We start from the raw sequence: 435,147 nt of genomic DNA on the forward strand, positions 1-435,147 counted from the left end.
GTCCTTATCCCCCCTCTCCCTCCCTCCCCTAGTGGTCCTTATCCTCCCTCCCCTCCCCTAGTGGTCCTTACCCCCCCTCATGATCCTTACCCCCCTAGTGGTCCTTACCCCCCCTGGTCCTTACCCACCCCCAGTGGTCCTTATCCCCCCCCTCTCCCTCCCTCCCCTAGTGGTCCTTATCCTCCCTCCCCTCCCCTAGTGGTCCTTACCCCCCCCCTGGTCCTTACCCCCCCCCCCCCTTGGTCCTTATCCCCCCTCTCCCTCCCTCCCCTAGTGGTCCTTATCCTCCCTCCCCTCACCTAGTGGTCCTTTCCCACCCTCATGGTCCTTACCCCCCTGGTCCTTAGCCCCCCCCCCTGGTCCTTACCCACCCCCAGTGGTCCTTACCTCCCTCCCCTCCCCTAGTGGTCCTTTCCCCCCCTCATGGTCCTTATCCACCCCCACCCCCCCTCCCCTAGTGGTCCGTTATTCCCTCCCCTCCCCTAGTGGTCCGTTATTCCCCACCCCCATCCCATAGTGGTCCGTTATTCCCCCCCCCACCCCCCCTCCCATAGTGGTCCGTTATTCCCCCCACCCCCACCCATAGTGGTCCGTTATTCCCCCCCCCCCACTCCCATAGTGGTCCTTACCCTCCCCTCCTGCCCATGTAGTGTGGCCGGGCGGCGCGGAACCCGGGACAGGAACCTCTGTTTCCTGTACCCGGCCGCCGGCGTACTGACAGGAAGTGCTCACTCAGTGAAGTGCTCACTCGCTCTGCGCTTCCCTCCTGCCGGTCACTGAAACCCGGCCGCCCTCCATGCAGCAGTGCTGCGCCGCCTGGGGCTTGTTAAAGCGCTCAGGCGGCGCAGCATGAGGAGGTGCACCGGGGACAGGGATCCGGCGCCCCCTTGTAAGTTGCGCCCTAGGCGGCTGCCTAGGTCGCCTTACAGGTGGCGCCGGCCCTGGGTCTGGGTGAGCCCCAGGACTCCATGGCAACACCCATGGATAACCCACAGGAGGGCATGGAGATTTTCCTCGATAATTCGGGACTCCAAATGTTTGACCCACGAAACATCCGGCACCCCCGTTCGGAAGAATGGTCACCACCTGAGCATCTGGCAAGGTTTATGCACTTCTGGCTCAGAAAATCGTTGGACAAGGAAGTTAGAAACCGGATGAGATCCAAATGCCCTCGGCCTAGTCTCCCAGACAAAATAACGCACACCCCCGAATTTGACCCGCTCATGACTACGTTCATGTCCTGAGGGGGTCGGGATCCGCGCAAGGGCATAGAGCGCGGTTTCAAAGGAGCGCAAGACAAACTGCTAGATGCCATTGGGCCACCAGCCAGAATAATGGTAGGGGCTCGGGGTAGTGGGGATATCTTGGCCGGGTCCTTCGCCATTCGCAGCCTGGCAAAGAATCGATCCAACTGCTGCATCCTACTCCGCATGGACAACGTCTCAGCGGTCAGATACATCAACCGCCTTGGAGGCACTCGTTCTCGAGCACTGGCGGATCTCACGAAAGAGATCTTCGATTACTGCCTTCCACGCAACATCACCTTGCTGGCAGAGCACTTACCAGGAGACTCCAATACGATGGCGGATTGGTACTCACGCCACTGGCGGGACGCCAGCGATTGGCAGCTAGACCCTCATATTTTCACGCTACTGGATGCACAGAGGGGCCCTCTCTCCATAGACCTATTTGTGTCCCACAACAATCGACAAACAGAGGTTTTCTTCAGCTGGCTCCCAGACCCAGAGAGCCTTGCAACGGACGCGTTTCTCCAACAGTGGCCAAGGGACGGTGCCTACGCATTCCCTCCTTTCACAATGATAACGAGGGTCCTTCACCGGATCCGTCTACAGGGAGTGAGAATAATTCTCATCACGCCGCTCTGGCAGAGCCAGCCATGGTACCCGGACCTTCTGGAACTTTCAATCGAAGATCCCCTCCTCCTTCCAGATGCCCCAACCATCCTCAGGAGCCCATTGGGCCTACCTCACCCACTAGTCCTGCAGGAACGCTTGCCCCTTGTGGCCTGGACTCTTTCCGGGGCTCCTGGAGAACCGAGGAATTATCGCAGGAAACTAAGGACCTGCTATGGGATTCATGGGCACCAGGAACAAGGAGGTGCTACTTATCAGCATGGCATTCCTGGACAAGTTGGTGTGTGGGATGGGACCTCAATCCCTTTACTGCACCTACTCACTCCATCATGAATTTCCTGACCTCACTCTTCACTGCTGGAAAATCATACCGTTCCATCAATGTGGTACGGTCGGCCATCTCAGCGGCTCATACTCCGACTCAGGGGACCCCTGTTGGTAAGGACCCGCTCATCTGCAGACTGCTCCGTGGCATGCGCCTACGGCGCCCCTGGAACCCAAATACTCTAGACTTTGGGACGTTGGTGTGGTCCTCCAATTCTTACGAAATTGGCCTCCCAACGAAGAACTGTCACTCCGCCAGCTTACCGCAAAATTCACCCTCCTGCTCTGTCTGGTTTCTTTCCGACGGGTATCGGACGTACGCGCATTTGACGCCAACGCGTTTACCTTCTGTCCGGCGGGTGTCACCTTTCGGATCTCACGTCGCACTAAGTCCAACTCTCACTCGGTTTTCTACCCTTTCTTCCCTTCTGACCCTCAACTCTGCGTGGTCTCAACCCTCCGTCAATACATGGAAGCCACCGCGACGTTGCGGCAGCCTTCCACTCATCAGCTTCTCATCTCTTATGTCCGCCCTTATGGTCCGGTTTCGGTCACTACACTGGCCAGATGGGTTAGATGGCTATTATCCCTTGCCGGTATTGACCAAGCTTTCGGAGCACACTCCGTGCGTGGGGTAGCGGCCTCTTCCGCTTATGCGGCAGGCGCGTCCCTTTCAGACATCTTGCGAGCAGCGGACTGGACCAGAGAATATACCTTTAGGACATTCTACTTTCGTCCTCTGGATAACCCAGCTTTTTCTTTTCTTTCACAGCGTTGAAATTGCAAAATACGAAGCCTCCTGTCATGTGATAAAATTGAAGATTATGCTAGCTTTAGTGTACAGATAATCTTAATTTTAATAATGACAGGAGGCGAGTATTTTCCCTCCCTGTTCTCTTTCGTTCTTCCCTCCCTTTCATCTTCACCTCTACTTATTGTCAGGGTACCTGTAGTCTCTACCTCAGAGGAGGTGAGAGACTTAGACGTTTATCCTCCCAGAGGGGTTGTTTCTTCCGTTCCTCGCGGTCCTCTCGGCCATTTACAAGCCGACCGCGAGGGATCCACTTCCTTATATGACGCGACGCTCAGTAGTCGACGTCATGACGCCAACCCGGGTCGACCTGTCAGTCAAGTCCCGAGCACTAATCAGGACTCGTCGGGGGCGTGATTACCCTCTAGAATCAAGGTATAAAGTAAGGCTTTCGGCATCTGCTCATTGCCCTGTCGTGGTTCTAGCCTGTCTAGTCACTCAGTGCTCTTGTATTCTAGTTGTCTCTTTGGTTCTGACCCGGCTTGTTTGTACTACCCTGTTTACCTCTGTTACCCTTTGACTCGGCTTGTCTCTTGCTTACCTGTCCTCTCGTTCCCTCGACCTCGGCTTGTTCTTAGACCATTCTCTACTTACTCCTTACGTTAAGTCCGGCCATTCTAAGGTCCGGTATACGTACCTACCACCTGTTTGTACTCTGCGTGTTGGATCCCTGTCCCGATCCTGACACTTATGACACTTGACTCTCTCATATGGGGGTATAATGCCTGACTCGGTAACACTTGTTTCAATGTCTTATTTTCATTCACTTATGGTTCTATATATATACTGTTTGGGGTGGGATACTTATTTAACACCATTAGGGGAGGACGTTTAGTTTAGTTTATTCACATTTTATTAGTCAATATTGAGTTGAATTAAGGGACAGACACTCATTGTTTTTAGACAATCATTTCTGGACTCTAACGCACCTTATACTCTCGTTTCAGCTTAAACAGAGGTTACACGGAATCATCAAAGTCTCCATACAAGATGTCTTCATCATCGCATCAGGAGATTTATCATCAGGTCTAGGGAGACCATCGTTTGAAAATGGGATGCCTTCATCTGCATTCTACCTGTTCCGGTTCAATTTATTCTGATTGAGTTTCCAGTTTCTTATTTTATGGACTTTTCTAATGTTCTGTTATTTCTACATTATTACCTTGTGATGTCGCAAGTTTAAAGAGGAAATGATGTCATAGGTCACACCTCTTATACCCTATTCTATATTATGATTGGTTAAAAGTTATGTCACTCTTTTCTTTGCTGCTATGGAGTTAGTAAAGAAAGATTATGCAAAATACTCGCCTCCTGTCATTATTAAAATTAAGATTATCTGTACACTAAAGCTAGCATAATCTTCAATTCACTTTGAATACACCCCTGTAGTTCTGCATGTATAAATGTGTGTATTATTATTATTATTTTATTATTTATATAGCGCCATCAGATTTCGTAGAGCTGTACAATGGGTGGACTAACAGACATGTAATTGTAACCAGACAACTGGACATACAGAAACAGAGAAGTGGAGGGCCCTGCTCAATGAGCTTACATTCTAGAGGGTATGTACCCAAGTGGACAATGTGGGGACATTATGGGAATAATATATGTATTAAGGCCGTTTGGCCTGTAATTGTGGGAGGGGCTTATTATACACTTGCCTATTTAAGGAACATCCCTTACCTGGCTCCATACTGTTCGAGGTCAGCGTTTGCATGAGATCCACTTCCAGGTTCATACAGACGCCATTTTGGAAATACCTTTGCTCCACGAGGTCTCCTACTCTAGCTGTGTCCAGGAATCCGCAGGGTTTCCCATTTCAACCAGCTTCTTTTCTTCAGTCAGTGTCGCAGATAGTGTTCAGTGAATCACAAAACTGTAAGTTTAAGGCGGCTATCCCTCGACAATCCTGCTGGTTCAGTCCTTGCCTGTACTGCGTATTGGTACTTCATCCTGCACAGCCACCGTGCACAGACCCACAGGCCGGGTGAATTCTTACCTGACCACCTTGGCCTGTGGCTATCTGCAAGACTCCCAACTCAGGTAAGACCCTGACACTTGCTCTTTTATACTATCCTACGCTTATACTGGAACTTTACTCCTTATACGGCTATGTGCCCCTAACACATATATATATATATACATATATATATATATATATATATATACATATATATATATAGTCTGTGTGTATCTATAACTGAAATTAGTAACGTGAAAAAATAAAATGTATATTTTGGAATAAAAATAAAACAAAAGAAACATAAGATCATCCGCGTTAAAGTGTAATTTAACAATGTAAAAAAGTACAGTAACTTAACAATATTCACAATTCTGTTTGTAAATAATCTAGCGGAGTGCACAGTACCTGATTCATGTGAAATGTAAGATAGAATGATCCGGGTTATAGAAAGAAGACATGATTTATTAATAGTGATTTTATTAAAGGACACGGAGGCTCATATTATGCTTATCTCCTTCTTTATTATACCTCAGCAGCAAAGAGAAGGTATAAGACATTCATGGAAAAAATCAGAACAAGTTCTCAAAGGGTTAACACAACATTATACCCTTAACCAATGGGAACCGTCCACATATCCATAACCACCCATGTGACCTTTCCTCTCCCTCTTTCTTTGCTGCTGCCTCAGCTAAGTATCACCCAATTTTAGCTCTCTCTATTTCAGAGGAGCTTATGCTTAGATTTGTTGGATTTTGTATAGTCCTGTTATGTATATTTATTCATGTATTTTTCCCCCAGGTATATTCCTTTAATATAGCTTGTCTGTATACCTGTTTGTATACCTGTTTGAGGTTTCTGCCACCCCCCCCCCCCCCCCGGCAGTAAACCCCCTCCCTCCCTCGCCTCCCCGGGTAGTCTATTACCTGCTCGCGTCCCCATCCTTTCCCCAGAGCTCCCGCTGTGACCGTTTGCCCAGCGCGGGCATTTCACGGCCGAGAGCCGCTCACGCATGCGCAATGGCGGCCGCACAGCGCGGCGGCCATTATCACTGACAAGACTGACAGGATTTGCCGCGCTTTTCCCGGTGCCCCCTCTGCCCTGAGGGGCGGGCGCGCGCGGATTGACTACTGGCTGTGGCTTGCAGCTTACCAGTGCTCCCTTGCAGCCATTCCGGAGGGAACACTCGGTAAGCTGACAGCCTTTGCTTGTGCCTTGCCCTGTCACTCTTAGCAGCCACATAGCTCATTTTCAATCTGTGTCAGTTGAAGTTTATGTGTATTACTTCCCTCGAATCTACCAAGTCGCGCCTCACTCCCCTGGTTTTCTGAGCAACCTGTTCCTGGTTCCCAAAAAGGGCGGCGGAGTAAGGCCGGTGATCAACCTACGCCCACTCAATGCATTTGTACGATATCAGCACTTCAAAATGGAAGGGATTCATTGACTGCGAGACCTTCTCAGGCTGGGGGATTGGATGGTCAAACTAGACCTTCAAGATGCCTATCCCACCATCCCCATCGCAAAGGAGTGTCATCACCTCCTCCAATTTCAATGGAACGCACAGAGGTGGAAGTTCCAGTGCCTGCCATTTGGCCTATCATCAGCACCATGGTGCTTTACTAAACTGTTGAAGCCAGTGGTAGCACTGCTGCGCAGCAGAGGGGTGCGCATGATCATATATTTGGACGATATGCTGATCATGGCACAGGATGCCCTCTTACTTCAACAACACCTATCCTGGGCGATATCGCTCCTACACAACCTGGGATTCCTAATCAACTGGGAGATGTCGGTCCTAATCCCCTCCCAGTCCATGGAATTTCTAGGATTCACTATAGGGGCAGTCCAAGTGACCCTAAGCTTACCGCCCACGAAGATCAAAACCATCAAGAAGGAGATTTGCAGAACATTGGCTCGCCTAACACTCACTGTGAGACAACAAGCCAGAATAATTGGACTCCTCTCAGCCTCCATTCAAGCGATCTTCCCGGGACCTCTGCATTACAGGGCCCTACAGAGACTGAAAGCCACGCAACTACACTCAGGTCACTCCTACTCAGACTCCGTGCCACTCGATCACACAGCCAAGGAGGAACTCAGGTGGTGGCTGCAACACATGGAAGCGTGGAATGGCAGAGCAATCTTCGGGACTGCCCCAGATTGCATAATAGAATCCGATGCCAGCACACGGGGTTGGGGAGCGCGTTGTGGTCATATCTCCACAGGCGGAAGATGGTCCCAATCAGAAAGGGCACTGCACATCAACAGTCTGGAACTTATGGCATGATCATTCGCGCTGAAGAGCCTCTTAGGTCCCACGACGCATTGCTCCATCATCTTGAGAATGGACAACATCAGCAGTGCAATACATCAACCTCTTTTCCCAGCCCCAACTGGACTGTCCCCTACCACCAAGCACTTAAACCCACCAGCTCTGACATACCTACGTATGCACAAGATGGGGGACTCTTTTACTCCATTCAGGGAAGACCCAATGCTGCCACAGACGCCACAACCAGGCTCCTTAGAGTACTCAATTTTGGATGTCATTTTCAAGCAATTTTGGGCTACCCTGGAGGGGCGTTTGGCGACAGCAACCTTGACTAACATAGGAGATCGGAGAAATGCACGGCGAAGAATACATAGGCCCCCTCTGGGTACAGAATCTAACCAAAAGCCTATGTGGTAATCCGTTTGCCCACCCGGGCTTAAGGCCTCCAGGGATTCGGCCCCCAAGCATCACCCACATCAGTAAAGATCCATCTGCAGTAAGAGACGAGTAAGTACCAGAATCTGTTTTATTTTGGATCAGGTGGATGGCTAGGTACTTGTGGTGTTTACCTGGGGAATAGAAGGCAGCATGATGCACTATGGGAAGAAGGTAGGTCAGAAGAGGCAGTGTTAGCTCTCAGCAATGTTCTGATGGAAAAACCTGGGTCATGGCATTCATGTGGATGTAAACCACTGCACCCCTTCATGGAAATTCAGCAGGATAATTCACCCTGCCACACTGCAGAAAGTAATTGTTTTAGGAACATGACAATGGGCTCATGGCGTTGCCTTGGCCTCCAAATTCCTCAGATCTCTATCCGATTTATTATCTGTGGGAGGTGCTGGAACAACAAATTAAATTCATGGAGGCCCCACCTTGCAATTCGCAGAACGTAAAAGATCTGCTGCTAATAAAATATCTGCTGAATAATAAAAGTAAAGGGGCAACAAAAAAAATATAAAATACCTTTTAAAAAAAAAAAATCGTATTTACTATCAGAAGTCTTCTTTTATCCAATCCTCTTTTATCGGACCCAAAAAAGGTCAAAAGAAAATTAATGTTATGGAACACATCAAGTCTATGCACACCATGTAGAGCTCCACAGACTGACAAATTCCTTTGTAAAACCCATTCAACACTTTGAATTGTCACTTAGAATGCTCTGATTGGTTCGCCTCCCAGCCAACTAATCAGAGAACCCTGATAGGCAGGTCTTGCTGGTCCTGAGAGACTTGCCTGGTAATGCCGGACAGCTGGAAAAAAAAAACCTGAATGCTTATAATGTGCAACCAGATTTCTGCTGCCTAGCAACATTCAGACAAGCACCATTCTGGCTCATAATCCTGCAAACTTTGCTTTCATGCTGTAGTAGTTATGGTGTTTGGAGTACTCCTTTAACGTACAAGCCAAGAATCCCCTTTAAATTGTAACTATAAAGTTTATATGAGCTCTAAGCCACCTCTAGAACCTCAAAACCAAATTGTCACTTTTCCTTGTGAGTTTCATTTACCCATTTTGGAACACTGAAATGACTCTATATTTTATAATTAATAAATATGTGTATTTATATTGGTTAAAACCACATGTAATGAACAGATTTTATATGAATTAATCATAACAGAAATGATCACAACAAGATCATTATTTCAAGAACTCTAATTGTGTTTTAATGCCTCCATTATCCATTAAGTGCATTATCGCTGCTAATAATGTTAAATGATTATATCAAACAGTTAGGAAGCGTTAACTATCTCGAAAATGATTTAGCAGCTATAGTGACATACAATATTGATTTTCAATTACTCCATCAATCTAATGCTTTGTTAAAAAATATATATATATATATAGACTGTAGAATAATCCAATTATTTTTCTTAGTAATTAGCATGCCGTTTTATGCAAGTTCGGCATTTGTATGAAAATGATCCGGGTACAATTTAGCACAAGACCATTTTTTAAACGCAATGAGCATAACATATTTTGAGCATAGACTTTTGCATAATTAAAGGGAAATTGTCACTTCCCAAAAATGTTAATATTATGTTTACTTAAATCTATATTTAATAAATATGTTTTTGTAAAGAGTGAAAAATAAAATTACATGTAGAAATCTACAACTCGTTATTCTGCAACTTGGTGCAACTGTCATTATTATAAGCGCTGTCATATTCATTTTTGAGTCAGCATTAAAGGAAAACTCCAGTGCCAGGAAAACAATACGTTTTCCTGGCACTGGAGGTTCCCTCTCCCTCCCAGCCCCCAATCCCCAGTTGCTGTTTAAGATGAATGTCAATATGCACTAGCTTTGGGTTTAGACAGCTTGTCTGATCCAACTCAGATAAAATCTTACCAAGAAAATTGATCCCTTGCCCAAACATATAGCCAGTCACTGGTCAAATAAGCTTCTTGCAAGCCTCTTCACATTGCAGATATAAGTTGTTTTTGTACCTAAATAAATCTGTATTTCACAGCATACACTTTGCAAAATACATTTTATTTGTTTTGTTTTGTGAAGCACAGAACTGAGCCAAAATCAATCTGCATTTCATCAGAATAAATTATATTTTCACAGTGTGTGGAGGTCCGCAATATCTATATTTTCTATACAGTATTACCTTTTATATAATAGATGAAATCACTGAAACCCCTATTGTTCTCTGCACTCACTAGGGGTTAATTACTAAACAGCAAATTTTAGAGATGAATTGCATTTGAAAATCTAGGTCACAGTCAGGGGCGGACTGACACCTCACAGGGCCCTCGGGCAGTGGGTGATCAAGGGCCCGCCCTCCTGGTTTTCTGGCCCCCTGCTACTCTTCTCCCCCTTCTTTCTGCCGCTTTTACACATATATTATGTGTAGGCTGCCCAGCACACAGAATGGCTGCGTGAGAGCCACACATACCTGAGGTGGGAGCAAAGGTGGGTACTGGGGGCAGAGATGGGCACAGGGGGGCTGATGTGGGTACTGGGGGGCTGAGGTAGGAGCAGAGGTGGGTACTGGGGGCTGAGCTGGGTACTGGGGGCTGAGCTGGGTACAGGGGGGCTGAGGTGGGAGCAGAGGTGGGTACAGGGGGGCTGAGGTGGTAACAGGGGGGCTGAGGTGGGAGCACAGGTGGGTACTGGGCACTGAGGTGGGTACAGTGGTGGGTACTGGGGGCTGAGGTGGGAGCAGGGGGGCTGATGTGGGTACTGGGGGCTGATGTGGGTACTGGGGGCTGAGGTGGGAGCACAGGGGGGCTGAGGTGGGAGAAGAGGTGGGTACTGGGGGCTGAGGTGGGCACAGGGGGGCTGAGGTGGGAGCAGAGGTGGGTACAGGGGGCTGAGGTGGTAACAGGGGGGCTGAGGTGGGAGCACAGGTGGGTACAGTGGTGGGTACTGGGGGCTGAGGTGGGTACATGGGGGCTGAGGTGGGAGCAGGGGGGCTGATGTGGGTACTGGGGGCTGATGTGGGTACTGGGGGCTGAGGTGGGAGCACAGGGGGGCTGAGGTGGGAGAAGAGGTGGGTACTGGGGGCTGAGGTGGGCACAGGGGGGCTGATGTAGGTACTGGGGGCTGAGGTGGTTACAGGGGGCTGAGGTGGGAGCACAGGTGGGTACAGGGGGGCTGAGGTGGGAGCAGATGTGGGTACTGGGGGCTGAGGTGGGTTCAGGGGGGCTGAGGTGGGAGCAGAGGTGGGTACTGGGGGCTGAGGTGGGTAAAGGGGGGCTGAGGTGGGAGCTGAGGCGGGTACTGGGGGCTGAGGTGGGTACAGGGGGGCTGATGTGGGTACTGGGGGGTTGAGGTGGGAGCACAGGTGGGTACTGGGGGCTGAGGTGGGTACAGGGGGGCTGAGGTGGGAGCAGAGGTGGGTACTGGGGGCTGAGGTGGGTACAAGTGGCTGAGGTGGGTACAGGGGGGCTTAGGTGGGAGCAGAGGTGGGTACTGGGGGCTAAGGTGGTTACTGGGGGCTGAGGTGGGTACAGGGGGGCTGAGGTGGGAGCACAGATTGGTACTGGGCACTGAGGTGGGTACAGTGAGGCTGAGGTATGTACAGGGGGGCTCAAGTGGGAGCAGAGGTGGGTACTGGGGCTGAGGTGGGTACAGTGGGATCAGAGGTGGGTACTGAGGCTGAGGTGGCTACAGTGGGATCAGAGGTGGCTACAGTGGGATCAGAGGTGGCTACAGTGGGATCAGAGGTGGGTACTGGGGCTGAGGTGGGTACAGTGGGATCAGAGGTGGGTACTGGATCAGAGGTGGGTACAGTGGGATCAGAGGTGGGTACAGTGGGATCAGAGGTGGGTACTGGGGCTGAGGTGGGTACAGTGGGATCAGAGGTGGGTACTGGGGCTGAGGTGGGTACAGTGGGTACAGTGGGATCAGAGGTGGGTACAGTGGGATCAGAGGTGGGTACAGTGGGATCAGAGGTGGGTACTGGGGCTTAGGTGGCTACAGTGGGATCAGAGGTGGCTACAGTGGGATCAGAGGTGGCTACAGTGGGATCAGAGGTGGGTACTGGGGCTGAGGTGGGTACAGTGGGATCAGAGGTGGGTACTGGATCAGAGGTGGGTACAGTGGGATCAGAGGTGGGTATAGTGGGATCAGAGGTGGGTACTGGGGCTGAGGTGGGTACAGTGGGATCAGAGGTGGGTACACTGGGATCAGAGGTGGGTACTGGGGCTGAGGTGGGTACAGTGGGATCAGAGATGGGTACAGTGGGATCAGAGGTGGGTACAGTGGGATCAGAGGTGGGTACTGGGGCTGAGATGGGTACAGTGGGATCAGAGGTGGGTGCTGAGCTGAATTAAAATTATTTGAAGCTTACCTGTGCTGTCTGCCAGGCTGCTGCAGCTCCATATCTTCCGGCTGCTCTTCAGGCAGGGCAGGACGTGATGTCACTTCCTGGCCCCGCCTCTTCCTCCTCACACAGCACCGCGGCTGGAGACCTGGCAGCAGGAACTGAATACTCACTGCCAGGTCTCCCTGAGAGAGGGTAAACGGGTGAGGGGGGGAGGGGGTTAACTACAGAGTGATATGCTGCAGGGGCCCTGCAGCATATCACTGGAATAACGGAGGAATCATGTTTTCTGGCTGAGGAGATCTCTGATCTCCTCAGCCAGAGCATGACTGTGCTGCCGGGCCCCTGACTGCCTCGGGCCCTCGGTCCATGACCGATCTGCCCGACCTGTCAGTCCGCCCCTGGTCACAGTACTGGAACACACTCATCATTTCCTGCAAAAAGAAAGTGATTGCGAAGATGAGTTATGAATCCCGCCGGAGATAGAATTCTCTGTGTATTGAAACAATATATTCACATTCCAAATTCAAGTAGAACAGGTTAGTCAAGACCATCAGTAAAACAATTGGGAGACTACACGGTGTCACTGTAAGCAGGGAACTTTGTATACTTAAATGGACACTATAGTCACCAGAACAACTACAGCTTATTGTATTTGCTATGGTGAGTAGAATCATTCCCTTCAGGATTTTTGCTGTAAACACTGTCTTTTCATAGAAAATGCTGTGTTTACATTACAGCCTAGGGATACCTTAACTGGCCACTCCTCCGATGGCTGCTAAAGGTGCTTCCTGGGGCAGTGCTGCACATAGTGACTGACATTCAGTATCTCCAACCTCTGCATGGAGACATTGAACTTTAAGTAAAAGGTGTCATGAATTTTTGTTACTATTTTAAAACTCTAACATACAGTATTATATTATAATCCATTGTACAATACTTCAGCATGTCTCCTGACTTAAACGTGTTTCATGTGTGCGGCCATTTTTAAATCCTCTTTCATCAGAAGCAATTCATATCCACCCAAAACAGTGCAGGTAATCAAGACTTAGTGCCTGTTTACAAATCCAAAGTGGGTATTGCCTAGGGCAGTAAAAATCCTCACACCATTCCGTAGCTGTACCTTTTTTCATATATATAGGTATGTTCAATGAAAACTTTCAAAACCACTGTGGTTTTATAAGGTAGCAGAGAGGGGTTTTCACTGTATTCGCAGCTACAGGGAAGGTTAACGGAACAAAATTCCTACTTATTGTCAGGGTATTTATATCGGCAGACATTTTGTGCTATGATAGAAATTAAAAGTGTATATTGCCTAAATCATTCTGAACAGAGCAGACTCCATTTTGTTATTTTCAGCTAACAAAAGACACAAGATTTCTATCCCTTCTGTAAAACTAACCACTTTGCCAGAGCTAAAGGAATGCATAGTATATACAAACCTGTTGATAAGAAGTGATAACGGGGATGGACAGACTGTCTAAATGCTAATGGAATAATATTAATTCTAAACCCAGACAATTGTGACAGAGAAGATTAAATAATTTAATTTTTACTTTCAATATTGTATAACGTCCCATTGTAAGTTTAGGGGTCATACTTAGTTATAACTGTCATATTAGAAATTATAGCTGAATTTGCCAGACACATAGTCTGAAGAAAGCCCAAAGAATCTCTTTGAACTGACAGAAAACTGACAGAAAACAGGTAAATTACGTCAAAATAGCCACCAGGAAAAGTTAACTCTTTCCTGGATAGGAATGTTTAGTGGGACGAGACTGCCCTCTATAGACCAAATACTTAAATTGCTATCTGGAAGGTAACCACACCTCCAGTTTTCTATTGGTCTATCACCTAGTGACGAACAGAGAATTTTTCCCTTTAAAAGTTAAGACAAAGGGAAGAGAGAGGATGCAAAGAGGTATGGAGAGGAAGCAGTTGGAAGCAGGCTAAGTCAGGAGACAGAGAAAGAGACCCATGATATTCAAATTCCTGAGAATACCTGAAAACATCTGATGAAAATATCTACTGGTTTCATTTAATTAATCTAAATTAATTCAAATTTTCTAATAGCATGATATATGACTGGATAAATCACGATCAGATTTCGATATTTAGAAATCTTAGTTAAATAAGAAGTACATAATTAAGCATTCTATTCTGCAGATAGAAAAGAATAAATATGTATTAATGTGACATATCACATGTTAGCATATCGTGGTATTTATCCAGGTGTATTGATTTGCTCTAAAATAAGATAAAATATCTGTTTAGGCAAGTTAAAATTCTGCTTATAGAACATGGTAGATTACTCTTATTGGATGGTTCCAGGAAATGACTAATGAGCTGGTATAAATGTTATTTTATTTAAAATCACATGAGAATAGGTCTTAATTACCTAGGAGGTCAAGCTGTGTGTAAGTTCCACTTTCGTTTCTCTCTGAAGTACTATCATAAATCATTGTCTTGACAATTAAGACTGTGTTAGCCATTGGGAGATGTTTTTACATACCATATTGTATTGCATACTATGTTATACTGAATATCCATTGATTATTATCACGCATGTTACATATTATTATTATTTAAATTGTCACAATAAATTGTATCTATTTTTATAACAAATTGTGATTTTTATTTATATAGAATACATTTCACTTACACGATAACGATCTTTGGGATCTGAGAATTGAAATAGTGGGCAATTCTCAACTGTTTACTATTATTATCCCATAAATATCTCCACATTATTCTCCCTTTGTGATCAGTTTTATCTCCTTTCACCTGTGGTTTGCGTATGTTTTATTGTTGCATCTGCATTTTTTTCTTGGGTAGACCATTTATGAGACCTGTGGTTACAGCTGAAGGTGTACTAGAACACAGGGTTCTTAGACACTGTTTGGTGGAGCCACCCCCCTCCGACACATTGTTACAACAACTGGAAGGGGAAATATTACGTTAAACTGGCATAATCATTATGAAATTACAAAATAAAGCTGTGTCCAATCCCTCACCCAAAGTGCTTATGTCAGTACAGTAGTGGTTGGGCTTGGCTTGAATGTAAAACACACATAAGCAGTCAATGGCTAATTATTCTATAGCAGCTAGTGTGGCCCCCATTTTGTGACAAAGTTTAGCCACGTAAATGGACATATGGGATTTTACATTCATGTACAGGTCTTTTCATGACTGAACGACTGTTTGCTTGTAACTGTTTGCAGACAAATTTCTCTGTTCCTCAATGCCCATAGTGTGCAATGTTTCTCATAAATCTGAAGTTATTGAGTCATCCATCTGAACTTATCATATCTGCTTCTTCAGAGGTATTCGCCAAATTAGAAAATTAGGAATTGCTAATCTTAGACCAAAGCAGCTGAACCTGAAGCTTTGCTGTTTTGGCCTAAGTTCGCATGTTAGTTTGTAGTTAAATAAATGACCGTGTCTGATTTTTGCAATTGTCACTACACACCAGAAAATAAAAATATTCCTTTTTGCTTTATTGTGGCTTTTTGTCAGATAAACACAATATAAGCACATCCTTCAAAATAATGGATGGAAAGAGTACATATTTATTAAAGTCAATTAACACCCACTCATTTTGAGGGGTACAATTTTCCTTTAAGAAGAAATTATATCATGTAAAAATCCAAAGAATAAATGACAGTTTTGAAATTAATGATGGATGTTCACGCTTGTCAGCACGCACCACTGAGTAACTCATATAAAAAGGCAATTGAGAACAGTTTGTCAGAAAAATCTGTTAAGACGTCCACAGTGTTATAGCTAATGGCATTCACAATAGTAGCAGATTTCACATATCTAAAAAAGCGTAACCGGAGGTAATGTGGCATTTAAACGCAAAGACAATAAAACATAGTGGTATTTTTTTTATTTTTTTTTTAAAAAGGACTTTAAAATATGGCTATCGTATCATTCAGTTGAGTTTCCTTTTATACCAAGCTCAAAAGAAATAAATGCATAAGCAATTAAGTGCTACCAAAAATACTTAATTGACAGTTATCAAATTGTAACTTTTTGAGTAAAAATTCTCCTCTCAAGCTAGGATCCTTGGGGCAGATCTTCGCACCAATACTGAAAATGTCAGAAGTTGCCAAACCTACATGAATAAAGGGTATCGCGAAAGGCAGACCAATTCATCTCGATGAAGTGGTCTGGGTGCAGTGCAATTTTAATTTTAAGCTTGCAATATAAAATATGGCGGTTTGGCAGAAACTGTAATAATTCAATTGCAGGGAAAAAAAACACCTCTACTGACTTCTACTTTATTCGTTGTTTCACGTGCATGCGCACTAGCCTCCCAGTGATTCCTTATGGAGAAGCATTGGATTGGCTGAGATCATTACGATTGATCTCAGCCATGGATAGAGAAAAGGTAAGTAAATTATGTCTTTACTTCACACAAATCTAAACCGTTAGAAGGTCACTATAGTGGTAGGAGTCCATTATTGTATTCCTAATGCTATAATGTTCCTTTAAGATCCTCATCTTTACTTAGGCTTGTGGATTTCAGACAAATGACTGGGAAATGTCTACTAGCAGCAAGTGTTCTGGGGTCTGGAAGATGTTTAATTTGGGACTTGCCCTTACCCTAACTTCCAAAGAGAAAAAGGCCATAGATGGTGGCACATCTATAGATTATCTACAAATCTTCTTCTGTAACCTTATTTCAGTACTTAATGTTTAGATACTCCTTCTGTTATGGTTGGTCTTTATAGACCATTTAGTCCCCAAACAACCGGCATACTAACTAATATCAATATATATCCTATTAATCTAAAAAAATATACTAAGTCTCAAAAAGAAACACAATAACAGTCTCTGGACAAAAGAAGCCAAACGGGCAAAAAGCATTTCTGGATATAATATATTGATTTTAGATTAGATTTGTATTTGTTTTATTTTTATTTGCTGAATAAAGTGTATTTGATTTATTTATCTGGCTGAGTGAACCTTATCTTCACAGCTCTTTTACTGAGCCATTGAAATGCTCACCCCTTGTGAGTATAATATTATTATGAAAATTACTGTTTCATATACAATATTGCACTATACACCTTTTCTCTTTCGGCACTACGGTACAATCTAAAGTGGCAAGAAAAATCAATTTTATAACATCTGAGGTCGCCCTAAGAGACCCAGAAGCCTATATAACCAGAGCTAGCTTATTTAGCCCTTGAACATGTAAGTGTTCTATTTTATTATTTATTTCCCTAAAAGGTTTTACACTATATTTTACACTTGCAAAATTTTAAAGGTGTATATATTGGAACTTTTTGGCAAGAAAAAATAGATAAGTGATGCACTATACACATCGGCTATTAAGAATTATAGCGCTCTACTGAATATCATCTGTGGAATAAAATGACAACTTCTGTTTATTTGGAACCATGAAACTTGTACCAAACCTGAATATAATTCTGTACCACTCGCTGTTATTATTAAGCTCACAGATACAGCAGGTAAAAGGTTTGGGCTTTTAGTGACCTTCAATAAATACATTTATAGGCTATAATAAGCTATTGTATGTGTGGGGAAAAAAAAACCTCTTTTTTTATAAAAGTAAATAAAGCCTTTGCATTGCTGAGACATTATAACAGAGCACGGAATGTCCCTTTGAATGCAAATTAAGCTAATAGGAAGAATGAGACTGGAAGTAGGAAAGAATAGGACACACAACCTTACTTTTTGCTTTGTTGTAATGGAAACGAGAAAGCAATGTAGTAATTTATGCTTCATCCGTTCCGACATTTAATATTCAAAGCTTTAAAGAATATAAATTCAAAATATGAATGCAGTTCTCTATAATTATTCTTTTTGAACATAATTTGTTGAAAGACCACAGGCACCTCGGGTTTACTCTGTGTTGTCAGATACCAGAAAACCTGGCAGTCAAAACCATGCAGCAAACAAAAACCTTGTCATACTATTCCAAAAAGAATCACCGTTGTAGCACCTTCGGCAATATAAAAAATAGTCTTTCTGTCATTATGCCGGTAAAATATGAAGACACTTCACCAACTCTTTATGAAAACAGTTTTTAAAAGCTGCAATTACCTCTAATGTGCAAAAAATGGATAATAGAACCTAAATTTCATTTAACACAAGTGCTGCACTCTGTAGTTTATATTTATTTATCTTTAGATTTGAAGATTTATTAAACGTCTTTTTGAAACACTTTTTAAATCACTTTTTTAATCAATGTATTATTTTTTTAAATCCTGGCTCTGAGGGTAGGAGGCTTGGTTTCACTTTATAAGCTGACACATCACCTTTGAATAACTTTGGAAAAAATGCATGACCAGGCTGGACACCATGTGAATCCAATAAAATAAATGTATTATTAACTATTAAAACAAATGTATGATGAAAACAAAGTAAATATTTGTATCATACATTTGTCTTTATAATACATTTGTTTTAATATGTAAAGGTTACAACATATATAAAAACAATTTCAAATGTTTTGGATATTTCTAAGCGCTAACGGACACATCACCTCATACAGAGGATCACTTTGTTTTGTATAATCCCTTTCAGGATAAGGACTGGACATTGATCTTATTAAAACAGTCCTACAATGTTGCTGGCAATGAATGAGTTAAATGAAATCTACTGTAAAGAGAAGAATGTTTAGTGGTTTTCCTTGACCAGGGGTAATCTAAGGATTCACAAAATCTCTTTTCTCAAGCATTTTAATAACTCCAACATTTTCATTTAAATTCCTTTTAGATATAAAGCTGTAAAGTGCTTCGAGACATGTAAGGATAAATAAAGGTTTAAATTGTTCTTCATTTCATTATTATTAGTTTTATTGCGATTGCATGCTACAGGTCCAGGAATGATCTGACATCGGGATAGGGAGAAGTTAAAAGAAATGATACATTTACAGGTGGACCTAATCATGGAGGCCATTTTGTGTTAACATTACAACTTACCTGGGGTCCACCATGTCCCATCACATGGAGTGGTTAGCTCCTGCATGGAGTTTCCATAAGGCTCCAGTGAGCTTATCCCTGCTGAGGGTCAGATTAATTTTCTCAGCCAACTAGCATAGCCATCTACCTCTGGGCTTTGTTCAGTGAAGGAGCTTCTGCCAGCAGTGGAGGTGGTGGGCGCACAGGTGATCCTAGGTAAGTTGCCAACATTATATGGTTTTATATACTCACACTGAGAGACCACAAGGCATTCCTGTCACCATAACTACTACATCAGACTGTATTTGTTATCGCATGCTGATTTATCCTACTAAGGGATTATTGACATTGCTGCCTATTCTTCATGTCTTGTTTTAAATTTTCTTTTACTTTTGATCCCTAAGGAAGTCCTAAATGTAGGACGTATAGTAGACCTATAGTTTTATTCTTATTTTATTTTTAAACTTGTTGTAAGATATAAAGCAGAGCCCTATCTTCAATAACGGCAGTCACTGAAGAGAATAGACTCTGGATCCCCCTCTCATCCTCCGTCCCACCTGTTGCTTTGGGGGAAGGTGCCCAAACGTGATATATAACATAGAATGTGACGGCAGATAAGAACCATTTGGCAAATCTCGTCTGCCCAAGTTTCTAAATACTTTCATCAGTCCCCGGCTAACAGTCTTCAACTTGCGAGTGTAACTCTGCGAGTGCATATGTTACACTTAAAAATTGTATTAAACTATTGTGTGTTTTTTACTTTTGCAGATTTACAGGTGTATCCTCTAAATATATTTGTTGGAGAAGTGAGGAAGACTGTGATTCATGCAGAGCAGGCTCAGGTGTCTCTCTCTCTCTCTCCTACTGCTGCACAGTGATGTCCTGTGTCTGTCATTAGTGGACTGGTCTGAGACTAAGAAGATACTCCATTAGCTGAGAGGTGTGCCGAACCAGGCAATCCAACCAAGTTTATAGTAGCTTGTAAAAGTTTATTACATCATTTTTTTAAAAAGTTTTTCTTGCTTTATTTTGGTTTGTATGTTTGTTTACAGGTGTTTGTTTACTGGTTTAAAACAATAATTATCAAGTGATGCATATCCCTTTAAAGACTATAGCATTAGGACACATGTTTGTATACCGAGTTTAGAATACAAACATGTATCCTAATGCCATAGTGTCCTGCTAACTATTTGGATTACCACCTGTGTGCACTAAAAAAATTAATTTTACTTAGCTTTTAGTCCTCCCCATGCCGGTATCTTTTCTGCTGTCCTAATTAACTCAACCAATACAATGCTTCCCCATAGGAAAACAACGGGAGACTAGTGTGCATGCAAGGCAAATTGCTGCACTGCGCCTGGAGTCCTCTCCTCACAGAGATACATTGAATCAATGCAAAGACTGCAGGACCTCATACAGTTAGTCATTCTAGTGGCTCGCCAAGTGTCTGACTCACGAAAGGCAGAGTTTACATTACTGACCCTGCACCAACAAGGCTAAATGCCCTAGAACTGCTAAATGTACCTGCAGTGGATTTGGTGACTATAGTGTCCCTTTAAAGCTCATGTTCTATAAATATAAAATACACAATAATGTGCACAGTAATGTTATTCACTGATACTATAATGAATTCTAACTCTGTGTATTTACCTTTCCCGTGTGCACCCTTAAAGCTGGCATTGGAAATATATTCTGTGCATAATGTGCATAGCAGAACACACACTGCACTTACTCTGAAGACATTGTGTTTCGTGAGAAGAGATAATGCATATCAGAGCATTTAACAGGACAGAATGTGAAAGAAAAGGCATTAAGCAAGCACTTATATCTGTCAGAGAATCAGCAATCAGACATTGTAGCAGGTTAAACGTTTCTCCATTATAAGACTTCCACAGTTAAGAAGAACAGGAGCTCGGTTCTTACAGTCCATACAATGTTATTTTGTATACGTCCTGGTAACACTTGACTTGTACCCCCTACCTTCTACTTAAATTGTCAGTTTATTCCTTCTGTACTCCATTATTTTCCAACCTTAATGTTACTGTTAGCACTGGGTTAAAGGAACCCTAAAGTGTTAGGTAAACAAGCCTGCATTTCTAACGCTTTAGTCTCCCTGTCCATAGTTATTCTAAGGTCCTTCCCCTCCTGTATTATCCATAACAATGAGAGAAAAGTAAAGTTTTCTATTTACTTTTTCAAGCGCTGAGGGAGATTTCCTCTCCATGACTCGAAACGTCAAGGCCTTCTCCACTATAGTCTAGTCCAGGGGTGGGCAATCTTTGGACCTCCAGATGTTTTGGACTACATCTCCCATAATGCTCTAAGGGTCAGCATCAAGGGAGATGTAGTCCATGACATCTGGAGGATGCCCACCCCTGGTCTAGTCCAATGCTCCTCATAATGGGACGTTGAGGACCTGATGCACAAGCTAGGTAAGAAGCTCAGGCTCTTCCAAGTTTCCCCATAGGAAAACTTGGAATCAATACTTTCTTATGGGGGCTTGTGCTGACTGATTTTTTACTTGGTCACTGCCGCAGACGTACAGCTATTGGCTGTCAGGAAGACAACCACTAGCGGTGTGTTTAATCCTGCAGTGGAAACATTGCAGTGTCTCTAAAACTGCCATGGTTTACATTGCACGGTTAAAAGAACAGGGATACAGCACCCAAACCATTCCATTGAGCTGAAGTGGTCTGGGTGCCTTTAAGTCATTATCTGTCTGACAGCACTCCTTGCGATTCTACAAGGCTGACCTCCTGTGCTTATTGAACTCGAAGGAGCAGGGCTTACATTCTGTGAAATAGTACTAACATCCATTGGAAGTCAAAAAGGCAAAGCAACATAACTCAGGAACAGTTCTTGGCTCACAAGCAGCCTCACTCATTGGAGATGCCATGCAATATGTATATTAACATTGTATAAGATTATTAAAACAGAAATGTACTTGTAGTTTCAAAAGGCACAAGTGGCTTGTCCCACCCCATCAGAAACCACTTTTCTTTTGAAGTATCACAATGTGAGGTGATACTCTAATTCAGCTAGAGCACCTTGTGATATACAGTACTATCTGCAAATCACCAAAAGCAAGCCAAACTAAATTTGAGCAAGTGACTACAACCATATGGTTCAACAATAGATAGATCCCTTTGAAGACCAGTAGATGGATTTAAATTGTCTCCGAACCTCATTTTGCATTAGGATTGAGACTGTTGTCTACCTTTACAATGCTGCAAACTCACAAATGCATTAAAAATGATAAAGCATATAGCACTCAGATTTGTTGGTTTCTAACCCAGTCACCAATGCACATCAACAAGCCAGGATTTAGGCATTTCCATGTTCATTCTGATAACCTTAAGGACTGAGTTGGGAATATTATTATTATAGTTCATACTTAATACATAGAGTGAGGGAAAAAAGTATTTGATCCCCTGCTGATTTTGAACGTGTGTCCACTGACAAAGAAATGATCAGTCTATAATTGTAATGGTAGGTGTATTTTAACAGTGAGAGACAGAATAACAAAAAGAAAAATCCAGAAAAACACATATCAAAAAAGTTATAAATTGATTTACTAAATTGAATACTTTTTTCCCTCCCTGTACAACTTGGTAAGATTTCAACTGGGGCATTTCCTACTGGCTAAAGTGAAGACCACCCTGAACCAGTTTGTTGATTGCATCTCACCAACCTATCATGCTCACTTTGGCATAATGGCAATGGATGGTGATACTCTGCTATTACAAAGGAGAAATTCTATAAAGTATATTGAACTGAACATGCGCGGGGCTGGGCTTGTAGCCATATTAGTCACATACATATACAAGAACTGTGGGACTAGTGGGACATTTGAGTTAAAATATGTTAATGGTTATATTGTGGTGTAGGGAACAGGATGGAAGGGTAGATCCATCTGAAATATAGCCCTAAAAATTACAGTGACATCAAAGCTGTTAATAATATATATATATATATATATATATATATATATATATATATATAAATATATATATATATATATATATATATATATATATATATATATATATATATATGTGTGTTATTATTATTATTTTTAAGTGGCTTATAGTGCATTCATTATTTTTTTTTAAATAAATACAAGTTTACAGAGCAAATAACAAGGAAAGAAACACATTTTTGTAACACAGCATTTTTCTTTTTTCATTTCTCAATCATTTTCTTTTAATGAGACACATAGTGATCTCCCAATACTGTAAGAAAAGTCAAGTGTTACACCAGATCAAGACATTTAGCTTTTCACAGAACAGGCATTGAATCAGCTCACAGGGGGGCTGTCAAGTGACTGCACAGATAAAATTATCTTGTAAACGCCGTTCTTTTGAGTCTCTCGCTTTCACTCTCCCTGTGAAACTAGATGAGTCAAATATATAGCATAGATCTGGACCTGAGCTGCCTTCAACCTGTCGTCTTAAAATAATACCCGTTTGCATGACCTCATCAGACACCAGGAATCCTGCCAAAGTCTCTACTGAAGACACTACAAGGCAGCACAACCAGAACAGATCTGATATTCATACACTGTCTGATTCTACACTATATGAACAAAAGTACTGGGACACCAGACCATTATATCAGCAGGAACATTTATGACATTGCATTCTAAATACATATATATTAATATGTAGTTGGTACCTTTTTTGCAGCTATAACAGCTTACACTCTTTTGTGTAGACTTTCCACAATATTTTGGAGTCTTTCTGTGGGAATTTTTGCCCATTCATCCAGTAGAGCATTTGTGAGGTCAGGCACTGATGTTGGATGACAAGGTTTGTCTCCCGTTCCAGTTCATTCCAAAGCTGTTCGATGGTGTTGAGGTCTGGTCTCTGTGCATGCCAGTCACGTTTTTCCACACCAAACTCCAACTATCTTTATTGATCTTGCTTTGTGCACTTGGGCACAGTCATGCTGGAATAGAATAGGGCCTTCCCCAAACTGTCCCACAAAGTTGGAAGCATACCCTTGTCCAAAATATTTAGGTTTGCTGAAGCATTAAAACTTTTCTTCACTGGAAGGACACCCACCCCCTGAAATACAGCCCCAAAACATCAGGTATGAAATTTCACAAACTGACTTATATTTAAGGTGGCATCCTATCACAGTACCACGCTTGACCTCAATGAGCTCGTCAGATTGACCCATTCTTTTCACCAATGTTTGTCAATGCCAACTACATGCCAAGTTGCAACAAACACTTGAATTTAATAATTAAGAGGTGTGTCCCAATAATTATGTCGATATAGTGTATGTAAGTATTAGGTTCCCAATTACGTTACATTTCAGCTATTCTTAATACATTCAAAACGTTTAAAATAGGGTGAACAAAGATTATTAACACTATTGCAAGTATATAGGACCCAAAATAGAAGGGAAATGCACAAGAACTTGAAGGTCTTACTTATTAAACTCTAAAAACGTAAAATCTCTGGGGGAGATTTATGAAAGTGTTCTGTTCTATAAAGTGGTGCAAAAATGTGAAAGGGAAGAAGTCATAAATGGAGAATGCCTGCTGGTTCTATTGGTTTGCATAGGGACTGCCTCACTTGTAGTACTTTCGAGCACTTTTAAGAAGAGATCACTTTTAAAAAACCTCCTACTGCTTAGCAAGTACAGAACAGCTGATTTGCTAAACCAAAAAGAATAAAAAAAATATTCTAAGCTTGACCTTTTAAATATTATTATTAGTAGTAGTAGTAGTATTTATATAGCTTCAACTAATTCCGCAGCACTTTACAATATTATGAAAGTGGGGGAAATGTACAATAAATAAGAAAATTACACAGTCACACAGGAACAATAGGTAGAAGAGGGCCCTGCTCTATTGAGCTTACAGTCTAGAGGAGATGGGGTACAAAAACACAACAGGGCAGCAAGGGTGACAGCCACCAAACAAGGTGGAAATAGTTTATGACTGAAATCATGTCTAGCGCAAACCCAACACATCACATCACCCAAATAACACCATCCCCACAGTGAAACATGGTGGTGGCAGCCGAGAATGGGAAACTGGTCAGAGTTGAGGGAAAGATGGATGGTGCTAAATACAGGGATATTATTGAGCAAAACCTGTACCACTCTGTGCATGATTTGAGGCTAGAACGGAGGTTCACCTTCCAGCAGGACAATGACCCCAAACAAACTGCTAAAGCAACACTTGAGTGGTTTAAGGGGAAACATGTAAGTGTGTTAGAATGGCCTAGTCAAAGCCCAGACCTCAATCAAATAGAAAATCTGAGGTCAGACTTAAAGATTGCTGTTCACAAGCGCAAACCATCCATCTCTTGAAGGAGCTGGAGCAGTTTTGCAAGGGGGAATGGGCAAACGTGGAATGGTAAGATGTGGCAAGCTCATAGAGACTTATCCAAAGCGACTTGGAGCTGTGATTGCCACAAAAGGTGGCTCTACAAAGTATTGACTTTAGGGGAGTGAATAGTTATGCACATTGACTTTTTCTGTTATTTTGTCCTATTTGTTGTTTGCTTCACAATAAAAAAAAAATCTTCAAAGTTGTGGGCATGTTCTGTAAATTAAATGATGCAAATCCTCAAACAATCCATGTTAATTCCAGGTTGTGAGGCAACAAAACACGAAAAATGTCAAGGGGGGTGAATACTTTTGCAAAGCACTGTATATATATATATATATATATATATATATATATAATGTCATACTAAGTGTATTGTTATATTAATAAAAATACACGTATAATTAAATTACACACATATATATATAATATACACTGCTCAAAAATATAAAGGGAACACAAAAATAACACATCCTAGATCTGAATGAATTAAATATTCTTATGAAATACTTTGTTCTTTACATAGTTGAATGTGCTGACAACAAAATCACACAAAAATTAAAAAATGGAAATCACATTTTTCAACCCATGGAGGTCTGGATTTGGAGTCACACTCAAAATTAAAGTGGAAAAACACACTACAGGCTGATCCAACTTTGATGTAATGTCCTTAAAACAAGTCAAAATGAGGCTCTGTAGTGTGTGTGGCCTCCACGTGCCTGTATGACCTCCCTACAATGCCTGTGCATGCTCCTGATGAGGTGGTGGATGGTCTCCTGAGGGATCTCCTCCCAGACCTGAATTAAAGCATCTGCCAACTCCTTGACAGTCTGTGGTGCAACGTGACGTTGGTGGATGGAGCGAGACATGATGTCCCAGATGTGCTCAATAGGATTCAGGTCTGGGGAATGGGCGGGCCAGTCCATAGCTAACATTGTCTTGCATTAGGAAGAACCCAGGGCCAACCGCACCAGCATATGGTCTCACAAGGGGTCTGAGGATCTCATCTCGATACCTAATGGCAGTCAGACTACCTCTGGCGAGCACATGGAGGGCTGTGCGGCCCCCCAAGAAATGCCACCCCACACCATTACTGGCCCATTGCCAAACCGGCCATGCTGGAGGATGTTGCAGGCAGCAGAACATTCTCCATGGCGTCTCCAGACTCTGTCACGTCTGTCACATGTGCTCAGTGTGAACCTGTTTTCATCTGTGAAGAGCACAGGACGCCAGTGGCGAATTTGCCAATCTTGGTGTTCTCTGGCAAATGCCAAACGTCCTGCACGGTGTTGGGCTGTAAGCACAACCCCCACCTGTGGACATCGGGCCCTCATACCACCCTCATGGAGTCTGTTTCTGACCGTTTGAGCAGACACATGCACATTTGTGGCCTGCTGGAGGTCATTTTGCAGGGCTCTGGCAGTGCTCCTCCTGTTCCACCTTGCACAAAGGCAGAGGTAGCGTCTTGCTGCTGGGTTGTTGCCCTCCTCCGGCCCCCTCCACATATCCTGATTTACTGGCCTGTCTCCTGGTAGTGTCTCCATGCTCTGGACACTATGCTGACAGACACAGCAAAACTTCTTGCCACAGCTCGCATTTGGTGTGCCACCCTGGATGAGCTGCACTACCTGAGCCACTTGTGTGGCTTGTAGACTACATCTCATGCTACCACTAGAGTGAAAGCACCGCCAGCATTCAAAAGTGACCAAAACATCAGCCAGGAAGCATAGGAACTGAGAAGTGGTATGTTGTCACCACCTCCAGAACCACTCCTTTATTGGTGGTGTCTTGCTAATTGCCTATAATTTCCACCTGTTGTCTATCCCTTTTGCACAACAGCATGTGAAATTGATTGTCACTCAGTGTTGCTTCCTAAGTGGACAGTTTGATTTCACAGAAGTGTGATTGACTTGGAGTTACATTGTGTTGTTTAAGTGTTCCCTTTATTTTTTTGAGCAGTGTATATAATAACTATATTTATATATTATGATAAAATATAAATAATATGTAAAAAAAAAAATAATAATACAAAAAATATATATATATATATATATACACACAAAAAAAAAGAAAATTCCAGCACTCCAACCATATATATATAAATATTGCCTGGTGCCCAGTCAAAATTCAGTATATAAAAACGAAAAATAATACAGGCACTCTAGGTCTTCCAAAGGTCGTTGATTTATTGTAAATCAATCCAGAGGGTCAACGTTTCAGCTCCCGTTTGGAGCTTTCATTAGGACACATAAAAATCATATTAAGAAATTACAAGCTTAAATAGGACTAGAAATCACAGACACTCACCAAAAAACAGCTGCTACTTGTTTCCTCCGATGCACGGCGTCTATTCAGCGCTTCTGCGCATGCGCGCCTTTACAGGAAATGTCTTCCCGTCATAGATCAGCTGGGGTCCTTCACATGACCCGGCTACGTCACGTTGCCATAGTAGCCGCAGAAAACACTGGGGCTTTAGGTAACATTGTGTCTCCGTATGCCGTGGGGAGAACTACTCCTCCTATCAGTGACAGGTCCGCCCAGAGGATAGACCGGGGATATGTTCCTATTGTTAGCTGCCCAGATCGCCATGCATGGGGGGATAAAAATTATGAATACATAAAAAAAGAGAAAACAAATAACTAAATATTGAGTTCTATAAATGCTATTCTCTTGCACGTTTATCTATATATAGATCTTACACAGTCTAAGGATTATATATGTATGTATGCTCAGTTTGTCATATATGTGAAAAATACATGGTATATAGTGATATGGATTGTAAAATATAAATATAAACTATGTAGTAATATACAGATAGCCATCAATTCGTCTATATTGTGATTATATACATATTGTGATATAAAATAAAAAACAAAAAAAGTAGTGATGGTGTCAACCTATTCCTATTGAAAAGGTTCATGGTTAATAAAGTGCCAATTAAACTATGTTGATTGTAAGTGGTAATGTGTATATGGTCAATGCCAATATAGTGAAATATTTAAACTATAGTTTAGTGGAATCTTTAGACTATGAAGTTACAGAAGCATAACAATTATACTAAGTAATAAATGAATATTCAGATAATGTCAAAACTATTAAAAGAGTCAACTGGGTGAGTGTCTAATGACAACTTTGTACATACTGTTAGCACAATACTATACAAAAGTATATAATTAAAAGAAACAATATAAAGGAGAGAGAAGCAAAGAAAAGATATTTAGGTTGATTATATCAATATATACATAACCAATAATATTGAATAATAATGGTTATGAAAAGTGGTGATTACAGAAAAAGATGTTTATAAAAACGAACTGAAGGAGCATTTTTCATTGAGACCTTTAGGGGATAATGTATTCAGTTCTATTGTCCAGAATGTTTCTCGCTGTAACAATAGTTTCCCTCTATCACCACCTCTGGCCATTTCTGGAATATGGTCAATGGTCAAGCATCTCAAAGAAGAAAGTTGATGTTGTTTTTCTAAGAAAAGTCTGGCCACAGGCTTATCCGTCTTTCCATCACGGTAGTCAAGACGGATGCTAGACCTGTGGCCCCTTATTCTCTCGCAGAGAGCTGTCTCTGTTTTTCCTATATAGCTCAGTCCAAACGGGAGCTGAAACGTTGACCCTCTGAATTGATTTACAATAAACCAACGACCTTTGGAAGACCTAGGGAGTGCCGGTATTATTTTTCGTTTTTATATATACACACATTTTTTCATCTATTTGTTTATATATATATGTATATATATATATTTATATATATATATATATATATATGTAATTTTTAGACATGTGCATTTCGTTTTGTTCCGAATGTCAATTCGGACGAGTTTCGGGCAATTCTGACATTCGGATACTTCTGAATGTCCGAATAGCTGAATTGCTGAATTGCTGAATTTTCTAAGTGCCGATTGTCCGAATAGCCGAAGTGCCGAATTTCCGATTTCCCAAACCGAAGCGCCAAATGTCCAAGTATTCGCATTTTTCACACACAAACGGCACTTTCACTGATGATATAATTGTGTACATTTTACTGTTTTAAAACACTAATATGTGTGTTCAGTGAAGTCTCCCGAGTATAACAGTGCCCTCCACGTACAGGTTTTATAGTGTTTTTGGAAGTTACAGGGTTAAATATAAGGCTTGATTTTCTGTTTTTTCACAATGAAATGTGCCATATTGGTTATGTTGCCTTTCAGAGCGTATGGTAGCACAGGAATGAGAATTACCCTCATTACCCAAGGTATTGCAAATGGGCTATGTTCAATATTTTTTAGTAGCCGCTTAGTCACAAACACTGGCCAAAGTTAGTGTTCATAATTGTTTTTTGCCTTTTTAAAACACGAACAAATATAAATGCTAACTTTGGCCAGTGTTTGTGACTATGTGGCTACTAAAAACGACTGGACATCCCCCATATTGAATACCCTGGGTTGTCTACTTTAAAAAAATATGTACACGTGAGGTGTGATTCAGACATTTATGACAGATAACAGTGTTACAATGTCACTATTGATACATGTTAAAAATAAATATTTTGTCCTACTTGTATTTATAGCCCTATAACTTGCAAAAAAAGCTAAGAACATGTTAACATTGGGGATTTCTAAACTCAGGACAAAATTTAGAAACTATGTAGCATGGGTGTTTTTTGGCGGTTGTAGATGCGTAACAGATTTTGGGGTCAAAGTTAGAAAATGTGTGTTTTCTTTGATTTTGTCGTCATATTTTATAATTTTTTTATTGTAAATAATAAGATATGATGAAAATAATGGTATCTTTAGAAAGACCATTTAATGGCGAGAAAACGGTATGTAATATGTGTGGGTACAGTAAATGAGTAAGAGGAAAATTACAGCTAAACACAAACACCGCAGAAATGTAAAAACAGCCCTGGTCCTTAATGGAAAGAAAATTGAAAAATGGTCTGGTCACTAAGGGGTTCAGACTATTAAAGGGACACTATAGTCACCAAAAATCTTTAGCTTAATGAAGCAGTATTGGTGTATAGATCGTGCCTCTGCAGTCTCACTGCTCAATTCTCTGCCATTTAGGATTCACTCTGTTGATGCAGCCTTAGGCACACCTCCCTGCATGTGACTAACACAGCTTTCCTAAACATCTAATATTTACACTTCCTTTATTGTAAATTCTGTTTCATTTGGAATTTCTTATCTCCTGCTGTATTAATAGCTTGCTAGTCCATGCAGTAACCTCCTGTATGTAGTTACAGTTCAATTTACAGAGCAGGAAAAAAACTTTTTACATCTGATTGAAAGTGAAAGCATTTTTGTAATGCAGGCTACGTGAGTCACAGTCATGGGAGGTGTGGCTATGGCGGCATAAACAGAAATAATAGTGATTTAACTCCTAAATGACAGAGTATTGAGCAGCGAGGCTGCAGGGGCATGATATATACACAAAAACTGCTTCACTAATCTAAAGTTGTTTTGGTGACTATAGTGTCACTTTAACCCCTTAAGGACACATGACGTGTGTGACACGTCATGACTCCCTTTTATTCCAGAAGTTTGGTCCTTAAGGGGTTAAAGTCCAGATAAACCCCAAGACTAGTGACCCAAAAGTCTGTATGATGTCTGAGCTATTTGGCTTCTGAATTAAGAACATTTTGCAAACACATGTGTCCGTGCATGCACTTGTCTCTATGGATACATATTCAGCACAATAGAGGTTAGTCTGTGTTATCTGTATCATAGAAAAGGAAGGATATTCTGTGGTTTTTAGAATTCTAGCTGAAGTCTACATTAGCTTTCCCGGTATTTCTTTTTCTTAATAACTGTGCTCTTCCTGTCTCCATCAGTGGAGCTAGTTGCTGTTTCTCCTGTAAATCACCATTAGTAAAGCGTTGTCAAATTCTTTCATGCATAACAATAAAATATTTCTTAAAATAACTGATCGCAGCATATAAGTGCTCTTTTCTAGCACATTTTATCTACGAGTAGTTTGCCATAATTACGCTGCATCTTATAAACAAAACCTGCTTTCGTTTTATTTTCGCGCTCTTGTGGTCACCTGGGAAAACATTGTGAGTTATACACAAGCCAAAACAAAAATCCCAATTAATTCTTATAGATTCACACATATACCAAGCATTGCCATAAGTAACACAAAAAAATAAAAGAGCTGTTGAATGTTATGCTAAGGATCCATAGTCTTAAATGTTCAGTGTACAAATTATTAATGACAAAATCCTAACAGCTTGGTTTTTAATTAAAGAAATGCTCCATACGTTTTATGGCCATTTTGTGACTCTGTATGCCAACATTCTCAACTATCAACGAAAATTACATGAACAAACTGTTCACTAGAATTCTGCCAACAGAAATCAACAAAATGCATTAGTTACTCAGTGGCTTGCCACTTATTTATCTTTAACTTAGACCAAATTTAAAGTCATGATGTCTAGCCTTTGAATAACAGCTGTGTGCAGATTATATTTCTCAAGACGTTTAAAAAAATAATATTCCATAATCATTCATAATTCTTAAAAGGGTTATTCAATAAAATGAGAATTCAAAAGGAATTTCACATTTTAGGTTCAAATAGCCAAATTGGAAAGATTATCTAAGTCATCTATACATTTTCAGGTCAGATACTCCGGTGCCTTCAATTTTAAATTCTCTTTGAATTCAAACTTTAGTAAATAACCCTTTATATAAAAATGAATAAACCAACCTTTGCAATAGCACAAACGAGAACTGTATATCTGCTTTTTTATATTTTAAAAAATGTATTGAAAGTTAAAGAATGCAGTGCAAACGTTTATTGGGCAAAATGTATCACGATTGGTGTTGTGAAAGAGTGATGACCTCTTTAACATTGCTCTAGAAGGGCGCTACTCATAACCTTTTGTCTCCATGTTAAAGGGCACAGAGTTCTAGATAGATAGATAGATAGATAGATAGATAGATAGATAGATAGATAGATAGATAGATAGATAGATAGATAGATGGATAGACAATTCCGAGTCCCCTGTGTATGCATTGCCATGTTGTAGACTGACAGACAGACAGACCGACAGATTGTTGGCAATATACATTTGCTCTTTGCATCCTGATTTTTCATGCAAAATGTGTGCACTGTTCAAGGGACACTGAGCTGGAAATAGTTGTATTCTTAGATATACTAAATATAACCACTGGTTGTACGGTGGCCAGGTGTTAGGGAAAGGTGAGATTTACTTACCTGAACCTGTCCCTCGCAGGTGCCTCCATCTACCAGCCAGTCCTCTTCTGCTCCTGGCGTTTCAGCCCCAATAGCTGAGCTCACTACTGTAGTCTTGAGCATGTGCGAGAATACAGCATTGAGGTCTATGGAGGATCGCACGAGACCGCGGTATCCTCCATAGAAACAGCTAATATTAATAATCCCTACTTTGTCTCATATAGCTTTAGACGAGGTTGGAATTTCAGTGAAATTGCAACAGAGTCCGTAGGATTATTTCATAAAGATGTTGTCTGTAAGAGAACTAATTTTTCAGTGTAAGGGGTTGGGAGGAGGGAGGGAGGGAGGGAGGAGGGAGAGGTCACAGTCCTGCTTTAAAGAGATAATCTGTCCAAATAAAATAAAATAAATAATGACTATTTAGTCGATATGCATCCATTGAAAACACACATGCATTTGCTCATTCTGGGTATTTCTAAAAATATCTTGAAAAAGCTGCAGATCTCTTGTCTGAAGTCTTTGCCATCTTTCACCTTCTAACCCCGTCCAGACTTACTGCAGCAGTCCAATCACAGACTTCCCAGTGCAGCTTGGTGCTAAGTCTAGCCGGGCAGGTGCTCTGGGCAATTGCTGCCTCTTGTGTTTAGTTTCACGGAGCTAAACAAACAGGAAGTAACAGGAATGGCTGTCTGATTGACAGCTAAGGGGGGTGTAACAAGGTTACTTACAATTTAAAAGGGTCAATATCTATTGAAATAAAGAGTTGTAAAATGAAGAGAAGATACATTTGTTACACATGACACTTGAACAAGCTAAAATGATTTAGGTGTTTGGAGTGTTTGGAGTCACACCTTCATCTTTGCAGTAGTAACTATTATATTTAATTGCTATTGGTAATTGGAATTGGTAATTATAGTTAATTGGTCAGTACTTCCATTATAATGCTCTCATGAGCACCCTCCACATGTTGGTGAGCTTTAGCAAGACTCCAAGTGAAATTATTACGCTATCTGCCTGTCCAATTAACATTTTCGAATTTATTTCAGCTCTGGCGTTTGCAAGATCAAGTCCAAATCTATATTCATGGTGCTGAGAAAGTAATTACAATACACAACTTTCAAATGCAATGTCTTTCTCGTTAACAACTTTAATTAATCTACAGCTATCGATATTGCTGGGCGTTCTCAGCGCAGTTCCTCGGGTCATCTGAACCGGTTGCACTTAACTTTTTGCAGACGAAGTTGAGATATTTTTGGATGGCACGATATGAATTGTTCCGGTCAACGTGTGAAATGTCAATATGAAAATCTTGTTCCCATTTTTTTAAATTGCAATTGGAGGTTGATCTGTCATCAAATTTTTCAATATGAGAGTAGCTTTATTCAGAATTTTTTATAATCCTTCTGTTGAATCATATTGTTTAAAAGCTTACTAGCTGCTTCCAAAATACTCCTATCTACATATTTATTGAAAATGCCCGTCACTCTCAAATATTTAGAGTTTTGTGAAAACCTATTCCATTTATATATTTAGATATGGACCTCATAGATCTAGATCTAGAACAAATTCTAATTACGGTATGTGAATTAGTAAAAAAAATCTTTCTGTACCTTTATTGTGTTTGCTTTCCCATTATCTCCTTCTTATATTTATCTTATTTATTATTTATTTCCTGTGAACTGACAAATCTAAGCATACAACATTTTAATCTATTATTATTAAAAAGCATTTCCCGTTATATTTACTTTGTGCACCCAACAAGAGGGAAAAGAAAACACATATAATTAATTATCTTATAACTCTTATATCAACGCGTCTGCTCTCATAACATTCATTTCTCTTATCCAAGCTTTTCATTTTTCTGGAGATTGGAATTGTGTCCATTTTGAATCATGCCAAACCATAGGCGTGCGCAGCCTATTGCATTAGGGTGTGCACCCTAAAGCACAAACACACGGCGCATGTGTATATATGTAATATATATATATATATATATATATATACATACATACATACACACATATACACACACACACATACACTGCTGTGTATGTGTGTGCTGCTCGTGTGCTGTGTGAGGGTGGTTTGAGGGTGCTGGTAGTGTGCTATGTGGGTGAGGGTGTTTCTGTGTGTGTTTGTTAGGGTCCTGTTACTGTGCTGTGTGAGGGTGCTGTGTGTGTGAGGGTGCTGTTTGTGTGATGTGTGCGTGTGATGGTGCCGTTTGTGTGATGTGTGTGGGTGTCGTGTATTTGTGAGGGTGCTGTTTGTGTGTGTTTGTGAGGGTGCTGTTAGTGTGCTGTGTGTGAGGGTGTTGTGTGTTTGTGAGGGTGCGGTTAGTGTACTGTGTGTGTGAGCGTGCAGGCTGTATGTTTGGAGGGATTGTGGAGGTGGGGGCAGATTAGTAAATATCCCCCCTCCCTACCTTATATAGGGAGGGGGGATCCTTGCTGCCATGTGCCATCCCTGGTGGTCCAGTGGAGAGTGAACTCTAGCCTGCGGGGCTAGAGTTAACTCTCACGAGATCTGAGTGTTGCCGTGGCAATGCTCAGATCTCGTGAGAGGAACCTAGCGGAGCTGCTGTCTAGAGCTCCCCGGGTCCTCTACTGCCTCCCTCCATGTTGCTGTGGGCTGGTGAGGTAGATCTTTGATCTCCCCGCCAGCCCATGGAGGCATAGAGCAGAGCCGGCACTCAGATAGCGCCGACTCTGCGTGAGCCGACAGGGGAGATCCGGAGATCTCCGGTGAAGTCCTGGGGAATAAAGTGTGGGAACTCTTTTCCCACCTCCCAAAAAAAATAATATACACGTGTGTGTGTGTGTGTATATATATATATATATATATATATGCGTGCACACACAGACTGACACATACACAGACACACATATATACGCGTGCACACACACACATTCACAGACACCCACACACCCATACACACACACACACTCACAGACACACACACACATTCAGACACACACACTCTGACACACACCTACATTCACAGACACACATACATACATTCACAGACACACTCACTCACAGACACACAGACACATACACACATTCACTCACAGACACATACACACAGACACACAGACACACACACATTCACAGACACACTCACTAACAGACATATACACACAGACACACATACATACATTCACAGACACAATCACTCACAGACACATACACACAGACACACACATACATACATTCACAGACACAATCACTCACAGACACATACACACAGACACACACACACATACATACATTCACAGACACAATCACTCACAGACACAGACACACACATACATTCACAGACACACTCACTCACAGACACATACACACAGACACACACACATACATACATTCACAGACACAATCACTCACAGACACATACACACAGACACACACACATACATACATTCACAGACACAATCACTCACAGACACATACATACAAATTATTATTTCTTAATTAAAAAAGTCCACCCAGCCTCCCTACCTGGAGTGCTGGCGTGGACTTGTCCCTGGGGTCCAGTGGGTCGGTCAAGCGCCGGTCTCCACTCAGCCGCGGCGAGGGAGCTATGTGCTCTCTGCTTCCTCTCGCCACGCGGGCTGTCTGTTGTAGCTGGGAGCCGGAATATGACGTCATATTCCGGCTCCCAGCATCAGAAAACAGCGCGCGGCGAGAGGAAGCAGAGAGCACACAGCTCCCTCGCCGCGGCTGAGTGGAGACCGGCGCTTGACCGACCCCAATGACAGGGGGAACATAGGGTGAGGAAGGGGGAGCTGAGTGCCTGCAGGAACAGCGTTCCTGCTCAAATAAAAGTGCAGGAACGCTGTTCCTGCAGGACTCAATACATAGGCGTGCCACGGGGATTAGGGTGTGCCCAGGCACACCCGGCACACCCCGTGCGCACGCCAATGTGCCAAACTAAAATTTGAGCAGAGAGACCCCATTTGTATCTTATATCTTTTTCTCTAAGTCTTGCTGTATAGGTAGCAAAGGCACGTCTTTTCATTCTAGTGTAGAATGATAAATCTGAGAATCACTTAATCTTTTCAGATGGTGGTGATGGCACTTTTTATTTTATTGCTTGTAAAATTCTTTCCTTAATCTAATACGAGTTGCAGCAAACAAGCACATCACTTGGAATGTTATCTGATAGTTGTGGGGCCTTAAATGTTCTATGCCATCGTTGAAAATACTGTGAATGTCCTTCTTTCTAAATTTCCAAGTTTAACATAAAATCTTCAAGGAATTTTCGCAAGTTCTCATTAGAGACAGATTCCAGTATACCGTATATTCATACGTCTAGATTTGTCCTCCAGATCCGCCATCTTCTTTTCCAGCTCTATTTTACTCTCCATTTGTAAATCCCTCTCTTGTTGAGATACAATCATAAATTCTAAATGTTCTATTTTTTTCCTTGTTGTCTTTCACATTTTTTTTGTGAGAGTAATTAACTCAGTCTTTATTTCATTGTTGTTCAATTTCATTTCTTTCTTGAATTTTAGGAATTGTTGATCCAGTGCTTCTGTTAATAACTCTATAGTGATTAGGTTTTGTCGTGGACTCTCAGAAGTTTCTTTGTGAGTCGCGTAATTTTCTGTTTGTTTATTAGGAGGTTGGTATTCCAGAATTGGTCTGTCCCCTTCCCCCTAAGGAGAAAAGAAGGAGAGGCGTTTCTCCACTTTTGTGTCATTTTATTTTCTATCTTTTTTGGACATATGCTTATTCTCCTGACCATTTTTCTCTTTATTTCTTCTGCTTTCCTCTTTAGAAGATAGACTTACAAATTATATTTTCTTTTCTTTCCTTTCCTTTTCCTCTTGTTTTCCTTCTGTTTAAGATATCCTTAAGCAGTGGTTTTTACACTTCCCAATTACACTTCCCAATTACACTTCCCAATTACCTAATTATCCATTAAGGAGGAAAGACCCCAATCACCAAAACAAAAAAAATAAAACAAAAAAAGAGAGACCAAAAACAAACCAAATTGAACTATATACAATTTCCCATTATCAATTTTTCTTTTTTTCTATTTTTTTTCTTTTTTTCTATTAGATATTTATTAGATGAAATAATTTAGATTAGCACTGTCCAGTACATTGCCTTTGGCCTTAGGGTAGAAAGTGGTAAAGCATGGGAAAGGCTTTCAGAATTAATTTATCTTTAAAGTCCCAATCACTTATAGTATGTATATTATGGGTCATCTGTGTTGCAAACTTCATTTGGAGTTCACTTTAGGTGTCTCCTCTTTCCTTCCCTCCTTGACCACCTTGTGTTTCAATCCACGGCAATCTGCGGCTATGGCACTTTCTTGTATTTCTGACCGTTTTTAGACAGGCAGTCAGTCATTCAGCAGCCCTTAGTCTTCTCTTTCCTTCTCAGGATGCACCATAACTGCACCCCTTGTTTCCTTTTTTATTTGCTATCCACAGCCGTAGGTCTTTCCCGCCTTACTGGCTGCTCCTCGCCTCACCTCCGCCCGTATTCCGTCCGGATTCCACAAAGTCTTTCCTTTAATGCAAGTATCCGACGAGCTCCCAACAAGCCTCGACCAACCAGGTCTCACCGCCAGTCTCACAGTCTCACCACCGGATCAGTAGTCAGATGAAGCCATGAGTATGAACACTTTCCACAGCTTACTCAGCTTCCACAGTTTCCTCACTGTCCGGCTCCTAAACGCCATGAGCGTAACTGAGTATGCATGTTAGGTCATCGCTACACGCCCCCAGCAGAATGACAAAGTTTATTAATACTTTTTCTTCACCATTGCATTTATGTCAACAGGTCCCATTCATATCAACTCCAACCTTAGCATTGTAGATGTTTGTGATCCGAGGATCATATTGAGGGAGATAAACCAAAAATCAGTTATCACAGTGCCACCTAGTTTTCTGAGAAGTTTTGGCACAATTTATGAAATCCATCTTTAGTTTTTTATCTGCTGCTTGTTTTGTGTCCTAACCAACATTTTTGAATGCATGCTTTTTTTGGACAATGCAACAGTGTTATCAATCCTTTTGCCACATTCCCTGAAAAAAAAAAAAAACAGAAAAGGCAGGTTTTTGTTTTACTTTTTAAACTTTTTTTTTAAACTTTTTTCCGCTTCTCTAATTCTTGCAGCATTCTAAAACTGAAATTTCGTAACAGTCACTTTTATATATCACTTTTAGAACATTTTAAAGGAACACTACAGGGTCAAGAACACAAACATGTATTCCTGACCCTATAGTGTTTAACCCACCATTTAGGTGGCTTGGCCACTTTATAAAAGTTTAAAACTCACCTTATTTACAGCGCCGCGCAGGTCTGCCGGTGCTGAATCTGCCCCCTTTGTGACATCATTAAAATGGCTGATTTTTCGCCAATCCAATAGGGAGAGCATCGGATTGGCTAAAATCGGCACAGGGGCGGGGCTAAATCCTGTTTTGGCCAATCAGGACCTCCTCATAGAGATGCATTGACTCAATGCATCTCCATGCAGAGCGTGGGGACGCTGAACGGCAGGACTGCTTACTGTGCAGCCCTGAGCCCGGAAGCCCCTCCAGTTGCCATTTAAGGAGTGGCCACTTGGAGGTGTACCTAGAGGTAATGTAAACACTGCCTTTTCTCTGAAAAGGCATTGTTTACATGAAAAAAACCTGGAGGGAACTATTATACTCACCAGAACAACTACATTAAGCTGTAGTTGTTCTGGTGACTATAGTGTCCCTTTAATAAATAGGATTAAAATAATGACGCTATTTAATCACCAGAACTTTGAGAAATATCCCCATAATGTCCACGGTTACTGTCTTATTGCAACATTTCCCTAGCAAACATAAATAGCAAGTCAAACAGGAAACTATTCAGGTGCCATCAAAAATATTTAATGTTATATGCAGCATTGCACCACCGTCTCCAAAACAGTGCTCCGTCTTATAAAGAGGAAAGATCGATCGGTTCTGAATTTGCCACTTCAGAGGGAATATTACTCATAAATGTAATCGGACTGCATCCATTATTTACTTTTTATCCTACCTCTGACACTAATTCCTTTCCTGCATTCCCTGCTGACTGATGCTTGGTTGTCTACTACAGTTATAGTATACTCAGTCTAATACCATGAATTCTGATATATTGACTCCAGCCTCTACTATATAACTCTATCATCCAGAGAAAAAATATAAAGAAAATAATTCAGACAACTGAGAATGCTCCACTTACAAACAATCACTGCTTGTCCTCTCTAGTCTTTTAAATCATTCAGTTGCACTAATACATTTTATCATTGCTATACTTGTGCAACTCTAATCTGTCATCTTGACGTATAGACTGTCACCTACCAGAACACTCGCTCAAGTGTTTATGAGGTCAAAGTGATATACTGCTTTGAGATACAGTGAGAAATAGACCATAATCCATGCGTTTTGGCATGGGTAGAATCCTGTGAAATAACTGATGAGGCTTAGTATACTGCTTTTTGTATTAGCGCAGGGCATGATTTAGGGAATACTTATTTTTGGGGAGAAATACAAAAGTTGGGTGAATGCCCATGTTGGTGTATGTGCATTGTATATGGTCAAAGAGATGTGTTACGTTGCGAGGACATTCACGTTTTGGCTTATTATAATAAAATTAATATTGTATTAATTTAAATTTTGCATAATTTAAGATGTTTTATGATGTCATAAAGGGGTACACTAAACACCATAAGTACTACAGTTTAAACACAAGGAGCCGTCCAACTGATTTTTAGTGGTTTAACAAAACACGGGCGTTCTAAGTACCCAAAGTCCAGCTACATTACTTGCCACTCAGAAAATAGGTTTGCAATGCCCTGTTCAACAGAATACCATTGATAAAATTATTATTATTATTATTATGGGTATTTATAAAACACCAACATATTCTGCAGCGCTGTAAAATCAGGGAAAATGGGCAGTATAGTCAAAGTTATACAAAATGCCTTTTAAGTAACTGTTTTTTCTCTCTTCCTTAGCCCCAAGTCATCATACATCCCTGCATGAAGGCTTTTTAATTTTACTCGGCTCTACCAGGGTGGGTTTCCTTCTAACTATACAGCATGCTCTTCCAGCTGTTTGGAACCATAGCCGATCACCTCCTCATTCCCTTCACATGCTATCAGCTGCTGCAGTTATACTATTAACTCTTTCTGCTATAACATACAAATCCTTCTGCTACCTTTTGTCTCATCTCCCCATTTTAACTTTTAGATTGTAAGCTCATGGGCAGGATCCTGTTGTGTCGGTCTGTTCTTATTGTGTTTGTCTTTTCCCAATTGTACAGCGCTGCGGAACGTGTTGGCGCTTTATAAATGCCAGTAATAATAATAATAAATGTATAGAAGATTTAGCATTTACAGCCCTTTTACACAATGTCCTAAGCTGTGATGGATGTATTTTAGAATATGAACTTATGCCAAAGGCAATTTATTTGCTGTAGATAACCGATGGCTAAAATTTGCATTCTGAACATGTCGAATCTAATGTGTGGCTGAGATATGTTGATTAATGTAGTTTTCGATTGACTAGGATTTTAAGTCTAGCTATCACTGCTTTAGAGTTATCCAAAAAAAGATATTTCTAAATGCTGTTCATTTATTTTTCTATTGAGGTTGTCGGCAAATTCCGATGTGTTCCACACCTAAATAAAATTTAAAAAAATCTTCTTAACCTTACTAAAGATGTTTTTTTTTTTCACAGCAGGATTACAAAGAGTAAGTTTGTGCCAAGTTTCCAAAGAAGTTAAAATATCTTCAGAAACATGCCGTTAAAGTCGAAGGAACATTCTAACTTTACAGCAGCTTTAGTTCTTTAATTTTGAAGACACAAATATGTACTAACTAAGTGATAAAGTTGCATTCATCTACTGTTTTGTTTTCCTGTCGGCTGAATTGTTACTAAAACACTAGCATTCAGGGATGTATAATCATTGCGTAAGTCGTGGTGCACAGAGGTCCCCTGTCACTGTGTCCCTGCACATACTGACTTCTAACTTCAATGATTTGCAATGTGTGTGTGCGATGTGTGTATATCGGTAGTGTTCTTCTGGATTTTTCCACCTTATCATGAAGAGGTTAAATTGGCATAATTACTCATCGTAAACATCATCTAAGAACTGGGTGCTTTACCAGGGTGTTTTATACTGGGTGTTTTACCAGGAATAATGTGCAGCAAAAATCGAGAAAGTAGAAATATACAAAATGAAGCCCTGCGCTCAAACTCCCACTACTTACGGGCCGCAGCAATGACTATAGTACACATCAGCCCCAAATTTAAATAAGTGGAGTTTTTTTTGTATCATTGCAATCACTCCAGTTATTTAAATGTGTGTAGAGATTTAGGATAATGCGCAAGTAACTCTTTTTTTTTTTTTTAAAGATGGAGTAAGAGGAACATTGATCTGAGTCAGCCTGGTTATCTGTTGTGTTTCAATAAATCATTTCAGAACCTAAAAACTATTTGGATACTGCGTATAGTTAGCCAAATATTAATAAACCGAGTGCTAACATTGATGTATCAAGGTTCCTAAAAGAAGAAACACAATAACATCTGAAAATACATTTTACAAAAATATGGGAAAGCACATAAAACCGGATTCAGAAAAAGCCGTGACTTGTGCTGGAAAACCTCTAAAAGGATTGGATTTTTTTTTATCTTTCAAGAATGCAGCAGTCAGAGTCTGCGGGTTTGAGAGCTGGAGATAAACTCTGTTTTATATTTAAAACCACAAGCAGCTGAAGCTACAGAATGGAACAGATGATACGATGAATAAAAAAAAAAATAGCAAAAATCAACATAAACGCACATGGCTATGACATAAAACTAAATCCCTAGCCAAGCAATTCATGTTTGCTTAGGAAATACTAAAATGAAACCTGTTGACACTTCATGAAGCAATGGAAAATAAATCACTAGCACGTAGGATGTGGGCACAGGATCGCGGACTTAACCCTCTATGTGCCAGGGGACCTTAGATTGTGGAAAGCAATGGAACTCAGGCAAAGTCTGGGGATTGTATATCCTAAATCATATTCTAAAAATATATGCTTCAAGGAATGAGAGTTAAACATATTTTTGAGAACTTCAAATCAGAGAGCGAGACAGGCAGACAGAGAGACGTGTAGACTGGTAGAGAGATTGGATGGTTAGACAAATAGATAGACAGGGTTTTGTAGGTAGAAGCCAGCAAGCAGTAAGTAGCTAAGGGTTCATTAGAGTCAAACAGTCCAAGGTAGTAAATTCAGACAGCAAAGGGTCAACACTAGACACCAGGCTATTAAACTGGGTGCCTTTTTGTGAGCCATGCCACCTCAGTCCACGCATTGCCTTTCCGACCTGTTCTGTGGATCAGTTTCACCGTCTAAGCACACCCTGTGTACACATCATCCTGGTGCAGTGATGGCTAACCTTGACACCATAAATAGTTTCTGGAATACTTTTTACATGATGCTCAGCTAGCTTTTAGACTTTAAAAGCTAGCTGAGCATCATGGGAAATATAGTCCAAAAATAATTTATGATGTCAAGGTTAGCCATCACTGTCCTGGTGTGTCTGGCTGCCCAGGAGACCTTGTGCTACATAGATAGATTGATAGAGAGAGAGAGAGAGAGAGAGAGAGAGAGAGAGAGAGAGAGAGAGAGAGAGAGAGAGAGAGAGAGAGACATAAATACATGTTTACAGTTTAGAAGACAAATCAGAGTAATTCTCTGCTCATAAAAATGGTGTTTAGTTCTGAAAAAAGTTCCTTTATGGTTGGTGAATTTCAAAATATGGAAACCTCCGATAGGTGGAAGTTCATGGTTGTGAATGTGCTCTAAAGATGTACCTGGATCCGTGGGCCAGAGATTGTCTGCTTGTTCTGTTAATCTCATCAAATTGTCTAAGCTTTTCTAGAGAGAGAAACATATGTCAGCTGTGACATTAGTGGAAGAATAATTGTTGTTACTGCATGAAGACATGAATAAGATCTATAAGTGAGTAGGAATGTTATGGGTAGGGGTTAAATGTATAGGCTTTGAGCCATTGGTAGTCCACAAAGGACACTGTACATGACAGTGAGATTTATTGCTGTTGAAATCCCATTGCCCTCTTTGGCAACATACATTTATATAAAGGATATTTGGTGCCTTTTAGCAGGTTCTGTGATACACTCCTACATGCAACATATACTTTTTCTAAACAAGGAAGTAAAAAAACAGACAGAAGTGTTTGGACAGACATAAAGGTAGTATTTATTGCAAGACTCACATTATATTGATCCTTGATTCTATCAATAATAGCTGCTATATGACAAGAAAGCAGAAGCTATGTATTCAAAGTTATTTCAATGTTAATGTAATTATCTGTCTTTTTTTATTGTCATTATGTAATTTCATCTGTAGCATTAGAAGCAACAGGTATCACATAAAAATTTAAATAAAACAAGATATATAAAAAAAAAAGAAGAAGCTACAGTTACCATGTTTGAGCATTTGAATTGACTTGTGCAGATGTCCTGTTTTTCTGGGGACAATTCGTGTCCAGCCTCTAGACGAGTCGTTAGAAGTCTCTGCAGGAGATTTAGCAAACTGCAGTTAGATGTTTGCTTATTTTTAAGACAGGGGTTTGCAACCGTCCAATGCTCCAGTTGTTTTTGGACTGCGGCTGTCTGAAAAACTTGGGATATTCAAGTCAATAACAAGAGGCATTCCTAAGGTGATCTGTCCAGACCTAGGTTAGAATATGAGTAATTCACTTGTATCGGAAATTGATGGGTGGGACCTTCACACTCACTTGTATTAATCAACAGAGCAAGTAGCACAGGCCCTCATACTTTTAATTCATTCTTAAGATTACATTGTAGGACTGTAGTTTAGTTTTTGGAAAATATACAGTATATATTAAATGTTTTACTTTCATCCGTAAAGGGACACTCTACGTCCTAAAGGGAAAAAAACACTGTTTAGTAGATATACCCTAATGAAAACATGCATGGGTCTAATGGACTTTTCCTTTGGTGTATATCTAAATCTATACCTCGGAGATGCTGGATGTCTGTGCTGCACACCGTGCTACACTGACCCAGGAAGCACCTCTAGTGGCTCTCTGACCGACTGTCGCTAGAGGTGTCCCTAGGAAGCAATGTAATACTGCCTACAGAGAGAGGATATATACACCAGAACAGCCACACTAAGCTGTAGGTTTTCTGGTGACTATAGTGTCCATTTAAACACTGAAAGTTTATTAACTTTCATTTATACCCATGGATATCAAGAAGAGAAGCCCATAAAAAGTAGTCCAGCAAATCACAGTTCTTGAAAACAGGAGGCTTATTTTATTACAAAAAATGGAGAGATCTCTACCTTTAAGAACTAAAGGTAATTTTGGCAAGTGTATTGTTTACACACCTGCCATGTGACATTTTTCTGGCTGCCTGATTTTAATTCAGAATGACTGTCACTATTTCTCAGAGCATCACCCTGCCTGGAATGGGAAACAGAAGTTCCCCTAGTCAAATCTGAAATGTGCCATTCCTTTTAAGTGAAAAAAACAGCTTTGGTCCAGGTCTAATTTCACGTTTGATCTGCCATCGAAGGTTTGTGATATGAACTTTAATTTAAGGGCTGGCCGCATCCTGAACATAATTTTCTATCTTCATCAGCTACACCCATTTTTGATTAAACAGATCACTGGGGCACAGATAGATACAATATATTTTCTACACAGTGCAGCAAACATGTAATATCCTTTAAAAACACATTTCTGTACTTGACTGAACTAGCTTTTATTTCTGAGGAATTGGGTAACAACCAGTTTTGGTTAATAACAATGGTTTGTGTTAAAGATCAGAGCTAGATATACAATTTTCAAATGTGGGGGGGGGGGAGGGGGTTGTGATATGAGACCCCTTAAAAGTATGGGTTTAATAGCTAAATAATATTATAGTAGATTATTTTAATTCTAATTGACATGTCTAACATGAAGGTAAATAACAATCCAGCATTGGTATTCAATATTGGGTTGTTTTTTTGGTTTGTGGACAATATTGCATGAGTGTTAGTGTTTTCAACATGCTCACAACCAAATAATATCACAACCTTTTTCTGTTGGTTTTCTGTTAGAAATTCTGAGCTTTCATACTGCTATTTCCGTGCACCAGAATGTTTGAGAAGTACCAGGTCATGGCATGATCTTTACATTGTTTACCGCTACTCTTGCCCACAAATGGCTGATCTCAAGAGCATTTACATTTATAGAAACTAACTCAAAACGCGTTGGCTATGAATTATAATACAATATATTTGATGTACTTGGTTTAGAAAAAACAACAAATATTTCATAACTCCAGCAACACTATGGCTGATCCAGGCCTATTGTGTGGGTTCCACCTGTCCTCGTGGTTCCCACCATCCTATATTGGCTGAAGATTTAATTTGTTTATGTGTGATTGGCTAGGTTGTTGCAACTAATCAGCTTCCTCTTCTGCTATGATCAGAATGATGCAAATAGTCAAGTAGTCTGTTATTGCCAGCATTGTGACACGGGGAGTTTAAACCATGATGTCACTAGACATTTTTATTGCATCACTGAATTCTCTACAAAGGGTCATACCAGAGTATTTTGAAAGAAAGAGAAGAAGAAAATGCACAAAAATAACTAATCCATATTCAGCTCGCTGTCACGTATTCATCCGCACATAAAAATGTGGTTAATGGCATTTACTGTCCTGACAATTTAACCATTGGAGTACCCATGACTTGTTCTCCCCTCTCTCATTAAAAAACAATGGCCGTAGTCTTGGGAAACATGTTCTTTATTATTATAACCAAACTTGTGAAGCCCAAATATTAAAAAGTTTACTGAACGCAAATTCCATCTTAAAAACCAATAAGTCAGAAATGAAATGGGAAAAAAATCAATGTGCTTGAATTGCAGCCAGGTAATGATAAGAGAATTTGTGAATTACAAAAACGATATACTTTTATTTTTCTATTAATTTTCAGGCCTGTCCTTTTATTCAGTCAATATGTAACAAGTAATAATCTAATTTTAAAGGGCATCAAAGTATGGAGAATTTGGGGTTTATATGAAATAAGTAAAACCCACATACCATGAAAAATACAGCAAATTATTTGACTTTTTATGAATATTTCAGGTAATAGCAGAATTCTAGAGGTTTTATAGAGGAGATTTGTCACTAGGCAGATATGGATCAATTTACGTGTGGCCAAAATCAAAATGGCATAATGTCAAAGTTATACCAAAATTCTACTTACTAGATTATGTAACTATGCGCTGTCCCATATAAACTGCTCCGTATGATGGTCCCTTGGAATTTTTTTTAATTGATTTTTTTTAATTGACAATTTTTATTTATTTTTCAAATATGGAAATCATACATAAAGAAAACAGTATATAGGTGAAAGGGTGAAAAATAGGTAGACATTGCAATGTTGACAAAACAATGGATTTAAAATAAACAAGAAATAGGAACTGCGCTAAACAAAAGAGCAAATAGGAGGCAGCATGCTTGAGGTATGGGATTCCTTCTAAATGAGAACTAGACAAGTAGACAGAAGGAACAGGTAGCGCCAAAAATGAGCAATTAATATATAAAACAAGATATGGAGTCCAAAAATTATCTGTAGGTACAATAACAAAGAATCTATGAAAAAGTCCAAAAATACCAGTAGAAAAAATACAGTCTTTGGATGGAAGGTAATCTGTCTTCAAATATTCTTAAAATGCTTGGAGGACAATTCCTCTCAGTGGCAGCATAGGAGAAAATATAAAACAAAGAGACCAATAGTGCAATATTGATAAAAGATAAAGTGAGTGCTTTTAAAAAACTATAAAAATGCCAACTCACGTTTGATAGAGCTATAACTAGCTCTAGGGGAAACAGCATGCAGTGATATTGTATCCGCACTTGCAGGATATTTTGAAGTAGTATTTGGTAACAGGAAGATGATATGGTGGAATATAAAAAAGAAAGAAAATGCCAATAGTGCACTCAATTGAGGTAGGTATACATGCAATAATAATAAAGTGTACTTAACCCTGGTGGAGCAGACTAACCGCTCTTTGAATTAGGCGTGGCTGGTATAATCCCCACCAAGGATTCTTTGTATGGTTCAGAGAAGTAAGGTGCCAGGTAACAAAATAAAAAATGTATTTTTAAAAGTTAAATAAGTATATGGCTTTCTGCAACTTGTGAGGTAGCCAAAAATACTTTATTAAACAAAAGATAATATAAAACCACAACACATTTCACCTTTTTGGGAGCTTTTTCACGTGGCTTACTTGAAAAAGCCCCCAAAAAGGCTAAACGCATTGTGGCTTATTTTTTTTTTTTTATTTCTTCCTGTGTTGTGCTATTTAAACACCAACCAGTGCTTGGGGTGGTGGAGCCAGGGCTGGATACCACATACTCCTCCACCTCTCCCCTGCGGCATGTGTGGATTTGTCAGATCTAAATTGAACATTTGCCATAACTTCATAGTCCCAATAAATTGTTATTTGATTTAGAAGTTCCTTCCTTGATGTCGAGATTGTTTCCACTTCCTAGCTATCAGCGTATTTGCTGCTATCAGAATGTGGAACAGCAGTTTACGTTCTATTTTGGGTAAAGTATCAAGTCTGATGACCAGCAGACCCATTTCTGGTGTTCCAGTAAGGACGGATGCTTGGACATGTCCACCATACATGGTACATTGTGCCAGTACCAACATCTATTTGAGGTGCCCAGGTATATATAAGATAGCCTCGCTGGGACTAGGTACCAGTGGTACTGAATCTTGCGTATGAGCTCAAAATGGGATGTACAAGCTGTATTGCCTTTGTGCACCAAGAATGCCTCCCTCCATTGGTCAGATGAGCACTCCATATGTAAATCATGAAGGCTTCCGTATCTGAGCTCGCATCGGAAACCAGCATGTTATAGCTGGTGGAAATAACCTTCTGACCGGAAGTAGAGGCCAAGCATAGCTCATCAAATTTAGTCAAGGCAGGTATCTTTAGATTATTTGTTGTTAAATGGCATATGAGATTTAAGTTGAAGATAGGACAAGATAGCCCTATGTGATATACCAAATTGAGTTTGTAAGTCTGGGAGTGATTTCCATTGGGTATCATTATATAATTGGTGGACATGTGTGCAGCCGTGGTTAATCCACATTTTGTAATCGAGAGTCAGATTGCTCAGATAGATGCTGTATAGTGGTAAACTAGGGAATATGGGTTTCCTGCACTTGACTTTCATCCCTTGGGATATTTAGAATTCACACAGAAACTATAGAAAAACAACTATGCTGGTTTACATTTATTAAGCAGACTATTTACCATGAACAAATTAAAAGGAGTGATGGGACTTCCAGTGCTGCTAGAAGGTTGTATGGCAGACTTGCTCGGCAGCTGTTCAGACCTAAAGCAACTTTCAAAGCAAGCCCACCTGAGCCTAATTCATAAAAAACAAAACCCGAAGTGCCCGCTGTGTCAGCAAATGAGATTGCACCGCCAAAAACACATAAGGCGCAAGTTTTTTCCTGTCCGGACTGAGAGAGAATTATATAGAGATTGCAGAGGACCTTCATAAGAGGCTAGGTACAAGAACAGAGACACTGGAAAACAAAGCAGATGACCTCGGAACAGCCAACAATGAAATGGCAGACAAAATAGCCAGGATGGAAGCAGAACAAAACATAATGAGAAATAAGATGGCGGACATGGAGGACCAATCCCGCAGGAATAACCTTCGGGTGCGGGGGGTTCCTGAGAAGATTGCCACAGAGACCACAATTCTTGCTGGAATATTTCAAACTTCTTCTTCCAATGATGGTGGAGGCAGTGTTGGCTTGTTACCTTAACGAAAAGATACACACACTGTGGTCCCCTTAAGGTTTAAGGATGCCTGTCTAGACAGAGGTAAAAACACTGATAATTTAAGGGAATATATTCCTTTATAAAAACAATGTGGTCAGGGCAGACAAATACAATTGCACAGGGCTAATCCTAATATATAGCTAAGTAGTTAGGCCTAACCGGAAGTAGATTGGGTCAGGTCCAGTCTAATCCCCCTCCCCCCCTTGCAAAGTTAGGATTAACCACAGGGTAACTACGCTGCACAGTTCAGACAGAACTGTTGTTTGACCTGACGAAAATGTTATTAGTTCAATGTTACTGCATATACTATTTTTGTTGTTGTATGATATATTATTTTTCAATTTCTTGTACTGCCAAGTTCAATATGGAACCACATACTGATGCAAAGTTAATTTAAGAATTTTACTGCTACATAGAGGACATGAGGAGTCATGGCGGCTTCTGGGGTGAAATATGTATCTCAAAATCACAATACTATGGCTAACATTTCAATAACAACACTTAATGACAACGGGCCAAACTCCCCACACAAAAGGAGGGTGTCGCTAGCACAACTGAGATCTCAGGGCACAGCATTAGCATGCCTACAAGAAACTCACTTGCCTTTCAATCTAGGTTCTACCCTCAAACATACCACGCATACGCACTTAACAAAACAAGGTGGGCGAGCATACTATTCCACACAGACTGGAAGTTCCAGTGCGACATGGAATATAAGGACAAAGAGTTCTTATTCTGGTGGGATTCCTTAATGAGATTCCAATAACAATAGCTAACATATGTGTACGCAACACTAATCAAATAGACCATCAAATGTACACTCACTAGACTCAAGAAAATTAGGAAGGGCCAGATGTACCTATGTGGGGACTTTAACTGTGCCCTGGACCCAGCCCTGGACATCAACAGCGCTGCCCCCTCTCATAACACCGCTAGGAAAACACAAATGAGTAAGCAACTAAGCTCATTACTAACCAAACACGAACTGTTCGATACGTGGTGTACATTATACCCCAATGCTAAAAATTACACAGACTTCTCGAACGTACACACCACATATACAAGAATAGATATGTGCATAACAGACAGGGTGAACCTACACAACTTGAGGGAAGTGTCGATAGATCACTTGGTCTGACCATGCGCCAGTAACAATCAAGTTCCACACTCTATACCCAGCCAGGGGACGGGGTTTGTGGAGGTTAAATGAATCATTATTAAAGGAAGAGGAGGGGATGAAAACAATGAAAAAGGCCCTTGTTAATTACTTCCAGGAGAACTCCCACCATTCACTGTCAGAGTCTAGCAAGGCGATAGCACATAAGGCAGTGATGAGGGGATTACTGATACAGATGGGGGGCTAACAAGAAAAAGAAATATGAGAAAGAAAGCTCACAACTACATCAGACAATAGCAGACCTAGAAGGAAAAAAAAAAAAAAACCTCTAAGAGGGAGACAATTAGAAGTAGCTTGTAACGCGCTAAATCACATTCAGCTATGTGCAACAGAGAAATGTATGACAAAACTTAACCAAATACATTACACACAAGGAAACAGGGTGGGCAAGCTGTTAGCTTCTAAATTAGAACAGAACTATGCCCAGACCAAAATAGTCTCCATTAAATCTACAGAAGGGGTGAAACTTATTAACCCGACTAGTATATTGGACACCTTCGACGACTTCTATGAAAACCTGTATAACTTACAGAACAATAACACAGTAACACAACCAACACAAGAAAATATTGACAGTTTTCTAAATAACATATGGCTCCCTAACATACTATCACAAGATAAGACCGACTTGGACTCCCCCTTCATGCAAGAGGCCCTAGACCCACACGGCTACTTCAACTTTTACTATACCACCTTTTTGGACATTCTAGTTCCACACCTTACTAATTTATATAATGACATCATGAGGTCGGGGCAACATCCTGTCGGAAATGTTGGAGGCTAATATTATTACCCTTCCAAAACCGGGTAAGCCAACCGACAAATGTGAAAACTATTGACCAATCTCACTGCTTAATGCAGATACCAAGCTCCTGGCCAAGATAATAGCCAACTGGATAAAGCCTCTATTGCCAACACTAACATGACAGGAACAGGCAGGATTCGTCCCGGGGCGACAACCAGGGGACAACACCAGGCATTACCTGGACCTCTTGGATCCGATGAAATGCAAAGGTGAGTTGAGGCTTTTGGTGGTGCTAGACCTCATAAAATTCGACTTCCCTACAAAATTCTTAAAAGCCATCATGGTGTTATACACATCCCCATCAGCCAAAATACTCAATACCGGTTTCCTGTCTAGATCCATTACACTCTCAAACGGTACCCGGCAGGGATGCCCCCTGTCTGGCACCTAAGTCATTAGTACAGCACATAAAATCACACGAACACATAAAGGGTCTGTCTACTACCATGGGTGACCAGAAATTGGCGCTCTTCTCGGACGACATCCTGCTTCTATTAACTAAACTACTAGAGTCCCTGCCACATCTAATGAACCTCCTCAAAACATCAGGGGCAGTATCATACTACAAGAACAACACATCCAAAACCCCAAGTACTTCCAATACACATGTCGAAACAATCCAAGCGCGTTCTTGCCGAGCAATACTAGTTTGAATGGAAAGAGAAGACCATTACATATTTAGGAATACAACTCACCCACTCAAAACACAACCTTATACGACTCAATCATACAGCACTGGTTACCAAACTAAAGCAAACAATGGACAGATAGGTAGAAAAAAAATTTAAGTGAGCTCAATCAAGATGATGATTATCCCCCAAACATTATTCATGTTCCATACAATCCTAATAAAACTACAGAAAAACATCATAAATAATTATCAAAGACTGATAAACGCACATGTCTGGAAGAGAAGACCCCCCCTCCCCCCGAATATCAGCTGCAACTTTGCAACACAAATTTCATGAGGGAGGATTAGGAGTACCCGACATTCACAAATATAATGTAGCCCAAATATAATGTCTAAATACTCCCTATTGATGCAGTTTGAAAAACTTAGTCATAGCGCCATACTCCATAACACAATTAATGTGGACCCCTATTCAAGCCTACCCAACTATGATAACTCTCTTAGCCACCACTAAACTCTCGATAAACCTATGAAATGGGCAAATGCCCTGTTGGCACCAAATAGCCTACTGCTCTACACGCCCATTAAATGCTTACAATACCACACGGCCAATATTACCCTGCAAGTATGGCTGGAAGCAGGCATACATAGTATAGCAAGACTGTATTTGACCTTCCCTGACCTACAAAAAACATATAATCTACCCAACAGGGAATTATTTACATTCATACGGTTGTAACACATGTTGTCCAGGCTCAACCCACAGGGAATAAAACCAGGTAATGGGAATGAGTTTGAATGTTTATGCAAGGGGGGGTTAACATAAAGCCATTAGCAGGTTGCTACAGAGTACTACAAAACAATGGCAAACCCGAAAAATGTACATACATGCTTAAATGGGAAGCAGAACTCCAAAACTTTTTTTAAGTGGGACAGTGGAATAATACATACAAAACACGTGGCAAGGGGAATGGATTATCCAAATTTGGATGCAATGGTATATGACCCACCAAAGACTAGCTCACATATATACCTCGGTATCCAGCAAATGCTGGAGATGCGGGGACTACTTGGGGACCATCAGTCATGTGTTTTGGCATTGCAATATTCTTAAACCTTTCTGGGAACAGATTAACGCAGTAGTTGGTTCAAAATCAAACAAATGCAGACAATGTCAGTGCATGTTTTTCTTTACTTTATATTAATTTTTTTCATTACATGTTCTTTTAGGTTTGATGTTAGGATTGTCTCAGGGCCTATTCATTATGATAAGATTACTTTTTATTTCTGTTACCATCGGCAACATTCTCCATTTGAGAATGGAAACGTCATGCACTAAATATGTAGACTCCACAGGGTGAATGGCAATTAACAGAGGTACTAAATATGCAAATTTAACTCGCACCACAACAAATGAAAGCCATACTTGAGAATGTAACTGTATTGCATGTTAAACACATATGATGAAATGTACCTACAGTGAATGATTTGTAACTAAATGTAATCCTTTTGATTTACTGTATATAAATGACCCATGGTCGTAATATCTATCTCTTTCTGTATGTTGTACGTCACAGAGACCTGAGATTTTGCTAATAATGGGACTTTAGAACTTGTTCCTTTTAGATTCTTCAGCAGACTATGCCACTACTAAGCAACATGTTTTTCTTGCGGGATACACCGCACTGAGATATTAAGCTGCTTTTTAAAAGTAACCAACCACATATTCAGATATGCAATGCAACTCAATTAAATTAGGTAAGAATGTGATAAAGATTTCCCTGTTTGAAAATGTCAAGTGTTTTGCATTCAGTAACTCTATGCGTGTTTAGAGTTGAGTCAAATTTTATTTGTGCCTCTAGCTTATTGTAATTAGGACTTATATTAGAGATCTGAAATAAACAATATTAACTTGTCCTGAGTAATTCTCTGTATACCCTTTGTATATGTAGCACTTTAGAATGCATTTGTTGAGGTTTTTTGTTATTGTCTGTAGTGCTCCTTGAACGATGTTGGTTGCAAAGCCTGGTATTTTCCTTTTAAGATGCATTCCTTGTTTAACCACAAGGCCGTGTCTACAGAATACTCCAGAATAAGTCTGGTGACTCAATATATCCATACAAATACAGTGCAACCCTGCTGGTATGAAGTATTAGTGAGCCCCACTACATTTTCTATCTGTCGCCTTTTGCCATCTCGCAACCTGGAGACCAAATTGCAAAACTCAGATTGAGACCGTCAAACAGTCTGAACTCGGTTAAAGATTTTTTAATACAGATAATGTCTTTTGTCATTTGTTCGCATTTTTTGTTGTTGTTGTGTACAATGCACTCAAACACAGCACATCACATTACTGTTAATTTTGTTGCCATTAAGCTGTGAAGCATCTACAACAGTACTGTGAATATTAATATATTGAGCCCCCTGATCATCTCAAACCTCCCACTGCGCAAATACAAAACTACTGCAAGGTATCACACTGAACTAAACTTTGGAAAAATCCAGGCAAAGTATTGTTATTTTTATGCAGACAAGAATCTGTCGGCACCAATTCTTCCATAAAAATATGTGTTACGAAATACCGAATGCCTAATAAGGAATATGCATAAGTAATCTATAGCAATTACTTCAGTATCTGAGGTTTCAGTACTGAGAATAAGATAGAATGTTCTCATCTCACTAATGACGTTGAGTTGTCCTAATGGCTTGGCTTTCAGAAAAAACACCACTTTGTTTCACATTATGCTTCTTACCGAGTGAGCTTTTAAATGAGTGCCACTATAGATAAAAATAAGATTTCTCTTTTGTCTTATTTGTATAATGGAACACACAAGAACACAATGCAGTCTTATTTTCAGAGGTCATTCTCCGTCAAAGTCAGATTTAATTGTCTTGTATGCCTTGGCTTAAAATGTAAATCTCACTTTTAATTCACTTTGTATTTTTGACATTTCATACCTTAGTGAAAAAGATGTTTGAGGTTTATTTTGTTTTGTTTTGTTTTGTTTTTTTGCATCTCATCTATTTTCATCTATATTTTAACCATTCAAATTCCTATAGGATATAAAACATCTTGACTTTGGCATTTTACTATGTTTAATTTAATTAGGGAATATTTTGCGCTAGAACCCAGAGGCATTCCGTTTATTGTTGCTGCCTAAATTGAAATGACATTTAATACAATTAGCCACAATTTGTGCTAGAATTGGAGCTAGCACTGCCAATTATTCTATGCTAATATTGTTCCTTTAACTGCCCTGACAAGAACTTTCTTTGACTATTAACGGATTGTGTGTTTGAATGGACGAGGCTTAGTGAGGTTTATTTACTAAATTGGGATTTTTGAAGAATTGAAAGGAAATTGCAGACTTTAGGTTAATATATACAAGCTGACAAAATAGCTGATTTGTTGAAGATTTCCATTCTAACAATTCTGGCCAAACATGTTATTCTCTTGTTGTTATTTCCTGTTTGGTACAGTAATCATATTATGTTACATATATATTATATTACTGGCTGTATATTAGACTTGCTGATCTGTTGACTCTTGCATTGTCAAATCCATGCCTCGCAATTCGTAAAAAGCACGAATGAAAAAAGACCAGCAGGTTAGTCTGTCTGTGTGTCTGATTGTATGTCTGTCTGTTTGTCTGTCTGTCTGTCTATCTATCAATTAGAGCTGATTAGATAAATTAATTGTTTGTATCTTAAAGCAATATTCCGCTATTTTTTGTTTTGTGGGGTGGGGAGGTTCATGAAGACATTTGGCTCTCCTCATATACAAGGGTGAGTGCGTATACTTTTGATTTTATGCTAGCGCTCAACTTTAAATTGTAATATTTTCACTACAAATGTATTTATACTATCTATCATTTATCTGTCTCTCTGTATTCAGTATCTTACTGAACTCTCCTAATCTATCTTAAATTGATACATTTAGGGAAATTTAGAAGCCATTTGGTGCGTAATAAATGTCTACATTCTAACACATTGCAATTAATTCTGTCTTATTTTTTTGTAACAGACACCGAATTGCCTCGGGATGAGAGCCAAATTTGCCTTCTGTGTTCCTTTCTTCAATACCCAAGCTGTTTTTTTCCCCCCAATTTTTCCAATTTTAATCTCAGTAAATGACTCCGATAACACAGCTTTTTAAATGTGTGTCCTAGATGAATGGCTTAGTGATTTGCCTCTATTACCTGTGCAATTTATCTTGTTACGTTGAGAAGCTGAGCCATTGCCTTTTATATATACAATGTTCAATGTTAGAAATGCTTTGCTCCTTTCTTCTGTCTTGGGAATGGCAATTTAAAGAGCCATTGCTATAGTGTACATCAATGTCTTTTTATTTTTACTTCCAGGTGTTAAAAGCTGCTAAAGTTCTAAATCTTGCATTACGCTCAATTACTGTCATAGTCTTGACAACACCTAAAGTACACAAAATACCATATTGCGTATTTTCTATTGTTATTTAGTACTTTAAAACTCCCACAAAAATAAGAGTTAACGAAACATTAAGCATTCATTTGTATTTATCACCAGTAGTCATTATACATCAAAAAGCGTTTTGTTTTGTTTTTTTAAAATTGCAATAATTGACCAATTATATTCAGAACATCGAAAATAATTTCGATTTGACTGAGAACCAAGACAAGTAAAAACACTGGTGGGGTTATTCATTAAACATTGAGTTGCAGTTATTCCAGAGTTTGAGGAAAGTTGGATTGGTTCCCCTATGTGCCCATTCTTTCTCAAAAATGTAAAACATAGCATTTGCTGTTCTGTAACCTATTATATGTGTTCTCTCCCACATTTTTTGCAAATCAATAAAAAATATATATTGAAAAAAAAAAAACATTGAGTTGCAGTGACTTAAATACCTAATTGCAAAATTCAGTCTAAAATAGCCAAACTGTGATTCTAAACCTATTTTGGGGAAAAAAAGTCAAGATCTGCTATTTTGGCTTTCTTTTCAAAATTCGATTTAAGGTTATATACTAAAGTGAGAATTCAAAGACGATTTATGCAGAGTGAGAAAAAATCGTTTCGCCAAGCCGTTTGTTTCTAAAACAAATAATTTTATAGGACGCCTGAATTTCGTCTAAATGTCAGTTAAGCTCAGCAGAATTTCAGTACCAAAAAAACTGATTGAGAACCAAACCAGACTAACCAAAAGGGAGAAAAAAATCGGCCAATCGGTGTATTACAAAATAGGTATTATTATCCTAATTGGCATTTTTGTAGCTCCAAGATATTCTTCAGGGCTTTACAGTATTATAAAGAGGGAAATGTAACAATAAATTAGATAATTACATAATTCGGGTACAATTCAGCTCAGAGTTCAGCAATTAGATAGATCAAATGATCAACAAAAACAAAGAATATGAGAACGAACTCTGATAACGGGCAAAAGCTTAGAGAAACTCAGAAGATTCCCTTTCGGTTCCCCACTCACATCTCAAAAATGTTTTTGCTCACTTGTACCATTACAAAGATAACCTGTACTGTTTGCATATTAGACTGATACCACCCATAAGGGCAATGCAGAACCAACATGCAGGCAATTTCTCGAGAGATACAGGCAGTGTTTACATTACAGCCTAGGAACACCTCTAGTGGCCACTCCACACATGGCCACTAGAGGTGCTTCCTAGGGCAGTGCTGTACAGTGTGCAGTAGTGAGGTTCAATGTCTCTATGTTCTGCATGGAGACACTGAACTTTCTGCATACAGATGCAATGACTTAATACATCTCTATGAGGAGATGCTGATTGGTCAGGGTGTTGATTGGCTCCACCCCTGCCTCCTTGGCTGAAATAATCAGATTTGAGGATCTCAGCCAATCCAATCCAATGCTTTCCTACACATGTATGTTCCATGATACTATAGTGCCCCTTTTAAATCAAAATAACTGAACTGGAAAAAAACTCTAAGTCAACTACTCTCGCCATGATTTTAAAATTGACTTTAAATTCTCACTTTAGTAACTAACCATATAAACAAATCAATCCCAGTCTAGTTAGTTTAGTAAGGATATATGTTCTTTATTTAAAAAAAAATAAAAATAATAAATAAAAAAGAGTGCTTTTTGCCTCTGGAATATTTATGAAGATGTAAGCACTACATTAAGTCCCCGATAATAGCATTAAAAGCATAGAAATGTACTTGGGCTGTAAAACACTGCCTATATCCCTAGCTCTGTTATCTGTAGTCATTTTTTATAAGAATTATTGATGTAAAACTATAATCACTACTTTAATTAGTGCAGCTGTGCTTTATTTAATCACATTTTAGAAATGTCCACTAACACGCCATTTAATATTGACATTTCTTGATATATTCTATGTCAATTTCATTTTAGTTTATTTTATTATTCTGACAGTGGTCTTTTAATTGCTATAAACTCAAAGTAGCGCACATTATTCAATGGTTTAAAAAAATATATCTTGATTTCTTTCAAAAGGGAAAAATTAAAATCACATACCACAAGATAATGATGCGAAATATGTATGCTGCCAGTGTAGTTGAACTGTCTGCGTCACGAAGGTCTACCAGGGGGCATGAAGTCATGGCTCGGGCACCATTTGAGATTAATAATTCAGGGATGCATGTTCTTGTGAGTGCAGTGATCCATTGCATGGGAAGCTGAGGCCTTGGTCTTTAATTTTCTAAATGGGAATAAGAAAAATAGCATTCGAGAATCTCATCTCCAATAAGATATTTTATTCAGGTTTTTTTTTAATTGTTACGTGTAATACATGCCTCCCATAGAATATTAAATTGCTGGGGTACTAGGTATAATTAATTAAATGCGAATATGATGCCCCAGTACCATTTAATGTTCCTGCTATTTTCAGCCAGTTTTACACTGATATTTTCATCCAGATCTGACTGAGAACATAAGACATTAATAAAAAATTAATCAATCCACTAAATAGACTCTCAACACTCCAAACTGGTTTATTTTCAATGATTTGTTGCACCAACAAATTTGCATCACATTGTGAATATTTAGAATTCAAATATAGGAGAAGGACTGGCTGTGATAATTCACTCCAGTAGTTTTGGAAGGGAAATTTACAATATAGTAACCGAGAGGTAATAGATTTAAGGCACTCTGCGCTGAGGTTCCGTATTGCAATTTTCAGAGGCTGTACAAAGTACGAAAATGAATTATCTTGTAAAGGAAGTGTTGCAGAAGTTTCAAGCAACAACATAAAAGGGAAATTAGAAATTCTATTATGAAAGTTTTTTTTATACCATTTTTTAACCCCTTAGTGACCAGACAGTTTTTCAATTTTCTTACCATTAAGGACCAGGGCTGATTTACATGTCTGCGGTGTTTGTGTTTAGCTGTAATTTTCCTCTTACTCATTTACTGTACCCACACATATTATACAGTTTTCCTCGCCATTATATGGTCTTTCCAATGCTACCATTATTTTCATCATATCATATAATTTACTATAAAAAAAATTATAAAATATGATGAAAACATTTAAAATTTTCTAACTTTGATCCCCAAAATCTGTTAAGCATCTACAACCATCAAAAAACACCCATGCTAAATAGTTTCAAAATTTTGTCCTGAGTTTAGAAATACTCAATGTTAACATGTACTTAGCTTTTTTTTGCAATTATAGGGCTATAAGTACAAGTAGGATATTGCTGTTTCATAATATATATTTTTAAAACGTATCAATAGTGACATTGTAACACTGTTATCTGCTATAAATCTCCGAATCACACATCACATGTACATATTTTTTTTTTAAAAGGATGAAAAGAGGAAGGGTGCACCTTAAAAGAGTAATATAATAAGTGACAATACTTTGTGAATAATAAAGTCCAAGTAACTCAACACTAGTCCAACATAAAGTAATCCACGGCAGTAGGGAGAGATCTTTGTGGAACAACCGGTAGGATGTATGGTCACGAGAATAGGCTGGTTATCCGATGGAACATGTAGGGAGGAAACAGAAAAGACTTCAATGGAACAATATGTATATGTAATCAGTTCTGAGGTTATATTTGTAAGGAACTACTCACAATATGCAGAGCTAAAATCCAGCTCTGGTTTGGAATGCGTGAAGTGGAATGATCCCCACTCAAGGATACATAGAGTTCCTCTGGTTTTCAGGTATATGTAACAGCAGAGTAGTCCAACTCGGAAAGAAGGGAAGTAAAATATAGTGCTCACTCTATCTCTATTTTCCAAAGATAAAAGGTAAGAAATATACTCACAGTATATTGAGCAGGCTCACTGCTCGATGTATAGCATATGGGTAGTACAATCCCCACCTTAGTATTCTTTGTCCTTCCTATAGATGATAAAACAATGATGTCAGGTCAGCACATTAAAATAAAAATAAATTAGAAAGTGAGATAAAGCAATATGGCAACAATAATGTATATAGCCAAAAATCCCTTTATTATCACAAAATATAAAAGGTTTCTAGAAGCGTTTCGCCTCAACAGGCTTCTTCAAGTAGAAACTGGTAAAAAAAAAAAGTGTTTTAATAAGTTTAACAGGGAGCGAGGCTTTCTCTACTTTACTTTATCTGTCCTTCTTTTGATTATTAGTGCTGCTGATCGTCTAGACAGTAACCTTTCTCCCTTTAGCATTTTTACCGGTGCTCAGGAATTAAAGGGACACTATAGGCACCCAGACCACTTCAGCTCAATGAAGTGGTCTGGGTGCCAGGTCCCTCTAGGGTTAACCCTTCAGATGCAAACATATCAGTTTCAGAGAAACATTTGGGGTTAAGCCAGCCTCTAGTGGCTGTCTTCTGGACAGCCACTAGAGGCGCATCTGCGACGCTGGAGGCATATTATGCCTCCATCATGCAGAGCGTCCAAAGGAAAGCATTGAGAAATGCTTTCCTATGGACACTTTGAATGCGCTCACGGCACTGCCGCGCATGCGCATTCCGCTCCGCTGACGTCAGTCGGAGGAGCTGACATCGGTGGGGGAGGAGAGGTAAGGGAGCCCGGCGGTGAAATAAGGTGAGTAACTGAAGGGGTTTTAACCCCTTCAGCACCACAGGAGGTGGACCATGAGGGTGGGGGCACCCTCAGGGTACTATAGTGTCAGGAAAACCGATTTGTTTTCCTGACACTATAGTGATCCTAATCCTAATTAAGCCTATATGTATATTGCAGATTTGGGTGTTTAGCATTTTATCTCCTCACTTACTTAGACATGGGAGTTTGTTATGATTTATGATTCACATGTTTTCTTCTATGTCTATCTAGTAAGTCTCACAAGGAGAGAGGCTTTCTTTATTTTATTTAACTTTATCCGTCTGATTATTAGGGCTGCCAATCTTTTAGACAGTGACCTTTCTCCCTTTGGCACTCTTTATGGTGCTTAGGTACCAAGGGGAGATTTACTAACACCCTATGCATTAAAGGGCCGGGACTAATAAAGCCTATATGTATATTGCAGAAGTAGGTGTTTAGTTACCTTATCTCCTCGCTTACTTAGCCGTGGGAGTAGCCTTTTAAGGCTAGTTCGGTATTTATTATTATTTGGAGTTAGTTTATTTCTGTGTTGATACTTTCTGTTACTTCAGATATTTAGTGGTCTCCCTCTGGTTACATTGTTCCATACCACTGGATGCTTTGGTGCCTACGTCTTTATCTCCAGTCAGCATTATATTCAGTTTGTGAATTTCTGCTTTTTTTTCTGTTTTCCATTTATCTGCTCTTTCAGATTATCAAATCACGTGTTTCTATTACGCATGTATAATTCTTTTTTTATTATTTTAGTTACTTAATATGTTGCTAATAACCAAATAATCAATTATTTACAACCCAACGGCACAACCGAAGCTGTTAGTTAATGATGCAAGTGTTGTGGGGATTCCAAAAATAACAGTCCTTGCGCCAGCAGAACAAGTAAAACGTATGGCAATTGGGACTTTTTAGTTACAATGTTGATGAATAATTATGTAATAGTTTGAGAGCAGGCTGATATGCAATACCGTGGTGACATTGGTGGTAAAAAGTGTGCCAAAGATATTACGGAAAGTCAAACAGGTGGAAAAGAAATGTACTCCTTAAATCACATTTATGCAATAAAGGCTCATTTTGGGATCCATCGGTTGGACTGTCGGAGAGTGTGAAAATGATTGCCCATTGCACCATGTTTAAAACTAAATTATGGCCTTCAGCTAACACAGATGTTTTTGGCTCCCATTTAGATTTGTTCGCCACGGGTTTTAAATTATAAAGATAGAGCAGCATACACACTCGGTGGTGTATTACAAGAAATACAGTGCTAAACACGTGCCTGTATTTCATATGAATTAGTTTACATAGTTACAGCAGCCCTGTTAGCAAAGTATTTCATTTAGATAAAATATTTGTAAAATACTTATATATTGATTGACTGTGTCGGAACTTTAATTAAATTGTAACTCAATCAAAAATGCATTAGAAGACCAAGTAATGTGACAAAACTTGCTGTCAAGTAGTGTCATCTTCCTCTTTAAACGAGCGCTCTAAGCAGTCTATTGTAGTGATCAGGCCCGGACTGGCCATCGGGCAAACCGGGCAAATGCCCGGTGGGCCCCGATGGCCATGGGCCGAGGCCGGCAGGAAAGACCAAGAGATCTCCTCTGCCGGCCCATGCGCAGCAGCACCGGCCCCAAGATGGAAGTCTAACCCATCACGGGCCGGAGGGGAGATCGGGCAGTGAACCGGTCACCGTGTGCGCACGGCGAGCAGCTTCCTTTATCTTCTTCTCGCGAGCTCCGAGATTATCAGAGCGTTGCCATGGTAACCGGCGGCAACGCTCTGAAAAAACGGCGCTCGCGAGAGGGAGAGGGACCTTGTCTGTATCCTGCGGGGTACAGACTGAATTACCTGCCGCTGGACCGCCAGGGATGTGTGTGAGGCATAGCCCCCCCTCACTGGACCACCAGGTATGTGAATGCTCCCTCCCCCCCTGCAAAGTTAAAAGGGGGAATAAATTTAATTTTTTTTTTTTTTTTACTTTTTAATAATAATAATGTAAGGCCATATACACACACAAACACATTACACACATACAAACACACTACACACACTGCACCCCTGCACTAACACTCACTGCACCACTAACACACAAACATTCTGCTCCCCTGCACTAACACACACACTGCAGTAACACAAACACACACTGCACTAACACACACTGCACGAACACACACTGCACTAACACACACTGCAGTAACACAAACACACACTTACACACTGCAGTAACACAAACACACACTGCACTAACACACTGCAGTAACACAAACACACACTGCACTAACACACACTGCAGTAACACAAACACACACTGCACTAACACACACTGCAGTAACACACAAACACACACTGCAGTAACCCACAAACACACAGTGCACTAACACACAGTGCACTAACACACAGTGCACTAACACACACTGCACTAACACACACTGCAGTAACACAAAAACACACTGCACTAACACACTGCACTAACACACACTGCACTAACACAAACTGCACTAACACAAACACACACTGCACTAACACACTGCAGTAACACAAACACACACTGCACTAACACACACTGCACTAACACACACTGCAGTGACACACACTGCAGTGACACACAAACACACACTGCACTAACCCACAAACACACACTGCACTAACACACAGTGCACTAACACACACTGCACTAACACACACTGCACTAACACACAAACACACACTGCACTAACACACAAACATACTGCTCCCCTGCACTAACACACAAACATACTGCTCCCCTGCACTAACACACACTGCACTAACACACTGCACTAACACACACTGCACTAACACACAGACATACTGCTCCACTGCACTAACACACAGACATACTGCTCCCCTGCACTAACACACTACACACACAGCACCCCCTGCACTAACACACAAACACACTACACCCCCTGCACTAACACACAAACACACTGCATACACTCTATACCCCTACATACACACTACAGCCCCTGCATTAACACACAATACACACTCTATACCCCTATATCCACACTGCACCTCCTGCACTTACACACAAACACACTACACACACTCTATACCCCTTATATACACACTATTCCCCTGGCACTCACATACACACACTAAACACACTCTATACCCCATAAACCTACACTACACTCCCTGCACTCTCATACGTTATACCCCTATGAACACACACATTACACCCCCTGCATGCACCCACACTAATTTATATCCCCTATAAATACATATTCTGCACCCCCTGGACACATACTACACCACCTATGCATACATTATCCCCCCTATACACATGTGCTCTACAGTTCCTATATGCATACACACACTAGAGCCCCTAGATACACTCACAAACACACAGTACAGCTCCTTACATGCACACACTCCACAGGCCCTATATAAATACACACACACAAACACACATACTTTACAACCCACACACACACTACAGCCCCTAGCCACATGCAGTACGCCACAAACAGACCCCTTCACATACACAATTGCTCTACACACATGCAACGTCCAAACATATACAACAACACAAGGAACATCCCCACACATGCACAACACTCTTTAACAGTCCCGTTTCTGTTTTGATCTCTGGTATCCCACTATTGAGGACACCAGAGACAAATCACCAGCAAACGCAGCACAAACTCAACACCCCCTCTCCCCCCCCAAAAAAACAACCCATGGCATTTATTTTAGCTCTGGAGGATCGTCACATTAACCTACTCATTTGGTGGGGGGGAAGGGGGTGTGCGTGTCAATGGTGGTGTCACGTCTAAACATTTGTTATGAAGGAACACAACTGCAGATTTCTTATAGTTTGAATATTTATTATAAAAAGTAAAAGGTATTGACTTTAATTCCAATTTACAGGTACTGTAGCTTTAAGTAGTAAACGATAACTGAAGTCCACAATTATATGCACTGTAGCTTTAAGTAGTAAACGATTACTGAAAACCACAATTATATGCACTGTAGCTTTAAGTAGTAAACGATAACTGAAGTCCACAATTATATGCACTGTAGCTTTAAGTAGTAAACGGTGACTGAATCACAAAGAGTCCTTTAGTAGTATTAATTAATTAGGTGATAAGAAGTTACAATAGCTGTTCCATAGACTTTAACTGAAGTAAGACAGATGCAGCTAACTGAGACAAAGTATGAGTTGAAGTTAGCTGTAACGGGTTTGTTTTAACGAAGGACTTTGGAGACAGGAAATAACAGCTTTGAGATGCAACGCTTATCACAGAGGTTTTACTTAGCTTCCGGCACATAGAACACTGGTTCCCGAGATCTCCTCAGAGGCGGTTTATCCTGAATGGAGAGAGTTCAGCTTTAGTCGTGGATGAGGAAAGGTGAAGGGAACTTGAAGTCTTCCAGTCCGGTCCGGTAATAGAGGGCTTCCACAACGATGTTGCAGCCGGTTCGTGAGTACGGAACGTAGTTCAATAATCCAGCGTCGATCAGCTGGTGCGGTCAGATTAAATAGGGAGACCGTGTCATAAAGAGGTGTGGCTAAGCTCCGTGGAACCAGGAAGTAACAGGATATCATAATTAAGGCATGACAGTATCCCCTCCTTAATGAGCAACCTCTGGGTGCTATTGACTTGGCTTGGAAGGGTAACGTTTGTGAAATTTGGAAATTAATTTGTCAGCATGAACGACAGAGGAGTTTTCCCATGTATCTTCATCAATTCCATATCCTTTCCATTTGATGAGGTATTGTAGAGAGCCACGATGGATCCTTGAATCCAGTATACTTTGAATTTCGTATTCTTCTTCACCCTGGACCAATATGGGATCAGGAGAAGTAGTGACATTTCTTTGGAAAGGGTCAGGATGATAAGGCTTTAGCAAGGACACATGTTTGGATCTTTGGCATACAGAACAGGAATTGACATAAGATTCAATAGTTTGGTCTTGACGAGGCCACCAATAGTATCTTTTAGACAATTCAAGGGTCTTTTTCATACCTGGATGACCTGCCAGAGGAGAATCATGAATAATTTCAAGTACTTTAATTCTGAAAGAGGGAGGTACATAAATCCGGTCTTTAAAATAGTAGAGACCGTTTTTCTTGGATAATTTACTTGATTTAGGAAGTTCAAGAGCGTCTTCACTGAGACCTTTAATGTCGTCAATAAGAGAAGATAGGATTCCAATGACTGTAGGAGGAGGAGACTCCAGTTCGGTGTCAGAACAACATGAGGTTTTAGCTGGTTCTCTCGTAGACTGAAGAATTGGAATACGTTGCAAGCATGTTTTCTTGCAATAATCAGAATTAAAGGCAAGAGAGAAGGGAAACCATGAGATTTGAGGGTTGTGGTTCCTTAACCAGTTGATCCCTAATATAATAGGAAAAAATGGTGATGAGATAACATCAAATATAAGACTTTCCGTATGAGTATGATTGATGGTTACTTTTAGAGGGATGGATTCATGAAGTATTGGTCCCGATGAGATGAGGGACCCGTCAATCACTTTAACAGGTACAGAAGTTCTTTTACGAACACAAGGAATTTTATTCTTTGTTATAAAGGCTGAGTCGATGAATACTCCATTTGCACCGGAATCGATAACAGCCTTGGTTATAATTCTTTTATTGTCCCACTGTAATACAAGAACGATAGGGGACATTTGAGTATTTGCTGTAGAGGGAAGTACACTTAGGATGGAAGAGGCATGAGACTGCCTTCTGCCTTTTATCCGTTTCAATAAAGGACAATCTGAGACTAAATGAACTTGAGAGGCACAATACATGCAGAGGTTTAATATACGTCTTCGATTTTTCTCTTCAGGAGTGAGGGGACTTCTTATTATCCCTATTTCCATAGGTTCGATTGGTTCAGATGGGTTGTCAGGAGGCTTTGGAGCCCCTATTTCCATAGGTTCACTTGGTAAGGAAGTCTTTTCTGGAGCTTTTGAGGGAGTGAAAGGTTTGCGGTCTTTAGAATGTAAAAGGGCTTTTTCGGCCTTTCTTTCTCTTAATCTTCTGTCAATGCTGATTGATAGGCGAATTAGAGCGTTCAAATTAGTAGGGAGTTCTGTTCTAGATAGTTCATCTTTTACAGCTTCAGATAAACCAATTCGAAACTGGTTGCGCAATGTGATGTCATTCCATTGCGTTTCTATAGCCCATCTTTTGAATTCAGCAATGTAATCTTCAACGGGTCTATTTCTTTGCTATAGTGTTCTGATTGTTAAATCAGCTGTAGCTTGTTTGTTAGGATCTTCATAGAGAAGAGACATGGCTTCAAAAAATTCATCCAGTGAATCTAAAATGGGGTCATCGTTTTCCAGAAAGGAATGGGCCCATGACATAGGTTCACCTCTTAGAAAGGAAATAACCAAACAAACTTTAGTTCTTTCTGTAGGATAAGATCTAGGTTTCAAAGCAATTAATAGTTTGCAAGAGTTGAGGAACTCCCTATATTTGGAACGATCTCCAGAGAACTTTTCAGGGTTACATACAGCAGGATCACTAGCCGAGTGCAGAATGGAATGAGGAGTATGAGTTTGTAGATCTCTGACATAAGTGAGAATTCTTTCGTTAGTAACTTGCAGTTCTTGCACTTTTTGGGCTAGTGTATTAACTCTTTGATTCAGCGTAGTTATCGTAGAATCGAAATCTGCTGGATCCATTACAATGGCTGGATTATTCTGTCACGTCTAAACATTTGTTATGAAGGAACACAACTGCAGATTTCTTATAGTTTGAATATTTATTATAAAAAGTAAAAGGTATTGACTTTAATTCCAGTTTACAGGTACTGTAGCTTTAAGTAGTAAACGATAACTGAAGTCCACAATTATATGCACTGTAGCTTTAAGTAGTAAACGATAACTGAAGTCCACAATTATATGCACTGTAGCTTTAAGTAGTAAACGATAACTGAAGTCCACAATTATATGCACTGTAGCTTTAAGTAGTAAACGGTGACTGAATCACAAAGAGTCCTTTAGTAGTATTAATTAATTAGGTGATAAGAAGTTACAATAGCTGTTCCATAGACTTTAACTGAAGTAAGACAGATGCAGCTAACTTAGACAAAGTATGAGTTGAAGTTAGCTGTAACGGGTTTGTTTTAACGAAGGACTTTGGAGACAGGAAATAACAGCTTTGAGATGCAACGCTTATCACAGAGGTTTTACTTAGCTTCCGGCACATAGAACACTGGTTCCTCAGAGGCGGTTTATCCTGAATGGAGAGAGTTCAGCTTTAGTCGTGGATGAGGAAAGGTGAAGGGAACTTGAAGTCTTCCAGTCCGGTCCGGTAACAGAAGGCTTCCACAACGATGTTGCAGCCGGTTCATGAGTACGGAACGTAGTTCAATAATCCAGCGTCGATCAGCTGGTGCGGTCAGATTAAATAGGGAGACCGTGTCATAAAGAGGTGTGGCTAAGCTCCGTGGAACCAGGAAGTAACAGGATATCATAATTAAGGCATGACAGGTGGTGACATGACATGCCCCCTTTCTGGCCCCGCCCCTAATAGTGGGCTGCTCTGCCTTTAATTGCCCGGGCTGAATTTTTGTCCCAGTCCGGCCCTGGTAGTGATTATGGTGCTGTCATGCTCCTGCACCATCCCTAAGTTCGATGTCAAACCATTTTGCATGTACACTGCTTGGAGTGTATCTTTAATGAAACACCAACAATGCAGTTATCGGGGGTTCTTCTCCGGTGTTCCCAAAAGCTGATTACTAGAAAACAAACCCCAGTGAGGGAAAATTGTGACTTTCCTGCTAAGTCTGGGGCATCATGGAGTATGCCAGAGACCTATTTGTGTAGAAAAAATATTGATCAACAAGCATGTGTTGAGACATCAAAGCAGGGTCCCTAATTTTTTAATACTTGTGAAACCCAGTGACACTTGATAGCAACTAGGAGTTCAACCGGAAATACAATCTGAGCTGCTCAAGTGGTAAAGTTGTAGGAAACATGTCTATTGAAGGCAAGATGATATTATTAATAAAAAAAAAATAAAAAAAAAATTAAGTACTCAAACCTTGAAAAACTATATGTTTTATATTTTGTGTTTTATTTTACAGTAGGAAGGTAACGAGATAGCGCATTTGGGTAATGCACCAACTACAGTAACTTGTTCTTACATCAGGATCACAAATAGAAATCCCAGCTGGTTCAGCTTATAATACACTGAGCACCGATTAGCTTGGTAACAAATGCAATCTTTTTCTCAAACTCAATTCAATTTACCATAACAGATCTTGTACTGACGAATACAGTCTCCTGGTTTAAGAGATGGGCTATGTAAAAAAAAGGCTTTCCCATTTGCACAGAGCCCCATGAGTGTTTTATGAGTATGAAGCTGTAATAGAATAAAACAGGACATCACAGAAGTAACAGTTACAAAAAAATTGTAAACACATTCGCACGTACTCAATTTCCCCAAAAAAGAAAATATTGTTGTTTCTTAAAGGGACACTCCAGGCAGCCCTTTTTACTCACCTGGTTCCAGCGCCGGGAGCCTCGTGAAGCCACGCCCCCTATTTCGTCAAAATGACGAAATAGGCGGGCGCGAGCAGGGAGCAATCAGACGCTTCCATTCTGAAGCGTTATTGCTCCCTTGTGCGCATGCGCAGCTTCGCCACACATGCACACATACTTCATAGGGCGGCATTCATTCCGCCCTATGAAGTCCTGAGCGCACTACTTTGCCCGCCCCCTCTCCTCTGCTGACAGGCTGGAGAGAGAAGGCGCGCACACAGTGCCTTTTCTCTCCTGCACATGTCAGACGTATTTTAATACGTCTGATGTGTACATGGCCTTTTTAGGGCCCTGCATGATAGGAAGTCCCTCTGGTAGCCGTCTGAGTGACGGCCACTGGAGGTATTCCTATCAATCAATGTAAACACTGTATTTTCTCTGAAAATACAGTGTTTACATTAGATTGCCTGCAGGGAGCTATAGATCTCACCTGAACAAATACATTGAGCTGTAGTTGTTCAGGTGACTATAGTGTCCCTTTAAGTTTTTGTTAAAGTCATATATACAGACATTTAACATCTGTAGTTTAAGCATTTGCAGGATTCTGACATCTTAAAATCTAGGAGAGGTAACACAGCTGGGGGCTGTGAATACATACAAAGATGTAGCTTACAAGCCTTTGCAAGCACTGAGCCAGTTTGCTTATTCTGCGATGCATGCCATCTCAGCAGGAGCAACATAGACCTCGATCTCGATGTAATCTTAGACCTCGATACAGTGGAATATGAGCCCCAGAACATGTTTGACTTGTAACTTTCTTTATTCACGCTGATAATATAATTCTGTGAAACAGTTCTTCATTAGTGATTAATTATGTGTATTACATTTTTGGATATTGACACTTATTTTGCATGGAAACATTACAATTTCTAAAATGTTTTTTTTATTTTTTTTATTTTATTCCTTTGTGAAACCTCTTGGCTCCATAAGGTAATAGCTTTCCTAGTCACTGAAGTGTGACGTTAATCCTCTTTGGAGTAATAAAAAGCTCAACACAAAGCAACCATTTACCAGCTCTTATTTTTAATCATTTAAGTTTTGCTTAAGAATAAACACAGCAAACAAGAGGAAGGTCTTTTTATTAAGGAACTGCCAGCATTAGAAATAAAAGCCTTTTAAATATATTTTCTTTATTTAAAAAAACCATAAACGGTTTTATACGCATAGAAAGGGCACCCCATGAACATATCAAAAAAAGAAAAGTGCTAGATTTTCACAGTACAGTTAGAGGTGAAATAAATTACGTCTATCAATTTATACACTGTACAACCAAAAGCATTATTTATCTGGTACAGTGCAAGTGTGCAACTCAGTATGAGGGTTCTTTGAAAACGCTTCCGAACCTATGACAAAAATGTAAAACATAGTGTGTTATAATCAATGTAAAGATTTAATATTAGTAATATTTGTATGTTGCTCATAAACTCACCGAGAGACAAACGGAATGTATTTTTAAATTCAAAAAAATTATTCTTGCCCCTGCAGGCCCTCAACAATTTGTAGATTGAAGAGGTGGCCTGGCACACGCAATCTTCATCTTCCAGAATCTCAATCCAACTCTCGCAAGTCCTCAGCCATCTGAGTGTTGCAGCATCGCAATGATGCGCGCAACACTCAGACTGGAGAGTTGGAGAGAGGAGCTGCCTGATGATGAAGATTATGTTGGCTGGGCCCCCTCTTCACTACACAGCACCTAGCAGCCTGCACTATGCCACCGGACCATGAGGGAGTGTAATTTCCACCCTCCCAGGCAACATAAAATGCCAGTAATAAATATGAGGTATGGAGGAGGAAAGACATTTCTAAATTAATGATAAAAAAAACTACAGTTTCCATAATGCTTTGTCATTCTAAATGCATGCAAAGCATCTTGGGAGTTGAAGTTCTACAACATCTAGGGATCTACCTTTTGGGCACGACTGCTCTACACAAAAACATAGACTGTATCCACTACACAAACACACTGCATTCTAGTGTGGGCACCACTGGTCTACACACACTCTCTGCATCCCCTTTACAAACACACTGCATCTTTGTGGGGAGACTCGGGGGCAGGCCGTGTGGGCATGCCGGGTGGGCGGGTTCGGAGGTGAGCTTGAGCTGTGTTAGGGGCCCCAAAATTTCTGATGGCAGCCCAGCCCCCAATACCCTCCCTCACAAACAAATAAACAATAAACTTGACCGTTTAAATATGGTCAAAAAATGTGTATATATACACACAAATATAGAGTAAGTATCTCTCTCTATATATATAGAGAGAGAGAGTGTGTGAGCAGGTGAACAGGTGTGCGTAAATGTCTATGTAACTTTCTGGATATGTGTGTATATGCGTGTTTGTGTGAAATGTGTAGAATTGTTACGTAGTTATATAGCTGAAAGGAGACTTGCATCCATCAAGTTCAGCCTTTCTCACATATGTTTTTTGTTGTTCATCCAAAAGAAGGCAAAAAAAAAAAACTATTTGATTCACATTCAATTTTGCAACAAAAGGAAAAAAATTCCTTCTTGACCCCAGAATGGCACTTACATATCTCCTTGGATAATAAAGCAATTACTCCACTAATTAAAAATCATATGCCTGTATGTTATGTTTTTGCAAGTATTCATCCAATTGCTGTTTAAACATCATAGACTCTGATAAAACTACCTCTTCAGGCAGAGAATTCCATATCAAAACTTTCCTTTACCTTAGACGAAATCTTCTTTCTTACAGTCAAATAGTGTGACCTTGTGTCCTATGCACAGTCCTGTTTGTAAATAGATTTCAAGATAATGATTTGTATCAGCCCCGAATATATTTGTATATTATTGGCATATCCCCTCTGAGGCGCCGTTTTTCCAAACCAAAGAGATTTCATTTTTTTTCACCTTTCTTCGGAACTAAAATGCTCCATTCCTTCTATCAATTTTGTAGCCCACCTCTGCACTTTTTCTAGAGCCATAATATCCTTCTTTAGCACAGGTGCCCAAAATTGCACAGCATAGTCAAGGTGTGTAACAGTAGCATTAGTAAATAGTAGAGGGCAGGGCCATGCACAGATCCCCGTGTTCAGTCAGAGAGAGGAGGGTCAAGTACATATCACTGTGCTTGGTCTGAGGGGGCAGGGCCATGCACAGATTTATGTATTCAGTTGGGGGGGGCAATGTCGTGCACAGATCCATGTGTTCAGTCTGAGGGGGGGGGGGCATGCACAGATCACTGTGTTCCGTCTGAGGGGAGGAGCCATGCACAGATCACTGAGTTCAGTCTGAGGCAGCATGCCCATGCACTGATCAATGTGTTTAGTATAAGGGGGAGGGGCCATGCACAGGTCACTGTGTTCAGTCCGAGGGGGTGGTGCCATGCTAAATACCGCAGCCTCTGTTCTGCTCTGCAAACTGCAGACACAAGGCAGGAGGTAGTAAGGGGACTTTCAACAGGCAGATTAGGCACCCCCTTCATGCATGCGCCTGTAAGCAGGTGTCTACACTGCCTTATGGAAAATCCAGCCCTAAATGTCACCTTGAAGTGTAAATCACATTAATCTAACACAGTGCTGGGATATTATATCAGGTTTGACCACCTTCTCTGGGAGAGTGCCAGGAACTCATGTAAGCACAACCATCATAGCATTATGTAGTGGTTATGGTGCTTGGTGTCATGAATGCACTCTACTTCAAGAGTGTGCGTCACGTAGTTGTGGTGGTGAAAGAGTTAAAGTTCACTATTTGTCTGCACTAGACTGGAACTAATGATAAAAATCCCCCTTAACACCACTTACACTTAAGCATAGTAATGTAAATATTACTATTTTAATGTTGCCACCACCAAGACAATTCATAAATGGGGTGTCTTGGTCCCCTAGGTAAACTTAACAATAACAACACAATACCTATGCAACTGCAAAACACTCATTAATTAGTCTCTTCAGGTAATGTGATTCTTTACCAGACAAAGGCAGAACTTAATAAAGGAATATGTATTATGAGCAAAAAATAGTCACAGTGCATACAAAAATATAGATGACAATCGAATTAGTTACACCAACAACAGATAAAAACAAAAGGGATAAAATAACAGAAGTCCTAATCACTTGCTCAAAGTTTTCAAAGTAAAATTTCTGCCTAGGGGGTCTCCAGTAAGAAAGGTGGTGACTTACTTAGACTTAGATTCTGGCCCCCAAGCAAGTACAAATACACATCTCAGTATCATTGGATATATATCCTGTGGATTACCACTTCTGCCCAGAGCTGGAGTTAAGGCGTATCTATAGAGACAACAAGTGACCACCCCCCTGTGTCCCAGACCCACATCAATCCAAATATAAACTTTTCCTTCTATCTCCTCTTTTGTACTTGCCACAGAAATAATAATTGCCTCTATGAATTTGTTACCATTTCTCCATTCCATAGATATGTCACACTTCTTACTTGTGACCCAATATAGCAGACATCACAATCCCTTCCCCTATGGTTAAGTTATGCTAATCATGTTTAGGCTTATTTAGAAGATGGCGCTTGTCCCATTCTAAATATAATAAAAATGAGGCTTAATTATTATTTTGTGGGTACATATTAATATATTAATGTTTCTTATGGATTTGATACTTGAACGCAAGGCTAATGATCATTAACATATCAAAGAAATTAACTAATCAATTAAGAGGCAGACACCATATGGCTGAAGGCAGTTAGTTTACATTGGAACTAGACTTCCAGGCCACTTATGTGTGACTTCTCACACCTTACAGAGTCATTGATTAATCAAAGGGTAAATCCATGTTGTAAACCATCTTTTCACATTCCTATGCAATTTACATTATCCATTCTGTCATCTGACCTTGCAACTAAGTGGCCAATTCATATGTGCACTACCCAAATTACATTACATGGCAATATTCTGTTGTGTAACAATGAATTCTGCACCCTTGGCGTGACACTTGGTATCATTCAACATTTGAAATGTACAAAAAAGGACAATTTAATTTTAGGGGTGTGGCAAGGTCTATTTGGAGAAACATTTAGATGACTTTCTAATAATTTAACCAAATAAAATGTATTTAAAAACAATGCATATTATTTACCTAGACTAATTTCTAAACACATTTACTGTAGTTTACAGACACATTACTGAGTATTATTGCTGTGGAGCTCTGTTATACACTCAAACATATTACTGGGAGTATTATTGCTGTGGAGCTCTGTTATACACTCAGACACATTACTGGGAGTATTATTGCTGGGGAGCTCTGTTATACACTCAGACACATTACTGGGAGTATTATTGCTGGGGAGCTCTGTTATACACTCATACACGTTACTGGGAGTATTATTGCTGTGGAGCTCCGTTATACACACAAACACGTCACTGGGGGTATTATTGCTGTGGAGCTCTGTTATACACTCAGACACGTTACTGGGTGTATTATTGCTGTGGAGCTCTGTTATACACTCAGTCACATTACTGGGAGTATTATTGCTGTGGAGCTCTGTTATACACTCAGTCACATTACTGGGAGTATTATTGCTGTGGAGCTCTGTTATACACTCAGACACACTGACAATATGGAACTCCTAGAAAAGTGGGACATTGGGATAGAAAAGAGGGACAGAGGGATTTTAGCACAAAATAGGGACTGCCCCTCCTATTTAAAGGATAATGATCCTTTAAATAGGGCCAGCAGCAGCCTCATAATATGATGTATGCAATGTAATTCTGTGAAGTCCTTCTGCTCACTCTTTATAAGATGGGTATGATGTATTATGGAATACAAAGGGTGTTGTGTGATTGAGTTTGAGCTATATGGCATTCAGTTCTGTCTTTTATTTGTTCTTTTTTCCTAAATGTTATTTGTTCATAATTCCACTCAAATTGTTCTTGCTCACAAATCTCAAGTGAAAAAATCAGTCATTTACAAAAACGCTGCCCCAGGTTTTCCTGCTGAGAAATCAGCAGCAGTCCTACTTAGAGGTGCCGGAACATCAACAATTTCTCAAATTTCTCCCTATCAGCCAACTCACATCTTGCTATTGTCTTCACTTTGAATCATTCTTCCCAGTATGAATAGAAGACAAGGCAAGACAGAAAACTAAAAAAACTAAAAAAAAATAACAATACGCAGACAGTTCCCCTATGATGTAAATTGCTATTTTTACAGAACACGAACGTTTCTTTAATTATACGAACAAGCACAATCTACAGCTTGATTACAAACATTCTTTGTATATTGAGATTCTACCAATAAAACCTGAAGGTTTTGTGTTTTCCTAGAACAGGTAAGAGGTACGAATACAATATAATTGTCAAAAAAGAGTGAAGGCTGAATAGATCTGTCTTTTATTAACTTTACAATAAGATTGTAATCATGTGCATCACATGCCTCGCTGACAACTCCCAAACTCACATGACAGCAATATTGTCAAGTATATAAAAAAAATAAGTAACTCTAACATTACCGTTATTAAATGTCTTTTGGATGTCTTGCTTGCATTTTCTCAGTCTTAATAAATAAGATGCTGAGACTTTGGGAAATAAACAAAATGAGATGCGGAGCTTTGACATCCTCATCTACATACCTTTTGTTGCAGAATTAGTCGGGGGTCATTCCCTAATGATCTATCAGTAAGACTGCCAGGCCCTGATCTAAACATCAAAGTAAAGTTGTTTTGGTGCTTAGGGTATAGAATTATTCTGGTGCAAATACTAAAGGTGGAGCAATCAACACGGAAATTTTGGTTTCCATGGTGACTGCTCCACTTTTAGAACCTTGCCCCAGAATATCTCTTTGTACATAACCTTAAATGTATGTTTAGTGTGTGAGCTCCATTTATCATTTACAGTGCAACAGTTACATATACACATTGTGCATGATCTTATCCATACGGAATCAATTCTATTTTTTTTATATATATGACTATTGAGTAGGAGTAGATACTGTTTTACTTGAATATATTTACCGTATATACTCGAGTATAAGCCGACCCGAATATAAGCCGAGGCCCCTAATTTTACCCCAAAAAACTGGGAAAACTTAATGACTCGAGTATAAGACTAGGGTGGGAAATGCAGCAGCTACTGGTAAATTTCTAAATAAAATTAGATCCTAAAAAAATAATATTAATTGAATATTTATTTACAGTGTGTGTATATAATGAATGCAGTGTGTGTATGAATGCAGTGTGTGTGTGTGAGTGCAGTGTGTGTGTGTGAGTGCAGTGTGTGTATGAGTGCAGTGTGTGTGTATGAGTGCAGTGTGTGTATGAGTTCAGTGTGTGTATATAATGAATGCAGTGCAGTGTGTGTGTATGAGTGCAGTGTGTGTGTGAGTGCAGTGTGTGTATATAATGAATGAAGTGCAGTGTGTGTGTATGAGTGCAGTGTGTATATGAGTGCAGTGTGAGTGTGATGCAGAGCATTGCCGGGGGGTGGGCATTTTTTTATTATTATTTAATTATTATTATCTTAATATTATTATTTTTCTTATATTATTAATTTTTTTATTTTTTTATTATTTTTTTATTATTAATATTTTTTATTTTATTTTTTTCGTCCTCTCCCTGCTTGTTAGCTGGCCAGGGAGGGGGTCTCTCACTCCCCGGTGGTCCAGTGATGTGCACTGTGTAGGAGGGGGGCTGGCAGAGAGCTGTAACTTACCTTTCCTGCAGCTCCTGTCAGCTCCCTTCTCTCTCCTCCGGTCTGTGCAGCTCCCAGGTCAGCTCCCTCTGCAAGTCTCGCGACCGCGCGGAGCGTTGCCACGGTAACCCGTGGCAACGCTCTGACCCTGCGGCTCTCGCGTGACTTGCAGAGGGAGCTGACCTGGGAGCTGCACGGACCGGAGGAGAGAGAAGGGAGCTGACAGGAGCTGCAGGAAAGGTAAGTTACAGCTCTCTGCCAGCCCCCAGTCCTTGTCTGTATTATGGCAATGCAAGTTGCCATAATACAGACAATTGACTCGAGTATAAGACGAGTGGGGGTTTTTCAGCACAAAAAATGTGCTGAAAAACTCATCTTATACTCGAGTATATACGGTATGTCATCTTGTCCCAGTATATAATAGCCTCCACTTTTAATTGTACAGGATGGCTAGAAGCTGATCTTTTTCAAAATCCTGTTAGAAAATCTTTAACGTAGCATAAGATTAGTGAGGTTCTTCTACTTTGCCCCATTACCCTCCATAACATTAGGTGGTATACTTAAGCAGAGTTATCCTTCTGTGAAAAATCAATAGAACTTGCAACCAGTCCCAAGGGCATTCATTAGGCTCTTCTAAACGATCCTGATTGCATTCTTGATAAGACATGGTCTAAGAAAGGGCAGTGTCTTCTGTACTGAGAGTGTTCAGCATCTGTCATGTCTGGGTTATAATTGACGAAACATCCTTGCTTTTTATATAAAGTTCTTTGTAAGGGTCACACTTATTATTTCAGTTCTATATAATGAAGCAATATAATGTTTATGTTTTCAAGCTGTCAGCAAAGCAGAATGTAACCCCTCATGGACCCGCAAGATTCATGGCATTTCATGGCATAATGGGATTGACCTAAACCCCGGTCCCTAAGTGCCTATTGATGTATGAGTAGAGTTGAAGAACACACAAACAAAATGCAGAGTTGCAACAAATTTAGGTCAAGAGTAAAGTTTTAAAAATGTGCTTGGTATCTTTAAACATCTTAAAAACATTTAAAAAGAAATAAAATGTATGAAGTTATCATATTCACTGCACTGGAATTGAAATTCTAACACAGGCAAAACATATCATATGTCACAATAGGCACTACTTTGTTTTAAATTGAAGCTATAGTGCCAGGAAAACAAACTAATTTTATGGCAAGACAGGAGGCTTCATATTTGCTTATCTTTCTTTACTGAAACTCCCAGCAGCAAAGAAATAGTTAACAAGATGTAAGTAAAATTCAACCAATCATAACATATCATACAACAATATAGAGCTATCAGACTCCTCCCACTTCCTCTTTCTTTGCTGCTTGCCTCCCAGGTGAGTCTATTCTAATTACGTTGCCTATTCTCAGTCAGTATTCTATTATATTGTAATTATTTGTATTTATAATTTTAAGTGAATTGTATTTTTTATAAATATTTTTTAATTAATCCTTGTATCTATGGGGCTTTTCATGCTCCACTAGAGTAATTATATTATTATTGTTATTCTGTGTTGTGTTTTGTTTTATTTGAATGGATTTAGCCAATATGTTCTTGTACCTTTAATTAGCTACCAGGTTCTCATTGCCGCCGGGCCGTTCTCTGTCACTTACAAGAACGGCCCGCCGGTTTATTCCTTTCCCTTTTCGTCAAGGGGAATATTTTCAGTAACGGACTCCATTTCCCAGGAGTCCGTTACCAGACGCAACAGTTTCGCGCCCTTTTTTTCTCCCGCCCTTGCGGCCGGCAACACCTTCCCCTCACACGCGGCGGCCATCTTTGATCGCGGTATCGCGTTTTTCGGGCGGACTCCGCGGCTTCTGAGAGAAATTTTGCCTATTTCAGAAGGTAAGTCACAACCTAATATAAATAACCCCTTTCTTAAGGGTTTTTTCTCTGATTACATTCGTACACATTTCGATCAGAAGTCTGATTTGCGCTTTTATTTCATACATTGCAGGTACCTTGCATCAGGATAACCTGCTCAAACTGGGGTGACCCCCTCCCTGTTCCTCAATAAATATTGATTCTTAATATATATTCTATATTATTATTTTAACCTTACTGTGTGGCTAACACCACCTTATTACTGTGGGTGACCCCCACTTTACATTGTATATATATTTATATACTTTATCTGCTGTTCCTTTGTGGGTGACCCCCACCTTGTCTCTGTGGGTGACCCCCACTATTCCTCACCATATTAACTATTGTCTGAGTGATATATCTTACCAGCTGCTCAATTATAGTGGGTGACCCCCATTTTGATTTGCTATTATATGCATATATTTAAGTCTGCTTCTTAAAATCAGTGGAAGCATACCACTTTATCTATTAAGGGTAACACCTATATATTTTATCACTATCCACATTAGTGATTAAGTCCACGTAGTGGGTGACCCCCACTTTTTCCTCATATGCCCTAGCTGAGTTGCCTCATCTTCTTGCCTTACAAGAATACTATAAATTCACATTTATCATTTTTTTCATTTTGTCTGCCAGTTCCCTTCTCATAATAATAAGTATGTCAGACCGCCAAGACCCTGCAATCTCTGCGGAACTTCGGGAATGGCTTTTCTCCACTATTGCGGAGTCCATTCCCAAAGCCTTGGCAGCCTATCAAGAACAGACTGCCCCAGAGGTTCATCCCTCTGCGCACCTGCCCTCTGACTCAGAGGACTCCCACTATTCTGACCAGGAAAGTGCCCCGCGCAAAAGACCCTGGAAAGGGGATAGCGCTACAGCGGGCAAAGGCAAGGCCCCCGCCAAAGTTTTAAAAACTTCTCGGCCTCACACCGTGCGAGATCTTACCGACCCCCTTGAGGGTTCTACGTCCCGACTCGCTGGCCGTATCTTAAATGATTATGACCTAACGTACTCTGATGAGGACTCCATGGCGAATGTGCCCCAGGAGTGCTCAACATCGGAGTTCGTTAAGGAAACCTTCCTTAATCCAGATATGAAAGGTGCTCCTTCACCTAAAGAGCCTGTCTCAGACGTCCTTCTGGATGCTTCAGGCCTCCCCTTGTTTGACCCAAGGACAATTCGACATCCACGATCTGCAGAGTGGGCCCCTCCAGAACATATTGCAAATTTCTGCAAGATGTGGCTCCGCAAGCCACTTGAAAAAGAGATCAGGAACAAATTAAGGGCAGAATGCCCAAGACCCACTATACCAGGCAAAGTCGCCTCTACCCCTGAATTTGACCCTATGCTGGTCACTTATCTAAACAAGTCTGGCAAGGACCCTCGTAAGGGTATCGAGCAAGGGTTAAAAACAACCCAAGACAAACTGTTGGACGTTTCAGGTCCTGTAGTTCAAATTTTTATTCTGGCAGATGAGGCACTCACTAGCGGGAAATTTGACCCACACACGGTCAGGGAATGGGCTCAACGAGCTCTATGCCTGTTGGGTAACGCAAATGTGGCATTGTCGGTAGAGAGACGGAAAGCAGCACTCTATAAGATTGATGCCAAGTTGATGGATTTAAGCTCAAAAGAATTGGGGCCAGAAGCCGATGGTCTTTTATTCGGCGACAAATTTATGCGAGACCTCTCTAAGCATGTCTCGGTTTTTACAACCCTCAATAAAGCCCAATCCTCATTACGAAGGGTTTTTAGGTCCCAATCTAGTCGTTTTTATGGGAGAGCTGGTCGCTGGCGGGGTCGAGCAACCAGTAGGGCAGCCTTTCAAGGCTACAGACCCCGCCCCACAGACTATTGGTCTTCAGGACCCACCCGACCATACCACAGACAGCTCTTCAATGCAAGAGGCTCCTTCCGAGGACGTGGTTCTGCATCCCTGCGCGGACGCACTGCTTCAGGTAATGGACCTTACTTGTTTCAAAAATGTACCAATTGCTGGTCGACTAACCCTTTTTTTCCAACAGTGGAAACTGCTCTCTCAGGATCACTGGATCCTTCATACAGTCAGGGGTTTCAAGTTAGATTTCATTACACACCCCATTCAATACGGTCATCCGACACCTCTCGAGATGTCGAGAGTAGACAAACAAACTTTGAATTTGGAGTTACACAAACTTCAAGAAAAACGGGCGATCGAGCCTTCGCCCTTCCCACAAACTTTCATCAGCAATATTTTCCTAGTACAAAAAAAGACGGGAGAACACCGTCCTGTTATCAACCTAAAACAATTGAACCAATTTATCATATATCGTCATTTCAAGATGGAGGGTATCCATCTTCTCAGAGACCTGCTCTGCGTGGGAGATTGGTTCTCCCGATTCGACCTGAAGGACGCTTACCTCACGGTCCCTGTCGCTCAGAGTCATCGTGCCTTTCTGCAATTTCTCTGGCAAGACGAAATTTGGCAGTTCACCTGCCTTCCCTTCGGACTTTGCTCAGCTCCTTGGTGTTTCACCAAGTTAATGAAACCGGTCATAGCTCTACTCCGTTCCCGAGGAGTACGCTCCATCATATATCTAGACGATATCCTGATTATGGCCCAAGACCGACATTTGCTCCGCAAACACACAGATATGACCTCTGCTCTCCTTCAAAACCTCGGTTTTGTCATAAATTTCCAGAAATCAGATCTGGAACCCTCTCAAATGGTCCAATTTCTGGGGTTCCAAATAGACTCGGTTCAGGCAACTTTGCAGCTGCCTTACCAAAAAATCAAAAACATAAAGAGAGAAATACGGAAGTTAATCTCTTCGCAACGGCCTCGGCTCCGAGACCTTGCTCACATCCTTGGACTCCTGTCCGCATCAATTCAAGCTATATTTCCCGGGCCTTTACACTACAGAGCAATGCAACGGTTGAAAACCTTCTACTTGCATCGCTCGACCTCTTACGACCAAGTCATATCCCTAACGGACGAAGTTCTCATCGAACTCCAATGGTGGCTCCGCAACATGGAAGCCTGGAATGGGAAAGCAATCTTCGGATCTCAACCGGATTTTATCCTGGAATCCGATGCAAGCCTTCTGGGTTGGGGTGCCACATGCGCCCGAACCTCTACAGGGGGTCTCTGGGCCCCTTCGGAACAAGCACTCCATATAAATTGTCTCGAGCTCATTGCTGGATCCTTCGCGATCCGCAGCTTTGCCAAGAACGCGTCCAACTGTTCCCTAGTGCTTCGGATGGACAACGTCTCTGCAGTGCGGTATGTAAACCGCCTCGGAGGCTCCAAATCCAAACTATTGTCCGATCTCACCAAAGATCTATATCAATTTTGCCTGGACAGGAACCTGTCCATCCGAGCGGAATATCTCCCAGGACCCGACAACCTAGTCGCAGACTGGTTTTCGCGTCACTGGAGAGATGCCAGCGATTGGCAATTAGACACTTCCCTGTTCCACCATATCCATCTATTACGGGGACCCCTCACACTCGATCTGTTTGCATCCCGTCTGAACCGTCAGACAGTCGAGTTCTTCAGCTGGCTACCAGACCCTCTGTCTCTGGCTGTCGACGCGTTTCTACAACCTTGGCCACAGAGAGGAGCCTACGCTTTCCCTCCCTTCTCGATGATCCAGCGGACCCTTCACCGGGTCAAGACGCAAATGGCCAAAGTAGTAGTTATCACTCCACTATGGAGGGCTCAGACTTGGTTCCCGACCCTCCTGGAACTATCGGTAGATTATCCAATCCTACTACCTCGCTCTCCCCGGGTTCTCAGGAACCCAAGGGGCGACTATCACCCGCTCGCCCTACAGGGCCACCTCCAATTGGTAGCTTGGACAGTTTCAGGGGAGCCTGGCATGTCGTGGGACTTTCACGCACTGCTCAGATGCTCCTGTGGGATTCCTGGGCTCCAGGAACCAGACGGACTTACTTCGCCGCATGGCGAGTTTGGGTCAGCTGGTGTCTGGAGAGGGACCTCGATCCCGTTTCAGCACCTCTTTCACCAATTTTAAATTTTTTATCATCCCTTTTCGACCAGGGTAAGTCGTACCGGACGATTAATATTTTTCGTTCTGCCATTTCGGCGGCCCACGACACTGTTGATCATTCCCTAGTTGGGAAACACCCATCCGTATGCAGACTGCTACGGGGGATACGACTGACGAGGCCACCTGCGGCTAAATACTCCAACTTCTGGGATATTTCTAAAGTTTTCCAGCTGTTGGATTCCTGGCCGTCTAACGAGGCTCTATCCCTACGCCAACTCTCTGCGAAATTGGCCCTGCTCCTGTGCCTGGTGTCCTTCCGCAGAGTTTCGGACGTTCGGGCCTTTGACTTTCATGCTGTGACCTTCGCACCGGACGGTGTCAAATTTACGATTACTAGACGTACTAAGACTAATTCCTCCTCAGCATTTTACCCATACTTTCCGGACAGACCGTCCCTCTGTATAGCACGTTGTACCCGCTGTTACATGGAGAGCACGACCTCACTGCGTGCCCCGACCGGACCTCTGTTTGTCTCCTACGTTAGACCCCACAAACCGGTCTCTTCACCCACGATCGCACGCTGGATAAGATGGCTACTTACCCAAGCAGGGATCGAACAAACGTTTGGTGCTCACTCCGTTAGAGGAGCAGCCGCATCCTCTGCCTTTCAGTCGGGCAGTTCGTTAGCGGATATTCTATCCGCCGCAGATTGGTCAAGAGAATCAACTTTTCGAACTTTTTATTTTAAACCTACATCACATGCGGCCTCTGCTTTCATTCAAGAGCGTTAAAACAGCAAATATGAAGCCTCCTGTCTTGCCATAAAATTAGGGATTATTCTAGCTTACAATGAACGAATAATCTAAATTTTATTAAAGACAGGAGGCGAATATTTTCCCTCCCTTCGTTCATTAGGGAACCCATCCCAAGGTAAGTCTCTTTGGGTAAGTCTCTTTCCTCCTACTTTGCACGAATATACTCTTACAATGTCTCTTGTAAGTATATAGTTAATGTTACTCTGGTTTGTCATACTATAACAAACTTAGTTTAAGGTTACTCTGGTTTTGTAACACTGTATCACCCTTGTCGTTAAACTTTAACCTGTCAAGTAACCGGATCTGTCACCTAGGTGGGTGTTTATGTTTTTCTCTTATACAAGAGACCATACTTTCACGAACTTTCTCTTCTTCTCTCCTAGTGTGAAGTTCACATTTGTACCTGTTCGGCTAATCGTTTACATGGTTGATTGCTCGTACATCGGAATTCAAGTTCTACAATCTCAAGTTTACATGGTTGACTACTATTACTGCTCGGCACCAACAAGAAAGAGGAAGTGGGAGGAGTCTGATAGCTCTATATTGTTGTATGATATGTTATGATTGGTTGAATTTTACTTACATCTTGTTAACTATTTCTTTGCTGCTGGGAGTTTCAGTAAAGAAAGATAAGCAAATATTCGCCTCCTGTCTTTAATAAAAATTTAGATTATTCGTTCACTGTAAGCTAGAATAATCCCTAATTTTCCTGGCACTATAAATTCCCTCTCTGTCAAGCCCTCCCTCCCCCCCCTCCCCCCACCTCCCCCCATAAGTTCTATCACTTATCTGGGTCCAGTGTCAATATCCATCAGCGCTGGGTTGGCTCCGCCCATTTTCCTACCCCACCAATGTCACCCGGGTGGCAGGGGGGGAGACCTAATGCCCATGCCACTAGAGGAGGAGTTAACCCTAGCAGGTCCTTATTGTTTATAAAAATGTAAATAATTGCATGCTCAGGGTGATGGGACATTGCACCAAGGCCACTTTAATGAGCTGAAGTGGGTTGGGTGCCTACAATGTCCCTTTAAGCAAAGCCTCAAACTGACCTGTGGAGGCTCCTTATCTTGACCTGTGGAGGCTCTTGCAGACTCCTGGGTTGCTCCATAGACATCAGTGTTGTACTCTGCCTCATTCTTGGGTTTCTGGTGGATGAAACACCAGGAGATGAAAAGCAAAAATGGCTGCCCTCTCAAGCCACAGCTTCAGTAAAGTATAACTTGCCACTTCTTCATCTTCAGGATCCAAAGTGGCAATGTCACCGTTGGTGGTCTTTGCAAAATGTACAAGGGCCCCCAAAAGTGACCGAGCTGTCCAGTGTGAAAATCCAGGAATCTGCATTGCAGCTGTCTATACGTATATGAATATAGGTGATTGTCACACAGATGAGGACCAACATACTAATAACATTTTGTTTCCCTTTGTCTACATGTAGTGAGGCTTACATCAGGTAATCAACTAGCTTAGGGTCCATAACTGTCTATGATTTTTGGTTAATTTGTATCTCTTGCTGTAGCTGACTAATCATAATATCTGGAAATGTAGATGGTCATATATTCTGGTTCAATTGGCAGCATTTCGCTCCTGGAGCTTAACTGACCTTCTTTACTAAGCGTGATACCAACATAACAAAAGCCAATATGAGTGTTACATGCACTGATTAGTGCTTTAGAATAATCAGAATCAAGACTATGCAGCTCTGGTCTTCAGTTAGAATGAATTAGGAGGACCTCCAGGTCATCCTCTGGTAGAGAAGAAAAGGCACAGATCCAATATGTGGAGCAGTACCTATTCAGTGGCAGAGAGCAAGGGCATTGAGAAGTGATCATGCTTTTTGCCTTTCATCTTTTTTCATCTCTAAACATATTTAGACAAAACCTGAACCTTAAATACAGATCTCTGCTGGGGGAAGCTAGTATGTTGGGTTTTTTCCCGAAATCTGAGCAGGTATACGTGCAAATTGTAATAGAAAAAGAAATTGTTGGTTTTGTACACACTTATGTTTCATCGATACCTTCATGCAGAGTTACCACAATTAATAATCAGAGAATACTGAAAATATATGACATTTAAAGGGACACTCCGACCCCTAAAGCACTTTAGTTTGCTAAAATGCTTTATGTGACGAGTTTGCCCTCTTTGTTCATTTTACAAAAATGCAGATTTCAACAAAAATTTGCACTTTTATAAAGTAAACTTGTTACATCCTCCTGGCTGTCAATCAAATAACAGGTCCTGTTACTTCCTGGTTTGGTTAGCTCAGTGGAGTTAGAGGTGCTCAGAGCACCTGCCTTGCAAAGACTGATGCACATTTTCATTTCTCTTCTACCAAGTCAGCTAATTCATGATTCGAGACTTAACAGGAGGGCAGTGAAGCCCTCTTCCCTAGATGTGTTGGGACTTATCATCCACAGCAACTTTAAGTGTTGAGATTTGTACCCTATGGAGCTTGAATGACAAGTTTCCAATCAGTTTCGGCTATCGTCCCTCTATTGATCCTTTGGTAATCTGTATTCAGAAAAGAAAGTCTATTCGTGAAATTCCGTCTATGTACAACAGCAAAATGCTATTATGTTTTAACCAAATCGGAGGCTTTAATAGCAACACGTTGTAAATATTGGCATACTTGTGCTCTAAGCCCCGAGTACAATCCCCCTGGTAGAAAAACACAATGAACAGCTAGATGAAAAAAATGGCAAAATGCTAAAGCAACAGAGGAAATGAAAACTGGACATCTACTGAATTCCCTATTGTTAAAACATGATTAAGCGAGCTTGCATCCTGAATTAAAGTCTATGCTTTCTAAAAGCTTGAAAATAAATCTGTGATTCTTACTTTCTATTTAACTAGTGCGCTTGGTTGACTTTGTTTGACTTTGTTTGACTTTGTTTTATGTTGTATATAAATTCACGTTCTTGTAATTTCTCCGTGCAGATGACTTCCAAAGCAAATATAGTCATCGATGGTCCTGAAACATATTAACCCATTGGCAACCAGTTTTACATTTCTAAATGTCAATATGTATGGTTTTGAAACCATTATGCACTTGGACCCAGGGCCACCTTGTTCAGTTTTATGGACCTCTTTCAACATAACGCACTAATACCAGAAAAAAAGGTGCAGTTCTTATATACTCATGGCAGAGGCAACAAACACAAGAGCTGTATTTCTGAATGAATCTATTAAATTGAAAGAGTTTAAAAAAGTGGCAGAAGATCTGAATAAGGTGGCACCTGCTCACGATGGTCAATAGTCTTAACTATCAACATTGCAACACAGATATTAAAAACACAGGCAATATTATTAAAATAATAGATGCCAATGAAGTGTTTGGTAGTGTGTGTTATCACATCCTACATGGAACTAAGGGATATAGCTATTAAAATAAAAGATATTTTGTAAAAATTAAAGCAGACCTGTCATCAGTTTGAACATTGTGCAAAAAGCCTGGCAGACATTCGTTAATTGGATACATTTGCACTCAGATTCGTGTTTGTTCATTCATTTTGGCTTTATCAAGCGCAGTGGGTAGACATCGTCATTGATGCAACTCACGTCACTGTGCACGCCCGTGATGGTCAGGCCGGCGCACTGTTAGGAGTGTTAGCCTGGATTTAAGCATGCCAGGCTGACTGATAGCCTATATGACCTGCACTAATATACAGGACCATACAGAGAGCACTGCTTAATTGCTCTTTGCATGGCCCAAGTTCCTGTGCTTCTAATGATGCACTCGCACTGTGCTTTCCAATTGAAGTTCCCTGGTGCCCCTGGATGAATGTCACCAGGGATCAAAACCGGGATGGTGGTACAAGATTGCGAAATCTGTCCCCACCAAATCGGGGCTGCTGGCAGGCATACTTTTCACCATCCGAGATCTATAAAATGTATGTCATTAAGGTGCAGTTATTATACAGAAAATAAATGTATACTTTGAGAGATGTGTCCTTGTTGCCTTACTGACTTCTAAAAACTGTGGTAAATTTTGGATTGTCAATGAATGCTGTTGTCTTTGGCATCTATTTCCACCATCCACATACGCACAAGTGTTTGTCAGATGGATTGGATTTTGGAGGTTTCTCATGGGAACTGACAACGCAAAAACCCTCAGAGTTGGAATTTCTGGAAATATCCCTTAACGTAAACACTGCTACCCTTACCCTCTTTTCTCAGTTACATATTACAGCTAAACATTAGCCCCAGCTCTCGAAGATCGCCAATGGTCAGGTGGCCTCTGATCAGAATAATCCTAAATATCTGGGTAACTGATAGGTAGGTATATTACATACTAAGCATGTATACATGCATGCAGTATCTCACAAAAATGAGTACACCCCTTACATTTTTGTAAATATTTTATTATATCTTTTCATGTGACAACACTGAATAAATGACACTCTGCTACAATGTAAAGTAGTAAGTGTACAGCCTGTATAACAGTGTAAATTTGCTGTCCCCTCAAAATAACTCAACACACACAATATCTAAACCGTTGGCAACAAAAGTGAGTACAACCCTTAGTGAAAATGTCCAAATTGGGCCCAAAGTGTCAATATTTTGTGTGGCCACCATTATCTTCCAGCACTGCCTTAACCCTGGATGTTAGAGACTTTGTGCTCCCCGACCTTCCATTTGAAGATGCCCCACAGATGCTCAATAGGGTTTAGGTCTGGAGACATGCTTGGCCAGTCTGTCACCTTTACCTTCAGCTTCTTTAGCAATGCAGTGGTCGTCTTGGAGGTGTGTTTGAGGTCGTTATCATTTTCCAAAGGGAGGGGATCATGCTCTGCTTTAGTATGTCACCGTACATGTTGGCATTCATGGCTCCCTCAATGAACTGTAGCTCCCCAGTGCCGGTTCCCTCAATGAACTGTAGCTCATGCAGGCCCAGACCATGACACTCCCACCACCATGCTTGACTGTAGGCAAGACCAGGGCCGGACTGGCCCACCGGGATACCGGGAAATTTCCCGGTGGGCCGTCGGCACCTGGGGCCGGGCAGACACCTGGGTCTGCTGGCGGCCGCTGGGGGAGGTCTGCTGGCGGCCGCATGTGAAGCTGTGCTGTGCTGGCTCTGCTCCCCAGCGTGCAGCTGAATGAGACCGGGGCCGGAATATGACGTCATATTCCGGCCGCGGTCTCATTCAGCAGCGCGCGAAGGTGGGAGAGCAGAGCCAGCACAGCACAGCTTCACATGCGGCCGCCAGCAGACCTCCCCCAGCGGCCGCCAGATTCCAGCACAAGTCCCCCAGCGGCCGCCAGCACAGTCAGCAGTCTGCACTGCACGCCCCCCTGGCAGCCAGGTAGGAGTAATGTGTGTTATGTAAGTAATGTGTGTTAATGTGTCTGTCTGTCTGTTTGTCTGTGTCATGGTATCTGTCTGTATGGTGTGTGTCTGTCTGTCATGGTGTGTGTATGTGTGTGTCTGTGTCATGGTGTCTGTCTGTCATGGTGTGTGTGTGTCTGTATGGTGTGTGTGTGTCTGTCTGTCCGTCATGGTGTGTGTGTGTGTGTGTCTGTCTGTCCATCATGGTGTGTGTGTGTGTCTGTCTGTCCGTCATGGTGTGTGTGTGTGTCTGTCTGTCCGTCATGGTGTGTGTGTGTGTCTGTCTGTCCGTCATGGTGTGTGTGTGTGTGTCTGTCCGTCATAGTGTGTGTATGGTGTGTGTGTGTGTGTGTGTCTGCCTGTGTCATGGTGTGTGTGTCTGTCTGTCATGGGATGTGTGTCTGCCCGTTATGGGGTGTGTGTCATGGTATATGTGTGTGTGTCATGGTGTGTGTGTCTGTCTGTATGTTGTGTGCGTGTCTGCCTGTGTCATGGTGTGTGTGTTTGCCTGTGTCATGGTGTGTGTGTCTGTCTGTCTGTTATGGGATGTGTGTCAGCCCGTCATGGGGTGTGTGTCATGGGATGTGTGTGTGTGTGTCATGGTGTGTGTGTGTCTGTCTGTGTCATGGTGTGTGTGTGTCTGTCTGTGTCATGGTGTGTGTGTGGTTCTGTCTGTGTCATGGTGTGTGTGTGGTTCTGTCTGTGTCATGGTGTGTGTGTGTGTGTGTCTGTCTGTCCGTCATAGTGTGTGTATGGTGTGTCTGTCTGTGTCATGGTGTGTGTGTGTCTGCCTGAGTCATGGTGTGTGTGTCTGTCTGTCTGTCATGGGATGTGTGTCTGCCCGTCATGGGGCGTGTGTCATGGTATATGTGTGTGTGTCTGTCTGTGTCATGGTGTGTGTGTGGTTCTGTCTGTGTCATGGTGTGTGTGTGTCATGGTATATGTGTGTTTTAAAAATAGTGTTTTTGCTCACCTTTTTTTCTCCCACGTAGCGTGCGGGTCTCCCCTCGACTGGCCCTGCCTCTATGACTAAGATCATCAAGCTTGATGATCTCAGCCAATCCAATGCTTTGCCATAGGATTGGCTGCAAAACACTACACCAATCAGCATATCCTCATAGAGATGCATTGAATCAATGTATCTCTATGGGGAACGTTCAGAGCCTCCAGAGTGTGGAGGCCCTGAATGTAGGTGCACTGACACAGGAAGCACCTCTAGTGACCGTCTGAGGGACTGTCACTAGCGGTGTCACTTTGAAGCAATGTAAACACTGCCTTTTCTCTGAAAAGTCAGTGTTTACGTTGAAAACCTGTAGAGACATGTTATAGATACCAGTACCACTAGATTAAACTGTGTGTGTGCGTCTATATCAATCATCTGTCATCTGGGGTGGTAAGATATAGCCTTACATATTACATACGGCAATATATGGCGCAATGACTTATGGGGCTGGCATAACATTTTTTTCCAGGGCTGCTTTGTATCCCCAGTCCGGCCCTGGGCAAGACACACTTGTCTTTGTACTCCTCACCTGGTTGCCGCCACACACGCTTGACACCGTCTGAACCAAATAAGTTTATCTTGGTCTCATCGGATCACAGGACACGGTTCCAGTAATCCATGTACTTAGTCGGCTTGTCTTAACAAACTGTTTGCGGGCTTTCTTGTGCATCATCTTTAGAAAAGGCTTCTTTCTGGGATGACAGCCATGCAGACCAATTTGATGCAGTGTGCGGCGTATGGTCGGAGCATTGACAGGCTGACCCCCGACCCCTTCAACCTATGCAGCAATGCTGGTAGCACTCACATGTCTATTTCCTAAAGACAACCTCTGGATACGACGCTGAGCACGTGCACTCAACTTCTTCGGTCGACTATGGCTAGGCCTGTTCTGAGTGGAACCTGTCCTGTGAAACCGCTGTATAATCTTGCCCACTGTGCTGCAGCTCAGTTTCAGGGTCTTGGCAATCTTCTTATAGCCTAGGCCATCTTTATGTAGACCAAAAGTTCTTTGCCACGAGGTGCCATGTTGAACTTCCAGTGACCCGTATGAGACCTGAGACCTTGTAACACTAATGAGTCACATGACACTGGGGAGGGAAAAAGGCTAATTTCGCCCAATTTGGACATTTCCACTTAGGGGTGTACTCACTATTGTTGCCTTAATTTATCACATATGTAAACATGGCAATTGAAGATTTAATAATGTAGCTTCCTGATTTCATGCAGAAGGTGGCTGGCAATTTATTTTCAAAGTGCAACGGGTACCATTTAACAGCCAATTTAATTTTCCACTTAACTGTGATAGCTGGTTTTGACAGCTTTGCAATGACAGCATCTCTTTAACTAAGGCACATCTTTTTAAAGCCCTTATTCATGAAAAGCAGAGAGAGAAAGAGATAGTTGAGAAAGGATGGGCTGTCAGGAATATTAATGGTTGCAAGTACAGAGTTCTTCCACCAGTTCAGAGGAGACAAAGTGTTTGGTCAGTCACTTAATTATGAGTTCTGCACAAAGCATATCCATGTCTACATTAATTAATTATATCCTTAATTACAAGTTTCCCACAGACATGCATTAAAGCAAATCAATCAATGGATCTTTTTGGATAAATGGGCATATGATCAAGGACACTGCCGCATCTAAAAGTGTATTTTAACTCAATCTGTATTCTTCATTGTAGAGCATCCTCTACTTCAAAGGTATGTTACAGGCTAAGTGGGTTCGACTTTTATTTTTAATAAATCATTGCACATTTACTGGACCAAGTTGATCATCTACATTTGAAATGGATGCTAGATTGTCTGCGGGATTTGATCAAATCATGTTTAGATATTAGAGTAAATCATTTAAATAGAGCATTTTAAAATAGGTAAAAACACATTTTTTTTTTTAATTTCTTTATTTTTCACTTGACAGAGCTTAGGTGAATACAGTTGCCTTACGGCTTTCACTGACATAAGTAAATCACAGTTGCAACATGGCTTACGCCAACATGAATATACACAGTTGCATCATGGCTTACGCAGAAGCCCAAGTAATCTCGGTTCTGGCCAACTTGTACTTTTCCAGAATATAAACAGTAAGCTGTGTAGCTGTAGGTCCTCTTGTCTCTGTGTCAAGGGTTTTTTTTTTCCCCCCAAAATAAACAATAACTGAATAGTATCATATAAAGCTTGTAAGCGCTTTACCATCAATATGTTTAATCAACAACGAAAAAGGTAAAAACACATTTTACGTAAAATTCATAAGACTGGTGCTGCTGTAAAGACTTTGATTTATAAAAAAAACTAATGGTTAGCACACTCTCAAAGAAATATACAATTTTATAACATGACAGGAGGCTTTGTATTTGCTTAAGTCTCTCTTTACTAGAACTCCAGAGCAGCACAGAAAACAACCAATCAGAAAAAAGTTAAGTACTATAAAACTCCCCTCCTCATGCATCATTTCCTCTTTCTTTGCTGCTCCGCAGACAGTACAGGTCAGAGTACCACTGCTTCCTGCTTATAGTGGGTGGCTTTGGGATTTAATATGACTTATTTAGGGTTTATATTTGATATCATATTATATTTATTATTTATATTTTCTGTATTCTGTATTTAGTTATATATTTATTCTATTTTGCTATCATATTTTATTTATTATTTATTTTTTATGCATACTGTAGATATATTTTTGTTATATTTTATATATTATATTTTCTATCTATATGTTTTATGTATATTGTGTTCAGCTTTTCTTTTATTAGGCTTACAGTTTGGGGATTACTATCCTTCTGAATCTCTTCTTCCCCTGTACCCTCGGGGATTTTTTCCTTTCACGTGGTGGTTCTAGGGGAGTTCTTGGGGATCCCTTTCAGTTGCTTCCCCTCCCCCCACCCTCTAACACCATGCGTTCCGCCATTGATTGCGCTGGCTACAGTGTTCGCTCGGGGTTTCAGGAGACTTGCCGTCTGGCTGCCTCCTCTGACTCCCCAAGCTCCTTCATGTGTATACTGGTGGCCGGCCCGCTCGAGCACGTGGCCGTCTTCCACGATCGGCTCCTTCTAGAGCCGCGGGCGTCCGACCGGGTAGAGGAGGGTGCTCCTGCTCGTGGCCCCTCCTCCACCCACGGTGGTCGGATCTCAGCTGGTGTTACCATGCAGTCTGCGCTGGCTGATTTCCTCAGGTGCTTCCTCCACTGAGAGGACAATTCTTATCAGATCTCTGTTTTCCTATGTCAGTGTATATATATCAAGTACAGGGTATGTATCACAGCTTGCTGTGAACGTTATGTAGATTTACACCTCAGATTGCTGGTTTTCTATACAGGGTAGATGTCACAGCTTGCTGTGGGTGCTTATGGCAGTTTTCTTCACAGATCACTGTTTTTCCTAGGACAGTGTATAGATATCACAGCTTGCTGTGAGTCTTGGTAACAGTTTACCCTCAGATTACCGAGTTTCTATGCAGTGTATATATCACAGATTGCTGGGTGTTTTACTGATAGTGTATATCTCGATTTAGTCTTGCTGACAGTGTATATCACAGATTACTGTGAGTTTGCTGTCAGTGTATATCACAGATTACTGTGAGTTTGCTGTCAGTGTATATCACAGATTGCTGTGTGTTTTACTGACAGTGTATATATCACAGATTGCTGTGTGTTTTACTGACAGTGTATATATCACAGATTGCTGTGTGTTTTACTGACAGTGTATATATCACAGATTGATGTGAATTTTGCTGACAGTGTATATCACAGATTACTGGGTGTTTTACTGACAGTGTATATCTCAATTTAGTCTTGCTGACAGTGAATATCACAGATTGCTGTGAGTGTTGCTGACAGTGTATATCACAGATCGCTGTGAGTTTTGCTGACAATGTATATCGCAGATTGCTGAGAGTTTTGCTGACAGTGTATATTACAGATTTCTGTGAGTTCTACTGACAGGGTATATCACAGATTCCTGTGCGTTACAGATATTTATGAACTCTGTTATACAAACTCTGTACAGGGTGTATACAGTGCCAGTTAGCTATAGGATTCGTGTGCTTCTCAGTATATATTTTTTCTGGTCCTGCTATGAGGTCTCAGATGAGACAACTCTGGTATGTAGATACAGACAAAAGAAATTAGCTTACTATATGATACACTAGAAAGACACACCCCCAAAAAGTGTACCTCACACACATTATATAAAATATGCACAAAAGCGTGTATAAAACCCCAAGGGTGAACTCTGGTATGTATTCTCTGTCCATGGCGTATATATAAGCTAACAGACCTGGCTCTGACTCAAACTGGTAGGGGAGACCAGTCTACGCTGATACTATACAATTGTATCAGATTCTCGGGGGAATTCATTGAGTTGGCTATCATTAGCCCTACTCCTGGAAGTGTCCATGGTTACAATACCCTTCAGGTGGTATGATGATGGTAATCTATAATAATAATAAGAAATTTCAAACAGATCTGTGTGAGCATGGACATACCAATTCACAGTTTAAGGAGAGTATTGCTCAGTGTATCTTACATGCATGGACATGATGGTAACTGGAACAACTTCCACTTATACCCAATACAGCTGAAATACCACTATTTGTCTGCTGGGCATTTAGGGACTGCCAGTCCCAGTTGAGGCTATTCACACGGCATTACGCTGTCTAAAAGGGTTGGTGTCTAGGGGTCCTATGTCACAGGATGCTCTGAGGATCTACACTTTCTTTAGGGACCTCTACCCAAACTCAGAGGTCCCCATTACTCATTCCTTGAGATTGAAGATCTGCCTGCAAGGCCACATTGCCGGGTGACCCTGGCACGATCGGTGGAACAACCTTACACATCAAGAGTTGAGACATGGTGGCAGTGTCTTACCGTGGCCCTAAGTCCGCAAATGACCTTCAACATTTTATAACTGCAGGGAAATGGCTAATAGGTCAGCTTGCCAGCTCATGGACCTGCTGGTAGGTAACAGGTCGCAACCCCACGTACAATGGATCTATCAGCGGATGATGTTTTTTTTCCGTTTTTGGGATACTTCATCAACTTGCATTGTCATTTATCACAGTTGGAAAGTCCATTTAGGTTTGCTCGGGTAGCTCAGAGAATAGGTACCAGCGAAATAAACAGCGTTGGATTTGTTGACTGAGCGTTAAAACAGCAAATACGAAGCCTCCTGTCATGTTATAAAATTGTAGATTATGCTAGCTTTAGTGTACCTATAATCTTAATTTTATTAATGACAGGAGGCGAGTATTTCCCACCCATTCTTATCCCTCCCTTGTTTTATGTTAATAGTTTGGATTATTCAGGTACATATGCAACTCTGCTTGTTGTCTCTGCTACCTGTCGCCATTTTTTTGCCTTTTTTTCATAAGTAGGTGTGGCAAACCTAGCCACTTCTGAGCTATATTCAGTATAGGTTGTCCGTAGGCTGAGTGTATAATGTGTTCCGTTGATTGTATATGTATTGTACTATGGCCGTTCGCATGCTGACAGCCGTACGCTGTCAGCATACAAGCATTCGTACGACGAAACACGGTTATCCTGGCCGTTCGCCGTACGAATACGGGCTCCTCAGGTCGACCACACATTCACAAGTTGTGTGGTACCAATTAACCGATTGCAACATTGTTGCAATCGGTATTTAAGGGCTCTCCTAGGTGGCCGTCGTTCGACTACCGACCATGCGGCGGTCGGACATCTTGGATCCTTTGTCTCTGCAGCGGTGTTCGGTCGTCGAGAGCCTGGAACTGAAAACGGCTACTCAATGATCCGAACACCGCTGGACTTCCAGAGCGTTCAGGAGTCCCGCGTTCGGTGCATTATGTGTCCCGTACTTATTCGGTACTTTTAGACCACCTTCCATGTTTAACTGTATTATGTGCGGCGTTCGGTCAATTCAGCTGGGATCAGAGCGGTATTCTCACAAAGTGTGCGCTCCGACCCCAGCTATCTACCGAACGTTCGGTTATTCCAAAGTACCGAATATTGTGTGAATTATACATTTTAAAGTCAATTGTCGGTTTTGCTGCACGAGGGGATAATCCACTTAATCGTCCATTTTAGTGGGAGTATCCATCTCGTGCAGCAATGCCTGTTGGGAAAGTCACAATGCATGTTGGGAGAAATCCCCTGGATTATCTGTGTGGAAACCCCTTGCATGGGGAACTGTATAAATATGCTGCTTGTGAATAAACCGAGTTAGTTGACTCCCAAACTGTGTTTCGTCCGGTTATTGGGAGGATTGGGGATATTGCCTTGCTTTCTACTCTGACTGTGGATTTCCTGAAGATACCAACGGATATCGTGTACTGCATTCCGTTACAGTAGGGTTGGGATATCTCATATTAAGGTAATTTTGGTTGCTACACTGGGTGCACACATGTTTATTCAGAGTGCCTTTCATTGGATAATCAACCTGTTCGGTTCTGTTTTTTCTCTCGTTTCAGTTTACAGTCCATCAACACTGTCTGGTTTGGCAGTTCTTCTCGGATGGTGGACATCATTGTATTCATCGTATCTAGGAGTTTGTTTCTTCCCCATTATGTTTCCTGCCTTTTATTCTGTTTTTGTCGCAGCTTGAAAGAGGAAATGATGCATGGGGAGGGGAGTTTTATAGTACTTAACTTTTTTCTGATTGGTTGTTTTCTGTGCTGCTGTGGAGTTCTAGTAAAGAGAGACTTAAGCAAATACTCACCTCCTGTCATTAATAAAATTAAGATTATAGTTACACTAAAGCTAGCATAATCTACAATTTTAGATCTTAGAAGGCTTCTTAAAATCACCAGTTTTAAGCAATAATGTAGGTATTTAGAGAGATCGCTTGGCCACCAAGTGTTTGACAGCCCACTATGGCCACACTAATTTCAACATGGAAGGTACACTTGCCCGCTGCAGTACTTACTGCTTAAAATACTTTTACGAAGCCTTCTTTCAATTATGATTTCCTGTGGTCACCTCTCTAATTTGGGTGCAGAAACACTTCTCTGACTTTTCATCAGATAGCCGGAGAGATTTTTTTTCCACTTTCTAATCTAGCGTGCGCCTGCCTGTCTCGCTTCTCAATGAGCTGTGATTGCAAATGCTAAATCAAATGTATGCCTGTTTTCGTTAAGGTTAAATCTATTAAATGGTGATTTTTATTTTATTTTTTTAATGGAAAGTTCATTTTACTATTTATCCCTGCATCGCCACATGTTTTCACTTTAACCCTTACGCACAATGACAGGTGTAAAAAGGAGAAATTGTTTCATCCAGCTTAGTGCATTCAAAGGAACAGAGGCATCAAAACAACTTTATCTCATTAAAGTTGTTTTTGTGTAAAGATCATGCCCCTGCAAACGCACTGCTCAATTCTGGACCATTTAGGAGTCAAATTATTTGTTTCCGTTTAAGCCGCCATAGCCACACCTTCAATGGCTGTGACTCACACAGCCTGAATTAAAAAATGGTTTCAAAATGTTACCTAAGCTGATAGTCATTAGGGTGGTCATTAACCACTATGTACAGGGGGCTGACTGCACCCTAATGGTCTCCCTAATGCCCATTAGTGGGAAGACAATTTTGTTTTGTCTATTTTGTCTAAAACTTTCTTAGAATACTGTTCATCCATATTCTGATCAGTAATATGCACGTGTAATCTGTATTTCAGAAAACTGCCTACAGTCCCTTTGCCTGTATTCTTGATAATATTTTAAATTCTATAACACTGCCCGTAGATGGGAGTTCACATCGATATCAGACATAATGTGTTGTTTCGGTAATGTATTCTGATGTCATCTCCTTTTGTTTGAGTGGCACTATCCTCCTGTCCATCACTGCTGAATAGGGCATGAACTTTAACTGCGCTAGTGTTTGCAATTCATACTAATGATAGAAGCCCTAGTGTGTGAACAAACTTGAATGCATCTGGGTTAATAGGAAAATGCAAACTAACAAAAATGCTAATGATTGTGCATTGACCACAAAAATAAAGGCAGCGCATAAAAGATAGCAATGTGGGGGGTCTGATGGTGGCTTTCTACGGAAATTTAGAATTTAGCAAAAAAGGAAAATTGTTCTACGTGAGGTAGAACCAAAAAAAAAAGAAAATTGTGTTCCGTGGTCTGTTTTACACACAAAAAAATGCCTTTATATTTATCTAAATATTGTGTGTTTCACACGTTTGTAACTGTAACTAGTGTTGTCGCGAACCCGAAATTTTCGGTTCGCGATGGCGAACGCGAACTTCCGCAAATGTTCGCGAACGGGCGAACCGTGCGAACCGCCATAGACTGCAATGGACAGGCGAATTTTAAAACACACAGGGACTCTTTCTGGCCACAATAGTGATGGAAAAGTTGTTTCAAGGGGACTAACACCTGGACTGTGGCATGCCGGAGGGGGATCCATGGCAAAACTCCCATGGAAAATGACACAGTTGATGCAGAGTCTGGTTTTAATCCATAAAGGGCATAAATCACCTAACATTCCTAAATTGTTTGGAATAACGTGCTTTAAAACATCAGGTATGATGTTGTATCGATCAGGTAGTGTAAGGGTTACGCCCGCTTCACAGTGACAGACCAAACTCCCCGTTTAACGCACCGCAAACAGTCCTCTATATACAGAGTAAACATGGCTCCCTCTATATACAGAGTAACATGGCTCCCTCTGTATACTGTGTAAACATGGCTCCCCTCTATATACAGTGTAAACATGGCTCCCTCTATATACAGAGTAACATGGCTCCCTCTATATACAGTGTAACATGGCTCCCCTCTACATACAGAGTAACATGGCTCCCCTCTATATACAGTGTAAACATGGCTCCTCTCTATACAGGGGCGTACCTGGAGCATTTGGCACCCGGGGCGGATCCTTTATTTGGCACCCCCCTCCCCAACTTTGAAATGTAAAAAACAGCTGCAATTTTTTTTTAAATGTATGTTTATGCAGTGTGTGTATAGTGTGTAAAGTGTGTGTATATTGTGTGTATAGTGAGTGTATATAGTGTGTACAGTGTGTGTATATTGTGTGTATAGTGAGTGTGTATAGTGTGTATAGTGTGTGCAGTGTGTGTATAGAGTGTGTATAGTGTGTGTATGCAGTGTGTGTAGTGTGTGTGTACAGTGTGTGCATAGTGTATGCAGTGTGTGCAGTGTGTGCATAGTGTGTACAGTGTGTGTGTATAGTGTGTGTAGTGTGTGTATAATGTGTGCAGTGTGTGCAGTGTGTATGTAGTGTGTGTGTATAGTGTGTGCATAGTGTATGCAGTGTGTGCATAGTGTGTACAGTGTGTGTGTGTAGTGTGTGTAGTGTGTGTATAGTGTGTATAGTGTGTGCAGTGTGTGTATAGTGTGTATGCAGTGTGTGTATAGTGTGTATGCAGTGTGTGTATAGTGTATGCAGTGTGTGTATAGTGTGTGTATAGTTAGTGCAGTGTGTGTATAGTGTATGCAGTGTGTGCAGTGTGTATGCAGTGTGTGTAGAGTGTGTATAGTGTATGCAGTGTGTGTATAGTGTGTGTATAGAGTGTGCAGTGTGTGTATAGTGTGTGCAGTGTGTGTATAGTGTGTGCAGTGTGTATGCAGTGCGTGTAGTGTGTGTATGCAGTGTGTGTAGTGTGTGTGTGCATAGTGTGTACAGTGTGTGTATAGTGTGTACAGTGTGTGTGCATATTGTGTGTATAGTGTGTGTATATTGTGTGTAGTGTGTGTATAGTGTGTGCAGTGTGTGTATAGTGTGTATGCAGTGTGTGTCCCCAAGCCCCTAGTCACACAACCAAATAAAAAAGCCCCTACCTATCCCCCTCACCCTAAAAAATAGTGAAGGGGGAATAAAATTACTACCCTGTAAAGTAAAATTCAACTTACTATTCAACGTCTTCTTCTTCTAAAATCTTCATTTTTTTAGCCCCAAAAAAGGCCAAATAAAAAGCCATCATACCCGTCGAACTTAAAAATAAAATAAAAAACCCGAGCACAAAAAAAATTAATCCATCTTCACCCATGGAGGGCTCCGTGTCAGTGTTTATCAGGGATCCTTAGGATATGTGTCAATCCATATCTGCCAAGTGACCCTATGTAGGGGGAACAGTCCCTATTCTGCTCTGTGTCAGTGTCTGGAGGGAGTATCTGTAGTAACACAGAGTGTCTGGGGGGAGTATCTGCAGTAACACAGGGTGTCTGGAGGGAGTATCTGCAGTAACACAGAGTGTCTGGGGGTAGTATCTACTTGTAACATTTATATGCACTAAAAAAAAAATAATAATAAATTGAAAAAAAAATAAAAAATGGTTGGAGCTTCCGAATTAATCTAAAATGGATGCTGTCCAGTAGGTGGGAGGGTCTGCTAGGGAGGGTGTGCTGCTGATTGGCTGTAATGTGTCTGCTGACTGTGAGGTACAGGGTCAAAGTTTACTCAATGATGACGAATAGGGGGCGGACCGAACACCGCATGTGTTCGCCCGCGGTGGCGGACGCGAACATGCTATGTTCGCCAGGAACTATTCGCCGGCGAACAGTTCGGTACATCACTAACTGTAACCTATTATCTGCGTAAATATTACAACCCAGAGCAGAATAACATAGAATGAGCACCAGCCCTTGCAATGGAATGTTAGCAATAAAAACGTAGATAACAAAATGGTATGTGCTGGGTAAACACGAACTGCATTCTGGTAAAATGGAAATAAATTGCCTATAGAGTTTCAATGCAAGTTGGCCATCTTGTTTTGTGAGTCGCTTGGGGCTATTTAGATACATGTAATAGTAAAGGCACTCATAGACTAGAAAATGTAGGTGATATATAATCGAAGAGGAGCCGACAAAATAGATTGCTAAATTAAAGTGTCCCACCTGGACAAATAGGGAAGGGGGAGCATGACAGCTGCCCAGGATGGTGGGCTGGAGTCAGAGGGCAACAATGTTGCAAATGTTGGAGCATTTAAAATAGGAGAGTAGGGGAGGAGACTCACCAGTCAGCAGGAGTTTTTCAAAGACCCTGACTGAGTTTTGCATCTCTTCCTAATTTGTGTTTCGAGCTGTTGTATACTGCAAACACAGACTCATGTTTAAAATGGAATGAGGCAAAACGGTGATTCTTTGCTAAACTAATTTGCATATGCCCACCCAGAATCCTTTGCGGTAGTAACATCACTGCAAATTTGGGATTTCTGTGGGAAAAGTCTTATGGCTTGGCTGGTGTGCAGATTTTTGTTTAACATTGTATTGACTATCCACAGACTTCAGGTGGAAGGGGTTTTCAATGACAATTTTTCCCCACGATAGCCTCTTTGGTTTTTGCATCTCAACTGAGAGTTTAGCCTTGAAGGGGCAAGTGAGCTTACACTTCAATGGCCTTCGCAGTGTTACTAAAAACATCTGTTATATAAATGTGCGAAAGGGGGGGGGAGTTAGGATTGTGTGCAGGTAACATTTTTGGTTTTGATTGTATATTTGATCTGGTAATTAATATAAACATTGCTGGCGCACAAGAGTAGTGGGAGTTTGAGAGCACTGCTTTTTTGCTTATAATAAAAAATTTTTTACAAATCTTTAAGCACAAAACAGACGAAAATGCCGAATGCATTAAGCAAGTGCTCATCAACGGACAGAACACTCTTAGACAGTGTCTGCTTAGCACTCAGATAACCTCTCTGAAAATTCCTGTGAACACCCACCCTTGTCTGTCAGCTTCATTGATGACTTTGTCTGTTTTCACTGAGCAGATATAATGTGTGACATTTGCATCTGCCTAAAAGTTAAACTCATTAACCCGCTACATACTGTGACTCATTGTGGTGCATAGCTGGACTCCTATACATATTTAACATCCTAAATAAATAAAAAAATTATTACGTAAATAACACTTACTGAGCTCCCTATTAGAGTTGCTATTTTATTTATAAAGATCCAACATATACTAAGCAATGATATATTGTACCGGATAAGCAGTCAATTACATTGGACATTATCCAGATGGTGTTATTTGTAAAAGGGACACTCTAAGCACCATAACAACTTTACATCATTATTAAGGTTACAGGAGCTCTGCACAGCTAGAACTATCAGTTCCATAATGCCTGTGTGAAGAGTCTCTTACAATATTGTTAGGATCTTGAAAATGTTTTGTTTGTTGTTTTGAATACTATTTTAACCCCTTAAGGACCAAACTTCTGGAATAAAAGGGAATCATGACATGTCACACATGTCATGTGTCCTTAAGGGGTTAATGCGTTACCCAGTGGAGGCCTGTCAACTGGGGCACTTAGGGCAGCACGCCACCTGTTTGTATGTGAGGGGGGGGGGGGGGGGCGAGGAGAATTTGCAGTAGTTTAGAAACACTAACATTTTTGGGAGGATGGGTGATAAGCCAAAAGAATATGGGATAAAATTAGTGTCTCTTTAATTCTGTAATATGTTTCAGTACTGCAGTCCCCTCTCCCTCATTGGTAGCTGTTTGGAGAAGCTTACTTGAGAGCATCCAGGCATGTAAAAAAAATGGGGCTGGTTTGAAATCTGACCTTTTTCAGCAGGTTTTGCACATGCCTAGTGTCCTTTAAGAAGAAATTTCAGGAATTTCCATTGAGTTGCCATTTGGGCAGCAGAGCTAGCTGTCCATGAGTCAAGGCATGCTATCAACCTCTCTATTCATGGGCCATAATTGGTTCATAGCACCAGGCGGTGGGGCTCTTCCACAGGAGAGAGAAGCAAGAAGCCATCTTAGAAGTAGAACATAGAGAGAGCACAGCAGCAGCAGCTCCTGGCCCCTGAACATCTGTATGGACTCTGATAAAACCACTTCTTCAGGTAGAGAATTCCACATCCTTATTGTTCTTACAGTAAAAAAACTTTTCTTTGCCTTTGACAAAATCTTCTTTCTTCCAGTCTAAATGCATGACCTCGTGTCCTATGTAAAGTCCGGTTTGTGAATAGATTTCCACACAATGGTTTGTATTGGCCCCTGAATATATTTGTATAATGTTATCATATCCCCTCTCTGGCAACATTTTTTTTTTCTAAACTAAATAGGTTTAAATTTGTTAACCTTTCTTCATAGCTGATATGTTCCATTCCTTTTATTAATTTTGTAGCCCGCCTCTGCACTTTTTCTAGTGCCATAATATCCTTCTTTAGAACAGGTGCCCAAGTGATTTATAAAGAGGCACTCGTCTCGAGAATGAATGCCCTTTTTCATGCATTACAATACCTTACTGGCCTTGTCCACTGCTAATTGACATTGCCCATTGTAGCATAGTTTGTTGTCTATGACAATTCCCAAGTCCTTTTCGTGTAGTGTTATCTCTAATTCGCTTCCATTAAGGGTATACGTTGCTTGTGTATTCTTTACACCGAAGTGCATAACTTTGCATTTTTCAACATTAAATTTCATCTGCCATTTGAGTGCCCAGTCTATCTAAATCCCTCTGCAGCAAAGTAATATCTTGCTTACATTGTATTATTTTACAGAGTTTTGTGTCATCTGCAAACACTGAAACATGACTTTCAATGCTTTCTTCAAGATCATTTATAAACATCTTAAATAGAAGGGGTCCCGGAACAGACCACTGAGGAACACCACTTGCCACCTCTGTCCAGCTTGACAATTTACCATTAACGACAACTCTTTGTACTCTGTTTTTAAGCCAATGTTCTACACAAGAACAAGCATTTTCATCTAGACCGATTTCCTTGAGTTTGAACACTAATCTATTGTGTGGAACTGTATATTTGTATAATACTCAGCTCTCTGTATTGTATGAGTATCTCTGTATTGTGTGAATATCTCTGTATTGTAGAGGGAGGAGTAGAATTCTAGGGGAGGAGCCTAAAACCCAACATCTTAAACCTTCACCAAATGCCACTGGCACTACCTATATAATGATGTATTAAAAATGGGCAAATTATTATTTTTTTCCCTTTAAAACTTGTTGTTGGAATTTGGTTTTAAACATATTTTGAATTAGTTGATAATTAAGTAGAAATTAATAGATTTTCTTGAGTTTTGTCACTTCTATAGGATTTTATCTGACATGCAAAACCGTGACAACGCTTTATCAGTTTCTTATACATTCAGGGCTGGTTCAATAAACACAGGTAAGAAGGCATGTTATCCCTTATTGGTTGGATCCAGGATGCAAATTCCCTGTTACACATGACGATACACATCTTCATCTGCCCAGCATCATGGTGGCTGCAAGTCTGCCCTGGCACAGAAAGACCATCACAGTGTGCCATCGGAACTGCCACGTTGACAATATGAAACCTTTATATCATTCCAAATTAGCTACATCTGCTCAAAGCTCAGCTTCATCCTTCATCTGAGGAGGTATATGGACTAAGGCATAAGTCCTGGGTTGAATTTGTTTTCTAGTTTATTGTTGTTTGTTTTGTTTCATTTTGATTTATGTGTTTACTGATTTCTTCATTCCTGCCTGATTGTACAGCCACGTACCTTTGTTTAGCCCCTTGGTACCACAGTCATTGACGATAGCACTATTATTCCTAATCGTGCTGTAATACCATTCTTCAGATCCCTAGCAGACAGTTTTATTCTGTAATTTCTATGATGTAAAATGCAGCCAGATAAGCTAAACATATTTATAGATGTATTGTTGATCATGTGCTGAAATGAAATGAAAATTGTAAAAAAATAAAAAAAAAATCCCTTTTTTTGCCCTTCAGTGTCATTTGGTAAATACTACAAAAAATCATATTTTTTCCCCTGCCCTAGACAGATTTAAATCAGGCTGAAAGTCAACATTAGTAATACAAAAAATAATGTGTTCAAGAAACCTTGCTCTGGCAGCTATGCCGTTCTTGTGACTGATAATGTGTGAATGCGTAAAAAGGCATAAAGTTCTGCAAATAACAACAAAATATTTGATGACAGTGAATGCTGGAACAGAGAAGCTGCTCACTGTGTAAACACGCGGCCAGCTGTTAATGCATCTAGTTAGCAGAGCTTGAGTGCTCATCGGGACTGCACAAGCCACCATATCTGTCCACCTACAGGGTAGTAAATGGCTTTACGGAGGTCAAGCATGACATCATGCCGATAAATCTGTTTATTACATCCAAATCATCTTCTAGTTTTGTTTTCTGATCTGCCGCAGTAGTTTTCAAATGCAATAGATTCTTCATTTTCTGAAGGAACAGAATAAACCTCAGACCCGAAGCGTACTTAGGTCAATTGCCACCTAGGGTCGATATGTATGTTGGCATCTACCCCTCGATTTTTTAAGTTTCTGTGTGTCGCTCCGCATCCACTCATCCCTTTGTATGTATCTCCTGCACTTCTTGTCATGAGATAAAATCACATCACAGTCGCATTGTTAAAAACACACAGTCAAACAGTCAGATGCACACAGTCACTAACAGGTCACATAGACTCACACACACATTCACACATACATAGTCATACACACACAGCCAGTCAGACATACACAGTTACATATAGGCCAGCAGTGGAACTACCAGGGGCCCGCATGCTCCGGGGGCCTATGCACTAATGGCCACGCGATAGGTACTGCTGGATGCTTGGTGATGCCGGGAGGAAATGAGTACAGATCATTTCCTCCCAGCTACTAGTGGAGAGCCTGTACGGGATTGTGAGGAGGCATAGGAGTGGGGAAAAGGAAGGAGTGAGCCAGCAGCAGGATCCCAAGCAGCCACCCTCCCGCATGCAAATGTTATGCTAACAGAGGGGTGACTGCAAATATAAACATTATGACATGTAAATTTCAATGTGTGTCAGTTTGTGTATATGTGTATGTGTGTCAAGGTGTGTAGTGTGTGTACCTGTGTCAAGATGGGTATATATGTCAGGGTATGTATCTGTTTCAGGTTGTATATCTGTCTGTCAGAATTTGTGTATGTGTATCTGTGTGAGGGTGTGTGTTTGTGTCAGTGTGTGTATCTGTGTCAGGGCGTGTATCTGTGTGTCACTGTGTCTGTCTCTGTCAGGATGTGTGTATGTGTATCTGTGTGAGGGTGTGTGTTTGTGTCAGTGTGTGTATCTGTGTCAGGGCGTGTATCTGTGTGTCATTGTGTCTGTCTCTGTCAGGATGTGTGTATGTGTATCTGTGTCAGGGTGTGTGTATGTGTCAGCGTACGTATCTGTGTGTCAGGGCGAGTATATGTATTGCTTTGTCAAGAGACAGGGTTTGCAAGCTGTTTTTAAATATACCCCTAATGAAAAAATGCATAATAAATGCAAGTTTTCCCTTATGGGTGTATCTACTAAACAGTGACTTTTTATTTATTTTGTATTTGGGCAGTGGAGTGTCCCTTTAAATGACTATGTCCAATGACAACCGCAGTCAAGCCTAAAGACAAGGGAGTGGACAAGAAGTTTCTCAGCAAATAAAATGTCTGTTTGGTTGTTTTATATTCATTTATAATTGTTACAAAATTATTGCACCTTAAAGTGAACCTGTAGTAAAAAAAATTAACTTAAATGCTCTCATATACATCAAATACATCAAATACATCATACATCACAAACATGCATGATGTAGTCAATGCAACATATAGAGATTTATTCACCTTTTCTGCATTCCATATATAAAATATCTAGGCTCATATGTTGAGATTCATAGAACCCCGTTAATATTTTAGCAAAAAAAAAAGTGCAGTAGAAAATGTTTGAAAATATGCATTTTGGAAAAAAAAATGTATTCATGGAACTGTTTTTTTTTGCTTTTTATAAACATTATTTTATGCCACGTTGAAATAAAAATAAAAACGTAACAAAAAAGAGCCAAATGTTCTCAATGCAGCAAATATTTGTTTTTACTATTAGTTGAACGTGTAATAATTAATATATATTAACATTTCTGCAAAATGTTTATTTGAAATGCCCCAACACTCAAAATAAATAACAAACGCGTTCCTCCCTCCTGGATTTAATATTTTCTGCCTATTATTTATCTCTTAAGTAAACTGCAGTGAATCTAAATTTATTCAGCCTCTGTGCTTACTGCCACAAAGACTCATTCCTCTTTATTTTATATGTTTTCCTTGAGCTTTATAGAGCCTGTAAGAAAAAGGCATAATAAAAATGCACCTGTCTTTTCATATAAATACAAATAAAGAGAAAAATAAACTTTTTTTGTGACGGTATATTCATCGCTAGGTTTGAAAGTAATTATTCTGAAGCCTTATTAATTGTTCTTAGCCATTCAAGACATCATTAACCAAGTGACACAACCATGATTGGCATCTGAAACAAGTCTATGGAACCTTTTGCACAGCAATTATAAGGCTGTTTTTGACCCTAACTGTTCAAAGGTTGAATGTATCCCTTTGAGAAAAGGCAAATATTTCTGTTTTGGTTAAAGGACCACTATAATGCCAGGAAAACAAACTTGTTTTCCTGGCACTATAGGGTCTTTAGGAAACCCCCCAACCTCAGGGTCCCACTCCCGCTGGGCTGAAGGGGTTAAAACACTTACCTTTCTCCAGCGCCGGGCTCCCTCGGTGCTGGGGAACTCTCCTCCCTCTGCCAACGTCAGATCAGAGGTAAGAGCAGCACGCGCATTAAAACCACCCTTAGGAAAGCATTACTCAATGCTTTCCTATGACGTCAGCGTCTTCTCACTGGGATTTTCACAGTGAGAATTGAGGAAGTGCCTCTAGCGGCTGTCAGTGAGACAGCCACTAGAGGCTGGCTTAACCCTCAGTGAAACACAGCAGTTTCTCTGAAACTGCAATGATTTCAGCTGCAGGGTTAAAACTAGAGGGACCTGGCACCCAGACCACTTCTTTGAGCTGAAGTGGTCTGGGTGCATATAGTGGTCCTTTAACCCCTTAAGGACACATGACATGTGTGACATGTCATGATTCCCTTTTATTCCAGAAGTTTGGTCCTTAAGGGGTTAAGTGCTGTAATAGGATGCAAAGTGATTGATGTGGGTACTGCCAATCCCAAATGAAATGTGTATATTACTTTTTTTAAGTGGAATTCTGACAAGAACGATCATTTCGTCTCTTTGCACCATTTGTTTTCAAAGTGTAGTTCTATTTTATTTAGGCATTACGTGCCTTTAACTCACCATGTCCCCTGCATAGGGTATGGTGGAAATTAGCTATTTGACCACCTCACCCTTCATTCTGAACATTAAAGTTGCAGTCCTATATAATCTCAACTATTTACTGGTCTTTGTAGATTGGTAGATATGTAGTTGCTGATTGTAGTAATAGAAGGACATTTCGGTAATAATGACTAAAAAGCTGAAGTTTTTGCTTTCAAATATTGCCTTTTTACCTACTTTATGCATTAGTTTCAGAATTCATTATAATCTGGTCAGTTTTATTATGGAGATATTTTGGAATTCGAAGCAAAATTCATAACGAGCACTGGTGACTTGATGTGCATGGATAACGAGCACCGCGGACACATCCATCCTTCCCCTTAGTAAACCATTGAATGAATGCTTTCCTACGGGGCTTGCGCGTCATATCACTTGAGACATGACCAAGTTTTACTCGGTCAGTGCAGTGGGAACAACTCCAGTGGCTGTCAGTGTCAGTGGCTCTCAGTCTAACAGCCACTGGATGTGTATTTCACCTTCCGAGTTAAACATTGGCATTTCACCTTCAATGGTTACTTTGAAAAGACCTTAGCACCCAGGCTACTTCTCTGAGAGAAGTGGCACGGGGGACTTTGGTGGTCCTTTCAATCATGTCTCTACTTCATATTTTTATATGAAAGACAAAGGGTGCAAACCCTATAGTTTGGAGTATAGAAACCAGTGATCAAACAAAAATAAATCAAATAAAGAAATGATTGTGTATTGTAACAGGAGAACACATAATTTATCTTATAAGTCTATCATACTGCAAACGGTGATTTCACAGAGGTACGTGTGAACCTTTAAACAGGATGCGTCTACATGGGAGTACATTGTTTATACTTACAATAATTTCTTTTTTTTACTAGTAATAGACGCAGATTTTCTGGATCAACAGATTCACAAAATCATAGTGCCATATAGTGCTTTTATATATTTACTGTCTTATTGTTAAAACTATATATATTTAATTTCATATTTTACTCTCACCACAACTTTATTTATTACTGGCTATATATTGCCAGAAAGACTTCCACTCCGGAACTAAAACCAGTGCCAGTTCGACCTTTGGATCACAGTCCATGCTTTGGTTTAAAGGAATGTCCACAAACGTATGGAGATGGAAGTTGGAAGCATGATACCTGCCTGTGTTTATTGGCAAATTCAGGACGGCATTCCGGGAGAATTATGGGAATACATATATCTCACATATTTTTTACATTTCTGACATATCTGGAAACATTATCCAGAAACAAAAGATTTGACACTGAACTCTCTAAACCAGTCTAGCATAGCGCATATAAACCCCTCTCTCAATAATCTCTTTATCCACTATCTATTGTGAATTTGAAGATATGACTGCTACGTCATGGTATAAGCATAATTTAAAAAGAGCTAGCCTGCTTTTTTTTTTTTTTTTTTTTATAAATAAATCCAATTTGATTCAACAAAAGCCTCTGTATAATGTTGATTTCCCAAGGCTCATTTTTCACCCCAAAGAATATTCTAGGCAGCTAAAGGCGAGGAAGAAAGTCTGGAAGGGACATGGCAAACTCTCTATTAATTTTGTGAACAATGTTTAAGGAGTCTGGAAAGAAAATGACAGACTTGTAAGATATGTCTTTTCCATTATAATCTAACTTTGGCTTCAATGAAATTGATTGCTCACATTCTAATTTGCTACAGTACGAAAATAGGGAACTTCAGTCACTGTTTAAAGGGACACTATAGTCACCCATACCAATTCAGCTCAATGAAGTGGTCTGGGTGCCAGGTCCCTCTAGGGTTAACAGTTCCTGATGTAAACATAGCAGTTTCATAGAAACTGCTATGTTTACATTTGGGGTTAAGCCAGCCTCTAGTGACTGTCTTCCAGACAGCCACTAGAGGCGCATCTGCAATGATTAAGGGAAATTATGCCTCAATCATGCAGAGCGTCCGTAGGAAATGTGACGTCGGACAAGGATGCTGACGTCGGCGGGGGAGGAGAGGTAAGGGAGCCCGGCGCTGGAATTAGGTGAGCTACTGAAGGGGTTTTAACCCATTCAGCGCCACGGGAGGGGGACCCTGAGGGTGGGGGCGCCCTCAGGGTACTATAGTGTCAGGAAAACCAATTTGTTTTCCTGACACTATAGTGTCCCATTAATAATTCTACTATTTACTTTTGACAAATAGGACTTAAAGGACTTAAAACCATATGTCACACAGAACATCCAATACTTTGCTCAATTTTAACAAATCAAGTCGAATCGATGATAGGTCTAAGTCTAACATATCTTCTATAACAAAATAAAATTACACAAAACCTCTTTTCAGTATTCTATGGATTCTCTACCCAATTTATCATCCTTTTTTTTTTCATTTTTCTTAAAATATGTTATTTTCTCTGCTTTTTTCTCATTCTTTTACACAAGATGGCCTTGGCAATCATCACATGTGTTTCCAGTGGTGGGATAAGAGACCAAAGCCTCGAACGCACAGCTCTTTATCCTCAGATTCCTTTTAGAATCTGCTCAATGCATCTGTACAGCAAAGTAAAAAATCTGCTTTGTTCTTGCAGCCAGAAGTCAATGCTTCATGCCATTTGGTCTGCTACTAATGCAGTTTTGTATGCAGGGACTCGGAAACGGTGGAAGGATAATGCACATGCTCTTGCACTGAGGATCTCAACGTGCTGTAAATGCATTAGCTGAGGTCTGAGTGGAATGTGCTTCAGGCTTCCAGACTTCTGCAGCTCCATTTACTGATGGATATGGCCGCCTGGGGAGGGAGCAACGGTGGGGCAATATAATGCATGTAGACACCAAGGTAGAATCAGGCCTGCAATTACACGGACTTTGCAAAAACTATAAAAAAAATCTCAGCATGCAAAAACTGCAGCTACTTGTACCAAAAGCCATGCAATGAACAAAATAAAATACTTATTTCAACTTTATCAATAAAGACTTTCATTTACTTTGTTTGCTTTCTTTGTTTTTTCTATACTGAACACCAATTTTAAACATTCCATTTATTTGTACATTTCCAAATGCTGACTAATTATTCACACACCTCTCATGAGCTCCTCTCACTGCTTTTCATTCCTCGCTGAAACTGCCAGGACACACTGGTTTCCTTTATATGAGGAGACGATCTATCATGCAAATCGCTGTCAGGTCAAGATGGGCGTTATACTCAGCAGAACATTCAGAAACGTAACGGTTCAACTTAATCTATTAAATCTATTAATCTATTAAAACTTTTGAATATCAAGACGCAGCATGATGAATATGTGCCCTCTTGGTTTTGGGCTTCAATGTTCAGCAGAATGCCAAATTGCTTTACCAGACTCATCTAAAAATGTATCATAATGTTGAGGGCAGTCAACGACCATTGAAGGTAAGAATCAGTCACCCATTTTGTCTGTTAGTTATTTACTGCAGACAGCATGGATAAATCTAGCTTTTTAAAATTATAGAGGACAATAAACAAACAAATGTTGCATCACAAAAAAAACCTCACAAATATTCATAGCGCAGGGGCAGGTGCTGTAATTAATTTAGAATCTTTCGTCTAATGGCACACTCTGTATTTTAGTTGTAGAAGAATATCAAACAATCATTTAACATTTTATTCGTTGGAAGTAAGATTAATTAAAAATAATGAAGTGTTTGCATAATTAGCTACAGTGCTTCATTTGTTACTATTTAGTTTATTGTAATATCCCAGTGCTTAAAACGAAAGCTCTGTGGACTCGTTAGAAATGACTGTTATCGGTTTATTGCCAACATCAATCATGTTAATTCCATTCATTTCAAAGTTTTATAAATTCAATATCAATTAGTTGTATTTTTTTTTTTTATTGAACCGAGCAGATTAAAATTTTAAGAGTTTAATTTGCCAAAGAGTTTGTCTTCAAAGTAAAGTCAGTTCGGTATTTATTTTTTTCAGTGGAAAAACCTTCTCATTTTGTGAAGATGTGGGATGTGAAGCACAAATTTGAAATTAGGGGAGATAACTAAAAATATCAAATAATACATTTTTTTCATGTGGAATCAATTAAACAAATCTCAGATAGGTAAACGTCTAATGGTTTATGCTTTCCAGATAGAGCTACTATGAGAATTTATGGGACCTGTTACAAACCCACTGGCTGGGTCCCAGACACACACTCCCAGACACACACAGGCTAACACAGTTAGTGCCACACAACATACATTGCTGACAATGTAGACATTTGTACACACACATACGCTACTACACTTACTACTACGTATACACTGCTACAAACAAACACCCTGCTACACATACACCATTACACACACTGTTATACAAACACCCTGCTACACATACACCATTACACACACTGCTATACAAACACCCTGCTACACATACACCATTACACACACTGTTATACAAACACCCTGCTACACATACACCATTACACACACTGCTATGCAAACACCCTGCTACACATACACCATTACACACACTGTTATACAAACACACAGCTACACATACACCATTACAAACACTGCTATACAAACACACAGCTACACATACACCATTACACACACTGCTATACAAACACACATCTACACATACACCATTACACACACTGCTATACAAACACACATCTACACATACACCATTACACACACTGCTATACAAACACCCTGCGACACATACACCATTACACACACTGCTATACAAACACCCTGCTACACATACACCATTACACACACTGCTATACAAACACCCTGCTACACATACACCATTACACACACTGCTATACAAACACCCTGCTACACATACACCATTACACACACTGTTATACAAACACACAGCTACACATACACCATTACAAACACTGTTATACAAACACCCTGCTACACATACACCATTACACACACTGCTATACAAACACACATCTACACATACACCATTACACACACTGCTATACAAACACCCTGCGACACATACACCATTACACACACTGCTATACAAACACCCTGCTACACATACACCATTACACACACTGCTATACAAACACCCTGCTACACATACACCATTACACACACTGCTATACAAACACCCTGCTACACATACACCATTACACATGCACTGCTATACAAACACACAGCTACACGTACTGCTACGAAACACAAACATGAAGATAGATATCACAATGAAAATTGTTGTCATATTTAGGCACCCTCCTTTTTACCTACCATGTTCCAGCTGGAGGGTAGGATTTGGCTAGCACAGGGCTACAGATTGCTAGCTGCTTGGTTACTCTCATCACCTCCCACACAGTTTCCTTTGCACAGCTGCTGGTTGGAAGTGATCTGACAATAAATAATAAAATACTGGCTCACACCCGGATGGCATCCCTGATTTTTAGGGAAGACTTGGCTAAGACCTTAAGTGGGTTCTTTATTTACAGTTTTTTAGTTATTTAGGGGTAGGGTTAGGGTTTAGGGTTAGGGTTTATGGTTAGGATTAGGGGTTAGGGGTAGGGTTAGGGTTTGGGTTAGGGTTTAGGGTTAAGGTTTAGGGTTGGGTTCCGAATTAGCTAAGTTCCAAATTGCCGAAGTCCTGACTTTCGGAAGTGCCGAACCGAACTGAATGCCATTGGTCCGAATTGCCGAAGCAATATTTTTTTAAGAAAGTAAAGGTCAATGGATTTATTGATACACCAAGCTGTCATTACGACCCTTGGCTAAATAGTGTACCTAAAAGTTAATTCCTCAGATTAAGAAGGAGTTGCACAAACCTTACTGATTATGATGAAAAAGCCCACATTTTAACATGGAAATTAATAGAGAGGAATTATAAAGAACAAATCAAATAACCTCTCCAGTGTAAAAAGAGAGGTAAGTCAGATTTGGGTATACCTATAATACCAGACAACAATAACAAAAATAAACACTTAAAAAAGACAGTTAATGCTTTTTGGTATATCTTGAAAGAAGACAAAATTCTTAAATCTATACTGCTATATAAACCCAAAATTGTATTCAGGGGTGCAACAAATTTTAAATGAAACTAACTCAGGACTAAAATATCATAAGGAAAAATAATGGGTTTTTTTTGTTTTGTTTTTTAATGCAGTAATTATTATGCCTGTCAGAATACAACAAAATTATAGAACTGAGTTTGCCAGATTTAAGTCACACGTTACCCAAAATGATTTTTTAAGAAAAAAGAAGATTTCATGTATTTCCAAAGTGACTGTTTATTTACTAAAAAAGTCCCTGTGGGTTCCAGTATGGAGGTAGGACTACCAGGAAAGTAAAAAGAAGGATAATTGAACAGTGTCGGAACATTAAAAAGAGAATTTAGCAATCACTCTGTTTCAAAACATTTTTCAAGTCACAACCAACAAAATTATAAAAGATATAAAGAAATGGAATGGGTCTACAAACTTAAAACATTAGCCCCAGCAGGATTATTAACTTTTTTTCATCTAAGTTTATTTTTAGCCTTTTACATTTTTTTATTACTAAAACATTCTGTTTATGAAAGAGGAGTATTTCTTGACACTTAGAATTACCTTAATTTAATCCATTTTAATGGTGTGGAATATTAAATTACCCACTACTCAATATTCAGACCTTTATAGTTATATATTTTTTGTTTATTATTTTTTTATTATGTTTTTAATTGTTTATTACCTTAATTATCTCTCTTTAAATTAGGAAAAATGACTGGCATTCTTGAATTATTTCCATTAATTTATTTTAAAGTAGCCATATGGTTATATTTATACATCAATTAATTTTGTTAAACTATTTTAATCAAATTAATATTCCATGGTTGACTATTTAACTTGTGGAAATATATAATCTCAATACCTATTCAATATACTATAATAATGTTTTGTTTTTTTTCCTCTGATTTTATTAAAATTTATAAGGAGCTATTTTTTTTAATTGTGTTCCTTAAATCATATTAAAACATGATAGGACTATATTTTCCCCTATTTAAGTTTTGGAAATTAATGTTTTCCTTTGTGTGATATTTTGACATCATATTAACTAAATTGATTACACTATATCACCAATGAAGGTTTGATACATTCAGATGAATTTTTATTTAAAGAAATGTACCTTCACTATAAAATCCCAGTGTAAATGGTGATAACAAAGTTATACTCATCTAAAACGTAAGTGGACAGCCTCCCTTAGATTACTTTCAATGTCAGTAATCTTATAACAACCTAAATATGTACACAACAAATTGGATACAGCTGATAATTCTAAAGATAAAAAATACACAAAACATAGTGTAAAACAATTAAATTGGAATGAAGTGGAAAATGCATTCCAAGGGTGCCTTCCTGATGGCGATGGGGGGCTGTTATTCCCTTTCTCGATCTGTATTCACCACTGCAACACAGGACTCCGGATGGAAGGTTTGAAAAATTGGCTTTTATTCTAAATGAAATCAAGATAAAATTATATTTAAGATAAAATTAAAAACAATACTAGGTCCTACACGTTTTGTCCCTTAAATCGGGACTTCCTCAGGTACCATAAGTTTAAAAGAAGTTACAAAGTGATGATGCCAAAAAAAGCAGCCTAACAACCCCCACCCACAAGTCACTTTAAATAGGGTTAGCCCCTAAGTTCATTGGTGATCCAGTGGGCATCTTCTTTCTTCCCGAATCCTATTGGTCCAGTCTGTTACCTGGTTCACCTGTCCTGCTGTAATCATCTCTCCTCTCTCACAACTGTTGCTTGCTTCCCTGCCAATGATGAGAAAACGGAAATGCATTCCAGTGCGCACTTCCGTGCATTCCACGGATGATTTCCATATTCAATAAGACCCAAGATGGCCGTGCGTTCCTCCATGGGGTAGAAAATGCATTGGTAAGATTCTTACAAAAAGAACAGCAGTAGTTATTAAAGATATTTAAGCTCCATCTGCTAAGAGAGACTTCCATTAACACAATATATCAACTTTTCTTAACAGCAGTACAAGACATATTTAAACTTATAGTCCTATAGGTTCCAGGGTTTGGCACTTGTAAATCCAGTAGGTTTCACGTTGGGCTAATTTCTTTACCCTATCACCCCCTCTCCAATGAGACGTAACTCTTTCAATACCAATACATTTAAAATTTCTGAATGAAAACTGCGGACAGGTGTTACAATGGACCAGGGCTGAATGATGCACAAGACCTTTTTTTGATCTTATTTATGTGCTCTAAAATTCTCACTTTAAGAATTCTCTTTGTACGGCCAACATATTGTTTGATGGGTGCCGCACGGACTTTGTGCTATACTTGTTGCAGTGTCCGTGCGGCACCTATCGTCAGACTTAATCTTAAAGGATTCACCTGTGGAGGAACGAACAAAATGGTCCGTCCTATCCAAATGGATAGCAAAACAAGCTTTACATGAGTTACGTCCGCTGAAAATCCAAGTATTTTGAGTGGTATCGCCTGTATTGTTCTTATCAGCATAACTGGGTGGCAATAGATTCTTAAGGTTTCTATTTTTTGTATAGATAAGTGTGGGAGGTCCCAGTAATGAGGCTGCCAAAACAGGGTCCTACAATGAAATAGGCCAGTGTTTCAGTAGACTTTTTTTAATTCTCCAATGATTCAGATTATATTGTGTTGTAAATGCAAATCTGAACATATCATTAGATGGGCTAGTGTTGGGCTTATCCACTAATATATCATTTCTGTCCACTTGTGTTGTTAATCTAATGTCTTTCTCTAAGACATTTTTTTATATCCCTTTTCCATAGGTTTATTTTTTATATGTGTTGATTGTAATTTAAAGTCTTGAAGTTGTGAACAATTGCGTCTAATGCGTGTGAGCTGCCCCTTTGCCATTTCCCTAAGCCAAGGTCGATGATGGCAACTCTTATGATGAACGTATCCATCGCCATCAGTTGGCTTGATAAAACATGTTGTCGTTGTCTGATTATTCTCACAGAACAAGGTTAGATCAAGAAAATTAATTTCTTAATTCCACACTGGTGTAAATTTTAAAATATATCGATTCTGATTAAGGTAATTTTAAAAATTCTGAATTGTAGAAATAGGACAAAATTCTGAAATGTAGAGATTAAATTACATTTTATCTTGATTTCATTTATAATAAAAGCCGCTGTTTTCAAATCTACCATCCAGAGTCCTGTGTTGCAGTGGTGAATATAGATCGAGAAAGGGAATAACAGCACCCCATCGCCCTCGGGGGACGCACAGTTTGAGTGTATTTTCCACTTAATTCCATTGAGTGCATCCAATTCCAGTGCACATCATGTTATTTAATTGTTATACACTATGTTTTGTGTATTTTTTTATCTTTAGATTTACCAGCTTTCTCCCATTTGTTCTGTATATATTTTGAAACTTTTTATATTGTTGCATTGATTCTTTTTAAATCAACTTTCTTTTTTATATGGTGAGTTTATACTGTATAATGTGCTTTTTATCAATTCATAGATTTATATTAGATACGGGTACTTTTTACCACCATACTACACATATTTTCAATTGATTTTCCTATTCTCTATATTTATCTAAAATATAAAAGTCTCAATAAAATTTTAATAAGATATGCCAATTAATTTTATAAACGATTGATTAAGATTCCATTTATCTATATCAGCCTATACTAGTACCCAGATAAACGCTAAGATTTTATCAAGAGATCCATTAGGTGGTTGCTATGGCAACCTGCATTTAGATATTAGAACTAAAGTTTAAAGTAAAGATTAAGAGAGATCGAAATATACATTTTTAACAATTTAGTGGTAGTTTGTTTTTTCTATTGGGCCTCTGATACCATGGCAACAAATGTCACAAAAACATATCCATATTAAATGTAAATGAAATGTCAGGGTTGCAAGATAGTTAACTAACTCATTAGATTGTGTGTTTAGCTATAAGAAACACTTTGTATTGCACATTATGCATTTTTTTCTTTCTAACTGACAAGACCAAGAATAACCAATCAGGAAGATTATAAGGACTATTTATTTTTTTATTATTATTATTATTTATATAGCGCCAACAGTTTTGCTTTTATGTGCACTTGTCCCATTTGTTTAGCACTTTGGGATATGCTTGATGGCAAAGCGTATTGTAGTATTTTTGACATGCCGAATGTTACTACTTTGATACAAATTTACAAATTTTACTGTTTAGTGAAATCGTTGGGTTTTTTTTTTTGGGGGGGGGGTTTAACCCCTTAAGGACCAAACTTCTGGAATAAAAGGGAATCATGACATGTCACACATGTCATGTGTCCTTAAGGGGTTAAGAGAAGATTTACAATCGTCTGATTGGTGGAGACAAAAATACCATCTAACGCTTTTGTTATTTCTGAGCTCAATCTCCATTTTTTTTTAGTTATGTAAGGAGTTTTAAAGTATGGGCTTAGTTGCTGTCTGTTGCTATATTTTCTATGTTGTATTTATTATTCACAGGAACGTCCTTAAAAATTATGCAGGTTCAGTTCAGTGCAGCCTTTCTCTTTTGAATAGTATGCGGCATTGTTGATCAAAACCCTCCGGTGTTCATCCCTCTCTACCACAAGTGCTTCATTACAGGGTCCTATTTAAAGAGGCATTCTAGGCATCTCATTAAAGTGGTAATACTGTCAGGAGTCCCCTGATACTATCCTTCCACTGAGTGCCAAATTGTTTTTAAATAATTTAACACTGAAAGGGGACCACGGGTGTCTGCAGCCCAGATTGTACTGGACACGTGGCTACGGTAACACTTAACAGGCGGATGGCAATAGGGTACCACAGGCACTATAACCACTTCAAAATGATGACGTGGTTTAAACCTTGCTTTACAGAGAGACCGGCATCATTTAAATACAAATGTGTACATGTAATTTATAAATATACGTCTGAAAACTTTGTTTAATATTATTAAATCATTTTCAAAAGCAGTGTTCTCCTGCTGCACTTTAAATTCATAGACATTTGGCTTTATTGATGTACCTTTTGCCTTAAGGAAGCATTTAGAGGCAATTTGCAATTCTTGCGAGAATATATTCAGTATTTCAGAAAGACTTGTTCATATTTGTTTTTCTGTTTACTTCTGGCTCAAACCAATCAGAAGAAAGATTATGTGTCGGGAACTTCATGATTGGGCACTGGATCTTATCACTAGGCAGCTGGAAGAAAGAACTTTATTTTTTTTTATTTATTTTTTTTGTCTATTCGCATTTAGTGAAGTTTGTATCCAATATATCAAGAACAACTTCACAAGTTCTACCATCTGCTTTTAATAGAGTCTGCAGTGTATTGGGAATATATATATTTAGGAATCGTGGCGTGCTTAAAAGAAAAATGCAATGGAATCTTAAAATGTTCTGACATATTGTGTTTTGCTGAGCAGCACAAAGTCTTAGAGGAAAACATTAAAAAGACTGACATTTGTGGCTAACAAGCACTGGTTTATAAAAAAAAAAAAAAACGTTTGTTAAGATAAGGCTCCTGACAGCATGAAATATTTAAAAAAACTTAAACAAGGATTTATCCATGGCCTAAATCATTCAAAAGAAATTAAAATGTGCTTTTGTTTCCAATGGTACCACTTTAACTCTGTCCTCAAGAGAATAAAAATCAAATTTATTTGCGCATGCACATAGATTTTTCCTTCGTTTTGTATTGTACCATAAATGTACAGTACAATCACAGTCGATGATATTTCATAAAAGAAAATATTGACATCAAGATTAGTTGCTTATATTATCGTTTCATATTTTTGCTTTTCTTTTTGAGAAGCAGATTATAATATGAGCCAAAACGAAACAAACAAAAAAAGATAAACGAAGAAACTAATGGGTTAGCCTCAAGGGTCTAATTGATATACTGAGCAAGGGATCTGTACATCTCAGGCCAAAGTAGTCAAACTGGAGTATTTATCTTCTCAATTCATTACAGATTCTGGTTTTGGGACTAAACCCTATAATAGGTTCAGTTAACAATCAGGCCTTTCCAACAGTTTGCCTATCCTCTCCATTATATTCTTCTTTCTTTCCTGCTGCTAAAGGGACACTATAGGCACCCAGATCACTTATATAATTGAAGTGGTTTGGGTACAGTGCTCCTGTCCCCTTAACCCTGCAATGTAAAACACTGCCGTTTTAGAGAAACTGCAATGTTTACATTGCAGGATTAACACTGCCTCTAGTGGCAGTCTTAACCAGAAATCCACTAGAGGTGTTTACCTGCAGTTTCATGGCATTTATCTCCATGAAACGACACTGGACATTCTAACGAGTTGCATGAGGATGTCCAGCATCTTGTAAATCCCAACTGGGAAGTATTGATTTACTGCTATTTCATGGGAAAGGCTTAATGCAAGCACAGCGCTCGCCACCCAGAGGAGGGCGAGACAGGACCAGCACCACGTTACCTCGGTGCTGGAATCAGGTTTGTATTTGAAGGGGTTTTAACCATTTGACTGACTTGCGAGGGGGGAGGGGGACACTGCAGTGTTAGGAATACAGCCTTGTATAGCTCCCTTTAAAATGTTTGTCACACAGGTCACCCTGTAATTCAAATTAAATATTAATTCAGTTACTTATAGGTGATAGTGAGTGGAGCAATTTCACCATATATGAGACAAAAAATAGAAGTATATATATACAAACTGTATGTCGGTGTGTGGTATATCTTCCAGTAATAATGATGTATATAAAAGGAAAAAAAGAGAAAACAGTAGTAGTGCAGATTGTCTACATAAAAGATATAAACATATGCATGTTGAAAAGTATCGTTTTAGGGAATACTAAGATGGAGTTCCAATAGGAAAAAAGGACATCAATTTATTATCTGCCACATGCAGAAAAAATAGTACACATAAATACATAAAATAGAATAAAAGGAAATAAAAGATAGGGTGACAAGCCCCTTACTGGATTCGTTGGTGAGTATGACACATATGTGACAATTCACTATGAGAGCTTAATATGTTAGGGTAGCAGGCTGCTGTGTCCGGCGTTCTCCTTATTCGGCTGCAAAAGATTCTCCACGTGTATTGCCGTGTACCGGAAAAACGCTTCAGGACTCCGTGGTCTGCAAGCTGCAAGCTCCTCCCCCTTCTCTGACGTCAACGCGTTTCGCCAATCGGCTTCCTCAGGACGTGCTCACATCCTCCATGTTGGTTGTGGGCTTAAAAAAGGCATCAGTCCTTCGTGATTGGTTATTGAATTAAAAAGCGTCCGATTTTCAATTAAATCGACTGAAACCCTTTAACTTGATACTCAATATAACTTTGGTTCTGAGATACATTAATCTTTATGAAAACATTGAAAAGTCATTCATAATAGAGAACAATTCTTAACTTACACAATAAAAAACTAATAATACATTTATTTTTTAATAGAGTATGCACACCTTTTTATTAGATAATATATTTTTTATCTACTATTATCTTTATTTATTTTTTACCCTATACCTCCATGTTCTCAATTCAATTCCTACCCTGTTTACATTATGTTTTTTCTATACAATCTATATGTGTATTGATGAAAGTTTTATATAATTCACATCTGTATTGATGAAAAGTTTTTTGTGATTGCACTTTATTATGCACCTTTCCCACTGGGACACTTTTCTTTCTCAGATAAAATTATTTTACTTATTCACTTGCTAAATCGAACAAAGATATGCCTTATGACATGCTAACTAATAGTTCTTTTTCTTTTTATCACTTTTTCCTTTTTTAGTCAATATAGCTTTAAATGATGATTAGCTTTAAATTATGATTAACATAAATATGAACGGATATGTTTTGAATCTCTGTGTTTCTATAAATGTTTTTTATATGTGTACTATTTTTTCTGCATGTGGCAGATAATAAATTGATGTCCTTTTTTCCTATTGGAACTCCATCTTAGTATTCCCTAAAACGATACTTTTCAACATGCATATGTTTATATCTTTTATGTAGACAATCTGCACTACTACTGTTTTCTCTTTTTTTCCTTTTATATACATCATTATTACTGGAAGATATACCACACACCGACATACAGTTTGTATATATATACTTCTATTTTTTGTCTCATATATGGTGAAATTGCTCCACTCACTGTCACACATAATTTTCTCTTTTTGGTGAAGTTTGGGGTTACACCAGAGTGTGAAGCAATTTTTTGTAAATTTAGCACCCAGATTATATTTATCTATATTAATTCAGTTACTATTTAACGCAGCTTTACGTTTTTAAGTGGGGGAAAACATTTTTTGCAGTAGTTTAGAAACACTACACAACCGAGCAAGCAACATCTCCAAAAACTCCAAAAAAATCTCACAAGGAGCCTACTCTCACAAATACACCACATCAAGCAGCCACCTCCTCACACACAACCCCACATCCCCGCAAACATACACCACCAGCAACATCCTCACAAACATACAACACCACCAGCGACATTCCCACAAACATATACCACCAGCAACATTCCCACAAACATACAACACCACCAGCGACATTCCCACAAACATACACCACCAGCAACATTCCCACAAACATACAACACCACCAGCGACATCCCCACAAACATACAACACCACCAGCGACATCCCCACAAACATACAACACCAGCTACATCCCCACAAACATACAACACCACCAGCGACATCCCCACAAACATACACCACCAGCAACATCTGCACAAACATACAACACCACCAGCGACATCCCCACAAACATACAACACCACCAGCAACATCCCATACAACACCAGCTACATCTCCACAAACATACAACACCCCAGCAACATCCCCACAAACATACAACACCACCAGCGACATCCCCACAAACATACAACACCACCAGAAACATCCCCACAAACATGCAAAATCACAAGCAAAATCCCCACAAACATACACCACCAGCGACATCCCCACAAACATACAACACCACCAGCAACATCCCCACAGATATACACGACCAGCAACATCCCCACAAACATACAACACCACCAGCGACATCCCCACAAACATACACCACCAGCAACATCCCCACAAACATACAACACCAGCTACATCCCCACAAACATACAACACCACCAGCAACATCCCCACAAACATACAACACCACCAACGACATCCCCACAAACATACAACACCACCAGCGACATCCCCACAAACATACAACACCACCAGCAACACCCACACAAACATACAACACCAGCTACATCCCCACAAACATACAACACCACCAGCAACATCCCCACAAACATGCAACACCACCAACGACATCCCCACACACATACAACACCACCAGCTACATCCCCACAAACATACAACACCACCAGCGACATCCCCACAAACATACAACACCACCAGCAACACCCACACAAACATACAACACTACCAGCAACATGCCCACAAACATACAATGCCACCAGCAACATCCCCACAAACATACAACACCACCAGAGACATCCCCACAAACCGACACCACTAGCTACATCCCCACAAACATATACCACCAGCTACATCCCCACAAACATACAAAACCACCAGCAACATCCCCACAAACATACACCACCAGCGATATCCCCACAAACATACACCACAGCAACATCCCTAAAACATACACCCTCAGCTACATCCCCACAAACATACAACACCACCAGCAACATCCCCACAAACTTACAACACCACCAGCAACATCCCCACAAACATGCAACACCACCAACGACATCCCCAAAAACATACAATGCCACCAGCGACATCCCCACATACATACAACACCACCAGCGACATGCCCAAAAACATACAATGCCACCAGCAACATCCCCACATACATACAACACCACCAGCAACATCCCCACAAACATACAATGCCACCAGCAACATCCCCACAAACATACAACACCACCAGTGACATTCCTGCAAACATACAACACCACCAGCGACATCCCCACAAACATACACCACCAGCAACATCCCCACAGACATACACGACCAGCAACATCCCCACAAACATACAACACCACCAGCGACATCACCACAAACATACACCACCAGCAACATCCCCACAAACATACAACACCAGCTACATCCCCACAAACATACAACACCACCAGCAACATCCCCACAAACATACAACACCACCAGCAACATCCCCACAAACATGCAACACCACCAACGACATCCCCACAAACATACAACACCACCAGCTACATCCCCACAAACATACAACACCACCAGCAACATCCCCACATACATACAACACCACCAGCAACATTCCCACAAACATACAATGCCACCAGCAACATCCCCACAAACATACAACACCACCAGTGACATCCCCGCAAACATACAACACCACCAGCGACATCCCCACAAACATACACCACCAGCAACACCCCCACAAACATACAACACCACCAGCTACATCCCCACAAACATATACCACCAGCTACATCCCCACAAACATACAAAACCACCAGCAACATCCCCAAAAAAATACACCACCAGCGATATCCCCACAAACATACACCACCAGCAACATCCCTAAAACATACACCATCAGCTACATCCCCACAAACATACAACACCACCAGCAACATCCCCACAAACATACAACACCACCAGCAACATCCCCACAAACATGCAAAACCACCAACGACATCCCCCAAAACATACAATGCCACCAGCGACATCCCCACATACATACAACACCACCAGCGACATGCCCAAAAACATACAATGACACCAGCAACATCCCCACATACATACAACACCACCAGCAACATCCCCACAAACATACAATGCCACCAGCAACATCCCCACAAACATACAACACCACCAGTGACATCCGTGCAAACATATAACACCACCAGCGACATCCCCACAAACATACACCACCAGCAACACCCCCACAAACATACAACACCACCAGCAACATCCCCACAAACATACTCCACCAGCTACATCCCCACAAACATACAACACTACAAGCGACATGCCCAAACACATACAATGCCACCAGCAACATCCCCACATACATACAACACCACCAGTAACATTGCCACAAACATACAATGCCACCAGCAACATCCCCACAAACATACAACACTACCAGCGACATCCCCGCAAACATACAACACCACCAGCGACATCCCCACAAACATACACCACCAGCAACACCCCCATAAACATACACCACCAGCTACATCCCCACAAACATACAACACCACCAGCAACATCCCCACAAACATACACCACCAGCTACATCCCCATAAACATACAACACCACCAGCAACATCCCCACAAACATACAACACCACCAGCAACATCCCCACAAACATACAACACCACCAGTGACATTCCTGCAAACATACAACACCACCAGCGACATCCCCACAAACATACACCACCAGCAACATCCCCACAGACATACACGACCAGCAACATCCCCACAAACATACAACACCACCAGCGACATCACCACAAACATACACCACCAGCAACATCCCCACAAACATACAACACCAGCTACATCCCCACAAACATACAACACCACCAGCAACATCCCCACAAACATACAACACCACCAGCAACATCCCCACAAACATGCAACACCACCAACGACATCCCCACAAACATACAACACCACCAGCTACATCCCCACAAACATACAACACCACCAGCAACATCCCCACATACATACAACACCACCAGCAACATTCCCACAAACATACAATGCCACCAGCAACATCCCCACAAACATACAACACCACCAGTGACATCCCCGCAAACATACAACACCACCAGCGACATCCCCACAAACATACACCACCAGCAACACCCCCACAAACATACAACACCACCAGCTACATCCCCACAAACATATACCACCAGCTACATCCCCACAAACATACAAAACCACCAGCAACATCCCCAAAAAAATACACCACCAGCGATATCCCCACAAACATACACCACCAGCAACATCCCTAAAACATACACCATCAGCTACATCCCCACAAACATACAACACCACCAGCAACATCCCCACAAACATACAACACCACCAGCAACATCCCCACAAACATGCAAAACCACCAACGACATCCCCCAAAACATACAATGCCACCAGCGACATCCCCACATACATACAACACCACCAGCGACATGCCCAAAAACATACAATGACACCAGCAACATCCCCACATACATACAACACCACCAGCAACATCCCCACAAACATACAATGCCACCAGCAACATCCCCACAAACATACAACACCACCAGTGACATCCGTGCAAACATATAACACCACCAGCGACATCCCCACAAACATACACCACCAGCAACACCCCCACAAACATACAACACCACCAGCAACATCCCCACAAACATACTCCACCAGCTACATCCCCACAAACATACAACACTACAAGCGACATGCCCAAACACATACAATGCCACCAGCAACATCCCCACATACATACAACACCACCAGTAACATTGCCACAAACATACAATGCCACCAGCAACATCCCCACAAACATACAACACTACCAGCGACATCCCCGCAAACATACAACACCACCAGCGACATCCCCACAAACATACAGCACCAGCAACACCCCCATAAACATACACCACCAGCTACATCCCCACAAACATACAACACCACCAGCAACATCCCCACAAACATACACCACCAGCTACATCCCCATAAACATACAACACCACCAGCAACATCCCCACAAACATACAACACCACCAGCAACATCCCCACAAACATACAACACCACCAGCGACATTCCCACAAACATACAACACCACCAGCAACATCCCCACAGACATACACCACCAGCAACATCCCCACAAACATACAACACCACCAGCAACATCCCCACAAACATACAACACCACCAGCGACATCCCCACAAACATACAACTCCACCAGCAACACCCACACAAACATACAACACTACCAGCAACATGCCCACAAACATACAATGCCACCAGCAACATCCCCACAAACATACAACACCACCAGAGACATCCCCACAAACATACAACACTAGCTACATCCCCACAAACATACACCACCAGCTATATCCCCACAAACATACAAAACCACCAGCAACATCCCCATAAACATACACCACCAGCGATATCCCCACAAACATACACCACCAGCAACATCCCTAAAACATACACCATCAGCTACATCCCCACAAACATACAACACCACCAGCAACATCCCCACAAACATGCAACACCACCTACGACATCCCCAAAAACATACAATGCCACCAGCAACATCCCCACATACATACAACACCACCAACGACATGCCCAAAAACATACAATGCCACCAGCAACATCCCCACATACATACAACACCACCAGCAACATTCCCACAAACATACAATGCCACCAGCAACATCCCCACAAACATACAACACCACCAGTGACATCCCCGCAAACATACAACACCACCAGCGACATCCCCACAAACATACACCACCAGCAACACCCCCACAAACATACAACACCACCAGCAACATCCCCACAAACATACACCACCAGCTACATCCCAACAAACATACAACACTACCAGCGATATGCCCAAACACATACAATGCCACCAGCAACATCCCCACATACATACAACACCACCAGCAACATTGCCACAAACATACAATGCCACCAGCAACATCCCCACAAGCATACAACACTACCAGTGACATCCCTGCAAACATACAACACCACCAGCGACATCCCCACAAACATACACCACCAGCTACATCCCCACAAACATACAACACCACTAGCAACATCCCCACAAACATACACCACCAGCTACATCCCCATAAACATACAACACCACCAGCTACATCCCCACAAACATACAACACCACCAGCAACATCCCCACAAACATACAACACCACCAGCGACATTCCCACAAACATACACCACCAGCAACATCCCCACAAACATACAACACCACCAGCAACATCCCCACAAACATACACCACCAGCGACATGCCCAAAAACATACAACATCACAAGCAACATCCCCACAAACGCAGCAAGCAGCCTCCACACACGTATACACACACCCTCTCCAAGCACCCAACCACACACCTAGTTAGTCACCATTCAGTCATACCCCAAACTAGTTGCATTAATTCATTCTTTTGTGTGATTGGACCAGACAGGCTCGCCTTCCCTCACTACATGCATCAATGAACCTTGGACACCTTTGTCCCTGACGCCGGTTCACCTTATGTCTTTCCTGGCACTACTTTTGGTAGGTAACCACTGCATACTGGGAACACCCCACAAGGCTTGCCATTTAGAAGAAGCTCTGACCCAGACGTCTAGCCATCACTCTTTGGCCCTTGTCAAAGTCACTCAGATCTATTCACTTGCCCATTTTTCCTGCTTCCAACACATGAAATTCAAGAACTGACTGTTTACTTGCAGCTAAATATATCCCACCTCTATACAGGTGTCATTGTAACAATAGAATCAATGGTATTAACTTCACCTGTCAATGGTTTTAATGTTGTGTCTTATCAGTGTAGATAAATGAGATAGATAGACAGACAGACAGACAGACAGACAGACAGACAGACAGATAGATAGATAGATAGATAGATAGATAGATAGATAGATAGATAGATAGATCTTAAAGCACTGGTATGCTACATTTCCTAATCATTCACGACACAGTGTTTTAATATATCAATGAATTATATTATAACAATTCGATGTTTATGTGCAAACCGTTGATTAATTTGTTACAGTACATTGAAAAATCAATCATTACTTACTTGATACAAATGCTTCTATCTCTATAATATTGTTGAAGTCTGAAGGAATTAGGGAGTTTTTACAGGATCACTTTCTTGAATAATGTATGTATCCTATTGCACCCAGAGTATCCCGACTCACATTCAGGGTTTATTATTTGTCTTGCATGGGGTGAATAATGAGACTACAGGCTTTGTCAATTCCCGTTACTTTAGTCTTCATGTCAAAGGTCATGGTCCCAAGAAAAAGGAAAGTCTAAGGAGAATGGCTACAAATTCAACCCAAAGAAAAACAGAAAAATGTGCTAAAGAAACTTTAGCCTCCCATGTTAACCATTCATTACTAAAAAAAAGACCTTCCCTATTTCTCATGGTAATTACAAATTAGGGCCAAAAGACAAACTAATTGGAATGCCGGAGAAAGGTTCAATAAACCTATTCTATTGCAGGCAGCAGTATGGGGTGGGAGGAAGAATGGGCCAATATGAATGACTATGGCCGTTGCTCTGGATACAATGAAAATGTCTAACCAACGTCGTTCAGATACTAAACCACGTTCATTAGTAATTCCTATGTAAATTTGCAATAATTTTACAAATTTGTCAAACAGAACTTACTTTTATTATATTAACCCAACTTAACTTATGAGTGTAAGAAAACGTTATATGGTATAGTCGAAATGTAAAATTATTTATACATTTTATTTTATTTATTTGTTTTAGAAAGTGTATTACGAAGAAGAATAGATTGAGGTATCTCTCAAATCCTCAGGTCCTGGATAGCACGTACTATACAGTGTAGTTACAAGGTTACATTGATAATATGTGTTCAAAAGTGTATTCCAAAGATGTTCGACTTGCTTTCTTTTGATATGGTTGAAGAATATTTGAGTAAAAGCTGTAGGTTGTGGAGGAAGATGGAGTGTGTTTACTGATTTATGTAGTCTGGAGCTTTGTAGAAGTGTGGTTTTGAACCTGGCAATAGAATTTTAAAATGCATATTAATTTGAATGTTAGGTAGCTTAGTCTTTTAACGTATGACAACAATATTCCTCAACAAATATACAAAGTTATAAAGACGATACTTAACTCTTTAATGACTCAGCACTTTAAAAAAAGTACGTATATTTTAGAGCAGGCCATGATACATATATATATATATGTATATATATATATATGCCCTCCCTCCCTTGTCTACCCCACATTTGATTGGACCACAGAGGGGAAAGGAGGGATGCTTTGTGACGTTAGACTGGACTTGAAAGTAGCTCGCATGGCGCATGATTATCGATTAGTTTTATCTTCTTTTACTGCTTTTCTTATTTAAGAAAAGAGTAGGGGGCAAGATACCAGTGCCCGATAAGATATTGCAAAAATAAATAATGTTATTTTTAAAAGGGTTGGAGTAACCCTTTCAGAACAGACAGGAGGCTGTGTTAAAGCTGCATATGATTATTATTTCTTATATTAATAATTTATACATGTATTGCACTATTATATTTAATAGCTTTTTTTCGCAATTATATTGATTGCGATTTTTGTTGAATTATTACTTCTCTAATTTTAGTTGAGCTCTTTTGAAGCACATTAGGAACATCATTTTCATATATTTTTACTAAAAACACAAATCATTAAAGCACTCTGTAAACATTTATTTTAGGAGAGCGGTCGTTTTAATGTTAACCTCTAAAATCCCATCACAAATTAAAAATAAGAAAAAAATAAATACATTTTACGTTCCATTATATGCTGTAAATCTAATATGTTTCCGCTTCTGCATAAAACTCGGCCAATCACGATGCCCGATTTCAATACTACTGCTCAGCCTATCTCAGGAACAGTGTTTTGGGTTATAACAGGGCTTTATAAATCCAGTTCTAAGCTTTGTAGCAGCTGAATTAGAACTTCCATAAACCCAAGTAACGTCACCTTGTATAACATGTACAGCAGCATTTTTTGGAGAAAGGCAATACTATATATTGGGAGGAAAGGACAGAAAGGTTGGGCTTATGGAGCAAAGTAATTGAAATTTTAAAGAAAACGAAAATGTTATACAAATAAAGAAGAAACAATTAAAATAACTAACTGTAACCTAAGCTACACATTGCACCTAACATACATGGGTGCCAATTTGTCCTTCTGGCTGATTTTGGCACTGTACATGCCTGTGACTTGAAGTTAAACTGTCTGGGAATTATGACAAATCTAGCTCGTAGAATTCTGCAGTGCTAAGGGTCGTCATCACTGGTGCTAAAATAGAAATGAAAATCATTAAAATCATTCAAAGCCACCTGAAATCACCTGGGACCAGTAAGACATTTGGAAATTTGGTGACATCAGACAACCCTTCTTTAACAGATCCACCACTAGAGCAAAGTACCCCAATATTGATGGGTAATAATCATAGTTTTTAATGTACATGGGAGATTCAGAACACTCACTATAGGCACATGGGGGTGTAGGATGGGTGCTTGAAGGGACACTAGAGTCACCAAAACAACTTTAGTTTAATGAAGCAGTTTTGGTGTATAGAGCATGCCTCTGCAATTGCACTGCTCTATTCTCTGCTATTTAGGAGTTAAATCACTTTTGTTTCTGATTATGCAGCCCTAGCCACACCTCCCCTGGCTGTGACTGACACACTGGTGACTGGTTTCATTTTCAAGCAGATGTAACTTAGTTGATTTTTTTTCATCTCCTGCTCTGTAAATTGAACTTAAATCACACACCGGAGGCTCCTGCACGGTCTAGCAAGCTATTAACATAGCAGGAGATAATACATTCTCATGTAAACATAATTTGCAATAAAGAAAGTGTAAACATTAGATGACACTTTACAGGAAGTGTTTAGGAAGGTTTGACTAGGGTTGCATAAACAAAGTGTTTGAACTCCTAAATAGCAGTGAGCAGTGAGGGTACAGGGGCATGTACTATACACCAAAACTGCGTCATTCAGCTAAAGATTTTCAGGTGACTATAATTTCCCTTTAATGGAAAAAGTTCCTACCCTGAGCGCTGTAATTTAAATAGTTATTACAGTATGTTGACTCCATGATGAGTTTAATGCCTTACAGCCATATGGTTTAACTAAATTCCCATACTTGTTATTTGATATAGATGATTGTATATAGTTTTGAAAGATTTTACAATTCATATTTGTGTATTTTGTATAAACTGGGGTGATTTTGGTAGCACCATTTAAAAAAAAAATGCGTTTTTGTGCTTCCCAAATCCTATTTTACATTTTAATGTATTGGCATTGGTTATTTGTCAACCCTGTAATGTTAAATGAGGGTGTTTTGTGTCTCTAATGTGTGCAAATGCCAGAGAAGGTGTAGCAGAAATTGGAACAAGCCTTTTTTTTCTTAAAACACAATTAGCAATGTTTAAAATATGATTATTATTTCTAAAGTGCCAACAAATTCCGTAGTGCTGTACAATGGGTGGACTAACAGGCATGTATTTGCAAGATGAGCTGGACATACAGGAACAGAGGGGTTTAGGGCCCTACTCAAACAAGGCTTCAGGGAGTTGGGTAAAGTGACACAAGAGTTAAGGGTAGGATGTGTTTTATGTACGGAGAAAAATGGGTTAGTAGAATAGTTTCCGGTGAAGGGTTAGTTTATTGGATGGCACAGTTGCAGGAGGGGAATCACAGTATATCAAGGGCCAAATGGTGATGGTTAGACGATTGGGTCAGAGCATCTGCAAAATGGCTTGTGGGGTGTTCCCGGGATGCAGTGGTTAGTACCTACCAAAAGTGATGTAAGTGCTCTCAAGCAATGAATTAATTTTTGTGCAAAGATGCACAGAATTCACATTAGCCAGCCCAGATATCTTATTGGAGATTACAGTGGGGGGACCCAAGGCACTCCTGGCACCATAATCACTACAGCTCACTGCACAGTATATCTATACATCAATTGTAATTAAAATGGTAAAAATAATACTTTAACTGTGTGATACTCGTTTATTTATGTGTGTTATCATACTCCTGTACAGATTGCCGAGGGCAACACAGTCGAGGGTAACACAGTCGAGGGTTGACACAAGCTGTTGACATACAATGTCCTGTATTGTGTAAATAAAGGAATTAAAACTAAATGTGCTTTTTTACATGAGCAGGACTGATGAATTAGAACACTAGACAAGTCCTTTGGCTTTTATTGCATACAAAAAAATTGATTTTACTATACATGACAGAATTTTGTTTTTGTTGTGAGCATGAGATTTTTCCAATGATTAAATAACGGTTATTAACTTTAGTCACCCATTAACCAGTGCTGTACAATTTAAGCTTATTGGTGCACTATCATGGCAAAAACACAGCATGCCCAGTTTATAGTCATCCACACTTGCAGTAAAAAAGAAGGCTGGCTACATGGAAAAACAACTGAAGAACTCTTGTATTGGCAAAAATGCCCTGTAATAGACTTGTGCAGCCGTAACCACGTTCAGTGATGCCAGAGTCATGAGATCAAAGACTAATGTTCTATTACAATACAGAAAATAATCTAGGAAGGTAGGACTAGGGTCTAAAATATAGGACAGTTTGACATTATGAGATAATGTAAACAACAGCATAGTATGGATTATTCTTCAACTCCATTGTGACAGATCCATCTGGACAGACTAGTATTGCTGGTTCGTCTGTTTGCCGTTATTTCGTTTGATTTCCTGTCCATATGCCCCTGTTCGTGTGTTTCTCTAAATACCGATTGAAACTACCGAACGGACGGCCACCCAGGAGAGGAGTGTGCTGCTGGTTAACCTCTTGGCCCCAATTGGAATGTTGTGGTTAACCGCAGACACCTCTCCATTCCATCCATCTGGGTGGTCGTCGTTCGTATGCCGACCACGAGGCGGCGGCCATTTTGGGACACGATGAAGATCATCGGTGATCGGTGTCGATTCTATGGAACTAAAAGCGGACACTTTATCTACCGAACACCGCTGGAAACTGCCGCCCGTCTTCTATTTCGTCGAGGCATACGAACACCGGTCCGTTCGGGAGTTTTGTAACGTACGTATAGACTTCGCCCAGATAGCCATCCCATGGAGTCAATCGTGTACCGAAAGACTTGTGAGAGACTTTGACTCCATGGCGATTGAACTGTGTACATCGGATCTGAGCGCTATTCGGTAGAAATATGCACTCAGATCCAGGCTATCTGGGGATACGTTACACAAACCATATTTATTCGGTATTTCCTCATTTATGTATTTTAATGTATTTTTCATATTGCATTTAAAATGGCGATTTGCCTCTATCCTTGGAGATAATTAGGTTTCTTCCCAATTATCTCCAGGATAGAGAGGAAGGATTTATGGGTAAAATGGGGAGGGCTTACACTTAAGCCACTGCGATTGGCTACTGTTCTATATGTGTTACAGTCTTCCACAAGGTCCCCTAGGGGAGTGTCCACCTTGTGGGAGACCTGCATAAATACCGGGCAGGTAGCCCCCATTAAAGCAGATTCCTGTTTGACCTTCAAGACGGAGCTTGGTCTCGTTTGTGGGGGGAATTATTACTGGGAAAGCGCTTTTCGTATTTCTAGCTATGAAAGGAGTTCGGCTGATTTTATGGTCAGAAGTTGCCGCGTTCACGTATCCTCCGTTCGGGAGTTTGACGGGAGTTTGACGGTCGGCTGTACCTGTGTTACTGGAGAAGGGGATTATTTACTACATCTATCTGGCGGTGAGTGTCGTAACATCCGTTATTATATCTCTTCTGCTTTTATTGTCTATAATACGCAGTCCCCTTATCAGTTCTCCACAGTTCCCAGAAAAAGTCTTAAATTCAGCTGTTTTTTTTCGATGAGCTATTTTGGCTGAAATTGTGCAATTCTCACATTTTCCAGTTTAATAAATAAACCTCTTACAGGTCTTTATCTATATATTTTTTCTTTGAAAAAGGAATATTTGGCCATCTCTAAAGTTTATCTTATTATTCCATTTCAGTCTGACATTTTTTATAACCGGGTATAATATTTCCCTAATAGTTTTTCTGATTTCTTTGCAGTACTAGGGAAAGATTCAAAATTCTTATAATGCCACTTATCGCTATTTATTCCCCATACATCATGATATATGCAGAGAGTGGATGGGTAGCTTTGATTTATAAGACTATAATAATTTCATCAAGAGTTTGGGAGAATGGTTTATCAGTATCCCAATATGAATGATTGCTCAGTGCTGCGATCGCTCCCTCATATTTCTTTTGTATAATATCTTTTTATTGTTATTGTATTTTACCTGAGTATGTAAATTGACTAATCCATCACTTGCATTTTGGCTACAGTTTCCATTAATAAAATATGAGATAGATTAGTTTTCACACGAGTGCAATTTCTATTTTTCGAGTCCTGGTTACAAATATGTTGCGAAGTAGTGTGTGTGATATGTGAACATAGAATGATCAGCCACAACATTAAATCCAATGACAGGTGAAGTGAATAACATTGATTATATTGCTACGATGGCACCTATCAACGGGTGTGATATATCAGGCAGCAAGTGAACAGTCAGTTCTTGGATTTCATGTGTTGGAAGCAGAAAAAATGGGCAAGAGAAAAGATCTGAGTGACTTTGACAAGGGCCAAATGGTGATGGTTAGACGATTGGGTCAGAGCATGTTCCCGGTATGCAGTGGTTAGTACCTACCAAAAGTGATGTAAGTGCTCTCAAGCAATGAATTATTTTTTGTGCAAAGATGAACAGAATTCACATTAGCCAGCCCAGATCTCTTATTGGAGATTACAGTGGGGGGGGGGGGGGGGGGGGCCAAGGCACTCCTGGCACCATAATCACTACAGCTCACTGGCATGCTCATCTCTAGCCTGCCACTTTGAAGCTTTGGTTTTGTGACCTTATGGTAAATTTGGGTCTGGCCATGATAGAAAGATGTAAAACTACACAGTGCATCACAGTCGCACACTGGTCAGAGTGCCCATGATAACCCCTGTTCACCACCGAAAGCACCTTCAATAGGGACATTAGCATCAGAACTGGGCCATGGAATAATGTAAGAAGGTTGCCTGGTCTGATGAATCATGTTTTCTTGTAGATCATGTGGATGTCCAGGTGCGTGTGAGTCGTTTACCTGGGGATGAGATGGCAACACCATACACTAAAAGACGTAGGCAGTGTTATGTTCTGGGCAATGTTCTGCTGGGAAATCTTAAAATTAACGTGGATGTTACTTTGACACATTCCACTACCTAGCAATTGTTGCAGACTACGTACAACCCTTCATTGCAATGGTATTCCCTGATGGCAGTGGTCTCATTCAGCCACAGGACTGGCCCACCGGGATACCGGGAAATTTCCCGGTGGGCCGCGGCACCTGGGGGCTGCTCTGGCAATATATGTGCCACCGGGTGGCCGGTCCGGTGGCACACACTTTGAGGGGGCCGGCCGGCAGGCGGCCGCATTGCACGCTGCAGCCTCGCCGGTCCGGCGGCACACCTGACGCTGAGGGCTGAGGGAGGAGCATGTATCTCTACCGTGCTCCCTCGCGGTTCCCACAATCCCCAGCAGCATCCGTGCTGGGGATTGTGGGAACCGCGAGGGAGCATGGTAGAGATACATGCTCCTCCCTCCCCCTTCAGCCCTCAGCAATAACAGCGCTGCCGGACCGGCGAGGCTGCAGCGTGCAATCCGACCGGCCCCCTGACTCCTCTCAGGGGGGTGGGGGGGATGGAAGTGGGGGGGAGAATAGAGAGAGAGCGAGAGAGAGACAGGGGGGGTGGTAGAGAGAGAGAGAGAGACAGGGGGGTGTGGTAGAGAGAGAGAGAGAGAGAGAGAGAGAGAGAGAGAGAGACAGGGGGGGTGGTGGTGAAGAGAGAGAGAGATACAGAGGGGGGTGAAGAGATAGAGAGAGACAGAGGGGGGGTGAAGAGAGAGAGAGATACAGAGGGGGGTGAAGAGAGAGAGATACAGAGGGGGTAGAGAGAGAGAGAGAGAGACAGAGGGGGGCTGGAGAGAGAGAGACAGAGGGGGGTGAAGAGAGAGACAGAGGGGGGGTGAAGAGAGAGACAGAGGGGGGGTGAAGAGAGAGACAGAGGGGGTGAAGAGAGAGAGAGGGGGGTGAAGAGAGAGAGGGGGGTGAAGAGAGAGAGAGACAGAGGGGGGTGAAGAGAGAGAGAGACAGAGGGGGGTGAAGAGAGAGAGACAGAGAGGGGTGAAGAGAGAGACAGAGGGGGGGTGAAGAGAGAGAGACAGAGGGGGGTGAAGAGAGAGAGAGACAGAGGGGGGTGTGAAGAGAGAGAGACAGAGGGGGGTGTGAAGAGAGAGAGACAGAGGGGGGTGAAGAGAGAGAGAGAGAGACAGAGGGGGGTGAAGAGAGAGAGAGAGACAGGGGGTGAAGAGAGAGAGAGACAGAGGGGGTGAAGAGAGAGAGAGACAGCGGGGGGTGAAGAGAGAGAGAGACAGAGGGGGGGTGCGAAGAGAGAGAGACGGGGGGGGTGAAGAGAGAGAGAGAGACAGGGGGGTGAAGAGAGAGAGAGAGAGACAGAGGGGGGTGAAGAGAGAGAGAGAGAGAGGGGGGTGAAGAGAGAGAGAGACAGAGGGGGGTGAATAGAGAGAGAGACAGAGGGGGGGTGAATAGAGAGAGAGACAGAGGGGGGTGAATAGAGAGAGAGACAGAGGGGGGGTGAATAGAGAGAGAGAGACAGAGGGGGGATGAATAGAGAGAGAGCCAGGGGGGGGAGAGTGCCACAGGGAGAGGGGGAGAGTGAGACACAAGGGGGGAGAGAGGGGCGAATAGAGAGAGACAGAGGGGGAGGGAGAGTGCCACAGGGAAAGGAGGGATAAAGAGACAGAAGGGGGAGAGTGAGACACAAGGGGAGAAAGAGGGTGAATAGAGAGAGACAGAGGGGGAGGGAGAGTGCCACAGGGAAACTCTAGCCCTGGAGCAACGGGCTAGAGTTCACTCTCACCACTGCGACCACCAGGGATTCCTGGTGGTCCAAGTGGTGAGAGTGAACTCTAGCCCCATACAAACACTGCCCACACACACCATACACATTCACACACTGCCACCCCATACACACACACAGACCCCCATACACACATTCCCCTACACACACAGCCACCCATACACACATTGCCCCACGCACCCTACACACTGAACCTTTCACACACATTGCACCCCTCACACATTGCACCACTGCTCCTATACCCTACTACAGCCCCATATCCCAGCAGACCCCAGGTAAGTTGTCAAACTGTATTTAAACGGTTTGACTACTTACTCTGGGAGCGGGTCCCGGCACTCCTGGGACCATACCCACTACACAGAGCAGTAGTGGTTATTGTGCATGGATTATTTCTTTAAATAATCTATAGGTGCCCCTCCTGAGATCAGGCTCTGGATCCGCCACTGATTTATATTATATATATATATATATATATATATATATATATGTATATATATATATATATATATATATATATATAATTATGCCTATTATATTTACACATATATTAATGTACATTTATATATGCATAATACACTAAGAAATGTCATTGATATGTACAATATGTAATAAGCAGATATTGGCCCAGTCTTGTTGCTAGGTGCATAATCCAGCACAATAACATATTTAAAGTGAAGAGTGCACCCACAGGACCTCAAGATAACGTCATTTTTTACAGTTGTGCCCTACATACATTCACCGTTTCAGTCCCATTACCAAGCTTTCCTTAATATGTCGTGGTAGTTGGACTGAAATATTGGTTATATGCAAAGGCACGTCTGCTTAAAATAAATCTGCACTCTTTTTTTTTTTTTAAGCCTATATGTGCTTTTTTTCACGTTGGAGTAATCATTTTTAATTTTAAGTTCTCTTTTCTAACTCTGTATCTGCACACTATGCTGGCGCGACACATTATGGGGCTGGTAAATCATTTTTTTTCCAGGGCTGCTTTTAATTCCCAGTCCGGCCCTGTTCAGCAATGCTTTGAGGAACATGACAAAGAGATCAAGGTGTGGCCTTGGGTGTAAGCTGAATTTGAGAATTCTTTTTCCATTTCATTAATTCTGGCCTTAAATATGAAATTCCCTCTGAATTCACATTAAATTTTCACTTTGGTCAGTGACCTTAAAAAAAAGTAACATAATAGCTGTGCAGCGGTAAAGCATTTATTTAAGGAAAATAATGCAATCTCTGGGTTCTCATTCAATGTCTTACAATACAAGTCTCACTGAAGTGTTGCAAAATCCTTATAAGATAAGGCCAGGGACTAATGAAAGTATTTTGAAATATTGGGCAGACTAGATGGGCCGAATGGTTCTTATCTGCCGTCACATTCTAGGTTTCTATGTTTCTAAGCCAAATGTTGATCATTCATTGGCTGAGAACATCAGCTGGGTTCCTTCAGCCAATAAATGAACTTCTGTGCAAAGAATATGCACAGAATTTACATTAGCCAGCCCGGAACTCTCACTGGAGGTTACACTGGGAGTGACCAAAGGGTCCTCCTGGCACAACAAACTCTACAGCCAGCTGTAGTGGTTATAGTTATTGGATTGTCCCTTTAAATAACATCACACATTTTAAGGGTGAAAAGAAGTATGTTTATTTTTTTTTTCCAGGTTTGGAAACTTTGGTGGCAGACCTATTTCAATTTCTGTTACATTTTTCGAAAGCCGAGTATCGTTATTATAGAATATTCTGTCTGGGGAAAAAGGCTTGAAGACTGTTGTGCTTTATTTTGATTAAACTTCATCGACTAGTTTTATAATTACTAAGCCTGCCAGTCTATTGGAAGAAATGTTGAATGATACTGATTTCGCCTCTTGTCTGCATCCTTGTGTTGCTATTGATCCACTTCAGAATTAACCGGCGTTAAGGTGACTCTTCTAAATACTGATTCCATGTTTAAGTTCATTGTTTCAAATGTCCAATGATCCAAGTAGAAAATGAAATCTGGCGATATATATATTTCTGCCAACCACGTTTTGTAGTTGGTGTTTTCCAGTATTGCAAGCACTAGGGACATCTGCTGGCTGAGATGAGAATGACAAGTTTTTTTTTGGAGCAATGTGTTTTGTTCAAATGCTAATTTTCATAATTTATTACTATATATGTGGCTGTGTGTACTATACAATATTATATATTTAATAAAGGACATATAAACTGCAGTTAAACATTAACAGTAATGGCATTTGACCTTTCCTTGGAAAATCAAGGAGATAATTTTGAATTGATAGAGATGCATATCTTTTGTAGAAGGCACCGGATCCATTTATTTGGTCCAATGCCATTTGATACAGTGGAATAAAATTTAAAGTAATACTGAGGTGGACATACTGCTCAGGTATGGTATTTTTTACACATTTTTTTTTTTTATAAAATAGGATATAAATGTTAATAACCTACAATTATCTCACTTAGTAGTTTTAACATTTCGTAATGATGGGCAATGTTCTAACATTTTAGAATAAAACAAAACATAACATAATTTATAGTGGTTGATTTATAACGAGTTTACTGAAATTGACTTCCAGCTCATACTGCTATCCATAGTAAATGACCTGATTTACCTTTAATTGCAGACTATTTTTATACAGGATTTGTGTCTGAACAGAGTTGACAGTTTTGAATACAGTTAATATGCTAGTTAATGTCTGTACTGACGTATCAATATGCAGGTTAAATGTGAAGTTGGAATCTAGACAGATCTTAACATAGAATTCTATTTAGATGAAATCACTGAGGTCATATGCACTACTGTGCAACAGCGTTACGCAAATGTCTAAGAAATACCACACTACTAGCCCTATGTTTGTATATCTAAGTTTAGCTCTACGTTTAGTGCCATGGCCACACTGATCACGTGGCACGTCCGACTGCACCATCTTAAAAAATCTTCAATTACATAGTTAGCCCCATTGTGTGCCCACACAGAAGAAAACACTTGTTTTGTGTATTTACATATATATTCCGGTCATGTGGTCTATGATGTCACATTTTACCAAGCCTATTTAAGCAGCACAGGTCCCTTCCCCTCTGTAAACACTTTTGATAAAGCTTTTTTTATTTATCATATGTACAGATTCTGTCTACAATTATATTGTGTGATTTCTTTGCTGTTTTTGCTAGATATAGCACATAGAAAACAAATTTTACAATATGTCGTTGGGGAAGTTGGGAATTCTCTTCCCGCAGCCGGCAATAGCATAGTCCTGTTGGATAACTTTTTAGGTTTTATCCTTTAATACCTTCTGTTTTGTCCACAGAATTAGCCGAGTGGCCTTTCAAGTCAGATCAGATCTCTCACAGGATACGTTGTAGCCGCAAGCATCAGACCCGCATCTTTTTGTTAACACAGAACATATGGAGATGTTCTAAACCTGATGCTGTTTTCAAATCTGTGTGTACTTACTATAGAGATCAAAATTAGCTGAATGAACACTCAGGCCCAAAACCATCTGCTATTTATGCAAACCAAATGCCTAATCTGTCTCCTTAAACTCAAGATATGGATATGTGTGTGCATGAGTGTGCGTGCGTGCATCAGCATAGGAACCAAAAAATCTGTGCCCTTGGTGAGTATAAGTTAATCCATGCTGGGCTTTTTTTATATGCAAGATGTTACACTGTCGCTGGCTTTTAGTACAATGGGACAAAGTCAGTTATACATTATGTTTTTTTCCAGAGACATTGTAGCATCTTCTAATGTTCTAATTTCATAAATTGTTTTAAAAGCTATTTGGGGAAGTTAAACAACTTATATCATTATGGCTGGGGAGCATCTTAACTCTTGTATCCCCCCACTGGATTTTCTGGGAGGCAATTTGTCCTCCCCAAATATCCATGTTCCTACATGCAAGTCAGAGAGAGAGAGAGAGAGAGAGAGAGGGAGGTTATGTGTGTTAAGAGCACAAACTCTATTTGTAGTGTGGGCACAGTTTCCCTGAAGGTACATCTCTCTTTTGTCTGTCGGATCCTAGATATAAGGGCTCAAGAACAGTGGTCCCCAACCCAATCCTCGTGGACCACCAACAGTTCAAGATTTATATAGTTTCCTTTTTTATTCAGATGGAGATACTGACAAAACCTGGAATGTTGGTGGTCCATGAGGACTGGATTAGGGACCACTGCTCTAGAGATTTTATATATATATATCAAAGACAGGAACACAAAGGTAGGATAGGGCTGCACCACAATACAACAATACAACATAGATATATCTTTATATAGTTCACAAAGTATTGTGTAAGATGCTTGAAACAAATAAGGTTTAAGAGTCAGACGGGGTGTTCTTCACCTGGCTTCACCAGTGTCCGTATATGCAGAGAAGGTCAATAAGAGAATGAAGAAGCCAATAGTGCATTACATCTCACTGGGTATAGGTAAAATAGGGAATACATGCGGTTGCACTCACATTTGGTAGAGCTTAAGCCAGCTCTGGTGTGTACAGCGTACAGCGGTATGAACCGCACTAAAAGGATATGACGTGAGTGTTGTTGGTGGTAGAAGTGTAAGGAACCCAGAATGGCAGAAATAAAAGGCAACAATAGTGCTCTCAATAAAATTTAAAATAGTAAGTAAAAATTAATAAGAATAGTACTCACAAAGATAGAGCAGGTTAACTGCTCTATGACGACGGCATAGGAGTATGATCCCCACCTGGGATTTTTTGGAGTAGAACAGGATAAAAGTAGTAGATGCCAGGTTGATTGAAGAGTAAAATAATAAAATAATAAAAGATAGCGGCACAAATGGTAAAGTGACCAAAATCTATTTATTAATTAAAAAACAAATGTAACATACATTTAAACGCGTTTCACCATAAAAGGCTTTATCAATGGAGTATAGGACAGTCAACCTGGCAAGTTAAGGTTTATATAAGCATAAAACAAATTAAAATTGGCAACATAATGCTTTGTCCCATAGAAAAGCAGATAGTGTTTGTGAATAAAAACAACACGGAACATGTGGACATTAGAAGATTTAGTAATAAAAGATCAGATTGTATATAAAACTAGCATTATTAAGTGTGTAAACGGCTTTAATTGCCAATGCACGTGATGCGCGTTATCAGCACGTCATAATGATCCGGCCGCTAAGCATTATGGGGGCTGTAGTCATAAATGAATAAATTTCACGTCGGCAGATGTATCTGCCCTATGTTGTACAATTAGGCATGGAAGGGGAGTGTTCCCAATCATTAGTATGATAACGGGAGGGGAGGATGAAGTTTAAAACTATGTAAATAATACATAAAAAAAGACGGTCGCAGCAGCCATCTTGGTGGGGGAAGTGATGAACAGGGTAGGTTGGGCAAGCCTGGCGGGTATATATATATGTATATATATATATATGTAGATGGACAGAGATCTGCCAGAATATCACATATCATGATTTCCTTAAAAACCCAGGACCAAGAGTCCAGTACATAAATGAGTCATCTGAGTCCCCAATTCATCTAAGTTTAGAAACTTTTGTTTATTCGGTTTATCCTTTAAAAAGTTATATATTATATTTGTTGGAAGTCCTGCTTGAGCACACATGTAGCAAAAAAGCCAAAATGTATTTGGTCCTTAAAGGGACACTCCTGATCCCTACTTTAGCTTTTGCTAAATTCCTTTATCCGTAAAGAGCGCGTTCTCTTTTTTTTTCTATTTTACAAAAAAAATGCAGATTTCAACAGAAAAGTTCCACTTTTATAAAATGACCTTGTTACACACCCTGGATGCCAATCAGACACCGGTTCAGTTACTTCCTGGTTGTTTAACTCCGTGGAGTTGCCCAGAGCACCTGCCTTGTGAAGACTTCTCATTGAGCTGCATTGGGAAGTCGGTGATTGGACAGACACAGAAAGTCAGGGCAGGTTTTTGATATACCACTATGAAGGTAATGTATAACTAAATGTTATGTTCAGATAAATGGAACTTAAAGCGGCTTCTTCACCCCAAACTTACCTTTCTTCAATAGACTCCCCTTCTCTTCCTATCTCCAAATCTGTCCTTCTTCTGTTAGCTTGCTATATTTTTCACGGACAATTCATACAGCAAAATAGGGATTCTCCACTTCCATTGTCAAGATTTGTCAAGTAGCACATTGCTCACCTGCCCGTCACATCCCTCTTCTCGGTTTTTGCGTTGCTCCCTAGTTCTTCGCCGAGTCTTGCGCATGCACAGTACAAGTCGCCTTTGCTTGTGGGTACTGGGCATGTGCGGACATTGTTTGAGTCATATAGGTAAACTATGGCAATGACTAAATATCACTGTCAGTCTCCGGAACATCGCTACAGGCTAGAATGATCAAGGAATGAAGAGCCAATTAAAAATATATACAATCAATTTAAAAAACAAAAACATTGGGGAACATTTGGGAAACAGAGAGTCGAGCGGAACAAAAATATATACTGTGACGCCATAATAGAGATGCTTTAAATATTGTAATTTTCCAAAATCTTTTGATTTTAAAAGTTTTTTTCCAATTGCAGATGCTTAGTACACACAGAGTATTAACGTGTGGGAACAACATGGCTGAATGTACTTTGCACACTCTGCATACTACAAAAAGTTAGAAGGGCATTGATATTTCCATCAAGGTTAAAGAACAAATCACTTTTTTTTATTTTAGCAATCGAAATTTACTCTGACTTTTCTATCTCAAAGTAATTTTGTTAAAGGCGTATTTTCATTCAGCCATTGTATTACCAGTAATAATTATATTGATTTTTTTTTCTAATTGAAGTGCTTTAAAATTCAATTGTGCAGAACTCTTTTTATTCAATTTGAAGTTGGATTGAATAGTGGCTAATGGTGTGAAGCAATTTAGAATGCTGGAACGCACTAATTAAGGAATCGGTGCTCAGAACTTTTTTTTTTATTATTATTAAGAAACACTTGTAAATATGTTGAACAACACAAATTATGTTTTTTTCAGGTACTTTAGGCATGAGTTACTTTCAAGATATTCAGTTCTTGTTTAGAAACTTAAATGTAGCTTAATCACAAGCACGGGTGCTTTTAACAAATTAGATTCTTAAAAAAAATGAGTTTGTATTCAGCCTCAGCTGAATGAAGCTGTAAAAAAACATTTATAAAGAGCAATACTGGGGAAAGATCTAAAACTGGTGCAATCAGAAGGAACATCTTCCTGGTTTAAATCCTCCTCCCCCTCTCCCCTGCTGCTAATGTCTTGGTGCCAGATACCACAGGGCACGTTCAGAGATCTTGTGTAGTCCATACCTCAACAAGTCAGAGCTTTTTTGGCAGCACGAGGGCGAACTACATAATTTTAGACCAGTGGTTGTAATGTTGTGGCTGATCAGTGTCTAGCAAGTCTAGCAAAACATGATGGATCTGGCAACACCCAGTTAAGTGCCATTATACCTGGTTTCCAGTTATATACTAATTGAAGCAAAATCACATGTACCCTTGTGCTACCAGCTGTATTTTATGGGCTGGCTTTCCCATTACATTTATTCAAACCTTATCAAAACATGTTCCTATGTGTTCCAAGGCTAGCTGAGGATTATGGGAATTAAGGTCTACAGCTGAACAATACTTCCTTAGGACACAGTTGATACAGTCCAAATACAATAAAATTCTCTTTTAATCTATGATAGTACAATACTGCAACTTGTTGCTGTTTGTGTAAGAGAAATGGCTCCAAACCCCGATACGCCAAATAACTGAGATGTTACTCATTAGACGAATAGGATCATTCACTATACAAGAAACTGAGAACAAACAGAACTCGTGGTCGAAATCAGAAGGGACAGAAATACAGCCAAACATTGGTAGACCTCATTGAAATGCTTTGCACTATATAGGTATGGGGCATGAAATCACCATTCTCAAAATAGTACCACTGCAACTTTAAATATTATACCTAACTCAAGTATGAGTGGCAGTGACTTTCCATGTACGTACGCGTGGGAGCAGTTTGAAACGCGTTGTGCGTATGATTATGTGGATGGTTTTAAACATACATGTCAGATTTTACTTTATTCATAATAAAATTGTTAAACCTGCTTTTAACCTCATGTTGTCTATTGATGGGGTGATTGATTACCACGTCTACACATTGATGATTGAACCTAGTATTGCTAATGCACTACTATCAAAGAAAGCTGATATTGCTGGCTCCCTAAAGAGTGAGTTTAACCAATATTTAATACACTATGAGAAGCTTTCTCCTTTGTCGATCTTAGATCTCTAAGTGTATACTAAATTACCCACCAAAAAGGTTCATTTTTTATTTTTTATTTTTATTTTGCTGTGTGCTCTTTCACTTTTTTATAATTGTTCATTTATGTTTTATGTGACTTTTCAGTGATTGACTCACAGGTGATAAAGCTGCACCATCACTTCACTCAGCAACAAAACACTGTCTCGTTTATTTTGTTGAATTGTTTTCAGGAAGACAGACTAACACTCACTCACAGGGCAAGAACAAGGAGGAACGCTGACTGTACGAAGCCAGCATCAGAGCTGCGGAGGATTCAGCTAGTAGGTCATTGTTAGCAGTTGCTTCAGACTTTCAAATGTTACATATTACGCAGCTTTGGTAATAGTTTAAACTTAACTGCCCTAAGCAAATGCCATCTGGCAGCATTTTCAGAGAGGTTCTAAATAACATTTAGTAATTATATATAAGTAACAAAGTTCACTTGGTATTTCGTATTGGAACATAAATCGTGAAACTCTGATCGTAGTGTTAAACTTATTTGCCTTAAGCAAATGCAAAAAAAGAATTCTGGAGTACATGATGTCTACTTTTGATACAATATCGCCATCTTGTGGTTGATTATATTATTGTAGAAGCATCTCTCTGCCTTTTTTGATTTATGCTCTTTGCCAGTGCAAACTTTGCCTACTCCACCAGCCTTAGGGACCTGAAAAAAAACAACAGAATTTATTATAAACAAATATGTTACACAACTGTTGAGAGAACCTCGACTAGGTGATAACAGTCCGGTATTTTGAAAGTACTGTCCCAGCAAATGTAGGTTCTGAGCACCTACCCCACATTTTAAAATCTGCTGGCATTTTTTATGTTAAGTGGGTTTGTAAAATTTAAAAATGTCTTGAGACTACTTAACTTGAAGGTCAAGACGCTTCCTTGCAGATTAATGATGTGGCAACTCCTATTGAGCAACTGCAGCCTCCGGTCAAGTTTGACCAACAAGTTGGATGGAATGAGAAGGAAGCAATCTTTTCTTCTATACGTTTGCTGATGATTTCATAAGCACATAGTACAGATTGCTTCAATACTTAAATTTGACATTTTGTGGATGATCATTTTTTTAATCAAATGCCATTTAGAGGGCAACTATAAGGATATTTACCCTCCTCATTTGCTGTGTTACTTTTGTTAAACTTGGAATATGCATTGCTGTATCCACATGTAGAAGGGTCTGTCTCCTCACCTGATCAATCAAAACCACATAGACCAAAATAAGAGGCTCCTCATTTATGTCAATTCTCCAGACAGAGCCCAGTCACAGTCCCACAGTCTATGGGTCCCTGATATTGGCCCACTATACGGGTGCAAATTAGTTTCAAAATGCGTGTTGGGCACATCGCATTTAGTGATTGAGGTGTTTAATGTGAGCATGTAGGTCCAGAATCTTCTTCTACATTTAACAAAGGACATCATTTCAGCAATTCTATCACTGCCTTATGAGAGCAAATGTGAACTGTTTGGGTAGAGGTCCAATGAAAGGCTCCCCTAACAGCTTAGACCAGGCATAGGCAACCTCCGGCACTCCAGATGTGTTGGACTACACCTCACATGATGCTTTGCAAGCATTATGGGTGTAAGAGCATTATGGGGGATGTAGTCCACAACATCTGGGGTGCCGACTGTGTCGGCTTTGAATACAAGCAATAAGGAAACCAACTGGGTTGAAAGTAAAAGTAAAAAAACAAAGCAAGGAGATTTTGCAGTAAAGTCTCTCCCTCGTTCTTTGTGCCTTAAAGCTTAATCTGTGCAGCAATTCTTTGAGGTGACACTTTAATGGGGATCATATTAAGATTGATAGCATGTTAAATTGCACTCTATAATCCAGGTATACGGTTTAAAAGTTACCATTCAATGAGTTGTGAGATACTCTGCATCTATTATTTCTGTTATTATGTATTTCTAACTACTTAGTAACTATTACAGGCATTCTGACTGATCAAATTAGTGCAGAAAGTGATTCTGTAGCAAGTTATGCCTTTGAGTTACTCTTTTGATGGCTTAGAGCTCCCCCTGCTGGAATAAGTCTTATTAGAGCTAGCAGGAAAGAGGATTGTCCCCTTAAGGACACATGACACGTGTGACATGTCATGATTTCCTTTTATTCCAGAAGTTTGGTCCTTAAGGGGTTAAAGTACTATTATAACCTCTATGTGTAAATTGATTCTAATAGCTGTGTTGCACAGTATGAATTTAAACATCTCTAAACCAAGTATTAAAGGAACACTACAGTCACCTGAACAACTTTAGCTTAATGAAGCAGTTTGGGTGTATAGAACATGCCCCTGCAGCCTCACTGCTCAATCCTCTGCCATTTAGGAGTTAAATCCCTTTGTTTATGAACCCTAGTCACACCTCCCTGCATGTGACTTGCACAGCCTTCCATAAACACTTCCTGTAAAGAGAGCCCTATTTAGGCTTTCTTTATTGCAAGTTCTGTTTAATTAAGATTTTCTTATCCCCTGCTATGTTAATAGCTTGCTAGACCCTACAAGAGCCTCCTGTATGTGATTAAAGTTCAATTTAGAGATTGAGATACAATTATTTAAGGTAAATTACATCTGTTTGAAAGTGAAACCAGTTTTTTTCATGCAGGCTCTGTCAATCATAGCCAGGGGAGGTGTGGCTAGGGCTGCATAAACAGAAACAAAGTGATTTAACTCCTAAATGACAGAGAATTGAGCAGAGAAATTGCAGGGGAATGATCTATACACTAAAACTGCTTTATTTAGCTAAAGTAATTTAGGTGACTATAGTGTTCCTTTAAAGGGTTACTCCATGCATCATAGTGGTTATGATGCTAGGAGTGTCCTCGTCCAGTTCCTCAGGTCTGGACAGTCTGCCCTCTTACCTGGGTCTCCGCCGGGCTCTGGGGCTCCTCTACTTCACGGTGACGCACTTCTAGACTCTACAGAGCTGCAGAACTGGATGCCAATACAGTCTCCATTCACTTGCTGAAAGCATCACCTCCAGCAGCCAAGGGGTAAAATGCGGTATGTGCAGCTTTTCAGCACATGCAGACTATAGACACCATTACCACTTCAGATCACTAAAATGCTTTAATTAAAGTTATTGTTTTTAACAAATTATTTTCTCTCTCCTATTTTTCCACTTAGGGATTTTGTTTCTAAACAGTCAAACAGTCACATTCTGCTGATCCTTGTACATTGCTCAGTTTACAAACTGTGAAATGCGCTGACAGTTTACAAACTGTGAAATGCGCTGTCAGTTTACAAACTGTGAAATGCGCTGTCAGTTTACAAACTGTGAAATGCGCTGTGTATAAACTGACAGCAGCTTCGTTATGACTGCTATCAGTTTTACTCACCCTGTGTGACAAGTGGAAATATATGTGAGGAATAAACAACGTATCCCATGCACATCAGTTACATAATGGTGTATGGCAGGGGCGGGCTGGGATGGGGGGCAGGAAAGCAATTGTCCCCCAGGCCACCCTAAACCCAGGGCCACCAGCATCCAGCAAAAAAAGGAAAAATCCAAATCCATTGGCTCTGGCTGGGGACTCGGATATTTTACCTTACCTCACTCTTCCTGCAGCCACTGGAGTCGACTGGCCTCTTCCTGATGATGTCAGGAGGAGGGGGCGTGACTTCCACTGCTCTTCTCACAGGACTACTAGGGAGTCTGGGAGAAGAGCAGAGCCCGGCGGAGAGGCCGACTTTACTGACTGCTGGCTGCTGCTGTATGCTGTATGCTGGTTGCTGACTGCTGCCACCCCTCCCTGGCCTAAGGTAAGACTCAGGGAGGGGGGGAATACACTTTAGGTTTTTTTTTACCCCCCTCCTCAACCCCTGTCCCCCTCCTCAGCCCCTATCCCCCTTCCTCAGCCCCTGTCCCCCTCCTCAGCCCATATCCCCCTTTCTCAGCCCTGTCCCCTTACTAAGCCCCTGTCCCCCCTCCTCAGCCCTGTCCCCTTACTCAGCCCCTACACCCCTTCCTCAGCCCTGTCCCCTTACTCAGCCCTGTCCCCTTACTCAGCCCCTATCCCCCTTCCTCAGCCCCTATCCCCCTTCCTCAGCCCTGTCCCCTTACTCAGCCCCTATCCCCCTTCCTCAGCCCTGTCCCCTCCTCAGCCCTATCCCCTTACTCAGCCCTGTCCCCTCCTCAGCCCCTGTCCCCCTCCTCAGCCCCGTCCCCTCCTCAGCCCCTGTCCCCTCCTGAGCCCCTGTCCCCTTAATCATCCCCTGCCCCTCTTCCTCAGCCTCTGCCCCCCCTCTCAGCTCCTGTCCCCCACCCTTTTTCAGTTCCTGTTCCCCTTCCTTAGCCCCATGCCCCCCCACCACAGCCCCATAACATCCCTTACTATAGCTCCTTCCCCCAATTGCAACCCATATGACCCACACCACAGCCCCTTTCCCAAATTGTAGCCATAAACCTACTACAGCCCCTGCCCCCACTACAGCCCCTAGCCCACTACTACAACCCTGTTCCATTACTCAGCCACTGCCTACTGGCTTTAAAAGTGTAACGTTTGCATGTATGTGTGTGTATGAGTATGTCTGTGTGTGTCAGCATGTTTTTGTGTGTGTGTCAATATGTCTGTCTGTGTGTGACAGTATGTCTGTGTGTGTCAGTATGTCTGTGTGTGTGTGTCAGTATGTCTGTCTGTATGTGTGCCAGTATGTCTGTGTGTGCCAGTATGTCTGTGTGTATCAGTATGTCTGTGTGTGTGTCAGTGTGTCTGTGTGTGTGCCAGTATGTCTGTCTATGTGTGTGCACGTATGTCTGTCTATGTGTGTGCAAGTATGTCTGTGTGTGTGTGTGTGTCAGCATGTTTGTCTGTGTGAATCAGTATGTCTGTAATAGTGTGTCTGTCTGTGTGTGTGCCTGTGTGTGTCTGTGTGTCTGTGTGCCTGTCAGTGTGTGTGTGTGTGTGTGTGTGTTTGTTAGTGTGTGTCAAATCAGCAAGTGTGTGTGTGCCTGTCAGTGAGTGTGTCTGTGTAGGTGACTTCCCCCCCTTTCTATCACATGGGAAATGTGTTTTTACTCTCCTCTTGGTGCAATGGGCCACTTGACTGGATTTGCCCCCAGGCCTAAGGCTGCCAGCCTTCCCTGGTGTATGTATGGGATACTGTGATATATGGACTGTTGGGCTGTGTGTGAGTGTGTGAGTGTATGTATTGTGATGTATGGGCAGTTGGGCTGTGTATGAGTGTATGCGTGTATGTATTGTGATGTATGGGCAGTTGGGCTGTGTATGAGTGTATGAGTGTATGTATTGTGATGTATGGGCAGTTGGGCTGTGTATGAGTGTATGAGTGTATGTATTGTGATGTATGGGCAGTTGGGCTGTTGTTGGCTGTGAATGATGCACTTCCTTTCTTTTGTTCTTTACTTCCTGTTCCTGTTGGCAGTTGGTGGAATGTTCGAGGGATTTGAAACCCTGTGTAACAAGGCTGCAATACGAAGATCCTGTTATATATGTATTAATATAGTGAGTATTTCGTTATACAGGAATTATTGGCTTATTTGTACAAAACATCACAGATACAATCAAAACCACATAGACCAAAATTAGAGGCTCCTCATTGGTGTCTATTACCGGTATAATAATTATAAAGCATTTATTTCCTGGGATGATATTTGCCTATTTTATCCCATTTACACAGCTGTGCTGAACTAGGATAGAGTGTAAAATACAAAGGAACACAATCTATAGTCAATTAAGGATCCAAACCTGACTAATAGCCAAACATGCAATATACACATAACATTATTATAAATAAACAAGAGTACATTGTGTGGCATTATTACCAATTTAACCTACATGAGCAACACCAGTCGCCAACTGAAACAGGAGCAAATAAATAGTGTGTGGGGCGCGGGGGTGAGATACGAGAGAAGAAAAATGTAAACAAAATAGCGAATCGAGTGAAACTTTAATAACCTAAACCTCTCCTTCTCCTCACTCTAATCATTCCTGACCAAATGAGAATGGCCACGAGAAAGCACAACCTCTCCAACAAATTCAGGCAACTTCTAGAACAGGGGATATGCAACCTTCAGCACTCCAGATGTCATGGACTACTTCTCCCATAATGCTCTTAAAGCATCAGGGAAGATGTAGTCCACAAGATCTGGAGTGCCAAAGCTTGTCTATCTCCTGTTCTAGAAGAACATTTATCCTTAAGTTGCTCCATCCCCCCCGTGAGCCTACACTTTCTGCAAGAACCTACACTTTCCTAAGATTCATGCTAACATCCTTGTACATGGCAGGTCTACTTTATTGCGAAAATTGGAGAGTAAACTCGTTTGAGTCCCAGAAATTTAAGACTAACTTGTCAACTTATAATTGGCAACTTGCTTGCCCCTCTTTGATTAGGTAAATTAGGATCAGCTGCTAGACTCTTAGCATCCTTTTGCTTTATGACAATATCGACTAACCTTTGCTTGTGGTCAGAATTCCACCAGTTGCTCTGCCACCTGCTAGTAATCCCCATATCCTGGATTAACTATGACTGGAGTAGCTCACAATAGAATTGTCACAAAGTGATGGAAGTATCACTGATGCATTAAGGTGACAACATAGACTGTACTTGGTTAGCACTATTTTAGTAAATCTTTATCATTCATTTACACGGCACCAACAATAACTGCATTCATACAAACATATTTTGATAGATGATACAAACGGATTTTGCAATGCATTTAGTTATGTAATTTACTTTCTCTCTTTTTTTAACCTATTAAAGGACAACTATAGGCACCCAGACCACTTCAGCTCAATGAAGTGGTCTGGGTGCAAGGTCACCCGGGTTTTAAATCTGCAGCTGTAAACATAGCAGTTTCAGAGAAACTGCTATGTTTACATTGCAGGGTTAATCCAGCCACTAGAGGCTGCTTCCGAGAGTTACACAGAGTAAATCGCACTTATTTGACATCCTCACAGAGTCCAGCGTCAAAAAGATCCCCATAGGAAAGCATTGCGCATTCAGCTCCACTCAGAAGCTGACGTTGATGGAGGAGGAGAGGTTACCAGTGCAAAGGGAGCACTGCGCTGCATTAAGGTATGCAAATAAATGGTTAATTAACCATTTATTCCCAACGTATAAGAGGCCTAGTCACCTAAATGGTGACTAGGGCTCTATTGCGTTAGGAATACGTATTTGTATTCCTAACGCAATAGTGTTCCTTCAATGACTTGAGTCAGAAAAATACATTATGCATAATTCATGATATCATTAAATCATAATGATCCTGGCATATCATCTTTAATGAATGTGTTGAAGGGGCAGTTAACACGTGTTTACGTAAAAGGGAAGGTTTATTTTCTAGTTTTATAAACTGCAATAAACTGCAATAATTACCTTGCGGGTTAAGTCCTCCTCTAGTGGCTGTCTACTAGACAGCCACTAGAGGGACTTCTGGCTTCTTGAAGACTTTTGGTCGCCTTAACGAGGATGGACATCCTCACGCTATGCACGGGTTTGTTTTCCTGGCACTGGAGAATCCCTTTGAGGATTAAAGTTAACGTAACTTAAAATGAAGGGTTGCACCTTGTGAATTAATTGCCTCTTGTTTATACATTATTACTAGGAATCATTAGGATTCAACAACTTATTAAAGGACCACTCTAGTGCCAGGAAAACATACTCGTTTTCCTGGCACTAGAGTGCCCTGAGGGTGCCCCCACCCTCAGGGTCCCACTCCCGCCCGGCTCTGGAAAGGGGAAAGGGGTAAAAACTTACCTTTTTCCAGCGGTGGGCGGAGAGCTCTCCTCCTCCGATCCTCCTCTTCTCCTCCCCGTCGGCTGAATGCACACGCGCGGCAAGAGCTGCGCACGCATTCAGCCGGTCACATAGGAAAGCATTCATAATGCTTTCCTATGGACGCTTGCGTGCTGTCACTGTGATTTTCACAGTGAGAATCACGCAAGCGCCTCTAGCGGCTGTCAGTGAGACAGCCACTAGAGGAAATAGGGGAAGGCTTAACCCATTCACAAACATAGCAGTTTCTCTGAAACTGCTATGTTTATGAAAAAATTGGTTAACCCTAGAAGGACCTGGCACCCAGACCACTTCATTAAGCTGAAGTGGTCTGGGTGCCTAGAGTGGTCCTTTAAAGAACTGTTTCCTTCTAGTGGGATAGCCAGGCAGGGAGAATAATGAAAAAAAAATGTCATAAAATTAAAATAAAATATTCTACCTCTTGTGCCACTTTACCCCTCTCCCTCTAGAATGTAAGCTTGTTTCAGCAGCGCCCTCAATCCCTCTGTTCCTGTGGGTCCGACTTGTCTTGTTGCACATATTTGTCTGTTAGTCCACCTATTGTACATCGCTACGGAATTTGTTATCGCTTTATAAATAATAATAATAATTAAAGACATATCAATTATAGCCCACTTGTATCTGTCTTCCAGATCAAATGCTGACTGTGCATGCAAATTAGAAAATAGACAACTTTCTAAATACTAAACAGTGTATCTGGCACGCTATCGGCAATCTGGATTTGTATGCCTCCTCCATCATGTTAAGTTCTGCATGCTGTACGAAGATGCAGTAAAAGCTTTGCCCGACAATATGTATCATTTGCATGCTACCAGAAGACTTCACTTAACTATGATGGTATCTACTGCATCTCGGCTATACTGCGCAGGCATTGAAGATGAACCTTTACTTTGATGTAATGCTAATTGGAATCAGTAGGTGGCACTATTCGATAACTTTGTAGGATTCTCCCGTAGCATTGACAGTCATTTATTTAAAGCGCACCTACATTTGGAAATACACCATCTTCTTATAAATTCTACAAGTTTGATTCTGCATGACCATCAAGAAGTGTTAAAGGAACACTATAGTCACCTAAATTACTTTAGCTAAATAAAGCAGTTTTAGTGTATAGATCATTCCCCTGCAATTCCATTGCTCAATTCACTGTCATTTAGGAGTTAAATCACTTTGTTTCTGTTTATGCAGCCCTAGCCACACCTCCCCTGGCTATGATTGAGAGAGCCCGCATGAAAAAAAAAAAACTGGCTTCACTTTCAAACAGATGTAATTTACCTTAAATAATTGTATCTCAATCTCTAAATTGAACTTTAATCACATACAGGAGGCTCTTGCAGGGTCTAGCAAGCTATTAACATAGCAGGGGATAAGAAAATCTTAATTAAACAGAACTTGCAATAAAGAAAGCCTAAATAGGGCTCTCTTTACAGGAAGTGTTTATGGAAGGCTGTGCAAGTCACATGCAGGGAGGTGTGACTAGGGTTCATAAACAAAGGGATTTAACTCCTAAATGGCAGAGGATTGAGCAGTGAGGCTGCAGGAGCATGTTCTATACACCAAAACTGCTTCATTAAGCTAAAGTTGTTCAGGTGTCTATAGTGTCCCTTTAATTAGGATTTGAAAGGCAGTCAGTTCAGGCAATGGAGCACAGCTAATTCGGAAGCATGAGAATCATGGAAAACATACCCCACGGCGGGATTACCAAAGTTGAAACATGCGTCAGGTCCAGCTCTCTAGTTCACAAAATAGACCAGTATTAGATTGCACCCCATGCAGAGCTGGCCCTGTGTGAAACGTAAAGTGAACCTGTCATTATGGGTTTTCTTTGAAAGGTTACTCCATAGTTACTATAGTGGTTATGATCCAAAGAGTACCCTGTCCCCATTCACCGGTACCTGAATCCGCACCAGGTGCCGAGGGTCCTCTGTGGATGGTGACGTGCATCCAACTGCTGAAGACCTGCAGAAGCCAGACACTGATTGAATTCACAGGCTGAGAGCTGCAGCTGGCTAATCTCAGCCAACGAATGACATTCTGTGGATATAAATATGCACAAAATTGGCATTAGCCATCCCAGAACTCTTGTTTTTGGCTGGCTAATGACGCCTCTATGATGTTGTCAAAAGTGGAGTTACACCTCTGGTAGCGAAGGGGTTAAACTGACTATGTGCAGTGAAATGCTGCCCATATAGACTCCAGTCACCATAACCACTTCAGAACACTTTAACTTACTCCCCACTATATATAGATTAACATATGTTAAAAAAAAAGCAAAGCTAAGATAGTTAGTCCAGTTGCCCTAGTTTCCTAGTAAATATCTCTAGTTGTTGTCAGTATCACATTATGTTTCATTTTCTTGCATATTCGAAGTGCAACCATGTTTCCAGTGTGATACTGTATTTTAAAACAGAAAGCTCACTCCTATTTTTAGTAAATCTAGCAAAAGTTGGGTACTTGGACAATAAGTCATCTTATCTGCACACGTTAGTCAACACACAGCCGATTGACACCGTTAATACACTAAGCTGATAACTAGCAACTAGAATGAGTTTCTAATCTAAGACAGCTCTTACCATTAGTTACATATCCAATTACATAATTGACCGTGTGTGTTAAACTCATTACGATATAAATGTTTTTTATTTAGATCTCAAGGGTGTTTTTTTTTTTATTATTATTATTATTATTATTGTTGTCTGAAAAAGCTTAGAATATTGAGACAGATAACAAAACCACACCTGAAAATCGTGCATCTATGGGACCTTAAATATAATTCCAGGTTTGGCTGCGAAGGTATCTCCATCTACGGTGCACCCGTGTGCGCTAAAACTAAATTACTGGATGCTCATTCAACGCCTAAAATAGTATCAGGCATTACGTACACTTTCGGTATAATGTTAGAATGCGAGTGTTAGCATTGCCATGGTAGCACAGAATGTCCCATCCTTTAGGGTTAGGTAGCACTTTACACAGATCTCATTCTAAGCTGTTGAGTGATGTGATTGCATAGCATTGTGTCCTAAGACTACGAGCAAAAATACAAATACTCTCTGTTTGCAGAAAAAAATGATCTTTGGAGCTGTCAGAAAGGATTCCCAAAGTTTTGGCACCGAATGTATCGCAGTGTACGAAGGACTGTGTAACTAATAGAGCTGGGTATAATATTACCACGTTATATAACACAATCTTTGTTTAGAGACAGTGCAATTTTCAATTAATCTTTTTTTTTTTTTTGGATAAAATGTTTGAAGGAAGAAAGAGACCAGGGACTGCAGAACGTAACATTTGGAAGCAATCAAAAGAATCCTTCTTGTGCATCGTTAAAGTATTCCAAACAGAGGATATACTGTCTTTGTAATTTATTTATTTAAACTTTTAAAAATGATTAAAGTAATGAAGGAATTTTAAAGTTTTAACTCATATAACACAAGAAAACTCCCTTCCACTTGCAGACAGCCAGTGATAGTATTCCTGCATTGTACCCGGTTTGCTCTGAAGTGACAGCCGGCTTCTCATGCGAGAGAAAACTGGATACAACAGACACGGCCTGAGTATCTGGCGGGACACCGGTAAGTTGTCAAGCGGTGCTAAAACAATTTGACATCTTACCAGGGGATTTGCGCCAGAACACTCCCTTAATGTCCCTTTAGTGCAAAGTGGAGAAATAATATTTGGTATTTTTTATCTTTACATTTCCTTTACCTCCACCCGGGATAGGTAATGAGGTAATGTAGATGAGTCACTATCTGACGTGATGGGCCTATATCGTCCAGATAAACGAAAATTTCGATTCCGCTTTCCCTTATGAAGGCTATTAAAGAAACAAGAACCTTTGAGAACGTTCTCGGCGCCAGGCTGAGAACAAACGGAAGGCCCGGGAATTAAAAATGTTTCCCTAGAGTCCAGAATCTGAGAAACTTCACCTGATCTTTGTTTGTAGGGATTTGGTAGTAGGCGTCCCTCAAATCTATGGAAGACATCCAATCCCCCTTTTTGATGCTTTTCATAATGGTTTGTAAGGATTTCATTTTGAATGTCCTAACATTGAGCATAGAATTTACTTTTTTCAAATTCAGAATTAGACGCCCTTTCCCTTGCTGTTTTGGAGCCAAAAACTCTTTGGAGTAAACGCCCTTGAATCTCTCTGCCTTCGGAACTTCTTCTATTACCCCTTGTTCCCGCAGTGTAGAGATGCAATCCATCATAGCCTTTCGTTTTGTGCCCGTTGATACCCTTGATTTCTTGAAGAAAGCTATTCTTGGGTAAGGGGAGAACCCTACTCCAAACCCAAACTGCTCAGGTAATTAAAAGAGAGACCTCCTCTGGAATACCCAAATAGAAATCACAACAGTGTCCCTAAAGGGTTCCCTCCAAAGGAGGACAAGTATTAACTGCCACAAGAGGGGGGATTTTTGGCCCCAATTTATAGGGGTAATGCATAAGGGGAATTTTTAAGGAGGTCCAACCCCACACTTTACCTTGCAGAACACCAGTCAAATCCCACGTAGCAGTTCACTACTTACACCGAACCTAACCCAGTTAGTCCTGCTCATGCAGGCTGTGTACTGGGTTCATCAAATGAAGAGAGACTGAACTTTATTTGGAAGGAACCCACAACAAACGCAGGAAGTTGGCCAAAAAAGAAAAAGCTTTCTAAGTCCTGTAGAACCAGCTAAGGACAGGAAAAATACTTTGGTTTAAGGTGAGGAGGGACTCTTTATCCCTATCAGTCTAATTAATTAATCTAATTAATTACTGTCTTGTGCCATGATTAGCCAGGAACAAATTTTTTTTTACATAAAAGTTTAGAATCACATTTCCTCAATTTTCCTGTTTTCATTTATTTTCTAAAATTTTCTACCTACTAGGTAACAGTCAAAAGTGACGACAAGGTATGTCCATAAGAAATGGTGGTAACTGTTATCCACAGTCGTTACCTTTTGGCAAGCTTAGCGTAGGGACCTTTGGCATACATAAAGTACTATACATGATATGCTGGTGGTTGAGATCATTTTTATGCTGGTTGGGTTCATGGTATCAGCATATCATGTCCTCATGGCAGTCTGCATCATGGTTCTGCTGTCGCTATGGAGCTTGAAATTCAAATCTAAACAAGTCTGGCACTCTGCATCTGCACCAGCATAACTGTGGAAGAGAGTGTGAGCGTATAAAGCAAAATGGGCGAAGCAGCTCCGGTTTATTTCCCATCGCTGTATGACAGCGGCTCCCCATCCTCGGAGAATAATTTTAACATATGGAAGAAACTTGATGTGTCCACCGATACCCAACCTCAGATTCCAACAAAGGAGACATCCCCTTGGCCTCCTGGGTTAGCAAATAACCTCTATAAACCACTTGGCTTTTTCTCCACACTCTTAAAAAGTTACTATCAGCCCAAGCCTAGCTACTACGATGATCTGTGTGAGTTGGAGATAAAAATGAAGGAATGCGAGCTAATGAACATTACCGAAGATACTTTTGATGCCAAAAAATGTGAGTAGCGTAACGTTTATTGGAAACACATCAATATCCACTTGTAGTATAAGAAAAATGCGATCAGTTGATGCCTTAAATAGCCTGCATCTTTTAAAAGTGGCATGCGGCATGTCCTTAACGGTAAAGTTCTTATCGAAGTTTGAAGCCTTATTTCAAACTTTTGACCTTAGAATGTAATCTAAGGGCCTAACATGATCCCTTGGTAATATACAGATGAAAGGTACCGGTATGTAGTATAATCCACAAGGCAACAGAGGTGGCATTTTATTAAATTCTAATTCATTAACCAACATGGTTGCATAAGACAGTGTCTTCAGACTAGGAACAGTGATATACACGTTCACTGATTTGGCAGAAAAAAAATATATCTTTTCACATCAGAAAGGCTTTCCAAACTTTAAGCATACCATGTATTATAATGTACAAGAAATTGGGCAGCTGGAAATAAAATTACTACATTGTATACGATTATATCGTTCAGAACACACTGATTTTCATTTTTTTTTTCGTTTTTATCCTTTTAGATGAATTTTTGAAGGAAGAAAGAGACCAATTAATGCAGAAAATGACATGTGGGTTCAATGAACCGAACACTCCCAGTGGATCCTAAAAGAGATTTAAAGAGAAGACAATGGGTTATATCAATAGTTATTTGGGGGACTTGCTGTTATTAAAACCTTTTATATTTATTCTTATATTCATTTGTTTCCCGTTATTTTAAATATGTTGTGTTTATCTGTGTTATTCTCTTATTTTTGTTGAAAATTAATGCCACATAAAAAAATGTAGGTCATAAAAATTGTGAAATTTGGAATAACTCCGGTATAGTCACAGCTTGGATATTGTACTTTAAATGTTGCAATTGGACTTTTATTTTCTACGGTTCGGAATTTATTGAATAGCCGTAATAGAATGTAGGAGCCTTGCAAAATATCCTGAAAATGGTGACAGCAAGCTTTAAATATGGTGCTCAGATGTTCCACATTGAGGGGGCTGGCATATAAAAATATATCACATGTCTACACTAAAATGTATTTTATAATACAAAGCATTTTTAATGTTCCTCCCTAAATCCTTCACTAACAACAATAAGGTTTATTAACAAATTGTAGGAACTTAAAAGTTTAGTATTTAGTATTTATAGCTAGGGTAGATAACTTTCAGCATCACTTATTTTGGACCAGATTTTGAAGTCGAAAAAGGAAGGGCTTTTTTTTTTTCTTTTGGTCTTTCAGCTTCTTAGTAGATAGCTCCCTAATCCTTGTGGGATTGCCATAAGGATACCAAAAGGAGCTATCTACTAAACAGCTTCCTAATATGGTACCTTAAAATATGGCAAACGAATGAACAAACAGACTAATTTTGGTTAGAAACAAACAGATTTTAGTCTGAATGTATTCGGACAAAATAAAAATTTTGATGGCGATCAAGTCTAACACCTGAATCCATGCAAGAATTATGTACTATATAGACAAACTTGAGGCCACACTGAGAAAAGAGAAAATATATAGTTTACAAAAAAAAATTAAAGGGACACTATAGTCACCCAGACCACTTCAGCTCAATTAGGTTTTACATTGTAGGGTTAATCCAGCCTCTATTGGCTGTCTTCCTGACAGCCGCTAGAGGCGCTTCTTCGACTCTAAATGCTAAAATCGCATCCAGCATGCAGAACGTCCATAGGAAAGCATTGAGAAGTGCTTCCCTATGGAATGTTTGAATGCGCGCGCGGCAAGAGCCGCGCATGCGCATTCTGTTCCACTCGGGAGCTGATGTCGGCGAGGGAGGAGAGGTCTGGATTAAGGTTAGTCGCTGAGGGGGTTTTAACCCTCTCAGCCCAGCGGGTTGAGGATGCAATAGTGTCAGGAAAACGAGTTTGTTTTCCTGACACTATAGTGATACTTTAACATAATTGTACCTCTTTTTACATGCCTTCATTGCCAGTTACCATAGAAACCAGATTCATGAATCACTGGTCAGCCAATCTACGGCAAGTGACCTCCCTCCCAGCAGCAGGAAGTGGATAAGCAGCATGGAGGAAGTACCTGGTTCTAGACTGGACAAGAAGCAAGGCCCCATTAAGACACTGTCAGGGTTAGTCACTGAAGTGTGACCTGCCAGGAATAAAAAGGGAATTTAAAATTCTGGGCTAAAATAGCAAAATTTTAATTTATGTGAGTTGTAGAATGTTTTTTTAAAATGTACTGTTTTGTCCTTAAATTTGAAGTGTACATTGTGTTCACACTTTGGCAAAAAATACAGCTGTCTCCCGCGTGAGCCGAGTTTATAATCTGTACAGTAATTACTCTATTTTTCACTAAATCAACACATGTGGAGAACGAACAGAAAAAAAGATTTTTTTTAGGTCAAAATATCTAAACTTGGAATAGTTTTAAGGTCTATTATTCCAGCTCAGCGAATTAGATTTTGATGTGCTTCTCAATTTAATACATAAACCCTGAATGTATAGTGAGCCTCGATGTTAAAGCTGCTTCTTAACCAGATGAGGGATTAAACTCAATAACTCCGAGGTTATCAATAAATTCAAAGTATCCTGACAGGGATTTATTTCAGCTGGTAAGTATTATATAATAATAATAATAATAATAATAATAATAAATATTAGGGGCACTTACAGGATTATTAAACGTGCGAGGCACTGCGAGAAATTGATAAGGGAGTTGCAAATATCAGGCCAAAACAATCAACTTGGAACATTTCTCAAACTATCTCAGCTACCTTTCCAGCTCTGTTATTTGAGCCTGACATTTGCAATTCCCAGGTAATTCCCTTTTATTTATGCATTTGGTTATTGTCTCCTCAGTATTCCACCCCAGAGGATGCAACACTTAAGGAATAGGTTTTCATGGTGGTCCAACCCTACTTACCTCCAACTCTCCTGATATCAGACCTGTCAAAGTTGGCATGTCTGCTAAAGTCCTTAAGAGAGTGTGAGCTCATAAATGTTCTTTGCTAATGAAAGCATAAAAACCTGTTCTCCTGAATCTTCCATACCAACATCAGTGCTCTTCAGATCTTAGTAAATTTATTTTTATTATACTTGTATCTACAAAGGGTTGCCTTATGAAATTGTCTCCTCTGATTCCATATCTACCTTAGATACTCCTTGGGGCCGTTCTTCCCTTATTAATTAATGACTCTGATTCATAGTTCTTTATGCCCACATTATGCCTCCAAAAGCCGTATAGGGTTACTCCAAGCATTGTAAGCCCTACAGCTCACTGTAGTGGTTATGGTGCTAGAAGTACCCTGATGCCATTCCCTGGTAATGAGGTAAATATTTTTTGCAACAATTTTCCCATCTTACCTGGGTCACAGTCAGCGTCTGGTCTCTTTTGATGGTAGTTTAATGTTGTCCTGCTTCTGCAGAAACCAGATGATCATCCTGCCACTTATTCATTGGATGAGAATGTCTGCTGAACTCTCTCAGCCAATGAATGAGCACCTGGTGCGTCCAGACTTGCTCAGGTGTTAGATAGTACAACACAGCTCCCACCCATTGGTAACATGTTTCCTCAGTGCTCAGATAGTGATGCGCATGTTGGCTGCGTTATGCACGCAAGATGTTTTGTGTGATTTTAGTGACACTTCAGAGGCATAGAACAGAAGAGATGCATGGAACGAATAGGAGGAAGAAATAGGCAAATAGGAGGCAGACGTAAGGGGTATACATGAACTTTTAGGGCGGGAGCTGTGTTGTACTATTTAACACCGGAGGAAGTCTGCATGCACCAGACGAAATGCGTAAGGTTTCTTGTTTATTTTGGCTCATTTTTATATTTGATTCGTTATTTTAATACAATGTGAACATATCCATTTTGGTGGAATTCCAGTGGTTGGCCACCCGATCCATTGACTGTTTGAAGACTACAGGAGCCTGGATTCCAGTGTGCCATCTACATAATGGAGATGGCACGGTTTTATTAGTATTTATAAATATATTTAATAAGTGCAATTCTTAATAAAATGTTGGTATTTTAAAGATCTGCACACTGTTGTTTTATTCTTTTTTTTTACATCAACTAGCAGGAAGGAATCAGAAGACTGGACACAGTTATTGGGCTATACGCCTCCTACTCTTTAATATCTTGTGAGTGCAATATACACAAGTTCGTTGTTTTGTATTTTTCCTGTAGTATTGTATTTGTCTTTACATTAATTTGCATGGTATTATCAGGCTATGGTAGGGCAGCAAGACATAACATGTAAATTAATAAAAACAAAATAGTAGAAAAAAAATCTGATTTAAATAATTAGCTTACTCACCGCCGACGAGTGCAGACCACAGTAATTCCTACCTCGCATTCTGGTGCTCAATATTGAAAAAGTAAGTGCAGTCTGGGAATCTCTGTGGCTGTGCTCTGACTCACTGAGTGCCAGGATTGTGAGGGAGTGATTACTTTGGTCTGCCAGAGATGCAGAACACACATTGTCACAGTGTCAGGAGGTTTAAACCCCAATGGACCATCAGGGATCCTAGGCCCACCTTGCCCAGGTTGGCCTATTGACCTATATATACACATACTTCATGGATGTTATAAAGACTAAGTGTACTTCATATTTTAAACTTTTGGGAGTTTTTTCTTTTTCATTTTCCCCTTTACAGTAGGTTAATCTAATTTTCTCTGTAACAGTAATATAAAGGGTAAATATGACATCCATTTAAAACTAGGGGCAGTTACTTGGAACCAGGGTAATAAATGCGTAATCCCCCTATATTTGTCTTGGCTTAGAGACATGATCTCCATTCAAGCACAACTGCTGGTTCCATTCTGTTTATAGTTCCCCTGTTTCCATGGAGACAGAACTTCAAATTATGACAAGCCTAAATTGTGTACTATCAACAGCAGAGTTGTGTAACTCTAGTTAGGGTGAGCTTTAATATATATTTAAAAGACTTGTTGTGATGAAAATGATGTCAACCACCATCATGCATGTACATGACAATCTGTATCATGGGTTCATTATACCTATGGAGCAGGACATTCAAATTGAAACACGCCTGACACTATCTTCACGCATGGGAATTCATGTACAAGAGAATTTGAGTGTTTTTACAACAATGGGAGAAGCAGTCTATTTTCCATCCATGTTTGATTGAAATGACTATGCTTCCCCAGAGAATTATTGTATTTTATGGAAGGATGTGGCCACCAATGACCAGCCTCAATATCCATCAGAGAAAATTTAGTTATATTCTGGGTAAGAAGATAAATCCAACAAACAATTATAGATTTTCTCTACACCCTTATGGAGTTATTATGAACTAACGCCTTTCTATTTTGATGAATAATATGACATGAAGATACAGATAAGGGAATTTGAGCTAATGACACTCACCAGGAATATAGTTGAGGGTGAAAATGATGTGTTACATGTTCTAATAATATGCCTCAAAGTTCACTTGCCGCTCACAAGAAATACCATCAGTTCATGACTTGTACAACCTTGCATCATTCTATAAGGGCATGTAGACTTTCTTTAACAACATTGCACATTTTGAATGTGAGCCTTATTTCTGACTATTAGTCTTAAAAACATATACTTTAATCTAGGCACCTGGATAAATATTATCTAAAAGTGGCACTGTCACCATCTGGGGATGTTGCATAAGGTGCAAAGACGTCTGACGATAACATACCCACTGTGGGTCCGGTGGACAGGGGGAGACAGGCAAAGGTTAGTTAAACTTACCTGAACCTGTCTCTCTCAAGTGCTGCCATCTTCTTCCTGCCGGTTCTCTTTTGCATGCATGAGATCTATGGAGGGTCCCCACGGAATCCTCCATAGACAGAGCCAATTCACTGCAGTCGTCACTGGTGGCATCTGGGGGGATTGACACTTCTAGTCAACGTTAGCTCCGCCCGGTGTCTAGAAGTGCCAGGTGTCGGAAAAATACTGAGACAACATAGTCCTTACTTTGTCTTCAGATATCTCTTGACTCGGTTGGGATTTTATCTTTATGAAATACTCATTTTAGATAGGGGTTGACACTGCTGCTTTCAATAAGGTATTCTGAAATAACTGTTTATTACAGTTAATGAGAGTCATAGCCAGGCCCGGACTGGCCATCGGGCACACCGGGCAAATGCCCGGTGGGCCGCGGTGGCCATGGGCCGAGGCCGGCAGGGGAAGGTCCCAGGATCTCCCCTGCCGGTCTATGCAGGGCCGGCACTATCCGAGCGCCGGCCCCGCTTTTTTCAATGAAGGGCCGGTGAGGAGATCATAGATCTCCCTCACCGGCCCCCTTGGAGAGACCTGCGGCTGGGGAGGGAGGTAGAGGACCCGGCGGAGCTCTATCTTGCAGCTCCGCCGGGTTCCTCTCGCGAGATCCGGCGCGTTGCCATGGCAACGACCGGATCTCGCGAGAGTGAACTCTAGCCCGCAGGCTAGAGTTCACTCACCACTGGACCACCAGGGATGGTGTCGGAGTGCCGGTCCCCCCCACCCACTCACCAGCATGCAGGTCCCCCCCATCCCAGGCTAAAGGTAAGAAGGGAGGGGGGGACATAATGCATACTTTTTTATTTATTTTACCCCCCCAACACTCAATCCCTTCTAACATTCACACACAGCACACACATCACTATCACACACAGCACTCTCACTCCCATCACACACAGCACACACATCACTATCACACACAGCACTCTCACTCCCATCACACACAGCACACACATCACTATCACACACAGCACTCTCACTCCCATCACACACAGCACTCTCACTCCCATCACAGCACTTTCACACACAGCACTCACTCCCATCACACACAGCACTCTCACTCCCATCACACACAGCACTCTCACTCCCATCACACACAGCACTCTCACTCCCATCACACACAGCACTCTCACTCCCATCACACACAGCACTCTCACACCCATCACAGCACTTTCACACACAGCACTCTCACACCCATCACTCTCACACCCATCACACACAGCAGTCTCACACCCATCACAGCACTTTCACACACAACACTCTCACACCCATCACAGCACTTTCACACACAGCACTCTCACACCCATCACACACAGAACTCTCACACACATCACACTCAGCACTCACACACATCATCCACAGCACTATCACACTCATCACATTTAGGACTCACACACACATCACACTCAGCACTATCACAAAACACATCATACACAGCACTCTCACACACATCACACTCAGCACTCACGCACATCATCCACAGCACTATCACACTCGGCACTCTCACACACATCACCCTCAGCACTCACACACATCATCCACAGCACTATCACACTCAGCACTCTCACACACATCACACTCAGGACTCACACACATCACACTCAGCACTATCACAAAACACATCACACACAGCACCCTCACACACATCACACACAGCATCCATCATACACACATACTGCACCCCTCACATACACACCGAACCTCCCCAACACACACATACACAATACTTCCAAATATATATATATATATATATATATATATATATATATTTATATTATATATATATACACACACGCACACACACACTACATTCCTGACATACACACTCTGGATACCCTATACACACACTAGATTCCTTGTAAGCAAACACATACTACACCCCTAAACACACACTCTCTACAAACACTACATCACATATACACACACACACACACTATAGCCTGTATGCACACACTTGCTACATCCCCTATACACACATTCTTTACAGACCCTAGCCACATATGCATTACATTACACCACAAACACAACACGACTAAAACCGACCTTATTACACAATACCACACCACAATCAGCTCACTCTATACACACACACACAAACACACACACAATCCCACAAGCAGGCTCCAAACACAGCACGATACTCTTTCCTGGCATTTTTGTCTCCTGGTATCCATTTATAGAGACACCAGAGACAAGTTGCAAGGAAACACAGTGCAAGCATGTTATTAAATTTGCTTGCACTGTGCAGAACAAATGCAGGGCTTTTTTCTCATGCTAGAGCTCTTTAGCAGAGCTCTGCGCATGGTCTGCCCTGGCCTGCACTTTGAGAAGGGGGCGTGTTTGTCGTTAGTGACGACAAAACACGCCCTCTCTGCACCGCCCCTTCTTAGTGGGCCGCTGTGATAAAAAAATGCCCGGGCCGAATTTTTATCCCAGTCCGGCCCTGGTCATAGCTATCTAAATTCAGTTACTGTATAGAGGCATGTACAATATTCTTGCAGGGAAATAATAAATACAACAAAAGAGATTAGTGAAAGTTGTGATTACAAGTGTTAATTTTTTTTTATAATTTGATAGTCCAATCAATACCAGAAGAATACAATGCTTTAGCACACTTAAGGGAGACCTGTAATGCCCCAAATAACTTATGCTAAGAAATATCACTAGGGGGCACTATTGGATAACTTTATGGGATCTTTCTTAGGGACCAAATTTGATTGTGGACAGAGGACTAAAATTAACAGAAACAAACTAAGCAATATGTATCCACTGTACAAAATTTACAGTGAAAGTTGTGATTAGTGAAAGTTGTGATTACAAGTGTTAATTTTTTTTTAGAATTTGATAGTCCAATCAATACCAGAAGAATACAATGCTTTAGCACACTTAAGGGAGACCTGTAATGCCCCAAATAACTTATGCTCTTTATATTGAGCATAAAATTCTATTTATACATTGTGCTTCCAGTTTTGCTACCAAATATATAGATAAGGAGAAACGCCTAATTGGAAATAGAAACTCTATGCTTCTAGCGCTGGCTAGGGGGTATAGTAATGGATGGTAATGGATGTGAGCCAGCAACGAAGCCAACGCGTCAACGTCACTGAGGAGATTTAGTTTCAGCCCGCTCAGGGACATGATCGTACATCTTCCAAAATAGATTTGGAGCGGTGACCAAAGAATCCCCAGCAGCCCGTACTGCTGAAATATGTGGGACCCTAGGCCTCGGTCTAAGACACCTTGCTAGCATAGGGTCCACTTTGTCAGCCTTTTTGTAAATAGTCTTCTAGACCAAGTAATGTGACGTGCCATGTCATCTAATAATAAAGTTTTAATTGAGTTCCTCACTCCTTGCTCCTGAACCAAAATCTGAGGGTTTGAATTAGTCTTGTGCATATTCTCTTATTTCACTGATGTGATTCAAAACCTTTGTTGTATCCTCCACCACCTGATGGTCTCACAATAGGAAGTGTTTAATTTCCAGGCCCAGGGTGATGGTAAATTACAGAATTAATCTCCGTATGTACCACATGTTTGGATAATTTTGTGTTAACTAGGAATAAATCTATCCTGGAGTAGGTGTTGGGATCAGAGTAGAAAGTAAAATCTATTGTGTTGGGGTGTTGGGCCCACCACACATCCATTAAGTGGGATTTCCATATGAAAGAATCTAAAATGGTATCCTAACCACCTAAATGGTGTGACCTGACCATTCCCTGTTTAGCCCCCCAATACATGGTGCAGCATTGAAATAACCTCCTATCAACAGGTACTTGTGTGTTGGAGCCTCTACCAATCGTAATAATGTCTTCCAAAATTGTGGGTTCCCAATTTATTTGGGGCATATATATTTAGGATATTGTAGATCTGGCGATGGATAGTGCCCGAGACCAGGACAAACCTGTACTCCTAGTTTCTAGGCACGTTAGTGACCAACAATAGACAATATTTGCGGAAGAAGCTAGAGGTATATGTCCTGTCATAAATGTGGTCAGTCAGCTTTATCTGAGATAGTGTTCATAGTCTCTTTAATTCAGGCGGTAATCGCCTATGATTTTGGGGTGTATTTAGTCCCTTTGCATTCAGTGATACAACCTTTAAAATGTTCTAAAGTATTTATTTTGCTCATGTTTTACATATTGCTGTAAAGGGAGTCAGGGATAAATTAATCATAAGATAACTAGTCACTCAACGTGAGAAAGGAAATAACAAAAGAATACACAATTTTAGCTCATACCAGAGATGACCTCAGTTCAGGTTGCCTCTTCTGTATAGCATAGGATGCAACTCAGTCACCAAGTCAAATGGGAATCCCACTCAGAGAGTCTCTCTGCATACTTCATGAGGGTTCCGCAGCAGCCATCCATTCCCGGGGTAGGTGCGAAAGTAGAATCTGGTATCTACAAAGTATTGGCCACTGGTATATCTTACAATTGCAGAAACCAGCATGGATCTGAGGTTTGTTGCATGATCATAGTCATAAACTTATATGTCCACAACAAAAAAAGCCCTCCTCATGGTGAATACAATTAGCAAAATGTGAAAATGGAGTAGAATGTGAATATGGTAGATGTGGTCTGAACTAATCAATAAAATCAACATTATCAATTAGTTGGTCTGCACATGGCAGGGGTCGTGTTTACACACTGCATTATTTCTGTTCCGAAAAAAATATTTAGAAAACTTCAGAAGAAAAGAGCGAAATGTGTTATGCTGTTTTAATTTTTATTAATAGCAAAGCCATTGGCAGCACCGTTGTGGTAAGTTTCGCTCAGCTCTGCTGTAATATTGCAAAGATTGAAAGCAGGACAGGAAAAGTATTATGAGAGTTGTGCCAATGCAGCAAGCATAACCATAAACAGATGTGGCAGCCTGGTTCACACTTCCCACTTGGCAGAAATATTGTACAATGTAGCCAACCAATTAGGAATGCACATGAGAAGATTGCTGCACAGGAGTCCTTCGCTGGGCTGAAATACCTAAACATGGTCTTCAGCTCACCCAGCCCTTTCTGGAGACTTTTTTGAAGTGTTCCCAGAATTGAGACAGAAACAAATCCCTGGATCAGAGGGACACATGTCCAAAATCAAGATAGACCTGCTCAGGACCTGTAGGAGTTACCTTTTTAAATTCTGAAAACGGTGCATGTTGGGTGAACAAAGCCTGGCAGATTCAGGTTGATTGGCTGATGTAGTTGACGGACACATCAGCAAAATTGAAAGTCTTTTTTTTTAAAATCAGATTCATCTATAAACCAAAAAATAATCATACGATTAATCGACTATAAAAATAAAAGCTATTAATTTTGTTTAACCACCCAAACCCACATAACTGGCATACGGAAGGTGAAAGTTACACATAACTGTTACAGTAGATATACTTATACAGCAGATACATGTGAAGGAATACTTATATCTTCAAACAGACCCTGAATCGGCAGGACATTTACAATGTTGGGCTCCTTTTTCACCATCAATGGCTGGTGTCCTACTTCTACAGACTCCAGGAGCCAAATTCCCAGAAAGTGCAAGAGAAGTGTATAATTAGATGTGCTGTAGCAATGCAAACTATACGAAGCATTCTGCCCAAGAGTACTTTAAGAGCGCTAAGTTCATGGATTGCCCAAGCGGGTCTGAACAGCACGGTAGAACTTCCCAGTTTGGGTTGGGTCAACTGTGTCAATCATGCACCTTTGTGGAGCATCCTGAATGCACACCTTCCAATTCTAGGAAATATGCTATAGCAGACATTAATGCAATAATGGTCAAATGTACATATTGTATTTGTGATCACAGAACTTTAATCACAGAGACACAGGGTGTACATCAAGTCCAATAATTCTCGGTGTTCGCACACGTTGAGTAACACAATAAAATCCTTTCAAAAGAGCCTTAAGGGCATTTTATTTCAATTAGTTTGCAAACTGATAGCAAAACCCATTGCTCAAACTGCAAGAAGACACAGATACAATATCCTGGTTATAGACAGCTTCACCTTGAGCATTCCGCAAAGTCTTTGTAACGTATTGAGAAAGAAAGATGGTATTTAAGTATTCTGAAGACTGGCCTTGCAGAAAAAGAATCAATATCTCATTAAAAGTTCAGGTGTTTTCTTTTTGAAAATCTAGGACTGTATGCTGGATTTCAGACCATCAGAAGTGGATCTGTCCTCATTCACAGTGAAATATTTCAAAGCTGAAATCTTATAACACAATCCAGTTTTTAATAAAATTCCCTGTTTATACAAATCTGGTTTATTCGTTTCTAATGTTTCCTGCCCTTGTGTTTTATAATCGTTGCCTACAAGGTTTAACAGTACTCAATCCTTTAATTAATTAGAGTCTTGTAAAAATATTTAACTACGTGAGAGGAATGTGTTTTTTATTAAACAGGGATAATCAAACCATGCATGTTAGTTTTGCCTTTTTGCGTCACAGCCACTAATTAGAACAATATACTGTATGTCTTTAAAGGGACACTCCAGGCACCCAGAACACTTCTGCCCTTTGGAGTGGTCTGGGTGCCAACTCCCACTACCCTTAACCCTGCAAGTGTAATTATTGCAGTTTTCATAAACTGCAATAATTACCTTGCAGGGTTAACTCCACCTCTAGTGGCTGTCTACTAGACAGCCACTAGAGGGCATACTGTTTGCTACAGCGTCGCTGGACGTCCTCACGCTCCCTATACCCCCTCCCAGCCCTCCATGCATCCTATTAGCCCCCTCCCAGCCCTGTATGTCTTATTAGCCTATTTTTCTTTTTTTTTATGTTTTGTTTCTGTGATGCATGGGGTCACCTTTACAGGAACCCTTAATTATAATAGTCCACATAGGGGGTCACACCATAGAAAGAGGCACAACCATTTACTATATATATAACTCCATCGCCTTCAGACAGTACAAAATGCAGCAGTCAGACTACTGACCAATCAAACTCGCTCCGGCCACATAACACCTGTTCTCCTCTCCCTGCATTGGCTTCCAATTAAATGGCGAACATATTTTAAAATTGCCTTGCTGACCTTCAAAGCCTTAAACAATCAAGGACAACAGTACCTGAAAGAGCTCCTGACACCCTATATTCCAATCCATTTGACATCTCATTAATCCATATAACCAACCCATTTGACATCCAGATGGCCAGGCCTGACCGTTCCACAGGTGCCAAAAAGGGATTTGAACTCTGGACTCTTGCTGCATTAGTCCTACTGTCTTGCCTCTGAGCCACAGTTCAGTTCATGTTTCTGTGTGTTGTCCTATCCTGCCTTGTCTGCAGCACTAGGGGGCTGGACTTTACCTGTGGCTGCTCCTGTCTCTCTATGTCCACCTGAGGTATATAGCTCATTAGAAAGGTATTTAAGTCTGCCTCTTTTTATGAGAACATTGTCACTTCTTTGATTCTGGTGATCGTGTGTTGTTCCTGTTTTGTCTCCTGAAAACCTGTTCTCCAGATTGACCCCGGCTCCTGACCTTGTATTTGTAAAGTGCTTTGAGTCTCACAGAGAGAAAAGCACTATAAACATCTCAAATTATTATTATTATTATATAGTTGTGGCTTTTTTGGTGGGGGTTAAAAGACACATAACTGTGACACACTGAATAACCTGCAGTTGCCATAGCAACTAAGCCAGCATTCTCGGAACCTTCTGTTGGGAGCAGTAAGTGACCTGCTCCAAACTGCCTTCTGCACTCTAATGGACAGGCTGCTCCACCAATCCGGGCAGACTAGAATATTCACGGCTCAGAGAGCAGGAAGTAGATGGGGAGAAGAATATGGTTGACATCTAAACATATAATTCATAACTGTGTTTAATAATTTCGGTATAACCACTATAATTCAGTGTAATGGGTTATGGTGAGGAAAATCTCAAGGCACCGACCCCTAGTTTAATATCAAACTATTTCGGAGTAGTTTGACACCTCAATCACATTGACAATGTTTAGTTTATATTTCCGAATTATCGGTGTCAATGTTGTCCAACGTAGACAGCATATAAATTCAAAATTTATATCTCCAGCAATAGGTCAACAAAGAAATCAAATTGCAACCAGTAGTGGAAGTTGCCTCATCTTGACTATAATAACATTCACGTTTTGTATTCCACCAACCTTGTATTCTTTATTAATCTATGGAAAAAACGGTGTCCCGTGCTGTTTCAAGCCAACAGATCACTCATATTCGTGCTGCTGTTGGATCAAATCCACAAACTTCGAGATAATAACCAGATTACCAGCTTTCAAGTACGTCCTGGGGTTTTGATGTTGTTCGGGGGAAATGCGCTCATTTGATCAATTTTGGAAGAATGAAAGGCTTAGTAAACCCTGCTAACATTTAAAAAAAGAGTTTCAAAAGGGGGCTGAGAAGCTGAAGTACACAATCACTGAGCGATCTCGCCTGCCTAACAAAGAATACATCAATCTACAAGATAGGAGAGAGAGCCTGGCTGTCTATCACCATCAGACATGTATGTGTATGTCTCTCTTCCAAGCCAGCTGTACCGAAGAGACACTAGTATATAATACATTCAATGAAGGTCTATATTCCTACTAGAGGTTGTCTCTGCTTTATGTTAAGTCGTTTATCAAATAAAAATGAGTGCTTTTTAACACAACAAACAGGCAGATTTAATTAAGAATTGATTAAAAAACTGATGATGATTGACAGACAGACACAAATGTATCTACAAATTAATCTTTTCTGTAGCATCCAAGAACCTACGTATTAATTATTTTTAGTCTTCTCAAAGCATTAAAGTTTCAGCAAATTAGCGAAAAAAAAAAAAAAAACATGAATCGCCACAGCTTCCAAACAAAATCTACATTTTTATCCCGGGGACCAACAGTAATAATTTGTTCTTTCTTTTCTCTGAACACAATATAATAAAAAAATCCGGCATCATCTACATGAAAGCAACATAGTCTACAACGATGCCCATATTGACAATGTTCCATTAAATAGTCTGCGAGAATGTTACGGCTCCAGTAAACGTGACACACAATGACACACTTCATATAAAAGCTTTATTATATTAAAAAGTATATGTACACCGTATGTCCATTTTTCCTTTGCATTGTGCTCACAAGGTGATATTTACAGAATGAATGTACCTTTTTTTTTTTTTAATGGTGGAGTCATTTAAACATTGCATTTTAGTCATTGTTGGCTGCAGAGCGTGATGGGTCCATTAACTGTACCCTGGCCAAGGTAAGTCGATCCAGTACAATGTCAGGAAATCGTTTATATGAAGTATATAAAGTGCATCACAGTGGTTATCAAAATTCGTTTGAAGTCCTTCGAGCAAGCAGTACAATACATTACAATAATAATATATCAGCAAGTCAGCATGAAAGCTACAGTAATCGTAAATAAAATTGCAATTTAACCGCAGAATTTTTGTATTTAAATACTATATGGCGGGGTAAGTAACTGAATATTCTTCTGCCATATTCCTATGAACATCAGCTTATGACACAAAGATATATACAAAAGACAAATAAGAGGCTGGTCTGTTTTATGTTCGTGTTGAGTTGTGTTGTGACAAAACAAGGTGAAATGTTTAGCTTTAACAAGTTTCCGCTGTCCGTACCTTGCCCTTCTCCCATGAGCCATCATATTTGATGGCTGATGGATAAAAAAGGCAACTTCCCACACAATGTGCAATAGAGCTTGTTTTAATTCGTATTGCTAATGCACACAAAGATCTATGATGGATCCAGCTGTCTTGTAGGATCTTCCTTAGACCTCCATTTTGTAATCTTGCACATGAACACAGGTACAAAGATGATGCTCCCAGGAGTGGAGAAGGGAAGGACGGCAGTGCCAAGGTAGGAATGCTTCATGTAAGTGTGTCTTCTTTCTCCCACCTAGCTCCACCATGCATCGGACATGTCAATATTTATTCAAAAATACAGCAGAGACCCCAGAGCAATGCTGCTTTAAATATGTGTAAAAACGCACACACGAAAAATATAATTAAAGTTTTCTGATTTATATATTTAGAGATCTATTTTGTAGTTACTTCAGATGCAGCTAAATGTCCCATTCCTGTTCACCAGTGGTAGAACCTGTCTCTGTGCACCCAGATCCTGCTCACAACACGTAACATTATGGATTGGCATGATGGCATCAACCGGTGGAAAAATCCCAAAGCAATTATGGTTCGAAAGTATTAGGTTATATTGAAAAGCATCCATTTCAATACGCCCGCTTCCTTTAAAATGCATGCAACTAGGGGGCCGAGCGGCCAAGCATATTGACTGTCTCTCAAACAGACATCCAAAAAGCATTGCACAGCACCAAGGATATCTGTGCAATGCTGTGTGTGCAGATTCATGTTCAAGAGTTGATAATTAAATAGTTGATAATAGTTGCTAATTAAAGTTAGACACACATGTATGAATTGTTTGATCTCTACCCTTGATCTGTAGCAATATGAACGTCCCACCATTGCTGGTTTTACTTTGGTACATAAACTTTTGCAGTCAATGGAATGACGTTTTTTTTCTTAGAATAATAAATTCCTATTATGTACTGAATGGTGAAATAAGCTGTTATAAAGACGTGACTTTATTTGTAAATTGAATGTATTCCTGTTTTGTGTGCTGTGAATGGGAAACCATAAAATTCATCATTGATAGTAATCTATTAGAAAACTTTGAAACTATTTAAACATTTTAAGATTCCCCATCCATATATAAATAAACAAACATTGGAGTCTCTTAAATATGGGATCTGATAAATGAACTGCCAAATACATGGGAGAACTTGCAAATTGACCTACTTTAAAAACTTTTCAACGCTCCCGTGAAATGTGTCATTTTTAAACATGTCATTAATTAAAACCGTCTATTGCAGCAGTTTGCATATATCTGTATGTATGTACAATATATATATATATATATTTACAGAGATATTACAAAAATACATTTCATATATATGTACACATATATGATCTGTTTGCATAACAAAAATGGCCTTTAGTCTGGAAATGCAACAATCAAAAGCAAAATAAAAAAAATTGATTTTTCTTCGAAGTTAACGAGATGTAATTGAGATTTTGTATTTGTTTTTTGATAATATCTAGACCGTAGTTTGTCTGTTCCATAGATCTATGTTTTCACACACATAAATAGTTATTCTGTACTATTCCCAGGGTTCAATGTTTTATACCCAGTTTAGCAAAGATAATGAAACAAAGAGCAGACAAGCAAATGGTAAAATAAACAAACTATCCAACTGTTGGGTCATCAGCTCAATAAACAAAGACCCCTACTATCTAGAGAAAGAATTTAGCCACTGAAATTGGGGTTTACAATTGCGATACTGTACAGTTGTATTCTATAGATTTTTTTATTTTTCTCTAAAAAACACTATTAGTCTAAATTTGTCAACTTAAAGCACATTTTCTCCAAACTTATTAACAAGCCCAAACATCAGTGAAAAACATGGAATACTGGAATGTAATTAATAATTGGCCAAATTGGTATTCTAGGCCCAGGTGTTAAAAACAATGCAAAAAAGGTTTAGAAAATGAGTGCCGGCTTTTAATCATAATAATATCATATTGTATGTTCGGTATTAAAAGGTTTGTGTACTCTTGTGGGAACAATGAGAAGGGCTTAATTAAGATATTCATTTCTTAAGATGCCTTCTCTAACTTATCAAGTTTGCTACTACCATCCTAAAACATAAAATAAATGCGAAGGAAAACAAAATAATCAGGGTTATAAACTAAAGTGTGAATTCCAAGTTAATTCAGAGGGAATTTGTAATTTAAGTTCAAAATGGCTGAACTGTAAACATTCTCTAACTCGGTTATGCTTTCAGTTTGGCAACTTTGTGCTTACGTGTAAAATGCACTTAGAATTTTCACTTTATTGAATTACGTATCTGAAATTTGAATATTTGGAACTGTTAACAATGATAATTGGTTTCCATGGTGATAACTCTACGTCTTGACACTTGCCCCAAAATTTCTCTTTCCACATAACCCCCCGTTGGTTAATTAAACATGCCAATATACAGTTTATTTACAAGACCCCTATCAGCTATTTTTTTTTTATTCTACAAATAAAGAGCATAAAGAAAACTCCAGTTACGGAATATAAAAGTCTTCTGTGTGGTTCTAGAGATCACGTTGCACGGCACAAAATGTATCCAGACAGAATAATAGTTTAATGACCAGAGTTTTCTTTTTTTGCATAAAGAGTATCTACTGTATTTACAACTTAAATTAACACACAAAAGGTTTACATAATAGCTTCTTTTTTTTTTTCAAGCATTCCTATGTAGTGAAAGTAGACATTCATAAGCCTTCTCTCCCAGTTAAGCCAAGAATTATCCACATCACCTTTCTATTTGGCTAAGAATTCTTCTTCATTAATGCACGGGGCACTCAGTCAGACAGAGGCCTGCTTGTATTGATGTTCATCCCGAAAGGCTCGAAGCCAAAGTCATTCAAACTTCTCAACTTACTAACCCACAGCTGAGCTCGTACCTGAAACTCTTTTCACTAGGGATTGAAATCCCTTTTTAGTTATACCTTTCATCTCATGGACCTTGAAATATAATAGCCCCTGCTTTCTACAATTTTTTTTTTCAATTTTAGTTCCTGATGAAATATCTCATTTTATCTTTTTCATTTTCTAAGTTTTATTTGTTTGTTTTTATTTTTTGGTAAAATTCAAAATGGCATATGGCATAATAGGTAACGAGCCAATATTTGTTCATCTACACATATACACCATTGGTTCACCTCTTTATTTCAGTGCCTTCTCATTTTGTCTTGAGTTTGAGGAGACTCCGAAAAATACTCTACTGGCTCAGATTGTATTTAACAAAAAATATATCATTTTAAAAAATCACAGCACTAAATGTTCCTGTAAGTCAATGTGATCATATTAATAACTGTTATGTGTTTTGTTCTCTGAAAATGCATAATACTGTAAATTTTACGATTTTGTTATATATTTCTTAATTTCTGTTGATGAGCATTCGGCATACACAAGAATGTTTTATATATTATTTAAGTTGATGCTGATTTCAATAGAAAATTGGTGTTAATTTTACATATATAAAGACACATTGGTATGAATTTTCTTGAACCAGTCTGTCGCTGATCTCTGCTTGTCCCCCACTTACTTTTAAATTTTATTTACAAAAAAAAAGAATTTGAAACCAGAGATTTGATACAACGTCACTTATTAGCCTTAAGTCGCAGAGAGTGTTTTTTTGTGTGAAGGTACACCAACACTTTGTCACTTGTCTCAAACCTGAAACTCAAACATATCTGTCTGTTTTTTGGCCAATTTGGCAACTTCTTCTCTTATGGCTTTTACCAACGCAGCAGTGGATAGATTAGTGATGGAAGCATCCGGAGTGTCAGTATCTGCAAGACTTTGTTGAGAAGCCCCAATGGATGGTCCAGCCGCGTGATCCAGGTTTGAATGTATATTGACCGGTTGGCTAAACTGCCGTTGCAGTCGTGACGGAGAATTCTGTGGGTATCTCGGCCTTGGATAGGCTTCAATATAGCCAGGAAGTGGAACCTGTGTAATACACATTCAGCAGAAGTTAAATGTAATAGTACAATGGTTGCAGTGATTTGTTAATGTAAGAAACCAAAATTGAAAGACACAAACTTTGAAGAACAAAATTTCATATTCAAAGTTAGTTAAACTTTTAAACTCAAGTGTGTAGCAAGGTTATAAGAAAAAAATAATCTAGCTCATTTTGGCTGCATAATGAGTAGTGATGTCCCGAACCGTTTGCGATGTTCGATCCGCCCCCTATTCGTCATCATTGAGTAAACTTTGACCTTGTACCTCACAGTCAGCAGACACATTCCAGCCAATCAGCAGCAGACTCTCCCTCCCAGACCCTCCCACCTCCATGACGAATAGGGGGCGAACCGAACATCGCGCGTGAAAACAGATTTTTTTTTTTTTTTTTGCATGGCTAAGTGGTTTTTTGAGCTTATTAAAGAGCTTTTAAAATGTATTGTAATTCACCTAGCAGACTTAGTTGAACAATCACATCAAAGCTGATCGCTGAAATGCATTGCAATGTATGAATCTAACATAGCCATCAGCATGGGAATGATTCAAAACAAAACAAAAAGAGGTAAGAAAAAATAAGAGTTAAAGAAAGAAAAGAACAAAGAAGAATCAAGAAAAGAGCAGTAATAACCTAACCTCCCCCATCCCCTCCCCTGTTTAAAAGGTAAGAAAACTTACCTTATTTTGAATCAATGCATCTCTATGAAAAAAGTTCAGTGTCTTCATGCAGAGGGAGGAGACACTGACTGTCGGTCACACTGTGCAGCACTGCCCCAGGAAGCACCTCTAGCAGCCATCTGAGGAGTGGCCAGTGGAGGTACCCCTAGGCTGTTATGTAAACACAGCATTTTCTCTAAAACAAACAGTGTTTACAGCAAAAAGCTGAAGGGAATGATTCTACTCACCAAAACACATGCAATAAGCTGTAGTTGTTCTGGTGACTATAGTGCCCCTTATTCTTGTACAAAACCTCCAATGTAAGGAATGTTACACATTAAGATAAATGGTAAAGTTTTAATTATTTGATCTAAAGACTAAGTGCGGATTTTTTTTCATATTACCAATTTGTTTTCCCAGAGGAAACGTGTGTCCCTTGGTGAAGGCAACAGGACGTTGGCAAAATATTGGAGAATGGGCTAGTACATGAGTCTTCTTTCTCTGTGTAATTTTGTGTACATGTTTTTGTTATATTTATGTAAACCCTGTGAATGTTTTACTTTGTGATAAAACTAAAGTATTTCAATGTAATGACATTTCTGGTGTGCGTGTTTATACATACAGTATTATATGACTTCATTCTTCACAAACTGTAATCCACCCCAGCCTGTCAGCTCAAACAGAGGAAACTTACTGAATCGGCCCATTGTCCTGGTAATTCGTTTTCTCCTGGGTAAGACATCCAACCTTGGTTCCTGTACGTTGTTGGAGGCTGCTGGACATAGTACCCAGAATATCCTGATCGGTTTCCCGGAATAGCGAATACGGCTGGCACAGAGTTACCTGTGAGGAAATGGCAGTGGTTACATTCTAGCAATCCTTCTTATCTTTCCTTTCGCCTGTTTATATTTGAAGACTATATTTCAGTACTAGGAAGTCTTCAAAAGATATGATAACCCGTTATCTAGACAGGGGCCCAGTTACGTTCTTCAGGCACATTCAACACAAAATTTAATAAAGCAAACAAATAAGTAAAATGAGATTGTATTGAAGTAACGTAAGCAAATAGCAACAAAACAAGCTTGTGTAAAACAGGTGAGCTAAGCACCATAACTACTTATGCAGAGGCTATTTTGGGCCTATAGCCTGCAGATTGACACGCTTCAAATACTGAGATAAAGCACTTTACAGCCGGAGGTGTAACTCCGCCTCTGGCAGCGTCATTAGCCAGCCCGGAGCATGCTGACAACAGACGTCTATTGGCGGCAAAGCCCCAACCCTTTCCATTTCTTCCTCAGCCTGCAGTAGTGGTGCTGTCATCACTGGAGTAAGATCAGGCTGCAGGGAGCACGTGGCCCACTGTGGGGGATCTCAGGTAAGTTTATTATTTCTTTCTTTTTTTTATTAAATTAACTTTGTATTGATTTGTTTGTTTGTTTTTTGGAGTAACTCTTTAATAAATAAACTCCTTTAATTAGTTTTAAGACGTAAACGTAGCTCACTGCATCTGAACCTAATCATTTCATGTAAATTGTCAAATAATAATGAAACTTACAGTTGCCATATATAGAAACCTAATTTAGAATAATTAGTTGCAGTGCTAGAGGTCACCCTAATTATTAAAAACCTGTCCAGACATGAGATAACAGCTTACTCCCCTACATGTATAGGGTTTACCTAAATTGGGTCCTAGTCGCCCCACACCAAACATGCTACTATAGAAGGGTAAACTTTGACAAACAGGAAACAATCACGCACATAAAATAGATCCTGCATTCTATCCTAATAAGCTGATTATTTGACCACTTTTGAGCCCAGACCTGCCCATCTACTGTATGGTTTTATACAAAAAAAATCTGTGCCTCTCATTGCTCTGAAAGACACTTTCCCAGGAGAGGAGACTTGTTATCACTTCAATTGTTACTTACGAAAAACTATTCTGCCAATAAACAGAAATTTACACACACAAAAAAAAACACCAACGCTATTACTCCAATTATTACATTGCCTTCAGAACAGGTGGGCTGTAGTTGCCGTATAACTATATTTTAACTTCATGTTTATAACAAATGCCCGTTAATATGCTATTAAAAATAATCTCTATAATAACTGTAAGACAGGTGGGAATTAACTGGGGTAAATAAAAGACCCAGTCTCCCCCGAGGCTCTATTCTTACTAATTGATTCTCACTGCATGTCTTGTTTATGTATAAACACTGTCGCAAGGCATATGGGTCACTTAGGAATCTTGGGCTGTAGCTTAGCAAAATCATCTGTTGCAGACAGGGACAAACCTAATGAATGAATGTCTCTTGTGGAAACACTAATGGAGAGAGCTGTAAATTTAAATCTCTCCGAGGGGACCTAGGCACTGCGGTTCAAACATAACATTGCAATAGACATCAACAAGTCTTGCAGCATCATTTTACACAGAGGTTTGTGATGATTAAACAAGAATCATTTTGTTTACGTGTGTTGTGAGACAGATATATAATTCACAAATATGATTATCCTCAAATAAATCGTTTGTTGGTTTTTGTAATATTTACAAAACAAAAATAACAAAGTTGTGTTTCCTTTAAAGAACCACACCATTCACCATAACCACTCACTGTAGTGGTTATGGTGCAAGGAAACCCTGGTGCCCTCCAAGAGTAAGTGGTCAAACCGTTTAAAACAGTTTGGCAACTTAACTGGGCACCAGCACTGGATCTCATGTGTCCTGATGGAGGGGTCAAACCTAAGGTCATCACTACCCAATACACTGCCACACTCACTGGCTGGGAGTGCTCAGCTGAAACTCTCTGCCATCAAGAGCCACCCAGCACAGTCTTGCTTAGTTCACTAGAGCTAAGCAAATGTTCTATGCAGGAGGATCCGAAAAAAGCTGTAGTGGTTATTGTGCTTGGCATTTTCCTTGTGTTCGCAGACTTGTTGTGTACCCAGTTTTAAAAATAAATACGTCTGTAAAGTCTGTTATGTTTCTATAATGGAAAAAATAACTCTTAGCCATTCTAAGTGGCACGGTAATCGGTAAACCACCAACCACATCGGAGAGCCCCACTTGGAGTAACCCATGTGTAGCATTGCCACTGAAAGGTTCTAGTATGGGCAGGACACTCCGCACATGATAAGCGCGATCTAATGAAGCAATCACGCTGTGAAATTGTCTCTGATGTTCTTAGAAGTGCGAACCTGAGAAGACAAGACAAGATTCCAAAATTGGACCTGTGCTGCCAAACCCAGGACTGTTGGGAGATATATGTATGTCCAATTCAATGACAAGTAGCTTCCATTCACTTGTGTGATCAGATGCCATCTATTAATATCAAGTGGAATGGAAACTGCATAAATAGGTCTATGTAATTAGTAATAAACTAACGAAGATGCACTTGTATGACATCAGTATTTCTACACTAGAGAGCACGGCAAAGTAGAAGATTGAAGCCCAGAGGTTTGGTAACACAGTAATGAATAATTAATAAAATAACAAATCCCATTCTGGTTTACCTCTTTAAATACTGACTTATGAGGATTTCCTACGGGACATTAAAACCATTTGGTTGCCAGCCACAAATGGCTACAGACATAAAGCTGGAAAGGTGTCAAGGGGGTTGTAGTTCCATAACAGATAGCAATCTAATTTTTAACTACTCATGCTCAAAGCTATTTCCTGCCCAGCACAATTCATTATGTGTGGTCAGTTGTGTGATCTGAACGATATATAACTCTGCTGATTACAACTTGGCAGACTGCTTAGATACACTATTTTAATTTGAAGAACGGGAACTGGCCAAACTCACTTACAATATTGCTTTATGTGCATAATTAGAGAAGATATGCACAATGTGAACTGGTAGTTTTCACATTCTAAAATTTAAAGTAGCCGTTCTTTTTTCAGTCATTTTAAATCCTGCCAACGAAAGGTTTCTTATCCGGCACAATTACATTTGTTTCTGAAATTAGACTTTCCAATAATGTCCTTCTTAATCTGCACAACCGTTTATACCATTTCATTTTAAGATGTTCCTAATTTTTCCTGCGGCACAGGTGCAGTTTGTCAATTCAGTTACCGAAGTCACAGTGATTTGGTCTCACCTGCATAATTTGATACTGACTGATCCATTTGGGTCACTGGCACCGGTGCCCTTTGAACTGGGGGAAAAGCCCCATGCTCACCTGGACCCTGATCATTTCCACTGGGCTCCGGTATTCGGCTCTTATTTGCCACATCAGACGTAGACCTGTGTGGAATAAAGCATTGCTATTATATGCATATAATAAGCAGCATTCTGTATGTAACACTAGCTGTTCCTGGTGTAAAGTCTGCCAGATATTTATTATTTAAATAACCATTGGTTCTAGTACTCCCGTGGCTTCTTCTCACACGCTCTCCGCCAGTCTCCTCTTCCACATAGCAGCTTGGTATTTTTATGTCCCTTCATCTCTACTGCATGATGGTTCCATCTTCTAAATTCACTTTGTGTCTACTATCCAACAACTCTCTTCTGGCCAATGATTCTGTTGGTCTTCTTGCCAATTCACTTGCCTGACTTTTTGGGAGGAGGGCTGGGGGGGGGGGGGGGATTATTCATCCTTAACCATTTATTCTGATTGTCCATGGTACATTATCCACCCTCCAGCTCATGCCCACATGTTTAGCCACATTCAAAACATTTTAAATGCATTCCCAACTTTGAAATTTCAGTCACAGCGCTCTGATTTGCCAAATGTGGAATTATTCCCAGGCTAGTTTTGTGAGCAAGGGGACTTGCCTGCCAACCCCCCTTTGACCTTTCTGCCCCCTATTTATTAATTATTGCCCCCACCAGATGCCCATGAGTGGGGGCACAGAGGGGACTAGTGAAAGGTTCCCTCACTGTATTTTGCTACTGACTGGGCAGCAATAGCTATATAGACATGCTCCCAGTGACGGCATGGCATGTGGAGGCATATGGGTGGTATTATACCTTACTTTATACTAATAAGGTGGGTCACAATGAGCCCATAGGCTTTTGGTTAACTCTGAATCACAAAACAAACAAAACAGCTCATCCATTGCTCATTTTGATTGTTTCATGATATGTTCATATGGTATTTCAGAATTGGGGAATTCGGTAGAGTCACCAATCCCTTATAATTTGGATGAATCGCGATTCGTTTAAAACCAAACGCACAATTTTAATAACAGCCATATGCCAATATCATCTATGGGCAAGTTGGTGACCAAAACACTTATGTCTTAAAATTTGTATGTTGGTATAAGGCTCCTATCATGACAACAACAACAACAAAACCAATAAGCAAGGGTCAGACTAATATCTGCTGATACATAAATACTAGAACCCCACATGAGAATTAGATTTAGATTATATATTGTAATAGCTAGATTCTACGCTAATTGGCCGGATCCTCTGTCCCTTTTGTATTAATGTGTGTAAAATATCTGTCTATATTCTGTATAATTACCATTGTTCTGTTTTCATCAATTATAAAGATCTCTGAATAAGAGCAGTCTGTAATGTTAAATAAATAGATCTGCAGATCTCACGTAAACTGATGCTTGATACAATTCAACCTTAAAGGGACACTATAGTCACCACAACAACTACAGCTTAATGTAGTTGTTCTGGTGAGTATAATCATTCCCTTCAGGCATTTTCATGCTAACACTGCCTCAGGGCTCAGTGCTGCATAGTCGGCAGCACTGCCGTTCAGCGTCTCTACTCCATAGATCCAATGCATCTCTATGAAGAAGTGCTGATTGGCCAAAACAGCATTTGTCACCGCCTCCTTGCCAATTTTAGCCAATAGGGAAAGCATTATTTTGGCTAAATTCTGATGATGTCATCAAGGAGGTGGATCGGGGGTGGGACAAATGCAGGTGGACCTGCGCAGCACTGGCAATAAGGTGAGTTTTATTTTCTTTTTAAGGGGGCTGGGAGGGGGGGCAAGCAACCTTAAATACATGTTTGTGTTCCTGACCCTATAGTGTTCCTTTAACACTAATACATGTATGATATTCTCAGCTAGCCGTGTAAATTGAAGAACACATAGCACTATCAACTCTAGTGTCCAAATTGCCTATGTTAACACACAGCCTTTCTGGAAATTACATATTTATAATGGATTGGGGACACGTTTCTACCAAGATATCTATGTGACAAGAAAGTCCTCCTCAAAGGATCAAAATAATGATTTTGTAATACTGTACATTTGCCACTAGGTGGCAGAATATACCAAAGAACCATAAATGTGGGACTTGTGGCTTATCCAGTCTATCATTTGAGACATTCTTCACTGCAGTCCCCTGATGGCAAGATTCGGCCAGAAATTCTCTCATCTCTTTCCTTAGTCAATATAAAGTAACGATACCAATGGGTTGGACACATGGGTCAGGAACATGGTGGATTAATGTACTGATTCTAGTGTTGACTTAAATTATGAAATGGCCATTCATCTGTTGAAAAGTATCTGTTATTGTGAGATTTGAATACTAAAACCAGCCCATACATTTGCCAATTTTCATTGCAGTTTAATCCATATGATGTTAAAAAAAAAAAAAATGGAAAGTGATTGTTAATGCTACTCTTAAAGGGTTACTTTAGCCACCATGACCATTTTAGTGATTTGAAGTGGTCATGGTGGTGGTCTCTGTTTGAAACACTGCACACAATGAGTTAATTTGAATTGTGTGCCGGGGGCTATTGTCATCCCCAGCACACATGACATTGGCAGCCCAGAACTCTGTTCTGGATTGTCTAATGTCAATTTCTGTGCATATTAGCACGTACAGGATGTAGTCAAAATATGTAAAAATCCTCCCTCCATCCCACTCTGTGCTGACTCCCTCCTTGTTTGCAGGTTTTTACAGCGTGGGGACCTAGTAGTTATGCCCCATGGGGTATTTATAATGTAAATGGTAGGGTAATGTAATGTAGGGTTGAAGTAATCGTTTAACTGTCAGATCCAGATCTTTTGCTAAAATACCCTTAACTGGAAAATCCAATGTATATGTCAGAATGTTCTCGTTTCATTAGTGGTTGTACTTAATCATTTCTAACAGATATCTCATAAATAGTGGAAGGATTGCATCACTATGGTCATTGATCATGGGCCTAGGAAGACCTTTTGCCTGTAGTCTATCCATCTTGCATCCAATCATGTCTTTGACAACCTAGTATCCTCACCCCTGGCCCCCATCCATGCTGGCAGGTGGGGACCCTAATAACTATAATAAGGTAGGGTTGGATAGCGTCACCTCCCATGCCGGTGGGTGGTGGCCTAAATTAATTATAAAGTGGGGGTTGGTCTTGACATGGTCAGCCCCCCTATTCTCTAGCCAACATGTAAAATAAATCACCTACCTAGCCCCCTCACGTTGATAATAGTGAGGAAGGGGCCAAGGAAATCTGTAAATAAATTATACTTGGCATCAGAAGTCTAATTATTCTTCTCTTCAGACCTTAAAAAAAAGGCAAATAAAAATCCATAATTTCGGACGTCACTAATTAAAATAAAAATTGCAAAAAAAATCTGCCGCAAAAATAAAACCTGAACCGCAACAAAAAATAATCCATCTTCACCCATGGAGGGGTCAACACAGAATAAGCTCTCCGAGCAGGAAAAGCCCTTTAATAAGGCTTTCAACGCTATTACAGCTATCACAAAGTGTGGGGAAATTTCCCACGATTTAGAATATGACCAAGAGCGCTCTGATTGGTTGGCTAGTATCTCATTGTCAGCACTGTGAGTGGACAAATAGTTTGCAAATAGAAACTGAATGATATTTTGCAATTCCGGTGAAGTAGATTGGTTCGATATAGGTCAGTATATCAGAGATTTCCACATCCGACACAATATTCAGAATTGGTCGGGCCGTCTGAATTCTGACCACATTTAGCTTTAGTAAATATGAGAATTTTCAATGCGGTGGGGATTCGGTCAGAACTCAGGCAGACCACACACAGTGATGGCTGATGACGTCACCACTCTGTGCAGGGAGTGAAGCAGGTGCCTAACGGTCGGATTCTACCTCAGTCCAACCAAAGGTGAATGAATATGGCAGAGGGATCGAGTGTTCTCTGAAAGTAGGGGCTAGATTTTCAGGATTTTTTACATATAATTGACACCTTGACTTTTCATGAATTGCTAAAATGATTCTTGGAATAAAAAAAAAAAAACATTCTGGTGACTTTTGTTTTTTTAATATTTATGTATTTTTATCACCTACTTTATTATTAGAACTGTATTCTTATATAATACATCTCACAATTTCACATTATGCTGCAAAGCTTTCACGTATTCAATAAAATAACAATCAATTTGCTTTAATTGAGGTACAGAAATAAATACTAGCAAAATATATGAAAATAAAGAGCAATTAACTTACCTCCTTAACGATGCAACTGCTACAGGACCAGTTCTAGGAGGGACAGGAGGAGGTGGGGAGCCTACAACCATCTCAGGAAGATGTGAAAACCGATAGGTCTGTTAGAGTAAAAACAATAAATGTTTCTTGTATATTGAAACGAGGTCTTGCAATAATAAATGCATATCTGTTGAATGTATATGTATCAGTTTCCATAGATACATAGAATCTTATTGCAGATACTAACCACTTGACCATTTCAACCTCCCAATCTAAAGACGGCTGTGATCTTTTATTGCATTTTATGTTTATTTTGCATTACGGATAACTCAGAGCCTCATTTAATTGCCATTTACTTAAGCCCTACGATTATCCCATAAGTCCTCTTTAATTTCCTTTTACTATCAACTTCCAAAAAAAAAAAGCTGGAATGATTTCCGAGATTCATATTTCCTTTATATAAACTGATTTCATCTCAATTTTTTTTTTTTTAAATGTTTATTCAAAACAACATAGTTTTAAGTTTGGCTCAATGCATATTTATTTTGTGTCATAATGACAGAGATAAGACCATTTTCAAAATTAGATTTTGAACTGGTTTCCTACTCAGATTTATTAATGCATATATAGTTACGTTAAGTGATTAAGTTAAAGAAAAACATGCAAAGTCCATCAAGTCTCGGACTTTTAAGTATATCAGATATTTGTTGATCCAGCAGAAACAAACTGAAAACTGGACTTACCAGCTTCCAAATTTTTTGTCAAATACATTGACAATGTTGAACCAGTCCTGCGAACACTACAAACAGTTTAAAAATCTTGTGTCTCAAATATCGTCTATAATTAATTCACTGAGCATGCTCGTAAGTATTCCATAGCAGTTTCATAATGCTAGACTGTCCGAGTATGAAAACCACAGATAGGATGGTGAACCTATAGCTTGTCTATATGTACATTTTATTCTTTGTATATACAATTGTTTATTTCTAACCACACTTAAATTACATTGTATTTTAGGATAAGTCACAGTATAAATAAGATAATATTAATACTAATGTGTGTAAAGACCGAAACTTACTTTATGAACGAGGTCATACAAATCTCAAATACGACTTATGGTTTTTTAAATTACTGATACTCAAAGTACTCACTGATACGCATTGAATGAAAGACTAGAAGGAAGTAGGGGCACACGTAGATAAATGAGGTTATCTTTCCTACCTGCATCAGCTAATTAAAGCACGGCTCTGGATTTGCTCATTAGCAATCATCTTGAATTAAATTTTTGACAAATGGAACATGAATTATTCTGAATAATCATTCCTTCATTGAAACAGGCTACATGAAAAAATGTAGGATATATAGACGATGTCACTAAAGTAGATATAAAATAGCTGCTAGGCATGAAGTTAGCTATTCCCAAAAACATGCAATTTGGGAACCTCAGAACATTACTAAATGATCCAATTGTGTCATAATGTATTTATTCACTGGAATTAAATTTTACATTTTAGAACAACCAAAATCACTTGAGATTTATTTTTCCTCTAACTACCTCTCAACACGATATTTTTGCCTATATGCCTATAGTGTTATTTATACAGAATGTTTGTAGGTCATGAAATTTAAATAAATAGTGCAATATAAAAATAAGTGATACAAACTAAAATAAAATAATTTGGTTTATATGACCATTTTTTTGAGAGAATTTGCCTTCTTTTTTTCAGCTTGGTTGATGTATTGTGATAGCCTATATCTCGTTTGTCCATCTGGTCTATTTTTTACTGCCCAAACCTACCCTTAAGTCGAATAGCTTCTGTTTTATTCCCTAATGAGTTAGCTGTGCTTAGACACCCTGTTGAATTTTAATACTGATATAATCTTTATGAGATATTCATATTGACCATGTTGGAATTTTACTGAAATTCCAACCCAGTCAAAAGATATACTGAGACAAAGTAGAGATTACTTTGTCAGTGTATTTCATCTGCCTTACACTTCTTGACACTATGCAGAGTTACCGCCGTCAAGAAGTGTCATTTTCACAGCTGTCACCAGTGATGGCCTCATGAATTGGCTCTATCTATCGAGGATCCTGCGTTCTCACGGGACTCTCCACAGACCTGAAAGATGAAACACCAGGAGGAGAAGAGAACCCAACAGAAGGGTTTGGTGGCACCCACGAGGAACAGGTTCTGGTAAGTAAAATTCACCATTGCCTGCCTCCCCTGGCCACCGACCACCAGTGCTGATGTCACCATCAGGAGTCTTTTGAAATCATGCAAAGTCCCCCAGTGGTGACAGTAGTGCTTTAAAGCTGATTTGGAAACTTCTTAAAGATTACAATTTAAGATATTAACTTCAAAGTATATACCAATTAAAGTAACACTTAACATTCATAGTATACTATTTAGAATACTCAGTATTATCAGAAAGGTTAAATTAAATAAAAAGGGCTTGCTTGCACTGTATTTTTGATTTATGTAAATTTTAAATCGGACATACTGGTCTAGGAAGGCTATACTGGTACATTTCTGGCCCATAGGTTGGCACCCATTGCATCCGAGGTCTTGACATTGTTCCAGGGGCGCTGGTGACAACATCGGAATATGGCATGTGCTGAGCTGATGCATAAGGATCTTGTTGTCTTTTGGGTCTTCCGTGGCCAGCAGATGCCAGGCTAAATGCTTCTTCCAAAAGCATATGCATCTGCTGTCTGACTTCATCTATGGAAGGCTGAGAGCTCAACGTGGATGTTTCCGAGTGGCCTTTAGCTTGTCGTGACTTGATGAACGTCCGGGCTTGTTTCACTCTATCAATGTTAGTTTCTTCAATTATTTCGGGTTCCGTCTAAAAAGAACGAGAACAACTATTAAACTATAGTAAAAGGAAGTATTTATACAGCTTTTTCCATAGTTTTAGTTTTTTTTAGAAAATGGTATATATCCCTCTAGTATCAAAACGAGTTCTCTAGATCTCCTTCGTCTCTGTAGATCACTCTCCTCTCCGTCATTACCCATAAATCATTTGAACACTGCTGAATAAACCCCATTTTTGTGCTTTTATAGTTGACTACAAATGGCAAACAAATCAGGTTATGTTCTAGTTAATGTATACAGAGCACAAACATGCACACTGATTTACACGTCCGCATTCAGCTCTGTTCCACAGACATGCATTGATACATTTATTAACAATCTGTATTTATTTAAACAAGACTGTTGACAATGAACACGGGATCTAATACAATATAAAAATTCAATTTATAACAGGATCATTAACTGTTTGGATAGGATTATATTAAAGCAATAGCAGATAAAGTGTTAAACAATCGTTTATTTCATTTTCTGAGGCTTGCATTGATTTCCGTCCTAAGGGAAATGAATGTGTTCATTTTGACAGTGGCTGTATTTCAGTGTGGAGATTTGCTAAGGCTTGCACCTCGTATCTGAGTATATCTTAATAAATATCTTTATATTTTCTTTGTCAAATGCTGATATTTGTTTCTTATAATTCTAATGAACAGTTCTACTGATTGGGGTCACAAATTGTATTGATAATACACGCAGTCCGTATAGGGGTACATTCCTGATAAGCATTGAGTGTTCTGTTTTAAAATTAGACAACATTGTATATATAAAAAGAGAGCTGTACCCACAGGAATTACTGCACTAACATCGGCCATGTTTTATTGAGGCATTGTCAACGTTACCAGTACTATGATATTTTAGCCGTAGCCCTAGTTATCTGTCGAGAGAAAGATGTGCGTAGACTGGAAATAAAATTCTGAATAAAGGAGAAACGTTTAAGGGTAATTCCTAATTTTCGTTTGACTAAACAGAGAGTAAAACGATTAGCTGCACTGGACATAGAATGAGATGGGAATTCTTAGCTTTAGAACGATTAAGCCTTCATTTTGCCCTCCCTAATTTATCGTTTCATACTGTGCTTTACTTTGAACCTACTCTTTCTTGTATTGTCTAATGAGCATACTGGAAGGAGTTGTTGAAGGACTCTTCTTCAATTATTAAAATGTTCGCTCTTTCCTGATCTAATACAGTAATAGGGACAACAGTGACAATTAGGTTACATGAATGGAGCCTAATACTGGCTTAAGAGCTAGATTTTAAATCAGTAAATTATATCATATATAGACTTGTGCATTTGATTTGAAATGAATCACGATTTGTTGAAATGTTAGGCGATTATTAATTCACCCAAATTCTGCAACTCCAAACCGCCATAAGCCATTTCATTTGTTTTGTAATTTGGAGTTCCACTTATAGACACATTTTTAGAGCCATTTCATTACATCCGAATCATTTTTCCCAAAATTATTGCATGGGAAATACGAATTGAAAAGTGCACCCTTGCCGCGCATGCGCATTCAGAGCTGACGTCGGCAGCGGGAGGAGAGGTCACAGCGCCGAGGGAGCCCAGCGCTGGATTAAGTTAAGTGGCTGAAGGGATTTTAACCCCTTCAGCCCCGCGGGAGGGGGCCCTGAGGGTGGGGGGGACCTAAGGGTTATATAGTGTCAGGAAAACAAGTTTTTTTTCCTGGCACTAGAGTCTTTCTTTAATCAGTATAAGAACAATAAACTACCACACCAAGAGGACATGGTCTTAACTTAGAGGGGCAAAGGTTTAAAAATAATATCAGGAAATATTACTTTACTAATAGGGTAATGGATGCATGGAATAGCTTCCCAGCTAAGGTGGTAGAGGTTAACACAGTAAAGGAGATTAGGCATGCGTGGGATAGGCATAAGAATATCCTAGCTATAAGACAAGGCCAGGGACTAATGAAAGTATTTAGAAAATTGGGCAGACTAGATGGGCCGAATGGTTCTTATCTGCCGTCACATTCTATGTTTCTATGTTTCTATGTTTCTAACATTTTAGTTATTTATTCATTTGACACTACCAGACATTCTTGTTAGTAACATGCATATTTCCCAGACTCTTATCCAAGGAAGTGAGATGAGTTGTCATACCCAACAGGAATATGGGGAATGTTTGGAGGTGTGATGTATCCAGACCAGAGACTCAGGGTAGCATTCACTGGACTGGTTGTAAATAGGGCATCTGACAGAAACATGACATTAGAGTACATGGGCCTAAGAGGCTCACAAAGTAAATGTCTGCAATTTAACTGCCAGGGAGGGGGAGAAGGAAGAATGGCTTTGTGTAGGGCATACATGCACGTTATAGTAGTCCTACATATTGTCTAATTTTAGCCAGATAATTGCACTTACTGTTTGTGGGGTTTAGGCTATTCGGGGTACGTTTTTGAAGCAAGTATACTGTTACATAGACATGAAAATGTACAATTTTTTTACTTTTTTTGTTGGGCACATCTACTCTAAATCACAAAAACTGCATTTCATATTGTTATGCTAATATTTTAAAAGCACTCTAAAGTACTAAAAAATAACGGATATTATATATACGCTCTCAAACGCCCCCTCATGTTTCTGTAAATAATACATGAATAAACAGAAAGTTTAAAATGTATACATTTACATGTATATGCCAACTGTTCATCATGACAGCTACTGGTACATTTTTTTAAAACATTTTAAAGTCAATTTGGTATTGAAGGGATTTCTTAAAACCTACTTTCACATGCGTAACAACCACACAATTTATTAAAGTAATCCTCCAATTATCTTATCTATATTCTAGCAACATCAGACATTAATCAAATGAATTACGGTAATACTGTGCATTTTTAAATATTTGTATTAGAACACAGATGTAACGGAGCAATATTCTCATTACACTATAATCAATCTGATTGCCTCTCAATGATGCCTCTACATTGTCATAACAATTTGGTCCTTAAAGAGACAATAATATGTCACTGTAAGTTCAGTTTATACAAGGAGAACATTTTTGGAACGTTCATGTATACATGTGAAACTAAATGAATATGTATTTTTTTGCTTCTAAAGCTTCCGGATTTGGTTTATAAAAATGACAGGGGGCCGCCATTAGTTTATTTTCCTACGTAAATTTGTTTGCATCCTTTTATTCCCGTATCCCTGAATTGTTTGTCAATATTCACTTGTTTGTTTTCTTTACTTATTGTATAGAGATGTAGAACATGTTGGCACCCTACAAACAAAACAAATCTAACACTATGGACAATGAATGGTCATTAACCACAGTTTAAATTCTGGCTATATTCTATTTAATATCATTCTTAATGTAGCCTCCAGAAAGCCATAATTACATTCTAAGTGGGTCTAAGGGTTTTATCTTCGGTTTCTCTTTAAAGGACTCACTTGATGTTGAAAAGCCTTTTAAAGCCACCAACCCAAAACACACCAGGTTTTCTTTTAATGAATTCTGTCATTTCCCAGTTAAACAATTACTGTGGTCTGATTTTATACTAGAATTGTTCAGCACATTCCAGACTGGTGAATATGCCATGCTCTGTGCTAATTCGGGATTTCTGGAGGCTATATTATAATAGCTTACATTAACATTGACACTAGAATTAGAATTATCCACTCTAAATTTAATAGACAGCCCTTAGATTATTTTTTTTTCTAGAAACTTTTCTTTACGGCTCACAATCAATACTAATTAAAATTAATGGTGGCAAAATGTTTCCTAATTTTTTTTTTAAGATACTAAGGAATACATTTCCATAGTATTTTTTTCCCGTGGTCAGTGCACACTTGGCGACATTTTAATGATGCATGATGTATAGTGTTTGCCGCCTGGATTTTAAGGTATGACTTGTCTTGTTCCCAAGGCTCTCTCGGTACCCAAGATTAATAGACTGCAGTCTGACCTAGTTCTTCGGAAGGAGGTGGATACCAGTTAGATACTGACGTATAAATTAACCCTTAAATAAATTGATTATTAATACAATGTTATATGAATAATGGTACCATTTTGATTCATGGTTTTATTATGTATTTTCCATTAATAGGTGGCTTCTGTCTCAGAAATGCCAAAGCTTCCTTTACCCGGAAATTCTATCAGCAGATTTCTGCGTATTGCAAATTAAATGGACCAATTGACATTGAAAACATTACATTGTGGCAGCATGTCAAAGCTCCAGTCCCCGAGGAACATAATAACATAATGACACACATATCACACACACAAAAACACACGCACACAAATTAGCATCTGCACTGTTGGAAAAGGAAAACTTGGTCACAAAATCAGAGTAATAAAACACATCAGGAATATTTACTAAACTCTATTTGCTGTGTCTAAAGCTAGTTAAAGAATTGTCAGTCAGTTTAGCTTAAATTTTGCCATTCATGATATAATTTACAACAATTATCATTTAAAACTAAAAGTCATCTGCCAAGTTATCCCTGTTTAGAGACGAATGGGAAAGGTATTTTTAGTCATAGTTTGATGACTTAAATGTAATACTCTAAGCAGCAAAAAAGTTAATAAAGCCGTTTCAGTGCATAGATCATGTCCCTGCAGTCTCACTGTTCGATTCGCTGCCATTTAGGAGTTAAATAACTTTGAATTCACATCTCCCTTGGCTGTAACTCACACAGCCTACATGATAAACATGGGTTCATTGTCAATCAGATCTTACAGCACAGTGTGTTTACCTTAGGAGTTTTTGTATCTACAGCTCTGTTAATTGAACTTCAATCACATACAGGAGTCCCCAGCACTTTCCAGCGGGCAACTAATATAGCAGGAGATAAGCAACTCTAAATTAAATACACTGCGCATCAGACTCTGTTTCTGTAAGTGTGTGGGGAGGCTGTGTGAGTTACAGCCAGGGTAAGTGTGACTAGGCCTGCATAAACAAAGTTTTTAACTCATAAATTGCAAATTGCAGTAAGTGAGAGTGCCGGGGTGAACCTGCCTTGGGACATAACTCACATCATAGCCACTGTTGCGTATTCCACGATGAGGTCTTTCTCGAGTCACGAGGAGATCCATCTCCGTCTCCCCTGGACTTGGGCTGTTCAGAGACTGTCTACTTCTGTATGGATGGTTCTTTATTGATGGTTGTCTGCAAAATTAATAAAAAGGGATGTTATATTCATACACATCGCGTCACTGCAACACCAATAATACAGATACATAGTTTATTATAACAGCAGACAGGCTGTGCAGATAAATAGCAGTCGCTTTGTCCCACTACTAATTATTATCTGAGCGCAATGTATGTATTCTCATCAATTTACTGTTCATTGATTGTTAGAAATTAGTGTACACATTGATTGATACTGATAGAAAATATATAAATAAAATTATTGTGAAATAAACAAAGGTGTAAGATTGCTAAGTAATAAACCGAAGGCGCAGGTATTTATAACTGTGTAATCTTTTCAAACTTTTTTTCAAATGTTATGGTCAGACTCCGTAGATGAGTAGAGGTCTGAAAATATATACAAAGGAATATGCAAGTTGGGTGCTAAAAGTTCTCCTTGTGTCTATGGACCAATACTGAAATGTTTAGGGTTTTTTCTCATGGGGAAAAATTAGATGGAACAGGGTATAGAAGAAGAACAAGACTTCTAAAATCCAAAGTCCTTAAATGAAAACAGATGGGGTGTATTTGCTAAATAATTTTTTAAGGGACCCAAACTATGTGCATGTCATTAGATTAGAGAGGCATTGTTAATTCTAATATTAGCTAGACACCTTTCCATTGTTAAAAGTACCACCGAAGCTTTGGGCAAAGCAGCGATACTACAACAAACAAATTCTTGTTAGCAGTTGCCTTGCGCATGGATAAATATGATCCAAAAATTGGTGACCTACTAAACTAGCATGGTATTCCGGTTTTAGGTCCACACACAGCAGTTAAGATTCCATGCATTTTATGGTTTTTGAACATAGCACCACAATTAAACATGTCAAATCTTTGCAAAGTGTTACTTTCCCGTATCTTTCTTAGAACACCGTAACTCCCAAAATACCAATTGTAATTGTGTTCATCGTCTTTTTTACGAGTCAAAGTTATATGTGATATATAGTGATATGTGATATATAGTTATATGTGATATATAGTGATATGTGATATATAGTGATATGTGATATATAGTGATATGTGATATATAGTTATATGTGATATATAGTGATATGTGATATATAGTTATATGTGATATATAGTGATATGTGATATATAGTGATATGTGATATATAGTGATATGTGATATATAGTGATATGTGATATATAGTGATATGTGATATATAGTGATATGTGATATATAGTTATATGTGATATATAGTGATATGTGATATATAGTTATATGTGATATATAGTTATATGTGATATATAGAGATATGTGATATATAGTGATATGTGATATATAGTGATATGTGATATATAGTGATATGTGATATATAGTTATATGTGATATATAGTGATATGTGATATATAGTGATATGTGATATATAGTTATATGTGATATATAGTGATATGTGATATATAGTTATATGTGATATATAGTTATATGTGATATATAGTGATATGTGATATATAGTGATATGTGATATATAGTGATATGTGATATATAGTTATATGTGATATATAGTGATATGTGATATATAGTGATATGTGATATATAGTTATATGTGATATATAGTGATATGTGATATATAGTGATATGTGATATATAGTGATATGTGATATATAGTTATATGTGATATATAGTGATATGTGATATATAGTTATATGTGATATATAGTTATATGTGATATATAGTGATATGTGATATATAGTTATATGTGATATATAGTTATATGTGATATATAGTTATATGTGATATACAGGCAGTGCAGAATTATTAGGCAAGTTGTATTTTTGAGGATTCATTTTATTATTGAACAACAACCATGTTCTCAATTAACCCAAAAAACTCATTATTATCAAAGCTGAATATTATTTTTGGAAGTAGTTTTTTGTTTGTTTTTAGTTATAGCTATTTTAGGAGGATATCTGTGTGTGCAGGTGACTATTACTGTGCATAATTATTAGGCAACTTAACAAAAAACAAATATATACCCATTTCAATTATTTATTTTTACCAGTGAAACCAATATAACATCTCAACATTCACAAATATACATTTCTGACATTCAAAAACATAACAAAAACAAATCAGTGACCAATATAGCCACCTTTCTTTGCAAGGACACTCAAAAGCCTGCCATCCATGGATTCTGTCAGTGTTTTGATCTGTTCACCATCAACATTGCGTGCAGCAGCAACCACAGCCTCCCAGACACTGTTCAGAGAGGTGTACTGTTTTCCCTCCTTGTAAATCTCACATTTGATGATGGACCACAGGTTCTCAATGGGGTTCAGATCAGGTGAACAAGGAGGCCATGTCATTAGATTTTCTTCTTTTATACCCTTTCTTGCCAGCCACGCTGTGGAGTACTTAGACGCGTGTGATGAAGCATTGTCCTGCATGAAAATCATGTTTTTCTTGAAGGATGCAGACTTCTTCCTGTACCACTGCTTGAAGAAGGTGTCTTCCAGAAACTGGGAGTTGAGCTTGACTCCATCCTCAACCCGAAAAGGCCCCACAAGCTCATCTTTAATGATACCAGCCCAAAACCAGTACTCCACCTCCACCTTGCTGGCGTCTGAGTTGGACTGGAGCTCTCTGCCCTTTACCAATCCATCCATCTGGCCCATCAAGACTCACTCTCATTTCATCAGTCCATAAAACCTTAGAAAAATCAGTCTTGAGATATTTCTTGGCCCAGTCTTGACATTTCAGCTTGTATGTCTTGTTCAGTGGTGGTCGTCTTTCAGCCTTTCTTACCTTGGCCATGTCTCTGAGTATTGCACACCTTGTGCTTTTGGGCACTCCAGTGATGTTGCAGCTCTGAAATATGGCCAAACTGGTGGCAAGTGGCATCTTGGCAGCTGCACGCTTGACTTTTCTCAGTTCATGGGCAGTTATTTTGCACCTTGGTTTCTCCACACGCTTCTTGCGACCCTGTTGACTATTTTGAATGAAACGCTTGATTGTTCGATGATCACGCTTCAGAAGCTTTGCAATTTTAAGAGTGCTGCATCCCTCTGCAAGATATCTCACTATTTTTGACTTTTCTGAGCCTGTCAAGTCCTTCTTTTGACCCATTTTGCCAAAGGAAAGGAAGTTGCCTAATAATTATGCACACCTGATATAGGGTGTTGATGTCATTAGACCACACCCCTTCTCATTACAGAGATGCACATCACCTAATATGCTTAATTGGTAGTAGGCTTTCGAGCCTATACAGCTTGGAGTAAGACAACATGCATAAAGGGGATGATGTGGTCAAAATACTAATTTGCCTAATAATTCTGCACACAGTGTATAGTGATATGTGATATATAGTGATATGTGATATATAGTTATATGTGATATATAGTGATATGTGATATATAGTTATATGTGATATATAGTTATATGTGATATATAGTGATATGTGATATATAGTGATATGTGATATATAGTTATATGTGATATATAGTTATATGTGATATATAGTGATATGTGATATATAGTTATATGTGATATATAGTGATATGTGATATATAGTTATATGTGATATATAGTTATATGTGATATATAGTGATATGTGATATATAGTGATATGTAATAGAGAAAAAATGAAAAGTCTCTAGGGGCCAGAAGACTGGGAAGAAAATTCCGAACCCAACTTCCGTGCCCCAAGAGAGACGGTCACCTAGACTGGGTAATAGGGCATAACCCTGAAATTACAAACATGAAAGGGAGAAATTACCCAACCCGGGTGTCTTACAATAAGGCAACCAGATGGGTAGAAGCCCAGTCCAATCTTAAGCTAAACGTAGCAAAAAAACAAAAAACTTTATTAAAGTCTATTAAAAGACTGGGTCAGGATAGTAATAGACAGAGTCCTATAAGGAGAACGATAGCTGCATAGGTAATCAGCTTTCAATAGGCTGATACAATTAAACAGGCCCCTTGCTTATAGGTCGAGGCAGTATGCTAAGCCATGCAGCAATCCGGGAAACAAAACAGCAGTAGGGACAGGAGGGGGGAGAGAAAAAATAAAGTAAATAATCTCACACACAAATCCCCTAAAGTCCTGTGCTAGCCCTTATTCTCCTAAGTAACACCTTCGTGGGTGTTCTATTCTAAGACTAGACTAAGTCCATACAAATATAGCCCCAGTTAAATCACTAAACGAACATAAGTGCAAAAAGGTGCTGAAGTGCTCAAGTGAGTGAAGGCAGACTGAACCCGACGCGCGTTTCGGCGTAACCGTACGCCGTCATCAGGGGTATCTGAAGGGAGGCTGTCCCCGCGGTTTATTTAAACCGGTATCTCAATTAAGTCCACCTGGGTATCTACCAATCCCGTGTGCTCGGACCATTAGCCTGCTGACGAATGGAACAAAGAGGGGGCGTGGCATGAATATGCCGTTAGTCCAGCCCCTCACGTGTTCGCCGACCAAAAACAGAGACCTTAGACCGGGAGGATTTAACCCTTAGAGTGCCCAGTTGTTTCCACTGAAAATGTAAACTAAGTATCTTATTAAATCACTTAGATATAAATGTGTATAAACAGGAGCCAAGAGCTAGTTTGTAGTATAATTTACACGTATCCGTTATAGCCGGTTTTATAATAACCTGGCAACATAGAAACAGATACTGCATTATCACTAACAAATAACTATAGATTTCCTCCAAGTTTATATATTTAGTCTTAAATTGACAGGGGGTATAGTAGAGCACTCAGAAAAAGGGAGCAAGGTAAACCACAGGTATGCAGGGCATAGTGAGAGTATAATTTGGGGGTAGCCTGGAGGTGCCAAAAATAGAAATAATAAAGAAATATATACATATATACAAGCTTGTTATTAAGATAACATTGTTTATCAGAATACGGCAGTACTTTAAATGAATGGAGAGTAAGAGAAGCCCTCATTCAGCCCCATAGGTGAACGTGTTTTAAGATGATAGATCCAGAAAGCTTCTCTCTGTCTAAGTCTCAGATCCCAGTTCCCTTTCCTAGGGGGTTGTGGTATATGCTCAAGACCCATAAATCGAATACCCGCTGAGGAGTGGTTATGGTGTTGGTGTAGGTGTCTTGAGACAGGCGTCTCCAGATGTCGCCTAACTGAGTTGACGTGTTCGCGTATCCTAAGTCTGAAATGGCGAAAGGTCTTTCCCACATACTTAAGACCACAGGAGCAAATCAGCAAGTTTTTTTGCTACGTTTAGCTTAAGATTGGACTGGGCTTCTACCCATCTGGTTGCCTTATTGTAAGACACTCGGGTTGGGTAATTTCTCCCTTTCATATAGTGATATGTGATATATAGTGATATGTGATATATAGTGATATGTGATATATAGTGATATGTGATATATAGTAATATGTGATATATAGTTATATGTGATATATAGTGATATGTGATATATAGTTATATGTGATATATAGTGATATGTGATATATAGTTATATGTGATATATAGTGATATGTGATATATAGTGATATGTGATATATAGTGATATGTGATATATAGTTATATGTGATATATAGTGATATGTGATATATAGTTATATGTGATATATAGTGATATGTGATATATAGTTATATGTGATATATAGTGATATGTGATATATAGTTATATGTGATATATAGTGATATGTGATATATAGTTATATGTGATATATAGTGATATGTGATATATAGTGATATGTGATATATAGTGATATGTGATATATAGTTATATGTGATATATAGTGATATGTGATATATAGTTATATGTGATATATAGTTATATGTGATATATAGTTATATGTGATATATAGTGATATGTGATATATAGTTATATGTGATATATAGTGATATGTGATATATAGAGATATGTGATATATAGCTATATGTGATATATAGAGATATGTGATATATAGTTATATGTGATATATAGTGATATGTGATATATAGTTATATGTGATATATAGAGATATGTGATATATAGTTATATGTGATATATAGTGATATGTGATATATAGTGATATGTGATATATAGTTATATGTGATATATAGTTATATGTGATATATAGTGATATGTGATATATAGTGATATGTGATATATAGTTATATGTGATATATAGTGATATGTGATATATAGTTATATGTGATATATAGTGATATGTGATATATAGTTATATGTGATATATAGTGATATGTGATATATAGAAATATGTGATATATAGCTATATGTGATATATAGTGATATGTGATATATAGAGATATGTGATATATAGTTATATGTGATATATAGTGATATGTGATATATAGTTATATGTGATATATAGTGATATGTGATATATAGTTATATGTGATATATAGTGATATGTGATATATAGTTATATGTGATATATAGTGATATGTGATATATAGTGATATGTGATATATAGCTATATGTGATATATAGTGATATGTGATATATAGAGATATGTGATATATAGTGATATGTGATATATAGAGATATGTGATATATAGTGATATGTGATATATAGTTATATGTGATATATAGTGATATGTGATATATAGTTATATGTGATATATAGTTATATGTGATATATAGTTATATGTGATATATAGAGATATGTGATATATAGTTATATGTGATATATAGTTATATGTGATATATAGTGATATGTGATATATAGTTATATGTGATATATAGTGATATGTGATATATAGTTATATGTGATATATAGTGATATGTGATATATAGTTATATGTGATATATAGTTATATGTGATATATAGTGATATGTGATATATAGTTATATGTGATATATAGTGATATGTGATATATAGTTATATGTGATATATAGTGATATGTGATATATAGTGATATGTGATATATAGTTATATGTGATATATAGTTATATGTGATATATAGTGATATGTGATATATAGTGATATGTGATATATAGTGATATGTGATATATAGTTATATGTGATATATAGTGATATGTGATATATAGTGATATGTGATATATAGTTATATGTGATATATAGTTATATGTGATATATAGTGATATGTGATATATAGTTATATGTGATATATAGTGATATGTGATATATAGTTATATGTGATATATAGTGATATTTGTGTAAAGAAACATTTGCTGATTCAACACAGACATCTCATTCTTATTTTCAACTTTGGTTGCGCCAGAAACGCAAAAAATAATCAAGGTTTTGTTGAAATTAAACACGCACCTAATCGACTTTAGTATGTATAATGAACTAATTAGTCAGTAGGAAAATAAATCTATACAAGTTTTGTTCTCGAGCAGGAAACAAAAACAACGCAGGCATAAGGTTATTAACAAAACAACCCACTCATAGTATGTTCTTTAATATCCTGAAAAATCGAAGCGATGACTGTGAAGTGGGAAAACGTGTACCACTGGGCTAAAACTGGAGTACGACTATAACAACAATGCACGCTATGAACATGGCAAGCTGGCGCACCGCTACATTTGCTCGATAAGTTAATATCAACATTTCACGAGCACCTTTTATATGTATTTCTTATACTACATGATTTACTTAGAGTTTGAGGTCAGGGTTACGATAGGGTTAGCGTTTCTTTAATCTTGGGGAATTTATGTCCCAGTCTGCCTCATATGGGTGAGACTTCCATTCACAGGCAGTAGCTGTTCTTTGTAGATTACATAATTAATTTTTAGATGACATCATTAATTCAGTTCCATCGTATGCTAGCAGTACAGCTAGGGAGATGGGATGGAGTTTTTTTGTCTCAAATTGGCAGCAGAATGGAAGTGTAAATATGGCTGAGAATAATTGTGTTTGTCTTGTATGAATAGTTAAATGGGATCCACATTAACAATCCTACAAGTTAGCACTTGAGGTGGTGGCTGGAATCAAATGCCGACTGTTTACTTGTCCCTTCTTTTATTCCCTAATTTGGTATGCTTAAATATGGCACTCTCACGCATGGGTACCAATTTAGGAAGGCATTAGCTAAACTGCTAAAGTGGAAAATTAAGAAAAGCCCTTTAAGCAATTTAACAGATTGCTGATGCAGTCATATCAATGTTGCATCTTTTTTGGAGAAACTTATTTTTGGAAGACAATTTATGACACTATGGTTACTGTAGTTCAAGGTGATGCTCGATGTCCCATATCCTTGCTCTCTGGAAACACCTTGCAGCATTTACATTTCAAAACGATTTAGCCAAGAGCTGGTTAGAGAAACAGAAGGACAAATAGCGCCGCTGATGAATAGGTCTGAACAACATCTTTAAACTTGTTAAACAAGAAGACTCGTGGAGTTCTCAGACATTACGTTAATCATCGAAAACGCCAATAAACCACAGATTATGTTCTAAGCCAGGGGTAGGCAACCTTCGGCACTCCAGATGTTGTGGACTACATCCCCCATAATGCTCTTACACTTATAATGATGGCAAAGCATCATGGGAGGTGTAGCCCAAAACATCTGGAGTGTCGAAGGTTGCCTATGCCTGTTCTAAGCTCTAAATTCTCAATAGACAGGTTAGTAAATAGTAGATTCCGTTAACCTGCATCTGTTTTCCACCTTGGCAGCACAGTTAATTTGTGTTTATAATACCTCATGCATAACAGGCAGTTTATTATTTCTGCTTACTTAGTTAATATGTAACCCTTGCGACAAGTAAATCAATGTGCATTATGGTAACTGCGAATTAAAGTATGCAATAAATAGAATACAAATATTATTCACCGACGTCTTGTAATTACATTTATTACTCAAGGATCAGAAGAGGAAATATCACAACATATCTTTCTGGCAATCTTCTGAAACTCATGCAAATAGACTTTGCAAAAGCAAATATGTACATTTTAACCATCTGTTTGTTACTGTTCTCCAACATGTTCCAACCAGCAAGGAAAGTGCTACGAAAATACCCAACGTGCAATAAGGAAGTAAACAGGCTTCGTTTGTTTGTAACGGTAAATGACCATGAAGATGACAAACAGAGATTTTTATAGGGGTATTGACCTAAGCTGTGTTTAAGAGTGTTGAGAACGATATAGATCAGTAGCAGGGTTATCCCCTGAACTAGGAAACATTTGAAAATTATAGCGGGTTTTCAAATATGAGGTCAATATAGTTGAATTACACACATTTTCTAACTATTTGGCTTAAAGCGACACTATAGGCACCCAGACCACTTCAGTCTCACACGTCTGGGTGCTCCGTCCCTATTGCCCTTAGTGCTGCAATGTTACAGAGAAACTGCAACGTTTACATTGCAACACTAAGTCTGCCTTCAGCGGCTGTCTACCAGATACTTCCTGCATCTAAACGGACCTTCGGTCCGGTATCTGACGCTGGACATCGTCACACTCTGCATGAGTATATCCAGCGTCAGATTTTTCCCCATAGGAAAGCATTGATTCAATACGACCATCTATAATTAATTTACCATCATTAAATCCTCAGTAAGGATTGTCTTCAAACAATTTCCACCTGAGCAATAGTTAGCTCGAGAAAATGTGAGCTCATATTTGTTTGTCATTCCAGAATTTCCAGTATCAGAAGTTTGTGATACTAACTGATGGCCGACCATAATTAAACATGTTTCATTCCCTAGTACAATCAGTGGTTTTGGTTTCAGTGTATTAAGTTCTGGTTACCTGTGCTTAGGCTCTGTGAATGGAGAAGACGTGTCGGTATCTGCATCCAGAACGTTGTCTATGTCCATTTGAGTTTTCTCGTACATCTTCCGCTTTCTGTCCGTGAGAGACTTGCTCTCTACTGGTGGGAAGTCATAATATCCTTTCCGTTTGGCTTTGAGGCGCAGTTTATTGCGATAATGTTCTATGTCAGATTTCTGCTTCAGTGCTTTGTTCACCTGTTACAGGAGTACATATTTTTAACAATACTGTTTTACAAAAGCATCATTGTTAGCCTTTATTATTTATCTACTTATTGATTGATTTAAAGATACAGCAAACCTCCCCAGTTTGAATCCTGTCTTCAATAATCCTCGGTGCTCACAATGGATGGAGCAAAATGAAAAAGTAATTTGTCAGCCACTCTATAGAGGATTTACACTATAACAGAGTTATAGAAAACTCAATCCAATATTTAAACAGAAAAATTTCTTACAGAACTAAAACTCCCTCGATGACTTGAATACATTTAAAATGCTTTTACAATGACAAAATATCATGGACGCTGTAGTTCTAAAACATGTGGGGATCTACCGTTTGGGCACACCTGTCCTAAACAAACTTAGAAAGTTTAAAACTGGCCCAGTTATCTAACTTACATTTAGATTTTACCAAAGTCACTCTTTTTAGTCCACCTGTCACTAACACAGAAGTTCACCTTAAATCAACAATACAATCAATATAAACCATTAACGTTTTAATGGTTTATATATTTTTTCAAATGCTTACCAATACAGTTCTGCTTACCTGTGTTAAAGTATTTTATGTTAATGGGCCTAGCTGTCTCCCCATCACATGGTGCTTTCTCTCACACACCTCCACTCTGCTTTCTGATTGACCACTGTGTATAATTAAATCTCTCTCACTTCTACGTAATTAGGTCGGTGCTCACGAGACAGCAAGGGAAGGAAGGGAATTTAATTATAGTATCTATGCAATCTCCGTCACTACGGTAGACGGGTCCAATATGTGGAAAATGAAATGTATTAAACAGCAATAAATATCTATAAAGTACCAGGGCGTAAATAGAAAAACAATATCCAAAAATATCAAACCTCTACAGGAAAATTTGTAAAACTCTGTGTAAACACAGGATAAAAGCATTTAAATCGTAAATCATGACTGTCGGCACCTTTCTTGCATAGAACTAACATACATTACATCGTCGAAAGTCTGTATACATCATCACAATAGTAGATCGGTTGAAATTGACAAACTAAGGTTATGCCGGAATTAATTGCAAAAGAAACCCCAAAATTATGATATGGTAGAAATATTACAATTTCACTAAAAGTGTTTTTCTAAAGTCCATTTCTAGTGCCCATAAATTTTTGAAGTTATCCACAGATCGCACCCTTGTTAAGTAGATATTTCAAAATGATAATCATCATCGCATTCTACTCTTTTCCTCACCTCTCCATTGATGGCTGCCAAATCTTGATTTCTGTCTGTTGCTGGGTGAGAAGTTGGTTTTATTGCAATCAGCTGCACAGAACCAGAAGACGAATCGAATGGATCAGGTGCCATTTTTGTGTTCTTGTCATATTGCATAATCCCCTCCTCTTCATCGCTTATTGGCACTAAAAGACAGTCATTATAATGAGATTCATTTAACTATTTTACAAGAGCAGGAGACTAACGATATATAAATTAATTGGACACCATATCCGAAGTGATTGAACCCCGTTAGTTAGAATATAAAGGAACATACATAAAAGAAACATTTGTAGTTATTAGTACAAAGAATATAACCTTTAGAAATGTATTATGGTGAGACTTAGAAATATATCGTATAAAGAGAGAAACACGGTGTGAGAGATTTTAATAGGGACAGAAGAAAGTTCACACCATAATCTAACATCTTAAGTAAAGATCTTAGTCTAGTCACCTCCATCTACAAACTGGATTTTATCGGAAAGGTGTAGTTGTAGAGATTAAATTTAAATTTAGCCACCCGAATTATCAGTTAAAATAGCAAGAAAAGGGTGGCGGGGCCTGACTGCAGACCGGAGCAGACGCATGTTGCTGCTGCTCTTGCATCTAACCCTACCTATTGCCGATTCTCGACGAACAGAGGCTGTGACCCGACTTCTTGAGACTTCTAAGCAATAGAGGACACCGAGACCGGCAAGATGACACCACACAAGTGGATCTCTGCACCGGTTCCGACCCTCCCGGGATTACGGCCTACAAGCATGGCGGCGGTGGGGGAGATGGCTGCTCTCCCGCTGCTAAAACGCACAGCTAGGCAAAGTCTGAGCCTCCGTTCCCCCCCCTATGGACCGGTGGGGGTTATCCCGGTCCCCACCAAAGCGACACACATAACTGCATGGACTGCAGCTGCCCACCTATGCCTGGGCTCCAGACACTCCGGGCCCAGCAACATGGCGGAAACACCGCACCTCAAGGGACCTGTACTCACACAACCACAACCCACAAGCCTGGACTCTATACTCCAGCAATTTTTTGAAAAGCTGGAACAACTCTTCGCAAGACCCCCTTTGACACACGGAGGTACACCACGGAGGCCGGGGAAGCGGAGGCGGGGCGGGCCTGCCCTGGGCATTGCATACCCCCCTGCACCAGCGTTGAACACTGACCGCCAACCCGGGCCGGGGTTCACCAGGAGGCTTACTCCGCAGCATCGGCCACATCGCCAGAGGCCCAAGCCCAACCGCCGCTGCCGGCGGAGAAACACTGCGGCTCTCCGAGGCGCCCGTGCAGGGAAAACTCGGCCTTTATGAGCACCCGAGTTTGTGGCACCAGGATGCAGACCCCAGACAGGGCCTGGGGCCAGGGGGAGGCTCTGCCGCCTCATCCGCACTCTACAGACTCTCCAAGTATCAATTCTCAAGAGGACACGGGAGGGGATCGGCTGATGAAACGAGTCGCGACCTGAGACAGGGCTTGGGAATTTGCTCTCCAACCAGACCGACATGTAAGGGGAACTACACCGCCACTGCTGAGCACTACTAGACTCCCATAAGTGGACACTATTAGGCATCACTGGATGTCTGCTTATTGATGTATCACAATTAATGTAGATCCCCAGAACTGCAGACAACCCCAACGTAACATATCATGTGTGTTCCATGGTGGCAATTAGCCTGATACTCAACTACTGTAGCGACATACTGCCTGTTTAGTTTTGCACCTCACAGCTATGACACCTACCTTTAACCTACCTGCCAGCCAGCTCGGAGAGGGACTTATGCCTGGGGGACCCCAGAGGACTTTAGTATAGTATTTGTTTCTTACATAAAGAATTGTTAATTTACATCTGCCTAGCATGTCCTATACGCATAAAACATTATTTTATATTTTAATCTTATGTTCTTTAAACTTTATACAGCACTCAGTAGGCATGCATTCAAATAGTCAGCGATAGCTCTATTGCACGCTCCAGTCATATTCTTGTTTAAATATATGTATGCAAGGTTAGCTATGCTATAGGACTTCCAAGTACTTAATCTTCTCTCACCTAGCGTAACTCGTTGCAAACTAACAGCGTGAACTAGACCTGTATTCTATGCATAAACCTGTGTAGTCAGATACTAGGAGAGGAATGTTTAGCTCAGTTAAGAAATGCAAAGTCCTAACCTGCTGAAACTCTCGCTGTGACTACCAGGGAGAACATGTATGTAGACTGAGATACTGTCTCTCTTTGTCTAGCATAGTTTATATGAAGCTACAGACATAATCCTGTGTACTTACCTAACTTAACCAAAAAAAAAAAAAAAAAAAAAAAGTGCAATGTTTTCTCTTTAATACCATATGTCTCAAGTTAAGGAGCCTGTTCTCGCCTAGCCTGGTATTCATGTGCCAGCCTTCACCAGGATTGTTTAGCCTGAATGTAATTGTTAATGTTTCTGTTAATTAATCGTTTTCACCTAGCTAACTAGAGAAGGCGAATTACTGTTAAAGGGACACTGTAGGCACCCAGACCACTTCTGCCCATTGGAGTGGTCTGAGTGCCAACTCCCACTACCCTTAACCCTGCAAGTGTAATTATTGCAGTTTTTTTTTTAAACTGCAATAATTACCTTGCAGGGTTAAGTCCTCCCCTAGTGGCTGTCTATTAGACAGCTACTAGAGGGAACTTCCTGCTCTATAGCACAGGTTTTCTGTGCTAGAGCGTCGCTGGACGTCCTCACACTGTGTGAGGACCTCCAGCGTCGCTCAATTCCCCATAGGAAAGCATTGAAAATCGCTTTCAATGCTTTCCTATGGGGTGTGCTAATGCGCATGCGCGGCATTGCATTAGGTCTCCTCGGCCGGTGGCCGGGATCAGTTTCGCCCACCGCCCGACGTAGGCAGAAGGTGGAGCGGCGGGGGAGGAGCAGGCAGCGACGTGGGACATGTCGCTGCCTCAGGTAAGTCACTGAAGGGGTTTTCACCCCTTCAGCAACGTGGGATTGGGGGGTGGGATGGAGACGAATCCTGCAGTGCCAGGGAAACTGATTGTTTTCCTGGCACTGGAGATTCCCTTTAAATAAGAAGGGAATCTCCTGGTAACCTCTGATCAGACCGCTGCCACATAGTCACCATTACCAATGCCCCACTACTCAGCAGCTTAGTAATCAGGAACACTTACTGTCCCAGCGCACTGTAAGCTTAACTTTTAAGCCTTATCAAACGTTGATATCTCGACTCGTTATTCCTTATTATTTTAAAAATGATATGCAAATCCAACATGCCACAACACTGTTATATTACGTGCATGAAAATTGAGCCTGCTGATGCCGTTATGGCGATACAGGCACTGTTGTAACTACCTGCATATCAAAAATAAAGAATTATAAAATAGCAAGAAAAGTGAGCTATTATATTAACTTAAAAAAATAAATAAAAAGCTAATTCTTTCAGATGAAGAGTGAAACCTGAACTGGCTCAGGGGGATGTAGTGAAACAATATTCTTTTGGGAATACTTGGAATGTTGATACAATGTTTATGTGGTATACAGCATATGTCTATCTTCATGCAAGTGTTCAAACCAGAACTCTCCTTATTGCTTCTATTTTTCTGTAAACATGCAATCTTCTCCATGTATTTTAAAATATTGCCATCCATTGGCAACCACAGTGGCTGTTTCTATGAGACCATGTAACCATCCATGATACAGTAACAAGATGGGGTTGATATCATGAATGACATAGTTCACGGTTTTTAGTAGACTTTAGCATGGCAGAAAGATTAAGTTCGGCTGAACCATCTTTTTCAGAAAATGAAATTTAGTTTGGGACTTCCTACACTAATTTAGTTGAGGGTCTGGCTCGTCCAAATATTGTCCATGAAAAAGAATTGGGAAAACGATTAGGACAAACAGAAAGGGGCCGATATTGGGGAAAAAACTAAGATAATATACATTATTAGAACCCATTTTTACACCATTTGGTTCACAGATCAAGTGAGAAAAAGCAGCCAATAGAGGTAAAAAGATATGGAGCAGTAAAAATAAAAACTATATTTAAAATATATATATATATTTATCTTTTATTTATTTTTTCATGTTTTACTGCTCCTCATTTTCTCCTGCTATTGGTCACTTGTCACTTGAATAAAACCAACATTTGGTGGATGTAGGGGACCCATCAATCATCTTTATTTTGGTGCTATTGGCAGAATACTGAATCAAACAAACATGCTTAGCCATATCGCCAGTCTATTTCTCGGTTATAGAAACTTATGGAAATGTGGTGATATTTTATTTGGATGGACGGCCAATTTAAAATTTACTGCAATTCAGCTGAGATCGAATGCGCAAGTATAGGGTTTAGAAACTCCTAAACTGTGCTTCTACATCCTCACCTCCAGGTAAAAAATCCACAAGCATGGTAGGACAATTAGTCTAGTGCAGGGGTCCTCAAACGCCGGCCCCCCAGATGTTGCTGAACTACAACTCCCATGATTCTCTGGCTATCTATGTAATTCAAAGAATCATGGGTGTTGTAGTTCAGCAACATCTGGGGGGCCAGAGTTTGAGGACCCCTGGTCTAGTGATCCAGACCACAGTGGTACAGAGTAGAAAGCAGATCTCTGACCTTAACAAACAAATCTCTTTCTTTTTCATCCTTTTATGCATTGCTTTATGAACAACCCCAAGATCTGATATCCCATCCCTCACTTTTTCTCCCAGGACATTGTTCCTCTGGTTTTATGGGCAGAGTAAACAGGTAAACAGAGTATGGACAGGTAAAATGGGTAGTTGAATAGGATGCAGTGCTAGCTAGAACATCAACCTAGTCTTATGGGAGTTGTAATCCACAGTTCCTGGTATATTTGTAAAATTAACTATCCTTGATTTTTTAGACAAATAAAAACTGTACAGTTATTCCTACAAATATGTCCATTTAGAATGTCATAACTAAGTATGCTGGACGTGCAAGATGATAATATACTACAAATGCTGGAGGTCAAGTCATTTCTCTGTGCCAAGATCATATTTTCGAATCACCCTGACGGGGTAATGGAGGATGTTCTATGCCAGAGAGCAGATTATCTATATTAAACTGTCGTTGACAGCCTCGTAAAGTGGTGTTTAGCACAGTCAAGGGGATATTCTGTATTTCTGGGAATTAGACACAGAGAACCAGCTAGACCAACCTTACAATTTGTAAAAAAATATATATATTTAATACATTATTACACACTAATCATTTAAATCTGCTTCTATATATATAAATCAGTATTTAAGCTACATTTAAGACAGCCACGTTGGCTGTGCATCATGGGAGCTGTAGTCCACAGGCATTGGTTAAGATTAAGGGCTTAGATATCATAAGGCTTGAGCAAAAGTAATTTATCTAGAGATTTTGATGTCTGCTAATTGTATTTTTTCATTTATATCTCAACCCCTAAAGTGGCTCAGTTCATAAAAGTTACGGCTAAAAATCTAAAATATAAAATAAGCTTGTAAACAGTAAATATGTGCTAGTGTTTATGTAAACAAGGATCCAGCTGAAATTGGAGATTAAACAATGTACTTGTTGCAAAGAAATTAAAAGGAAGATTTCTTTTATAATAAAACTACATATTGTAATCTCCAGTCTAGCCATTCTTCTGGCGGATGATGCTATCAGTGTCAAGCTTCTAGAGTCTAGACCAGAGTTTCCCAAACCAGTCCTCAAAACCCAACAACAGTCCAGGTTTTGCCAGTATCTCTGTTGGAATAAAACAGGAAATACATAAATCTTGGACTGTCGGTGGGCCATGAGTACTGGTTTGGGGACCACTGGTCTAGTCCATAAGCAGTAGCCATCATGATGTTCTAGAGGGCCTCTGCGGAGCTAACATAAACTCAAAACTTTAACGCAAAGTTTATACTCAAAAGGTTTACAGCACCTTAATATAGCAAGATCACATAATTATATAATATATGTATTGAGTTCTCAAGAAAGGAAGGGATTTGGGGGGGAAATAGACACACAGAGGGGTGGGGAGAAAGAGACACATACAAAGGACCTGGGGAAGAAAGAGACACACAAAGGGGCTAAGATAGAAAGAGACACACAAAGGGGCTTGGTGGAAGGGAAAGAGACCACACTGAGGAGTTGGGGAAGGATGAAAAAAGAAAAGCAGAGGGATGGGGTCAAAGACACACAGAAGGGCTGGAGAAGGGGAGAAAGAGACAAACAAAGGGGCTGTGGCTAATAGACACACGAAGGGACTGGAAAGAAAGGAGAGGTAGAAAGACACACAAAAGGGTCTGGGGGAAGAGACATTCAGAGGGGCTGGAGAAGGGAAAAAAGAGGCACACAAAGGGATTGGGGGGAAGAGACACACAAAGGGACTGGTAAGAAGTAAGAGATACACAAAAATGGTGAGTCAGGGCCGGTGCCACCTGTAAGGCGACCTAGGCAGCCGCCTAGGGCGCAACTTAGCAGGGGGCGCCGGATCCCTGCACCCGGAATCACCGGTGCGTCTCCTCATGCTGCGCCGCCTGATCGCTTTAGCAAGCCCCAGCACTGCTGTGTGGGGGCGGCCGGATTTGAGTGACCGGCAGGAGGGAAGCGCAGAGCGCTCCCTCCTGCCGGTCTTTCAATGTAGCGTGGCCGGGCGGCGCGGAACGCAGAACAGGTACCTCTGTTTCCTGTACCCGGCCGCCGGCGGACTGACAGGAAGTGCTCACTTCCTTTCAGTCCGCCGGCGGCCGGGTACAGGAAACAGAGGTTCCTGTCCCGCGTTCCGCGCCGCCCGGCCACGCTACATTGGCAGGAGGGAAGAGGAAGAGGAGGGTAAGGACCACTGGGGGAGGAGGGAGGGGGACTAAGGACCACTGGGGGAGGAGGAGAAGGGGGGGGGGACAAAGGACCACTGGGGGAGGAGGGGGGGGGGCTAAGGACCACTGCACTGGGGCAGGAGGGGGGACTAAGGACCACAAGGGGGGTGGAGGGGACTAAGGACCACTGGGGGAGGAGGGGGAGGGGACACTAAGGATCACTGGAGGAGGAGGGGGGAATAATGACCACTGGGGAAGGAGGGAGGGGGGACACTAAGGACCACTGGGGAGGAGGGAGGGGGGACACTAAGGACCACTGGGGGAGGAGGGGGGGACTAAGGACCACAAGGGGGGGGTGGAGGGAACTAAGGACCTCTGGGGGAGGAGGAAGAGGGGACACTAAGGATCACTGGGGGAGGAGGGGGGGACTCTAATGACCACTGGGGGAGGAGGGAGGGGGACACTAAGGACCACTGGGGAGGAGGAGGGGGGAGTAAGGACCACTGGGGGAGGAGGAGGGGGGACTAAGGACCACTGGGGGAGGAGGGAGGGGGGACACTAAGGACCACTGGGGGAGGAGGGAGGGGGGACACTAAGGACCACTGGGGGAGGAGGAGGGGGGGACAAAGGACCACTGGGGGAGGAGGGGGGAACTAAGGACCACTGGGGGAGGAGGGGGGACTAAGGACCACTGGGGGAAAAGGGGGGGGACTAAGGACCACTCAGGGAGGAGGGAGGGGACTAAGGACAACTGGGGGAGGAGGGGGAGGGGACACTAAGGATCACTGGGGGATGAGGGGGGGACTAAGGACCACTGGGGGAGGAGGAGAAGGGGGGGACAAAGGACCACTGGGGGAGGAGGGGGGCTAAGGACCACTGCACTGGGGCAGGAGGGGGGACTAAGGACCACAAGGGGGGTGGAGGGGACTAAGGACCACTGGGGGAGGAGGGGGAGGGGACACTAAGGATCACTGGAGGAGGAGGGGTGACTAATGACCACTGGGGGAGGAGGGAGGGGGGACACTAAGGACCACTGGGGGAGGAGGGAGGGGGGACACTAAGGACCACTGGGGGAGGAGGGGGGACTAAGGACCACAAGGGGGGTGGAGGGAACTAAGGACCACTGGGGGAGGAGGGGGAGGGGACACTAAGGATCACTGGGGGAGGAGGGGGACTCTAAGGACCACTGGGGGAGGAGGGAGGGGGACACTAAGGACCACTGGGGAGGAGGAGGGGGGAGTAAGGACCACTGGGGGAGGAGGAGGGGGGACTAAGGACCACTGGGGGAGGAGGGAGGGGGGACACTAAGGACCACTGGGGGAGGAGGGAGGGGGGACACTAAGGACCACTGGGGGAGGAGGAGGGGGGGAACTAAGGACCACTGGGGGAGGAGGGGGGGGAACTAAGGACCACTGGGGGAGGAGGGGGGACTAAGGACCACTGGGGGAAAAGGGGGGGGACTAAGGACCACTCGGGGAGGAGGGAGGGGACTAAGGACAACTGGGGGAGGAGGGGGAGGGGACACTAAGGATCACTGGGGGATGAGGGGGGGACTAAGAACCACTGGGGGAGAAGGAGGGGGGACTAAGGACCACTGGGGGAAGAGGGGAGGGACTAAGGATCACTAAGGGGGAAGGGGACTAAGGACCACTGGGGGAGGAGGGGGGAAGGTCCACTAGGGGTTTGCCAGAGGGAGGACCACTAAGGGGGGAAGAGGGGAGGGACCACCAAAGGGGGGGAGGGAGGACCACCGAGGGAGGGAGGGAGGGAGGACCATTAAGAGGGGGAGGGGGGAGTGAGAATACCACCAAGGGGGACTGCAGAGGGACAGGGGGCCAAGGGAGAACACTGAGGGACAGGAGGGAAGGGGAAATCACTAATTGACAGGAGGGGAGAGCACTATGATTTAAAAAAATAAAGAGCTGCTCCCTTCTCAGTCCCTATCCTACCCCACAAACCCTCTCTTTTACACTACACACATACACAATTCATCCCTACACACACACACACAGAAACATACAATGCATCCTTACACACAGACACACCCGAAACACACAATGCTTCCCTTACGCTCACACAAACACTCATTCTCTTACACACAGAAACAAAATGCATCTCTTACACACTCAATGCACCCCTTACAGACACACACTGCATTCAATTACATACACAGAAACACACCTTGCAGCCCTTACACACACACACACACCCAGAAACATACAATGCATTACTTACACGCAAACACACACTTCATCCACTATACACACACACTACATCCCTTACACAAATTGGTATCCCTATACACTACATTCTATAAGAACACACACATTACATCCTCTACAATAACACATCAAAAATCCCCTACACACATACACTCCACTACCTGTGGGAGAACTCATGGGTGGGCCATGTAGGTGGATTTATGTGTGGGCATTGTAGGCATACTCACGGTAAAGCCCTGGGGGCCCAGACCTTGAGCTGTGTAAGGGGCCCCAAAAAATGGCGCTGCTTCCTGTTCTACACCAGACCTGTGGAGCCAGACTGAGCCCATCATCAGCCTCTTGTCCTCATCTGGTGGTAAGTAGGCAATCCAATATATTATTAGTGGCACTAATCTCTAATTTACCTCACATTAAATGGATACTATAGTCACCAGTAGTGGTTCTGGTGTCTATAGCCTGTGCCTGTAGGCTTTTTAATGTAAACACACAGTCTTTTCAGATAAAAGACACTTTGTGCTGACTGACGGTGGCCCATATGGCAGAGCATATGGGCGGGGCATTGTGATGTCACATGGTGGGCAGGACATATGGGGGGGCGGCAATTTTTTTTTTGCCTAGGGCGGCAAAAATCCTTGCACCGGCCCTGAGGGGAGTAAGAGACACACAAAGGGGGGTTAAGAGAAACACAGGTGAAGTTGCATTTTTTTTGCACGGCAGGGGGAGCAGCAAAATGCATCTTTACCTGTGTAGCCAAAAGTCTTTGCACCAGCCCTGCAGAGACTAGAATAATAACCCTCCCTGCCTGATACAAAATGCAAACTGCTTGGAACAAAAGACATAAAAATAATAAAACAATTCTAGTTTTACACACATAAGGAAATCAAGATAGCTACCCTCCTACAATAGCTTTTTTATATATTTGCTAGCATATTTTAAGATTGTCACCACAGCCATTTCAAAGAGAGGTGTCGGGGCTTACTATCAGGGCTATTCACGGTTCTGTTAATAGAGCAGGGAGTTTCACATTTGTGACAAAAAACTGTCAAGCGGAAAATATAGCTTGAGTTTGCATTTTTTCTAAGCTGGCTTTTTTGGTCCTTACATTTGCAATTTCCAAGCAAATTCCTGTTAACACTGTTTAGTACATACCCTCGTTTAAGTGTAATGTCAGTGTTTAGGACAAAATTGTCTAGTTGGCGTTTTCTTTTTTCTAACCTCTTAAATGTATGACCTCTCCCCGTTTTATTGAGTTAAGAGAAAGTTTAATGTGTTAGTGATGGAGAGGAAAGCCAAACAGGGAATTCTTACCAATTTTCCTTGTTTTTGTGAAACCTGAGTATTGAAGAAAACAAAGTATAATGTTTAAATTACATAAAGATTAAAAAAAATCACAGCAACACGTTATGTGTGTTTATGTAGCTGGGTGTGTGTTTAGCAATATATGTGTGTGTAGCAGTGTGTGTGTGTGTGTGTATCAATACTGTATAGTGTGTGAAGTTATGTGTGTGTCACAGTGTGTGTAGCAGTGTATTTGTGTGTGTATCAATACTGTATGGTGTGTGTGAAGTTATGTGTGTTTATGTAGCTGGGAGTGTGTTTAGCAATGTGTGTGTGTGTATCAATACTGTATAGGGTGTGAAGTTATGTGTGTTTAGCAATGTATGTGTGTAGCATTGTGTGTGTGTGTGTGTGTGTATCAATACTGTATAGGGTGTGAAGTTATGTGTGTTTAGCAATGTATGTGTGTAGCATTGTGTGTGTAGCATTGTGTGTGTAGCATTGTGTGTGTGTGTGTATCAATACTGTATAGTGTGTGAAGTTATGTGTGTGTCGCAGTGTGTGTAGCAGTGTATTTGTGTGTGTATCAATACTGTATGGTGTGTGAAGTTATGTGTGTTTATGTAGCTTGGTGTGTGTTTAGCAATGTATGTGTGTGTAGCAGTGTGTGTGTGTGTGTGTATCAATACTGTATAGTTGTGAAGTTATGTGTGTGTCGCAGTGTGTGTAGCAGTGTATTTGTGTGTGTATCAGTACTGTATGGTGTGTGAAGTTATGTGTGTTTATGTAGCTGGGAGTGTGTTTAGCAATGTGTGTGTGTGTGTAGCAGTGTGTGTGTGTGTATCAATACTGTATAGTGTGTGAAGTTATGTGTGTGTCGCAGTGTGTGTAGCAGTGTATTTGTGTGTGTATCAGTACTGTATGGTGTGTGAAGTTATGTGTGTTTATGTAGCTGGGAGTGTGTTTAGCAATGTGTGTGTGTGTGTGTGTATCAATACTGTATAGTGTGTGAAGTTATGTGTGTGTCGCAGTGTGTGAAGCAGTGTATTTGTGTGTGTATCAGTACTGTATGGTGTGTGAAGTTATGTGTGTTTATGTAGCTGGGAGTGTGTTTAGCAATGTATGTGTGTGTAGCATTGTGTGTATAAGAGTGTGCGTATCAGAGAAGATGTATGTGTAGTTGGATATGTGTGTGTAACAGTGTGTAAGTGTTTATCATTGTGATTGTGCATTTATATGTTTAGCAGTGTGTTTATAGCATTGGGGGTGTCCAGCAGTGTGTATTGGGGTGTTTGTGTGTCTGACAGTGTGTATTTGTATCATTGTGTATTTGTCATTGTGTCTGTGAGTGTATATCTGTCTGTGTGTGTATCTCTCATGAGAGGGTCTGGAATTCATATCTGTATTGGGGCTGATGTGTACTATGGTCATTGCTGCCGCCCAGGAGTAGTGGGAGTTTGAGCGCAGGAATCATTTTTTGTGTATGTGTATTCAATTCTATTTCTATTAATCATTTCCTAGTTCCATGTTTCACTGTATGAAAATAAGGAGAGTTATTAGGTGGTTTTTTTTCTTTTTTACTCTTTTTACAGAAGAGATCTGCTTTTTGGCAAACTGCCCTCTCTTCTGGTTCTTAAAGGGTTAACTAAAGTAATGGTGACACTGCATTAAGCTCCTATTGAAGCAAAGTGTTTGTATAAAACTAACTGTCTGTCACCAAGTGCAAAGCAAAGCCTGGTACTGCGGGACACGTAGAGTTAACGCGCAGGCTCTGCAGCAGCTATCTGGCTGGGAATGATGTACAGAGCTGGAGGCTGATAGCAGGGATTGCTCCTCACCGTTCCGCTTGCACGCCTCGTCCTTTGTGACTCTGTGCTGAGCCATTACTTTCTGTGGCGTGCTCCTGTCTGAGCTGGCGTCCTCCGATTCGTTACTGATGACGGAACCATTCTCACAAGGCGAGCGGCTGCAGGTTACCATGGAAACACAGACAAGTGTTTAGCATCCTCCGAACAATTCACATAATGACAAACGCAAACAGCTTTGGGGGTTAGAGGGAATGGCTTGTGTGGACACAGTTTCCTATTGTTGCTCCCCCGCATACCCTTGAAAAATTACCATCAGAAACAGATTCATGAAAACTATATCAAAAGTGTTTTTCTTGTTAATCAAATGTATGTGTACATTGAATCTATGTGTTTAGTCTTACTTTGTCTCATTGCTGTTCAAGTGGCTGTCCACAAATCTTAAAGCATTAGATGGATAGTTAGATGGATAGTTAGATAGTTAGATGGATAGTTAGATAGTTAGATGGATAGTTAGATAGATAGTGCATTTAGTCAGCAATTAGTCAAAAATATTCAAAATAAATCTGTCTCTGTCTGTCTGTCCATCTATATCTATCTATCTATGTGATTTACGTTTTTGTTATATAATATTATTTTGTGTGGGTCAGTACCTTTTCCTTGTGTCTGAGGACTTGAGCATTTTTTCCGTACTTCCATCTTGGGTGCTGTCTCGTTCCTGAGACAGGTTCAGTGATGGGACCACGGTTTCTTGAGTGACAGGAAGTACATCGTCTTCTCCTCCTTGCTGGCCCAGGTGCTGCTTGGCATAATCAAAGCCTTGGACAGGCTAACAGGAGAATGAAAAGAAAGACGATTGCTTTTATTTTATTACAGAAATACAAAATGCAATATAAGAAATTGGATTAACAAATTCCCATAATAAAATACATTTTATTTCTATTTAAATAAAAAATGCTTAAAGAAAATATGATATCCTGAGTCAGGTCTACTCCACAAATGACGCCCATATGTTATGCTACTAGCAAAGTGAAAATTCATTTAGAATTAACAATCGCTCCTTGACGAACTTGGCATTTCATAGATAACCTCTAATAAAATTAGATTTTTAACTCCTTAATGACCAATAATATTTACAGCTATCGATACAATTTAATCTAGTCCCTAAAGACCTTACACAAGTGGAATGACCTGCTTGTTAAGCATTGATAGCTGTGTACATACTTGTCACCGTTAACCCAGATGACAGACAATTCGCAGTACGTGTCCTTAAGGGGTAAACAAGTTGGCTGTTTCATTTTATGTATAGGACCTCTAAATGCTGATTTGCTATGATGCAAATGACTTGTAAGGCGTTAATACAGTAAGTGAAGCACAGCATTCAATAGTACATGAATGTTTTATAACTGTGTAATACATGTTCCAACATATTCAAACTTGCAGTACAAATGGCAGGCACTAATTAAAGTTAATGATTAATCCACTATAACAATATTTTTGTAGGTGGTTATGGTATCTTCTTGGCACGCCATCTGTTGCGGGGAACAGTACATGACCATTCTCTAGAAGAGCTTACAATCTAGAGACGGGCAGCTATTATTTTAGCATTTTTAAGAATGTTTATGCTTGTTAATTGGGTAAAGGTTACATCACCTTGGTTCTTGGGGGCATATTGCTGATATTTTCTGATTTGAAGTCACTTTTGTTCTTTCTACAGAGAACGGCAGTGATGATGATGATGATCACCGTGACAACAGCGATGGGTGCCAGCACTGCAGCAATAATCCATAAATTATTTGGAGGATTTTTTATAACGGCTAAAAAAAAAAAAAAAAAGATCAAATAGATTATTATCAGAAAATTGCTTCCTGTATAAGTAAAAAGACGAGCAGGGCCTAATTTGCTTTGCTATTGTTAAATGTGTTTAAAATGTGTGTACATTTTGGGATATGAAAAGCAGTAAATTATATTTTGTAACAAGGGACAGTGAAACAAATCTAAGTTTGCATGAGAGTCACTTCGGAAACTGATTCCTTCCACCACCACCTCCCGCACCTTGTTTTGGATTCAGAGAATCAAACCTGGTAATCAGGAGAGATGAGCACGATGCACAACCTTCCACGCACGTGTAAACATGTTTCCGATGTGTGCTTTCGGTATCCGTGTTCTAACACACATAGAACTCTGAGAGTTCTGCAGGCCAAAGATCCAGAAAATATAACCTCTAATGATGTAAAATCACAGAAAGCAGAGGCGGTATATTTTCTGGTTTGTGGTTTGGAAACGATTCTGGTCATAGGGTTAGTTATTGACCTTGCCATTCCGCCTGTGGTTTGAGCTTTGATTTAGCACAGATCTCAGCCAAAGCATGGTCCGATTCAGAGGACAATTACTAGGAACCACAGTAGCAGTAAATTGTTTTACGTTTCACCCTTGCTGTCATCTGATTGGTCTTTCACCAGTCACAACTATTGTCAACAGGTTGAGTCTACTTGTTGACAACGCCCAATTGAGCAACATTCAACAGGAGCAGATCTGACAAAACGTGATTGCTTCATATTTAGAAAAATAGGTATTCCAAGGAAACTAATGTAACTTCTCCCATTGATTGAATTAATTCTTAGAGGCTTGAAACATAATTTTGAAGGTTTTACATTGATCATTTCTCATTACTCACGGTCAATAACTGCAGCAAATCACCAGTTTGTAGATCAAGTATAAGTGTTTATTATTGCGCTACATATAAAAAAAGGCCATCCATTGTTTAAATGCATTAAAGGTGCAGTAAAACCCTCTTTTAAAGGAGGGAGGGAATCAGTAATAATAACTGGCTTCACAGATGAAGCAGCATTTTAACAAGAACACTGCGAGAAACCTAATCTCAGTAACTCAACTTGACTAGAGAGGAAACAGGTCACTGCGCATGCATCAAAGCACATTAGCAAAAGAAGTGCTAATTAATGCTCCTCCATTGCATTCTCAATGACAGTGGTTTTTAACCCTTTTTTGTCAGGGACCCAATTTACGTACAGGGCAGGAAATATGGTCCTGGCCCAGTGACTCATTTGTTAAGCATATTAAAATTATTATTAAAATAAATACCCAACTTGGAAGCTCATCCCAGCATCAAAGGTATGTTCAGTGCAACGGGGGGGAAAAATTCTGCCACAGTAATCAACTTATTGTGAGCATGGAGCCTGATTAATATCATGTGTCCTCTCCCTCCAATCAAGACCCTAATGACATAGGAACCACTGCCCTACGGAGGTCTGAATTAATCAATAAACATGTGGCAAAAAGAAAGAAAGTCAAGGTGTCCAATTTAAAGACCCGTGTCAATGACTACACAAAATGTCTACCAAATATATCATAAAGTATCATGGAGATAATGCATTTTTAATGCAATTAGTATGATCACAATTCCTAACAAAATAAAATTGGCTTGTCTGTGCAATTTACTGTAAAATTAAACACAGATATCCACCAATTACTAGATGGGGCTATATATCAGGTGTAAAGGATGCGGCAAGCTAAAACCAACTTGCAAATCTGTAAAGGGACGCACTTTAGCTTACTGAAGAGCTTTATGTGTGAAGAGTGTGTCCTCAAGTGGAAGCAATTGCCCAGAGCACCTGCCTTGCAGACTTCTCATTGAGCTGCATTGGGAAGTCTGGGAGGGGTTGGAAGGGGAGGACTTGCAAAGGCTGCAGACGAGAGCGCTGTAGCTTTTGCAGCTGTTTTTAGATAAACCTCAATGTAAAAATGCATAATTAAATTCAGGCATGTTTTCATTTGGGGTATATCTACTAAACCGTGATGTATTTTTAATTTTTTTTATTTGGACAGTGGAGTGTTCTTTAACTAAAAAAATATCCTCTTAAATTTACTGTACTTTTTACAAATCAGCTATCTTTGCCTAAATGTTGGTCATTCGTTAGAGACTTCCCTAGGATTTTCATTCCGAATTAAATATTTGGATGGATGGTGGGTTTTAGGTTTATTAATCTCAGAAACAGTTTCTAATTGTTTCACTGTGTAGAAAATGCCAAAATAGAGCCAAATAAAATGATATGAGCATTAAGATACTAAAAAAATACTTACGTTCAGCTTGAACTCTTACGATGTAGCCCAAGGTGAGAGCCATAGTTTGAGGGTCGATGGTGCTCAGTTGCTTCGCAGCTACATTTCCCAGTATGGGAACTCCGTTGTTCAAAGCATAGTAAGTCAGTTCAGCTGGATTGCTAGATCCCGCTACACGTTGCATCTTCACCATCTGCAATGCAAGTTTAAAGATTCGACCAATCAGAGTGAATTGGGATGTTTAGGCCCTATTAACTAAATAGTCAGTGGTGGTGATTTCAAAACGTTAATTTAGAACAAAACACATGAGATACAAAAGATTCTCAAAGTGTTGTAGAGATTTGTAGCATCTCATATACTGTGACCTATATTTTGCAAGTCAGTTCATTGTTAATTTGCTTTTTGTTAAATGGACCCCTGTAACTTCCTTCTGACTCTCATACCCAGTTGGAGGATACCAAATAGATCACATTTCGAGGTGTTGAGAGTCTTAATTTCTAATACACGAGCAGTCTGAATATTTGTTTACAAATTTATATTTTATTTGTTTCATTTTAATAAGTTTAAAAGCTTTGAAACCAAACAGTCTATACCATGGCTAGGCAACCTTCGGCACTCCAGCTGCTGTAGTCCACAACATCTGGAGAGCAGAAGATTGCCTACCCCTGTTCTATAACAATGACAGAAAACCAATAGCATTAGTGCTATCCTGGACAGTCATAGGACTCACAGGTGGTATTTTGTGTCTATCTGGATGGTAGTCATCAAATCTGGTGACTTGAATACTCATTACGCTAGATGCAACATGCCATTGCTAGGTTTGGCTGACATCAGCAAAAACTGTAGCGGAAGGTAAGAAAAAAGCAGTAAAGTAGGATAAATCCTACTTGGAGGACAGACATACATCAGGAAAAGTCTGGGAGAGCAGAAGTGGACATTCTTTAATTGATGGTTTATTTTCTGCAGAAGACAAGGCAGTTCGACTCAAAAACATTCTATTCTTCCTATCAGTTATATGTTAAGTGGTCCAAATAGTGTTTACTCATATGTCTTCATTTGTTGACCTGGAAGACCTGGTAGGATCTCTGATTAGATCATAAATAAGGATCATCCTATTTCTCTGAGGAGTAGCACTCTAGTTTAATCCTAATACAAATATGTATATGTTTTGGATCAACTTGTAATGTAATTGTCTCAATAAATGTTGCATTGCTCACCTGAACCGTATAACTTCCTACGGTGGTTGCCCGTTTAAATCTTCTAGATTGTTGTCCAGATAATTGAAACAGTTTGGCCAGTCGCTCTTCCATTAACCTTGCAAAACTCTGGTTGTTAATTCCCAACAATGTGTCATCGACGCCAAGTATGACTGCAGATAAAATATTCATTTAATGTTGAGTGTTAAGTATCCCATAAAAAAGTAGCTAAATAATTAATTTTAGTACATATTCGTATATATATTCCTGCACATTATTTAACTCTTGAGAGAAACAACTCTTACAGTGACACACATTTATTAAACATTTATAACTATGGAGTAATGATCACTGTGTGATATCTTTGTTATTTATATGATGTGGGAGCAGGAACCTTAGCTAATTTCATTCAAATATTATTTTATATTTTATTGGAAGCTGAGAAAACCTCAACATTCGGTTCCAGCCCTAGGGTAACAGATTGACTGTCATATCATCTTTGCATACCTGCTCCTCACTAAGCTTCCTTCCTGATCTTCTCATCAGCAAGGCATTCCGAGACACATCAGACAACACACGGAGTGAGGTGCAGGCACACACAGTAGTTGTGATAACTCGTACATAAACTCAGTATGTATGGCGTGTGCAAGGGGCCAAGTTGCACTGCCAACTTGACCTCTTTATTCCACATTTGTCTACCTGCACATGTTTATTTAAAATGGGCTAACTCATTCTCTAGTTGAAGACAACGATTCTTAAAACTATAAATCTCTGTTTATCCCTGGTAGCCTCCAGAGGAATAATGCAGTATTTTGTACTTCATGCTTTATTTTTGCTGTTTTTGAGCATGAGATCGCCCAGAATAAGGTTAAAAACAGTGATTTGTATCGTATCATCTCTGTGAGATTTACAATTTTCTATAACATATCAAATGGAAATTACATAGAAGCACTCGGATTCCAGGGGGATACTGGAATGGAGCATCAGAGGAGTCACACTTGGAAGCCAAAAAGAATGTAAATTCTTGACTATGTGTCATGTAGGTGGGAATAAAAACTAAAGAACACCTCACTAGGTTATTTTAACTTCTAAGTGTCTCATTTACAAAGTTTAACTTATAAACTTATGAGTAGCTAGTAATATGAAAAGAAAAAAAAATACATTTTGGTTTGATGAGTAAGAATACATTTTCATCGTGGTTGCGTATTCAATAATTTAAATGCTTGAATTCTAGAGAATAAAAATTGGATGCACTCCCTAATGATTGGAGCTGCACAAGTTTATGGCCGGACCAGGAGATCGCAGTAATTTTATTTTTATTATATCTGCAGCCCTAGGCATTTGTTACCCATTCAGTTAAAACAGAATCTAGATTAAATGACTTGCAGATTTCAATGCACCATTATATGTTTGCTAGAGTTTAATATAAACATAGTTTAATATATCGATTGTTTCATATGCATTTACCAATATGTTTTATTATTTTGTTACGAAATTCGATACGTCATGCGTGTGAAATGTTTCTGGCATTTTACTAATAATAATTTAGATTTTTTTTTTTTTAGCAAAAGCTTCACAAAACCATTATGTGAAAAGACTCATGAATAATGAGAATTTTATTTTAGTAGAATGTAACTGCCAGATTTAATTTCTGTGCCACCCCCAGGTCAACCGTTATATATAGTGCTATAGAAATTGTAAAGAACATCTTAGTGGGATATTAGGAGCAAAAGTATATATTAAATGTAGTTAAAGGACCACTATAGGCACCCAGACTACTTCAGCTTAATGAAGTGGTCTGGGTGCCAGGCCCCTCTAGGATTAACCCTTTCTGCTGTAAACATAGCAGTTTCAAAGAAACTGATATGTTTACAAATGGGTTAATCCAGCCTCTAGTGGCTGTCTCATTGACAACCGCTAGAGGCGCTTACGCGATTCTCACTGTGATTTTCACAGTAAGAAGACGCCAGCGTCCATAGGAAAGCATTGAGAATGTTTTCCTATGAGACTGGCTGAATGCGCGCTCGGCTCATGCCGCGCATGCGCATTCAGCCGTTGACGGGAAAGGAGGAGGAGTGTCCCCAGCGCCGAGGGAGCCCGGCGCTGGAAAAAAGGCAAGGGATTAACCCCTTCCTCACTCTAGAGCCCAGCAGGAGGGGGACCATGAGGGTGAGGGGGACCCAAGGACCATATAGAGCCAGGAAAACGAGTATGTTTTCCTGGCACTATAGTGGTCCTTTAAGAAGAGGGGTGATAAAATAAAGTGCATGGGAGAGAATTAAAGAGGTAAAGAGTGTGAAAAGGTGGATAAATGAGTAAGGGAGATAAGATGCTCAAAAAGATGGTGTTTGTAAATAAAACAACAAAAAGATGCATTAGATGTAAGGCACCCATGCATATATCTACTTGTAAAAGTTGTTTTAATTACATTGTTACAGCACTTGAAAATGCTACCTGCAATATAAATATTTTTACTCAGAAAATGCCCTATACATGGTCCTATACATTTCACACATTTTGTTTACCACGAAACCCAGGCAACAGTGATTTTGTGTTATTTTTCTAAACGTTCCTGCTTGCAACGTGCATCGCACGTTGCAAGCAGGAAGCAGATTACTAAACGTAAGCAGATTATTTATCGATTCTTTACACATAATCCCAGATGATCGTTACTGGTTTGATTTTGAATAAATGAATATGTTTTTAGTTACTTTATCTTTATTCTGGCACTATAACCACTCCAATCATCTAAAGTAACCACTCTGCGTTCGTAGTGTCCATTTAGCGAACTTTAACTTCTTAATTTGACCTGAGACAAGAATTCTCCATCCGAGTCCTGTAGTCTAACAAAATGTCCCATTAAATAGTGCAGGGACACCCATGAATACACATTGCTCAAAAATGGACTAGTTTAGGCACCTAGTAACAGGGCAGATGAGATATGTGTCTCTTTTATCAAGTGTGCCTCCTGTGGTCATCCGTTGAAATGCAATGTAAAATATTCATGGTTTAATAATTAGTGAATAACAAATTGGGTGGGTGTGCAAATATTTACATTGTATATATTTACATTGATTAAAAATATTGCACTTTGTTTGGGTTGTTCCATTAAAAAAAAAATATATATATATATATGTAATGTTCTAAAACATTCTTCAAAAATGTATACAATTGCTATAAAATACTTTGTGGATTACTGTGAAGTTCTGTCAGGTGACATGGGCACTTTAAAAAGACTGTAGAGAAGCCAGTTTTAGTTAAATAAACAAATACGATTTAGAAAATGAAAAAAAAAAGCTAAACAAAAAGAGCAAACTAATAGAAAAAAGTAAAAATATTTTACCTGTGATCACCCAGCTATTTATTGTCGTTTCAGAAACATCAATACTTGGATAATATAATGCTGATGAAAAAAGAAAGAAAATATAATATATATTAATTAATACAAGTATTTTTAAAAAATACAAACACAATTTAAAAAAAAAAAAAATACAAGTATGTATCTGTCCTTTTTGAAAATAAAAAATATAACAAAATAACTGAATTTTTAATTTTACAAATCTGCATCTTCTGGGTGGACCAGGGAGTGATAGAGTCAATAGTTGCCCTCCCTTTTTTACCACAAGTAACATACATATTCCATAAATCAGAGGGTGTACGAAATATGTAATTCGGAAACTGTGAACGGTATCACACCTAAAGACGTAATTTATGTAGCTCTTGTACAGCAATGCAAAGAGATCTTATACGTGTATGTCCTGAAATATTGTGTATTGGCAGACTGACGAATATCTAGTGAATGTAGATAAAAGTTTGACCTGTACAGTTTCCCACCTGTAACGCCCTGCCCATAAATTTATAACGTTAACATATTTGATAGGTGGTCTAAAAGTTTTGTGCATTGGAAGTAAGCGTAAGATTTTGTAAATCGTGAATTAAGTGAGCTCAAATTAAATGATCACATGAAATTAAAATAAAATAAATTAACTACATGACTGGAGGGTATATCACTAGTTTTTCCAAGCTGAAGATAATTCAGACAGTTGAGTTATGCTCATTTTATTACAGGACTGCAAACCACATACAAGTGAAATTACAGTGGAAGACTTGATCGTAGAAATTACAGAATTAGGGAAACAGTAGGTAGTCAGTTCAGGATGCCTGTTCTGGCAAAGAATTAGGAGAATTATCGTCTCCAGTTGGTGTTCCAAGTTTGGACTCTCTGTGCTGTAGTGAATAAAGACTCTTGGGACTAAACATGAGTGGCTTGGAATGAGTATAAATATAAAAAAATTTCCCTGGAATTACAACAATCATTTGAACTCATCGTGGATCATAGCTAGCTGACAAAAGGAAGTATCGAACAAATTATCGACTTGATCGTTAACGTTACTTGGAGTACAAAATATTATTATAAATGACAGGATGTTTACATTGAATTTTGTTTCTTTGTTTCATTGACACCCTCGTGACTGTTTTTTTTTTTTTTTGTTGTTTTTTGTCTGTGGTGTGAATCATGGTTTTCAGAGTAGAAGTAATTATAGTATTGATTGAGAGATAAATGGTTTTGTTCCGTTGGTTAGAAAGTAATGAAGTTTAATGATGATACCTCTGCCAGGTCTATACCATCTGTAACAATCCTACAAGAATGTGATAGAATTAACCTCACCAACATGTTTAGAAATAAAGTGCAAGACCAAACGGGCAACATTTTATGCTACCTTTTTCATGGGAAGCCTGGATATAAGAAATGTTATCTTGTGTGTATGTATGTGCATAAGTATATACCTATCTATTTACTAAGTGTGTATGTTCACAATGTATGTATGTATGTATGACTATATCTATCTATTTATATACCAATCTATTTTTAAGAAAATATTCTTACATTTTATATATTCGTATATTTTTACATATGATTTTTTTTATATTTTATTATTTTTAACAAATTAAAATTAAACAGTTCAAATATAAGTTTATCCAAAAATATTTAAACCATTTGAAAAGTTTATCCAAAAATATTTAACTGCTGCTGTAGTAATGCAAGCAAATGTAAACTGAATACAGTCAACGCTGGACTATTATCAAGACCTTGACAAAACATTGGTCTGGAGTAAATTCCAGCTTACCAAGTCCCATCAGTGCTCTCCTTCACGTTTTATAACAAATATTTTATACAGTATAACTTGGCTGCCAGGATGTGAATTCTTTATAGCAAATACCAAATGACTGCTATCAAAACAATGAGAAAATTAACATCAGTACTTATTAGAGCTTACGTTCTGCGATGATTAAAGGGGGGTCTCCCAGATAGTAGCCGACTACCTCTCCGGTCAATACGTTTAGGAGGTTACTGGATGTTGTGCCTTCCAGTAGTTGGCTACCATTGCTCACGACATAGATCAGGGTTAAGATCTGGTTAGTTTGTGACGTACTCAGAATCTGGCAGGAAAAATAAAAGTAAAAATTAGAAATGGACTATAAATCAAATTCTTTATAGTTTAAGAGATTACATCTTTTTTTCTCTATGAGAAATATTTTTCAAATAGTCACACAAAACATTATTAGGGAAAGGTTTCCCTAACTGATGGTCACAGAAGACGAAAATTACATTCTTTGATATAATAGAAATTACATTCTTTATAATAATAATAATAATAATAATAATAATAATAATATAATAGAATTTTGCAAAATAAAAAAAATAACAGTTGCAAAACTTAAAGAATTCTGAAAATAAAAAAAGCCTCAAAAAATTAAAATCATGCAGGTTTTAAGTGTTTTTCTCATTTTTAAGAAGAATTTTTACTCATCACTACATTAGACGATGCTGTTAGGTATGAAAAGAAGGAATAAGGGTGCGCCTAAAACAAGTGGAAAAAAAGTTGATAAAATGTTAAAACGAAACAAAATATACTCACGGTATATAGAGCAGACGTACGGGATGGCGTATGGGTGGTATAATGCATATAGAAACTTTTTTTATATAATCTAAGTGTTATTAAAGGAATATTTGGCCATTATACATTTGTTTGCCACATTCCTCTTTTCACCACAGTATTATAATATTTGTTATTTTATTATATGTAAGTTTATTTTATGCAGACCTAACTACTACTGCTTTTTCACCATATTGGAGTACCAAGAATCCTAAGGTGGGGATTATACCACCCATACGCCATCCACCGAGCAGTACGTCTGCTCTATATACCGTGAGTATATTTTGTTTCGTTTTAACATTTTATCAATTATACAGTGAGCACTATATTTTTTATCCTTTTATCCCGAGTTGGACCACTCCGCCAAATTATTTTATTAAAGGACTAAAGAGGAGCACCATATATCCTTGAGTGGGGATTATTCCACTTCGTGCTATCCATACCAGAGCTGGATTTAAGCTCTGAATATTGTGAGTAGTTCTACTATTATCTACACAATATTTAACTTTTGTTCATACTACACCATTGGAGTTTTTCTTTCTCTTCTGTTTTTTCCACATATCCATTTTCAAGATACGGATATACATCTGGGACTCTACATACCTTTTAATGTACTACTAGGACCACCACCTGCATATTTGGACATTTTATATTTGGACTATTAGGTACCGCTGCTATAATATATATTTTATATACTATTTTTATTTCCACTTGTTTTAGGCGCACCCTTATTCCTTCTTTTCTTTCCATTGTATTCCAAGGGGTTTAGAGGGGATTCCCCTTTTTTATTGGTGTGCTGCCTTGTTATCATATTCACTGGTCTCCTATCAGCGCTGAACCTCTTTCCTGATCTCGATGCTGTTAGGTATCAACTGTTTTCCTAAATTGCACATGAATATTGGACTACCAAATATTTTTTGAGACCCAGTAGAATCAGCATTTCTTTTGTTTCTGCATGCATATAATTTAAGCTAATAATAATAATATAAGTTAAGTATATTGCTGTGGAAAATGCAAAATTCTAAATTGACCTTTTTGGGGATGTGCAATATAAAGGCACTTTTCTTTATACAAAAATAACCAAGCGTAATGTGTCTGCAAACACGAATTAAAATGTTAAATAATTACCTTCTCACATAAACTGAAAAAGGAATACAAACATCTCTATCTTTTATAACAAAGTTAAGGTTAATTGATTGATACCTTAACTTCCAAATATTTAAGAATAATGGCAGACATATATACCGGTATATATAAAAAGAAAACTTGCTAAATAAATGTAACATTTTTTGTGACAATTTCAAGGTAATTCACTAAAGTGAGAATAATCATGAACTTAATGTGAATTTGACATTTTAGACCAAAGCCGTGCCTAACACTGATACTAGGAGCCGGGATATGACATCACTTGGCATCACCTCAAAGAAGAAGGAAGTTTCCTGGGAAGACTGCACTGTGAGTACCCTCCACACACATGCGTGCACACACACACAGACACAGACACGCGTGCACACACACACAGACACACACACACACAAATAAAAAAATTAGTGATTTGCACCGCTGTTTTTTGGAGGTAGGGGGGGACTGTTTAAGGGGCAATACATGGTTACTATAACAGATCGTTCAATTGCTCTGTCACATACTCTGAATAAAGAATAATCCTGGTATATCAATCTATAAAAACACAAAGAATTTGATAAACACTGGTGTGTTTAAATCTATTTAAGGATAATTATTCTGATGACATGTCATCACAGTAATTGCATTCCTGCCTTGCACCTGTTCAGGGCTGGCAATTAGTTTTTTTGGTTTTTTTCTATAACATTTTGATTGCTTTAGGAAACAGTAGTCCTTTGTGAATGGGCCGCACCACTGATCATCTAAGTGCAGGCGGTTTACTGAATGTGTTGGTGACATCTCACTCCTTAGCATGCTGTTTGACAAAATATCAAAATATAGACAGTAAATAAGGACCAGTAATCAAAACTTAATGGCTGATTGTAGTGTGAAACCACTTTGATTAAAAAAAAAAAAAACACATACAGAATTATTTCAAGCTCCAGTCGTTTTTTTTGTAAGTTAACTTGGGAATGAAAGCACCATAGGAACTGATGCAAATAGAGTTTGCTCTCATGTTCTTTCGTAGCAGACTGAATACATATAGCATCCCTATTTACGGTTCCATTAGGGCTTTCAGAGTTAGTGGATGTGCAATCTCTCAGAACACTGGCATAATACAAAATAACAAAAAGATAAAATATGTTAAAAAAAAATTAAAAGTCAATATACCTTTTCATTTTTATGACTATAATGATTCAGTGATTTTATTTTTAATATCATTTTATATTTCCATTTACCATACCTGCCTTGTGCTTACAGTATATTTCTCAGCACGCACCTGGCTGTCTGTGTCGCTATCTCACTTTTGTCCCTCTTTCCCCTTTTCACTTGCGTCTCCCACTCTTACTCTATAGCCTGCTTCTGTGCCTCCTGTGATACCCTATGTTCTCACTATGTCCCTCAAGCATCCTCGCTTGTCCCTTTAATTTCTTCTTCAATCTTGTGTCCTCCTAAAACCTGTAAGGATTGAGTCGATATAGTTGTGATGACATTGTCTGATAAGTACTTTTGTCCTGTCAGCCCAGGTCCTCAAAGTGTCTGTTATGGCATGCTTTCATGACGTTGCAACAGTGAAAGACATACCACATATGAGCACTATACATAAACCTCCTATACTTACCCAAATATTAAATATTATAAGGAAGGGTCATAGAGGTTCCATATTTCCTTTGTTGACTTCTGCTTACAATTTAGTATAATTTGATATATCATTCTAGTGATTGCTTGTGCACGTCTAGTGGTCACCTCTGTCAATCTAGTGACGTTCTCTGTTTGTCTATTGTCTGTCTGTCCGTAGTTCTTTTCTGTGGAGCTCATTGAGTTGTGTAGTGTGGATTAACAATGTATCTACATCGAACGTACAGTGGTACAGTGTAGCATGACACCGTGAGCCAGGTTTGGCATTGTTATCTGTATAGGCTGGGCAGTAATTCTAACATACTGCTTTGATTAATGTATATTTATATTTTATGACAAGTTCATTGGTTCTAAAGTCATTTGCTGCACAAAAGCACAAAATTCTCGCTGATCTCTTCCACCTGCAGAGAGTTTAATCAGGAATTCTACCGCGGAACATAACAGGTGCAACAACAGCAAGAACGGTCCACTGCCAGCGATCCTTGAATGACTGCCCAGTGTTACAGTAAGACACAGTAGTAGCTATTAAATGCAACATTGTGATTGAGGCCTAAATCTCAACCTGGGAAGAGGAGAATGGGGAAACAGAAGTAATCTAAACAGTAGACCCCCAGCTGTTTTACAACTACAATTTCCAGGGAGCTTTGCTAGTTTTGAAGAGCTTACCTGCACAGTGAGGTTGCTATTCTTTCCAGTTTCAGTGATCTCTGCCTTCTCAAACGCAACCATCAATTTTCCTTCCATACTTTGTACATAGCTGCAAGTTTGGATATTTCCGATAGGACCCATTAACTTTAGAACTAAAACAAAAACACAATAAGTCGTTAATATAAATAAATAACTATTTCCCTTAATACACTTTTCACCATTTTTTTTTACATGATTTTATTTTTAGGGCTAGGGTTGGGGGTTGGGGTTAGGATTAGCATTCAGACTATGTCCCCTTTAATTTTAGGACATCACTGGGGCACAAAAGTCCGCTGAGATTGGTGGGAGGTACAGAGAAATGGCAACCATTGTCACCATTAATTCAGTCAATCTTCCCATAAAAATATATCAATTGAACAGCTGGGGAGAAAGAACTGGGCTGTTTCTGACTCCCCCGTTCCTCTACCAACATACATTTCACCAACAGGAAAAGGTAGAATTTAAATGGAGGCAGTTGTAAATAGCAAAATATTGATAATACTAAACAGTAAATTCTGTTGATGGATGGAAACAGCTATGTAGATCAGATCGGTATAATGTGTGCACCTGCCTGTTTTTAACTGGTAATTATATCCTGGTACCGGCTCCCATTGAACAGCTAATACCGGAACTGACTGAAGACTTGGAATGTGATGGTTCAGATTGTCCCTAAACGTGGTGGTGTTAGCCACAAGAATATCCACGATGACGGACGGAACATAAACCGAAGAATTCACTAAGATGGAATACCCCACAGTAACATTGTTTGATTGTTGACTGTCCATCTGAAAAAAATAAAGAGCAAATCACACATTAACATTTTGCTCCAGTGCAATGTCCACCTTGAAAAATATCTCATAGAGTAGACTTTACCAGATTATCAACCACTCATCAAAAAACATTTACTGTTCGATCCATTAGTGATATCCCATGAGTGCGGTCCACAAGGCTTACTGTTAGATTCCATGTATTTTAACTGGTGTTGTGGTTACCCACAGATATAAATATTGAACCTTCTAAAATAGTTCTAAAATTTCATGATCTCTATCCAGGTCAGAAAGTCACTGAAACAGCTAAAAACATCTGTAAATAACTGGATCCTCATATCAATGAGAATAAGTAACTAGAGTCGTTTATAAGGAAGCACTTTTACTATGAAGAATACATTGAGAGTTCTCACGTTTAACTTTGAACAATAGACAATAAAAAGGTTAATGGTAGTTAGAGTAAAAGTTCGATGTATGATAATGGCCCTAACTGACTTTTTTCGATAACTTTTAAAATGATCCAATATCTTTGGATACATTTAAAAAATATATATTTTTCAAACTATCAAAAAATTATCATATATATATATATAAAAAATATTCAGATATTTTTCAAAATGATAAACTATTTTAAAAATGGTTTATTCAAAAAGTATTAAATCATTTGAAGAGCTTATCCAAAAATATTAGAACAAGGATAATGTGGGATATTGTCAGAAATCGTAGCCTGTTGGGAGATTTCAGATAATTTGGGGACTTTAGAAAAGCGGTTATGAACTTGGTAAGAAAAGTAATTTGCGTGTCTGAATTTAGGCATTTAGAGTTTTAATTCATAATGATGAGGGATGCAGTTAAATTAGAGAACAAAGCAGCTTTGTGATTAACGCAGAGTGCTGAGGTTTCTGAGACAGATATATGGCTCAGATGCATCAAATATTAACCCATAATCGTTTGTTTCACAATCCATATTGCCATCAGGAAATTAGACTTGATTTATGTCTGAAAATGACACACAGAACAAAGATTGGATGATAGTTTGTCAATACTGATGCTAGATGACTGGACTCTCACTACATACCAATATAATTCTAAAAAATGACTGGGGTTTATTAGATTAATAAAATAATTTATCATATTATTTTGTAATTTTTCGTTTATGCAATTTTAATTTTGTCCCTTAAACCACTGAGAGGGTTTTGCAAGGTATAATAAAAAGTTTACTTTAGGAGACAAAATAAATGTAAAATGCTGAATTGCAAAAGCAAATATTAAAGGACCTCTAAAGTAACCCAGAAAACTTCATCTCAGTGGTCCTGTTCATTTTACCTCTTTCATGTGAAACATTGCCATTTTTGTTAATTCAGCAATGTTGACATGGAAGGGTTAACTGCACCACTAGAGGCTGTCTTCTAGACGACCACTAGAGGCATTTCCGCCTACAAAGACAATCTGGTTAAACTCTGCTATTCAATCAGATGGTCTCAAAGACAACATTTGATTGTCTCAGCCATGCATGCGCACAAGCCTCCCAATGTTTCTCTGTAGAGAAATATTGGATTGGCTGAGATCATCAATCTTGCTCCCAGTGTTTATGCACAATATGGCACAGAGTACATCTATCTAATTTGGCTTTCTCTTTTTCTTAATAGAACCAGAGGTAACTTATTACACCTCATAATTCTGGTAAACAGTCGTATAGGTTATTGAACATGTATGATTAATACAGTGAAGATCTGAGCATGAGCCTTGGACAAATCTCATTCAGTGAAGCTGATCAAGTGTTGAAGAAACCGGTTGAGAATTTGCCTGAGTTTGGTGAGTCCTGCACGTCACCTACCACAAAGTAAGCTCTAGTACAGTGATGGCTAACCTTGACACCATAAATTGTTTCTGGACTACATTTCCCATGATGCTCAGCTAGCTTTTAGAGTCTAAAAGACTACATTTCTCATGATGCTCAGCTAGCTTTTAGAGTCTAAAAGCTAGCTGAGCATCATGGGAAATGTAGTCCAGAAACAATTTATGGTGTCAAGGTTAGCCATCACTGCTCTAGTATACGCAAATATATTTATTACAGTATGGATGTTCATGAATGGGAAGTTACTTTAAAAAGAATTTAAAATTTTAGGTCATTGAAAAAAATATTGGCTATAATTGTCAAAAATTGTAATTTCACCTGGAATTCTCTTTGCATTTACAACAATGCCTACATTATTGAATTAGCCTGTTTCAAAAACGGTAGAAGCAACAGACTGAGCACTATATCAGATTCTTTGTGAACATAAGACTTCAAAAAGTTTGATTTTAGTGTAACTGAAATACAAGCTATTTTTGAACCCATCTGGAGTTGAAGGGATAAGGACGCAGACTTTTCACAAGTTTGTACAGGTTTCCAAACATTTTTTCACATATCCATTGGTGTCTATGTATTGCTCAGTATTGTATTAAATGTATATATGATTATATTAGCTGGAGAAATGCCCCAGGCTCGTTACTTACATTTAGCGTCGTGCTGTTTACCAATACTTGTATTGGTAGATTCAAAACTAGATACAAAGTCTGATTTATGGCATCTGTCAGATTCTTCACAACAATCTCTTTTTCTGCAACGTTCAACTGCTGCGACAGAGTAAGAACTGAGCGACAAGATGGACAAGAGAGGAATTTTAGAATTAAACCAAAATTAAAAATGCAAATGATACAGTTTTCTTATAGATAAACAAAACATCAGGTTTTTTTCACTGTTGAAGACTACAACTCTTGGCGAAGCATAACAACCTCGGATACGCATTGCCAAAGGAAATGAGAGCCTGGAGCAGTTTAGGAACATCACAGGAGCATTATGTTCCCTTTTCTGCAGTGAATTGCAAGAAGTAACAAGAAAAGGCCCAACATAGCCTGGAAATAACAGTAAAGGTACAGATAATTTGCTCCCTCCACTGTGTCATCAGACATAAGCTTTCCGTTACAAGGAATGATAGGAAGCAGGGTTCACAGCACTTTCAATGTAAACAGATACTGGTGTATAGGTCATGTCCCTGCAGCCTCACTACGCTGTCATTTAGGAGTCAAATCACTTTTGTTTCTGTTTATGCAGCCCTAGCCAAACCTCCAATGACTGTGACTCATTCAGCCTACATGAATAAATGACTTAATTTTCAGTCAGATCTTACAGCACAGTGTGTTTACTTTAGACGGTTTTCTATCCTGCTCTATTAATTTAACTTTAAACATACCCGCAGGAGGATCCTGAGGGCTCTAGCAAACAATTAACAGAGCAAGAGATACAACATTCTAAATTAAACAGAATGTGCAATAAATAAAGTTTAAAATTAGATCTCATTTTACAGGAATACTGTGTAGGTTACGCGCAGGGATGTGTGACTAGGGCTGTATACACATAATGTTTAACTCCTAAATATCATAGAATTGAGCAGTGAGACTGCAGGGGCATGAGCTATACATCAAAGCCACTTCATTAAGCTAAAGTAGTTTTGGTGCTTAGTATCCCGTTAAGATAGATTCATGAGAGTGATAGGATTAGTGAAGGAGTCACTAAAGGACCCCACTGTCTGGTTCTGCAACTATCTCTTGGCTAAGCATCGTAGGATTTATAATCCACAGCAGCTCAATATGCCCATGTAAACATTGCTGTTCATCTACATACCTGTGTGACTACAATTCCCATTATCGTCAGCTAGCTACTGATACAAAATGACAGTTAGAGAGACTAAAATTCTGAAGGATGACCAGGCACAACAGGACTGGTAGTCCAACAATCTCTGAAAAGGCAGCAGGTTGTCTGACGATGACGTGCAGTGCCAGAAACATAAATAACAATATTCTGTAGTACATGTGTTTAAATAATTGCTGTTCAGTTCACTGATTATGCCACACGATTTATGAACAATATTATTTAGTTTCTAATTGCCTTGACACGTGTAATTCTATCTAGGTCAGAATCTCTGCATTAGGAAGATCGCTGAAATCTGTGACATGTTTCTCATGTACTGGGAGCAATGTATATAGAATTATAATGTTTGAATCAATCTGCTGCATATTCACTAGAACAGATACAGTACATAAAAATACATTAACACACAAGGCCATCGTTTGCTGTAAACATTTCAACATAGAGAATGAAAACTGATACATTTAATATACTATTACTGTATTGCTAACGCGGAGGTGAAGTATCAGTTTTCTTCATATATGGACCTTATTGGTAGCAGACACTCAGCAAATCAATTTTATCTAAATTTTAAAGAAACTGACATTTGTAATGTTGAAATAGAATGAGCGGGAGCCAGGCCACTGGTAACTTGGGGACCCATGGTTTTAGTCAAAACACTCAAAAACCATTTGGCACAGAACCAACATATGTAGTCTACTTACACCATAATAATGGCAATAGCATGTAGTGGTTATGGTGCTTTGACAGCTTCTTCAGCTCATTACAAGTCATGTTTAATGTTTTCCTTAAGGAAAAAAATCAAAAATCCTTATCTGAGATCTATGGAGGAAACTGTGGTCTTGAGAATCCATTGTGATTTTGTACTCATTCATAACAGTACACTAGTGACATGGCTCTCGCTAATGAAACCACCGAAGACATCACTCAGAATCAGAAAGTGAGACAATAAACTCACTAAGCAATATTGACTTAATACCAAATTTATACTAGTGTGTAACGGCTTTCAACTATTACCCTTGTATCCTAACAAAACTCAGTATGTGATTTTCAGATCATCAATGAACTTACCCGTTTTTACCATAGTGTATGATGAGATTTTGCACTCCAAGGGAGAAGGCGTCATTGTCACTATAGTAGGTGCTGTTGTGGGAACTGTGCTATAAATGGCTGTTGCATTTGTTACAGTTGTTACAGATGCCATTGTCTTTGTAGTTGTTCTTGTAGAAGTTGACGGTGGAGTGGTGGTTACCACAAGCATTGGTGATGTTTTGATAGTGTCGGGATTTGTGGGTTTTACAGTTGCAGATAATGGTGTACTAGGTGCATGTGTTGACAAAGACAAAGTTGGTATCATTGTGGTTTGTGATCCTAACGTTGAAAGGAATGAGGTGTGGGTACTTGTTGGTGTGATCAATGTGGTTTCATTAACTGATATTAAAGTATGAGCCTTAGTAGTTGTCTTAGCAAGAGTGGTGGTTAGCAATGTACTTAACATTAAAGAGGGCACATAAGTTGATGTGGGGATAGTGTGAGTTTCAAGAGAGGCAGAAGTTTGCATCATTGATATGGTACTCAAGTTTTGAGTTGTATTTTCAGTAGGAGAAACTGCTGGTAATTCACCTGTAGGTAACGAAGCTGAAACTGTAAAAAGAGAATCAGACATACTTGTTGGAATGATTTCTGCAGTTCGAGGTATGGATGATGAACGAGTGGGAGAGTATGAGGTTGATGACAAATGACTCGTGGTGTGAAATGTGGGATTTACAGAGACCTCTGTGGTACTTCCATTAACTTGCCCCATTTCTAAAGTAGTTATAGTGTGTTCTGTGTGGGTTGAAGGCCCTGAGTTTGCAGTGGCATCTATATTCACTGTTGTACCAGACAATGGGTGTGAATCTGTATTTAAACTGACATTGGATGTCAATGTGGTTGTTGTGGGTATATCAGAGGATATTTCATTGCTGGTGTTAAATGTGTAATGTGAAGTAGCCACAGAAAAGGATGTCATATTAGATTCTACAGAGGATGTTGTTTGAGAGTTTTGAGTTTGAGCAGACATTGTTTGAGATAACAATGAAGTAAATTCTGAATCTAATCTCTCAGTACTTCCTAGACTAGTCTGGTTTGCAGAGTGTGTGTATGTTGGGCCTGGTGGTGCTGTGGATGAATCTCCAGAAGTGTGCAGAGACTCCTGAGGATGGTCAGATGTTATTTGAGATGAATCAAGGCCTGTTCTGTCAGAACTAACCATACTAGTATGAGACACAACTGTTGATAGACTAAGTGCTGTTGTTGGTGCTAGTGAGGATATTTCATTGCTGGTGTTAAATGTGTAATGTGAAGTAGTCACAGAAATGGATGTCATATTGGATTCTACAGAGGATGTTGTTTGAGAGTTTTGAGTTTGAGTAGACATTGTTTGAGATAACAATGAAGTAAATTCTGTATCTAATCTCTCAGTACTTCCTAGACTAGTCTGGTTTTGAAAGTGTGTGTATGTTGGGCCTGGTGGTGCTGTGGATGAATCTCCAGATGATATTCCACTTGTGGGAGAAACCGACAGATCTGAAGTAGATGATAAATTGGAGTCCGTTGGAGAAGTGTGCAGAGACTCCTGAGGATGGTCAGATGTTGTTTGAGATGAATCAAGGCCTGTGTTTTCAGTACTAACCATACTGGTATGAGACACAGCAGTTGATAAACTAACTGCTGTTGTTGGTGCTAGTGAGGATATTTCATCATTGGTTGAAAACTGAATATTTGAAGTAGTCACAAACACAGATGGCAAATGAGATGCTAAAGAAGATAAAGAGGTTTGAGAATGTTGAGGCTGGTCAGATGTTGATTCAAATGACAAGTCAGTAAACATGGCAGTAGATCTTTCAGTGCCTCCCACACTAATCAGACTCACAGTCTGATCCTTCTCAGTATTTGTGAGATGTGGCACTGTTGATGATTCCGCAGAAGATGCAACACTATTTGAAGACAAAGATGGAATGGAAGGAGTTGCTGAAAACGACAAGAAGGGATCTTTTGCAGAAGAGGACATTGACCCATATGTTTGAGGATGGTAAGATGATGGTTCAGATAGTGAAGAAGAAAAATAAGAGGCAGTGGTTTCCGTATGACTAGATGTTTGTTCAAATAATGATGACATAAACTCAGTATTATATATTTTGGTACTTCCGAGACTGCTCTGCTCTGCTGTTTGGGGTCCTACTGTGGTTGTTACTATTGGGGACACAAGATTATGCGTACTTGGGCTGCTTGATGACAAAAATGGGGGATTCATTCCTGTAATCTCAGAGCCTGTGATTGACTGAGAGAACTGGAAAGATGTAGCCACAGGAGAAATATCACTTGGCATGTCACTGGAAGTAACTGAAGTTGTGGTGGTAACTGTAAACTGATCATTAGTTTGCAAGACCTGTGAGTTTGTTGTAGAATTATGCATCACAATGAGAGTACCGGTAGACATGGAATTATTTGTATATACTTCAGTACTTGATTCTGAGGGAAGTAACATAGATGTGTCCCCCAGAATTGGTGTTGTAACATCAGGCATCAAGGTGCTTTTATCGACAAAAAAACTCGATGTGCTATCGGAAATGTTTGATGTGTTTCTATTTGCTGTCTCAGTTAGTAATGTTTTTTCTGATGTTATTGTGGATTTAGTTGTGGTCGAATATGTATTAAATTCACCAAGCATAGTTGATTGCTCAAGATATAAAGTACTATTTTGTGATGTTAAATGGGCTGAAGTTCTAGGGTGCTCTTCTTCGGTTGTTGTCACAGTAACTAGTGATAATTGAGATTCTGATGAAGGTGAAGTAGTTGCAAAATTTGTGGGTGAGTCACTTGAATATGAAATATGTGTGGTGGTACTAGATGAACTAAATATTGTAGATCCAGGATGTAAGGCTTCTGTATCTAACTCAGTATTATTCATCACTGTGGGTTTTCCTTCAGAAATAAAAGTTCCAGTTGAAATCTCACCCATAGTGGCAGTACCTGAATGGGAAGACATTTCATATGTAGACAAGTCCTGTACTGGTGCTGACACAACATCAGGCACCTGACTGGTTTTATCACTAAAATATAGGGTTGTTATTAGGCTACTCGAAAGTCTTGATTCACTAGTTTCTGGTTCTGTTGATAATGTTGTTTCAAAATCTGTTTTATATAAATTTGGGATTGTTGTTTGACTAGGTGAACCATTTGATAATGTGATGGTACTTGACTCAGAGGAAGAGGATTCTTGAAAATGTGAAGTACCATTTCCAGAAGTTAAAGGGATTACATTTGTTGACTGGTCTGTCTTGTCTGTTACAGAATCTGAACTTTCTTGACTTATTTTGAGTGTGCTTAATGTGTTATACTGATTGACTTCAGATGTTGTATTTATATGTGGAGTACTTGAAGGTTGTTGAGGATATGATTCATCAATAGTGTTGGAAATTTCAGTAGAAATTATTAAAGAAGCATGGGTTATTTCTGTGACCTTTGCAGATTCATCTTGAGTGGTGGCCTCATGGAAAGTACTAAAGCTTAAACTAGAAATATAGTCTCTTGTGGATAGTTCTAATCTCTCCATTGTTGTTATACCTCCAGCCTCTGTTTGCAGGGTTTTTGAGCTATCTGTCCCATAGGCCAGTGGTTCGGTATTATCAACATTACTTTGGGTACCGGTTGATAATGATTCTTTGGTGGTGGTTGTAGAGGTAATAATATTGAATAGTGTTGAGGTATGTTCTGCTGGTGACAATGTACTAGTTAAACTGGAAGGATGTGTAGTGTGTGCCGTAAAATGTGGTGTGGTGTCTGAAGTTGAATCAGTATAATCAGGAATGTCTGTTATGCTAGAATCGAGTTTATTTGATGACACTGTAGGTGTTTGCTCTGTTAGAGAAGATGTTTCTGGACTGCTACTGCTTAAAGTAGAGTTAGAGGTTGTGCCAGAAACAGTCTCCAGTCCACTAGTCACAATGATAATTGGTTTATCAGAGGGAGAAAATGTTTCACTTGTTGACTGATAACTACTTGCCTCCACCCTATTTGTTATATCATTGTCAGATGTAGAGGACGATGATGTTTGTGAGGTGGTATTTTCTAGAGATATGGATGTCAGTGATACAGTGTTGGATTGTTCTGTGAATATTTTACTTCTCATATTGAAATCAGGGCTTGTATTACTGTCTTTTATGTCTATTGTCTGTTGGGTTTCTGCAAGTGAATTTTCCAAAGTTATTTCTGGACTAGTATTTATCTCTCTCAAGGGTGTTGTATGTGTTCCTGACCACTCAATGGAATTGGTAGTTAGAATACTCAAGAGGTTACTTGTTGAATTTACATTGGGATCTATAGCAATATCAGTGTTTTGTTCGCTATATGTTAACCTATCAGAATAAGGCACATTAGTAGAGTCTGTATCATAATGCACTGTGGCTACTGACATGGAAGAGTGGGCAGATGCAGGCGAAGTTGTTGATGAAAATGTTGTTGTTGAAGGTAATGTTGATGGTGATGATGATGTTAATGATGGCATTGATGGTGTTGTTGAGAATGGCAATTCATTTTGGGTGAACGTCAATGAAGACGATGGCACAAAAGTAAATATGCTGGTATCACCCAGACCTGATATTGAGGTTGTTTTGTCTTTTGGCTGGGATGAAACTTCAAGTGAAGAATTGAATTCTTCCAAAAACATGGTTATATTTTCCTGTCCATTGGTGGTTTGGCTATTATCACTAGACTTGGTGTTTGTGTTGGGTAATGTTGATGAATTGTAATACAAAGTGGCATTGTCTGTTAATTGTCCCATGATTTCCAAAGGATCATTGGCTGTAGAGGAAGACGTTACTCCTTGGGAAGGCCATATAGGTGAGTCACTTGCTGATGTGTTTACATCTGCTGGTTGAGTTGAAGAATCTGTAATGATAAAGCCACAGATATCTTAATTTTGGGATACTCTAAAGTTAATATAGGTATATTACTAAAAATTATATTATCTGACCAGAAGTACTATGCTCTAAAACCCTATACCACTGAAGGAATAAGGACAAACTTTACATCATATAATAGCCTAGTCTCTATCACATACAATTCATTTCTCTTAATGTAGACCTATATTGTTCCAAATTTGTTCCATTTTTGTCTGGAGCAGTGGGTTCTACCTGTTCTAGTTTATCCATGGACAGCAAAGATTTTATTTGATATACCTGCTGTGCTAGATCAAATGAGCCCAAAAAGCTTCAAAATAAAGTAGGTGCTTGATCACGGAGATACAGTTACAAAATGTTACCTTTTCTAAAGGCTCGGCCCTCGCTCCTTTTAAGAGATATTGTAACACATTCTGAGCAGAGCATATTGTCTCTGCTAACTGTCAATGACCATTTGACAGAGATAGCATACTGCCAGAAGCCAAAGCCACAGGATGACAAGGATAGCGTGCCATCTCCAGATGGTGAATGGACGGGACTGCCGCAATGTAGCATTTTACTAAATCTAAAGAACAAAATAGCCTGAAGACTTGAATCTCCATGTGAATCTATATTGATCATGCTTGTGAGTCACACAGAGACAAATAGATTGTTTATGACAAATGCCTTTTAGAAACCTGTCTGTTAGTAGATAGAAAATAAAGAAAAAATATTCATGCTGGTTTGATAACAAAAAATATATCAGAATCTGTTATATACCATCGTCAGGAGAGCATGAAAAGCGGTCCAGTGCAAGAAAAAATATATATATTAGAGCCTAGTTGTTGTTAGAGGGTTGTTTGGGGGCTAAAGGCCCATATTTTGGGGTCATTATCCCTGGATTGTAAAAAACTTTGTGAGAAGGGGAAGGAAATGCGGGGGTTGGGAGAGATGCAAAAGGATTGGGAGAGTTTAGGGATAGACAGAGAGATACACAGACAAGGTGGGGTGCGAAAGAAAGGAGAATAGAGAGGCAGGGTTACGTGTGAAGGATACAGGAAGGGAACGGTTAAAATGTGGCATTTAGAGGGTTACTCCACCACTATGACCTGGTGGTAGGAGCCATTATGTGCAGTGTTTCCGCTAGAAATACTGCGCTTAATGAGATATTGGCAATTGTTTGTCGGGGTATAGTTGCCACCCCAGCACATGTAACTTTGACAGCAAAACTCCGTTCCAGGTTGCCAATGTCAATTCTGTGCATAACATTTGTATGTCGTCAGTGCACACTTCGCGCTGGCAATGGACGTATTGAGCTTCCCCTTGCCATCTCAATCGCAAATCTGGATGTAACCTCCCTCCCTTCTTTCGTGCAGCCCTCTCCACCTCCCAATCAGCACAAATTGCTTTTTTTTCCCCAATTTCCCATTTTCCTCACACCCTCTCTCTATGAGAAGCCTTTGATTGTACCTCCCGTGGCTCCCATGACTTCACAAGTGGGCGCGGAAAGCCACGCTGGGATTGCTGCCTGGCTCCAGATTGCAGACAAGTAAATTATAATTTTTTAAATAGTTATGGGGGGGGGGGGGGGACTAAAGAATAATACCCAACAGAACATTATTCATTAAAGAGCAAATGTGTATAGAAAAAAGGGTTAGAGTAACATTTTAAGATGCAGCTTTGGAGGAGGGTTATCACATACTCATTTAAGCTAAAGCCGAGTAGATTTCAGAACCTATAAATTCCCATTTATTAGAGTATTGAAAATCTCTCTGTCACAGATCTGTTTTTTCCTAGGTTTTTCATATGGTGATTTTGTCCTGTAAATCTAATTACTACTTTATGTAATGTAAAAAAAAAAGTATTCTGGATTCACATGAAGCCTTCCTACTTTATCTCACACTACACGTTCAACCTTAACTTCAGTCATCAATCAAGTTATAGAGCACGGGAAGCATATTAATTTTCAGTCAATACTACAAGGAAGAGAAGCCCATAATTTTAAATTGTTTCTAAATATTCACAACAATAACATCAACAGGAGAGAAAAAACAAGTAGCAACAGCTCAATTAGCCTGCCCTCCAGTGGGTCCCTGCTCAGATCTCAAGCTGGTTTTAGCTCAACTTGTGCCATTACAGAGAGAACATATCTGAAGCATATCAGACTGGTCCCACCCATACGGGCAGTCCAGATCCAAAATGCCAGCAAGTTCCCTCTGCACGAGAGATACGGCAACCCCAGACGATCGTTTCAACCTTGTAAGGTATCATCAGTGAGGTATAGCCAATATTCCTGTAGGCACCGTGAGCAAGGGGTCCACATCAACATCAACATCATAACATCAACAGGATCCATTCAAAAAGAAAACCAAATGCGTGAATGGAAATGCATGACTTTGCAAAAAGACAGATCTACTTTAAATACTCCTCTTTACTAAAATGTGCTTTAGTAATCAATATTCCCAAAATGCATAAACTGGATACAGACGACTGCTGTAGGGGTTGTGGAACCCGCGGAACGTACATCCACATGTGGTGGGATTGCTGGAAGATACGCAGCTTTTGGAAAGCGGTGGAAGATCTGCTGAAACAAACTTTTGATAGACCCCTGAAGATGGACCCCTGGATATACTTGCTTAACAGAACAGTAGATGGGTGGACTAGGAGAGAACAGAAACTAATACATAAAATAACTCTAAGTGCGCGCAGAGAGATAGTGACGGTGTGGCTAAAACCAGAGGGTCCAGAGTTCTCGGGGGTGATCTCTAGGATACGTGAATGTAGAATTTTGGATGATTTGACAGCTAGGGTAAAGGGAACGACAGTGTCTTTCCAACGACTTTGGGAGCCATGGGACAACAGCCCAGTAGGCTCGAGTGGAGACTGACAGGGTTCAGACCAGAGAGTGGACTCGGATAACTAAAAAAGGCCCCCCCCAGGAAAATATGGCTGTAATGCTGAAAGAGGGGAAGTACTCCCCCCCCCCCCCCTCCTCGTCTCTTCTCTTCTCTTTTCTCGACTCTATATCTCTTCTCACTTTTTTCCTAAACTTTATTTTCACTTCTTATTTCGTTTCATGCTATACATATTTCTCTTCTCCCTTGGTTTCGAGGGAAAAGTATTTTCTATACCAGGCATGATCAAGCTACCGGAGGAACTGGGAAGCCCATGAGCAGGGTTAGTCATGAGACAAAGCGTAAAGAAGGGGCCCCATATGCCGCCCACATGCCTGAATAAAAATAAAAATCCCTTGGTAGGGTAACAGTTGTACGGGGATGCAGGAAGGACTTGCATGGCCTACTGAAATTGCATTATGTTACCACTTGCGATATTCATGTTGGCTTCTGCACACTCGAGTGAAAAATAAAGAATTAAAAAAAAAAAAGTAATCAATATACATACATACATACATACATACATTCAAAATGTATAAATATTTTAAGGGTGACCCCAATGATCACTGACATGGTGGCTTGAGCTGGCATGTGTAGTAAAGAACTCTAAAAACGCTGTTTTTGGATGGGGTATCATTCTAAATGTTTAAATGTTATGGGGTAACAGTGCTAGAACGATAAAGTGTTGACTGCATGTCTATTCTTCCAAAACTGTGTGAGTTTTTTCATCTCTAAAGACATTTAACCACCTATAATTACACAGTCTGTTGGTTGCCATGGATATTTAAATGTAAACCACAGTGGAAAGCCACATTTTATACATCTGTAGCAGAGATTTTTTTTTCAGATTTTTGTGAGAAACGCATTTGTTATTAATTTGTTGTTTGGTTGTAACATCTAGCTCTAGAATAATAAATTTAATTACACATTTTACCACTTTGGAGCACTGTCTTTGTAATTCCTTTAAATAGGTTTTTGAGAGCTAAAATGTTAACATTCACACAAATAATTCCAAACGAGCATGGCAAAAAGGTACAGGAAAAACATAATAAAATGTAAAATGGGTTCAGAGCCAAGTAAATACTCTTCTAAATGACTTGTGATTGTACTAGAAAACATCAATTTGAGAACATCTAAGTCGCCACATGGGTATACAGATCTTGTTACGCTACTAGGGGTGATTTGGGTTGGAACTCAACTGCAGCTTGTAAACTCCCTAATTACAATAGTGAAGAATTGGAGAATCCTTAAGTATCAATACTGTAGCTTTAAGAAAAGAGAGAATCACTGGTAACTTGATTCAACCGAAGTTTTAATAAGGGTTAAACTTAAATGAATTGCATTTAGGCAATAATCCAATAAGAAGAAGTGCAAGTAATTAACAACACAAAGTTCAGTATTAAGTATTTCTTCAGAGATGCATTAAGTAACATTAGTTCATGAGAATAATCTTCAATAGGAACAATAATCAAGTAGCTAAGGATATTTGCAAAGCAAGAACCGTTCATAGTGAATAAGCATGATGGGACTTGTCTTTCATGAGATTAGTAACTGGTAGCAATGTAGATTTGAGTAAGCAAGCATTAGTTCATTAATAAATGATATTGCAGACAAATAGCTGAAAGATATACTTAAGGTTAATATGGGTAGTCCTCCAATAGTCCAGACATATGGTCCACTTGTAAGGTAGCAAAGTATCCGTTCTCCAGTAATCCTTTATGGCATGCAGCAATCCTTGCATTTGCTCAAAGGCTGGAAGGGCTTGTCTGAGCTTGTGGAAAGGTAATTCTGGTGGAAGCAGTTCCCAGTAGCTGAGCCTGTGGACTCTGTGGAGCCCAATACTGTCAGAGCTGAGTCAGAGGGGGGCGGGGTCCGGCTCCTCACAGTTGAGTGCCGAACCCAGAAGTGTTACTCCATGACAGAGCTGTCCCTAAGATTCAAGGCAATCAGAAGAAAATACACACTTTGTTATGCATGAGTTTCCTCACAATGTCCTGCTCTATCATAAATTTCCTTGTATTATTATAAATGAGCCCAGGGGAAGTGTTGACTATTTAATTAATATTCCTGTTTTGATGTTCCATTGATGTTATGAAGTCACGTGATGTGTCTAGTGAGCGAAGAACTGTGAAATACAATTTCCTTGACATCAGCTCATGTAACAAATTGTTGCTTGATTTTCCTTAATTTAAACTTAAAGTGAAACCACAAGCACCATAACCACTACAGCCCGCAGTAGAGGTTAAAGAACCAGGAAAGCTCCGAGGCATTCCCAAGATAAGTAGTAAAACAATTTGTGAATGGTTTGAGATATTTCTTGGGGTGTGCCAGACACCCATCACTGCCTCCCCTTCTGACAGAAATGTCTGTCCTGGTGACCAGCAGACACCAGGTAAGTTGTCAAGCTATTGGCAAAGGAACTACATGCTCCAAGTCCACTTTTTTTAAGCCTTTTATGATGGCGTCTGTCATTAATGCAGTTGGGGGCAACTAAAATACCGAGGATGGCGGACACTCAAGCCACCCCAAAATGTGTGTCTGGTAATGGTATTCAGCAATAGCCCCCTGAGGCAGCTCAGGCCATCCCATCACTGTGGCATCATGCCCTTTTGTATTGGATTGTAGTGGAACACCGAACAGCCAGAGCATGCCAGGCTGTTACAATGGTCGAATGCCTGTGTGTCCATGCTAAAGAGCTAAATACCGCATACCCTCAACATTGGCATAGCGTGGCCAGGGTAAAAGAAGGCAGACCTGCTCAGAAAGGGGCCAGGTCCGCATGCCAGGCTGCCTGCCAATCAACCAAGGATAACTCTTCCAGGGACAGGTTATGCAGAGAGCGCTGTTTCAGCACATACTCCACATGGTATTGGCGCCCTGAGCAAACATCTAATGATGAGTTTGTGTTGCACTTTCTGGGGACAGTTTCCTGGTGTCACCAAAAACAGGACACCAGGAAACAAAACGGGGATGGCGGGATGGGACCATAAAACATGGATTGTCCACCTAAATCAGGTCTGTTTGGAGGCCTGAGAAAGGATCTGTGTTTGATATTTGACATTATTGTAATGAAGTCTAGCAGTAGGGATTGATTGGATCCTGGGCTATCTGGCCACGTTTGAAACCAATCAATGTGATCACATGCCTTATTATTATTATTGGTATTTTTTATACAGCGCCAACTAATTCCACAACACTTTACAATAACAGTTACATGTTCCCTTACATAGAAAGATAATACAAATTCTCAATACACTCCACTGATATGGAGAGCAAAAGAAAGAGGCACAGGGAGGAAAAGTTAGCGTAAAAGGAACCCAAGCTTTTATTGCGATCTAATGTTAAAAAAGGAAATAGACCAAAAATAACTCAGTATTAATGGTGCAAGCCTAATTGGGTCTAGGGAATAAAGGGAAAAGGTGGAGTCCCACAGTTGCTCGTACTGTTGTATAGAAAACCACCTCATGATATCCAGTGTTGGGCAGGTACGTATTACTGTGGGGTAAACCAGAAGAAACCCCCGTGTATAATATCCCACCTACTAGTGAAAGGTTTTCCTCACTGTTCCCATTCCTTTTGCTCTCCCTATTAGTGGAGTGTATTGGGAATCTTGTATTATCTTTCTATTACGGGTTACCACCTTTATGTGACTGTCCTCCTTAAAGGAGGAGAGTTTTTGCGATACCTTTACTCCTCCCACGGTTTGGTGGGATAGGTAATCACTGCATCTCTGGTTGAGTCCCTTTAGATACTCCTATTCTTGGAGCATATTTCATTTCACTCTTCGGGTTATAACATATCCCCATATATTGATATTCCTACTAACTAGATTAGTAATATAGAAAAGATCAGAATGGAGGATCAGCGCTACTTCTATCACAGGGAATGTAAAAATGTAAGGTATAGGGGGAGGGGTAAAATAGTAAAAAAAATATGAAATATACTTACAGTATATTGAGCAGGCTCACTGCTCGATGTACAGCATATGGGTGGTACAATCCCCACCTTAGGATTCTTTGTCCTTCTTATAGATGATAAAACAATGATGTCAGGTCAGGATATAAAAGATAACGTAAATAAAATGGAATAAAAAAAAAATAGAATAAAAAATAAAAATTAAAAATGAAAACAAATTTAATTTTGTTTTTGTTTTTTTAATTTTTTTATTCTATTTTTTATTCCATAGTATAGTGAGGCTGCTCAATATACTATAAATATATTTCATATTTTTTTTTACTATTTTATAAGAGATACAGGGAGCACTATATTCTATTTTTCTCATTCCGAGTTGGACTACTCCGCTGTTGTATACACCTGAAAATCAGAGGAACTCTACATATCCTTGAGTGGGGATTATTCCACTTCACGCATTCCAAACCAGAGCTGAATTTTAGCTCTGGATATTGTGAGTAGTTCCTTTATAATATACAAAATATTAAGTATATCAATGTACTGTACCATTGGATTCCTTTTCCTCTTGCTTCTCCCTTATATGTACCACTGGACAATCAGTCTTTGCCCGTGACTACACATCCTACATGCTGCTCCACAAAGATTTCTAACTACTGTCGTGGATTACCTCACTTGGGACTATTGTAGAATTATTTGGACTTTTACATATCAATATAAATTCTTTAGGCGCACCCTTTTCTTCTCTTTCTCTGACTATACTAACTAGATAAGTCTGAAAGATATCTCCCACTAGTGTTAATTTTTTCGACTAACATGTTTGAGAGTCGACTAAAGCTAAAAGTATAACAATTCAGATGACTAAAATACGACTAAAACAAAAAATTGCTTTTTAGACAAAACACTATGACTAAAAGTAAATTAAAATTTGTCGCCAAAATTAACACTGTCTCCCACTTAGGTTTGATGTATCTCCCAGTGTCCTCAGGTAGTGCAGTATCTCACAAAAGTGAGTACACCATCCACATTTTTGTAAATATTTTATTTTAGCTTTTTATGTGAAAACACTGAAGAAATTACACTCTTCTACAATGTAAAGTAGTAAGTGTACAGCCTGTCTAACAGTGTACATTTGCTGTCCCCTCAAAATAACTCACCACACAGCCATTGATGTCTAAACCGTTGGCTCAAGAGCCTGGGGGTTATATCCTGTGTATGGGCTGATCTCTCATGTCCTATACTGTTTGCACTATGTATTTTACTTTTGTTTTTTAGAGTTGTCTGGTCATAGAACTTCTATATTGTTCTGCATTTGGTGTAGTATTTCTATTTATTATACTATTTTCTTTAAAATAACATCATGATGCCCCTGCGCGATAACGTCATCACGGAGAATCACATGGTTCCCAGCTCCCACTATAATTAGACACCATTTCCTTACTCCATACTGGGTCATAGAAGAGATAGCTGAATCCCACATATGCAGCCCAGGAGGATTCCCTTACAGCATGGGCATTGAATTCATCCTCTTAGAAGAATGGTGAGATCCACACCAGTCATATCCATTATTGAAAAAAAGTTAGGGCAAAGTGATCACTGTAATTGGCTCCCATAGTCATCACTTGGCTAGTGCTAATAATGGTTAGCTAGGATTAGGGTTAGCAGGGGGTACAAATAGGTTTAAAGTTTGATGCCGGCCAGTAAAGCCTGTGTTACCTCAACAAAAAGTATGTCTAGGAAACAAGCAATGACGCATGCCACAATTAGGACAAGTCTGTAATTTGACCCCAAAAAACGGCAAAGATATATATGTGGAATATTACTGTACTCGGCAGCTGAATGCAAACCTAGGGTGATTGAAATACTAAGACACACAAAGCCTAAAAAATACATCTTTAGAATTGAATATGTAAAAAAAAAAAAAAAGATCACTTTATCAATTCAGCAAAAACTGGTGCTGAAACAGCCAAGTGAAAAGAGTCTAAATAAAGCTGGTGTGTCTGTAATCTTGGTCTATAAGCTCTCAAAAATTCTCCAATGGTCCACAAGATGGAAAAACACAAATCTGGAGTCTTTACAGTAGTATATGTGGTATACACAGAAATTAAACATGTGAAAAGCTCCAACATTTTAACCTCTTAGGGACACATGACGGAAATATTCCGTCATGATTCCCTTTTATTCCACAAGTTGTGTCCTTAAGGGGTTAAAGTAACCTGACGTTTTGGCAGAGGATGGTAATATAATGGTTAAATGTAAAGGATGTAAGGATGGTAATATAATGGTTAAATGTAAATTGTTAGAATGCTCTTAGTAACTACCCTGTGGAGGTCTACTTTGTACAAATATACACTTTTGTTTTGGATTCTGTGACTGATTTTAAAGTTATGGTCTCGGGAAACCAAATTTAGCAAAGGTCTAGCTTTAAAACCATAATTCTCTCTTTGCATTAATTGTTCTATAAATCCTAGACATTTGACGTATTTTACCCGTCAGGATTAAATGTGAATCAATATTTAATTATTCTTCTTTAGAAGTATTAGCTGTATAGAAATTATAACAAACAGAGCTGTGAACAAAAATGTTTTTTATTTATTTTTTTGATTTGACCCATTCTTTAATATTTTATTCATACTTAATGTTTTTTTGTTTTCATATAGGATATCGGAAAAATATTGTCTCTGTCCTTTATATATGAGTGCACTTAAAGATAAACTGATAATGGGATGTATTATTTCCATAATTAATGTCTGCTGCCCACTCCTAAAGTTCCCTATTAAGGGTTTCAGAATTTGTAGAGGTTCATAAAATACCCCTAAATAGATTTAGCAGTTTAGCTCAAAGGAGAATGTGAATTTATAATGTATGACTCACCTATGAGATTAGCCTTGTTGTTGGCATGTGAGCTTACTCTTCAATGACCATTGCAATGGTACTTGGCATTTAAATGTGCATAGGGATTTGGGATAGTGCACAGGTAATTTTTATTTTTTATTCTTTTCGTTACAGTAGCACACACTCAAACTTTCTAACTGTGCCCACACACACACAGCATCATGGGGGGGGTCAAAGTAATTTGCATAATAAGCCCTGACTGTGCCCTGAAGGCCTAGCATTTGATGTAAAATGGTTCTGCACAAAAAAAAATTACATAAAACATGTGACAGTTCCTCTTTAAGTGATGAAAATAGTTTCTGGGATGGAAAGTGTTATTAGAAATTTGCACTATGTTTGAGTTTATGCAGTGTGCTTACTGAATCGTACATCACTAACAGCTCACCCACTCATCGCCTCCAGTCCGCACATAGAGCACAAACATCCTCAGATTCTCTTAAATCAACACGTTACTCTTCCCAATATTTATATGCAGCCATCGCTCTTGTGTAACGGAGCCATCCTGCAAATCGCAGAGAGCGGCTAAACTGCACCCATTTCACAGATATATGAAAATGTCACTGTGCTCATAGATCCAGCATTTTATTACACCAAAAAGTGACATTTTTATGGGAAAAATTGCAGCAGGGTTCATTATTTTCTCACTTGATGTATGCTTTGGGTTTTGTTCTTTGGGTTGATATACTATCTAAAAAAAAAATGTGAAAATTATCTTTATGGGAAAAAAGGGCAAATAGAATACATTATTTTTAGAATATATATATTTAATATATATTATATCATATAGATTTTGCATTTTATATCATATATATTATATTATTATTTTTAATTTTTTTAATAGAACATCATCTGATGTTTCGGCCATATCAGGGATTAGGAGTAGTCTCTCAGCCAATTCCTGGCCCATCAAACCTAAAAGGCTTGATTCAATGAATGTCTGGAGATGCTGGATGTCTGTAACAGGATTCACATGTATGATGTCATACGCATATTACTATTTCTTGCAGGAATAAATGAAATGCCAGTCGCCCCTATCCAAAAGGCTATGCCCACTGAAGCCAGACAGAAACCGACAGGAGTTGCGAAACCACACAATCCGAGCACCACACACACACCCACAGTCCAAACACCGACCTATATGATCCACCCCAAACCCCACAGGACAGCACCACAGCCATGTACATAAGTGAATCCACCTAAACACGACAACACCACGACCACATGAAAGGCATGCACAGAAAGCGATTCAGGAACACCGAACCATGAACCACAAAGACGCAACATTAGAGGCAGACACACAGAGCACCGGAGTAATGCAACACAACACAGGTACAACCATAGACACATGCAATAGAGGAGACACAGACCTACTGCAAATGGCTCCACAATTTCTAGCGGAGGGGACGGCCATGAAACATACAAAGCTTATACAACCTCAATACACACGAGCAAATAGCCGCACGACACACTAGAACTCAGGGCAGCAAGCAAAGGGCCGGAGCAAGCAGCTGCTCACCCACAGCCCTAACCAAAACAAATAGGCACCACAGATTATTAGAGTGTAAAACGCACAGTACTCTGATGTGTACCAAAAAGCTGAGCTAAACAGGCCGTGACAAATTCGCCTCAGCGAAAGCAACCAAAGATGCAAAAAGCTGACCATTTGTTTATTCGAGAAGTACCATATAATGCTGTACATTAGGCAGCACCCTCATTGCACTCTCAATATAAGGTAGTTGTTAGTTAAGTGTAAAATGTACTATGCATTGCTTTGTTCAGACATGTATTGCAAACGTCATGATTAACTTGCCTCTGCGCAGGCAAAAAGATGGCATTCCGATTTATGTAACTGATAACAGCGCCTCTGCGTAGGCGATTACCCGCTCAAAAACAAAACCAAAGTTTGCAATGGAAGTTATGATGTGATACCAATAAACATATTCAAAACAAAAGGCTATGCTTTCTCATTTCTCATGGGAATAAATGTGATAACCGGAGCCACAAGGAGTTTAGCCATAAGTGCCATTTCGATCAATTAAAAAATATCAATGGATAGGGTATATCACTGCATTTTATTAACTTTATCATGTATTTTTTATTCTTTTTTTTGTTTTGTGCTTTCTTTGAGTGAAGGAGAGGATTAAATCTAATTGTATATGCCTTTTATTCCTAAAATAAAAAAATACCAAAAATCCAGGTCATTGGTTTGACGATTCAGCTACTGCATGTATCAATATGTTGTCCAGGTGACTGTAATATTCCTTTAAGAATCTAAGGCTGCCGTTTGGAAATGGAATCTACAACGTTCCGTTCCGCAGCCCAATGGCGCAACATTCCAGTGGGGTTCAGTCAAGGTTCAAGTTGCACTTGGCTGCCCGTCTTAGAAACAGTTACCTGAGCCGTACTAATTGTTAACTTTGCTAGAGCTCCATGAGCTGTTACTTAAAAACCCCATCCTCTAATTTATTAGAGATACTGTGCCTAAAATTAAAGAGCGTAATTTAATTTCACACACGGAAATCTCCTAATTGCTATGTTGTCTCCCCAAGGCTGAGTTATGTATGTGATAAAAACAGAAAACCTGCCTGACAACGCAGCGACTATTATTGTACTTAATTTTAATGGCACAGCCTGTTTAAGGCAGAATTCCCTCGATATGTTAGAATAAGTCTAATAACATTCATTTGTATCAGCTGGGATCAGCAATGTATGGTTAGATAGGTATACCCCATACAATTGCATTTTTTCTAAATTGGTCAGCCATTATAACCCATTTCCCTCCCTCCCTCTTCAAATCATTGATAAATCTTCATGTCCCCTCTCCTCACTATCTGCCGCACTGGAAAAAAAACATACCCCTCCCTTTCGGTTTCACTAATACGCCACCATCCTTCCTAATAAACTGTCAATCCACCACACCACCTCACTAATAGACACTTCAATAATAAACATCATTAAATTTACCCACTCCTTGGCCTACAATAAACCATCATCCCCCCACTACTCTATGAAACCATCATTCCACCAACCTGCTACACTATCAAACCTTCATTCCCACACACCCCCACTCTTTATTAGACCATAATCCCCCACCTTACTTCACTATTAAACCATCATTCTTCTACCCCGCTTCACTATCAAACTTTCATTCCTTCACCCCACCTCAGTAATAAATGTCATTAAATTTTTCCCCTCCTTGACCTACAATAAGCCATTATTCCCCTCCTTACTTATCTATGAAACCATCATTCCACCACCATGCTTCACTCTTAAATCATCATTCCCCCACCTTACTTCACTATTAAACAATCATTCACCCACCTTACTTCACTATTAAACCATCATTCACCCACCTTACTTCACTATTAAATCATCTTTCACCCACCTTACTTCACTATTAAACCATCATTCCCCCACCTTACTTCACTATTAAACCATCATTCACCCACCTTACTTCACTATTAAACCATCATTCACCCACCTTACTTCACTATTAAATCATCATTTACCCACCTTACTTCACTATTAAACCATCATTCCCCCACCTTACTTCACTATTAAACCATCATTCACCCACCTTACTTCACTATTAAACCATCATTCACCCACCTTACTTCACTATTAAACCATCATTCACCCACCTTACTTCACTATTAAATCATCATTTACCCACCTTACTTCACTATTAAACCATCATTCCCCCACCTTACTTCACTATTAAACCATCATTCACCCACCTTACTTCACTATTAAACCATCATTCACCCACCTTACTTCACTATTAAATCATCATTCACCCACCTTACTTCACTATTAAACCATCATTCACCCACCTTACTTCACTATTAAATCATCATTTACCCACCTTACTTCACTTTTAAACCATCATTCACCCACCTTACTTCTCTATGAAACCATCCTTCCACCACCCTGTTTAACTATCAAACCACCATTCCCACATTCCATCTCTCTAATAAATCATTGTTAGCCCATTCTATCTCAGTTTTAAACCATCATTCCCAGACCTCACCTCTTTATTAAAACATTATTCCTTCTCCCTCTCTGGCTTACTTAAAAAACATCATTCATCCACCCAAAACTCATTGATAAACCATAGTTTCCTTTCTCTCCTTTTCTGGCTTACTTAAACTCAACGATAAACAACCATTCCCTCTCTTTCTCTCTCTTTGGATTACTTATAAACCATAACCATCATTCCCTCCCTTTCTCTCTCTTTCTGGTTTACCAACTACGGCATTTCCTTCCCCAGACCAGCTAACGTATCAATAAACAATTCAGCCTTCCAGCTTTTCTCATTAAAAAATCATCATGCCCGGGTGAAAAACGGGCAGCCAACTAGCTGAAAATTGGCTAAACAGCCTGGGAACAAGTAATGGGGCGAAAAAACAAAAAAACGAGAGCGGACAAGAATCTGGTGAGCCACGACATCGGAGAAATGCTAAGGGGCAGCCAGAAATTGCCATGGGACAAAATGGCGGCGAGAGAGGCTGAATCCTCCTGCTTCTCAGACGGAATGTCTTCCGACCTGGGTGAGGGAGCAACGGTCCAAATACCGAAGAGGCTTAACACCAAGACACCCCATATGGGTGAACCAGTCACGGCAGAACAACTAAAAGGCCTGCTGGCAGAGCTGCGGACGAATATTGCGGCTGACATGGCCTTCATCAAAGATGCCATTGAAGGCGCCACCTCACGAATAACACAGCTGGAGACCATCTTGACCACCCAGGACTCCAGAATTACCTTACTGGAGAAGCAAATGGCTACAATTCAGGCACAACAAAAGGCCACCACAGACAGAATTGACACCACTGAAGATCAGCGACGGCGGAACAACTTGAAGATCCGTGGGGTACCAGACACGGTTAACCTACCCGACTTGTCGCACTTCATTCGGCGCCTGCTCAACGCGCTGTTACCACCAAAGCAAGCAAAGGCGATAAGGTTGGACGGCATGTTCCGGTTACCGAAACCGAGCACAGCACCGCCGGCGGCCCACACCGACCTGATCATCTGCTTCCAATCCCTCCAAGACAGGGCCATCCTCCTCACAGCATTAAGGGGACAGACCCCACTCCTCCACACTCTCGTTCTTCCCGGACCTAACCCGAAGCACCATCGCATGGCGCAGAGCCCTTCAGCCACTCCTGCAAATCTTGTGGCAAAAGAATGTCCAATACAAATGGGGGCTCCCAAGAATACTCACCTTCTCGCTCCAAGGCACTTCGCTCCGGGTGAAGACGCTGCAGGAGCTGGACTCCAAACTACAACAACTAGGCCTGACCACGCCACCGAGGACGGATGGCAGGGACTTGTCGCAGATGGATCCCTCCTCTGTGACGGAATTCATCCCCCGCATGTTCCAGCACCACAAGCTGCAAGAGGGGCGACCTGAAGGGATGAGAACTGCAGTCATACCTCCCTTGGACATCCGCCAGGTTTACCACCCCCGATACTGAGATCCACAAATCTATTATATACCTATCCCAGCCCTTAAATTAGCACATCGCACATGGCTATTATCTACCAGCCGAATTTAACCCTTCAACACATAGTAACTTGAACCCAACACTTATCCGACCAGTTGGCCCGGACCGCCTTACCCAAAAGCTAGCCCTGCAACACCTACAGGCCCCACTTACATGTAGCCACTGGCTGACCAGAATTACCTCCAACACAGTAACATTCCCCCCCTCCCCCCCCCCTCCTTGCATAAGTGCCACACTCTGGAAGAGTTAATCGCTGATAACACTGATCCGAACAGGGGGTCTCCCCATATGGCCATGGTACCCTCAATTAGCACATTCGAATACCCCTCTCATGACCATACTGGGAACTAATCTCTTTAGGCACCACATCTAATTATTGAAATATATGGTTACACTTTTCAAGCATTCACCAAGCCACTGTCCTGTGGACAATATCCTGTTAGATGACATGACTGGAATGTATAATGTTATACTGCAAACTTGTGGAAATTACCTATGGTGAATGACAAAAAAAAAGCAATGGAAGAGACAAACATATGCTAGTTTAACAAATAGCTTGTTCATGCTATAGTTTATGCCTGATTATTCAAACACGATGGTCATCATAACACAGCATCACAGGCTGTTGCTAATGTTTATACCATGTCGGTTTCTTTTTTTTTTTTCTCTTTTTGTTTCATTTGTAATTTTTATTCTTATGTTCAAACTCTACATGTCAACAATATCAGGATGTCTCAAGCCAGATCGTTTACAAACAAATAGATGTCGTTTAGACATGTCTGCATAGCATATTACGTTTAAAAAACAAAAATTGTGCAAAATCTTCCAGGCCACTGTTTAATCTATTTTCAAATATGTATGTACGCTGTTGTGGCGTGTAACTGCGCATTGTACTCTCTTGCACAACAAAAATAAAGAATTTAAAAAAAAATCGTGCCCCTACAAACCCTTCCCAGCTAAATGCCCCCTTTCTTCTCTCCCCGGCTCATCAAACCATAAACTATATCTCCTCTCCGATTCTCGTAGACCATCAACACTTGTTTGGTACCAGAACACTAATGCAGAAGGCCCAAGCTTTTACAGTTTTTATATAAAATGCTATGTATGTTAGATAGGGATACCTATTCCTTTCATTGATGGTCTTTCCATTTACATATTGTATTATCTGAAAGCCCTTACCTGTGTATAATCACTACTCGGTATATTTAGTACCTGTATTATTACTCTCTATATAAAATGGATTTATACAGTGGTCGTGTGACAGCCGTACCAGAGAGGCATAAAGAGATGGCCACAGACAAAGTATTTCATTAAGTTTATTCATTTATTTGCATAATAAAACAAATATATTTTTGCTTAATCTTTCTACCATCTCCCCCCCCCCCCCCCCCCACTCCCAACCCCCTTACCTAGAACACACCTCTCTAGACCCCAAAAGCTAAAGTTTGGGGGATTACATGAAACTAACTTAGTAGCCAGACAACTTTAGAAACTTTAGAGTTTTATCCTAAACAGAATATTTTCTATCCCCCTTCCCATTTAAAATGAATTGCATGTTTTAATATATATTAATTACCTAGATGAATATTCAGCATTCTGATAATGTAAGTAATTAAAAGCCTCGCTCGGCAGGGTATACGTGTTGAATAAATCTTGGTTGTTTCTTGCAATATAACGAGCCTGATCTGGGGCTTTCTGCTCACAATATAGTTTATCCGTCTGTTAAGAATAATTTACAGGAGATCGCTTGTTTGTTATATTCCAGACAGGAGGGAGCTTGTTTATCAAAGCCTGTCTGCAGCAAAATGTGTGAAATTAATTCAAAACCTGGAATTCTTTCCACGGACCGAGATTAATGTATTAAAAGGAACACAGTGCTATAAGAAGACTGATTCAAGTAGCTCGTTGCACAAATGCTCATATACAGTAGTCAAGTATCAAAATAAAGAAACACTCTAAGCACCGGAAACACTACGGTGAGCTTTAGTGGTAATGGTGCAAGGTGTGCTCTGGCGCCCACATTGTAAGTAGTCAAACCCACCTGCACTTTTAATGGTGGAGAGCTGGAAGCTCCTAGGTGCTGTACTACAGGGTTTAGCTTATTGACTGAGAGCATCAACTGATCTCCAGTAATACTCAGTAACAGGATAAAGAACGACAATCAGATGGTTAAAAGGTTTAACCTTTAGTATAGTATAGGTGTTAGAAGGTGCTAATCACCCCAATATAACCAGTTATTCTGTACCCCTTCTTCTTGAAGCTCTAGTCCAGCGGTTCTCAACCCAGTCTTCAAGGACCCCCTACCAGTCCAAGATTTAGGGATTACCTGGGTGTGTCTAAGGTGTTTAGAAAAAGAAGGAAAAACACACCTTAGACTCTTAGGTGTTTGTTTTTTTCTTCTCTTTCTAAACACCTTGAGGACTAGGTTGAGAACCCCTGCTCTAGTCCAATACATTTCCACTAGTATATGTATCTTAATTTCTGTATTAACTACTTATAAATATTTGACCTAACGTTCAGCTAAATTCCAAATAATAGACAAATATAATCTGCTTAGGGTAATAACACCGACTTTATACTCATAGTCAAGGCTGGAGAAAGTGTATGACAAAAAGAACCTGTGCTTACAGCTGTGGGCTGGGGGTACGCTGCCAATTAAAAGGACAATGCAAATATTGATTGCTGGTGAATTAAATTTAAACGTATTAAATCTCTATTTACACGTCTATCATAAGGAAGACACCGAAAAAATATGGTAATAATTAAAATAAACTGCTCTCTAAAAACATTTGCGGTTGCCTACTAAAGTAAAAATTGTGGAGAAATGAGAAGTGCATAAATTGTAAGTCTAGGAAAAAGTCTTCAGTTTGGCTAAATTACCAGCTCTGCTCCCTTGGCTTAAAAATGCTAATTTCCCTGTTATTTGCAATTTAGTTAATGGACCACGATCAGCAAGTCTCAAGCTTCTAAAAAGACATGTGAATCATCCACAACATTTCTGAGGTACTGTCCTTTGGACAGATTTTAAAAATCTCAAATCTATGGCAGAAACGTGCATAAATATGTTGTACAGGAACAGCACACAAGCCAACAACCACCAATGGTGAGGACAAAACTGGAACTGAGGGGGCAGGACATGAGCAGGGAGCAGCTTATTGTCAGACCATGTAAAGAATTAAAAAGGTCCTTCTACCTCGGTCCACAAAGAGTGGGGTAAGAGACAAAGGAGGGAGTTAGCGACACAGGGTGTTAAGTGACAAAGGGAGGTAGAAAGACACACAGGGAGACACATGGGAAGACAAGTGGGTAAGAGACAAAGGGGGATTAAGAGGCACGGGGGTTCGACACAAAGGAGGCATTAGGAGGTATAAGACACACTAAAAGGAGATCATTCAAAAGGGTGGATAAAATATACCAAAGGGGGTTAGAAACTTAAAAAGGGGGATAAGAGAGATGTAAGGGAGTAAGAGATCACCACAGGGGAATAGAAGTGCTAAAGAGAAAAAAAAGACACAAAAAGGGGTAATATATGAAAAGGGAGCAAAATGAAGCTAAGAAATGTAATGGGGGGATTAAAGGATCACTATAGTGTCAGGAAAACAAAGCGGTTTTCCTGACACTATAGTGCCCTGAAGGTTCCCCCACCCTCAGGGTCCCCTTCCCGTGGCGCTGAAGGGGTTAAAACCGTCAGAGGAGCCGAATGCGCATACGCGGCAGTGCCGCGCTCGCTTTCAAAGTGTCCATATGAAAGCCTTTCTCAATGCTTTCCTATAGACGCTCTGCGTGATGGAGGCATAATATGCCTCCAGCGTCGCAGATGCGCCTCTAGTGGCTGTCCGGTAGACAGCCACTAGAGGCTGGCTTAACCCCAAATGTAAACATAGCAGTTTCTCTGAAACTGCTCTGTTTGCATCTGAAGGGTTAAAACCTGATGGACCTGGCACCCAGACCACTTCATTGAGCTGAAGTGGTCTGGGTGACTATAGCTTCCCTTTAAGAGACACACGGTGGGAGGTAAAATGCCAATTCATCATTGTAGCCAAAAATAATTGCACTGGCCCCGTGTGCCAGTTAAAACTGAATGAGTATTGGATGGTGTAACTAGACAACAAATCAAAATACACAAGTAAATCAACAACAGAATCCATTTAAAAGGAGAAAATACGCATTCTGGAACAGACTTGTCAGAGTTCAGACTTTGATTCAATTAAAATTCTCTGGCATGATCTGAAAAAAGCACAGCATCCAAGAAATGTCAATGAATTGAAACCGGTTAGTAAAGAAGACTGCCCTAAAATTCTTCACTAACATTGTTAAAATCTGACCAGCAGCTGCAGGGAATGATTTGTGAGGGTCGTTGCTGTTGAAGAACATTCTGTGCATTTCTAAATGCAAGGGTTAAATCTTTCTTCCAATCTACACTTTGAGCAATGTGTTCACTATTGACCAGAAAAATAACGGTTTGTGTTTAATTAATTTAAATAGATTGCATTGGTCTATTACTGACTTAGCTGAAAACTACTAGACCACATTTATAATGAATAATTAATTCAGTATTCCAAAGAAATCCAGAGGGCTCACAAACTGCCTCCTGAAACTGTAGATCCCACACTGTCTTGTCTCATAATCCTTTGTCCAATGAGGGATCGTTTTTCTGGATATTAAAGAATTGTAATAAATTCAAGGAGGGAAAAAATCTTATCACTACCTTACCATATAATTTGAAATAATTTTATTTATTTTTTGTTTATCTTCCATTTGTCCTAAGTGAATCATTTTATGCCAGAGGAGAAGAGACTTGTTTCAAAGCAGAATGAATATTAGGTGAAATTACTGGGAAATATAATTGACTGAAATATTTTTTTATTTTTTTTTCACAGATCAATACGCAATTACTGTTTTCTCACATTCACAGAAAATCTATTTATAAAGTAGAGAACGTGTTACATTTGAGCGGAAATCCAGGAGAGTCTCTATTGCACAGGCAAGGCCAAATTCATTCCTCAAATACCAATCCCAAAGTGCTCTTATTGGACCTCGTTAATCAGGTCACTCAACTTTGTCCTATGTCTATGTCCTATGTCAAAACGGACACCGCACTCAAAGATCCAGAGAAGCAAGATCTCATACTGGGGCTCCATCAGAGGGGGAACCATGGACACCACTCTATCGAACAATTAAAATAAGGAAGAGGCTACAACAATTTTTTTATATCAATAAGATAAATCCTACCGGCATTACATATTGCTGCAGCCAGTTCCTTATTTAGATTGCGATGATATTATTTCTGTTGGTCTTTTTTACTGTAAACCTTTGTTCAGTGCGCATCAAAACTCAAATAAATCCAGAACTGCCTAATTTCAAAGAGTTTCCTATTTCATTTCATCTTCTTTAAAGCTTTCTCCGAGCAGTTCTAGTCTTGAATCAACCATGTACAATTACAATTAATATTTTATAGCTGGTTAGACCATCATTCAGACTTTATTCCAGACATAATGCTGTTTAAGGCGAACAATATTAAAACAATCCATTTAAACACTATAAGTGAAAACAGAACTGGACACCCAATCCCATCTAGTTCATTTTGTAGTATAACTAAAATGTGCTAGGAAGATAATTTTGCTAGTCATCACGTTCTCTGCCATCGTGGTTAGGCTTGCTTGAGGACATTCTTCCAACATATAAGCTTTTCCACCACTGTTCAATACATGTTTAGATTATTTTAGCTAAATACTAGTCCGTGTTAGTCAGCTCCTCTGGGGCAGTGCGTCATTATCAAGGTGCGTGGATCAATGTTTAGCCAATCCCATTCCTACAAAGCTGTCTCAAAACATAGCATCATTTTGTCCAGGGCTGCCTAGAAGATGAAGGAAGAAGAGATATCTGGCAGAGCTGCCCTTCAAATCCACCAGTTCGGCCACCAGTTATTGATCACTTGACGGCGCAAATTATTGGTACATACGTTCCCATGGTATTGTGCCAAGGATAGTCTGAAAGGTAAATTCATTACTGAATTTAATCTTTTGTATTGTCTCTGTCCAGGCCCGGACTGGCCATCGGGCACACCGGGCAAATGCCCGGTGGGCCGCGGTGGCCAGGGGCCGAGACCGGCAGGGGAAGTCCCAGGATCTCCCCTGCCGGTTTATGCAGGGCCGGCACTATCTGAGCGCCGGCCCCGCTGTATTCCATGGAGGGCCGGTGGGGAGATCAAAGATCTCCCTCACCGGCCCACATGCTGTCCAATGCGGCTGCCGGCGGGGAGAGAGAGAGGGAGGGAGCCAGCCTGCCTGGAGAGAGGACCCGGCGGAGCTCTAACTTGCAGCTCCGCCGGGTTCCTCTCGCGAGATCCGGAGCGTTGCCATGGCAACGACCGGATCTCGCGAGAGTGAACTCTAGCCCGCAGGCTAGAGTTCACTCACCACGAGGACCACCAGGGAACACTGCCACTCTGCCTACCAGTCCCCCCCTCCCAGGCTAAAGGTAAGAAGGGAGGGGGGGGGAAATAATGCCCTTTATTTTATTTGTTCACCCCCCCCCTTTACACACAATCCATTCTAACATTTATACACAGCAGCACTCTCACACTCAGCACTCTCACACACATCATACACAGCACTCTCACACACATCATACACAGCACTCTCACACACAGCAGTCACACACATCCCACTCAGCACTCTCACACCCATCATACACAGCACTCTCACACACAGCACTCTCACTCACACCCATCACACTCAGCACTCTCACACACATCATACACAGCACTCTCACTCACACCCATCACACTCAGCACTCTCACACACAGCATCCATCGCACACACAGCATCCATCGCACACACATACTGCACCCCTTACATACACACAGAACCCCCCCAACACACTGCACCACACACATACACAATACTTCCAAATATATATATACACACACACACACACACACTACACTCTTAACACACACACTAGATTCCTTGTAAGCAAACACATACTACACCCCTAAACACACACTTTCTACAAACACTACACCACCTATACACACACACTATAGCCTGTATGCACACACTTGCTATATCCCCTATACACACATTCTCTACAGCCCCATGCCACATATGCATCACATAACACCACAAACACAACATGACTAAAACCAACCTTATTACACAATACCACACCACAATCAGCTCACTCTACACACACGCAATACCACAAGCAGGCTCCAAACACATGCACAGTACTCTTTCCTAGCATTTTTGTCTCCGGGTATCCATTTATAGAGACACCAGAGACAAATTGCAAGGAGAGACAGTGCAAGCATGTTATTAAATTTGCTTGCACTGTGCAGAACAAATACAGGGCTTTTTTTCTCATGCTAGAGCTCTTCAGCAGAGCTCTGTGCATGGTCTGCCCTGGAAGAGCATTGAACCAACATGCTCACTTTGAGAGGGGGCGTGCTTGTCATTGGTGATGACAAAACACACCTTCTCTGCCCCGCCCCCTCCCCTTAGTGGGCCGCTGTGATAGAAAAATGCCCGGGCCGAATTTTTCTCCCAGTCCGGCCCTGTCTCTGTCCCTCTCGGTCCTCTCTCTTTTTGGCTAATATTCACCATCCACTATCCAATGATAACCTCAGCACAGCTTTTATTAGTCTGCAAATAAATTCATTCATGTTTTTTCATGAATATATCAAAACTAAACTGCTATGTAGACTCGTAATCTAAGATGTGAGTGAGTATAGTCATTTAAAAGTTGCACATTATGTACGTCCATGAGGTCAAGAGCTTGTTAGATAGTTTCCCTTATGATGCAAAAGAGCTTGGGGTATATAGCATGTAGATGTTCCTTGCACCATAACTTATGCAAAACCATAGGTGGTTAAGGTGCTTGGATCTCTTTAAAACTGCCGTGACGCATGGATTTTTTTATAGGCATCCCTAAATCAACTTCTGATTTGGCAGGCCTAGTTTAGAGGTCAATGCTTATTAACCCTTCACAGCCATTACGTTTAGAAGATTCCTCAGCAGACTTGACAGATACGTTATTATTAAAATATGCAAATTATCTCCTTGATGTTTCAACTTCACCTGAGGCAGGCCTGGTTTCACATTTCGATTGCATGCCAGATAATTAAAAGAACAGTTTTGCAAGCTAACAGCAAGCGACCCGTGTCTCCTATGTACTGGTACACTACGGATCATTGGGAGAAAGATCAAGGCAGACACGTTTTGTGTCTTTTAATAAAACGTATTGGAAGTACAGCAAGCTCACGATACCTCCATAGATTTATTAGCATTTTTTTTTTTTTGCAGACGTCAAAGGGAATTTATAATCAAAATGTTGCATAATTATACCAGACTTGGTAAGTGCAGTATAACAGGATGCCTTAAATGCACATCAATTAGTATGCAGGTATGGTACATTCACCAAACAGTGCGTTGGCAAAAACAATATTTCATAATATCCAGTGAGTGTGCGCTGATCCTATAATAGCTGAGATAATAGCTGAGATAAGGGGGAAAAAACTCTGTCATCTTCTGAGGTCTCTGTATATTTAGCAAAGACCACAGAAGGTGACTGCTCAGCTTGCAGTGAGGTGGCCACAGGGTGCAGGGTAAAGTAGCTTATACTTACCTGAAATTGCCCCTTGTGGGTGCAGCCATCTACTTCCATGACGTCCTCTTCGGCTCCTGGTGCTTCATCTGCCAGAAGTCAACATCAGTACTGTACTCTTGTGCACACGAGAGAGTACAACACTGATATCTATGTTGGATCCCGCGAGAGAGTACAACACTGATATCTATGGAGGATCCCGCGAGACTGCAACACTGATATCTATTGAGGATCCTGCGAGAGTACAACACTGATATCTATGGAGGATCCTGCGAGAGTACAACACTGATATCTATGGAGGATCCCGCGAGAGCACAACACTGATATCTATGGAGGATCCTGCAAGAGTACGACACTGATATCTATGGAGGATCCCGCGAGACTGCAACACTGATATCTATGGAGGATCCTGCGAGAGCACAACACTGATATCTATGGAGGATCCTGCGAGAGTACAACACTGATATCTATGGAGGATCCCGCGAGACTGCAACACTGATATCTATGGAGGATCCTGCGAGAGCACAACACTGATATCTATGGAGGATACTGCAAGAGTACGACACTGATATCTATGGAGGATCCCGCGAGAGTACAACACTGATATCTATTGAGGATCCTGCGAGACTGCAACACTGATATCTATGGAGGATCCTGCGAGAGTACAACACTGATATCTATTGAGGATCCTGCGAAACTGCAACACTGATATCTATTGAGGATCCTGCGAGAGTACAACACTGATATCTATTGAGGATCCTGCGAGAGTACAACACTGATATCTATGGAGGATCCTGCGAGAGTACAACACTGATATCTATGGAGGATCCTGCGAGAGTACAACACTGATATCTATGGAGGATCCTGCGAGAGTACAACACTGATATCTATGGAGGATCCTGCAAGAGTACGACACTGATATCAATGGAGGATCCCGCGAGAGTACGACACTAATATCTATGGAGGATCCCGCGAGAGTACAACATTGATATCTATGGAGGATCCTGCGAGACTGCAACACTGATATCTATGGAGGATCCTGCGAGAGTACAACACTGATATCTATGGAGGATCCTGCGAGAGTACAACACTGATATCTATGGAGGATCCTGCGAGAGTACAACACTGATATCCATGGAGGATCCCGCGAGAGTACAACACTGATATCTATTGAGGATCCTGCGAGACTGCAACACTGATATCTATGGAGGATCCTGCGAGAGTACAACACTGATATCTATGGAGGATCCTGCGAGAGTACAACACTGATATCTATGGAGGATCCCGCGAGAGTACAACACTGATATCTATGGAGGATCCCGCGAGAGTACAACACTGATATCTATGGAGGATCCCGCGAGACTGCAACACTGATATCTATTGAGGATCCCGCAAGAGCACAACACTGATATCTATGGAGGATCCCGCGAGACTGCAACACTGATATCTATTGAGGATCCTGCGAGAGTACAACACTGATATCTATGGAGGATCCTGCGAGAGCACAACACTGATATCTATGGAGGATCCCGCGAGAGTACAACACTGATATCTATGGAGGATCCCGCGAGACTGCAACACTGATATCTATTGAGGATCCCGCAAGAGCACAACACTGATATCTATGGAGGATCCCGCGAGACTGCAACACTGATATCTATTGAGGATCCTGCGAGAGTACAACACTGATATCTATGGAGGATCCTGCGAGAGCACAACACTGATATCTATGGAGGATCCTGTGAGAGTACAACACTGATATCTATTGAGGATCCCGCAAGAGCACAACACTGATATCTATGGAGGATCCCGCGAGACTGCAACACTGATATCTATTGAGGATCCTGCGAGAGTACAACACTGATATCTATGGAGGATCCTGCGAGAGTACAACACTGATATCTATTGAGGATCCCGCGAGAGTACAACACTGATATCTATGGAGGATCCCGCGAGAGTACGACACTGATATCTATGGAGGATCCCGCAAGAGCACAACACTGATATCTATGGAGGATCCTGCGAGAGTACAACACTGATATCTATTGAGGATCCTGCGAGAGTACAACACTGATATCTATTGAGGATCCTGCGAGAGTACAACACTGATATCTATTGAGGATCCCGCGAGAGTACAACACTGATATCTATGGAGGATCCTGCGAGACTGCAACACTGATATCTATGGAGGATCCTGCGAGAGTACGACACTGATATCTATGGAGGATCCCGCGAGAGTACGACACTAATATCTATGGAGGATCCCGCGGAAGCACAACACTGATATCTATGGAGGATCCCACGAGAACACAACACTGATATCTATGGAGGATCCCGCAAGACCACAGGATCCTTCTGTCAGGAATGGAGATACCAAACATGCAAATGTATGGAAACTGTAAATTATCACGTATCAGTCCTTAGAGTGGCAGACCTAGTACCTGAGACAGGTAAATGAAATGTCTGCAGGCAGTGAACAAGAGACATGTCGAGGTCTAGGATAACAGAAATACACAGACTTGGTAGTCAGGCCAAGGTCAGCATAACAGCGAGCAAGAATAGTCAAGCAAGCCGAGGTCAGTAAATCCAATACACAGCATAAACGCTCTCTCAGGTAACATTAACCATGACAAGGCAGGGTAACAAGGACAACCAGGAAGTATATATACCCTATACTGAGTTATGATTGGTTACACAGGTCCATGATGTCACAAGTGTGTACACATCATCATAAAGCAACACATGGGCTGACACTACAAAAAAGAGACCAATGGAAGGGTTCCATGTCATATATGATGTCATAATGAGGCACCAAGAAGCTAGGGTGCATCAGAACACAGAAGAGACATAATTTCGGTGATCGCATGGCATCCCAAGGGACAGATGTTTTACCACCTCCATAGAAGGAGTCTTTTTCACATCTGCCGTAACTAGTTTGACAAGAAGTAGCTCTGCCTTTTGTCACACATAGGAAAAATACATTAGACAAAGAAGTCTGGACAGGCTTTTCTGTCAAACCATTTTGGAGGAGTTTGAAAAAACTCTCTTATATCTCCATTTGTCAAGCTCTGTACTAGACAATGTCAACATCATTTAACAAGTCATGTAATCCTTTTTAGACAAAGTTTTTTTTTACCTCAAAATGCCCTATTGGGCATTTCTAGATAGGTCATTCCCCCCTCCCCCATGCTTAATTTATAAAAAAAATAAAAATAAAAAAAAAGTTGTTTTATTTACCGTGTACCCAGCACCAGTTGAAGTTCCCAGCTCTGACCCATCTCCTCTATCCGACCTCAAGGAGCACTCTAGCGGTCCATTCTCAGGATTCTCATAGGGAATCTTGTGATTGGACCATTTTGCTGACTCAAAGCCCATGTGCATATTCTCGCCCCTCAAGGGAAGTGGGGAGAGGAAGTAGGGAGCCGGTGAAGGGCAAGGCAGGGAGGAAAACAAAAACTGTCTGTAACTGAGGGATCGCACAGTGGGAGGGAGGTGTGAGCATAGCGTCACTGTGCGAGCTGACAACCACTGGCTTATATACCGCGGTCGCGGGGGTCGCAGCTGCTGCCGGAGCCGGAATATGATGTCAGCTGGGCAGAGAGCGCTCAGGGAAGAATGCTCCTTTGCGTGCCCGCAGTGACCGTTTGCCGGGCAGCCCCACTGGACCCCAGGGAATCCCCTCAGTACTCCCAAAGGTCTGGAGGCTGGGGGATTAAATAAATAAAATAAAACAAATATGAGTGTGTGTATATGTGTGTGTGTTTGTTAATTTTTGTGTGTCAATGTGTGTGTGTTACTGTGTGTGTGTGTTACTGAGTGTGTTAGTTGTGTGTTTGTGTGTGTCTGTTATTGAGTGTGTGTCTGCTAGTGAGGGTCAGTGTGTGTGTGTTAGTGCGTGTGTCAATGAGTGTGTTATTGTGTGTGTCTGTTACTGAGCGTATTAGTTTGTGTGTGTCTGTTAGTGTGTGTGTGTCTGTTAGTGAGTCTGTTTGGTGTCTGTTAGTGAGTGTGTGTTTGTCAATGACAGTGTATGTCTGTCACTGAGTGTGTGTCTGTCAGTAAATGTGTGTGTCTGTTAGTTAGTGTGTATGCGTCTGTTCGTGAGAGTGTGTGTGTGTGGTTAAAACCCCTTCAGAACTTACCTTTCTCCCGCGCCATGGCGCTGGGAATCTCTCCGCCTCGATACGCCTTTCAGCTCCGAATGCGCATCCGCAGCAAGAGCCGCGCGCATTCAAACCGCCCATAGGAAAGCATTACTCAAAGCTTTCCTATGGACGTCCAGCGTCTTCTCACTGAGACAGCTACTAGAGGCTGGATTAACCCTGCAGCTGAAAACATAGCAGTTTCTCTGAAAACTGAAACTGCTATGTTTTCAGCTGCAGGGTTAAAACTAGAGGGACCTGGCACCCAGACCACTTAATTGAGCTGAAGTGATCTGAGTGCCTATAGTGGTCCTTTAACCTCTTAAGGACACATGACGTGTCTGACACGTCATGATTCCCTTTTATTCCAGAAGTTTGGTCCTTAAGGGGTTAAGTGTATGTGTATCTGCATGCAGTGGCGTACATACCGCGGTCGCAGGGGTTGCAGACCTGCGACCCCTGCATCCAGGTGCCGGCCGCCATGTGTTGCGCCCCCGGCCCGCACAGAGTAAGCGCAGGGGGGCCCATGGATCAATTTTCGCACCGGAGCCCCATGGATCGTGTGTACGCCACTGCTGACAACAGACGTCAAATACGCACAGAATTGACAATAGGTGGCTCAGAAAGTAAGTGTTAATTACTCTGTATGTGTAGAGCAGTGTTCAAAGCAGAAACACCGCGCGTCCACACTCCTATCACCATGACCACTTCAAACCACCAAGGTTCTAAAAGTGGGGCAATCACTATGGAAGCCTGTGGAACCAGCAGGCACATTCCTAGACTGCTCTCCTTTTACATACGTGTGGCTTTCACTGAAGATGTAAGAGCCCCGTTCACATGCACAGCATAGCTAACATTGGCAGGGTTAAAGGGACACCATAGTCACTAGAACCACTACAGCTTAATTTAGGGGTTCCGGTATCTATAGCCTGTCCCTGCAGTCTTAGCAGTGTAAACACTGCCTTTTCAGAGAAAAGACAGTGTTTACATTGGTGCCTAGTAACACCTCTAGTGGAAGTCACTTAGACGGCCACTAAAGGTGCTTCTATGGAAAAGCATTGGATTGGCTGAGATCATCAAGATTGATAATCTCAGCCAGGAGGCAGGGCAGACCATGGTGAGATCAACGGCAGTGGAAGAAAGGTAAGCAATCTACCTTTTACCTTTTTACTGAGGGGGGCTGGACACCTAAATAAGTAGTAAAACACTTTACTGTTCAGAATACATGTCTGTAGTCCTAACACTATAGAAGGAATGTTGCAAGAACTGTGAATCCACAGATTTAAAAAAAATAGGAAAATGTATCACAGGACAACAGGTGCAAAGCCCTTCTCCTGGTTGCATAGCACTAAGCTCAAAAATAGCACCAGTTCTTGCTTTGATAAACCTCTCCCAAATCTCTTTTTCCAGTTAACAAAAAGAAGCACCTGCGATTTTTCTCAAGAGATAAAATCATCATATAGCAATTTTCCAGTAGAGTGGACCCTGTGATATAATTCATCTGGAACATCTGAATCAATAACGATGTCAGCACCAAATCCTGGGAGTCTATAGCTTTGCAAACTGCAACTCTCAAATAATACTGCCTGGGTATTCGGTACAGTGTGATGAGATTCGTAGTCACGGCAGTCAGAGCTGCAGAAATTGCCCATGTCTTCTATAAATTTCTTAAATTATACCAGTATTAAAAACGTTAGCGCACATTTTGAAAAGGACAGTTTTACAATTGTAACAAAAGTATTTTACTAGTCCGGCTGCATTGTGGGAATTTACTTCTCCAAGTTTAACAGTGGGATGCCTGGAAATGTATAATCTCTGACGGGTGATCCCACAACAGACTAGGAGACAGTATGGTAAAGAAAATCGTTTACATTTGAAGGATAACAGATTTAAAAGTGAGCATTGAAATGAAGGTCAGTTCATGTAACATTGGTGCAAATTTGGGTATTAGTAATAGCTTTATTTCACATACAATATAGGTGTTTCAGATCGTCAGTGACAAAAAAGAAGTGTGCTCAGTCAACAACCAAATCGGATGATCTCACTTTTAATTAGGAATATGTAATGGTAATTACTACTGTGAGCTGACTCGGTAAACGCCCTTCTACTGTCCGAAAATAATCCCTCTTTACCATTTTCTGGGTCCTGGTGGTGAATTTGTTAACCCCCAATCAATCATCAGTCTAGAACAGGCATAGGCAACCTTTGGCACTCCAGATGTTGTGGACTACATCCCCCATAATGCTCTTACACCTCTAAGGCTGGCAAAGCATCATAGGAGGTGTAGTCCAAAACATCTGGAGTGCCAAAGGTTGCCTATGCCTGGTCTAGAACAAACACACACATCATTTTTACAGTGCATCAAATGCTTACACACATGCAGATACTCACACATGCATAGACACAAGCACTCACAAGCTCAAACAGCGTGCCAGGGTTTATTAGGTAAACGGCAATGTAGATTTTAAGGTAAATTATCTGGAGGCATAAAAAAAGTTGGATCATTTTTTCCAATTGAGTGATTTTGTCCTTAAACGTATAATTTCTTTGGCATTTCTTAGTAACTCCCAATGTAGTGAGTAAATTCTTTGCATATTACCGTTCAATAAAACCATTTTATGTACAGAAACAGTGCTTATATTTTATTAAACGTGTTACGTGCGTTCGTACATCATGACAAAATAAATACAAATTCTACTGTTAAAAGGTCAAATACTTCAATGTGTTCATGAATGTTGGCGATTTTATAAGTACAAGGTGTTCAAGAAACGAACAGCTAGAAACGAGTTATTTTTATAGATAAATATCCCGCCACATAATAACATATCTAAGTAAAGCTGCCCAGTCTTTTTCCGAACTTTTTGCTTGTAATCATATGTTTCTAAGGAAGGAACAGAAAACACGTTTTATGTTTAAATAAAGTTCAAATGAGTTCACAAAAAAACACAATTATTTACTAAGGCAGAAGTTAGCGGCTCAGTTTGATTTAATTTAATTTTATTTTTCATTCTTTAGAAGAAAATGAAGTTCCCCAAGTATCTAAAAATTGTATATCATAGTCGTGTATATCGAAACCTCTGTAAGTGCATATTCATTTATTATTAGTAAGCCATCTCTTTAATATGCCATTGGGTAGAGCCATCTTAGTTAATAGTTACTTTTCGCAGGATTTGCAGAATAACTCATCCCCTTTAAGTGGTTTCAGTGTGCGGGAGGCTAGGAATATGCATTAGAAGAAGCAAGTTAACTTTGTGTTCTCCGTATTGCACAAACTGGACAATAATTGCAAAGGCACAGAAAGGCACTATATGCAAATGAAGTCAGTGTTATACACTTGCACTATTCACAGGAAATCGATTGCAATGGGCAGAGTGGGGATCCCTCAGGATGCAGACACCCAACAACTGATTTTTGTTGCAGAGGCAAGTAGGTTTTCATTTTCCTTAATTCATTATTTTATCTCAGCAAACAATGCAATAATGTGAGTTACAGTAAAGGGGCCCTCCACTGTTCATATACAAAAAATGTTTTACAAAAAAAAACACTGTTTCATAGATATAACCCAATGAAAACATGCATGCATTTAATTGTATATGTTTATATCTAAAAACAACTTGCAAAAGCTGCAGATCTCGTCTGCAGCCTTTGCAAGCCCTCCCCTTCTAACCCCGCCCAGACTTTCTGTCGGTATCCAATCACAGACTTCACAATGCAGCTCAATGAGAAGTCTTTGCAAGGCAAGTGCCTTGCTACAATGTGGCCGGACACCCATTGGGGGTTCTTAAAAATACATCTTTTTCTGTCTGATTAAAGATTTAGCATTTTAGCAGAAAGTAACATCGATTTAAATTAGTATAGAACTCATCTAGAGGTTTACCTTGATGGGGCAGGTGAACTTACACTTTAATGCCCATTGGAGTGATGCTAAAAAATAACTCTTTTTACTATGTATATGGATTTGGGATAGAGCACAGGTTACTTTTTTCGTTCTTTTCATTTTCTGGCCCCAAGGGAAGAATCACAAATCAATAGAAATATGCTTGGAAATCGCACGTTTCATTTGGTTCTTAATTTGGCTTCATTTTGGCTCGGAGTTCGGGAATTCAAACGATCACCCAATTGGCCCAAATTCCGTTGAATTCCAGTTTGTAGTTTATCCATTCTGTGATTTAATGCAAGCTTTTCCAACTAGAATATTGTGCTATAGTGTAAGCTTGTTAGTGAATAGACACAGGTCGATAATTGTCAGGAAACCAACTGTTTTAAAAAATACACTGTCTAGGGTAAACAAAATGGCAGCTGTGAACCATCAACAGTCACAGGTTGTGCTCTCTGTCATTTCAATCAATTTAAGGACAAAGGTGACATTTGTTGGCTGTAAATGTTGACAATTGTCAGTGTGAGTATTATAAACACACCTGCAGTATTACTGAACCTGCCAATTATGGTCTGCTGGAACTCTGCACAATGTGAATCCATTAGAGTTCAGAGTAAGTGAAGGCTGAGCTGCAAAGATTGGCTGAACGCACAAAACTGAGTCCAGGGACAAACTCCATCTCAGCTTGGTGCAATGCGGAATTTGCCAAAAGTAGCGAATGCCCATAGACAAGGCTATTCAATATTCTGAGAATCGCCAGAAATTGAAAATGAATGTCAAATTTAAAGCCAAAACAGACAATCTGGAAGCATAACAGACTGGAGAATTTTTTTCAGCTTGGCTACTTTGACCTTAAATTTGAAATTCACACAGTTTATACCAAAATAACCAGGTAAAAAGCAGATTATCCATCTAGAATACAGTTTTTGCGGCATATTTCAGTTGAATTTTATTTATAGTCTTTTGACTAAAAAGCCATTTTAGTCATCTGAATTGTTTTAGTCTTAGTCAACTAAATCTCCAGTATATTTTAGTCAACAATACTAAAATCGAATGGCTTTTAGTGTATTTTGCCCCGTCCGCAGCCCCTCTGTGTCTCTGTGTTCCACCAGTCCCAGTCTTGTTGTCTCCCTCATAATCACTGATCTATCTCTGTGGCAGAAGCAGCCACAAGAGACTTTTGCATTGATTATTGCCTGTATTTGAACTGTATGTTATTTGAGCATAGTGGATTTTATTAGACTGGTTCTGGTCCTTTAAATGCTCTGACAAAGGATCTGCAGTTTTGCTATGCGCTTCGGATGCAGAGTGTGAAGAGAAAACCTGTTTTATGGACTTAGTTTGACTGTTTTATTCCCCTCCCTCCTAGAACACCAGTTTAAAACCCTTAATAACTGTCATATTTTCACACACTGTGTCTTTAACTGTCGTTTTGTTTTCCTCTGGGGAGGAGTTGTTTTGCTGCATGTGTGCTGATTGATAAAGGAGTTGCTGTTTAACCTTCATCCTGTGTCGTCTGAAGTTTCAGGGTCCCTGATAGTTACAAGGAAGCAGACTTGGCGGAGGTACTCGGTCGGAGTACTGGAGCTCCGTTACAATTGGTGGCAAGCGGCGGGATCCAACCGTACAGCAGGAAAAACGCTGTTTATACAATTGGAATTGACATACTGGAAAGCAGAAGGCAATTGATACAGATGCAGAAGTGAATGGGGACGGACTACACCATATTGAAACGGCAAACGTTAAAGGAGCTGTTGGAAGCCAGGGGTAAGATAGCCAGCAATAAGCCTAAAGCAAGACTTATTGCCGAGCTAATGGAAGGAGACCGAGCTCGTAGTGCTACACCCCCAGCAAACTTGGAGGAGACCCCATTTGAACGAGAAATGAGGACAAGATTGGCATTTTGGCCCGCTCCAGTATCTCCAGAAATTATGACCATAATTTCGGCGGATGCACAGGAGTACGTGATGGCGCAAAGGAATCAAGCCTTCTCACCTCAAACAGAAACCGCTGCTGTTTCAACTGTGGGCCAGGGAAGGCCAAAAATACCACATCATGCATTTAAAACTTTTTGCGAGGATAAAGACGAAATAGATGGATTCTTGCAAGATTTTGAAAGATTGTGTGACTTGCATGATGTAGAGCAAGCTATGTGGGTACCCTTGTTGGCAGGCAAACTGTCTGGGCGTGCAGCAGACGCCTACCAGGCTGTACCCAGAGAGGACAGCAAGAATTATGACAAGGTAAAGCAGGCGCTATTAGAAAGGTATGCCATTACCCCAGAGGCATACCGGCGCAAGTTCCGAGAATTGAAAAAAGGGGACAAAGACTCACATGCGGAGTGGGCACACAAGCTTGACCAAGCCTCACAAGGCTGGATACAATCCAGCAGAGCTACCACCATGGAGGAGTTACGCCAGATGTTGCTACTGGAGCAGTTTTGTAATGGCCTGGCACCAGAGGCTCAAGAATGGGTGAATGACCGAAATCCTCACACCCTAACCGAAGCGGCACGATTGGCCGACCAACATTATGATGCTAGGAGGCATCATAAAAATAATAACCGAGGGTATGCAAAACCCAACCCGCAGCCGTTTCCAGTTATTGCTCCTGCCCCAGCGACAGCACCATCCAGACCAGCACTTGTGGGACAACCTCCCCACTCCCGTTATAATGGCAGGGCCAACATCCAGTGCCATGCCTGTAAGCAATGGGGGCACATGGCCCGGGAGTGCACCCAAAACCGGAGCCGCCAGAGCTGGAATCAGCTCCGGCAGAATATGGCCCCGCGGGCAGCTGCCCATTATTATCATACAGAGCCAACTTTGCCAGGAGTGCCGCTTGAGTCGGCTGATGAACCCCTGGGCGTTTTGCACGATGTAATGTTCATCCATGCTACTGACAACCGACAGGGACACCGCCAAGGGGTACACGTAGAGGGAAAACGCCTTCAGGGTCTGCGCGATTCTGGGGCCACCATAACCCTGGTTCGCAATCACCTAGTCCCCAAGCACCAGCTCACTGGAGAATATGTGGCAGTCCGGGTGGCAGGGGGAGTGATTTACAAAATTCCCACTGCTAAAGTACATTTGGATTGTGGAGCGGGGTCGGGGCAAGTGGAAGTGGGGATGATGCAGTACTTGCCTGCGGATGTTATTCTGGGGAATGACTTGGGGGAGCTAACCTCCGCTTTTGTTACACGACCAACCCTACAGGAGGCTTACCCAGTCGTCACCCGTCAACAGGCTCGCACCACGGCACCACCCACCGACTCTGAGGCTCAGGCTCGTCCAAAAGGTGAAGGACTAACCCCATACCAAGGAAAGAAGCGATGCTTCGGGGAATACAAGTGCCCAATGTGCAAAAGAAAATGGATGAGTGGAAATTCTTGGGCTAATATGGGTCAAGAATGCATAAAGTGTCACATCAACGTATACCCTCACAAACAGAGACCTTTAGAAAAACCAGATGGCCTTGATGTGTCTGATCAGAGTAAAGAGCATCCACAGCATCTTTGTGAGAAGTGTAAGGTCTTGGGATACTACTGCCGTCGCGTCCAGTAAACCAGCCAAGCATCACCAGCAATCTAACAGGCGCAAAAGAGACATAAAAAGAAACATGTTGACTTGCGTATAAAATAATATGCCTTTTTGAATATTAGAATGTAATATTCTTCCTGTGTAAGTGTATAAAATGTATTTATGGAAAGTATTAGAGATTGTCTTTAAACAGAGTTAGCATGGTTGCTATCTAACTCCAGATTTTTCATGTTTGGGATTGTAAAAGTAGGGCCCTTGCAGGAGAATCACTTCTGATGCAGAAAAAGCATAGAAACAGCTTTTTGTGAGCACTCCTCCGGACATCCCCAAGCAGATCCGTTGGGATCAGACTGTGTATGCCGGCTTGGTTCTGGGGGAGCATTGTGGCAGAAGCAGCCACAAGAGAGACTTTTGCATTGATTATTGCCTGTATTTGAACTGTATGTTATTTGAGCATAGTGGATTTTATTAGACTGGTTCTGGTCCTTTAAATGCTCTGACCAAGGATCTGCAGTTTTGCTATGCGCTTCGGATGCAGAGTGTGAAGAAAAGCCCTGTTTTATGGACTTAGTTTGACTGTTTTATTCCCCTCCCTCCTAGAACACCAGTTTAAAACCCTTAATAACTGTCATATTTTCAAACACTGTCTGTCTTTAACTGTCGTTTTGTTTTCCTCTGAGGAGGAGTTGCTTTGCTGCATGTGTGCTGATTGATAAAGGAGTTGCTGTTTAACCTTCATCCTGTGTCGTCTGAAGTTTCAGGGTCCCTGATAGTTACAAGGAAGCAGACTTGGCGGAGGTACTCGGTCGGAGTACTGGAGCTCCGTTACAATCTCTTTTGTCCCTTCCCCAGCCATTCTGTGGCTCTTTGTCCCTATCCTCCCAGCCCCTCTGAGTGTCTCTTTCTCTTCATAGCCCCATAGTGTGTCTTTCCCCCCCCCCAGCACCTTGTCTCTTTCTCCCCCAGCCACTCTATGTCGCATTGTGTCACCCCCAGCCCACCCATGCATCTCATCTCCCACACATGTCTCATTCCCCCAAGTCCATCCATGTGTTCATTTCCCCACCCAGTCCCATCATGTGCTCACCCCCCCCAGTCCCTCCATGTGTCTCATTCTCCCAGCCCCCTCATGTTTCTCATTCTCCCAACCCCCTCATGTGTCTCATTCTCCCAACCCCCTCATGTGTCTCATTCTCCCAGCCCCCACATGTGTCTCATTCTCCCAGCCCCCTCATGTGTCTCATTCTCCCAACCCCCTCATGTGTCTCATTCTCCCAGCCCCCTCATGTGTCTCATTCTCCCAACCCCCTCATGTGTCTCATTCTCCCAGCCCCCGCATGTGTCTCATTCTCCCAGCCCCCGCATGTGTCTCATTCTCCCAGCCCCCTCATGTGTCTCATTCTCCCAGCCCCCTCATGTGTCTCATTCTCCCAGCCCCCTCATGTGTCTCATTCTCCCAGCCCACTCATGTGTCTCATTCTCCCAGCCCCTGCATGTGTCTCATTCTCCCAGCCCCCGCATGTGTCTCATTCTCCCAGCCCCCTCATGTGTCTCATTCTCCCAGCCCCCGCATGTGTCTCATTCTCCCAACCCCCTCATGTGTCTCATTCTCCCAGCCCCCTCATGTGTCTCATTCTCCCAGACCCTGCATGTGTCTCATTCTCCCAGCCCCCTCATGTGTCTCATTCTCCCAACCCCCTCATGTGTCTCATTCTCCCAGCCCCCCCATGTGTCTCATTCTCCCAGCCCCCTCATGTGTCTCATTCTCCCAGCCCCCTCATGTGTCTCATTCTCCCAGCCCCCTCATGTGTCTCATTCTCCCAGCCCCCTCATGTGTCTCATTCTCCCAGCCCCCTCATGTGTCTCATTCTCCCAGCCCCCTCATGTGTCTCATTCTCCCAGCCCCCTCATGTGTCTCATTCTCCCAGCCCCCTCATGTGTCTCATTCTCCCAGCCCCCGCATGTATCTCATTCTCTCAGCCAACTCATGTGTCTCATCTCCCCAGCCCCCCCATGTGTCTCAGTCCCTCAGCCCCTTGATGTGTCTCCTCCCCCCACCCCCCCTATCCCCCCCACCCCCCGAGTCCTTCCATGTGTCTCATTCACTTAGCCTCCCATGTTTTTCATTTCCTCTCCTCCCTCCCTCATGTGTCTTACCAGCCAGTGTTAATATTGGTGGCAAATTTTTATTTAGTTTTAGTCATAGTCTTTTGACTAAAATCCATTTTAGTTTAAGCCGTATTTTGGTCATCTGAATTGTTTTAGCTCTAATCGACTAAAATCTGACTAAGATTGTGAGCCGGCAAAATCTACACTGCTAGAATGGATGCAGATTTTTTTCCCCAGCATATTTAACCCAAACTTTAAAAGTCCAAATCACCTTTTAGTAAATATTCCCCTTAATGAGCATCAGCTGGAAGAGCTACGTTATAAGGGGAACATTCACTGGTTTATTCACTAAACATCAGATTGCTGTGAAATGAAACCCACACCACAACATTGCATCTATAAACAAAATCTAAAATGTGCAAATTTGCTTTCACAATGCACCATGGGACATAAATTAAAAAAAACTAAACTAAAACAAAAATGTGCTCTACCTTTCAATTCTCCAGAAGGAATTCTATCTATTCATTTTAAAAAAAATAAAATAAAAAGCCTTTCGCAAAGTTTGCCATTTTACCTCAATACAAATTAGCAGTTGAAGCTGATATTGCCTGAGGTTCTAATATTTTCAGAAATTTTATTTTCCCCCGTTTATAACCAACTAGCTGTGTTTGTTGTGGCAGTGATTTTCTTTTTTTTTTGTATTTTTTTTTAATCTTAAATGTCAGTGTAACAGTCAGTGCGCATTTAAGCTTTATGAAGGCATCTCCATGGTTACCACAGATCCAAACGTATTGCCATTTCCTTGTGTTATGTGACGAGGGGGGGGTCTAATGATGTTTACACTTTAGATGATTCAGTCATACAGTATGTGAACCCAAGAAAAATACATAACTACAAAACATAGAAACAGAACATTCCGCGGACACTTTGCTACTGTTCAAACAAAGCATAGATAATTACAATGTGCCAACAAAAGTGGACGTTTAAAAAAATATAAAAACACTTTGTGATACTCAGTGTTGGTTTGAAATAAAAGGACTGTTGATGCATAGAATGGCTTTCCAGCAGAGGTGGTGCCGGGGGCTATTTATACCCCTGGAACTGTGTTTCGGGCTGCCTAATGTAAATTCTGTGCATACTTTACGTCTGTCATCAGCGCGCACAGTGACAGTCGTGGTCAATTCCAAGGGGAAGTTTGCTCTGCCCACCCCTCTTCCTCTTCGAGATTTTTGTATTGAAAAAAAAACCCTCACCATCCACTCCCCCCTTCCCCCTCCCCTACCTGGCTCTGGGCGTTTTGGGTCGGTGAGAATGGTACCTGTACCTGAGACGAGATCAATGAATGTGAAAAGTACACAATGTTAAGGGGTTACTCTGACGCTTTTTAATAACATTTTAATAAACCTACCTCCACGCCCCATTCTGACATCACAGGCTCCGTCACACAGATCAATCATAGAGAGCAATCAAAGAGAAGCCTTTGATTAGACCATTCTCACCGGCTCAAAGCGCATGTGTACACTCGGAGCCAGGTAGGGAAGGGAGGGGAGTTTGGGATTTTTTTTCACAATCTGTAAAACAGAAGGGGCGAGGAAGAGAGGGCGTGCAGAGCAAACATTCCCTTGGAATCTGACCACATCTGTCAAGGTATGCGCTGAAGACAGACATAAAATATGCCCTAATTTACATTAGGCAGCCACGAACAGAGTTCCAGGGGTGTAACCATTCCCCAGTCTAAAATCAAAAGTGGTTATGGTGTTTGGAGTGACCATTTAATCAGGGCATTAAGTAAAATAGATTACCTAGCAGCAGGGCCGGACTGGGACAAAATTTCAGCCCGGGCAATTAAAGGCAGATCAGCCCACTATTAGGGGCGGGGTCAGAAAGGGGGCGTGTCATGTCACCACCACCACCAAATGAGTATGTTAATGTCACGCTTCTCCAGAGCATCCAGTGCTCTTAGATGAAGTAAATGCCATGTTGTTTTTTGGGGGGCGCAAGCATGCACTGTGTTTGCTGGCGATTTGTCCTCAATAGTGGGATACCAGAGATCAAAACAGGAACAGGGCTGTTAAAGTGTTGTGCATGTTTGGGGATTTTCCCTGTGGTGTTGTATGTGTTTGGAGGTTGCATGTGTGTAGAACAGACTTTTTGTGTTGTATTGTGTGTAAAGGGGTCTGTTTGTGGTGTACTGCATGTGGCTAGGGGCTGCAGTCTGTGTTTCTGGGTTGTAAGTATGTGTGTGTGTGTGTATTTATATAGGGCCTGTGGAGTGTGTGGGCCTAGTGGATGTAGTGTGTGCATGTAAAGAGCTGTACTGTGTGTTTGTGAGTGTATCTAGGGGCTCTAGTGTGTGTATGCATATAGGAGCTGTACAGCACATGTGTATAGGTGCAGTGATGTATACATAGGTGGTGTAGTGTGTACAGGGGGTGCGGAATATGTATTTATAGGGGATATAAATTAGTGTGTTTGCATGCAGGAGGTGTAATGTGTGTGTTTAAAGGGGCATAACGCATGAAAGTGCAGGGAGTGTAATGTATGTTTAGGGGGTATATAGTGTGTATGTGAGTGCTGGGGGTATAGTGTGTATATAAGGGGTATAGAGAGTGTGTGAAGTGTGTTTGTGTGTAAGTGCAGGAGGTGTAGTGTGGATATAGGGCTATAGAGTGTGTGCTGTGTGTTAATGCAGGGGCTGTAGTGTGTATATAGGGGTATAGAGTTTGTTTAGTGTGTTTGTGTGTTAGTGCAGGGGGTGCAGTGTGTTTGTGTGTTAGTGCAGGGGGTGCTGTGTGTTTGTGTGTTAGTTCAGGGGATGCTGTGTGTGTAGTGTGGAGCAGTATGTTTGTGTGTTAGTGCAGGGGGCAGTATGTTTGTGTGTTAGTGCAGGGGGTGCAGTGTGTGTAGTGTGTTCATGTAGGGGAGCAGTATGTTTGTGTGTTAGTGCAGTGTGTGTAGTGTGTGTGTGTTTTAGTGCAGGGGGTGCAGTGTGTTTGCGTGTTAGTGCAGTGTGTTTATGTGTTAGTGCAGGGGCTGCAGTGTGTTTGTTAGTGCAGGGGGTGCAGTGTGTTTGTGTAGTGTGTAGTGTGTTTGTGTGTTAGTGCAGGTGGCTGCAGTGTGTTTGTTAGTGCAGGGGGTGCAGTGTGTTTGTTAGTGCAGGGGGTGCAGTGTGTTTGTGCAGTGTGTGTAGTGTGTTAGTGCAGTGTGTGTAGTGTGTTAGTGCAGTTTGTGTAGTGTGTTTGTATGTTAGTGCAGGGGGTGCAGTGTATTTCTGTGTTAGTGTAGTGTGTTTGTGTGTTAGTGCAGGGAATGTAGTGTGTTTGTAGTGTGTGTATGTGAGGGGGGTGTATATAGTGGATGATATGGCCATACGTTATTAATTTAAGAATTAAACAAAAAGTTAAAAAAATTATATAATAATACCATTTACTCCCCCCCCTTTTAACTTGGCAGGGGAGAGAGGAAGCATTGACATACCTGGTGGTCCAGTGAGAGGGGGGCATGCCACACACCGATCCAAGGTGGTCCAGCGGCAGGTAATTCAGTCTGTACCCTGCAGGGTACAGACCATGTTTCTCTCCCTTTCGCGAGTGCTGGTTTTTCAGAGCGTTGCCACGGGTTACCATGGCAACGCTCTGATAATCTCGGAGCTCGCGAGAGGAAGAGAAGGAAGCTGCTCGGCGTTCTCCCCCCCCAGCCCATGATGGGAGACAGGACTCCACCTTGGGGCCGGTGCTGCCCTGCATAGGCCGGCAGGAGAGATCTCTTGATCTTTCCATCCAGCCTCGGCCCATGGCCATCGTGGCCCACCGGGCATTTGCCCGGTTTGCCCGATGGCCAGTCCGGGCCTGCCTAGCAGCCTTTATAGTCAGGGTGACCAGATCCACTATGTTTACAAGGACATATAATTTTGTCATATTTATGAAAAAGCATGATAAGGGTTGCCTTACAGTATGTATAATGAATATTCTGCAGGATTCTCCATTGCTTAATCTAATACACCTTCTTCTGAATTCTACATATTACAGGACAACCCTTTTCATGTGCTGCCTATCAAAGAAGAAAGAATAAAAAGCATTTTACTTAATCTTTCTCCCTCGCAGTGTGGGTCTCTGTGCTGCTGTCCTCCGTCTTGGCTGAAATCATCAGGATCCATAATCTCAACCAACCTAATGCCTTCCCATAGGAAAAGCACTGTCAGACTAGTGCACATGCGCCAAAAAACTGTGCCAATCAGATGGTCTATGAGATCTTCTGATAGAAATAGCAGAGTCTTATTTGGCTATGGCTGTCAGTGTGACCCTACACTGTGGGGTTAAAATGAGGTGGACATAGCACCAAGACCATTGTGATAAAGTTGTCTGGGTGCCTATACTGTCCCTTTAAAGACTCGTTATCTATTTGACCTTTATTATTATTATTTGCATTTATATAGCACCAACAGATTCCATAGCGCTTTACAATATTATAACTAAAAATAGGACAATTACAAGAAAACTTACAGGAACGATAGGTTGAAGAGGACCCTGCTCAAACGAGCTTACAGTCTATAGGAGGTGGGGTGTAAAACACACTAGGGCAGGAAATAGCAATCAAATACGGTGGGAATGAGGCAGAGCTGGAGGAGAGAGGAGAGTGCTGCCCTTTAGGAGAGAGCAAGAGACAGGTATGTGAGGTAGAGGTTACTCTGGGAGGCCTTAGCATTCCTAAAGAGATTGTTGTAAGGGTTGTAAGGCACTTCTTAAATGATTGAAGACTAGGGGAGAGTCTGATGGGGGAAGGAGCCGCCCGCGAGAAGTCCTGCAAGCGTGAGTTGGCCGTACGGGTGCGAGCAGCGGACAGGAGAAGGTCACAGGCAGAGCAGAGAGACAGAGGGGAAGGGGAATACCTATGGATCTGTGAAGAGATAAAAGAGAGCCTAGAATTGGTCAATGCTTTATAGGTATGGGTTAGCACTTTGAATTGATTCCTATAGGATACAGGAAGCCAATGTAAGGCCTGACATAGGGGTGAGGTGTGAGAGGACTGACTGGAGAGGAAAATCAGTCTTGGCGGCAGCATTCATTACAGACTGTAGTGGGGCAATACGGCTTTTGGGTAGACCAATTAAGAGAGGGTTACAATAATCCATGTGGGAAATTACTAGAGCATGGACAAGCTCCTTAGTAGCATCTTGCGTAAAAAGGAAGTGGATGCGGGCTATGTTTTTAAGGTGGAATCTACAGGATTTGGCAACATACTGGATGTGAGACTCAAAGCTGAGGCCAGAATCAAGTATGACGCCAAGACAGCGCGCTTGCAATGATGGACTGATGTGGATACCACAAACTTGAAGGGAGAGCTAAAGAGGAGGATCAGTATTAGGAGAAGGAAAGACAAGGAGCTCAGTTTTAGAAAGATTGAGTTTCAGAAAGCGGGAGGACATCCAGTCAGAGATGGAAGAAAGGCAAGCAGTGACACGTTGCAGGATGGCAGGGGAGAGGTCCAGGGAGGAGAGATATATCTAGCGTGTCATCAGCGTATAGTTAGTAGTGGAATCCAAATGAGGTAATAAGTTTGCCAAGAGAGGCAGTTTAAAGAGAAAATAGAAGGGGACCAAGGACAGAGCCTTGGGGGACACCAACAGAGAAAGGACGAGGGGAGGAGGTATCATTTAGAAAAGGAGACACTGAATGAGCATTGGTAGAGATAAGAGGAAAACCACAAGAGGACAGAGTCACAGAGACCGAGTGATTGAAGAGTTTGAAGAAGGAGAGCATGATCAACAGTGTCAAAGGCAGCAGAGAGGTCAAGAAGAATTAGTATGGAGTAGTGGCATTTGGATTTAGCTGTGATTAGGTCGTTAGTAACTTTGATAAGAGCAGTCTCAGTAGAGTGAAGGGGGCGTAAGCCAGATTGAAGAGGGTCAAGGAGAGAGTTGGAATTAAGGAAGTGAGACATACGGGTAAAGAGCCTTTCCAGAAGGTTTGAGGAAAAAGGGAGCAGAGATATGGGACGATAGTTAGAGGGGGAGGACGGGTCGAGGGATGTTTTTTTCAGGATAGGTACTACAGTGGCATGTTTAAGGTCAGCAGGGACAATGCCAGCAGAGAGAGAGCAGTTGAAGATGTGTGTTAAGGAAGGCACAAGACAAGGAGAGAGAGCTGATAAGGTGAGATGGGACAGGATCGAGCGGGCAAGTGGTGGGGCGAGAGGAAAGGAGAAGTGCAGCCACCTCTTGTTCAGTAGCCGGGAAGAAAGTCTGAAGGGTAGGAAACCATCTACGTGTGGTTGAGAAAGAGAATGGCAAGGTGGAGAGAATTCTTTCCTTAGCTGTTCAATCTTGTTGGTAAAGTAGCATGCAAAGCTATCAGCTGTAAGGTTAGTTTGGGGGGTGGCCACAGCAGGGAGAAGAAGAGAATTAAAGGTGTCAAAGAGATGCCTGGGATTGCGGGAGCACGAACTAATGAGAGAGGAAAAGTATGACTGTTTGGCGAGGGCATGGGCTGTGCTGTATAAGAACAAACTTAGCTGTAATGTGGTGAAAATACAAAAAATCCAACCTTAAAACCATGATCCACGTATGCACTGAATATATTACCAACAATTAAATTGCTTGATTAACATTAAATCATGTAACGTGGCCTGTGTCACGTGGCAATCATCATGCCAAAAATAATTTAACTTCTTCTGAAAATGTAAAAAGAAAGAGATATCAAATTAGGATCTCGGGATCTATTTATAGAGTAAAAAAAAAAAAAATAATAACTTATCTGATCCCAAATCCTTCATGTTAACAAGAATTGTTTAATGTTTTTATTTAAATGAATGGATATGATCTATGAATATATCTATATATCTGTTTTTGTTGTATGTTTTTTGTTTTCTCTCGTTTATGTATCTAAAGAAACCTGCTTGAATTCCAATCTCTGATCCGGGTTGCACAGCCTTCTATCTTGCACACAGCAGCCTTGCACCTCTCTCCCCTAAGGCGACTAGATTACCAATCACTTGCCAAGGTGTTATGTGACCTCACTGCACTGCAGTAAACAGGCAAGGTGTAATGGAACACACGCTCTCGCAGAGAGTACAGTAATCCCTCTAAAGGAACAAAAATATTTATCAGAAATGTTTCATGTAGCAAGAAGCCGACTTTACTTCTGAAATGTATTTTCCTTCCATAAACCTTCTGATCATACGGTCGTAGTATGATTTACTATAGTGAGGATTCAAAGTGGATTTCAAATTTAAGGTCATAATAGCCGAAACCTATAACATTCTCTAAGTCAACAATGCTTTTAGTCTGGCGAATCTGGACGAAAATTGAAATCCACTGATAATTCACACTTTAGTTAAAAACCCTGCCTGTAAGCCTTTGATCACATTTTCTTATTTACTCGATAGCTGATTCACTGCAGGGGGGATGGGTAGAACGCAATGTGGGTGGTCTCAGGGTAAACTCTTAAGGTTTGGAGCTCTGACATACCCTTGTAAAAGTCTTATAAGGTTATTTACTAAAGAGAGAATTTAAAATGAATTTTAAATTTAAGACCAAAGTAGCTGATGGGAAAGCATAACTGATTTAGATAATTTTTCGAGTACGATTATTTTTACCTTAAATTCACAATGTATTTGATTTTAAATTGAATTCTCATTCTAATAACCCTGTTATTTGGGAATAATGGGGGAATGCACTTATTGAAATACTTTTTAATGTGGAGGAATTTTTTATGTGTGTAAATAAATTGTCTACAGTATTATACCTATTTTTCTATGGGCTTTCTCAAGTATAAAAGGTAAAAAAAAAAAAAAAAAAATGACCAGGTAATCTGTGATGTTTATAGCCTAAACTTGTGAGTGTAAATGTAATCATGCATGAAGGTGTTCTAGTTGCAAACAGCGCTATGCTATTTAGCTATGATTTTCATGTGCCCCCTACAATTACAATGATTTACATAGCGCCAACACGTTTCGCAGATCTGGACGATAGCTAAACCAAGACAATTAATTAATTCTAACAAAACATGTTTGACATACGAGAACAGGAGGTGAAGAGGGCCCAGCCCAACCAAGCTACAATCTTTTGAATGGTAAATAACAATTGATGTATTTTGATGGATTTACTAACGCGAGATTTTACAAGAATCCAAAGTAAATTTTAAGCCCTAGACACTAGAGGGAGCTATAGTGCCAGGATAACAACGTTATATTCCTGGCACTATAGTTTCCCTTTAATACTGATTGAATTTTGCTCGTTGTGTAACGCTTGCACAGCTGAAACGTTATTGTGCTTTAGAATCACTATTTCAGCACCTCGTACTTTATATTGGCTACTATCGCAATGTTCCAGCTATTTGCTCAACACTTTGCAAAGATTTGTAGTTTATCGATATGCATTCAGTGTCTTGACATATAAGGTGGATTTAAACTTTACTTTATTGGTTCTCTAACATTAACTTTGGGCATGTTCCTATAAGCCAGTAGGGTCGTGGGCCTTTCTAACAAAAATCAAAAAATAAATAGATACATGTATTTCAAATGGTGTCTGAGTTCTTAAAGGGACACTCTGGACACCATAATAACTTCATCACAATTAAGTTGCTATGATTTCTCTCAGTTTTGAGAATGGGGAGCTTGTGATAGGCTGAAAGTGTCAGTTACCCGTCTCAGCCTATCAGCACCGCCTGGGCCAAAGATTCCTGACTGAAGCCTCAGACCAAGAAAGGAAGTAGCTGGGTATTACAATCAGACACGGTCTCCAAAAGTTTGGTGTTAAACAGTTCATTAATTGTTTCACCCCTTAAGGTAAGACGGAACACTTTAAATTATTAAGATTAAGTTGTTATGGTGGCCAAAGTGGTTCTTTTTTTTATTAAAAATTGCTTCATTAGTGAATGGAAGTCAAGTTCTGTGCAGATTTTAAGTAAACCTACCTACAGTGGCATACACGCAATCCATGGGGCCCCGGTGCGAAACTGATGGGAGGATGGGTGTCAGAGTTCCCACTCTAACTCCCTGTTCTTCCTCCCGCACGGCTCTCAGTGTTAGCTGGGATGAGTGACGTGTGGTCATATGAATAATTCTCAGCACGCTTTAAACTCCTCAACATTAAATACAATTGTGTTCCTGCTATAGCTCGCAACACAATTTACACACAACAGGATTATCTATTGTGATACCAAATCACAATAATAAATAAATGTCAACAGGTTTAAATTATATATTTTAACCCATTAAGGTCTGACATTTAGGAAGCTGTTTTAACAAGGTTAAAGATTCACCTACCATTGGTCCTTTACAGTGATACTGTCCCTTCTCTGGAATTTAATCTAAATCTGACATTTAACCTAATTCACACAAGGCACAGCCAGGGCACTTAATGCAAATGAAGATGAGAAAGAAACTGTTTTGTTTCTCAGGTTTTCTGTCTGCTCTCTCTATGCTGACTGCCAGGTGCAAAGGACAGAGTTTATATCAATGATTAACGGGAAGCTAAGATAGAGAGGCCCCCAGCGGCCGCATATTTGGGGGTGCAGAGTGGTAATCTTAAATTAAAACCATAACTATGATCATTATTTGCTGCATCTTCCACAACTTGCATATTTGCCTGACCTCTGCTATACTCGATATCTCGAGGTCCAGTAAACAGTTATTTCTACTTAGTTCTGCTGCTAATGAAAGCATGCGTTTGCAACAGCCAAAAACCTGTCGCACTTGGCTGCACTTAAATCTCACAGTAGGTGAGTTCAAGAATGCCTGCCATATGCATATGTCTGTCCTCAGCAGGAAGTATTAAGGAATTAAAGCTGAGGTCTTTAGATAAGGAGGGGCAGACGGAATGTGCCAATTGGTTGTTTGCGACTGGCAAATTCTGTTAAGTCTGTTAAAGTTGCAGTTAAACTCTGACAGTTCCCAAGGGAACAAAACAGCAGATCAGGATTGTGTCAGCACCCAGAGCCATTAACCCTTTCCCTGACCAATATTGTGACTACACAAGAGGAAACATTCTGGTATATTTTATTTCTGAATGCAGATATAGTGTCGTTATTATTGTTATTTTGTTTTTGTTTTTTAATTTATTTTAGAGCATATAGCTTAAGCATTCCTACATATACCAGAAGATTCCTTAGAAAACAAAAACAGATTTAAGCATTTTTTCCTGTTTATCTATGGAATTACGTGTTTTCCTTTGCTAATCATGCAGGGTTTCAAATTTAAATTAAACATTTTACCCAGCGGAAATCAAAACGTTAGAAAACAGTTTGACGCTTACATTGGGATGGGCATTACCTGGCACCCTGAAGTGGTTATGGTGCTTAGACATTTCCTTTGATTTTTTTTTTTTATGAAGCAGTTAAAGGGACACTCCACTGCCCAAATACAAAATAAATAATCACTGTTTAGAATATATACCCCAAATGACAGAATTAATGATTTTAATTATGCATTTTGTTAATTGGTGGCATGTCTAAAAACCCGCAGTTCTCTTGTCTGCTACCATTGCCAGCAATTCCTTTCTAACCCTGCCCAGACTTTCTGTGGCTGTCCAATCACAGACTTCCCAATGCAGCTCAATGAGAAGTCTTTGCAAGGCAGGTGCTCTGGGCAGTTGCTGCCTCCTGAGTTTAGCTCCACTGACCTAACCAAACCAGGAAGTAACATGAGCTGTTGTCTGATTGACAACCAGGGGGGTGTAACCAGGTTAATGTATAAAAAGTGTAACTTTCTATTGCAATCTGTATTTTTCGGCAAGTTATGTGCTTTAGTGGTCTGGAATCTCCCTTTAAGTTAATAAAAAAACACACAACCTTCACCACTAAAACTCTTATCATGTATCTGGTTTTGTAAATTCTGTATGTGTATAAGAGAAAAAACTATGAGTAAATATTTGTGATTGTTGTTGTATTCTAAAGAAAAAAAAGTCCCTTAACCTGGTACTGTTGTTTACATGATGTCATTAATTTATTGCTGATAAAATGGCATACTAATACTTGGAGTACCAAATAGAAAAAACAAGTTACAAATATCAACAAAGAGAAGAAGATACATTTGCAGGTTTGGCACTAAAACAGCCAGAGCACTATTTTCGTAGAAAGACAATGCAGTGAGTAATTGACCAGACAGGATAGCGCAGTAATCGTTCTTTTAGTTTTCCCACATAATTATAATGTATCAACCACAATCACGTTTTGTTCATTGGAGCTATAGTATCCATTGGAAAATACAGCTCCCATGATAACTCCTATTTAGACATTCAATAAGCAATGAATGTATTTACAAAGATATTTACTTGTTACAATAAAGATGGTAAGCTAATTGTTGCCTGTGTAATGTTATATGGCCCAATGGAGATTCACAATGGCAGGCTGTTAAATGTACATTCAAGGCTGGCATTGACCGATATCCTTTGTGTATTATCGACATAACTCATTTAAAAAAATGTATTTAAAAATAATAAAAAATTTAATCGTACTTACACTTTAAGCGATGTGTTGCAAATGCCTATTCTTTTCAGCTATTGCTCGGACCCAGCCAAAAAGTAATTCAACCAATCATGTTGCTCACTTAACATTCTATTATCTATAGGAATGCTGAGCCTAGAACATAATCAGCCCATTACGGGCACGGCAAGGGAGCCGTAGTTCGGTTGTAAGCTTCCTACAAAGCTAACTGCTAAACTACAAGTCTCAGACGTCTTAACATCACGTACAGGAGTATTTGTATAGCAAAAATTTGGAAAAATGCTCACTGTGAAAGAGTAGGCTAAAAAAAAATGTTTTTAAAAAATCCACTAAACACACTCTACGCTACACACTGTACGTGATGCGTATGGGTAAAAGAGACACTATTTAAAGAGACACTCTAAACACCGTAGCTACTTCATCTCATTGGAGTGGTTATAAAGTGTCGGGTCCCCTGACGCCATACTACTATTCCTTGTGTCCAAAAAAAGCAATGGGCTACTTATTTTTAATGAGCGACATATAGGTTAACACACTTTCCAGGTAAACTACCCCTTATCAATGTACAATTCCCTGGAAAAACACTGCCCCAATAAACTGATAAACACCCTTAATTCTTGTTAATATCTACTTATATGTAATATCAATCACCTGGTTCACTTAGTAACATGATTGGTAATTGTAATTTGTAAATACTTGATGCTTTATGTTTTAGTCAAATCAGATAAAAGTCTTTAGGGGAAATTCTAAGTCATGAAGAATCTTAGCAACGACTTATCTCAACTAAAACTCATAGGAAACCGGTAAACAAAACAAAGACTCCTCGATTCTTGTCCGAGTGCCATTAACTCATCCTGTTTTACTGCATAAATAATCTGTGATCACTGTTTACAAACACACAGACACAGTGTTCCACCATGAAAATCTGTACTGGTATCTTCAATTCTAACCTCCGTCTTGTTTCCGAATGAGATGCCCCACCGGTCGCTAAGCTTGTACAGACTTGCTTCAGACTTCTTAGTACATATATCAAGAAGAACAATCGCAACATAATTACAATCTTCATATTGTACATGTTGACATATGTTCTAATCAGTGACGTGCTGCATTACTGAAATGTAATTTGTAAGATCCTGAAATGTGGGTTTTTACAAGTGCCCTTCAATTTCAAGAGGATGACATTAAATATTACTGTGTGCTACAGAAGGGGTTTAATCTAAAAATCAGGGCAAATATTTCATAGGCAGAAAAGTGGTGATTTTTCAGATTTTGTTTTTGTATGACATATACCTAACCATATAAATATAAATGCTATCGCAGTATATTTTCAGGACGTCTTCCCATAAGGTCAGAGTATTTGTAGTTAGGCCATATAGTAACCCTAAATATATCACCCCCATAAATCCCCTTGTTGTCATCTCTGCAGTCCAATCAGGAGGGTACTTTTTACCTCAGTTGAGCAAGTGGGAGGCGGCTTCTCTGAGATAGGTCTCCTTTTTGGGGCACCTTTTATTTGCTGAGTCCTGGCTTGGTATATTGGATGCAGACGGTTTAAAAGTGCCAACATTTCCGGAATCAAAAAATCCCATTGGCTTTGCCCACCAACTAGTTCTCTGCCATAGTGATTATAACCTATTTTCCCTGCTGGTTGGCAGCCCATGTTGGACACACACAATTCAATAGATCCAATACTCCATAACACTGAATACTGGGGGCCTAGGTATTGTGGATGGCAGTGCGAAACACCAAGTACTTAAAGGGACACTATAGTCACCAAAACAACTTTAGCTCAATGAAGCAGTTTTGGTGTAAAGATCATGTCCCTGCAGTCTCACTGCTCAATTATCTGCCATTTGGGAGTTAAATCACTTTGTTTATTAACCCTAGTCACACCTCCCTGCATGTGACTTGCACAGCCTTCCTAAAAACTTCCTGTAAAGAGTCATCTAAAGTTTATCCTTCCTTTATTGCAAGTTCTGTTTAATTTAGATTTTCCTATCTCCTGCTATTTTAATATCTTGATAGACCCTGCAAGAGCCTCCTGTATGTGATTAAAGTTCAATTTACAGAGAAAGAGATACAATTGTTTAAGGTAAATTCCATCTGATTGAAAGTGAAACCAGTTTTTTTTGTGTGTGCAGGCTCTGTCAATCATAGCCAGGGGAGGTGTGACAAGGACTGCATAAACAGAAACAAAGTGATTGAACTCCTAAATGGCAGTGAATTGAGCATTGACATGTCATGATTCCCTTTAATTCCAGAAGTGTGGTCCTTAAGGGGTTAAAACACAGAATATTTATACTAGATGTGCCTGGCATGGGAAGCGACTAAAACATCCCTGTCATTATTATTATTATTATTATTATTATTATTATAGGAGGGGGGGATTTAACTATAAATAGGACCAGAGGAGGGGAGTATAAGACACAATAGGACAGGAGATAGCAATCAAACATAAAACATTGTTTTAGAAAAAATGTTAGGGTAAGGTTAGAGTAGGGGGTTGGGGGTACTTTAATATTTGGGGTGCTGATGAGTGGGTACCTGCCATTGAGGTGATCTGGACTGTTATTCCTACCCGACTGAGAGTGATAAGATGAACACTCTGAAAGGGTCTATAAAGAAGGTAAATGCATAAAATGTCATTTTCTTGCCATCTGTTTGTATAGAGCTAGAGAATATGATGCCAATCTATAAATAATAATAAAAAACATAAAAAGCAACATTTTCAGATCGACACATGTTCTTTTTTTTTTTATTCAGCAGAATGTGATAACCTTCCTTCCAGATCATTATTTTATAATAATATCTATATTTTCAGACCTCCTTCTCCCATTTCTAGAGCAATGTTCTGGGTAGCGGAGTTATTTAGGTTTAATTGAATTACTGTATCAATATTTTTCATCTGCAATCAGGAACGTGCTATCTAGAACAATGGCGATGAACGCAGGGTTTCAATTGGACAGAGTGGCTTGTGTCTCCATGGCGACTAGCTTTAAACAAACTGATTTATGACCTTTGGCAACCCATGCCGGAGATTCCATAGCAAATCAATTCAGCTTAAAATATTCTCCCATAAAGCATGCTCACCTGCATACCCGCAGCAAGTGACCTGTGGAAGATTCAATACACAAGTCTGACAGCAAAATGACACATCTAGCTTCTGGAAATGATCACTTGTGCAAAAAGCAGAATGGATGTACAGCTGTAACGCTATTGTTATCAATGTGGTGGCCCTCGGGGTGCTTAAAGGGACATTTCACATACCCGCACATAAGGTGTAATGTGTAGCAGGTTAGGTGACACTTATGCAGGTCTTTTATTAATCTTCTTTTGTTTAATAAATAAATCCACCCTTGTTGTTTCTCCTAGAAAACAAAGCATTTGCCATTTGCTTAAAAAATAATGCTGTATGTAATGTAATTGCTTGGGTTTCTGGGAGTTGTAGTCCAGATCTTAACCATCTACAATAATTAATTAGCTGATAATTAAAGTGACACTCCAGGCACCCAGACCACTTCTGCTCATTGGAGTGGTCTGGGTGCCAACTCCCACTACTCTTAATCCTGCAAGTGTAATTATTGCAGTTTTTCATAAACTGCAATAATTACCTTGCAGGGTTAACTCCACCTCTAGTGGCTGTCTACTAGACAGCCACTAGAGGGAACTTCCTGACTCATAGCACAGATTATCTGTGCTAGAGCGTCGCTGGACGTCCTCACGCTGTGTGAGGACCTCCAGCGTCGCTCAATTCCCCTTAGGAAAGCATTGAATATCTTTATCAATGCTTTCCTATGGGGAGACCTAATGCGCATGCGGTGGGCGGGATCAGTCTCGCCCACCGGCCGACGGAGTCAATAGGAGGAGTGGCGCGAAGGAGGAAGCAGCGACGAGGGACATCGTCGCTGCCTCAGGTAAGTGACTGAAGGGGTTTTCACCCCTTCAGCAACCGGGGATTGGGGGGTGGGAGGTAGAGGGGACCTGCCGTGCCAGGAAAACGGATTGTTTTCCTGGCACTGGAGTTTTCCTTTAAACTTCAACTCACAAAAAGCACTATTTATGGGAAGAAGCTCAACATAAACATTTAAGAGAGTCACATCCTTTTTTGGTGGTAGCTCAATGTAGAAGCTTCAAAGAAGCAGTTTTTGGGCAAATGCAATAATCCAAAATATATGTTATTTCTTGGGGGAGGTAGTTGTTTGTTTGTTTTTTTTGTATATATTTTAATGTATTGTCAAAACCAGCTGTGACTGGTGCTTTAAAATGACCTGCAAAGTCCCAACTTTTAACCATAAATTTAAAGTGAAGTAACACCTCCGTTGTGACATCCTGGGAGCAGAGCAAGCAGCAGGAGCACCAAGGGATTCTGGGTGCTGGAAAAAAGGTTAAGTAAAATCTTTTTTAACTTCATTTTATTGTGCATGGGGGGGGGGGGGCGGGGTAAAATGAAATGATGGACTAGGGCGCTATAGTGTTAGAAATACAGGTTAGTATTGCTAAGGCTACAGTGGTCCTTTAAACAGCATCCATTAAGACTCGCATGAATAAATAAATAATTATAATAATAAAATTTACCTTTTTTTAGTTTATTATATAAAATAATGCATGAGAAATAAAATGTAAGAAAGTCAATTTAAAAAATACTTGTACAAACTGGACAAAACTAACAAAATCATTCAGAACTCGTCTCATTCATGGCTGTGTGATTGACAGCTCAGGAAGACAGGCTTTTTATTTATTTTTAGTTCCTTTATTTTTGTTTCAAAAACCCTTCTCAATTACATCAATAAAGAAAGATAGTCTAGTTTCTCAACCAAGTTCCTTTTATGACTTTTCTTTGGCCATTTGGAATTTTGGGGAATGTCCCAATTTACAGATAGAGCTTTTCTCTGAAGTGAAGTTTAAAGGGACACTATAGTCACCAAAACAACTTTAGCTTATCGAAGCAGTTTTGGTGTATAAATCATTTCCCTGCAGTGTCACTGCTCAATTCTCTGCCATTTAGGTGTTAAATCACTTTATTTATGCACCTTAGTCACACCCCCCTGCATGTGACTTGCACAGCCTTCCTAAACACTTCCTGTAAAGAATCAGCTAATGTTTATACTTCCTTCTTTGCAAATTCTATTTAATTTAAAATGTATTATCCCTTGCACTGTTGATAGCTTGCTAGACCCCACAGAAGCATTCTGTGTATGATTAAAGTTCACTTTAGAGAGCAGGCAATAAAGACTTTTAAAGTAAGTTACATCTAATTGAAAGTGGAACCATTTTTCTTTCATGCATGGTGTGCGAGTCACAGCCAGGGGAGGTGTGGTGGGGGGCTGCATGGACAAACAAAATGGATTTAACTCCTAAATTGAAGAGAATTGAGCAGGGAGACTGCAGGATCGTGATATATACATTAAAACTGCTTCATTAAGCTAAAGTTGTTTTGGTCACTATAGTGTCCCTTTAAAGGATAAATCTGCCACAGAATGTGCTGCGATTATCTTCTTCATTCTTCGACGATATGATACTTTTTTTTTGCCTAAAATGGAGCTTAATCATAAGCAATGTATAGCTGTGTTTGGTACAATATTACCATTTTTTTTTTTTTTTTTTAAACTCCCAAAAAAGACAGACACAACGTTGCGGTTATATCTTCTACGATATAGTGGGGGGTCATGTATAAAAGTAGTCTATACTACTAAAAGTGCGGCAGTCAACATGGAAACCCGTAGAACCTGCGGGCACATTCCATTGGTGTCTCCTTTCGTTTTACATGTTTTCAGAACAGATCCTTTTTCTATATAACCCCCTTATGTATCTACTCATAATATTTTTATTAATGGCCAGAGCTGTTTTGCCTAAAACATACCAAGTTGTCCTGAATTTTAACCACCTCACTCACTCGCTTTAAACTCCTGAAACATGTTGTCTCGCTCTGATGCCTTCAATCCCTAGATAGGATGCAGTGTACTCTCCGCATTGTCCAAAATACATCGGTGAAGTAAGCTTTCCAGCTGTGCCCCGAAACAGTCTGCTATTATGTAGAGAGTACCGGATTCCAACAGAAAGCTTTTTAAGAAGTGACTCATTCATTCGGAGCTCAGATACTCACGGTTTAGGGACTGTAGAGGATGTTGGCAATGCACCTAAATATTCTCTGTGCAACTACATCAAAACAGCGTTAAAGTCAAGTGACAATATGTCCCTAGGTAGTCCCATCTTTTATGTTATTGAGGGTTGATTCACTAAATTTGCAGTGAGCCATCAGACTAGCAAAATGGAGCCCTAGGGAAACATTTGTATTTCTTATACTATGTCATGTGGGAGACTGTGTCAGACTCCACTATTTGGGGAAAATTTAGTAAATTGGCTTTATAATAAATACACAACTCTCCAACTTATTAAAGGGACACTATAGGCACCACGATCACTTCAGCTCATTAATTATTGCAGTTTTTAATAAACTGCAATAATTACCTTTGAGAGTTAATTCCAGCTCTGGTAGCTCTCTACCAGACAACCACTAGACGGACTTTCATTTTGGTCACCAAACTGATTCAGGACTTCCTCATACTATGCATGAGGGCTTTGCAAAAATAAATAAAAATAAGAGTATAATGCACACACTATAAAAGGGAGAATACTTCCTGCAGGGTGCTCCAGAAACTGAACTGAGGGCCAATCCCTAAAGACATCAAATGGAAGAAAGGAAATATCCAGTCACACCTGAGGCATGGGGACATCCAGCGTCACCCAAAACCCTATAGGAAAGCATAATATTAATGTAAGCACGGCCATTGACGCGCATGTTCATTAGGTCTCCCCGAGTGGAGGCAAAGGAGGTGCCTAAACAGAGCACCAAGGGACATCGACGCTGGACTGGGGTAAGTGACAGAAGGGGTTTTTAACCCCTTCCTGCACCACAGGGGAGAAGGCGGGAAGGGTAGCGAGGGAGGCACTATAGTTTCCCTAAATATTCAGATATATATTTTAAGTCTGTGCTCCCTTTGAGATATTTGCCATTGAAGCTACAAAAAAATAAATACAATTAAAAAAAATACACATTAGACACACATTTTGAAGGAGACTCCACACAATTCAGTCGACTTACAGTGCATTACAATATATAGTTCTGACTTTTGTGTAATGTAACCATGGCGAAATGGATATTCAAGGAATACATTTTCCATGATGCGTAAAGGAACAATCCAAGCACTATAACCACTAAAGCGCGCTATAATGGTTATAGCGCCAGGAGTGCTTTGGTTAACCCAAATGTATGTGCTCAAATTCTTTGTCAATGGTTTGACAACTTACCTGGGGTCTACTGGGAGCCAGTCACCTCCTCTTTTGATACCTGGAAGCTCTCTTCTCTGCGCCAGCACAGCGTTACAAGGCTTACCTCATTGGCTAAAAGTGATCAATTGATGCTGTTAGCCAATAAGCTAGCCCTGAACTCTATGGCTTAGGACTGCCAACAAAAACTCTATTCAGGAGCTTTAGGCACTCAATACAAGAAATGACCAACGGATCACAGGTAAGTTGTCAAACCATTACCGAATGGTCTGACTACTTACGTTGGAGGAGGAGGGGTGCCAAGGCACTCCGGGTACCATATCCAAAAAGGTGCACTGCGCTCTCCAACTTGCCCTCTGACTAATTTTACATTTCTGGAAATGTAGTCTGCAAACTAACATAATTCCAAGGTAGGAATTACGTTAGTGCAGGCATTTCTGGGGGGGCGATCTTGATAATAAGGGGCAGGAAGTGAAAGAGTTAAAATGAGAAATTAGATTAGATGTTGGTGTTATATATTTGTTTGACAATTTACTTGGAATTCGCAGTCCATCTGCGCTTCCTTCATAAGATAAGGTAACCTGGGAATTGGGCATAACAGGAAGATTACTTGGATTGAAAAATCGCATGGCGCGATTGGACAGTTTAAAAAAAACTAACTAAATAAGTACTTTAAAAAGAATGAAAACACCCCCAAACGTACTATGTCCTGCAAAAAATCATTTACATGTAAATACAGGTTGAATGAGACAGTTTTTACACCCAGAATGGAAATGAGAACTGAGCGTTGGGTGTTAACAGATCCTATGGGATAAATAAGGTAACTTCATTATAACGGATTATTTAAGGTAGGCTAGGAGTCATTCAAATAAAGCTGTGAGTGCCTCACCCTAACAGCTCAGATCTACAAGATAAGGCTTTTACTCAGCAGAATGTTTACAGAACTCATTCAGTTAATGGCTATTTAGTTGCTGTGGTGTCAAAATTTGATGTTTTGAGTCCCTGGAGACTTTCCAAAACTGATTCCTTAAACTAAAGTTGTTTTGGAGATTATAGTGTCCCTTTAATATGGAAATTCCTGTCTAAACTATCAAATATTAAAGGGACACTATAGTCACCTTCACAACTTTAGCTTAATGAAGCAGTTTTGGTGTATAGAACATGCCCCTTCAGCCTCACTGCTCAATCCTCTGCCATTTAGGAGTTAAATCCCTTTGTTTATGAACCCTAGTCACACCTCCCTGCATGTGACTTGCACAGCCTTCTATAAACACTTCCTGTAAAGAGAGCCCTATTTAGGGTTTTATTATTGCAAGTTCTGTTTAATTAAGATTTTCTTATCCCCTGCTATGTTAATAGCTTGCTAGATCCTGCAAGAGCCCCCTGTATGTGATTAAAGTTCAATTTAGAGATTGAGATACAATTATTTAAGGTAAATTACATCTGTTTAAAAGTGAAACCAGTTTTTTTTATCATGCAGACTCTGTCAATCATAGCCAGGGGAGGTGTGGCTAGGGCTGCATAAACAGAAACAAAGTGATTTAACTCCTAAATGACAGTGAATTGAGCGGTGAAATTGCAGGGGAATGATCTATACACTAAACCTGCTTTATTTAGCTAAAGTAATTTAGGTGACTATAGTGTTCCTTTAATTAATAAATGATTGTGGACAATCAAGTAGACGATTCAATCACTGTCAGTTTACATTTCTTAAAAATACAAATATTTAAATAAAATGATATTAATAAGATATTAAAAAAGATAGATATTAGATATACGGATACATAAATAGTTCTTTATATATGATTATTACATTGTTAATGCTGTTATATTAATGCTATCGATGAGTCAGATTGCTGTAGATAGTGTGAGGTACAGTTGGGAATGCTTTAGAACCTTATACTGACCCTGAACACGGATTCTTTAAGACAATTTATTGATGATCATGAAGTATGTAATTCAATACTATGTAAACCTAAGAATCTGGATATTCTCAATAAAATCCTGAGATCAGCACAGGATCACGTAGCCTCAATTTTTGAGATATTACAAATAGTTTGTATTCTGACAAGTCTATGCATTTCTGTATCCGTGGTAGATGAGCCATCCACTAAACTTTGATCCACTTAAATAATATGATTCAAAGTTGAAATACTAAATGTAGCCATCAAAAGATATCCTTGGTCTGTCAAACTCTGTGTACATTTCTACTTTTCAAATAAAGAATTTAGACACGGTGAAATAAAGAAAAAATAAATAAAACAAACAAAAAACTAACATACCTACATTATTGAACCCCTCCTCCCCTCTCCCCAAAAACAAACAAACAAAAAACAAATGTAACCAGACACCTGGAAAATAACCACGATGTATTAGAACTGAAACATCTTAGAAGAACATTTATATAAAATGAGTTAAGTGGGAGAGGGAATTGTGAAACGAAAGAGTAAAGAATAAAACAAGCGGGACGTGTTTTGGGGGTAAAAAAGAGATTAAGGGATGGGAAGTGGGAGAGTGGTGGCCATTCTAATTCGGTGGTTCAGTTTCAGCGATGGTAAGAGCCAGTCTGGGTGAAGAGCTGTTTTAAAAAGGGAATTAATCTCCATGTGTGCAAGCATGTTCCAGAGCTTAGTTTTAGATTTCTAATATGTAACACGTTTGTATAACTGGTGCAGAAATCAGGAATCCAAAGAAGAATAAGATATGTGTTAACAATCTTTGCATTTTATGTTTGTTTTGTTTTTAATAAGGCTACATGTTTAATTGAGTGGAAAATAAGGTAAACTTTGCCAAGCTAAACTATTTTAGGTTACTTTATTGATCCAGAAGAATTCATCAAAATAACATTGACATTCTTTAACCCCTTAAGGACCAAACTTCTGGAATAAAAGGGAATCATTACATGTCACACATGTCATGTGTCCTTAAGGGGTTAAAACACGTCTTAATGGGGCAGTGAAGCCTCCATTTTTTTTTCTGTATGACAAATTCATTTTAAAGATCATTGGGGAATCAGGGGTTCCTGAGTTTGTAGAATTCGATAGAGAAACAACTCAATTCCTCTGGGTTTAGTCTCACATAATGGTAGAGTTAGGAGTTTGATGTCACCAGAACTTGTGATAAAATTAAGCCTTTAGATCCATAGGGCTTTGATTATATTAAACAAAATAATAATGGTAAATACTACAACATATATATATATATTGAAAATTATATATTAAAAAATTGTAGCTTGCCATTCCATCTACCAGCAGAAACAAAGTAAATATATAAATCAGGGGTAGGCAACCTTCGGCACCCCAGATGTTGTGGATTACATCTCCCATGATGCTCTGCCCGCATTATGGCTGCAAGAATCTTATGGGAGATGTAGTTCACAACATCGGGGGTGGGTGCCAGAGGTTGCCTGCTCCCAATATAAATCAATTGTACAAAATAAAATTGGTGCTTTAACAATACCATATACCAAACAGGCCGCACGTTTGGAGAGACCAGAGATTACTTAGTTTGGACCACAACTGGTGGTGGAATTGTCTTGGACTCTGACCAGCCATTTAGTTCAATACCAGCCCTTTACCTTCAATGAGTACCTGATCCTGCCCTACAATGATGCTAGCGGCCAAGTTAAACTGAGCTCTGAGCTCCAAAGGTGAATGCAAGATAAATGTACAAATGCTTGAATGAACATCTGGTTTATTGCATATGGTTTCTGGGCTCCAAATTAAACCCATAATTCTCTGACAGTCTGGGAGCTTGGCTGTGGTGGGTGACTAGATAACTCACTGCATTTATAGCAGTCTGCAATTATAGTAACTTGGGTCTTTATCTCGCTGAGGGTTATAGTAGAACAACGGTTGGAGTAACCAAGGATGTTCAGTCTTGTCCTCCTTATAATACACATTTTATTACGCAAATCCTGACTTGGCGTCTCAAACTGAGACGTTGGATAATTTTATCAGAAAATGACAATCAACACTATTATCATTATTATCATATTGAACAATTTAAAGAACTGCTAAAACATTGTATATGTTTTCTGGGAGGAATATGTAAAGGTGAATTACAATCATTGTCTTTATTATTTATAAGAATGACATCTCTCAATATCTACTTTAAAAACCCACTTTTATGACCTAATTTCCCTTCAATAAAAAAAAATATATATATATATATATATATATATATATTTTTCCCCTAAGTCTTCCACCAACCCTCTCAAAACTAATGCCAGTCACTCACACCACCACCTAAGAAGCCCAAATTAATTACAAACCTTTGGGTGAAGTTGTATAACAACCCAAGCCATTATATTACCTTTCTGTTATGTATGTTGTGTATTGAAGAGCTAATATTTATCCATTTAAATAATTATTTTGTACTGAAGACACAATGTGACAACTTCCAAATAAATGCCCACGGGCACACAAACCAATTACATAAAAAAAAAAATACAAAATCAAAGCCACATTTGCAGGAGCGTATTAGCGAAGTTCTCATAGTACCAGTAATATTATAACGTACTCACTGTCATGGAGGTAAGTGACATTTCCACAATTTGCGCAACCAAAATTTCTAGTCAAGGGCTGGTGAGATAAGGATTGTTCACTGATTGCAATTCTTATTATATACAAACATGCAATTAGATGCGATTTTGCACATAAAGTTAATTTACATTATTAAAATGTAAGTTAAATATGGCACATTTCAATGGTACAATTCTATTCATATACACAATGGAATGCCTACAGCATCTGAACCCATTCCTATTGGCCATTTTGAGTCCCCAGTGGAATTTATTACAGCTCTATCCACCCCACACTCAGATCATTAACTCTTTCTGTATCATTCTGGATTGATTAGATAACAGATACCCTGCCCCCAGGAAGCTGTAGAATTGGTGTAAGAGGTGTCAGATGCATACTCAGGCCAGCTGCATAGGAATGCCACACTGTACACATCCCTGCAGGCTGAGGTTACCAGAGCTGATATACCTGGCACAAGTCAGAGGCAATACAATGTATCACATGAATGGGTCTCTCTGCACCCAGATGGGCCTGACAAGAGAAATCCTATAATATAAGAACACACAGCCCTGTGAGCTTGCCATACCACAAACCCACAGAGACAAAGCCAATGTATCAATCAGTTCTGCAGTAACACATAGGCAGGCATGCAGTGGGACATGGCCACTTACCGTCCAGGGCTTGCACTGGGGGCTGTAGGTTTGGGATGAGGACTGCCACCAGCAGCAGGGCTGTGTATGTGGTCCATGGTCCTGCTGGTGATGGGGTCCTCCTGCTGGGCTCCAGCCATCCTCTGGACCTGGTTGCAGTCACCCCTACATTGGGCATGGAGGGGAACTCTGCACCTTCATCATCAGCCTGCTTCTCTACTGGAGCCATTAGGGGGGGCTAGGCAGGGAATGATCCCCCTGTGGGTCACAGCTCAGGATGGGTAGATGCCATGGGGTCAGGTCCCCTGGGTGCTGCCAGGCTGAGTGCTAGGTGCTCATCCCGCTGGCTCAGGTTGACCCAGGTTAGCTTTGCACTGGCCAGCTGGAGGTGTGGTCATTCAGCGTTTTCTGTTGCTCTGGGGATGCAACTGTTATTGCAGGCTAGAAACGTCTTTTCATTGAGAAAGAGATCACGTAGCAACCAGCTCAAAGAAAAAAAAAATGCATTCAAAGGCAGCATCTACAGACTGGGGTAGGGCGACCTCTAGTGGATGGACTAGGATTTGTCTGGACATGTGTGAGCATTAGGGAGCCTGGATACACTTACTATGTGTTGGTAATTAATGGAGTGAGGGAACCTCACCTTCACCTTACTGGTGATAGACAGACAGACACACACACTGACACACACAGACAGACACAGACAGACACACACACACACACACACACACACTCACAATACTCAGCAAAACTCATGGATCAAGCAAAAAGGGTTGCAAAACCTGACTGTGTAAAATTGTATATATTTACAGTGAGTGGTTTTCTGTTAAATATATAAGTGCAACAGCGTTTTTTTCTTGCACTTTTTTTTAGGCAGCAAGTGAACAGTCCGTTCATGAATTTCATGTGTTGGAAGCAGGGAAAATGGGCAAACGAAAAGATCTGGGTGACTTTGCCAAATAGTGATGTCTAGACGACTGGGTCAGAGCATCTCCTAAATGGCAAGCATGGTGGGGTGTTTCTGGTATACTGTGGTTGGTATCTACTAAAAGTGGTGCAAGGAATGACAATCATTGATGCACGTGGGGAGCGAAGGCTAGCCCGTCTGGTCTAATCACATTGTTGGTAAACATAATACTAGCCAGGGCCGGACTGGGGAAAAAAATTCGGCCCTGGGCATCTTTGAATCACATCGGCCCACTGAGAAGGGGGTGTTTTGTCATCACCAATGACAAGCACACCCTCTCTGAAAGTGAGCATGTTGGTTGAATGCGTAGAGCCCCGCTGAAGAGCTCTTGCATGAAAAAAGGCCCTGTATTTGCTGCATGCAGCGCAAGCAAATTTATTAACATGTCTGCGCTGTGTTTGCTTGTGACATGTCTCCTGTGTCTCCATAAGTGGGATACCAGAGGACAAAAGTGTAAGGAAAGCGTATTGTACGTGTGTTTAGAGCCTGCTTGTGGCATTGAGTGTGTGTATAGTGAGTTGATTGTGATGTGGTGTTTTGTGTTATGTCGGTTTCAGTTGTGTTTGTGGTGTGGCTAGGGGCTAGAGAGTGTGAGTATAGGTGATGTAGCGAGTGTGTGCATAGGGGCTGTAGTGTATGTGTGTATAGATGATGTAGTGTGTTCATAAGGGATCCAGAGTGTGTATGTCATTAATGTAGTGTGTGTGTAGGTGGTGCATTGTGTGCGTAGGGGATCCAGTGTGTGTGTGGAGAACCCAGAGTGTGCGTAGGAGATTTAGTGTGTGTGTGTGTGTGTGTATAGAGGATTCAGAGTGTGTATAGAGATTCTAGTGTGTATGTGTGTAGAGGATCCATAGTTAAGTACGGGATCTAGGGTGTGTGTGTATAAGGGATCTAGTGTGTCTATTAGGGATGTAGTGTGTGTGTGTGTGTGTGTATGAAGGGTGCAGTGTGGGGGGGGGTGCAGGGTGTTTGTGAGGCATGCAGGGTGTGCGTGAGGGGTTCACTGTGTGTGTGTGTGTGTGTGTGTATAGAAGATTCAGAGTGTGAAACAATATCTTGAAGTCCCTTGGTGTGCTGGCCTAAATTTTTTAAATGCAGGTGTGTATGTTGCCGTATTCTGCTTGTGTTATTTATGGAAGCTGAAGCTGCTTTGTAACATTGTATTTGTGCACATGTATGTTCATGAGTCATTTGTGGTATTTTGTGTGATACCTATGAATGTAGGCTGTGTATGGGGGCTGCATGCGTGTGAGCGTGTGTGGCTGCTTGTGAGTGGTCAGTATTATTTGTATGACGTGGAAGCTTATTCTGCAGTTCTGTGTACATTTAGTGAGTGGCTTCTTTATGGCCAGGTACAGGTTAAAGGCAGGAGCAGCTATAGTTGGTGGGGGTTACTCGACTCCAGTATGAATTCCTGTTCACAAGTGCTGGAATGGTAAATTGTGGATTATCCCTCACCACCTTTTTGCACTAGCAGATATCAAAAGTCCCACCAGGACTGATAGGCCAGAGCCTGTTTGGCTCTAACAGCCTTGGGTGCCGTTCAGAGGCACCTTGAGTGCCATGCTTGGCACACGTGCTGTAGATTGCTGACCCCTGGTGTAGAGGATCCATAGTTATGTATGGGATGTAGTGTGTGTGTGTGTGTGTGTCTAGAATGTAATGTGTGCAGGGGTGCACTGTGTGTGTGTGTGTGTGTGTGTGTGTGTGTGTGAGGCATGCAGGGTGTGCGTGAGGGGTGCACTGTGTGTTTGGGGGTGTAGTGTGTGTGTGTGTGTGAGGGGTGCACTGTGTGTTCGGGGTGCTCTGTGGTGTTTGGGATGCAGTATGAGTGTTTAACGGGTTGTAGTGTGATGTTTGGGGTGTAGTGTATGCATGTGAGAGGTGCAGTGTGGTGTTTAGGGTGCTGTGGGGTAAAAATAAAAAATACTTGCTTTTATTTGTTTTTATTATTATGTTTATGTGTGTCCCCCCCCTCCATTCCCGCCCCCCCCCCTCCATTCTTACCTTTTTAGGGGGGACCTGGTGGTCCGGTAGGATATCCCTGGTGGTCCGATGAGGAGTGAACTCTACCCTGCAGTTCCTGGGGTAAAGATCACTCTCACGAGATTGGAGTATAGTAACCGTGGCAACACTCCGATCTCGCGAGAGGAACCCAACGGAACTGCAGGATAGAGCTCCCCCGAGTCCTCTCTCTCTCTCCCCCGCCGGTGGCCGCATCGCAGTGCCTGTGGGGGGATAGTTTGTTATTCCACCGGCCAATGAAGGCACACAGCAGGGCCGGCGCTCTAATAGCGCTGGCTCTGCATGGGCTGGCAGGGGAGATGCACTGATCTCCCCTGTCGACCTCGGACCATGGCCATCGTGGCCCACCGGCCATGATAGAAAGGTGTCAAGACACACTGGCAGTTGGCTGCATAGCTGCAGATCAGTCAGAGTGCCCATGATGACCCCTGACCACCACCAGAAGCACCTTCAATGGGGACGTGAGTGTCAGAATTGGCCCATGGAGCATGGAACAAGGTTGCCTGGTCTGGTGAATCACATTTTCTATAGATCAGTTGGATGGCTGTGTGTGCGCATCGATTACCTGGGGAAGAGATGGCAGCAGGATGCACTATGGGAAGAAGGCAGGCCAGGGGGGGATGTAAAGATATTTGGTTCTGGTACACCTAATGTGTTACACAGGAGTGAGGGAGTAGGACTGGCACTAGAAACCCATAAAAGAGATACTATGGGGAGACACTAATACTGTGTACAAATACCAGGAGCTGGCCTAGAATGTGTGCAAATGTGGATACATAAAATGTAGATACAAAGTATATAATTTCATACACGTGCCAGTCATTATGTTTTATAGCAGTAATAGAGGCACTTGCACTGCACATTTTGTTTCAAACATTTATTTATTTATTTACAAGATACACATTCTCCATTTACATATAACTTATCCATACTATTCGATTTTATTCATCCATCTTGCTTTTACGCTTGCCTGTATATTTTAGTTCTCTTTTAAAGATACAGTATCATTGTATACATATCCTTTTATGTATCCACATTTGCACACATTCTAGCCATATTCTAGGCCAGCTCCTGGTATTTGTACACAGTGGGGATGTGTTATACTCTGGGCGATGTTCTCCTGGGAAAACTTTCATGTGGATGTTACTTTGACATATACCATCTACCTAGTGATTGTTGCACCCCTTCATGACAATGGGGTTCCCTGATGGCAGTGGGCTTTCTCAGCAGGATAATGCACCCTGCCACACTACAAAAAAACATTTTCAGGAATTGTTTGAGGATCATGACAAAGAAGGTCTTAAGGAGTAGTCCTCATTGGAAAAGTAAAATCGGATGCCAGGTAGAAGGTAAACATATAAAATAGTAACAAAACAAAACAGTCTGCCTGCTTAATAAAATGTGAGTAACCATTCATCATTTTATACTCCTGGTACCTTTAATACTGTGAGCACTATTGTTGTCTCTTTTATACTTTTTATGGTCCTCAAACTGACAACATCTGTATAATCAACATCTCCCCACGTATCCTATAAGTGGGGATTGTAACACTGTATGCTATTTATTCTAGAGATGGGTTAAGCCTCTAACAAATGTGAGTAGGTCCATAAAGGCCTATTTTATTTTTATTACTTTTCTCTGGGACATATTGCATTATTAGTATTTTCTCTCTGTTTTTATATACAGCTCCAAAGGATACCCTGATTTGGCTCTTTTATAGAAGAATTTCCCTGACAGAACTGAGGCTATATCTTCTGGCACGTTTTATATTGGGACTTTATATTGGACATTTTATGGTTATTACTCAACTTTGGTCTGTTTTATTATATTGTTTTCTTATTAATACCAGTGTTTTTTTTTTTTGTTGTTTTTTTTTTTTTTTTTTACTATTTTGGCCTAACCTCCATTCTAATTGTTTGTAGGGCTTAGAGGGAGCCCTACTATCTGAGGTGTGCTGCCTGTTTCTTTCTTTAAAAAAAATAAAAAAAATTGTTAAGTAAATTAGCGCTGTTCCGTTTTTCTATTTTTTTCAAAGGACATGTGTAGTTGCCACAGTGAAAAATTAACTGCTTAAGAACAGCACCCAATATCTGGCTTACTCTCTTACTTACCAAGGCTGATCTGGGTGTGCTGTATCTCTCATGTAGAGGGAGCTTGCTGGCATTTTGAATCTGGACAGTCAGGTGGGATCGATTTGACGTGTAAATTAAATAGCTTCCTTGTAATGACCCAAAGGGAACTAAAACTAGCTTGAGACCTAAGAAGGGCCAAACCAATGGGCAAGCTGTTTGTCCATTCTCAATGTTCTTTTGCTCTATTTCAGCTTATTGTGAGCACTTTCCCAAGTATTGATGAATGTGATGTAAAACATTAAAATGTATCAAGACTATGATATCAGTGAAAGAGCAGTTCTTGTGTAAAAAATGTAAAAAAAATTAAAGGTTAAATATGGCCAGTGTTCGGGACTACTAAAAAAATAAATAAAAAAGACTGGACCCTATATTGAATACTTTGGGCTGTCCACATTTGCTGATGGTGTGACACAATGGAGTTAATTCTCAATATCTTGGGTTGTCTTCTTTTGCAAATATGCCATCATAGGGGTTATTCTCATTCCTGGGCTACCATACGGTCTCAAAGGCAACATAACGAATCTGGCAAATTTCAATGTACGAACTGAAAAAAAGGGAACGTGTTATATTTGACCCTGTAACTTTGCAAAAATCTTTAAAATCCTTAAAATCTGTTCAGTGGGGGTACTATTGCACTCGTGAGGCATCGCTGAATACAAATGCAGTAAAAGTTAACAGTTTTATGACATTCACTGTTTAACTGCCACACAGAACATTAAAAAATAAACAAAAAATCTTAATTTCTCACACTTTGGATTTTATTAATCTTAAATTGTTTCATATAAATACTTGACTTTAAATGAAAGCCCTGTTTCTCCTGAACAAAATGATATGGGGTGCACTTAATATGAAAGAGGTAAATTATGATAGAACAGACATATAGTCAAATCCCAGGTTTTGTTTTGAACAGAATGTGTACGATTCTCTCCGTCCTTAAAGGGAAACTCCAGTGCCAGTAAAACGATCCGTTTTCCTGGCACTGGAGGGTCCCTCTCCCTCCCACCCCGGTTACTGAAGGGGTAAAAACCCTTTCAGTCACTTACCTCGCCGCTGTCTCCTCCTCCGCGACGCTCCTCCTCTGTATTGCGTCGCCCAGTGGGTGAGACTGATCCTGCCCACCGGCCGAGGAGACCTAATGCGCATGCGTGGCAATGCCGCGCATGCGCATTAGCACTCCCCATAGGAAAGCATTGAAATTGCTTTTCAATGCTTTCCTATGGGGAAATGAGCGACGCTGGAGGTCCTCACTTAGCGTGAGGACGTCCAGCGACGCTCTAGCACAGAGCTATAGAGCAGGAAGTGACCTCTAGTGGCTGTCTATTAAGACAGCCACTAGAGGTGGAGTTAACCCTGCAAGGTAATTATTGCAGTTTATAAAAAAACTGCAATAATTACACTTGCAGGGTTAGGAGTAGTGGGAGTTGGCACCCAGACCACTCCAATGGTTTACACTTCCTTTGTTGCATAATATGTTTAATGTAGAATTTATCTTCTGCTCTGCCAATAGCTTGCTAGATCCTGCAGGTTCCTCCTGTATGTAATTGAAGTTCAATTTATAGAGCAGGAGTTAAAAACTAATAAAATAAGTTACATCTGATTGAAAATGAAACCATTTTGTTTTCATGCAGGCTGTGCCAGTCACTGACAGGGGAGGTGTAACTAGGGCTGCATGTGAAGAAACAAAAGTGATTTAACTTCTAAATGGCAGAGAATTGAGCAGTGAAACTGCATTGAGAATAATTTATACAACAAAACTGCTTCATTAAGCTAAAGTTGTTTTGGTGACTACAGTGTCCCTTTAAGTAATGGTATTCATTACTGTAACAAAATAATAGTGAATTCCAATAAATAAGTGAACACGAGACAGGATATGCTGCAATATATATTTTAATTCAAAGTGAATTTAGACAATAATACACCATAAATTCATATTTTTGACACTCACCAAAATAGTTACCTGGAAAACCCGCTTTTTGTGACAAAGTACAGAAGCCTTGGTCACATTTAAAATCACTGAGAACTAGAGAGAAATACTATCGCAAAATGTAACAAGACATACAACCATAAAAATGTTTCCCAGTCCTCGTATTAGAATATTGCACAGTGCAATTGCTACATGGCAAAACTAGTGTAGCATAAAAATCAAAAGCCAAAAAAAATATTTTTAAAACAAATTAATAAAACATATAAATGAAAGCCACAAATCTACAATTTGTTAAAAACAGTAACAATTCAAATTAAACAAAAGCTGGATTTCTAAACAAACAGTCCTACAAAACTTGCAGTATGAGTTCACTTTTACTTTGGTGCAAGCCCAAATCACAATTAGCAAAAAAGTAGTTTATTACAAACCCCCGGTTCAAATCAGTTTTTACAGTAGCATACTTAACAGCCTGAAAGAGTTAAAATACAATGATTGCAGAAAATGAAGAAAAACGTATAGGAATTTAGCAGGTGTGGATATTTGTGCAGGCATGCAGTGTTTTATTTAAAAATAAAATATAAGTAAGGGCAGTGAATAGAGCCCAGGGATGAAATCGCATACTGGAGGGGTGGCTAGTCTTAAAAACAGAGGTTTTAGAACACCATTTCCATAACGATCAGTCACCATCGAGTTGGTTGAGCATCATGGGAGATGTAGTTTTGAAAACTCTTGTGCGACAAGCATAACAACTAACTTCTCCTTCCTGCATACCAATCGAAACAGAGCGGAGATAACCTGGTTTTATTCAAAAACTACATTACACACTTCTATCGCAAAAATGTATTTCATACTATTAAGATGTTCACTGGTATACGAATGTAAGTATATTTCTTGCTTACTACTAGAGATATGCAACGCAGCATATAGATACATGCCAAACAAATGCTATATTCAGTATGTGATTATAAAGTTTGGAGATGGGATACACAGTTTAATTAACAGCAAGACAAAAGAAAAATCAAACGTATACAAACAGGCCCAGTTATCATGGCATCTATCAACCTATATTATAATAGCGATTTAGACCAGGTTTCTACCAGCATTTCATAATTTATCGTTTACTCATATATGCTAAAATATTGGAATATTACAAAAATATGAATGGAGAGTCAATAAGGACTGGTAGCAACACTGTGTACATGGGTCATTGCTGTCAAAGGGACATATTGAGGGTCTGGACTTTAAAAAACAACCAAAATGTATTTGGGATGGGGTGAGGCTACATGTTTATTTTGCGTATAACAGGAATAATATGGCTGCTATCTCTTTTCATTTATAATGACACTGACCTCACACTTAACACACTCTAAGACGAGATCGCTAAAGTGGGTATAAAAATGACAAAGTACAGCGGAAACTCAAATAGAGTTTTTTGCGACCCTCTATGTTTTACTGTGCAGATTCACCATTACAGATGCTAGAAAGCGCTACGGAATCTGTTGGCGCTATATAAATGACGATAATCACAAGGGGAAAAGAAAGGATCAACCGAGTCTGTCTCATCCTTATTCCAAATCAGTGCAAATCAGACCATTGAAAAAGTTGGTCTACCCCTTTTAAAAATAATAAAATGGTGCCAACTTCTACCAATATTTAACAGACAATAAGAGGCTTATTTAGATTAAAGATACTATGGATGCAGTGAGAGTCTACTATAATACTGCAAATCATTTCTCTTATACATAGTACAAGATGGAGGACTAGCAAATGAATAGATTTAAAGCTGGAAGTGTTACCATCCAGAAGGAAATCCTGTGTATTTGCTAGCTTCTCCCGATATGTCCAGAAATGGATACTTTATGGATAGACCAAAGAGAATACTGGGTGAGGCACAAGAATGACAGGAAGGCCGGTTACCTCAGTACTGAAACTGGATTTGAGGTATGTCCATGACAAAATTCCTCAAGGGAACACTAAGTCAGTGTGAGCCCTCATGCCACGCCACAGCAATATGCCAAACCATTTTGGCAATTAACATACATGGGTCCCGCTGGGAACCTACATCTTACCAGCTATATCTGGTCTACTCAAGCAGGAGAGGCAGATAGTTTTGTAGAGTAAAGCACAACCCATACAAGACAGTGCTCATTGGCTGAGTGCACAAAGTTAATGTTTTCATACAGTGAGCGCAATCTTGAATGGTCTTGTTTTGCTCTATTGAGCAATCCGAATTCTACTGATTGATTGGTGGTGCAGTGTGAGCGCGCCCAGCAAGAACCAAGTACGTTTTCAAACTGTGCTATAACAGTTTGATATCTTAGTATAGGAAAGCTTCAAAACATTCCTGGCGGCACAACCAAGATAGTATGGTGCTTGCAGTGTTCTCTGAAGTCATTTGTTTAGAACAGGGATAGGCAACCTTCAGCACTCCAGATGTTGTGGACTACATCCCCCATAATGCTCTTACACACATAATGCTGGCTCATGGGAGGTGTAGTCCAAAACATCTGCAGTGCCGAAGGTTGCCTATGCCTGGTTTAGAAAATACCAACATAGTCCTCACTGTGCCTCAAATACCTCAATTGAAAATGTAATGACAGTAAAAACAGAATGAATTAGGCCACTGGTGGTTAAACAAATTTATAAAACAAGTGCTCTCAAAAGGCGCATCTTTGTGTGTTCTTAAAGGGACACGCCACGCTTAATACATTATGTAAAAAAAATAAATTAATAATAAATATGTTCTCATTTGAACTCCCCTGGGTTGCAGCAAGGACCTGCAACACCATGTTGTCTGCAGAAATCCTGCAATAGCAAGTAAGTGGGTAAGCTTGGAGCCAAGCCAGGTCCTCTTATTATCCACTACGGGAGTGCTGTGGCTTCCCGAAAAGTCCATTATTTAATATAAAGAGCCAACATATTCAGCAGCGCAGTACATTGACTAAGTGAAACAAACGGGTAACTGCAATAGGAAACTTTTGACAAATAGAACAGGTGCTTATTCCCCCGGTCAAGTGATCTTACAAACTAAAAAGAGCTGGGTGCCATCAAGCTCTGTATGTGCATACCCGTACAGCAGTGCAAATTGTGCCAGATTCTGGTGATGGGTTAAAGATCATGATCTATTTTTGGTTTATGAAGTACAATTGTCATCATGTAGCAAAGAAAAAGATGGAGATTTTATTATGCTTCCTGTTATCCAACAGGGTTATATTACACAGAACATGTCTCTCTTACATGCAATCAAAAACCAAACGTGTGCCCTCTTATCTTGTCTTCTTATAAGTTAGTTTGTGGTTCCCCAAAAGATTCTTGTGAAGAAAAAAATAATAATAAAAATCACTTTCTGCAGTAGACATTTTTGTGACCATCTCAAATTTCCAATGAAAACCAACACCTGCTATTTGTTAGCAATTGAAGAGTCCGAATAAACCTTCACAATCAATACTAGACAGCTAGGTATGCCCTCAAACTGGAATTATAGAACGCAGCCTAAACACTGGCGCTAACAAGGCCGCACCAGTAATACTAAGCTTTGTGTTTCACTTAAAGTCACAATAAAGACTTTCCTCATTACTGAAAAAAAAAGATAAATGCCAGGGTTCTGGTTTGCTAAAAACAGTTAAAGATGTAAAATTATTAATATTTTTTTGTGTTTTTTTTAAATGTTCGACCCCTTAAACTGCAGAACTGTGAATGCTACAATGCAATGCAAAATTGCTAAACAAAGATGATACCCTCTCAATCTCACTGGGCCAAATCTTTGTTTTGTTTTTGTATTATTAGAACAGGAAACATACAGTAAAAGCACATACTCTGATTTCAACACATTAACTCTAATCAGCAAATATTGCTAAAGCATTTAGCAATATTTTTTGTTTTTTGCAAATGTTTGCTTTTGTGCAGAGATCGGTCAATCTGAAGTATTTCAATGGTTGTAGAAGTTTAGTATTTCCATTGATCCTCTGTTGCTAAATAAAAGAATAAAAAACAGCAGCTGGTGAACAAAGGACTCTGTTTAGTTCCAAAAACGTAGAAATGGGTTCAACTAAAAAAAAGCAGCACTAATAATACAAACATAAATCTGCCTATAGGTGTCTTATCGCATTCAAAGTAATGCAGCAGCTCGGATGTTCTTAAATAGTCTAATGCATGCAATCCAGGTGTGTGTTGACCTGGGGAGGGGACGACGACTTTGATACACAAAACTAGAACACACCCAAAATTTGGAATCGGCACCTAAATCTAAATCAAGTGAAATAAACCATCCACTCTTTGTAAAGAGCCATAGAAGGAACTGGCAGGTCTCAATCACACAGCCCAGAGGATCAATATACCAAAATGGAGATTTCACTGTGTATATCTCGAGGATCAATATACATGGATACGAAGTGTAGCCAGTGGAAAATGTACGACATGTGGAACTTTTGAGCAACACAAACACGGTCTTTACTCTGATGGCATTTACGATATTAAATGGGAAGTGGGGGGAGAAGGGGAGGATTTGTTTCTGCAACTGGTGCTTAGCAAATGTTTGGCTTAATCATACACACTTTTTGGTCTTTCATTTTGCGTCCTACTGTGCTACTAATATGCACAAGTTTTTTTTTTGTTCTTGTTTGCATATACCAATGCTGAGATTTGAAGTAATTTAGATGAATCTGCCCCTACAGATTTTTTTCAAATGTTTGTACAAGCATAGTGATCGGTACCAAGTACTTTTGTTTTTTTTTATACTATGTGGCATATTCTAATAAATTGTGCTTTTGGATTTTGTGCATTAGCATATTACATTTTTGTGCTTCCAGAGCCAGTGTTATATAAAGTGTTGGGAGTTTGTAACAAGGAGTGAAGGACGTGATTATATTCTACAGATCATGAAATGGGAATTATACATACAAGACTTCTATAAATGCTGTGTTATTTAGGTAATCTGCTGCAAGAGACTGCATACAAAATCGTCTGAAGCATATAGTGGGCAAAACATATTTTGGGATGTTTGAGACTGACTTGAGGTAAGCATATTTCTTGTAAACCCAGTTATGCTGAAAGTCTGCAAATACTTTGAGATAAAAGCTTTAAAAGGGGGGATTTTATTTTAGAATTTTCCTTTTAATTTTCCTCCATTGTTCTACTATTTTATAGAGTTGAATTATTCTTCATATTACCATACAGGAGGGCTTTAGGCTGCTTCATGGTATATATATATATTTTTTGGTTTGACGCATTTTGCAATCTGCTCAAAAGAGTTAATGTGAGTGTATATAGGCTTGATTGTGTTTAAGCAATCGAAATATTCATAGTTACAAAAATAGAAAAGTGAGAAAATAAAATTGAACCAAACTTAATGAGTTTGTAATTAATTTATTCATATATTTTAATATATTGGAGATTGCGGTTAAATAACAATCCATACTCCACATGCAGTACCACACATGTCTGTCTTTCTTTAAAAGAATGCTCTAGCATTAGTAATACAAACATGTATTCCCAATGCTAGAGTGTTCTCCTGCCTATATAGGTATCCCCAATGTAGGCATGTCCCCCCAAGGTAAGATTTACTTATCTTATCTCCCTCTGCACTCTGGTCTTCGTGCTGCTGCTCCGCCTCCCTGGTAGAGATCATCTGTCTTGATGACCTCAGCCAGTTTAAATGTTTCCCCATAGGGATGCAATCTTAAAGGGACACTATAGTCACCAGACCCACTACAGCTTAAGGTAGTAGTTCTGGTGTCCTTAGCCTGTCCCTGCAGGCTTTTCAATGTAAACAAAGCCTTTTCAGCACACTCCATGGAGGTGCTGAACATTCCCAATAGAGTTGCATTGATTCAATGCATCTCTATGACAAGATGCAGATTGGCACAGTGTGTAATTTTGCCAAAAAATGTGCAGTAGCCTCCCAATGCTTTCCCATAGGATGGCATAGTATTGGCCTAGATCATCAAGTTTGATGATCTCAGCCTTAAAGGCAGAGGGAAAAAGGTGAGTTTAAACACCATGAAAGGGGAGAGGGGCAGATGACAACACCTAAATAGTTATTTTAACACTGCAGTGTCAGGAATACATGTTTGTGTTCCTTTAAAGCAGGCTGTAAATAGGGCATCCTGCCTTGGGTGGATCTGGTCTTGGAAAGAAAGCCATAAAATCCATGGGTAGAACCTAACCAATATTTCTATGGCTCCTCTTTGGAAAGGGACTGGAGCGTAACAAGCACACAGCCCCGGGGATCAATACACCGCGTTGCAAACAGAAGTTAATGGATATTTTACCACTCATACCTCAACAATCAATATACCGACTACTACATGTAGCCACTGGAGAATTTACCACCTGTACTGTTAGACAACTCCAGTTAGCCTACTGGGTGAGATAGCATTTATTCTAAGAATACTTACAGCACTGATAATACAAATGAAAATCTGCCTATAAGGAGTCTTCTAGCATTCAAAGTAACGCAGTAGAGCTTTGATGTTCTAAAAGAGTCTGATGCAATCTTAAAGCACACTGTACTTGGGGCAAGTTACAAAATAGCATGTTGACACAGTATCAAATCGCCAACACTGCTTGCAATATCTGGGCAGCAAAATATTACAACACAAAGTTCAACAACTTTCCTTTTTTTTTTTTTGTTATCCCCATACTCACGGGACCAGACAATGCTGTACGTAATGCATAGCGAGGATTAGTAAAACATTTACTTTTGCAGAAAAACTGATTCCCAGTGATCAATCAAAAAATGTTTCACTGGTTTGTTTTTTTATATTTCAACATATAATACTGTATTTTTCTTACATTTTTATCTATTTGTATAAAATTTGATATAGGCACATATTAGTTTAAACATTCATTAAATAAAACACTGCTTGTGTTAACATCAGATGGTGCTTGAGCATTCAGCTTCCAGCCCGCCCCAGAGTAGTGAAACAATGAGAGTATTGACAGCTAGGCAAGTGCTGTGTATAGTGGTGTTAAAGGAAAATGATACCCCAAAAATAAGTGGCTTGTAGTCACTGCTCTTGTCAGATAAAGACTAGTAAATATAAAGTATTTTACAAATTATGTTTCACAAAAAATATTTGGTTTCGTCTAGGCTTGGGATGCCATCACAAAAACTAGTTTAGCTGTATGAGATGACGCAAAATGGCCAACCCCGTCTAACTTCATTTAACAATTCAGTCACTTATAATTAAAAGGTTGCAACTGTGCAAATCAAAGCAGACGACATATTAAACCTTTTAATTACGCAGTGCAAGTAGAATTAACTTATTTTTGTGAGGGCAAAGTTTTCCTTTAGTGGGTCACAGGAAGTAAAAGCTGGAACTCAAACTGAAATTTAATTTCCAACATTGCTTATTCCAGATTATAAGAATACAATTTAACATAAAAATCAAGCCTGCAGTTCCTTTAAAGGTTTACACAACAAGAATATGAAAAACATTAAAAAAAAAATTAACTTACATTAATACACTTATATGCAGTAAGGAGCTCAAAATTTATGGAGATAAAATACTGATGCAAGGAACACACACCCAGAAAATAACATATGCAATTAGAATCCATAATTTACAATACAGTAGTTACAATGACACGGCAAACAGTAAAAGTAAAATAAAATCAGAAAAAAAACCACTAAACGTTCATATAATTAGACTTAAAACAGAAGTAAGACGGCTATGAAAAATCTAGATATGAAGCTAACTTCACAGCTATCCAAAGTGGCGTCCGTTATATATAGCAGCTTATCTATGATACATTCAAGATAAATGATAGGTTTATTACTTGCCCAAAGCTACAACCACATTAGTTTTAAACACTCTGCGTGACAGAGGGAGGTACGAAGCATTGCGTAACCCTCAAGCCAGCACCCAAAGAATTAATACCTTTTTTTTTTTCTCCTTAAAGCCTACCACTATACTACAGTATAAATTAGGTCTATGCAATAAGTAGCTACCTTTGAATTTCATTACTAGAAATGGATGATTTCAAAGTCTTTGGTGCTGCTAAAAGCAACTTGGTATAGATGATACACAATCTACAAATTTAAGAAAAAATAATTAATTGAAATATGCACATAATTTTCATGTCCCTGACGGAATGTATTAAATAAGCAGTCACCAACCCACAAAGTAAAAACACAAAATATAATGTAAGGAGGATTTAAAAACTGACACATGCATAAAATGAAAAAGAAAATTGCACACAGAGAAAATAAAACCTCACATCTTGTCAAGCTTTTAGAGTAAATATCTGATACAATTCATCAAATACTGCATGGTTTGCCCGAGCTGCGGTTATGTTAACCTCGACAGTGCTGGAACGGTCTGCAAAACATTGCACAGCAACACGTGGACGTATCTGCCAAAACATGAGTTCAAAGGTCGTCTCGCATAACCTAACCAAAGTCATGCCACCTACTCTAGTAGATATAATGATCCATCCAATGAGACAAACACACACCAAAAAGAAAGAGGGAAAAAAAAAATCCACATTTGGACTATATTGCATTTCTGGTCACCGTAAGATTACTGAACGTGCAGCCAGCATTGTTCCTGTGCTACAACAAAAAAATGAAAATAAAACCAAAGCGCATCAAGGCTATTCAACGCTTGCTAGAACTAGTTCATTCTTTAAAAAACAGACAGTAAGTTTACTGTACAGCAAAAACATGCTGTTCTATTGGTAACACCCGGAACCAAATCAAAAATATTAAATCATACCACACGAAAAAACATAAAAATCTAACTGAGCATTACTCAAGTTATCCAAAATAGATATTTATATAATCAGCAGATCTGAAGATTAAGTGCTGAACTCGACATTAATATATTAAGTAGTAACATTAACAACCTCAAATAGTTAAGGCACTATGTGTGGGAACAGTTTACAATGCAGCTGAGATTATTAGGACGACAACATTGAAGAGCGCGGTCTAGGCAACGTGTTTTTTTTTTTTCTTCTGCCCATGCAAAAGACACATGCAATGTGAAGAACATCTTCATAGCTAAGTGATCCAACACTGACACATCGAGACATACAGAATACAAACGCATTACTGATACACTGTACTGCTGACATTGTGTGCATTTGTTGCTCTAAACCTGTACACTGAATGGCTTCCCAAATGTAGACGTGTCTTGCACTAAAGTTAGAAGGCAATTGTATAAAAAAATAGCAGGAGATTGATTGGAATTCTGCTCCTGTAAGTCACCTGTCTAGAGTTACTATAGAAGAAGAAAACAGGACGAAAGACAATTTATACCAAATGTGCAAAACACATTAAAAGTGATTTTTTTTTTCTTTTAAAGCTCAAGATTGATTAAATTGCACCCAAGTCTACATGATTCAAAAAAATATTAGATTTTTTTTCCTGTGCCATGGCAAATACTTATTAAAAGCCATGTTCTCTTAAAATAGTTTTTTTTTTTCCTTCTTCTTCTTCTCCAAACTATGTGTTTGAATCTTTGAGCTTCCTCTACTCGACCTCCGGTTCTCACATGAATGTATACTGGTTGAGTTTTGTCGGACTCATTGGAAATCCGGCGTAAGCAGGAGATGCTGCAATGTATGAGTGGGAGGTGAAAATTGGCTTGTACTGAGTCTGATGCATGTTGGGGGAAGGTAAGAGACGAGGATTTATGCCAACTGCAACCTGGTGAACGATGCCACTGTGATGAGACAGATTGTAGGTCGGATGCTGTAAAATAGGCCTTGAGGTACAAGGAGAGGCAAGAAGGTGGGCTACGGGACCAGCAGTGGTCAGCTGTGCTGATGGTGGGTATGATAGAATAGCAGGCTGTCCTCCAAGGTGTGCGCTTCCAGCCAGATGTGCATGGACTGCATGATTTGGACTTCCATGAGGAAGGGTGAAAGGATGACTGGCAACTGTGGGTGTCAAGTATGGCTGCTGCCTCATGTGCCCATAATTTCCATTCCATTCCTGGTGGCCAGATCCAAAGTGCTGTATCTGTCAAAAAACACAGTTTAGTTCACTCACAATACAGATCTATATTAAGGGACAAATATTCAGCCACTTAAATGTACAAATAAATCACAGAGATAATTTTTTAAATAATAGATACATACATCAGATATTGTTATAGGATCAACACTGACTTCCATTGCTCAGTTCTTTATAATTCAGTATTTGCTTGATTAGCTCATTCATTCTGATCTCTGAGGTCTATGGAATAAGTACTTTAACACCTGTCTATAGTTTAATTCACAATATAGAGTATGGTTAATGGTGAATAGGCAGATATTGGTTCATTCACAGTTTGGTTACAGTTTTGTGAGCCAGGCTACAAATAGAGATCTCTTGAGCAATGGATAGTGGATTCAAACTGCCATGGCTTGGATACTTTGCAGAGTGTCTCGTTTGCGTGTGCACTCACAATTTGAATGGTAGTTGCAATGTAAGAGAGGAAGTCATTTTTCTCCTCTGAAGTCATTGCTCCAGGGAACAGTCATATAATATCACTAGTTTTTACATATCATCTCAATCATTAGGCATGGAGACAAGGGAGTAAGGCACTCTATGACCCACTGCAATGATGTAAAGTTGTTACTGAGGTCAGAGCAAACATTTAAGTTACTAAATATTTATGAGTTGGAATCATATGCAACAAAATGGCTACTACCTGGCTGAAATGAAGAGGCTGCTGCTGCTGCTGGAATGCTGATGTGCGTTTCTGCTGACGGTTCCCCTGGCCAGTAGAATGGTTGATTCTCCCTGGGGCAGAGCGACCTTTTATTAAAGGATGACAAACAGGATCTGGAAAACAGAAGCTTCATGTCAATCAGCTTCCAGGATTTTACAACAAACATTTAATCAAAAAAACACACTTCAAATGCAAATCTTCCCAGTGTGACATCCATGAATGTAACACAGCGAATGCCAATATTTACAATATAAGCTAATGGTTAACAATCGATCAGCATGGTGTATCTACAAACTTACGTTTAAACAGTCTAATACACAAAAGGGCAATTATGAAGTGAAACTACAGTAAGTTTATTTTGTGAAAACCGACACATGAAAACCCCTGCCTCTTTTTCAATAGATTAACCAGCATGTTATATTCTCAGCCATATTTCCTCCCTCCTCATGCAACCCTAGCCAGGCTGTCTCTTAATACCATATATAACATTAACCCATAACTCCCTTACAAATTCCCTCCATTTCCCTTGTTTTCAAAGTATACAGGGAACACAACTTTTATTTTTAGAGTCTCAATTGGTCCAGTGTTGCCGAATAAATAAGAACATATGGTGGTTAATGACTGGCAGACTGTCTGCTCTAGGAAAACCCAAATCACACGAGAGGAAAAAATGCACAGCATAGTCTTCCTCAATGTGCAGTCATCTAAACTACCTAACAGGTCCACAGCATCAAAGAGTTTATACAGGCTGCTATCTTAGGGCATAATGAGGTAAGCAGTCACTTGTCACCAGCCTATCTGTTGGGAGTGGTAAGAGCCTGCCAGATGTGACTTCTACAACATTGTGCACGTTTGTTTTAAAAAAAACAAAACAAAGTACACAAATTACTACTACTAAAAAAAAAAAAAAAAAAACATCTTTAAACATGCTCAAAGATTACAGGTATATGGACTAAATGTTAAATGGGTGAGTTATGAACAGTGTGAGGAAATGACAGTGTTATTTCTGTTGACTTTTTTTGCATTCGGTAGCTGTAACTACCGAACACCGACCACCCCCCCTGGCTCTTTATCTTCAAAGAGAGTAGTCAATTAAGTGCTCTCCCTGTGTGGCTGCTGTTCGTATCGTCGAACGCCACATGCAGGAGAAAACTGCAGCCATCTTGTTCGCACGAAAGGAGGCAGCGGGACTTGGTCGTCGAGTGTCTGGAACTAATATCGGACACTCAACTTCCCGAATACCGGTCAAACTGTACAAACAACTGCTTCCTTTTCCCGAACAGCCAGGGAAGCACTGTTCGGCAGTCACTACTATGAGCCAGGGAAAGCAGTTTGTGCATTTATTAGTTTTTAAGACTTGTCGAAATAGACCGACCGCACAGCCTAAACTCATGGAACTGTTTCTGGGCAGGAGCCTTGTGTGTAGTCAGTCAAAATTGGACTTTCATAAAATTCCAAAAGCCCTGAACTGATCAGGGTGATTTTTGGATATGTTGGTCACCCAGCTCAGGGCTATCAGGAGATATAAAATTTGTGGGGATTTTATGGGTCTTGGGGTGCTTTTCAAGTTTTGTGAAAAAAAAAAAATTCTGCCTTGAGATAATTGAGGTATTACATTATCTGGCTCAATTATCTCTAGGCAGAGAGGAGGGAATTCTCTGTTGGTATTTGGAGTGTCATACTTTGTCACTGTATTATTATTAGCTTTAACCTTTGTGTCCCTGTCCCCCACAAAGTCCATGTGGGAGTGCCCCTTGCATTGGGACTTGCATAAAAGCCAGTGTGGCACCCATTAAAATCATTCCTGTTACACCCTTCAACTAGTTTCGGCTAGTATCTGTCTACTTTACTGGGAAAATATACTTGGGAGACTCATTCGTGTAGAGAATCATTCGACTCAGCACCCGAACTGCGAGCTATAATCACTCAGGCTCAGGCAGTTTGGGAGGAAATAGACAAACGGGTAGCTGTTACACCAGCGTTCGTTACAAACGGTAGTCCAAAATCTTTCCTAAAACTGCAATTGGAAATAGTTAAAATGGAGATATTTTCCAAATACATTTCTATTATGCAATCACTATCTGCTGTTTAGTGAATAAATCCCAATATCAGCCACATTTAAGTAACAAGTCCATGGGGCTTATGTGTTAATCACCAAACAAATGAAAGCAGTTTCACGGATTCCTACATAGCAAGATAAAACGTCATATCTGACCTTTGTTTGACACCCGATGTGAATTGACACGGCGGTTTTCTATCCTGATGGGTGGAACCACAACCGTGCACACTGCAGGTTTGCTCTCAGCTTTCTCTGAAGTCCGAGTCTCAGTGTTTTGATTAGGATCCCTGACAAAACTGCTCTCTACAAACGGGCTGTCATGCCCCGAAGAATCGGAACTTGGAGATCCATCCACAGTGTCGCAGCCGCTCTCTGGCTCATCATCTGACATGCTGCAAAAGCGATGGAAAAAAAGCAATGTCAGCCAGCATCTGAAAAAGCTGCACAACTTACAAAAAAAAGTGACTGTAAAACCTATGAGACTATTGAGATATACTGCTTTACAGACTATGGCTACTTCCAATCAAAATAAACACTGGTAAATACAAACTTGTTTTCCTGGCACTATAGGGTCATTAGGTCCCCCCAACCCTCAGGGTCCCACTCTCGCCGGGCTGAAGGGGTTAAACGCTTACCTTTCTCCAGTGTCGGGCACATTCAATGCTTTCATATGGACGTCAGGGGCTTCCCACTGTGATTTTTACAGTGAGAAGCGCGGAAGCGCCTCTAGCGGCTGTCAGTGAGACAGCCACTAGAGACTGGATTAACCCTAATGTAAACATAGCAGTATCTCTGAAACTGCTATGTTTACAGCTGCAGGGTTAACCCTAAAGGCACCTGGCACCCAGACCACTTCACTGAGCTGAAGTGGTCTGGGTGGCTATAGTTGTCCTTTAACGAACTTTGACCCCAAAATCTGCTACGCATCTACAACCACCAAAAAACACCCGTGCTAAATAGTTTCTAAATTTTGTCCCAAGTTTAGAAATACCCAATGTTAACATGTTCTTAGCTTTTTGTTTGCAAATTATAGGGCAATATGTACAAGTAGCACTTTGCTATTTCCAAACCATTTTATTTTTTTCAAAATTACCAAAAAAGTTACATTCTAACACTGATATCTGCCAGGAATCCCTGAATAACCCTTCACATGTATATATTTTTTAAAAGAAGATAACCTAAGGTATTAAACTTGGGGTATTTTGACTCTTCTCTTTTCATGCAACCATTTTACCAAAAAAATAATAATTATTGGTGATTTTTTTGACAGACACAACAATTTATGAATACACGTACTGAGAACTTTAAGAGTTACTGCCAAAGAACACCCCTATATCTGTGAGCAACATCTCCCGAGTACAGTGACAGCACCCATGTATAGGTGTGTCGGGTTCTCTGGGGGCTAAAAGACCTTATTTGGGGGGGAGGGGGTGCGCATTCCAGTTTTCCAACTTGGAATTTTCACAGCTGGTCATCATGCAGCCATGTCCTATTTGGGACATTTTTGAAGCCAGCCAATGTAACTTACCCCCAATCAAACCATATATTTTTGAAAAGTAGACAACCCAGACAATTTGGTATGTTCATGACAACTTAAACTAGTTACCTGTTTGGTCTTTTGCATGGAGATGGGCTGGATTGCCCTGAAGAACTGGTGCTTAATGTGCTGTCAGGGCTACTGAGGGAACACACACGATCAATATTCAGGGTGCTCTGACAAGCTTCACAGTCCAGGCTGCCCTTGCACCTGTTAACAAAGGAGACATGTTAATTCACTCTCACCCACTATTTGCCTTAAAAAAGAAATGTAAAGTCTATGCACAATAACCAATACAAGTCTGTTGTAGTGGTCACGGTGCTAATAGACCATGGGTGGAATTACCTAAAAATGTTTTGGCACAGAATGTCCATAGTCTACTAAAAGCATAACCACTGCAACAAGCTGTTGAGATTGTGTTGTTTACACTATCCCTTTGAGTTGCACCAAAGGAGATTAATTCAAAAGACAAATGTGTCTTGGTAATGGACATACTGTATATTGTATTATGTATAAGCACAACCTAAAGCACAGACTGGAAAAAGAAGGAGAGGCCATGGTTCTGCTGAAAGCTGCACATTGCTCAGTTCACTAAACTGCTGTATGGCAGCTTTCATTTCTTACAGAAGTTCCAATCATACTATGTGATAAGTGGAACTGCTCTTTTGTGGATCAACTACTTACCGATAAATCCCTGCGAGACAAGAGTTCACCTGGTAAGAAAACTGTCCATAAACCAGAACAAGTGATTGGAGCATCTCTACCTGGTGTTTCTTCTGGAAACTTTGAAGGCATTTAAATTTTTCACTTTACTATTTTTTTTTTTATTGTTTAATTGGTTTATCATGACGGAAGCACCCTTCAGATAAGGAATGATATAAAGTATAGCTAATTACAGTAATTATGGTGCATTTAATTCACTAATTTTCTTGATAATTTCCGACACCTAAACTCCATGTTCTTTCTACTGACTTCATACATAGAAATCTAGTAGTTCTTTTGTATGGCATAAGTACACCAGTAAAAACGGAGCAGCAGATATTAACAAGGAGATATTAAAAGTTAAGGTTTCAGGGACAGCTTCCTAGACCAATAACCGATATAACAGGCTGTAGAAGAAATAGTTTTTGTTTGGAATAAATCTGACTCAAGTTTCCCACTGACTCACAGTGGATATTAATGTAGACAGTGCCACATAAGAACACCAGAAAATTGCAAGTAACTTACTCTCGCAATGAAAGTGTCTGTCCTGGATCCTCTTCGTCTGTGTCACTGCTGATGGTGATGACACTCACTGCCGGACTTGGTGAATCTGCTATAACTATTGTTTGCCTCTGTTGGTTGGAAATGTCGGGGGCCGGCCCCTCAGAAGCCTTACACAAGTTCTCCTCCTCTTCTGAGGAGTTCTGATTGTCCTGCTGTAAGGCGCAATCTTCCTGCTTTCTGGTCTTTGAGCTGTTTAATATCTTTGGAGAGGCAGTTGGTGGATTGGGGACAACTGTTTCTATCATTGGGTTACTTCTGCAAAGATGAAAATAGAATTATGATTGTTGATGATGTTGTGGTTATGATGTTTTTAAAACAGATGAAGAATGCCAAGATTTTAAAAGTGAAAAATCCATTACAACTTATGGAAAATTCTCAGCACAGCTAGTGCAAAAATAATTTAACTTTAACCACGAGACTCCTGTTGATCTGCGGGAATTAGAACTCCACAAGGAAAGAAAAATGTCAGTGACTATAGAAGTTCTGAATTATGATTGTGTATATATATATATATATATATATAAATATCCACAAAAATACCGGCACTCCAGGAATTCTCAGTGATACAAGTTTTCTTTTATTCAGTTCAGTACGTCAGTATTTTTGTGGATATTTATGATTTTTGCTACCAGAGCACCAGGTACCATTATATTGTTTTGTTGGAGTGCAAGAATACCTTCTCGTCTCTCTCTATATATATATATATATATATATATATATATATATATATATATATATATATATATATATATATATATATATTTATTTATTATGTATTAATTGCAGCTCAATCACATACACATTCTCTCAATAATAAATGGATTAAACAAACCTTATCAAAGTTCATCAATCCAACTCCCCAGTAACAGCCAGCTTAACAGCTCAGTATCACTGAGTAAGTGATAAGATATACATTTAGCTCTCCTGGCTGGAGAAGGAAGGGATCAGCACCAGGCCATTCACTCCTTTCTTACCTGTTCTGACAGACTTTATTTCTTTTGTTAGCAGTGGGCTGTGGCCACACGACATGAGCAAAGCCTAAACTAATAGGCTGAGGGGCAGATAATGTCATTTGGTTGGTTAAAAGAGGCTGCAGAATCATCGAGCTGTAATGGTTTCCATGTGGAATTACTTTCCTAAAGAAAAAGATAAAAATGATGTTGAGAATTTGATATTCTAATTTATAGAACACAATATTAGGAGCCATACAGAATCACCAAGCAGTAAATAGCAATTGTAAAAGTACACAATGATCTATATAAGAAACTGTTCACCACCTATAAAGATTTAAAAAAAAAAAATGTTTTTTATAATGAGGATATGTAAAATGTACAACCCTTTAATATAATGGCATCTACAGATACATTTTCTGCAACAAGGAAATGTACATGGCAACATTTCTTCAATTAGATCTCATCCAAGTATAGCTTGCAGTGGCTTTTAGTTATCTGAGAGACTAGAGCTCCTTATTTTGATTTATTAAATTAGAAAGTTATGAGCTGGTATTATCTAGTTCTTATTCTCTTGAACTAGAAAACCATGAATTCAGCAGGACAAGCCCAATTTAGGGTCCCTGTCATGTAAACCAGGGTATGTGCTCGTGCCCTGACCCAAAAGTAGGAAACTACAGAAAGCTTCCCACGAAGCACAGTGCAAGTGTATTGTTAGATCAGTTTTCCCAACACAAACTCAGCACTTTTCTGCCTTTAAAAAAGAAAAAGCATTTTCAGTACCGCTTTAAGCAAGTGATGGGTCAGGCCAGTACAGCTGTCAGCTAAATGTTTCCATAAACATCTGAGTGGTATCCATTGCAAAAATATTTGTGTCTCATCTGTCTCCTAATCCTTCCTAGTGAAACCATCATCTTTAACAATCTTGGCTAATAGACGACTAATAGACACCTAATCTAACCCCAGTTAATCACTTATTAACACAACAGAGTGCAACAATAAGAGGCTAAACCGGCTCACTAATACACTAGCTGGGACAGCCCCACAGTCATGAGTCAATGATCTACTGCAATAAAAACATTTTTTAAGCTGTAAAACCAACGCAGTTTTTGCATTAGTGCTGCACTAGTGTTAATCTTGACCATTGCGCAGTCACACAGTAAGCCTTAAGAATAGCTTACCCCCAGTCTCCAATTCTTTGTGCTCCAGCCATTGTGTCAGAGGCAAGTGTTGTTGTTGGAGCCATAGTGGTCACCTGTTGCCAGGCAGGAACCAATATTTGCTGTGTTCCATTAGACCACGCATGCTAGGATAGAAAGAATAATATAGTCAGCATAGTAGTGTCAAGCACGGCTTATAATGCATTCAGCATTACAAAGAAAACATGAGAGCCTTAAGAGTCAAATACAGATATTTCTAAATGAACCAACCATTTTAAGAAAGCCTACCTGAGAAAGGACACCAGGTCTAATCTGCAGAGGCATGGCTGCTGCCTGCGTTACCAGAGGGACTGCATTATCCACACGCACTGAGTAACTTGTCGGCTTTCCATTTGGTGGGATTCCTGTGTAAACAAGAAGCAAAATAATTTTTAGTGGTTTGTTTACAATAGTGTTGTAAATTCAGGTGGAGTGGGCTAATTTTTCCCATATTATAAAATAATGTAAATTCAACAAAACACAACAATTGTTTAAAGGAAAACTATACTGGTAGGAAAACAAAAAGGTTGTTTTCCTAACACTATAGCCCCCTATCGGGAGTGTCTCTAGTGGCTGTCTGGTGGAGTTAACCCAGCAATGTAATTATTGCAGTTGATCAAAAACTGCAATAAATTACAATTGCAGGGTTAAGGGGCCTGGGACAGTGCACCCAGATCACTTCAATGAGCTGAAGTGGTCTGGGTGCCTATAGTGTCCCTTTAATACATTTGTACTAAATAACATCAGAGAAACTGGGAGAGTTTGTTTCTGGTGCCCATTGCAGTATATCAATACAGATCGAGAATCAAACACCTGCAGCTTCAAGTATAGATGTAGTCATGTGACCCCAAATAAAAGACACACTCTTTATTACTTCTTAAGTGGGACATGCCAAAAAACTGTACGTATTTAATGTGAGTAGTGTTAAATGTGGAACAATAATAGCCAGGACCACTGAATCTGCTGATTGTTCATGAATCCCTTATGGCATTGTATTATAGCTTATAACTAACTTTTACATATCACAGATTCTCTGCATTAACGCTGAACACATGAATACCTTGCAATGTTGGAGGGCAAAGAATCAGTGTCTGCTGAAAAGCATCATTGCAACCAAACGGAGCAGTTCCTGCCTGCACGGGTATCGCATGGTGTATAACTGAATGCCCAGATGTTGGTAAGGCCTGGGGATAAAAAAATAAATAAATAAATAAAATCAAGTCAAATATAAAAAAATAAATCCCATTCTTTACACAGTATGAAACAATAATTAATGACCGTGGAAAGAAAATGTTTCCTAGCTGTAGCATTTGTGAATTGCAGTGGAAACCTTCGCCACACAAGTGTGCGTTCCACCATAAAAAATGCCTTGGGAACTGGACATGCTTTCACTGTGCTTATATTCCACACCTGTCCAGAGTTGGCAGTGTATTAAAATTGCATGTTGGCACTCGTTTTATAAGCAGACATAGCTGAAACTTTAAGCCATATCCACCAGTCTAAAAAAATGCAGGGCACTGGGGAACAGAACCTGCAACTTCACTAACTCCATAGAGAACATCAAACAAAACCATGAATCAGTTACCTAGTCCTCAGAGCTGGTGCAGTTTGGGGTTTTCGGTGTTTTATAGCCCGAGTAGGAGGAGAAAGGAGTGTATCATTATGTTAATATGATTTTTATTAACATTAAGTTGTCCTGCAGGATGGGCTCAAAGTAAAACCCCATCATTGGTACTGCAGCTAATCTGCATGAAAAGGAAAGAGTATCTGTCTCTCTGACACAGATCTGTAATTTCACCACCAGAGGGCTCAAATGCAACAACTTTTGTATACAAGAACACGCAGAAAAGAGGAAGAGTGTCTTGCCGGTTTTAATGCAGACTTCCTGCCTTACAAATTTGCCTTTTTAAAAAAGAAATAAAAAACTCCATACTGCTGTACAAGCCTCGTGAAGAATATTTTAATTATCAGTAATTAAATTCGTATTATAATGCAGGGAAATGTCAATGAAAAACAAAATCTCTATAAAGGAATCATGTCATGTTTGTGATTAGGGTGTATTAAATTAAGCTTTTTGTTTTCATTCAAGTTTGACGCTGCTTGGATGCACTTTTTTCTTTTAAACTATTTCTGTGGCTGGTTTAATTGTTTGGCACATGACATTTTGAACATTAATGATTTGCGTAAGTAATGCTTACGATTTCAGTCTGCGGTATTTTCAGCTGGAACCCAGCATGATAGCGTGACTGGCTGTAATTCACAATATGCAGGATCATGTGAGTTAGAAATCATTGGCCGTGTGATCATCATGATAACAGAGCTCACTAAACTGCTTATTCTGCACAAGTAAGTGGACGGGTGTTAGCCTCTGTTGGACATTTCATCCTAGTAAAGGCTTTAGTAATGTGAACTAGTGTCATAAACCAAAATATAAAACAAAAATGACCGAACCCCTTTAGAAATATAAATACAATTAAAAAAGAAATCATTTACTTGTGTCAACTTAATCTTGGGTAATGACATAATTCACAACACTTACCTGACCCCTGACTGTACCAATTTTGGTGAAGCCAGCTGAAATATTAGCTGCATTGGCTGCCACAATCGGTCTCATTATGGATGGTTTATTGCGGTTGGCTGCATCACACAAATAGGGTCGTGACTTGCAAACATCCACTATATGGAAACAAGATTTTACACTGCAAGGGAAGAAGACAAAATAAATAAGCCTCAAACATCTTGACAGCTGCTATAGTAAAATCAATCTACCATTTTAAGGGCCTGGAGTATAAGCCCTAACTGTCCAAAGGCAATCAATGTAGTCAGAAACTGTTTGGTTTGGAAGTGATTGGCTTAAATGTGTGAAGACCGGGAGACCATGGATCCATATTTGAGGTGTTTATGGTGCAGAGAACGTAGGGTAAAAGTCAGTCTTTCCTGCCATAGGAGGAAACGAACTAGTTTTGGAAAGAGAAGAATGTGCAAAGACCTATAGTGACTGCATGTATTTCTACATGTGGTTTAATACTCTATCTGGTGTACTTTTGGATAGTAAGATAGGCGGGGGGGGGGGGGGGGGGGGGGAGGAGAGAATAAAATAGGAGTATTACAAGATTAATATAGAATGTGCAAAGACAAGCACAGGAGGTGATATGTCATTGCAGTAAGTACAGATGTCAGTTTTGGCTCAAGTGTTTAATTATAGAAAATGTCTCCAAGTCCTCTACTGTTTTACTTTATTCTGTCATAACTGAGGGGAACTAATTACACTCATCAATATGAATGAAGATGTTAATTTGAGACACACAGGCACAACTAAACCTTTCCAGCTGCAGTGGTTTGAGGCAACATGCTACAGGGCCAAACCTGGACTCTAACAGAGAATTATGGGAAACAAAGCTCAGCAACAGTTGTATGATCAAGGTCAACTCTTAAAATAGCTTCCTGTTATCAAAAACCTAAAGCATTGGCAAAATATTGCATTTGATAAATGGAGATAATGGGCTGAAAAGTAAATATTTGAGATAAGCAGATGTTTAATGTAACATGCCAAATACCATAAACACTACAACCCTCGGTAGAAATTATGATTTCAGGAGTGCTGGTACCTTACCAAGGTTAGAAGTCAAACTGTTTGACCCTCTCAGCCAATGAGGTCGCCCTGCACAGCAGGGCTATGGGTAGCTAGCAAAAGCTTGTTAGATTGTATAGATATATTTTAATTAAAAATACACACACAAAAAAACAAAACTCTGCACTGGCATCAAAAATGCAAGTCTAGAAGCACATAGATTTTTCATGTACTTATGTCTTCCAATGATCCTTAAGAACAATGCAACCGAGTCAAAAATCAAGTTTTCATTTAAATATAAATAGTAGCAAACTTGCTAACATGTGTAGCAGAAGATAGAGAGCTTCTAGCCAACATGCCACAATGCAAAATTTGATGGCAAATAATGCTAGGTGATAAGGGAAAGGTGTATTTACATTTCTATAAAACACACTGTGCATTCACTACTACAAATGGAGCCACATTTTCCAATATTAGCACATCAATAACTTGTCAGAATAAGAAGGCTGATTACACATTTTGGTGTAATAGAGAAATATCAATAACAGACTTAAATATATTCCAAAAGAAAACGTACATGCATTTAATCATACATTTTTCCATTTATGGTGTATCTGACATACAATCTGCAAAACCTGCAGATCTCCTGTTTAAAGCCTTTACAACAAGCCATCCCCTTCTAACTCCGCCCAGACTTTCTGTTGCTGTCCAATTACAGACTTCCAGATGCAGCTCAATGAGAAGACTTTGCAAGGCACAGGACACACTCTTCATACATAGTGCTTTATGGGTCCAGAGTATGCCTTGACAAACAATGCTGGGAAACTTACTGATTACTGTGTGGGAAATCTAAAAGGTGCTTCATGGTAACAAACGAGTGGTTCAAGGTATCAGTCGGAGTGATTCTCGCATCAGCATCAATCATCAACATTTTCTTTAACAGGCCCACAAATTCCCTTCTATCTGCTTTCTCTGCCACCAAGTCACTACCATCCAGATCCATCACCATGTTCACCTGTGATACAAGGAGTTTAAATATATTGTATTAATCAGTGTTTAAGGCAGTTTGACATTACACAAAAGAAACAATAGGTTAAAATGTATGAATTGTTCATCAGGACAAATGACTTCTTGATGCGTCATTTTAATGCTGCGGTGAACAGTTTCTACAACGCATACGTTGACATCTATACAAGTTGTACATAGCTGCCACATGTATATGGTATATGATGGGGAAGTATTCAAGAGTCGGTGGAAATATGTTTAGGCCTTATGATTTCAAGTCATATCACCCCACAATTTCACATTTCCCTAAGTAATGTCAAACATTAACCCATGATTTCATATAATATACCATTTCATATTGCTTTGCATTATCCCATCTATGATACAGTGCTAGTAAGGCAACAATTGCAACATGAAAGGACATGACTTATGGCTGGTTCTACGTTGCCTTGTAATGTGACACCGCTGGATGCTGAGCATTAAACAAAGCTTGCCTTGCCCAATCATCACCCAAATAAATGGTGGCTCAGTAACCATAAAAATATTAACTCAAGGACAAAATTGAGGGGGAGCCCTCTTGCCTTACGATTGTCAATGAATCTGGGTATATTAATTCTTTTTACGGGCCCTCTACAAAAACACACTAATATAATCCAATAAAAAGACATGTATTAACACAGCTATCATGCAAGCTGAGGTTCAAGTTTAATCCACAGCCACATTAGCATACAAATCCTGGTAGCACTGGCCTAGCGAAGGGGTGTCCCACCTTTAGCCCTTGTCTGGCGTGTAGAATTTAGAGTAATAAAATTTAGTCCAAAAATAGCTGAAGGGTGGATCTTGGACATCCATGGTCTTAAGCCATGCTTTCTCAATTTTCAAAACATTTTTATTGCAGTCAGTATTACAGTCAGTTAAAATAGAACTAGAAGGCGGTGTTTACACCAAGCAATAAATATTCACACAGTACTTACATGCACTATATCATCCAAACTGTTAAAAATATACTTCCTGGCTTCCTTAGATTTCATTCCTGTCTCTGCCTCGTGTTCTTCCAAAGTCTGTAGGTGACAGAAATATGAAGGGTTTTAATGCAAAGCAGTACACATGTCTAATGCAGCAATGTTGACCTGAACCAATATGTAGGCACGTTAGTTATTCTATGGTAACTATCAAATATCCAAATCCAGAAGATTTAATTTGTGGACATTTAGAGGCAAACATGAGGAGGTCATTTTCAAAACGTGGTACCCTCAAATTGCAAATGGTCACCTTTGAATAGCCTCAGATAGTTGGACTTAACATGACTCGAAAGTGCACCAAATAGTTTATGGATGAAGTTCAGAACAATTCAGTTGAACTAAAAATCTTAGAACATGTCTAAATTCAGGGATATTGTGAGCTGGATCAAAGTCAGAAAACAAAAGTTATATAAAAAAAAAACTGAAATATGAATAAAACTTCTCGAAAGCAGTTTAAAGTTGTAATGTGGTGTTTATTAACGTAACAGCTTCATGCAGGATTCCATAAATGAAGCAAACAGTGCCCCGTTTTGCATTTACAGCATTTCATATAAAACTTGTTGAAACTACACAACACATGCACTCCAATAACTGTTCCAAGTCTTTGGATGAGCAGACTGGGGTTTTTCATCCCTTAAAAGTAAGGAAACCCTCAAATGTGGTGGTAAAAGAAATGAAGCATGAAAAAAATGCATAGTAAAGGAATAAAGGCTCTGATTTAGGTGTCACAAAGTTGACCAGTGCCCAAGAAACCCTAGAATTACTCTTCCTAAAAGGGGAAAAACCCACGAAAATAACCGTATATAAAAAGCAAGAAATGGGACTAAAAAGTCCTGGGCAGGAGAGTAATAGAATGGGGAAGGGATCCCTACCTTTAATAATCCTAAGGGAAGACGGAATAAAATAGGACAGGAAAGAATAGAGGAGACTAAGGTAATAAAAGGAATGTGTAGTTACACATCCAAAAACAAAAGTCAATATCCAGCTGAGAAAAACTGCCTGACAGGTCCTCTAACTGGGATACAGGTCTAGGCTGCGTGTGATCAGAGCCTCATGGATAGAACACACAGGTAGATAGAGGTAAAATAACGAAAAAAAATGGGCTAAAATGAAGAGGTAAGAATATCTCTATAGGTGGGGAATAAACACCCAAAACTGCGCCCAGACAGGAACCACTGGAAATAGTTTACTGTCCCTATTTACCTCGGCACTGTGGAGAACCACTAGTGCCTACCCGAACCTTTCTCCCTACCTGTCCTAGTAGCTAAAATAATTAAATCAATCCATAATTGCTACCAAAAGTAAATCAAAATAAGTGATAAAGAAAAATAAAGTAAAAAATGCATTGTATATATATATATATATATATATATATATATATATATATATATATATATATATACATACATACATACATACATACACACACACACACACATATATACACACATATACACAAAATATAATACAATAAAATTCTGTACACTTTTCTTGTTGAGAAGTTTTGAAAGCTTACTTTTAGCTTCCAGCTGGGGTATGGAGCATCAGGGTCACGACAGAAAAATCTGGAGGTTTTTGTACCCACATTTAACAATTGTTCTCCAGGTAACCCTTGGGTCTGGGAAATGTATCGGATCTGGAACCAAAGAAAAATATTAAGTGTTTGTCTTCAAACATTGTTGATAACCAGAGGACGACTTGCACACAGGGCAACCAATTCACAGGTTTTATTACGGCAACTAGAAGACAGTTTTAAAATTATTATTGGCCTACAAAATAAAGTTGTGGTCATTCTACCCAATACCATATCAACAACCACAGCTGAAAAACACAAGACTCATTTGGTAATCTCTATAAACCAATTAATACCGTTTTTGTTATTGTAAGTTTTATATTTATGTGGGTGTTGTGTATGTACAATACACATAAAAAGTTCTGAGAGCCAAGTGGAATTTGCTGTGACTTGAAGTTTGGCTTCCAAATTAAAAAACAAACTTGCCACACCTAGCCTTACAAAATGTGATACAACTCTCACTGCCAAGGAAAAGAAGCCTCCAAATATAATGATAAAACTTCACATCAAGCACTTATTATATTGCAATGGTTCTATCTACACTATCAAAACCTCCACATTGAGTGATAGTATATGTCCGTAGCCTAGCTATACACCGAACATAGGCCTCAAAATAATGAAATAAAGGCCATGGTGTTTTAAGATGGCAGAGCTGCAGCAAGTCTTAGAATGTGTGTTATAATGAGAAAATAGCTATTGGCCAGAGATTGCCTAGCTGTGAGATACAGTTTGGGAACACAATTAATTTGAGCTGCTGTTAAAACTAAATAAAGGAAGCTGGTTTCTCCAATATAGATAATGAACATATATAACTTCTGCTTTTTTGACAAAGAATGTTATGCCACTGATACATACATATTGACATATGCAAAGGTGCAGCTTGAAACATTACACTATTTATTTGCACGCAAGGAAGTAGTATAAAAAATGCATGACTTGAATTAGTGAAATTACTTAATTGGATGGCCTACATGACAAACAGTTCAGCCCTTTTCTAAACTTCTTAAAACAACATTAAAAGATGGACATCAATATTCTCGTATATGTATATTTCGAGAGTGGAGTTGGGATCTACAAAATTGTACTTCTAGGAGAAGCAGTATTGGATGTTCTGGAACAGTAAATTTCACAAAGTTTATGCAACACTAATCTGTTTATATTTTTATTTAACAAATCAAGATCTAAAGGACATGAGCATTACTCCAATTTTAGAATATATTGCCACAAAGATTTCTGCTCTTTAGAGATACATGCCAGAGAGGATAAGAAAACAGTCTGATGACATGTAACTTAAACGTTCTTTATGGGTTAATTAAACCGCTTACAACAACAGTTTTTAAGACAAGCATGTTTATACGTGTATTATAAATATAAAATAAAAAGTATTTTTTCTGCTGTGAAATGGTTAACAGGCTCTTCCTAATTCTTGTTTATTACACCGTTTCATATCTTGTACTTTTTTTTTATATAAAGCTCTGTGGGTGGGTTGGCACAATCTTCTCTACCATTTACATTCTGTTTTTCTGTTCTAAGCCCTATATAAATCTCAATGCACTTAAAACCGTTTATAAAGTGCAATTCTGGGTCATCATTATAAAATGTGGAGAAGTCGCCAAGGAAACCAATGAACTGTCCGTGCAGATCGATTCAATTTTCTGAATTATGAACCAGAAATCCTTTTGAATACGTAGCAGATTCTATTTAGGAATACGTATGCAAAATAGTGTGCATACCTTTAGAAAAGGATTCAGTGTCAGGTGACATCACACGTAAAGGAAGGGATAGCAGCAAAGAAAGAGCTAATAAGCAGTAAGGCTGCATAAATCCTGGGAGCCGTGGCTTATAGTATGTTATGCCTGTTCAACCTCAGCCACATAAGGCCACATTTCATCTGGGGATTTTGAGGAGGAGCAAAAACGTCTGGGAGCTCTGCCCTGCCTTCAGTAGGAGATACTTATTCCATCAACTAGGAATTATGCTGCCTGTGACCACATTTGGAAGAGAACCATCTTTCTGGCTCCTTATTTCTACATGAATGCGTGAACCATGTTCTGCTGTGCAGAAGACAAGTGATGAACACAAGAACAATTAAAAAACAGGAAGGGTACTAAAATCCATGCTCGTTCCTTTTAAGATCCAGATTTGGACTAACAGGAAATACACTAATGGCAATCTCCACAATTTTACAAGGATCCTTACGGCTAAGGGAGCAGCTTATTCCCACCCATACCTGATCGTACTCCAGTGCTCCAGGGTAAAGCGGCCACCCAAGGAAAAGCTCAGCAATCACACAGCCCAGGGACCACATGTCTATGGCTTCACAAAACGGCAACCCCAAAATTATCTCAGGAGCTCTGAAAGAAAAAAAAACAGTAACATTTATAAGTTGGATGACAGAATTCAAAATATGATGATACAATAAACTAACTCTGCAATTTAATCAATTTAGCTAAAGGTTGCAGAGTGACAGAAACCACTGGAACTTGAAATGCCAATCTTTGGAGAACCAGAAGGTGTGAATCTGCAAAAGGTTGCTAGTTCTCATCAATAAAAATAATATGTAAAATGTTGAGTAAAGTGTCTGAAATTAAAAAATATCAGATAGAAAGGTTAGTTACAAGTATGGATAAGATTTTGGTCAGAGCAAAGATGTAGTAAAAGCCATAGGATCTTGCGAGTTCTCTATAGACAAAGTAAGAACTCCAAGAATGGAAGAAGATTCGACATTTACAGATCAGCTATCTTCATTATATAAATGGGACCGTTGCGATTTAAACTCTGAAAATATATTGTCAACATTAACATTACAGTACATTAAGCTTAGTGTGTAAAATCAGGCCAAAACAAAATGTAGCAATACATCCTTTCATAGGCGGAAGGAAGGTTGTTTGCCCTTTGTAAACCAGTGTTGACAAGATGTAATTTAAAGAGAATTGTTTAACATGTGGGTGGAGGAAATTTGTGGTTTTGGTCCTGCAGGTCCTATCATAGATATCTGATGGCAATATTTGCAGAATAAAAGGTCAAATGCTATGACAAAGCATTCTGTTTTAACTAAAAACACTCTACAATGGGAATAGCTAGAATGTCATCACCATGCTGGCGTAAAACTAGAGCTACTGGCAATGCATCATGGGAGTTGTGGTACAAGAGCTAGCTTTAGAAGAAAGGGTACACAGACATTACAGGGTTTTATTTTCTATACAAAGTACCACATTCACTTCAATGTCACTTTTGTGCAAATACCTTGCAGTCTTACGAATAAACCTCAACTTTCTGTAATATGCCAAAACAAAAACCATTTCCAACACATTATACTGCTATTGATTTACCATTGGTTACATTCACCAATTAATAAGATAAAGTAGTAATAATAGGAAGAGAAGGCACCTTAACAATTTTAAGTTGTTTTCATGCATTAAATAGATAAAGCATGTCAATTTGCCAATGGCAAAAAAGATTTGATGGATAGAAAAAGTGTGCAACACCTGGTTTCATACATTGGAAACAACAAATATATGAACTCCCCTTTCCCCTCCACAAAACAAATTGAATGGGAAAACAAACAACAGAAGTGGTGCAGTAGGAAACATTTTGATGCAAATAAGGGAATAAATGGGCTCACATAAAACTTCATAAAAAGTGAACTTGAAAATGTTGATACATAAGCCCTGATGTTGCAGTTGTGCCACTATTATCACAGTCATTTTTGTTATTAACATTTACTTTTTTTTTTTCCTCTACATTTAAAAAGAAAAAGAAAAAAGAAACTTATGCCTCGTTTCCACTGAGCGGATCGGTTCGGGTTGGTACAGTTTGGAAGGTTTAGAATGGACCAGCCCATTCTGGTGAGCGTTTCCACTGCAAGTCAGACCTTCAGGGCCATGCAGGGTTTAGAAAAAATGCTCTTCCTGTCCACCAATCAATGGATTGTATAGTAGATCCGCCCTAACCGAACCGTTCCATTTTCTATGGCCCTACATCTGAAGCAGGGCCCTGAATGGATCGGTACGGTTCGCTTGTATGGACCACTTTCATAATGGAAACACCCAAAATAGCGAACCGTACCGAACTGAACCGAACCGATCCGCTCAGTGGAAACGAGGCATAAGTGCACGGCTTGCTGGTTAGCCATGCAGAAAATGTTATGCCAATCCAGCCATAGGAGAACATACATGCAGCCATGGCAACATGTTAATGTTTAAGAGGCCATAGAGCCAACTGACTGGGTTCAGGATACGCAGTGAGTATCTCTGTAACCATAGCACGGTGCACTGTTTGTGTAATGCAACCATGTCATTAATAAAATACAGCGTTGTTTGTTCCTTCATCAAGATACCGGACAATGAACATTTATATCACCTGCTCAGGCTATCGGCTTACATACACAGGACACAAAGTTGACTAGATCACTAAACCCCTCCTTGTTTAACCTGAAAGTTAACAGGCTTCTTTGATTAAACAGCATTTTGTTGACGAGGGGCAAGTGCCACAGGATGGCACACCAAAAGGGGACACTGAGCAAACATGATACTTAAAGGCATTTATTTACCATGTACGTAACCTAAAAATATAAGTACTCATTAACCTCTAAAGTATGGAGTGCACATCAATGTGTTGTTGCAATCCAGGGAGGGTTTAAATGTAGATCCCCAGCTTTTGTAGGACTATAACTCCCACAATGCCTTTGTCATCAGTAAAGCATCCAGAGAGTTGTAGTTCTATAGCAGCTGGGTATATACCAGTTGACTGCCCATGGGTAATCCCATGAAGCTTGTATTGCTCACTTGAGAGCTATCATAGATCAGAAACAGACAGACCAACAGCTGAAATGCTGCACAGGTGATGGTGACAGGCAGCTGTCAGTGACAGCTGAGACTATCGACACAGCTGTTCTGCAGGAACAAAGACCAACAACCAATGTGCCTGTCTAGTTTGGAGGGTGGGCAGCTTAGGTTTGTGCATGCAGAGATGTTAATCATTATGAACTAAAGTAGTTAATACAATTAAGTTGACTAACTCAACAGAGCAAAGTCCTAGCAATTTAAATAGCAGCAGTGTGTAAAACAAAAACAAAAAGATATAATGTTCCGGGGAACTCCTACGCAGCAAGGGGGGGGGGGGGGGGGGGGGGGGGATCCAGTTTGGCTTAACAGAATATTCTACGGTATATTAATGCTCAGCAACGGGTAGTGCTCTAGTTGCTGTAAAAGTCTTCATCCATCAGTAAATAATGCATTTGCAGTTTGGATTTTTGCTGATTAGAAGACTTGTACTCCCACTGCAGACGAAGAGGTATCCATTACTGATTAATCAAAGTCAGACGATTATTGGGGTATTCCGTTAGTCTAAACTTGGAGCCCTACTGTATAATGTAAAATGTATAGTAAATGCGGTCAGCGTTAACAAGGGGGAAATGGGGACGAGAATGGAGGGAATGCCGCAACACAAACATTTTCTCCACATCTGCATGTTTTATATAAATGGTTACAGCTACATGAATTCGCATTTGGTATGGTGTATGCTAATCTCTGATGAGCTCTGCCCTATGCTTTTAGATGACATTTCAACGGTCGTGATATTGTTTTTCCTTCACAATATTCTGATATTAAACGTCACTTGACATGCACAAAGTCCAATTCCAAGGAAACAGGCCAATGCAATCAACTGCCGTCTCACACTCTTTTGCTAATTGCCAAGGATTCATTGCTTACAAATGTTTGCATACACGACACAGGCTTTTCGCAACCCCACTGTGCATCAGAGTTCACCCGATTTCACACCATCAGAGAAACAGCACAAGGTCTATTTTCACAATAGGCCACAAGCAGCTGTTTTGTAGAAGCACAACAAATTAAAACATGAATGATGGTGAGGAGATTTAACCTACACTCCTTAAAATATATGCCATCTTTAAGAGACTAAGCCTAGCCAATCATACATTCATGTAATTTAAACTGTGTTTACATCAAGGTCATCTGGATCCGGGTATCAAGTGCTTAATACTCTGTATCATTAATCACTAAAATAGAGTGTGTGAAACACAGTTAATGTGACAGATTCCTAAAACGAGAAAATCTGAATATATTGGTTTCGTGCCCAGTCCACAAAAAGAAATGCAAAATGGTTTTACTTCTGGCAAGTCTTTATTATGTGTATTGTTTTGTGTTTTTTCAGGCAAGAAAAAAAAAAATCACATTTACTTCACCCATTTTTCTTTTTCTTTTTTATTTTTAGACAAAAAGGGGCGGGGGGAGAACCCAGCAAACAAAACAAAACAAAAAGAAAAGATTCACACATTCATAACTTCATTCACACTATTCTTTCACTCAGTCGTATTTGCTGCTTATTGTGAGGCGTATTGACTATTTCGAACTTATCTCTATAGGGCTTATAAATCGCTTAACAATAATTCCCTTTCTAATTGCTCCAATTTTTTTTGCCAATTTACCCATTTATCGTAGTCCTTATAATGATTTTTGGCTTTATTCAACCCTGTTTCCATTTGAATCTGATATCTCAATTGTTGAATAAGTTGTAGTACATTAAATGACTGTATATTTTTCCAGTTCCTGGCAATGATAATCTTTGCCGCTACCAGGCAATGAATTGTCAGAACTTGATTCATTTTACTAAAAGAGGGCCATCTTAAGTGCAACAACATAACTTCTGGTGTAGCTTTTATTTTTATATTATTTAAAGTATACAGTAATGATTTGACTATAAGCCAAAAAGGTAATACCTTATTGCAGCTCCACCATATATGAAGATAGTCCCCCTTAGTAAGTCCGCATCTCCAGCATAGGTCGTCATTATTTTGTGACATTCTTGACAATCTTGTGGGTACCAAGTACCATTTGTTAATCACCTTGTAAAAAGTTTCCATCAAGGAGAGACTGTGCACATATTTGTTAACTTTGGTTATTGCTTCATACCACTCTACAAGTTCTATGGGGCGATTCAGAATTTTTTCCCAACTTTTTATTGCTGTTGGAAAATTCTCTAATTTTGTGATATCCATTAATTTTGTGCATTTTGAAAAGAGAAAAAAAAATCACACATTTACTTCACCCATTTTTCTTTATGTTAGAAAAAATAAAATTTCTGCATATGCGATATGTACATCTATTTTAGCTGAACAGCGTGCATGGAGAAGCAAACAGAATCAGGTTTATTTATAATAAAATTACAAAAAACTTGAATTAAGCGAAGTATATATGTGAAGTGAATAGGAGTCAAATTATTTTGTATCTTTTCTTTCCGTTAATATCAAGCGAAAAGGAAATGAGAAGAAATGCAAGTCATCAGCAGAACTACATATCCCATAAAGCTATGCAGGGCTGCCACATAGCACTAGGCTTCACAAGGACACCATGTGGCCAAAATAGTAGAGACGATAATTAAGCAACAAATGCAATGGAAAATGGCAAAGTAGACAATCAAATTAGGTTGTTTTTTCTGTCCCTTAACTTTTTTTTTTTTTTTTTTGTGCCTGACAAGGCATTATTTCTCATAAAATCAAATTAACAGATAAATGAGTTACACTCATAAGGAAAATAATTATGTAGCAGATGTTTTAAAAGAATAATCTGTGGTGGTAAACTGCTGAACAAGCACCAACAGCAGAAAACAGCAACATTCACTTCACTGTTTACGTGCAGTTAACACAGAAGCACGCAATGAACAACAAGAGTTGCACAAACAACTATTTATGGAGAGCTAACCCATCCTTCTATAAATATCTTTAGTTCAACTGTAGATTTAATTTTAGGCTATTAACTTACTTCACATGCAAACTGGCACAGAGGAGAAGTGGATTTGTATTTACTTTTTATTAACATAATGTAATGTGGTATCATCCGACTGTGCAGGGGGTTAACTCTTTTAGCAGAATTTCTCTTCAAACCTGTACCACCTGTGCCCATGTGCTTTATGGCAATGCACATTTATAACTATCTAAGGCCCCATTGTTTATTTTCCTTCTCTCGTTCTAGACTCCTTTAGATTTCTTGCCTTGCTTTTTGGCATCAAGTTGCAAGGCCAAAGATACACCATCTTTTACAGATTGTGTAGACAGAAGTCTTATGTTACAACAGAAGTAAAGCACCTCTCTGTTCTTTGTAATGTTATCACAGTGGGAAAGGTCACTGACATATGGTTACATAGGTACAAATGAAATACAAATTGCATCCCAAATATGCCATATACAGTTCTATGTTGGTGAAATAACAGAGCAAGCATTCTGCCTTGAAGCATTTTAAGTATGAACCCAAACCCAAAATTTGCTGGTGCATTGCTAAAGAGATTGAAACAATACGCCGTGAATTACCCAAACTAGTTTGAGAGGGGAGAGGGAGAGAGAGTAGGGGGAGGAGATCAGTAAATACCATATTGCAGAATGCTGAAAAAAGTTCTCAACCAATAATCTAAATGTATATCTTTAGCTGTAAACACACTTTTTCACGATACAGCCATAACATCACCTTTTTCGGCAAATACTACACTCACAGCAAAATGAAATGTCTGCTTGCACAATGGTAGTAATGGTGAAGGAGAATATGGCGATCTACACACCTTAGACTCACCCTTCCTCAATATCACCATCTTCTGGTGCAGATCCATCTTCCATTCCTGGCCAAAGACATCCACAGAAGCCATGTCACTGGCTTACTATTTGACCTTTCCAGAAATAGAAAATAGGGCTCCAAATAATATAAATAGATAATGGACAGTTAGTGCACATCGCACTGGCTCCTGCATCTGCAGCATTTTATTTTTATCATTAATAGTCTGTGGGTTTGGAAATATTTTGGTCCAAGAATGCACGTAATAGTCCACATTTCCTTTAGTAAATGAAGCACCATGTGCTATAATTGGTTTCTAATAGCGCTATGATGAATACTTCAAGAAAGCAGACCTTTATTATCGATTAAGACTGCAGAGTTGAAATACAAACACAGAAATAGTCTTGGGGAAAAAATTAAGTTAGCATGAGATCACATTTCATTTATGTCCTTTAAGAAGAGTTTATTAATTTAGTGTATTTTGAACAAAATAATGATGGCTTCCTCGCAGCAGACACACTGCATGGGGAGACCTGCTTTCATGAGTCTGTTCTAGAAATGGTGCGATTAACAATAGCCAGTATTAATGGGTTTTAGGAATCAATGGAAGGCTAATCTAGCATGTATTGACATCAGGAAACAGCAATGCAAACCATGCAGGCAGAATTACAAATAATCACAGTCACTTGACGATGTGGTGCGAAATGTGACTATTGAAACACAAAAACAAAAAAATAAATACCGCTCTAAAAATCTGATTCTTCGTTTAAAGGAACACATCTTTGTATAGTATTAAATCCACCATTTAGCCCCCTGGCCCTGCCTTGCCCCCTTAAATAAAGCATGCCTTATTTCCAGTGTCAAGCAGGTCCACAGGGTTGACCCTGCCTCCAATCCACCTCCTTAGCGGAAATAATCAGAATTAATTATCTCAGCCAATCAAATGCTTTCCCATAGCACCTCTATGGGGAATGTTCAGCATCTCCATGCAGAGCGTGGAGACGCTGAGGGGCCCTGGAAGAATCTCTGAGGCCGTCTGAGCAGTGGCCACTCTGAAAAGCCAGTGTTTATAGCAAAAAAGGCTACAGAGACGGGCTATGTTCTGGTGACTATAGTGTCCCTTTAAGCATTAATAGCTCAGTTACTGCACCTGCTGTAAAATATGTAGCACCGGTCCAAAACTTACTCCAAAGTTGCACGACTGTCTAAGTCTTTCATTCTCCTAAAGTCAATAAAATGTTCACCATTGATCTGGGTAGTAACATCAGTATTCCAGGGCATATTTAAAACTTGTCAAATTGAATGAAAGGATTATTATACAAGAATATGTTCCCGCTATGAGAAACATTAATACTTTGTTTAGAAAAGATAGCCCCGCTACAGCTACCTAGTTAGAATGAAGAGTGCAGCATAATTGGAAGCCCACTAGGAAGCAGAGGGGCTAACAAAACTCCAGTAACTTGCACTCGCTATCAATTACAAGCAACGTCCTGCACTATAACTCATTCGCCTTAACCACGCTTCCCTTTTCATAGAGCAAAGATATACTCAGCCGAGCCAGTTAGAAATCAGTGTGAGCTGAATTGCTGATAACAGCTGCTGTCCTCATCTTATTTGCCAAGTTTTCCCATAAATTAGCTCTGAAATATTATACTAATAAGGAGAACAGTAATTGGTTGTAGGGCAGAGTGATGTCAACGGCTCAGCTCTCACACTCTCTCATTGGCTGAGCTACACTTTTCACCTTCCAGGAAGACATTTTGTGATAAATGAAGGCTAACTGGGTGAGTTAAGCTGCAAAAATGAAGACTAAAGAGATTGTGTTGGAGTTTAGAGTGCTACTTAAAAGAGGCATTCCTGCATGAAGTTGACCACATTTTATAATATCAAGGTATGAAAACATTCCTTCATAAAACAAGGTCCGTGTTTGGAATCAAGAAATGCTAACAACATAGACAGTAGGATTGAAATTAGAACAATTTTGCATCTCATACTCTGAAAAACAGTGAACTGGCACTACGTTTCCTTGTGTGCACAGCTTAAAGGTGGAACTTTGCCCACATTTGTCGGCTATATCACAGGTATACAGGTTAGGTTTATTTATTGCAACATATGAGCCAGTAAATATATTTGTACAAATACAGCCTTTGTGATGTCTGCAGCCCTTGCTTGTCATACAGCATTACCATCACTTTGACGTAATTTGGAAAAAAAAGTGTGCTAAACATTTTCAGTAAGCTCCGTGGTTTTTCTTTTTATTGTAGAAACACTACAGATGCACTTCCTGAACAGCTGAAAATGGCAGTATCTATCATCCCACCTCTATGAAATGGACTCCTTGAATATGTTAACAATAATACCAACATTGAACTGCTGCAAAAAGGCTGAAATTCGAAAAAGGCTGAAATTAATGGACGCATGTTTCTTTTCTGACTATGTAACTATGGTAATAAAAATTGGAAAGGTTTGTTCAAAATGTGTCTGATTGCTACAAAACACACATGGCACAGTCTGAATCGGAATCTGTGTTACAGGCTAAAAAATTAACCAGATGTCAGGGTCCTGGATCTTGTCAAAGGATATTGAAACAAATTTTTTTGTGGGATCAGTCTGACATGGGGCAGACCTAGATATAGTAAATGGAAGCAAAAACTTGACTAACTGATCGGCAAGCTTTTAAAGTGATACTCTAAGAACCAAAATGACTAGCTTAGGAAAGCAGTTAGGGTGTATAGATCATGTTTAAAAATCACTGCCTTCACACAAAAAAAAAGGTTTCGTTTTCAAACCAATATTACAGCACAGTGTGTTTACTTTAGAAGTTTAGATTTTGCACTATTAGTGGACCTTTAAGCACACACAGTAGGCTGCTGCTGCAGTCTCCAATAGACTATCAGAACAGGAGATAAAAAATTTTTTTTTTTTAAAAAGAAGTGTGTCCAAGCCCCAGAAGGTGCTAGGGCTGCATAAACAAAGTGATTAAACTCCTAATTGGTAGAGAATTGAGCAGTGACACTGAAGGTGCATGATCTACAGACCAAAGCCACATATTAAGCTACAGTTGCTATGGCATCTTTTTAAAAGTTTTGCATTCTCAGTGTTAGTATACCTTCTATTTGTCTTTGGTTTGCTTTGCCACAAGAAATCCCTATATTTCAAGGATTATTTCTATTTAAATTGTCGCTTGAGGGGCGGAGCCTAGCAGCCGGGCTGAACGGACGCATGCTGGTGGAGCTCCTCACAAAAAAGCCAGAAATAAGCTTAAATAACGACATTACACCCTACAACTGCCTACTTTTCAGCCCCTGTACAGAGGACTTACCACAGGATAAGTGCGTCCGCAAAGCCGCGGCAACCCACAGCGACGACGTACCGGGGATCGACCTGAGGCCTACAGGCGGCCTACTCAGACGGCACGGGGGAGGCGGCCGATCCCTCTGCTGGCTGCTGCCAAATTACTTGGAGGTCTCCCCGACACACTCTCACCCCCCCCCCTGCCGGAGAGGGACATCCCGGCTCAAGCCTACCCCACACTAATATCCGTACAAGCGGCGAAATTAACAGCCACGTGGAACTCAGGAGACTCAGCCAAGATGGCGACGCAACAGCGGCCTACGACCAAACAACCACGCCTCACTCCACCCAAGCATACAGGGGACTTCGTGGACCAGCTGCGCACCCATCTCTGGGCAAAACTTAAGGCCCGGAGACGATCTTACCAGATGGCGATGAAAAAAGTGGCAGCGTGGATCCGTCCGACCACTAGGCGCATCCTACTATTATGCCCCCCTCATAACTCCAGAGCAACCCTCAAACTAAGCGGGAACCGAAGCCCCATCACGCGGGAAACCGCTACAACCTATGCTGCAACGCCTGCCAAATCTAGCGACCCCGCGCTGCTGAGGGTGCCAACCCCTCGCTCAGCGTTCCCAGAAACCGTCAACCGGCACAGCTCGAAACCCCACGCTGACGACCACAAAGCCCAAGGTGAAACAGAACCGGCTGCAGCGAAGCTGATTCCAGGGAAACCAAGCAGTCGGGAAGCCCATACACGGCCCACTGGGGAGGAAACCCAGAAGGGAAATCGGAGTATACTACAGCCCTCAACGGTCTACACATGGATCTCATCCACACACCGAGAGATTGATCCTCCCTGTGGCGGGCAGGCAGGCCTACACAACGACACGAGGGGTGACAACCATATACCAGCAGCTGGCGTTGGTTAAGTGACATTACTGATCGCTACATTAACTGCCCTAATTATGCCGACCCACTCACTGTTAGCTTAGCACAGATGTTTTTACCTTACAATTTCTCTATGGCTTAGCCTAAATGTGTTCCCTGGCACTCCTCTAGGATATTTCTTGTAATGTGACACAAACCTTAGAATTAACATGATCTATCTTGCCCTAACTATCCATATGCATACAATTGTTTATAGTAATGTTGTTGTCCTAGCTTGACGTTTAAACGATAATCCACAAAATATATTTCTAAACCTAGAAGAACCTAGAAATATCATATGCATGTCTAGACGGTAACAAACTCGTTGTTCCTTGCTAAACTTACCTGACCAGTACCACTAACGCTGAACTAGCCAGACCTGCTTGCATATTGAAGTTAGCATGTACCTAGCATAAGTAACTAATGTTTTTTTGGTTTTTTTTTCTTTTTTAATTAAGTGTAATCTGTCGCCTGACTAGCATGACCTAGCGAGATACTAATCCGGATCCTACGATCCTTAGCTTGTATTTTCAAATTGGAGCTTAACTACGTTACATAAAAAAAAAAAAAAAAAATTAGGCATTGTAAATCTGGAAATGTACTTTAACTTTGTGTATTGTTGTACCAACCCTATAATGTAACTCGCTTAAACGTTTCCTCCGTCTTCTCTTTTGTACCCCATACTACATGCCTTAATAAAAATCAGATTGACAAAAAAAAAAAATTGTCGCTTGAGCTAATCAGGGACATCTTTCTTATCCCTCCAACACATGGTTGGAAAACTAACTTGCAATGTTCCTTTAGCCTGCTTCTGGAAATAGGATTTCTCTCATTAATAATGTAGCGCCACTTGCTCAACCTTGTTCAAATGCTGCTTAAGTGGACGGCCATTTTCTAAGCTACCCTCTAACCTCTTAATTGAGTGACTTCAACCCTATGGCTGCCTCTACAAATTATTTTAATGTGTACAAAAGAGGATAAGCCAAGTCTTGGGCTTGCAAGTGATTGATAGAAATCTTGATATGGAATGATTATAACGGTCCGAAGTAAAACAGAGGAAGCCGCTTAAGAATGCAGCTCTTTAGAAATCTTTAGAGTTTACAAAATTGGTAAAAAATCTTGTGGGCAATAATTTCTCATCTTTTACTCGCATCATGTTCTAGGGCAAAGACCACATTACCCTCAAGCCTGTAATTTTGTTCTGATTTAGTTGAACTGACATAGTGAGGAGTTGATACAATCTCTCTACCATCAGCAACTACTTTTTGTTTTTCCCCAGTAGGCAGAAAAAGATGGAAAAATAACAGTGGTAAATATAATATCCTCTAGCAAGGCTGATTTACAGCATTTAGCTATTAGCCAAATGATTTGTTTGGGTAGGGAGGTGTGGTAATACTGACACAGATACTGCAGGCTCACACATGTGACTTGGTGCAGAATTACAGATTACCAACCCCCACACTCACCAGTGCTACTGAGGACTTTAAAAATAAAGACTACTACGACTTTCTTATTTTATCTGGTGAGCCTATATAAACATACAATTATACCACTAGCTTATTTTAAGGAAGATGTCCTGGAATACACGTGTACCCACCAAAAGGCCATGATGTGTCACTATATAAAGGTACAATTGAAAGAGGAATGAAGTAAATATTTTTTTTTTTGCATATTTAAATGCTTTATGTATGTACACAGAATTGTTGTTTGGAATTATGCAACAAAAATACCATTAGACAACATTACAATATGACATAATAGGCATAACTGAAACATGGTGGGATGAGACACATGATTGGGCAGTTAACTTAAATGGGTACACACTATTTAGGAAGGACAGAAAAAACAGGAAAGGTGGGATATGTTATAAACCACCTAATGTTAATATTGATGAGGAACAACAGCTGTTTGAGTAAATTGTGAAAGCTGCAAATCTGGGTAACACGTTAATTATTGGAGATTTTAATTACCCAGACATAAATTGGGACAGAGCAACTAGTAGTTCAGCAAAGGGAATTAGGTTTTTGAACTTGTTAAATGACACACCTTCATGTGACAACTTGTACAAGCACCAATTAGAAAGGGCAATTGCCTGGACCTGGTTCTAACAAACAACGTTGATCTTTTGACCAACATTCACGTAGGTGAGCACTTGGGAAATAGTGATCACAATATAGTGTCCTTTGAAATAAACTAAAAAAAAAAAAAACCAAAAGCACATGTTGTATACTAAAACATAATTTTAAAAAGGCCAATTTCTATAAGTTAAGGGCAACTTTATAATATATTGACTGGCATAAACTCTTTAGTGAAAAGAACACGGAGAATGGGGAACATCTTCCAACAAATATTAGAAAGGTACTTTTCTCAGTATATACCATTGGGTAATAAATATAAAAGAAACAAACTAAAACCAATGTGTCTTAGTAGAGAAGTAAAACAAGGGATTAAAAACAAGAAAAGGGCATTTAAAGCATTTAAATCGGACAAATCAGACACATTCTATAAAAGATAAAAGGAAGCCAATAATGTGTGCAAAACGGCAATTAGATTTGCTAAACTTCAAAATGAAAAAATGATGGCCAAAGAGACCAAAACCAACCCCAAAGCATTTTTAATTACATCAATTCTAAAATAAAAATTAAAGTGTAGGTACATTAAAAACGGTGATGGGGGTGTTCGTTAAAGACCAGGAAAATAACTTTCTCCTCCATATATATTAAGGAAGAACCCATGGCAATAGATGTGCAAATGATTGTTGCTAAAAACTTGCATTAAAATTATAATTGGTTAACTCAAGACAAAGTGCTGCAGAAACTACAGAAAGTCAATATAAACAAAGCTCCAGGGCCTGACAGTATTCATCCACAAGTACTTAAGGAACTAAGTGTAGAAATAAGTGAGCCTCTGTTTTTAATCTTTTAAGATTCTTTTCTTTCAGGAAGTGTTCCGGAGGATTGGAGGAAGGCAGATGTGGTTCCTATATTCAAAAAGGGTTCAAAATCTTTGCCTGGAAATTATAGACCTGTGTGCTTAACTTCTGTGGCTGGAAAAGTATTTGAAAGGTTATTAAGGGATAATATTCAAGAATTCCTTGAGAAAAACATGGTTATCAGCAAAAATCAGCATGGTTTTATGAAGCACAGGTCATGTCAAACTAACTTGATTGCGTTCTACGAAGAAGTAAGTAGAAGTATAGATCAGGGTGTTGCAGTGGGTGTGATCCATTTGGATTTTGCCAAGGCATTTGATACAGTTCCATACAAAAGATTAGTGTTCAAACTCAAAGAAATTGGTCTAGATGAAAATTCTTGTTCTTGGGTAGCACATTGGCTTAAAAACAGAGTACGAAGAGTTGTCATTAATGGTACATTTTCAAGATGGACAGAGGTGGCAAGTGGTGTCCCTCAGGGTTCTGTTCTGGGACCCTTTCTATTTCACATGTTTATAAATGATCTTGAAAAAAGCATTGAAAGTCATGTTTCAGTGTTTGCAGATGACACAAAACTGTTTTAAATTTTATAAATCACTGGTTAGACTACATCTTGAATATACTATGCAATTTTGGGCACCTGTTCTAAAGAAGGATATTATGGCACTAGAAAAAGTGCAGAGGTGGGCTACAAATTTAATAAAAGAAATGGAACATATCAGCTATGAAGAAAGGTTAAAGGGACACTCCAGGCATCCAGACCACTTCTGCTCATTGGAGTGGTTTGGGTGCCAACTCCCACTACCCATAACCCTGCAAGTGTAATTATTGCAGTTTTTCATAAACTGCAATAATTACATTGCAGGGTTAACTCCACCTCTAGTGGCTGTCTACTAGACAGCCACTAGAGGTCACTTCCTAGTTTCTAGCACAGGAAACCTGTGCTAGAGCGTCGCTGGACGTCCTCACGCTGTGTGAGGACCTCCAGCGTCGCTCAAAACACCATTGGAAAGCATTGAAATGATTTTTCAATGCTTTCCTATGGGGAGACGTAATGCGCATGCACGGCATTTCCGCGCATGCGCATTAGGTCTCCTCGGCCGGTGGGCGAGATCAGTCTCGCCCACCGGCCGACGCAATCACAAGGAGGAGCGTCGCGGAGGAGGAGACAGCGGCGATGGACATCGCCCCTGCCTCGGGTAAGTCACTGAATGGGGTTTTCACCCCTTCAGTAACCGGGGATTGGTGGGTGGGAGGGAGAGGGACCGTCCAGTGCCAGAAAAACGGGATCGTTTTTCTGGCACTGGAGGTTTCCCTTTAACAAATTTATACCTCTTTAGTTTAGAAAAACGTTGCCTCAGACGGGATATGATAACATTATACAAATATATCCAGGGCCAATACAAACCATTGTGTGGAAATCTATTCACAAACCGCACTTTACATAGGACACAAGGCCATGCGTTTAGACTGGAAGAAAGAAGATTTCGTTTAAGGCAAAGAAAAGTTTTTTTTACTGTAAGAACAATAAGGATGTGGAATTCTCTGAATGAAGAAGTGGTTTTATCAGAGTCCATACAGATGTTCAAACAGCAACTAGATGCAAACAGAAGATTCAAATATATAATTTTTCAATGTAGGGTAATAGCTGCTTGATCCAAGGATTAATCTGACTGTCATACTGGGGTCAAAAAGGATATTTTATTTCCTAGTTTGATGCAAAATTGGAAGTGCTTCAAACTGGTTTTTTTTGCCTTCTTTTGGATCAACAGCAAAAAAAATGTGAGGATGGCTGGACTTGATGGACGGAAGTCTCTTTTCAGCTATGTAAATATGTAATTACAGGATGTTTATAAAATGTCTTACATGGGATGCTGATCGAAAGAAAACCAACATAGCAATTATAATCGTAATTAATTCCGGGGAAATAATCTCAGACTAGTCTTTAACAAGTGGTGAGTGCAATTGACCATTTCAGTTTGTATACATCAAGAGCGTACAAATTCTCAGGTAAGAAAATCATTCTAGCATACCAACATAATTATACAGTGCTAAAAGGCTGGCTGTATTGCAACATTTAGGAAACATTGCGAAGGTGCAGATTAAAACATCATTATAGTATTGCATGTACACCTCCAAACCTTTTTAATCAATTTTTAACATTTATTTAGAATTGCAATAAGTTCACCCCTAACACTTATTTTTAAGAAAACCCTGAAAAAGAAGAATAAACGTACCTGTAATCCAGTGTTGGTTTAAACACCCTGTCTGACGTCACTGCCTCCCCCTTGAGGTCAAATCAAATGTTTCACATTGCAAAGAATTTGATTGGAATATTTCCCTGTCTCAGAGCGCATGCGTGTACTCTGAACAGGAAAGGAGAGGGAGGGAGTGGTGGACATGAGGGAATTTAACAAGAAATTAAAATATACACATACACACTTTAAAAAAATATGTGTATCTGTAAATGCAGGGAGGTAGCACACAGACGAGATATAGGTTTAAAGGATCACAAACATGTATTCCTGACCCTATAGTGCTAAACCCCCTTCTGACATAAAAAATGGCTGATCTTTAGCCAATCCAATGCTTTCCCATAGGGAAAGCAATGGGAAAGCATTGGAGTGGATAAAATCAGCGCAGGGGCGGGGCCAAATGCAATTTGGCCTATCAGGACCTCCTCATAGAGATGCACTGAATCAATGCATCTCTATGAGGAATATTCAGCGTCTCCATGCAAAACGTGAGGACGCTGAACGGCAGGGCTGCTTACTGTGCAGCCCTGAGCCAGGAAGCCCCTCCAGTGGCCATCTAAGGAGTGGCCACTTGGAGGTGTCCTTAGGGGCAATGTAAACACTGCCTTTTCTCTGAAAAGACTGTGTTTACATTAAAATGCCTGAAGGGAACTATTCTACTCACCAGAACAAATACATTAAGCTGTAGATGTTCTGGTGACTATAGTGGGCCTTTAACTTCGCAGGAGTTTTCTGGGCAGTGCCTACAAAGATAGAAGATTACACGCGCCGCCAAAGCACAGTGCGCGCTGACAAAAGATATACAATTTCTGCACAGAACTGATATTAGGCAGGTGCAACTAGACCCCAGCACAAAAGTGCAAATATCTCAGAATGTGCAGCGATTCAAGCAACAACAAAAAAACACTGCACATATCCTACCACCATGGCCACTTCTAAAAGGAGACGTGGTCACAGTGGTTGAAACTTGGTGCATTTAAGTTGGACCTTGGAAAAGTCCGCCTTGGGCACAGTAATTCTGAGAAATCACGTGTCCACACTTTCCCAGAATTTTCAGCTGACATACAAATGTGCACAGACAGGCACTGTGCTTCAGACTTCATCCTTTACAACTGTACAGTCCATTTCCAGTTTATGGACATTAGTATATTTGGATCAACATATGCTTTGATTTAAAAGGAATATATGTATATATGTATGTGTGAGTTTCTTAAAATAAATCCCAAACTGCCGTTATTTCTTCTTTGTTGTTTGGCTTGCTTGTTTGTAGGACATGCATGTTTTCACAGGGTTTTCCCTCACTCCCCTTTATATGGCACTCTGCTTTGTACGTGTAAATATGTGACTAACTGAAAACTGGAAAAGCAAATTTCATCAGCATGAGGTCACATTTCATGAATGTACTCCACGTGTTTCTGTATTTCTGAAGCTGTAAGTCAAGCGGTGGTTATGAGGGTTCCTGGCAATTGGCCCAGAACAAACTTACAGAGTAACAATGAGCAACATGCTTCGGATCAGCCACTCCAACAAGGCAGAGCCAGCAGTCACACTGCTGGCAGAGGAACTCTAACTGTACCTTGAACCCTAGTGTTCGTGTGCTCAGAGACCTTTGGGTTGGTTCGCTAAACATTTTGCAATATGCATATGCAATAAACAACCTGACAAACCCCTCGGTCTCTGCCAACGTGGTGTAAATTTTGGATTGTTGTCAAATGTTTAGTGAATAAACTACAAAACTAACAGGGCAGAATCGTATGGAGGTTAAACTCATGTTCTATCTCACTATATATCCCAAATAAACCATTTCCATTATTACAATCCAAAACCTGAATATAGATTTTAGCTTTTTTTCCACCCCTTCACAATGTTCCTAACGCATTCAATGTTCTGAAAAGCTTTGAGAAATCAGATTAAGGTCAGACAGCTGTGAAGCAGCCTTTCCCTGGTGCACACAGTAACATAATATTACTAACAAGGTAAAGAATAACAGAACTTTGGCTTTTCTTTCACTCTAACCCACAGAGAAGCTGCTGAAATACTAAAACACTCGTGCCTGGTTTCAACATGTTATGCTGTAGTTTTTGTTCCAACATAATCACATAACCGGAATAAATAACCGAAAGATGGACAGACTACGAATGAGCTGAACACATAAGGGTTGAAAACGATTGCTGCTTGTACTTCGTAGTTGATTGGTTAGGTGATCTGGCTGCCCAAGGAAAAAATAACATCCCCTTGTTTATACACCAGGGCCTTAACCATGCACAAACAACATCCAAATCAGTGGTCAACAATGGAGATTTGGTGCAGGGCAGGCAAGGGTTAACATGGATTTGACCTTGCAACAAGATTAAGCTACTTCACATTCTGTTCTAATTCCCAGCAACATAACATAACCGGTTTGTGCTCCCTGAATTGGACAGAGTCTTTAATGGTGATTTAGCCTCAAAGTTTCCATAACAAGAAGAACATTTAAAACAGACTAAACTTTAAGAATGTAATCTTCCAAAACAATAAAAATTAGTCCAAAATGATAAAGTTTACTTTAACAGCACCGTACATTATATCAAATGTAGACACTAATGGTAACAAAACAACAGCAACAAAACACATCCTAACAAGTGTTGCAAAGAGATTTTCCAGGCCGTAAAGCTGACATTTCATGGGAGTTGTTTAAATGCAAAGTTAAAGACTAATTTTAAACAATAGTCTTAAGATGTTCCTTTGACTGGAATATTCTTTTCACAAACCACAGCAAACCGAACCATCACAAAGTCTGTGATGTCATACCATCTGATGTATCTACCGATATAATGAGTGATACTTCCTCCTTAACATATATGAGCCAACTTTCCCACAGGCTGTGGAAACCAGCCTTAGCAATGTACTCTTTCCTTCCTGTTATTCATACACAAATGCTGCAGACAGAGCTCAGGATGAGTAAAGCAAAACTGCTTCCCCTGGTCTGAGGAATTCAGCAAATACAATAAAATCTGAACGATTATATTTGCAATTAGAGAATCGCTCTAGTTTATCATAGTGCGTGAATAAAGCCAATGCCAAATGAAACACAATAGGCACCACTCCACCTCGTATTAGGCAAGAGTGAGTAGAACTACTATCAGTCAGGAGGAAATTCATTAAAGGACCACTAGGCACCCAGACCACTTCAGTTCAATGAAGTGGTCTGGGTGCCAGGTCCATCTAGGGTTAACCCTGCAGCTGTAAACATAGCAGTTTCAGAGAAACTGCTATGTTAACATTAGGGTTAATCCAGCATCTAGTGGCTGTGTCCCTGACAGCCGCTAGAGGCGGTTCCGCGCTTCTCACTGTGATTTTCACAGTGAGAAGATGCTGACGTCCATAGGAAAGCATTTAGAAATGCTTTCCTATGTACTGACTGAATGCCTGCGCGGCTCATGCCGCGCATGCGCATTCGGCAGATGACGTCGGAAGAGGGAGGAGAGTCCCCAGCGCCGAGGGAGCCCGGCGCTGGAGAAATGTAAGGATTTAACCCCTTTCTCCCTATCCAGCCCGGTGGAGTGGGACCCTGAGGGTGGGGGGAACCCAAAGACCCTATATAGAGCCAGGAAAACAAGTTTATATAGCACTATAGTGGTCCTTTAATACCTGACTTTTCTGCCAAATTGCATTCTAGTGTAGGTTTGTTATGGTGCATAGAGTTCTATGGTCTTTTTACCTTATTACTGCAGTTGTGAGACTGCTCCCCTTTGACATTATGGCACACATGCTATTACTGTGTTACATATTTGTACATGTACCACAGTGTTGGATTTCTCTGCATATCCATAAATGTAAATCTAAACAACGCACACAATAGAGAAAGGAAGTGGAGTTAACGCTATAACAGCCAGCATTATGTACTGGAAGGCTCGCAATGTAGAATGCAGGATTATTAATAAATGTAACTTACGAGTTGAAAATTAGTTAAACACATCACATGCATGGTCTGTTCAACACAAGGTTAACCAAGGAATGCAAATTATTACACTAAATCAAATAATTAAATTATTTTAGTTCTTTAATTGTTTCAGGTGATTTACTGTGAATCCTATGTAATCCTAGGATTTAGCTCCAGGCTGTCATTCAAGAAGGGAACCGCAATATCTATCATGTTATATGCAGGGTAATGAAATTGAGAAAAAAAAACATTTTGAGGCTAGCTTATTAAAAATACCATCAACTTGCAGGGAAAAAAAGAATCCAAAACAGAAATAAAAAATAAAAATTAAAAACTCGACTAGGAGAACTTTATTTCATTTTAAAGTGGCACTGTCACCACCTGGAGACCCTCGACAATGACATTTCCGCTGGTGGTTCAATGGCATGGCGAGCATTTGAGATTTAATTACCTGAACCTGTCCCTTTATGCTAAACATGAGTCCCCAGCAGCTGTGACTTTGGTGAAAGAGGAAGTATTAGCCTAAGCAGCAATGGGCAACTGTGACTGGCTGAGAGTCAGCTGACTGCTTTCAGCCTTTCAGAGCTCCCATTGCTGGTATGAACGGTATAACTACAAGGAAGTGTGTGTCCTCTGCTTTAGCCAGACCTCCTGTAAGGGCTGGGCTGTGGGTGGCCAGCGTCCCTTATTTACTGTTACACTGCTTGAAAATGGTTTAACTCCAAACACTAACCTATTCAAAGAGATGAAATGGTTACAGTGACTACAGTCTCCCTCTAAACTGATTAGCCAGTGCTCGGCTTCTCTGAAGTGCAGCATCTGAACTTTACCATATCACTTGGGTCTAAACCTAAAAAGCAAAGCTATTTTAAGCAAAATAGAGAGGGGGCAAAATAAGTACTGGTATTTTCTGAACTTAAAATGAATTCTGGACACAAATATAAAGGTTGGTCTTTACCTAATGGACAGCAAATTGGAAATTAAACTGTGTAATAAAGTTAAAAAGCCACATGCTATTCTGAGTTGTAGCTAACTGTTGGTTTGTTAGAATGATGTGCTACCTATGCACCTCCGGAAGAGTAAACCATTTTTGTGGTGAAATATATTGCAAAACAGCTCAAGAAGTTTCCATCACAAATCATAGCAGGGTTTTGCTTTCACAAATAGACCCAAACAATGGTAAATGTATTTACAGCGGAGTGAAATATACGGTCTTCTAGTTCAATTAACATCTAGAATTGTCAAAAGCAACTCGGAATCTGATTGCAAATAAAGTGACTGATCATTGCTAATGATGATCCCAAAGAGGCGGAGCTTCTAAGGAGAAGACACTGCAAAGAAGAAGAAAAAAAACCCGAAGTAAACTACCTTTTGTACCCTCGAGGGTCTGGGTCTAAGAGGTGACAAGGGCATTATAGCAAAAGGAATACATTTTTGTATACTCCAGACATCAACCCAACCTATAAGCATTTAGTAGGTTCTGACTCCATATTTATGCAATCTTTTCCTCCTGTTTAATTTTTTTTTTGGGAGAAAAGTTTTGCCGCATAATCCCAGCTCCTTAGCCAAACAAATTCCTTTTGAGAAGTACTCTGCTTGGGCCATGCGATAATGTGAGTTGAGTCGCTGGCATGACTCCACCCAATACTCAGTTTCTGTCCTGTTATCTGGCCTCTTGCCCCATAGGAAGGCTTTAAAATACCATCTAAATAAAAGGTTAGTGTTTGGCTTTGAGGTGGATTCAAGTCAATACCTTACTATTAGAAGAGGGATTGTGAAAAGGAGGTGTAGCTAAGAGGGTGAAGTTATACTGGTAAAAGCAGCAAAACATTTCACAAAACCTCTCAAAAAGTTACACAGCCCATAAGGCTTTGATACGAATTTTAAAACAAATTGTGACACATTCCAGTCAGGCACTTTACGGGTTAATTATGTCTGCAGGGATGGGCTTTGTAAGCATCTGCACATTCTAGGCTTCTCAAACTGGAGGCCAGCTCAGTCGCTGCCTGCAAAAATTCCAAGGGGTGCCACAATTCTGCAGACACTGGGAATGATTCGGTTATTCTTAGGAGACAACAGGAAAGAACAAGACCACATAAATAAATTGAATTTTTCAGACAGGCTAACTCTATATATAAAGGTGAACACATGTCTTCTATTTGGGTAAAACGGTTTATTTACAAGGCAGACACATTTGGTGCACTGTGCACATGTTTACTTACGGCTCAACAATTTTATTTCATTTATTTTAATTCTATTTTAGTAGAGTATCGAATACACCCATTAGGGTGTGGGAATGTGTATATATATGTATGTATGTATGTATGTATGTGTAGTGTGTGTATATATATATTTATTTATAGTCTGGAATCTTGTTGTTGCTCCTGGTTTTATGCTGAGAGTTTCCAATTTCTAACCCATACTTTGTGACAGAAAGAATAATTTTAAAGCAATATTATTTTATTTGTGCCAAAGATAAGAAAAGGGGGGGGGGGGGAGCTGGGGGGTTCAGTCAAAAGATTATCTTTACCTCTTGAGGCAAAGTTTTGGCAGACTTCTGTGACTCTAGAATGGTAAACTAAATGCATGGATTCATTTTTTTTTTTTTTCCTTATCTTTGGCACAAATAAAATAAATATGGATGCCTTCTAACTCCACCTACTAAAATAAATAAATAAATAATAGGCACCAATTTTGACATCTACAGTGTGAATGAGAAGTCATGTAAACTATTACTCTGATTACTGATGTCATCCCTACATGTGTCAGTGTAAGGACAAATTGCTTTTTTCCAGTTTCAAAACATTTGATTGATGGAAAGTGACTAGAATGCCAAGTTCAAAATAAATGCTGAACTACTAGCAAAGGCTTAAAATGACCACCACTTCAGTGATTCGAAATGGTCTTGGTTGTAGAAGTATGTTACTGACTTTGTTACTGACATACTGACTTGTTATTCTGTGCTGCGGGCTTGTTGCACCCACAGAATTCTGTTTCAGACTGCCCCATGTCAATTCTGTGTATATTTGGCATCTGTTAGAAAGTACTGTACAGCACACTGGCGACAAACATGATAATTTTCTCCCTTGTAGGCACTGCACACAGTTTTGTTTTAAAAACCCTCACCTTACACATGCAACGCATGTGATTGGAACACACGAGGCCCATGTGACGTCAGACAGAGGTGTGGAAGTCAGTGCTGGGAGCATCACCTGGTTTCCAGGTAAGTAAAATATCTATTTTGCAGCATTTTCTGCCAGAATGCGGAAAGTCATCCCCCACCTCTCCAAACCAGAAACTGAATACTGCCTGTTCTGGTCGCAACTTCCTCATCATCACACAGAAATGAGCAGCAAGGGGAGGAGAGAGATAAAATGGCTTCAAGCACTGTATGCATAGGTGATTAGCTACAATTGTTGTGAATGAGAATGGCTTTGGTACATGTAAAAGTAAGGTAAATCAAATTGACACTGCATTATTTTTTTTCCCTCACAAAGACCCTGAACGGTGACTTCCCTAGCATGGTGGCGTACAAGACGAAGCTCTCTCTTCCGAGCTCTTTTCCAGTGCAGATACATAATCAGGTCCTGGCAGATGAAGACAACCTGAGTGATGGCAGTGGTGTACTATTGCACAAATGTGACCGTGCAAAACAGAGGTCTAAGAAAGATCCAACACAATAGTGGGAACCTCACACATGCACAATGAGATGTCTTGCTCCTGTAGTAAGAACAAAGTGTAATTTATTTTTCTAATTTACCTTTGAATGTTTTTTTTTTATGATTGCTCTTCACATGAAAACAAGAATAGGAAGCCAATCCAGTCTGGGGAGTTCCTTTAAAATCAATACAGCTATGCATTCACTATAGCGGTAAAAGCTAAAGAGCTACAGTTGACAGGTTACACTGGATGAATGGGTATGTATGGGACTGGGAATTTTTCAGAACAGTTATGTTATCCTAAAATGTTCATTTGGTACAATTGAGAATTCAACAGCATCTTGGTAAAAAAAAAAAAATAGTAACCAGTACATTTTCTGACAATTTCCCCAACAGAATGCACAAGCTAAATGTTTAGAGTTGGTCTAAAATGGACAAGATCACATACACATTAGATGATTAAAGAAATCTCCATTGTTTTTTATGTAAAGATTTGTCATTTCCTTTAGTTTGTTGCCGTTTTAACATTCAAATGTTGTTGGATAGCTAGGCGTTACAATGTAGAAGGGAAAAACATGAAATTTGTGTCATGGAAAAATTTTCAGCATCATAATCAGGAAGTGTTCCTGGCAGAGAATTGCCTGCACTATAAAAAATTCTTTGTTTGGGAAAGCTGACAAACTGGGGCTAAGAGTAGTTCAGTAAGGCATTCCTTACAGAAAGGAAACTATGTCTAATGGCAGGCTTTATTTTTGCAAATTAGGCTTTCTGTGAATCCTCAAGAATGAACATGGCCTGTCTAAGTACAAAGGCCACTGTGTATTTTCTGATGTATTCTTTCAATATACAATAAAATAAAAGGCATGCAGATCAACGTATTTGTATTTGAACAGTAAAATTGCTGTGCTAGCAGTATTATAACAATCAGTTTTGACGTAGATCAACATCAAAAGTAGTTTCATGTATACTTGGATTTGTACATAAAGGTAAATTCCGTTCGTTGCTCCACTTTTTAAACTATGCCAGACAATAATACAGCTGTGCGTTTGTATGCATACAGGTATAAAGCTCACACTTTCATGTTTCAAATATTTGCTAAGAATATACTGATGCTTTAAGGCACATTTATTGGAACCAGAGCAGCACCGCAATGCTTCAACCTAGAAATCAGCCAAACTCCCAGGGTTTCATCTGCCAGAAGCCAACGTCAGTGCTGTACTCTCAAGCATGTTGTGAGTGCAGCACTAATGTCTATAGAGATTGTCGAGATATTGTATTGCGATAAGCGAGACTATGCCTTTTTACCCAAGCCCTCACTAGCAGGGGAAAAATAAGACAAAGAAGAGCACTATGCCTTATGTATTTTAGCAGAAAGAGGGGGGGGGGGTGGGGAGGAGAAGAAAGGAAGAAGGGGTTAGTAGTTAGAAGAGAAGAAGAGGAACAGATTGAAGCAATGTTCATTTAAAAGCAAAGTAAATTTTCATTATTATTTTATTATTATTTATATAGCGCCATCAGATTCCGTAGCGCTGTAAAATTGGGTGGACTAACAGACATATAATTGTAACCAGGAACAGAGAGGTGGAGTTGTGGAGGGCCCTGCTCAATGAGCTTACATTCTAGGTCTATTTTTAAAAAGGAGAAACCAAACAGGTTGTATTTTCAAACCATTTAAGCAGCTTTGTCATTTTCCAGGTTTCAAATTCCCCCTCCTTCATTTTTCCTTGTTTTATTTATTTTCCCAATTCACCTTATCTTTTTAGTGATAAATGATAATAAAGTGTTTAGCCAGGAAAAGTAGAGATATTCTCTGGGGATGTTACTATTATCCGATATGGTACTCATTTTATTTACCTTGAAAGGATGAAGGGCTGAGTATACACTGCCAGGAATTAAACCCACAACCCCAATGGGATCACTTTTTCTCATGGGGGCTGAGCAAATTTTGTCCCTCTAATTTAAGACTATGTCCTCTTGTTGTGGTAGTTTTTCTTCTTTTAAATATAGTCTCCTCCTTTACTGTGTTGATTCCCTTTATGTATTCAAATGTTTCTATCATATCCCCCCTGTCTCGTCTTACCTCCAAGCTATACATGTTAAGATCCTTTAACCTTTCCTGGTAAGTTTTTTATCCTGCAATCCATGAACCAGTTTAGTATCCCTTCTCTGAACTCTCTCAAAAGGTATCAATATCCTTCTGAAGATACGGTCTCCGGCACTGCGTACAATACTCCAAGTGAGGTCTCACCAGTGTTCTGTACAATGGCATGCGCACTTCCCTCTTTCTACTGATAATACCTCTCCCTATACAACCAAGCATTCTGCTAGCATTTCCTGCTGCTCTATTACATTGTCTGCCTACCTTTAAGTCATCAGAAATAATCACCCCTAAGAATAAAAAAATACTTTCTATTGAGATAGCGAAACATTTTACTCTGAAGTTCAACCAGATGTAAATGTATTTCTAAATATAAAAGGTCCCCCTGCATGCGACATCAGGCTTTTTCTAAAATGTATCACCAGTGTGACATCCTAACAAGTTCTAATCTAACATGGTGAAATGAATCCACATACACTGGAAACCAGTACTATACAGAGTTGCTTCTAACCACAGTTTACAAAACCCCTTGCAACTACAGGCCCAATACTCCGTTAAATACTTTATGGGAGAATGTATGCTTCCTCTGTCAGTATAAATAATTGTGTGGCACGGACACTGTGCGAAAAACCTATATGTTCCTGTTATAATTAGGAAAGTTCCTCTATTGATTACTATGAATTGAACTATTCAGCAAGCGGATAGAAGCCCAGTTTCATTTATGGGAAGGGGTTAAAGAAACACCCCAAGGTTCTAAATCAATACATTTATTTATAACACTGGATTGTTCAGTTTACTGGTCCTCCTCTTTTTGTAAAACAAAGGGTTCTCTTACCTTTAACCCAGAGACAAGTGGTTCTCCTCACTGCAGACCCACTCTATCTCTGTGAGATCATCACTACCGATAACCTGCTAACCAATCCACTGCTTCCTATAGAGCAGCATTAGTAAGCAGAATGCACGAGCTGCACTCTAGGAGAAGCATTACCTTCTGCATTGTCCTGGGGAACAAAGCAAACAAGAAGAGCACTATCCCAACTCAGGGAGCAACCGAGGAGCTTTATGAATGTGCCAATTTCTCTTGAAATCAGCACTTTTATAAAAATAAAAAAGAAGGGACACTGTTTGCAGTGTTGCTTTAAATAAGACATGCTTTGCACTCCAGAACAAAGATTGACTGAGTGGTTTGCAGAAAAAGTATAAACTTCAAAAGGAAAGTTTAACAAATCAAGCAGAAGATTTTAAATTTCGATAATACTTCTTCAAGCTTTAATGGAATCGGGCTGTGTTCGCAACACATTCCAGACAAATCCTAAAACACAAGACCCTTCCAGCAAAAGTAAAGTTTATTAGATATGGAGTTTGGCATAAATGGTGGATCCGAGGAGAAATTACGTATGCCCTTATCCTTTTAATGACTTCTTTCTAAAACATCAAACTGACGGTAAATTTAGCAGACCGATTCAGAGCAAGGAGTATATATAGTGCAGTAAAACTTAACCATCACTCTTCTTACAAAGTAGTGTTCAGGAGCATATCAATGTTACTTCAACCACAGGGTTTCTGTGAGAGCCTTGCCCAAATAATACATGTTATCCGTCCTAGCCTCTGTAACATAAGCTAGACACCCCAGCTGCCATTTCAATTATTTACTGACCAATGCTTTGGCTCAAATCCAGGCATGCCTGAAAGGCTCGCTGAGCTAATGGAATCATGGGAGACAGAATCAGAGCCAATATCTAAATGAAAATGCTGAAGTATAGGGAATAACATAGCCAACAACACTGGTCTGCAAAAGGGCATGAACCTGAGGCAATCCCCATTGCAAAACCAGTTAATCTGGCCTATAAAATGCTAGAGGGTACGGTACATCAAGTTACACAGTCCCTTTCTAGAGGAATCAAACTGGATTGTAACTGGGTGTTACATCAAAACAAAATTACGCCAGATTCAAAGGAGGCCTGTCTTTCCTTGTATATACACATCAAAATAAAACCTTAGAACGTCAAAGACACTTATATAGAGAGAAAAAAATTACCATTTCTGAAGCATAGCACTTGTATTATGTACAAAAGTATGAATGATTTTATACAAAATGGCAAATACCAAAAGGGGGGGGGGGAATAGCAGTGGCTGTTACAACAAACATGTCCTGAAATAGTGAAAAATAGATTGGCTGGTTCGATGCTGGAACATATTCTTAAAGAGGAAGTGTAAGCCTAATATTCATTGTAGTGTTTAAGGTATTTGTAGGCTGCAGACACTGTCTCCTGATTCAGAGTCAGTTTAACTGTTCTGACCAAGACCAGGGGTCATCAAGGCACCTTTGGCCCTGTCTCTGCTCAACTTTCGCTCTTGCTCATAATTGGAAGGTGGTAATACACTGTGCATGTCACTCACGGTCTGGGGGTAGGTTATCACAGCTTTCTCAACCAATCAAGGATACTCAGGCTGGGTGAAAAATGAACTGATGAAGTGTAAATAGAAGAATACCTAAAGATCAGTAGTCAAGAGGGAGTCGGTAACTGGGTGAAAAGAAGAGCTTCTTCTGTTCATATCAAACCGGTTAAGAGAACACTATAATGTACCATATTCCAGCACCATCCATCAGTGATGGCTCAGTCTCCAACATCATAGCGAGAAGGAACCTAATGCGCAGCACGCATATTGCGCTTTCCTTCTGGGATTTAGAAGACGCTGGATGTCCTCATGCAAAGCGTGGACGTCCAGCACGGTTTCACAGAGAAACTCAGTGAAACAGCAAGAAACACATGTAGCAAAAAGCCACTAGAGACAGTCTTAATCCTGCAAATAAAACACTGCACTTTCTCTAAAACTGCAATATTTTCAGCTGAAGGGTTAAGGGATCAGGGACAGTGCACTAAAACCACTTCAATGAAATTAAGTAGTCTGGATGCCCATTGTGTCCCTTTAAACTGCAAGATGCGCCAGAGCACTCTAGCCACTATAACCACTATAGAGAGCTCTAGTGGTTATGTTGCTTAGCATGCCACCTTGATCTTATATTTTTGCTTGTTTTTAATGCATTTTTCCCTCATAAGGTATTAAAGAAAAAGGAGGAGGGGTTAACGCAGCCTCGAGTGTCCCTTTAAATTCCATTCAAGTTAATTCATTCACCACAGGATCGTCAAAAATATTTCATGTATGCAAAATATCAGTTTAAGGCAGCCACTAGCTTGTTTTTGTACAGTTATATAGAGAGAATGACAAATTTAGTATCAGATACAGAACATTTCTTTCCTAAGGATAGGCGCCTGAAGATTAGGAAGAAGAGTGAAGAAAAGCACAAATTCCAAAGAACTTAACTGTAAATTACATTTGGAAAAAGCTGAAATCCATTATATGCTACATCTCTAATTCTGTAAGGATTTTAGAGAAAACAGCTGTTTGTCAAAAAAGAAATAAAATAAAAAAACAAGTTACACTACATAGCATAAGACAGAAAAGTAATCATTGAAAGAAACAAGACACAAACGAAAGCACGCATTACAATGTAGGATTAAGCTTATCAGACTTTCTGTAACTCAAGAAAAATGCAAAGAAATTATGAAGCTACAGATGGGCTGGGGTTAAGCCCATATTGAAAAAAAAATGGAGACTCATATTGTGACAACTCACCCAAATAAGGCAGATACTTATGAAGTCTGCTTTTTTCCCTTTGCAAAGACAACCCAAAAGACTAATCTGTTGAACTGTGGAGCCTGGGGTGGGGATGTATTCACCACAAAATCTCAATTCTTGGTGCCAATATCGTCCTTCCTTCTTCAGGTCTTGGCAGAAGAGGCTGCCAGATGCTATACAGATCTTGCGCTACTACTGAGCCTCACTTGACCGGATTTCTACCCCCATCACAAAGCTAGGCTGATGGAAATTAATCAATTATTCTAGTTTTGCCATTGTTGGTAGCATTTACACAACAAAGTCTTATTTTCATAGTACTGAAATTTCAGAAACATTTTAATGTAACATATGTATTTTTTAATAAAGATTATGATTAACCAATCCAAATTAAGCATGGAGTAGCACTCCGAGTAATAAAGATCCATTAAGCGGGTATATGATATGAGTTAACGGGACACTCCTGGCACCAAAACAACTTCATCTCAATTAAGTTGTTATAGTGCCATAATGCTCCTGGAGGCACTCTTACCTCAAGAACAGGTTAACCCCCAAGTTGCCTGCAGTGCCGGTCTCCACTCCCCCTCTGGCGGCTTTTGAATTTTTACTTCTTACATTCAGGAAGCGCATAGGGGCACCGCTGATTGGCTGAGAGCAGTCAGCTGTTGCGCCGAGCCAATCAGTGACTCCCCATTCACTAAACTGGCTTGGAAACAAACATACCTTTTGCAAGCCAGAACACATGTCCTGATGAAAGTCCTCCATGAGGACTGAAAACGTCAACCTTGTCATGTAAATACTTTGTTGGATTACTAATAAAAATAGATTTTTGGAGAAAAGGCTTGGAGTGCTGGCTGATATTGGAACTATATGGAAAGTGTGGCTTAGCACCAGGTAAAATATTGGTATGATTGGAGTGCAGGACTAAATTCTACATGTATATTTATGTAATCTTTTTACATAATTAAGTGATTTTATTAATTACAATTAGAGGGATCTGCCTGACACACAATGCCCAGACAATTTAATTTGCAATTCCTATATTTAACCCTGTAACTTTCCAAAACACCCATATGTGTTTTTATTGCAGTAAAATTCTAGGGTTTATTTTGGTCAGAACTTGTACAATTGCCTCCACCCTTAAGGGGTTAAATAAGATTTTTTTCTCAACTGTAGCCATAGCAGTGGTTACTATAACTATTTATATATGTACTAAATCTACACATAAATGGTTATGGGGAACGCGGTAGAATATAATGTTTGACAAAAGCATGTACTATTTTAGGAGCTAGGAAATGCAATGGACATTGAAAATGAAAGCAGAATGTAAGCATTAAAACCACTATGTATTGCCAAGATTGTCCTGGAGATGCAATAAAGGTACGTTTACTGGATTTTTTTTATTTATTTTTTTATTTTATTTTTTTAAAGGGCGGCTTAGTAATCTAAACAATAGGAACACTTTTACATTATAAATAAATTATAAATAATATTTAACGGTGCCAATGATGTCACCACTGTTGCCACACTATTGCTTTATTTATGGTCATTGTACACGGCACTGTTTACCACTCAGGTTTAAATAAAGAATGTAAAAATATATATATTTGGGAGAGGGAGAGGGAGATTATTCTTTAAATAAAGAATGTAAAAAATATATATATTATTTTTTTTTAGAGAGGGAGAGGCACACACACACACACACACTATTAAAGTGGCACTGTCACACTAAACTTACCTTTCTGCTATTGTTTCCCCTTCTCTTCCTGCTTCAGAATTTGTTCTTCTTTTCTTCCTTTCTGATCTAGTTTTCTTTAAAACATAAGACAAAGTAGGGCGTATTTTTCCTACGCTTGACTTTCTTTGACCAAAGGAGGAGCCCATTTCCTGTGTCAAGGAGGGGGGTGGATATTGTGAGAAAACTTACACAGGAAATAGAACTCTCTTAGGCTCCTCCTTGTGTCAGATAATGTCAGACGTAGGAAAAATGCACAAGACAATGTAGTCCCTACTTTATCTTGTGTTGTGAAGAAAACTAGATCAGAAAGGAAGAATAAAATAATAGATTCTGAGAGAGCAAGAGAAGAAGAAACAATAGGAGAAAGGTAAATTCAGCTTGACAGTGCCGCTTTAAGAAGTGCATATAGCAGCAAATTGCCAAACAATAGGGCAGATTGGGCTGCAGAGAGGAGAATCATCTAAAGTGAAAGAAGGAAACGTTAAAATATTTTTTTAAATTAGAGGGTTCTTTTTATATACAATTTCACAAAAATAGTAGAAAAATATGTATAAGCCACAGCTTCTGAGATTTGCCAAGTCCTGACATATGAAGTGTGATTCCAAGTGATCATTCAATTTTTAAAAAGTATTAGAACTAAAAACTGAAAACATTCATTGTCTTGTAATTGTCCTATTTACAGTTAAATCCCCCTCTCATATTATTGTAAAGCGCTGTGGAATCTGTTGGCGCTATATAAATGGCGATAATAATCGTACCTTTGTTTTTTGTTTTTGTTTTTTGTCTTAAGTCCCTGTAGTAACAAGCAGCTATAGTTGCTTGCATTTTCCCATAAAGAATATGAGCAAACACAGATCTTTAAAAAGACTCCAATTCTTCATAGTGTTATACAATCACGTGTGAAGACGATTTATATTCATTATAAGTCTCCAATTACGCATCACACCTGCACAAACTGTGATGTAAAATGCAAGCTTTAACTCTGAGATAACATCTAACAAGTAGGACCCTGTCTAACCAACCTCTAGGTTAGTCTATCTGCTGACGGGTGTTTTGTAGAGGTGCTCAAGTTGTTGCTTCTGTACAAATAAATTAATGATAGGTTAATCGACAGTATCAGATTACCAGTACAAAGGTCATTTAGAAGTAAGGAATTTTATAAAATGTCAGATGGGAGGACCAATATGTCAACACGGATATGTTTTAACCCCTTCACGACGGGTGACGGACGAGGTCCGTCATCCTGGGGGTGCCCTTAACGACGGGTGACGGACCTCGTCCGTCACGCGGTAAAATTAACCCCAGATCGCCGCAATCGCGGCGATCGTGGGGTTAATGGTGCTCCGGTCTGCCTCTGCATTAGAGGCAGACCGGGAGCACCGGATCGGGCTGTCCCAGCTCATGTGCCCGCTCTGACAGCATGTCAGAGCGGGCACATGTGCTCTGTATACTCACCTCCGCCTCCCTGCACTTCCGGGTTCACTGTGAAGTGCAGGGAGCCGGATCAGTGATGATCCTGCCCCCTGGTGTTAAAAAAAAAAGTTAAATTAAAATCCCACCCCCCTTTACCCATATTAATAAAAAATTAACCCCTTCCCTGCCAAATGATCACTGACTACAGTGATCAATTGGCAGGGATTACATTTTAATATGATCTGATTTTTTTTTTAACCCCTGAGGGTTAATTCTTTTTTTTTTTTAACCCTCAGAGGTTAAATTTATTTTATTAATTAATTTAAATATTTTAAAATGATAAATTTAGCTAGCTGGGGAGGGTGGAAGTTAGTGGGGAATTGGGGGATTTAGTGTTAGGCTAACTAGGGGTTAACGTTAAAAAAAGTTTTAAAATAAGCTTTAAAAAGTTAAAAAATTAAGTAAAAAAAAAGTTTTATTAACGTTTAAGTAAAAAATAAAAAAAAAATAAACCCTTTACCCAGTCCAAATAAAAATTAACCCCTTACCTGCCAGTCTATCACTGCCTACAGTGATCAAAATACAGATCACAGTATTATACTGTGATCTAATTTTTTTTTAACCCCTGACGATTAACTTTTATTTTTTAACCCTCAGGGGTTAAATTAATTTAATTAACTAATTTAAATATTGTATAATTAAATATTTTGCTAGCTGGGGTGGGTGGGAGTTATGGGAAAATGGGGAATTTACTGTTAGTGCTGCTTACTGCTAGTTAGGGGTTAACGGTAAAAGAAAAAGCTTAGAAAAATGTTAAATCTGTAAAAAAAAAGTTTTACGAAAGTTTAGGAAACTTTAAAAAAATTAATAAGCAAAACAAAAGTTTAAAAAATAGTTTTAAAAAGTAAAAAAAGTTTTAAAAAGTTACAAAATTAATTTAATAACGCTCATTACCACTACACCTGGTACAAGCTAGCGGAAAAATGATCCCACGCTAAGGTTCAAAATATGCCTTTTGAAATACCCTGGGATGTCTTCTTTAAGAAATGGTATGGCTTTATGGGGTATTTGGATTATATAGCCTGGTAAAATACTCTAAAATGGGACATGGGCACAGCGTAAAAATTTAAAGTTTGAAAAAAAATGGAATGGCTGTGTCCCAAATGTGCCCCTCCGATGTCCACATATACCTGGCAAAGGTACATACGGGGGTATTTTTGTACTCAGCCGACATAGCTGAGCAACATATAAAGTATTATAGAGTGGTGGTACACATAAGGTTTGCAAAATATACTGTGCAAACTCACTTTGTGTGTCAAAAAGGCAGAAAAAACGCTTATTACCACTACACCTGGTACAAGCTAGCGGAAAAATGATCCCACACTAATTTTCAAAATATGCCTTTTGAAATACCCTGGGATGTCTTCTTTAAGAAATGGTATGGCTTTATGGGGTATTTGGATTATATAGCCTGGTAAAATACTCTAAAATGGGACATGGGCACAGCGTAAAAATTTAAAGTTTGAAAAAAAATGGAATGGCTGTGTCCCAAATGTGCCCCTCCGATGTCCACATATACCTGGCAAAGGTACATACGGGGGTATTTTTGTACTCAGCCGACATAGCTGAGCAACATATAAAGTATTATAGAGTGGTGGTACACATAAGGTTTGCAAAATATACTGTGCAAACTCACTTTGTGTGTCAAAAAGGCAGAAAAAACGCTTATTACCACTACACCTGGTACAAGCTAGCGGAAAAATTATCCCACGCTAAGGTTCAAAATATGCCTTTTGAAATACCCTGGGGTGTCTACTTTAAGAAATGGTAGGCCTTTGTGGGGTAGTTTGAATTTAAAACTTACGAAGATGCTTGGAAATTGCATATAGGCCCAGCGTCAAAATTCAAAGTTCTGTAAAAACTGATATGGCTTGGTCTCCAATATGCCACTGTAGCTTCACAAAATAGTGCCAAAGACATTCATTGGGGATGTCTTTTTACTCAGAAGACTTAGCTGAGCATAATTTGGGGGGTTTGAACTTAGTGGCACATATGAAATATACAAAATGCCCAGCAAAAATGCAATCCGTATGTAAAAAATGCACAAAATTATTTTTTACCACATACTTTGGCATGTAATGGTAAAAAAATGGGGGCATGTTAAGGCACAATATGCACCTTATGAGATACCCTGGAGTGTCTACTTTTACAAATGGTAGGCCTTTGTGGGGGTTTTTGAACAGTCAAACTGTTATAATACCCCAAATGGAAGCATAGGCTCATTAAATCCGTCTCTCAAAATTCTACTGTGAATACTGAAAAAGACAGGTCTCCTGTATGGCACTGTAGCTTCACGAAATAGTGCCATAGACATACAATGGGGGTGTCCTTTTACTCAGAAGACTTAGCTGAGCATAATTTTGGGGGTTTGAACTTAGTGGCACATATGAAATATACAAAATGCCCAGCAAAAATGCAATCCGTATGTAAAAAATGCACAAAATTATTTTTTACCACATACTTTGGCATGTAATGGTAAAAAAATGGGGGCATGTTAAGGCACAATATGCACCTTATGAGATACCCTGGAGTGTCTACTTTTACAAATGGTAGGCCTTTGTTGGGGTTTTTGAACAGTCAAACTGTTATAATACCCCAAATGGAAGCATAGGCTCATTAAATCCGTCTCTCAAAATTCTACTGTGAATACTGAAAAGGACAGGTCTCCTATATGGCACTGTAGCTTCACAAAATAGTGCCAAAGACATACAATGGGGGTACCGTTGTACTCAGCAGAAGTAACTGAACACATAATAAAACTTTGTACAGGAATAGCACACACCAACTTTACAAAATACACATGAGAAGTTCTTTGTTATACGTTTGTGTGCGAAAACCCCCCAAAAACACAATTTTACTCCAATATTTAGCAGAGGTTGGCGGTAAAATGGCTACGTAGAAAGTGTCAAAACAACCTTAGGTAAATAGCCTGTGATGTCTACTTTATATAAATATATACTTTTGTGTGGCAATTTTGTTTTATTTTATGGCTATTAGGCTTACAAGACAAACATACCAAATTCTAAAATCGCTCCACATTAAAATTTTATTTTACTCCTTGTGCTTTGTGACCTGTAACTACCAAAAAAAACTTAAAATCCCAGACACATTATATATTCTGTAAATCAGAACAAATAAATGAATTTATTTTTAATTACTTTCCTTAACCTGCACTAATTATGCACACATTATGATTGCAAAAACTGTAAAAAAAAACAATATTTTTCATTTTTTTTGCATTTTTCTGTATTTTTTTTATAATAAGTAAGCATTTATATATATATATGTTATATCAAATTAAAGCCCTTTCTGTCCTTTAAAAAACAGTATATAATATGTGTCGGTGCAATAAATGAGAGAGATGCAAATTGCAGTTGAACGCAAACAGCAAGAAAATGCAAAAATTGCTTGTGTCATTAAGCGTAAGTCAAGCTTCTGAAGCTCTGTCCTTAAGGGGTTAATAGCCCGTTTACAGCACACTCATTTTTAGTTATTGTTTACACAGTATAAACATGAATACAAAACACGTACAACACTTTATTTATATAACATTTAAATAGTATACCCTTCTTTAAGAATTCATATGCTAGGTAGATTACTCTCCTTGTCTCAGGAACAGCTGCGATAAAACAGGACAGTGTAATTAGTATTTAGTAAGCGTTCCAAAAAATGTTACGGGCATCACATGAAGACCTGCCCTACTGTATGAGAATAGAAATGCTTGTACAAAGGGAACTCACTTAAAGGAACGCTCTAAGCAACGCAACTGCTATGGCACTCTGTAGTGCCCTCTCCCTTAAATAGACAAAGCCAACAGCTTTACAACTTTCCTGGGGTTTGCCAGGCATCAGAGATCTCCAGCATGAGAGCCAGAAGCCCTCTCCATTGAGCTAAACCTGGCAGTGGACATACAATGGAATTTGGACAGTTTTTGAGCTTGTCCAGCATGGTAGGGTTGATCTTGGAATAGCTGACGGAAACATTAAAGGGACATTATAGTCACCAGAAAAATAACAGCTTAATGTAGTTGTTCTGGTGAGTCAAGTCAGTCCCTGCAGGTTTTTTTAAAGTAAACACTGACTTTTCAGTGAATAAGCAGTGTTTACATTACTGCCTTGAGTGGCCACTCCTAAGACAGCAACTAGAAGTCAGTGTGTGTAGCAATGACGTTCAGTGTCTCCACGCTCTGCATGGAGATGCTGAACTTCCCCCATAGAAATGCATTAAATCAATGTATCTCTATTAGGAGACGCGGATTGGCCAGTGTGGTGGTTGGCACTGCCCCTGCCCTGCCTCCTTGGCAGGGAGATCATCAGAACTATTCCAGCCATTCCAGTGCTTTCTTACGGGAAAGCATTATGATTGTCTGCGATCATCAATTCTGATATCAGCCAAGGAGGCGGATCAGGGGCAGGGCCAGACACATGGAGTCCTGCGAGGCGCTGGAAAAAAGGAGAGTAAATAACCTTTCTAACCTGAGGTAAGGGGGGACCGACCACCTAAATGTTGGTTTCAGAACTTTTGTTCCTGACACTATAGCGCCTCTTTAACAAGAGCTTCTGGCTCTTCATACAAGAAATGAGAGTCACCTGGTGGATCTAAGAAGAAGTGATACCGTTATCAGATAGTTTGATTGCCAACATCGGGAAGCACTGAAGCAGTTATAATGCTTGGAGTGTCCCTTAAAGGACCACTATAGACACCCAGACCACTTCAGCTCAATGAAGTGGTCTAGGTGTCAGGTCCCTCTAGTTTTAACCCTGCAGCTGAAAACATAGCAGTTTCAGAGAAACTGCTATGTTTCACTGAGGGTTAATCCAGCCTCTAGTGGCTGTCTCACTGGCAGCCACTAGAGGCCGCTTCCGCGATTCTCACTGTGAAAAATAACAGTGAGAAGACGCGGACATCCATAGGACAGCATTGAGTAATGCTTTCCTATGGGGGATTTGAATACGCATGCGGCTCTTGCCGCGCATGCGCATTCTGTGCTGATGTCGGCAGGAGGAGGAGAGTTCCCAAGCACCGAGGGAGCCCGGTGCTGGAGAAAGGTCCGCCTACAAATACATTTTACAGAATGGACATTTATTTTGAATCCTCGGATATGCAAATAGCAGTTTGCTAGTATAATTTGTAATTATTCTTCAATATTAATTAGTGCCACACTGACTGCTGTATGTTTCCAAGGTATTTACAGCATAACAGATTCCTTACATTCCTCTAGACACTGTTAATAAACAGAAATGCTTCAAGTTAGTCTATTACAACACAAGCTACACAGGCTACAGGAGTCAGAATACACTGGGCAATAAACTTATGTCTTCCCTCATGGCCTTTCTTTTCGATTAAAACACTGAAAAAACTATTGATAAATGTGCACCCCACTGATAATAAACACAACCCAACAATCCTCGACAAGCAGTGTATGATTAGCAAATAATGATGGATAGACAGTAGCTACTCTTTCAAACCCTGTTATATTACCCCAGATGGGAGAAAATGTAGGTCAAATTAAATGTGCCTATATTTATTTGTAGACAACTAGCTTAGTTCAGTGATCTGTATGTTACATATATGTTACAAAACATATTTTGAATCATCCCACTAGATTTTAGAATAATAAATTGTGTACAAAACAAAGTGTCAAATCTAAAAGCATTAAAAACAGAGCAAGAGCATTTTGTTTACCAGAGCAGGAAAATGCTTAATTGCTATAGGAAATGTGATTACATAATGGTGTAGGGTCAGCCACAGCGTAAGGAAAATTGGGACATGTTTTTATGAGTCTGGCATGAACCACTCAGCCAACCAGATATGGAGGAGCCCTGTACGGACCTCTTGGTCACTTAGTTAGATACTAGACGTGTGCACAAACCCGTTTCAATTGTGTCAGTATTGATCCATCTGGGATTTACCTTGGACTCCAGGTAGATCCTAGATGGGTAGATTAGTTTAGGAAATGATTTACAGGACTTTGACTTTTTTTGACACAATGGAAATTGGTCTAATGGGTATTATTTATGTATAAAATATTTTACCAGGAAAGATACATTGAGATTTCTCTCGTTTTCAAGTATGTCCTGGGTCAGAGCACATTTTACTTCGTTAATAAACTGTTAGCTTCTAATTACTATTATTATAAAAGTGTTCTAATAGTGTTAGCAGTAGTTGTCTTGTACAATGGTACCAACGTTAATCTACCTGTGAAGGATAAAAGGCTTAGGATAATTCATGTAAACGTAATAATGTGCAGTAAAATCTCTTAAGACACTGCTACTTGACCAACCATGGTAAAATAGCAGTGGGGGTGAAAGTTAAACACAAGATAAAATAACAAGTCTACAGAGTTACAAAGCAGAACAAATGTGGATTACATAAATGAGTTACAAATTTACTTTACTGAGTGTTTCACCGTGAAAGCATTGTTTATAACGACGGAGATTCCAGATTTTGAGCTAGTTTAGCACTCTGCAATAAGTAATAACAAATCTGATAAACTTCAATGCACTGACTTGGTGCAGCCACCTTTATTCCATTCGCTCTGATCTATAGAGCCTCATATTTGTCCCATAGCTAGTCAATTCACAGACACACTCCTACAGACTAAAGCTGCTCACTTTAGAACTTGCTGACCTTGAGCAAGCAAACCTTCTTAGTTAAGTACTTCTGTCTTTTTTCAACCCTAGAGGCAGACAGCCTCACCATCTATAGTAGTCAACATGCTTTGGCCAGGCCCTAGAGCCTATTTTAAGCAGTGCTGCTACATTGCAATTCAAAGTGATAGAATAACATTCGTGCGCGTGAGAGACTGAGCAAAACACTAAACCTTTGGATTGCGTCAATGAGCCAAAGGGTATTTTCCTAAACAACAGAAGTGAATAAAAACAATGAATACAAAATGTTTCCCTTATTTCATATACAAGACACCAGCACATAGTGTGCTATTTGGAATTGCAGGACCTCTATACATTGGTAATGGGCGTTTAGAGCTTAGTTTAAAATGTGTGATGAAGCCAGTCTATCTTCCAGATTGAGTGAGTGCTAAACAGGGTTTTTGTGATGTGGGTCTTATATATGTGACATAGGCACAGTGTCGGTAAATCTATCACGCGCTACTATATATAGAGGCTGAAAATGTATTGAAAATAAGTAAAATACATTTTTAAGTCTCAAAGTTTGTGCGGCTCTCTAGATCCTAATAACGTCATGTTTTTTTTTTTTTATCTATGACTTAAATGCCATGCACATCCACATGAGTAGATGATATGGGAACATGTTGTTAAAGTGCATATGCAAAGATACTATCCACTTTAGCACACATCTTTTATTCTATGAGTAAACATTGTCACCAAAGGCATCTTGTCTAGAAATGTTCATATTTTCCTTGAGGTCTTGTGCTCACAAACTGACATCAAGAGAGAAAAATTGCCACAAGCATAAAAATAAATTGAACTGCACACATTTCTGTTCCTTATCAAAGATTAGATTTAACACCTTCACTACTAGAAGTCAATCTGGCAATAAAAAAACTTAACTCACTAAATGCCAGGAACGAGAGCAACCACTTGCTCTCATCTAAAAGGTTAACAATGTAAGAGGCCTGCAGGATAGATGTTGAAAGGTAGTTAGTATAACCGTACAACATCTCACAGCATTATTTATAAACCCTATACTCTACAGCAATAACTCTGCCATCAACAGCCACCACCAGTTTCCTACAACTATTTTCGTCACAAATGGCATTCTGTGATTAAGGCCTGAATAGGAAATATAGACAATGACGGAAGAGAGCTGGATTTGTGGCTTTCATTCAGTATTGATGTAGCATCTGACAATCTCCCATTTCTAAGTAGCTCGTAATAACTTAAAATTATCTTTAAACTGAGCAATTTTCCTCAACTGAGCTAGTATCCTACATGTTTTAAAAATAATTGGGGGACACCCAAGAATTAAAACAATCAAATCTAGCATTGAACACAAGCTCACATCAACACAATACAGCATGTGTTCAATACACTGACGTTATACCCACATGTTCTTACTCTGAGAAAAAAAAAAAGCAAGCTATTGTATCACTGTCCTTCAAATCACACGTATTGACGGCTAAACCTTTGGCCCAGTAGCTTATGCAGACTGACCTTCAAATAACTATACAGAAATACACAGAATTTTGAATGTCTGGGCACCATGGGAAATATTGTTCCCAACCTCTTCCGTGACAAAGATTAGCCATCATACAGAAGATCTTATAGTTATTTAACAGTCTATAATTATTTAATGACAAATCCAGCTTCAAATGACTTTTTCTACAAGATGCCTCTCTTGTGCATTTGCTTGAAATATGGGTTTAATCTATGAATTCTATTTTATTAAGCCAGCACATAGCAGATTTTAATCAGTCAGTCTTAAATCCTTAGCATTCATCCACATTCTGGTGGTTCAAAAAAAATAAATAAAAAAATTCTAAAACAAATCATCCCTAGTGAACAAACAAACATAGCTCGATCTGATACCTTGATTTAGCAACAGTAAATAATCTAAACAGTTAATTCTAAACCAATGACTGATAATATAGAGCACTGTAACAAAGATCAAGAAAGTGTTGAAGCATTTCCATGGGAGAATACACATCTGCTGGAGGGGAAGGTGGGGAAATTCCAAACACAATTTTTACAGATATCTACACGTCTTACAAGAATATGTGACTTCTGAAGTGTTATTTCCAACCAGCTCATTTATTTACCAAAACTGCAGACCTTTAAACTATGGTAGTATGCACAGTCATACAGTCAACAGGGGTAGGGGAAACAACAAGAGAAACCGCGCAATAGTCCCTTAAAGAAACACAGAATAGCAGAAAGGGGAAACAAAACAAACCAAAAAAAAAAGAAATCAGATTGCGGGGGTTTGGGCAGGCATATGCAGCATGCAACTAATAGGAGTGTGGAAATCACATAATTCGACCACATACACAAAGCCAGCATTAAACACACACACAGTGAGTCAGGACAGTGAGAGAGACTATGTAAGACCCACAGGGTAATTCGCTACATTTGGATCAGATATGTTTTCCTCTGGATTTTACATCTGGATTTTTGTGAAAATTCTGAGTTTAACAAATAGCCCTATTTTGATTTAAATGTCCACACCCCTGAATTAAGGAGAATCAGAAAGGAAGAAATGGAAAGCATCTGAGGCAAGAGAAGCAAGTGAAAATGGTGAGTATGTTGCAAGAGGAGGGGGTGGACAAGTCCAAGAGGGTCATGGGCAAGAAAAGTAGATGCAAGATGCATCAGTGGTGAGAGAGTGGAGGAGAGGGTTGAAAGGCAAAGATCTGGGCTAGAGTTACAATTCAGAGAGTAATGTATTATTACAAGACTTGCAAAACTGATTATTTGGGGTAGGGGTAAGCACAATTTGGCAAAATGCTAGCAAAACATCAGGGGAGATCTAGACCACAACATCTAAAGTGACGAAGGTTGCCTACCCTGATCTAGAGTGAGGCTGTAAACAGAACACAAAAAAAGACCGGCAAAATTGACAGGTGCCCAAGTCAGAAAGGTTAAAAGTGAAGGGAAAAAGACAAGCAGGAGGCACGAAAGAAGTAAAAGAAAGTTAGGACTAGAGATGCAAGTGCAAATGACAAAGAAAAAAGAAGACATTTTGTTCATGAGAACTATTTATAAACAAAGTGGTTAAAAACTACTTTTAGAATTAGTACATTTACCTGTAGTAGCGAGACTGCAAATAGGTCGAGCAAACAGTCTTTGATATATGGCTGGCAGAGCCAAAGTCTATTACTTTCACCCTGTACGGTTGCCTTACAGGATCCACCAACATGATATTCTCTGGTTTGAGGTCAGCATGAATTAAACCAAGACTTTTAAGCTTTTTCAGTGCAGTAGCCACTTGCTGAAGGATAGCCCTAATTACTTTCAGGGGCAAAGGGCTAAATTTATTTTGCTTCAAGAAGTCATACAAGTTCTGTTCTAACATCTCAAAAACCAAGCAAGTATGGTTCCGATGCTGAAAGCATTCGTATGCACGCACAAAGTTGAACTCGTCCGCATTCTCGCTGCTCAGTCTTGCAAGTATGCCCACCTCAATCTGTCCTTGACGTGCATATGAAGGATGGTTCTTCAAAATTTTAACAGCCACTACTTCATTTGTCCCTCTTTTCCAGCACTTGACTACCTGTCCAAAGGTACCTCGACCCAAAAAGTCAAGTACTTCATAGGTATTTTTGACCGAGCACAAAACTTCATGCTGTACCAGCTGATAGTCCCCATCCACACTAGCTCCATTTTGCTTAGAAGTTCCTGTGTTTGCCACCACAGTCACTGGGTTTCCTGCAGTACTTGAAAGCATGGCAGGCAGTAAAGACAACTCATCAACAATCTGCATGGTGCCACCCGGGTTCTCCAAATCTTCGCTTTTACGCTTCAATCCACATCTCTGATGGTTGTCCAACAATTCTGATCCACTATCTTGAGTTCTGACAAGTGGTGTCTCTGCCGGAACTGGCTGCGCCTGCGCTGCTGGGTCCGCTGATGCACCTGTGTTGGTTTTTAATGTGACTGCGCTAACTTGTTGCGCAGTGCTCTGTCGATGAGGTCTGTCAGAGGTAATCTTTGTCTGGAAAGGAGGCCTGCTCTTGTTAGATTGATGTGCAACTCCGTTTCTAGCATACAGATCTGTTCTGGGATAGTTCCTCCTGTTATACGCACAGCTGCTTGGTTCTACTTTAAGTTTCTTCACGCTACAAAAGGCACTTGACTGGGTTTGATAAACATACGGTGGGTACACCAAGACTTGTGAGGCCATACCTAAAAAGATCAACAATAAAAAAACACACATTAAAAGGGTTTACATACAACCTGGTTATGCACAAAATGTATTTTCCATGCTACTCCTTTAACTCCCTTTTATCTCTTTCAACATTCTTTTCTATTTCTGAGTCAACTACCTTGCTTCCAGAGGCACTTTTATCTTTATTTTTTCTTGCATTACTATGATAAGACTTTTACAGCAACTGTTAACTGCCTCATGCCTATATGCTTGGATGTTACATCGGTGCATTATTCAACAGTGTCGAATTATCAAAAGAAAATATAATCCTGAAAATAAAGTTACACAGTCAAATTAACTATTATTTTAACTTTATTAAACGCACACTCATGCATTATAAACAAAAACCTTTCTTCAGAATGCTGGTGTATTTTTATAACATTAGAGTGTGTAAAATTCCAATTCAATTCCACCCCCACCACAGAGTGAACTAAATAAAGATTTAACCAACTTCTAATCAAGCAGCAAGACTGTTCCCTTTTTGCAGTTCTGCTCCACCCCCACTTGCCACACACTGCTGGCAATGGTTCTCCATAAGAAGCAATGCCTTCCACTTTGTGCTGGGACACATAGCTCGCAAAGAGCAATCTCCTGTCTGCCTGAATACACTGCAATTTTATGAAGAGAGCAAGGACACTCTGGTCAACCCCCATAAAGTTAAAGTGAAACCCCAAACATTATAAACACCCCTTTCTTTGGATGATACTAGAGTATGACCTCCCTGTATGCTTATTATTATAGCTGCAATTGCTTCCAATAACGGATGCAGCTATATACCCTTAACTCTTGGAAATCACCTATATGTACAACAATTTGCATGTGGTGTACACATTTTACACAACTTCAAATTACCTGTATGGGCTCTCTTATAGCTTTGTATAAGACAGCCGCAGCTCCCAAACATAGGCACAAGTAATGCTCTGCAACTTCGAGCTAATCAAAAATACACCACAGATACTTTTAGCTTGCCAAGTACCCTCATCCATATTTTTTTCCATGAACGGGACCCTACTCAAAAGTGTGGAACTACATATACCACATAGCCATTAGAAACATTAAAAAGCACCAGGATCTGCCTAGAAACCTCAGCCACCTCATGGTCTTTCCAGACAAAAGGGACGTCAAGCAAATTGTGAACATGAAAGGGGGAGGAGGATCTTTCAATGTATTTCCTACAGACGCCTAAAGATGAGCAATCCACAAGTAAGCAAATTGTAAACCTTTTCTTTGCCCTCAGAAAATATAACCATTTAAGCCTTTAAATGGACCACAAACAAAATGAGAACTAACCATCCCTTTCTCAGTGCAGAAGCCACTATGTACAAGAAATGTTTAGCATTTATGGATGTGCCACTTACTACTCTGGGCAGTAGATATTTATGAATTTAAAACAAGAGTATCAGGATCAAACTAATAAATCAAACTATTCAAAAAACAATGCAAGAACAGATTGTTTAATAACCATCTACAAAACATAAGAGAGAGAACATAAATTGAAACTATCAAAATACATTGTATCAAATTGAAAGAAAAAAAAAAAACTCCACTACATTTTCCTTTACCAATACTAAATAGTACAAAAGTCTTAAAGCCACAGTACCTTGGCAAATATTTTTAAAGGGAAACTATACCGTCAGGAAAACACTATGGCTTCCCCCTGCAACAAGCCCTGCTCTCCACCCCGTGGTGCATAAGTGGTTAAAAACCCATTCTGACACTTACCTAGGTCCACCGCTGATGTCTCCGCTCCTTCCCCACAATGGCCAAACTCACATTAGGATTTTCCATAGGAATGCATTATTCAATGCTTTCCTATGGGGATTTAAGTGACGATGGACATTCTCATGCATAGCGCGAGGACGTCCAGGGTCAGTTAGGCAACAAAAAGTCGCCTAACAAACTGGAAGTCCTTCTAGTGACTGTCTGGTAGACAGCCACTAGAGAAAGTGTTAACCCATAAAATTTAATTATTGCAGTTTATCAAAACCTGCAATAAATACCTTTCCAGGGTTAAGGGACCTGGGACACTGCACCTAGATTGCTTCAATGAGCTAAAGTGGCCTGGGTGCCTATAGTGTCCCTTTAACTATGATATAAGAGGAAAGTGCACTTTTATATAAAAGAAATGTGCTCTAGATCAGAATTAGCAGCTCTAATTATAGTAGCTTGTTTAACCCCATGGGTTCTGTAATTGCAATTTGTGTGGGTGGAATTATGGGAGACATAACTTTCGCATAAATAATAGGAAACCCTCAATTTGATATGCAACATAGCCAGGGGATGGAACCATAACCACTACAGCACACTTACAGGTTTACTTACTAAAGTAAGAATTTTAAGGCTAAAATAGCCAACCTGGAAACATTTTCCAAGTCAGCTATGCTTCCAGTTTGGCTACTTTGGCCTTATATTCTTTAGTAAAGAAACCTGTTATAATGCACCTTTAAAGGAACTGTTCGACACAATAAGACAAAGAACCACTTGTTAATCTGCAAATAATGTTACTTATACCTAGCACTATCCTATCCAAATACAAAGTTCTACCAGGGATAGGCAACCTTCGGCTCCGCAGATGTTTTGGACTACACCTCCCATGATGCTTTGCCAGCATTATGTGTGTAAGAGCATTATGGGGGATGTAGTCCACAACATCTGTAGAGCCGAAGGTTGCCTATCCCTGTATCTAGACCATATAGTATGTTGGTTAAGGAGTAAGATGCACACTGAACTAAACATCTGTTAATCCACCTGAGCTTCTATTTCTAGATAAAGGGGTCAGGTAAAATCCAGATCTCCAAATAACTTTGTATAAACAAATATATTTTCAGATTAAAATGGTGCACAGTCAAGATATGCATGACATACTCCCTTTACTATACCATTGTCAAATACACTTCTCCACTTAACCATTTCTTTTAATGCATTAAACATACAGGCAAAAAGGAATTAAAAATAAAGATACATTAGACATGCCTGCATTTGCCAAATATCTTTACTGCTTCTGCAGTTAGTTCTCAACAAACCAACATGTGAAAATTAATTCATGATGCTCACTTACCGTAATTTAATTTAAAGAGGAATACAGGATGCATGTTTATGTGTCTATTTTTAAAACACTAAGTCTATCCTAAAATAAATAAATTAAAAGCAGTTCCGTTTCAGCAATCTATTTGTTTTAAAGGGGTTTTGCCAGTAAAAGGAATTCAAGTTTGAATGTTTTCACCCATTTAAGGCATTGCATGCTTGTCATTTTTTAAGCAGCTAAGCTCACAAAGAAACAAGGAAGCAAAAATGAAAATCTAATTGGTGAACTTCCCAGGGTGTGGACAAAGAGGAAGCCAACTCTAGAGGACTCTTTGCCAAAACTGATTGGAAACACCTTGAAAATAACTTAAAAACATACCTTTACTAAATATCTTACCGCTTTTCTGACACGCAACCCAGCTGAACAATAGAAGATAAGATAAGATGTGCACTCTATAATTTTATATTATTCAGTACAATGTTAGTGATTCTACTGAACCTACTCAATATACTCCCCCTGCTTTTACATACATCCTGTAAACACTTGAGAAAGCCTATGTTTAGGTGAAACGCGTGTACTAGTCATACTGTTTTATCTACTTTTTACCTTGCTATTTTTATTGTTTTTTTTTACATTAAAGTACTTTTCTATTGTACCTGTTTCTGCTGGAACCTTGGGCTACATATCCTGGGCGGGGATGATACCACCTAAGCGTTTTGGAATGAGCAAACCGTACTTTGCACTTAAGCATGTGAGTAGGCTTTTTATTGTGTTTTACACATCATATTTACAGTGTACACTATTGCGGTTTTATGTGTGTGTGTGTGTGTATATATATATACACACACATACACACACATACACACACACACACACAGGTGTATGTATGTATGTATGTATGTATGTATGTATGTATGTATGTATATATATATACATACACCCACGGAAAAAGACTGTCTACACCTCTATCCTTGGGGATCACACCCCTTCACATGCTACTTTTGGAGCCATTACATGTGGGTGCACATTTTATATGTATACCTACCTCTGCTCCATAGCTCAATATACTACAGTATACTAAGATTTCTATCCATTTTATTTTTATGAGGAGACCTCCTACAACTATGACCACACGAAGAATCAGCACTGCACTATATCCTTAGGCGGGAATCATACCACTCAGGCGCATAAGCTGGAGCTGCATTGAAGCTCCACAAACATGTGAGTGCACATTTTTGAAATCTCATTTATACCAACTATAGTTTTAATATAGTACACTATTGGTTTTCTTGTCGTTACATATACCTAAGTAAGGGCTATTTAGGCGCTGCACCTACATCCTGTTTTTCCCAGCTTTTAATCGGAAAAGAGAGACTCCGTACTTGGTGATTGAGCGGTCATTGGACTGTAATCATTTTACATAAGCGTTGAATTATAGTTTTGTGGGTTTTTTTTTAGCTTGCTTGTATTAATTAGAACCAAGTACCTGAACCTAACTAGCAAAAATTAAAAACATATTTAAGATTGGAAAATGTGCACCACTAAACCTGTGGATCATTGATGCTGCAGGTGAATTTTCCACTGAAACATTTAAAAAGGGCAATCAAGGCACCAAAGCCAGTTAATTTTAAAGTGACAATATAGAAAACCAAAATATAACTAAAAAAAATATATGATAACACTCAAAAACACGTGAAAATATAAGTGGTCAAATTACCCTTATATAGTAAATTAAGAAAAATAGAAATGCATTTTTAATCAATAAGAATAATTCCAAGGCCAAAAATAACTAATTTGGTTTCTCTATTATAACGCAATATAATGCCCAAGCTTTTAAAATTCAGAAAATTATAAAGAAAATATTGCATTTTCTCTGAAAAGACAGTGTGTACAGAAAAAAAACCTGAAGGTAATGATTCTACTCACCAGAACAAATTCAATAAGCTGTAGTTGTTCTGGTGACTAGAGAGTCCCTTTAAATAATGAGAATTACCAACAATTGCATAATTTTCAGTTGGTCAGAAGTCCTAAAGCACTATACAAAGTTTGTTTTTGTTTTTTTGTTGTTTTTTTTTTTTAAAACTGGCGTAAAAGAGCAGGAAGCTTAGAGACCAATATCAAGATTTCCTTATCAAGTTGATTGATAAAATTTACCACAAATAGCTACCAAGAACTCCCTCTTTTTAAAGAACACTTTATCTCCCAGCTGTTTTCTTTGAATATTGCATAAAATAAACCCAGCATTCATTTTGATCTTCGTAAAAAAAAAAATTATATATATATATATTTATAGATCACGCAAATAAGTCTATGAAATCATTGTACTAAGAGGCTGAAAAATTGCATCACTATTAATTTTAAAAGCAGTTTTCAAACTGAATAATTAAAATCTTAGCAAATTTATGACCACATATAAGCTGCACAGCCATACCATCTGCTAGTGAACTAGCTATCTTCAGGAAATGTCGGAGACAAGCACAGGATTATGGGAGTTATAATCTGGATGGCTTGGCTGTTTAACTTCTTAGAAAGAGTACATTTATAATCAGATTTACTGCAACAAAGACAATTCGTACGGAAGCTGGCTGGTAGCACAGATGTAAATGTATTTTTTTCCTAGGGCCATTTTGGTGTACCAACATGTACACTACATCAACAAAACTCACAATGCTGCTTTAAAATGCCTCAGGAAAAGAAAAAGAAAAAAAAAGGGGTGGGGGGGTCTGTTTTGACAAAGAACAATCACACAAGAAAGCAACTTCATATACAGCTAAAACAAGATAAATTAATAAAGCAAGCACAATTCAAAAGGAACACTGTAAGGTTAAAATACATTATTATTGCATGCCTCTTAGGAGTTTACACCAATGTCTGGTCATGTTTACACTGTTTATATTTCCCAATACTGGGAGGCTCATGAGAAGTTAACCGTCAACAGTAATTCTAGAGTGGGGAGCTAAAAGAACGTAAAAAGAATCAGATGCACATCTGCTACGAAATGAACCACATCTCCAGCACACTCTGTACTGCTTTAACAGGACAAAGAGCCCACCAAAGCTAATTTCACTTCTAAGCAAAAAATAAATAAATAATTAAAATATTGTTTTTAAAAAAGGACATTGTCTTAACTATTTTCTTGTAATCTAAAAAAAAACATTAAAAAACTGCACAATTTAGACTAAAATAGCTAAATTGGACACAATATTTTTGTGTATATATGGGAATGTTGTAAATATACAAGAATCTTTTTGCACCTTTGATTGATTGAAGATCTCTAGATATGCACGAAGGCTGAAATGTATATAAATAGTCTCTGAAAGTAATCATTGTGTCTGAGAGGGAGTGCACCTGAAAGGAAGTGAAGTGAATAGGACTATCAAAGTATGTAAGGGTAGAAGGTGGGGAGGAATGGTATACACATATCTCTGCGCATGTAGGAAAGCATTTAAAGCATTCATGTGTGAATGCATGTTTCTATGTATAAAAGTGTATGTGCATATTTATACAGTTCTACAGCTGTGTGCAAATGTATATATAAAGGTCAGTGTGTGTATCTCTGCATGTATAAAGGGACGTGTGTGTGTGTGTGCGCAAGCTTATAGGTACATAGATAGCAATGAAAAAGTGAGTGCGTCAGTTATGTAAAATTAATGTGGAAAAGAAAGGAAATAAAATTTAAAACATAAATGGACAATTTAAAAAAAAAATGCACTTTCCAACCAAACCAGAGATACACTGCAAGGCTTCAAAATTTTAGCATTGACACCCAACTATTGTTATATATATCTTGGTTTGGTATCTAAATATGTCTCACTTGATCCTAAATTCTACAAACCTGCATTGGATTCTGATATAGTACAATGAAAGGCTACTATAAATGCCTTGTGGTGTTGCTAAATCTTCCTCCCTAAACATATACAATGTGTGGTTTTAACAACACTGATGTTTGTTTCTTAACAAATCAACCAATAATTATCAGGTCAAATAAAGCACAAATGTTGAAGTCACTAGTAAGTCAAATTACAAAAAAAAAAAATATATAGTTACAATGTGGACAAAGTACAGATACTATGTCCCAATTAAAGGGCAATCGATAATAGGTATTTTTCATTCACAATGAATAAGATTCTATGCAGTAGTGTGGCACTCCAAGGGTTACTTGCATGGTACTGTCGGTTTGCTATTGTGCATTACTAGCACAGGACTTTCTATAAGTTTCATTGATGTGAAACCCTTGCATGTAGAGACTCATTTATCCCTACTAAGCAACCAAACCTATGCCTCACCCATATGACAGCAAGGTGAGTTCTTCCTGATTATGTTTTATATTTCTTTTATTTTTTATTTTTTAAATAGAGCTTTTTTTTAATATGTTAAAAGTACCTTTGGGATCTTACACTTATAATACATAGATGAATAAAATAATGTCTATGTTTAATAGGTGATTATATTTGTATATTTTGCAACACAGTAAAAAGCTGGTAAAAATACCATATTGAATTGAAGACAGAGTTTCAAAGTCCAGGGAGCAAGTTAGTTCCAAGAATAGGAGAACTCAAAGTCTAAAGAAGAGTAAACATGTTTTTTTTCTCATGGAACAATGACGCCAATAATGGTTTTCTTTACACACAGAGTTTACTAAAGCATTTCCATGAGAAATGCCATTAAAGGGTCAATTGAACCCAAACCAAAAGCTTGTGCGTCTGTATTAGGTAGTAGGACAGGCTAAGTTTGACACCGAGGTTCTCGCAGAAACCCTTTATACAGCTTTGAAAAGGACTGAAACCAAAACAGCCTTTATTCACTCAGAGGTTTTTAATGACTTTTTTTTTAAAGCCAAAAGTAAATGTAAAAAAAAAAAAAAAAAAAAACACTAAATGAAAAAAAGAAAAAAAAAACACTAAATGAAAAAAAAAAAAAATTGTTCCCTACTACGCAACATCTTTACATAAGGTATGCAAAACTACCTTATGCAGTAGTTTATCTGGGTTTATCAAAATGAAGTTGCAATATTCTACAATTCACCACGCAATTAAAGAACCCCTCCACACCCACAAAACACTGCAACTTGCTGAAATGTTTTATGGTTAACAACCTTCCCATTTTAATTGCACTTTATTCTGGATTTGAGAGATAGGCTTTTTAATAAAGAAAAGCATCCCCAGCTATCAAATAACCATGGAGTTTCTCTTTCGTTCGCTCTACAGATGGAAGTGAGCATGTGGGGTGTGCGTCCACATGGCTCACTGTACCTCCACCCTTCTTTGGCGTCCACCTCTGTTCTCCTTGCTTCCTCCCCTTGCCGTGTGCGCTTGTAGCTAAGAACCAAAGGCATCTTATTAAACCCTGCTCATAACTCGAAGAATGAGTCACGGAGCTAATCAATTGAACTTCAATTGAAGAATGAGTCTCCAATCAAATGTCATATATAAACTGGGTCCCTGAAAAAAAGAATAAAAGATTAGAACCTAAAGTATAGACTGAGAGAATTGCAGCTGTGATGTCAGGCTGGTGGGATATAGCAGTGATCCCACAGGCTGAAATCCACCCGTAAATGGATACCTTAGCTGAAGTTATAGGCCAACAGCATAACAATGTGGCACAGGACAGACTACTGCCTCCACTACTGTTCTAGCTCATTAACTGTGAAGAGGAGGAGTTCACTGTGTACGATATTAGAAAATATGATAACAGAAAAATGGATTTCTTAAACTGTAATAAGACAAAATTAAAGTTGAGGAAGAAAATAAATGTGTGCCTAAGATTCAAAGATTCCCATCTTACAGATTCCCAAATACAGATTTTGTATTTTGGCCTAAATGAGACGGTAAACCCACCACAACTTGTTCAAAGAACAATCCCATATATCATTAGCGGTCAATCAGCTTTTTGGTTTGTTTTTAAATCGGCTCTGTTTACTGTGTGATGAAAGCTTCCATATGACTATGAGGATTTCCCAGAAATGAAAGAATGCCTCTGTCCTTAATTGCAGACCACACCTCAAGAATAATGTGCAATGACATTCCTTGGCAAACAAGTAGGTCAGTATATCTGGTCACCTTAAGAGTTTTGATAAAAGGCATTATCAACCATCTACATGAAGCTTCATGTATTGTAAGCATTGCAAAGTGAAAGGATCATTATGGTGTCAGGAAAACAAACTCGTTTTCCTGGCACTATATAATCCTTAGGTTCCCCCCCACCCTCAGAGCTGAAGGGGATAAACCCCTACAGCCACTTACCATTATCTAGCGATGGGCTCCCTCGACGCTGTTGACCTCTCCTCCACTGCCCGACGTCAGCTCCCGAGTGGAGCAGAATGCGCATGCGCAGCCAATTTCTCAATGCGATTTTCACATTAAGCGTCGGGGAAGCGCCTCTAGAGGCTGCCAGGAAGACAACCACTAGAGGCTGGATTAACCCTGCAATGTAAACATAGTTTCTCTGACACTGCTATGTTTACATCTGAGGGGTTAATACCTGGGGGACCTGGCACCCAGGACAACTTCATTGCGCTGAAGTGGTCTGGGTGACTATAGTGGTCCTTTAAATGGAGATGCATGCAAAAAATAAATACATTTTTAAAAGCTTACAAATAAAATGTGTAATGCAATTTGTCCTATGCTGTAATCAACTGCCAAAATAATAAACATTGAGTGACAGTCACTGAGCAACTGATCTGTAAGTGGAAATCACTACTACAGCACAATAACAAACGTTACATCCGTATTCTTTTTTTTATCTTTATATCTTAGAAGGTCATGATGTGTAGATTACTGTCCTCCCAGACAGATTTATTATTTATTTTTTTACATATACCCTTCCCTTCCGTGAAGGCATCATAAATGATGGCTTTTATTCACTCCAATACAGAAAAGCATTGGGACATTGGGCTACTCATAGGAACACAATGTGCCACCAGTCAAAGCACTGGATATAATGCTTCCCTCTCAAAAGCAGTGGATACATTCAGCGTCATCATGATGGGCCTGATTCTGCCAAACATGAAAACCTTCCTTTTTTGAAAGTCATTAAGATGCTGTCCATCTGGCAACCACTAAAGTTGTGTTTTCAGACATCTGTAAACATTGCCTCCAGACAGCCACTTTACACTGTTCCAAAATATTTTTAAAAATACAACATTTATACACTAAAATCACTAATGAGATGAAGAGTTCCTTTAAGAAAATTCTAGAATATATGGCTCTGCAGCATTCACATATAGTGAGCAATAAAAAAAATAAATAAAATGTAAAAAAAAAAAAAAAACCTGCCCCCACACACACACATCAATTGTGAACAGAAAGTCTGTTACGACAACTCTGCCAGAGTGCCAAGTATGAAATGGAAATGAACACAAACTGCATGGTCACTTTTTAGATTTACAGCCCACACGTGTTTCTCAGCAAGAACTCATTCATTGTGTATATACGAGCATGTGTCTCTGAAAAGTACAACTGCCCAAACAAACTGACAGTTTCTCTCTGCTAGCGTTTAATAATTTGAATATCCATTATTGTCCACTACAGTACACGTGATAGAAAGTCATTTAAAGTAATGAGAAAAACCTCATGACAAGAAAACCCCAGTGGTTATTGAAGCAAAGTTAGTACCAAAAGGCATGCTACTAAAGGCTTCGAGTGTGGGCCCTCTATAAGTCCACTAATAAAGAGCTTAATGTAGTTTTTCTGGTGTCTATAGTCTGTCCCAGCAGGTTTTTTAATGTAAACACTGTCCTTTGAGAGAAAAGGTAGTATTTACATTGGTGTCTAGGAACACTTCCAGTGGCAGATACTCAGACGGGCACTAGAAGTACTTCCTGTGTCAGTACTGCACGATGTGCAGCACCTACCTTCAGTGTCTATATCAGGGGTAGGCAATCTTTTAGTAGAACTATGCCAACCCTATATATTTTTATCTTTTTAAATTGAGGTGTGCATGTTTAAATATTCTGCTTGTGTTATTTATGAGTGCTGTAATTAATTTGTAGTGTTACGTATATGGGTTGTTGTATTGTATATATCCATGAGTAGTTTGTAGTATTGTATATTATACCTGTGAATGTGGGCTGTGTATGGTGGCTTTTTGTGAAATTGTGTGGGTGTGGATATGTCACATAGTGTGTTTGGTGTATGCATGGGAGGGGCTGTTTGTGGGTTGTGTATGTGGATTGTCAGTAGTGTTGTGTTTGTGGGTTGTATTTTTTGTATAAGGTAAAGGTTGATTCTTAAGCTCTGCATATGTCTAGAGGTGTGGGTGAATTTCTTGTTTACAAGTTCTCTGAGTTTTCTGAGATTATTTTCTCTAAGTGCTGTAATGCATAAATTAAGGATTGTCCCTAAACACCTTTTTGTACCAGCAGATATCTGAAGCCACACAGATTTCTGAGGTCTAAAACCAGTTTGGCTCTACCAGCCTTGAGTGCCATGCAAAGGTACCTCAAGTGCCATGCATGGCACACGTGCCGTAGGTTGCCTATATCTGGTCTATATGTATATCCATGAGGAAATGCTGATTGGCATAGCGAGACATTTTGCTGCGCATGTGCAACAGCCTGTCAATGCTTTCCATAAAGTTGAATGATCTCAGCCATAGAGGTGGGGCCAGCCACAGCGAGACTGGTGCAGTGTGATAGAAAAAAAGGGAGAAAAATCACCTTTTCACTGCTCTGACCTGGGGGGGGGGGGGGAGAGCAGAATCCTAAACTGCCACACTAGCACTATAAATGTCAGGAGGAATACACGTTTGTATTCCTGACACTAGAGGGTTTCTTTAAAATTAATTGAATAACTAAAGTGTGGAAACCACAACAATGAACCAGGCTTGCTCAGTTAGGTTCATAAAGTACTTTATAATAAACATTAGTGTCCTATTACAAATCCAGCTTGTCATTTTTGAGTTACTGGAGACGTAAAAGCCAAAGTTAAGCATAGCTTCCCTTGCAACAAATTTAAAAGGGACACTAAGCAGCACAGACCGGAAGGAAAGTGGATGTCTGACAAAGTCAGATAAGTGTCAAACCATTTGTAAACATATGACAGTTTAGCAGACAGAGCAAGGGGAATTATGACACTATTGAATTGTGTTGTAGTGGTTATGGTCCAGAAAAAAAATCCCTTTAGGTGAACCTAAAGGTACAGTGTTTTGCCTTTTTTTCAGCCTACTGCAGTAATAATCTACAAAGAGCTAGGGAGGAAGAGACAGGAGAGATCCCTGCAAGGAGGATAGCTTTGCACAAAGCTTAGAAAACAAATATTACTATTTTATAGTGGCTTACTTTTTGAACTATTTCCATATGAAAAAAATAAGAATTATGCTTTGTATACTGGACAGTACTCTAGCAAAGAAAAACGGTGAAATAATATATTTAATAACAATGAGAAATCAATATTGGTTACTTTGTACAATCCTTAGAAACAAGAAAAGTAAGAAAGCCAGTAGGATCTTAAGATCAGACGAACACACAGGCCGGGCCATAAACAAATGCCACATAAAAATATTGACATGAAAACAACTAAACTTGGGTTTTGTCAGACGTCACCAAAGAAACCTTTATGGTAAATCAAGCTCGAATGATCTCCATGGGCCCAGTCATCCCAACAATTTACTGTACTTGAATTGAAAACAAGTGCAGTGCAACCGTAATTAAGTCACTAAATAAAAGCTTCAGCCACTCCCATGGGGCTTTCACAGTGTCTGTCTGTAGTTTAACATTCCAATTCTCATACCAGGAAAAAGAAAGGAGTCAGGCCATGTTGTGATAAGGGCATTGAACCTCTTTCTGATTCCAGGCTGCACTACTCAACTGTTTAACCTAAGGCAGCACTGTCCAACTGTTTAATAGTATGGGCTATAGTATTTTAAAGAGAAGGCTGTGGAAACAGACACTACTAAAACAAAAATCTGATACAATAAAACTGCTTTAAAAAAAAAAAATAAAATAAATTTAGACATGCCAGAAAGCTTTACAAAATCCATTCAAGATGATCTGTGCCACTCACATTTTTATTTTTGCTTTCTGTTATGGCTTAAAGATTACAACATTTAAGTAGGGGGATATTTTTCCATTTTTTGTTAATGCATTAGTTCTTGTGTGCTGATGGGAAAAAAAATAAGAACATGAAAAAGCCCACTTAAGTGACAATCAACAGGTTAAAAAAGGTATATCGGTGTGTTAAATGAATTGTACAATAAATGGTTAAGTGTAAAACCAAAACAAATCTCAGACCAGTGACCTGAACATTTGTTAACAAAAGTGCAAGGCATCACCCACTCTAATGGGAAAAAACAAAATCACAAGACTTAAAATTTTAGGCCAAAACAGAAACAGATCTTCAAATTCAGCAACTCCTCAAAAATAAACCCAAAGATGTTTCTATGGCTTTAAAGCAGAGTAATGCTGCTCTGGAGAAACAAGTTTACACTTAACTTATAGACTTAATCAGATTAGATGAATCAAGCAATATAAAATGTAAAAGCAAGACACACTCATCTAAATGATTCATTTACATAACATTTCAAATGTTATGGGAAAAGCAAACATTTTTTGCAATCCCAAAACCAGAAGCTCTAAGAAAAACAGCTGTACGAATTAAAGTCAAAATGTCTGACATTAAGTAACACAAATAAAACTTACATACTGATACCTATTGTCTTTTGACCTTCAAATTAACTTAGGCCCGTATACCCTTACTCCTCACTTCCAAGAATGTTTCTACTTTATCATTTTACAGCCCTTCCCCCAAAAACTGCACATGGGGTTAAAACAGAAGAGATTTATAATAAAAAAAAAAAAGTGTCCTAGTAATTAACTTGTACCACACTAACTCTCCCATAACTGCCCAAGACAGAAAAACAAATAGAATCCTGCCAACACACACGTTCAAAAACCTTTGACGTCTGTTGGATCCGCTCTTCTCATCTTGTGAAGTATTATACACAAGCTCAAATGCTAAAGAGGAGTGTGTTTGTACAATACCCCTTTGTGCAAACTGTCGGGGGAGTAAAAGGTAGCCTACATATGAATGTTAAGGCATAGCTGGGAAAATAAATGGAGGAATAAAGTTACATTGTAAGCAAGGAAAACAAATCTATGAAAATAATGAGCTGGAAAAAGGATAATAATGAAGCAGACTCAAGGAATTTTCAATAACAATTTTGAAGAATTTGATGACAGTGGCCAAAAATAGTGTAAAGTGGATATTAATCAGGTAGAAGCATATAAAGAGCAAAATATAAAAGTCTTGAAAATTGTTAGGTTTTCAGAGTTCAATGCCAAGGGATGAACGCCTGATGGACATGAATAAGGTGTGATATAGTTTGAAGCTTTTATAAAGAGGAAAGCAATAAAAAAAAATAGGGATCTATGAGCGATGATAGAAAAGTGGGAAGTGATTAAGAGGGGGCTTTAGGATATGTAGAAATGATGAGTATGTGTCTAAGCTTGGTAGTCTCTCCATGTGATATCCTTTCCAGGCTTTGCACTACCAGCCTCCCTGTGTGAATGATTAGAGCCCCAGAACATTGTGGAATGTGATGGTCTCAGCAGTCCTGAGCTGACACCTCCATCACGCCCTCTCAATCTCCACCCCGTATGAACACATCAGGCCTCAACATGTTGACACAAACCTAGCCATGAGTGAGAGGAATATGGATCTAATCAGAAAGGTTAAAATAGATTTCTATTGTGGTTTCTGTGGTAGGGTGATTTTCTCCATACCTCTCGCTTATACTGACATTTCATTGACTATGCATACTAGCACAAGTAAAGACTACGAATGATACGTGTTATACATGTTATAGTAATAAGTACTCTAATAGAGTTTCAAAAACAGGGAAAGCAGGAGAGGAAGCAAAAAGTGTTACTTTCAGTAGTTATGATGTATTTCATGGCTAAACTGCATATTTCTTAACAAATGAACGCATTATTGTCCAGAGAAATATGTATTTCCAACAAATGCATGAGCTTTTACACACCGCAACAAAGGAGATAAGATACAAAACCAAGATCCACTCCACTTGACAACAGCAGTGCGTTACATATAATAAACAATATGAAGCAAACTATAAATCTATAAAACACTACAAATGTCACATTACGGCTTTTACTCGCTGTGTGTCTGTACATTCTCAACCACTAACATGCTGCGCCTTCCGAGTTTCATGGCATGTGATGCATGTACTCAAATTTTTTTAATATATTTTCAGCAGTTTAATTTGCTAAAAGTGTTGATACACGGGGTACGTATTAGTGAGATGTGGATACTTAACAGGAAAAAGCTTTTTCTGGAATACCTCTACTGAAACATTTCTATTCTTTATCCTGATCCAAGGGACCTCACCCTTCGTGATTCACAAGCATTAAACTGCTGCTATTACAGTCTCCTCAGAAAGACAGCCAACACTGTAATAATCCCACTTATTTGGAAACTGTGCCATACCTCTTCCAACAGCGTCCTGGTCCCCTGGCACTCATGGCAGGCTTTCGTACGGTTTATCTTCAACAACAATACTGCAGCCTCTCTTACAATATCGAATAAAGGTTCTCTGCTCTCCACACATCGCACACAATAACCCACACTACTTCTCCCTATGGATCTCAAACTTGTTTACGATTTGTGAACGTATTATGAACCCATTGTATTACACTAAGGGAAACAAGTGTCACTCTATACATAATGATAAGAAGAAAAGTCCAAACAGTATTCATTTAAATCTGTCCCGAGTCCCCTTATCCTCTCCTTGAGGCAGGCTATGCCTCTCAACACCATCTTCCTCTCAAATTACTTCTACATCAGAATACAAACCTGTCTTAACTCAAACTGGCTTTCCTGCTTTCCACTGCCTCTCACCCCACAATATACCCCCATACTATAACCCAGCAATAAATAGCTATTCGTACCCTCCTTGGTTCTCACCACTGTCAATATACCCCCATACTAAAACCCAGCAATAAATAACTATTCGTACCCTCCTTGGTTCTCACCACTGTCAATATACCCCCATACTATAACCGAGCAATAAATAAGTATCCCTACCGTCCTTGGTTCTCACCCCACAGTATAACCATATACTATAACCCAGCAATAAATAACTATTCGTACCCTCCTTGGTTCTCACCCCACAGTATACCCCTATACTATAACCCAGCAATAAATAACTATTCGTACCCTCCTTGGTTCTCACCCCACAATATACCTCCATACTATAAGCGAGCAATAAATAACTATTTGTACCCTCCTTGGTTCTCACCCCACAATATACCCCCATACTATAAGCGAGCAATAAATAACTATTCGTACCCTCCTTGTTTCTCACCACTGTCAATATACCCCCATACTATAACCGAGCAATAAATAACTATTCGTACCCTCCTTGTTTCTCACCACTGTCAATATACCTCCATACTATAACCGAGCAATAAATAACTATTCGTACCCTCCTTGTTTCTCACCACTGTCAATATACCTCCATACTATAACCGAGCAATAAATAACTATTCGTACCCTCCTTGGTTCTCACCACTGTCAATATACCCCCATACTATAACCGAGCAATAAATAAGTATCCCTACCGTCCTTGGTTCTCACCCCACAGTATACCCCTATACTATAACCCAGCAATAAATAACTATTCGTACCCTCCTTGGTTCTCACCCCACAGTATACCCCTATACTATAACCCAGCAATAAATAACTATTCGTACCCTCCTTGGTTCTCACCACTGTCAATATACCCCCATACTAAAACCCAGCAATAAATAACTATTCGTACCCTCCTTGGTTCTCACCACTGTCAATATACCCCCATACTATAACCGAGCAATAAATAAGTATCCCTACCCTCCTTGGTTCTCACCCCACAGTATAACCATATACTATAACCCAGCAATAAATAACTATTCGTACCCTCCTTGGTTCTCACCCCACAGTATACCCCTATACTATAACCGAGCAATAAATAACTATTCGTACCCTCCCTCCTTGGTTCTCACCCCACAATATACCCCCATACTATAACCGAGCAATAAATAACTATTCGTACCCTCCTTGTTTCTCACCACTGTCAATATACCCCCATACTATAACCGAGCAATAAATAACTATTCGTACCCTCCTTGGTTGGTTAGTTATACAGCCAGTAGAACACCCCCCCCCCTCCCCCCTCCTCCTCCTATAATGTCACAAGGAATAGGCAGCTGCACTCGTATTTCCAGATACAGCTATACCGAGTGGTATCACGCTCAGCCAACCCCCTCCCTCCCCCGGGTCTGAGCGTGCTGGGAGTGGCAGTCTAGCCAGCCCCTCGTACCCCCCGGTCTGAGCGTGCTGGGAGTGGCAGTCCAGCCAGCCCCCGGGTCTGAGCGTGCTGGGAGTGGCAGTCCAGCCAGCCCTCCGTATCCCCCGGGTCTGAGCGTGCTGGGAGTGGCAGTCCAGCCAGCCCGCCGTTGTTGTTGTTGTTTACCTTCATAGAGCAGGAGGAGGTGCAGCGTGCAGGGCTGTGCCGGACATGTCAGGCAGTGAGCGGGGCCCCTCTGCATGCTCAGCTCGCTCCGGCCGCCGCCGCCATCTTGTCCCGGCCCAGAGCACCGTCACCGTCCTGTGATTCCCCCCTGGCTCTCTGTCTGTCCCGGGTCGGTTCGGGGGGGGGCTGGGCCGGCTGTGCTCGCTCGGTCCGTTACTCGCTGCCCAGGCCGGCCGTCCTGGCTCTCTGTGGCGGGCTGGTCGTCTCTTCGCTGGGTCCCGCCACCTCCGCCGCCACCCGCTCCCCTCCTAACATGTCGCTCGGGCCGCCTGAGGGAAAGCAGACAGCAGCAGCCGATCCCAGAGCGCGCCGTCAGACGTGAGAGCGCCACCTGGCGCACGCAGCCGCGCTCCCCGCCGCCATGGCAACCGCTCAGAGCGGCTGGTGTTTACAACGGTGACGTCACCCGGTGCTGGCCTCACCAAAAAAAAAAAAATAATCTCCAGAGAGATTCATTGACTAAAACCAGGAAATGTGGAGAGAGGCTCAAATAAATAAAATAAAAATATCTAAGGTTATTTTCCCACTCCAGCCATCCTTGGTCAATTCTCTACAATTATTATGATAAATCATTCATAAGAACAATATATTGAAAATAAACCATATTAATATCAAGCATAATGTTTGTGAAATAATATATTTAGCCTTTGATAACCAAAACATTTCTGCTTTAATTATGGGGGCATCATTTTATTTCTTTATTACTGGCAACTCAGCCCTTCATCCTTCAGAGTTAGATAAAATGAGGACCATTAAATTGGGTAATAGTAACATCCCCTGGACGTGGGGCAAAAGTAACGACCCCTAGACGTGGGGCAAAAGTAACGACCCCTAGACGTGGGGCAAAAGTAACGACCCCTGGACGTGGGGCAAAAGTAACGACCCCTGGACGTGGGGCAAAAGTAACAACCCCAGGACATGGGGCAAAAGTAACGACCCCTGGACATGGGGAAAAAGTAACGACCCCAGGACATGGGGCAAAAGTAACGACCCCTGGACGTGGGGAAAAAGTAACGACCCCTGGACGTGGGGCAAAAGTAACGACCCCTGGACGTGGGGAAAAAGTAACGACCCCTGGACGTGGGGCAAAAGTAACGACCCCAGGACGTACTTAAAAACCAGAGCAATCTGAATGTACCTTTCCTGGTTAAATACTTTGTTATTATTATTATTTATAAAGCGTTGACCTATTCTGCAGCGCAGTACAATTGGGAAAAAAGACAATACAATATAAACAGGCCAAGGTGAAATTTAAAGGGCCCTGCCCATGAGCTTACAGTCTAAGGCAGGCTTCCCCAAACTCTGGCCCTCCAGATGTTGCTGAACTACAACTCCCATGATTCTCAGTCTATCTTTTTAATTCATAGAATCATGGGAGTTGTAGTTCAGCAACATGTGGAGCGCCAGAGTTTACCAGGAAGCCTGGTCTACAGGATCATGTAAACCTCTCTTTCGAGGAGTTAGCTATGTAAATGCTGCCAATGTAATGACAGATCTTTGTAAAGTACTGGTTTGTACTGGAATTGTTCACTATCAGCCAGCAAATGTAGTACAACTAAATTGTGTACATTTGGTTGAATGGACTTTGCAGACAGATAGTGGCAGGGTCTGTTGAATATGAGCATTTGGTTGTGTATTTCCATATTTCAGACTACGTACAAGGCAATGCTGACTTTTTTGTTGTTGCAAAATGCAGACATTGATCAATCTTGTGAACAATGCCCAGATTTTGCAGTCCGGATATCCCTGGAGAGTTTTGGGTTATTTTATGTGAGCCAGACAGGGAGCATTCAGAGTTTAGAGAATTATTTTGAGGATTATTCACTAAACTTAAATGTTGAATGGCAAACTATGGCTAAAATGCCCAGTCTGTCACAGCTGCTAAATTGGAGGGGGGGGGTCCAGGATTGACTGTTTTTTTCTAAATTTTATTGAGCTTAGTGACTAACTATTGCAGCAAATTTTAGTGTGTTGAAAACCATATTGCAAAATATAGGTCAATGTAGCCAAGATGTTGCTACAGCTTAGTAAGACATGTTTTACCAAATCACTGCCTTTTTCCTACTTTTTAGAGTTTGAGTTTCAAGCCACTACAATTAATTGTTCCGTGAATTAACCCAAAATGAGTTGATTTTTTTTTTTACCATTTCCAGTGTACTGTAATGAACACACGCTAACAAGTTTACATGTTTCCTTACATAACTCGGTTTTTATGTTGTGGGTATTTTTTGTTGTTGTTGTTGTTGTTGTTGTTGTTTGTTTTTTAATGATTGGAAACTACCTTATAGTTAGGAAAGACAAAAATGGGAAATCCAAAAGATAAGCCCTGTAAGCAAGAGATGGGGGTGTAGGAGAAAATAAATCCTCTGTTATTCAGATTCAGCTGATAATTCTATTTTATTTATTGCAGATCTGGCGTCTGATGATACTGGAGGTCCTCCCATGATTACGTCATGTATTAACTGGCAGGGTGGCTACTGCACGCTATCCAGTCCATTGGTTCTCTCAGACAATTACTGGGGACTATTGGCTTGTGCGCTGACCAGCCGTTAGTAACAAATCCTAGTCATAGAGAATAGGGCAAATGTCACAGTGACAGTTTAAAAGATGTTGACTCATAAACGTCCGCCCATCATATCGAATGACAATACCAATGACGCAACATCAAACTTCACTAGTGCCTGACTTACAAACACTCATTCTCAACACAATGCTCTCAAATCAACAAGGCTTATTTGCTCTACGCGAGCATGCCATTCATGATCATGCTGTACAAATATTTGGAAAGCCAAGTTAGAAAGTGTAGAAAAGTCCCTGCAGTATATCTACTCAATAAAGTTGTAGTAGTTATGGTGGCCAAGCATGAGAATAGGGATATAGCACACTCCTAGACATATGCTTAGAGGCCTCACAATAAATCCAATTTCAGTTGGGGGTCCGGTCCCACTGTTACAAATTTGTTCTCTTGGTGTCCACATCTGTTGGACACCAGGGAACTGTCATTGGGCGGTATAGCGCGACCTTTCACTCCCCTTGAACAAATCGAAACCTAGATCAATATATATATCAACACATCAAGTTGTAGATTTGTTGAGTTTTTAATATCATGCAAAATTCATTGCAAAAAAAAACAAAATGTCTTCCAGAGCACGTGATTTAGGTTGCCAAACACAATAGTATGGGCAAAAAACATGTGGAGATATTGCAGGTATCTTATGTTTAACAAGTAGTAGTATAGGTAAAGGACCACTATAGTGCCAGGAAAACAAATTCGTTTTCCTGGCACTATATGGTCTTTAGGTCCCCCCCCCCCCCCCATCCTCAGGGTCCGCCTCCCGCCGGGCTGTAGGGGGAGGAAGGGGTTAAATTCTTATCTTTCTCCAGCGCCGTGCTCCCTCGGCGCTAAGGCCTCTCCTCCCTCTTCCAACGTCATCTGCCGAATGCGCATGCACGGCAAGAGCCGCGCGCATTCAATCAGTCCATAGGAAAGAATTTCTCAATGCTTTCCTATGGACGCTGGCGTCTTCTCACTGTGAAAATCACAGTGAGAAGCGCGGAAGCGCCTCTAGCGGCTGTCAATGAGACAGCCACTAGAGACTGGGTTAACCTTAATGTAAACAAAGCAGTTTCTCTGAAACTGCTATGTTTACAGCTGCAGGGTTAACCCTAGATGGACCTGGCACCCAGACCATTTCATTGAGCTAATGTGGTCTGGGTGCCTATAGTGGTCCTTTAAGTCTTGATATAAATAAATACAGTTGTATGACCTTTAGAAACTGATTGAAAAAATCAAAATGGCTGTCAGAACATGGTGACTAACATTAAAAGCGTGGACACAAATATTGCATACATAATATGTTTAAAAGGTTGTAACAAAGTTCAGAAGTGAAGTAAATGTAAACTTATGCAGCTCTTGGACACAAAGGAATAAATTTGCTGTTGCCAGTTGCCATTAATTTGCCAGATATACGATTGATAAGAGCATGGATGAAGCATATGCATAACTATTGCATGTAGAGAAGTAAATTAGAAAGATTTAAAATTCAAAATGGCTGCTTGAATTTGTGATTTTGTGCCCCCATACTACATTTTGCACTTTTGCTCTTGATGACAATTTCAAAATGGCTTCTAAACTACATACCTTTTTAACCATAATGGGCAAAGCATAAGAGTGTGAAAAAGCATATCCATGGGCATTGTATGTAGACAAATACATTACAAAGATGCCAGATTCCATATTACCGTTCACTATTGCTATTGAGAAACCATATATTTAACAGTGAAATAAAAACCGTGACGGCTATCTTGATAATGATATCGACTTACTGTGAATAACCATGGTAAAGAACTTTGGACATGTATGGCAGATAAAATGTTGGTTTAAGAGAAGAAAATGTTTGAAAAAAATATGGACAATACAATATGGCTACCAAATCATGTGGCTAATCACCGGTAAGTTGTTGAGCATTAGTATATGTGGTTCTCTAGAAGAAGATATTTTAATACAGTATTCTGCCAAATTGTTTGCTCAAACCAAGATGGAGGCTTGATTACATGACTTGTGACCTACATGTTGGAAAGGATATAGTGCACCATATGTCTCTAGTCAACCATTGCACCAAGCATCATGAGTCAACAAGAGATTTGTTTTTTAACCAGCATTTTTTAAAATGTGGAGGAACAATAAAAATAATAATAAAAATAATCTTAACACAGATTATTAGGATAATCTTTTATTTTATTTTTTTGTCAATCTTTATTTTTGTAGTACAGAGATTAACAGGCATTCTGACAATAACATACCAATAATATTATGCAAGATAGGAGAAATCGCTATAAGAAAACTTGACATGTTACAAATATACACAGTTTTTGGAGGGGAGGTGAGCTAGATAAGTTGACCACACCGGGTCATTGAAATGAGACGAAGAGAAAGCCTAATAGGGATCAAAGGTAAAACCGCTAGGGTCCCACCGCAGATCATTCGGATGATAGCTGCATTGCAATGGACAGGAAGTGCTCACAGTCTACATGTTGGCCAGCTCATGAGGATAAACAGGAGGCAGTCAGCCAATATTCATATTGGCATACATCTTACTTGTTTGCACAGTCCAAGTAGCCAAATGAAGCTTCCCACCAGCCCCAGACCAAAGCTGCTGTCAGCTCCAGGGAGCCATGGAGGCTAATTTCTGCTTATCCAGGAGAATATCTGTGGCCTGTTGAGCAATGATTGACATTGATTTTTGTCATTGGTAACATGCAGCCTTTCTTGGTGATATGGTAAGGTTGCTCCTCGGGTGGGCCTCGGTGTAGGCAGGCATATGGTGGAAGGGACATTAGCTTTCTGAGTCGAGATGCGTACGAGGGCCCCTCTGTCAGGGCAGTGCAAGGAATCACAAGCTTCCTTCACCCCTGCAGGGCAACCCAGAAGCTTGCAAAGATTGCCTCCATTTTGGGCATGGTGTGGCAATGTCGGCTAGACGGGTCAGAAGTGGTGACTAGTCAGAAGTGGATGACTAGCACAGCCGCCATCTTGCGGGATAAACCTCTGCAGCGTCAAGGGCTGGGGCCGGGATAACACCAACCAGTCCATAGGGGAGAGGAAAACGAGACCACAAGAGTAAGTTAAGTGTAAACCGCGGGCGCAACTCGTTGCGGCGAAGTTTCCACGTGGAAATGGGAACGCTGCTGCAACAAGATGCGCCCGCCAAGTCCATGACTGCTCTCTGACAGGAGCGGATCTAGTTGGTGCCCTGACAGCTACCTAATAAAAATACAAATCATAAGCATAATAATCTGAAAGAAAACAGGTTGTTCTTTGGCCTCAAAATTACAGCATCCAGATTACAGGACTGAATGTACAAAGAATATCATTGCAACACGCATGCAGTTAACAAGGTCATTTAATTATTGCTACCTAATCTATTGGCAGATCCTTGAAAATTGGGATAAAGAAAGTCACACATTGCTATCCTTGAGAAAATGCTTACGTTGATAAGAAAGGCAATATCCAAATGGCAACTTGCAAAATACAAACATATTAACAATAGCAACGATTGTGCACATGCTTAATCTCTGTCCTGCATGGGAAATGAAAGGATTTCGATGGGGGCTTTAGTTATTAGCCCCCATCACAAACACTGCAGTTACTGCAGATACTAGCAAATGGCTCTTATTGCTTGGTCAATCAAGGCTTTATGTTTATATGATACACAGCGAGCAGGTACAAATTTCTTTCCTCATAAAATATATAAATATATTACAGTATGGCGATTGGCGACAAGACATTCAAGCTATAAATTACCAATGGGAATTACTAATAATCAATTTGAATTTATATTTATGGAACTTTGTATTTAAAGTGGAAATTCATAAAACCCTTACACTATCATGAACATTCCAATACTCCTAATGCACGTTTTAGTAAATTCTGCACAAACCTGCATCAAAAAACATAAAGATAAACAATTGTACTTAAATTAGGGGCTTCAAATTTAATTTTATGCTAATGACATCCCAATGACGCCGCTGGAGGTGGAGGTATACTTTTGGCAGCAGAAGGGTTAAACGCTACACATACAAAATGCAGGTACCATGACTACTTCAAATGACTGAAGTGGTTATGGTGCTTTGAGTTCCCCTTTAATGTTGGCAATAGGTAAATATAAATCTATATCAGGGTTCTCCAAAACCTGGCCCTCCAGATGTTGCCGAACTACAATTCCCATGATTCTCTGGCTATCTATTTCATTCAAAGAATCATGGGAGTTGAACTTCAGCAACATCTAAAGGGCCCGAGTTTAGAGAACCCTAATCTATACGAATAAACTACTGTAAACCAAGAATCACAGAGAATTGACAAGAGGATTGCAAATTTTAGAGCAAGACTGCCATGCCAGATAAATAGCTCTAAAGGAGAATTGTTCTTAGTCTATATTTCTCTCTATAACAGATCAAAAAAAAATATGTCAAATAGCACTAACTGTGATTAATGTAGTTCAAAATGTATAGACTCATCATAACTACATTTTAATGTATATTATTTTTTCCAAGTTTTAAGAAATGCACTTTTCAAAAATTTGAAATAAACATTTTTCACCATTGAATTTGGTTACGATGATTTTTAATAAAATGGTTGTTTTTTTTTTTTGGTTGGTTTGTGAAGAGATGTGTGTTTTGTTCTCCTGTATTTAGCAGGTTAAAATGTACTGCCAATAGTACAGAACATGCTTTAGGTAATCATTACTAACATTAAGAACAAGAGTGTGTTGAAATGGGATTAGAATGTTTATAGGATGCTAGGTGATACATTTTCATATTCAAAGTAACGTTCTGTTTGTACAAAAACAAAACACTGTGACAATTTGCATAGTCAGTTTACTTCGAAAACAATGTATCAGACAGCAACTGGTTATATACCTCGTCTTCAATCATTTAGAAGTCTCACAAAACCTTCTGGTCTCCCAGAGTAACTTGTATTGTTCCCGTAACATTTTGTAATTATCTCATTTATTGTTAAATTCCCCCCTTTATAATATAATTATATAAAGTGCTGCTGAATAAGTTGTCTCTCTGTAAATGCTAATAATAATAATACTATGGCCTAGTGCTGACAATCGTGATGGGCCTACTTACAGAGTCTAATAGACAGAAATCCGATTCACAGGATGTATACCTACGAATACACATACCCTGTGCTAATCTCTTGCATTCATGTCTCAACTAACCTCGTAACTCCACTCTCTCACTAATCACAAGCTCTGAAACCTGTCGTCTGAAGACTCACGTATGTGTGTGTGCAGAGTAGTAAAAGACTAAGGGTGTACTATGCAGTCAGCACCCTGAGTTTGGCGCAAATGTGTCTAATGATGCGCTTGCTCTATGATTTTTGGGGACTGTCACCTAGCGCTCACTGGTCCACAATTTTTTTTTTTAATCAATGGGCCTATTCCATATGCGTGGGCCAGGAGTTTCAGCTCCATCAGGCCCTATGGCTAATGTATCTTCCAAAAGTCTCAGATTCCCAGAGTGCCAGTCTCTTCTTGGGGCTACTGATCTACTGTCAAGGGTTTGAATGCTTGGTACAAGGTAGACAAGTAAATTAATTATTATTCCAATCCAGAACGGCATTGATGTGCATGGTACTGTAGACGCTGGCTGAAGGAAGACATTTATTATTCATTATTCATTGTTGTATCATGGCTTCAAAAGTAGGTCAGGAACCTGTGCCCTTCAGCGCATGATATATGCCAATACCCAGAATAAAACATGGAGAACTGGCCTTTCTGCATAATCAATTATGCAACAATTTGCGAAACATGGTATAGCATGAGAACAAATATTTCCTGGAAGCGAAGGAAAAGATGAGAAATTCATTAAACTTGGAATTTGTAGCAGCAAATTGGGGAAAATTTATTTCAATGCAGTTGTAAGAAAAATCACTGAATGCACTTTCATCTAGAAAAAAAAAAGCGAAGTAATTTAATTCTAAAATTAATCTACTCGAAAAAGAAGAGTCTGAATGGTGGACATTGTTTAATTTGAAGCCAGTGTAATTATTTAAATTATTTTAAAAAAGGAAATACCTCTTTGGTGGGAACAAGAGAACTGGATTTGTGAAGAAATGGTAAATCTATTTTTTTATGTATATCCCATGTCCATTTTGCATAGTGTATACTGAATTTTTAAATCTGAAAAATACACACGCAGGACACAGGAACCAAACAGTTGTAATCTGCATGATTTAGTTTCCCCAGCTTTCCATGGGTAAACAAGGCAAAATGGTTTTGCCAGTAATTTAAGCGTTAAAGAGGTAAACAATAAAGTGGAGACAACGTTTTGCGAAACGTTTTCTCTATTGTTTTGTTACTGATAAACGACTGCCTTTTAGAAGAAAGCTCAGGCATGCCTGGATATTTATCTTATCTTCCAATTATTATAATAATTAGTACCTTGCAGTCAGCATAGAGAGAGCATACAAAGAAGAAAAAAAGGGTGTATGCATCCACTTTATTTGGATATCATTCATAAAAATGTAAAAGAACATTGAGCATATCATGAAAAGAAGGTTAGTACAAGCTATCAGGGATTTTCAGAATTTTAGCCAATTACGTACTTTCCATAGAAGTATCTAGAAGTGTCCCCTTAAATATCCATCAAGGTTCATTATCCCCTTGATGTCATATATGTGTTTAATGAATGTCTAAACACACCAGGGTGAGATCGAGGCTATGACGATGATATTTGCGGCAAAGTAAACAGGACATCATACTTGGTACCTGCAAAACATCAAAAAATTGGAAATGCAATAAGTTGATTGTTAATGGGCGAAGCGCTAGGTGGTTATAGTTCTTTATATTTCCTATAAAGAAATGACAGCCTGTGGTTGATGACAGTTGATGACAGTGGGCTGACAATTACAATGGGCCTGATTACAGAATCTTTTCGACAGAAAAGTATAAAACAGTCATACCTTCCTGCTTGCTGGTGGAAAACTCACACAATAGCTATCAGAAAATACATACCTTATGCTAATCTCTCAAGCAAATCCATACCCAATAAAACATGATGCCAGTAGGCGGGGTAAAAGAGTGGGTCACTGACACCAATCACTTAAACGACAATACCCAAAGGGGCGATCATGCCCAGAAAGGGGGCATGTCTCACTTGAGAATTTGAAAGTCAGCCTGGTGTGAATGCATGTCAGGTTGCCCGCCAATCAAACAGGCTGGCCAATTACGGGCCTACTATGCAGACAGTGCCCTGAGCTTGACGCAAATGCATCTTATGATGACACTTTCTGGGCACTGTCCCCTAGCACTTACTTGTCCACACATCTCCTTACCTTCTTACTAGCAGGCAGTCTGTGACAGAGAAAAAGTGTATGTAGTGAGTGTAGAAGAAAAGGGACATGCCACAGTGTTAGAGAGACTGAAGCAGCAAGAGCATTTGTATAGAGCGCAAAGTTAGCTTTACCTTAAGTAATTTCATTGTCCGCCAGTCCATGGGCATCAGCCTGGAGCTTCAGCTTCATCTGCCCCCTTGCCAGTGATATATACTGTTTATTTCCTAGAGGACTCAATTCAGTGATACTTGTCTAGGAATTAAATGATCTATTCCAGAATGGAACAAGTAGTCTTCTGGTTAACATTTTACAAATGGCCTGCTGTACTCAGAGGATGTCAAAAATATTAAAATTATAAAAGAAAGATATCTAAATACCTTACCAAATTAAACATTTTGAAACAGATAACAATATTTGCATAATTGTATCAGAGGAACTGGATTGTTGCATTGTTTACTCACACAGGAGCAATCTTCTGGCATTTGTCCATTGTCAGACATGTCAGTAAGACATGACTCATGATGGATGAAGGTTCCAGAGTCTTCACTTGAGCCAAGATTATTTGTATTCAACCTCCTTGTGCACTGTTGGACAATACAAGTTGTGTGATCGTTTATGAAGAATTCATGTTTTTCTGTTTAAAATTGTTTTTTTCCCCCCTACAACACTGTGTCCTCAATAGAACAATCAGTGACATCCAAGACATTTGTCACCTAGTAGGAGGCAACCACAACCCTTCTCCATTGCTCAACCCATCACTACCATTTCCAAATTGGAAAGAATGTCTGCCAAAATAATAGTTTGTTAGTACATTCACCACAACAAGAACTATAAGATTGGACCATTTCGAGGCTCCATATCCTGTGTTATCTGATGGTATATATCCAAGGACGAATTAGCAGTAATGTCATGGGAATCCTGATTCTACATGGATTAGTCATTATGCCTCCATGGCCTTGCTCTCTCCTAGCCTCCATCCCATATCTTTCTATCTCTATATCTATCTATCTATTCTATCTATCTAATCTATTCTATCTACCTATCTATCTAATCTATCTATCTATCTAATCTATATAATTTATTTTTGAAGTTTTTCAAGGTAATTGCTAGTTTTGTTACTTTCATGTTTTTTGTTTTATTTTGGAATTTACCTCCTATACTAAGACAATGAGTTTTAAAACTTTGCTCAGCTAAAAGGCAGAGAGGAGTGTTACAATGTCTGCCTTGGGTTTGTAGCAGGTCATTCTATTCCTTTCCTAGTTTAGTATGAGCATGTATCATATTAATATTACTGATGTCCTGTTGCTCCACACCTCACAACGTCCACAGGGGCTGGGTCTAAGAGGCAAGTTGGAAAAGGCAGTGGTATATCAATCAATTAAAACAATAAGAATTATACATTTGTAAAGCTGTATCTACGTTTTTCTTACCTCCTGCTCTCTCCCACTCATGAATGGGCACACAGCTTCAATGGGGCACAGATCCTGGTGATCTAATACAGCACAGTCATGGTACACTCACGGAGTAACTTCGCCACTCGTCCAAGACTATAGGACATCCAAGAAGCCACCTTAATAATGACCAAATCCATACCCGAAACAATTCAATCTATCTATACAGTATCTATCTATCTATCTGTATTTCTATCAAGTATCTATCTATCTTTCTATCTATCTATCTGTCTGTCTGTCTGTCTGTCTGTCTCTCTCTCACTACCCGTGCCATTATTATAGTTGTAGAGCTATATAGTGTCTGACATAATGGAAGGATTTGGAAATTGAAATGATTAAGAAATGACCACCGTTGGGTACTCGATAGAAGAATAGGTAGCAAAACAGAAACCTGAATTAAACAGAAAATAAATCACTCAGAATGTAGGGCACTGGAAACTTCACAACACAACTGACAGGCTGACAGACGGCTCGGCTGTTTACTGACAGCAAAACAATGACATTTGCAGCCCTTTAATGCATCAAACCTTATTAAACATGAAATAATATGATAGCGCCTGTCAGATCAGATCCCAGAGAGGGTGATGCTTTGGGGTGGGGGGCAAGGGATTAACTTGAGCTCCAAATGTAGTGTGTAGCAGGAAGTATCCGGCTCCACGTGTCGGTTAATTAGACGTTTTCAATCTTTCTTCAAGTCTGAGAGGAACAGAATAGAAATGAGAATGAATTATATTGGGTAGAGGGAGAGGGTAGCTGAGCTAAAACACACTGACAGCTGCGAGGTCGAGTTTGGAAAAAGTTCCCAACTAGGACTAAAAGGTAACGTCTTACCGGGTCTTAGAATGGCCGGACTTAACGTACCAGAGAATAGTCAGAATACTTGCCGTGGTCGGGGACACAGAATCAGACACAACGATAAGGGAAAGCCAAAAGTGAAGGATACCAGAATACAGGGAAGTCAAAACGAAGCCAAAGTCAATAACCAGAAATAAAAGCTCAGGAACACACTCTTGGACAACCACTAAGGGAAAACACAACAGGGCAATGAGGGAAGGCAAGAAAGGAGTTGAAATAAATCTCCTTTAAATCCGATTGGCCGTATCCGGCTTATGACCGCAGAACGTGCGTGCGCGTCCTTTGCGTGACGTCACACGCACGTTGTCATCATCAATACCATGGGCAGACATGGGGCTATAAATTGGTATGGATCCGCAGCAGCCGGCGTCTTTCAGCATGCCGCCGGAGGCAGATACACCGGCACAGGGCCGCCGACCGGCATCACCACCAATGCCAGGAAGGTAGTTATCCTCACTGACACCACAAGGTGAGGATGAACATGTGACACTGGGAGACAAAGGCTTAAACAAACATTGAAGTCAGAAACATTTAAAAAATGATCATTGGTTAATAAACTATGGTTTAACTATATAGCTATATAGTATCCATTTGAATCCACTTCTGGATTGACTCCAAATTGAAACTCATTTCTGTTCATTTCAGTTCACTTTGTATTCAGGAAGACAGTAAATGAAGTGAATTTTCTTTATTTTACCAAATTTTTCCACGTTACCCCCAGAATTTCCAGTTGAATGAATAATCCTTAAAGAACTTAAGCAAAAACTACAGAGATGTAAAAATACACCTAACAAGCTATTAATCTAAATCTGTCAATTTTCCACCTTTGACTGTGAATAACGTGCTGAATATAAGCATCGCCCTATGCAGCAATCAGTGCTAATCCTAAAATCGTACTCTGTATAGCAAATTATATGCTAGATTTTTCCCCAGTACTTCCTCCTATTTTCTCTCCCTCTCCACCTTTTCCAACTTCTTCTTTTCGTCCTCGGTCTAATTTGCACTTTCTTCTAGTCTAGTGTATCAGAGTGAGCATTGGCATCAGTTTTAAAATGCTTCCTGGGATTTGTTAGCTGGCTATATACAGATAGTAAAGCATTTATCATGGTTCTTAAACCCCGCGTTAGAACCCCAGGTAGGAACACTTGGAACAGCCTGATAATGGGGCGTTGCTAAATTAATTTTGTTATACGTTGGATAACAGTTGAAGAATGGATCACTAGAAATAGTTTTTTAATCAAAAAGGGATCTCCCTGTTGATAAACATGTAATTTTGGTTGCAGTAAAAAAAGGGAAGTCTAGGCTCCATAACCACTATGGTTTGCTACAGTGGTTATGGTGTTAGGAGTCCACTAGCTCCATCCTATGGTAATGGCAAAATGTTTTTGAATGGTTTGACACTTACCTGCATCCTCTCGTTGCCCCTATAATGTTTCTTGTTTTTTATAGGTTGCTAAAGCAGAAGTTCCCATTGCGCCTTAGCAACATCAATTTTGAGTTCCCTGAAGCACCTTAGTTTGCTGAATCAACAAACATGTTCACTTTTATAAATGAATCTCCTAACATTCCCCTGGCTGTCAATCACACTACTGTCCCTGTTACTTCCTGGTTTGGTTAGCTCAATTGAGCTAAACTCAAGAGGCAGTAATTGCCCAGAGCACCTGCCTTTCATAGACTTCTCATTGAGCTGCATTGGAAGTCTGTGATTGGACAGTCACATAAAGTCTGGGCTGGGAAAGAAGGGGAGGGCTGGAAAGGCTGCAGACGAAATCTGCAGCTTTTGCAAGCTGTTCTTAGATATAACCACAATTAAATAATGCATAATTAAATGTTCATATTCCTCATGTTTAGTTCCTGTGAGAGTAAATGGTATTATTATGTGTTGTTATGTTTTTTTGCATCATTGCTGGTAGGGTTGGATACCAAATTGCTTGGATATTTAATTATTGCCTTTTTAATCCATGACTCGGCTAAATCTGTAGAACTGTTCTGATACCAAATATGTACATATCCTTGTGCCTTGTACATGAGAATGTAATTAATTGATGTTTTTGTGTCTTTTGCAGAGGCAAAGTCTATAGCAACGTCTCTGTTTGTTAATTTCCATTGTAGTCAATGCTTGTCTTTATTTCTTTTTATTGTCATTCATCGAACCAGGAACATACTGTGTTCTGGTCTTTGTTTGCTGGAATTCTGCAGACATTAATAATAACAGAGGAAGCAAATACCACAACACGTTCTATTACTCGTGAATAATAGTAAATCCAGCATAAAGAACGGCTTATCCACGCCAGGGCAAATGTACGTACCCCAATTCATTTACGTAACGTAACACCTCTCCAAATATCCAAATGCTATCTCACAACATCCGCAGAGGATTCTTTACCTGATGTAGAATGTTGTGATCGACATAAAAGTACATTTGTGATGTAACTGGAAACCTACACAATGATTAAAATCTAGGAATATTCAGTACATACGCTGTTATAAAATGTACAAATTTAAAGGGCATGTTTAGCATATAAAGTCAGGACTCTTTATTAAAGGGAAATCACATGAAGACATTTCTATAGCTTCTACACCTTTATAAAAATCCCTAAAACCTCACTTTATTAGGAACATGTGACTAATAACCCATTATGTCTTCTCCTCCCAACAGTACATCTTTCTCACATCTCCCAGTTTGCCCTCCCAGTGCTCCTACTGTTTTAACCCCATCATGCCTTCATTCTTATGCTACAGTTACTATACATCTAATTTTATGTAAGTATTGTATGTAGTTAGATGTAGATTGTACACTCATCTCGTTTCCTTTCTAGATAAATAGACTCTGTCTATAGACCTCAATGTTTTAGTCTTGCGCTTAAAGCACAAACAGCTTAAGAGGATCCATTGGAGGAAGATGGCGGGACACGCGAGAGACAGGTTCACGTAAGTAAAACTCATCTTTCACTGCACCTCCAGCCACTAGACTGCCAAAGTCGATGTCAACGTCAGGGTCTTTACAAATTCTGCAAAGTCCCCAGACAGTGACAGTGCTGCATTAAAGGGACACTATAGTCACCAAAACAACTTTAGCTTCATGAAGCAGCTTTGGTTCATAGACCATGCTCAAATTCTCTGCCTTTTAGGAGTTAAATCACTTAGGTTTCTGTTTATGCAGCCCAGGCCACACCTCCCTTGCTGTGGCTGATACAGCCTTTTTATGTTCTGCTCTGTACATTAAACTTTAATGTTACACAGGAGGCTCCTGCAGGGTCTAGCAAACTATTAACAGAACAGGAGATAAGAAATTCTACATTAAACAGAATTTGTGAGAAAGGAAGTGTAAACATTAGATGTTTTTTTTACAGGAAGTGTTTATGAACGCTGTTTAAGTCAGTGCAGGGAGGTGTGACTAGGACTGCATAAACAAAGTGATTTAACTCCTAAATAACAGAGAATTGAGCAGTGAGACTGCGGGGGCATGATCTATACCCCAAAACTGCTTCATTAAGCTAAGGTTGTTTTGGTAACAATAGTGTCCCCTTAACAAAACACTAGCCGTAAACTCAATAATCCTAGACAGTCCTTGTACTACAACTTCAACCCCTCTCAAGTTAATCTTTTTAGATGTTTTTAGGAGTGCAATGTCCAGTTAAGAAATTAATTATACTTTTTCTGCCTTATTTTGGGGTTGGGGAGCAGGGGGCTTATTAGACTTTTGTGCCTGCAGGCGCCTGACATTTAAATCCACCCCTGGAAAAAGCAGGACTAGAAAGAGTAATGCCACCATGGAAACCCACAGAAGTCCAGGCACTCCTCGTTGATGACCAGAGAGCAGAAACAGCTCTTCCATCGTCCAGCAATATCCTCCACGTCTGAGAAGATACCCTGTGTCAGGTGTGACAAGCACGTGCAGGATCCAGAGAGAAGTTTCTGGCTATTCGGTTACAGCCACCAAGAGAGGTTTTTTAAAGGCTATTGATGGCATTGGGAAATTTAAAGGTTCAAGCGTATTGGGGAGTTAAATGCTGATTACATTTTTCCCAGTCATTTTTAATACTGACGCTTTCAGCGACAGCTTGAAGAGTTTTGGGTCAAACCAAACATTAACGGTTTAACCCCTTTAGATAAGCCAGCACCCAGGACCTCCTCGCACCATAACAACTTAATTGCAAAAAAGTTGTTATGGTGCTCTGAGTCGTCCTTCAAGTGCTGTCCATACAAAATGCATTCTTTTTGTAAATTGAGAATCGCTTTTGTCATGTTGAGGAGGTATGTTCCATGCTGTTTATTGCTAAAGTGTTTATTTTATTTTTTTTTTGTTAATAAAAGTTATGTTTTAAACAAATTTATTTGGACCCGCGTTCATCTATATTGTCGATCTACTTACAGTGATCTTTGTTAGCGAGCTTTCCTTTTTCACGTCTTCTCTGTTTGGATTTAGCCATTCCTGGATGCTGGCCTCCAACGTGCACTAACCAGCGAGTGTTTAAAACTTTATGTCACTTACCTACAATCTCATCTATAGATACAATGAGTTGTAGTGGTTATGGTGCATACACTTCCCCTTTAACACTAGCATTAGAATATTGGTATATTGATGCAAATGCTTTCAGAAAATAAATAAAGAGATCACAGTTTTGGATACGATATGCATCTGACTACATGCTCATTTCATTTTACAGATACAAGAAGGGCTCGATAGGTATTACAGGCATAACGCAAACATTGCAAGAATTAGGAAAAAAATAGATTAAGTGTTTCTTAAGACACAGTCTGCCTAGGGTGGCTATCTGAAGATTTAAAGTAACATAATCCTTGCAGCAACTGCCGTAGCCAGCTGGAACAGATAAACAAGGCTTGAATCCAGCTTTACACAAAACAGGTGCAGACTGGTTCAGCTGCCTTACTGCGGTTACAGATCACTGCTATGTTTATGCTCCTGACTCTATGACGGCCTCACGCCATGCTACCAAAATATAAAGAAGCTGCTTCAAATTGAAAGCACTCGTTCCTGAAACACCTCGATTTTGTATAACGAGGAGCATTTGATGCATAATGAAGTGGAACGTATAAATTTGGCCACAAGTTGTTTTTTTGTTTTTTTTTTGTTTTTTTTTTACAGGAACTGATTGTGGCTTTGTGCACACATGTGAAACTCCCAATTGTATTTGTAATTTTTTTGAATTATTTAATTGAAATATTTTCCGTATAAATACTGTGCTACGATATTGTATATTAACAATTATATATTAACAATTATTCTTCAAACTGTTTTTTTTTTGCCTTCTTTTGGATCAACAGCAAAAAGCATATGTGAGGAAGGCTGAACTTGATGGACGCAAGTCTCTTTTCAGCTCTGTAACTACCATATGTAACTATGTAACAAGCGACGAACAGGTGGCCGATGTGCCGCTAGCTAACAGAAGATGAAATATGGCTTAGTGCGTGATTAAGTGCCGTTCTAGGGATAGCTTATGTCTGCCTTCTTCCAGTAATATGAGTTCTGCTCATGTTATCAGTTTGGGGAAATCATCGGCCACTGACCGAGTGTATGAGCACATGTTTAGATTACAGTAGTGGGCCGACTTAAGTCAAATGTGATGGATTTAGAGTGTGCAAGGGGGTCTTAACCATACCACACAACATCGGGAGTGATGACATTAAGATAGGAGATGGGTGGGATTATGGGGGTGTGCCAGTGATATCACTCATTTCGCTAGTGATGCCCACAATGAGCGGGCCCACCTGGCCAGACCCACTCAGCGTGAAGTGTGCACAGAGCGTGGCTGAATCTCTCTGTACAGGCCTCCAAACAGCCCTGATTAGGGGACAGTCCCTATTTTAGGGGCCTGCACCTCTGTCCTGACTTTGTTTTCTAGAGTACTGTTTTTGGAAAACTGTCTCCAGCAAGCACAGCTCAGGCATATCATTAGATGCACTCACTCTGTGTAAGGGCAGAGATTGCTGAAGCAGTGCTCCCATACATGGACAGGGCCGGCGCGTCCTATAGGCTGATTAGGCGGCCGCCTAGGGTGCTTCTCAAACGGGGGCGCTAGCAGGAGCTTTACTGCTGATTTGGGCCGCCTCCCTCTGTGTGGGACAAAGTCTGCAGTTCCTGCCGCAGGTGATGGCACCGGCACAAGGAAGCACTTACATAGCTGCAGACTAGCGACCGGTACCATCAACCCCTACACACCTCTCATGACGGCAGCGCATGGGCGCATCGTTCGATCACTCCTACTCCTTCCCCTGCACTCGGGGTCAAGTGGGCAGGAGGATAGCGGGGGGGTGAGGGGGGGTGGAGCTGAGAGAGAGTGGAGGCAGCCAGGTGCTGTCCAGAAGCCTGGAACACACGGAGAGACTGAGTCATTGTGAAGTAAAGGCAAGAGGGGGATTTAATAGTGTGTGTGTGTTTTAAAGAATGCGTGTCAGTCTGTTTGAGTCAGTGTGTGTGTGTGTGTCTGCTTGGGTTAGTGTGTGTCTGCTTGGGTCAGTGTGTGTGTGTCTAGATAGGTTTGTGTATGTGTCTGCTTAGGTCAGTGCATGTGTGTGTCTGTTTGGGTCTATGTCTTTGTATCTCCTTGGGTTAGCATATGTGTGCTTGGGTCAGTGTGTGTATGTCTGCTTGGGTCAGTGTGTCTGTTTGAGTCAGTGTGTGTGTCTGCTTGCGTTAGTGTGTGTGCGTCTAGTTGGGTTAGTGTGTGTGTGTCTGCTTGGGCCAGTGTTTGTGTGTGTGTCTGCTTGGGTCAGTGAGTGTGCGTCTGCTTGGGCCAGTGTGTGTCGGTCACTCTGCATGAGTCAGTGAATTTGTGTGTGCATTGGTCACTGATTGTGATTGTGTGAACCATTGTAAGTGAGTGAATGAGTGTTTGCGTGAGTGTGTGTATGTGTGCATTTGGACACAAAGGACCATTTTAATGAAAAATAGAATCAATACTTTTAGAGGAACACTATAGTGTTAAGAATATAAACCTGTATTCCGAATATTATAGTGTCTCTGTCCCTACATAGATTCAAGCCTGGAGCGAATGGAGCAGCAAATTTTATTTTGCCTAGTACGGAGGGGAAGCTCTTCCTCCTTGGCTGAGATCATCAAGACTGATGATCTCAGCCAATCCAATGCTTTCCTACAGAAAAGCATTGGGAGGCCAGAGTGCATTCAGGGCAAAATGTTGTGGTGGGCCAATCAGATGGTCTGTCATAGAAATAGTTTTACTTTGACAGCACCTCTGGTGGCATTCTGTCATTCCTTTAAGAAGACTTAAGCAGTACTAATACCCCATTCTGCTTGATTTAATTATTGTGTTTTATGTTAAATGATTTCTTTGAAACACATTTCTTTGCACTGGAATAAAAATAAGCAAACTGTGATTATCTGCGTCATGGCATTATAACGTTCCATGTTTAGTCACTGCCTTTCTTTCACATGGTTTAAAAATATTCCTGTATGTTTGTACAGGAGTACAATATATACCATGCTCTTCCAGCTGTTTGCAATCACTGTCAGTCGCCTCCTCATTCCCTTCACATGTTATCAGTTACTGTAATGATACTATTAATTCTCTCTGCCATCACCTCTGCAACCTCTTGTCTCACCTCCCTATTTTAAGCTTTAGATCGTAAGCTAACAGGCAGGACCCTCTGCCTTTTGTATTGGTCTGTTTATACTGCATGGACTTTTCCCCAATTATACAGCGCTGCGGAATATGTTGGTGTTTTATTAAAGGGACACTATAGTCACCTGAACAACTACAGCTTAATATAGTTGTTCAGGTGAGATCTATACCTAACCCTGCAGGCAATCTAATGTAAACACTGTATTTTCAGAGAAAATACAGTGTTTACATTGATTGATAGGAACACCTCCAGTGGCCGTCACTCAGACGGCCACCAGAGGGACTTCCTATCATGCAGGGCCCTAAAAAGGCCCTGTATAAGTCAGACGTATTAAAATACGTCTGACGTGTGCAGAAGAGAGAAGGCACTGTGTGCGCGCCTTCTCTCTCCAGCCTGTCAGCAGAGGAGGGGGCGTGCAAAGACCGCGAGCTGAGCTGTCAGTCAGCTCAGCTCGCGGCCGCGCACACCGCACGCATGCGCGGTAGTGCGCTCAGGACTTCAGAGGGCGGCATGAATGCCGCCCTCTGAAGTATGTGCGCATGTGTGGCGAAACTGTCCCTTTAAGTAGGGAGATATTTTGGCCTAGCCCTGCACCTTCAAGGCCCATGGTGTTACTGAGAGGTGGACATCAGCGATTGCTTCTACTCACATTGCTGATACAGACAGCAGGTGTGGAGAGGAATTTGCTGGCACCCATGACTGTTAACACCCGGCCTCCTCTCTCCCCACACCCCTTTGATGGTATGCAGATAAACTGCAGGGGAAGAAGAGTTAGGCATGTGCGTATGTGTATGTTTGTATGTATGTACCTGTGTCTATGTGAGTGTCTATGTATGTATGTGCCTGTGTGTATGTTTGTGCTTGTCTGTGTGAGTGTCTATGTATGTATATGACTTTGTGTATGTTTGGGCTTGTCTGTGTGTGAGTGTCTATGTATGTATATGACTGCATGCATGTTTGTGTGTCTATGTATGTATGTATGTACCTGTGTGTATGAGTGTCAATGTATGTATATGACTGTGTGTATTTTTGTGTTTGTGTGTGTGTATGTGACTGTGTCCATGTTTGTGTGTGCCTACATGTGTATGGGAATTTGTGTATGTGAGTGCGTGTGATTGTGTTTCTAAGTATGTATATTACTGTGTGTGATTGCATGTCTATGAATGTATGTTACTAATATATTGGGAGTGGAGACAAAGCTTCGACTGGCCCAGGGCAGCCAAAAATCTAAATACATCACTGATATAAAGATGTTTTGTTTTTCCAAGTAGGCAAAGGATTTTATCGCCTGTCACATTCTTGTGGTCAGGACATGTCTCAGAAAAGCAACTTCACTAGGTCAAACAGAGTTTGGGAGATAGCAGTATTTAAAGTGGGCATTAACAATCAAACTTTAGGTAGAAATAGTATACACAGTCATTCTGATTCATTGCAAAGTGCGTTGTTAGTTACATCTCCAACTATTGTTTTGTCAGTTGCAGCCGAAAAAGGTGTTGCTCTTCAATTAGTCTTTTACATTCATCCTATTAAATTAGGCTTTTAAATCAGTACTAGCATATGGACAAAACAAATGTAAATCTTAGCACATAGACAAAGATAGAACGGGCGCTGTTAGATTGGGGCACACAAACAACTACTTCTTTCATTTTTTATTTTCATTTTTTTTTATAATCAGTGCAACTCGTGTTTAATATGTAAGATGTACATGTTGTATGTATGTCCAGGCAATGTGTGCAATGTCTATATCATGTATGATACACGTGTGTGTGATGTCTGGTATGCACAAGTAGTGTGCTATGTATATTTTTGAATAGTTAAAGGAACACTATAGGGTCAGGAACACAAACATGTATTTGTGACCCTATAGTTTTAAAACTGCAATCTTGGGGTAAATGAAAAAACACATACTTCCATCAGTCAAACAGGACAGAAGGTTCCGCCATATTGGAATCGTGTTACCATCATCGTCCGTCGCGGGAATTGGCATGAGTGCGCTTGCCTGCTACACGTCCCCTCATGGAAATCTTCTTCAATATGTGGACTCGCAAACAAGGAATTTTTGGAAAGTTAGGGAATTACAGAAAGCTATGCAGAAGATATTTGGTCCAATTAAATAAAATAAAAGGTTTAGCTAAAAAAAAAAAAAAAAACTAGTTTTATTTTTTTGTCAGCTCTTTAAAACTGCAAAACATAAGATAAGCTATTCCCTCTTCGAATACTCCGAAACTCTAGACTCTAGAGTATTGAAAGTGTGCTATATAAATAACTAAATAGTAATAATAATAATAATAATAAAATACAAAACACAGACACGTACATGACTTTCTCCTACGTTTTAATTACCTATGTCCCCAGGCCAGATATTGAGCCTCAGTGAATGGAATCTGAAGTTTCACAAACAGCTGGTGTGCTAAATATTGCTTTGTCCTGATGTAATTTGTCAAGAATCAGTTTTTATTACACAACGCCACCAGCAAAGCTTTGCAAGGTCCTGCCTTTCTTCCTGTACTGCCAACAACCACGCTAGCACACCATGCATTCCTTCCGGTCAGATTCTCATACCTCAGTCAGTCTAAAAATAAACTGCGCTCGCATGCTCACCTAATGCCAGATACGTTCCCAAGGTCAAGGGCGACTTTGTGACCGTTGCCCAAATCCTAGTTTCCAACCAGCCTCTTTCAAACTCTTACTAGACTTTTAATGTTTCCCAAAATTAAAGGGACAACGTAGCGATGTTTTCTTTAAATGTTCTTTTTTTTCCCCTGTTGTATATTACTGACAAAGTCAAAGGTAGCATGTAAATTGTGAAATGTTCATTTTATTGCCCTTCTTTTTAATACATGGAAATAATGTATCAATAATGTATCAATAATGTATCAATAATGTATCAGTGAATTGGATATGAAAATGTAATTACAAATAATCTCACAGCTAAATGTGTATTTTTGCAACAAATCCACAGGTTCTGTTACACCTCCATCTTTAAACAGGAAATGGCTGCAATGACTGAGCCGATCCTAGTCATAAATCCTAGGCAAAATGTTCAGCCAAGCACAGGTGTATGATGTCACATGATCAGTAATTTCTCATTTAAGTGAATAAAAGGCTTTCGCAATGCAGCATCAATTATTATTATTATTATTATTATTATTATTTTATTTTATTATTTATATAGTGCCAGCAAATTCCTTAGCGCTGTACAATGGGTGGACTAACAGACACGTAATTGTAACCAGATAAATGGACGCACAGGAACAGAGGGGGGTTGAGGGCCCTGCTCAGTGAGTTTACATGTTAGAGGGAGTGGGGCATAGTGACACAGTAACAGAGGGATCGAGGGCCCTGCTCAGTGAGTTTACATGTTAGAGGGAGTGGGGTATAGTGACACAGTAACAGAGGGATCGAGGGCCCTGCTCAGTGAGTTTACATGTTAGAGGGAGTGGGGTATAGTGACACAGTAACAGAGGGATTGAGGGCCCTGCTCAGTGAGTTTACATGTTAGAGGGAGTGGGGCATAGTGACACAGTAACAGAGGGATTGACGGCCCTGCTCAGTGAGCTTACATGTTAGAGGGAGTGGGGTATAGCGACAGTAACAGAGGGATTGAGGGCCCTGCTCAGTGAGTTTACATGTTAGAGGGAGTGGGGTATAGTGACACAGTAACAGAGGGATCGAGGGCCTGCTCAGTGAGTTTACATGTTAGAGGGAGTGGGGTATAGTGACAGTAACAGAGGGATTGAGGGCCTGCTCAGTGAGCTTACATGCTAGAGGGAGTGGGGTATAGTGACACAGTAACAGAGGAATTGAGGCCCTGCTCAGTGAGTTTACATGTTAGAGGGAGTGGGGTATAGTGACAGTAACAGAGGGATTGAGGGCCCTGCTCAATGAGCTTACATGTTAGAGGGAGTGGGGTATAGCGACAGTAACAGAGGGATTGAGGGCCCTGCTCAGTGAGTTTACATGTTAGAGGGAGTGGGGTATAGTGACACAGTAACAGAGGGATCGAGGGCCTGCTCAGTGAGTTTACATGTTAGAGGGAGTGGGGTATAGTGGCACAGTAACAGAGGGATTGAGGGCGCTGCTCAGTGAGTTTACATGTTAGAGGGAGTGGGGTATAGTGACAGTAACAGAGGGATTGAGGGCCCTGCTCAGTGAGGTTACATGTTAGAGGGAGTGGGGTATAGTGACACAGTAACAGAGGGATTGAGGGCCTGCTCAGTGAGTTTACATGTTAGAGGGAGTGGGGTATAGCGACAGTAACAGAGGGATTGAGGGCCCTGCTCAGTGAGTTTACATGTTAGAGGGAGTGGGGTATAGTGACACAGTAACAGAGGGATCGAGGGCCTGCTCAGTGAGTTTACATGTTAGAGGGAGTGGGGTATAGTGACACAGTAACAGAGGGATTGAGGGCCCTGCTCAGTGAGTTTACATGTTAGAGGGAGTGGGGTATAGTGACAGTAACAGAGGGATTGAGGGCCCTGCTCAGTGAGCTTACATGCTAGAGGGAGTGGGGTATAGTGACACAGTAACAGAGGGATTGAGGGCCTGCTCAATGAGCTTACATGTTAGAGGGAGTGGGGTATAGCGACACAGTAACAGAGGGACTGAGGGCCCTGCTCAGTGAGTTTACATGCTAGAGGGAGTGGGGTATAGTGACACAGTAACAGAGGGATTGAGGCCATGCTCAGTGAGCTTACATGTTAGAGGGAGTGGGGTATAGTGACACAGTAACAGAGGGATTGGAGGCCCTGCTCAGTGAGTTTACATGTTAGAGGGAGTGGGGTATAGTGACACAGTAACAGAGGGATTGAGGGCCCTGCTCAGTGAGCTTACATGCTAGAGGGAGTGGGGTATAGTGACACAAAGGGTATAAGTAGGGGTAATGAAACAGGTTTCTAGAAAAGTATTTACTGAGGGCTTTATGTAGGGACTTGTAAGCAAGCAGCAAAATCTTAAATTGAGCCCTATGTCTAACTGGAAACCAATGCAGGGACTGACAGAGGGGAGGTGTGGGCGGTCAGGAAAATGAGCCTTACCGCGGCATTCATTATAGATTGCAGCGGTGCAATCTGAGAGCACGTAAGACCAATGAGAAGGGGATTGCAGTAGTCAAGGCGAGAGAGAACAACGGCATGGACCCGCACCTTAGCCGCGTCTGGTGTTAAATAGGGACGGATGTGAGCTATGTTTTTGAGTTGGAAGCGGTAGGATTTGGCGATCGTATGGACATGAGGGATGAAGGAGAGATCGGAGTCAAAGAGAACACCTAAGCAGCGAACCTGCGAGGGAGAGGTGACGGTGGTGACGGTGGTGCCGTTGACTTGGAGGGAGACAATCAAAATCTCATTGACTTGTAAATGGTTACAAAATCCACAACTTCTGTTCACTATCATTGGGAAAACTCTATGAGACATAATTTTGCTGCCTACTTAGAGCAAGGTTGAGCCAGAAGATGACCGGAAAACCAGTAATTATTTATACATAGATATCAGCGGCAGAACTAATGTAGAGAGGACACAGGTAAAATAAAGAAATTTGGGCCCCCTTTAGCGCAAGGGTGGCCAAAAGGTAAATCCCCAACTGTCGTAAACTCCCTCAATACCAGCTGGGGATCTATTATTTGGTATTTGGTATCATCAATATAATTTGGTATTTGTGAGCAGTGCTTGTGCATTTAAATGTAGGCATGTTTTTGTATGGAGTATGTGTGTGCATGTAGGGTGTACTTGTGTGTATACAGTGCTGTATTTGTATGTAAAGTTTACATTTAATTGTATGGTTTTGTTTGTATGTTGTGTTGGCTTTTAAATACGGGTGTACATTTATGTGTAGTAGGGGTGTTTGTATAGAACTTTGGCATTTGATTGTAGGGGTGTGTTTGTATGTAATGTTTGCATTTAATTGCAAGGGTGTGTTTGCATGTAGTGTTGGAGTTTGTCTGCTGGGATGTATGCACATATACACATACACTGCCACATACATACATGCTTACACAGAAACGCATACACATTGACACACACACTGACACATACATAAACTCAGATACAAACTGACACATACACACACACTCACAAAAACATGTACACATGATAACACATATGCACACATATACACTAAATGATACATAAACACATAGATACACACATAGACATAATTACACATATACACTAACTGACACATACAAAAACACATATAGATACACAAACTGACAGACGCATAGACACACATACACAGATTTACACACCGACACATAGATACACACACTGACACACCCATAGATACACATACACAGATTTACACACCGACACATGGATACACACTGACACATGCATAGATACATAAAGATTTACAAACCGACACATAGATACACACTGACACACGCATAGATACACATACAAAGATTTACACACCGACACATAGATTCACACCAACACACGCTTAGATACACATACACAAATTTACACACCGACACATAGATACACACTGACACACGCTTAGATACACATACACAGATTTACATACTGACACATAGATACACACACTGACACACCCATAGATACACATACAGATTTACACACCGACACATAGATACACACTGACACACGCATAGATACACATACAAAGATTTGCACAACAACACATAGATACACACTGACACACGCATAGATACACATACAAAGATTTACACACCTATACTTAAATACACACTGACACACCCATAGATACACATACACAGATTTACACACCGACACGTAGATACACACTGACAAATATAGAAAACTTACATGTCATAATTTTAATATTTTTACCCACCTTATGTGTGCAGGAGGGTGGCTTCCCTGGGGCCTGTTGCTGCCTGGAGTTGCTGGGAGTGTGGATCGGGAGCAGGCTCTATCTTTGCTCTCCCTCTTTCTGTCTGTGCCTCCTGTCTGCCTCCCCATGTGGCTCTCTATGTAGCTGGGAGGAAGTGACAGGCTGTCACTTCCTCTCAGCATCGCTGATACTACAGGGGTCCAGGTGCACTATTAAAGGGATGAGGTGTCCGGCCGGGCCCCTATTTAGAAATACCCATCGTATGGCCCTATGTGTATGGGCCACCCAATGGTTTCCCCCCAGTGTGCGGGCTCCAGTGTGGGGGTTCTTAGGGTTAAACACTTACTTAGGGTTGAGGAATGTTGCCTGGCTGAGAGTGATATAGTTTACAGTCTAAAGTACCTGTAAGTTCCCCTACCCCAAACATTGCTGTACTCTATGCATCATTTTATATCCTCCATCATTTTGTGGCTTTATAATGACTCTGTTTTCTTCGAACCACAGCATAATTATTGTCTCAATGTGTTTATCTGAGCTCTTCTAAAGCTTTAAAGTATTTTAAAGTGAATCAACTGTTTTTTACTGCTGAGTTGAGATACATTTCCGTCTCCAGAGATGCATTCGCCATGTACTGTGGATGGTTGTATATCTCTGACACTCACACTTTACATAGAACTCTGATAACGAGGCTTTAAATAGTAGTCTCCACTAGAACATTCTGAGTACTTTTAACCTTCGAGCTGAGTCAGGGGAGAACCGTTTCAGGAAACCATGGGATAAGTCAGAGATGCCATGGAAAAAGTGGATTCATTGAGTGTTTAGTTCTAAGGTGTAGCCACGTAAACTCTATAGCTGTAGGTCAAATCCCAGTCGTTAATGTACACCGACAGTCCACGTTTTGTCAGTATCTCCAAACGAGCAGAACAGGGAAATAACTGCTGGACTATAAGTGAGCCATGAAGACTGGGTAGGAAACCACTCCTAGAGAGTCAACCAACCAGACAAGAAATTTTAGGTTCCTAAATCTTCATCTAGAGATCAGTGTATAGTAAACTTGTACACAGCAAAAAATTTAGTTATTCTGAAAAAAAGAATTGTAAAAAATGCCAGGATGTGCTCAGACCCCCGGGCGAAATTCCGGTAAGGTGCGAAGCTGTACACTGTAGACACGACGGCTCTTTATTGGCAATACATTAGGGGTGATTTTCTATTTATGCATCTTACAGAGTATGTTTTTATTGGTTGTGATTTATATATGAAGCTGGGGTAATGTGAGGTTCAAAAATTGCTTAAGGCTTGAGCCCAAGACAAGGCAGATATGAGCGTATCTCATGACCTATCCTCGTCTCTCTATGTTATGTCTCCTCCTGTCTACCTGTACAGCTGCCGGGGCTCTCCAGAATCTTAATGAAAGTTTTGGTGGAAAAAGCACATGTTGCACAACCAGGTACTCAATGCCATGTGATCTTTCTTTGTATACCAGGTGGCTGATATCTGAGTAAAATTAAAATAAATAAAAAAAAACTAGCAACAAATAATTAACAGAACACTAATATCCTCCTGCCCCTTCCTCTACCTGTCGAGATCCGGGGCTAAAGATTCTCACACCTGGAGCTTCAGCCCACTAATCCCCGCCCAGCAACGCTTGTCGTTAACCCAAACAATCAAACTAATGCTAGCACTGGTTTTTATTGGTCTCACTACAGGAGGAGCTGCGAGTCAAGGATGGTGGCCAAGCTCCAGGAAATTCCCCAGATACCAAAGAATGCAAAATTGTACTGATTGCTGTTCCTAATGCATGTAGCCAAAGGATTATGCAAGTGATCCCAGCAAATTTTGGGTGTGAGGGCGCCATCTAGTGGTGAATGACGGCAATGCAGCAGTGCAAATAACATTCCATATTCATGACCATTTGACTTTAGTGTCTTAAAGGGACACTGCAGATCCCTAGAGCGATTTCGCTTCCTGAAATGCTTTATATGCGAAGAGTTTGTCCTCTTTTTTTTTTTTTTTTTTTTTTTATTTTACAAAAAAGTGCAGATTTCAACAGAAATTGACACATTTATAAATTGATCTTGTTACACTCGCTTCCTGTCAATCAGACAACTGGTCCAGTGTTCAGCTCAGTGGAGGAAAGAGTTAATTACCCATAAAATCAACTGGATCCATGTGGAAGGCAAGTGACTTGCAGGGCCATGAAGATTCACAAAAATAATCTGCCGACTTCCTCTTCCCCTCCTTAGACCAGTGCTTCCCAATCCAGCCCTCGTGACACAGACAGTCCAGGATTTATACGTTTTCTATTTCCTGCAATCTCTGGAAATTACGCCGTTGTAATGTGTCTATGTTTGCTTTTAGCTCTTTGTGACTATAGTAACACCCTTTGCTGTGAGAATCAGGGGCGGTTTAAGGACCTGAGGGGCCTGGAGCTGAAAGTTTGTGTAGGAAAGAATAGGAAGAAGAGTTTTTTTTATAAAGCTATGTTTATAAAAAAATATGTTTAAAAGTTACTATGATTTTATTTAATGTTTTATGCTAATTTTTGCAATGGCGTCATTTTGGCGGGAAATTCACATTTTATCACTACTATTGTACCCTATATAAGCTCATGTATGTCAGGTTATGCTTTTTTTATTATTATCTACTTGAAGAAGCCTCTTTAGGCGAAACGCGTCTTGATACTATATTTTATCATTTGAAATAAAGGATTATTTGGGCACCAAATATTTTGTTTGCCATATTCCTTTTATTTTATATTATTCTATTTTATTTTATTTAACCTGACTACATTTATATTTTGCATTCAACACAGAAGCACAAAGAATCCATAGGTGGGGGTTATACCACCCAAACGCTTACATCGAGCAGTATAGCCTGCTCTGTATACCGTGAGTATATTTTCATCTTTTTACTATTTTATCCTCTATACAGAGAGCACTATATTTTATTTCCTTTTTAATTTTCGGCTGAGCCGGACCACCGCTGGACTTCTGACTCACACTACCTGCTGACCAGCGCTACCCTATACATCCTTGAGTGGGGATCATTCCACTTCACGTATTCAATATCAGAGCTGGATTTTAGCTCTGAAAAGTGTGAGTAATATTCACTACTACCATTTTATCCTTTTATTCTGCTGACATACTGTACCATTGGGATTTTGTCTTTCTGTTTTATCTCCACATATCATCACCGAATTACAAGTGTCAATTCGTAAAGACTATCTTCATCTTCAAGCACCTTCCATATTCTGTGGAACTTATTACTTCGGACTCACTGTAGGACTTTTTACTTTTATGTATATTTTGATGTAAGTTAGGCGCACCCTTTTTTTTTGTTTTGAAAGTTTGTGTAGGCATAATTACATGAGTATATTAACCCCTTAAGGACACATGACATGTGTGACATGTCATGATTCCCTTTTATTCCAGAAGTTTGGTCCTTAAGGGGTTAAAGGAACACTCCAAGCACCATCACCACTACAAAGTACTACAGTGGTTATGGTGTCAGGAGTTCCCTGGTTCACACTATTGTCAGTAAAATGGTTTGTCTACCAACCTGGGGTCCGCTGGGTGCTGCTCCCCCAATCCTCTACCTCATCTGAGAGCTGGAAGCTTTCTTAAAAGATTTCGTCCGCTCTCCTGCATATGCCATGCGGGGCAGGACTTGGCTCAGACAGAGAGATTCAGGTTCAGGTATTAGACACAGGAGCAGACCACAGGTCACACGTTAAGCCATTCTAAAATGGTTAACCACTGCTCCTTGTATATCACACCCTGACATATTCTGTATTTAAAATTACTGAGGGCTCTGTAATATCCCAATAAAAAAAAAAATTATAATTAAATGCATGCAAGTTTTCATGTGGCGTATACCAACTAAATAGTGATTTCACATTGAACTAATTTTGTGTTAGAATAAGTTGATTATTGTGAAAAGCAAATAAATTAGGCTACCTCTTTAGTCCCTTATGTAGATTTGACATACACCCCTTCCCTCCCAGTCCCTCCCACCCCCCACTCACCCCCCCCCCCCGCCCCGTGAGGGTTACTGCAGTTGTGCCCTGTGTGTATCTAGTAGTCCTCCTGCTCCTGTAATATCAAACCGGCCGCGCGGTGGCGCTCTGTGTGTGTGTCTGGAAGTCCTCCTGTTCCTTTAATATCAGGCCGGCCGCACAGTGGCGCTCTGTGTGTGTGTGTCTATGGAAGTCCTCCTGTCTCTGTAATATCAGACCGGCCGCGCGGTGGCGCTCTGTGTGTGTCTATGGAAGTCCTCCTGTCTCTGTAATATCAGACCGGCCGCGCGGTGGTGCTCTGTGTGTGTCTATGGAAGTCCTCCTGTTCCTTTAATATCTGTCAGGGTACCTGTTGTCTCTACCTCAGAGGAGGTGAGATACTTAGACGTTCATCCTCTCAGAGGGGTTGACTCACTCGTTCCTCGCAGTTCTCTCGGCCGTTTACACGCCGGCCGCGAGGGACCCGCTTCCTTTTATGACGCGGCGCTCAGTAGCCGACGTCATGACGACAATCTGTTCCGACCTGTCAATCAAGTCCCGACCACGAATCAGGACTCGTCGGGGGCGTGATTACCTATCTAGAACCAGGGTATAAAGTTATGCATTTGCTCATTGCCCTGTCGTGGTCCTAGCTTGTCTAGTCACTCAGTGCTCTTGTTATCTATTTGTCTCTTTGGTTTTGACCCGGCTTGTTTGTTCTACCCTGCTTACCTCTATTACCCTTTGACTCGGCTTGTCTCTCGCTTATCTGCTCTCTCGTTCCCTCGACCTCGGCTTGTCTCTAGACCATTCTTTGCTTACTCCTTACGTTAGTCCGGCCATTCTAAGGTCCGGTATACGTACCTACCTCCTGTTTGTACTTTGCGTGTTGGATCCCTGTCCCGATCCTGACAATATCAGACTGACCGCACGGTGGCGCTCTGTGTTTGTTTATGTGTGTCTATGGAAGTCCTCCTGTTCCTGTAATATCAGACCGGCCACACGGTGGCGCTCTGTGTGTGTCTATGGAAGTCCTCCTGTCTCTGTAATATCAGACCAGCCGCACGGTAGCGCTCTGTGTGTGTGTCTATGGAAGTCCTCCTGTCTCTGTAATATCAGACCGGCCGCACGGTGGCGCTCTGTGTGTGTCTATGGAAGTCCTCCTACTTCTGTAACATCAGACCGGCCGCGCGGTGGCGCTTTGTGTGTGTCTATGGAAGTCCTCCTGCTCCTGTAATATCAGACCGGCCGCACGGTGGCGCTCTGTGTGTGTGTCTATGGAAGTCCTCCTGTCTCTGTAATATCAGATCGGCCGCGCGGTGGCGCTCTGTGTGTGTCTATGGAAGTCCTCCTGTCTCTGTAATATCAGATCGGCCGCGCGGTGGCGCTCTGTGTGTGTCTATGGAAGTCCTCCTGTCTCTGTAATATCAGACCAGCCGCATTGTAGCGCTCTGTGTGTGTCTATGGAAGTCCTCCTGTCTCTGTAATATCAGACCGGCCGTACGGTGGCGCTCTGTGTCTGTGTGTGTCTATGGAAGTCCTCCTGTCTCTGTAATATCAGACCGGCCGCACGGTGGCGCTCTGTGTGTGTCTATGGAAGTCCTCCTACTCCTGTAACATCAGACCGGACGCGCGGTGGCGCTCTGTGTGTGTCTATAGAAGTCCTCCTGCTCCTGTAATATCAGACCGGCCGCACGGTGGCGCTCTGTGTGTGTGTCTATGGAAGTCCTCCTGTTTCTCTAATATCAGACCGGCCGCATGGAGGCGCTCTGTGTGTGTCTATGGAAGTCCTCCTGTGTCTGTAATATCAGACAGGCCGCATGGTGGCGCTCTGTGTGTGTGTGTCTATGGAAGTCCTCCTGTCTCTGTAATATCAGGCCAGCCATGCGGTGGCGCTCTGTGTGTGTCTATGGAAGTCCTCCTGTCTCTGTAATATCAGGCCGGCCGCGTGGTGGCGCTCTGTGTGTCTATGTAAAGCCTCCTGTCTCTGTAATATCAGGCCGGCCGCACGGTGGCGCTCTGTGTGTGTCTATGGAAGTCCTCCTGTCTCTGTAATATCAGACCGGCCGCGCGGTGGCGCTCTGTGTGTGTCTATGGAAGTCCTCCTGTCTCTGTAATATCAGGCCGGCCGTGCGGTGGAGCTCTGTGTGTGTGTGTTTCTATGGAAGTCCTCCTGTCTCTGTAATATCAGGCCGGCCGCACGGTGGCGCTCTGTGTGTGTCTATGGAAGTCCTCCTGTCTCTGTAATATCAGACCGGCCGCACGGTGGCGCTCTGTGTGTGTCTATGGAAGTCCTCCTGTCTCTGTAATATCAGGCCGGCCGCATGATGGCGCTCTGTGTGTGTCTATGGAAGTCCTCCTGTCTCTGTGATATCAGACAGGCCGCACGGTGGCGCTCTGTGTGTTTGTCTATGGAAGTCCTCATGTCTCTGTAATATCAGGCCGGCCGCACGGTGGCGCTCTGTGTGTGTCTATGGAAGTCCTCCTGTCTCTGTAATATCAGGCCGGCCGCGCGGTTGCGCTCTGTGTGTGTGTCTATGGAAGTACTCCTGTCTCTGTAATATCAGGCCTTCCGCGCGGTGGCGCTCTGTGTGTGTGTGTCTATGAAAGTCCTCCTGTCTCTGTAATATCAGACAGGCCGCACGGTGGCACTCTGTGTGTGTGTGTGTCTATGGAAGTCCTCCTGTCTTTGTAATATCAGGCCAGCCGCGCGGTGGCGCTCTGTGTGTGTCTATGGAAGTCCTCCTGTCTCTGTAATATCAGACCGGCCGCACGGTGGCGCTCTGTGTGTGTGTGTCTATGGAAGTCCTCCTGTCTTTGTAATATCAGGCCAGCCGTGCGGTGGCGCTCTGTGTGTGTCTATGGAAGTCCTCCTGTCTCTGTAATATCAGACCGGCCGCGCGGTGGCGCTCTGTGTGTGTCTATGGAAGTCCTCCTGTCTCTGTAATATCAGACCGGCCGCGCGGTGGTGCTCTGTGTGTGTCTATGGAAGTCCTCCTGTTCCTTTAATATCAGACTGACCGCACGGTGGCGCTCTGTGTTTGTTTATGTGTGTCTATGGAAGTCCTCCTGTTCCTGTAATATCAGACCGGCCACACGGTTGCGCTCTGTGTGTGTGTCTATGGAAGTACTCCTGTCTCTGTAATATCAGGCCTTCCGCGCGGTGGCGCTCTGTGTGTGTGTGTCTATGGAAGTCCTCCTGTCTCTGTAATATCAGACAGGCCGCACGGTGGCACTCTGTGTGTGTGTGTGTCTATGGAAGTCCTCCTGTCTTTGTAATATCAGACCAGCCGCGCGGTGGCGCTCTGTGTGTGTCTATGGAAGTCCTCCTGTCTCTGTAATATCAGACCGGCCGCACGGTGGCGCTCTGTGTGTGTCTATGGAAGTCCTCCTGTCTCTGTAATATCAGGCCGGCCGCATGATGGCGCTCTGTGTGTGTCTATGGAAGTCCTCCTGTCTCTGTGATATCAGACAGGCCGCACGGTGGCGCTCTGTGTGTTTGTCTATGGAAGTCCTCCTGTCTCTGTAATATCAGGCCGGCCGCACGGTGGCGCTCTGTGTGTGTCTATGGAAGTCCTCCTGTCTCTGTAATATCAGGCCGGCCGCGCGGTTGCGCTCTGTGTGTGTGTCTATGGAAGTACTCCTGTCTCTGTAATATCAGACAGGCCGCACGGTGGCACTCTGTGTGTGTGTGTCTATGGAAGTCCTCCTGTCTTTGTAATATCAGGCCAGCCGCGCGGTGGCGCTCTGTGTGTGTCTATGGAAGTCCTCCTGTCTCTGTAATATCAGGCCGGCCGCACGGTGGCACTCTGTGTGTGTGTGTCTATGGAAGTCCTCCTGTCTTTGTAATATCAGGCCAGCCGTGCGGTGGCGCTCTGTGTGTGTCTATGGAAGTCCTCCTGTCTCTGTGATATCAGACAGGCCGCACGGTGGCGCTCTGTGTGTTTGTCTATGGAAGTCCTCCTGTCTCTGTAATATCAGGCCGGCCGCACGGTGGCGCTCTGTGTGTGTCTATGGAAGTCCTCCTGTCTCTGTAATATCAGGCCGGCCGCGCTGTTGCGCTCTGTGTGTGTGTCTATGGAAGTACTCCTGTCTCTGTAATATCAGGCCTTCCGCGCGGTGGCGCTCTGTGTGTGTGTGTCTATGGAAGTCCTCCTGTCTCTGTGATATCAGACAGGCCGCACGGTGGCGCTCTGTGTGTGTGTCTATGGAAGTCCTCCTGTCTTTGTAATATCAGGCCAGCCGCACGGTGGCGCTCTGTGTGTGTCTATGGAAGTCCTCCTGTCTCTGTAATATCAGGCCGGCCGCACGGTGGCACTCTGTGTGTGTGTGTCTATGGAAGTCCTCCTGTCTTTGTAATATCAGGCCAGCCGTGCGGTGGCGCTCTGTGTGTGTCTATGAAAGTCCT

At 40.0% G+C, this 435,147-nt stretch overlaps 3 protein-coding genes across 5 annotated transcripts; 1 reads left to right on the top strand and 2 right to left on the bottom strand.

The window, feature by feature from the left end:
* The first annotated feature begins 159,096 nt into the window (after positions 1–159,096).
* C12H11orf91 (chromosome 12 C11orf91 homolog) lies at positions 159,097–159,420 on the top strand. The gene has a single exon (XM_063437535.1). It carries the CDS (start codon positions 159,097–159,099, stop codon positions 159,418–159,420), a length of 324 nt encoding a protein of 107 aa, XP_063293605.1.
* Positions 159,421–177,857: 18,437 nt separating this feature from the next.
* On the bottom strand, positions 177,858–305,850 carry KIAA1549L (KIAA1549 like). Its single transcript, XM_063437303.1, has 21 exons — positions 305,411–305,850; positions 243,723–244,016; positions 239,157–239,729; positions 236,894–237,030; positions 234,199–234,412; positions 233,607–233,740; positions 229,521–229,683; positions 227,585–227,644; positions 224,263–224,414; positions 223,067–223,238; positions 220,619–220,782; positions 219,619–219,794; positions 218,999–219,126; positions 206,855–207,021; positions 205,403–205,620; positions 195,618–195,750; positions 190,251–190,595; positions 187,767–187,864; positions 183,473–183,618; positions 180,069–180,217; positions 177,858–178,708 (listed from the first exon to the last, which is right to left on the bottom strand). Exons 1-21 carry the CDS (start codon positions 305,616–305,618, stop codon positions 178,427–178,429), a joined length of 4,113 nt encoding a protein of 1,370 aa, XP_063293373.1. The 5' UTR covers positions 305,619–305,850; the 3' UTR covers positions 177,858–178,426.
* Positions 305,851–312,385: 6,535 nt separating this feature from the next.
* Positions 312,386–400,474, bottom strand: HIPK3 (homeodomain interacting protein kinase 3). 3 transcript variants are annotated; one of them, XM_063437595.1, is made up of 16 exons: positions 400,118–400,474; positions 381,509–382,607; positions 339,511–339,634; positions 337,224–337,343; positions 335,660–335,746; positions 334,511–334,695; positions 332,649–332,808; positions 331,170–331,293; positions 330,359–330,474; positions 330,092–330,216; positions 328,935–329,096; positions 327,922–328,215; positions 326,764–326,904; positions 325,314–325,549; positions 323,078–323,211; positions 312,386–322,404 (listed from the first exon to the last, which is right to left on the bottom strand). In XM_063437595.1, exons 1-16 carry the CDS (start codon positions 400,191–400,193, stop codon positions 321,931–321,933), a joined length of 3,657 nt encoding a protein of 1,218 aa, XP_063293665.1. In that variant the 5' UTR covers positions 400,194–400,474; the 3' UTR covers positions 312,386–321,930. The 3 variants fall into 3 exon arrangements, with proteins under 3 accessions (XP_063293665.1, XP_063293667.1, XP_063293666.1); XM_063437597.1 differs by lacking the exon at positions 400,118–400,474 and adding an exon at positions 398,095–398,191; XM_063437596.1 differs by lacking the exon at positions 400,118–400,474 and adding an exon at positions 396,535–396,673.
* Between the last annotated feature and the right edge of the window lie 34,673 nt (positions 400,475–435,147).

This window comes from Pelobates fuscus, chromosome 12 (assembly GCF_036172605.1).
Source record: "Pelobates fuscus isolate aPelFus1 chromosome 12, aPelFus1.pri, whole genome shotgun sequence".
NCBI classification, from domain to species: Eukaryota; Metazoa; Chordata; class Amphibia; order Anura; family Pelobatidae; genus Pelobates; species Pelobates fuscus.

Excerpts from the sequence above, each read along its gene's own strand:
- HIPK3 (XM_063437595.1), bottom strand. The coding sequence starts at position 400,193 with ATGCAGAGGGGCCCCGCTCACTGCCTGACATGTCCGGCACAGCCCTGC. Across the intron at positions 331,294-332,648 it reads TTGGTACAGTCAGGGGTCAG|GCCTTACCAACATCTGGGCA; the intron begins GTAAGTGTTGTG and ends TTTTATCCCCAG. Across the intron at positions 330,475-331,169 it reads TTGCCCTCCAACATTGCAAG|GAATCCCACCAAATGGAAAG; the intron begins GTATTCATGTGT and ends TTGTTTACACAG.
- KIAA1549L (XM_063437303.1), bottom strand. The coding sequence starts at position 305,618 with ATGGCTCCAGTAGAGAAGCAGGCTGATGATGAAGGTGCAGAGTTCCCC. Across the intron at positions 233,741-234,198 it reads TAATTACCAGTTAAAAACAG|TTCTAAAGTTAATGGGTCCT; the intron begins GCAGGTGCACAC and ends TTTTTGTTTTAG. Across the intron at positions 229,684-233,606 it reads ATAGCAACCTCACTGTGCAG|ATTCTGAGTACGTCACAAAC; the intron begins GTAAGCTCTTCA and ends TTTTCCTGCCAG.
- C12H11orf91 (XM_063437535.1), top strand. The coding sequence starts at position 159,097 with ATGGGCGAAGCAGCTCCGGTTTATTTCCCATCGCTGTATGACAGCGGC.